General features: G+C 39.3%; 4 protein-coding genes, 1 non-coding gene and 4 pseudogenes across 9 annotated transcripts; 4 read left to right on the top strand and 5 right to left on the bottom strand.

Moving 5' to 3' along the window:
* Positions 1-51,728: 51,728 nt before the first annotated feature.
* On the top strand, positions 51,729-51,833 carry LOC113181653 (U6 spliceosomal RNA). The gene has a single exon (XR_003300612.1). It is a non-coding gene; the product is annotated as a U6 spliceosomal RNA (small nuclear RNA).
* Positions 51,834-70,073: 18,240 nt separating this feature from the next.
* Positions 70,074-135,597, bottom strand: Gfpt1 (glutamine--fructose-6-phosphate transaminase 1). Of its 2 annotated transcripts, XM_026387212.2 has the most exons (20): positions 135,400-135,597; positions 125,283-125,390; positions 122,832-122,939; positions 118,419-118,544; positions 114,769-114,827; positions 113,330-113,464; positions 111,940-112,001; positions 110,825-110,904; positions 110,569-110,622; positions 106,785-106,890; positions 104,506-104,669; positions 103,484-103,579; positions 100,149-100,246; positions 88,029-88,149; positions 87,503-87,660; positions 78,822-78,936; positions 77,462-77,589; positions 76,707-76,874; positions 74,969-75,130; positions 70,074-74,128 (listed from the first exon to the last, which is right to left on the bottom strand). In XM_026387212.2, exons 1-20 carry the CDS (start codon positions 135,404-135,406, stop codon positions 74,084-74,086), a joined length of 2,100 nt encoding a protein of 699 aa, XP_026242997.1. In that variant the 5' UTR covers positions 135,407-135,597; the 3' UTR covers positions 70,074-74,083. The 2 variants fall into 2 exon arrangements, with proteins under 2 accessions (XP_026242997.1, XP_026242998.1); XM_026387213.2 differs by lacking the exon at positions 110,569-110,622.
* Positions 135,598-139,305: 3,708 nt separating this feature from the next.
* On the top strand, positions 139,306-139,773 carry LOC113181651 (large ribosomal subunit protein P1-like; annotated as a pseudogene).
* A 9,658-nt stretch (positions 139,774-149,431) lies between these two features.
* Nfu1 (NFU1 iron-sulfur cluster scaffold) lies at positions 149,432-184,927 on the bottom strand. Of its 2 annotated transcripts, none has more exons than XM_026387180.2 (8): positions 184,680-184,927; positions 180,068-180,168; positions 175,790-175,925; positions 171,403-171,469; positions 168,288-168,402; positions 164,961-165,021; positions 158,655-158,829; positions 149,432-150,857 (listed from the first exon to the last, which is right to left on the bottom strand). In XM_026387180.2, exons 1-8 carry the CDS (start codon positions 184,742-184,744, stop codon positions 150,813-150,815), a joined length of 765 nt encoding a protein of 254 aa, XP_026242965.1. In that variant the 5' UTR covers positions 184,745-184,927; the 3' UTR covers positions 149,432-150,812. The 2 variants fall into 2 exon arrangements, with proteins under 2 accessions (XP_026242965.1, XP_026242966.1); XM_026387181.2 differs by having other exon boundaries at positions 184,643-184,731.
* Positions 184,928-187,708: 2,781 nt separating this feature from the next.
* Aak1 (AP2 associated kinase 1) lies at positions 187,709-367,130 on the bottom strand. 2 transcript variants are annotated; one of them, XM_026387175.2, is made up of 21 exons: positions 366,975-367,130; positions 366,275-366,660; positions 288,878-288,996; positions 268,910-269,018; positions 267,254-267,396; positions 254,025-254,146; positions 252,675-252,756; positions 252,043-252,175; positions 248,812-248,915; positions 247,133-247,212; positions 243,056-243,210; positions 241,600-241,907; positions 237,564-237,851; positions 232,878-233,107; positions 230,885-231,042; positions 229,080-229,184; positions 220,981-221,076; positions 208,645-208,746; positions 207,693-207,794; positions 204,521-204,631; positions 187,709-194,312 (listed from the first exon to the last, which is right to left on the bottom strand). In XM_026387175.2, the coding sequence occupies exons 2-21, from the start codon at positions 366,435-366,437 to the stop codon at positions 193,183-193,185; spliced, it is 3,840 nt and encodes a 1,279-aa protein (XP_026242960.2). In that variant the 5' UTR covers positions 366,438-366,660; positions 366,975-367,130; the 3' UTR covers positions 187,709-193,182. The 2 variants fall into 2 exon arrangements, with proteins under 2 accessions (XP_026242960.2, XP_026242961.2); XM_026387176.2 differs by lacking the exons at positions 204,521-204,631; positions 207,693-207,794; positions 208,645-208,746; positions 220,981-221,076.
* Positions 367,131-384,133: 17,003 nt separating this feature from the next.
* LOC113181585 (nucleophosmin-like) lies at positions 384,134-421,484 on the top strand (annotated as a pseudogene).
* Positions 421,485-430,724: 9,240 nt separating this feature from the next.
* Positions 430,725-433,342, bottom strand: LOC144249626 (serine/threonine-protein kinase LATS2 pseudogene; annotated as a pseudogene).
* Positions 433,343-477,225: 43,883 nt separating this feature from the next.
* On the top strand, positions 477,226-478,271 carry LOC113194149 (mesoderm-specific transcript homolog protein-like). Of its 2 annotated transcripts, XM_077792027.1 has the most exons (2): positions 477,226-477,855; positions 477,958-478,271. In XM_077792027.1, exons 1-2 carry the CDS (start codon positions 477,226-477,228, stop codon positions 478,204-478,206), a joined length of 879 nt encoding a protein of 292 aa, XP_077648153.1. In that variant the 3' UTR covers positions 478,207-478,271. The 2 variants fall into 2 exon arrangements, with proteins under 2 accessions (XP_077648153.1, XP_077648152.1); XM_077792026.1 differs by having other exon boundaries at positions 477,226-478,271.
* An 11,104-nt stretch (positions 478,272-489,375) lies between these two features.
* Positions 489,376-489,961, bottom strand: LOC113194150 (small ribosomal subunit protein eS24 pseudogene; annotated as a pseudogene).
* Positions 489,962-498,637: the final 8,676 nt, after the last annotated feature.

Raw genomic sequence — 498,637 nt, forward strand, 5'->3', positions numbered from 1 at the left:
CAGCAATGAACAAGTGTACCCTTTTCCCCACATCCTCACCAGCACTTGTTGTTGTTTGACTTCATAATGGCTGCCAATCTTACTGGAGTGAGATGGTATCTTAGGGTGGTTTTGATTTGCATTTCTCTGACTGCTAGAGATGGTGAGCATTTTTTCATGTACTTGTTGATTGATTGTATGTCCTCCTCTGAGAAGTGTCTGTTCAGGCCCTTGGCCCATTTATTGATTGGGTTATTTGTTTTCTTATTGTTTATTTTTTTGAGTTCTTTCTATACTCTGGATATTAGGGCTCTATCTGAAGTGTGAGGAGTAAAAATTTGTTCCCAGGATGTAGGCTCCCTATTTACCTCTCTTATTGTTTCTCTTGCTGAGAAAACACTTTTTAGTTTGAGTGAGTCCCATTTGTTGATTCTTGTTTTTAACTCTTGTGCTATGGGTGTCCTATTAAGGAATTTGGAGCCCGACCCCACAGTATGTAGATCGGAGCCAACTTTTTCTTCTATCAGACGCAGAGTCTCTGTTTTGATATCAAGCTCCTTGATCCATTTTGAGTTAACTTTTGTGCATGGTGAAAGAAAGGGATTCAGATTCATTTTGTTGCATATGGATTTCCAGTTTTCCCAGTACCATTTGTTGAAGATGCTATCTTTTCTCCATTGCATACTTTTAGCACCTTTATCAAATATAAGATAGTTGTAATTTTGTGGATTGGTCTCTGTGTCCTCTATTCTGTACTATTGGTCTACCTGCCTGTTTTGGTACCAGTACCATGCTGTTTTTGTTACTATTGCTCTGTAGTATAGTTTGAAGTCTGGTATCGCTATACCGCCTGATTCACTCTTCCTGCTTAGAATTGCTTTTGCTATTCTGGGTCTCTTTATTTTCCATATGAATTTTATGATTGCTTTATCTATTTCTATAAGAAATGCCTTTGAGATTTTGATTGGCATTGCATTAAACCTATAGAGAACTTTTGGTAATATCGCCATTTTGATGATGTTAGTTCTGCCTATCCATGAACAGGGTATATTTTTCCATCTTCTAAGATCTTCTATTTCTCTCTTTAGGGTTCTGTAGTTTCATTGTATAAATCTTTCACCTCTTTTGTTAGGTTGATTCCCAAGTATTTTATTTTTTTTAGGATATTGTGAATGGGGTGATTGTCCTCATTTCTGTTTCAGAAGTTTTGTCGCTGATATACAGGAATGCCTTTGATTTATGCATGTTGATTTTATATCCTGCCTCTTTGCTGAATTCATTTATTAGTTCTAGTAGTTTTTTTGTAGACCCTTTTGGGTCTTCTAGGTATAGAATCATGTCACCCGCAAATAGTGATAATTTAAGTTCTTCTATTTTTATGCCTTTAATTTCTTTTGTCTGTCTAATTGCTCTGGCCAGTATTTCGAGAACTATATTGAATAGAAGTGGTGAGAGAGGGCATCCCTGTCTTGTTCCAGATTTTAGAGGGAATGCCTTCAGTTTTTCTCCATTTAGAATGATGCTAGCCTGAGGCTTAGCATAGATAGCTTTTACAATGTTGAGGTAAGTTCCTATTATCCCTAGTTTTTCTAGTGTTTTGAACATAAAGGGATGCTATACTTTGTCGAATGCTTTTCCTGCATCTATCGAGATGATCATATGGTTCTTATCTTTAAGTCTATTGATGTGGTGAATAACATTTATTGATTTCCATATGTTGAACCACATTGGCTGTTTTCACTAACAAGCAGAGCTGTGGCAATGACAGGCTTGACATGGGCAGTTTTGCTATGTCCACCTCCGCTGTCGTGCTTTTAAAATACTGTGAATAGGTTAACTCAGAGAACAGTGGAAACAAGGTAGAATTTGCACCCTGACCTTGCCAAAGACAGAATGTTCAGTACCTTGGAAGTAGCCACTCCTTCCACTCCCCTTCCCATCTACCTTCCTCTTGTGCTTTCTTTTCAGTTTTACCACTTGAGACATATCTCTAAACAATAAATTTGCAGCATTGCATTTAATTTTAAATTTAAATCAATGGAATTACACCGTAAGTATTATTGCATCCCCTTAACATGAATTTCATAAGAAACAGCCACGTTTCATTTATTGCCACTGAATGAATAAAATATTCATTATCACTATATTAATGACAATATAATTCTCTATCCTTTTCTCAATGAACATTTGTGCAAACATTGCTGCTGTTTGCAATCTTACATTGGTCTCCTTGTGTGTACATGCAAGAATGTCTCTAGAGCAGCCTTAACCAGAAGAAAAACAAGTTGAATCACATATGAGGACCACAAGTGTAATTTTAAATTGCAGATTAGTCACATTTTTAAAAGTAAAACTAAAGAGATAAAATTAATTCTGATACTATGTTTTATTTAAACCAACATATCCAAAATGTTATTGCTTCATCATGTAATAAATATATTTAAATAGATTTAAGTGAGATATTCGAAGTTTTTCCATCCTAAATCTTTAAAAGCCACTGGGTATTTTAAACTTACAGCACATTTCAGTGCAGTCTAGACACATTTCATGGACTCAGTAACCACTGTGGCTAGTGGCTACAGCATTACACAACACAACAGTTGAGTATATGCCAAAAGGTAGGATTGCTGGGTCATAAGATATGCACATTTTCAACATCCGTCAATAATGACTATATTTTTCCAGTTATTGTACCAATTTACACTTTGACCAGAAGCCTTTTTAAGAATTCCTGTTATTCCATACCCTCGTCAAAACAAGGCTTTTTCCAAAACCTTTGATTTTTGCCAATCCTGTAGATACATACTGACAATTCATTGTAGTTTAAACTTGCATTTCTCTGGTTTCTCATGAGATCTACTATCTTTTTGAATGTACATTGGTTATTTATGTTCCTCTTCTACATCACCATGTCTGCCAGATCTTTTGCTCATTTTTCTATAGTGCTGTTTATTTCTAGTATCTGTTTTTAAGGGAGATTATATGTTCCAGAACTAATTTTTCACAGTTATAGGTGCTGCAAGTATTTTTTCCTATTCTGTGAATTATCTTTTCACTCTTTTCACCTTAAGATTCTTTTGAAGAAGAAATACAAATGGCCAGAAAATATTTTTTTAAGTGCTTACCATTTTTAGCAGTCAGGGAAATGTAAATCAAAATTACACTTAGATTTCATTTATCTCATTCCAGTTAGAATCATCATCAAGAATACAAATAATAATAAATTCTAGTAAGGATGGGGGGCGGGGAAGGAACACTTATACACTGTTGGTGGAATTGTAAAGTAGTATAACCACTATGGAAATCAGTAGGGAGGTTCCTCAATAAATTAAGAATAAAACCAGGGACTGGGATTGTGGCTCAGTGGTACAGCGCTCACCTAGCATACATGAGGCACTGGGTTCGATTCTCAGCACTACATAAATGTAAAATAAAGATATTGTGTCCATCTAAAACTAAAAAATATATATTAAAAAAAGAATAAAACTATCATAGGATCCAGCTATACCACTCCTTTGTATTTATTCAAAAGAATAAAAGTCAGCTTTATAGTGATATGTTTTATAGTGATATATGTTTATAGCAACACAATGCATAATAGCAAAGATAAAGAACTAGACTAGGTGCAACAGATGAATGGATAAAGAACATGTGAGATTTATGTATATAAACATATAAATCCTTAAGTACTATAATGTGATATATATATATATATATATATATATATTAAAATTTTATTCAGCCATAAAAAAACTAAATTACTTCTTTTGCAGGACAGTGGATAGAACTTGAAAGCCTATGTTAAGTGAAACAAGCCAGACTCTGAAAGTCAAGGGGCTTATAGCTTCTCTCATATGTGGACACTAGAGAGAAAAATGGAAACTAAGACAGGATCCTGTAAAATTAGAAGGAAGACCATTACAGTATATGAAGGAAACCAGGGAGAAGGAGATAAGAAAGAAAAGGAGGAGCACTGGAGAATAAAATTGACCAAATTATGTTTTGAACAACATGTCACAATGAATCCCACTATTATGTATAATTATAATGCACCAATAAAGATTTAATTTTAAAAAAGATTCTTTTGATAAATGGAGAATAAAATAGTAGTTACCAGAGCCTGGGAAGGGTGTAGGGAGAGGAAATGGAGAGGATGGTTAACAGCTACAGTGGTACCATTGCATAGAAGCACAACTACGGTTGACAACAATTAATTGAATATTTCAAAATATCTGGAAAAGAGGATTTTAAATAGTTCCAACATAAATAAATGACAAATATCTGAGGAATAGATATGCCAATTACACTTATCTGATAGTTATCTACATATATTGAAATGTCACATTGTACCCCATAAATGTATACAATTACTATGTCTATAAAAATAAAAATGGGGCTGGGGTATAACTCAGTGGCAAAGCTCTTGCCTAACATGTGTGAGGCCCTGGGTTCAATCCCAAACACGGCAGAAAAGAATTTAATTAATTAATTAAAAGTGAATATGTTTGGGGAAAGTTTCTTCTGATAAACAGAAAAGTCCTTGATTTTTAATTTAATCAAATGTATTAATCTCTCCCCATTTGAATTGTGCTTTTTTCTTCTTTTTAAAAAAATATTTCCGCGCGCTCGCCTGGCATGCGTGCGGCCCAGGTTCGATCCTCAGCACCACATACCAACAAAGATGCTGTGTCCGCCGAAAACTAAAAAATAAATATTAAAGTTTCTCTCTCTCTCTCTCTCTCTCTCTCTCTCTCTCTCTCTCTCTCTCTCTTTAAAAAAAATTCCTATCCTAAGATAGAATTCTTCTGTATTTTTATCTGAAAAATTTCCTATAATTCTAGATTAACAGTTATTTTTCTCTCGGAATGTTGAATATTTTGTTCTGTTGTCCTCTGGATACCATCTTGCTGTGAAAAAGTCAACTGTAAATGATGACTTCACATTAATTCATCTCTACTCTCTAGTTATTTTTAAGACCTATCCCAAATCTTCAATATTCTTCAGCCTCACTACTAAGGAGAATTGCTTTGTAGTGCTGTAATTTCATTTCACTGGGCTTCCTGAATCTGAAGTATGAAAGTACAATTTCACCAATTCTTAAAAAAAAAAAAAAAAAAGGAAGAAAAGAAAAAACCTCAATCATTATCCCCTCAATAACTGCCTCTCCCCATCTAAAAAAAAGTTGATCATGTGGGTGTGGGAGTAGAATAGAAGTTACTAGAGGCTAGAGAGGTTAAAGGGGAATGTGGGGATAGTGGTAAGTTAACAGTACAAAACCAGTTATATAAAAAGAATAAGTTCTAGTGTTGTGAGGCATAGCAGGGTGATTATAATTAACAATAATACTGTACATTTCAACTTTGAATGTTCCCAACACAAAGAAATGATAAATGTTTAAGGAGACAGATATGCTAATTACCCTGATTTGATCATTATACTTTACATACATATCACACTGTACCCTGTATGTATTATAATTATTATGTATCTTATTATGTATCTATTAAAAATGAGGCTTTTAAAAATTTTAAATTGCCTCTCCATAATACTCCTTTTCTTCTAGAACCTTAATTGGGTGTAAGTTAGACCTTCTCAATCTGTCTTCCGGATCTCTTAACCTTTCTTATTTCTACCTCATTATCTCTATTGCACACTCTGGATAATTTCTTCAGACCTGTCTTCCTATTTCGGTCTGTAGCTGGCTGATTCCACAGTCTGTAGCTGGCTGATTCCACTGTTTTATCACTTCTTAGATTTTTATCTTTAAGCTATCAATTGAGCTTTTAATTTCAATATTTATATTTGTCTTCATAAAAAATTTAGTTGGTTGCTTTAGAATATGATGGTCTTTCATAATCATTTGGACCTGAAATTTCCAACCACCATTTTTTCTCCCTTTTGCATATGTTAAGCATGTCTAACTTACATTTTGTATTTGAGAATTTCCAAATCCAAAAACTCTACTGGCGTGATTCTGTGGAATTTTTTTGTTCCAGCTTTTGCATCCTGTTCACTCTATTGATACGTGACCATCAAAATAAAAGCCACTCCTTGAAGAAATATCTGATTCCAGGGTTGAGACACACAAAATACAAGATGAGCCTGGAATATTTTGTCTTATCAGAAAGTAAGAAATTGTCCAAAGTTAGGGTGATGACAAAAGTACCAAGTGACCAGAATAAAAAGGGGCTCTTGTTTCTCACATTTGGGAAATTTCTAACAACATAATAAATAATGATAGTAATAGAATATACTTCTACAGAAAGAAATAAGAATTCATGAGTCCATACTGATTGGTGATTGATGGGTAGATAGGTAGATAGATAGATAGATAGATAGATAGATAGATAGATAAAAGTCTTCCTTACAGTAGAATGTCCATAAACAAATTTAGAAGAATGAAATAATTAAAATCACACTTGGATAACCACAGTATAGTAATGACCGCCTCAAGCAAGAATAACAAATAGACATTAAAACCACTGGGCAAGTGTATGATAAGAAACAGAATATTTACATAGTCCTAAAGTGTTATGATTTAGATATGTGGTGTACCCCAAAATCTCATGTGTGAGACAATGCAAGAATGTTCAGAGGTGAAATTAGATAATGAGAGCTGTAACCGATTAATCCACTTATATGGATTAACTGGTAACAGTAGACAGGTAGGGTAGGGCTGGAAGAGTAGGTAGCTGGGAGTCTTTGGGGTTTATATTTTTGTCCCTGGTGAGCAGAGATCTACCCTCTCTGCTTCCTGGCTGTCATGTCCCTAGCTGCTTTTCTCTGCCATGCCCTTCCGCCATGATGTTCTGCCTTACTTTGGACCCAGAGCTATGGAGTCAGCCGGCTATGGACTGAACTTCTGAAACCATGAGCCAAAATGAACTTTTCCTCCATTGAGTTGTTCTTGTCAGGGGGTTTTAGTTATCCGTTTCATCACTATGACCAAAAGATCTGACAAGAACAACTTTTTAAAAGAGGAAGTGTTATGTGGTACTCAGTTTCGGAGGTCTCAGTCCATAGATGGCCCACTCCGTTCCTCAGGGCCTGAAGTGAGGCAGGACATCATGACAGAAGAGTGTGGTAGAGGAAAGCAGCTCAGGACATGATACCAGGAAGGAGAGAGAGAGAGAGAGAGAGAGAGAGAGAGAGAGAGAGAGAGAGAGCTCTGCTCACCAAGAACAAAATGTATACGCCAAAGGCACAACCCCCAATAACCCACCTCCTCCAGCCACACCCTGCCTGCCTACAGTTACCACCAGTAAATCCCTATTAGAGGATTAATGCACTAATTAGGTTAAGACTCTCATAACCCAATCATTTTACCTGTAAACTTTCTTGCATTATCTAACATACGAACTTTGAGGGACACCTTATCTCTAAACCATAATATCAGATATTTTGGTTACAGTGATAAAAACGAAATAAAATACAAAGCATCTCATCAGAGATATTTATAAATTAAAAAGGAAAAGTGGGCCAGGAGTGGAGGTGCATGCCTGTAATCCCAGCAGCTTGGGATGTTGAAGCAGGAGGATCATGAGTTCAAAGCCAGCCTTAGCAAGTTAGCAAGGCCCTAAGTAACTCAGTGAGACCCTGTCTTTAAATAAAATATCAAAAGAGCTGGGGATGTGGCTCAGTGGTTAAGCACCCCCGGATTCACTCCCCAGTACCTGCCCCCCAAAAAAGGAAAAGTGGTAACTTTATTGTGAAGAAACATGACAGATCCACCTTAAGCAAGTATCTTGGTTCACCTGTGGTTTGGTTGAGTCTTCTAAGGGTTCATGCGCTAGAAACCTGGTCCTCAATGGGATGATATTGAGGAGTGGTATGGAGTCTTTAAGAGGTGATGCCGAGTGGGCAGCAATTGGGTCCTTAAATGACCTGCCCTCAGAAGGAATTAAGTTCTTGTGAGACCTCAGCTAGTTCCACATGAGTGCATTATTGAGTTTCCTATATGGTGATATATGTGATCTCTCTTGCACACACTCCTGCTATGATGCCATCAGCCATGAGGTTTTCACCAGAGCTAAACCAATGCTCTCACCATGTCTGTGAACCCAGGAACTGTGAACTGAATAAACCTCTTTTCTTTATAAAGTACCCGAGCCTTGGGCACTTTGTTATTGAAACAAAAAAATGGACTAATACAGCAAGTAATTACAAATGAAAAGGTGAAATCCTGTGCTCTGGAGATGATCCAGTGAGAGGACACAATGTTGCTTCTGTAATGTCCTTGCTCAAAACCATGCAAGCTTAATCCAATCAAGAGGAAACATCAAGTGTAAACTGAGGGAAAGTCTATAAAGGAGCTGACTATGGAAAGAAAGATTATAGAAATCTTCCAGATTAAAGGAGATTGAAGAGACAATAAAACAAATGTAGCACGTGGTTCTGGAACAGATAGAGGATCAGAAAGTTCTGTTGTGGGAAGTGGGGTTCCAGGGCACATTACAGGGGAGGTTTACCTGGGTGCTAAGGGTTTACCTGGGTACCTGGAGAAGGTAGCCCCTGCACCAGAGGCATAAATTGTAGCAGAACATACCCAGCACCCCAGGGGACCATTCACCTTGCAAGCCTCACCAAGCCCATGACAGACAAGGGCTAGCAGTTGCCAAGGGCAAGGGGCAAAGTGAAAATGGCCTTCATGGGCCAGTGACCCAAGTGGGAACATGAACATCCTCTCAGAGGAGAACTATGGAAGTAAAGAAGAGGACCAACACGCAGCATTACCTGAAATTTTAATTGGCTTACTAACAATCCCAGCACAAGTTAGAGATCAATACACAAGGGCAAGGTTCCCTAAGCCCACCCCAAAAGGTTTGCTATGAAGGCTTGGGATGAGCATGTTATGGAATAGTCTGACCCTTAATGTCCTGGAAATTAGCTTAGGTGATGGATCCCAGGAAAAAGAAGCAAAAGAAGACAGAAAAACTTTAAGAAAATATTGTAAAAGCTAAATAACTAAAACAGCATTGAAAGACTGAACAGGCTCCGCAACCAGAAGAAAATCATTTGGAAAATTCTGCAGCTCTATAAAGACCCACTAAGATTTCTCTTTTGGATTTCATGACAGTATTTTTTTTTTTTTTGGTAAATAAAATCTGGCTATATGGATGAGTCATGTTCTGACCTCAATACTGTAGTAGCTTTTTGGCTTGGGTATAGAAGTTTGTTGGTGGTCTGTTGAGAGCTATTATAAATTAGCATTTATGATGCTACAAAATCTTTGGAAGTGAGTGAATCCCTTGCCATTCTGCAGCTTATGTACTGAAATAAACCATCCTATGGAGAAAAACATGATGAGATTGTGAAAAATATTGAAATAATCGTTTTAAATGCACTCCTCTCTGGACAAAGGGAATTTAGAGTATAAACGTCAGAACTATTCTCTCTGACATGAAAAGAGAGCATTGGCTTAAAAGAGATATAGTACATTAATCACTTCTTTTATCATTATTGCTTATTAAATTTCCTGGTAAAGAATTCTCTCTGGCTTTCTTAAAACAAAATAATATCAAGCAATCAGTACTTTTATTTTCTACATTTTTCTGACTTCAATCTTAATTATCAAAACAGTGTGCATTTTAACCTGTCTTCATGAAGTTTCTCCCATTTTCTTGACTATGTAGAATATCATTTCCTCTATAAAACAAGTTTTCTATTTAGGAACACTGCCATTTTCTTAAAAGATGATATGTTGAGAAAGGTAACCCTAAGACTTGAAGGTTGCAGTAAAGATGGTAAATGCTGTAGTAAGAAGATGAAGGAGAAGGAGTGGGAGGAAGAAGAGGAGGAGGAGCATAAAGAAAAAGAAGGGAAGAAAAATTCTGTTGTCACTCTTATAAAAGGCATTATTGGAGCAACTGGAAAAACTTGAATGAGATCTTGGAGATTAAATGAGAGAATTGCCTTCATGTTCATTTTCTGAATGTTATCTTTGTACTGTAGTTTTATAAGAGAGTATACCTGTTTATCATGGTAGTATAGTTATATAAGAAAATACACACACACACACACACACAAACCTCCAGAGAGAAAGACCTAGATATGGATGTAGATACAGAGAATCATAGGTGTAGAAAGACGTAGAAGTAGGTACAGAGATGGAGACACGCAGATGTAGATGTAAAGATGAGTGACAACTATGTGGAATGTTAACCACCTTCATATGTGGGAATCTGGGAGAAAATCTCAAGGGTTCTTTGTATTGTTCTATCATTTGGAACATTTCTGTAAGTGCAAAATTATTCCAAAAATAAAAAAATTATGAAGAAATTAAAATTTCAATAGACAAAGTCCAGAATCAGAATTGGAATCAGATCAGTCCTGATTGCCACGCCTGTTCATCTCCCAGGAGTGAGGCTGGTCCCAAGCAGAGGGAGGCCAAGGACAGCCTGAATTGAAAGGAACCAGAATCAACAGAGCTGGAGAATGAGGTTGTGGACAGTGAGCTATGAGAGGAGAGGAAATGGGCAATGATAGAGTACAGGCAGATGAACCACCACCAACACCTACAAAATCACAAGAACATGCTAGTTACAAACAACAGGTTAGCAGAGACCCCTGGAGAAGCAATACTCTGTACAACGGTGTCCTGAGCAAGCAAAGTAGTATGTGCTGTCCAGTTTGTTAGGTCATCTTTGGATCTGGGAAAAGAAAAGGCAAACAGATCAGTTGCAATTAAATGTAAATTTATTTGATTGATTAAGACTTGTTGAAACTCCACCAACACATATTGGTATAAATCCTGCAAATCTGTGCTGTCCAATACAGTAGTCATTACCCCTGTGTGGCTGTCCTAATTTAAATTATTTAAAATTTAAAATCAGTCCCTCTGACACAGCAGCTACATTTCAAATGATCAATAGCCACACGTGGTTAGTGGCTACTGAATACTGTCTTGCATGGCATAGATAAAGAACATCTGTAACTTTTGCAGAAAATTCTGGACATTCCAAAATTCTGCAGAAAATACTGGACATCACAATTCTAGAAGCCAAACAGCTCATCATTCAGAAAGATAGCTGTAACTTCTTGTTACATAGTCTTTGACTCATGGAAATGTCAAGCATGGGACATAGACTTCAATAAAACCCAAACATCCCACTTCCTGTTGGATTCAATATCGGGAAAGTTCTTTGTGTCAAATAGAAGCGACTCATTGGGAAGAAATAAGAGGAAAAAGAACCTTGAGATTGTGGCAAACGTTGTGGAGAGGACCCGGATATTCCTATGTCCTCTAAAGTCACATTGACTTTACGGTTGATTTACATTTTCCATCACCCTCCACCCCGCCTCCGCACTGTGGAAAATATTGGTCATGTTCCATTCATTACACAGAATGGTTTGGCAGGAATAATTCTTGACCAAGACAAAGTTCCAGTAATAACGTCTGTAATATTATCCAAGGAAGTAAGGAAATGGACCTAAACTTCCACATTAGGAACTAAGGACTTAGAACCTTGAGTCATCAGGACTGGAAGACACTGAACTTCGGATGGCTTCATACCCTAATTGACAAGTGATTGTCCCACTGCAAGCTGAAGTTAACACCATCTGCAAACACCAGTGGATTTCCTAAATATACTCAAGTAGAGCCCGGGCGGGGGGGGGGGATGCAGAGTTTGTTACCATTTATGCAGCATTTAACAGTATATAACGCACACCTGTAATCCCAGCGGCTCAGGAGGCTGAGGCAGGAGGATCACAAGTTCAAAGCCAGCCTCAGCAAAAAAAGCAAGGTGCTAAGTAACTCAGTGAGACCCTGTCTCTAAATAAAATACAAAAATGGGGCTGGGGATGTGGCTCAGTGGTCGAGTGCCCCTGAGGTCAATCTCTGGTACCCCCCACCACACACACACAAAAAAAAAAATCCAGCATGAGAATAACACCATAGATTTTTAAAATAATCTGTAGCATATTTAGTGAAATAACAAACATTTGCATGGTAATAATAAATACCAACTTCAGACAGCAGTAACCTCTAGAGTTGTGGGGTGGCTCAGAGGTAGAGCACTTGGCTAGCATGTGCCAGGTCCTGAGTTAGATTCCCAGAATCACAAAAAAGAACAGCAGTGACCTCTGAAGAGAGGGAGGAGAAAGAAAGACATCAGGAAGAAAGACACGGAGCTTCGATCGTGTGTGTAAACATCTCATCTTCTTCTAGAAATCGAATGCAGGGACAGCCTCATGTGAGAGTCTGTTAGAACTGTTGGTGGGGAAAGAGGTGTCAGTTACTGTAGCCCTTTCGTGCTTCTATTTGGTTAAAATATTTCATAACAAAAGAAAAGTTTAATGAAACAAATTCTACTTTTCTCACTTGGTATTCGTGTGATCCTGAGCTTCCTTTCCTTCTAGTTGCAAATCAGACTAATAGAATACCTCCTGGCTGGGCTGTTGAGAGATCAGGAGAGAAGTGACAACCTCAGCAACCAAAGACACTCTCACAGAATCAGCCCATGGAACAGACCCCTCCGGTGCACCAAGGGCACCAGGTACAGACAGGGGCACACAGCCCTCACACCTTGCTCTTAAGGACGGGCTGGAGATGAGCCATTTTCCCCTGGACTGGAACCGACGGGAGGAGTGAAGCTGGATCCTTGAGGCTCCAGTGAAAACAGAAGGAAGGTTTGGATTGTAAGCCTTTCTGCTTACTTTGGCTAGCCAGGCCTGCTGTTTCCACATCTGTCCACAGGTCAGGGGAAGCAAAACTATGTGGGTGTAAACATCAGCAGCAGTTTTTGCACCTCAGCACTTCAGGAACCCCGATTCGACCCTGTGGACCTATCCGGCCAGCCCACCACCTGCAGGGGCAGGCAGCCCTGGAGCAGATTAGCGACTGGAAAGAGCTGAGAGAAGGCAGGCCAGTTGGGAATGGCTCCTGCCTCTCCCTCACCCACCTTCCAACCAGCCAGGTGTCCTCTCTGCACCCCAACACTCCTGCATGCTACCTTCCCTGACACCCCTGTCCTCTGTCCCTCCTGGAGTCCTCGTTTCTGAGAATGCTCCTCATTCCCTTTCTGAGACCTGCTTCTTGACTGGAGCCATCTCCCTTAAATCCCATCGTCCCAAGAACCTTGAACCTCATACCTCAAGGCCCAGAGGCCACACTGAAATCCTCCAAACCCCTCCCCCATCCATGCCCTCCACCTGGCCTCAGGAATGCCATGAACCAGATTTCCAGGCACAGTTCCCATGAATTCCAATGCTTCCCAGAGTGATGGGCTTGGCTCTCTTTTTTTTCTTTTTTTTTTTTTAATATCCCTTATATTTCATAGAATCATGTCAAAATGAACCCCAATTTTATGTGTAACTATAATGCACTACTAAAAACATTAAAAAAAAAAAAACAGAGCCCAGTGTGTCGATGAGACCACTGTTATTATTTTTTATTGGTTCTTTTTAGTTATACATGACAGTAGAATATGTTTAGACATCTCATACATACATGGAGTATAACTTCCCATTTTTGTGGTCACACATTGGCTTTCTTTTCAGACCATATATTCTCTTCACCATCTATTCCCACAATTCCAATTTTCCTTATGAGCCAGTGACTCCCAAACCTGTACCTCCAACACAGATATCTGTGATATCTGCATTCCAGACCCATCTTGTCTATTAGCTCTGGACCTAACTACCTGGATAGGATGTAGTCTTCTCAGCTCTACCATGTTCAGTTCTACCACAATCTCAACATCCCATACTGCTTCATCTTCTTTCTCTCCTCTCTCCCAGCATGCTCATTAGATACTCTCAAATACAGTAAACAAGCCACCAGTGGCACCACCACATAATCCTGACCCCATCTTCTCCTAATTTGCATAATGAGTCAGTTTTCCATCACTATAACACAACACCTGAGATAAGTAATTTATTTTAAAAAATGGTATATTTTGGTTCAAAGTTTTGGAGGTACCAGACCATCATTTATTATCTCTATTGCTTTGGACCTGTGGCAAGATGGCACATCTGTGGTTAAACAAAACCACTCACCTCAAGGCCAGGAAGCCAAAAAGATAATGAAGAAGAAAAAGGTCCCTTGATTCCCTTAAAAGGCACATCTCCAATGACCTAAGCACCTCCCGTAATGTATCACCTCCTAAAGTCTCCTCCACCTCCTCCCAGCAGCCCCATCTTGAGGATGAAATATTTAACACATGGACATGTGGGGGACAGCTATCCAAACTATGGCTAATCGGTGACCACATTCAGTTGATTCTACCTCTTGGAAAAAAAAACTCTCATAATGTCCTCTTCTAGCGCAGCCTCAATTCCACTTCTAAATTCAGAAGCCATTATCTATTGCCTGATGCATGGTACAATCATTTCCTAAGTTTCTCTGAGATTTTTGACTCTAATATTCTTCTAAATGGTGACTCCGGATTTATGTCTCTAAAACACAACACTAATTATGTCACTTGTCTGTCCTGAAACCCATTTGCAGGAACAAACCCAACATTTCTTAAAACCCCTGTTCACCTGACACCTAAACAAAAAGAATGAGTTCTGGAACCAGACTTCAAATCCCAGCTCACCCACCTATTAGCCAAGGTCATGTAAATCTGGGCCCCAATTTTCTCATCTGTCAATGTGAGTAGAGACAGCACAGGTGAGACACGTTAGCAGCCATTATTAGCTTTGCAGTCTAAAGTCTCACCATTCTCCACAAGTGCCCTCTGTTCCATCCAGTTGTTAGATGTTTCCTGAAATCACCAAATTCAGCCATGACTCTATGCTTAAGTACTTGCTAATCCTTTTGCCTTTCCTTTCTCTTCTAAATCTGTTCTCAGGAACAAACCTCAAAGGGGAGAGCCACCTCTGAGCTATTTGAGAAGTCTTCACTCGGCCTTGAGCCCAGGAGATTTTGATCTGGCGTTGCACACTATTTTGTGGCCCCTCCCTCTTAACGGTTTGTGCAACATGTGTGTGACCTCAGTCTTCAATCCGCTAGGAAAATTGCTCTGTAATTCTGGAGTTGGGCGAACCCATTGGGCTTGGATAGCCCACCTCCTGCCTTATTTGGCAAAGAACATTCTGTAGAACACCTTTGATGTCTCCCCCATATGAATAAACCAAACACAAGCGCTTGCTCTCTCTCTTCCCAGTGGCTCTGGAGGCTGAGGCAGAAGGATCACAAGTTCACTCACCATCTAAGGTCACAGAGCCGTCCTGCCCGGCTTTTCAAAATTACATCCCTGTCGTGTGGTCTTTTCACTGCCTTCTTAGCTTAATTTTGCCGCCACTTCACTCCACGCAGAGGAACTCCCACTCAACAGTCTGAGTGGGACATGGGCGGGTCCTCAACCCCCATCACCCCCCAAAAAGCCCTGACACACTCTCTTCTATCCGAGCACATCATCTTCTGTGTGTCTGTACCACAGCACTCACCATAGATCAGGAGATCTTAATATTTTGTTTCTTCCTAAACTCCTACTCCAACTAACCACCTAACAGGAAGAGACCATGATTTGTTTATCTGTTTCTCCAGCATTTAGCACAAATGAGCATGGAAGATTCATGGTAGATAACTATGCAAAGGACTTAAAAGTGGGGATCTGGGCCTCAGAAAGATGAGATGTTCTGCTAGCTCTTCCCAGTGTGTCTCCATCTTCCACGTGCCAGCAACGCCATAGCTGAAAGGAACGATGAACCGTCAATGAACCCACAACCTTTCCACTCTACCCACTGAAACCAATGGAGCATTCCTAAATCAAGAGAGCATGCTGCCCTACAAGACCCCACTAAAATCAACAGTAAAAATGCTTAAAAGTACATTATAATCACTAATTGAGTCTTCACCCATGGACAAGACACTCAATATATTTCTGAAAAACAGAATACATAAGGAGCTGGCAAGAGATAAAACTGGGTAGAGGATGCTGCAGCCTCCAGGACTCACAGAGGGGCAGCTAAAGAGGGAGAGCTACTTAGGCCTGGAGAGGCTCCTAACTCAGAAATGCCAGGTGCTGGAGAGTGGGGGTGAGATGAAGGGCCATAAACAAGACTACTGGAGAGTCTGTATAGAGAGCTGCTGTCCCCCCTTGACCTCTTGCCGTGCAGAGCTCCTGGCAGTCTGGAATTCTCTAATAACCCCTGCGCTACCCCAAGCAGAGCAGAGGTTCTTCTCTTTTAAGAATGAAACAACTAGGCTGGGGTTGTAGCTCCGTGGTGGAGGGCTTGCCTAGTATGTGTGAGACACTGGGTTCAATCCTCAGCACCACATAAAAATAAATAAATTATAAGATATTGTATCCATCTACAATTAAAAAAATATTTTTTTTAAAAAAAAAGGATGAAATAACTATCTGGGTGCAGGGGCACATGCCTATAATCCCAGCAGCTCTGGAGGCTGAGGCAGAAGGATCACAAGCTCAAAGCCAGCCTCAGCAAAAGCAAGATGCTAAGCAACTCAGTGAGACTCTATCTCTAAATAAAACACAAACTAGGGGCTGGGGATGTGGCTCAGGGGTTGAATGCCTCTGAGTTCAATCGCTGATACCAAAATAAGAAAGAAAGGAAGAAGTAACTAGAGCAGCCAGCATAGAGCATGTGGAGTCTCCTTGGTGAGGTTCAATGTCCTGCCCACTCTCCTTAAAGCAGACTGATAAGCTCTGTCCCATACGAAGACCTCACCATCACATTGGTCCATTATCCCTGATGTGGAACATGCCAAAAAACTTAAATTAAGCAACAAATATGCCACTTGTGGTAATTTTGAATATGTATCATGTTTGCAGAAAACTTGGGATTTCATGGGTTAAATATAACCAAATTACATAAAACTCACTAGACATTTCAGAAAAGCCTACACTGTGAAAGAAAAAGACCCAGGCAAACAGCAAGAAATGATCAATTCAGAGGCAGAGGAAACTAACCCCTCGGAGAGATGTGACACAGTGTCACACAAAATAATAATAAAACACGGAACAGTCCAAGAAGAAATAAAAAAAAAATCAGAGTGATTGAGAAATAAGGTTAGGAAAGCTTCTTAGAAAGGAAAATATTTAATAGAGGAAAAAATATAAAATACATGGAGAATCAATCCAGAAAAATTCATCATCTGACTTGTAGAAGTTTTTAGGGGGTAGGAGAGTATAGAAAACACTGGGAAATACAGAAAACACAATAATTAAAAATAATCTTAATTATTTTTAAAATATCCCAAAATCCCAGAATTAAAAGACACATGTCGGTAAAGGATCAACCCAGAACATCACACAAAAGAATAGATAGCTAGGTGATAGAGATAATAAATAGATGAGACCAACAAATGGCGAAATTTCAGGACCCTCAAGTACCAAGAGAAAATGCTAAAAGTTTCCAGAAAGGAGGGGGGGAAATGTAGTTGTCTGCAGGGGAGGAAGAACCAGGCTGGTATCAGATCACTCACCAGAAATACTAGATTCTTAGAAAACAGTGGGACAAAACTTCACATTTCTGAGAATAAATAAATAAATAGGTTCCACATAGAATTCTATACTCTGCCAAACTCTCAATCAAATGCAAAAAATTAAGACAAAGACATTTTTGGATTTTGAAGAAATGAAAAAATGTAATACAAATATACTCCAGTGAAATAAAAGGGTAAAAAAAGAAAAAAGATAAAAAGAGCAAGACACAGAATCCGAGAAATAACCGATCCAACCCAGTCCACAGAAGTTCCAGGATAAAAGCTGTCAGTATAGTTAAGAGAGGAATCGACCAGATTGGTGTGTGACAACAGAGTCCTCCAGAGAAACAAAGTTGAGAAAAGGGCAGACGCTACAGATTTGATATTTTCCTTTTTATTTAAAAAAAAACTAAGTTTGCAACTCAGGCAAATAATGCAAGAAAAACAGAAAAGCAGTTTTAAGTTGCAAGAAAAATTTATAACTGGACAAGAAATGAAACATAATCAGAATTCTCTACTTGAATAATGCAATGAAAATATTTTTCCCATTTATAATGTAAATTTTATTATTTTTAACTTTTATACCAACATGTGTGCAAAGCACAAAACATGATTATAAGTATGGATATATTTTGCATGTGTATGCAAATGAAAAATGACAGATGACAAGGCCAGGAGGTGACTTTCATATGTGAAAGAGAATAAAAGTAGATATTCCTATAAAAATAAATTATGGTATTAAGAGATGCTATCTATAAGTGATGGAATAAAAAGAAATAAAAAGGTGAACATAGTATGGGTGGGGTGGCCCACACCTGTAGTCTCAGTGACTCGGGAACCTAAGACAGAAGGATCGCAAGTTCAAGGTCAGCTTTAGCAACTTAGCAAGACTCAAAAATAAAAAATGAAAAGTTTGGGGATGTGAATTCCAGAAGTTAGGTACCTCTAGATTCAATCCCTGTTACCAAAGACAGAAAGAAAGGAGAATGTTCTAAAATTGATTGTGGTGATGAGTTGATGAGTGCACAACTCTGAGAATACACTAAAAGCCAGTGAATTGTGTGCATTTAAAGGGTAGATTTGATTTGATATGTGAATCATATCTCAACAAATCTGTTTCTAGAAAAGAAAAAAAAATGTGAGATGGGAAAAGAGCAGCACACTTTCAGAAATGAGACAGCAGATGGACAAATAATAAATAACATAAAGAACACTTCGAAAAGAACTGGGTGGGTGGCCAGTTCATGAGAGATGGGAACATTTTGTTGTCAGCCTTTCTGTAACATTTTGTTTGTTTATACATAGATGTATTGTTTGGATTGTATAATTTTCTTTAAAAATTTTTGACAATTCCTTGAACACAAACTTGGTGCAGAGGGTGGGGGGCTGTATTTGTGGCAGCACTTGCAAAGCCCTTTGGAAGTCTACAGTACCTGCAGATTCGAGGAAAGCAAGCTGCTTTCTTGCATGTACACCAGAGAGAGAACTCTGTGCTGTCCTCTCTCTCTCAGCAGCACTGGGTGAGAAAGGACAGCACAGAGTCAGCGACCACAGTGTGGCCAGGTGATACCTGCTGGAGGTGTGGCTGCCACCTGGAAGTGGAGGCTGACCCACAGCAGAAGCACTTTTTGGACACCCCTGGATGCAGATACCAGTGACTCAGTCTTCTGTGAAGATTAGACAGAAGATCCACCAACCCCTCGGGTCACAGGAGCACACAGGCGCCCTACGCCAGAGTCCCCAGCCAGGGCTTAGAGTGCAGGAAGGCTCATGACCAGGCTGAAACAGAAACGTGGCAGCCGCCTACCATCCCAGCCAAAGGCACCTCTCCCCCACACAGCAGTTTTCAATCCTTTTGGGATTAGGTCTTTTTCATTTTGCATTTTCCTTCGCTTTTGCAGAAGAAAAAAAAAATGGCTCCAAGTTGGATTGGCTTTTTTTTTTTTTTTTTTTTTTTTTAATGCCACGAAACAGCGCTGGCCACATAAGCAATGTTTTCGCCGCCTCTGCCTTAACCTCTGTTTCTCATCTGGCTGCAGAGAGAAGTGGCTGTCCCTCTGCCAGCACCCTGTCTCTGGGAAGAAAGGAATGGAAAATGTGAAGAAATTTCCTCCCCAAATCCCAGCGAATCCTCAGCATAACCGGTGAGAATTTGCTCCACACTGAACCACACTGGAAAAAAGGACAAAGAATAATGAGACCAGGACTCCTCAGGACCTGGCAGCCTCTACATTTAAGGCAAGACCTTACTCTGCGGACCCCAAACATGTTGTCGTGTGGGAGGAGGCTTTTCAAATGGGACTGGATGAGTGAATCTCAAGGGCAGAAACCCTGTGGCGGGATCCTCATGGAAAAGTGGGACTAGCCACCCAGCAGGAATGTGCAGCCTTGGAGTTGAGGCTGGAGGTGGAAGACAAGAAGGGGAATGGAATATTCATGATACAAGTGACAGGAAAAAGAAAATATAAGTAAAATGAGGCAGTGATGCTCATTTTTTCCTTTAATCTATCTCATTACATTCGTCTATAGCCATTCTACTTGAGAACAAGAAAAATCATATACAATGAAAATATGCACCTGAAGTATGGGGCATAATTTTTAGAGTATTTTTATACATAATTATGCTCAGGTGAGTCTTTTCCTCCAAATGGAATCTTGAAATATCAACTTCTCTCTTCTTTCCTTTTTAGGCCATGAAGATGTATAGTATAAACATTTGGAATCAGCCATATCTGGGTTAAAGTCCTGAATCTGCCTTTCATTGGCCATGTGACCCCCAACCCTAAAATCACTCCACCTCTTTGGAGCTTCTCCATCTGGCTCATGGCACTAGTTATAAGAACTAATATTTAATTGATCATTTTCTGTATACTAATGTTCTAAGCCCTCTGCGTACATTAACTCTTTTCATCCTTGTGACAGATTTTTCATATATATTGTTGAATTTTATTTCCCCAAAATCCATACATTATAGTCCTAACTCCAGGACTTCAGAATGTTACCTTGTGTGGGAACAGGATCATTGCAGGTATAATGAGTTAACATTATATTAGAGCATGATAAGTTCCTAATCCAACATGTTAAGAACTGTTAATCCTTATAAACAGGAGAAAGTTGGACACATTATAGGAAAAAATGCCACCTGAAGGAATTCCCGGAAGTTAAGAACAGACCCTTCCATTCACCTGCAGAGGAAGCCTGGCACTGTGACACCTGGATCTTGGGCTTTCAGCCTATGGAATCAAAACATGCAGGAAATGGCTGAGCTAAAGATGAAACCCACTAGAAACCTTTGCCTTAATCCCTACTTTACCATGGTAGTGGTACTTAATGAAAGAAAATACAAAGAGAAAAAGAGAAGGAGACAGACCTCAATAGATCAGTGATGCTTTATTAAACAGTGAAGAGGGACATTTTCAAGAGGAAAATGGTGACTGGCTATAGCAAGGGTCTAAATTTTCTAGGGATTATCAGGGCTATATCAGGGAGGAGTTTGTCAGATACTTTGGTGGCTTTACTTTGAGCAGGCAGGGGGACTTTGGCAGATAAGGGAAATTGTGAAAAGTCAGAGTCCTCAGTTTCCTTCCCCCACTACCCCCAGCCTCCCCTCCCCCGCCCCGATGAAGGGTTGTAAATTTCCATCTTCTTCATAGGACTATCATAAAGAGCAAATAAGATAATTCATTTTAAAAGTTTAGCTTTAATTGCTGGTCACAGTGGTGAAAGCTTGTAATCCCAGCATCTTGGGAGCCTGAGGCAGGAGGATATCGAGTTCAAAGCCAGCCTCAATAACAGTAAGGCACTAAGCAATTCAGTGAGACCCTGTTTCTAAATAAAATACAAAATAGGGCTGTGATGTGGTTCAGTGGTCAAGTGCCCTTGAGTTCAATCCCTAGCACCCCCCCAAAAAAAGTTTAGCTTTATTACAAGCATGTATTAAAGGTTAAACAAAATAACTATTCTTGTTTAATGATAGCTCTGTATCCTGAGTTATAAGCCTAATATTCATCACAAATTCTTCAACTTAGTTATCATGACCCCAAAACTACAAAAAATGAAACTAAGGCTCAGAGTTAGTTTGACTAGGATTCCAAAACCAGTTCTGTCTTGCTCCCAAATCCATACCAAACTACCTCCAATTTCTATTTGTTCCTCTTCATTGAATTCCATTCCAAAAAGAATGTTAATAAGCCTTTGTTGAAAAAATTCCATCCGAGCTCACTAGCTGGACCATGGCCATTCTTTTGGAGGATTATGATGTGAGACAGATGAAGATGGCTCCATTCCTGAGATGGAAATGGGTCAGATGGGTGCCAAAGCTGCTTGGGTCACTGCAGGCCTAAAGTACAGTTTTACATGGGACATAATAGAGCCTAGCCTGGCCAGAGGATACTATTAGAGCATACAAACTAAAATCCTTTGTATCATCCCTAAAGAAAAGGGGGACAGTAAAACACCATGTCCCTGAATGCCCCTTTTCTGTTCCCAAAAACCTAGCCAAGTTAAGGAAACAATGAGAGCAAGCCTGGGCTGCAAAGTCCAAAAACATTATCTTGAAGGACACTGGCTCTCTCTCTCTCTCTCTCTCTCTCTCTCTCTCTCTCTCTCTCTCTCTCTCATGCATTCTGGGAACTAGTGCAAGTTAGCTTTATCTGCAGCAAGCTGCTTTCTTGCATGTACACCAGGACAGATGCTCCTTGGGATGCTGGTCAGATAAGCTAACTATGGGAGCTGATGCTGATGATGTCACTGCTTCTGCAGCCTAGCATGGAAAACCCCTCTCTCCATGGAGACTGGCATGGAACTGAGGGCACTGTGGAAAGGACATGTGTCACTCATCCGCTGGTCACCACTGGACGAAATTCCATGAGAGAGAAGGCACTGTTTGGCAAAGCACCTGGAGGGACAGAGATGCCATCTGTCCCATCTGTGCAGGCTATTGTCATTGAACTCTTCTTGAGCAGTCTCTGCTCTCTTGTAAGCTTTCCCCCACCGTATCATGTGTCTCTCATGCTCTCTGAGCACTTTCTTTGGCCTTTCTGCAACAACTCCATTACCCTGGAACAAATGGGCTGTGGACCTGAGACCCATTATGCCACCAAAACTTACCTAGCAGAATGGAGTCAGAGAAAAATCTCTCCATTAAACAGGGTTTGTTGAAATTCTAATGAAAGTTCTTACATAAGGTCCAGAAAAGCACAAATGTAAAGGAAATATTTACAAATTTGACTCAATAATTGTTTTTAAAATTCTTTGAAGCAGAAGAAACTATAACAAAGAGAAAAGTCAAATCCAGCACAGAAATGTGTAGGCAGTGAGTATAATTAACAAAGAACTGGTATCCAAAAAAAAAAAAAAACAATTATGAAAACTCCTATAACTCAGTAAAAGCAAGAAAAATAGCCTATCAGGAAAGACTGGGTCCAGACATGGGCCTCCACCAGAACTGTAAGATCACAAAACAAAACAGAACTGTAAGATCACAAAACAAAATGTTTGCATTTCACAATGATGTTACCAAGAAATGTGACCTGCCCTTCCACCAAGCAATCCACCCCATTGGACATATCCTGAAAAGCAAGTAAGTAGGCTCCAGGGGATATGAGCCAAAAGATGCTCTGCAGGTTGATCTATAATAGTACAAAATGAAAACCACCTAAATAAGTAAACAAATAGTGGGTAGCATATTCATTAAAATTAACTAGAAACAGTGGAATCAATGTGGATAAATCTCATAAACATATATTGAGTTTTAAAAGCCAGGTAAACTGGACATGGTGGCTCATGCATGTGATCTGTTTGAGGCCGGAAGATCACAAGTTCAAATCCAGCCTCAGCAACTTAGTAAGGTCCTAGGTAACTTAGCAAGACCCTCTCTCAAAAAAAAAATAAAAAGGGAGATGATGTGGCTAGTAGTTGAGCACCCCTGGGTTCAATTGCTAGTACCACAAATAAATAAATAAGTTATAGAAAGATGTGTGTGCCATTCATTTTACTATTTTCATAAAATTTATAAAGATGTAAAGCAATGCCATGCATTGTCTAGAGCTAAGAGTGTATGTAGTAAATCTATGAATACATGCAGGTCTGTGATAAACAGCAACATCACAACTAGAGGGAGGCAGTTTCAGATGTGTTTTTTTAATTTAAAGTTTCAGATGCATTGTTTAAAATTTAAGCTAGAAGGTATCTATCAAATTATTCTCTAAACTTTTAATAAGTCTGAATTTTTCATAATAAAAAAGTAAGAACTTTTCTAATGAGAATTATAGGGCCAGACACACAGTAGGATCCTGAGGAAAGAAAGTTAAGAGCAAGCATCCACTTCGGCTTGTATTTAGGGCTGTGGGCAGTGACAGGTGTTGGGAGTTGAAAATCATAATGAGACCTTTAAGGTCTATTGATGCTCTCAAGTGGTTTGTGACTTAATTGGAAAAGAATAAAATCAGTGGTAATACCAGACAGGAGGGAACCACGTTGATAGGTGGCAGTCCGCTTCCCAACTACTTGCCTACTGGCCCCGAGCTTGCAAGCTCATTCACCCACAGAGAATTGAACACAACTTGTCCTGAGCTGCAAGCCTCGAGAGCTAGCTGAATTCCTGCCCACTCTCACCCATATTCCTATATCTTTTTTCCAATACTTAAGTTTTGTCTGAAGGGCTGAGGTTGTGGCTCAGGGGCGGAGCGGTTGCCTCACAAATGTGAGGCTCTGGGTTCGATCCTCAACACCACATAAAAATAAAGAAACAAAATGAAGATTTTTTAGAATTTTTATTGCAGAATATTATAAGTATTGGGGAAACTATAAGTAATACTATAACAGACAGCCATGAACACGCTAGACTTATTCACATCATTTGAATGTTGTTTCATATGTATTTTGTCATTTGTCAATACAGAAAAATCCTCACCACACTGACCACATCTCTTCCTCTTCCACCACACTCCAGAGGGAACCACTATACCAATATTGGTATTTATTCACTCTTTTGGATCTATAAACATAGAATATTGTTTTGAATTTTTAAAGTATATAAAACATTGACTTTCAAGTTTTTTTTTACTACATTCAATCTACCAAATGCATTTAAACTTTGGCCTCATAACCACACACACACACACACACACACACACACGCACACACATACATGTGTGCATACAGTTGGCCCCCTCTGTATCCACAGGTCCCACATCTATAGATTCAACCAAAAACAGATAGATAACATTCAAAAAATTGTGCCTGTACTGAACATGTACAAACTCTTTCTTATCACAATTTCCTAAACAATACAGTTTAGCAACTATTTGCATAGCATTTACATTGTATTAGATTTTCTAAGTAATCTATAGAGATGATTTTAAGAATACAAGAGGATACAAAGATGGAATGTTCTCTCTGATATGTGGATGCTAACACACAATGGGGGGGGAGGGAATTGGGAGTTCACAGGGGAACAAAGGGAACGGAGGGGAAATGGGAACAGGAAAGGCAGTAGATGAATCATATCAGACATAACTTTCCTAGGTTCATATATGAATACATGACCAGTGTAACTCCACATCATGTACAACCACAAGGATGGGAAGTTATACTCCATGTATGTATAATATATCAAAATATACTCTGTCGTATGTAACTAAAAAGAACAAATAAAAAATAATAATAATAAAATAAAATTTACAAAACAGCAAAAAATAAAACAGGATGTGGGTCGGGTGGGAGATTATATACACACATACATATTTATTTCTATTTTTAAAAAATATTTATTTTTTAGTTATAAGTGGACACAATGTCTTTTTAATATTTATTTGTTGTAGTTTGGCACAATATCTTTATTTTATTTATTTATTTTTATGTGGTGCTGAGGATCAAATCCAGTGCCACACAGATGCTAGGCAAGCACTTTACCTCTGAGCCATAACCCCAGTCTATATTTCTATATTTTTTAAGTTTTACATTCTACCCTTAGATTATAATCCAGCTAGGGAGTGTGTGTAGAGGGAATTCGAAATCTTATTTATCTTTTTCCATAGTTTATTGTCCAAGATCAATTTACTTATGGTCTTTACTTCTTTCTAGTGCTACCTGTCATAAATTCCCAATAATTGCTAAGTCTATCCCCACATTCTCCATAATGTTCACTGATAGATTCCTCTATCTCTATGCCACCACCACACTATATCTTTGTATCATTTTAAATACCATAACTTTGTAAAAACTCTTGAAATCTGATAGGGCAATATCTCATCATTATCCCTATTATGATTAAGTTTTTATATTTTTATTATTTCTTCATGTGAATTTTTAGATCTATTTTGTCACACCTATAATCCCAGTGGCTCCTGAAGCTGAGGCAGGATGACTGCAAGTTCAAAGCAGCCTCAGTAACAGCAAGGTGCTAAGCAACTGAGTGAGACCCTATCTCTAAATAAAATACAAAATGGGGCTGGGGATGTGGCTCAGTGGTCAAGTGCCCCTGAGTTCAATCCCCAGTAATGCCCCAAAATAATTCTCTTGGGAATTTTATTAGAATTGAATGAATTTTAATAAAATGGATACATTTTATAGTAAATATTTCTATCCATGAATATTGTATTTTGTCTCCAACTGTTTAGATCTGGGTCAATGTCTCTTAATAAATTGTTTTTTGAGTTTTTCCACAAGAAAACTCATATATTTATTTCTAGAAGTTCATGGATTGTTGTTGTTATTGTAAATACATTAACCAAATCTTTTAAGTTTTTTGCTAGTAATTTTGTATATCAAACTTGTTTCCAGCAACTTTGCTAAACTCTCGTTATTTCTTTTTTTTAAACCAAAGGATTTTCTTCTCGTTATTTCTTTTTTTTAACCAAAGGATTAAGCAATCTATTCAGTGAAATAATACAAGAAAACTTCCCAGACTTGAAGAATGAGACAGAATCCCAAATCCTAGAAGCCTACAGGACGCCGAATGTGCAAAATCATAAGAGATCCACACCTAGACACATTATAATGAAGATGTCCAACATACAGAATAAGGAGAGAATTTTAAAAGCTACAAGGGAAAGGAAGCAGATTACATTTAGGGGTAAACCAATCAGGATAACAGCTGATCTCTCAACACAGACTCTAAAAGCTAGAAGATCCTGGAATAACATATTTCAAACGCTTAAAGAAAATGGATTCCAACCAAGAATCGTGTATCCGGCGAAATTAAGCTTCAGATTAGAAGATGAAATTAAAACCTTCCACGATAAACAAAAGTTAAAAGAATTCGCAGCTAGAAAACCATCTCTTCAAAAAATCCTTGGCAAAACATTACAGGAAGAGGAAATGGAAAATAACATTGATAACCAACAATGGGAGGTAGGACAGTAAAGGGGGGAAAGTAGTCAAAGAGGATAACAAATCAGGTTTAGTAACATCAATAAACAAATATGGATAGAAGAACAAACCATATCTCAATAATAACCCTAAATGTTAATGGCTTAAACTCACCAATTAAGAGACACAGGCTAGTAGAATGGATCACAAAACAAGACCCAACAATATGCTGTCTACAGGAGACGCATTTGATAGGAAAAGATGTACATAGACTGAAGGTGAAAGGTTGGGAAAAATCATATCACTCATATGGACCACGGAAACAAGCAGGAGTGTCCATACTCATATCTAATAAAATAGATTTCAAGCCAAAGCTAATCAAAAGGGATAAAGAAGGACACTTCATACTGCTCAAGGGAACCATACACCAACAAGACATAACAATCATAAATATATATGCCCCAAATAATGGTGCAGCTGTGTTCATCAAGCAAACTCTTCTCAAGTTCAAGAGTCTAATAGACCAACATACAATAATCATGGGAGACTTCAACACACCTCTCTCACCACTGGACAGATCTTCCAAACAAAAGTTAAATAAGGAAACTATAGAACTCAATAACACAATTAACAACCTAGACTTAATTGACATATATAGACTATACCACCCAACATCAAGTTGCTACACTTTTTTTCTCAGCAGCACATGGAACCTTCTCAAAAATAGACCATATACTATGTCACAGGGCAACTCTTAGACAATACAAAGAGGTAGAGATAATACCATGCATCTTGTCTGATCATAATGGAATGAAACTGAAAATCAATGATAAAAGAAGAAAGGAAAAATCAAGCATCACCTGGAGAATGAACAATAGGTTGCTGAGTGATCAATGGGTTTTAGAAGACATCAAGGAGGAAATTAAAAAATTCCTAGAGTTAAATGAAAACACAGACACAACATATCGGAATCTATGGGACACATTGAAAGCAGTTCTAAGAGGAAAATTCATTGCTTGGAGTTCATTCCTCAAAAAAAGAAAAAACCAACAAATAAATGATCTCATACTTCATCTCAAAATCCTAGAAAAAGAAGAGCAAAACAACAGCAAAAGAAGTAGAAGGCAAGAAATAATTAAAATCAGAGCTGAAATTAATGAAATTGAAACAAAAGAAACAATTGAAAAAATTGACAAAACTAAAAGCTGGTTCTTTGAAAAAATAAATAAAATTGACAGACCCTTAGCCATGCTAACGAAGAGAAGAAGAGAGAGAACCCAAATTACTAGCATACGGGATGAAAAAGGCAATATCACAACAGACACTTCAGAAATACAGAAGATAATAAGAAAGTACTTTGAATCCTTATACTCCAATAAAATAGAAGATAGTGAAGGCATAGATAAATTCCTTGAGTCTTATGATCTGCCCAGATTGAGCCAGGAGGATATAGACAACCTAAACAGACCAATAACAATAGAGGAAATAGAAGAAACCATCAAAAGACTACCAACTAAGAAAAGCCCAGGACCGGATGGGTATACAGCAGAGTTTTACAAAACCTTTAAAGAGGAACTAACACCAATACTTTTCAAGCTATTTCAGGAAATAGAAAAAGAGGGAGAACTTCCAAATTCATTCTACGAGGCCAACATCACCCTGATTCCGAAACCAGACAAAGACACTTCAAAGAAAGAAAACTACAGACCAATATCTCTAATGAACCTTGATGCAAAAATCCTCAATAAAATTCTGGCGAATCGGATTCAAATACATATCAAAAAAATTATACACCATGATCAAGTAGGATTCATCCCTGGTATGCAAGGTTGGTTCAATATACGGAAATCAATAAATGTTATCCACCACATCAATAGACTTAAAAACAAGAACCATATGATCATCTCGATAGATGCAGAAAAAGCTTTCGACAAAGTACAGCATCCCTTTATGTTCAAAACTCTAGAAAAATTAGGGATAACTGGATCATACCTCAACATTGTAAAAGCAATCTATGATAAGCCACAGGCCAGCATCATTCTGAATGGAGAAAAATTGAAGGCATTCCCTCTAAGATCTGGTACAAGACAGGGATGCCCTCTCTCGCCACTTCTGTTCAACATAGTCCTCGAAACACTGGCCAGAGCAATTAGGCAGATGAAAGAAATTAAAGGCATAAAAATAGGAAAAGAAGAACTTAAATTATCACTATTTGCAGATGATATGATTCTATACCTAGCAGACCCAAAAGGGTCCACAAAGAAGCTATTAGAGCTAATAAATGAATTCAGCAAAGTGGCAGGATATAAGATCAACACGCATAAATCAAAGGCATTCCTGTATATGAGCAACAAATCCTCTGAAACGGAAATGAGGACAACTACTCCATTCACAATATCCCCCCAAAAAATAAAATACTTGGGAATCAACCTAACAAAAGAGGTGAAAGATTTATACAATGAAAATTACAGAACCCTAAAGAAAGACATAGAAGAAGACCTTAGAAGATGGAAAAATATACCCTGCTCATGGATAGGCAGAACTAACATCATCAAAATGGCGATATTACCAAAAGTCCTATATAAGTTCAATGCAATGCCAATCAAAATCCCAACAGCATATCTTATAGAAATCGATAAAAGAATCATGAAATTCATATGGAATAATAAAAGACCCAGAATAGCAAAAACAATACTAAGCAGGAAGTGTGAATCAGGCGGTATAGCGATACCAGACTTCAAACTATACTACAGAGCAATAGTAACAAAAACAGCATGGTACTGGTACCAAAACAGGCGGGTGGACCAATGGTACAGAATAGAGGACACAGTAACCAATCCACAAAACTACAACTATCTTATTTTTGATAAAGGGGCTAAAAGCATGCAATGGAGGAAGGATAGCATCTTCAACAAATGGTGCTGGGAAAACTGGAAATCCATTTGCACCAAAATGAATCTGAATCCCTATCTCTCGCCATGCACAAAAGTTAACTCAAAATGGATCAAGGAGCTTGATATTAAATCAGAGACATGGCATCTGATAGAAGAAAAAGTTGGTTATGATCTACACGCTGTGGGATCGGGCTCCAAATTCCTCAATAGGACACCCATAGCGCTAGAGTTAACAACTAGAATCAACAAATGGGACTTACTCAAACTAAAAAGTTTTTTCTCAGCAAAAGAAACAATAAGAGAGATAAACAGGGAGCCTACATCCTGGGAACAAATCTTTACTCCACACACTTCAGATAGAGCCCTAATAACCAGAATAAACAAAGAACTCAAAAAATTAGACAATAAGATAACAAATAACCCAATCAATAAATGGGCCAAGGACCTGAACAGACACTTCTCAGAGGAGGACATACAATCAATCAATAAGTACATGAAAAAATGCTCACCATCGCTAGCAGTCAGAGAAATGCAAATCAAAACTACCCTAAGATACCATCTCACTCCAGTAAGACTGGCAGCCATTAGGAAGTCAAACAACATTAAGTGCTGGAGAGGATGCGGGGAAAAGGGCACTCTTGTTCATTGCTGGTGGGACTGCAAATTGGTGCAGCCAATTTGGAAAGCAGTATGGAGATTTCTCGGAAAGCTGGGAATGGAACCACCATTCGACCCAGCTATTCCCCTTCTCGGTCTATTCCCTAAAGCCCTAACAAGAGCATGCTACAGGGACACTGCTACATCGATGTTCATAGCAGCTCAATTCACGATAGCAAGACTGTGGAACCAGCCTAGATGCCCTTCAATAGATGAATGGATAAAAAAAAATGTGGCATTTATATACTATGGAGTATTATTCTGCATTAAAAAATGACAAAATCATAGAATTTGGAGGGAAATGGATGGCATTAGAGCAGATTATGCTAAGTGAAGCTAGTCAATCTTTAAAAAACAAATACCAAATGACTCCTTTGATATAAGGGGAGTAAACAAGGACAGGGTAGGGACGAAGAGCTTGAGAAGAAGATTTACATTAAACAGGGATGAGAGGTGGGAGGGAAAGGGAGTGAGAAGGGAAATTGCATGGAAATGGAAGGCGATCCTCAGGGATATACAAAATGTCATACAAGAGGAAAGGAGGGGTAAGACAAGATAATACAAATGGAAAAAATGATTTACAGTAGAAGGGGTAGAGAGAGAAAAGGGGAGGGGAGGGGAGGGGAGGGGAGGGGAGGGGGGATAGTAGAGAATAGGACAGACATCAGAATACATCAGACACTAGAAAGGCAATATGTCAATCAATGGAAGGGAAACTGATGTGATACAGCAATTTGTATACGGGGTAAAAGGGGGAGTTCATAATCCACGTGAATCAAACCGTGTAATATGATGTATTAAGAACTATGTAATGTTATGAACGACCAATAAAAAAATAAATAAATAAATAAAATAAAATAAAATAAGAACATAAAAAAAATAATGTTTTTAGTTATAGATAGACACAATACCATTATTTTTATTTATTTATTTATTTTATGTGGTGCTGAGTATCAAACCTAGTGCCTCACATGTGCCAGGCAAGTGCTGTACCACTGAACTATAGCCCCAGACCCTCTCTTGTTATTTCTATAATTTTGCCTGTATTTCTCAGAGATCTTCCATGTTGTTCTTCATATAATCTCAAATGATGAAAATTTTCTTTTGTCCTTTCCAAACCTTTTTTTTTTCCTACATCCACAACAATTGGGAAATGCTGCTCACAGGAACTAAAGAAGAAGTGAATCTGCTGTCTCTACAACAATGCTAGAATGGAGGAAATAAAGCTAGTACTGATTCATGACATATTGGTGATTGAAGTTTTTCAACATATCTGCTTGAATGTACACACTTGCACAAATTTTTAATGTTCTTACACATCCTTTTTTCATGTCATAATGCAATTAGATTTTCATTAATTACCTCCTACCACAGATCCTAGTTACCTCATCCAGGAATGCTACTGACTTATTATTCCTAGTTTCTTCCATTATCATGTCACTATAACATAAAGATTATTTTGGTGTCCTAGGCAACCAAATTTGGTATTTGCATTTTCTTTCCCTCATGATCAACCTAATGCTAGCTGGCATATTTTACAAGAGTATATAAATCACACTAACCTTCAGTTGATTGAAGTATGCAAGAACAAGATGTGAGCCTCCTGTTTTTTTTCAGAGCCCTGACTTTGGGAGGTTTTCGTACTTTAGAGGTTGGGGGGTGGGGGTAGAGAGTTTTGTTGTTGTTGTTGTTGTTGGGAGTAGCAACCTGCTTCCTTTAGTTTTAGTGTACTTATTTCTAAAATCTGAACATGAACACAAAAATGTTTATTGTTAGTGTTATTCCCATTACTTTTCATAATGTTAGTCTTTCCTTGAAGCTTCTATTTTTTTGTTGTCATTTTATCTATTTCATCATTTAAACATTCCTATATTTTAAGGTCTCTTTCAGATTATTTTTCATGATTTCATATTTGGAGTTGTGGACCTTTCTATTTGGCATGTTTGCAAACTCTTTTCCACAGTGGATTCTTCTACCATATATGTTGTAATTTTTTACTAAAAGCTCATCTTCAACTGAGCTTTTATTTTTCAGTGGGAATCTTGTATGACCAGAGTGATTTTTCAATCTGTCTGCATGTATCCTAGCAGTAACATAACCAGAATCATTCTTAATATGGATTTCTTAATTTAGAAAGAAATGTGTCCATGTGTACAACTCGTGGACAATACCAACTCAGTCTTTGAAACTCTCTAAGTGTAAGTTTGGGATTTTTACTTTCTCACAAAACACTGTGTTTTCATCAAAAACCCAGGCAGAGGCAAACTTCCTTGCCATCTAGTCAAATCAATGGGTGGATTATTTTTCCTCATCCTTTCTCTGAGGTCCAGCCCTACAATTGCCCCAACTTTTTGCTTTCTTGTTTAGTTTCCTACATGGCTCTAGCCCAGTGTCTTAACTCTCATCTCTGCATGCACCCTACACTAGCCTAATAGCAGCACGGACAGACACACCACACCCCAGGCTTGCTGTGGTGCTTGCTCACCCTTCCCACTATGTTTTTCTATTTCTTCTTCAGTTTCAGCAACAGGGCTAATTTGATTTCCTTTCATCTTACAGTTCTGTGTGTTTGTAGTAGGGAAGCTCTACTTTATTCTGCTTCTCCTGAGGCCTCCTCCTCAGAGGCCCTCGGAACCAACCAAACCTTAAAAACTCTGATAGAAACAAGGTTCTGATGACTAGGGGGTCTAGGATAAATTCTGCCTGCAGAAAGCATCTCCAGAATTTGGCCAGAATCTTTCGGGAAAGAAAGGGCTGGGTCTGTCTGATTATTGACTGGATAATTTCTGCTTAACAACCACCTTTCTGTTCTTGTGCTGGACCAGAATCGGAATGCTTCTTCCCTGCCAATTTCAGGGAATGAGATCATCCTTACAAGATCCTTGGGGAGGTATTAAGTCAGAAATATTTTACAAAGGAAATGCATGTGGCATCTGAGACTTGAAGAGACTCCGTAATGGATCCTCTCCTTTGAAACAATCCCAATGGGGTGATGTTGTTGTTGTTGTTGATGTTGTTTTTGCTGCTGATAATGATGATGCTTTGGGAAGGAAGCACCTCAGGTTTTCATTTTGCTGGTGTTTTGTTTTGTTTTGTTTTAAGCAAAATAGCCATGATTCAGGAATGTTGGCCCTTTATGGAGCAAACACAGACCTTCATGGGTCAGCATGGTGAAGGGTCATAGCTGAACACGCGGACAGGTGCAAAATTGTCTCTTTCAAAAAGGTTTGTTATGCAAAGTCAAAAAGAAAGTCAGTAAGTATCTAGGAAAGGAGACTCATGAAACACAGAGTTCAGATTTTAAAATTCATGAGCAAGACATACCCTTTACCAACAGTTAATAGCACTATGACTTTGCACTTAAACTTATAATAATCAGCACATTCAATGTGTAGAAATGTCTTGATAGCATTCCTAGCCTTTGAATTTATTGACATCTTTCCTCCATGGTATTTTCATACACCTATTCTTTGAAGGGTCTTGAACACCCTTCTTAGTATAAGAAGTTATGAAAGGAAAAGTTTGGAGAGTCTGTCACTCACACTTTTTGTGACTTTAACTCAATATACTATCCATCTGGAGATTGTAATCTCTTGAAGATTATAATCTCAGTGAGTGAAGATTTGTAAAACAAGATTTTCCAAATCCAGATCCAAAATTCTTTCCTTAGGAAAAATGGGATGGAGCCTTTCTCTGGGCTGGGAGGCTCAGCTAGATGTGTGAGCTTGTGCTTTCTCTGCTTATGGGTATGGCAGCACTGAGAAGGCAGTATGATGAGCACGCCATCTTTTATTTCTGCCACGTAAGCCTCTGAATTCTTATCTCCCACCAGTCACACCTGCCTGGTGGAGTCATGAAGAAATTAGGAATTATGAGGAAATTCACCTCTTTTCTGTCAGGGAGTTCAATCTCATAGTGAAGTGTCTTTGGGGAGCCATTAGCTAATTCCTGATATCCCTCAGGAGTCTTTCAACATCCCAGAGAAATAGCCAAAGAAATTTTTCTTAAAATTTTCATTCATGTCAGTCCAAAGCCCAATGTTCTACACTCTTTTGAGGGTATTAATCTCCTGCAATTCATAATTTCTTTTGACAAGTGGGTCTGTGGGCCATTGTTTGTAATACATGTATACCTTGGCAGAGATTGCCAAAACATGAGTGGAGACTTGGCCCAAGAGAAACCAGTCTATCGCTTGGGCAGAACCAGATAGAAACTCCCTCTCTAAAGAGAGGCCCAGAGGTTATGATAGACAGAGTTAGACCTGTAATTCCAGACCAGGCCAGAATTGTGCCATGGTGAACTGAGCCAAATGCAAGATGCAGATAGATGCCCATAGACCAGGGAAGGTAAACTACACCCTTAACCTAAGGTCAGACAGAGGTGGCATGCCAACCGTATGAGGACTTGTATGCTTTACCTTGCATTCAAATACCAGGTTGGGAGAGAGGAGGTATGGAGAAGAAATCTTGAAGGACAAGCAGTTACCACACGAAGCAAAAGCCCACTGATTACAGTACATTTAGTTTTGAATATTGCCACAGAAATCATTGTGAAAGGAGAGAGAATCAGTCAATGCATGAAGGGTAGCCACATGGTGAGAGGGCTTAGGGACCATGTAACATGTCTTAGTGTTACATTGAAGCTACTATAGCAAGTAAAAATACTTTAGACTGGGTAATTTATAAATGATAGAAATGTATTGCTCACAGTTTTGGAAGCAGAATATAACAGTCAGGGTCTCCAATTCTAATCCCCTTCCCCAAGCCCAGCATTCCCTCTGGCTGCTGCCCTGCTTCCCTTATTTTCTTTCCAGTCAAGCAGGGATAGTCTGACACCTTCTCAAGTCTCAGTCTATGTCCATCCCATTGGGAAGTTGCCTGAAGGAACAAGGAGAGCTCTCAATTGCAAAATCTGACTTCCTGGTTCCAGTCTCGCTCTTGCATCATCTAGCGCTGCAAACCATCTCCTCTCTACTGGTCACAGCCCAAACAGAACACAGATGGCACAAGCTGGCTGCTTTGCCCACACCAGCACAGATCTCTACAAATAGTCTTTTTATTTGCAAGGGATGGGACAGCACACTGGAGCCAGCAACAGACAGGAGGACAACCAGAACCATAGAGAGCAAGCTTTGTACAGGATAGTGCCCAACATGAGCTGCTGCCTGTGATAGAGGGTAAGAGTCAAAGAAATACCCCAAGTTGATCTTTTCCTTTCCTCCAACCTCCTATAGTGCTCCTCCATGGCTGGACCCCAACCAGAGTCCAGAAGGCAAGAGAGCTCATTGCTGGCAGTCCTGATAGGCACTTCTCCCCAGCACAGAGCACAGTGAAAAGAGATGGGGGGGACATCCAGGGCCAAAGGGAAGGACCCAGCACTCCCACCCCTCCTCCTGACTCTTCTCACACCATGTTAGGAGCTTGAACTGCTTAACCCTGTCTCCTGCCCAGCTTCATCCCAATAATCCTGTCATCCTGGCTCATCTGGTTGTTCTCCTGATATTTTAACCTCACCTTGGCAGTCTCCCTCCACTCTTGCGTCTTCCAACAGCACCTATCTTTTCCTGGACCTTATTCATTTTTTGCTCTCACAAATACACAACTCCTTCTCCTTCTTCTTCCTCTCTCTCTCTCTCTCTCTCTCTCTCTCTCTCTCTCTCTCTCTCTCTCTCTCTCTCTCTCTCTCTTTCTCTGCTATTTCATTTCCCTTAAGGTATCCATAAGCTCCAAAGTGATGATGACCCAGTTCTGCATCTTGAACTCTGACCCTTGCTGACCTCTCACTATACACTAAACTCAGAGGTCACGCCCACACAATTTCCCACAGGAAGAATTTTGAGGGCCTCAAGTGCAATGCATCGCACACAAAACCCATTCTCTTTCCCTCTTCATTAATAGCAGGCAGCTTTGACTTCTCCATTTCCTTTACAATCTTGTTCCTTAAAGAGTGGTCCAAAACCTGACAGAGGGATGTCTCCTGGGAGCTTGTTAGTAATACAGAACCTCTGCCTGTCCAGACTTTCTGAATCAGAAGTTGCATTTCAGTAAGATCTCCAGGTAGCCTGGATACCTGTAGACAGGCTAATTCACAAAACATGTTACAACCATTTGTTTCCATTTATCATTTGTTAACGTGTATTCTACCTGAGGACTTTATATTAAGACAAAGAAGTAAATGCTGCAGCAAAGAGAAACCCTGAGGAATCCTCCATTACCCTCATTCACTGCTTTGGAACTTGTCTTAGAGGACCTTGCCTTAAGCAGGTTGATGCCATTGTAGTCTTGACTTTGTGCCTTCTAATGGTTTTAAGAAATCCTGACCTGTCTCCTCAATCCTTTGTGCCAATATCCTTGAAGGATCATGAAAGGCACCCAGATCACTCTTTTTGTGATTAAAAAAAAAAGACAATTTTGAGTATTCAAAATGAGAAGACCCATCATCTGAAAATGTCCCTGGTGATATTTGCCACATAGAAATATGACACCTAATTAAATCTACTCAGGATTTGTATCTTCCTGAGCCTTGGTTTTCCTCATAAAATGAGGTGGAATGGAAACTCTCATAATGTTTCTATAAGGATTAGGTGTGGCAAACTATGAAAATTCATATGGATATTCATTGGATGATTAAAGGAAGGTATTTAACAGGTCTGAGCTTCAGTTCAGTCACAGGTAAAATGAAGAACACGATATCAAGTTCAGTAGGTATTGGTCCCCCCAGAATTTCTCTCCCACAGCTCCCATACTCTGTCACACATGCACATGAACGTACACACACATAATCAACCACATGCGCACACATGCAGGCACGTGGACTCACATCTATGTACACACACTTACGTACACACATGCATGCAGAGAGACCTATGCACACACACCATGTTAGGAACTCGAGCTGCTCCCTGTCTCCTGCCCAACCTCATCCTAGTAATCCTTCACCTGGATGACTGCAGAGCCTCTCCCCACACACACCCCTACCCCGCTGCGCCTTCCTACCTGCTTTCTACACAGTCACATGATCATTCCAAAATTCAAATCTGATCATCTCACTCCTGCTTGAAATCCTCACAGACAGTCACACTAAGGTCACTTTACACTTCTGAACACGCCATGTGGTTTTATTCTTCCCCACCTTGGTACACACTCTCCTCTATTGAGAAGTCTCTTCTCCAAAGTAACTAATTCCAATTTGTCCTGGCTCAAGTCTCCTCCTGCTTTCCCACAGGCCTCCTGCCTGCTGCTCCCTGCTCTGAGCTGCATCATCCCGACTCTCCCTAGACTCCAGGACAAGCACCTGCCACATCTGATGTCCTTTTAGCATCTACTACCCCCAAACCCTCTGGGCACAGTGCATGCTGGGCAGGAATTCCGGCTCCAGGAGAACATGAGGGATGTCGCTCTCCCATTTCTCCTACCCCAAATCAGTGGCAGTCACAGAATCCCCAGAGCTCATGGAACTAGAGAAAGACCAAATCACCTCCTGTTCCCAGTGCCATGTGGAGGCATCAGACTGTTAGGCTTTGTCCTTAGAGTTTGGAACTGCATAGTGCAGAATAGAATCCACAGTGTGATCCTCGCCAGAACTGACTCCTCTGTGTGCAGCAGCCCCTTAGAACCCTCCCCAACCCCACCAAGTGCCCTTGTCCAGTGTTCAGCCATGCCCGTGATGCCCAGGCTCATCCCTGCTGTTCTCACACGCATTTTCCTTCTTCTCTCAAAGCAGAAAAACAGCCGCCCTTTCTTAAAGACAGGAATATAGGGAGGGTGGAATGGGGTTTCTTGTTTGGAAATAGATCCAGATTTCCTTTCCCTGAGCTAGGCACCACCCCACTAGCAAAACCCCCAGGCATCCCACAGAGGGTGAGAGGCCTGCAGGTGCTGCCATCCCAGCACCCCTGCATGCAAAGGGCAGGGGTGGCCAAATGAGCAGAAGCAGACGTGAGGGAGAAAGCGCAGCTCTGTCCCCACCACTGCTGCCTGGAGGAAGAGGGCTGCGGTCTCCCCATCAGCCTCCTCTGTAACAGGTTCCACTGATGCAAACGCTGTAGACACCAACCTCAATTTTACGTGGGGAAAGCCTCCCATGGCCAGGCATAGAGCTAGAGGCTTGGAGAGGGATGGAGGGGGCTCCAAATAGAAGCCCTGCCTGGCCTCTATCCTGAAATGTCTCTGAGCTTCACTCAGGGCTGGGCAGCACAGCGGGTCTGAAGAAATTAAACCAAAGTTCTTGCCCCAAGAGGCTTACGTTTTAGGGGCAGGACACAGGCCCACACAAGAAAAATGAAGAATCCCCCAGGGCTGGATGTAACCAGGACCCAAACTGCTGGACACACACACACATCCTACTCTAAAACCTCAGAGGGCGATGGGGAAGAGCTGTGTACATAGAACTGGTCATGAAGGTTCACCAAGGGGGGACCATAGGGTTGCACAGGCAGCAGGAAGGGCATTCAGATGGGGAACAGCATGGGTGAAGGTCACAGCAGATCTGCAGGGAAGACAGACTCTCCCTGCAACATGGATTTCTGCTCATGACACCAGTTATGTTTTATTCTGATGAATGTTTCACTTTGAAATCAGCCCTGCCGGGGCTCCATGTGGCTTAGGAGCCTGGATGGACTAAGTCATCTTCCTTATCCAGTCAGGTAAACAAACCACAGAGCAAGGCCAAACCACCAGTGAGTGGCTCATCAGACCAAGGAGAGGAAAGGCAACTTAGAACCATCGTTTCTTTCCTCCTTCCAAGTGTGAAGAGGAAGAGGTACTGAGGACTGAATTAGGACAAGATATATTCCATGCTTTTACAATTAAGTCAAAATGGATTCTACGGTCGTGGATAACTATAAAAAGAAAACAAAGGCCCATTAAAAAATGTCCGAGGAAGAAACCTGGTCTTTGGAACCCTTGAGCAACTTCACCATCTGTATTTTAACACACTTGACAGTGACACTAGTAAGAAAGGTAGCTACAGGGGAAGAGAGGAATTACTGCTCAAATACCAGTCCGCTTATTTCTCCACCTAACCTTTGATTGATTTGATTGGCTGAGCAGAGCTCCCTGCAAGATGAAATATTCTTTTTTTTCTCTTTTAATTTTTTATTAGTTGCTCAAAACAGATGAAATATTCTAAGGCAAAAGAAAACTCAGTGGTTATTTTAGTGGCTGTGGTGGGCATCTCCTAAAAGGGTCCCCAGTGATGTCCCCATTCCCATCTTTGCGCCCTGACTTAGTGTCCTCCCCTTGCCTATAGCTGGACCTGGTTATGAGCCTCGAATTAAGAGAATACAATAAGAGCCGTGGGATGTCACTTCTGAGATTAGGTTATAGAAGTCCGTGACTTCTCCCCCTGCTGCCGTGCTCCTCAGCTTACTACCTCTAATGAAGCCAGCTGCTATGTGTCAAGCTGCCCTCCAGAGAGGCTGCCGGCAACAACCGAAGAGATTGCTAGCCAACAGCCAGCCATGAGCTGCTGCAGCCAATAACTAGTGTGAACACCTGGAAGAGGATGTTGCCCAGGTGAGTCTAGAGATGACTGTAGCCCCCACTGAGATCCCAACCACATCCTGTGGGATCTTGCAAGCTATTCCAGGTCCTGGCCCACAGAAATTGACACAAAACTCACATTGTTCTGAGCCCTTGAGTTTTGGGGTGATTTGTTTTGCAGCAATAGATAACAAGTACACTTTCCAATCGGGCTCTCAGGTAGAAAAAATGAGATCATGTGTGTGCCTGAGCACATGCCCAAGCCAGATACAACCAGAAATGTCCCTGAGTCTGAATCTCAACTCTTCCCCCACCCTCCCTGTTAATGAGAATGTCTCCTGATGAGTTTAGAACAAGGTTTTCTGATAGTTCAACTTGAGAACTGCCTTAATTTTGTGGGTAGAAGTGCTGGGTGAAGCAGAAATTTTTACACCAGACTCTTGTGCATAGGCAGAGTCCCTTTGGCATAGACCTTTCTTTTCATAAGAGTCAGTAGGTGCGAGCTTGCAAACATGCAGAGATTAAGCACCCAATCCAGGAGATGGGGTGGGGGTGGTATAGCATACAGCAACAGCTGGTCAGCATGGACACTGGCTAATGGGTTCTACCCAGGGAAGCCCTGGTACCCAGAAAAGGCTGCGAAAGATTCTAGGATGCTTAACAAGGCTTTCTTCTCACTAGTACCACCGCCCCTCCCCACTTCTGCCTCACAGTCCCTGGTAACCTCTCTTCTACTTTTGGTCTCTATGCATTTGCCTATTCTAGGTACCTCACATAATTGGGATCATAGAATATGAGTTTGGCTTATTTCTCTTAATGTCATCAAGGTTTATCTGTGTTGTAGCAAATATGACAACTTCATTCCCTTGTAATGCTGAACAATACTCCATTGTGTGTACAGACTACATATCACCTAACCATTCATCTATCAATGGGTATTTTTCCCGTTTCTACCTTTTGATTATTGAGAATAATACTGCTATAAGTGTGGGTGCACAAACACCTATTCAAGTCCATGCTTTCAATTCTTCGGTGTCTAGATTTAAGAGTGTAATTTCTAGGTACTATAATTCCATGCTCAATATTTGTAGGAAATGTTACTCTTTTTCCACAGTGACTGCACCATTTTACCTTCCCATAAGCCACGCACAAGAGTTCCAATTTCCCCTCATCATTTTTTTCAAATTATACCCTCCTGATTGGTGGAACATGGTACCTTATCATGGTTTGTTTGCTTGCTTGTTTGTTTATTTTTCTGGTACTGGAGATGAAACTCAGGGTCTTGTGCATACTACTCAAGTGCTCTACCACAGAGCTACGTTCCCAGACTTTTTTTATTTTTTTTATTTTCAGACAGGGTCTCGCTAAGTTGCCCAGGCTGGCCTTGAACATGCCATCTTCCTGCCTCTTAGCCTCCCAAGTAGCTGGGATCACAGGTATGCGCCGCCGTGCCAGGTTCTCACCATGGTTTTCATTTATATTTTCCTAACAATGAGTAATGTTTAGTTTTGTTTCATGTACTTACTGGTCATTTGTTTAAAAGACAAGGATTTTTGAACTGTCAGCAGCTAATTAAAGTCATGCATGGCATCCTGCTACTTCCTTCTTCATTTATCTGCCCCTCCTTTCTTAGGAACATCCCAGTGGCATTCAGGTCTTTATTGGTTCAGCTAAATTATATTCAGCCTGCGAATAAATAACGCTATGTTTAAATAAAGTTTTATTTTTTATTATTTTTTTTTACTTTTTTTATTGATTGTTCAAAACATTACAGAGCTCATGATATATCATCTTTCATACAATTGACTCAATTGGGTTTTGAACTCCCTTTTTTACCCCAAATACAGATTGCAGAATCACATCTGTTACATACTCACATTTTTACATAATGGCATATTAGTGACTGTTGTATTCTGCTGCCTTTCCTATCCCCTACTATCCCCCCTCCCCTCCCCTCCCATCTTCCCTCTCTACCTCCTCTGCTGTTGTTCAATTCTCTCCCTTTTTTCCCCCTCCCCCTTGCCCCTCATAACCTCATAATTTTGTGTGTCATTGAAGGTCTCCTACCATTTCCATATGCTTTCCCTTCTCTCTCCCTTTCAATAAAGTTTTATTTATGAATTTAAAGATATTTGATCTAAAGATTGCTTTTCATTTTGATATTATGTCTTTCTTAAGCTTTTATATTAAAATATTCTGCCTTTTAAGCAGGTCAGGAGCTGGGATGTATCTCAATAGTAGAACACTTGCCTAGCAAGGCCCCAGGTTTGATCCCCAGCACTTCAAAGAACAATAAAAGCAGATCAGAAGATAATGTGTCCATCTACAACTAAAAAAAAAAAATTTAAGTGTTTTTCATTTTTCAAGATCCACTGATAAAATAAAAAGGTAGGAATCTTATGTAAATCTCCAAATTTTTCCAAAACTTTCAGGACTGAGAAAATAACAAGTCTGACAACATTTGTGTTAGTTATTTATTGATGTATAATAAATGATTCACAAATGTGGCAGTTGAAAATAATAAACATTTGGTTTTTTCCAAAGTTTCTGTGAGTGGAAAGAGCCGATTCCCACTAGCTCTGGGTCTTTCATGAGGTATGATCAGTGTGTGAACTGGACATGGTCTCATCTGAAGACTCAGCTGAGGAAGAAAGGCTCATTGCCAAGCTCATTCATAGTGCTGGCAAAATTTGACTCCTTGCAGGCTTTTGAAACACATTTTTTCCTTGAACTGTGGGGATAAAACCCAGGGCCTCATGCATGCTAGGCAAGTGCTCTGCCACTGAGCTACATTTCAGCCAAGTTTTACACTCTCTCTCTTTTTTTTTTCCTTCTTAAAAGGTACCTCTTATAAACCAGAGTTTCATTTATTTATTTGTGTGTGTGTGTGTGTGTGTGTGTGTGTGTGTTGCTGGGAATTGAACCCAGGGCTTTGTGCATGGGAGGCAAGTACTCTATCAACTGAGCTATGTTCCCCCACCCCCAGTTTTGCAGTCTTTTGAATTAAGGAACTCAATTCTTTCCCTTATGTCTCCAAAAGGCTGGTTTCCAGAAGAACAAGTCAGCCAAAAAGCAAGAGAGGGCAAGCAAGATGGAAGCCAGAGTCTTCGAGAGGATGCCTCTGCAACCATAATCCAGAATATGGGAAAGCAAGATTTGGAGGGCAGCAAGCCTTGTTTAGTGTTGCAAGAGGAAAGGAGAAAGGGCTTGAAGCCACCACCCCTACCTGCACAGGTATGTTGAAAAGAAGCTGAGGGATGGTGGACCCCTGGCTTCCATTTGCACCAAAAAACTACAGAGAAGCTACCAAGAACTGGGGGAGAGGGGCAGATGGTGATGTAGGAGACTTAAGAACAGAGAGCTTTAAAATAACTGGTGTGGAGAACAAGAGACAGATGTGAGCAGAGAAACTCACATAAAGTTATGTCCTAGCTGGGACTTGAGCCTGGAGAAGATTTTTTTTAACTCTGCGCAAGCTGAACTTCAAGACTCCAAGCAATTTGTATCCATAACAAGGAGTTGATACTTATAAAAATCCACCCCAGAGTCAGACTGGACTTTTCCTGGGAAAACCATCTTGCATGAAGTAAATGACCAACTTGTTATCTCTGCAGGGCACTAGGAAGCCACAAGGAACCTTGTGTATCTTGTGGGGAGAAAGGGAGCTGGATGGGGCTCTGGGCATCCTATATGCACATATAATGTTGCATCCCTGAGCCAACCAGCTGCAGCCAGAGCACAAGTGGGCTGCTGTCCCTCTCAGGAATTAGATCAACAACCTACTTTCAAGTGTCCTAGGCAAGACAGATCCTTGCCACCAATCACTCATGGAGAATAAGCAGCAATTAAATGGGACCTAGACTGCCAAAGAATTCAGAATCATTTCCACCAAATTCTACTTTTAAATAAAGGTCAAAAAACCCACTCACCTTGAACCTTTGTTTTAACGACAGCCAGTGTTAGCCCCAGACCAGGACCCCTGAAACAGACTGCATACTTACTTACCTTAGAGACACCAACATTCTTTGCTGGTCCCTAATATGCTGTGGACCTGGAAAAAATACCCAGCCTCACTGACCTGAGCTATATTTCTTATGCCCAGAAGGAACAGGAACCAAATGGAAAAAAAAAAAAAAAGGTGTGAGAGAAAAAAAAATTGAAGAGAATGATATTTACAGATAGGCTCACTGTCTTTCTTGCTTTAAACTTCTGAACTTTAAAGCTTTGGACAGGTGCATATTTGTAATCAGATTGTCAGACACAGAATTTTCTGGCTGGGGGATGGAGTCCCTCCAGCTTCCTGAATTTTCTTCTTATAATCAACTCCATGGAGATTTAAAATACCGTGCAAGAGATAGGCTTAGCCATCAGAAACCAGGAAAGAGGGGGACGTGAGCCTTGCATTACTGTAGGAGGACTTTTTGTGTGTAAATCCAGCACCTAATTCCACACGCCCACTTACAGTGGTACATCAGCCAAGAACCGCGCTTCCCGCGGCTGGTTTTCCCACAATAAGCTGGGACTGGGAACCCATCTCTCCCAGGCAACGGCCACTTCCTGGCTCCAGTTAAGAAGCCAGAAAGAGAAACCACAGAAACCTAAAGGACAGGAGAGGACGCCTCCAGTCTTGGTGCGTATGCTCCACAGGCATCACTCGCGCTCTCCTGTCCCCTGACCCTGGCTGGTAGGCAGAGAGGCCAGAGGTCGTGGGTGAGTTCTCCTGAGAACGTGCGGAGTCGGAGGTGGGAGGAGAAGGACCGGTTCAAAGACAAACCATGATGCCTTGCCAAGGTGACCTTATTGTGGACCCAGAGAAACAATTTGGTCCTGGAGATCAACGCCCCTTTCGCGTCTCCAGACGCCCCGCAGTGGTCGCAGCGCACCTTGCAGCTCCACCGTTCCCCTGAGGGGTTATAGCAGCCACACCCGGGGTGAGGCAGACAAAAGATGATGCAGGGTGGGAGGCCCTTTAGGACCCCTCCTTCCAAAAACAGGTCTGGGAGACTGCAGCACCTTCCGCAGTGGGCTTGGACGGCTAGGTCTGGGCTCCAGACACGGGCGGAAATGGTGACCAAGGAGGAGGGACGTTCCCGAACAACTGGATGCCCAGGGCCCAGAGAAGTGCCTGGAGCCCAGTGGCTGCACACAAAGAAGGGATGGCGAACTGGATGAGCTCAGGAAGCAGTCGGAGGGCTGAGAGGCGACCAGCCCCCGGCCTCCGGGGTCTGCAGCATGAGATGCTTCCCACGATAACCATTCAGACACGTCTAGACCGCGTTGGGTGGATTCTGGACAGACAGACACACACACAGACAGACAGACAGACAGACACACACACACACACACACACACATTTCCCGGTTCATGCACCCCCTATTTTTGCAGACATTTTGCTCCTCGCAGAGAAAGAAAAATAAAGGATAAAGGGCAGGGCCTTGGGGGCTTATGTTTCACTGATCTTCCTCCCAGCTCCTGCGGAGCTTTGCAGCGTTGCGCTGACAGGGTAATAAGGCACTGCCCCCTGGTGGCCTCTTCCCGCCACAGCAACTGTTGTTAACTTGGGCCACTGGCTGTAGCTAGTTCTCTGCTCTGTCAGTTTGTGCAACCCTCTACTCCACCCCTGTCACAACCACCTGACGATGGGCACAAGAGGGTCAAAAGAATATCACAAAATAGCATTTTCTGATTAAGTTCACTTGTGGAATTGTGGGTTCTAAGGACCTCCATAGTTTCCAATCAATTAATTTAAAAACTTCCAGGGAGTCTGGGCCCCTCTGACAGTCACCATTTTCTCTTGCTGAGATAACCCTTTCTCTGCCCCTTGCTCTCCTTCTCTCCCTAGCCCTCTCAGTTCTGAGCTCCACCATGGCCCCTGTCAAAGGCCCTCCTACATAGTCCTGCTGCCCTGCTCTTCTTCCACTCCACCTACTCAGAGCTGCCCTTTCCATCTCACAGCAAGTGACTCTCTTAAGTTCAAGTTGGTGCCACCAACAGATGACATCTTTCTTCAAGTCGCTTCTTACAGTCCATGTCAGTATTACCCCCACCGCCATTCCAAGGTCTCAAGTTAGGCTCTCAGACTAAAATTCCTGCTCTGTTTTCAAGGTAAGTTTTTCTTGTTTGTTTGTTTTACATTTTTTTATTAGTTGCTCATGACAATACAATGATCTTGACATATCGTACATTTGATTCAAATGGGTTACGAATTCTCATTTTACATTTTTAAGCCTGATATTTTCAGCTATTGGATTGATTGAGAAAGTATTGGGTATAAAAGAAAAAGGCAGAGAATGAGGACATTTAGATCCCAGGCCTGGTGCTTACCAACCAGCTCTGAAACCCTGAAGTGGCATCAGTGGAGAATTCTGGTGCTTGCAGATGGAGGTGGACTTTAAGTGTGCTGAGCGACCCAGAGGGCAGTGATGAAGCAACAACTGAGGAGATCCTCTTGGGCTGCCCTGGGCTCCTGGGCAGGTGTAGATAAGTGGCCAAGGGTTCAAGAGGGAGAAAAATAAAAATAACTTTATCCAAGCTTGCTGAGATATCTGATCACTTCATGTTCCTAAGAAAAGAATTCTTGTAGCATTGTAAGTTCCCTTCTTTTGACAAAATTTCTAAGCTAGGGTGTGTGACTTGGTAGTGGAGCACTTGCCTAGCATGCACAAGACCCTAGGTTTGGTCCCCAGCTCTTAAGTAGTGTGGGGGGGGCAGTCTTTATAGAGACTCTGTTGATTGGGGAGAACAAAGGGACAGTGTCAGGTATGTTAGAATCAAGAACTCTCTAGAGATATGGGTACTTCAGCTGGATCCAGTTATTCCTGAACCAGATCTTCCCCAGCCTTTTTAGTTACTTGATCCAAAAATAAACCTTGTTCCAGTTGCATGACCTAATAATAGATCTCCTTTTGTGCTTCAGATCGAAAGAGTGGGGGTTTTGTTACTCATAACCAAATGAGTCATCTTACAATATGGGAGCTTGTTAAAACTTCCAATAATTGGATATGGGCTAGCAAGAGGGTGACCTCTCAGTGAGTGGCAATATAAAGATCGCAGAGCTATGAAGAGAGGCAGAGCAGGCAGGTGGGTAGAGTCCAGGTTTTATCTGGCATGCAAACTGAATTAAAGTAGAAGTCTTTCTATACTTCTTGTTCATTATTTGTTTTTTGTTGTTTATTTTGCAGTCCTGGGGATTGAACCCAAGGCCTACCACATGCTAGGTAAGAGCTCTACCACTGAACTACATCTCCAAATGTGTTGGTTTTGAAACAGGGTATCACTAAATTGCTGAGGCTGGCCTTGAACTTGTGATCCTCCTACCTCAACTGTGATTACACCATACCCAGCTCCTGAAGTCTGTCCTTCTAAATTCTCAGTATGCTCCAGTCCAGGAGACTATGGATTAGTGAAAAGTCTGTTTTGCATTTTCACACAGTAGGTTGATCACCTCCCCAACGCTAAAGTACCTCTCACTCTACCCTTCAAGATATCGGAACTTAACACTCAATTTTGAAGTATTGTGGGTGCCGGAAAAGAGTCACACACAATAAAAATTAAAAAATCTACCCAAGTCCAAATGGCATGAACTAGCTACACACAAAGAGAGAAGAGGCCCCTGTGGATTGAGGATTATTAAATATGAAGTATGTTTGTCAGGAAAAAACTTTGTTTATATAAACATTAGAAGCGCCGCCATGGTAACTCTGCTTGGTTTACTCGGCAGCCCAGTATGGCCTCACAGCCAAATTACTGCCTGCTTTTTCACTGCCTGCCTACATTTTTTAAAAAACATCTCTAGCCAAAATTCCATGATCTGCCTGCTTGGTTTCCAAGCTCAGAAAATATCATTTAAAAGTACCAGGGAACCAAAAGAAACTTCTGCCAAAGCTTCTAAATGAAAGCTCATTTCACACACACACACACACACACACACACACACACACACGTTTTTGCCAAACTACAGTATGCTTTTCTTTTTTAATGTGACCCAAGTTTCCTTAGGCCTCATAAGGTTGCAGGGCCAATAAAATAACATTAACATATGAGCAATGGTAACTCATATTCCATTCGTTCTAGGTTTTTCTCCCACCTGCTCACAAAAGCTGTGAGCCTCCTAGAAGTGCCCCTGAGTAGCTTAGGGGTGTGCTTAGATGCAGCCTACTATATCCACTGCCAGCGACAGCAAGGCCTAGCTCAGAAGAGATGTCCACTGGCTTCCCCCATCACCTCCAAGCTCTCCCTACCAGTCAGGGCATTTGGTTTGTGTGAGGCATTTGGTATGTGAAGAGCACCTCTCTATCCTTTGTGTCACATTCAATTAACATATCCCAAACCAAGCTGTGGTGCCTCCTATCTTATTGGCTTTTTCACTAGGAGATCTCAGTTTACTCACATGCCCCTGCCCTATAAAGAAACCAGCCATGAATTCAAGGGCTAGTCCAGGTGCTGGCTGGACTCCGGATTGCACTTCCCGTCAGCAACTAAGGGTCAATGTGTCATGTCTGCCCCTTAGGAAGCCATTCATGCCCTCACCCAAGGAACCTTCTAGTTAGCCTAGCTGTCTCATTCAGTTAAGTCTGTACCCACTTATCCCCAGTTAGAGATCCTTTGTCCATGAGAGGAGAGAGACCACTAGAGAAAGCAACAGCGACAGCTACCCTCTCTGTGTGGCCGTCTGAGGCAGCTGAGAAGACCTGGGCCTGAGCACTGGGGGAAAGGATTGCTCCACTCCAAGGGAAAAGCAAATTGACATCAGATTATTTTCCTACAGCTTTTCCCACTTCTTAATATTTGCCACATTGCATTCCACATTCCAATTTTCAAAAGGACAGGAGCATTAATAATATAAAAGAAAGAAGTGAAATTAACTGGAATCAAGAACTTTATTATTTTCAAGTGTAAAAAAGCATGAGATATATGGCTGAGCATCAAGTATAGCTTTGACCTGAAATGTTCTCTTAGAGATACCAGGGGAACAGCCTGGCTTAGAACCAGACCTGCAGGGATACTGTGACACTTCAATAAATCAAATTAAAGTTATTTATTAAGTTGGGTCGGATTTCGGATTTCTCAGTTTTTCTTACGTGGCTTGCTGTCGTTTTTGCTTTCTTTTTAAAGGTTTCTAGATTTCTTCATTTAATAGAGAATAAGGCCTTCTCCCTCAATTACCTACTTCCCATTCGGATCTGCTGAGTTTTAACTTCCATATGTTACTCATATTAGAACACTAAAAGTCCATTTATAAATATTCATTCAGGTAATAACTGTTTAAGAGCTTCAAGGCCCCAATTCATTATCTCTTTTTGATATCAGCTCAGGCTTCAATTCACACATTTCCAATTTAACTGAGGGTAGAGAGAAAGAAAAAAAATTACTTTTGGAGAAAAGCAAGTTGACTTATCCTGGTGTTTCAAGCCAGCATCCCAGTAAAAACTGATACCTCTCTTTAGTTCTAGTACCAGTTGAGGAGTAGGGAGAAAGACACTGAACATTTTTTAACATAGATCAGGACTTCTATATCATTACTTTCTTGAAAGTGCTGTGCATACATAAGCAAGGTACTTTTGCACTTCTTTCACTGAGACCCAGATCTGCAGGGGCACACAGCACTCCTTCCTCCCATGTGAAGCTTCAAACACTACACTTGAGCGGTTTCGGGCCATGCATGTAAAGAGATAAATGGTTCCTGAGCATTTTAAAGAATACATCCCCATCCCCACCCCAGGAAGACAAAGAATTGTGGCTCCTATGTATTCTTGCCTAAGGTTGTACAATGGGCCCAAAGAAGCTATGTGATCTCAAGCTGATGTTTCTGTCACCTACATCTAGCTTCTCTTTGGTAATTGCTGAAAATTCATATTCCTGCACCCCCATCATCTGAATCATAATCTCTTTTGTTGACTGGGGAATCTTTTTGTTTGTTTCTTTGTTCTTTTTAGACATGCATGACAGTAGAGTATTTTTTCTGTTTTTTTTTAAATTGTTAGTGCATGCTAATTATTCAGAATAGTGACTTTTATTATGACATATTCATACATGCATATAACTTTTTTGTTCTTTTTAGATATACATGACAGTAGAGTATATTCTGACATATTATACATACATGAAATATAAGTTTTTCTAATTAGGATCCAATTATTGCAGTTGTACTTGATGTGGAGTTTCACAGGTAGTGTATTCATATGTGAACATAGGAAAATTATGTCCGATTCATTCTACTGTCTTCCTTATTCCCATTCCCTCTACTTTCCCTTCCTTCCCCTTAGTCTAATCCAATGAGCTTGACTGGTGTTTTTTTGGTTTTTTTTTTTTTTTATACCAGGGATTGAATTCAGGGGTACTCAATCACTGAGCCACATCCCCAGCCCTATTTTGTATTTTATTTAGAGACAGGGTCTCACTGAATTGCTTAGCACATCACTTTTGCTGAGGCTGGCTTTGAACTCATGATCCTCCTGCCTCAACCTCTGGAGCCATTGGGAATTAGAGACATGCGCCACTTTGCCCAGCTTGACTGGGAATCTTCACTTTTTTTTAAGATGGGGTCTCACTGTGTTGCCCAGGCTGGCTTCAAACTCTCTATCCTCCCATCTTAGCCTCCAAAGTAGCTGGGATTACAAGCATGCATCATCACATTCAGAGGAATCTTTACTTTTTTAGCAGATTCCTCTGGCACATTACTATTTGAGAGTTACTTCACCAAGTTCTAAAAGGAAACTAAAGAAGACAAAGTAGCCTTTTTTTTTTTTTTTGCAAGGTTATACTCTTCTGGGAAACAACAGAGATCAGGATACCAATAAGATCCTTTAAGAGTTATGGTTGTGTATATTTAATCCCAAATTCATATTACTAAGTGGTATCAAGCCATTCATCAAGCCATGAAAGCAGAAAGCAATTCTGGACTGATAAGAGTCTTAGACTCCTCACAGAAACAAACACAAACTCTCTCTAAAGAAAGGAGTATGAGCCTCAAAAAATTCCCCTAGGTAATTTTCCACAAAACCCACCATCAAAATTTAAAAAGCACACAAAGAAACAAGGCACCAGGAACAAATATTAACAGAAACAACAGACAACCTGGATATTGGAAATATCAAATAGAGACTTTAAAATAACTCTGCATAGCCAAGCACCGTTGTTCACACCTGTAATCCTAACAACTCTAGAGGCTGAAGCAGGAGGATCACAAGTTTAAGGCCTACCTTAGCAAGATCCTGTCTCAAAATAAAAAGGGTTGGGAATGTAATTCAGTGGTTCAATCCCCAGTATTGAAAAAAATAAAGTCTGATATCTAAATAGCTGCTGTGGGAACCAAGAGACAATATGCTAAAAATAAAAAATAATAATAACTGCCACCTAGAGTTTAAAGTCCATTAAAATAAAGACATACTTGAACAAGCAAAACTAGTTTGCCTCTAGCAATCTGTCATTAAGGAACATCTAAGAAAGTAATCCCAGACAAATGTATAAGAAGCAGGAGAAATAAAGACAAATGTGGAAAAAATCTAAATAAACATTGTACAAAACAATACTTCTGTGATGTCAAATAATAAATATAATTTATATCTTATTAACATGAGTATGGAAGAGAGAAATGAGGCTTAAATTCTATAAGGTCCTTTCATAGTCTAGAAGGAGGATAACCACATAGATTAACTTCAGACTTTGATACCTCATGTCTGAATATTATAATTTCTACAGTGACCTAGAAAAGAGCACAAACAATGCACAGCATTCAAATAGGAGGGAAATGGATTGATGAAAAGCATTTAATACAAAAGAGGTAAAAAAAAAAAGAGGAAAAAGAAACAGGATTAGCAGATCAAACAGAAAGCACACAATAACATAATAGATACAAACCTAAATCATTTTTAATATAAATGGACTGTGTTCCATTTAAAGGCAAACACTTTTAAATTGCATTTTTAAAAATCCAATAAGATACTGTTTACAAGAATTTATATCTAAAATAAGGATTCAAAGTTTGAAAATTAAAAAATGAAAAACAATGCTTGCTTCAGCGGAACATATACTAAAATTGGAACGATACAGAGAAGATTAGCATGGCCCCTGCACAAGGATGACACACAAATCTGGTAAACATTTCATATTTTTTAAAAAGCTTCTTTTCAGCCAAAGAGATAATCAGTGAGGTGAATAGAGAGCCTACAGAATGGGAGCAAATTTTTACCTCTCACACATCAGATAGAGCACTAATCTCTAGGATATATAAAGAACTCAAAAATCTTAACACCAAAAACACAAATTACCCAATCAATAAATGGGCCAAGGAACTGAACAGACACTTCTCAGAAAGTGAAGTACAATCAATCAACAAATACATGAAAATATGCTCATCATCTTTAGCAATTAGAGAAATGCAAATCAAAACTACTCTAAGATTTCATCTCACTCCAGTCAAAATAGTAGCTATTAAAAATACAAACAACAATAAGTGTTGGTGAGGATGTGGGGAGAAAGGCACACTCATACATTGCTTAGGGGACTGTAAGTTGGTGCAACCAATATGGAAAGCAGTATGGAGATTCCTTGGAAAACTTGGAATGGAACCACAATTTGAATCGGCTATCCCACTCTTCAATTTGTACCCAAAGGGCTTTTAAAAAGCATATTACAGGGACACAGTCCCATCAATGTTTATAGCATCACAATTCACAATAGCTAAATTGTGGAACCAATCTAGATGCCCTTCAGTAGATGAATGGATAAAGAAAATGTGGTATACATACACAATGGATATTACTCAGCATTAAAAGAGAAAAAAATCATAGCATTTGCAGGTAAATGGATGGATTTGGAGAATATAATGCTAAGTGAAGTAAACCAATCCCAAAAAAGCAAATGCTGAATATTTTCTGTGAAATAAGGAGGCTGATTCATGGGGATGGTGGAGGGGGGATCATGGGAAGAATAGATGAAATTTAGATAGGGCAAATTGGAGGGAGGGGAAGGGAGGGTGTATAAGTGAAGGAAAGATGGTGGAATGAGATGGACATCATTACCGTATGTACATGTATGAAGACATAAATGGTGGGACTCTACTTTGTGTACAACCAGAGACATGAAAAATTGTGCTGTATATGTGTAATATAAATTGAATTTGTATTCTGCTGTTATATATAACAAACAAATATATATAGTTTAAAAAATATTAAAAACTCATCATAGATTCTTTGGGAATTTTCATTTTCAATCATTTGCCTTGTACTAGGTCCCTATAAACATGGGCGTTATTTGCTCTATGGCAAATTTTACAAACGTGGAAAATAATTTCAGTGTTTACAACTTTAGCAATGTGTATTTTCTATAAATTTTTAGAGTATTTTCTTTCCAGATTTTTCTTTATGCACTGTTCTGCTCATAATCAACAGCTTCTGGGTATCATTTTATCAATTTCTGTAACTTTCATTTAACATGATATACTAATGATAATAATGAAAAATGATAAAATATCCACTTCAAAAAAATAAGTATCAAGCAATTAAACAGAAGGAAGTTGATGTGACTATATTCTTATCCAAGAAACTACGTTTTAAATTAAAAATTATGAGTAATGAATTAAAAGGGTCCTTTATAAGAAAAAATTTCCAAAGCATCAATAACAACTTTAAATGTGTATGCATCTAAATATAATATTAAAGTGTATGAAGCAGAGAAAATATATAAAATAGTAATATGAGAAGAAAAAACAATTCCACAATCATAATAGAATATATTAAAACACCTCTCTCAGTAATTGACAGAACAAGAAAAAACATTAATGTCGATATATATGATTTGAAGAACACAATTGTAAAATGACCTCATGGGCATATATAGAACACTATTCCCAGCATCAGCAAAATACCCATAATAAATTCAAACACACAGAGAAAACTTGAAAAAACTGACCACATACCACACTGAAAGCAAGTATCCAAGAGATTTAAAAGATTAAAATAATCCAGAGCACATTCTCTGACCATACTAAATTTCAGTAACAAAGAAATAACTAAAACCATATGCCTAAAAATTAAGAAACACTTCTAAGTAATCCATGAGTCAAAGAAAAAGTCATAATGGAAATAAGAAAATATTTTGAATTTGAATGGCTCAAATATTATATATCAAACATAAAGCAACTCATAAAAGGAAATTTACAGCCTAAAAATGACCAAATTTAGTTTATCTCAGGAAGGCAATGTGATTCATAATACGATCACTTTAATAAATGCAGAAAAAGCTTTTGATGAATTTATGCAGTCATTGAGAATTTAGAAATGAAAAAAAATATAAACTCTTAGAAAGCATGAAAAGGAAAAGATTAAAAACACAGCAAACCAAAAAACTTCTGGGGGGACTGGAGTTGTGGCTCAGTGGTAGAGCACTTACTTGCCTAGCATGTGTGAGACACTGAGTTTGATTCTCAACACCACATAAAAATAAAATAAAGGTATTGTGTCTGTCTACAACTAAAAAAAATATTTAACAAAAAACTATTTTTTTTAATGTGTGAGGATTAGAAGGGAAGAAACAAATCTGCTAGTATTCACAGGGAATATGATTCTGCACATAGAAAAACTCATTCGAATTAGTGAGATTAGTAAAGTTGGAGCAAATAAAAAAATCAAGTTAAAATTTTTTCATTGTATTTTTTTATACCAGTGACAAAGAGCTGGAAAATGTATTTTTTAAGGGACATCATTTATAAGAATAACAAAAGATATCAAATTGTGTTGGGGGTGTAGTTTGATGGAAGCATGCTTTCCTAGTATGCTTGAGGCCCTGGGTTCCATCCCCAGTTGGCGCGCGCGGGGGGGGGGGGGGGGGGGGGAGGGGGGGGGATCAAACACATGGGAATAAATATAACAAGATGAACAAAAGATGAACAAAGCTTCTGAATTGTTTCCTGTGGCTCTTATAACAAATTCCCACAAATTTCGTGGTTTATAACAAGAGATTATTCTTTCAAAGTTCTGAAGGCTAGAAGTCTGAAATCAGTATCACTGAGTAGAAACCAAGGTAATGGCAGGTCCCCAATCCCTCTATCAGCTCGATAAGAAATCCATTTATTGTCTTTTCAACTTCTAGTGGCTGCTGGAATTCTTTGGTTTGTGGTCTCCAATCTCTGCCTTCATAGTCAAATAGCCTTTTCTTCTTCTGTATCAATCTCTTTATATCTCCTCTATTATGACACATACAAGCCCTAAACAATAAAATAATAAAACAGGATACTCATCTTAAAATCTTTAATACTACCACATGTACAAAGACTCTTTTCCAAATAAAGTAACATTTATAGGGACAGGGATTCACACATAATATCTTTGGATGTCATTATTTAGCCTTTGTGGATTAAAATTATAGAAATATAGTTATTAATGGCTGGGCACAATGGCACACAACTGTAATCTCAGAGGCTTGGGAGACTGAGACAGGAAAATCACGAGTTCAAAACCAATCTCAGCAATGGCGAGGCAACTCAATGAGATTCTATCTCTAAATAAAATTCAAAAAGTCCTGGGGATGTGGCTCAGTGGTCAAGTACCCCTGAGTTCAATCCCTGGTATCATAAAAAAGAAAAAGAAAAAAAAGAAATATGGTCATTAATGAGAATTAAATAAGCAGAGGTGTACTCAAACCATGTACATAGCCTGGAAGACTCAATGTTTAGCACTGTCAATTCCCATATTCATCTACAAAATTAATACAATCCCAATAAAAATCTCAGTAGTTGTGCAACTTGACAAGTTGTTTCTAAAATTCCTATATAAATTCAAAAATCTAGATATTCTTGAAGAACAATGAGCTGCCCTGCCAGATATCAGGGTTTTCCATAAAGTTATGTAATTTCTGTTAATCAACTTTTCCCCTTCTGTGACTAAAAGATCTGAACAGAGCAATTTTAAGGAAGACAAGTTTATTTGAGGGCTCATGGTTTCAGTGGTCTTAGTCCATAGAAGGTTGGCTCTATCCCTCTGGGCTCAAGGTGAGGCAGGACACCATGGCAGAAGAATGTGGCAGAGGAAAGCAGCTCATGTGATGATCAGGAAGCAGAGAGATAGATCTCCACTTGCCAGATATAAATATATACCTCAAAGCCACACCCCCATGTCCTACCTCCTCCCACCACACACCACCTGCCTCCAGTTACCACTCAATAAATCCCATCAGGTGATTAATGACTGGGTTAAGGCTTTCACAGCCCAATCATTTCTCCTCTAAAATTTCTCCCACTGTCTCAGACATGAGCTTTTGGGGGACACCTCACATCTAAACCACACAATTGCTGACAGTGCTGAATTGGTGCAGAGATTAATAGGCAAACGAAATAGATCTGCTCTTGTAAACCCTTGGTATGAGAAGTGACACTGCAGAGAAATCGGGAAAGGCTGGGTTTTTAAATAAATAGTGCCGGGAAATAGGGTATCCACATTTCAAAAAGTTAAAGTGAATCCCTACCTCACCCCAAACTTAAAATCAATTCTAGGCAAATTAAAAATACAAGGAGTTTTAGAAGGTACTATAAGAGAATATGTTTGATTTAGGAAGAAGGATTTCTTTCTTATTTTTTTCTTTTTTAATTTTTATTTATTTATTTATTTATTTTTGGTACTAGGTATTGAACCCAGGGGCACTCAACCACTGAGCCACATCCCCAGCCCTTTTTTATATTTTATTTAGAGACAGGGTCTCACTGAGTTGCTTAGGGCCTAGCCAAATTTCTGAGGCTGGCTTTGAGTTTACAGGCTTTCACCACTGGGCCCAGCAAGATTTATTAAACAAGTATATTAGGTTCTCCAGGGAAACAGAACCAACAGAATATATTATAATTTATAAACGTGGATTTATTATATTGACTTTCAAGATCAAGCAAATAGTACTACAATGGCTACCTACAGGCCAGAGAACTCGAAAAACCAGTAGCTGCTCAGTCTGGAAGCCTTGGAACAAAAGGGACTGATAATGCAGCCCTAGTCTGAGACTGAAGGCCTGGAAGCTTCCTGGAGAGTCACTTGAGGCCCTGGGTTCCATCCCCAGTAGTTGGGGGGTGGGGGCAGGGATCAAACACATGGGAATAAATATAACGAGATGAGCCTGCCTTCAAAGGCTGAGGACTCTGGAGTTTGATGTTAACAAGTATTAAAATCATACCCACAGAAGAAGGGTCAGCTCATGCTTGCAAGTTGGCCCCTTTGGATTTTTCCTTCACTCAGACCCCCAGGCTGCAGATGGTGCTGCCCACATTCAGGGTGGGTCTTCTCACTCAGTTCACTAATCCACACACCAATTATGTTTGGAAACACACTCACAGACACACCCAGAACTATGTGTTTTACCAATTTTCAAGGTTTTCTTGACCCGGTCAAATTGACAACCAAGATTAACCATCACAATTCACATAAAAGTACTGGTCATGAAAGGAAGAGGCTGATAAATTTGACATATTAAAACTGGGAAATTGGGACAGGTGCAGAGGCACACACCTGTAAATCCTAGTGGCTTAGGAGGCTGAGGCAGGAGAATCAAAAGTTCAAAATCAGCCTCAACAACTTAGCAAGACACTAAGCAACTTATGTGAGACTTGTCTCAAAAAAATAAAAAGGTTTTGGGGATGTGGCTCAGTGGTTAAATACCTCTGGGTTCAATCCCTGGTACCAAAAGTAAATAAATAAATACAGAATTGGATTATACACTTGCAAAATATTTAAAAATAATAAAATAAAATTTGGAATTTCTATACAATACAAAAAAGAGAATGAAAAGACAAATCTCAAAGAACACATAATAAAAAATGGAATACAGAATATGTAAAGAACTCCTACAAATTAAACAAAAGATCATCTAATTTTTAAAACTTACTTCAAAAAGCACTTCTTCAGACATCTCACACAAAAGAAGTCAAAAACATGAAAAAAGGCTTGTTATCCACTATATGTCAAAAATTTAAGTCTTATCTGTTGAATTGAAATTTTTGTCATTACATGGTATGTATTAAATCTTATATCTGATAATATTTTTAAATATTATCATGGTAAAATATATAACCATTTTAACCATTTTAAGTGTACAGTGGCATTAATTACATTTATAGTGTTATGTAGCCAAAACCACTATTTATTTTCTTATCATCCCAAATGGAAACTCTGTATCCATTAAGCAATACTACCTGCCGCAGTCTTGGCTGGGCACAGAATCACGAGCCACTCACAGCTTTGTAGATTCAAACAGCAATTCTTTTTTCCCAAACTCACATTGGCCCTGTACAAACAAGTTTTCTGGGGAAATCCAAGTTCTGCTGCACAATTCACGTCCCAAATACTTTCTGAATTCCATAAGAACTCAACAGGAACTCAAGCATCATCCTATTCCCAGCAGGAATAACCTTAAACCTGGAACCGCCCTCTAAACCGGGAACGCCCTAAACCCAAGGAGCAAGATACTTCCTAAAACCTGCAGGATACACCCTAAACCTGGATCCACCCTGGTCCTTGAGCAGGGTCACCTTTCTCAAACACACATGCAATGTCACAGCGAGAATTTCCAAGGCAAGTCCATTTAACATGGGGTACGCTGGCAAGGAAATTTCTATGCATCATTCCTACTTGGCAATGGCCCTCAGCATCTCCTCGCTTCTGATTAAATAAACAACAAGCAATGTGGCTTAAGGACCGTGCCTGGTAGGTTGTCCAATTCAACAAATGGTTCTTACATGTCATGGGAAAACTGACCTCTAGGCGTCAGCCTCCTGTCTTAGGTTGATACCACTGCAATTGGATCAACCCGTCACTGACTACCAGTCCAGCATTCAGCCATACTTGTGGATAGGCCTATGCACCAGTGGGGGGGGTGAGGTTCTTGCCTCACCTCTGTTGGCCCCCAAATTTAGCCTTGGTGCCAGTGGGGTGGTGAGGTTCTTTGCCTCACCTCTGTTGGCCCCCAAATTTTAGACCATCACTAGTAGAAGGGAGGAGGATACAGAAATGCCACGACACCAAGCCAATTGATGGCTCCTTTGGAAAAATTGCATCACTGGTGACACCATCAGCAAAGATATGCCAGCACTACCACAATTCGCTGCACCAAACGATAGTTCACAATGCATACAACTGATATATAGTCCAGGCAAGTTCTGCAGGCAGTTCAAAGTGGAAGAGTCTATCAATATGTCCATTTCTTCCCAGAGTAAATAGAGTCCTTGATTGAGCATTACTTGTTGAGTTATATTCATTGATGCATCAGTTTATGCAGTTTACTGTGATAGCTATCATAGAAGCTGTAGTTTGGTTTTATCTCAGTCTTCACCGGCACTGGGATGGAGATGGGAATTCTGGCAAAGATGCTAAAGAGACATTATCCTGAACAGAATTATTAAATATAATGAAAAAGAAAGGTGAAAGTAAACAAACAGACCTGTTAACCACCTTTAAAAACAATCCTTAACAGCTGTTTACCTAATTTAAATTAAACCATTTAAATCACGTGAAAAAAAAAATTCAGATCCATTTTTTCATGAGCGCTCCTCATATATGAAATATGGACATACACACATACAGACATACAACACAAAACAGAAGTGTGCACACATACAACACATAAGACAATAGTAAGTAAAGGCCTTGTAGCTATACCTAGGTGAAATCTCCATTGCAATGTTTAAAAACTCCACAGTCAAAAAATAAAACTGATCAGAAAAACATTAACCTAGGTTTGTATGAGCTCAAAAATAAAATAGAACTTTATGATGTGGGAAAAATGTAATAATAAAATAGATATTGAAAAAAGCACCCTGGTTAATCACTGTCGCAGATGTAAGAATAGCCAAGCTGGAGCTCTGGATATCAGCTGTTATGGATTTCAGTCAAATCATCTTCTTTTTCTATAGAAATTGCTTTAGTTAATCTCTCTGGAATCCAAATCGGCTGCTGTTCTCCCTATGGAAACACAAACACAACCCCGACTCCAGACAATCACTGGGTCAGGACCTTTCCATTGTCCTGTTAGAATATCTTTCCAAAGTACCTTAGACTTATGTACATTTTTTGGATACATATGCCTTTCCACAGTATTAAGTCCTGATGAATTCAAATTTAAAAAGTTTAGAGTAAAAAGGGTTATTTTTAAGTTTATCTTTGGGGGATATATACCCCTTTAAGATCCTTTTAAATTTAAGTCTTTCAAAAGCATTCTGCCTTAGTTTTTAGAATTGCTTTAGTCCTTTTAATTTTTTGATGTGGTTTTAAACCATAGTTGTCTTAGCCTTTTGCATTTTCTATCTGAAATATCTTTACTTGACATTTTCAACCATTTTTTATCTTATTTCTATCTTCTACTTTTCTTCTAAGGTTTTTATATTTACCCTTAGTTGCTTTTTCTCTCCTAGTTTTCTTTTGTTTCCTATTTTGTGGGTTTAAAATTCTTGTCTTTCTACATCTTTTTTATCTTACTATATCTTTTTTATCTTTCTACATCTTCTCTCTTTTTTTTTCTTTTTAACTTTCTATACTTCTATCTTTAAAGTTTTTCACTTCAAATTTTTAATCTTCTTTATCTAAATATCTTTTATCTTATTATCTTCCCATTTTCATGGGTTTTTTTTTCTCCATCATGAAGGCATCTTAACCACCTTCAATTTAACCTTTTAAAGCTTTTTGCAACTTATTTAGACATTTTACAACTTTTTACTTTATCACACAAAGATTATCTCATCTAGAAACATTTCTTTTTCTTTTAACCTTCCATATTAAAATATATTTCCACATCTTCTTTCTTTTTTCTTTTTTCCGCCATGAAGGTATCTCAACCATCTTCAATTTATCCTTTTAAAGCCTTCCAATTATCATCTATACTGTACTTTTAAATGTACTTTTTCACCACCTACAGCTTTACTCTTTTAAACGAGGCTTATATTCGGTTTAGATCGCTTAATGTTAGTTTACATGGCTGCCCTTCAACCAAAGGTTTTTTTTTATTCCATTAAGAAGCTTTGTCTCAATCTGCCATGTACAAATACCTTTTTCTTCTTTCTTCCTTTCTCGAGTTTTTAAAGTAAGTCTAGTTTCCTCAAAATCTTTTTAAATGGCCTTTTACAACTTTTTACTTTACCACACAGAGATTATCTCATCTAGAAACATTTATTTAACCTTTAACCTTTTATATTAAAATATATTTCCACATCTTGAATCTTTTTATATCTCTTTTTTAACCATTAACCCTTTTATAAATTCACATTCTGAAACAACTCTTATAAAATTTCTGATTTAGACAAATTACTCCACTTTAATAAGATGAAATACTTTCATGTTTTTTATGGTACTATTATACTGTAATTGAAACCCAACTGAAACTTCTTATACTCTTTGTATATAAATTACACCTGATAGAATCTTAACACTTAGTAACTGTTTCAGCAAAGACACAGACCAAAGCAATATTAAACCTTTTTCTATTTACCAATTTATGAAAACACACATAATGTTTAAATATATTACCTTATGGAACTTAATAAGTAAAGAGTACTTGATTTTATATTTAGTGGTTGATATTTTAACACTTTAGCTTTGTAAATTAATCAGATGTCTGTAAAAACCAAGATCTTAGACATAGACAAGTATAGTAAACAGAACTAGCCATCTCCTTCTTGTTGAAGAAAAATCCTTCTACAGGATACCATGATGGTCCCATTGATATACTTAATAACTTGTCTTTAAAAAGCCATGGGCTACATTTTTGTACTGTATCAACATATGCCCTTGTTGTTCTTGGTCTTACTGGGGTGCCTCCTTCCTCTAACAATTTCTGTTCCTCAGAGGTGAACAACTTCAAACCTTGAGTCAACCATTTTCCCCAGTTTGCCTGAGAAAGTTCTAAGAACAGGCAACTTGAAATAAAAACAAAATAAATCAAAACAAGAACACATTGTTTCTTGAAATGGTCACCCATTTTTTTGCTCTCCTTCAGGAGTGAGCAAATTCACTTACCCCCAAGCTTCAGACATCCCGTGTACGGACCACCAAATGCCGCAGTCTCGGCTGGGCACAGAATCACGAGCCACTCACAGCTTTGTAGATTCAAACAGCAATTCTTTTTTCCCAAACTCACATTGGCCCTGTACAAACAAGTTTTCTGGGGAAATCCAAGTTCTGCCGCACAATTCACGTCCCAAATACTTTCTGAATTCCACGAGAACTCAATGGGAACTCAGGCAGCAGGATACGCCCTATGCCCAGCAGGAATCACCTTCAACCTGGAACTTCCCTAAACCCAGATTGTCTTAAACCGGGAACACTTTAAACCCAAATTATCCTAAACCGGGATACTTCTTAAAACCTGCAGGATACACCCTAAACCTGGATCCACCCTCGTCCTTGAGCAGGGCCACCTTTCTCAAAGACACATGCAATGTCACAGCAAATTTCCATTTAACATGGGGTACGCTGGCAAGGAAATTTCCATGCGTCATTCCTACTTGGCAATGGCCCTCAGCAACTACCCACCTCTCCATTCTCCAGCCCCTTGCTAACCTCTAATCTACTTTCTGTCCCTATGTATTTGCCTAATCTATGAGTTTCACATTGGTGGAATGATATAATAATTTCAATTAGCATAGTTTTTTTAAGGTTCAACCATACTAAGAATGTATTCATTCCTTTTTATGACTGAATAATGTTATATTGTATGTGTATGTCATATTTTGTTTACCCAAGAGATTAGCCCTTGGGTTGCTTCACATTTTGGCTATCATGAGTAATGCTATTCACATTAGTATACAAGTATCTGAGTCCCTGTTTTTCTATATTAGTGGGTATATATCTAGGACTGGAATTGTTGGTCCACATAATAATTCTGTGCTTAAACTTTTTGAGGAACTGCCAAAGTCTTCTCCCCTGGAGCTGCACATTTTCTAGTAAGGTATTTTTACCTACAGTCAACCTTATCATATTACTGTAGCTCCCAGCTTCCCAAGAGCTAGGTTTTGACTAGAATGAGAAAATGACAGGGTGTACATTTTCTCATCCATTCACATCCAACTCTTCGGCATATTTTCAATGTGTTTCCTATATTCATTGTTATCATTACCAACATATTTGAGTCTACTTTCTACTTTCCATTCTTTCTTTGTTGAGAGCCACAGCCAAAGGGGCCCCAGCAAACTTCCAGCTGCCAGCAAACTTCCAGCTGCCAGCTGATGATTGGCTCACAGCGGCCCCAGCAACATCTAGCTGATTGGCTCCTCTGCGGTGATGTTCATTGGGCTGTTTCCCTGCCCTTCAGACTGCCAGCTGATGATTGGCTCACAGCGGCCCCAGCAACATCTAGCTGATTGGCTCCTCCACGGTGATGTTCATTGGGCTGTTTCCCTGCCCTTCAGACTGCCAGCTGATGATTGGCTCACAGCGGCCCCAGCAACATCTAGCTGTTTGGCTCCTCCATGGAGCTGCTCATTGGGGGACTTCTTTGGCTCCGCCCATGCAACCCAGCCAATCGGCCTCAAGAGCAGGAGGATTGTGGGAGGTGGAGAGGCTTGTGTGGGGGAGAGGCTTGTGGAAGCCGGTGGTGGCAGTTGGGCTCTGAGGGTTTTTTCCTGAGGAGCTGTTTTGTTTGGCATTTGTAGTTCTAAAAATAAAGTTAGTTTCTTTTGACAAGTGGCTCCTGAATTGTGCCCAGCCAGACTACGCATTTCTTATCACTTTATAATTGTTATAAAATTTTAATGCATATTTAACTTTACAAGGTCCAAAGTTATCATCTTTACCCTCCTTCCCACATAATAATTAGGGCTTTAAAATATATTAACTCTGCTCACACACTCCCAAGTTATATTGTTGTCTAACATTGTAGTTAGACACAAATTGTTTTATAGCTCCTCAAAATTTTACTGTTTTAGACAGTTAATGCTTTGTGTTTACTTTTAAATTAAAAAGTTTCCTCGCTTACCATTCACATTCGTTGCATCTCAAGCTTTTCTGTCATCATATTCCATCATCTCAACATTTACCTTTGGAAGATTCTTTAATGAGATCCCCAGTTATTGTTCATCAGATAGCACATTTTACCATTATTCTTGAAATTTGTTTTTATAAGTTATTTTCTATTCTCTTTTCTGATTACAAATGGGAAATAAGCTTTCTAATTGTTGGTTCTGGGTATTACTTCTTTGGCTGCTTTAAAGATCTCTTTTATGTTCTGTATCTACTTGTAAATGCTGCTGTCTGGGTTATTTCTTCAAGCCTAGCCTTCAGTTTACAAATTCTCTCTTCAACTGGGTCAGTTTATCCATTCTAATTGCAATTGTTACATTTCATTGTTTACTTCTTCCTGAAATCTGCCTTATCATTCTTTTCATTTGTTTTTTTATCATACATTCCTCTTATTGCTTCTGACACAATTTTGCAGTCTTTGCAAATTTGACTATATTATTTGTCATTTCTTCTCTCACATATGACACACTTATGACTTTGGATATTAACTTGTTTCTTAGAATATGTATGGGAATGCCTTGATGCTTTCTCCAGGAAGGTTTTGGGTTTGTTTTTGTTAGAAGCATGGGGACACTATCAATTCAGGATCATTGTAAAATAAATTTTCAGTTTGAGACTTTTAAGGACAGACACCCAAGTAAGAAAAACTTCTGCACAAAATTTGCATGGTAACTAGCTGTGGTAAGGAATTTCTCATGGGACACCTTTCTCCCACTCAACATTGAGGCCTGCACTTTTCCCTTATATCCATCTCTGATGTGTTTTATTTTCTAGTTTACCAAAATGTTATATCCTACTCTGCGCAGGTTACTCATTTTTGTCCAGCTGACTTGCAGACCTAAGTTGTTCTGTAAACAGCATTATTATAATTTTTTTCTTTCAGTAACTACACTTGTTAAGAGTTTGATCAAGCCCTGACCCTATCTGCCAATCTCACCCAGGAGAGACTCGTGGATGGATGCTCCTCTCCAAGTGCAGTCATCAGCTTCAGTGCTTGTTACTTCTCTCATGTTTTCTTACTTTTTTTTTTTTTGCTTCTGATAATTTCTTTTTTAAAAAAGGAATTAATTCTAATTAAAGACCACCCCCATGTTTATCCATAATTATTTTTTGAGCTAATAAGTTTCTCAAGTTATTTAGTCTAGCATACTGCCAGACATTTCTGTTCCACTTTCCCACATATATGTGCTTTTATGCATAAAAATGGATAAAGGAGATTTGTCAACCTTACTGAAAAGGAAAGATGTAAAAAGTTCTGGTAAGAAAAATCACAAGTCAGCTAGTTACAGGTGATGGTAAACAACATGAAATGGGTAATGAAGAGAAAATGTATACATGCATATTCAATGTACTTATTTGTATGTATGTTCATGTATGTATTTTTTTACTATTATTTTTAGTACTAGGGACTGAGTCCAGAGGTGCTTTACCACTGAGTCACATCCCCAGCCCTTTTCATTTTGTATTTTTGAGACAGGGTCTCCCTAAGTTGCTCAGGACCTTGCTAAGTTGTCGAGGCTGGCTTTGAACTTGCAATCCTCCTACCTCCGCCTACCAAGCCACTGGGATTACAGGCATGCACCACCACACCCAGCTGTTCATATATATATTTATATAAACTATGCACACTTGAATAACTAGAGTCTTAGTACTAATGTATGTCTTTCCTTATTATATATGTATATATCTGCATTATTAAAATTGATATATGTACACACACACAACTTTTCCCCCCTTCTATCTTCCGGTTATTCCATCTAACATTATAAGACTTTTATAACAAGGAACATTGTGATCAAGCAAGGGTAATATCATAGAGATGAATAGGTAACTTGTAAAATTTATGCCCTCTTGGGAAGAGAGTAGGTGTCGTCTACAACAAAGAAGTAGGTGTGTGTGAGGAAGAATCTTGACAATCTTTGTTCTTTGGAAACTTAACATGGATACAAGTGTAAGTGTAGATACTGAGTGTTGTGAAGGATGAACCATGCTCAACAATATCTGCTGAAGATTCTGTACTGTTCTCATTCTTGTGCTCCATACTTGTCCACATAAATCCAATTGGATTTCACCAATAAGAGGCATTTGTACACAATTCAGAAAGTAAAGAAAGGTGAAAGTATTCTCCAGTGGTAACTGCCATCAGGCTAATGGGCATCAGACAGCTAAATGTGGGATTTGCCAGTTGTTTGCAGGCACTTTTCTGAAAACCACTCACATTTGGTCCTGCAGGAGCCAATATCACTCATGGCAGGCAGCTTCCTATAATCCCTACAGTGGCAGATTTCATACTGGCCTTCCTGATCTGCATTTCCTCAAGCTTTCTAATGGTCATGGAAGACCAATGTAATGGTTAATTTGAATTGTCAAATTGATTGGATTAAGAGATGCCAATGATTATGAGGCTTCTGGGTGTGTCAAGGAATGACTGTCATGTGGGATAGCCAACTGAAATGAAGACCCCCCCCCCCACCTAAGCAGCACTGCCCAAAAAAGATAATGGCATGGATGGAATAAAAGTTGGAGGAACAAGGAAGCAGCAGGCAGATTTAAGTTCTATTCTTCTGAAAAGGTTCTTGATTGCTGCTGCAATCATCTGAGAATATTAGACTCTTACTTCTTCACTCTTCGAAAGCAGACCCTGCCAGTGATTCTCTAGGGTGTTTCCAGAAGCCTTTGGTCTCAGACTAGGATAGAACCATTGATCTTTCTCATTCTAAGGCTTCAGCCTCTTGGATTGTGCAATTACTGGTTCTTCCAGCTCTCCAATCTGCAGCCGACCATTATGGACTATCCAGCCAACCTAATAAATCCCCTTTTTATAATTATACTTCCTGTTGATTCTGTTCCTCTACAGAACTCTAATAATCCCTAGAAAATTCTTGCCTATTGAAAATTCCCTCAGAGAATTCTGATTTCTTGATCAAACTCTTAACAGGTTGTTACTGAAAAAAAAAAATAATAAAATGTTGTTCATTAATAAATAGCAAGGTCAGCCAAGTGTTTTATTATGCAAATACTATTGCAAATTCTTTGTGCGTAGACACTGAGAAATATGTTGTTTGCTTAACCAGAGTCCATTGTTTTGCCTGCATTTCTCAGATACCCAATGTATCCACTGCACCCAGTATACTGACAGCATAAGGTAAAAGAATGGAAAAGCAGGATTTGGCTGTTAAATTCTATGAAATGATTTCCACTTAAATAATGATTTAAGCTTTAAGGCACTCTATTTGAGCATAAGCCAAGTCAAGATTAGGATCTTTTTTTAAAAAATATTTTTTAGTTGTAGTGGGCACAATCAATATCTTTACTTTATCCATTCATTTATATGTAGTGCCGAGGATTGAACCCACAGCTCCATACATGCTAGGCGAGCACTCCACCGCTGAGCCACAACCCCAGCCCCAAGATTAGGGTCTTTAATTTTAAAAATAACAAAATTAAAAATCAGCTCTGTTTTCTAATAGGATGACTGTCAACATTTTCAGAACTGCTCTTACTTAGTTTCAGCATACTCAGTTCAAAGGAGTTGAGAACCATTTACTAAGGAATATCACACTGATGGGAAGGTCAAGTTTTAGATAACCATGCCTAGAGTCCACTAGCTTTTCTCCATCCTTGGAGACTTGTCATTTTCCTTCATTCTTGTGTCCTATTCCATGAAGAACCATGAATGTGCAAATCAATTCATTATTGTTCCTGCTGAGAAAAGTTCCTAATATTTCATTTAAGTTCCTAATGTTGTGTCATTAAAATCAATTCTGTATTCAGAGACTATTTTCCCATTTCAATTAAAGTAACCCCCAATAACCACCAAAAAAACAAAGACTACATATGTAAAGAAATTGCCAATTTAATTTGTTGGATTTGTTCAAAGAAATGCTTTAAATTTTTATAACATATGGGTCCAAGTTAACAACTAAGAACAAAGATGGAAATCCTACAAAGATGTCCCACAGTTTCTAGGTTTCTACATAGCAGCAGTGAAAGTAAATTAATTTTTAAAAAATCATTTTATTCAAAGAATTAAAAAAATTAAGAAAGCAGGAGAGATAAAATTCAAAGCAAATAACCTTGGTACTTCAAAACAATTCTACAAACAAAATGTGATTTTTTTTAAAAGCCCCCTAAATCAAAACTTCTAGACACAGTCAAGTCTAACAGAAAGAAACTCAAATATAATACAATTTTATTTCTCTTGCCTAGAAAGTAAGTCTTTATTGTCTCAGATATTTTCCATCTACTGGAGGCATTATGTGAAGACAGTGGATCAAGTTTTCTAATGGGTTCATGTCACATGGACCTCGCCATAATAAAACATCAATGACTGAGGCCACACTGGAATAAGGACAACAAAGTTACCTGAAAGGGAGCTATTGCCAGAAACAAACTGCTGTGATTCTGATACATCTAGTTCTCTGCAGCCTGGGTGTTTATCTAGAATTAATGAATAGCAACCTTTAGGTCTCACGAATGAAAAAAAAATGTGTAATTTAAGAACAAAGGGGTTGTTGGTTAGTTACAGTTTGTCTTTTAGGTATAACAGATCTGAAATTCTCCATGAATATCATACTATGTGCTTTGGAATTCTGGCAATTTTCCTCACATGATCTTGCTATACTTATCTCCATCTCAAAACATACAAAGCTGAGTGACAGAGAGGTAAAAATCCTAAAAATCCCAAGTGTGCACAGCAGCCGTTAAATTTTTTACATGTTTATGGTTTTTTAATAGTTGGGTGCTTCTAAATCACTTGGTATACTGCATTAATTAAAAACACCACTTGTTTCCATTCAAATTATGTAAAGAGTCTTTTTAATTTTATACAGAGAAGCAGAATGATAGGTGAAAAGGAAAAAAACTCTATCCAGAGGGCACTTCTCTAATTGTTTAAAAAGCTCCATTTTTTTAGTTCCATATTTTCAATTACACACCCAAAGTTTATATTCAAGATATCCTGAAATATATAAAGGAAAATATGGATAAAGTAGCAGCAGTCTCTACAAGAAAATACATAAGTGGATTCTGGAATTCAAGTTAATGAAGCATGTTAATGTAAGTTCACAAAGTATGTTTCAATCTTGGAAATAATTTCCTGTATACATGCTCACCAAAGAGAATGATGAATTCATTTCATCACATATATAGCACCTGGGAAGGGGTCAGCTTTTAAATGACTCATATTCTGATAACTTTTCTGTACATTAGCACAAGGATGCTCATAAGGTTAAATAAAGCTCCTATATTATCTTAAAAAATGAAAGAAGCATGTTTACCTTCAGATGATTGAGAGAAGCTTAGCCTTTACTTCTTTCCTTCATCCAAAAAAATTAAAGAAGTATTTTTTTTCCAAATGCCATTTAATGAAAAGTGCCCTCTTAACTTTTAGGGATATTACTTCTTGGCCTCCAGTAAGGTCTCAGTAAATACTGATAATCAACTGCAAAGAACTGAAAGAAAACTGTTCACTTAGAAGTAAGGTTGAATTTTACTTCAAAAGGATAAATCTTAGAAAACATGATTCATGCTGATGAGGCAGTCTTAGTTTCTACAGAGTCAGAGCACAGGAGTGAGAGGGAGAGTCCACAGACTCAACTGAGTGGGTAGACCCAATAGCACATCTGTCCATTCCAACCACCCTGGTCTCCTGCAAAACCGAGCAAGTGCTGTGAGCACTGGGGAAAGCATCTAGCTTGCTGTATATAAAATAATTCTGTAAAGGGAATCTTTGTTCTACAATTTACAGATTCCCAGATACTACTTAGATTGTCTTGTCACTCATTTACCATATATATATATATCCTTCTTTTGCAACTATGAATTCACTTGAAATTTCTGATTACTGCAAATCCTGAAAATTTGCAACAACAACATACTGCAAAAAATATAAAGTGACTTGAGAAAGTATATTATTTATGGAGTATGATATCAGAAAGAGTATCCAGCATTTGTTTTATCTAATGATCCTTTTTAAAACAACTGGGAAGCCAGAATACAGAAATGTGGCTTTTGATAATATTTATGCAATCATTTCTTATTTTTAAAAGTTAAAGTAATTAGTAAATGTTCAGTGTCACTAATGTTTACTAAGAACTAAAGTAAAACAATGTCTATATTTCTTAGTACAATACAATTTTTAAAACAACTACATACATGTATATGCTTTAAATATTGGCAGATTGCTTCAAAATGAAATTCTCAGCAAGTTTTTGGTAATCTATTCACAGTTCTGGCTTAGAGTCACTGAAATTACAAGTCATGAGGATGAAATGACCAATTGGCTCAGAAAACTGAACATTCATTTCAAACAATACAAAACTGAAACAAGCAACAACCCTAACCCCTCCCCTCACAAGAAGTATAATTTAAACAAATTCCAAAAGTTTTATTTAGGCAAAAACACATTCAACCACAGAACATTCAAAAAGCTAACAGGATCATTTCTATAATCATTCTGAAAACTAGTATAGAAAGCAGGGTAATTTGAGAATTTCAAAGATGTTCTCATTAACCATTAGTTATCGTATCGTAACATTTCCACATGAAGCTATTACATACTTACAAGTTAATATGGCATAACTTAACAATCTTGCTAACTATAATTTTAACCCTGGATATTATTGGTTTAAAGCTAATATGATTAGTCCTATTAGTTGTCATTGTCTTAGATTTGAAGATAATGTTTAAATTCATCAAGCTAGGGAGATAACTGAAATGTTTATTAACAATCTTTAAATATAGTGGGTAAAAACAGATTTATGTTAAAACTTTTAAACTTGAGACTATTAACAGTAAAAACTGAAATGTGTTTCTGTGGGTAAAACACTGCCTGTCATTCTTGTACACAAAATTTACTAAATATGTAGATCTCACAAATGAAATATCTTTACCATTATCTTCAATTTCTTTGGCCTTTACAAATTCAATGTGAACTATGAATTCTTTTTCAATAAATACTTTTCAATGATTTTGTGCTTTTTTCAGAAAAATCACTTAATTTGTAGCATATAATAACTAGGTAACACCAGTCTTTCTCTTTTATTGCTATAGAATATCCTACATACATATATTTGTATATATATATATATGTGTGTGTGTGTGTGTGTGTATGTATATGTATATACATACACACACATATATATATTTTTAAAAAAGATAAGAGAAAGAGCTGACCCAAAGGACTTAAAATACGTTTGTTAAAACAAACACTTTAGCTGGTTTTCCTTCTTTGAAGAGTAATGAAATAAATGTCAGAGAAATATTACCAATGACCCCCAAATAGGCTCCTTTTCTCCATCCTCAGAACTAACTCAGGACAAGAGACCCGGATTTAAAAGGAGTCAGTATCACCTCAGAAACAACCTAAGAAAGCTTTCAAAGGAGAAACAGCCCATCTGCACTCTACCCTGTGTAAGTTACCTCTGAGGAGCAGGAACACTTGATTGTTTTTCATCTGCATGTTAATGACTCTGTATTGTTTATAGCCTGTGATTACAGCTCACTCTGCACATGCATTTCACTTCTTATGAACATTATATATGATATGCCCCCAAACTTAGACCATCATTTAAGTAAACAAATCCATTCAACTCACAGCACCCATGCCTTTCAATGAACCTAGCTACTCTTCTCCAGTGACAAGTCTACCTGGGGACAGACATTTTTTGAGAAGGAAGATGTAATTTTAAATGACCTGCACAGCTTATAATAGGTAGTCATAAAAAAAAGACTGTTGACATAGTTATAACAAACTAAAAAGAGCTGACAACTTTTTTTTTCCTCTTATCTTTATCCTATGGCATATGTGATTTTTAAAGTGGAAAAGTTGATTCCAAAGTAATAATTATTTATTGGGCCATGTGTTTGTTAGATGTCCCCTGACTAAAAAGGGCCCACTGGGTAAGGGCATATGAATGAATTTAAACTTTAAATGTACTATAAGAAAAAAACTTTTTATATAAAGAGCTCCTTTTGTAGAATATCTTTTTCTGAAAAACACATTTTTTAAATAGTCTATATTATATTGGCTTTAACTGGGTATGCTCACTTATTTAGCCTTGCCTCACTGCAAGACCTTTTATGTGTTAAAAATTAATTTATAAAAACATTTAAAAATCACAACATTAAATGGGGTAGAGAGCAAGAAGAGAGAAAAGGGAAACAAAATCATGTTTGGAAAATACCACTTCATACTTCAACTTGGTTTTTGATACTCAGTTTAGAACTTACCCTAGCTTGGAGTATTTGTGTATGGAGTGTGATTTGGGGTACAAATCACAGCCAGACAGAAGTAAGTTCTGGAATTCTATTACACAGAAAGTGATGACAGCCAACAGTACCAAACGGTATAATTCAAAATAGATACAAAAGACCACTCTGATTGTTCTTATCACAAAAAAATGATAAATGTTTGAGATGATGGATAATCTAAGTATCCTGAGTTAATCATTTTACAATATACCAAAACATCACACTGTACCCCATAACAATACACAATAATTATGTGTATGTCATGTATATCAATAAAATAATTTAAGGAAAGAAATGCTGCAAACCCATACACGTGTCAAATGTTGTCGTATCAAATATAAGAAATGATATAATACATATAAAAACTAGTATGCTTACAGAAAATAATCTTATAAACAAAGTAGGTAAATACAGCTATAGCAGCTGTGTTTGTGTGTGTGTGTGTGTGTGTGTGTATGATGTAAATAGTGACCTTATTTTATTTTTAAAAACAATGAGATCCCTAGACTCCATCAATGATTCCTTCCAAATTACCTTAAAATATGCCACTTCTTTCTCTATCCATCATGCACAAGCAGTGTTTTATACTTCCCTTGTAGCAATAATAGCTATCCAAAATCCTAACCTCATCAAGAAGTTCAAACACAAAAAAGGAAATAAAAGACTGAACTTACTAGAAATTATGCTAAATATTTCACCTTCACAATTTAAAAGTGAGTACTTTTGAAAGAACTTAACCAAAACATAAGCACACTCTCCTATAGCTCTCAAGATCTAAACCAAAAAACTCTGTGAAAGAAATTTTAACTCACATTTTTGGGGTATCTAACTAATATTCTACTTTAAATATTTTAACCCAAAGTGTCAACTTCCACTTGTAACTGCAACCAGCTGAAGACATTTTACCACCACTTTATTTACATCATCTTCATTCCTAAATAAATTTCAGGGTAGAACACAGAAAATACAGAGGAAAAAATCTAGGAATACTAAATATGATGTCCTTTATTTACTAATATCAGTGTAAAACATAAATTTTTCTTAGCCTAGCCTACCATACCTATTTAAGAGCCAAAGACTTGCAAATCTTCTAAAAGATTTCAGAGAATTTCCAAACTGACACTAAAGGTATATTAGTTTTATGCAACAAGGCAGTAAAGAAAGTCAAAATTAACTGTAGGAAATTCTTTCATGGGACAAAGTTGAAAAGAATATTGAATATATTGACAATCTGAAACATTTGATAGCAGCTCTGTTGTGATTTCAAGAACAAGATACAAATATGTCATTCAACAGTTACTTTAAAAATAAAGATTATAAACACAAGGAAATAAAAATTTCTTTTAGATGAAAAAACAAGGAGTGGGTTACCCAACATCCCATCTTCAAATTTAAAATCACGCTGTCAATTGTCCAACTGTCTAAAGCAATTCAAATTTAAAGTTTGTGCTATAAAATTGTGCACATGTGTTCTCTATAAGTGCATTGGAGAACATCAATGCACTACTATAATATTCTGTTGCCTAAATCACCTCCACCTACAGATAACGGATAAGTATGAGAACTAAGGTTAACTGACCTTAGATATAAATCCCACCAAGAAAAGTTTTAAGCCTTTACGTATTATAGTTTGATTTAAAAACAAAATAGAAACAAGTTCTGAAATAAATCACAGCATCTTCTGTTTATATATAACTTAGCAAAACCTTCAATAAACATCCAAGTGTTCACATATATTACCACTGGATTTAGAAAGCCCAAATAAATGCACAACTCTATGATTGGTCTGAATGAATAAATGCACAGTAAAACAAATGCCAATTATTTTTTAAACATACAATCCTCTTAGATTGAAGTGAAGGACCCATAAATTCAACACCCAGAAAAAGACAGCTAAAATCTTTCTAATACAGATTCCAATTAGATTTCATTATTCAAACTCCCCCACATTTTACTGGAAAAATATAAGAAGCAATTTCACAAAAATCACAAATTGAATGGAATAATTATAACTGATATATAAATAAGAATTTACTAAAAAAGGCTTCCAGGGGGGTGATATCTTAAATCAAAGCTTTCAATACAAAAGGTGTCATGTGTTGTTTAATCTTCCCAAGTTTCAGATGCTTTTTACTCGACGGTTACAGATTTTGCAAGATTCCGTGGAAAATCAACCTATTAAAAGAAAAAGAAAAAAATAAAAAAGAGCAAGAGTTGAGAGATTATACAGATTGAGAAAAAGGGGTTTGCTATAAGAAAACTATTTTTGTTTAGAGCTGGGTGTGGTGGCACATGCCTGTAGTCCCAACTACTCAAGAGGCTGAGGTGGGAGGATGGATTAAGTCCAGGAGTTCAAGGCCACCCTGAGCAATGTAGTATATATATGTATATGTATATATATATATATATATATATATATATATGTATATATATATATATATATATATATATTTAAATATAATATAATATTTAAAACATTATATCAGAAAATATAATCATGTAATATGTCTTGAAAAAAAAAGTGAACTAGTTAGGAAAAGAATTTAAAAGTGCCAGCACACACAGAAAGAGTTAATTACTCTGGTCCTCTATAGAGGTGGTAACACACTCATAGGGACACTAGAAATACAAAAGCAGAATGTTTAGGTTACCACAATAATTGAGAGAGCAGGAATACTGGAATTCATACAATGTGTGAGAGAGTTCCAAACAACCAAAAATTCCCCTCTTCAAAATCCCACATGCTACTCTATGAAGAAAAACATACTAAGAAAACAGGTGGAGATTTCCCAAGGACAGTCCTAGTCCTACAGGTCCTCCAAAGTAATTTCAAGTTTTATGAGTAAGAAGATATTATAACTTACAAATTGGGTCATGAAAAGATAATAGGTGACAAATACATATCTGATGGATTTTTCAAATGTTATTGTTAAAAATTTAGGAGAGAAATTATCAGAATGTACCTAAGTTTAAAAAAAAAAAACCCTAATATTTCTGCAGAGGTGGGCCACTTACATCATAGCCTCTCAGCACTGCCAGGTGGAAAGCTAGCAACTGCAAAGGGATCACGCTGAGAATGCCCTGTAAGCAGTCCACTGAGTGTGGCACCTTGATTGTTCTTTTTGTGTTCTTAATGGTCTCAGTATCCTCCTTATCGCAAATCACCACAGGGCGCCCCTAGGGAATAAAATTACACACACACACACACATATACACATACACAATCACTAGAAAAAAAATGCAGGACTATTGGCACAAGAATATGCAAATTTTACACTGCATAGTCTACACAAAGTCTCACTGACAGATTTATTTAAACACAAAGTCATACAGATTAAATCTGGTTGATCTCACTTAGGCAGTTGAAGAAACAGAAGTTTTGCAGAATTTAGTACTTTTTTTTTTTTTTTAAGCTTACACAAGTAAAAAATTCCAGGTTTAGTATTTGTTTGTTTGTTTGTTTGGGGGTTTATTCCAGGCTTAGTGTTTGAATCTAGATATGCCTGCCTTCCAAGTTTATTACCACTACATTGTGCTTATGGAGTAATATCTTATGGGATTTATATGTAAAGCCAAATGATCTGAAAAAATTATGCACAGCATTCATAACATTAACATTGAACAGTTAAGGTTCCTTCTGAGATAAATATTTAAGAATATTAAATTAAAAGAAAGAAGCATATGTTAAAACTGAAAGACGAAAAAATTTGGAGACCAAGGCCTCAGTTTTAGTCTTGTTGAAGCTTATTATTATAACAGAGAATTAGAATGTGCTTTTGCAGCAACTGATGCCCAATGAGTAACTAAGATCAGGAGAAAAACTGACATGTCTGCCTTATTTTGTAATATATTTGTCTTCTTTATTACCTCAAACTCTGGGTCAGATTTCTGCACAACTCTGCATATGTTAATCATTTAAGCAATGTTTATCTAAAGCTGGTAATCCACCCCCTTTAAGGCTGAAGACACTAAGATAAGAATAACTAAGCTATTTCAAAATTTATAGGGCCATTCAACTGAAGCAGTGCTGTGAAGTCTTCAGTCATTGCCCTACATATTTCATGAACATCAGAGTTTTGCAGACAGACCACCCCATGATGAGACTGCTGTCCTAAGCAGGAATAATCACCTCATAAGAATCAAAATGCCCTCAATAAAAGAAAGATCTGAGAGACAGCCCTTCAAAGCAAATAGAGATTGCCCTCTCAAGCCCTAAGATGATAAGGAATTTTCTGGGGCCACATCCCAGAACCAGAACCAGAGATAAGGAATTGTGCATACTTTATACCTCCTATCCCAATTCCTCCTCTATTTAATCCTGAAGCTCAAGTCAGTACCCCTGAAGGCTGAGATGCTTGATCTCACTTGCCTTCCCCATATGGCTTTATTAGAGTGCATACAAATAATGTCCTTGATAAAAGTTCCCTTCCAGCTTTTCATCAATATGTTTTCCATTTGATTTTTGGAATGAATGAATGGCCAGACCTGATCTGTTGGGCCCCCCAGAATCAGGCCTCTGGCCTTGGTCTCCATTAACATTTTATCTATGAGGTTGATCCCATCAGAAGTCTAAGTATCTCTTTCCTTACACATAAATCTCAAAGGTTGTACTCCAAAGCTAACCAGTGTAAATGTGTTTTTTAATTTACCTATCTGGCACTTATTTATTACTTTAAATATGATAAAATTCAAACAAACTTTAGTAACTGACTCTTACAGTCCCAAGGTATCCTCACAGCCACCTCTGACTTACCTGACGAGCAACTACCTGCTGAAGGGCATTCTGACACTTTGCGTAAGTGTGATCTCTCATGATGATCATGATGACAGGCATCAACTTATCCACCAAGGCCAGAGGGCCATGTTTCAATTCACCAGCAAGGATGCCTTCAGAGTGCATATAAGTAATTTCTTTGATTTTCTAATAAGAAAGAACCAAATAAGCCTTCAGTCCATTTTTTAAAATTCTATCTTTTAAGTAAATATTATACAAAGCATCTTATAATGTTAAGTCACTGCCTATTTATCCAACAGTATTAAGGCACCACAGATATATGGAAATATAGCTTACAATTTAACAGATTATTATTTCTATATTATCAACAAGTATTTAGAATTTTTTAAATGCACAGGTCTTCTTTAAGGTTTCAGATTATTATGAATATACATATTTCTCTGTAATTGTTCTCCCCTTGCTGCATGTTTGATCACAATTTAATTTCATACCTAGAGAACTTAATATTTTATTCCTTTTTGAACAATTTATACACTCAAGTTACTAAAATCTAAGTTAACAAGCTAAGACATCTTCTTATTTTTTATAGGGGTCCTTTAAAAAGTTCCACATATTTCATTCATTCATTCTAAAAGTATGACAAGGGTAGGGGATAATTCAGTGATAGAGCACTCACTTAGCATGCATAAGACACTGCAAAAAGTAGTAAGTATGACTACATGCAAGGTCCATAAGTCAGAAGACTAAAATTAACTGTAAATGAGGAAACATACCAATGCCCCTTCAAGACAAGTAGCATAATGATAGCCTCGTCCCATTATCAGGACTGACTTCTGATGATAAAGTTCTGTTGCCAATTTCTGAATTTCATCATCCATGCTCAGTACTTCCTTAATTAAATCTGTTAAGAAGTAAATTTACTATTAGCAAAATCTATGAGAAATGGATCATTAACTGAACAAACAGATATAACAACAATAATATATTGGTAGCAACCAACAAAAGACCAATATTTCTATTCTTCTGTTATCAGCATAGGATTTTTAAATACATGGGAGCAAAAATAGAATGATCTTATATTAACTCAGTAGTTACAAACCACAGATTCACAGTAATAAAAGAATTTCATTCACTATCAACTCATTTAGAAAACAAAAGTAAAGTTTCCTCTCTTGGAGGCAGACTATTCCACACACCTTGGAGTATTACTTCCATTTCTCTAAATAAACCCTATACACGTTTTCTACTGGTTTCTCTTGACTGACCCTTTCTTTCAAGAAGACAAGAACCAGGGAACCCCATCACCAAGTAACATAACTGGTGCTGTGACATGGATTGCTATAAGAACTGACCTGCAGATACCCCTGAGGGACTATGCCTAGGGACTATGCCTGTAGCTCTGCTGCCATTATCATCTATATTAAAGATTCCACAGTGCTCACCTGCCATCAAACACCTCCTTTTAGGCTAAAGCAAGGAACCCTAAAACTCACTATCCCAACCCCTTGACTATAGGCATGTAACACCAGGCCCCACTACCACGCATAGCTTGAATCCAAAAATGTTGGCTGGCCATTTGTTTCCTTATTTGAGAATTCATTTTATTATTCTTCACCCATTTTTCAACTTGGGCTTTTGTTTGTCTTGTCTAGCAAGAACGTGGACTCTACAAAATCAAACAAGTGATCCAACACTCACAACCAGAAGGGTTTTAGAGTTCTGAGTCCCTGAGAGGTGAATAAGTAGCCAAACAGACATGAGCAAGGGAGGTGGGGAAAAGAAATTCAGCCTCTACCCCTGTGTGGCACCCAACTGGCTGTTATACTGCTCAGGGACCTCAGCTACTTGTCAATCTGGAGAAATGGATAAGGTCTATGATAACAAAAATTTCCAACAAGGTAATATTGGTGCAGGTGCACTAAACTATGGCAGAAAATTGCACTAACCACTCCAGATAAATAATTCGTGGAAGGGAGACTCCCAAACAGGTCATAAGACATGAGGCTATTTCCTCTCTTCAAGGCACCCACTCCATGTACCTTGAAGCATTACTTCCTTTTCACTAAATAAACCCTTTACACTTTTTCTAAACAAAACAAAACAAAAAAAACTAAAATGTGAATATCCTTGTACCAGGCAGCCGTTTCAATCCAAGCATGATCTCTTTGCGTCTCTCTTGCATGGAGATTCTGTCATCACACATCATAAGGGCAAACATCACAAGAGATACAAACTGGCTGGTGTAAGCCTGAAATGTCACAAAAAAGGCAGAAATTAGTGGCAGTTGCATCTTAAAATATATATTTTTTAAAAGGATGAAAAGAAAATGCACATTCATTTTTTTATTTGGTTTTGGTACTAGGAATTTAATTCAGGGGCTTTTAACCACTGAGCCACATACCTAGCCCTTTTCTATTTTGAGACAGGTCCTTGCTAAATTCCTAAGGCTGGCCTTGAACCTGCAGTCCTCCTGTCTCAGCCTCCCAAGTTGCTGGGATTACAGGCATGCATCACCACACCCAGCTCCCAGTAGTTTTACAATGTACATTGTCCATCTTTTAAAAGCAACATCAGTGGCACTAAACTGGAAATAGTCCATTTTGGCTGCTAGACAATTGACACCACCACCCCTTTTTTTTCCCCTTGAGTCAGGGTCCTGCTGGGTTGTCCAGGCTGGTCTTGAACTCAAGGGTTCAGTAATCCTTCTCTCTCCACCTTCCATGTAGCTGCACCTACAGGCATATATAACACCAGGCCCCACTACCATGCATAGCTTGAATCCAAAAATGTTGGCTGGCCATTTGTTTCCTTATTTGAGAATTCATTTTGTTGTTCTTCACCCATTTTTCACCTGGGGCTTTTGTTTGTCTTCTTCTTCTTCTTCTTTTTTTAATTGTTCTTAAGAAGGCTTTTAATATATTTTGAGTATTTTTCTTAAGTTTGGTAGACACACAGGTTTTTTTTTTTTAACTTTTATGTAGTACTTGTCAGCTTAGCCAATGCTTCCATATTGTAACACCAGTTAAATATTATTAAATTTTCATAGTTCTGTTGCTTTAACTGTTCCTTTGAATTGATTTTTCTTTTTCTTTTTAGTATATCTGAAATTGATTTTGATGTAAGGTGGTACATTCTGTTTTTATTTTATAAGCAGCCAATTTTGCCTCCATTTTTTATTGATTTCTGACACTTTCTGTAGTCTGAGTTCCTTGCTATCCTAGATCTATGTTGCAAGACTACTGATTTTATCTCACAGTTCCAACATCTCTACAAAAGTCAATTTTCTATCCAGAATAACGTACTTTCATCAATTTGTGCTGAGAATTTTAAAATCTATAATGTACTAGTTTTCATTTATTAAACAAATATTTATGGAGCATCTTGTTTCTTAGTAAAGTTTTTTTTATTTACTTTCTACAGCTATTAAAAATAAGAGTTCCTCTCCAACACATACCTCTTCATCTACTTTTCTAAGTAGACATTTTCAATTTATAGAGAAGACTTCTTCCAATGTTTTATAAAAAGCACTTACTGAATTCTTACTCATTCTAAGTCTTCAGTTGGTATTCTTGTGCTTTATAAGTAGTCAATTATAACTGCAATGGAGAATTTTGTTTTATCCTTTTCTGTTGTTTTACTTATCTCTTTCTTATTAAACTGAACAGAACTTCCAGTACAGAGACAGCAAACAGATTTCATATAAAACCAATGCTAACACATCAGGACTTAGTGAAACATCACACTGAGAAAGACTGTATGGCCACCCTGTTTGCTTTTTCACTACAATACTATAGATAAAATTCCAGGAAGGTTCCAAAAGAGCAGGTAAGAACCACTAACAAGAAGGTTTTAAAACTTTCTATTTTGCAGATCACTCATTCCTTTTTCTCTATTATTTGTCAACTTCTGTTTTGTTTATTCATTTATTCATATGTGGTGCTGAAAATTGAACCCAGTGCCTCACACATGCCAGGCAAGCGCTCTACCACTGAGCCACAACCCCAGCCCCAATCCCAATATCTTGACTTGTGGGATATCCAAACTGTTTCCAATCCAAACTGATGAGACAACAAGTATTCCAATTCCATTAGCCAATTACTAAAAATGTCATTCTACAAACTAATGTTTCTTTGGAATGTAAACATTTCAACATTATTTTTTTAAATATAAATATTAAACAGAGTAACTTTAATGTATACATTTTCCACTACTCTGCTGTTACAGTATAATTTCCAATTTTAAAATCATGTTTTTCTCCACTCCCTACCCTACCAGTGCTGGGAATTGAACTTAGAACATCATGCATGTTTGGCAAATACTCTATGACTGAACTGTACTCCCAGTCCCCATAATTTTTATTTTATCAATATATACAAGGAAACTAACTATAAGAAAATTAAGCAACACCACGAATTTAGAATCTACTGAGGTTTGAAAGAATTAACCAGGAAAATGTTGACTCTGAACTTTTAAACTTGGTTTTTCTTCTTATTCAGCCAAAAACAAAGTCAGATGAGTATATTTCTAAAGTCAGCACTGTGGTGAAATTTTAAACACCTGCAATAACATGCAAAAATGGCTGAACCTGCACATTTATATCCATCAATTCCTACAGAAATATCAAATTGTCTATGGTCTGACATTATGGGAAATAATATCCCTGTAATCCTAATAGTTTTTTCAGGCAAAGCTGGGAATTCATAAGCTGGATCATAGAGCTTAAGGAACAGGGTCAATGATCAACTCTTTTGATTACCCATTAACATACACATTTACCATTCAGAAATGGTCTATGACTAAATATTCCAACACTTATTTTAAATAACTCCAGCCCAGAATATCTAAGACAGTTGAAGAAAAAATTGCTTTGAAATCCAAGAAAAAAAAAGTAACACCAAATTGCCATATTGTCAATTTTTTTAAGACAATTTTTATTTTCTTTTGTTTTGGAGAGTGAGGGTACCTGGAATTAAATTCAGGGGCACTAGACCACTGAGCCACATTCCTAGCCCTATTTTGTATTTCATGTGGAAACAGGGTCTCACTGAGTTGCTTAGCACCTCGCTTTTGCTGAGGCTGGCTTTGAACTTGCAATCTTCCTGTCTCAGCTCCTGAGGCACTGGGATTACACACGTGCGCCACTGCACCCGGCCAAGAAATTTAAGTTTGCACTATAAAAAGATGATTGTTTCAGTATTGGGATCTGGATTAGTGGTAGAGCACTCGCCTAGCATGTGTGAGGCACTGGGTTCGATCCTCAGCACCACATAGTAAATAAACAAACAAATAAAAATGAAGATATTAAAAACATATATGCTTATTTTAGAAGATATAAGGATTGGGGAAAACCGGATGAAGGAAACATAGGACTTCTCTGTACTAGTGCTATAGTCTAGAGGAGTATTCCCCTCAAACGTTTGGTTCCCCAGGTGGCACTACTGGGAGGTAGTAGGACCTTTAAGAGCTGGAACCTACTGGAACGTCCTCAGGTCACTGGGCATATGCCCTCTAAGGAGACTGTGGGATCCCTCTCAGCTTTCTGGCTCAGCTGTTATTCTATCATGCACTCCTGCTGTGATGTACCATCCCTGCCAGAGGCATAAAATGGGACTGCCTAATTTGGAAATGGAAACTCCAGAAATGTGAGCCAAAAGAAATCTTTTCTCTTTATAAGTTAATCTGCCTCAGATATTTCATTATAGTAATGTGAACTTGATTAATAACAACTTTGTAACTTCCTCTAAATCTATGTTTATTTCAAAATAAAAATATTTTAAAGACTTGCAGAAAGAACTATTAATACAAGTAACAGTATCAATGAACCTCAAAAACTTCATACTAAATGAAAGAAACCAGACATAAAAGACAAGTATTATACCATCCCATTTATAAGAAATTTCTAAAAAATGACAAAATACAGCAAGAGAAAGCAGTAGCTGCTGGGTATGAGGCTGGAGGTTAAGGGTGGGAACTGGCAATCAAGGAGTACAAAGAAACTTTGGCATGTGATTAAAGTCTTAGTCTAAAACTGGGTTGTTGGGACAGTTGCATAGCCAAATAAATTTACTGACACTACACACTTAAAATTGGTGAATGTTATATCATGAAAACTGTATCTCTGTAAAACTGTAGAAAAAAAGGTTAATGGTAGAATCCAATTGATGAGTATTGATGGGTATTAATGTAAAATTATTTTAACTCTGCTACATGTTTGAATATTGTCATAATAAAAAGTTCTTGTTAAAAAAAGTGAAAATTGGGGCTGGGGATGTGGCTCAAGCGGTAGCGCGCTTGCCTGGCATGTGTGCGGCCCGGGTTCGATCCTCAGCACCACATACCAACAAAGATGTTGTGTCCGCCGAGAACTAAAAAAAAAAAAATATTAAAAATTCTCTCTAAAAAAAAAAAAAAAGTGAAAATTGGGGCTGGGGATGTGGCTCAAGCGGTAGCGCGCTTGCCTGGCGTGCGTGCGGCCCGGGTTGGATCCTCAGCACCACATACAAACAAAGATGTTGTGTCCGCCAATAACTAAAAAATAAATATTAAAAATCAATCTCTCTCTCTCTCTTAAAAAAAAAGTGAAAATTTTAAAAATAGCATTTCCCTTGGCAGCTCACAATTCCAGAAAGATCTTATAAAAGTTGAGCTGTGGTATATTCCACATACACCACATTAAAGTCCTTGTTTCATGATATGTTGTGAATAAAGAAGCCCTGGGATTCTAATCGCCACCCTCATCAAAGCATCTGTCTGGACATTGCTCTAAAAATCCATTAACTGTTGCTGAGGGCAGCTGGTTATTTATTCAGCCACAGGATGAAAACCAAGCACAAACAACTTACATTTTAATTACCATACGGAGAAAATTCAAGTTTCAGCTATCCATAAATTATAGTGTTAGTAATATCGAAATACCCAAGAAATTAAAACCTCAAAAGTTTTTACATAAGAATTACAAATTTTGCACAAAAAAATTTTTCCATGAGATTCTTTTTGAGGAAAAAAATGTTAAGTGTGGTTATTGATCCATTACCATCATCTTCCATAACCCTTTAATTAAACTCAAAATCATCAGCACTAAAGTGTTTTATTAGATAATCAGCAAAAAATATTAGATTTAAACAGAAAAACAGATAATGAGAAATTGAATATTTGGAAATCATAAAGTTTAATATCTATGGAGAGATAAGTCATCTGCATGTACATAACTTTCTAAGATTGATTTTTTAAAAATATTTTTTTAGTTGTTCGTGGACCTTTATTTTATTTTTATGTGGTGCTGATAATCGAACCTCACACATGCTAGACAAGCACTCTACCACTAAGATACAACCCCAGCCCTGATTTTTTTTAATTATTATTAAATTTATGCATGTCCTACTTTCAAAGAGCTACATGGTCTTAATAAGCCTTTAAAAGAACTGAAATTCAGAAAAGTGGCAGGATATAAGGTCAACATCCACAAAAAAATCACATTCCTGTACTAAATGATGAATCTACTAAAAAAGAATTAGGAAAACTGTCTCATTGAAAATAGCTTCAAAAATAAATAAAATAATTGGGAATCAATCTAACAAAAGAGGTAAAGGACCTATACAATGAAAATTATAGAACACTGAAGAAAGAAATTGAAGAAGATCTCAAAAGATGGAAAGATATCCCATGTTTTTGGATAGGCAGAATTAATACTGTCAAAATGGCCATACTATCAAAGGCACTATACAGATTCAATGCATTTCCCATCAGAATTACAATGATGTTCTTCACAGAACTAGAAAAGCAGTTATGGAATTCATTTGCATAAATAAAAGATTCAGAATAGCCAAAGCAATTGTTTAGAAAAGGAGGCATTGTTTAGAAGCAGGAGACATCAAAATACCAGAATTAAATTATATACTACAGAGCAACAGTAACAAAAATAGCATACTATTGGCATCAAAACAGATATGAAATCCAATGGAACAGAATAGAAAACACAGAGACAAACCCACATGAATACAGTTATCTCATACTAGACCAAATATACATTGGAAAAAAAGTAACCTTTTTAACAAATGGTGCAGGGAAAACTGGAAATTCATATGCAGTAGAATGAAATTTAACCCCCTTCTCTCATCTTCCACAAAACTCAAAGTAGATCAAAGACCTAGGAATTAGACCAGAACCCCTGCACCTGCTATAAGAAAATTTAGGCCCAATATTCCAACACATCAGCTCAGGAACTGACTTCCTTAAAAGATTCCTAAGGCTCAAGAAGTAAAATCAAACATCAATAAGTGGGACAAAATCAAATTAAAAAGCTTCTTTACAGCAAAGGAAACAATAAAGAGTGTGAAGAGAGAAACAACAGAATGAGAGAAAAATCTCTGCCACCTGCTCCTGAGATAGGGTATTAATATCCAAGATAAATAAAGAACTCAAAAATTTAACACCTGAAATAATAATAATAATAATAATAATAATAATCCAATCAATAAATGGGCAAAAGAACTAAACACTTCTCAAAAGAAGAAATACAAATGGTTAACAAATAAATGAAAAAATATTCAACATCTCTTAGCAATTAGAGAAATGCAAATTACTCACTACACTGAGCTTTCATCTCGTTCCAGTCAAAATGGCAATTATCAAGAATACAATAAGAATAAATGTTGGCAAGGATATAGAGGAAAAGGTACACTCATAAATTATTGGTGGGACTGGAAATTAGTGCAACTGTTCTGGAAAGCAATATGGACATTCCTCAAAAACTAGGAATGGAACCACAATATGACCCAGCCATCCCACTTCTCAGTAAATACCCAAAGGATTTAAAATCAGCATACTACAAAGACACAGCCACAGCAATGTTTATATAGAAGCTCAATTCACAACAGCCACGCTAAAGAGCCAACCTAGGTGCCCTTCAACAAATGAATGGATAAAGAAAATATGGCATACATACACAACAGAGTATTACTTAGTCATAAAGAAGAATGACTTTATGACATTTGCTGGTAAATAGATGGATCTGGAGACTATCATGCTAAGTGAAATAAGCCAATCACAAAAAACAAAGGTCAAATGTTTTCTCTGATATGCGGAAACTAACCCACAATAAGCAGGAGTCGGGGGAAGAATAGAAGTTCAGTGGGGTAGACTAAGGGAAATGAAGGGAAGGGAGGGGAAATGGGAAAAGGAAAGATTGTAAAATGAATACAACATAACCTTCCTATGTACATATATGAATATAACCACAGTGAATCTCACCATCGTGTACATCCATAACATTTTTTTTTAAACTACAAATAAATAGCAGAAAGATCAGTAGAGTTGTGAGAAGGGAATGAGGGAAGGAGAACTAGGAATTAAATCAGAACAAATTATATTCCATGCTTTTATAATTATGACAAAATGAATTCTATTGTCATGTATAACTAAAAAGACCCAATAAGAAAGATAATACAGTAATCTTAAAAAAAAAAAAAAAAAAAAGAACTAAAAGGCAAAGGCAGAAGCCAGGTGTAGTGGTGCATGATTGTAATCCCAGGGACTTGGGAAGATAAGGCAGAGGATTTCAAGTACAAGGCCAGTCTCAGCAACTGAGTAAGACCCTCAGTAACTTAGTGAGATCCTTTCAAAAAATAAAAAAGACTGAGGGTGTAACTGAGGTGAAGCACCTGTGGGTTCCATCCACCATACCAAAAAAGGAGAGAAAGAAATGAAAGTTCTTTTATACCTCCACAGATGTAACATCTAACTAGAAATATATATATTTTCATAAAATACTCATTTATTTGGTATTTTTATTTGTTCTTATTAGTTATACATGATAGAATCTATCTTGACATATTATACATATTTAGAGTATAACTTCTCATTCTTCTGGTTGTACATGATACAGAATTAATCATACATGCATATAGGATAGTAATGTTCGATTTATTCTACTATTTTTCCTATTTCCATTCACCCTCCCTTCCCTTCATAACCCTTTGTCTAATCCAAAGTACTTCTATTCTTCCCTACCCACCCCCATTATTGTGAGTCAGCATCCGAATATGAGAGAAAACATTCAGCCTTTGTTTTGGGGAGACTTTGTTTTGGCTTATTTTACTTAGGATGATATTCTTCAGTCCCATCCATTTACCAGCAAATGCCATAATTTTATTCTTCTTTATGGCCGAGTAATATTCCATTGTGTATATGTACCACACTTTCTTTATCTATTTATCTGTAGAAAGGTACCTAGGTTGGGTCTATAATTTAGCTATTGTTTTTTAATTTTTTAAAAATATTAGTTTTTAAATTGCCAAATTTATACCAAATGTATACTCCTTACAAACCTTCAAAAGTAGTACAGAATTTTGACCTATTTATAAGAATCCAGGAATCTATAAATAAAAATGTCAAAAAAACCCCTACCTTAATTAAACTGGATATTTCCAATCTATTACTTTTCTAATTCCTAACTATATTTAATAAAAGAAAGGGGTGCCATATGCATAAGTACTATGTATTCCACTATGTCTCACAGGAGGATTACAAGTGATGAATAGGGACAGCCAACAGAGACATTTTCAAAGTAGACTTATGATATATACTTTGCCCTTTTTAAACACTAAGATTGGAGGGAAGAAGAGTAGATGACAGTCTTATCTATACTGACCTTTAAGTCTTACAATAATTACAATGACAAGTAAAATGTATGAGTTCTATAACTGCTAAAAAAAGAAAAAGAAAAAGAAAAAGAAGATATAGACTATACTATACGCTAGTCTGTTTCACCCAATACTATGATTAATAATCATCAGAGAGAGAATTCAAGAATTTACCTTTGTACTGGCCACACCAATCTCAGGGCCGGCATTAATATGAACACCACAATCTGTCTCCCTTGATATAGAACTGCCAACTGTGTTTGTGATTCCCACAGTTAAAGCTCCTCTCTCCTTACAATACCGAAGACACATCAGGGTATCTGCTGTCTCACCTGTACAAAAGAGTACAGCAAAAGTAAAACATGGAATAGTTTCAGCATATGTTGTTTCTTAGATGTAAAAACAAATGGATCACATTTTTAATAATATCACACATTTAAAATGAAACAGAAAATATGCCTTTAATAAACTTAAAAATTTTTAATAATAGTTTTTTTAGGATCCCTTTGCCTCCTGTCTGAAAATTCAACTCTTTGCAAGTAAAAGATATTCATTTTTACTAATTCATAAAGAACATAAATACAGAAGTAAATCTGTATGTCATGCAAAACCAATTTACTTTTAAATACCATTGTTTGCCAAGATATGCTAGAATTATTAGAAAAAATGACTTTCCTTCAAGTTTTTAAAATGAACTTACCTGATTGACTAATGAAAAAGCAAACATCATCTCGAAAGACTGGTGTGTTTCTATCTAGGAAATCACTGGCTAGTTCCACCATCACTGGCAATTCAGTCAGCTCCTCAAGAACCTGACGTGTCTGCAGAGAAAAGGTGATGTAATCATACAACTCGCCTTCAGATACTTTTTTCCACTGGGTTTCTTTGGACTTAACATATAGTTTTCACTTTTTATGATTATAAAAATAATAAATACATACAGTTAGAAAATACAATACAGATTAAAACATAAAAAATAAGATCCCACTACCCAAGAAATAAACACTGTTAACATTTCAGAACAAGTCTCTTTAGACGACTACCAATGCAAATACATCCACACGTAAAACATTTTGAGAAGCAGAAAAAGCACTGTTGTGAGTCAGCTTGTATATTATCTCTAAACTTCCCAATTCCTAATCTTTAAAACGAAAATTCATATAATACCATTCTCATTGAGGGATTTCAAATGAGACAACAGATGTACAAGTATTCAGTGAAAACCTGAACACTTTAAACATGCAATGTATGTATACATAGTATCATTTTCCAAAAAAGTCAGCACATTTTAGAAATCCTATTTTAAAAAGCTCACATTTTCAAATTTTGGAGTATTGAAGAAGGATGTTAGAGTGTGGTTTGTGTCTCTGTTCAAAGGACACCTTATTTCCTTTCACTCAATTTCCATTCTAATTAATTTTTTTTAATTTTCTCCAAACATCAGAAAATTAATAGAAAATATAAATGTTCAGACAGAAAAACTTAAGGCTCTATGGATGTGAATAGGTATAGTGATTCTTTTAACACTAACTCTAGAGACGCCCTGACCTGACAGCCCTCCACCAGCCTCACCAAGCAAGCCCATCTTTCACCTCATCTCTACATTCCTCCTCCATAGTAATAAAGACTGTAAATATGTCCTTATTCCACAGCCCTTCAACTTTTGCTTGTCCACAAATTGAAACAGAACTGAATTGTTCCATTTGGATTCCCAATAACTTGGGTTTGGCATTTTTTTGAAATATTTTAACACCATGAACAGAGAGTCTTCAAAACTAAAATGCTCTTGCAGGTATGGTGATAAAAGCCTATAATCCCAGTGATTCAGAGGCTGAAGCAGGAGGATCACAACTTCAAAGCCAGCCTCAGCAACTCAGTGAGTCTCTAAGCAACTTACTGAGACGTAGTGAGACTCTGCCTTAAAATAAAAAATAAAAAAGGGCTGGGGACATAGCTCAATAGTTAAGCACACTGGATTCAATCCAAAAAAAAAAAGAATGCTCCTTTTGTCATTATTTTCCACTGATGTATTTCCCTTATTAATTATATATATGTTATTGACATTAAAATGCTAGAGTTTTTCAAGATGGCAGAATAAAGGAGGTCGTGTTCCTGGCCACTTTGTGGTGTGAAACCAAGAAAGTAGACAGGGAGCTTCTCCACAAGGTGGGTGAACCAAAGGGGGTGCGGGGTGCTTTACCGGAATTTAAAATTGGACATTCAAAGCAGAATGGGGATACAGGAGGTTGGATATAATAAGGAAAAAATCCTCATGGACACAGCTGCTGCCATAGCTGGGTCAGAAGCACCAGTCAAAGTGGCTCCTTTGTGAGGACAGTATAGGGATGAGGGAATGAAAGCAACCCGCATTTTTGGGAGGTCCAAGGTGCATTTTGGGAAGGTCCAAGGCGTACCTGGGTATGAAGCCTTTAGAGATTAAGGACATTGCCCAACAAACCTAAAAGATGCGCCGCATCATATCTGTGTGTGGGGAAAGAAGCCGCCATCTCTCCAAGCTATGTGCAGAGAACAAAGGAAGGCACCATTTTCCAGCTGTGCGCCGCCCCCCGCCCCCCACCCCAGCATCTGAGGAAGCCAATTCCTGGCAAATCCAAGTTTGGCCCAAAATACGGGTCCAGTAAACATACATTGAGCAACATAAAGAATGCTTAAGTGACCAGGAGAAAATCAAACGTACAGAGAGGTTTACATAGACTACTGGTCTCAGAAACCCCCTCCAACTAGACTGCTTGCAGGACTGGCTGGGAGAGACAAATCCCAGAACTCTGAAGGGCAGGAGTGAATCTGGCTGGGAACTCAGAAGGGCAGGACCAGGAGTGAGTTATTCCTAGACTGAAGGCCCAGATCAGTAAACATGATATCCACATGTGACAAAGGGGACTAAGAATGGGGTCTCCCATCACATGCGTGGAACCCAGGGGAGAGCCCTGGGGTACATTCTTCCAGCATGGACCAGCAATTACTGGACACTGGTGGTGTACTGATCTAAATCTCCAGACCAACTGGCATTCAGTGAAAAGCCTGGAGTCCACCCCTAAACCTAAACCCTGTCTCCAGAAATTCCTCCTACAGGATTACCTTTCTCACACCAGCAAGCCAGAGGGTGGAGCATCATGATCCAGATGACACCCACCTAAAACTGCTGAGAAAAGAAACTGAGAATATACTGAACTATAATAGAAATAATTCTTTAACTTCTCATCAAGATGATTTTTCCTTTTATAAAATTTTTTTATTCTTTTACTCATTTAATTGTGACCTTGATGGTACATGGATATTTATACATTTTCATATTTGTTTTCTTCTCTCATGTCTAGCATTTTTGAAGCCAATTATTTTTTATAGATTAGTTTTTGTGAATTAGAATATTGGATTAGTATTTTTTAGTTTTGTGTATTTTATTTTTATTTTTGTTTTAAATTTTTACTTTATATATATATGTGTGTGTGTATGTTTTTCTCCCATGGTTTCCCTTCATTCTCTTTTCTTCTGCTAACAGCAAATCTCTATTTTCCCCCTTTCACTCTTCCTTTGATCTTTTACTTCTGTCTTATCTCCTCCTCCCTCATAATCATCACATCTTATATCACTTCTGTTCTCTCCCTGTCCACCATTTGAAATTGTAAATCCTTTTGCAAATTTGCTATTTTTACCATAGGCAATAACTGATCATATTATCATAAGTAACACTGTAGATGTCGTAGTATGAATTATACGGTTTAATGCTATATATCGCTTACAATGGTTGTTGTTATTATTTATCTCCCCTAAACAGTTAAGGTACTGGAAAACTTCAGGGACACTATAAGTCCACAGAGTAGAAATTCTACTGCCTTAGATTCATACTGTTAGATGGATAGACACACAAACAACATGAAAAAGCAAGGAAACAAACTGTCACAAATAATAGAAACCACTGACATCACAGTAAAAGAAATGTCAGACAAGGAGTTTAGAATGTACATAGTTAAACTGATCTGCAAAGTAAAGGACAGCATAAAGAATGAAATCAGAGAGAATATATAGGAAGGGAAAAATCATGATAAAGAGGCAGAGATGCAACAGTGCTGCATCTCTGAACATGCTGCCCAACCACACAGCCCACCCTCACTACCCTGGGGATCTCAGAAAGTAGTCGCCTCCATCTTGGGACACCTTTGCCACAATCTTGAGTTACCCCTGCTACTACCATCGCCATCTTTAGTTGGGGTAACTCCCATGGTGGGACACCAGCTGAGGCCTAAAAGCAATATCAAGGTCCCTATAGTCTCCTAACGCCCCCCTCTCCCCAGCCACCAACCCGGCACCACAATGCTTGCAGCTACATGGCCAGCCCATAGCTCTCAAAGCCTGGTCCTGATCTGCCCGATACAGAACAGCTCTCCACGACAGGGGTACAGGCCCCAGTCCTCTGCCCACAGGACCACCGGAGAGAGAGATTCCTGATTGGGAAGTAGAAAGGGAGAGGGCGAGAGAGATACAGTTTAGAGTATAAATTAAGAGACCAAGAATTGTGGGGTCTATAGGTGATATAAAGGGCTAAGACCAGGCACCCACATCTCATAAGTGGGCCCCAAACAAGATCCTTGGAGCACAGTCTTTGAACAGGGACCAGCAAGTGCTATATCCTACCTCCAGGAGTTCCGCCTCCAAGACCAATCCTCCCACCCTAATAACCTTTACTATACTAAGAATGGAGATACTAGCAAACACCAGACAACCAACTCCAACTATCAAATGAGAAGGCAAGCAGGAAAGATACTGAACTCAGAATTGTACAATTTTCCTTCTAGGTGTTTTTTTTCCCCCCTCTTTTCCCACCCTCACATCCCCAACATTTGTGAAATCAAGTATTTTTCATGTAGTAGGCTACTGAGGATTGGGTTGTCTGAATAGTATATTACAACTTTGTTGTATACTCTTTTATCTTTTGTTTTTCATTTTCTTATTAATTTTGTTTTGTTTTGTTTTTTGTATTCCCTCTATTTTCTACCCATTTATCTGTCTCCCCAGAGTCTCCTTCTCTCTTTTCTCCGCTACCAGCCAACTTCTATCCATTCCTCTTTCACACTTCCTAAGATCTAATATTTCTATATCCTCATTTCCTACCTCTTTAACATCTATCTCATCCTGCACTCCCTCCCTGGATTCTCTCTTTGTCCCATTATTAGAAACTATGGACCCTTTTGCAAATCTATTGTTTATATTATAGATAATAATGAAATACACCATTTTTTGCTTATTGCAACAAAACTGTATAAACATCTTAATAGGAGCTAATTATTTAAGGCTGCATATTGTTTGCACTAGGATCTGTTAATATTGATATCCCCTAAAAAGAGAGATACTGGAAATCTGTAGGGACACTATAAGTCTAAGTGTAGAAACTGTAATATCTTGGATCTGCACTGCTAGAGGGGAAGACACACGAACAACATGAAAAAATAAGGGAAGAAAGTGCCCCAAACAAACCAAGATACTACATTATTAGAATCCATTGACAGCACAGAGAAGTAGTTCAGGATATACATAATTAAAATGTTCCACAAACTTAAGGATGATTTAAGAGAGCAAACACATGCAACAAAAGATTGCTTCGATAAAGAGCTACGTGAGCAAATACAAGAAGCAAAAGATTACTTCAATAAAGAGAGATTCTGAAAACAAACAGAAATCCTTGAAATGATGGAACAATAAACCAAATTAAAAACTCAATAGAAAATATCACCAACAGACTAGATCACTTGGAAGACAGAACCTTAAACAATGAAGACAAAATACATAATCTTGAAAATAAAGTTGACTACACAGTGAAGATGGTAAGTAACTATGAGCAGAACATCCAAACATTATGGAATAACATGAGAAGTCCAAATTTAAGAATTACCAAAATAGAGGAAGGCATAGAGATACAAACCAAAGGAATGCACAATCTATTCAATGAAATACTATCAGAAAATTTCCCAAACCTGAAGAATGAATTGGAAAATTGTATATAAGAGGCTTATAGGACACCAAATGTACAAAATTATAGCATATCCACACCAAGACACATTATATGAAAATGACTAACATACAGAATAAAGATAGAACTTTAAAAGCTAAAAGAGAAAGGAATCAGATTACATATGGATGGAAACCAATTTGGATCTCAACAAATTTCTCAACACAGATCTTCAAAGCTAGGAGGTCCTAAAATAATATATACCAAGCTGTGAAAGAAAATGGATGCCAAACAAGAATCTTATATCCAGAAAATTTAAGCTTTTGATTTGATGACGAAAAAATATCTTCCATGATAAAAGTTAAAAGAATCTGCATCTAGAAAGTCTGCACTACAGAACATCCTCAGCAAAATATTCAATGAGGAGGAAATGAAAAACAACAATGAAAATCAGCAAAGGGAGGAACTACACTAAGGGAAAAGCCAATCAAAGGAAAAACCAAATCAAATTAAAACCCCAAAATAAATCCAAACAATAGGAAATACAAACCATGTCTCAATAATAACCCTGAATATTAATGGCCTAAATTCATCACTCAAAAGATACAGACTGGCAGATTGGATTTTTAAAAACAACCCAACAATATGCTGCCTTCAAGAAATTCATCTGATAGGAAAAAACATCCACAGATTGAAAATGAAAGGTTGGAGAAAAAACATACCACTCACATGGGCTGCATAAACAATCAAGGGTTTCCATCCCCATATCAGATAAAGTAGACTTCAAGTCACAGTCAGAAGAGATAAAGGAGGACATTTCATACTGTTGAAGGGACCCATACATCAACAAAACATAACAATCATAAATATATATATCCCAAACAATGAAGCATCTACATACATCAAACAAATTCTTCTCAATTTCAAGAATCAAATAGATAACAACACAATAATCCTGGATGACTTTAACACACCTCTTTCACTGCTGGGTAGATCTTCCAAATAAAAACTAAACAATAAAAAATTTAGACTTAACAGACATACACAGAGTATTTCATCCATCAATGAGTGAATATACTTTCTTCTCAGCAGCACATGGATCCTTCTCTAAAATAGACCAAATATTATGACACAAAGCAACCCTTAGCAAACACCAAAAAGCAGAGATACTACCCTGCATTCTATCAGACCACAATGGCATGAAATTAGAAATCAATGATAAAATAAAAAACAGAAGCTACTCCAACACCTGGAGACTAAATAATATGCTATTGAATAAACAGTGGATTGCAGAAGACATCAGAGAGGAGATTAAAAAATTCTTAGAGGTAAACGAGAACACTGACAACTACATATCAAAATGTCTGGAACACTATGAAGGCAGTGCTAATAGGAAAGTTCATTGCATGGAGTCCATTCCTTAAAAGAATAAAAAGTGAACAAAAAAATGACCTAATGTTACATCTTGAAGCCCTGGAAACAGAAGAACAAATCAACACCAAAAGCAGAAGACAGGAAATAATTGAAATCAATGAAATTAAAACAAAAGAAACAATTCAAAAAATTGATAAAAAGTTGGTGCGATGGCCTAGCTTAGTCAGTAAGCACTCTATAGATTGTAGGATATCAATAAATAATGTAAAATTATAGGCTAAGTAATATTAAGCTATTCTGGTTATAAGTAGTACTTAAAGAACTTAGCCTAAGTAACTCCATTTTAAAAAGAAATCATCTTGATTACAGTGGGCAGTTAACCTAAATAAGAAACTTTAATAGTTGCAACCCCTGCCCAACCACGAATATCAACCCCACCCCTAATTGAAAAGTCCCCAACCCTTGCTACAGACACTTGCAAGCTAATCACTAATTTTAGCTCTGTAAGGAGCTTGCTTTGCAACAGAGCTTGCTTGCTGCTCTGTGCAATTGTAGACCCCCCCTACGCAAGGCAAAAGTGGTTTTTATTTTTAAAAAGCTTGACTACATTAAGATGGGCGCTGTACCCTGAACAGCATCTTGCTGAGGGGCAGTCACCAGCCAACTAAATAAAGACACTCAAATTTGGACAAAATTCAGACCAAGAGTGTTTTCTGAGTGATCAGCACACAACATTGGTTCTTTGAAAAAATAAATAAAATTGGTAAACCCTTAGCCACGCTAAGAAGGATAGAGAAAACTCAAATTACTAAAATTCATGATGAAAAAGAAAATATCACACAGATACTTATTGAAATACAGAAGATAATTAGAAACTATTTTGAAAATTAACCCTCTGATAAAACAGAAAATCTTGAAGACGTTGACAAATTTCTAGGGCATACGATCTACCCCAAACTGAATCAGGAGGATATAAAAACAGATCAATTTCAAGTAATGAAATAAAAGATGCCATAAAAAGCCTACTAACTAAGAAAAGCTTAGAATCAGACAGATTCACAGCCGAGATGTACAAGACCTTCAAAGAAGAACTAATACCAATACTACTCAAATTATTCCATGAAATAGAAAAAGAGGGAATCCTTCTAAACTCATTCTATGAGGCCAGTATCACTCTGATGCCAAAACCAGACAAAGACACAGCAAGGAAGGAAAACTTCAGACCAATATTTCTAATGAAATTATATGCAAAAATTCTCAATAAAATTCTAGCAAATCAAATACAAAAACCGATATTTAAAAGATAGTACAGGCTGGGGAAATAGCTCCGTTGGTACAGTACTTGCCTAGCATGCACAAGTTCCTGGGTTCAATTCCCAGCACCAGCAAAAAGAAACCAGGGATGCAAGGTTGGTTCAATATATGAAAATCAATAAATGTAATTCATCACATCAATAGACTTAAAGAAAAAAATCATACAATCATCTCAATAGATGCAGAAAAGCATTCGACAAAATACAGCACCCCTTCATGTTCAAAACACTAGAGCAACTAGGGATATTAGAAACATATCTCTTGGGCTGGGGATATGGCTCAAGCAGTAGCACGCTCACCTGGCATGCGTGTGGGCCCGGGTTCCATCCTCAGCACCACATACAAACAAAGATGTTGTGTCTGCCGAAAACTAACTAACTAACTAACTAAATAAATAAATAAATAAATATTAAAAATTCTCTCTCTCTCTTTAAAAAAAAAAAAACAAAAGAAAAAAAATAAACATATCCCAATGTTGTAAAAGCTATATCTATGCTAAGCCCAAGGCCAACATCATTCTTAAATGGAGAAAAATTGAAAGCATCTCCTCTAAAAACTGGAACAAGACAGGGATGCCCTCTTTCACCACTTCTATTCAACATAATCCTTGAAACTCTAGCCAGAGTGATTAAACAGATGAAAAAAATTAAAGAGATACTAATAGGAAAAGAAGAACTTAAACTATCACCATTTGCCAATGACATGATTCTACACTTAGAGGATCCAAAAAATTCCACCAGAAAATATCTAGAACTAAAGAATTCAGCAAAGTAACAGGATATGAAATCAATACCCATAAATCAAATGCATTTCTGTACATTAGTGATGAATCCTCTGAAAGAGAAATTAGGAAAACTACTCCATTTACAGTAGCCTCAGGAAAAAAAAAAATACTTGGGAATCAACCTAACAAAAAAAGTGAAAGACCTCTACAATGAAAACTAAAGAAGGAAATTAAAGAAGACCTTAAAAGATGGAAAGATCTACCTTGTTCCTGAATTAATATTGTCAAAATGACCATACTACCAAAAGCACTATACAATTTTAATGCAATTCCAATAAAAATACCAATGACATTCCTCATAGAAATAGGAAAAGCAATCATGAAATTCATCTGGAAAAATAAGAGACCCAGAATAGCCAAAGCAATCCTTAGCAAGAAGAGTGAAGCAAGAGGCATTACAATATTAGACTTTATACTACATTATAGAGCTATAGTAACAAAAACAGCATGGTATTGGCACCAAAACAGACATGTAGACCAATGGTACAGAATAAAGGACACAGAGACAAACCCACATAAATACAGTTATCTCATACTAGACAAAGGCGCCAAAAACATACATTGGAGAAAAGATAGCCTCTTCAACAAATGGTGCTGGGAAAACTGGAAATCTATATAGAAAACTGACTTCCTTGACAAGACTCCTAATGCATAAGAAACAAAATCAGGAATCAATAAATGGGATGGATTCAAACTAAAAAGCTTCTTCATAGCAAAGGAAACAATAACGTGAAGAGCAAGTCAACAGAATGGGAGAAAATCTTTACTACATACGCTTCAAATAGAGCACTAATCTCTAGGATATATAAAGAATTTTTAAAAACTTAACACCAAAAAAATCAAATAACCCAATCAATAAATGGGCTAGAGAAATGAGCAGATACTTCCCAGAAGATACACAATGGATCAACAAATATATGAAAAAATGTTCAACATCTCTAGCAATTAGAGAAATGTGTATCAAAACTAAGATTTCATCTCACTCCTGTTAGAATGGCAAATATCAAGAATACAAGCAATAATAAGTGTTGGTGAGGATGTGGGGGAAAAGATACACTCATACATTGCTGGTAGGACTGCAAATTGTTGCAAACACTCTGGAAAGCAGTATGGAGATTCCTTAGAAAACTTGGAATGGATCCACCATTTGACCCAGTTATTCCACTCCTAGGTTCATATCCAAAGGCCTTAAAAATCGGCATACTACAGTGATGCAGCCACATCAATGTTTATAGCAGCTCAATTCACAATAGCTAAGCTAGGGAACCTTCAACAGATGAGTGGATAAAGAAATTGTAGCATATATACACAATGGAATATTACTCAGCCTTAAAAAAAGAATGAAATTTTTGGTATTTGCCAGTAAATGGATGTGGAACGGGAGGATATTATGCTAAGCAAAATAAACCAATCCCAAAGAACCAAAGGCTGAATGTTTTCTCTGACATGCAAATGCTAATTCACAATTTGGGGGGCGGGTGGGGGCCTATATAAGAATAGAGGTACTTTTGATTAGACAGAGGGGAGTGAAAGGAGGGGAAGGGGTATGGGGGTAAAAATGATAGAATTAATTGGACATTATTATCCTATATGCATAATATGATTACATGACCTGTGTAGCTCTACATCATGTACAACCAAAATAAGAAGTTATACTCCATTTATGTATGATGTGTCAAAATGCATTTTACTGTCATGCACAACTACTTAGAACAAATTTTATTAAATTTTTAAAAATAAAGCAAAAAAGAGGGCTGGGGCTATAGCTCAGTGACAGAGCACTTCCTTTGCACTAGGTTCTCAATCCTGGTGAAGCACTGGGTTTGATCCTCAGCACCACATAAAAATAAACAAAATAAAAGCATGCTGTGTATCAACAACTACAAAAAAAATGCTACATGCTACATTTCCCTTTTAAATGTAAATCCAACTTTTCCCTGACTTTACAATATAAGTATTACATTGGAATTAAATTCTTCAGAGCAACCCTGTCTCAAAAATAAAAAATACACATATTCAAAAAACCAAAATTTTGAAAAGCATGCTGTACTTACAATGATTTGAGTGTAGTAAGTTGTTATTGTTCAGGATACACAGGATATAAAAAGCATTCATACAAAATGTGTCATGTACATTTGACCCACCAAAAAAACAAACATGTACAATTCAAATTAATGGGGAAAAATGGCACTATTTTGTATGACAAACCATAGAGGGGATCTCTAATGTCCATCAACTATAGTAATCTTGACATCCACAAAAACCTTGCATTATATATCATACTTAGAGATGATACAAGAATTTCTAACAGTGTATCATTTCTGTCCCCAATTGAGAGCAGTAGATGACCTAAAGCACCAGTAAATTAGCCCATCCCTTCTTTAATTTACACTAATATTTTTAACTCATTCCTCTTCTCATCACTCTAGACCTCTTCCCTTCAATATTGCATAGCCTTTCCTTTTAGGAACACATAAATTTTGGGGGGGGGGGGGTTGGGGATGTAACAGCTGGTGATCAGATGGTTTTACTAATTTAAGATACAAATTATGTATGCCCTAGCAAGTAAAAATTACTATGTCGGGCTGGGGTTGTGGCTCAGTCGTAGAGTGCTTGACTGGCATGTGTGAGGCACTGGGTTTGATCCTCAGCACCACATAAAAATAAAGTAAATGTACTGTGTCCATCTACAAGTAAAAAAAAAAAAATGTTTTTTAAAAAAATTACTATGTCATGAATTTGGGGAATCAATCCTAAAAGCAGAAATTGAATGTAAAAATCCTCTTTAGATAAGCAGTACATAATCTGTCTCATTTATGAAGAATCTACATGTAAATCTGATTTACTGGACTAAAAGACCATCACATTCTATAATTTCTATACTGAAAGCTAATAAACATATTTAATACAGAACTTTAGCTTCTAAAATATCAATTTAAAGAACAAAGTCTGACCAAAAGCAGACTTCCTTTCTTGACAGTAATGGACAATGGAGTAAACTCCTGCTGCAGTAGACACATTACTAGTCACCTGTCTGGGGCAAGTGAGCAATGCTAAGTAAAACCCAATGACTGCTCTCATATAAGTAGGCACACTCCCAAGGCTACAAGCCTGGAATGGTGAACAAACTCATCCCTCTTGGTCCTTCATGAAGTCAGCTTCAGGTAGTCCCTCTGATATCTAAAGACCTGTCTGTCTACAGCAAATCTTCCATTGATAAATAATTCGACCATCTTTTAAAATCCCCTAAATCTTCCTGATATTTGTCATGAAAAAGTAACACATCTGAACAAGAGTTTTACATGGTGTTAGTAGAGGCACTGCTGGTCTGCAGATATCTTATATCTAAAATAACATAATGAGAATTTTAAAAGGTCACTTACTGCTACGCCAGCATGGTAACTTGTTCCACAAGCAATAAGAATCAAACGCCGACACCTCTGTATCTCCTTAATGTGATCCTTCAAACCACCCAAATTCACTGAAATAAAAGTTTGAGAACACAATTATTTAGGAAAGAACCACATGAAGTGACCTTTCATAAGTGTCTACTGCCGATATGAGAAATAACACTGCTGTTTCAAAGAATTCATATTCCTTTTAGGGAGCATAGTTCTCCATAGTTATGAAAATGAAATTAATAGATCATAACTTAATTTCCTCTAAACTTGTAACTAACAATACCTACCACCCTGGTCCAAGGGCATGCAACCACAGTATTTGCATTCTACTTTGTTTAGTCATTTTTACATTTTTCCCTTTGAATTAAATGTTATCTTAGAGGCAAAGGGACATAAACAACAGATAGGAAGAAGCTGAAGACTGGAGGTGGGGAGAAGCTGATAATAAAGGACACAGAAATTTATGGAGTGATGGAAATGTTCCACATCTTGACTTTACAGATGTTAGGATTATGACTTTTCTGCAGAGGTTTATCAAAACTCAGAATATTATCAGGAAGCTGAGGCAGGAGGATCACTAGAGCCCTGTAGCTCAAGCCCAACTTGGGCAGCATTTGAGATTCCATCGCAAAACAAAATTTAAAAACAGAATTTTAGGGCTAGGATATAGTTCAGTTGGTAGAGTGCTTGCCTTGCATGCATAAGGCCCTGGGTTCAATCCCCAGCACCAAAAAACAAACAAACAAACAAAAAAAAAACCAGAATTTTATACTAAGAGTGATGAATTTTATTAACTTTTTATAAACCTATATGGAAAAAATTATCTTTATTATGTTTATTTCCACTGCCCTCTGCCCAGAATAGTGCTCAGTATATAAAATAAACCTACTCTCAGCCTTTGCTATCTCAGTAAATGCCACTGCCAACCACTTAACTGCTCCATGTCAGCATTATCCTGATTGGTCCTACCCTCCCCTATGTCCACCTTCAAAAGTCCCTGTACTGCAATCCCCCAGTACCACCATCTCCCCTGGAAAAAAACATTTCCCTGACTCACTCTTGTATTCTTGACTTCCTGGAATCTACCCTCCACACACAGCCAAAATAATCTTTTAGAGATCCTTTAAAAACATAAATCTGATCTTGAAACCTTCTAATGAAGTCTGCCCTCTGTTTCTTTTTCTGTCTCTATAGTTACTGGTGTGTTGTTCTTCATTTGTCTTCTCTATAGATCCTTCTACACAGACTAGTATTCTACCTGGGAGAAATTCTCATTTGACATTCATTTGATTATTCAATCCATACCTCTAAGCACCCACCACATGAATATCCTGGTCAAGGCCCTGAGTGGCTAGCAGAGCTCTAGACTCACACAATTCAGGTCCTGGCTGAAGAGGAAAACATGTACATCCTCATGAGCATCATTCTCCTGTGCCGTCACACCCTGAACCTGCTCTAGGCCTAGTGGTCAGGGGTGAGGTTGCAGAGTATTAGGGAACTACACTGAACTACACTGAACACATGAATGCTCCATGAATGCTGAGAAATGTAACCTTTGGCTAGATATTTAAACTGACAAGGCCTTGATTTCCTCATTTTAACAACTAAGTCTGCAGGTATCTTGTTTTTATTATAGAACTTTTATGCACATTAATAGAGATAATAGAGCTTTTAAAAGCCATGAACTTCTAAGGGCTGAGGCTAGAGCTCAGCGTTATAGCATGTGCTTAGCATGTTCAAGGCCTGGGATCAGGGGGTAGAGAGGACAATACACTTCTCACAGTTTATTTTATCTTCTTTCCTTACAAAACAAATCTTTTTCCTGATCTTAATTTCATAAATACCACAGTGGTATTTTTTACTACTCTCCCAGTTCTTTCAACTCAACCATCTTTGACAACCCCTTCTTTCACACAGCTAAATGTAGGTCCTATTTCTCTTGTGGTCCCCACCTCCCTCTCCTTTCTTTCCCTGTACCCCAGACAGGACAATATGCTAACAGACAACTGCATTTCAGCATCTCACTCCTCCAGGGGACAGTGGAGAGTGGTACCCAGCCACCTCAGGAAAGCATAGTGAGCACCAACATTGGCTCCTCATCTATGACAATTCTGTAATTTCTACAAAAAGAGGTAGCCCAGCAAGTCCTCACATTAGAATGCATTCAAGGCCCTCACAGAAGTTCCTCTCCCCTTCATTCCTAGACTTCTTTTTACTCCTCTTCAAGTACTAGGTCCAGGAGACAAACTAGACTACAAACTATTTCATAAATATCTTCCTCATTCTTTTTTCACTAGTTCCCCTTAGCTAACGCTCTTCTACACAATCTACATCCCCAACAGATCTTCTCTTATAGAACCTTCCAAATTCTTGAAAACCCACACCTTCCTACTTCATGAAGCCTTCCCTGATCCCAAAGCCCCTTTCCACAGACTCATTCTCTACCTCCCTAAATTCAACATTAAACTTAAAGCATTTGAACATTAAAATGAGTTTCTAATGTCAACTATCATATTTTGCCTTACTTTAAATAGTTAATTATATATTCATCCCCACCCCTAGATTATTAGTATACCTCAAGGACAAGACTGTATCAGATATCACTTTCCTATTCACTCAAATCTATAAGAGGAGTTTGAGACTGATCGTCTATGGCCAAAGACATATGTGTCTGTTACACATGGTCTAAAGAAAATTTCCACAAATAAAACTAATGTTGAACTCTGACCTCTACCTTAAACATGTACAGGTTAGACCACATGGCATCAGAATTACCTGAGATCCCTGGGGAAGTTTACATTTTTATTTATTTATAACTGGAAAGAGAAAATCTAGCCTGGGTAGATACATGTAAGCTTCCCAGTAGGTGGACCAGATATTGTTCTTAGAATTCAGTGCCAAGGATAGTGCCCAGAACTGTCCTTGACAGTCACAGCAGGTTCCCATTACATAAACTTTGCCATTTTAACTATTTTAAAGCAAAAAATAAGTAGCACCACCTACAGTCATTGTTGCATAATTATCACTATCATCCATCTCCAGTAGTTTTTCACCATACCAAACTGAAACTCTACCCAGTTTAAACAATAACCCTTTCCCCAGCACCTGGCAACCATTAATCTATTTTTTATCCTTATGAATCTTACTATTCTAGATACCTCATATAAGTAGTTTATACACTAAAGGATTAACCATCCATGATGGCTGGAGGCCACAGTTGTTTCCCAAGGCTACAAAGGACAATAAATAGTCAGGTGACTAATGGCACCCTCCCAACACACACGAGACTTTAATACAATAATGGCTTATGTCATTACCAGTGTAGTCATCAAAGTTGACTCTTCCTCTCATCGTGTTCACAACAGACTCTGGCTGCTCAAAAATTTCCTTTTGCATAAATGAACTGAAGTTGCCTAAGTCATAGAAATTATATAAGGTAAAACAAAAATTAATAAGCCCAATAAAAAGAAATTTGTACCCAACTGTCTCCTTTAACATAATCTTGCTAAATAGAAACAGTATTCATACATGACTGCCTAATGGACTGAAGGCATATATGTGAGAAAAAATGAACAAGTAAGAAAAGTCTTACTTCATACCTAGGATATACAGTTAGAGCAAAAAAAGGGAAATAATATAAGCCTAATTTTTAGAGTCAGTCTAGGTCTAGGTTCAAATCATGGTTTTATCCTTTACTATCATAACTGGGGAAATTCCTTAATCTGTAAAATAAGAACAGCAGTTACTGCATTGTGTACATTGTGGTACAGATTAATATAGCAAAGAATATGACATATAGCAGTTATGCAATAAATGTTGACTTTTATTCCCACAATTCAATCAGAAAGGAGAATAAAAATAAAAACCATAATTATCACAATAGCTACCAACAACAAAACATTATTCAGGATTCACTAAGTGTGTCTGGCACTATTCTGAAGTGTATTAAACTCTCTTAGTACTCAAAACAACCTTAATGAGGTAGGTTCTATGAAAACCATTTTATATATGAAAAAACCGAAGCATGGGGAGAATACAAAAAGAATGAGAAAAAGAACACATATAAAACAGAAGAGATATAAAATATCTTGAAAATATCAGGCACTATTAATCGATCTATTTTTCATAATGTTAGAACCAACCATGAATTAGTTTGAAGAACTACTGGAAGAAATGCAGATAATTTCTTTAAAGAATCATCTCTTTTCCTGGGACTGTCGCTTCATTAATCATATGGAAGATATCACTCAGCAATATGGTTAGATTCATTGGTAGGACAAGAAATAGAATATCTCCTTTCTTTAAGGACACCAAGCTACAACATGACAAAAACTTTCACCCTTCATGATCTGCTGGAGTTCCATTTGGAGGGTTTGCACAGCTCGAGCAGGATGATCTCCTGCAGTACGTTTAATTCGATGGATAGAAAGACGGCCATCCACAACTGCTGCAACATCATCATCTTCTAGAAAGATGACACGATTGGTGTGTTCAATGACGGCACTAGAAAATGTTCAAGGAGATATAAATATCAATAATCAAGGATCATTATTACAAACAAAACTATCATTAGGATACACAAATCAAATTTAAGCACAAACTCCAGGGTGAGAAACAACTCAGTGGTATAACACTTGCCTAGCATATGCAAGGTCCTGGATTCAATCCTCAGTACTTCAAAATAAACAAATACTCCACCATCTTGCAATACTTTTGTTAATTTTCTAGTTATCAGTGCTATCCCTTTCAGGGCAATGTTGGTGGAGGTGGGGAGGGTCATTGCAGACAAAAAAATAAAACAAACTCTGCCTAGCAACATAATTAAATTAGATTAGATCAGAAGGCATGGTTATTTCCTCCTTTTTCTACCCATCAGAAAATTCTGCAATTTTAACTCTAAACATTTCTCAAAATTTCCTTCCAAGTCCATTGTCATAAACAAGTACTAGCTGCCATCTACTCTTACCACTGCAGCACCCTAACTAGTTCACCCACATTCTCTCTTACCTTCCACTACACATTCTCCTTTTCTGCCATAGTTGATATCAAAAGGCAACTCTGATCAAGATGCTTCCCTCCCGCAACAAACCACTTCATGACTTCCCTCTGGCTCTTAGGAAAACATCAAAATGTCTTACCATGAGCCCTATACCTTCTTCTCCAATCTTTTCTCCCACCAAGATTCCTCTTATGCTCTATTCCAACCATACTCACATCCCTCCTGAATTCACATAGGATGAGCCACCTGTAGAGAATGAACATTCTTTTCTTCACCCCTTCACCTAATTAATTCCTATTCTCCCCTTAACTCTTCATTCAGGCTTCATCCCCTTGACAAAATCTACCTACAAAGGACTGTATCACCCTGATAAAAGTATTCTGTAGCTTTTATCATAGTGATAATTTTATGCTTGTGTAATTGGTGTTTAAAATTTGCCTCCTCCATTATGGAAGAGCTCATTAAGGGCAAATAATACTTTTTTTTTTTTTTTTAAGCAGTAACTGTCAACTCTGTAGTAAACCAACTGACTACACATCTTACATATCTGTAAAAATTAGAAAACAGTGAAGTTTGCTTCCTTACTAAGATAACACATTCCCTGAAGTCCTACATGGTATCATTTTCTCATTTTTATTATTGCCTTTTATCTTCAGGCTTAGTGACTAAATCACATACTTACTGGCAATTTGAGTAATTCCATTTTACTCCCATTATTACAGTATTTTATTTATAAATGAATCTAAACATTGCAACACATTTTCTTTCAAATAACTTAGTTTAATACTAGTCCTTTAGAGAAATAATTATGCTCCAAGTTCATTCCAAATTAAAAAAAAAATAAGAAAATGAGTGTCCACATTAAGACGAAAACTACAGAATGGGGAAATACTGGGCAATGATATTGGCCAAATTCTATTGCTACACTGTGTAACTGTATAAATATGTAACAATAAACCCCACCATTATGCACAACTATAATGCACCAATAAAAAATACAGGAAAAAAAGACTAAAATACAATGGTTCAGCAACTATACTATTAATTGTGATAGTAACTAACCTAATTCTACTCTCTAATCTCTCTCCTCCCTACAAAACCTAAATAAGCCTCATGAAAGAAAGACCCCCCCCAAAAAAAAAAAAAAAAAACACAAGTACTCGAAAGTAAATACACTGGAACAAGTCTCAAATATATATATATATATATATATTTTTTTTTTTTTTCTTGGTAAACTGACCTACCTGGTTTGAAGTGAGATTAAAAAAAAAGTCACCTCTATAATCAAGGAAGTTTTAGGCATGGGGTATAGCTCATTGGTAAAGTGCTTGCCTGGGCACAGAGACATAGTTCAGTGACAGAGCACTTGCTTGGCATGAGCAAAGCCTTGAGTTCACTCCCCAGTAATCAAAAAAAAAAAAAAAAGAAAGAAAGAAAGAAAGAAAGAAAAACAATGTAGTGCTTGTCTAGCATGCATGAGGTTCCACCTCTAGAACTGTAAAAATAAAAAAGTTCTATTATACAGCATGACCGACTTCTACAAAATGACTTCTTCCTGAGTTTCCTTTACATAAGAAGTTTTAATAAAAATTCTCTGTGAATCAATTAAGGAAACTCACCTTGCATCAGAAGCAAAGTAATATTCTACTGCTTTTTCTTCAACAGGGAAAAGGCAAGTAGTGCTGTCCACACGAGAGAGATTGCAGCCTCCTTTCTTGTCTTTGCCTAGAGCACACAGTTAATGTGAATTGGCAAATATGTAGAAAATCATGCCTGATATAGAAAAATACATAATTTTTTACAAAATCAACAACATAACAACAACAATTTAAAAAAACCATAGCAACACAAAATTATTTCAGCAACTTTTAAATGCCGGATAGATACCTTATTTCCATGCAATAAGCAATAAGAACAGACCAAAAGTGTAGAGTGAAATAGCAACTATAAAAGAATGCGTGGCAGATAATAGTACTACATTACAAAATTTTTAATGTAATATTTCTTTTCAAATCCAATAATTCATTAATACCATCAACTTTTTTAAAAATCAAAAATAAATATAGATTAATCTTAATCTTTTTCTCACACCAAACGTGATGGACTTAATACATGTAAGTTTGTGGACCTATATTTATCACAAAAATTACATTAAAAATATCAAAACTATAGAATAATAATAAGTAGTGGCAAATTAATCTTCATTGTCCCATAACAAACTTCTCTAGATTTCAATAGCAAATCGGCTAACAAATCATGTTGTGGTCTACACCAATTGTGATTTAAAAACAAAACAAAGACATATCTCTCTAACTATGGAACATCCTACAAGGGACCTACTATCAGACACAAGAAATAATACATACCAAGAATCTCTCCTGTCTTAAAATTGTATTGTCTTATAATTCTTTTAAGTCAGGGTAGAGTATGGCCCCTTTGTAATGTTAGCACCTTTTTAATTCTAGCACTTCAAAATTCTGGCATCTCTACTTAATTTGTCAAGTCAGTGATAGATAAGGTTTTTTTTTTTTTCTTGTTTATTTACACCTAAAGTGAACACGAGGAAGTATGTTAAAATTTGACAAATTAGCCTATGTAGAAAAAAAAATGTATTAAAGACTCTATAATTACACTCAAGACCAAAAAAAAAAAAAAAAAAAAGGCTCCATTCTCCAGGACATAGTAGACCTCATAACCTATCAACACAATAGCCAAATTGTAAAAACTCATCTTCTAAAATGCACATATAAAGACTTGGAAATAACTGCTATTAAAAACATATATCCAAAGTTCTCCACCATCTGTAATTATTTAGTGTATTTTAGGCATGAAAATTAAATAGTTCGGAATTGGGGTTGTGGCTCAATGGTAGAGTGCTCCTCTAGCACGTGCAAGGTGCACATGGGTTCAAGCCTCAGCACCACATAAAAATAAAGGTTTAAAAAATGAAATAGTTCCTCCCACCTAAATTCAGAATAGGAGAAGATACCAAACTTTAAAAAGTAAGCATAATATAACATCCTAAAAAAGACAACATTATGAAAAGGTAACATATCAGTACTTGCCATTGTTTTCAAAGATACAGCTTGAGGGAACTCTCTAGGGAAGAGTACTGTTGTACATCTTGATTATGGTAGTGATTAAACAACTGTTTGCTTTGACAAAACTCTTGAAACTGCCCATCAAAAAATGAATATTATTGTATCTAAAGAAAAGTGAAAGCACTGCAAGTGTAACTCAGTAACAGAGTGTGTGCCTAGCATGCACAAGGTCCTGGGAAGGAAAAAGAAAAGTGAACTTAAAGACAAGTAGAAAAAGCCATGCACAGTGGTGCATGCCTCTAATCCTAACAACTTGGGAGACTGAGGCAGGAGGATCACAAATTCAACAACTTAGCAAGAACCTCAGCAACTTGGTAAGATAAAAAACAAAAGGACTAGGGCTGTACTCCATGGTAAAGTGCTCCTGAGTTCAATCCCCAGTACAAAAAGAAAAAAAAATCAAAATAAATAAGATATTCTAGCACTTATATTTAAAAAAATATATAACTAGCTTTGTATATAAAATGTCATAATAGGGTTGAGCTTCACTACAAATATTGACAATGTACAAAAGTACAATTAATCACAGTATTAAAAAAGAATTTTTTATTTATGTAACACCTATACAGCTTTTAAAATATCCAAAATGTTTCCCGTGTATTGATTATCTCATCTGGTAGAAATGGAATACAATTATCATCCCTGTCCTGCAGAGAGAAAGGAGGCTTTAATTTTATTTGGTCAGTGATCACACTGTGAAAAAATGGTGAAAGTCTAAAAGGCAGCCCAGAGTTCACTCCTTACACAACCCCTTCAGTAAGAGGCCTCACTAAGCCACACATTACCTACCTATACCTAGTGAAATAGTTACTCAAATATAATCTATAAAATTTTCTTCTGATTTCTTAAGACTAACCAATGATTTTCATTATTTCTAAAAATAACCCAAGACAACTTACAAAATATAAAGAATATATATATACACAAGCAAAATTATTTACAGAAATCTGGAACTCTGGGTCCAAATTATGTATTCTCATTGGCAGATATTTTTCTTCTGGAAAGACCAGAGAGTGGAGTGGGGTACAATGGCGTAGGCCTGTAATCCCTGCATCTCAGAAGACAGAGGCAGGAGAAACATAAGTTCAAGGCCAGCTCAGCAACTTAGTGAGGCCCTAAGCAACTCAGAGAAACCGTCTCTAAATAAAATACAAAAAAGGGCTGTGGATGTGGCTCAGTGGTTAAGTGCCCCTGAGTTCAATCCCCAGTACCAAAAAAGAAAAAAAAAAAAAAAAAAAAGACAGACTAGGGAGTGGGAACAGGGATGGGGGAGTGGCAGGGGAAGAAAAGAACTTCTAACATCTCAAGATTGGGGAGGTCATTTAAGAAAATAACTTTCTGCTCTAGATAAAAGAACAAAAGTAGACACCATCAAAGGCAAAAGGGCTTAAAGTTCTTTGCTAAATGTTTTCCAAGAAATCAAGAATATATAAATTTAAATTTCCTGAAACTACCACTCTTTTACATAGAAATCTTTTAGCAATAATAGAGCACACTGTGGTTGTCACTTTTATATATAATTGTATCAATAAAATGGTCCAGAGTTCATATAGGTAGAAGTCCTATTAAAAAAACAAAACCTCAATGGGTATGGTGGCACACATCTGTAATCTCAAAAACTCAGGAAGCTAAAACAGGAGGATCACAAGTTTAAGCCAGACCTGGGCAATTAAGTCAGACCCTGTCTCAAATTTAATGGAACAAAGGGGCTGAGGATGCAGCTCAAGACTGGGGATGCAGCTCAGGGTACCCCTGGTTTCAATCCCCAATACAAAAAAAAAAAAAAAGAAAAAATTCAAGTAAACCTCAAACACAAAATAATTTCAAATTCAAATAAAGCCAACCAAAATATCAAATGACATTATTTTTAGATAATAAACTGATGCATAAAATAAAGACAACTTAAATGTATTTTCAGTTAAAAGCTAGGCTAAATTATTCAAACAACTATTCTTAGGTTCCATTTATAATAATGTAGAACACAGTGGTTTTTTCCCTAATATAAGGAGGTATCCTACATGATTTTAAAAAACAGAAGAAAATACTTTACGATTTCAGCTGTTTTCTCAAATCTCAGAGATTTTAATAAAACAAATTATTAAAAGCAGTTTTCTAAATGCCAAAAGCAAACAGACAAAATATATTCTGCAAATTAGAAAAATAAATGTCAAAATGGTTCCCCACAAAATAAGCACATTTTTAGAGGCCCAGCACAATCATTCACTCCAAGAACAAAGAATTAGTAAAGAATGAACAAAAGAGGATAAGACTCCTCCCCATCCATGCACAGTGCATTTCCCACCTCTTTCTCCCTGTGATCCCCACCGTGTGAATTTTGATCCAATCTGAGTTCTAGCTAAGGATATACAACAGAAAAAATAATTCTACTTGTCAGAGAACTCACAAAACAAGTCTTTTTTACATCTAGACAGAAATATATATGTACATATGAATTTGAGCAAAAAAACATTTATTCCAATTTAAGGAAAAAATTCTTTATATTTACTGCACTCAATTTACACAATATCCCCATTGGCATGAAGTAAGAGCAGTTTTACCTGTTCTATAAAGTATTGGAATGTGATCAGTAGAAAGCTTATGTTCGCTCCGCACACCAATCAACAGGGGGCTACCTCGTCTGTAAATCAAGTTAAGTCAGAATTAAACCATTTTTACAAATAATGTACTAAATAATATACTAATATAAATAATATTTTTACAAATAATCTATATAAGTAATATAATAATATATTAATAATGAAGATTGCATTGAAGAATCAATATTCTTCAAGAAATGTTTTAATTCTCCCTTCAGATATAGTAAATGCAATGGGTTTGCAAATTAAGACCCACAGGCCATACTCGTCTATTTCTATAAATAAGGATTTCTTTCTGTTATTTTTAATTGACAAACTAAAACTGTATTAAAAAGAGGTTACTGGAACCCAGTCATACCCATTCTTTCACATACAATGTACAGCTGCTGTCACACTAGTACAGCAACACTGAAGCTACAAAAGAGACTACTTGACACAGAAAGCTTAAAGCATTTGCTATCTGGCCCAATCCAGAAAAAGGTTGCCAATTTCTATTCTATAACACCATACTTGAAATTTTTCTTTTTAATGTTAAATGAAATTTTTCTTTTGCTTCTACACAGAACACCTATATATAATGATCTCCTTCAGCCATCCTGCCTTTCATTTCAGATTAAAGATCCATCTCTCTCTCTCTCTCTCTCACCAAATCTTAAGGTTCCTCACTGTTTTAAAAAAGACTTCATGATTGGTTTTAAATATCCTGGCAAAAGCAGTGATGGTACAATTTTCTAGGAATCTATCTGGAACATATATTTCTAAAAAATATGAAGAAAGGTGAAGTTTTGAGTCTGAAATTAGAGAATATAAAATATCCAAATTCACAAAGTAAACACAGTTAACCTACCCAAAAGACAAAAGGCCAATTATAAATGCCAAAATGCATTTACTTTATTAAGGGATTCTGCTAAATCAGAGAGTGATGTAACAACAAACAAGGAGGAATACATGAAAAATAAACACTTACATGAATACCTCTAAGGAAAGTCCCTTACAGGCTTTACAAAATAACCCTGTCCCTCAAATGTTTCAAAATACATATAATTATTATTAGTCATTATTAGATTTATATGTACCTTGTGCCCACTGCTTGCCCAGGAAAATGAACACTTTTAAATACAAGTGCAAAAGCACCTTCCTATGGGGAAAAAAATACATTAGTAATACTTATAATCAATTACCAAATGCAAAATGCTTGAAACATTCTGGCTTCTTTCATTCACACAAGGGCTATTTTACACTAGTTTATAAAGAAGCCTGAGTTTCAGGCAAACAGTCTTGAGTTTTGGTATATACAAGACCAACTTCTAAAAATAAGACCACTTTCAAAATATGCTTAATAGATAATGGCTTCAAAAACAGACCATTGGAAAAAGTCACCTTTGTATACGTTACCAACATTTCTCAACAGATACATCATATCTCCCATGCTACAAATTAATAGCAGGAGGATAGAATAAGATTCCAATCACAGTATCCAAAACCCATTCTTTGCCCTAGTAATTGTAAACCACTGTTAACTTTCATTCTTTTTGACCTTGATATCAATAATGTAAATACATACAATCATGATTATTAACTTGCACACCACTGTACCCTGTCAAACCAACCTCCTAAAGGACGGAGTCTAAAGAATGGATAAAGGAAGAACCTGAGGTAGAAGAACAAAAAACCACTATAGAACACAAACTAGATTATACAGTAAAAAGAAGAAAAGGCTGAGAAGGCACACTGCTCTGCTATGGGTAAAGGGAAGGAACAAACCTTGAAATTCACCATCATCCTAACTCCTTCTGCTACAGACTTCATAAAGTTTGGTTGGGAGGAAAGGGTTGGATCATATTAGGGAAGGAAAGGGTTTTTAAGTGGGAAAGCTAGAGTTATATACGTAGGCATCAATATGGACTCGGACTTTTGTGGCTCTTGGATGTCTTTAATCTTTACTTAGGGCAACTGAGATGGATTCAAAAGAATAGTGCTTTTTTCTTAGGCTGGAAAATACGTTCATATGGAGGTACAGGGCCAAGGAAAAGTGAACAAAAGAAAAAAAAATTCATTATGCTGACAGAGACATGCAGACATTATCCCAGAATAAGGTTGCATTTTGCTGAAGGTACTTGTGCTAAAATTATTGGTTGGAAGCAAAAGAGTGGTAATTCTCTACCATGTGTGCTGTGTATATGCATGTGTCATGTGTACAAGTGTGCATGCATGCTGTTTTCAGACAAACTTACTCTTCAATCTCACTACACCAAACTATAGTGAAATAAGTAGAATTTTAAGAGTTGAAGGAGGCAGTCAAATCACTAAGTCAAAAAACAATCTCAAAATTATTTAAGTTGAATTGTTTTGCATATGGAAATAAAGGCCAAAAATAATAAATTAGCATAGTTCCTATTTATAAGATTTAAATAATTTCTCATGATCAATGTTAAGATAACTAGATTTAAAAGTATGGCTTAATACCAATTGTTGGATAACTCTCTCCACCAAGGTAGTAAAACTGATATCTTGACTTTCACAGTTGTCATACATGTACTTAACAAGCTTGGCAATTGCTTCTGTGTCTGTTTCAGATTCAAAGTCATAGCCTTTGCTTTCCTAAGGGCAGGAGGGAAAAAAATACATTTAATAAGAAAATATGATATCCAAATCCTTTCTACAGAATTTTTTCCTCAAAAATCTCACTAATTTTTAATATTTTTTAAATATTTTTTTAGGTGTAGATGAACACAATACAATGCCTTTATTTTTATGTGGTGCTGAAGATCGAACCTGGGTCCCACCCATGCTAGGTGAGTGCTCTACCACTGAGCCACCATCCCAGTCCCAATTTTTAATATTTTTAACACCATATTTCATTGCTCAAAATAAAGGTCAACATCTGATTACAATGAATCCAAAATAAAATGGTACTCTGTTTAACTGAACATATACTTAATTTATATGAATATATGCCACAGGAATTAAAATAAATTTTAAATAATTAAAATATAATGAAATATGTAACACTCAAAACACCAGTTTTTCTTTTTTTTTTTAAAGAGAGAGAGACAGAGAAGAGAGAATTTTTTAATATTTATTTTTCAGTTTTCGGTGGACACAACATCTTTATTTTTTATTTTATGTGGTGCTGAGGATCGAACCCAGCGCCCGGTGCATGCTAGGCAAGCGTATTACCACTTGAGCCACATCCCCAGCCCAAAACACCAGTTTTATAATGAATATACCAATTCTTTTTTAGATGATGGTATAATAAAATAAAACAGTCATGAGCTATATGTGGCTATCTAAATTTAAATAAAATTTAAAATTCAATTTCTCAGTCACACCAGGTCAACAGTCTAATGTGGATGGTGGTTACTGCAAAAGAAAAAACAAAAAATGTTTCCATCACTACAGAAAGCTCAATTGGATAAGCCTGAGAAGGTCACCAGTATGAATCATTATAATAGAACATATGGCTAGTTAGGACAAGGATCTTTCATTTAATCTTTATTGGCTCTTGTTATATGTACTAGAATTTTTTAAAATATATCAAATAGGGACTTTCATAGCAAAGATGTACCAGAAAAAACTCTTAAAAAAATTTTTTTTTTAAATTTTTGCATTGCCAGGGATCAAACCCAGCACCTTGTGAATGCTAGGCAAACACTTTACCACTAAGCTACCAACCCTCAAAACTACAATTTTATTTAAAGTTTGGTCACTTATAATAAAGTCAAATAATTATTGCCTTCTCATATAGGAAAACAGAATTGTTCCAGTCAATAAACCATCAAACTCTTGAAACTGTCTTAGAAATTATCTGATCATACTAAGATGGTGTTGCACATCCTAAGAAATAATCTCACTGATCTAGAGATATTCTAGAAGACAGTGTCTTTTGAGGTGTCTTTACTTACCAAAAACTTTTTCAAGTCCTTGTAGTTGGTGATGATTCCATTATGAATAACAATAAATTCTAAAAGGTATAAATAAAAGCATTGATGATGAAAAGTTTGATAAATGCTATAATTAACTATTACTATGAACAAATTTTTCTTAAGTCTATACTTCTTGGTGGAATCAAGTATTATCTATGTCTCATTATTAGATTATCACCAGGTAGATTAGCAGTATTATGTGGCTTAGCAGGAATATATTGTGCTAGGATAGTGCATATAGCAAGAAAACAATAATAAACTGGAATTCTGAAGACATTAATTTCAGCTTCGGCTAAATTACTATCACATACTACCAGGTGAAAGGACAAAGTTTACTGGGCCTGTTTCCTCATTTGCAAACTGAGAAAGCTAAACTAATTAACTCTTTTTTTAATATTTATTTTTTAGTTATAGGTGGACATAATATCTTTATTTCATTTTTATGTGGTGCTGAGGATCGAACCCAGTGTCTCACTCATGGTAGGCAAGTGCTCTACCTCTGAGCCACAACCCCAGTCCTTGAACTAATTAACTCTTATTCTCATTTCTCAGTTCATTCTTTTTTCAGTATAAATTTAAAGAAAATTCCTTTCAAAACTACTACAATCATCTGATTTACTCTGAGTTAAAAGATCTAAAGTTAAGAAACTCACCAAGAATAACCAGATAGTTATTCAGGATTTTTAAAAGTATTTGTTTATTTATTTATTTTAGTTGTAGTTGGACACAATACCTTTATTTTATTTAGTTATTTTTATGTGGTGCTGAGGATTGAACCCTGCCAGGGCTTCCCGTGTGCTAAGCAAGCACTCTACCACTGAGCCACAACCCCAGCCTAGTTATTCAGTTTTATAATTAAATTTACTTGCCTGAGATCCTGATTTTTCCTGAAATGTCACATAAAAATTGACAAAATATCATTCCAAGAGCAAGTAAATATGATTTGGGAATTATTTTTAACCTATTCTTACTAAATAACTTATAAAAATGTCAGAATAAATAATCAAGAGTCAACATTACTTGTAGCCACTGGCAGAGTATGTAAAACTACCCATGTGGATTTATTAAAGTTCACATGTCAGGAGAAAAGTTACTAAATCCAATTTTTTTTTCCTCCTTTTTGAGATGGGGTCTCACTATGTTTTTGAGGTTTGTCTCAAACTCCTGAGCTCAAGTGATCCTCCTGGCTCAAGTCTCCCTAAATCAGCTGTGACTACTAGCACGTCACTGGTTTCTGACCAAATCTAATTTTTTATGACATCATCAAAATGTTTTTAATATACCTAAAGATTTGATATCTGGATTTGATAGTAAATGAACCTGAACTAAAATGCATTATACACTAAAAAATACTTTCATTAGACATGTAGTAGATGATATCAACTATAAAAATAAATGTAAGAAAAAATTAAATGCTAGGACATAGAATCATAAGTAGTTGACAAAAAGCCTTAACTTAAAGCCAAAATCTCAAAACACAATTTAGATACAACTTTTTAGGACTCTTTTATAAAGGTCTTCTCAGTGTTAAAAATCTGAGTGTTTGCTAACACTAGAATTCATTTCCATACTATTGAGACACAGAAAACTTAATAGGAAGCTTCTAAATTAAATTATAAACTCAAAAAGAACATACACACACACACACACTCAACTGTATGCATTTGCTTACATTTTAAAGGGAAGAACAGACAAAAAAACTGTTTAAAGAACTGGTGTATTGCTCACTAATATACACTTGTCAAGGTTGCATAAGACCCTGGGTTTTATTCTAAGCACCATCACAAAAAAAAAAAAAAAAATGACAATATAGAGTTAAGATTTCTTTTTTGGTGCCGAGGATTGAACCCCAAGGCCTCACACATATTAAACATGCATTCATTCTATTCCAGAAGCCCCTAGACTTCTTTTAATATGCTTTGTTCTACAGATGTGGTTTCAAAATATTAAATAATTTTAATAAAATTAATTTTTTTTCCAGCACTGGGGAAATAAAAACAAACCCAGGGCCTTGCACATTCTATGCAAGTGCTCTACTACTGAGCTATGTCCGCAGCCCTTTGTATTTTATTTTGAGAGTGGGTCTTGCTGAATTGCCCATGTAGGGCTCAAACTTCTGGTCCTCCTGCCTCAGGCTCCTGAGTAGCTGTGATTATAGGCATGCACCACTGCACCCAGCTAAGAAAATAAATTCCTAAAAACTAAATTAAATATATTAACATAATGCTATAACCAACTGGTAGCATAACCATATAAAGACACTGTTCCACTAATTTAATTATACATCCCTAAGGATAACAACAATAATTTAAAAAGTTTTAAATAAGAGTTTTCAACACTGGGGTTGTGGCTCAGTGGTAGAGTGCTTGCCTAGCATATATGAGGCACTGGGTTCAATTCTTATCACCACATATAAATAAATAAAATAAAGTCCACTGACAACTAAAAAATTATTTAAAGAAAAAGAGTTTTCAGTAAACATACTGTTATGGTCATGTTGGTATTATTATTGTTATTATGAATATCAGGAGGTAAATTAAATAAAGATATTGCAAATGTTGAGAGTGGTTAAGCATGCTTGAAAGGAAAAACAGATATCAGATCAAGGAGATTCAGTAAAAACCTTATATCCCTGGACCTGAATTGGAAATTTAAAACCACATTGTTTTATCTTTAAATTTTACACAAATTAATTATGGCAATGATCATCAATGGCTGCTAACAGCACAAAAAGAAAAACATTTTGTACCTCCAGAGGAAAACAAACACCATACCAATTTAATACAAAATATACAGGCACTGTGGACATGGTCACTGTAATCCCAATGATGTGGAAAGAGAAATGCAAGTCCGAGGGCAGCCTCAGCAACTTAGCAAGGCCCTAAGCAACTTAGTAAACTCTATCTCAAAATAAAAAATAAAAAGGCATGGGGACGGGGCTAGAGTTGTAGCTCAGTGGTAGAGCACTTGCCTCGCATGCATGAGGCCCTGGGTTTGGTCCCCAGTACCACATAAAAATAAACAAATAAAAATATTTTTTTTAAAAAAAGGAATAGGGATATAAGTCAGTGGTAAAGTGCCCCTGGGTTCAATCCCCAGTACCAAATGTATATATATATTTATAAATATAAATATAAATATGTGTGTGTGTGTGTGTGTGTGTGTATCTATCTACAGGGACAGTGGTACACACCTGTAATCCCAGGTACCCAGGAGGCTGAGGCAAAAGCACCACAAATCCAAGGCCAGCCTGGGCAACTTAATGCAACCACCCCAAAACAAAATTTAAAAAGCTGGGATGTAGCTCAGTGGTAGAGCACTTGCCTAGCATGTGTGAAGCACTAGGTTTAACATCTAGTACTTCAAAAAATAAATACTGAAGAGTCATCAAACTACAATATGATATCTATTAACTTTCAAAACAGAAAATAAACTTAATTGGTCATGTTCTGCATAAATGTTAAAGCTGGGAAATGGATGTATCAGGTTCTATATGTTCTCTATTTCTGAATATATCTGAAATTCTCCAAATTAAGAAAAATTAAGATAACAAAAACATATGAGCCTTCATTCTTCCTCCCATTATTAACCCTCTACAATCATTCAAAGCATACAGAATATGTTCATACCATTATTTTTATCAGAGCGCTGGGGGTGGCTGTTGACAGGATTGGGTTCTCCATGTGTTGCCCAACGGGTATGAGCTATCCCAAGGTGTACATCAAATTCTATATCCAAATCCATATCTTGTTGCTCTGAACAAGACAAAATAAAAAAACCCAGTATTAAATAATGCTACAGACAACCATTCATGTTAAAAACACTGGAGAAAATAGGTATAAGGGAAATATATTTCAAGATTATAAAGGCTTCGTGTGATGTGAGTGTGGGTAAAGAGTGCATACTCTGCACTCAGGCTGGCTGAAAAGGAATCCCAGTTTTGATATTTGCTATGTTGCTACTTGTGTAAACCTAAGCATGTTTGTTGATCTTGTATTCTAGGCTGCACTTTTCTGCTAATCATCAAAGTAAAATTTTTGGTTTGTGTTAAATACTTCATTAAAGGTCTCATCATCAAAAAAAAAAAAAGATTATAAAGGCTATATATGACAAACCCAAAGCCAACATCATACTGAATAGAGAAAACTGAAAGGTTTTCCTCTAAAATCAGGAATAAGATAATGGTGTCCACTCCCACCACTCCTATTTAATACAGTTCTCGAAACTCCAGCCAAAGTAATCAGGCAAGAGAAGGAAACTAAAGGGATTCAAATTGAAAAAAGAAAACGTCAAACCATAATTGTTTGCTGACAACATGATCCTATATATAGAAGACCCCCCAAAAAATGTACCAGAAGACTTCTAGAGCTGATAAATTAATTCAGCAAAGTAACAGAATACAAGATCAACACTCATAAATCAGTAACATTTCTATATTCCAATAGCAATTCAGCTGAGAAAGAAATCAGGGAAAACCATCCCTTTCACAATAACCTGGAAAAAAAAATCTGGGCATTAATCTATCCAAGAAAGTGAAAGAACTCTACAATGAAAACACTGAAAGAAGAAATCAAAGAAAACCTTACCTCAAAAGATGGAAAGACCTCCCATGTTTTTGGATAGGCAGAATTAATACTGTCAAAATGGCCATATTGTCAAAAGCAATATACAGATTCAATACAATCCCCATCGAAATACCCATGACATTCTTCACAGAACTATAAAAAACGGTCCTTAAATTTATTTGAAAGAATAAGAGACCCAGAACAGCCAAAGCTATTCTGAACAAGAAAAGTGATGTAGGAAGTATCCCAAGACTGAATCTCAAATTATACTACAGAGTTATAGTAGCAAAAACAGCATGGTATTGACATCGAAATAGATGTGAAGATCTATGGAATAGAACAGAAGACAGAGAGACAAACCCACATACTTACAGCTATCTGATATCTGACAAAGGTGTCAAAAAAATATGCTGGAGAAAAGACATCCTTTTTTTTTTTAAACATGACAGTAGAGTACATTTTGAAATATTATACATACATAGAATAAGCATAACTTATTCCAATTAGGAGGGCTGCCATAAACACTGAAGTGACTGTATCACTATAGTATGTCAATTTTAAGTCCTTCAGGTATAAACTGAGATGTAGGATAACTGGGTCAAATGGTGGTTCCATTCCAAATTTTCTAAGGAATCTCCATATTACTTTCCAGAGCAGTTGCACCAATTTGCAGTCTTACCAGCAATGTATAATTGAACCTTGTCCCTCACATCCTCTCCAACATTTATTGCTGCTTATATTCTTGATAACTGCCATTCTGACTGGGGTGAGATGGAATCTCAGTATAGTTTTGATTTGCATTTCTCTAATTGCTAGAGATGTTTTTAGTCTTTTTAACAAATGGTACTAGGAAAACACAATATCCATATGTAGAAGAATGAGATTAGATTCCCCTCTCTCACCTTGCACAAAAGTCAAATCAAGGGCTGGAGACTGTAGCTCAGTGGAAGAGCATATGAGGCACTGGGTTCAATCCTCAGCACCACATAAAAATAAATAAACAAAATACAGATTTTTTTAAAAAAGTCAAATCAAAATGGATCAAAGCCTCAGGAATTAGACCAGAAACCTTGAAACTGTTAGAAGAAAACACAGGGTTGACACTCTTATCATATAGGTGCAGGCACTGACTTCCTCAACAAGACCCCTAAAGCTCAAGAAATAAAACCAAGAATCAACAAGTAGAATGGCCATCAAATTAAAAAGCATCTTCACAGCAAAGGAAGTGATCGAGAACATAGAGAGCCTATAGAACAGGAAAAAAATCTTTGCCAGCTACTCCTCTGACAGGCAATTAATATCCAAAGTATATAAGAATCATTGCCAAAAAAAAAACAAAAACCCACAAATAACCCAATTGATAAATGGGGAAAAAAAAAACTAAACAGGCATCTCTCAGAAGAAACACAAATAGTCAGAAATATATGAAAAAAATGTTTAACATATCTAGCAATCAGAGAAATGCACATCAAAACTACACTAAAGGGCTGGGGACATAGTTCAGTTGGCAGAGTGCCTGTCTCACATGCATAAGGCCTGGTGTTCAATCCCCAGCATCACAAAAAAAAAAAAAAAAGATATTAAAATTTCATCTTACTCTAGTCAAAGTAGCAATTGTCAAAAACACACAAAAAATAATAAACTCTGGTGAGCATGTGGAGAAAAGCACATTCATACATTGTTGGTGGGACTGCAAATTAGTACAATTACTATGGAAAGACGCATAGAGATTCCTCAAAAATTTAGGAATGAAACTACGATATGATCCAGTTATTCCACTCCCTGGTATTAATCCAAATGAACTAAAATCAGCATACAGGTACAGCTACTTCAATGTTTACAACAGCATAATTCACAATCACTAATTATGGAATCGGCCCCAATGTGTGTCAATAGATGAACGATCAAAAATATGATATATATATATATACACAACAGAGTTTTACTCAATCATAAGTAAGATAAAATAACAGTGTTTGCTGGTAAATGGATGGAAATGGAGAAAGTCATGCTAAGTGAAATAAGCCAAACTCAGAAAAATCAGAGTCCAGTGTTTTCTTTCATGTGAAAGCTGGAACAAAATAAGAGAAAGAAGACAATGGGGGAGGGGGCTGCAGGGGAGGGGGCAAGGTATCATAAAGATAATAGGAAGATCAGTGGAACACAAGGAGAACAAGAGGGAGGGAGGAAAGAATTGGAAAAAGGAAGAAATATGGAATGAATTTAAGAAAATCATATTATATAGAAATATAAATGTTCAAAGGGTATTTCACCTTTATATGAAAATAAAATAAATGAATAAAGGACTAAAAGAAAGATCACACAGAAGGGAGAATAGGGGGATAAAGGGGAGGGGGGAAAAGGGGTAACAAGAATTGAAATTAAATCCCTACATGTGTTATTTTGTCAAAATGAACCAAAATACTATGTATAATTACAATGCTCTAATTAAAAAAAAAAAACTACAATATGCTTAAAAAAAATAATGCCGTAGAAATGCTAGAAGCTATATTAAATTATACAGCCAGGCAAGGTAATCCCAGTACTCGGGAAACTGAGACAGGAGAATCATGAGTTTAAAGCCAGCCTCAGCCATGGTGAGGCACTAAGCAACTAAGTGAGACCCTGTCTCTAAATAAAATACAAAATAGGGCTGGGGATGTGGCTCAGTGGTCCAGTGTTCCTGAGTTCAATCCCTGGTACACCACCTCCGCAGAAAAATATACAGTAGTTCCACTTTGTCAATAAGGGATAGATTTCAAGTGTTCCTCCCATCCCACCCACCCTGTGGATAGCTGATATTGCAGATAGTACCAAACCCTATATACACCATGTGTTTTCCTATATATACATGACACACAAACTTAATACCTTTTCTATCTTAACTAAGCACTTATCATACACTATGGCCATAATTTTTGCAGTTTGAGGTGTGACAGAAAAACTGGCACAAATTTCTTTTTTCTTCTTTATAATTTCACAGATTCATCCTTACTATAGATGTTACCAACCTCTGCTTATGACTTTCCTTTTTTTGTTAAGGAGAAAACTAACATCTTTTATCAAAAAAGTATTTCATGGCTTCTCTTTAGTATGTCTGAATTGTCAGCATCCTTACTCTTACGTTTTGGGGCCATTATTAAGTAAAGTGAAAACCACCAAGTGAAGACACATGAACAAGGGCACCACTAAAAACAGCTTTTGTCCTACAAACAGCCCTTCCTTTCTCAGGTATGGCAGTTCTGAAGCTACTTCATTTTAAGACATTGAGCTTGCTCTGAACCCTATGTAACTACTTTCCTTTCCTAGTTGTTATGATCATTTTAAAAGCTCATGTACAATTTAAAGCCAATCCAAATAGTAACAAAAGAACTTTTCTTCCCTTGCTTCAACTTTAAGAATCATTATCCTCAAAATGGGTCCCAAAATATGCGGTATTTAGTGGGGAGAGGGGCAAAAATCAACTAAGTACATTACTGTGAACTTCTTCATCCAGTGCCTTAACTTTTCCTTTCTTCTTAATGAGTTGAATTTTGCAGGCATTGGCTTCCCAATCTTTGTCATTGCCTCCATCAACTCCCACACCTAAGACACATAGAAATAGAACAAGATTTAGACACTGCCTATATCCAAGATTATCAATATGAAGCAAAATTCTTAATTTAAAATTATTACATTTTAATATAATTCATTTATCAATTTAACATTTACTAAAAACATATTAGGTATCAAATAGCATGATAGCTGCTTGACACAAAAATGAAAACAAGGCTGGAGGTGTAGTAGCTCAGGGGTAGAGAGCTTACCTAACATACACAAGGCCTGGGTTCAATTCCCAGCATCAAAACAAAAGAAAATGACTTCGGTTTCTGTATTCAAACTTCAAAGATTGTTAAAAAGATAGATAAGGGAAACTTAGTGTATTTAAGTTATAATAAAAGTACTACAGGTTGTGATTGGTACACAATGGAGAAATGGAGAAGAGGGGCACATGCCTTAGAAGGCAGATAAGGAGGGAAAGTCAAGAAAGCATTTCTAGAGGGGCTGGGGTCATGGCTCAGCAGTAGAGCGCTTGCCTAGCATGGGCGAGGCCCTGGGTTCGATCCTCAGCACCACATAAAATAAATAAATAAAGATATTGTGTCCAACTACAACTAAAAAATAGATATTAAAAAAAAAGCATTTCTAGATATTCTACTTAAATTGCTAAGGAATTTGAAAAAAAATACCCTAATTGTACTGGGAAATCACTCATTTCAAGCAGAGAAATAATAATGGCAAAAATGGGAAATAATATGGCAAAAACATTTGACAAATTTTCTCTGGAAATGGTGTAGAGGATGAGATGGAGAGGGAGAAAAAGGATAAAGAAAGCAGCTACCAGAAGATACAGTTGCAGCAAAGCAAAAATAAAGAGGGCCTGAATTAAATAGTGGCAATAAAGATAGGGATAACAAGAAACAGAATAGCCTGAATATGAGGTGAGAAAGGAGAATTCTAGGATACTTCTTAGGCTCAAAGAACTTTTTGAATGATTATTGATAAAAGGGACACAGAACAGAATGGAGTGGGTGAGAAATGCTATGTATTCAGTTCAATTCTGAATATACAAAGTTTGTAATACTGTCATCTGTCCAGAAAAAATTTCTAGGAGGCGCTGGAAACACAGGTTTTCTGGCAACTTGGGAAATACACCTGGATTAAAAAATACATGCAGATTCTAAATCACCAACACACAGGAAGTTGATGTAATCAGAGCTCACCCAGTGAGCCAAGAGGAGAATCTTACAGAATATTCATATTTAAGCAATAGACAGATAAAACTGACAGAAAATAAATGATCAGCATCTATATGAAAAGATACATTGTCAGAAAAGCTAAGAAAGGACGATTTCAAGAATAAAGTTAAGCAAGGAGCTGACTTTCTATTACTAAGGGAAGTCAAGGAAGATAAATGCCCATTCCATGTAGCAATGTTAAGTGTACAGAAAAGAGGTCTAACCCTGCTATCCTTAGGAAGGCCTGCTCTCAAGGTGGCATGTGGATGGCATTTGAGGATGTGCATTTCAGGATTCTTGCCACCTAATGGAGTAAGAGTGGCTTGCAGTGCCTAAACTACTCATGCAAACAATATAGCTTATGCAGAACACCTGCTTTTCTTCTGGGAGTTGAGAATTAGACAACTGACGCTTATGTGACCATCTCCCAACAAAAAACCTTGGACACTGAGTCACTTATGAGCTTCCCTGATAGACTTTTCACATGTGTTGTCACAAACTGTTGCTAGAGAAATCAAGGCATCCTGTGTGACTCCACCAGAAAACTCTCGGAAGCTTGTTGTGTCTGGTTTCCTCTAGACTTCACCTCACACACCTTATCCCTTTGCTTTGTATTCTTTTGCTATAATAAATCACAACCATGAGCCATCCTAAGGAGGCATGGAATCTGAGGGCGGTCTTGTGGACCCTCAACATAAGGGGGGACTAAAGTCAAACATAAGTTGCCAGAAAGTTATCTTTATTTGGTTTGCCATGTATATAAAATAGAAAAATCTCAGATCAGTTTATATGATAAAAGCATGGATCCATGGAGAAAAAGAAAGTTATAGGAAAGGAAAGATTTATACAGTAAATCTTAAACTTTTTAAGGTGAGTTACAGACTCAATATTTTATTAAAATCAACAATTCTGTTCCTATGAAGCTGTACTATATGATTTGTTTTTATAGAAACACTGTTAATAATTATATTAACAACCCTTTTAAATATGATAAAAATATAGAAATTCTTCAGAGTTGGATTCATAAAATTTTTTTAAAATAGCCATTAAATATAAATATAAATAATAATAAAAAATAATAAATAATAATAAAAACACCCTATTTAGATCAAGAATCATGCAAAACCCGTATTTTTTAAGAAGGAAATACCTGCAGAATCATATCCTCTGTACTCTAATCTCTGAAGGCCTTTGATTAGGGTCTCCAATATTTCTCGTCTTGTGCGAGGAACATGGTAGTTTAAGTATGCAAATATACCTGCAAACAAACAAATATTTAATGGAAAATTCTGATTAATAAATTAAAATTGACATAATTATGCCTGGGATATTCAATAATGTGAAGCTAGATTTTGTTTTCAAAAAAATCATCCAGGCATAGTGCCAGAAACTTGTAATACTAGCTACTTGAGAGGCTGAAGCAGGAAGATCTCAAGTTCAAAGCCAGTCTCAGCAACTGTGAGACACTAAGCAACTCAGTAAGACCCTGCCTGACTCTAAATAAAATACAAAATAGGGCTGAGGATATGGCTCAGTGGTTGAGTGCCCCTGAGTTCAATCCCTGGTACCCCCCTCAAAAAAAGTAATATATTTGAAGATTAAAAATGAAATACAATAATTTAACACCAATTTGTTGAAATAATTTAAAGGCTAATTATATAAAACAAACTGGGGATTTGGGATTTTTTGTTTTTAAGAGATGGAGTCTTACTATGTTGCTCAGACTGGCCTCAAACTGCTGGGATCAAGTGATCCTCCTGCCTCAGCTTCCCAAGTAGCTGGGACTACACGAATGTGCCCCTGCTCCCACCTAAAAATAAACTTTTTAAGGTGAGTTACAGACTCAATATTTTATTAAAAAGAAGATTCAAAGTGATGTAGCTAGCATTAAATCCACTTTTTAAAAACATGAACTCAACAGCAGCCTTTTACTTTGATATTATTTCTAACTCCAATTTAATTGGTTTAATTTGGCTAGATGTGTGAATCTTAAAATCCTAAGTACATTTTTCAAAAACAGCAAAAAGATCTTCTAAATTGATACCCAACCTCCCGCAACTTATTAAATTTTAATTACTTCATAAACTAATTAAATTCATACCAAACATTTGTTACCTCATTAAAAAGTACTCTTGGGTTGAAGAAATCCTATTAATTCCTTTAATTCATGTGTATTCCCAAAGTTTTCCACTCTACTGCCCTGACTCAGCTTCCCCTTCTGTGAAATGAACAACTTTGAAATAGTAACCAACAGGTTTCACAGCAGATGCCAAGAAATTATTAACTGGTTGTGGCTGCAAACTATCAATGAAAAGGATTCAGTGGCCCTATTTCCTGAATAGGAAGGAAAACCATGACAGATTTAACAATATCTATTATGTGGGATGTAAATCAGGTTTAATATTTCCTACCTCTGATATTTGAGGATAATAACTACAATCCCCATCCAGCTTGATATTCTGAGATTTCTTCTGAGATTGCTTTGGAGACATTCATGATCCATTAGACCCCCCCCCCTTTTTTTTTTTGGTGGTACTGGAGGCTGGACCCCAGGCCTTGAATTTAACACTACCCATACCTGCTACCACTGTGTCCTACCTCTGAGCCACATCCCAATTTTTTTTTTTTAATTTTATTTTGGACAGGGTCTTGTTAAATTGCCAAGGCTGGCCTTGAACTTGTGCTTCTCCTCCTGAGTCTCCTGAGTTGCTGAATACAGGCACGCCCTCCTACTATCCCTGCTTTCAGTTTGAACACTTTTTAACATCTCTACAGACTATACTTCTCTTCTGGGCCTCATTTTTTTGTTAAATCATTTACATGATTTTGTTTGCATACATCGTACCTACCAAATTAATTTTCATAGTACATTATTAAAGATTAATAATAGCAAAGTAACAAAATGTTAACATTTTTCTATAAAACCACAATGTTATCACTCCTAAGAGATCATCATCACCTAAATTGGTAAACTTAACAAGACCCTGTCCAAAATAAAATTTAAAAAGGGTTTGGGATGTAGCTCAGAGATAGGACACAGTGGTAGCAGGTATGGGTAGTGTTAAACTCAAGGCCTGGGATCCAGTCTCCAGTACCAAAAAAATACAACTTCTCAAATTTTCCCTATTATCAAAAGCATATATATGTCTTTTACAGCTAGTTGTTTATTCTAGGATTCAATAAGAATCATAACTCACATTTGAATCTGGAATAGTCTCTCCCTAACTGTTCCATTTCCCCCAAAACAAGGCAGGGCCAATTTTCTTGTTGAATGTATCACAGTTCAGGATGGATCTAATTGTTTCCGAAAAGTGTGGATAAAGGAGTTCTCCTATCCTTTGTATTCCCTGTAATCTGGAGGAAAGTCTAAAGGCTTAATTGAATTAGGCTAAAAACTCAATCAAGGGGCTGGGGCTGTAGCTCAGTGGCAGAGTGCTTGCCTCCCACGTGTGAGGCACTGGGTTTGTTTCTTAGTACCACATAAAAATAAATAAATAAAGGATACTGTCTCCATAAAAAAAATATATTTAAAAAGAAAACAAACCTCAATCAAGGGCAGAATGGTTTCCAGGGCTATATATGTACATTGTTTGCTGGTTCCCTATTAGCAATGCTAAGATTCATGACTGGTTTAAGGTAAAGACAATCAGATAACTGAACCAGTTATTTTGAAAGAATATTCAAAACACTTTCTCCAGCTTTAGAGATATGCATATTTTCTTTCTTTTCAGTTCAGATAATGATGCATTTCCCAATCAGTGACATCTTAGGTTCAGTGAAACACATATATCAAGTTCCAACTCAAACCTGTTTCCTCTTTTACAAATAATCATTTCAATCATTATTTGGTTTGCTATTGGTAAAAGAAAAGAAGAGGATTAAAGGAAGCAAAAAAACAAGACATGTTTTTCCTGACATTATCTAGGAAGGAACCGAAAGGAAGAAGAGGATGAAAAGATACCATGACATGTGTAGAGAAATTTTCCAAGATCAAAATAATAAGGTATGTGAAGAAAGGGGATTAGCTAAGTCATATCTAGTTAGGAAAATGGGAACTAAGGAGTTGAATCTGTCAGTTTTACAGACCTGCCCCTTAACAGCACTACTGGCCCAAGATAGTCCACTTGCTAGGTTATCTGCAATTTTGGGATGGCCTGGAAAATATAACAATAGCAAATAGGGCTGAGGATGTGGCTCAAGCGGTAGCGCGCTCGCCTTGCATGCGTGCGGCCCGGGTTCGATCCTCAGCACCACATACAAACAGGGATGTTGTGTCCGCCGAAAACTAAAGAAAATAAATATTCTCTCTTTAAAAAAAAAAAAAACAATAGCAAATAACCAGCTAATTAAGCATGTAGGATGTGTTCACAGGAAGGCATTCATACTCAAAATGGTGCTTATAAGAACAGAAATCACTAGGGCTGGGGCTGTAGCTCAGCTGTAGAGGACTTGCCTAGTATGCATGAGACAGTGGGTTCGATCCTCAGCAACGCATAAAAATAAACAAATAAAATAAAGGCATTTTGTCCATCTACAACTACAAAAAAAAATTTAACAACAACAACAACAAAAGAACAAAAATCACTAATTACCCTTATTTTTAGGCCTTTGACTTGTCTTATCAAATTTACCAATGAATAAGGACTGAAGATATAGCTCAGTGGTAGAGCATTTCCCCAGCAAGCATGAGGTCCTGCATTCAATACCTACCACTACAAGAAAAGAAACAAAAACTTCCCAATAAACACTTGTGCTGAAGGAAACTACAAAGTCTAAAAAGGTCAATCTCTGAATTAATCCAATACTTCACAAAGTAGTTGTACTCATAGATTTTCTACCTGCAAATCAGCATGCTTTTTCAGAGAGTAAGTTTTCTTATTAACAGTATATAGTTTATTAAAGCAGATTCTTGTACCTACAGGTATCATTTTTAGAAATAGCAACTAAAACTACGTGACATGAAAGCACTATGAACACCCTGCATAAAAAATTTCAGAGGCAACCTACTCTCAGTCTCAACACAACTCGTTGTAAGCAATCTGGTTCCAAGTAAACACTGTTAAACCTGAATATAACTTAATTGACTAGTCAAGGCATTAGCTAAGTCTGGTTCAATTTATGTATTTATGAATAAAAGATCTTTGTCACTTTTTCATTGACAGCTTCAACATTCTGGGACCCATAAATTGTAACCTCTCAGTGATAAGTTTCGAATTCATTCCCTAAATTTAATACTTTCTGAATCTTTTTTTTTTTTTAAAGAGAGAGGAGAGGGGGGAGGGGGGGAGAGAGAGAGAGAGAGAATTTATTTATTTATTTATTTATTTTAGTTCTCGGCAGACACAACATCTTTGTTTGTATGTGGTGCTGAGGATCGAACCCGGGCCGCACACATGCCAGGCGAGCGCGCTACCGCTTGAGCCACATCCCCAGCCCCCTTTCTGAATCTTAAAAGCCATCTACAATGCCACTTAGCTTTAAATTATTTTTTCTTATAATGCAGGTTACATATTATTAAAGACTTAAACAGTACAAATGCTATAGAATATAGTATGAAAATCATTTCTACTTCTGCACAGGTTCCAATAATCCCTTTCTCATACACATCATGCCTGTCCTTTAGCTATGAACTTTTCTACATTTACAAACCTTGATGTACACAGTATAGAGGCTTTAAAAAAAAAAATACATGAATGTGATGATAGCATACATATTGTTCTGTAATTTTTTAACTTAAGATGTTGGTGATCTTGCTATGTATGTACAACATGTACTTCATTCTACTTAATACTGCATTCTAGAACATAGTACATTTATCATTTTTTATATAACTACTTCCCTACTAAGATTTGTCTGAGTCTTTACTATTAAAATGATGCAAATAAACTAATACACATAAATCTGATGCTTATCATAAAACTATTCAACATTATAATTATGCAGTCACATTCTACATGTGAGATTCCTTTTTAAAAAGAAGTACTATTTGAGATAATATTTTCTTTTATTTTCTTTCCTGCAGTACTGTGAATTAAGGACCTCACTAACGCAAGGCAAACACTCTACCACTGAGTTACATTCCCGGCCCTTTTTCATTTTGTTTTGAGAGACAGTCTGGTTAAATTTACAAGGCTGGCCTAGAACTTGGGATCCTCCTGCTTCAGCTTCCCAAGTGCACTACTGCAACCTGCTTAACATTTTCAATAATCCTAAAAACAAAGAAAAAATTACAACAGAGTAACACAGTGAAGGATTTCAGTTACTTCTGTGGTTTTTAAATTGCTTTATATTTTTTTCCCCCTATTTACAAAACTCTGGTTTGGCTTGGAGTATGGCTCAGTAGTAGAGCACAGGCTTAGTACATCTGAGATTCTAGGTTCAATCCCCAGAATGTGGGGGTGGGAAGTGCTGGTTCAAGTCTCCACTCCCTTGTTGAAACTGTATGTTGCACTGGATGGTGCTCCAAGACACCTATCTTGCACATTTAATATTCTGGAGCTCAAAGCACTGTTAAGTCCTAAAGTTTCTAGTAACACACTCCCTCATAGACTGCCTAAATGATCATCTTTCTCAAGATAAAAGCATTTACTTTCTCTCACAAGTCTTCAAAGAGTCCATCTATCCTTTCCATTTCTTTCTGACTATTCACATCATACTACAACTTTTTATCATTCTGCCAAGTCAGCACCTTTGGGACCACTGTGCTCTTATTCCTGCGTCCCATCCCTGTATCCACCTATGACAGACATGCAGAACTCATCCATTCATTTCAGTCCACTTTTATATGAGCCTTCCCAAAGTGTTGACCAATCCTGTTAATTCATCCTTTACCTAACTTTCAAACTTATCCCACATATTATTTTAGAGTCTAGAATACACATTACTCTCCAATCCCTATTTCTCTCTTCTCAGCTTCTTTCTCATTTTTGGTAGATTCTCACTATAGAATTAAAACCTTCATCTTCATTTCTAATACTATAATATGCTATGTACCACTCATCCTTCCCTAAACATTCAAGAGAGAGACATTATCCCCCATACCAACCTCTGAAGCTAGCCTCTCCTATTTGTAGCTCTTGATGAGTGATTCCTCAGCTTTACAAATACAGAACATTTTGTGTGCTAATTTTTATTCAACTTACAGACATTGTGTACAGTATGAATCAATCAATGAATACCCCGTAATGACTTCTCAGTTTATAGGTCAGGAAAACAACTTTTCAACATTCCTAAGGGATCCCATTCCCAAAATACTCCCTTCTTTGTTACTGGTATTGACCACCCTTTTCTTCAACACAAACTTGGGTCCTTCCACCTTCATATGTGCAACTTCTCTGGTGATTTCTCTATAAACAAATCCAATTAACTTCTCTCTGAATATTAAACCAAGAATGACAGGCTGGGGTTGTGGCTCAGTGGTAGAGCATTCACTTAGCATGTGCAAGGCCCTGGGTTCGATTCTCAGCACCACATAAAAAGAAATAAGTAAAATAAAGATATTTTTTAAAAATATCGCGAATGACTTCTGGCTGGGGGATATCCCAGTGGTAGAGAACTTGCCTACTATATTCAAGGCACTGGATTCTATCCCAGCAGTGCACACACACACAAAAAAAGCAACACACACACACGCACGCACACACAAAAATGACCTTTTTCTCCTTTTGCAGACTCCCCAAGGAAAGATACTATCTGGACTCTTTTGCCTTTAACCACTCTTCTTTGGTCTCTTTTCCTGGAACCTACATCTCTTCCATCAACACCCCTGGCAATGGTGGTTCTCAATCTATTTCTGACTCCATTCACAGACAGGTAATAGATGCCATCAATGATTACCTCTCATAGAACACTCTCCACCAGCCAACACTATTTCTCACGCTAAGAATCATGCCCCATCATTAGGAATACTCCTGGTCTAACACAGATACCTAAAAGCCCAGGTCTCTCTGAGTCTCTGAATTTCTTCTTTCCTCTTGTGGTCTATGATATGGTAATGAACAAGGACTGTGGATTATCACATACAGCTATTCCATGTGTATTCATTTTGCTTCCCCTGACTAGAAAGCAATTACTTGAAGGCAACTCCCTTGCTTTAGTCACCTCTCCAAAGGACAGAGTGTCAAGTATAAAGATACCACTTCAAATATCTTCAAGTATCTTCTAACACTTTCTAGGTACCTGAAATATAGTCAGGAATTTCCAAACCACAGAAACAGAATACTATTTTGCAGGATACTAAAAAAGGATGAGGAGGTTTTATTTAAAAAGTAATTAAGAAATACTGGGTTAAACTAAACTAACAGGTTTATTTTGGGGACTTTTTAGAATCCTTAATCTTACTAATCATGAATCTCAAAGAGCAGTTTTCCCAAATAGGTGTGTAACATACAACACCCTTTCCCATTTTTTACTGTTCATAATCAGCACCTATTAACTTCTCCCTTTCTAAGGAACAAAATTGAGGAAATGCTTATTAAGCAATTAATTATTTTCTCTCACAACTTCTTTATATCCAGTATGATTTCTAACAATATGTTAATTAGTACTGGTTTTGACTCATCCTAACAGCCAGTCTCGGAATCCCTCAATTACCTCCAATTCTATTACATAATACAATTACCAAAAAAAAAAAAAAAGATACATCTCAGGATACTTTTAAATTACAAGCTCCCCCATTGCTTTTGAGTAGAACCTCATTTGCAAAATTTACATATAGCATCAGATCAGAAGGGTAAAATTCCATGTTTTTAAAAACAGCAAAAACCTATGAAAAGGTTTAAGTGACCTGATACCCTCTCAGCAAAACCAAACGTAATACAAATAAAAAAGAATCAAGTGTATTACAAAGAACCAAGAATGAAAGATAAAATATTTTGAAAAACAGGTACCCTATTATTTTCTGAGATTCACAATCCTTACTTTTAACCCCTTAAAGGTTCTAAGCCCCACCCCCAAAAAAAGTGCCACACTGTTACTACTCAAATCTGACTGACCACATGATCTCTTTTTTTTTCAACAATCCAATAAAAAGTTACAAACATGTTAAGTTTTATCAGTATATCTGATTGAAAAAAGAATATCACAGAAACTCAAATCCTTATTCTTCTGCTTCAACATTTTACAAGGTTGAAACAAAATAATCTTTTAGAAAAACTAAACTAGGCAACAACTAATCACAAGGTAAATTACTTCCCCCCCCCCCTACTGGGGATTGAACTCAAGAGCTACATTCCCAGTCCTTTCTACTTTTTTCCCCCCTATTGGGGATTGTATCACTGAGCTACATTCCCAGTCCTTTCTATTCCTTATTTCATTCTTAACAAGACATAACTCTTGCTTAATTACAGAGGGTGGCAAACTTGTGATCCTCCTGCCTCAGCCTTCCAAGTTGCTTGATTACAGGAGTGTATCACTGCACCCAGCCTCAAATATTTAGAAACTTCTAATGTTTCCATCTATTCTCATTTCCACTCAATTTTTCTGACCAAATTTCACTTTGGTGATTAAGCTATGGGAGCAAAATAAAGGCAAACTCTCACTTTCTTAACAGTTAACTTTCAGAATTTACATTATAGAGGAAATAAATTCTGGACCCCACCTGGAATCATGTAAAACTATGGCCAGGGTTATAAACAGGACCTCAGAAATGCCTAAAATGCTGTACTAACTTGTTTCACCCTTATGTAAACCTTTCCTAAACCAGATCTTTTCTTTTCTTTCTTTCTTTCTTTTTTTTTTTTTTTTTTTTATCTTATAGTACTTTGACACCCTTTTTTCCTGGAACAAGATGAGGAAATGACCTGCAATCAGAATACCAGGCATACAACTCATCATTCAAAAGCAGTTAAATGCCATGAGCACAACAGGGATTAACCAGTTTGCAAATTCACTATTTCACAACTCCAAACTAATTATGTGTTTTACAAAACCACATAGACATAGCAAAAGTATAAGTGATTCTGAAATCAGCTCAACTCTATTAATTTCAGTAAGCTATTTATAGGCATTTGTTTTTATGTGTTTTTTAAAATCAACTCTAAATTTAAACCTGCTCCTCATTTTCAGAAGCTGAAATGAACATAAAGTTAAATATAGGAAAAATATACACTAGTGAGTACAATCCACCTCCTGCTCAGTCCCTTCATGCCAAAGGCCGCAAAGAGTAAGTTTCCCAAGTAGCTTCAATTCTATAACAATTGTACTGCCCTTTAAAAAGTGTTCTGTCTTCTGGGATTAAAGTCTGTTGTAAATTTCAAAATGAAAAGTAAAAATACAATTCTTTTTATTGACAATGGTTTAAGTACATCGATAATTTAAATTCCATTCTGGGGGCTGAGGTTTTGGCTCAGTGGCAGAGCACTTGCCTGGCATGTGTGAGGCACTGAGTTCGATCCTCAGCACCACATATAAATAAATAAATAATAAAGGTACATCAACAACTAAAAAATATTTTTTAAAATATTCCATTCTGGAAATGTCAACACTTTGGGGTAATAAAACAACTCGCAAACATGGAATAAAAGGGTCTAACTTTACTTTTTAACTGTTCTAGGAAAGACACTCGTTAAATTTTTCATAGCGAGTATTTTAAATGGGTGCACATGCAAGTGATAACATGATGTGCGATCCATCACCAGGGACATTTCAGGGCCTCTTACACCAGGGGATCAGATCTAAGCCTACTTCATCAAGTTATTGATTAGCGATGGCTTATGTTGAGACAGGGAGTGGCAGGAAGTAAGACCACATATAATGTCATTGTTGTAGCTCTAGCTAGATTTAGTATCTGTTTTCTATTGGGCCTGCTTGAAAGAAAGAGAATAAAATTAAGGTTTGGTTTTGTTTTTAAAGAATGCAAGATAAGTTCAACACACGCCACTCGATGTTCTACAGGTTGCCTCACCTGGTGAACCCTTTTAAAGACACCCCCTTCACACCTCGCCTTCCCTTCAGCACTCTTCCTCCTTTTTCCCTATAGGTATTTCTCTCTCCTCTTGGTTCCTTCTATGCGCAAAGGCGCCCCCTCCGGCTCCTGTGACCGCCTCTGGGGCCCGCCCGCCCGCCTCTCAGGTGTCCTCCTCCGGACCACCACTCGGACTCCCGCCCCCGCGACAGCCGCAGCTACCACCGCAGGCATCCCCTTGCCTTATCACCCAGACTTCGTACCCCCGGCACTCCCACTCCCACCCGGCGTCTCTGGCCTCCGCGGCGCCCGCATCGCACCCCAGCACCGCCCCGCAACACGCCCCCCGCCCGCGGCCCCTTACCACACATGCTGCTGGAGGCGCGGTCCGCAAGGCCAAGGGCGGACAGCTAGCGAGATTCCCGGGAGCACACAAGAGCTTCAGGGGCGGTGGACAAGCTCGGGGGCGGGGATGGCGGCGACACGACTCCCTCGAGGATGCGACGGCCGAGGTAACTATAGCCTCCTCGCCCTCCCAGGCTCCGCCAGCAACCGCCGCCGAGCCCCGCCCCTCGGCGCGCAGCGCGCCGCCGCCGGCACTCCCCATTGGGCCGCTCACGCGCCGCTCACGCGCAGATGCCACCCCTCGCGCAGCCCCGCCCCCAGGCCCCACGCAGGCGCTGGACAGCTGGCAGCGAAGACGTGGCAGACTCGTGGCTGCATCCGCCTCAGGTTCCTGGAGCCGCCTCCGGGCGAACAACCCGACCAACCCGGCGGTAGGGGAGGATTGGGCGCCGGCGAGAAATGATAGAAGGAGGAGGATGGAAATGCTAGCAAAGCAAATAACTGCCCAAGCTCCGAATACTGGCACCCCACGAGGCAGGAATGAGGAGAAAGAAAGCAAAAGACTTGGAAAGGAGATCGTGGGAGAGAGACAAGTCAGGGTGGGTAAAGGATATATAGCTGAGGGAAAAACTGCAAATAATTGGAAGAGGTGAGGAGAGGAGAGAGAGGTACCAGAATTCTTGACTGCAAATCGCCATTCAGGTTCGGGCAGTCTTTCTGGTGACAGGCCTTTCAATTCCCAACTTAAGATCTGAGTAATGTGCTTGACCTCTAAAAGCCCTCCCTACCCATCCATCGCTTCCCTAATCCTCAGTTTATTTCGGAGAGAGGAGGAATGGCAGGCTCAACTTTCCAACACTCTGCGCCTGGACTTAAGAGAGCTGGCCCTACTCTGCTGGCCCACCTGAGAGGACTGGAAACTGGCCATCAGCACGTTTGACTCATGAACTTTTAGTCCTATAAATTAATATACCATCATTCCTGCCAAGAGAGACTGGATTAGAGAGGAATGTTTCTGAAAAATCATTACCTGCGCGTTTGCTTCAGGAAGATTTAAATGGTATCTTTAGTCAAATGTAGATAGTTATCAGATTTCTATTAATAGCTCTAGACTAGAATCACATCAACTTACATGGCACACAGAAACCCTGGTGTTCTGACCACGGTTGAGGCAGCCCTATACACTCCAAGAGGCTGAACATGTAGTTCTCCAACTGGACCAACAATTCTCAGTTCTTTTGCACATTTGGGTTACTCTACTGGAGTCCCACACACACACACACACCCCATAACTGTTTAAAGGTTGCCTCTTCAAGGAAACCTTTTTTTTCCCCTCCCCAAACATAGAGACATGACTTAAACACTGATTCTTTGAGCTGCCACCTTTAAAGCAACATGTTTCTATATTTTACGATTCTTTTAATATCTCCTCACTAAGCTACAGAAGTTTCTTGAAGTTAGAATAAGTGTATAGCCAACAACTAGTATAGACTCTACCAAGAAGTAATGGATGGAAAATGTTTTTTGAAGTAGTGAAAAAAAATGTCATCTTAGCAGAATTGATCTTTCACAGCTAGTTATAGAATCAAGTGAGCAAAGGACTTTCAGTTTTTCTTAAGGGAAAAATGCCTTTTCATCACTTGCCTCAGAGAATCTAGAAGAACAAAATTGACCATATTATATTGTTATATTGTGTGCATGTACAAATATGTCAAAAATGAATCCCATAATTATGTATAATTATAATGCACCAATAAAAATTGTAAAAAGGAGATAGACTAGAAAATGTCACATTTAACTAGCAAAGTGTTTCTCAACTAAAAGCCCTTTGTTATTTCAAGTCCTTAAACACAGTCCCTAAATGAGTCATACAACCAACGTGGCAAATGCCCAGGAGGGTCACAAGTTCCACATCAGCCAGAGCAACTTAGAGAGACCCTGTCTCAAAATAAAACATTATACAATAAAGGACTGGACATGTAGCTCAGAAGCAGAGCACCCCTGGACTTAATCCCCAGTACTGAGGAAACAAAGGAAAAGATAAATCTCTGTTTTTGTTTTTAATCTGAAGACCTCCCCTTCCTGTATTGGGGATTGAACCCAGGGGTGATCTGCCTCTGAGCTACATCCCCAGCTTTTAATTTTTTTTATTTTGAGACAGGGTCTCACTAGGTTGCTTAAGGCCTTGTTAAGTTTCTGAGGTTGTTCTGGAACTTGTGATCCTCCTACCTTAGCCTCCTGAGTTTCTGGGATTGCAGGCATGTACCACAACTCCCAGTGGCAATACATTTCTTAATTCAAGAAACAAAGTCTCTGTAGACATACATCTTAGCCTAAGAACCCTCATCTAAAAGTTTCTGGCAAGATTTGGATGAGATTGCCGAAGACTCAAGGTGTTGTTCCAATGCTTAAGCAATATCTTTGTCCACTGGCAGAAAAGCTATTGACACCAGCTTGCCACTAAAGTTCTCAGGTTCCCAACTATTATATTCTATAGAACCTCTTGCTTTCTTCTTGCCTGATACTCTCTCACAATGACTTACCAGTCTGTCCTATGCATCTCTATACTACAGCTGTTTTGGAAATTGCTTATGTAACAGTTGAAAGGAAGAAACTTTAAAGACTAATATTTACCCAACCCAGCCTTAAACAACATCACTAACACCATAACAAAGAAACCTTTGTAACTGTGGGCCAGTCAAGACACTGAAACAGAAGAACTTTGTCTAACCCTCAGCTATATGGAGCTCTGCCTTAGGTATTTTGAGAATAAAGACAGAAGAGAAAAATAAATGATACATGAAGGAAAGGGGACATCTGGGTCTAATTTGAACATCTGAGAAAATGGAAAGGATTTTCTCTCCTAATCAAAAAGTTCAGAACTAACTTAACTTAAAAAGGATAGTAATGACATATCATTCATCATTTCTTTATGGAGGTACATTTCCCTATTCACATATTTAGTCCCATCAGATTCAATGGCTATCAGTGTCCTCCTTGCCATGAAGCTTGATGGGTTGAAGGATGGCTGGGCTTCCGGTTGCCATTTCTAAAGAATCAAAAAACTATAGTTGAAATAGCTTGAGGTTTTTAAACATCCCCATGTTTGTGATTTTTGTAACCCTCTGTCTTCATTTCTAATAAATACCAATAGCTATTAAGACAATAAAGGCTTGTATGTAATAAAAATATGAGGAGCTAGGACGCCTATGTCCCAATCTTAGGGAATTTTGTAGAAATATATCCAATGGACAGAAAAGATGGTGGCACGTACCAAAGGGAAAAAAAAATAAGTTGAGCCCCTGAGGCCTATGAGAAGGAAAAAAAAGACAAGAAAGAAAGGCACCCACATGAGTGAACCACTGTTATTCCACCATGGCTACAATTCATCCTGAGTACCTTCACACAAGAGGAACCTTTCAAAAATACAAATCGGACCTTATTTCACCCTGCTTCCCATCCAATGGGTACCTTTCCCCTTTAAGAGGCATTCCAGACTCCTGTGGATATCTACACAGTTATTCAGGATCTCACTCCTGACAGTTTTATTAGTGTCATCCCCTACCACGCTATTTCAGCATCTTGTTGCCCAACTCTACTAAACTCCTGCAAGTTCCTGAAAAAAAAAGAAAAAAAGAATACCATCTCCAACTTCTAGGGCTGGGATTGTAGAGTGCTCACCTAGCATGTGCAGGGGCCCTGGGTTTGATCCTCAGCACCACATAAAAATAAATGAATGGAATAAAGGTATTAAATTAAAAAAAATTATTTATTTATCTTTACATTTGTCCTTTTTGGAAAAAAGCATTAAAAAGGAACAGACTTTCCTTAGCTGCCACCGCAGTGATTTATCCTTCTGAGAAAGCTAAGGATATACTGGGTGAGACCCTCTCCTCACTGAAGTAACACTGAGCATACCCTCACCATGGCCTTCATTCCTGAACTTGCCTGCATCTAGCCCAATCTCATCCTTCATGGAGAAGAATATTAAAAACAATGTCGTAATTAAAACATCTGGTGGGCTGCGATTGTGGCTCAGCGGTAGAGTGTTTGCCTAGCATGAGTGAGGCCCTGAGTTCGATTCTCAGCACCACATAAAAAAAATAAAAGAGGTATTGTGTCCAACAACAACTAAAAATAAATAAATAAATAAATAAATAAAATAGCTGGTGTAAATTTTGGACCTTTTGGGCCTGGCTTGTTTGCAAAGGCCCAGGCCAATGTCGACATCAGGAGCCTCATCAGCAATGTGGGGGCTGGTAGACCTGCTCCAGCAGGAGGGCCTGTCCCCACCACCATCACTGCTGCTCCAGCTGAGGAGAAGGAAGTGGAAGCAAAGAAACAAGAATCTGAGGAGTCTGACGATGACGTGGGATTTGATCTTTTTAACTAAACCTCTTTTGTAACATGTTCAATAAAAAGTAAAATGTGGAGCAGAGGAGGAAAACCAAAAAGGAGAACCAGGTATTAAATGGCTGGGGTTTGACTATACAAGGACTGGATAGCCACCCACAAAATGACATTATAAGGCAGCCAGAAAATTTCCTTGTCAAAAATTGTCTCCATTCCCTACCCATTACATTGCCTTAACTCTACCTGTCCATGTGCATTTAATACAGAACACTCCCACGACTTAATGACTATACTGATTCAACATAAACTATTAACACAGTAAGTAGTTTAATAAATAATAGAGACTATTTATAGGGTTACCTTTTATTTGGATAACAGTTGTGAAAAGTTTCCTGGGAAGTGGGGGTTGTAATAGGGATAAGATAAATATAATTCTAAAATCAGGAGTAGAATTGAACAGACTACTTTGGGCAAGAAAGGGGCAATATAAGGATATGTGGAACTGAATATGGTGATGGGGAACAAGATATGGAAGAAGGAATTAGAAATTGTTGATGAAACAAACTTTATTCATTGTAATTGCTAATTTTATGAGTTAACATGGCTGGACCACTGTGCCCAGATATTTAGTGAAACATCACTCTAGATATTTCTAGAAGAATGCTTTTGGATGAGCATGGCTTTAAATTAGTGGGTTTTGAGTAAAGCAGACTGCCCTCCATATTGTGGATGGGCTTTATACAATCAGTTAAAGGACTGAATAAGATCAGACTGAACTCTCTCAAGAAAAACAAAAACAAAAACATTGTCAGCAAATAACCTCTGGGTTTGAGCTAAAGCATGCAACAGTGGCTCTTCCCTGGGTGTCCACCCTAATGGCCCACACTGTAGATTCTGGACTTTCCAGCCTTCTTTAATAGCTGCATAAACCAATTCCTTAAATAAATCAATCAAAATCAAAATATCTCTCTCTCTCTCTCTCTCTCTCTCTCTCTCTCTCTCTCTCTCTCCATATATACATGTATATACATCTCTCCATATATACATGTATATATACACATATATGCATATATGTGTATAAGATATGTATGTATATATGCATATATATGTGCATATAAATACTATCATGTGGGTCACTTAATGATAGAGATATGTTCTGAGAAATGTATTATTAGGTGAAACTATCATCATGCAAATATCACAGAGTATAGTTATGTAAACTTAGATGGTATAGATCACTAATTCCACATGGTCAATTCATGCAAACTTTTTTCTTACAACTAAAAAGAGTACATTATAAAATAATTAGGGCTGGGGTTGTGGCTCAGAGGAAGAGCACTCGCCTAGCATGCATGAGGCACTAGGTTCAATCCTCAGCACCACATAAAAATTTAAAAAAGATATTGTGTCCACCTATAACTAAAAAATAAATATTTTAAAAAACCTGCACAAATTTTAAAATAAAATAATAAAATAATTATAAAAAGCATAGTATAGCAAATATGTAAACCAATAACATAGTCACTTATTATCATTATCAAATATTATATACTTGGCTGGGGTGTGGCTCAGTGGTAGAGTGCATGCTTAACATATGCAAGACATCAGGTTCAAAATTTGGGCTGTATAGCTCAGTGGCAGAGTATTTGCTTAGTATGTACAAGGTTTGGAATTCAATCACCAGCACTGCCAAAAAATGTTTTATATACTGTACAAGATTATATGTGCTATATGCTTTTATACAACTGATAATGCAATAAGTTTGTTTACAACAGCATCACCCTTACACACATGAGCAATGAGTTGTGCCATACATTATGACAATTATGATGTCTCTAGGTGATAGGAATTTTTCAGCTTCATTATAACCTTACAGGACACATCATATATGTAGTCGATCATTGACCACAATGTCATCATGTAGTACCTGATCCAGCTAGGTGAATTTATAGTAGTCTACCCTTACCCAAGGGGGATAAAATGTCCTCCCTCAGGAGTATATAAAATTTCCAGCCTTATGTCACAATGTAGTTTGTAAGGATTTTGATTGTCTTTCTCCTACAAGATATCACATTGTTCCATTACTTTAATACCATATGCAATGGGACCTAGAAAACAAGGTCCCCCATGCTTATTGGTAGGACACTTGAATGTTAGAAGATAGGAAATAAACATGAAAAAAATTCAGAGGTCTTCTACCTCAGTGGCATTTCTAGGGGCCCAGTGGTATGAAGCATGTCAAGACAGCCCTTCTTGATCAACAAACATATGGAAAAAATGTTCATTATCTCTAGTAATTAGAGAAATGCAAATCAAAACTACTCTAAGATTTCATCTCACTCAAGTCAGAATGGCAATTATCAAGAATACAAGCAATAATAAGTGTTGGTGAGGACGTAGGTGAAAAGGTACACTCCTACATTGTTGGTGGGACTGCAAATTGGTGCAACCACTATGGAAACAGTATGGAGATTCCTTAGAAAACTTGGAATGGAACCACCATTTGACCCAGCTATCCCACTCCTCAGTTCATACCTAAAGGACTTAAAATCAGCATGCTACATTGATATGGCTCAGTGATGTAGCCATATTAATGTTCATAGTAGCTCAATTCACAATAGCTAAACCATGAAACCAACTTAGATGTCCTTCAACAGATGAATGGATAAAGAAAATATGGTACATCTACACAGTGGAATATTACTCAGCATTAAAGAAGAATAAAATTATAGCATTTGCAGGTAAATGGATGGAACTAGAGAATATCATGCTAAGTGAAATAAGCCAATCCCAAAAAACTAAAAGCCAAATGTTTTCTCTGACAAGTGGATGCTGATCTATAGTGGAGTTGAGGGATAGGGAACAATGAAGGAACTTTGGTTTGTGTAGAGGGGAGTCAGGGGAGGGGTGGGGTTGTGGGGATAGGAAGGACACTAGAAAGAAACAGATGTTATTACCCTATATCATGTATGATTATACTAGCAGAGTGACTCTGAATTATGTACAACCAGAGGAATGAGAAGTTGTGCTCCCTTTGTATACTATATGTCAAAATGCATTCTACTATAAAATTAATTAATTAATTAATTAATTAAAAAAGATAGCCCTTCTAAGGTATGAGAATGTTAAAGTTTAGATATAGGCATCTCCCAAAATTTCATGTGTGAGACAATGCAGAATTTTCAAATGTGAAATGATTAGATTATAAGAGGTATAACCAAAATCGTACATTAGTTGGCTGATATGGATTGACTAGGTGGTAAATGTCGATAGGTAAGGTATGGCTAGAAGAGATGAGTCACAATGGGGACATACCTTTAGTGCTTATATTTATCCGTGGTGAGTGGGGGCCCTCTGTCTGTTTCCTGATTGCCATGTTCTGAGCTGCTTTCTTCCTTCACACCTTTCCCCCATGATGTTCTGCTCACCTAAGTCCCAGGTAATGGGGTCAGCTGTCTATAGACTGAGACCTCAGAAACCATGACCCCCAAATACACTTTTCCTCTTCTAATTATTCTTGTCAGTTTTTCTTTTTTTTTTTAAATTGCATCTAAAAGAGACACAATGCCTACAGGGCCTTTTTGGATTTTGGAGGAAATATATATCCCATTTGGGTGGGCTACTCCAGGACATTTACCAAATGACCTAGAAAGCTGCTTTTAAGATTTTGAGTTAAAACAACAACAACCAAAAAAAAAAAAAAATAGCCTCAGAAGGAAAAAAAAAAAAAAAAGACGTCTCTATGATAAATCCATGCTGCTAGGCAAGCTGCTCCGCCAATTGGGCCACATGATCCAGAAGATCCAATGGTGGTTAAAATATCAGTGACAAGAGAGGGAAGTGTTTGGAACCTTTGGCAGGCCTTTATAGATTAATGATAGTGCAGACCATTGGGATTTTAGAGTAAAGCCCTGCCATCCTTTGTGGCAAAAATTCTCCTTTTGGGAAATAGCTTTTTACCTACGTCAAGGCTCAATGATGGGTCACCAAGGTACCATGCAGTTTGAATTTCCCATCATGATCCAGGTGTCACCTGACCCACCAACCTATAAATTTTGGTGTGCACAGCAGCACTTTATCATCAAATGAAAGTGGCACACACCAAGCACGCCTTTAAGGCACAAGTAAGTTACATAAAGAAGTGAACCAAAAATTCCCATGCCTCACTCATGCTACACTTGTTCTTCTCTTTCTCAGCATGAACCTCCCATGAGGGGAGCATACTGTGACCAGTGGAGATGAAGAGAAGACTTGGATCTGCCTCATAGATTCTTCTGCATGATATGCAGGCATCACTCCAAAGTGGGCTGCAGCAAAACAGACCCTTTCTGGGATATCCCTGAAGGATAGTGGTGAAGAGAAACCCTCCCCCCCCAGTGAGAATAACTTTGAAAGGTATACTTGGTTGTGTGCTTTGCTTGGAAGATAAAACGGTCAGGGTTGGGATGTGGCTCAATGGTAGGCCTAGCACGTCATGCAAGGCCCTTAGTTCAATTCCCCAGCACTATCAAAAGAGGAGTGGGGTGGGGGCAAGGAATGAAGGATTCAATAGGAAAAAAGAAAAACAACAACAAGAGAGTTATGATACTGACTGTGGTGACAGTTCCTGACTACCATGCGGGAGATTGGACTACCACTCCACAATAGAGATAAGGAAGAATATGTCTGATGAGAGGACCTTAGGGTTTCTCTTTATGTTACCATTCTCCATGATTAAGGAAAATAACAACGTCTTCCAGGCAGGACTGCTAATAGTCCACACCCTTTTGAAGGTTTGGATTGTCTCACCAGGTAAAGGATCTCAAGCAGATTAGATGCTGGATGAAGGCAAAGGCAAAAGCAATGCAGAATGTGTAGTGAAGAAGGTGATTGTAAAAAAAAAAAAAATACCAGCTGCAAACATCTGGCCAGTTACAGAAGTGAAACTAATTTTCCTAAGTATTTCTTCCTTATTTTGTAATGTTTGTGTTCACATATATGTGTATATATTAATATACATAATCAGATGTTTCCCCCATCTCTTATATGTGATATAAGACATATTACCTTTTAGACTGAAGTTTTGTTAATTTTACATATTAGTACTTAGGTTACAGGAGATGAAGGAAGAGTAAACATCACTCAAAGAGTTGTACAGGACAATTATACCATGTTAGGTGGAAGTGTGACCTTGGTATCATCTCTATCTGGAGAGTAAGGCTTAAGGAGATGCATATGGGTATTGAGTTGATAAGGGGTGGACTTGAGATGGTTAAATGTGAGTGCCAGCCTGGGTGGGCTACAGTGATCAGATATTCATTTATTTTGGCTGTTTCCATGAGGGTATTTTTGGAAGAGAGGAACTTAAATCAGATGGCAGATGGCCCTTCATAGTGTGAGTGAACTCTATCTAGTCAGTAGAAAGTCCTAAAAGAACAAAACACTGTCGGGCATGGTGGCACATGCCTATAATTCCAGCGGCTCAGGAAGCTGAGGCAGGAAGATGGTGAGTTCAAAGCCAGCTTCAGCAATTTAGTGAGGTCCTAAGCAACTTAGTGAGACCCTGTCTCTAAATAAAATCCAAAAAAAAGGGGGGGGGGCTGGGGATGTGGCTAAGTGGTTGAGTGCCCCTGAGATCAATCCCTGATACCAAACAAAAACAAAAACCAATCAAACAACAACAACAGCAAAAAACTAACTTCCCCAAGAAAGATTTGCCAGCTGATGGCCTTCAGATGACAGCCCACCCTATAGACTTTGGATTTGTTAGCCTTCCCAACTGTGAGACAATTCCTCATGTGTATACATGATCTCTATATTACACACACACACACACACACACACACACACACACCCCTCCAATGCTAATCTTATTGACTTCCACCAAGTTGAATGTATCTATTTGTTTTAAATTTCTAATATGCAGAGCTTTCAATGACAAATAATAGAAACCCACTCAAGCTACATGAAGGTATTTATCAGCTAATGTAATTGGGAAGGACAGGGAGAGAAACAGCTTTGGGCATATGTATTCCTAGGAACACAAAAAGTCTTGTAAGGATTCAATGTTGTCGGAGTCCACGTCTCTGTAGCCTCATGGACAGGGAAATGGCACTGAAGCCACTTCGGAATCATATCTGTATAGATTACACCGTCCAAGGGGAGAAAGAGAGAAGCTGTGTCTCTATCCTTGTTTTATATATTCAGGTGAGGATTCCAATCAATCCAGTGGGGCAAAGAAGGAGAACACTGAGATTAGACAGTTCAGTTTTTCAAAGCAAAGGGGAAAGTGTTGCTAAAAGAATGCAGAAGGAACACCAAGAATATAACAAGATGTCCACTACATCAGGTGAACATGGCTTGATTGCCCCTTTCATCCTCTGAGGACAAAGGCTACTGATCCAACCAGAAGTAGGACTCTCTCCCTGACACTCCCATTCAGGGTAGCTCCAAATTTTCCCAGCAGGCAGAAGCTGGAGCAGAGTTCTCTAGCTCTGGTAGGAAGAAACCCATTCTTCTGCCAAGAAAGTTAACAAATTGAAAACCATGAGATTAACTGGTCCTACCTTTAACCCTCTATTTCTGTCCTGTAGGATGTAGTTAGAACCAGCTTAAGGGGTGGACCATTCAGGAAGCTGCTGAAAGAGCACTAGAAATTTAAGAAGAGAAAAAGTGCTATTTTATAACATTTCTTTCAGAAGATATAAAAGTTGCTTCAGGATAGTTACAGTGTTTGCCACTTCCCCAGCAAAGAAGGCAGAATATTGTAAGTAGACTGCTCTGTTTTCAAATCTAAGAGCAAAGTGTTGCTAAAAGAATGAAAAAGGAACACCAAGAATGTACAAAAGATGTCTCCTACATCAGGTGAACATAATATTAGGCAACTTGGATGTAGAGAAACTGTGTATCAAGTTGGAGTTTCCCAAGAGGGAAGCAGATTGCCTTTGGACTTCAGAGTAGCCAACTTCATATTCCTGCATAAAAAAATGGACCTCCCCGCACATACCACTGCTATGCCTACTGTGGTTCTTGATTAAATAAGAGATGAAAAAGGTTCTTGTCCACTAAAAAGCACCTCTGAAGGTGTGGAGAGTGTATCTGCCTTCCCTGAGATAAGAATACTCAGGAGGGGTATGTGGGTCCAATACCCTTAAGGAAAAATAGTATAGGGCAGTATGCATAGGTTTTGCAGCTGGAATGTCAAGAGTTCGTGTTCTTGACTTTTCTACTTAAGATATAGGGCAATGAATCTAGGTGTGGTAGCACACATCTGCAATCCCCGAGAGGCTGAGATAGGAAGATTGCAAGTTTGAGATCAGCCTTAGAAATTTAGTGAGACTCTGCCTTAAAATAAAAAAAAAATAAAAAGGTCTGGGAATGTAGCTCAGGGGTAAAGCACCTCTGGGTTCAATCCCTGGTACCAAAAAAAAAAAAAAAAAAAAAAAAGCAGGGGTTGGGGGCTAGAAATGTAGCTCAGTAGAACACTCGCATAGCATGTGCAAGCCCCTAGGTGGAATTCCCAGCACCACAAATAAAACCAAAAGCAACCTCCACCAAAACACACACACACACACACACACACACACACACACACACACACACACACACACGACAATGGAAAACGTGCCTTTCCTCCCTGTACCTCTATTATAAAAATAGGAATAAAATAGGAAGTTACCTATGTCATAGGACTGAGTAACTTCATTAATGTTAAGTGCTTAATCAGTGCCTATCACCTAGTAAATGCTCATAAAAGTTTGCTAGTCATATGAATTTTGCTCCCATATGGTCATATCATTTTGTATGGGCTTCAGCCTAATTTTGATCAATGAAAAATCTTCAATTACTTCCCCCCCGCCATGGGGGATCGAACCCAGGGGTGCTTAACCACTGAGTCATAATCCTCCCCCCCCCCCTTTTTTTAACATTTAGAGACAGAGTCTCAACTAAGTTGCTGAGACTGGCTTTGAACTTGCCATCCTCCAACGCAGCCTCTTGAGCTGCTGGGATTACAGGCATGTGCCATAATGCCTGGTCCTCAATTACTCTTGACTAATCATCTTGGTTTTATCTATTGAAAAGTCCTAGATTTATAGTATTTTCAAGAATATTTTATGTAAAAATACTACATATATTGGGAGGTTTTAATTTCTATCTTTGTTTTAGTTAAATACAACTAATAATTATTATTCTTTCTTTGGGATCATATGGGGGACCAAGTATAATTTAAATGTTCAAAAATAAAAACTATTACCTAATTAAACTATACCTGATAAATAATTGCTAACTGAATGAGTCCTCTGTTAAAATGTAATCAGTTTCAAGTTACAGAATACCCCATTACAGTGGTTACAAGAAATACATATTATCTCTCATGATAAAACTTTGAAAGTGGTTGGTTGCTTGCCTGGCTCAAAGATCAACAATAGCCTTAAGGATCCCTCCCCACTTTTTTCTATCTGTGACATTCTCAGTGGACTGATATTTTTGTTTATTTTGTTATGATTACAAGTTGATTGTCACCGCTTTGGGAATGGAAGAAAGAAGTTTTCTTTCTAGAGATTAACTTAATCAGGGAAGGAAATTAGGAAATCTTTCCAGAATTCTACAACAGATTTTCTTATAGCTCACTGGCCAAGGCTGGGTCATACGTTCACCACTACAGTAATGACTGACAATGAGAAATAGTGTTAAATGATTGTGTTAGATTAACTGTCACCTATGTCCTGGGATTAACACAGGACCTTAATCCCACGACATAGGTGGGCATTCCCTGGGCATGTTACCATGAACTGGTAACTAAGAGGGCCTCTCTTAGCAAGTACTGGGGATATATGTTGGGCTGGCAACCAGGACTCTGTGCAGCACTCTCCACACTGCCCACTGCTACTTCTGCACCATTTCTAGCTAAGCACATCTACTTTACATTTAAGCCATTCTTAGCATTTTCCAGTTCCCAAATACATTCCATACCTCTGATTCTGAATGCATTGCTCCTTATGCCTACAATGTTCTTTCTTCACATTTCCTTGTTTTTCATGGCTGCTAATTTGTGTAAGGAAATGTTTCTAATACACTGCCCTCTCCGTTTCATGATTTCCTGTCTTCTAATAATCAAATCCTCCACACACTTAGTCACTTATTCCAGGCCATATCTAAGATTTCTTAATTACTTTTCTCCCAAAATATCAATTTCTTGTAGCCTCAAGTAAAAGTCTTGTTAAGGTAGCTTACAAAGTAATATCCAGTGTCCTGCCTGAATTCATCTATAATAGCCCAGGAAATAAATTCTCCAACCTTACCATCTGGTCCTATGAACCAAAAGACAAAAATAAAAACTTTAATTCCCAACATTCACAACTGTTAAAGAGTTCTTCCTGTTTTTTTTCCTTTATTAAATTATTTATTTATTCTAATTTATTATACATGATGGCAGAATGCAATTCATTTCAGATTATACATACAGAGCACAATTTTTCAAGTCACTGGTTGTATACAAAGTATTTTCACACCATTTGTGTCTTCATACATGTACTTATGGTAATGATGTCTAACTCATTCCACTCTCATTCCTACCATCTTGCTCTCTCCTTTCCCCTCCCTCCTCTTTGCCCTATCTAAAGTTCCTCCATTCCTCCCATGCTCCCCCACCATTGCCATTATGAGTTATCATCCTCATATCAAAGAAAACATTCAGCCTTTGGTTTTTTGGGACTGGCTTACTTCACTTAGCATTATATTCTCCAACTCCATCCATTTACTTGCAAATTCCATGATTTTATTCTCTTTTAATGCTGAGTGATGTTCCATTGTGTATATACACCAAAGTTTCCCTATCCATTCATCCACTGGAGGGCATCTGGGTTGGTTCTACAATTTAAGTATTATGAATAGTATGCTGTTTTTAAGTCCTTTGGGTATAAACTGAGGAGTGGGGATAGCTGGGTCAAATGATGGTTACACTCCAAATCTATCTTAATCCCTGTAAATGCAATGTATCATTGCTATTTACCTCCCCACCACCTCCCTGGTATTTTTGGTGAACTTCTATCTCTGAATTACTATAGAAAAAGGAGGGAAGGCTAATATGTTATTTTGGCTATCCAAAAAGTAGTAACCCCTGTGGTGAAGAAATAACTTCAAATTTCTGACATGACACAGAAACTAGTATTAACTAATACAGCTTTTATATTTTAAAAGTAATGTATGGCTCTCTGAATCAGAAGATTATGGAAGAAAGACCAAAGCAGTCTCTCTCCCTTTTTTTCTGAGATTCTGCAGTTTCTCTCAATTCAGCTCTGTCTTATAACCAGTTGAAAGTGTGTCTAGTCCTTGAATTTTCAGTTTGTTTATTTATCTTGTAGCGCTGTGCATCAGATCCAGTGCTTCAAATATGCTAGGGGATATGGCTCAAGCGGTAGTGCACTTGCCTGGCATGCATGCGGCCTAGGTTCGATCCTCAGCACCACATACAAACAAATGTTGTGTCTGCCGAAAAACTAAAAAATAAATATTAAAATTCTCTCTCTCTCTCTCTCTTAAAAAAAATATGCTAGGCAAGTGCCTTACCACTGAACTATATCCCTAGCTTCCAATGTGACTTTTTTAAAGTTGTAATATAAAAACATTTTTGGTCTTTCATCAAGAAGTTATATGCTGTTACACTGGTGGCTACTAGCCAGATAACATTTTAAAACCAGAACCATTAAACAGTTTTAGACATCTCACAAAAAAGTTAATCCGTTTTAGAATATTTTAAAAACATTCTCCTTATTTACTTCTGTATAAAAACTGTAAGTAAATCAGATGGGGAAAAATGTATTTTAAATGCTGGTTCATATACTGAGCAAAGAAGGCACCATGAGAAATGAGGAACAAAAATAAAAATATCCCTGGACAAAATCCACATGTACAGAAGATGACTCAGGATGTTAAAAATAATTCATGTGAGGTAAAGCAAACATGCAACATTTATATATCATTCTCTGAGGAATGGGCATTTTTTATTACTCCTCAAGTTCCTTAGCATATTAATAACAACAGCTTGGTATATATTATCAATAAGTCCAATTGTTGTACTCAAAGAAATGCCATATTATTTTATGGTGAGTTTGCTTCTTTTTCATCTGATTCATCATCCATTACCTAAAACCAAAAAGAGAAAGAACTTAAGAATAAAGAAAAGGTTTAGAAATTGCTATTTTCCAAATTTTAATATTACTTTCGTTTCTGATATAGGCTATAACAACACATGGCAATCCAATAAGAAGAAATCTATCAACATCCCCCCAAAACAAAGTTTAAATCATAACCTGACATAGTAAAATGTGTACAGATTAATTAGAGCACTGGTCTCTTTTCCATGCTTCAAAAAAGGTTTCCAGTAACAGAGTCTCAACTGTGCTAAGACTACAAATGATTAACTGGTATATCTCATAAGACCAAGATAAATGGGGTCGGGGATTTAGCTCAGTGGCAGAGTGCTTGCCAATATGCGTAGCCCTGAGTTCCATCCTTAGTCCTAAAAAAAAAAAAAAAAAAAAAAAAAAAGACTAAAATAAATAATTGTTTGTCTTTTTTCCCAAAAGTATTTTATTTACTTAAATATTTCCTGAGGAGGTAAATCAAACTATTATTAGAAGCCAGGTGCAATAGCACAGGTCTTTAATCCCAGCTACTCAGGAAGCTGAGGCAGGAAGATCACAAGTTTCAGGACAGCTTGGACAACTTGCAAGACCCTGTCTTAAAATATAAAAAGGGCTATGGGTGTAGCTCAATGGTAGAGGACCCCTAGGATGAAGCCCTAGTATCTCCAAAATGAAAAAGAAAAATGAATCCCTAAAAACGTAAGAAAAAAAAGCCATATTATTAATTAATTATTTTGGTCTGATGCAAATAAAACAACATTTTCAACTTTTTTTAATATTTATTTTTTAGTTGTAGTTGGACACAATATCTTTATTTTGTTTTTATATGGTGCTGAGAATCGAACCCAGTGCCTCATGCATGCTAGGCGAGTGCACTATCACTTGAGCCACATCCCCAGCCCCTCATTTTCAACTTTTTTAAAAATGAAGATTTTTAGTGAAAAAAAATACTAATAAATACTTACAGAAAAATAAATGAAAAGGTGAATATCTTTAGATGAGCTAATATATTACTCAGATAAGAAAGACCAACTCCTTTGGTGAGGAAAAGAACTATATAAATCCATGAGTGTTTTTTATCACCACCACACCTACTGCCAATTCAAGTTTACAATCCAACAGTCAATTCATCACTCCACCCTAGACAAATGAATAAAAATGTTCCTTTTCTTTTATATATATATATATATATATATATGTCAATGGACTCTTATTTTATTTTTTTAAATGCAGTGCTGAGAATTGAATCCAGTGCCTCACACATGTTAGGCAAATGCTCCACCACTGAGCCACAATCCAAGCCCCTGTTCCTTTTTTTTTTTTTTTTATCAAGCCACTGAAGTGTCAACAAACGCAATTTAAAAAACAAAGGCATGGGGGGGGGGGGAGAAGAACAAAAATAAGTTAAAAAAGAAACAAAAAACTAGAAGAGCTAGGTGTAGTGGCACACATCTGTAGTCTCAGCTACTTGGGAGGCTGAGGCAGGATTGCTTGAGCCCAGGTTTTCAAGACCAGCCTGGGCAGCATTGTGAGACTCCAATCTCAAAAGGAAAAAAAAAAAAAAAAAAAAGAGTAAATGGCTATAAAGTCTTGATGAATTTGGTTCTGATCTGAGATAAGTGACAAACAATGGCAAAAGAATTATCTGATAGTTTGTCCTTTGAGTTGAATAGAAATGGATATTTTACATGCAAGGAATTTAATAATTTAAATCCAATCAGAACAACACCCACTCCAAAGAAATTTGTAAATCAATTCTATTTTAGGCAGAATTATCCCTAAGTTTGGAATACTATTCCCAAGTACTTATTTAATACAAACCATATAAAGGGTGTTTGTAAGATACAGGTTAATTGTTGCAGAGAAATATGAAGACCTAGGGCTGACTTCTAGTCTCTCAGGTAACTTACACATAAACAGACACACAGAAAGCAGCTTTGGACCAAAGGAGTTTTAAATTTCAAGCAGAAGTGTGATAAGAACTTCAAAGAGAAGATGGCATATACTGAACCAAAAGGACAGATTTTATTACTGCTCAGATCTCTTATTACTACTCAAAGAAGCTGGGAGGAAACACCCTCTCCCCTAGAGTACAGAATTATTTGAGAAGTTTTCTCAAATTTCAAAATGTTATTTTCTCCTTTATAACTTCTTTCCATAAAGCCCATACTTCCTGGCTGAGAACAGTGCAGTAAAAATCACCATGACTACTGAGAAGATGTGTTCTATATTTTTTAGGCATGTTAGGGCAGAAAAATTATGCTGACATTGTGTTACAGATAAAGCTCTATAAACCTACTTAGTACTCTCTTTTACCATACAATAAAGTATGATTCCTTGATGATTTCCTTGCTTGCATTATTAAGAACAAGAATTAGGGCTGGGGATGTAGTTCAATAGTAGAGCTCTTGCCTGATATATGCTAGACCCTGGGTTCAACCTCTAATGCCAAAAAAATAAAAATAAAATAAAATTTAAACAGAGAGAGAGAGAGAGAGAGAGAGAGAGAGAAAAAATGAACATGAAGTAGATAAATGATGTAGTAGAGCTCCTTCAACTAAAGGTTTCAAAAAGTTATCTATACAATGGCATGATGGTTCAGAATTTTTCTAGTCAGAGCAGCAGTATGATCTCTGACTCTGTTTCCTTATATACAATATGGGAACGATTTAATGTACTTTAGAGGATTAAATGAGTTAATATTTGTGAAAGTGCCTGTTACACGGTAGACACCAAAGTTAACTTCTAAAATAATGAATTTTAAGATGAAGAGCACTAGAAGAGTAACCAAAAATCAAGACTGAATTAATTATAGCAAATGAATTAAAATGGCAGAAAACTACAAATATCCATAATAACATTGAATGTAAATGGTCTCAGCTCCCCAATTAAAAGACCAAGATTCGCAGAATCAATAAACAAACAGGATCCAACAATATGCTGTTTGCAAGAAACTTACCTCACAGGCAAAGATACCCACAGGATGAAGGTAAAAAGATGGAAAATAACATATTTCACCCAAATGAGTCCCAAAACAAACAGGAGTAGCTAGTCTTATATCTAACAAAGCAGATTTCAAGCAAAAATTCATCAGAAGAGACAAAGAAGGCCACTGTACCTGGTACAGGGAACAGTTCAACAAGGAGATACTTGTTGACATTAAATCCCAGATAAACTCCATTATAATAATATTGGGTGATTTCAACATACCCTATCACCAATTGATAGGTCATCCAAACATAAAATCAATCAATAAGTTACCATCTTTATACTATAAATCAAATGGTCCTGACACCTACAAAACATTCACCCTAAACAGCTGAATTTACCTTATTTTCAGCAGCTCATGGAATCTTTTCCAAAACAGACCATATTCTAGGTCACAGTATAAGTCTTAGCAAATACAAAAAGGTTGATATAATCCCAGGCATCCCATCAGATCACAATGGAAGGAAACTAGAAATCAACAAGAAAAATAATAGAAACAACATAAACACAGGGAGATTGAACAATACTCTTTTAAATGAAAAATGGAACACAGAAGAAATAAGTGAAGAAATCAAAAAATTCTTAGAAACAAATTAGAACAGAGATACAAAATAAAATCTTTGGACAATATTAAAACAGCTCTAAGAGGAAAATTTATAGCACTGAGTACCTGCATTAAAAAAAAATAGAGAAATCCCAAATAAATAATTTATATTCTAGCTCAAGACCCTAGAAAAGGAAGAATAAACTAGTTCCAAACTCAGTAGAAGACAGGAAATAATTAAGATCAGAATTGACATTAATGAAATTGAGAATAAAAACATACACAGGATCAGTGCAACAGATCTGGTTCTCAAAAAGATAAATAACACTGATAAACCCTTAGTCAATCCCCCTGCCCCAAAAAAGAGATAGAACCTAAACTGACCAATATCATGTAATGAAATTGAAACAGCAATTAAAAGCCTTCCAACAAAGAAAAATCCAGAACCAGATGGATACCCAGCTGAGTTCTACCAACCTTTAAAGAACTAACACCAGCATTTCTCAAAATACTCCATGAAACTTAAAGGGAGGGAACACTTCATATACTTTCTATAAAGCTAGTAAAGACCTGACACCAAAACAAGAGAAAGACACAACAAGGAAAGAAAACTACAGACCAATATAAAATTAAATATTAGCAAACCAGGAGCAAGACAACAATGTCCATTCTCACTACTTCTCTTCAATATAGTTCTTAAAATTCTAACCAGAGTAAGAGAAGAAGTTAAAAGGATACAAATAGGAAAAGAAGTCAAACTTTCTCTGTTTGCTGATGACAGGATCCTATTATTTAAGAAGACCCAAAAAACTTCACCAAAAGACTTCAGGAACTAATAAATTAATTCAGAAAAGTAGCAGGGTACAAAAATCAACACTTATACATCAACAGCTTTCCTATGTTCCAATGATTCTGTAGAGAAAGAAATCAGGAAAACCTGAAAAAAACAAAACAAAAAAACCTTGGGAATTAATCTAACCAAGGGGGTGAAAGATCTCTACAATGAAAATTATAGAACACCAACGAAAGAAACTGAAGAAGATCTTAGAAGATGGAAAGACCTGCCATGTTCTTGGATAGGTAGAATTAATACCACCAAAATGGCCACAATACCAAAAGCAATATACAGATTCAATGCAATCCCCATCAAAATACCAATGGCATTCTTCACAGAACTAGAAAAACAGTCCTTAAATTTATTTGGAAGAAGAAAAAACCTAGATTAGCCAAAACAATTCTGAACAAGAAAAATGATGTAGGACAACACCTGATCTCAAATTATACCACAGAGCTATAGTAACAAAAACAGCATGGCATCAGAAACAAAATAAACATGAAGACCAGCGAAACAGAATAGAAGATTCAGGAAAAAAACCCATATACTTACAGCCATCTGACATACTTGACAAAGGTGCCAAAAATATACGCTAGAGAAAAGATAGTCTTTTTAACAAATGATACTGGGAAAACTGGATATCCTACTATAGAAGAATGAAATTAGATTCCTGTCTAACACTTTGTACAAAAGTCAAATTGAAATGGATCAAATCTTCAGGAATTTGCAACTGCTAGAAGAAAACATTGCAACTGCTAGAAGAAAACATTTGCAACTGCTAGAAGAAAACATTGGGTCAATACTCCATCATATAGGTGTGCAGGCACTGACTTCCTCAGCAAGACTCCTAAAGCTCAGGAAATAAAACCAAGAATCAATAAATGGGATGCCACCAAATTAAAAGCTTTTGCACAGTAAAGGAAGTGATTAAGAACATAAAGGGCCTACATCCTGGGAACAAATCTTTACTCCTCACACTTAAGATAGAGCCCTAATATCCAGAGTATACAAAGAACTCAAAAAAATTAGACAATAAGATAACAAATAACCCAATCAACAAATGGGCCAAGGACCTGAACAGACACTTTTCAGAGGAGGACATACAATCAATCAACAAGTACATGAAAAAATGCTCACCATCACTAGCAGTCAGAGAAATGCAAATCAAAACTACCCTAAGATACCATCTCACTCCAGTAAGATTGGCAGCCATTATGAAGTCAAACAACAAGTGCTGGCGAGGATGTGGGGAAAAAGGTACACTTGTTCACTGTTGGTGGGACTGCAAATTGGTGCAGCCAATTTGGAAAGCAGTATGGAGATTTCTTGGAAAGCTGGGAATGGAACCACCATTTGACCCAGCTATTCCCCTTCTCCGTCTATTCCCTAAAGACCTAAAAAGAGCAGGACACTGCTACATCGATGTTCATAGCAGCACAATTCACAATAGCAAGACTGTGGAACCAACCTAGATGCCCTTCAATAGATGAATGGATAAAAAAAAAATGTGGCATTTATACACAATGGAGTATTACTCTGCATTAAAAAATGACAAAATCATAGAATTTGGAGGGAAATGGATGGCATTAGAGCAGATTATGCTAAGTGAAGCTAGCCAATCCCTAAAAAACAAATGCCAAATGTCTTCTTTGATATAAGGAGAGTAACTAAGAACAGAGTAGGGACGAAGAGCATGAGAAGAAGATTAACATTAAACAGGGATGAGAGGTGGGAGGGAAAGGGAGAGAGAAGGGAAATTGCATGGAAATGGAAGGAGACCCTCAGGGTTATACAAAATTACATACAAGAGGAAGTGAGGGGAAAGGGAAAAATAATACAAGGGGGAGAAATGAATTACAGTAGATGGGATAGAGAGAGAAGAGGGGAGGGGAGGGGAGGGGAGGGGAGGGGGGATAGTAGAGGATAGGAAAGGCAGCAGAATACAACAGACATGAGTATGTCAATATGTAAATCAATGGAAGTGTAACTGATGTGATTCTGCAATCTGTATACGGGGTAAAAATGGGAGTTCATAACCCACTTGAATCAAAGTGTGAAATATGATATATCAAGAACTATGTAATGTTTTGAACAACCAACAATAAAAAAAGAAAAAAGAAATAAATAAAGATGAATTATGGCTCAAAAAAAAAAAAAAGAACATAAAGGGAGAATATACAGAATGGGAGAAAATCTTGGCCAGCTACTCCTCTGCTAGGGGACACTATCCAGAGTATAAAGAACTCAAAAAACTTAACACCAATAAAACAAATAGCCCAATCAATAAATGGGCAAAAGAACAAAACACACATTTCTCAAAAAAAGAAACAAAAATGGTCAGAAATATATAAAAAATATTCAACATCTCTAGCAATCAGAGAAATGCACATCAAAACCACCCTAAGATTTCATCACTTTCATCAGAATGGCAATTACCAAGAACACAAAAAATATATAAATGCTGGTGAGGATGTGGCGGAAAAGGTACAGTCATACATTGTTGGTGGGACTTGCAAATTAGTACAACCACTATGGAAAGCACTGTAGAGATTCCTCAAAAAACTAGGAATGGAACCACATATGACCCAGCTCTTCCTCTCTTTAGTATTTATTCAACAGAACTAAAGATCAGCATACTAAAGCAATACAGCCTCTTCAATGTCTACCGTAGCACAATTCACAATCGCCAAATTATGGAATCAACTCAGATGTCCAAATACACACACACACACACACACACACACACACACACACATACACATACACATACACACACATAAAGGAGTTTTACTCAGCCATAAGGAAGGATAAAATAACCTGCCAGTAAATGCATGAAAATGGAGAAAATCATGCTAAGTAAAATAAGCCAGAACAAAAAACCAAGGGTTGAATGCTTTTTATCCTATGTGGAAGCTAGAACAAAATAAGGAAAAGAAGATGGGGGCTGGGATTGAATATCATAAAGATATAAGGAAGATCAGTGGAATAGAAGGAGATGAAGAGGAGGGAGGAGGGAGGGGGGACAGGAAAGAGAAGGAAATAAGGAATGATTTTAACAAAATTACATTATATGCATGAATAAATATACCTTGGGGAATTTCATCTTTATGTATATGTAGAAAGTACCAATAAAAATAAATAAATAAATAAATAAGTGAAAGGAAGATCAGTAGAGGAAGAAGAATAGGGGATTGAAATCAAATGCCATGCATGTATGATTTTGTCAAAATGAACCCAAATACTATAATGCTCTAATAAAATAAAAATAATTTTATTTATTTATCTAATAAAATGATTAAACAAATGAATAATAAAATAAAAAATTTTTAAGTCATAGAAGTTGCAAAGATCTTGCCCTTGAAGACAGAGTCAGGTCATAGATTTCTTTTCCCATGAATCTTAAAATGAAATCCAAACTCTCAAAATACCTGTTCTACACCTTCTACTTCCGGAATATAAAACTGCAGCATGTTCTGAATCCCATTTTTCAGAGTAATGATTGAACTGGGACAGCTAGTACAAGAACCTTGGAGTTTCAGCTGTACAATGCCATCTTCAAAGCCTTTATAGATCACATCTCCTCCATCTTCCTGCACAGTTGGCCTGTGATCACAGATGTATTGGTGATACACTTAAGAACAGAAATTTTTACTGGAAAAATTTGATACAGCTTAGACTTAGATTTTATATTGGTAAACTTCACAAAGTTAGAGTAACTTTTACAATAGTTAATAATAATTGTGGTTAAGTCTTATTTCTAGTTTTAATTTTTTAAACTTGCAAATAAAATGCCAAAATTCATTCACAACAAATATTTACTCATTACATCTAATTTTGCTGCTTATTAATAAACTTTAAGCATTTAAAATGTGAAATTTCCTAGTAAGTATTGTGATGACTTAAGATAGACCCGTTTTTTTTTTTTGCAGAGGTAGACATTGAACCCAGGGCCTCACACATACTAGGCAAGTGCTTTGCCACTGGGCCACATCCCCAGTCCTATAAATTCTATTTTAAATCACAGAGATTTTATTCTTTTGTATCTGGCTTCTTTTTCTCTTTGTGAGATTCATTCATGTTTAGTATAGTAGCAGTTTATTCAATCTCATTGCTGCATGGTTTTCCATTAAGTTAATATGCTAGAATTTATTATCCATTCTAATGTTGATGGACATTTGGGTTAATACCAATTTTTGGCTTTTATAAATAGTATACCTATGAAGATTCTTTTAAATGTCTTTTGGAACATACCCAAAGGCAAAATTGCTGGGTCAAGAGTGTAAGTATTTAGTAGACACTGAAAGACACTATTTTAAACTTTCCCACCAGCTAGTGTCCATCATTTTAACCACTCTAGTGGATTTTAGTGCTATTTCATTGTGGTTTAAGTTTAAAACACTTTTTTCATGTTTAGTAACCATTTGGTTATTGTCTTCTGTAAGATGCCTACATCAATTTCTGATTATCTTTTTCTTGACAATTTGTAGATCTTTATATATCCTGTCATAAATTATAATTATCTTCTATTATATATAATTATATATTATATATATTATACATATATATTATATAATTATCTTCTATTCTGTATTTTGTCTTTTCACTGTAAATTACATTTCTGATGAAGAAAAAGTCATAATTTTACTGCAGTCTGATTGATATAGTTTTTTTTTCTCAATTTTATGTACCTATTTTCTTTTGTTCTACCACTGAGGAGCAGCCCCAGCCCAATCCACATGTCTTTTTGAAAAGCACTGCTTAGTTTCCAAATACATGGAGGTTTTGCCATTATGTTTTAGTAACTGATGTCTAATTTAATCCTAATGCAGTCAATAAACAATATTCTCAGGCTGGAGTGTAGCTCAGTGGTACAGCATGTACTTAGCATGCACAAGGCATTGGGTTCAATCCCCAGGAAAAAAAAAGACCCACAAACCCCCCAATATTTTCAATGATTTCAATCCTTGAAATCTGTTAAGGGTTGCTTCATGATCCCTCATGTAGTCTGTTTTAGTACATGTCCCCTGTACATGTGAAAAGAATAAATATTTCTGTTGAGTGCAGCATTCTATATATGTCAACAATTTGGGCAAAGTTTTTGCTAATCTTGTGTTTGAAACTCTCATATCTTAACTGATTATTTTTTGTGTTGTTCTATTTGCTACCCAGAGAACAGTGTTAGTCTCCCATCATGATTGTGAGGTATATCTCCTTCTGTTTTGTCAGATATTCTTCATTTATTTTGAGAACATGTTATTAGGGTTTTAGATTAGTATATATTCCTGATAGAAATCAAAGATCTCTCTTTATGTATAGTAATGTTTTAAGCTGTAAGGCACATTTTGTCTGATATCTGTTTGGCTTTCTCTTATTCATTTTTTGAATGCTATAGATTTTTACATCTTTTTACTTTCTCTCTCTTAATGGAGTTTAATGAAGTTAATTCAGCTATAAAGAAGAATGAAATTATGCCATTTCCAAGAAAACAGAAGTAACTTGAGAGCATTATGTTAAGGGAAATAAGCCAAACTCAGAAAGTTAAGCGTCCTGTGTTTCCTCTCATATGCAGAAGCTAGGGTTAAAAAAAAGGAAAAAACAGGTGGGTGGGTGGGGTCTCATGAAAACAGAAGGGAGACTAGTAAAAGGAAGGGAATCAGGAGGAAAGGGAAAAGGTGTTAGAGTCTGTTAACAAGTCTGATGGCGCCTGGCAAATGTTAGAGTCTATAAACAAGTCTGGATGGCGCCTGGCATATTGCCAGAGGGAGTGGTTTGTGAAGTAACTCGAGCGAGCCATTAAGTGTGGAGATTCCTTATTGGTTGACTGATGTATCTAGTTTATGCTAATTAAGATAAGCTGTGTGGAATGTATAAATACCACTCCAGTCCTACAATAAACGGCTCCCACTCCTGCTGTATCAGTCTACACAAGTTGCTCGTCACCCCCCAGATATTTTGCTGCAGCCGGACTGCAGCAAAAGGTAAGTACTAGGGAATAAAATTGATCAAATTATATTTGTTACATTGTGTGCATGTATAAATATGTACAATGAATCTATTATGTATAATTATAATACACCAAAAAAAATTGTGGTTATGGAGCTGGGGTATGTAGGTCAGTGGTAGAACACTTGCTGAACATATGTAAAGCCCTGCATTTGATCCCTAGCACTGAAAATTTTAAAAAAGTGTCTAAATTCACATGAAATTCATTTTTTATGTTTAACCATTTTTAAGTTTAGTTCACATTATTGTGCAGCCAGTCTCTAAAATTATTTTCATCTTGCAAAACTTAATTTCTACATCCTTTAAAAATTAAAAGAAGTTATTCAGTTGATAAGATTAACATATTAACAATGTAAGGTGTGTCTTAAAATATTTGTAATGCAACTAAGGATGGTCATTCCATGGATAATTTTTAAAGCCCCCAAAGAAATCACTAATGGTATGCTACTTTCTCCACTTTCCTGTACTTTTTGTGTAAGTTTGAAAAGGTTCTTTTATTCTTTTTTAATTTGTTCTAATTAGTTATACATGACAGTAGAAAGCATTTTGATACATCATACATAAAATGGAGTACAACTTCTCATTCTTCTGGTTGTACATGACATTGAAAAGATTCTTTTTTTTTTCTTTTTTTTATTGGTTGTTCAAAACATTACAAAGCTCTTGACATATCATATTTCATACATTAGATTCAAGTGGGTTATGAACTCCCATTTTTACCCCAAATACAGATTGCAGAATCACATCGGTTACACATCCACATTTTTTGAAAAGTTTCTTAATAAAAACATTTTAAATTGTCTTTGCTCATTAATGTAATGAACAAATTCAGCTGGATATGGTGATGCACACCTGTAATCCCAGCCACTTGGGAGGCTGAGGCAGGAGGATGTAAGTTTGAGGCTAGCTTGGGAAATTTAGGAGACTCTATCTCAAACCAAAATATTTTAAAAAGGTCTGAGCCCATACATGCTGGTACACACCTGTAATCCCAGTAACTCAGAAGGCTGAGGCAGAAGGATCGCAAGTTTAAGGGCAGCCCTCAGCAACTTATCAAGACCCTGTCTCAGAAAGGGTTGAGTATGTGGCTCAATGATAAACTGCCTCTGAGTTCAATACCTAGCACCAAAATAAAATAAAATTTAATTTATAAGACGTGGGGGTGTAGCTCAGTGGTAAAGCATTTGCCTAGCCTGAGTAACGCCCTCAGTTCAAACCAGTAGATAATTCTAATATCTAGGTTATCTAGATATTAGAGTTATCTACTGTTTTTTTATTAGTTGTTCAAGACAATACAATGATCTTGACATATTTGTTTTTTTTTAAATTTTTTGTTTTATTTCTTCTTGGTCTGGTTTCAAGGTATATCTAGTAATTTTTGACTGAATGATGGATACTAGCAACTCAGGATTATATTATATCAGAAAGGACTCATCATATTTTCCAGCAACATCTCAGTCTAATAGAATTAAACTAATTCAATACTGGACTACAGTTCTGTAAGCATGGTTTGCCCCATTTCAAGGCTCTAGTTTTCCCAGAAGCCCAACCAAGGACTGGGGTTGTAGCTCAGTGGTAAGGTACTGGCCCAGCATGCCTGATGCCCTGGGTTCAATTCCCAGCACCAAACACACATACACACATACAAAAGCTCAATCAAGAGTCTAAATATTTCTTGAAGCTCACATCCTAAACCATAGTCTTTGTTCCTACTCCAGCACTATAAAACTGCCCTAACTCTGCTTCCCAACTGCCTTTTATTTGACTTCTTAGCCTCTACCTTACACAGCTAAGAATGAGCAGGTGCCATCCAGGAAGAACCTGAGTGTTAGGTTTACATCTACTATTTTAAGTTAGTTATTTTTAGTTGATGAAGTGTACATATGTTTATAGTTTACAACATGATGTTTTGAAATATGTATACAATGCAGAATGGCTAACTCAAGATAACTAACACATGCCTCACATCATACTTGTGGTGGGAATACTTAAAATACTACTCTTGGGGGCTAAAGTTGTGGCTCAGTGGTAGAGCACTTGCCTAGCATGTGTGAGGCACTGGGTTCAATCCTCAGCACCACATTAAAAAAAAAAATTAATTAAATAGAGGCATTGTGTCCATCTACAACAAAAAAAAAATTTAAAAAATTTTTTTAAATCTACTCTTAGTGATTTTCAAAAACACAATACATTGTTATTAACTACATAGAACTTACTTTCCTTAGTGTCCCTGTTCTCTGAGATCTTGGCCCTTCAAATCAAGACTTCACTGGTAACCTAAAATTTTAATTTTTGTCGTATCTAAACAAATTTTCTAGAAACTCAATAGCTTCTCTGTTTCTTGACAACTGTCTCTGCCCGGCTTCTTATACCTGGCTTTATACCAAGAACCAGCAAATGCCCCAAGGAAAGCTGCAGTGAGCTTCCTTTCTCAACAGGATCGTGGCATTTCAAATCTTGGTTGCTCTGGCAGCTTTCTAATACCTTCAAATAAATTTAAAAAAATTTTTTTGAACTAGCCTTTTTTTAAAATTTTTTTTTTAAAGAGAGAGTGAGAGAGGAGAGAGAGAGAGAATTTTTAATATTTATTTTTTAGTTCTCGGCGGACACAACATCTTTGTTGGTATGTGGTGCTGAGGATCGAACCCGGGCCGCAGGCATGCCAGGCGAGCGCGCCACCGCTTGAGCCACATCCCCAGCCCCAAACTACTAGCCTTTTATGAGCAAAAGTAGCAGGCCACTTGCTGTTCTCTACTTGTTTTTTTTTTTTTTTTTTGAGAGAGAGAGCGCGCGCGAGAGAGAATTTTAATATTTATTTTTTTAGTTTTCGGCAGACACAACATCTTTGTTTGTATGTGGTGTTGAGGATCAAACCTGGGCCGCATGCATGCCAGGCGAGCACGCTACCGCTTGAGCCACATCCCCAGCCCCTGTTCTCTACTTGTTTAAATTTAATCTTTATGGGGCTGGGGATGTGGCTCAAGCGGTAGCGCGCTTGCCTGGCATGCGTGGGATCTGGGTTCGATCCTCAGCATCACATATCAACAAAGATGTTGTGTCCGCCGAGAACTAAAACATAAATATTAAAAATTATCTCTCTCTCTCTCTCTCCCCCCACTCTCTCTTTAAAAAAAAAAAAAAATAAATAAATAAATAAATTTAATCTTTATGGCCTAAAATACAGGTACTCCTTCTCTCTTCACAATCCTTCCAAATAACATTAAGTCCTTTAACTTTTAAGAAATCTGAGGATTATAGCAACATCAAACCTAAATGGTGTGAATGAAATTTCTTCATCCACAATATTTAATAGATTGTTTTAAGTTTTTGAGTGAATATAAAGAATCTTAACTTAGTATGGGGTTTAAGTTCAATTGTTATGGTTGCCTATGGTGGTTTACATTAATCTGTACTTTTCTTTTTGGTATGGAGATTTAACCCAGGAGTGTTCAACAACTGAACCACATTCCCAGCCCTTTTTAATTTTTACTATGAGACAGGGTCTCACTAAGCTGCTGAGGGCCTTACCAAATTGTTGAGGTTCACCTCAAACTTGCAATCCTCCTGCATCAGCACCCCAAGTCACTGAGCTTATAGATGTGCACCACAGTACCTGGCACTTATACTTAATTTTGAACTCTACTATAATCTCATGGACAATTAAAAGTACATTTCTAAAATAAAAAATGGCCTCTGCAGCATTTGAATTCAGGTGGGAGAAGAGTACATACCGTATTCTAGTGTCTAACAATTCCTTAATCATTGCCACAACTTCATCATCTTCTTCAGAACCTAGAAACAATTGAGTTTTAAAAAAATCAATAGTAGAAATTTAGTATCCATGCAGGTTCAAGTATTAAAACAGCATGATTTTAAATTCATGGATCATTAAAAACATAAAACATGTAACCTGGTAATGTGACATAGTTGATTTTGAACAAAAAGAAAGAGAATCATTCATTTGGTTCTCTAAAGAAAAATTAAGTATACTGATCAACTCAACATTTAGTGTCAAGTACACTGAAATACCTTGATCTGCTAATTATGTTAGGGCTTGATTTTTGCGCCAGTAAATTTGAAAACTTTTATCATTCTTGAAAGTAGATGGAAGTAGCCGAGAATATAGATTATCTGAATTTTGAGACAAAAAAAGCATATCTATTTTATAAGTTACATCTTCAGCTTCTCAATTTAGTGATTTTCAAAAATATAATCACACTTAATATAAAAGCCTTTTAGAAATTTCTTTTTTTTTAATTTATTTTTTAGTTTTAGGTGGACACAATATCTTTATTTTTATTTTTATATGGTGCTAAGGATCAAACCCAGTGTTTCATAAATGCCAGGCGAGTACTCTACCACTGAGCCACAACCACAGCCCTAGAAATTTCTGACATTGTATAAATCTGAGTAAAAAGTTGTTTTTTCATTTTGTTTCAATTTTGTTTTTGCTTTATTTTGTAGAGTTATACTAATCTTCATTCATGCCTTTCTATGAGTTTTTCACCTTTGTGAGAGAAATTTAGTTACCCGTGGGAAAACCAAAAATGCAGATAATTCATATTATACTATAACAAACATTAGATTCCTGGAAACTATTTAAATACCCAAAGTTAATGTTATTTAATATTAAGTATTATTTATATTTAAATACCCCAAAATATAAAATTATTATATATATTTAAATACCCCAAAATATAAATACTTTATATATATATATATATATATATAAAGTTAAAAGTCTCTTTCATCACCAAACCTAAGTTTCATTCATCATCATTCATTTCACAGTCACTGTCTAGTTTGGTGTAAATTCTTCTAGGACACATTTACATTTATATATGTAAATTGACACAGATGAGATCATTTGACATGCATTGCTCTATACTCCCTCTACCACTGAGCTAAATTCCCAGACCTAGGTTTGTACTTTAATTTTGGTAGATGTAGTCAAATCACTCTCAAGTTGATATACACTTTGTATATTTATTCATCAATAACATAGCCAGGAGCTCAAAATGCAGCTCAGTAGTAAAGTGCATAGATGCATGAGGTCCTGGGTTCAACCCCAAGCAAATTAAAACAAAACCAAAAATGTGGCAGGTCTTCTTTACTTTGTTTATGATGTCTTCTTTTTTTCAGTGCTGGGGATGAAATGTAAGTATGAGCTCTACCATTGAGCTACATCCCAGCTACGGTTAGGAAGAAGTTATATGTCATGAATATACATAACAATGAATTAATGCCCCCCAAATTTTTAAAAATTCTGCTTAAATCAGTATCAAAAAGACATGACTTCGCTGGGCATGGTGGTGCACGCCTGTAATCCCAGTGGCTCAGGAGGCAGAGGCAGGAGGATCACAAGCTTGAAGCCAGCCTCAGCAACCTAATGAGGTCCTAACCAACTTAGTGAGACATTGCCTCAAAATAAAAAAATAAAATAAAAATCGTGGGGATGTAGCTAAGTGATAAAGCACACCTGGATTCAATCCTGAGTACCAGGAAAAAAAAAAAAAAAAGACATGACTCAAATTTTTAAAACTTGACAAAGTACAAGAAACTTACTGACAAGGAAACTTAGTGCCTAATAAACATATGAAAACCTTCACGCTCAGTATTAATAAAAGAAATATAATTTTATTTATTTATTTGTTTTTAAACATTTATTTTCTAGTTGTAGGTGGACACAAGACCTTTATTTTTTTATTTTTATGTGGCGCTGAGGATCGTGCCTCATGCATGCTAGGTGAGCACTCTTCCTCTGAGCCACAACTCCAGCTTCAAGAAATATAATTTTAAAAAGATAACACTTTATATTTAACATATTGATTTTAAACAAAAGTAGAGCCAGGAGCATAGTTCAGTGGTAGACCACTTGCCTAGCATTTAAGAAGCCCTGGGTTTGATCCCCAGCACCACCACCACAAAAAAAAAAAAAAAGAAGAAGCCATGTGCATGTCAATTAGCATTTATGGTAACAGCAATTCCACTTCTAGGAACATACTCTAAAAAAAACTCTCCAGGACTTGTATAAGGATGCTACTCCAGAAATATTTGTAACAGAAATTAGTACAAACAATTTGTTTGAACATAAGGAACAAGCTAACTATAGTTTATTCACATAATGGAATACTCTCCAGCACTTAAAATGAATAAACTAGAATGATACTTTTTTAAAATGGATTTATTTAAAAAAATATTATATTCTATGAAATAGGCAAGTTGTAGTGAACCATAAGTTACTTATAGTTTAGGATCAAAAACCAATACTATAGGGGTTGGGGTTGTGGCTCAGTGGTAGAGGCTTGCCTAGCACGTTCAAGGCTTTGAATTTGATCCTCTGCACCACATATAAAATAAAGGTCTTGTGTCCAACTACAACTAAAAAATAAATATTAAAAACCACCACTAACAACAATACTATATATTTCCTTCAGACTTATGTGTGTTGTAAAAATATAAAAACAAACTATACACACATATCTGGAAGGAAAAAGAGATGGGAGTCTAAGGGCATTAGCTGTATTTTTATAAATATTTTATTTTAAATGGATCTCAAGCAACAATGGCAAAAAGTTAATATTTGTTTGATCCTTGGCATTACACAAACACAAAAAGTTAACATTTGTTAAATCTGAATGGAGGATAAAATAGTGACCATTATACTATTTTTTACAAGTACAAAATTTTTACAATTGAAAATTATAGTTTTGTATAATAGATTAAATTAAACACAAATTTTTAAAAATGATGAATAAAACATATGAAGTTTTGTCCCCTGTAGTATTGGTTGCAGAGCTAAACAAATTAAATGATAAAAATCTGTATTCTTGGGACTGGGATTATGGCTCAATGGTAGAACGCTTGCCTAGCATGTGCGAGGCACTGGGTTCAATTCTCAGCACCATGTATAAATAAATAAACTAAAGATCCATCAACATCTTTTAAAATTTTTTAAAAATCTGTATTCTTATCACTTCTGAATCAAGGCAAATGTGAAAAAATTATAAAAGTCTAAAAATAGATAAATATTAATTACTCAACATAAGTAATGTTACCTGCTTCTCCTGAAGATGTTTCCTCAGTAACTAGGGGTAAGCCAGATGCAAAGAAGTCCATAATTGTTGCATAAATATCTGGTTTCAGTAAATTCCAGTCTAATTCTTCATTTTCCTATAAACATGTAAAGGAAAATGCTACATTTTCAGCCAAGGGCAAAGACAAATACAGAACACTACCTTGTATCTCTCAAGAATCTTTTCCAATTTACATCCTAAAATATGCAACACTGATTTTTGCAGAATACATATAAGTTCTACCTCTTTAAAGTATTACTTTAGTGACTTTCGGAAGACACAATTTTAAGATATTCCACAATCATTCATATCAAAATTTTAAGTGTGCTTTTACTACATAGGGGATAATGATTAAAATGATTAAAAAGTATTTTTTCATGATATGAAAAGAATTAAAACACTGAATGAATTCTCTATCTTTAAGAGAAAAACATGATATATCTGCTCATCAGATATACAGAACATCTTATGACTACTCAAACATTTCAATTTAAATGTATACTTAAAGAGTATTATAGAAGTGCAATGATGTAACTGTAGAACCATGGCTATCTATTAGAGGACTTGTGGACCACACCTGGTCTGTTCTAGTTTTTTAAAGGAAAGCTCTTAAGGAGAACCTATTAAATGTAGTCTAAACTCTTAGGATGCTGTTAGCTACAATCTATGCTTGAATACTCTTAAAAATTAAGTCAATATGGGATAAAAAGGATAAAAGGGCTATATTTATTGTGGATTAAGAATCAATTTAGAGACAATAAACAAAAAGTAAAAGACACTGGCTGCTGTGGATATAAAAATAAAATTGGCCAGGTGTAGTAGTGGACATCTATAATCCCAGGGGTTCAGGAGACTGAGACAGGAGGATCACGATTTCAAAGCCAGTCTCAGCAAAACCGAGGTGCTCAGCAACTCAGTGAGACCCGTCTCTAAATAAAATACAAAATAGGGATGCAGATGTAGCTCAGTGGCAGAATGCCTCTGAGTTCAATACTCAGTACCAAAAAAAAATTTTAAAAAAGTGAGATGTCCAGTGGTTGAGAAAATAAACTAGTTCTTGTTTATATTTTAATGAATTATTTGGAAGATAGAAGAGAATGTTCTCACAGATCTTCAGTAAATAATAGGCTGTACTGAGTAGAGAAATATTAGTAATAAAAAGAAAACTATTCTGAAATTATCTGAATAAGAAAAAAAGTAGCATATAAGCTGCAAATACACATATACATTCAGAAAAAATAGCAAATGATATGTAAAGAAACTTATTATCAATTACAAATCAGAAAGGGAAACAGGTGATCACTGAAGATACTAGGTAAATGTGTAGTCAATAATGAGAAAGGTATCGGAAGAAAAGAGATCAGGGCCTGGAAATGTAGCTCAGTGGCAGAATGCTTGCCTAATGTGCATGAAACCCCCTGGAATGTCACTTGAAGATGGTCAAGAAAGGGCTTTCTGGGAATTTAGAATATTTTAAACTGTAGATGAAAACATTTTACAATTGGATATTTGCAAGAATACACATAACCACTGGAATTGCTCCCAAGGAGGAAAATCTCATTTCTCCTAATACACAAATAGCTACAAGAGAATAGTGGACTTAGTATGTTCACGTTCAAGGCACATCAAGAACTCAGAGTAGAGCCAGGTCCTTGGTGGTGCAACTCTGTAATCCCAGAGACTCAGGAGGCTAAGACAGGAGGAGTTCAAGACCAGCTTTAGAAACTTAGTGAGGCTCTCAGCAACTTAGTGAGACCTGTCTCAAAATAAAAAATAAAAATAGGCTGGGGATGTGGCTCAGTGGTAAAGCATCCCCAGCTTCAATACTGAGTACAAAATAAATAAATAAATAAATAAATAAATAAAATTTAAAAACCAGAGTAATCTTTTCAAATTGCTTAAGGAGAATTTAGCAAATATTTTTAATTTTGACACACTATTAGGTTAAGTGATTCAGTGCACTATTCATACATCAATTACCAGATTTAAAAGGACATGTTGTTCAAATTTCAATATTTAATTTCCTATTAACCTAGTGGACATACTAATGGAATAGCCCTTTCTAGCATGAGTTAGAAAAGGGTAGCAAATTTGGCTTAATTTTGTGATATCTAGAGGTTAATTAAGTGCTACAATTATACAGTCGATTGTTCTATCAAACTCTGAAGTATTACTGAAGGATGGTGGAATTGTACATATGCATACATATATGTAACTTGTTTCATAAATCAACAGAATGAATGAATATATATCACCTTTCAAAGTGGCATTTATATCCTGGCATCTAACATATGCATGTACAATTTATTTGTTTTTACAAGATATGTACTTGTGTAAGTTGTACGAACAAATTTTTTTATTTTTTAATATCTATTTATTTGCTTCTCTTCCAACTCTACTAATTTAAGATAAGAATTAGTAAAAATAATACTTGGAAGCCTAAATTTTATCTTGCCAAGGCTGAGTCCTGCTATAAGGCAGCTATATAATCTTGGACACTGCATCTAATCTGTTGAGGCTCAAGTTTTCTTTTGAAAAATTGGACATATGGATTATAATTAGATCTAGACTATACTTAACTTCAATCTGAAAATTCTTTTAAATAATTGAGAAATGTAAGATGTAAACTTCATTTGAAATTTTTTTGGGGGCGGGGGGTGGTTAAGCGGGAGTGCTTAACCACTAAGCCACATCCCTAGCTCTTTTTAAATATTTATTTATTATTATTATTTGTGTGTGTGTGTGTGTTTTGTTGGGGATTGAACCCAGGGTCTTGTGCATGCAAGGCAAGCACTCTAACAACTGAGCTACATCCCAGTCCTAATTTTTATTTTTGAGACAGGGTCTCATTAAGTTCCTCAGGATCTTGCTAAGTTGCTGAGTCTGGCTTTGAATTTGTGATCTGCCTCCCTCAGCCTCTCCAGCACTGAGATTACAGGCATGTGCCACTGTACCCAGCTCATTTGAGATTTTTAATAATAGGATGTGTAAAACACATTAAGAATGGGAATTATGGAGAGGGGAACCAGCTCAGAAAAGACTAAAAGTACTTCAAATCTTATTTAAAATAACCCTACATAAATCTTATTTTATATACCTTTGTGACAGTAATGAAATCTGGTCCAAAGAAGACACTTTTTACTCCTTCAATTCTAAATAATTGCCTGTGAATACAGAAAAGAGAGAGAGGGAGATAATATTCAATTAGGAAAAAAGTTAAACATATTCAAAAGTAGAGAAAAGTAAAAGAACCTCCATGTACTTTTCACCAGTTTCAATATTATCAACTCATGTCCAATTTTGTTTCATTTTCTATTTTATAATCCAACAATTTCACACCTTTTATACAAGAAAAACGAAAACATATGCTCCACGAATACTTGTATGTGAATCTTTATAGCACCTTTATTTATAATAGCCTCTCTCCCAAAAAGTCTGAAAATGTCCATCAACAACTGGTGAATGAATAAAAAGGACTGTGGTTTATCCATATAATGTAGTACTACCTGACAATAAAGAGGAATGTACTATTGCTATATACAAAAATGAGAATGGCTTTAAAAGCCTTCCAGAAGTAAGATATACTACTGTTTGAACCAGTCTACTCACTCATTCAGCAAATATTTGGACACCTCTAAATGACATGTACTGTGCAGCACTAGGGAGATAATGATGAGCAAGACAAACTGGCCTGTCCTCAGAAGATTACATTCTAGCAGTCAGCAAAAACATTTCCTACTGAAACAACAGAGAACACTAGTGTTTTTTTTTTTTTTTAAAGAGAGAGAAAGTTTTTTTTTTTAATATTTATTTTTCAGTATTCGGTGGACACACATCTTTATTTTATTTTATTTTTTTAATGTGGTGCTGAGGATCGAACCCAGTGCCCCCGCGCATGCCAGGCGAGCGCGTTACCCCTTGAGTCACATCCCCAGCCCACAAGATTTGTTTTACTTGACTGAAGATAAATTCTGTGAATCCAGGAAACAGGCTATTTTCTTTTTTGTGGCCTTTGCACAAGCTAGGCAAGTGCTCTTCCATTGACCTATACCTTTAGACCTTTGCATTTTTTTAAATATTTATTTATTTTTTTTTAGGTGTAGATGGACACAACACAATGCCTTTATTTTTATGTGGTGCTGAGGATCCAACCCCTGTCCTGCCCATGCTAGGCGAGCGCTCTACTGCTGAGTCACAATCCCAGCCCTGACCTTTGCATTTTTTAAATACAAAATATATGAACTCATTCTTCTTTTTTTTTTTTTTTTTTTTTAAGACTATTCAAGACTCCTCTGGGCTGGTGATCACAAGGCCCTGTTTTGTATTCTTTATTCTCTTGTTGGGTGTTGTAGTCACTGGTTACAAGTCCTAATTTGAAGAGAAGGAAAATAAAACTGACCTCTGAGAAATCAGCTAGCAAAATAATAGAGTAGGATCAAGAAATCAATCATGAGTAAGTGAAGAATTTTAGAAGTATCGAAAATGCAATTAAAAGGTGATCTTGAGGGTGGGCTCAATGGCAATCACAGCCTGGTAAATGAAATTCTTGTAAGTTATCATGTGACCTTGTCTAGGAATAGACTGTGATCACAGAGAGGAAGAGCTGAGTGGAGTATAGACAAGGTGACCTTGAGAAGGAAGACTTGGGAGCGGGTGTCTCAACAATATGCAGAATTCATTCTCAATATAAACATTTCAAACAACACATATAAAGTTAAAATGTCCCTCAACCACATCTCCCAAATTCCATTATCATTTTGGGTATGCATTTTTCCTAACCTTTCTGTCAATGCATTTGTTATTTTGTGGGTTTTTTATTTTAACTTTAATATACATTTATACACATGTACATTATTCCACTGTACTCATGTTCTACAACTTGCTTTCTTCCCTTAATAATATTTTTATCTTAGGGGTCTTTTTGTGAAAATAAATATGGATCTTCCTCCTCCTTTTTAAAATTTATTTTTTAGTTATAACTGGACACAATATCTTTATTTATTTATTTATTTTTTGTTTAATTCTTAAGTTTTAGGTGGACACAATATCTTTATTTTACATTTATGTGGTGCTGAGGATCAAACCCAGTGCCTCATGCATGCTAGGCGAGCACTCTACACTGAGCTGCAACCCCAGCCCACAATATCTTTATTTTATTTTATTTTTATGTGGTGCTGAGGATTGAACGCAGTTAGGCAAGCACTCTAACTCATGTTAGGCAAGCACTCTACCTCTGAGCCACAACCCCTTCATCCTTTTTAATATGTACAGACTATAAAAAAAGTTTACCTAGTTTTTCCTAATGATGAATATTTAGGCTGTTTCCAAATTATCACCATTACCAACAAGGCTACACATACCTTCTGTACAAGTATGAATGTTCTCTAAGGTAGGGTTTTTCAAACCCATCAGTGAACGTGAAATCAATTATGTAGTGATTGGGATTTTGTTATTTTATATAATAAGTTTTTTTTTTTTTAAGAGAGAGTGAGAGAGGAGAGAGAGAGAGAGAGAGAGAGAGAGAGAGAGAGATTTTTTTTTAATATTTATTTTTTAGTTCTCGGCAGACACAACATCTTTGTTGGTATGTGGTGTTGAGGATCGAACCCGGGCCGCACGCATGCCAGGCGAGCGCGCTACCGCTTGAGCCACATCCCCAGCCCTATTTTATATAATAAAATAAAACAAAATATTCTGGGTACAAAGGTATTCATTTGGAACCCCAACAACTCAAGATGCTGAGGTAGGAAAATTGCAAGTTTCAAGATAGCCTAGGCTACCTTGTCTCAAAAAATTAGGGGGAAAAAAAGGAAAAAGGGCTGGGGATGTAGGTTGGTGGTAGAGCATTCCTAGATTCAATCCCCAGTACCACAAAATAAATAGATAAAATAAAATTTTAAAAGGAAATATAAAAACATATTACCTATTATAAAATTTAAAAAGTAAAAATTATCCCATAAAAAATTCCATCACACACACATATACACTCACAACAGACACATACAGGTGTATGTACTGCTTCATAATGTAAAATATTTCTAACTGTGCCTTACATCAAAAAAAGAAAATGTGAAAAGTACATGTTCTAATGTATATTCTGAGAAGTGGTATGCTTGAGTCAAAGGAAAGTAAATATTTATTAACTGGAAATTAAAAAAACTATTTCTGAGCTTTATCTCTAACTGGCTAAATTAAACATATAAAATGATTATAAAGCTTTACTTTCCAAATATTCTTGGCAATCAGTGTCAGAATTAAGTTATCAAAAATTTTACCTGCGGTGGGCTGTACCTCAGTGAGGTGTGCTTAGTACGCCCCTGGGTTCAACATCCAGCACCAAGGAAAATATTTCCAACTGTTAATAACTGACTCTACTATTTCTTTTTTTGTTAATTAATATTTTTTTAGCTGTCATTGGATCTTTTATTTATTTATATGTGGGTGGTGCTGAGGATTGATCCAGAGTCTCACACATGCCAGGTAAGCGCTGTACCATTCAGCCACAACCCCAGCCCACTCTAATATTTCTTTCTTTTTTTTTTTTAAATATTTTATTTACATTTTAGTTTTCGGCGGACACAACACCTTTGTTTGTATGTGGTGCTGAGGATCGAACCCGGGCCGCACCCATGCCAGGCAAGTGCGCTACCGCTTGAGCCACATCCCCAGCCCCTAATATTTCTTATTATAACTAATTTATCCAGCTATCAGTTCAAAAGAGGATCATTATAACAATTTTGTCATTTGTGTTATTATCTCTGACAACATATTTAAACATGTTCTTTTTATGAATTTTAAAATAATCCCCACTGACTACTTTTAAAAATCATGTCATATCTGGTAACTACAATCATTTATAATTTCTAGTGAATCATTTTAGAACTACTTCATCTTGTAACATGTAGAAATTCGCAAGTTTTATGAATAAAATAAGCAAGTTTTCATTATTCTTAAAAATCAGAGTTTTAGGGCTTGGCACAGAGGTGTAGTGACTTGGGAGATTGAAGCAGGAGTATCACAGGTTCAAAGCCAGTTTCAGCAACTTATCGAGGCCCTAAGCAAAAAAAATTATCAAAGGACTGAGGATGTGGCTCAGTGGAGAATCGCCCTTGGTTTCAATTTTTAGTTTCAAAAAAACAAAAAAAAAAAAAAGAAAAAAATCAGTTTTAAAGATTTGGAATTGAAATTTACCATAATTATCAATTAGGGGGGATTTTTTTCTTATGTAAAAATATGAATTTTCAATTATTGATGTTACAGAGCTGTAGCATAAAAAATATCATGCTCAAATATATCACGCTTCAGGAGAAAGTTTTCTAATATCAACTCTTACTTTTCTTCATCTCTTACCTGAAAAGAAAACAAAGTATTCTCTGCATTGAAAAATGCAGAGCACATAAAAATGCAATATTACATAAGTCTGTCTAAACCCAAAGTCAGCTATTTATGTTGCTTGGTAAAAGCAAATGAAAACAGTAACATACCTAGCCAGAGGAGAACGAAATGCTGTAGCTGCTGTGGGAAAATCCATGGTCCTTGTCTCAAGAACTGGTTTTCCTGGTATAAACTTTAAGCTGTTGGGGTTTGGGGTATCTTGGGTTTGAATAAACATGTATCTTACTGAAAAAGAAAAAGAAGAAAGGAACATTATTCTAGAAAAAGTAGTAGTTACAAGTTAAGTGCTCATTTTCAGAGAAGCAGAAGAAAAACTGGAAAAATAAAAACCTACAAAGCTTTATTTCCCAGCTGAAAAAATAAGAATCTATAAATACAAGAAGTGCAAGATAAAATAATTACATAGAACTTTATATTAATACTTTGATTATTTAAATAGTTATGTTATTCTCCAGATTCCAAGAATATCCTATACTTAAATAGAAAGCCATAACATAATTCAGGAGTCATAATCTATTTTGTGATTTGGTATCAATAGCTATCATAGTCCTAATAACAGGTTATTTATTTTTAAAATTTTTGCAGTTCTGCAGATTGATCCCAGGACCTCATGCTAGGCAAGCACTCTACTTCGGAGCTATACTCCCAGTTCCCCAGATCACAGGTTATAATAACGATAATATTTTTTAAAAATATTTATTTTTTAGATGTAGATGGACACAAAACAATGCCTTTCTTTTCTTTCTTTCTTTTTTTTTTTTTTTAATGTAGTGCTGAGGATCAAACCCGGGTCCCGCCCATGCTAGGGGAGCGTTCTACTGCTGAGCCACAATCCCAGCCCAACTATAGAATTAATACAGTAAAATGCTACATTCTCTTCTTTTCAAAGTACCACCATTTTTTCAAAGACAATCAAGTTAGCAATTTATTTTAAAAACAAATATTTGTTTGCTTATTATATGCCAGATACAGGTTCAAGTGCTTAAAATGTGTGAATATCTTTTACAACTTGATAAAGAAGGTACTGACACTGCCATTTTATAAATGAAGAAAATGAGACTGAGAAGTTAAATAACTTGCTTGATGGTACAGCTAGTCAGAGTATAAAATTAAAAAATATATATATATATAACAAATAAATAATAATAAATAATAAAATCTATGTGAATTACTTTCTGAAATATTTAAAAATATCTTTTTTAAAATTTTTGTAGTTGTAGATGGACAGGATTCATTTATTTTATTTATTTTTTATATATTTTATTTTTTAGTTGTAGTAGGACACAATACCTTTATGTTATTTATTTTTTTTTTATGTGATGCTGAGGATCGAACCCAGAGCCTCGCACATGGTAGGCAAGCCACAACCCAAACCCTTAAAAATATTTTTATAGGTTCATTTCTTATATACTTTTTCTAGGACTATGATTAGATTCAGATTAAATTCATTAAAGCAATAGAGAGAGAACAGTATCTTTAATTTCCTACCTTGTAGGAAAAAAGAATAGCATTTAGGTCTTGATACTTTAAAAACTATTTAGCAAATCCTGATGACTTATTATGAAATAAACCTGAGCAAAAAAAAAAAGTTTTCCACCTTAAAGCAGCATATTGAAACAGGCTGATAATGGTATATACTCACAACTAAAATTCATTTAGGACAAATCATAAGCTGGGCATGGTGCCAAGCACTTTACATTTATTACATCCCTTAATCCTTACATCTTCTCAAGGAGGCACTATTCTTTTATTTTTTTTAGTAATCAAGGGACCTTTATTTTATTTATTTATATGTGGTGCTGAGACTGGAACCCAGTGCCTCACACATGCTAAGCACGCACTCTATCACTCAGCTACCACCCCAGCCCCGACTCTATTCTTATTGTTTCTCTCTCTCTCTCTCTTTTTTTTTTTTTTTTTTTTTGTAGCAGTGGGGACTGAACCAGTGGTAACACATGCTAGACAAGCGCTCTACCACTGAGCTACATCCCAAGCCCAGAAGTGCTTTTTTTAACTATTAGGGAGAAGATTCTAGTTTGATAGCCAAGAGTTATTTTTGTAACTCACTATACAGTTCCAGCTAACTGATGTTGAACCACTTCCTATATGGAATAGATTTTCAAACTAAATTCTCACACATTTTTCTTTTTTAAGAGAGAGAGAGAGAGAGAGAGAGAGAGAGAGAGAGAGAGAGAAAATATTTTAATATTTATTTTTTAGTTGTTTTTTTTCCGGCGGATACAACATCTTTGTTTTGTATATGGTGCTGAGGATCGAACCCGGATCGCACACATGCCAGGCGAGCACGCTACCACTTGAGCCACATCCCCAGCCCCATTTTTTTTTTTCTTAAGTCATTGTATTAATTAGACATCAACTGCTGACATGGCAACCAGGCAAATCCCAAAAAAGGAAAAATGAAAAAATTGAACCTCAATGTTTAAATATTAATTTGAAATATTTATACCAGCAACCAAGACATTCCTCTTAAAAACCTGTTATCAAAGGATGATTTTTCAAATGCAACATTAAAGAAGGGTTGTCACCACTTTCTGTTAAATAAAGGTCAGCAAGGTTCTTTTAACCCTGGTTCTGAACCAACCATTTCTTGCAGTCTTAATAATTTATTGGTCACCCAAATCTGCATATATCAGGCACTCTACCAATATTTGAAGAATTAAATCTGGGTTTATCCTACTCAATCCACTTGAATAAAACTATACCACCAGAAAGGAAAATTTTAGAAATACTTGAAGGTAAAAATTATAAATGTAGGGAAAAAGTCATTTAAGAGCATATTGCATATATACATACATATGCACACATATAATCTCAAGTAAAAATTATAAAAATTATGATATCACCACAGAACTTTTACCTTTTGACAATGGACAAGTTATTCCAAAAGACTAATTTGAGTAGCTATTTAATAAAATCATTCCAATTATAGTCTAAATTTGGTTTAATTAGATATTTAAAAAATTACTCACATGTGAGTTACAACAGGATAGAGACTGATATAAAATATTTTCCTCTTATGCTTGGTACTAAATAGGTACCTAAGTGGGCATAATTTCCTGCCAAATACAGTGGTACTTGAAGTCAACATCAATGACTAAAATCAGTGGGCTTCCTATTTCAGAGAAGTCTACATGATCAAGTAATTCAGTCCTACAAAACCTAAGTCCAATTAAACCATTTGTCCCATCATCTCAGATGTGGAATACCCTTAAAAACTTTAAAATAATTACAACAATAAGAATATAATTACTATATAATATTAATAAAACTATATAAGTTCTAGAGTATTATTTTCAACCTCTTTTAATGTACCTGTGTCAACTTCATTGAAATATCTGCAAAATTGAAAATTTGGGACTCAGTTGGTTAAGGTGATTTGATCTGTTGAGTTGCTCATTATTTACATCTAAACTATGTTATAATTCAAGGAGACAGGCAAGCACTCCTTTTCTTGCTCCAATCTATAGGGGGGTAAGCTCCTACCCTGATTCAAGTTAATATCCTTGAACCAGAGTCAGTCACACTCTAGAATATAATCATATGAGGGTGTTCAAGATAGTGATGGAAAGGGGAATAGGCTGAAGTTATATGCTACAGCTTCATAATCACACAGATCCACATTTATACACACACACACACACACACATACACACAATTTCTTTCTCTCCCCCAAGCTTTCCTAACATATTTCAAATTATTTTAAAATCCTATCTTCACACCTATTTCCCATACTAAAAAAATTAAAGTATATAATATCAGTAAGACTGTCAACCACAATAATAAAGCAGAGGGTATAGCTCAGTGGTAGAGTGCCTGCTTAGCTTGTTAAAGCCCTGGGGTTGGATCTCCAGCATCTCAAAGAATAAAAACAAAACAAAGCAAATGAACAGACAAATAACCCTATATTCAACTAATTTTGAAAAAGAAAAACTACATTCAATATCCAATGTAAGAAGGTCTGAATGAAAGCCAAAAACTTACTGATTTTAAAGGTATTTGTGTCAAAATAAAGAAAGCAATATCTTAAATTACATATGATTCTTTCAAACACAAATCCATTTGTTAACTTCTTTATTACAATATTTTCATTTCAAAAGTCATTTATTGAGCAATCCATGCTCCAAAAGATGTGTTACACAAGATACTGAAACTTCACAAGTCTATTGGATAATGTTCTTTCAAATATCTGCAGTAAAGTGTGGTGTTATGATAGGAAAAATAAAACACTCTTTTTATAAGCCTCTGGATAGAAAATTCATAAATTCTTGTCTTTTATGACCCACAAATCCTAGTACAGTTCCATTAGCTTCTGAAATACGACTTATTCTAAAAGAGTGAAATTTTACCTGTGTTACATAAGGCTGCAGGTAATGGGAAGAGTGGTCTTCGTACAAATTGATGCAGAGGTCGTTTCTTGATGGTATATGCATTCATCATGTGACAGAATCTACATTTAAAAAACAAATTATAAATGACATTTTATGAGATCTAATCTCAAGGTCAGTTTCTACTTATATAAAAGACATGTAAAATTTAAATATAAGTAGCAATAAAAATGATTAGAGAGTGAACTTTTCATTTTTCATCTATAACATATTTCACCTACTTCGGCAAGTAATACAAACAATTCAAAAACAGATGAAAATCAAACAGAAATTCATAGCTTCAATCACTAGAGATGCATAGGATAATGTTAACATCCAGGTATAAAAACCAGAAATGTCAGGGCTGGGGATGTGGCTCAAGCAGTAGTGTGCTTGCTTGCCTGGCATGCGTGGGGCTCTGGGTTCGATCCTCAACACCACATAAAAATTAAAAATAAAGACATTGTGTTCACCTAAAACTAAAAAATAAATATAAAAAAACCCAGAAATATATCTATATTAGTGATTTAAATCTGTAGCTGGGTGTGGTGGCCCACGCCTATAATCCCAGCAGCTTGGGAGGCTGAGACAGGAGGATCACCCATAGCCAGCCTCAGCAAAAGTGAGGCACTAAGCAACTCAGTAAGACCTTGTCTCCAAATAAAATACAAAATAGGGCTGGGGATGTTGCACAGTGGTTAAGTGCCCCTGAGTTCAATCCCTAGTACCCCCTCCCCCCAAAAATCTGTGGCCGAGGCTCAAGATGAAGTCAAAAAACTATACAGGTTTTTAGTAAGATACAGTGGCACATGTCTGTAATCCCAGCAACTCCTAAAGGCTGAGGCGGGAGGATCACAAGTTCAAGGCCAGCCTCAGCAATTTAGAGAGACCCTATTCAACTTAGTGAGACCCTGCCTCTAAATAAAAAATTCAAAGGGCTGGGGAATGTGGCTCAGTGGTTAATGCCCCTGGGTTCAATTCCTGGGAACAAAAAATAAGGGGGGTGTGGGGGGGTGGCTGGGGATGTGGCTCAAGCGGTAGCGTGCTGGCCTGGCCTGGGTTTGATCCTCAGCACCACATACAAACAAAGATATTGTGTCCCCTGAAAAATAAAACTAAAAAATAAATATTAAAAAAATTCTCTCTCTCTAAAAAAAAAAAAAAAAAAATTATTGAAAAAGAAAAAAAAATACCTTAAAAAAATAAGGCAGGGGGTGGGAACAAGAAAAAACTATAGCTTTCAACTTTTTCTTGGAAAAAAAATTAAACTAGGTAATAGAATCACATGGCTCAAAACTGATAAAGGAAAAAGTATACACTATGAAAAATTTCCCTTTTTGTCCCCTATCACTTGTTACCTGATTCTTTCACCTGTTACGAATACAGGCTGAGGGTGTAGCTCAGTGGGAGAGTACCTGCCTAGCCTAGGTAAGGCCCTGGGTTTAATCCCCAGCAAAACACACAACACACACACAGTACAGGGTAAGTATCCTGTATTGGAAAATCTGAAATGCTCCACAATCTGAACTTCTTCTTCTTCTTCTTCTTCTTCTTCTTCTTTTTTTTTTTTTTTTTTTTTTTGGTACAGGGGATTGAATCCAGGGTGCTCTATCATGGAGATATATCCCTAGCCCTTTTCATTCTGACACATGGTTTTCTCACTAAATTGCTAAGGCTGGCCTCAAATTTACCATCCTCCTGCCTCAGACTCCCAAGTCACTGTGACTACAGGGGAGCAAGCCCCACCATGCTCAGCCAAAACCTGAAACTTTCTGTGCATCAACATGAAATTTTACCTCATCTGTTGGGTGACAATCAAAATGCAGTCATGCCAAAAACATACAAAATTACCTTCAGGTTATGTGTATAAGGTATATATGAAACATAAAATGAATTTTGAATTTAGACTTGAAATATCACCAAGATATTTTATTATGTATATGTAGCTGTTACAAAACCCCAAACCTGAAACACGTCTGGTCCCAATTCTTCCCATTTTCTCCCCTCCTTCCTCCCCCTCTTCCCTTTCCTCTACTTTCTTCTATTTATTTACAGTTTTTTTTAAGTCAGTGAATTATGGATATTCTGAAGGTGAAATTCCCTGTGGTATATTCATATATGTACAGAGGATAGTTTGGTCAGTTTCACTTCCACCATTCCTCCCTTTTCCCATCCCTCTTCCCTCCCCCTCAACTCCCTTCTCTCTTTCTTCCTGTGGTCCCAAGCATTTTAAATATAAGGTACTTAATTTATATTTCAATACTTCAAAAAGTCTTAATAGAAAGTGTACTATCATCCAGTCAAAATAAATAAATAATGGTGTGAAAGGAAGATCAGTAGAAGAGAGGAGAGAAAATGGGGGGAGGGAAGAGGAGAAAAGGGGAAAGGTCATGAGGACTGAAATTAAATTCCATGTGTGTATAATTATGTCAAAAGGAACCCAGATACTACGTATGAATGCTCTAATAAAAAAAAAGTGTACTATCATTCTCCAATTTGCTGAAGCAGTCAACAATCTCTACATACTTTTTGATGGGCAACATTAATTCAATGTTGTAACTATACTTCACTCTGATAGAGAAGCTTATTTCACTCTAATAAAGAAGCATAAATTGGCTATTTTCATGGCTTTGACAAATTAAAAACAAGGGGATGAAAGAAGGCAGATACTAATGGAAAAGAAAAGGACACTTTAGTAGTAAAAATTTAGGGTTGGGGTTGTAGCTCAGTGGTAGAGCACTCGTATGTGTGAGGCACTGGATTTGATCCTCAGCACCACATCAAAATAAAGATACTGTGTCCATGTATAACTAAAAAAAAATATTAAAAAAATTTTAGAACATGTTGCAAGTTTTACTTTAAAATATTATGGCATTGCATTACGATTGTCCTTTCATAGGTTCTACTGAAAAATTTTAACCACAGGGGTCACTTTTAACCACAGGATCACCTTTTCAAAAACAGGTTTCTCTGGGTATTTTTCACACAAATAGGAAGAAGTAACAAACAGGGGCTGCACTTCATTTTTCCCTTATAAAACCAGAATTTGCTTGTCATAAAGAGTGAGCACCAAGTAAGTCGAATACAAATAACCTAAATTTCTTCCTACCTTCAGTGATCTTTAAGTGCCATATAAAAGCAAAAAAAAAAATGCTTTACTGGAAGGTTGTGGACCTATTACCCATGGAGAGTTTCTTTAGGTACCACTCAAGAGGTTAAAGGACTGACACTGAGGGTTCAGGAGAACAAAATAAGCATTAGTGACATCATGGAAACAACAGGAAATGGGGAACCAAGGAACCTGTGAAGGACTGTCACACCCCATGGTAACTCCAAAGGCTTTAACAACAAGGTTTGTCACCATACTAAACTATATGACCAATACAGCCGTCATGACTTTCTCATTATTTGCTAGTATGTCCTTCTTACTAAACTGCAAACTTATTAAGAGACTGTTTTCATTTTATGTCCTCAGCTGCAAGCACTATGGCCCCTGTTCCTCCTTTCAAAAACGAGATTAATATTCACAGCTACCTTATAAAGACTGGGTACCATCCATATCATGCAAGTAAAGTGTTTAAGCCAGTGCCAAGCCATACAATAAATGCTCAATAAATGGTACTACTGTTATCATGTCAATTGTTTGTAATTACATGATTATTATTGGTATAATTCATCAAATGAATTATTGTGAGTCTAAATCTCCCTATGAATATGCGGGAATTCAAAAATGGACTGGAGATCAGTATTTCTCTTCCTTCAACTCTGAGAAGAGGCAGTTGAGTGGATAAATCAGAAGCATGTTTTGACTGAGACAGGTTTAAAATTCAAAAAAAATAAAGCAGGGGTGAACTAAGTTATTCAAGAAAGATATCAAAAACATATGGGGTATAGAAAAGAGGTAACTAATAAAAAAAAGTGTTCTGGAAAACATTATTTTTAAGAAATGCGTTCAAGCTTTATGAGTGCCATTAATACTAAAACGTCTAATACTCAGAAGGTCAAATTCTGTTAGGCCTTTTTCCCCAGAAGTAAAGTGAGGTCCGACATCTACATAAATCACATCGATGTTGACAGATGTGTCTGGGAAGTGAAACTCAGAGGCAGGGTTCAGGGAAGAGGGAGAAACAAGGCAACAGAGTGGGCTGAAGCAGTGGTGGTGGTGGCAGAATCAGGGGTCTGCATTCTCCTTGGAGTTCCTTCCCTTACAAGCTGTGCGACCTTTCTAGGCCTCGCTGGAAAAGTGAGGAAATGAAACACAGTACTTTCTTTCCTTCGTGTGACATTCCGATTTTGTGTTTAAGAAAGAGAAGGGAATGAATGCACATGTGTCTACAGCCAGTCTCTTCGAGTCTCCCCCAGACACCTGGCCGAGGTTCCGCAGGCTGCCCCAACCACAGATGGGGAGCTGCCTCACCGACAGCCGCGGGTCTTCCGGCTGAGCCCCCGACCCACCGCGGCGACTTGGGTGGATCCAGGGGCTCCATCGGATGCGCTACCCGCCTCTCCTTGAGAGAGGGTTGGCGAGGCAGTGACCGGTCCGCCAGCTAAACCCACCAGCACTCCAATTCGGAGCTTCGGGGCCGTCACCTACCGCCTGCGCCGCCCGGCGGCAGCAGCCGCAAAACTCCAGCCCCGCCGCACGGCCGCCGCCATCATCTTAGTCCTTCAATGCGCAGTCGCAGAGGCCTTGCTCCCTCGCCGCGCCCCCAAAGCTCCGCGCAGGCGCAAACCGACCGGGAGTTGGGCTGACACCTAGAAGAGCGCACCCTACAGGCCGTGGGCGGCGCTTGTGCGAGTGAGCGCTGCGGGCTTTCACTTGGTCCTTTGCACCTGTTGCCTACCTACAGCATAAGCCCGAACCAGGCGGTGTCCGGTAGAAAGTTTTGCTAAGCATGCGCGGGCGCCTTCTAAGGCACATACTTCGCACGCATGCGCAGAAACGTACTTTCCTGTTCTTTCTGGTAGCTTTTCTGGCCCTGGCCCAGCAGTTAAAATGCTACTCCTCACCAACCCCAAACCTGCCCCATTCCTCCTTTTAGCACCCTGCTAGCCCTCTGGGCCTAGCACAGTGACCGTCCCCAAAGACTCGTTTCTGATTGGTGTCTCGCCTTTCTGTTGCCCTTCTGTGGTAGGGCTGGTGACCTGTTTTAACCCTCTAGTTAGGTGGGGCTTGTGGACCCACCACTTGGTCATCTTGAATCAGTTCATACACAGGACCCAGCTAATGTAGTGCTATCCTTCGCTGGATAAATATGAGTGTTGACTAGTTTCGAAAGCAAACTACAAAAACCTATTAAGTACTCTTCCAGGCCTTCCTGGGGTATTCAGTTTTCTAAAGTGTGGACGGGGGTGGTGGGGAATGGGAACTGCCTTATTAAATTCCGGGGCCCACTTTAGACCTCAGAGTCAAAATTTCTAAAGGTGGGACCCAGTCATCTATTTTTAACAAGAGCCCCAGGTGATTTCTGATGCAGGCTGAGATTTGAGAACTGTTCTGGAAGGTTGTTAGAGTGCTGTTTTCTAGAATGGAATCAGCAGGCCTGTGGCCAGCAGAATCTGTCCCAAAGTATGAGTGATCTGAGGAGTGGGTGGGGAGATGTCAGTCTGTGGAGCTTCCACGGGGAAGGTGGGGAGGCTGGGCCAGAGAAACCTTGTATGGCAACATTATTGTTTCACCCAGAGGTGGATGAAGGTCTCAAGAGGCAGATTAGACAAAAGACAACAAATACACTGTGATGATCACTCTAATTACTTATAGCCCTTTCTACACTGCCTTTGTTTTGTTGGTTAAGAGAGGGAAAAAGCAACCACAAAATCTCATTCCTCTTGCATTTTTTTTTTTTTTTTTTTAAGGAACTGGGAATTGAACCTAGGGCCTTGAGCATTTATGCACTCTACCACTGACTACAGACCCAGGATGTTCCTCATTTTAAAATAATCTGGAATACATATTTTAAAAGCAAAATTCCTACTTCAGTATTACTCCTCTGAATAATAATTGCTCTGCAAGCTGTGTAGCTCCCTATTTTGAACCAGCATTAATTTTATTATGGGCAAGGAACCAACATTAACTAAACTTCTGTTTATTCAGATTTCATTGTATTCTTTTTCTTCCCTGGAATCCACTTGGGATACTTTTTTTTCTTCTAGTCTCTTCTGGCCTGTTGGAGTTTCCAACTTTTCTTCGTTTTTTTTTTTTTTTTTTTTGTACTGGGTGCTCTACAACTGAGCCACATCCCCTGCAAGACTTTCCTTAGTTTTGATGATTAACAGTCTTAAGGGATGCTAGTCAGGTACTGTACTTTGTAGAATATCCCTTAATTGGGGTTTGTTTAATGTTCTCCTCTTGGTTAGAATGGGGTAAAGGCATTTGGGGAGGATGTCTACAGAGCCGAGAGCCCTTCTCATCACAGGTACACACTGTGGCATAATTTTTCATCTGGCAGAGGTGGTGTATGTTAGGGTTTTCCACTGTGAAGTTACTCCCCAATTCCTGTCCGTATGTTCCTTTTGGGAAGCATGGCCCACATTCAAAGTATATAGAATTAAATTCCAGTTGTCTAGTGGGGAATGTACCTAAATTAGTTGAAATTTTATGTTAGGTTTGTCTTTTTTCGTTTATTCAATAATCATTTTAATATTAGTGGAGGCTTATAGCTATTGACTGTATACCTTATAATTTCATACCATGGCATTTATTTTATTGCTCAACTTGTTCTTTGACCTCGGTAGTTCTTTCAGATTGGTTCTTATGTCCCTATGTCTTTCATTTTATTTTACTTTTTAAAGTACTTCTTTTACTTTCTGGCACTATAATTACACCATGTTCCTGGTTCATCTCATTCATTTCCTGTTGTAGCCCTCAAATCAGTCTTTTCTCCTGGGAGATCTGGCTCCTTTTATTTGAACCTGGGCATTTAGAAACCACAAATTGGGTGGTAGGTATGTGTGAATCCATGTACTTTTCATCATCTTATTCCTTCACCTTCATCTGCTCCCTCTCTAGACTTTCTCCTTCTTCCCTAAGCCCAGCTACTTGAGCATTCAACTGTGCTCAAAGGGTTTCGCTCATCAACCCTTCTTGGTCCATGTGCCCCACTGACAGTCTTCTTAGTATTCTCTTTCCGTTTTTTATTCAGTCTCTAGTATAGCTGCATTTTCAAAAAAAAGTTGGCAACTATGGTCTTATTGAACCAAAATAGATTGGATTCCTGGATCTTTGAACACATCCCTGTGAACACAACTTATAACTAGCTCTGTCTGAATCATGTTAAGCTCAAGTTCAGTTAGATAGCACTGTTATTTTTTTTTTAATTTGAGGAGGAAATAGGCAAGCAGGTTCTCCATCATAGTGTAGATTTTTAAAATTCCTAGCTTTATTTCTCTAAGACTTTTCTGTTAATGCTATGTTTCTCTATGTTATGCTCCTCCTTTAGGAATACTAAAAATTTATTAGTAGGTTTGGGGATGTAGCTCAGCAGTGGAGTGATTGCTTAGAATGCATAAGACCCAGGACAAAGCGGGGGAAAAAATATCACTAGGCTTTTTAGTAGTGAAAGATGGCTATGGATCCCTCCAATCACACGAAGATCTCACTTAAGAAAAAACACAAAGTATAAGTCATTTCATTAGGTTCATTTTAATAAAGTTTCCAACTCAATTATTTATAAAAATTATCAGATACATGAGATAGATCACACCAAGAGTGCAACAACATAAATCCAATAGTCTGCAAATAAGAGGTATTGCGAGAACTGTTAAGATTGACATTGTGGTCTTTCCCCTTCCTTTCCCTTGTTCAGTCTTTGAGACTGTTTGCACATTGTTGTTTTCTGATGCTTGATGACCTCAATACTCCTTAGGGGTTAGACGTTCTTATTCTGTCAACTCCAAATACTGTCAGTGGAGGGAGTTCAGCTTTTCTCCACGGAACAAACATGGTCCTTGGCCTTTATTAAATTTGTTTTCTATTCCCTAGAAACTGATATTTAATGTTCCCTCATTCAAAGTAATGTCTTGCAGGTCTTGCAGTGTCTGGTCACTACTGTTACTACTCACAAGTCCTTAGGATAAGCCCTACTGAATCTTACTTTGGAGATGAGATGATGCTTATTTGGGAAGGAGGCTAAGGCAATGAATGCCAATTTTCTTCAATTCTACTGAGAACAACTTCAGTTCTAACTTTGAGAGTTTGGGGCAAAGGGAGCTGAATTTACTTGTGCCAGATATCGATGATCACTTCTCAGTATTTTTTGGATGCCTTTAAGGGCCATAATTAACACCATGGAAGAAAGCATAGAATGTACATATATGTACACACACAGACCCACACTCCATTCACACTCCTCTACCAGAACTCTTTGGTAGACTCAGAGAATACAACTGACTTGCCCTTTCTGAGTGAAAAGGTTGCATTTTGTCCCTTCCCTTCCAAAGTCTAACCCATTCCACTTTACTTATTTTTGGTCCATGCTGGGTATTGAACTCAGGCCCTTGCTACCACTGAGCTACACCTCCATTCCTCCCACATCTTACTTTAACTGATGTTGGTAAAGCCTATTTCTGCAATTCCTTGCCAAAAGGAATCAGATTGTTTTCCCCCCAGTACTGAACATTGAAGCCAGGGCTTCATTCATACTAGGCAAGTGCTCTAGCAGTAAATTACATCTCCAGCCCTTTTTAGTTTTTATTTTGAGACAGGGTTTCACTAAGCTGCCCAGGCTGGCCCTGGAACTTGTGATCTTCCTGCCTCAGCCTCCCAAACAGATGGGATTATAAGTGTGTGCCACCATGTTTGGCTTCAAACAGATTCTTAAACATGTATAGCTGGTACTAGTACAATGCAATGAGGTAATCCTGACATGATTTCAAGAACATTGTTACTATAAACTCAAAACTGTGTCACACAGAGACTGCTGGGTTGGTTATAAGAATATTGGACTAAGCCACATATAGTTAACATTTAACCACTTCTGCCAGCTGTTCTGGAGTCCTTTCACACATAAACTGGTCCCTGCATTCTGAAGCATTGTGGGCCACAAAAGATCAAGGTAGAGATCAAGGTCGTATCTCTACAGAATAAGGCTGGAGTCCTGCCAACTCTCCTTATAGTCTAAGAGAAATGGGGAAGGTCAGTCATTTCATTGTTATTGGTGACAATCTCACAGGCTGGGCTGAAACTTACAAAACTATTTATAGTAGTTACAAGGGAAGCAACTAAATGTTAACATGGTCATTCAACCACATCTCTCATCATCCGCTTATTCACATGGTTAAAACAGGGGAATGTCAATTGAAGAAATGAAGTGGGAATAAGAACAAGATAGGTGAGCCAGGAAGATTTCCAGGGACAGAACAAAAACAATTTCCAACCAGATACTTTTTTATTATATTTTAAGTGTTAAGTTGTTTCTTTCCTGCTTAGGAGAACTTTGGGTCTCACCCTTCTCTAATTTCCTATAATAAAATTTCCTATTTGATATAATGCATACATATTATGTAATTTGATATGTTTTTATTGCTTAAGGAAAAAATACAGAATTCCTATCATCACATTACTCTGGTGATTATACTTAAATGTGCTTTCTTTATGCACCAGCAAAATGTCCAACAAGCAGTTGAAAACACAGACATGCATATATTCTAAAATGTACTAAATAAATAATGGGCCAGAAAAGCATTAGTATCCTTCTTGAAAGTTGAGAAAAAGAGATATTGGTTGCCAGAACTCGGATACAACACCGGCCAGTAAACACATACATACTAGTCTGCACATGAGGTTTTCAACTTGATAATGAGCCCAAACCAAAACAGGGTTTATGACCTACATTTCCTTAGGTCTTGCTGAGCATCTGCTTCAGCATAAAATTCTGTTCACTTCATTTTCCAATCTAACCATGAGGTTTGGAGCTAAAGGCTGTCAAGCCCAAGAAACTGGTGAAGTAAAACTTCAGTAATTCAATAGTGCCTGCTAGTCAATTAACAGGTGTTCTTTAAGAGGTCATCAATACATGTTGTGGCTTAATGCATTGTCTAAAAATGTCCTGGTTCATTGTTTTTCACTGCAATGAAAGGTCAACAATTCCTATATCAAATGTGTAATGCAAACAACATACAACACAAACTAAAACAAGAAAGTGCAGTACTTTGTTGACTATATATTTTCTTTTTCCTCTTTAATATTAAATTGCTGCAGTCTAGTTATTGGAAACATGCATTTGCTACTAATTCATAACACACTGAACACTCCTGATTTCCCTTAAAAAGGGTATTTTTCCAGATTTCCAGATATAGGATGGCCTCTGGCAAGGCCACTTAATCTTTGATGCATTTACTCTTCACTATCCAAAAGTAACCAGTGAAAAGTGAATAAAATCCTACCATAGTATTCAGAATCCACCAATTATTAACTTGTAATTAATGTAATCCACAAGTCAAAATTTCTTCATGCATCAATGAATAAGAAAAAAGTAATTTGCATGTGGTTACATTAATTTTCCTATTTGAAGAAGGCATGTAGTTTCCACCCATGTGGGTCTACAGCAAACATGAAAAAGAGCAAATCTATCCTTCAAAAAGCAATTCAACTACATAATAAAATTACCATGATTTTATTCTGATTTGTACCTTGAGAATTAAAATGGCCACTTGATTAGGAGGAAGTGATCAAATAAACAAAGGAATAACATTTGTAGGGCTGAGGTAATCCTGAATATTTGGAAGAATGAGTTAGAATGACCTCTAACTTTAAAGAGTTGTCTTTTTTCCCCCCTCTTCTTTTTTTCTTTCTTTTTTAAAAATAAAGACAGGTCTCTCTATGTTGCCCAGGCTGGCTTTGAACTCTTGGGCTCAAGCAATCTTCCTGCCTCAAACTCCCCAGTAGCTGAGACTTGAGGTGCACACCACTATGCCAGGCAAGTAGGTTTTTTTCAGATGAGAACTCTCTGAATATTCCTATTCTCCTAGCTCATGCCTTTGAGGGCTTCACTTGATAACTACCAGAGGAAAAGTTTGTGGTGCAAAGTTCCATGTGCATTAACCAAAGCTATTCAATGGAAATACAATTTTGCACACATTGTTACATTGGGGGAGGGACAGAAATAATTGTGAGAAGGCAAATTCTTAAAACTGAACACTGAACATCCATTAAGATGAAAGACAGGTTTCTGGCCACAGTTAAGACCTCAGTCGAAAAATCATCGCTAGTAGCCCTAACACAGTGCCAATTATTTCTCTTTTAACGTGGATATTTGAAATAGGTGGAGACTAAGAAAACAAAAAGTGTTTTAAAGGAGTTGTTCTTATTTTATTATCAAGATTTTGAATTTTAATTTTTTCATGATGTGGATCAAACTTGGGGTTTTGGCATACTAAGTACATGTTCTACCACCGAGGTATACACCTTCACCTCCTTGAAAGAATAGCACACATAATCAACCGCAGTAGAACTTGGCATTTAGGCTTGATTCTTGAATGAACTTCCAATAATTTGTAAATCACTAATCTAGGTTGGTACACAACTCTTGCCAAGTTTCTCCAGTAGTGGAGAAATCACTAACATTTACTAGAAGTTTTAGGAAGCTCTCAGGTTGAAACTGATGCAGAGACTCTTTCCATTAAATTGGGCTTCCTCAGCAGAAATCTTCCCATTGAGACAAAGGTTTTAAGGCACTAAAAATAAATGGTATGAAAAAAGCTAAGAATGAGTCAGATCTTTCCAGAAATAAAAGATACTTCCAAAAACACAATCCAGTAACCTGTCTGCCCTACTTTAACATCTAAAGAGAATAGAGAATTTAGTTTTCATGGCTAGCTAATTCAGCATTTTCATTCTCCCAAATGTATTTACATGTCCCAGGTTCATATTTCCTCAAGAGGTAGTGGAGAGAGATAAGGATTTGTGGGAGAAGGGGAAACAAGCAAACTAATTTTGCATCCTAGTCTAGAGATTAATGAATTCCATAATGACAGCACTGAGTCCAAGCTACCCAGTGGCTGGAATTGTAACAAGGCACTCCTTTCTACTGTTGTGAGGGGAAAACATATACTTAAAAAATTAAATTTTCACAACCAGGTAAAGGAAATTTGTTAAAAGCACAGAGCAAATTCTGGAGAAAAAACAATCCACTCTGAACCTCAGTTCCAGCAAGATTTCCCTACATCTTCCAATGGATACAATTTTGCCATGATTAAAAAAAACAAAAAAAAAAAAAACACAACTAAATAAAAACAGGGTTCAAGTTGGTTAGGTCAGCAGGCAAATGGGAGTAAGAGTGATCTGATTGTGGAGGTAGGCATGGTGGGATAGGATTAACCTAGAGGAAAAATGTTTCTGGTGCTTGTGCATGTGTGTGCGTGCACACACACACTCACACACGCGCCTGTGCATCCATACCAATTTAAAAAGTGTGGGAAGGCCCTGCTCACATGATTAGAATGAGCACAGTTTTCCCATCTGCATGCATTTCTACATAGGAGAGGATCTGATGCACATCACACACCCACAGACACACGTGAGGGCCATCCTGGCTTGAACACAGACTCAGAAACAGATCCACAGAATCCTTCAAGAGCTGCTGGTTCTACAGGAATGATTAGTAGCTGCAAGATTATACTTCCTCTTGACATGCAGGATTTTTATATTGCTCTTTTCTAGAAATCTCCCTTTTCCAAGAGTATTAAGTCCTGGAGGGATTAATCTTGACTCTTCAATGGACATGACTCAGAAGAGGAGTTACAAGAATTAATACTAGTAATAATATGGCCCCTGGGGTTGGGGTAAAATATTCCTGGATTAAAACAGTTTTGCAGGGATGGAGGGAGAAGCAGAGTTCTGGGTGGAAGTGGAAGGCCTCTAGGAAGGAAATTGAAGTGTGTGAAAGTCTAGAAATCAATAAAAACAAAATAAAGCATAACTTAGAAGGGCTTCAACCAAGTGTCACTACAACTGAGTTTGTTGAGTTGAAGAGACTCTGCTCTGATGCAGGGGATGGAAATAACTGATACTATTTCTTCTTGAAAAGGCTCAGCTGGGAGTGGTGTGGTGATATTTATGGGGTGGGGTGGAGGCGGAGGCCTAGGCTCAGGTACTGCTCCTAAGGTTTTTGCTTGCCTGCTTTTGAAGGAAAGGGTGCTAAAGCAAAAGGATCAGCAGCTGGTAGTTCCGTAGTCCTGGAGGAAAGGGATGTGATGGAAACAGAGCCTGCTATTGACTGCTTGTTGGTTTGGGAAACAATTTTGTACGCAGCAATTGGCTGGGCTTCTGGGCTTGGCTCATCTTCTGGGCTATAGTGACGGGAATATTTGGATAAAGACTGGGGGCGGAATGGTTTGCCAGCCATAGGGCCTGAGACAGCTTCTTTCTGGGGCAGAGGTCCTTTGCTTCTGTCATTGGGCTGGCCCCCAGATTCCAGGGAGGTTCCCCTGGGAGAGATGCTGTCAAGATGGTCTACTGCTTGGACAGAATGGGAGGGGTGGTTAGACTGTTGCACAAAACCAGCTATGGAATACTGAGTTTGGACAGAGCTGTACACTGCTCTTTCAAGGCCTGAGAGCAGAGGGACATCACCTGTCTGGCTGAGGAGACTGGTCTGTGCAGGTGGTTCCTGAGAGGAGCTCTGGATAACTGGTAACTCCTCCATGCTTTTCTTCTTGGTAAAAGGAGCTCTCAAGAACACATCCACCTCCTCTGGCTGGGAAGGAGCCACACTGCCTTTGGAGACAAATGGCGCTTTGGAGAAAATGTCCATGTCATCAGCTAGGACTCTTGAGCTCCTGAAGGGGGCTGTGGCGAAGACATCTGGCTCACTAAAACCATCGGTGGCTGGCTGCGTAAGGGTTTGGAACTGGTTCTTTCTTCCACTTTGCATTGCTTTTGCTTGCTCAGCAGAGATTTCAGGTGAAGCAAATGCAACGGCTCCTCCTGGCTTCCCCTGGGACGGCTTGCAGCTTTCATCCTCCTCTTCAGACTCCATAAGGAGAGGTCGAGACCCACTGCAGTCTAGCATGTCTCCCTCCAGGTCAGTCCCCTCCTCTTCACTGCTGTGGAAAGAGCTATTGCTTGAAGGGCCATCTCTGGCTAAATAGTCAGATTCTAAGTTGTTCTGAGTCTTTGTGCCAGGTACTCTGGAGGGGTCTGGATACAGGGGAAGGCCTTCAATGCCCGCTGATTCTTTAAAGTGCTCTACAGTAATTACAGGACAGGGATTGGGCTCTCTCTGGAGACCTAGAAAAGCATAAAATGCAGAATTAACATGTAGGTCAGTTCAACTGGTTTTGGAACATTTAATAGTCAACCCGCGGCAGAAACATTGTGGGAACAAATAAAAGGTGTTGAAAATGGAAAAGGAAAAAACAGAAAAATAAAAGTCAGGCAAGGAAACTGCACACAGACTGGAACACAACCAATCACTATCTCACATTTTGGAACATGATAGGCACAATGTGCAGGAAAGGAGATGAAGATGTTAGGCACACAGACATTCAGCATAACTACGCAATGCTCCTACTCGCGGGGCCAGGCACAGACACCTGCTCTACCTGGCACTGGCTCATCATGGAATGAAAACAAACCCAGTCACTCATATGCCACATATGCCATGAAAGTTTTGGATTATGTAGAAACACTGTCTGGGGATGAACTCAAGTTAGTATCTGGCATGTGGTCATCTGCTCCACATGCAGAGGGACAGACCCTCAGAAAATCAGCCCAGCATGGCTGCTCAGTAAGTGCAAGTTTACTTGGTGATTCACATCACCAGCACTACTAAAAGAGTACTGGGGGTGCCCAGATCAAAACAACTGAAGGTACTTTCTAAACAGAGGATACAGAATTAAAATCATACTAAATAAAATCACCTTCAGCTGGAGTTGCTCTGGAATTTTGTTTTCAGTCTTCTGAGTTAGCAAAGACTTCCTCTGCTTAAATGAATCCATCATTAAGTTCTTTAAGCAGAAGGAGTAAAATGCATGGGTAATTATGGAATCTTAGCAAACTGCTAAAGGCTAGTCTATGCCTATCTAGGTAGAGGTGCCTCAGGGTGCTCTGGCTTTTGAAATCAAATAGACAATTATCAGAATGCAAGAGAGCTTACCTTCCAAGAAATATTAGCAGGTTAGAAGTATGTCATTGGGCACATGTTAGCAAGAGGGCAGGAAAAAGGCATATGTAACTAAGCAAGAAGAATCCAGAGAAAGGACGGTTGGGGCAGGGTAAAGGTATCATCATCGTGGGCTCAATAAAGAAACACCATTGGAGTTTCCCGACCCACCAGGATAAGAATGTTAGGTACAATGATTTGGAGTCATAGATGACTCAGGACTTCTATACAGATGGAATTCAATTATCCCCTCCCACACAGGCCCTCTCCCCTTCTATGAAAACCATTAGCTTGCAGAAATTTCTGCTAAAAATTATCCCCTTCTCAAGTTTCTGCTTGAATTAAGCACACGGAACACAGCAGAAGAGGCATCAAAATTAGTTTATTGGGAAACCAGTCACTTAGACATTACATTGTAAAGAGAATGTAGAGAGAGGTCTGAACATTTTATAAGATACTATACAAAAATACTATGTTTCTCTGAATCCTATAACTTTTTAGCAGTGCTTTCTTTTTAAACAGTTCTGACGGTAAGTATTATTTTTTCTAGGAACAAAAAGTATTTTTTTTCCACTCACTTTTATTTTCCTTTCTATCTGTATGAATGTATTTAGTCAATTACAAATTTGAAATTTAAGTGCTGGTGCTAAGTAACTTTTGGAACAGTCTTTGAAGATTATGATTTTTGAAGAGAATAAATTTTTCCTTGTATTAGAACTCGAAGATGTGCAGTTACATGGTGGTATGAAGGCATCAGTTAGCTGTTAGGAGATAAATAGGATAACTTTTCCCTTCCAAGATATGTGGGAAAGACACAGTCCTAATTCTCAGGCAAGTATATTGATATATTGTCTCAGCAATACCCAAGCAACAATTTCTGAAGGGAAAAATAAATTTTTCCAAAAATGAAAATCACCAAGCCTTAAAGAGGCACAAGAGACCCCTAAAAACCTTAAATCATTTCCTTGCACAGCAACAGCTGGAAAAACTTTCATTTGCCAAAATTAAGGTATAATTTTTCATCTTCCAAAACTATTCTGAAAGCTGACACTGTCATATTGATTCTGCAGGAAAGCAAAATATCTTTTAGGGATTAAAAATATCTTTTCGGACATCATCTAAATCAAGAATCAAAATGAACACTATTAATTCCAGCTACTTGGGAGGCTGAGGCAGTAGGATCACAAGTTCAAGGCTAGTCTCAGCAACTTAACAAGATCCCATCTCAATAAATAAATAAGGACCAGGGATGTAGCTCAATGGTAGAGTGCCCATGAATTCAATCCCCTGTACTGCAAAAGAATGGGGGAGGGGGGAGTACACTACTTTGACAAAGTTGGTGGTTTTAGGAAATTTAAAATGAATCAAAACTATTTGTTAAAAAGTGAGTTTGGGGCTGGGTGCGGTGGTACACACCTGTAATCCCAGAGGCTCAGGAGGATGAGACAGGAGGATCAGAAGTTCAAAGCCAGCCATAGCACTTAGTGAGGCCCTAAGCAACTTAGTGAGACCCCATCTCAAAAAAAATAAAAAGAACTGGGAATGTGGCTGAAAGTGCCTCTGGGTTCAATCCTGGGTACAAAAACAAACAAATAAAACACAACTTCCAACTCACAGCATATTCTTCAGTGGTAAGTAAGGGGATAAACCATACTTAAAATGCCAACAATTTTTAAAAGTTCAGTCACAAAAACACTGTAATATCAAGTGTGAAGGGGAAATTAGTCTCCTTCAAAACAAGGACAGAAGCTATTTCCTATCTGTCTTTGAGCATCCATCTTTTTTGTAAAACTGGAAAAGTACATTTAATGATTTTTCCTGAGAAAACTTAGTCCCTCAATCTTTTCATTCTTTTTAGAGCAGGTTCCAGTGTGACTGGGGCATAGAATAACCTCCCTTTGCAACTCTGTAGGCCTGGCACTCTGAAGGCTAAAGAAATGCCAGAGAATAAAGGGAAGCCCAGACATTTACATTTCCTTAAGGAATTCTTTTGATGGTAGAACAAGAAACAGAGTGATCAAGAGAAGCAGAGATTCTAATCACTGTAAACAGAAGGGAGACTCTAGAGGTGACTCCATATTAGTCAATTTTGAGGCTCCAAGTTATGTAGATTTCAGTAAAACCTCTTATGCTTCAGGGAGTAGCAAAGAGTCCCCAAAAGTGCCTGATGATTTGAGATGTGTTGATTCTGGACATTTATCTGTCTGACTAATGAGGGTCATCAGAGTACTTTCTAAAGAAGGAAAATCTGAGCCAGGCATGGTGGCATATTTTTGTAATCCCAGCAACTCAGGGGCCTGAGGCAGGAGGATCACAAGTTCAAAGCCAGTCTCAGCAATTTATCGAGGACCTAAGCAACTTAGTGAAACCCTGTCTCAAAAAATCAAAAGGGCCAGGGAAGTGGTTAAGTGCCCCTGGGTTCAATAACAAGCATGCGGCCCACGCGCGCGCGGGCGCGCACACACACACACACACACACACACACACACACGCATATACAAACTCACACACAAGAATCAAAGTCTGAAGTTAAATTTTGGGTTGGATATTCCTTCGTCCAATGAATTAGAATTTTACTTTTCTCCATGTCATAAACATAAATAACACTTTTGGGAATATCAAAGACATAATTCTTGCCAGAAATGGAAAATAAAGAGTACTGAAAAGCCTTCTCATGGAGTTAGTGAATAGAAAGCAAAATTCCCTTCATAAGACCTCAGAAATGTGGCATCAGTTGATATTCAGTTTGGGACCCAAATTAAGGAATTAAGGGATGAGCATCACACTAAGAATTTCCATGACCTTTGGGCTTTGATAATAAACAGAAGCATCTGGTTCTGCCATATGTTGGGTAGCTGCAGAACACACAACTGGATGGGGGCCAACACTAGCCAGTGATGCCGCATGTCTCAAGCCTATGAGGCAATTAAATGAGAGCAATTTCTCACTGGGCATACAATTGTCCTCACTAACCTAGAATGTTTAATTACTTTGGCCTTGGTATGTTATAGATTAAATTTAAGGAGGGCAGCTGCAAATCTGGGCTCTATTTTACAACCCCAGGTCTGGTCATACCATAGGGGCTTTGTTCTATTTGACCACAAGGGGTTTTATTTTCCAAGGTGGCATGACTCATAAAAATGTCCTCGGTATGTCTCTCACATGTGTCCGCCTTTTCTTTTCTGGTCATTCAATAGTGTGTTTAAATAAATTCAGCAAAAGTGGGTTTACAACTCAGGAAAACAACAGCTATTTTAAATTATTTACATCTCTAAACATCATGCTCTCATTTGAACAGATAAAAGTCTTTATTTCCCTGTAAGTTTACATAAGAAATTTGTTTACAGACTTGTTATTTATACAATACTTGCGAAGCAATGTTCAAATTTCACATTTTTACTGCATAAGATAGCTTCATGTACATCTGTTTGCTTTATCTTCTTGGGGAGGACAGGTTAAAGACCTATGGTAAACATACATCCACGTGACAAAGGGGTGTGCAATAGGGCAGAGTAGAATACTCACAGGAAAAGAGTAAATTCAGGACACTGCGTCAAAATGGGAACCGAGAAAGTGTCTTCCATTATAGCAACTACCACCATTTGGTAACTTTGTTTGCATAGGATAGCATTACCCAAGGAGCCTCCCTCCCCCATCCTAGTGAAAGGAAACCCACGAAAAGTGAAATAAGATCTTGGTACAGATTTTTTGAAATGGGAGCCATCTGAGATTCATTCCACTTGAAGAAACCTAAGCACATCCAACTTCAGGAACATCACCAGTGTGGAAATGAAAAGATTAATTTTGGATTGGTAAAGTTAGTCTCTAGAGAGGAACATAAGACAGCTTTGCAAAATCTTGAGTGTTTCACCAAGGATTCCATTCTAAATATCTGACAGTTTTCTGTTCTGCCAGGAAGTCTATGATTTGCTTAATTCAGTATATTTGAGAAGTGCATAATTTTTATCCCTGAACTTAAAGTTAGTTGCTACAGGACCCTGATAATAGACTAAGAAAGTCAAGGACTCCTGAAGGTCACAGAAAAACCTCATCATGGGAGATTATTTTAGCCTTATGTGTCTATAGCATTCATTTGTTTAGCTGAATGCAGATCTTTCCATACCTCTGGGCTCTCGGCCCAAAGGTCCTCTCACTCCCGCAACTGAAGCCAGAATCACTGCTGACCTGGGGGAAGGTTATGTTTTTTTTTTAAATATTTATTTATTTATTTTTAGTTTTCCGCGGACACAACATCTTTGTATGTGGTGCTGAGTATCAAACCCGGGCCGCACGCATGCCAGGCGAGCGCGCTACCGCTTGAGCCACATCCCCAGCCCCAGGTTATGTTGTTTTGAATCAAAATCACCAATTTTCTATTGGGAGAGTAGAAAATGGGTATTAAAAGTAAAACAAAGCATCTTGAGAAAAACAGGTACTTTCCTGGGTTTGTTTTGCACCAATTATTAGCAACCTAAGTTATAATTCTAATGAATTAATTCTGATGAAGAAGAGCCAACTCCAATATCAAATGACACTGAACAAAGTAACAGATTCTTTCAGAGGTATTTTAAAAACTCATATCTTTCAATTTTCTAAACTATACTAAAGATGGGAGTTATAATAGAAGTTCCCTTATTCAGAGTATTAAGGAAAGTAAGACTGATCATGTTCATTTTCTCTTGTAAGGTCTCTCTGGGAATTTTCTGTGGATTCTTCTTTATACTCTCTTCAGTAATAACCACTCTTCATCTTACTGGACTGGGGTGATTTTGCTTTTTGGAAATAGCTAAATGTTACCCAGAAGCAGGAGTAGTGGAAAAAGTGAATAGAATATACTTTCAGATGCTGAAAGTGTATAATTTGATAATGCAAATGATTTGCTTATGCGTTCCTTAATGTTATTTTTAAGAAGATGAGTTTTAAAAAGAATGTGAATGATGACAGCATCACTAAGATAAGTATTAACTTCCCAAGTGCACTAGGATACCTTTGAAGAAAACATCATTCAATTAGATGTCAAATGTGTCTGCTAAAAAAAATCATTAATTGTAATGATTATAATCATATTTAGAAGTGTCCATTTAAACTTTATCTCCTCTGAGAACTGTATTTTTTTAAACATTGGGAATTGAATTTGGTGATTTCATTATTTGAATGCTGTAAAGGGGAAAAAACCCCCAATTTGTGATGTTTGCTAGGATAGTTATTACTCTTAAACAGTTGGAATAAAAGCAAATGCATATAAACATATGCACATAGTATTTGCTCAATTTTAATGGCAGATCCCTGATCATACATTTTAAAATATTATTTTACTGGAATATGTAGGGGTGTACATGTGGGTGCATGTGCAAGAGTGTAACATTAAAAAAAAATCTACATCCAAAACTCTGTGATGTTTTAGGATTCTATTCAGATAACCAAGAAAGAGTAAACAGGTTAATAAAGCCCATTATAATTCTCTAACATATAATGCTGCTATAATAATACCAGGAATACAGACAATAACTGAAGAACATCAAGATTATATAAATCCTTCATAGTCCTTCAAAGCCTAACAATACATACTTAGGACCTTACGCTTCTAAAACCTTAAGATCATCTATCCAGTCACACCATCATTGTATAAGTAAGTGACAGCAGCTCTGAGAGGTAAAGTACCTGCCAAAAATTACTCAGCCAGTGCCTGGTAAGGGTTGGAATGAGATTCCAGGTGGCCTGGCCTGCCCAGGCCTCTTCTCTCCACCCCCTGCCTTAATTCAGTTCAGATCCCACACCTGTAAAATGAAGTGAATGGACTAGCAGATGGTCTCTAAGGTCTCTCTTATAACTCACTCTGTTGCTCCAGAAGTCCATCAATTACTACAATATTATGCTCATTTCAAATAAACTCTTTCAGTTCAGAGATGATGCTATAAACTAAGGAAGTTCCTGTTTACCAAATCACTCAGGTGCATTCCTCAAAAGAAAAGCAGAAAGAGGCTGTACTCTTAAAGAATAAGCCCAAGATAGTTCTTTGATATTATCTTCTTCAAGCATCTACCATCATCTCTGGCTTCTAGTCTATTTTCATTAACTGTCTCCATTAAGCTTTATTGAGCCAAATGACTACCTAATATATTTCAATGTAATTATGGGTAATGCATGAAAGGAACAATTTAGAGACACCTATTCTAAACTGTACGCTTCATGGTTTCAACTAAATTGAGAAACTATAGTTCATTATATTTCTAACACATATATATGAAAAAATCAAATATGAAAACATAGAACTAAACATTATCCTTCTTTAAAAATAAACATTTCCTTCGTTAATTTATACATTCTTTCTGTGTCCAGGAAAGAGGATACAATTCTGATCTGCAGCAAGTTTCCTGTCCATAAAGGGGTAAACCATGTCCTATTTCCACTGCTACCCAATCACAGAGAGCTCTTCACGGCCTTTTTTTTTTCTGTCCTCAGCAGGAGGCTGTGCCTCTCTCAACTTTGGAAATGATCTGTTCTCCTAGCAGAAGCCTTTATTTAGCTCATCTAATTTCAGCTGGCAAGGGAAGTATTTGAAGTCAGAAGGAAGAATGAAAGGTTCAGACTTGTCCTCTGAAGCCTTTCCAGGCTACTCTTCCACTGCTGGGGTCAAAGGTGGCCCTCCAGAGTGCAGTGTCTGCAGGCTCTTGTTGCTGTTAAACTCCTCCCCATCCCCCCACCCTTAAAGTGCAAATGTGAGGAAGAAGAAACAAAAGTACTAGCTAGAGAACAAGCAAATGGACTTGGAACTTTATTTATACAAATCTGATCAACTAAGTTTGTCCCTTTTGATCATGGACAATGGCACTGGAGAAAGAGAACAAGGTGGTTCTCTGTGCCCCTTCTTTTCAAAAGGGTGATTTTATAAAAGTGCTTTCCATGTACGGAAATAAAATACACTTTAGTGAGTAAGTACATATACAGAGGGTGACCATGAGGCATGTTGTCATGTCAGTGCAGGGGCCTTTATTTATTTTATTAACAATAGTCTAAGGTTAGTGAAGAATTATGCCTTGTTTGGTTTTTAAATCTAGGAAGCCAGGGAAAACCATCTGAACATATTCCATTGGCTGCAGCCTTCAATTTAAACATCAGAGAGAAAGGTAAGTAGCCAAACTGTGCCCAGCTTGTCAGCACACTTATTTCTGATTATCTGAAAATAAACAACATGCTTATTCTATAGAGACAGGACCTGCTGGAAGCTTATAGCAAGACACACAATCTACTCAAAATAATTCCATATGTTACACTGTAGAATCGCTGTGTGGTTATACAAGGGAAAGTGATCAAAACCCTGTACAGACACCTGATATCGGACTTGAAACGCCAAGTGGAAACAGAACTATTCAGTGTCTTCATTTATACACAATTTACAATATTTGATTCAAAATAAAAATCACAAGAAAAATACATCTGTTTCTGCTACAATTCCTTCCCCTCCCCTATCCACCCCCCAGTGAAAAGTCTTCTAATAAAAGGTATCATATTACCACCACTGTCTTATTTTGGTCTAATTCTGAGGTTCTGGCTTGAGCCAGGTAACATGAAAAGGAATGGCAATACTTGGGGTTTATATAACGTACACATTTTATCCAAGGATCTCAAGTACTTGCAGTCACGTCTCCAGATCTGAGAAATCACGACTCAGTGGAAGCCAGAAAGCTGGACGAATGCTGGGTGGGTTGCATGGGGTGTAAATCTCTTGGCTAAGTCTATGATTAAACAAGGGCAAAGTTGGTAGGCCAGAGCTGGGCTCAATTTCTCTTCTCAAACATATACTATCAGTGAGTTTTACCCTCTCTTAAACCACACACCCATCTCCAGGCTACTGCCTAGAGTTAAAACCAGCTGAAGAAGCCGGGTCCTCATGATAATGCATCAGAATAAAAAGCAAAAACAGGAAAACATATTCATCAGCATCTGGCCAAGGAGACAGGGGCTGGGAGGATTGATTTGGGAGGCCATTCCTAGCAAGAATGAGACAAAGGTGTCAGTTCACTATGTTCAGTTACAGTTAAGCTTTTGGTGGAGTCAATTCCAGCAGAAGTGAAGCTCATGGCATCTAGCGCTTGATTTAAGATAATGCTATTGAAGAAGGTTAATGAGAAAACACAGCAAACTAACAGGGAGGAACTGGCCAAGGAATATATCTGGAGGGCCAAAGTGATTTTCTTTCCTTATCATTTCTATAGGAGAAGGCAAGGGGTAGGAGAAAAGGGCTGGAGGGCCCTTTATTTGCAGATTTTTTAAAAAATCATTTTTCTCGTAACTCCGTAATGAAAATGTGTATTACGGCATGAAGGTTACAGAACTGCATCTGCTACTGGGTCACCGCTACAGGTCTATGAGCTGATCCACCAGCAGCAAAGACCTGGCTAGGTTGGGAAGACTGGACTCAGAGCTCCCACTGCTGTTTCTAGAGTGCCCACCTGGAAGTGGAGAGATAGGAATTCAGTACAAAACACAGAGGGTTAAGGTTTAGATGTGCAGAGAAAGCAAAGGAGAAAAAAAACAACACAGAAACCTAGAGAGGCAACATTTTACATTTGCAAAGTCTCATATGTAATGATTTTTAAACATAAAAGTTAGCTATCTACCACCTCCCACCAAAAGTTTAGGCACTCTGTGTACACCATAGCATAGGCAGACACTTTATAAAGATGAAGCTCTTCTCGAAACAGTACGTTGCCTGAGAATTGCTGGCTTTACACTAGCTTTCTGTTAACATCAAGCCATCCCCTTGATCAATTTTTGATTTGGGGAGAAATTAGTTATTAAAACACTGTAATAAGAACATGCTTTAAAAAAATAAATACATGGTCTGATGGCAATTCAGTGTTTTATGGCATGTTCAAGTGATTTCGATTCATCAAAGAGGAAAAAGCATGCTCTGAGAATGTCCAAAAGATGTGGCTAATACAAAAGCACCACTGTTAATCTATTTGGAAAGAATATTTATTACAGATTGTTCTAATCATAAAAAAAAAAGTTAAGAACTTTTGATATATACCTTTAAATTTCCACTGATTGAAGATCACTTTATTTTTGGCTTGATACTTTGTAAACTAGTTGTTAGTCAAACTACTTCTACATAAACATCATGGTCAAGCTTTAGGTACCTCTATCAGTATCTCCATCTCTACCTATCTATACTGGTCCAGCCTACAATGAATGATTGTCATTGCCCCCAATGTCCTTCACTAAATGTTCACTAAATGTTGACTCTTTCCCCCACTTGCAGATTAGGTACATTATTATTTTGATAAGAGCAGATGTCAAGCTCTTCCTTATTCCCCCACCTCTTTCTTACCTTGTGGGTTTTTGGTTATCAATACAGGAATAGGGTCAAACTCATCTTCTGCCACCTTTTCCGAGCCCTCAGGGACATCAAAACCTGAGATGAGATTACTATCTTCTGCAGCTTAATACAGAAGGCAAGCACACAAGTAGAAACAACAGAGGTAGAGATTAGCAAACAGAGAGAAAGGGAAAGAGGCACAAAGTTCCCAACAATATATTTATATATTTAATTACTGGAGTTCTTAAAGTTGAAAGTACTTATTTTTCTGAGTTGAAATAAAAAGTAGGGAAACAGAAAACATAAAGATATGGAAAATGCTTTAGAATTGGCCATGTTAAGTCTTTCATAAATGATTAGGGAGAAGGGTTACTGGGAGAATTTTCTCTACTATTTGTAGTACCATTAACTATAATTATTGTGAAGTATCTCTTCAATGTTACTAATTCAGAAAGGCACAAGAATGAGTCAGCTGTTTTCTTTATTGAGGGAAAAGAGGCCTGGCTAACATGTTAAAAAAACTCAAAACTAGGAGTGTCGGGGAGAGAGAACTAGCAGTTCTTTAAGAAGTGATGACTGAAGGGGCAGGGGGTGCAGCTCAGTGGAACAGCACATGCTTAGCATGTGTGAAGCCCTAGGTTCAATCCCTATCCCCAAGAGACCCCAAACCAACAATAGGTAAGTATACACAAGGCAAGTAAAAATACTTATAGAAGGACTCATTGTTCTGTGAATGGGAAAAGACTTTCAAATGACTTAGTTGCCTCAGGGAGCAGTAGGGCATAAAATCTCCTGCACTGAGACTTCTAGCAGAAGTTTTTAAAAATGTTTTCTCCAATCTAATTAAAACAACAGTACCAACAAGTGCTAGCTGAGCACCTATTTTGCAAGGGATGTTTCTCTGTAATTAGATACTGCTGCTGGCATACTCCTGCCACACACCACTGTCTAATCAGGTAACTTCCCTTTACATATGCTATAAAAAAAATCATTTTAATGCTATCAGAGATAAAAACAAAAGCTCAGCTATTACCACTGCAAACCATGAGCTAATTACTTTTAGTCATCTCTGGGCAGCTTCCTTCTTGAATTTCCCTTAGAAAGGGCTTCAGCTGTTCCTTTTCTATGTATTTTCTCCTTCTAGAAAACCACTTTCATTACTCAAGCAGAGAAATAAGTTTAGTAAATGCCTACATAGAGGAAGTCAGTGTACCTACCATTGTCACAAACTTCTAGCTGAACAAAACTCAATTCAAACTACCTCTGTCCAGCAGAATTTCAAAACAATATTAATCCAAAACTAAGAAGTAAAAATGCCAGATGAGGAAGAAAAATCAAGTAATCAATCATGATTTTAAAATGGACAAAATTTGAAACTGTTTAAAATTCAATCTCTGAAGAGCGACTTTTGAGGAACACCTGTTTCTTTACTGTAGTCATAATTGTTCAAAACCCTGAATCACATTTGATGAACAACTCTACTTTCCAAGGTCAACAAGTATCACATTAATAATTATAGTGAGTGAGTGGACAGTCAGCTCAAGCATTTTTCTTGGTTGACTGTCAAGGTATATGGTGCTCAAAGGCAACGTAAAATATCACCTGCATCCAGTTCTTACCAGAAAGTAACACCCTCACCAATCTGTTGTCTAAGGCTTATTAGATATTCTGAGAGGTATCATAACAGTGACTAAGAATACAAACTCAAGTTTTCTATAAAAGGAAGTTTAAATACTTTATAGCAAAGACTTTTGAAAAGGGAAACTTAGGAGCTGTTCAGCTCTTCTCCTCCGGGGATACCTGGGGGCCTCAGAAGAAGAATTTACCTTTATGGGCTGGAGCAGAGATTGCTATGGGAGCAAACTCTTCCAGAAGGTCAGCAGTAGGGTTAGAAAGCAGAGAGCAGTCAAGCAGGGAATCTTCCCCAGTGAGAGAATCTGAGTCCAGTTAACAGCATTCCAGGTCAGTGACAGCATTAAATGGCACATATAACAATATCATGAGATTAGATCTAAGCCTTTAAATTATTGCATTTACAAGTTATACATTCAAGCCAAGCGGGAGAAAGAAAACCAAAAGAAACTTGTTAAGTCCTCTGGATTTCTATCCACATCAACATGTATTTCTAGACTCCTCTTAACATTAACTTGGAAGTATAGGAGACATTTTAGCTCAGAGGTTGCTGGTTAAGCAAGTCTGATTTGGATGCCAGTACAATTTTAACAACTTAGTTCTCAGCAAGTACCATTTCAGAAAAAGGACTTTGCAATTTGTTTCATTTCCCTAACATTCACAGGAAAAGATTTACCACACTGAAATTGAAATTGGTATTGAAATTAACCAGGAGAGTTGATCTAGCTCTTTATTAGTAGAATGTGATGAGATTAAACAATACTTTCTAGAACTCAATCAGATTACCATTCTAAATGTGTCTTGTTAGTATTCTTGAATTTAAATTACTCCTTTGAACACGTAATTTGTTTTCAGTTAAAGAATGGAAAGAAGACAAAAATTCAGAGTTCAAGCATTTAAACAAGGATTGTTTTTTGGGAGAGTTTTCTAGGAGAAAATATCCAAGTGAGGACAAAGAAAACGAACCACTTTATCTTCTGGGGTAAATTTTTTCACCTGAGTAAGTTTATGTTCACATTTCCAAGACCTCTAACTGCTGATTTTCTGAGTCAGATAATCAGACACTTTTATCAAGGTAATTATAGACTCAATGGTTTTGCCTACAATTTAACAGCAAACCACCCCTAGATGATTAAAGCACTGTTCTGGGTAAAAAATGTCAACCCATAGGAGATGCGCTCTGCAGATACCCACTGATGTTCTCAGGTGGGAAAGACAGCTGGGCAGTCTAGAGGGGGTTTACAGCATGGTCACTCTGCAGAGTTCTTTAATTAAGGAGGTGGAGAGATCTGCTACCAGTAAAAAGAATCTTGAATAAAGAAATTCTATAACCAGGGTAAGCCTAGGGCCTACTCTAAAAAGAGCACAAATCCAAAAAGTACCTAGTTCTTCAGCAAGGAAAAATATATCCAACATCTAGACACCAGGGCTATAAGAACAAGTATCCACTCTAGGAGAAACTAGCCAGGCTAAAAAATAAGCTGATGATCATCTGCCAGAGGTAGAAAGCCACATTGATCAGACTCTTCAGCTACTGAGATCCCTGACTGACCTGTGCGGTTTGAGGTCACAGACTCCGTCTGAGATGGGAGGCGCTGGGCAACTGGGGGTTCCAGTCCTGGTATGAGACTCTCAACGGCAACATCAGCTTTTTCTTTTGTAACAGAGCATTAAGAAAGGAGAGGAAAGGGTAAGGGAAGGAAGACAGAAGTTTCTTCAGGAAATTCTGTGAAGGCTTTCTTCTGTGAAATTTCTGTACACAGGTTGCTAAAATACCAGCCTCAGCAAGATGGAAAGCACAAAAAGTGACTATTTCTGCTGCTTTTAGTGTCTAGATTTCACTGTTAGAGCATGGAACACAAGCCTCTTTCAATCATGAGATTTCTACCATGTTAGAAGAGATTAGCTAAAAGGCATCTTAAATTCTTCTGCTTTTTTTAAGTAACAAATTTAGAGTAAACATCCTCTAATCTAATGCAAAAGCCTCAAATCCATCTCATCTCCATCCCATGGTGTAGCTGGGAGGCATTCTGCACCAAGTCATGTTTCTCAACTGAAGGCCCATTTTTTCTGTAGGGCCATGGCATTTGTGAATTCTAGGACATTTTTCCCCAGAGGCATTACCAGGTCTCGAATGATTGCTCCTCCTAAAGCACAGAGGCCTTGGACATTTTGTAGGTTTTGCCTGCCTTGCTATTGGAACACAAAAAAATATAAGCAAATAAGTAGACTGAGTCTTGCCCTAGATTCTATTCAAGGAGCTTAACTACTGGACAAAGCATTTTCTGGTACATGCATTGGCCTTCTAAGGAAGAATCTGCTATATCCCATCAAGTTCAGTAAAGTAAGGTCCAGTTAGAAACCAATTTTTTCATGATGCTTTTGCAACTGAATTCTTCACATTCCTGTTCATTCATATGAAATTCATTCTAGGATCTGTTAATCAGACACTTAATTCAAAATACACATTCATGCATGATTGAAGAAACAGATGGTGACTTTACCAATTACAGCATCAGAAGTGCTACCAAAAGGATCTGCCATAGGCAAGAGTTCAGGGAGCAGAAGAGACGTGTCAGGAGATTTGAGTCCCTCAATTAGTTTTTCTAGGTTGGGCAGAGAGGTAAAGAGAAAGCAAAAAAGCAATGAGATATTAAAGCAAGTGACTCACTCACTGTTTTCTTTCTTTTTCATTTTTTATTTTAAGTAAGGGTCTTGTTAATTGCTGAGGCTGGCCTCAAACTTGCAATCTTCCTGCCTTAGCCTCCCAAGTTACCAGGATTACAGAGATGTGCCACCCTGCCCAGTATTCACTCATTGTTTTCTATGCAAACACATTTTAGGGGTCAATATCTGGTAAAGATTCACTATAGAAATTAATACTATTGGTATCTTATTAAAAACAGGTTTTCCAAATTCAGTTTACAAAAGACTATTTCCAAGACAAGTGGTAAGATGTGCTCTAGGTTTGTTTCTCTGCTTATTTTGAGGTATAATTGACATTTAATAGACATCACCAATTTCAAGTGTACAATTTGGTGAGTTTAGACAAATGTACACATTCATAAAATTACCACTGAAATAATGATATAGAATATTTCCCAACGTTTAAAAAAATTCATTGTGCCCCTTCATAGTAAATATGTTTCTCTCACCCTAGACCCTGGCAACAATGAATCTGTCCCTATGGTTTTGTCTCCTGCAGAATTTCCTTTTTTTTTTTTTTTCCTTTTCAGTACTGGAAATTAAATATGTTAGGCAATAATTCTACTACAGAGCTACATCCCCCACTGGCTTTGAGACACGGTCTTGCTAAATTGCTGAGGCTGGCTTCAAACTTCGGACCCTTTTGCCTCAGCTTCTAAGTCACTGGGATTACAGATGTTTGTCACCAAGCCTAGGCCAGAATTTCCATTTTAAATGGAGCCACACAATGTGTAGTCTATTGTGTCTGATTTCCTTCATTTAGCAAAGTATTTTTGAGAATCATCCATGTTGTAGCCTATATCAGAAGTTTGTTCTCTTTTATTGAGGAGTATTGTTTTATTGTGTGGCTGTACCACATTTTGTTGATCCGTCTACCAGTTAATAGGCTTCTGGTTGTTTCCAGTTGTCAGCTATGAAAAATAAGGTTACCATAAACATTTGCATACAAAACTTTGTGTATTTGTTTCCTTTTGAGGGGCGTAGTTTTCAACCTATTTTTTAAAAATTTGCATTTAGAAACAGTTTATAATCAATTCAGTCTCACATAAGGTAACTTAAAAAATCATTTACTGACTGTCAATGATGTATATGTAACATGTTCCTATTCTTAATTATTCTATGGTCAAATCTCAAAACAGTTGACTTAGGCCTGCAGATGAATTACTGTTGATGTCTGTTAGCTAACAAATAAAAAGACATTAGAAGTCAAAAACAAACAAATAAACAAGAAGCCACCAGATTTGTCATACCTGGTATTTAATGTAGAGCAATGTATATACATTAAGGTTCATTCCAAAATAATTCCTTTAGCCCTGATCCATCAACAACCCTCTACTTACCTTTAAGTGACTAAAGGTTGAGCATTAACTTAAAAAAAAAAAAAAAGGAATCACAGAATCCCACAGGAAGAAGGGAATTAAGAGCTCATGCCTCTGTTACAAGGAGCCTCAAGTCACAAATTCTAACTCTTGCCCAGTTTAACCAAAATTAAAGTGTGTTTGAAAAAATAAGTGGTTTAAAGTTCAAGCATGTGTATATAACATTTTAATGAATCTGTAGTCTTCTAGGATGTTGGAAAATGAGCTAAGGGATAAATAAACTGATATTCATTAAAAGGCAGGAATCATATTTTAAGGGGGTCATAAGGAGCCCAGACATGTCTTCAGCTACACAGACCAAATGAAAGAACAGATTCTAGAGTCTTGGCAAGATAAGTTGTTTTGGTATAATTAACACACTGAAACAAAAAAAGAGATTGTTATTTTTATTTATGTGAAGCTAATTTATCATCTTTGGAGCACATGGAATATAAATGTCTTTGAATTACATGACAATATGCTGCACATTTCTCATTTATACCTGATTTACACTGAAGAAAAGAAGGGAGAAAAAGGGGATAGGGTTGTAGCTCAGTGGCAAAGTGCTTGCCTATCATGTGTGAGGCACTGAGTTCGATCCTCAGCACTGCACAAAAATAAAGGCATGCTGTCCATCTACAACTCTAACAACAACAACGATGGAGAGGAAAGGAAACTTCTCAAAAGCAGGGGGAATAAAACACTGGGGGTCTGTTCAACTATACAATGTAACACTATATCAGCAATTTAGCAAGACCGTGTCTCAAAGCCAGTGGGGGATGTAGCTCTGTAGTAGAATTTTTGCCTAGCATATTCAATTTCCAGTACTGAAAAGGAAAAAAAAAAAAAAAGGAAATTCTGCAGGAGACAAAACCATAGGGACAGATTCATTGTTGCCAGAAAAAGGTAATTGAGTCTTGTGTGTTTATTTCGATCTCACTAGTTAACTTCTATGCTACAAACCTCTTGTATGAAACCAGCGTGCTGGTCGAGCAGTGGACTTTAACAAGAATCTAATCATTTTATTAGCCATTAGCAAAAAGCATATTAGAAGGTAAAAAAAAAAAGGAGGTCTCTGTGATGAGACAGATTGGGGGACATCAAAGACTCAGAAGGTGTGACTTGCTCTAAGTCACAGGCAAGGCACTAAGGAGCCCAGATATGTTTTCAAAGATCCCTTTACACACTGCCTGGAGGATCTGGCTGTCTGCCTCAGCATAGGAGGATGGGTCTCCACATCCAGGCACAATGGTACATTTATTAGGTTAGTGTTGGAAGAAACCTCAGATTTTTTTTTTTTTGGGACTGGGGATGTGGCTCAAGCGGTAGCGCGCTCGCCTGGCATGCGTGCGGCCCGGGTTCGATCCTCAGCACCACATACCAACAAAGATGTTGTGTCCGCCGAGAACTAAAAAATAAATATTAAAAATTCTCTCTCTCTCTCTCTCTCTCTCTCTCTCTCTCTCTCTCTCTCTCTCTCCCTCTCTCCTCTCACTCTCTCTTTAAAAAAAAAAAAGAAAAAAGAAAAAAAAAAAGAAACCTCAGATTTTACCCAATTTAGCCTTCTCATTAATTAAGAGACCAACTCCAAAAAGTGAAGTAATTTGGCCAAGCTCTTATAGCAAGAAAGCAACAGATACAAAGACTGGGATATTCTACTCTATTAGAGATTCATTCTTTTGGTTTACCTAAGGGACTTTGATTCTTTAAAATGTAAAGACTCTCGTATGAGGTCACATCTAAAGCTATTACTGGTAATTTGTGCTCACTGTACATGAAACTCCTGAAACACATGTAATGGGAGGCCCAAAAAAGGCTGTAGGATGCTGACAGCCTATCAGTCATGGAGCCTGGTGGCTGCCCATCTGCATCAACAGCTAGCCCTTAAGTCCTTGTATTATGAACTGTCCTTTCTCTTACATTCAAGGCCAAGTATTAAGGTGAGGCATGGGAAAGAACAACAAAGAGAAGAGGGTAGTAAACTTAGGAAACTGCTAGAAGTGTTCAAGATCCAAAACCTCAATCAAGTCCCATGTCAGCATCATGACTTATTGTTATCTAATAAACAAAAACTTCTTAAATTTTGTATGAATCATGGGAAATGTCTTCTCTGGATACAAAAGCATAAGCCATCTTCTGGGGAAGTTCATACCAGAAATGCTTAAAGACTCACACTCCTATTCTCGATTATTCAAAGTGACAGATCAATGAAGCAGAAATTATTCATAAACTGCATTTTAGAAATGATTTAATCCTCCTAAGTAATGTTTTACAAGAATTGTTCTATCTTGGGGGCTGGGGCTGTACCAGAGCGCTTCCCTAGGATGTGTGAGGTACTGGGTTTGATCCTTAGTACTGCATAAAAATAAATAAAATAAAGGTATTCTGTCTATCTATAACTACAAAAACAAATAAAAAAAAGAGTTATTCTATCTTTGTGTTAGAATTATAAGCCTGTGACCCCAATATATTCCACTGCATGGGAAAAGCAGTACATAATTCTGGATAGAAGAAAATGGTAGAGTTTTCCAACAGTTCCTCATCTGGCTCTGATATTTTAGAACCGATTCCAGACTCTAAATGTGTGTGTGTGTGTTTATAGGGGGAGCTGTGCTTGTAGAAATGAGAGGATACCCCGGATCTGGGGAAGATTTAATTTTAATTTTTTTTTTATTGTGATGCTATACATTTTGGGGACTTAAGCTGAGGTCTGCAAAATTCTGAGAAGTAAATAAGTAACACAAAACTTAAGTTACCTAACAGTTCTAAGCTTCAGTTCTTCACCTATAAACAGAGGATAAGAACTAATTTAAAGGTTTGTTAGGATAAAATAGTTGTATTTATCAGAATTAATTTAATTTATCAGAATTAATTAATTAATTTGTATGTATGTATGTAAGTAAAGTGACATATAAAAGGGTATTAACTTCTTTAAGTGGGAGTAATAAGTGGATGAGCGGTCACCACATCACAGATGTTTGAGTATAGCAGAGGACATGGGTAACATTCCAGATCTTCCTCAAATGCCTGGTAGGAGAACAGAACATGCAGAACTTCTATAAAGTAAGACATGGGGAGTAGGCAGCCTGGGCTGAGAGAAGGAAAAGCAGGAGACGTGGTTCTGCTCTAGGTTTGTGCTGCACTGTGGGCAAGTCTCTTACTCTCTCTGAATTTCCTTATTGATAAAAATGAAAGTAAACTTAAGGACTCTACCTGCCAATAAAAGCCAATTACGTATGAAGGGAAAAATGGGAACAGGAGCTAGTTGCTCAAGAGATGGACTCTCAATATGAAAGTGGAGGGTAAGGACTCCAAGGGAGGGTGCTTGGAGGAAGACACAAGCAGGAGGACTGCAAAAATTCTGAGAAGTAATTTGGCAGGAAGACCCAAGCAGGAAGTAAGTGACTGGACCCAGGGTAGCAGGTCAGTGGAAAAAGCAGAGCTGAGTCAACATATTTTTCAACACACACACTGCCCAGAAGGCACAGCCATGAGAACAGGGAAGGCAGGGAAAGATCTAAGCTCATGGCTCATCATGAAAAAGAACAAATTTCTATTTTCTGCCTTATTATAAAAGTAGTACATATTAATTGTAGAAAATTTGGGAAAAAGAGATAAGGCAAAGGATAAATGTAAATGTGCCTGTAATTCCACTTTCAGAGATATCAACTATTAACTTAATGAATATCTTCCCAGTCCTTTCCTATGAATTTGTTTGTTCAACAAATATTTAAGCATACCCATATTTCTCAGACTAAGTTTTCAGAAACAGAATTGTAAATGAGAAAATAAAACCTTGAAGACTTTCATTATAAACCGCCAAACTATCCTCACAAGAAGTTGTAAGAGCTGATGCTCCTACTAGCAGGATCTGAAGCGTCCATTTTTCTACATCTTCAGAAGTCACAGCATCTTACTTTTATAGTTGGTACTTCCTAGATTCATCACGATGACAAACTTTAAAAAAATTTACCAGCAATTTACATTTCTTCTTTAATGAACTGTCTGCTCACAAACTATAGTGATTCCTATCACACCCCTATTAGTACACCTGGTTCTTTACAAAGTCTCTAGGTTTCCCAGATAACAATGAGTCTAGTCAAGGTAAGAGATTTGAGAAGTGCTTAATGGCTAAAGGACCTGCCCTGATAAAGAAAAACAGACACAGTGGTATATAGATAGGATGGATAATGGAAATAAAGGTCCTTTCTTCTTTTTCTTTTTGCTATGCTAGAGATCAAACCCATGGGCTTGTTCATGCTAGTAAGCTTTCTACCACAGAACTACCTCCCTAGGTGAGGATGCTTTTAAAGGAAAAGAATTGCAAGTATTTTCAACTAAGGGGAAAGGTGAGAGAAAGTGGGTCTCCTCTTCTAGACACCTCCCCCTTGCTTCCTAAACATAACTCAAGTGGCAATGGGGACAGGGGAGAGAAGAAAGGAGGAGGTAGTTGCTAAAGTTGAAATTTAGGCATGAATCCATTTCAGATTCTCCTCTTATCCCTCCCCTCTCAAGATAGTCACAAATATCAACTGCAAGAAAGAAAATAATAAACCTTTTACAAATCAGTCTGTTTGATAATTAAAATAACTTGTGACATTCTTTTAAATACAAAAACGGATGATCATACCTATTTATACATGCTAATAAAACCCACGTCTTGCAGTGAACCATTCTGACTCTAATTAGGAATGAGGAGCAGAACAGTGTTAACTAACAAATATGAAAGAGTTCAATGTATGCCCATCAAAATTGATGATGTGGCTGCTATAGCTCTTGCTTTGGCAATTTATGTCATTCAATATGGGGTATATAAACCCTGAAGTCTTGTGATGAGAGACACTGTTTTTAAAATTTAGCCACTCTGTGAGGTGACTGATATGCCAATTATCTTAATTGAATATAGTTGCTCTATATAGTTCCAGTCAGACACAAAACTATCTATGACGTCTTCATGTGAGAAGCAAAAATCAAACACCATGCCCCCATTTCAAGTTCATCTTAGAGAATTAAATCTTTAGGAGTACAAATTTTCTAGAGTAAAAGCACATTAACTGTATACTTAAAAATGGTTTCCATACTTTATTGACCTTGGATTTTTCAATATTACAATACAGCAGTTAGAAATAAGGAAGATAGGGCTGGGGATGTGGCTCAAGTGATAGCACACTTGCCTGGCATGTGCGGGGCACTGGGTTTGATCCTCAGTACCACATAAAAATAAAATTAAGATGATGTGTCCACCGAAAACTAAAAAAGAAAGAAAAAAAATAAATAAGGAAGATACCAGGCAAGCAGCTATGAAAGGAATGCCTATTTTGACCACTGAGAAAACAGCTTCTCTTGCTTAATTTTTCAAGAGATGATGGAGTGCCACGAAACCAAGAGGCTCCTTTTTTTTTTTTAAGTCTAATTCTAGGAAGCAGCACTTATGTCGCAACTAAAGAGATCAATATTAAAAAGTTTTTATAATTTTTTTTTCAAACATTTATGTATTGCTGGTGGGAATGCAAAAAAATTTAAAAATAGAATTACCATATGATCCAGCAATTTAATTTCTGGGTATATATCCAAAAGAATTGAAAACCAAAAGAATTTAGTCAGAAAGTGATATTTGCACACCCTTGTTCACAGCAGCATTATTCACAATAGTCAAAAGATGGAAGCAACCTGAGTGTCCAACAAGAAAATGAAAAAAAAAAGTGGTATTTTTACACAACAGAATATTACTCAGACTTATTACTCAGAAAGAAATCCTGAAAAATAACATGGATTAATCTTCATTAGGCTAAGAGAAATAAGGCAGCCACCAAAGGATAAATCCTATATGATTCTCCTTTTATGAGGTATCTAGAGAGTGGTCAAAGTCATAAAGACCGAAGTAGAATGGTGGTTGTAAGGGGCTGGGAGGAGGGAGAAATAAAAAAGTTATTGTTTACTGGGTGCAGAGCTTCAGTTTTGCAAGTTGAAAAAATTTATGTGAATGTGTGGTAATGACAGATTCAAAACAATGTACTTAATGCAAATTAACTGTATACTTAAAAATGGTCAAAATGATAAATTTTAGGTAAATTTTAAAGATTAGAAAATATTTATTCTCCAAGTAAAAATTTAAAAATAGTTGATTACAAATTTTTTGCCCAATTTTCAGAGAAAAATCTTTTCTATCATACTTTAAAACTTTATATTATCTATGACTTACCTGTTCTTTAATATAAATAGAAGAAAATAAATGAATAGGCAGCATATCAGCATCAATGAAAAACTTTATGAGTTTCACTAGTCATACCTTGGCAGTTCTGGGAATATATAAATTCTCATGGCTATGATTTTAATATTCCAGGCATTCAAAAAAAACTCATTTTATTGTGATTTGAAAATAAAAATCGTCTTCAAAACCAACCAACCAACCAACCAACCACAATCACCCAGTGACATTTTTACCCATAGTGTGACAATCCAGGAAATCTATTTTAATTGCTCTCAGCTGTGTAAAAGGTTATAAGAGCAAGTTTAATTTTAATAAGAGAAAAATTACTTTATAATTAGGAGTCTCCTATTGGGAATAAGGACCCAGAGTAGAGTTATAACATCATTTCCCATCTTTATGGTAATTTAAAATGTACATAATAATTTCAAATACAAGATTTCATTTGACCCTCATGTGTATCCCATTAAAGATAGGTTTTAATATAGCAATTTTAAGAATAAGAATACAATTTAAGTGATTTGACCAAAACCTGCTCACTACTAAGAGGCCAGAGCCCAAGTCCAAATCCATTTTTAAATTTCCCTAAACCTTAAATTTAGCTCTCTAGTCAAAGGTTTATTGATCTGTGAGGTGTCCCAAGGATGAAGAAATGCCCACAGCTTGGGGATCAAGGGCAGCAGAAAGGCAGGTACAGGGCACACAGCGCACTGCCTCAACCACAAAGTATGATGCTTGACATGTCTACCACCTACCACTCAGGAATATCTATGAAAATCAAGGGAAATTAAATTCAAAAATATTTAAAAAGCAAAGTCACTTGAAAGGCATGATTTCCAGGATACTAAGATTCTATGGTCATGGAGACAGTTGAATGTGGAATATGAGTGTGTATGCAAAAACAAAAAACCAAACATGACTGGTGTCCAAAGTGGGTTGGAGATATGACAAACTGATTTTATTTGTTTATTTATTTTTTAAAATTTTTTGGTGGGAAAGCAAATTTGCATTTTGCCCAGGTCCCAAAGAGACACTGATCTCTGAGTTCAAGATGCTAAAGGAAGAGATAAGAGCCTTAATGAAGGAGCTCTAACTGAGTGTGCTAGAGGCTGAATATTAAATTAAATACATAATCAAAGGCATAGTGGTATACTTAGTCTAATTCTGGAGGGCACCAAGGAAGGATGGGGCTGAAGGATCTGCTAAGCCTAGACACTTCCTTCATCAGCCCAAGGTTTCACTGCTTCCTGACACTGGAGGCCTGTCTTCCTTTGTTCATTTCAAAAAGTGGGTGGGAGGTCTCGCTGGGGGTTGGCACAGACACTGATGGAAGGCTGTGAAGCCAGCAGTCTGGTTGTCTGGGTGATGGGGACAAATACGGAGGGTAAGGGGCTGCCAAAAGGCTTCTAGCCTCAGATTCCATTTCATTCATGCATCTGATCTGCAAATACTGGCAGAGTGCTGACCCTGCCAGGCAGAGTTCTTGGTACTGGTGGTGCAGTGTTGAATAAAACTCAGAAGTTCCACCTGCCTGAGGACACTGACGTTCTGATGAGGAAGGACAGATGATAAAGAAAAACCAGACAATATCCTGGTACGTGCTATGAAGAAAAAAGCCAAGAGGCATGACTGAGAGTTCTCTTTGGACCATAAAAGGTCAAATAACACTCAGAAATAGAACTTTCCAGGCAGAATACCAGCAAGCACAATGGCCCTAAGGTGGGAACAGGCTTATCTTGTTGAAGAAAAACAAGATTGAAGGGAAGAGTGCTCTGAGCTGAGATTAGAGGGGGAGCCAAGGGCCACGTCAGTTGGGGCCTTGTAGGTCACAGTAAGAAGTATGGATTTTATACTCAGTGACATGAGAATTCACTGAAGAACAAAGAAGCTACATGTTTGACTGAAGTTTTCTTTTTTTTTTTTTTTTTTTTTGAGAGAGAATTTTAATGTTTATTTTTCTTAGTTTTTGGCGGACACAACATCTTTGTTTGTATGTGGTGCTGAGGATCGAACCCAGGCCGCACGCATGCCAGGCAAGCGCGCTACCGCTTGAGCCACATCCCCAGCCCCTGACAGAAGTTTTCAATAGACAAGTCTCATCTGACAGACTGAAAAACAAAAAGGACACTTGAAATTCTATTAAAATTTCCTATTTTAATAGTTTTTTTCTTCTTTTCTTTTGAGATGAGGTCTTACTAAATTGCCCAAGAAGGCCTTGAACTTGCAATTTTTCTGCCTCAGCCCATCAAGCAGCTGGGATTACAGGCCTATGCCACAGTGCCCAGCATTTTTTTTTTTTTTTTTTTTTGGTGGGAGGACTAGGATTGAATCCAGTGCACTCTATACCCCAGCCCTTTTTATTTATTTCAATTTTGAGACAGAGTCTTGCTAAATTGTCAAGGCTGGTCTCCAACTTGTGAGCCTCCTGCCTCAGCCTCTAGAGTTGCTGGATTATGGGGCACTGCACCCAGCCATGCCCTGCTTTTCATAGATTTTCCACTAAAATCCAAGAGGAGTTCAAGAGTATATAAAAGTCACTTTGTATTAAAATGTGTACCACTAATACTTTCTTTTCAACCTTATTATTTTATTTATTTTGGTGGGGTTCTTTTTTTGGGGGAGGGGGTCTTCTTTGGAACTAGGGATAGAAAACAGGGCTTTGTGAATGCGAGGCAGGTGCTTTGCCACTGAGCTACATACTAGCCCAACCACTAGTACTTTTGCAGGAATCCTCCAGAATGAAAAAAGTACAGAGGATCAGGAAACAGGAACAAAAACAATAAGGAGGGCAGAATGGCAGTCAGCTGGCTCTGTCGTCCCCAGACTTATCTCTACAACCTGTAGGAAATCTTCTGAGCCCTAGACATGTGCCTCTGGTTCCCCAATCTTGACCCAAAGGACTCCCGTGAGTTGCAGAAAACAGCTATTTGCCCCAGGGCCCTTATTGTCTATCCTGGGCAAAGAGACCATCTTTCTAGCTCCTGTAGCCCATGAGCCATCTGGGCAACAGCAAATCAAGAAGCTGAAAGTGTGTCAAAGAGACAACACCTCTATAACATCTTTCCCTTGTTGATCCCAGGACTGGCAGAACAGGGAGAAGAGAGGCCCAGGGTTTCATTTCCAATCTTCTGCACAAAATTGTCCAAGTATTGCCAGATATAAGTGAAATGTTTAAGAGAAAAAAAGGGCCTACATTTGATTCTTTTCTTCCTTTTTCCTTAACCAACATCTATTAAATCATTCCTTGTTGATTTTAGATATTTTTGAGCTATATCCAGGTGCAGCAAGCAATAAAGTTACAAAAAACTACTGATCAAGGCTGCATTTGCTTCTCTTAGAAGGGTCAACAAATTGCCTAATGAAACAAGAGCTATCTCTGTACCCTTGCTGCAACCTGTCTTTGTTAAGTAGAGGGTAGGAATATCACAATCACTTCAAATCTTGAGGCAACCAATTGAATATCCTTAACGTTTTGGGAGAGAAGAAAAACCAAACCAATTCCTAAATCAGTTCAAGGTCAAGACTCAGAAGTGGTAAAATCAGGAAAAAAGGAAAAATGAAGCAAAATGACTGCCAGCTGTGCTAAGGAGTTGAAGTTATTTATTTTTTCATAAAGGCAGACTTTTTTTTTTCATCACAACCCCCCACTTCAGCTACCCTTCCCCCACCAAAAAAAAAAAAAAAGAAGAAGCAGGGAGGGTAGCAGGAGAGAATTTCTGGCATTCATAAGCTCCAAATGGAAAATGTTCAATTATTATTGCAAAATTAGTTTCAATCAGAACACACTAACCATTTCTTATTTTTTCAGACTGCTTATTTTAAAATCAGTTATGTGGAAAATTGAAAGGAATATTTGAATTCCTGCAGTTCAACTTACTTCACACAGAAGGTTTTCAGGTAGTGGTGGAGTCTGGAAGGGAACCTAAGTCTCCAGACTCAGGTTCCCTGTCAACTCTTATTATGTATTTTTAGAATACAAAGTAAAAGCACATTACAGAAAATAGAAACTGGACAAGAAGTCACCCACAATCCCATCATCATACTATATCCACTATATATATTTTGTTTCTTTTTCTTTCTTTCTTTTTAATTTTTTTTAAGTTGTAGGTGGATATAATCTTTATTTATTTATTTTTATGTGGTGCTGAGGAACGAACCCAGTGCCCCCTGTGTGTGAGGCAGGCACTCTACCACTAGCTACAACCCCAGCCCCTATATTTTGTTTCTTTATCACATGCTTTACAGGTCCCACCACCACATTCTTTTAATCATATTCTTTCTGATACACCAGCCTCCCAAATTACCATAAACACAACTGAGGATAAAAAAGAGAAGACTGATATGAGATGGGATCCAATTTGGTATAACATGAACTAATTTGATTATGTTTGCTAAGGGCTGGTACCCTCCAAGATAAGTCTGTCCCTCTTGCTGAGACACAGTAATAATTATACTATTAGGGCTTAGAATTCAGACCCTTTCCACAGGGCATTTACAATATAATTCTACAGAGGTCCTAGGACATAGGAATAAAGCTACTTAACCTTAGATCAGCTCTATTCACCCACCTGGTGCATCAGGTACCTGAAGAGGAATGAAAGGATCAGAAACGCTTAGAAGTGGGACAGCAGAATCCACAGTTTGCCCACCCTTCCTTTTCTCAGCTGGTATTGGTTGGAGGGAAAGAGATTAGGAGAGAAAAAAAGAAAAGCAGAAAACAGCAAGTAAATTGAGATGAATTAACCAAATTATAGAGTAAGTCTAACAAAATTTTTTTAAATGGTACTAGAGATTGAATTCAGTACTTATCTCTTTTATTTATTTTATTTTGAGACAAGATCTCACTAAATTGCAGAGGCTAGACTTGAACTTGTGATCTTTCTGCCTCAGCCTCCCTATTAGCTGGGATTATAAGTGTACACAAGGGAGTAAGTCTAAATAATCTAGGGTTAACAGCAAAATATCTATGAGATATATTATGTGTTCGTTTATGTTTATGAGATGTGGTGAGTACTCAAACCAGGATATTCTTATGCCTAAGCTTCTATGTCTTCCTTGAACACTGTAGCCTATAGGGATCCCTTTCAGAATTCCTATGGGATTATTGTCCATATCATACATTTGGTATGCAGATACTAGCACATGTGTATAACTGCTTGCCCTGTACCTATCACCTCTTGGAGGCCCTTTGGGAACTAAGTCTTGTTGTATCATCATAATATTTAATAAAGTGCTAGGCAGACACAAAGGAAGAGGCAGAAATAGAGTTCCTGCATACTACAAGGGTTAGATAAGCCCTGACCCCTGTACCATACCTACCCTACTACTGGCATTCATTCTATATTTGGCAAATTCCAAATTTCTAAAAATCTATATACCCTAAAGAATATCAGAAGAGATCTTAGAATTTTCTAGCACAATTTTCTTATTTTCCAGAAAAGAAAATGAAACCCCAATTAGGAGACAAGCCAGAGGTCCACTAGCAGAGCAGAACTCAGGTTTCTTGGTTTTTTTTATATTATACTTCAGTATTCAGCTTGTTCATTAGTCATAATTTCATTTTGCTTTTGATAAAATATGTTTAACATTTTTTTATGTGAAATAATTAAAGAATCAAAGGAAAGTGCTGTAGGTAGAGCCCTGTGAACTGAGCCCCCAGCTTCCCCTAATGGAGACACCTACACAACTGTAGGTCAGCATCACTGGCAATGTGAAATACTGTTGCCTAGATTACTCTGTTTTCAATAGTTTAGTTTGGATCTGGAATGTTCCCCCAGAGGATCCCGTGTTAAAGGTTTGGTCCTCTGGTTTGGCACTACTTGAAGATGGTGAAACTTTGAGAGGTGGGGCCCATAGGGAAGTTTTAGGTCATTGGGGTTGTGCCCTCAGGAGGGACTACGGGACCCTAGTTTCTTACTCTTCCTCCCTCTTGGACATGAGGTGAATAGCTCTGCTCTGCCACATCATCCCCACCACAATGTGCTGCCTCACCACAGGCTCAAAAGCAAAAGGAACATGTGACCATGAATTGAAACCTCCAACATTATAAGCCAAAATACAACTTTTCTGGGGCTAGGGTTATGGTTCAGTGGTAGAGCACTTGCCTAGCACATGTGAAGCACTGGTTTCGATCCTCAGTACCACATAAAAATAAATAAATAAAATAAAGTTATTGTGTCCATCTACAACTAAAAAGAATATTATAAAAATCTTTTCCTGGGATAGGGATATAGCTCAGTTGGTAGAGCGCTTGCCTTGCATGAACAAGGCCCTGGGTTCAATCCACAGTACCACAAAAACAACAACAACAACAACAAAAACACCTTTTTCTCTGTATTATTTTATTACTCAGATATTTTGTCACAGTAATGGAAAGCTGAGCAACACATATCCATTTCTATGCATAGTCTCTCTTTGGTTTTTAACTTGTTGCCTGCGTGACCCACACCTCTGTGTCCATCACCATCATCACAGTCCTGCATGTAGGAGGTCCATATCCGTAGCCCTCTGCTAAAGCTGGATACCTCTGCTCTGTTCTTCCTCCATCCTTCCCCACTCATATCTCTGTCTTCTTTCAGATCTCTCTTTGGAGAGAGATCTATATATTTCTCGATGCCCCCTGAATCCCTCCTTCACACCTGTACGGTATTAGGTTGAATTTGGAAGTCTTGAGGACCAATTCCCTCTCTACTAGCCTCTTTGGCCAGGGGCATCAGATGTGTGGCACTTCTCTTCACCTTTCTAAGCCCCACTGTGCCATCTGTGAAATGGACTTACAAGGATTCAAAGTGTGGGCATTATTGAAGGTATCTCTATGGGCATCTGGCTCTGATCTCCTTCTCCACCGTATGAGGACAGTCCCCTGGGGTCTATGGGCAGCTAGGAAGAAATAGGTGAATTTCTTGCTCTCACTCTCTCTACCCGCTAATTCTATGCTTCTTCTAACCAGCAGGCTGACTTGGCCTTTTTTCCCAGCTACATACCCCTGAGAATCAGTTCCTGGTACCTTAACCTCTTGCTCTCCCCTCCCCAGTACCCTGTGTCCCCTGGACAGATTCCACTGTTGTCATGGCAGCCACCTCTGCCACCCCAATGCTGCCTCATTGGTTTGAGATACACAACAGCATGAAAGGCAAAGGTGAGATCACTGGATGAACCACCAATTCTCCCAGTCCTTGGAACCTGGCTCCCTCATGGGTTTCGAGAGAGATGATGCCTATCCTTACCCAAGAGGCCACTGAAATGCAGAAACTCAGTATTATAAGCACAGACATGGAGAAAGAGAGAGCACATGTGACCCTCACTCAGTATGCATATGTCCCCCATCCCAGCTTACCCATATTTGCAGGAGGTATCAGCAATAGAGAAAGACCATATGGATGTCCAGATGTGGCAGAAGAAAAGGAAGGTGCAGTGGTATACTGCCAGTGAGCAGTCTAGTGGCCCGGGCCAATGAAATGGTGGCAAGAGTGCAGGGGCCTCGGGAGGCTCTTTGAAGGTATCTGTTGACTCTCCCACTCGCCTCAATGGCTATGTCTTGCCTAATAACCAATCAGCCCCAGTGTGCTAGCAGTTGCTACCACACCCAGCTCAGTGACTGACACACCAATTATGGACTGTGAGTGCCTGTTTACTCCCACTTGAAGCCTGACCCAGGAGGGAGGTAGAGGAGGGAAGCTCACCTCTGACCTATTCAGACATCCTACCCACCCCACTCTTAACCTCCTTTCCTCAGATTTCGAATTCCCACTTTCTAACCCTTACCCTTTCCTTGGATTCCAATATTTGCTAGGATGCCAACCTCGTATCTTCTAAACTCATCTGGGACCCTCAACCTCCCCGTTGCACCTTCAACTTCCTTCACTGTGGCCTACAACTTCCTTCAAACTCTGTTGCCTAATCTCTGAACTGCCTCCTCCGTGGACCCCTAATTCCCTCTGGCAGCATTGAGCAGTTCCTCCAACCCATGTGTGCAGTACTTTGCTATCTGGCTCTATGCATGGGTTAGTTGAGCACCACCACAGAACAGTAGCTCAAGCAGGTAAATCCCCTCATTCTTATCCCTTTCCAGATCCGCCTACTTCTGAATCCTAGTGTTATCCTCTGCAAAAATCTAATCTGTTCTCAATTGCTATAACTGAATTATTAAAGTTGGTTTTTAATTGGGTTTCTTAAAAGCAGAAGGAGGAAGAGAAGGTAAAAAATCATAGCTCTTAAGCCTCTGAAATATTTTAACATGAGGCACAATGAAACATATTTCAAAGAAAAAAGCAAATTACAAAACTGAAAATACAGTTCTTTTTTTAAAAAAGTAAAAATAAAACTCAAGATATAAATACAGTGAAAAGTGAAAAGTCAGCTGACTTAAGTACCAATGATTGAACCTAGAGGCACTTAACCATTGAGTCACATCCCCAGCCCCTTTCTATTTTATTTATTTATTTTTTAGTTGTAGATGGACAAATACCTTTATTTTGTTTGTTTATTTTTATGTGGTGCTGAGGATCGAACCCAGGGCCCAGTACGTGCTAGGCAAGCACTCTATCGCTGAGAAACAACCTCAACTCCAGCCCTTTTCTATTTTGAGACAGAGTCTCACTAAGTTGCTGATGCTGGCTTTGGTCTTGCAATTCTCCTTCATCAGCCTCTGAACCACAGGGAATAGAGGTATGTCCCACTGTCCAGCTTGAAAGCTTTTTGAATTTGTTTGTCTTGCTATTGTTTTGTGAACTGAACCCAGGACCTCACACATGTTGGGCAAGTGCTAGCACTCCATGAGGTTCCCAGCTCCAGGAGTTTGTTGTTGTTGTTTTTCACTCATGAGTTCTTTTTACTTGTTTCTTTGGGCTTTTATCTATTTCTCCAAATTTTACCAATGCACATTTATCAATAGGCAAATGTTTAATATACTAACACACAATGTGAAGTTTTAAACATTTGCCTGTTTCTCCTCTAACACAGTTTATCAATATTTTTGTAGCTTTTACCATGAAAATGTTTAAATAGCCCTGTGCCACAGTACCTAACCCATTATTAAATTTTGGACACAGTTTCTCTTCTGACTTATCGGAAGGTTTAAAATCAACAACAGCTTTAGCTCAGTTAGAACATTTATAGAAAATGGTGCTCTTCTTTTCAGTGCCACATATTAATAAATAAAATAAAGATCTATCAACAACTAAAAACATATTTAAAAAAGAAAGAAAGAAAGAAAGGGGCTGGGATTGTGGCTCAAGTGGTAGAGTGCATGCCTAGCACATGTGAGGCACTGGGTTTGATCCTCAGTACCACATAAAGATTAAAAAAAAAATAAAGATATTGTGTCCATCTACAACTAAAAAATGAATATTATAAGAAAAGAAAAGAAAATAGTGCCATTCTATGTTTCATGCAAAGGAGGAAAGATGAATTTCTGGACACATGAGTTTTATTTCACTTTTAAAGAATGAAGGTATTATAGAAAAAAGTTCACGCCTACAAAAAAGAAAGAAGGGACAGTGCCAATATTTACAGAAAAATATGTATAAAATGAGGAAAAGCTTGATACCACTATTTCTTTTGAGATGTGGTTGCCCAGGTAAACATCTCTATCATTCTCTAGCTGTGACTTTGTAGAAGTGGACCACTGTGAGGATCACCCAAGATAATGCACAAAAAAGCATTTACCCAGTCACTTGACATTTACCACATGCTCAATAAATATTTGCTGTTATTACTGATATAACTGTACTCTAATATGTGCTTGTGACTAGACCTTCAAGTTCCTTAAAGAAACACTGCCATTTAAGGCTTTCAAAGTAAATGTAAAGATAGATGGGATAAGGGACAAAAACAAAGACAAAATAGTTTCTCTAAGAAAATAGTTCACACAAACTATGAAGCATAGCCATGTGTGCAAACTGAGAATTAGGTATATAAATTGGGGGTGTTGGGCTGAGGCTATAGCTCAGTGGCAGAGCACTTGCCTAGCATGTGTGAGGCACTGGGTTTGATCCTCAGCACCATATGAAAATAAACAAATAAAACAAAGGCATCTGTTCATCTACAACTACAAAAAAATTTTAAAAATTAAAAAAAATTTGGGGTGGTAAGCTAGTGGTAGATGGAAAATAATTAAAGGAACTCTGAGGTTAACACTGGTGAATCTAAGCTCCTGTGCTTTGGAAAAAAAAAAAAAAACAACATTTACCTGGCTCTCAATCATTTAGCTAATTTGTACTAAGCCAAATATTGTACTAAATGCTAAGATGCTGTAGCAAAAAACATTCTCTGAGAGCTTATACACAATCCATCTTCCAGGAAAACTCTACCCCACTAAGAACTATGGTGGGTTGTAATTATGATGTTCTATTTCAAGCACAATGGTTGATGCTTTAAACATTTGGTCAACCATCGTGAATAACTGGGTCTTGAATTTTTGTGTTATTGTTGGTACTGGGGATTGAACCCAGCTGTGCTGTACCACTGAGCTACATCCCCAGCCCTCTTTTTGTTAATTTTTTCAGACTGGGTTCCACTAATTTGCCTAGGCGGGTCTTGAATTTGTAGCCTCAGTCTCCCAAGTAGCTGAGATGATAGATGGGTGTCACCATACACACCTTTTTTATTCCTTAAGTTGTATTTAAAGTTCAAGGATAGCATGGGAAGCTTAGGGAAATCCTGTCTCAAAATGAAGTAGAAAAGGCTGGGGATGTAGCTCAGTGGTAAAGCATTTGCCCCTAGCATGCAGGAAGCCCTGCAGTTAAATCCCCAGTGCCACGAAAAACAAACAAAAAAGACAGAAATGGTAGGTTTTTATAAATCTAAAAGTTGTCTTTAAAAAGATAATAAAATAGCAAACCTTTAGTTACCAAGAAAAACACAATCCATACAATTAAAAATTGATGTACAGAAAAAATACTTCAAAGGGTTGTCAAGAGGGTCTGACAAGATCATAGACAGTACACATGACAAACCGGGAAAATGTTTACATTACACGACATAAGAAGAGCTCCTATAAATTAATAAAGAAAAGAATGAGCCCAGAATATCAAAAAAGCAAAGGACACAAACAAAATCAATCCCCAAACAAATAAAAATGTCCAGAAAACAATGTCCTCTGTCTCTGGGCTGGGCAGGGCAAGGCAATAGTGGGTAAAGTTACTCTCATTCAATGTTGATGAAAAGAAAATATATTTATAGCTTTCTTGGAGGGCAATTTGGAAATATGTATCAAAAGCCCTCAAATACAGTATCTTTTAATTAACATATAATCTCTTAGAAATTATTTAAGAAATTATACAAAATAGAAAAAAATTTAGTTTTAAGAATGCTTACATGATAAAAAAAATTTGTAATAATATTAATATTTAGAGAAGAGATATTTCATAAATGTTACTATTCTTCCATTAAAAAGTTATGTATTAATATTTATTGACATGGAAAACTACAAATTCCCATAGGTCATTTACAAAATGATAAAAATGGGCCACAGTCAACCAGTAATAACCTACAGCAGACTGCATAGACCATACTGATTATAGTGCAGTTAAAACATACCCTAAGTGACTCCTAGTTAAGAAGAAACTAAAACTTCAACTTAAGGCAAGTCCAGAAAATCATGAGAATAAGTGCATCACACACCAAAAACTATGGAATGGATGCAGATGTTCTAACCAGAAATAAATTTATGAGGTTAAAAACACTAAGCATATCAAATTCTATATCCTACAAATATAATCAATCACAAGCTCATGTCCATTACTAAAGCATTTAAAATAGTAAAACAGTGAAATCAAAATAATGTTTAAAAAAAGAGGTAAGTAGTTATATAACATCAGAATCTAGTCATATAAAGGAATTCAATGCATACATTTTTAAAATGACATTTTAGGACTTTCTTTAATGAAGAGAGGAAAATTTGCCAGACTGATTAAGTGAAAAAAAAAAAAATCAGGTTTTAAAATATGACTGTAAAGATGTTCAACAGAGTCCTATCTCTGGGCCTAAAACAGTACAAGATGTGGTCACATGTATTTTGGTGAGAGCTATTTTTTGTTAGATTCACAAAGATATCTGTGACCCTAAACAAGTTAAATGCCTAACAGACATCAAAAATGGTATCTCTGTGCTACCTCTCAGTGGTTAGATCATGGGGTATTTTAAAATTTTTCTCTATAAATTGCTATATTATATAATAAATATGCATAATTTTTATTAATAAAGAGGAAAATAGATCTCTTATTATTTTGCTTCCATTGTTTTTAAAAAATCTTATTAGAAAATTCCTCCTTCTCCCCCAAAGCACAAATATACAAAGCTTAGTAGAGTCTCAGGTTCAGACAGATCATCTAATTCTTAGATTCTTGAATTTACCCCAAAGAACCTAAGCAATGACAGGAGATTACCAGAGTGCTGCTCCTCAAATTTAGAAATATTGTTTAAGAAATGTCCTGAACTAGAGAGAGCAAATCTGGTAATATCACTGCCAGGTCATTGTACCACTTTAATTCAAAGTGATTCTAAATCTTTCTCTATCCCTTTTCAATTGGACCATTTTTGAATGAAGAAAAACATATGAGTTATTGCCAGGAGCTGGGGTTCAGGAGCATGTGATAGCTATCTGTGAAGAGAACAATGTCAAGGTGACAATAGTGAGCCTCTTGTCTCAGATGAGTGCCACACTTACCAGTTCCAGCAGAGAATGAGGAAGCAGCAAAAGCATCACCTTGGGTTGACTGGAAACCTGGGATCAAACTCTCAGCTGAGCCGCCAAGCTTTTCAGGATGTTTGCCTGGAGATACAAAATACCATTAGGTTCATTCTAGCAGAATCCTGTGATGCATCTACAAATGGTGGAGGGGAAGGGCACCCTCTGACTGCCTTTCAGACTCCTCTTACTGTATTACTGCAACATCTTGACTATTCACAGGTCCTGTCTAGTCATTCCAATAACAGAAAAGGAAGGAAACTATTAAGAATCAAAAGAGACAACACATGGGTTTTGAAAGATGAAAAGAATTCTGGAGACTGGTTGTGCAACAGTGTGAATGAACTTAAAATTACTGAACTATATATTTAAAATGGCTATGATGGTAAATATTATGTTTTGTGTATTTTACCACAATTAAATGTTTTTTATTTTTCGATTTAAAAAATTTTGCAATAGGGTTTCTTTAAGTTGTCTAGGCTGGTCTGGAATTTGTTATCCTCTTGACTCAGCCTCTTGAGTTGCTGGGATTACAGTGTGCACCACCATGCCTGGCCACAATTATGTTTTTTAAGTAAATGAGCAGGCACATGAGACAGAATGTGAGTGAACACAGAGCTCAAGCCTTAAAGCACAATCTCATTCCTCAAAGCAGAATACCTCCAGCCTTCACTGGGAATCTACTTAACAACTTGGTTTTAAGGATTTGTATTAAGGATCTGTTTTCTACGTTGGAAACATTTTAGAAGTGAGAAGTGGTAAAGATGGCAGTAGTATTATATGAACAGAAAGGAGACAGAAAAATCACTAAAAATAAGAGAATTTAAAAAAGAAAAAACTTGAGGTTGGTTATGCACAAAAACTACAGTTTCGACAGTCCATTAAGGTACTTATGTTTGCAGTTCAGAACAATAATTGGCACAGATAACAGTGAAAGTGAGTTGCCCAAAAAAGTTAAACCTTATATCCTATATTCTGTTTAAAAACTCAGGAAAATAATATGAATAATAAAAAAGATAGCTACAAAATAATAGTTAAAGCTAAAATGTTTGGTCAACAGATTATTGCTACAAAATAATAGTTAAAGCTAAAATGTTTGGTCCTCTTGGTTCTGGTTATACCTTTACCTGTGCTCTTGTGTACACCGAGGGACCTCTTTTCCAACTGCATATTAGAAAACTTCCACAGATATACCTATTGTTCCAAAGTGTGTGCATGTGCCTGTGTGTGTGTGTGTGTGTGTGTGTGTGTGTGTGTGTGTGTGTGTGTGTCCATCCTGCCTTCCAAATTAGACTATGAGTTTTCTGGACAGAATTGTATCTTTTTAAAAAATAAAATCTCCTTTCGGTGGTCAGTCAACAATAATATAGAACACTGAAAACAGTGAGAGAATCAGTGTCCATGGGAAGGCATAGGTTCATGGACAAGCAGTCATTACTTTCTGGAACAATAAACCCACCTACAAGAAGGGCACCATCACAGTCCCCAAGGATGAGCCTGATTGACAGATTGATGCCACTGAATTGCTTTCAATTTTCTTCTTTAATGCTCACATTGTCCTTGCTGCTACCCACCACAGGTCAGGATTTCCTGAAAATACCTCAATGTTCTGGTAAAAATAAAAGTTGACTTATATGCATACCTGGAAATCAAGCCTTTGGGGACAGGCACAAGCCAACATTTTCACAAGCACATCCCTCTAGAGCTAACATTCCAACTCTTGCTTATTTCTCAGCATAGAGAATTTACAGGCAAGAATCACAAAAAAGGCATGGCTTCCTCACCTTCCCCCAGCTTGGCAAAGTCCTTGTTCAGCAGTTCCTCAGCTGTAAGTTTGGAGAAATTGTCATCATCAAAGGGATTCCATGTAGAACCTTCTGAAGGATTATAGACATTTTGTTGGGAGGTGCGAGGAGATCCTGATGGAGTGGTGGTTGCAGACCTAGGTAGGTTCCCACCCCCACGAGACAAAAAGACATATAAAAGTTGAACCAAACAAAAAGAGTCAAACTACTTTTTCTTTGTTTTGGGATAAAATTCTTTTTAGAGGCAATTAATCATTTCCCAGTGTTTTTCTAAAGGGGCTTTCTACAAAGTTTCCATGGACACCCTTTCCACTCAATGACATGAAGGTATCCTCTCCTTCATCACTCTTTCTGTCCCACTATTTTTTTTTTTTAATCTCTTGCTTGGTTTTTCAGTCTTGTCTGCAAGGCCTTTCAGTTCAGGATCCCAAAGGAACCTGTTGTTAGGCTTGTGCATCCTATGGAGATCAATATAAGAGCTCCCACAACCAAGTCTTGGAGCTCTGAGACTGAGGCCTTTGTAGGCTGCCTCCATCTTCCAGGATCTAGCAGCCATGGCATTAAGAGACACCATCACAATTAAAGATAAATGAAAATGGCTACTATCATTTTGTGTGTCTAGGTATCATTACCTGGTTTTCTTTTAAAGTCTGTCTGGAATTATTTTAAAGATTTTTAACTTCAGAGTTAACAGTTCCAAGAAAGATGAGTGTCTGAAACTACATTTACTCAACACTCATCAAAGTTTACTTTATGTCAGGCACAGAGCCAGTCACTAGTTTACAAAAACTGACTGAGGCATGATCCTCATCTTGGAGAACTGGCAGGCACATCAGCCAGACACATGAATAATTAATGATAAAACAATGTGATACATGCTCAATAAAGGCCCAGACGCAATGACATATGAGAGGAAAGGTCAAAGAAAAGGCAACCCCTGACATTGATCTTAATGAAAAAAGTGAGCATTTCCTAAGGGAGGAGAACAGCAGCAGTCCCAGGAGAGGGCTTGGGATGAGCCAAGAGCTCATGAAGGTAGACATTGGCAAGTCCACCCAGGCATTCCTGAGGTTACCAGTGAGTTCAGATAGCATCCCATGGACAATGAGGACCAATGAAATATTTTCAGCATGGAGACACTTGGTCAGATTGGGAGTTTAAATAACACACTGTATAGCATGCAACAAATAAGAGAATGGAAACAGTGGGCCATATAGAAATTTTTAAAAAATTTTTTTAGTTGTAGATGGATACTATACCTTTATTTTATTTATTTTTATGTGGTGCTGAGGATTGAACCCAGTGCTTCCCACATGCTAGGCAAGTGCTCTACCACTAAGCCACAACCCCAGCCCCAGGAAATTGTTTCTTCTGAACAGAACAGTACATATACTACAAACAATTCCCTTTCTTACAAAGGAACACCTGTGCAGGGAGAATTGTGGAGGAGATGCACAAAGAACAGACAAACACACAAGGGGCAGATGCAAACAGAAAGAAGGATGGCAGACAAAAGGAATGCCTACCCCTTTCTGCCATCTTCTTTAATAACCCAAAAAGTTACATATTACCCACCTCCAGTGACTATACTTTGACCAGTATTCCTTTAACCCTGAGTGCTAGCTAACTGAGATAAGGTCCAGGTTAATGCAAACACAGAGCCTCTCTCCTTCAAAGTATGTCACTATGTAAACCAGGTAGTGCATCCACATAGTTATCTTAATAGCCTCAGCAGGGACTAGCTGGGCATTCCAATGAGGGTGCCAGTTCCCCCCAGGGAGTCTGCCCACCGGGGGAACATTTCTCTGTCTATTTCCATGGTCAGAATACCTATACTTTCTTCCTAAACACAGACACACACTACTATATATACATCTACACACACCCATATACTTATTGGGAAGCATTACACAAAACACCCATGATAGCCTTGCCCACAAAGTGAGAAGAACAAAGGGGAAGCACCACATACTTGGATTTATTGAGACTGGCCTCAGCTGCAGCTGCTTGGAGCAGCTGAGTGGATTTGCTGGCAGGGACCCCAAACACAGCACTGTGGGTGACGTCACTGAGAATCCGCCTGTGCCCAGCTCGTTGGGTTTTGGGGGATGATGGAGGAGTCAGAGATCCAAGTTTCTGTCCCTGGATGGTAGGAGGTGGGGTTGTTTGAACCTTTGGCTGTTGTCTTACTGGGGCTTGAAGCTGTTAGAGAGAGAGAGAGAAGTGTTTTATTATTTTTTTTTAAAGGAGGAGGAAAAGGAAAAACAAATAGATAAGCAAAACAACAACAAAATGCCACAAGTGAGCTAAGATAGGACTCAAATGGTTAAGTTTACCAGTAATACTCAGAAAGAAAAAGAAAAAGCTTCTACAATCTGGGCTGCAACTTTTAAGACAGATTCCAGTATAATATTTGATTGTTTTTTGTTTGTTTGTTTGTAGCTGGGGATCAAACCCAGGGCCTTGTGCATGCAAGGCAAGCACTCTACCAACTGAGCTATATCCCCAGCCCTGATAATATTTGAATTTATACATAAATCCAACCTATTACCCACCAATAATATACAAGGTAACCAAATGTAATTCTGCCCACAGAGGAAGATAACAGAAGTTATTCCTAGCTCTAAAGGTCTAGAATGTATCTTTAATGACCTCTTTCTGCTTTTGAGGTCACACAGCAGCTTGTCAGAATGCTTCCAAAGGGCAGGCAATAGATCCTACCTTCTACCACAGTTAGAAGTCAAAGAAGACACACCTCCAGCTAAAATACATTTATGCTAAATGATTTCTGCTAAGCGGTCCCTGAGACTCTGCCATAGCTGTGACAAGAGTGAGTCAGATGGAATTCTACTGTGACTGAAACTGGTAGTGCTTTTACTGTGCTGTTATTAAAGCTCTTCGTTTCATTGATGGGATGAGTCTACAAGATCCTGTTTCTGTGGTAACCTCTGAGAAAATGTACAGCATTGATTTAGTGGGAGTTACTTGCTCCAATCTTTAGTTTAGAAATGACATAGAAGAACCAGCAGAAAACATAATAAGAAACAAAAACACCTTTCTTAATGATGACTCAGCTGACAACATAAGGACTCTAGAGATGTGGACCATTTTTAGGAGGGCCAAACTGCTACTAAAGAACAATAAACAAGGAGAACATCCTAGTGGTCCTTCAGCATACATCATCTATATCTAGGAAAATGAACAAAACAATGTTAAGAAACTCACATAACCCATTTCCTTAATTCTGTCAATCTGAAGATAAATGACTTAGGATATTTAATGCCCTATGAATTTAAGTATCCCTTCCCTCAAGTCCCTCCTCTCATATTAAAGCTGCCTCTCCATGCTCCATGCTGCAGCCTGGATCCCATGTTCTGTCCCTCCAGAGGTAGACCTTGAAAGCTCAGGGAAACCAGAGTATTCAGCTATTTGGTTCAGAATACTTATAGCATGGGATACTGACTGTCCTTATGTCATCCTTAGGACATGGAACATTTAGTGAGGCAGACTATGTACAAGTGCCAGTGTACCAACTACCTCACCAATGGGCAGAATGATACAATCATAATGTTCCAGTATCAACTGAACTGAGACAAGAGTAGCACAGTTTCTGCTGAGGGAAAGCAGAGTGGTATTGAAGACCAGAGCTCCAGCCCCACCACTTCCTCTGGGGGTCCAGAGTTGCTCCTATACCAGCCAGTTGAATGCCAGCACTGATGGAGGCTAGAAGGTTTTGAGGACAGACCTGACTGGCCTATTTTATAAGACAATCATTACTCTGAAAAGGGTACTTGTCTGTTCAGTCCCTTTTTTGATGAAGACTCCACACTACTTGGAGAACATCTTCTACTCCTCTTTCCTGTTCTCCATGTGCAGTACACTTTAGAATGGATGCCCCTATTGGGGTAAAACATCTCTAATCTGAAGATCTAAAGCCCCAAATGCTCTAAAATCTGAAACTTTTCATACACGACATGATGCCACACACGAAAAATTCCACACCCGACTTCATGTCTCAGTCAAAACACAGGGGTACTAAAAATATGATACCTCAGGCTATATTTATGAGTGCATAGGAAACATAAATGAAATTCATGTTCAGTCTTGGGACCCATCCCCAAGATATCTCATTATATATGCAAATATTCCAAAATCTGAAGCACTTTTGTCCCGAAAATTTCAGATAATGGATACTCAGCCTAACCTATTTAGGGGTTCTTCACAACAATCCTGTCAGCCAGGCAGTTATATGTCCACTTTGAACCAACAAAAGTGAGTTGAAAAGAGTCTTAGAAAACAGATTCCGACACTTTCACTTCAGAGGAGAAGAGACCATGGCCCACTGAGGCTAAGTTCTCACTCAAGGGCACAAGGTGGACTGGAAGAAGAATCCCTAACTCCCGACCACCACTCAGGACTCTTTTCTGCACCACAATGCCTCTCATCCAAAGACAAAACTAGAGAGGGTGAAGGAGAAACAGACTGCAAAAGAAGGACAAGGCAGACTCTGAAATCTAACTTGTTGAAGACTTTTTAAAAACAAAATATGTAATTATAGAAGTGTAAGCATGCCAAGAAATGTAAGAATATAGAGAAGAGTGTCTATTCCCACACTCCAATACAATCCTTATCTTTGTTGTGCCTTAAATGTAAGTCAGTTTGTCTCCTCTCCTTTCCCCTTTCCCTGTCCCTGTCCCTTCCCCCCCCCCTTTCTTTCCCCAGTACTGGGGATTGAATCCAGGGGTGCTGTACCACTGACCTACATCGGGAGCACTTTTTATTTTAAGACAGGGTCTCACTAAGCTGCAGAGGCTGGTTTCCAACTGTGCTCATCCTGCTTCAGCCTCCCAAGTAGATGTTATTTAAAGGCATGTACCAGGGTGTATGGCCTAAGTCTTTTTTTCAAGTATACACTTTTTCCAATTTTACAACTCTTTCAACATTACCTCATGAGCATTGTTCTCACATTGCTGTACAGACTCTCATACTGCTTTATGATTTTTAATGGCTGCATGGTCGGGTTCCTGAATGGTTTAGGTTGCTTCCATTCTTTGGGCTACTATTAATAAGACTGCAATGAACCTTTAGAGCATATGGTCATTTTCCCTTTGCTGATTACTGCTTTCAGATGGCTGCAGGGTGTTCTTATATTCACTCACATGCTTCTCCAAATAAGCCTTGCCATGAGTCAGAGACGCAGGGATGGGTCAAACCTGGGCAGCTCTATGGTTCCTGGTTAAGTACAGTCAACCCAGTACTCCCTAAACAACTATTTCTGAGCACAATGCTCCAGTGTTTTTCCATGTGGGGAGCATGGAGAAGGTTTATAATTAATTATAATTAATTCCCAGCTGTCCAGGCAAAGCTGAAGGGAACCTCATGAAAAGTGATGCTAGTAGTAGTTGAGTATTCATTATCTTGAATGAGCATTTGTTGCTATTATCCTAAAACACAGATCATGATTCTTTGATTATTGCCCCGGGTCTGTTATTGTAATTTTTCATGTCTCTAGGGCAGTTGCTTTCTAGTCTAGGCCTCAGATTTCAATTCCATAAAATCAGGGGACTAAGATGGATAATTAAGATCCCTTTTTATTAAGTCATGTAATAATTTTTTTCAAAACTGTTTCCATTAACAAGAAGAACTTTATCTTTTGTTAAAAATACAGAGGATAGCCATCTACCACATATTGCAGGAAGAAAGTTGTTTCATTTCAGAAACAAAGGTGTAAGCACTGAATAGACACTTGGCTGAGACTTAGAGAAGACAATCCATTTTTGGCACTGCTTTTTGAAGGGATAGAAGTTTTCTTGTTTAAGATAGTGACAAAACTATATTAGAAATCAATTCTCAGAAAAATGGATCCTTATCATCTAGTAGTTGAACTTCCTTGGGAATAAGAGAGTAGCTGTAATATTCTATCAACTAGGTATCAAAAAATACCTTTTTCTATCACTATAATCTTTTCTATTGCTATCACTAAGGAAACTCTGAGTATAGAATAAAGGTTCCTTACTAAAGGACAAAGCAAGAATGCTCGAATGTGCTGAAACTGTAGATGTCAATCAGGAGAGGGTTCTGATGCTATATTCACTCAAATTCTAAATTTACAGGATGGTTCTAATAAGTAGATACTCAGATGCTCTGGTATCCAGGATATTGTGCCATAGTACATGGTCACAGGCAAGTTGGGCCTTCAAAGGTGATACTTGGTAAACTCAAACGCTGTGGCTAGTTGTGTCATTCATAAACTCAACACTGTCAAGACTCAGGGTACAGGTGGAAGCCCACATCAACCCCCAGAGACCGGGAAGGGCACAATGGATCAATCTGCCTCTTGAAGAAGGGAAAAGGATTAGCTCAAATCCTGAGTCCTTGACTCATAGCACTAACAGAGACAATGAACAGCCTAATGCCAGGATGATAAATTAAAATGTGTGCCTTCATCAGTAACCTTGAATAATTTTTTTAGAACTCTGTCTTCTACAAAATACTTTATGCTGTCCTTGGATGTATCAAGCAAAGATGAAATATTTTAACTGCAGGGATGAGAAAGCAACCTGGTCCCCCTCACAACTGCTGCCATCTCTTACTGCCCTCTCCCTGGCCCTCAATGCTCACTCCTCTTCTGCCTTTCACCCTGAGCCCTGGTTCTTACTGCGGGCTCCTGAGCAGTTGTTGGCTGGGGGACAGAGGCAGGTTGGGCCTGGGGCTGTGGTCCTGCTGCTGCCAGGCTCTTTTGCTGCAGAGCTGCCTGCTGAGTCATCAGCTGTTGCTGATGTAAAGCTGTGGCCAACTGTTGTTGCTGTTGTTGTTGTTGCTGCTGCTGCTGCTGCTGCTGCTGCTGGTAGAAGTTCTGCATCAGCTGCTGTTGAGTGCCTCCCTGGGACACCACAGGGAACTGGGCAATGGCTGGTTGCTGGGTTCCTGAATGTACTGCCTGAAACTGAGAGGAGAGAATGGCAAGAAACGAGGAGGTGAAAAAGATCCTGTGGCAGAAACACATTCACAAAGATCAGTGGTGAAGCCAAAGGCAAGAGCAGGTAGAAGTCTTATTACCTGGTTCACAGAAATCTCAGGTCATTGAAACAAACACAGCAGTACCTTACATTGCTGAACCATACCTACTGCTTTAGACTGGTTTCCAAGTGGGTTTCTATGCCTAGGCTGAAGGAAGCTACCTGACTTAATAAACATCAGGTGGCTCCACAAGCTGATATGTAACATAAAAAAATAAATGCTCTCCCGATGATAGAAGTAATCCTTCTTATAAGGGATTTTGAAGTAGTCAAGATTAAAATGCTTCCTTGCATGCATAGGATAATACAATGTTGACACTGAAAAGAATAACATAAATGTTAACCCAGCTACTGAAACTCATATCAAGGCTTTCTGAAAATTATTTCCCAATTGCTCTACTTTATGAAAACTCTACCATCTTTATTCAAAATATTCTGATATTTCGTTACAATTTTTTTTTTAATTTTTTTTAGTTATAGGTGGACATGATACCTTTATTTATTTATTTTTATGTGGTGCTGAGGATTGGACCCCGTGCCTCATGCATGCTAGGCAAGCGCTCTATTACTGGGCCACAACCTCAGCCCTCGTTATAATTTTATAGTGGGGTCATCCTACCTTGCCCAGGCTGGTCTCAAACACCTGGGCTCAAGTGATCCTGCTGCCTCAGCCTCCCAGGTAGCTGGGACTATAGACTTGCCAGCATGCCCAGCTTTTATGACATTTCTTACATGTCTCTCCAATCTCCACTGCTAGGAACTATGTCCTAGGCACATAAACAGAGCTCAAAATAGGGCCCTACTGATGAACAAGATCTTCTTTGGGACACCCTAAATACAGTTACCTAGCTACAGAGTTAATTTGGAGGATACCATTTGTCTATTGGGGACAAAGTTAAAGGGTTAGCAACAAAGCAGATGTCAAAATATAGCTGCCTATTTAAAACAGAAAAATGATGGAAATAACCCAAATGTCTATCAACAGTAAACTGAATAAACTATGACATATCCTGAAGAATACCAAATGGATACTCTCAAGTTGTATAGAGGAATGAAAGATACCTCTACAGATGGGTAAGAGGGGATAGAATTTTGTAGATTTGACTCTGAAACAATGTAAATGGTTATAATTCATCAGAATTAAACCAAAATTGAAAAACAATAATGAGCCAGGCACAGTGGTACATTCCTGTAAGCTCAGAAACTCAGGAGGCTGAGGCAGGTGGATTCCAAACTCAAGGTCATCCTTGGCAATTTAGCAAGATCTTGTCTCAAAATAAAACATAAAGGCTTGGGTGTCTTAGTGGAACAGTGCCCCTGGGTTCAATCTCTAGTACTAAAGGAAAAAGAAAAAAAAAGCAATAACTAAAAATGAAAAGCAAAATGATACAAAGAAACCAGTATACAGAGGTAACTAACTATAGCCAGGAATTTGTGTAGGGTGTGGCTGGAAAAGTAGGTCACTGGAGTGTGTCTTTGGGGTTTATATTTTATCCCTGGTAAGCAGAACTCTCTGCTTCCTAGTGGCCATGTTCTAAGCTACTTTCCTTCTCCACACCCTTCTACTGTGGTGTTCTGCCTCACCTTGGGCCCAGAGCCATGGAGTTAGCCATCTAATGGATTGAGACCAATAGAAACTGTAAGCTCCAAATAACTTTTCCTCCTCTATGTTGTTCTTGTCAGGTCTTTTGTTCACATGATGATAAAGCTGAATAAAACCATTCCCTAGGTAATAATGTGTGAAACATTTTGAGAATAAATTGGGCAAAGAAATCTTATACTGATTTTTAGTAATCATATTGGTATTATTATCCTGAAACTATAAACCAATTAATTAACTATGTTAATGCTGTTAGGAATCAAGATTTCCAGATAAGTAAAACACAACAGAATCCAAAAAGTTAAACAAAAATCCTATAACTACAAATTTGAATTAGTAATATAAATCTGAATTCATAATGTATATTTTTTTCATTGTTGATGGACCTTTATTTTATTTATTTATATGTGGTGCTGAGAATTGAACCCAATGCCTCACACACTCTTCCACTGAGCTACAATCTCAGCTCTCATAATGTATATTTTCTAATAAAACACATTTTCTAACTGTACACTTAAAAAGCCAAGAAATAACCACAAATCCATTAGTAAGTGAATATCTCTAGCACCAAATGGTAGGTTCTAAATATCATTTCCATTAAAAAAATAAACAGCTCCTTAAAAAAAACAGATAATTCCGGGTCAAGGACAGAATGATCCTGGAACAGTGTGTTATCCTCAATGGCAAGGCAATCATTAAAGACTACCAGAGTCACTCACATCAAAAGAACCCAGAAACCAATTTGAAAGTACTTCCACTGGCCAAAATAACTAACAGACAATTTGAGCATCAAAATAATTTTTTTTTTAAATGCAATGTATTGAAAGATATCAAACATGTTAAAATTCACAAATTCATAATGATATGAAACAAAAACTTCAAAGTCACTTTTGGATGATGGAGTGAACAAATTCATTATTCCAAAAACTGGCAAGCAAAGAGAAAGAATCAAGTATTTCTCTTGCCTTTCTGAATAAACAGTGCCTCAGGGTAACTAAATAGTTGATGAAAAAAAGTTCTTCATAGAAAAATTCCAGGCCCGAAGTGAAATGGGAATGCTAGTATATCATTTTGCTATTGCTAGTGAATTAATGGACTTAGGAAATAATCAGCAATGGCTGGTAAGCTAATGAGAAACATTAATAAAATGGATGAGACAGACAACACCTTAACACACTGAACAGTCTCAACATCATTAAAGGAGAAGATAACCAGATATTAGAGGCATCCTGATGTGACGGAATAGGAAGAAGCAAGAATTGCCAGACCAAATGGAATATTGAGCAGGCCTTGAGAAACTACCAGTTTTCAAGAGACAGAGGAACATACCAAATGACACCATGGGGCAATCAAAGCCAAATCCAGAATGTAGAACATTCCACAGAGCAACTAACCAAGTTTCTTAAAAAAATGGAAAAGGGGAGAAGGAACATTTAGGAAAGGGAAAAGGGAACTTAAGAGATATATCAATTACTATAAAATATGTTTATAGTATAAAATGTGAAAAATTATAGGTAAAGATAATGGAAAACATATACCAAGTAAACAAAATATGTGGACCTTGCTTGGATGCTGATTTTAAAAAGCCAACTTAAATTATGAGACATCTGAAACAGTTGAACATGACTGGGCTTTTTTTTTTTTTTTTTTTTGTCAGTACTGGGGATTGAACTGCTCGGCCTCATGCATGCTAGCTGAGACTGGCCTCAAATTTGTGATCCTCCTGTCTCAGCCTCCTGAGTTGCTAGGATTACAGGTATGCATGACCACATTCAGTACTACTGGAATATTTGATGATAAGAAAAAAATCAGAGTTTTTTTCCCTTCAGTATGTCCTTAAAACCCTGAAAAACAGCACCTTCATTGAGTTCCTCAAGCATGTGATAAATTCTCCATGGCCTGAAGAGAACAGTGAATGGGCTGTGAATTATCAATCTACTTCTAAATGCCTTAGTTATCTATGAGAAACAATGATGTAATAAAGGAATGGCTCTCCGTAGTCCTAGCACTTCTAAGGAATATATCTGTACCTACTGGGCCTTTTCACAATCACGATTCAGCCTGGATCACCTTACCTGCTGAGCCTGGGCCTGCTGCTGCTGGTAAAATGTGCCTGATGGCTGCTGTGGCTGCTGCTGTGGCTGCTGTGGCTGTGGCTGTGGCTGCTGCTGTGGCTGCTGCTTGAGGAAGAGCTGCTGTTGGTGCTGGGGTGTGGCCTGGGCCTGAGATGTTGTCAGACCCTGGGCTGGGGTGGAAGGCGGCTGCTGTGGGGTGGATGGAGCCTGTGGCTGCTTGGGCTGAGACTGAGGCAGAGGCTGGCTGGGTGGGGCTTGGGCTTTTGGTTGAGGAACACTGGTCAAAAGCCCAGTTTGATTGCTGGGTCCTACAATAAGAATAAACTCCATATTAGACCTCAAAACTCTTCTAGATGAAAAACAGCTTTCTGACTTGTCAAAGCAGTAGAAAGGGGGTGATAATTAGGCAGATTATTCGAAGATCCATGTGCTCCACACTGTCTGTCCACATGCTCTGTTTTCCTCAGAATGCCTTTCCATCTTTTTGCCAAACTGTGCTTTAAAGTTTTCAAAACAGGGCTCAACAACAAGATGCAATATTTGATTCCTTTAGAAAGCACTCCTTTATCCATCATCCCAATTAGCCAATTCTCCTTTAGTTAGCAGCCTGAGTATCTACAGCCAACTGGCCTTTGCTGCTACTGTAGGTAAACACAATCTTTGTATCAGTTGGCTTGCTGCATGACAAAAGAATTCTTCAAATGTTTTACCTATAGTTTACATGACCCCCACCAGGATGCCTAAATGTCTGGCAGAATTTACCAAAAGCAGCTTTCTCCTAGGGGAAAGCAATATAGTTGTATTCCATTACTTGATATTTTGAATCAGTTGGGGATTTTTGGTACTGGGGATTGAACCCAGGGGTGCTTAACCACTGGGCCACATCCCAACCCTTTTTATTTTTTGAGACAGGGTCTCACTAAGTTGCGAGACTGGCTTTGAACTTAGATCCTCCTGCCTCAGCCTTCCAAGTTGCTGGGATTACAGGCATGTACAACTGGGCCTGGTAGATCAATTGTCTTTATAAAACAAAGTTTACTCATCTCATTAGAAACAGAATACCAAAATACAAAAGGGTGATAGATATTTCAAGAAACAAAACATTAAGGAAACAATATTTCCTGTGAGGTTCAAAAGGAAGTAAGTCTTGTTTTTTTTAAAGGCAAGGCAAAGTGTATGGAATAAAGAGGTAGGTATGGGAAGAACAGATCAAACCACAAAGTCAGGGCCAAGATGAGAAAATATAGAGATGATAGCCTTCAGTAGTCTTAATGATCCATCTTAGAATACAATAAGAGGTCTCCACTTTTGCAGCCATTGGCCATACAATTTCAAAGGCAATTCACTTCATTATTCTTTATGTGCCTCTGGATTCCATTCCTAACATGAAACTAGGCTCTCCAACACTTCTGTAATAAAGAGGTACACTCACTTTCAACCCAGTCTAGTAACTGACCTGCAGCCTGAGGTGGGGGCTGAACTGTGGCCCTCTTCCGAGGTGTCAGAGCTGGCTGGATGGGAAGGATTCCTGGATTTGGCTGAGTCTGCCCAGCTTTAGGCCTCTGGCGGGGCGCAATTGAAGTTTCTGTGGTAGGAATGGGATCTGTCAGTCTAGAAAAGGAAAAGTGGGGGGAAAAAGATTCATGTCAAGAATGGGAAAATGGGAGATGAGTGGGCAGAGTACATAACCCTTTCCCCTCAACCCTTACCCAAACCTTCCAGATCTGCTTAGTCAATAATTCTCAAAGGGTGGCCCATAGGATGTTATTAATGTCTTGAAAAAGTGCTTACTGGGCAAAAATGATTTTAACACAAAGATGGAATTATATTGAGCAGATTTCTTTCCAGCAGATCTTTTCATGTGTGAATCATGCATGGTGAATCTATATGGAATGCAATGTTTCTCAAGCTTATACACTTTTTTTTAACATTTATTTTTTAGAAGTAGTTGGACACAATACCTTCATTCTATCTATTTATTTTTATGTGGTGCTGAGGATTGAATCCTGGGCCTCGCATGTGCTAGATGACCACTCTACCGCTGGCTGAGTCACAATCCCAGCCCAAGCTTATACACTCTTTTTTTTTTTTTTATTGTTGGTCGTTCAAAACATTACATAGTTCTTAATACATCATATTTCACAGTTTGATTCAAGTGGGTTATGAACTCCCAATTTTACCCCGTATACAGATTGCTGTATCACATCAGTTACCCTTCCATTGATTGACATATTGACTTTCTAGTGTCTGATGTATTCTGCTGTCTGTCTTATTCTCTACTTTCCCCCCTCCCCTCCCCTCCCCTCCCCTTTTCTCTCTCTACCCCTTCTACTGTAAATCATTTCTTCCATTTGTATTATCTTGTCTTACCCCTCCTTTCCTCTTATATGTCATTTTGGCTTATACACTCTTGAAACCTTTTTCTCTAATACCTCATAGGATTTCCCAGGATACACTATGGGTAATGATGCTAAAAGAGGTTTGAGGAGGGTGTTCTTTCAGAGATACAGGGAACTCAAACTTGGTTGAAGAAAGCTGTCAAAATGGTCTCTCTAGCTGGGTATGGTGATGTACACCTATAATCCCAAAACTCGGGAGATTGAGGCAGAAAAATCTTGAGTTCATAGCCAGCCTGGGCAATTCATTAAGATCCTGGCTCAAAATAAAAGGGCTGGGGGCTCTGGAGATGTAGTTCAGTGGTATAGCACTTGCCTAGCATGCGTGAGGCCCTAGGTTTGATCCCCAGCACTGAAAGAAAAGGAAAAAAAAAAAAAAAAAAGGTCTCTACAGTGAAAAGCAAATGAGTGGATCCAACAAGAAGGAATAAGTAAATAATCTGTGGTAAAAAAATTTAAAATTCAGGAGTATAACAGAAACACCGCCACCACCCCCGCACTCCCCCCTTTTTCAGTACTAGGAATTGAATCCAGAGTTGCTCTACCACTGAGCTCCATCTGTAGCCCTTTATATTTTTTTTTTAATTTTGAGATAGGATCTCCCTAAATTGCCCAGGCTAGCCTTGAACTTGGGTTTCTCCTGCTTTAGCCTCCCAAATTTCTGGGACTATAGGCATGTGCAACCTTGCCCAGCATGTACTCCTTTACCAGAGAAATAAAAATTTTAGCTTACCACAGTGTTATCCAGAGTAAAAGAATCACCTATTCTAGCCACTTTTGCGACCAAGTGTGGCCATTTGTCTAAGCTCTAGCCTTACATGGCAGTTTCTAAAAACCTTAAGAAATAACTGATGTATTCCCTTTTCCTATCTTCTTTGGCCATTCCTTGATCCTGCTGCTTTGGATGGGAAGAGGCTGCTACACTGATCTATGAGGTCACTGGCCACACCTGTAGGGATGGTAGAGTGATGAGCATGAAGAAATCTGGGTTCACGAAACAGAACTGCCATATAAACCTGGCCTACTCACCTCCAAACTTTGTTTACTTGTGAGAAAAAAATTAACACCTATCTCCAATAAGACACCATTATTTCAGACTTTTTGTAACCATCAGATCCAATCCAAACTAACAGAGGGATGTGCCATGTGGCCCACTTAATTCCTTGTGATGGTGTTGAAGTCCATCATTCATTTACATTAGTTTGGGCAGCTAACTACGACCTAACTCAGATCAGAGTCCACTGCCCTTTGAAAATTGCACTTAAGGAGTATAAATGAGGCTAAGGCCAAAATAAACAAGCTTCATGAGTATTTCCAAAACATGTCTGGCACAGCCTCCATGAATGCAAAACAGGAAGCAAAAGAACTGGCCCTATGTCCTTCCCATGATGTACCTCTAAAGTATGGCTCTCCTTGGCCCAGAAACCTCTCATTGACATCCTGTTAGATGCTCTTATGCTGGGCAGAGAATTGATAATATGTAAGTTATCTCATCTGGAGTGGCTGTAACCTGGATAAAGGAAGTGGGAGGGAAAAGTGTGACAGATTTTGGAGGACAGGACAAGTGTAAGAGAAAAAGCCCAGGGTCAGGGAGGTAACCAGACTTCAGTGGAAATCCAAACTCAAAACTATTCATATTGGTTTCCTGAGGGGAACATCTTAGAAACACATGGGATTTAGAGTCAACAAAAAAACATTTGAGCTCTAGCTCCCTACTAACTTGTGTGATGATGGACATGTCATTTTAGCTCTTTCAGTCTTAGGTCATTTATGTGTAAAACAAGGAAACATGCGTATGTATCAATAAATATGAAATTGCTTTGTAAACTGTAGAGTGCCCAAAATGTCAGCTACAGGGCCATCACTTGTGTGCTTTGAAGGGATATAGAAAGAATCCTCATTCAGCCTTTGTACATACCACGTTTGGGTTTTGTACATGATTAGTATAAACCAAAAAGATTGAGATAATTAAATCAGCCCCCAAAACAATCCCCAAAGAGGTGAGCAGGGCAATAATTAATGTCAGAAATTTACAAATAAAAGTAACAAGGTTTGCTTGTTTGTTAAGCAAGTCTGCTAACTTTATTAAAAAACAAAGTCATTACTTTAGAGCCACACCTGGAATAATTCTACCCACACAGTAGGCATTCTATAAATATTCAAGACATTTTAAAAACACAGTTTACTTTAAAGTAAATTACTTTCCTGTTCTATTAAAATCCACATATTACCATTTCAGGTCCTTTATTGACACTGTTTGCTGCTAAATATTTCCTTACCCCAGGAGGAGGGGCAGAAAAAGGAGGAGCATAAACATGTTCCTGGCCACCCCCAGAATTTGTCATTTGGAAAGTATGACAGCCACAGGGCAGTGCCTGGCAGATTTTTGGCTATAGGGATGTGAAAGACCAATGCCCAGCTGCTGTGCTCTGGGTTTACCCTGAGACCACGCTTCCCATAGATTGAGTTCAGTCCTAACATTCCATCCATTGATTCCTATTAGGGGACCTTTCTGATAGCTGATTCTGGTATAAGGGATCCCCAATATCTTTGGTAAGCTTTCCTTAAATTGTGTGGCAATCGGAGACACTTTCTCCAGGTCAGACTTGTAATTTCTGACCTTCTCCCAGCCTTTTCCTGGATCCTTCCCTGTTTCTCCCTGGGGTTTTTCCCTAACCATGTCTCAGCATCTTTGGCATTTGCTTCCCAGAAGACTGAAGGTGGCATAGAATGTGATTAGCTTGTACTAATGTTGCTGGAGCCACAGTAGTAAAAAGAAAAGGAAGGCAGATGATTAGGGTGGTGAACATGTCTAACCACATACCAGGATGCATGTTAGGACACTCCTGTGCCAGCAACATATAAAGTCTGCCCTTGCCTCATCACTGAATACCCCTGCTACTGTTCCCATGCAAAAGAAACAGCTGTAGTGTCTTTGATTCTCTTTCAAACGTAGATCACACTATTTTATTATATTCCTCCTGGCACTCCTGAAGAATAGTTTCTGCCTAGGGGAGACAGGGCTTGGTTTCCTGATCTGTGCAGTCGCTGGTTGGTTATGGCAAAATGAGAATTAAGAAACACAGGCATTCTCCACTGCGGTGCCCCAGCAGGATGCTCACCAAGGCACTTCTTACCTGGCTTTTGGCTGGGTCTTTTTTGCAGCTGCCTCACTGGCTTTCACTGGTTCGGGAAGTTTTGCAGGAATAGGAGAATTCTAAGGAATTGAAAAGAGAAAAATAAAAAAAAAAATATATATATATATATATATAAAAAGGACATCACAAATTTCTCTGTAAAAGAATAACCAACCTGATGGAAAAGAAATTACATTTGAAGGTCTTTGGGTGTGACTTTCAGGCACTTTTCTCCCTGTTAGAAGGAAGTTAACCAAATACCTACCAGACCCAGACACCAGTGGGAAGCAGATGGCTGTGAAGAGGTGAGCATAAGCACACACTTTCCCCTTCTGCACCAGACAAAGCTCACTGGGGCTTAATCTTGGTTCCCTTCTCCTTGGTGTAGTTCAGACGTGATGATATAAAAGGAATGGGAAAGAAGTTGTATTGTTCAAGCTCTAGCTATATCTGAGAGACATCAGAGCTGACTCAGGTGCCAAGCAGAGTGCATTCCATCTTCCAGTCAGAATGCTGGGAGAAAACCATAGCCACCCTGTATGTTTGGTGGCTAAGCGAGTGCCCCTTCCCAACATGGGAAGCACTACTCACTCCACAAGCCAAACACTGTTCTTCTAGCTTGACTTCTGCACCATTCAACACTGCATCTTGAGGGAGCACCAGCTAGCTGTACTGAACCACAAAGCAAGTGCTTGCTACTCCTGAGAAAGTGCCAAAAGAAATGAGATTGATGAAGTTTACTTTTTATAAACTAGATACCAATCTTAATGTTTTCAATTATATTTCACATTATTTATTTGATAAATGGGAAAGTGCAACTGTAAAGGAAAACATGGTCATGTAAAGTTACTGTACCATATCCCTTGTTTCCATCTTGGAAAACTGACAAACAGAACATGAGCTCTAACACTAGCTTTTTAGGGTTAAGCATCCCCGGCACCAGTAAAATAAATAAATAAATAAAAATTTTACTGCAGCATCCATTAGTAAAATATTCAAGAGATTGGGTTATGTCCTAAAAAATATGCCAAAATTGGGGCTGGGGATGTAGCTCAGTGGGAAGTCACTTGCCTAGTGATATGTGAGGCTCTGGATTCCACCCCCATCACAGTAAAAGCAAACAATAACAACAACACCACCACCAAAGCCAAAATTGTAAAAAGGTGTTTGCAAAGCATTTTATTCTGAAAACTATGAGTAAAGAGTTTAGGAATACTTGGTGTAGACAAAATTCACATGGTCTGATATGTGTGACACAAGTGTGAATTATAGATGGCCAATGGCGGAAGCAAATCAAGACAGCGTTGCTGTAAGGAGGGAGAGCAGTGGAAATGGGCTGGTGGGACGAGTCCAGGGCCTCCCTCAGGAAGGCAGCTGTACACATTCACAAGATAGCAAGCTGGCCACTCTTCACCCAAGCATTCAATTTAATTTCTAGGGTATTTTTTGTTGCTTTTGTTGTTGAGTGAACTGCCTCAGTTTTATAATTAAATTCAATGGGAAACTGGATTCCTTTTATTTTGGATTCCCTTTATTCTACTTCATGGTTAGCTTTGCTTGAATGCCCCCTAGTAGATAAATCAAGGGACATCTACATCACTTAAGAGACTGATTAACAGCTCAGAACTCAAATGACAATGTGATAAGGTTTACTTTGGTTAACAAGCACCTTCACATACCTGTACATTTGGAACTGGGCATTCTTTCTTGAGAAGTTTGAATGAGAAGTAGGAAACTTGGTAAATATCCGGCCTTTTGTCAGGGTCTGGTTCCAACATATACCCTATGACAAACATATGTGAACTTATTTAATACCCTAATAGTTGTTACATTAGCTAGAGAACATAACTTTTCTACTACCAAAATTTTGATATTTTTAATTTTTATGTCTCATAAAAGTCAAACAGTACAACTAGCCCTTTTCCTAGAAAGGGAAACTAATTTTCCTAAAATATTTAATATCCACAAGAAAATAAACTCTCGGAATTTTAACAAGCTACCTGAAGTTCACATTCTATGCCATGCATAAGAGGGGTGCCAGCTCTGAATCTGAAAGTTACCACCTTCATGTTCTGATATCTAGGTAGTTATATGGTCTAGTAGCTGGCTTGCTTAGTTCACAGTTTCTTGTTAAGCAAATGATTATTCATAATTATAATTATAACCAAAACCCAAAGATCAAGAATTCACTACCTATTCTTTTGTTGGTGATATTAAGTACTTTCCAATTTAAGAGAAATTACAAAGTAACATATACATACATACATACATAGATCGATCGATCTACTTTAATTGTGATCCATAGATCACTTTTCTATTTCCAGGTCCTTTAAGCTTCTGCCTTCTTGGAAGCTGGAAAAGCCCTCAGGAAAGTCTTTGAGAAGACACAGACACACGAGTATATATCCCAACACTAGTGCAGGGCACTTCCTGCCTAAGTAAATAATGAATGGTTTGAACACGAAGTTCAGAAAAAAAATCAGTGAGGTTACAGCTCTGGAACGCAGAAGAAGCAGAACAGAACACAGTCAGGGAGAAAGCAAAAGACAGTCCAGAAGAGAGAACAGTGTGAACAAAGGCAAAATTGGAGAAAGGCAAGAGAAAGATTCTCCTGCTGCATGGAAATAGGAGCCAAAAGGATAGGGTAGAGAGATGGCTTGGAGGGTGGGACAGAACCAGAACATGAAAATCTTAAATGTCATGCTAAGAACGTGGGCTCCACTATGGGACCACTGGCAAGCAAGTCAAACTTACTGAAAAAGGCATGATAGGGTGACATTTTATAATAATCTTGTGACAAGGGTGTACTGGATAGCATAGAGAGGAGAGAAGCTGGTGGCCATTCTGCTAGAACAGGAGCTGACAGGTCTGTATACACACCGTGGTGACATGGATGAAAAGAAGAGAATCATTGAAAAGAATCGCAACTCCAAATAGATAGATAGATAATGAGGAGAAGAAGAATTAATACAACATAGAAAACAACCAATTCTCTCTCTGTTGCTAGCCAGATCCAAAGACTATCTTAAACTTCACCCATCCAGTCTTGTTGGCAATACCAACAAGAGAAAGTGAAAGGAAGGGGACTCTCATATTGGGGGTAAAAAGAAAGGGAAGAGCTGGGCTTGGTGGCCTATGCCTGTAATCCCAGGGGCTCAGAGGCTGAGGTAGGAGGATCATAAGTTCAAAGCCAGCCTCAGCAATTTAGTGAGGCCCTAAGTAACTCAGCAAAATCCTGTCTCTAAATAAAATATAAAAAGGGCTGTGGATGTGGTTCAATGGTTAAGCACCCCAGGTTCAATGCCTGGAGACCAAAAAAAGAAAGAAGAGAAAAAAGGGAGGGGCCAAAAAAAAATCAAATTTTATTTTTTTCCCCACATAAGAATTTTTATTTTTTTCCATTTTGAAGGTACATTCAAATTATACATAATGCTGTAATTCACTGTTGTATATTCATACCTGCACATAATTTAACAATATAATTTGGTCAGTGTCATTCCCTATCATCTCCCTTTTCCTTCCCTTCTATCCTCTCCCTGGTCCCTTTTCTCTAGTCTACTGATCTCCCTTTGAACAAATTGAATTTTAATCCTGTGATTGCAAGGTGATAATGGAATCTTCAAATAGTTTGCAAACTGAAATACGAGTTTGGGAAAGATGTCAGTGCTATAAATTTTTCTAAAGAATTGTTGCTTCCAAAATGAATTTAATATATTCTACTGTCTATCAAGTAGAATAAATTTTTTTAAAAAATGAATTTAATGAAAAATATTAAGAAGAAAATAATGCTACTTAAGTATCAAATTTGGCAATTTTCTCATATTTCCTTCTGATCCTTTTTACATAGCTGCAATTCTAGATTAGATATGATGTTTTACATCTGAAAACAATCTAACCATCATTAAATTAAATACCTCCTACTGTCATTAATAAATGGAAGAGGCTGATGGATAAAACTGACACAATGCAATATAGAGTCACTTAAACTCTATAATTATTTTAACTTGAATAAGACCTCTACTTTTGTGGCTTCAGTTTCCTCATGTGCATATTGGGGATAATTATACTTAAAATATTCAGGGTTTTAAGAATTAGAAGAGGTACAAGTAGGTCCTCAACACATTTCAGATGCTCCACCTCTGTTGCTAATTTTGTTTTTTCCAATGTACCCTATCCAGGACCCAGTTTGAGTTGCTCAGGATTTATGATCCTTAATGGTTAAAACTCAGATGCTAAATGCCTGGACCAATGCGGAAAGATGATAAAAATCTCTTAATTCTTTAGCATTTCAGCACAGGGTCTTATGCAAAGATTACTTATTCTACCATCTGGTTAATGGATGTTAGTACATATGCTTGCTATGATGATACAGAAAAGTAGGGAATCTTAGGACTATTTTAAACAAAGCATTGAGTTTAGATGCTTGTTACAAAAATCCAGTGATTAACCTAAAATGAAAGGAAAAACCTAGTTCCATGAAGTTATACAGTCTTAATTATGTATTCATTCCAGCCAATGCACTGCAATCATTTTCATTTGAGTTGCTTCCAGTTTTGCAAAGATGAATTTCTTATCATTTGATATGAGTCAGCTGGACTCCTTTGGAACCAAAGCTTTCATACAGACTGCAACAGGACCCAGGAGTAGTGTGCTGTTCAAAGCACAATTAGGATTTCTGCTTATGGCTGGCTCAGGTGTAAAATAGAGCTTAGATTTCCAGCAAAAAGACCCACCACTCTAATTAGACACTGTTAAACTTTTTATATGTTCCCAGCTATTATTAACTGATTAAAAAAAAAAAAAATCTTCGCATCCAACCCATCTTTTCCTAGAATCCAATCTCTTTATCTTCCAATTTATTCCTAGTGGTTAGAAATAAAAATGTGAAACTAGAAACTTGAAATACTTACTAATAAGGCAGTGCATGTCTTGAGAATATCGAGAGTTATCAGGAATTGTGAAGTTTCCATCACAAATTGCCACCTGACTCTCCCCAAATGGCAAAGTGAAGTAGCATAATTTATACAACAAACATCCCAGGGCCTAAAAAAAAAAAAAAGAAAAGAAAGCAGATTGCTATTAGTGGTTTATTTACCATAATTGCAAGTGGATCTAATCAAAGATACTGGCACCATCCATATTTACTAGCACATACAAAAACTATATATTATCATTCTATTAGAAAATTGAATTTAGAACTCACTGTGGCTAATTAGCAGCCAAATTACATTATTTCTACCAATATTACCAAATTCTGCTCTAGTAAAGAACAGATATATTTCCTATTTTGCTCTTAAGAACCAGAAAAATGTAAGTGAAGGCCATGTGAATAATTATCAAAGAAGTAGGTCTAAAGTAATTTTCTTTTCATGTTTCAAGAAGCAGTGGCTGGTCCCCTCACATCACGAACCGCTCCAGTGGAGAAGGAGACAATGGTATGGTACAGGTGCTACCAAGCTATACTACTGTATGCATTAAACTTGGGAGTTTACAGCCAATGACTAATGATATCTGGGGTGTGGATAGGTTAGTCGACACCTACCCAAATGTCTGCCTTCGTAGTGATGATTTTGCCACTGTACAAGTTGACCATTTCTGGTGCTCGATAGGACAGCGTTGTGTATCTACAATCAAAAGATTCATTTTTTGTTAAATATATCAATGCTAAAATTATAAACCAGGAGGAGCAGAATTTTTTTTTTACATTAATAGAACCTAATTCCCTGGGAGCAATTTGCAGAAGAGACTATGAAATATCAGTGCAGATAAAATGAAAGGCTGTCCTCAGTACAATGATATCACCACACTGTGGCCCTAAGCAGCAGGCCTCCTAATCTAAGAACATGGGGGGGGGGGGCAGAACAAGTGCACTAGGTAAGCCCTAACAGCAACTTTTCTTGCATCCTGAAATGACAAAATCTTCTCCCATGAATCCTTGTTGTCTGATACTGTATTGAGCTTATTTGTTTTTTTAAAAATAGAAAACCCTTTAAATGTGACTCAACAGAGATGCAGCACTGACTGGGATATTTTGGAGAACAACAGACAGTGGGCCCCAGCTGGGGTGGGGTGGATGGGGTCAAGAACCCTTGATCTCTGCTCCTGGAACAAGACTTAAGTAACAGTGTTCTTATCTCTGGCGTAAGAGTAACATAAGCACACCCTCACAGTGAGCATTTGGTGTTACCAAGTATGTGATTTGTGCTGTTTAAATCTCTAGATTCCAGATGGGACTGGTTTAAGTGTCCACCAGGGCAAAGCACCTAGACTAGAAGTTGTCTTGCCCCAGGCCTGGTTTCCTGGGGTGATGCATGAAAGGGGAGTGAGGATCTGATTTAGGCATGCATGCTAGATAGGTCAGGCTCTAACTGGACCCACAAATTTAAAGCTATTTCTCATGGAAGTCAGTGATTCAGTGTCTGTAGTGACTTCAATAGCCCCACTCATCATTAATTCCACTGGGCTGTGGGTGAGCTCCTCATGAGCAGGAAGGAAGCAAAGTTCAGTAAAAAGGGTTCAGTTAAGAAGCACATCTGTCTGACAGTGTCACATTAGTTGTGATAACACTCGGAAATATCATAGTCCTTTCATGGTGTGTGTATCACTTAACTTTTTGTGAGCATGTGATGTCATAAATCAAAATATACATATCATAGGACCACTGAAAAGTGTTTCAGGATTCCTTCATTTTACTCTACTGATCCACGCCTGTGAATCCCTCCTCATCCTTCTCTTAAAATCAAACCACCCAAATGGTGAACAGAATACGCCGAGATGAAGGATAACTGACTGGTACCATTTTCTTCCCATTCTGACCATCTCATTCACAAGCTACAAGTAAAGTTACTTATCTGATAATGGACAAACTTCCAAGAAAGGAGAAAAAGCTTACTTCTTAATCTCATCTTCCACTGCATTAACTCCTTCAGTTTGTGGATTCTGGAATTTGTTGGTGGCACTGCCAAAGTCACACAGGACATAGTGGCCTCGGTCATGCAAGAGGATATTTTCAACCTGAAAAACATTCCCCAAATACCCATTTCAAGATATTGTTTAGTACTGCATTTGAAAATGTGCTTTTACAGTCACATAAATAAAATATTTTATTTCTGGCAATCTTGTTATTGTGTACATTTAAGTTATTCCCCATCGAGCATCTCAATAGGGGCCATCCCAAGTGGAACAAAATGAGAGGCACAGGAACAGGGTGAAATGAGGACAGAAAGGGCAAAGAGGGAACTCCACAGTGGGGGAAGCCAGAGTTCCATTTTTCCAAATTTCCAGTCACGTTTCTCACCTCTGCAGAGATCTCATACGTTTTGAGTTCTTACTCTTCTTTCATTCTGGAATGCTCTCCATGATTCCCCACCTTCCTATCCAATTACTAAATTATCAGTTGTCTTTCAAACCCAAGTTCAAAGATAACTTCCTTTTTGAATTTTCCCCCCATTCAGACAAATGTCACTCCTTCCTTATTTTCCTTCAGTACCTCATTCTCCCACGATGTCAATTACTTCACCTGGACATTTAATAATGTTTTTAAAAATCAATCAATCAATCAATCAATGTCTTTACTAGGTTAGGATTTTCAGAATTGGTATTTTTATATTTTAATTACTTCTCAAAGTAATAAAATGCCTAATGGTAAGTGGGAGTTTCCCTGTTAAAATATTGCCATCTTGTATTTTTGTTTTTCTATAAATGAAATATTTGGGCAGTGAGGAGTTCTAAGTTAGCAGGGAATTTATAAGAACCAAAACCTAGAGAAATCCCGGGTATCAAAGGCCTCTTTCTATGAAAACAACTCCAAAATAGAGGGCACTGTGTTCTCAAGATGAATTCCTGGTGTAGGAAAACTGAGCTGACTGGTGTGCTGGAGGACAGACCTGGCTATGCGTGGGCAGTAAAATGGCAGCCAAAATATCTTGTTAGGCCAATAAGACTGTAGTCTCCATTGTCTTTTGTCTTCAGCCTTTCAAAGACTGATCACCTTTGGAAAACAAAGGCAAGAGTAGACTATAAGCTCCTTAAAGACAAGCATCACCCCTTAATCATATTTGTCGTCTTCTCTACCCAGTACCTACACATAGGTATAGTATATGCTTGGTATAGAAAATGTTTGTTGAATGGAGTAAGCCAAAAACCAGAATTACACATAACACTGTTTGTATGCATGTGCACATGCACACGTGTGTGCACTAGTGCTGTGTACGCACTGGTCTGTTAGAAGAAGTAGGAGTCACCAAAAACCCAGATCCTACTAGTTCTTTTAAAATATCTGGGCAATTACGGTAATCTTACACTTATTTCTCAATTTTCTTTTAATTCTTGTTAACATTAAATTAAGTACAATTTTTAGTCTACATCTGTTAATTTCAATTATTTTAAGTCTGTGCTGCAAACTGATTCGGCCATTTATTATTTCTTATTCCTACTGAACTTCACTCATGGTATCACTGTTGTGAGCAGTTTTTTGTTGTTAACTTACATTCCTTAGAATGTCATCTGTAGGAAGTCTTTGAGACCCCTGGGTTTAAGGTGTACTATTCTGCCAGAGAGGACAAGAAGGATAGTGCTGGTGTACCTGGGGACACTACTAACCTACATTTGCTTGATTCTAAAATTTTGATCTTGGCATTAGCCACAGAAGCAGTGAACAAAGCCCATAAACCTCTACAGATACACTCTTATGATAAAGAATTCATATCACATAACTGAATTAAGAATAACTTGGACATATTTGTTCCCTTGAATTAAGATGGAGGCAGACAAATATTTCTGCTGCCTATAGCTTTTTATAAAGCTCATTTGTTTATTTTATTTACACAAAAAGAAACAGGCTATGCTGAGCATGTACTTATTTTAGGAATCTAAAATAGTTCCAACAAAGCAGTAATAATGTTTTCAATTTAATTTAAAAGTTATAAAGTAATAGTCACAATTTAATGAGCTTTTACTATTGCCAGTACTACTGTATTTGTCACATGGATTATTCCACTAAATCCTCATAATAATAATGTTATTATTATCATCATATTGTAGATGGAGAAAGTAAGACACTTAAGTCACTTCTAAATGTCATGCAGTTTGAGAAGAAGATCACCACTAATCAGGGACGAGAGGGGGGAAGGAAAGAGAGAGAGAAGGGAAATTGCATGGTAAAGAAAGGAGACCCTCACTGTTATACAAAATTACATATAAGAGGAAGTGAGGGGAAAGGGGAAAAAAAAAAAACAAGAGAGAGAAATGAATTACAGTAGATGGGATAGGGAGAGAAGATGGGAGGGGAGGGGAGGGGAGGGGAGGGGAGGGGAGGGGAGGGGAGGGGGGGATAGTAGAGGATAGGAAAGGCAGCAGAATACAACAGACACTAGTATGGCAGTAGGTAAAAAAGTGGATGTGTAACCAATGTGAATCCGCAATATGTATATAGGGTAAAAACGGGAGTTCATTTTACATAGGGTAAAAACGGGAGTTCATAATCCACTTGAATCAAATGTATGAAATATGATATGTCAAGAACTTTGTAATGTTTTGAACAACTAATAATAAAAAAAAGAAAAAATAAATAAAATATAAATGTCATGCAGCAAATATATGGTATAGCTGGGAATTGCTCAAAGCAAACTAACTGTGGATGTGGACAATAGATTTCTACTAGTGCAAGAAGCAGGTCAAAATAAGAGGCCCCACACTGACCCTCCAACTATGGTAAGGGTTGTGATGACTTTACCCTTGCCCAGTACTTTGGTCTGGGCTTAAGAGTCCAGAAAATGCTCCAACCACAGAATCTAGTCAATGAGGAGCCAAGTGTCTAAATGCTAGCCAGGTTTGCTCAAGGTCTCCCAAGGATTCCTTATATTACCTATTTTTTCTTTTATTTAATTGCTCTCTCTTCAGTCAAATCCCAGATATTTCTCAAGACCTTGCTCAAGTCATAACTTCTCAGAAAAACCTTCCATAACTTCCCTACAAAATCTACAAAATTTAGTGTCAACAGGAGGAGTCATAAAGGCCTTTGGGCCAAAGCAAGCCATGCCCATTGGTTACTTATTCTGTAGTCTATGGCTGCTTTTGTCTGACAGCAGAGTTTAACACTTAAAACAGAGACTGTATGGCTGACAAGCTTGAGATATTTACTGTCCAGCCCTCTGCAGAAGTTTGCCAACTCTGGTCTATAATGAACACTCAATCATCATTTAGAATTCTTTTGTGGACTGGTATTTAATTTCTTACAAATTATGCTTACTTTCCCAAATAAAGCACAAAACCCATGAAGCCAGGACATTGTACTATACCCATGAATGCTCCACACTGTCTAATCCAGTACTTTTCTCACACCACAGACCCTTAAATGGTGCTGATAACATCACTTACTCAGCATCTTCAGCAACAGTCTCCTCCCTGGGCCTTACTGCTCATGTGAAACCAAGCCTCTCTGTACTCCCTTTCTGAGTCGACTTCTATACTTCTAATGCTGGGATGTACATCTAGAAAACTGGAAAATTAATTCACAGTAAAGCACTAAGAAGGCAGTTGGAGGGACTATAAAACTGCTGTTGTGGGAGGTAGGAGGACTAAGTAGACAAAAAATAAAAAGGAGGCAGACTTGTCCTGATAAGGACAGCAGTTACTGCTCTGGTGCTTTGCGCATTTATGAGAGGATCAAATGAGATTATAAAGGTGAAATCTCTTGGCAGTGGCCACCTTAGCAATTGGTGCAATTTCCATTCTCAATGTGTCCTTTAACTTGTGCTCCTATGAAAACCTCCAAGGTCAACCACCATCACACTAAAACACTCCTCAGAGAGCATGGTATATGGTAGCAACACTGGGATTAGGCAGAAAAAACACCTCAAGGATTATTTTTGAGGTTGACCTTGATCAAATGTTTAACCCTTTTTTGAGTGTGTTTCTCATCTGCAACATTAAGCTGATAATATTTGTTGTAACAAAGCAACTTAGAAAATGAATGTGAAAGTAAACCACAAATCTCCTCATATAAATATAAGACATTGCTTCCATTCATTTATGAAAGAAATGTGTTTGAATTCCTACTGCAATGCCAAGTAGTTTTCTAGGTTTCAGGAAAAACGTGATGAACAAAACAAAGGCCAACCTCTCATGGGGTTTACTGTCCAGCTGGGGATAATAAGAAATTAATTATAATTGTCTGGTAGTGGCAAATGTTATTTAAAAATTCTAGCAGGCTAAATCTATATAAGGTGAAGAGGGATGTTACTTTAAATAGCAGTTAGGGACGGTTTCTCTGATGAGGGAAGCAGAGGCATGAATAAAGAAGGAGCAGCCATGAACCATCTGACTGAAGAACATTCTGAGCAAAAACCAGTTAGCACCAAGAACTTGATATGGATGTGTGCTTGAGGTGTTGGAGGCATGGAGACAGGCCAGTTGACAGTGGACTAGCATTGTATTTAGCCTTGGTTGGGGGGGAGGGGGCGTTGAAAACATGGGATAGGTCTATTATCAGCCAGTGCATGGGAAGTTCAGACTGGTGAAAGAGAAAAGAGAAAAGGAGAGAGGACCAGAGAAGTAGACAAAGGGAAGTGAGAAGGGTCACTTAGGAGGATAAAGTATTTTTAAGAGGTCAAGAGCACAAACACATAGACATTTTAGGAAATCAGTTTAGTCAAAGTTGAGGAAAAATAAGAGAAAGAAAGTTGGGCATGGGTGCATGCCTGAATCTTAGTGAGGAGGATCCCAAGTTCAAGGCCAGCTTCAGCAATTTAGCAAGGCCCTAACCAACTTAGTGACACCCTGTCTCAAAACAAACAAAAAAACTTAAAAAGTGACAGGGGACTGGGGATATAGCTCAGGGGTAAAGTGGTAGAGCACTCCTGGATTAAAATGAGAACAGGTACAAATGGTCCAGGTGTGAGGTGAGTAAGGCCGGGTACAGGGTAAGATATATAGTGTAGCTATGGAAAGGGGTAGATGGTGAGGTAAACCACCAAGCGATGTTCATACACTATCTGCCAAACACATCAGAGAGCATGCGTAGTAATGTCATTTTGGTAAAACCATTTAAGATGTAAGCCAAAGATTTGTTACCACTGCTTATAATCTTCAAATATTTCAGTTCTTTGAGAGATCAATTTTGTTAAACCTTACTTCCCAACCTATGAGCTATTAAAACTGTCACTCTCAAACTCTGCACATAGTTTTAGCTAAAACATCTAGAAAGCTACCTCTAGTGACTTCATCATGTTCTCCCAAATGGGTACAGCACTGAGGCACTGTGGAGAATTTATTACAACTAGGAAACTTGGATGAACACAGGCCTTCAAACCTGTACTTCCAAAAATGGGACAAGTATCTTCATCCTATTTTACTTGATGAGTCTTCTGACAAAAAAAAGAGAGACATCTGTGACTTCAACCTGAATACACTCATTAAAGCTTTAACCTTTTTCCCCTTTTGTATGTGCATGGGCAATCAGCACAGTAGAAGACAACAAAACAAATAAAAAGCCAGAAATGGGAATGAAGAACCCTGGATTTTGTTCTGGTATGATCCCTTAAATAGCTGAACTGGGCAACCATAAACTCTGTAGCAAAGTTTCTTCATTGGGAAAAGGTGAGGACTGATTTAAGTGACCTCCCCACATCTGTGACCCGTGACCTATAATACTGATCTTTATATTTCCTCAGAGAAATGGGGGAAATAATAAAAGGATTACAATTACTTGTTTGAGGAGAGCTCTTCTACAGAACAGTACTTCCGTTAAGGTTATTTTTAGAACATAAGCTGCTTAAGGATAGGAACCGCTTTCAGTTTATGTCCTATATGTAACAGGAAAAGAGGAGTGTACCTGTGGTCTTGCCTCTGTTCTGCATATGAATGAGCAGACCCACATTTGGGGTGGCCCTGGCTCACCAAGGTCCACATAAGGCCTAACCTGTGCCTTTTCTGGTGTCCCATTAGCTTGTACTCAGAGTGGTACCTGCTCCCCAGATGGAAGTCCTGCTCACAGAGCAGGAACCAATCCTTTCTCTGGCCAACAGAATAAAGAACTTAGGGCTGGGGTTGTGGCTCAGTTGCAGAGCATTTGCCTTGCACATGTGAGGCAATGGGTTCGATCCTCAGCACCACATAAAAATGAATAAACAAAATAAAGATATTGTGTCCATGTATAACTTAAAAATATTAAAAAAAAAACAAAAAACTTAGCACTGGCTACCACCAGGACTGCAGTGTCTGTTTCTAGCAGTGTCACGGAACTCAGAGTGACCAAGGCTCTATGATACAACACGAGCCAGGGAAACAAGAGGTACATGGAAACATTTCACTCAGAACTTTGGAAGCTGGGGATGCAGAAGGCAAATATGACTGCCCACCAGGCACATATTAATAGAAATCAACAGAGTATCTAGATGGTACCAACTGTCAATAGCTAAACGTAAGAACAACCAGGATTTCTCTGCAATAGATCCAGTCAAGGGCTCCTCTCAGTCCTTGCTTTTGCTCCCTGTATCCACGGCAGGGAGAACAGAGAACAGTTAGTCTTTTGAACCATGGCAGGCAAACCATTAGCACTCCTGACAGTCTTCAATATTTTTTTTATTTTATATATGCCTTTATTCTATATATTAGAGGCTTATTTATTTTTTGTATTTTAAATCATGTCTTATTTTTTTCCATTTATTTATTTATTTTTTAATTTTTATTGTTGGTTGTTCAAAACATTACATAGTTCTTGACATATCATATTTCACACATTTGATTCAAGTGGGTTATGAACTCCCATTTTTACCCCGTATACAGACTGCAGAATCACATCGGTTACACATCCACTGTTTTACATATTGCCATACTAGTGTCTGTTGTATTCTGCTGCCTTTCCTATCCTCTACTATCCTCCCTCCCCTCCCCTCCCCTCCCATCTTTTCTCTCTACCCCATCTACTGTAATTCATTTCTCTCTCTTATTTTTCCCCCTTTCCCCTCACTTCCTCTTATGTGTAATTTTGTATAATAATGGGGGTCTCCTTCCATTTCCATGCAATTACCCTTCTCCTTCCCTTTCCCTCCCACCTCTCATTCCTGTTTAATGTTAATCTTCTTCTCATGCTCTTCCTCCCTACTCTGTTCTTAGTTGCTCTCCTTATATCAAAGAAGACATTTGGCGTTTGTTTTTTAGGGATTGGCTAGCTTCACTTAGCATAATCTGCTCTAATGCCATCCATTTCCCTGCAAATATTGATTAAAATACAACCAAAGCCCCCACGGCTGAGGAGGCTGAGGCAGGAGGATCGCAAGTTTTCAAAACCAACCATAGCAAGACCCTGTCACTAAATAAAAAATAAAAGACAGGCTGGGGATGTGGCTCAGTGAGCCCCTGGATTAAATCCCCAGTACTAAAACAAACTAACAAACAAACAAAAACAAACAACTATCACAAAGCCTAATACCACGTTTCTATGCTTCTCCTCTGAGATTCCAGGGTAAAGTCTGGGAAACAGTGTGGCAACTTCTCACTCCTGCTACTGCCTTGCCCTCTAATTCCAGTGAAATGTTTTGTGAGCTGCTCACTCAGTAAAAGAAGAGTCTGGCACCCTGCTATCTTAGCCCTTCCACTGACCTATTCTGTATCCCCAGGCAAGACACCAAACTCCCAAAGGTCCCATCACTGGGTGGTACTGACCACCACCTAAAAGTAGTACAGCATGCTCTAGGGCATTATTCTCCGGCAAATACATAACCCAATGTATATTATCATCTCCTGGGATGAAATGATTATCATTTAGAATTTAATCTAAAACAGCAGGCACAGTGGTGCATGCCTGTAATCCCAGCCACTCATGCCTGTAATCCCAGTGGCTTAGGAGGCTGAGACAGGAGGATTGTGAGTTCAATGTCAGACTCAGCAAAAGTGAGACACTAAGCACCTAACAAGACCCTGTCTCTAAATAAAATACAAAACAGGGCTGGGAATATATCTCAGTGGTTGAGTGCCCCTGAGTTCAATTCCTGGTTACCCACCCCCCAAAACAAGTTAAAATAAAGGTGAACTTTGGTTTTAAAAAAAAAATCAAAGCAATATACTCTAAGTTGCCCTGTTGCCCTCTCTGCCTCCTCCCTTGTTCTCACCTGTCAGAACACAGTAAATTAGATAGGGCTGAAAATGTTGCATTTAGTAACATGGAGGAAGCTGCCTATGTTCATCTCTCAGAGCATCTATAAATCTGTTGGTATCAGTCACACAGTGTTAAAGAATCTGACAAATAGGAAATCTGACATTGTATCGTGTACTGAAATATTTTACTGTATCCATAAATATGTTCAATTATTAAGACAATTAAAAATAAAAAAAATTTTAAATATGAAATCTAGGGCTGGGGTTATAGCTTAGTGGAAGTGTGCTTGCCTAGCATGTGTGAGGCACTGGGTTCGATTCTCAGCACCACATACTAATAAATAAAAAAAAGGTCCATCAACAACTAAAAAATATTTTTAAACAATATGAAATCCAACCCCGTTTGACAGGGGTATAGGGCCAAAAAGAGGCCCCAAATCACAAGGCCATAGAAACAGTGCCTGCCAGCCACACTTCTCCCCTATTTTCATGTCCCTCACAAACTCTTCTCCAAAGTGAGTGGCAGAGAGAGGGGTCAGGTCCTTAAATTTTGGTATCACTTCTTATTTAGAAATACATGTGTTTGGATTTGGAATAGCCCCTCAAAGGCCTTGTGTTAAATGACTGGCCCCTAGGCTAGTGTTCCTGGGAAGTGATGGAAACTTTAAGAGGTGAGACCTAGTAGAGGTCTCTAAGTCTTCAGTGGTGTGTCTTCATAAAAGGGATTATGGGACCCAGTCCCTTCTACTTTCTGGTTTTTGCTCCCTGGTCATAAAATGAAAGATTTTTCTCTGCAACACATTTTTTTTTTTTCCTTCTAGGGTCAAGGATCAAACCTAGGGACTTACATGTGGAAGGCAAGTGCTCTAACAATGAGCTAAATTTTCAACCCTTTTGCTATAATGTGTTGCCTTACCATGTGCCCCAAAGCAATAGGGCAATCAATCATGGACTGGAACCTTTAAAACTGTGATCCAAAATAAAACTTTTCTATCTATAAATTGATTATATCACATATTGTTATAGTAACATAAGGCTGACTAACACACATGCTAACAGGATTTAACCAAGAATTTCACTGACTGGTAAAGGCAACTAGGAAAAATCATACATTTATCTATGTATTTTTTCCATATTTTTATTTGTGCATTATAATTATACATTGTGGTGAGATTCTCTGTCGCATCTTCATATAATAATTTAATTTGGTCAATCTCATCCTCCAGTATTTCCCCTTGCCCTTCCCTCCTGCTGGGCCCTTTCCTCTACTCTATTGGTCTCCCTTTCATTTTCATGAGACATCTCCCTGCCCACTACTTTATTTTCTTTTTTCCTCTCTAGCTTTTAATATGAGAGAAAACATAGGATCCTTGACTTCTGAGTTTGGCTTATTTCTCTTTTTTTTTTAAATTTTTATTTTTTAAGTTGTAGATGGACATAGTTTTAATTATTTATTATTTATATGCAGTGCTGAGAGTCAAACCCAGTGCCTCACACGTGGTAGGCAACTGCTCTATCACTGAGCCACAACCCCAGCTCTGGCTTATTTCTCTTAACACAGTATTCTCAAGTTCCAGCCACTTTCCTACAAATGACATAATTTCATTCTTCTTTATGACTGAATAAACTCCATTTTGTGTGTGTGTGTGTGTGAGAGAGAGAGAGAGAGAGTGTTGTGTGTGTGTGTGTGTGTGTGTGTGTGTGTGTGATTTTCTTTATCCATTCATCCACTGACAGACACCTAAGCTGGTTTCACAGTTTGGCTATTGTGAATTGTGCTGCCATACACATGAGTAGGCATGCATCACTATAATATGATGACTTTAATTCTTTAGGATAAAATAAAGGAGTGGTATAGCTGGATCATATGATGGTTTCTACTCTTTTGAGGAACCTCCATACTGATTTGCACAGTGATTATACTAATTTGCCGGCCAATAGTGTAAAAGTGTTTCTTTTTCTCCATATTCTCTCCAGCATTTATTATTGTTTATATTCTTGATGACTGCCATTCTGATTGGTATGAGATAAAATCTTAAGTAGAGTTTTGATTTGTATTTTTTGGCTTAGAATTGCTTTGGCTATTCTGGGTCTTTAATTCTTCCAAATGAATTTTAGGACTGGTTTTTATAGTTCTGTGGTATTCTGCTGAGGATTCTGCTGAATCTATATATCGCTTTTGGTAATATGCCATTGTAACAATATTAATTCTGCCTCCTAATGAACATGGGAGGTTTTCCCATCTTCCAGTGTCTTCTTTAATTTCTTTCTTCACTGTTCTGTAGTTTTCATAGTAGAGGTCTTTCACCTCCTTGGTTAGATTCCTAGGTATTTTATTTTTTGGAGGCTACTCTATTATATGGGATTGTTTTCCTGTTTTGCTTTTCAGCAGGTTCATCGTTGGTGTATGGGAAAGCCACTGATTTTTGTATGTTGATTTTGAAACTTGTTACTTTGCGGAGTTTGTTAATTAGCTCTATAAGTCTTCTGGTGGGGCTTTCAGGAGTCAACACATGACCTACAGTGAGACTAACCTGGTATGCAACTAGCCATGTACCAGATCTTGCCTAACTCCACAACTCCACACACCTTGGCTACTGCCTTCTATATGTAGTCCTCTGACTCTACTCTTTACCTAGAATGTTTCTGACCTATTGTTTCTGACCACTCAAATCCCACCACTCCTTCGAAATATGACTTTTCCAGAAAATTACAATCACTACTCCTGTTCCTGCTATCTGATCACATATGCTCCTCTATTTATCATTTTCTTCTATAGATTTTTGCATTTTACCTCTTCCTATTTCAAGCCTAAATATTTCATTTATATCTTCTCACCAACAGTACTTGAAACATCTTGTGGGTAGGAATGTAGTATTGCTAAAGCTATACCATCCCCACAATATTACATACTTGTAGTAGGCTCATAATAAATATTCACCAAGATGCAGTCTCCTTTTTTTCCTTAGGCCGAGGAGGCTTAATGTGGGAAGAGGTACACTGGAGAAAGCTAAGGCTTTTGGAGTTTTTACCTATCTTCCTGTACGCTCCCTGCTTTATTACAGGAATGCCTATATATACTACTTCACAATTACCAGGATGGCTAAAATAAAAAAGGATAGTAACAAGTGTAGGTAAGAGTGGGGACAAATTGGAAATATTACACATTCTGATGAATGTGAAATAGAGTGGCCACTTTAGAAAACAATTTGAAAGTTCCTCAGAAAGGTAAAACACAGAGTCACCATATGATAAATACCTCAAGATAAATACCTAAAAGAATTCAAAATAGGTCACACAAAAACTGGCAGGCAATGTTCATGGCAGCATTATTTATAGTAATCAAAAAATGAAAACTCAAATGTCCACCAATGAATGAATTGATAAACAAAATGTATTAGATGCTTACAATGAATGTTATATGGCTAGAAATGAACTACTAATACATAGTACAACAGGGGAACCTTCAAAACATGCTAAGTGAAAGAAATCAGATATAAGTAGTGACATATTATATGATTCTATGTAGATGAAATGTCCAGAAGATAAAAATATAGAGACACAGAAAGTAGATAGTGGTGGGCAGGGGCTAATGCAAGGGAAGGGAATGAGGAATGGTTATTATTGGATATAGAATTTCTTTGGAGGATGATGCAATATTCTAGAATTACATAATGATAAGTTTGTACAGTCTTATAGTAAAAAATGATAAATTGTGTATTTTAAAAGGTGAATTTTATGGCATGTGAATATTTACTATGAGCCTACTACAATTACAATCACATCTCTAATTGTTAAAAAGAAAAAGAAAGAAAAAAAAGACAGACAGGCTAGTATGCTACAATGATCTTCAAGTTTTCAAATATACAAAAACCACCTGGGTTGCTTATTAAGATATGAATTCCTGGGACTCCCTGGCATCACCACCAAAGTTCTAACCTAATTCAGGGTGAAACCTAGCTGTCTATATTTAACACAGGATGGGACACTGATGCAATTTATTATCTATGAAGCATGTTTCTTGAAACACAAGTATAATGAAAAGAAATTGTAATTTAGAATCAGAAGAGCTGGGTTCAAATTCTGGTATTACTTCTTCCTAATCATACAATTCTAAGCAAATCACATAACATTTCTGCTATTTGGTTTCTTCAACTCTAAAATGTAATAAAAAATGTCTCCCTCTACAGAGACAGTACATATAAACTGTAATAGAATACATGGCACACAGTTGGCATTCAATAAATGCTAAGTTGAAACCTAATTGGGTGCCAATTCCATTTAACAAACATTATCAAGTGACTATAATATGAAAGGCAGAATGCAAGCGGATGGTAATGAGTAGGACCAAATTTTAAAATAATGGATTTCGTAAAACATGAAATAGACTTCTTTTCATAACTTTATTTATTTTCTTTTGTATGTGGTGCTGAGGATTGAACCCAGTGCCTCACACATTGTAGGCAATCACTGTACCACTGAGCCACAATCCCTGCCCTGAAATTGTCTTTTGAAACCAAGTATCATTGTTAACAAACTATTTTAATTAATATATTACTTTTCATGACCCTGGAAAAATGAATTTGGGAGTATAGCAAAAAACAAACAAATAAACAACAACAACAACAACAATAAAAAATACCACAGGTCAGGCATTTGATAATTATAAAGAATTTCTGAAGGTTACTCATAAAATTGATACTTGTGGGGCTGGGGATGTGGCTCAAGCAGTAGTGCGCTCACCTGGCATGCATGGGGCGCTAGGCTCGATCCTCAACACCCCATAAAAATAAAATAAAGATGTTGTGTTCATTGAAAACTAAAAAATAAATATTAAAAAAAATTCTCTCTTTAAAAAAAAAAATTGATACTTATACTGTAGTTTTTCCTTTGTATTTTCTCTTTCTAAGTAGAACATAAGCTTAGAATTAGGGACCATGCCTTAAACTTCTTTTACATCCCCTAAGTATCTATTCCAGATAAAAAATATTTATTAAGAACACAATGAACAGTGTGGTCTCTTACCTTTAGGTCACGATGGATAATAGGCGTTTTGCATTGATGCAGGCGGGCAACAGCTTCACAGGTATCACAGAATATCTGCAGCACTTCATTCTCTGTAAAGCCTGTTTGCAGGCGCTGGTTCATCAGGTTTACCACCTGGCCTCCTGACAGGGGTACAAAGAAGAGGTTATAATCTTAGTCAAACTGGTCATGTAGACCAGAAGGATGAATGGCTATCCAAAGAGGAGCAACCTGAACTAAAGTTACTGAACTAATCACCAGTCAAGTCAGACTAAATCCCAGGTGTCTAGACTCTTGATTTGCAATTTGTTTTCTTACAATCCAGTGCCTCTTCTAATACATCAAAATCACTTTCTTTATTTCACAAAGTACTTCAGATGTGAGTTGCCCTTATTATGTCTTCAAGATTAGTAAAAGAACTGACAATATTGCCTTGCTATAGTTCCCTGGTTTTACTATGCCCGTTGGGTATGAGATAAGGCCACAGCCTCAACTTGTCCTCTTTTAGTAAGAATCAGATGGCACAACAGACTCAGGTAGCAGGAGGAATACAGTGTTAGTTTGCACTTTAGGAAAAGCTTGGTCTCTTTGGTTTCACTACTTAACTGTCTGGCCTGTGCAAATGCTACGCCAACCTTCATCTCTAAGATCAAAAGACTGATGACCTCTCTCACAGAATTATCCAGATCCCTGAATGTTCCTATATTGCCTGGTCTATAATTGGGCGGAAATAAATTGTCAATTTGGTAGTATTTTACAAAATCATGTTAATAGCTCATATAATGAAGGCTGAAATTACTGGATCTCATTTTTGAGATGAGCAACATATTTAATTTATATTAAATTATATATTTATTATATATGAGCAACATATTTAATAGGCAGTATTGTTAATGGCAGAAAAATGTTAGTGGAACTAAGGGCAATTACAAAAGAGGGCACAATAAGACAATGATCCAAGCTTGTAGGTGCCAGGTGCTTAGCTAAAAAGAGCCAAACCTCTAAACAATAGTTGTATGGAACACAGTCAACTCTGAATACTCATTTATTAGTCTGGATTCTCAAGATAAATGTTGGAAACTTCAAGCTTCCAACTATTTAAACTCCACAGTTAACAGCAACATCATGTGAATGTAGCCTTACTAGGAATTATAGCTCGAGTGAGGAGAAAGTTATTTCCATTGGACAGAAAGGATTCTTTTACCCCATTACACAAGGATGGTGGTGTGAGTGGGGGAAAAAACACACAAGTGCGGGGGCAGGGAAGCTGGCTGCTTCTTTATTCCATCTGGAGTTAGGCCTTTATTATGTGCCTTCATGACTGGTTTTAAAGCATCACAAAGGACACATTCATTCTCATTCTCATGTGTTCTCATTTATATACATGACCAAACCTTCCCAAACCTAACAAAAATGGGGATCTGTATTATTTATCACTGTCAATTATTTGTACCACTGCTCTTGCAATCATAATCAAGGTTGACAGCAGATTCTATATCTTTACATCTTCTTAGTTTTCCTATCTGTAAAATTAAAATGACATACTTCAGGGTAGGTACAATGCAATTAAATGAAAGAATCCTTATGAATTCTCATGCCCTTGACAATCAAAATGCTAGAGAAATGAGAGATTAAGGGTATGGTTCATATACATACCTCTACAAAAGTCCATCAGAATGAGAACTTCCCATACATCGCCGCTACTCACATTGTTGATACTAGAATCAATGTAACCCACAATGTTCTTGTGCCCTGACAAGTCCCTCTGTGAACAAGAGTTGAGAAATATATTGTCAGTTACAGACACTAATAGGGACAGAATTAACTAGAAACTTCCATTATTAGCATAGATAACTTCAATACACAGAGACAAAACTGATAGTTTTGAGAGGTAAGAGTAAGAAGCTGAGCCAGGAACAGGTTTCCAGGGGTCCTGAGAGCACAGCCTGGATTCCAATGGCAACTCATGTCCCTAATGAATCAAATCACTCTCCAGAATCTAAATTCTAAAGTCAATGCACACAGAACACCTACTTGCTCACCACACCAGTGCCCTATATAAACCAGAAGCAAAGAACTCCCTCACTCCAGAAATACTGCCTAGGAGGACAGAGACAGTATGAACTATTTACATGTATAAATTTACATGTATAAATTACAGGAAAAAAATGGAGGTTTCTTTACCCTGGTTGTGGAGGCAAAAATGATTTCAACTTGACTTTAAAATGATTCATATTGCTTCTCCCTTTTGAAAATACATGAAAAGAATAATTGCTTTACAAAGTTTTGAAGGGACTACAATAGTATCCAGATCTAAGCATTTTGCTCATAATTAAGCCTTTCAAGCTAATCAACTGGGATATAAGATAGGGAATCCGTCAAAACTGCATGTGATCTCTCACGCTGCTTGGGGAATTCATTCATCCAACAAATATTTACTGAGCATTTCCTATGTGTCAGGAACCATTTAGGCATTACAAGTTGCCTAACACCTGGGTAAAGTCATTTTAACATCCACAGAGGCAGATCTTGAAATTGAAATCCAAGGTCATTAAGATACTCTGCTGGAGAAAGAAATTGAGCAAGTTGTGTAATATGATTCTTAGGCAAATATAAGGTAAAAAAAATAGTTTTAATAAATTGTTTTACTTTTGTTTTTGAAAACTTAGGGGAAGGAAATGGAAACTATGTGGTTCTATGAAAGCCTCCATACAAACTTGGCAGTTTGGACCATAAGAACAGAAATTACTACTACCCTAACAGAGATTTAGCTTTTTTAAAGTCTTGTAATCTGAAATTACATACAAAAACAAGAGGAAACCTGACAGTACCAAATGAGTGTGCTCGAGCTCCAAAACTCATCAGACCTTTCCTCTGACTAGACAGAATGAATGGACTCCCCAAAAGGTAGAGAGAGGTAGAAAGTGACCACAGGAAAACTCTGAAGACTTCTGTGAGAATAGGTTCAGAGAAGGGATGGGATAGAGGTGAGAATGGACCTGGACTTGCAAAGAATTGGAGTTGAGCAAGTAGCACCTGTGACTACAGGTAATTGTTTTAGAACATTATGCTTAAGAAAGTAGCAATGATGGGGGAGCCCAACATGGCCAACGGCGAAGAGGCAGCACATTCAATGCGTCCGTGGTAAAGGGATCAGAGAGACTCATTAATACACCCACATGCGTCAGGCTGAGAAACTTCAAGCAAAATTCCACTGAAAGGAGACCTACCGGGAACTAGTAAGTTTAATTGGAGGTGTCTGCTTGTCACAGACTACTGAAACTCGGCAACGCAGAGCAGGGGCACAGCCCCGCCAGCCGCCGCCAAATGGCTGCTGCTCACTCGTAGCAGCAATCTTAGGAGCGGGCGGGCCTGCCTGGGCCCACACCGGCCCGGCTCCGTGATCCACCACCGGCCGCTGCCGGGTGGCTGCAGCCCACAAGTTGCAGCGAACGTAGGAGCAGACATTGACCGCCTGGGCCCCCCGCCGCCCGGTTCTGTGAACTGCAGCCGGCCGCTGATCACACGTAGCAGCAATCTTAGGAACGGGCGCTCCCTGCCTGGGCACCGGCCTGGCTCTGTGAACCTCTGCTGGCCACTGCCAGACGAGCGGCCCACACAGTACACCGAGCTTAGGAGCGGGCGTGGCCTGCCTGGGCCCACACTGGCCAGGCTCCGTGATCCACCACCAGCCGCTGCCGGGTGGTTGCAGTCCACATGTTACAGCGAACGTAGGAGCAGACATTGACCACCTGGGCCCCCGCCACCCGGCTCTCTGTGAACTGCCGCCGCCCACACGCTACAGCAAACTTAGGAAGGGACGCTGCCTGCCAGGGCCCACGCCCGCCGCGGCTTTGTGAACCGCGGATGGCTGGCGCCAAGCAGCCGCTGCCTGCAACCTTACAGTGAGTGGGGGAGCGGGCGCTGCCTGCTCGGCCCCGGCAGGCCCGACTCTGTGAACCTCCTCTGGTGGTTTGGAGCTACAGACGACCACCCCCCACCTGCCAGCCCAGTGCTGCAAACGACCCCTGACCAGCTCTGGGAAAGGCCCCGCCCACAGCAGGAGTGGAGACTCGCCCAGTCCGGGAGGAAGAACTGCTGCACAGTGATTGACTCCCGCCTACTGAGAGGAGAGACTTGGCCCGGTAGGCATAGCTCCATCTACTGGAAGAGCAGTTAATCGAACTCTAGGACTACATCTATAATTTTTTTTTTTTTTTGCTGTCCTTTTAAATTTTTTTTAATCCATCTTATTTTATTTTATTCTATTTTTTTTAATTTCATTTTTCATTTCTACTATTATTTTTTTAAATTCTTTTAAATTTTCTATTTTGTTCTTTCCTTCTTTTCTCCTGCCTTTACATTTCTTTTCAATTTTCTTATTCCCCCTTCCTTGAATTCTACCTGCTTACTCTCATTCTCTTTAGTGACTTCTTCCCATCCCTTCTAATACCTTTCCTCCCAAGCATCAAATAAATTTATAGGAGTAAACAGTAACTCAGCAGTCAAACAGAACAAGAAACAATATGAACAGCATGAAAAAGCAAGGAAGAAAAGGAGTGCAAACAATGCAGGGCAGCCTAAATATTCAGGAGGATATAGAGTCACCAGAAAAATGCTCATATAAAGAACTCATGGATCACCTGAGACAGATGGAAAGGAACCTTAAAGAGGATACGAGACAGCAAATTCAAGCAGCGAAAGAACACATTGAGAATGAATTACATAAACAGATAAAAGAAGAAGTTAAGCATCTTTATCAGAAGATAGAGACTATAAAAAAGAATCAAACAATGATCTTAGAAATGAGGGAAATTATAAACCAAATTAAAAACTCAAATGAGAGTATCATTAATAGAGTGGAGCAAGTAGAAGCCAGAATGTCAGATAACGAAGACAAAATATATCATCTGGAAAAGAGTCTAGCCAACTCAGATAGGCTGGTTAAAAATCACGAGAGAAACCTACAAGAGATATGTGATAATATAAAAAAACCAAATTTAAGAGTCACTGGGATAGAGGAAGGGATAGAGATTCAAACCAGGGGAATGAGTAATCTACTAGATGAAATAATTGCAGAAAACTTTCCAGAAATAAAAAAGGAAACAGATATACAAATTGTAGATGCATACAGGACACCGAGCATACAAAATCACAGTAGACCAACGCCAAGACACATTGTTATGAAGATATCCAATATACAGAACAAAGAGAAAATATTAAAAGCTACAAGAGAAAAGAGAAAGATTACATTCAGGGGTAAACCAATAAGGTTAACAACGGACTTTTCAACTCAAACGCTGAAAGCAAGAAGATCCTGAAACAAGATATAACAATTATCAATATTTATGCACCAAATAACGGTGCTGCGAAATACATAAAACAAATTCTCCTCAAGTTCAAGAATCAAATAGATCACAACACAATAATTATGGGTGACTTCAACACACCTCTCTCACCATTGGACAGAACCTCCAAGCAAAAGTTGAATAAAGAAACTATAGAACGCAATACCACAATCAATAACCTAGACTTAACTGACATATATAGAATATACCAACCATCATCGAATGGATATACTTTTTTCTCAGCAGCACATGGATCCTTCTCAAAAATAGACCATATATTATGCCATAGGGCAACCCTCAATAAATATAAAGGGGTGGAGATTATACCATGCATTTTATCTGATCATAATGGATTGAAACTGGAAATTAATGATAAAAGAAGGAAGGGAAAATCCAATATCACATGGAAAATGAACAATATGTTACTGAATGATCAAGGGGTTACAGAAGACATAAAGGAGGAAATCAAAAAATTCTTAGAGATAAATGAAAATTCAGACACAACATATCGGAATCTATGGGACACAATGAAAGCAGTTTTAAGAGGGAAATTCATCGCCTGGAGGTCATTCCTCAAAAAAAGGAAAAACCAACGAATAAATGAGCTCACACTTCATCTCAAAGCCCTAGAAAAGGAAGAGCAAAACAATAGTAAATGCAGCAGAAAGCAAGAAATAATTAAAATCAGAGCGGAAATCAATGAAATTGAAACAAAAGAAACTATTGAAAAAATTAACAAAACTAAAAGTTGGTTCTTTGAAAAAATAAACAAGATTGACAGACCCTTAGCCATGCTAACGAAGAGAAGAAGAGAGAGAACTCAAATTACTAACATAAGGGATGAAAAAGGCAATATCACAACAGACGCCACAGAAATACAGAAGATAATTAGAAATTATTTTGAAAACCTATATTCCAATAAAATAGAAGATAGTGAAGACATCAATAAATTTCTTAAGACATATGACTTGCCCAGACTGAGTCAGGAGGACACACACGATTTGAACAGACCAATATCAATGGATGAAATTGAAGAAGTAATCAAAAGACTACCAACCAAGAAAAGCCCAGGACCGGATGGGTATACAGCGGAGTTTTACAAAACCTTTAAAGAAGAATTAATACCAATACTTTTCAAGTTATTTCAGGAAATAGAAAAAGAGGGAGTTCTTCCAAATTCATTCTATGAGGCCAACATCACATTGATTCCGAAACCAGACAAAGACACTTCAAAGAAAGAAAACTACAGACCAATATCTCTGATGAACCTAGATGCAAAAATCCTCAATAAAATTCTGGCGAATCGGATACAAAGACACATCAAAAAAATTGTGCACTATGATCAAGTAGGATTCATCCCTGGGATGCAGGGATGGTTCAATATACGGAAATCAATAAATGTTATTCACCATATCAATAGACTTAAAGATAAGAACCATATGATCATCTCGATAGACGCAGAAAAAGCATTCGACAAAGTACAGCATCCCTTTATGTTCAAAACATTAGAAAAACTAGGGATAACAGGAACTTACCTTGATATTGTAAAAGCTATCTACGCTAAGCCCCAGGCTAACATCATTCTGAACGGAGAAAAATTGGAGGCATTCCCTCTAAAATCTGGAACAAGACAGGGATGCCCTTTATCACCACTTCTATTCAATATAGTTCTCGAAACACTGGCCAGAGCAATTAGACAAACGAAAGAAATTAAAGGCATAAAAATTGGAAAAGATGAACTTAAATTATCACTATTTGCAGATGACATGATTCTATACATAGAAGACCCAAAAGGGTCTACAAAAAAACTACTAGAACTAATAAATGAATTCGGCAAAGTGGCAGGATATAAAATCAACACGCACAAATCAAAGGCATTTCTGTATATCAGTGACAAAACTTCTGAAACGGAAGTGAGGAAAAACACTCCATTCACAATATCCTCAAAAAAAAAATAAAATACTTGGGAATCAACCTAACAAAAGAGGTGAAAGATTTATACAATGAAAACTACAGAACCCTAAAAAGAGAAGTAGAAGAAGATCTTAGAAGATGGAAAGATATACCCTGTTCATGGATAGGCAGAACTAACATCATCAAAATGGCGATATTACCAAAAGTCCTCTATAGGTTTAATGCAATGCCAATCAAAATCTCAATGGCATTGCTTGTAGAAATAGATAAAGCAGTCATGAAATTCATATGGAGAAATAAAAGACCCAGAATAGCAAAAGCAATTCTGAGCAGGAAGTGTGAATCAGGTGGTATAGCAATACCAGATTTCAAACTATACTACAGAGCAATAGTAGCAAAACCAGCATGGTACTGGTACCAAAACAGGCGGGTGAACCAATGGTACAGAATAGAGGATACAGAGACTAATCCACAAAATTACAACTATCTTATATTTGATAAAGGGGCTAAAAGCATGCAATGGAGGAAGGATAGCATCTTCAACAAATGGTGTTGGGAAAACTGGAAATCCATATGCAACAAAATGAAACTGAATCCCCTCCTCTCACCATGCACAAAAGTGAGCTCAAAATGGATCAAGGACCTGGATATCAAATCAGAGACTCTGCTTATGATAGAAGAAAAAGTTGGCTACGATCTACATATTGTGGGATCAGGCTCCAAATTCCTTAACAGGATGCCTATAGCACAAGAGTTAACAGCAAGAATCAACAAATGGGACTTACTTAAACTAAAAAGTTTTTTCACAGCAAGAGAAACAATAAGAGAAGTAAACTGGGAGCCTACATCATGGGAACAAATTTTTACTCCTCACACTTCAGACAGAGCCTTAATATCCAGAGTATACAAAGAACTCAAAAAATTAGACAATAAGACAATAAATACCCCAATCAACAAATGGGCCAAGGACCTGAACAGACACTTCTCAGAGGAGGACATACAATCAATCAACAAATACATGAAAAAATGCTCACCATCTCTAGCAGTCAGAGAAATGCAAATCAAAACCACCCTAAGATACCATCTCACTCCAGTAAGATTGGCAGCCAATAGGAAGTCAAACAATAACAAGTGCTGGAGAGGATGTGGGGAAAAGGGTACTCTTGTACATTGCTGGTGGGACTGCAAATTGGTTCAGCCAATTTGGAAAGCAGTATGGAGATTCCTGGGAAAGCTGGGAATGGAACCACCATTTGACCCAGTTATTGCCCTTCTTGGTCTATTCCCTGAAGACCTTAAGAGAGCGTACTACAGGGATACTGCCACATCGATGTTCATAGCAGCACAATTCACAATAGCTAGACTGTGGAACCAACCCAGATGCCCTTCAATGGATGAATGGATTAAAAAAATGTGGCAGTTATACACCATGGAGTATTACGCAGCTCTAAAAAATGACAAATTCATGGAATTTGCAGGGAAATGGATGGCACTAGAGCAGATTATGTTTAGTGAAGCCAGGCAATCCCTAAAAAACAAATACCAAATGTCTTCTTTGATATAATGAGAGCAACTAAGAATAGAGCAGGGAGGAAGAGCAGGAAGAAAAGATTGATATTAAACAGAGACACGAGATGGGAGGGAAAGAGAGAGAAAAGGGGAATTGCATGGAAATGGAAAGAGACCCTCATTGTTATAAAAAACTACATAAAAGAGTTTGTGAGGGGAATTGGAAGAAAAAACAAGGAGAGAAATGAATTACAGTAGATGGGATAGAGAGAGAAGATGGGAGGGGAGGGGAGGGGGGATAGTAGAGGATAGGAAAGGTAGCAGAATACAACAGTTACTAATAGGGCATTATGTAAAAAGGTGAATGTGTAACTGATGTGATTCTGCAATCTGTATTTGGGGTAAAAATGGGAGTTCATAACTCACTTGAAACTAATGTCTGAAATATGATATGTCAAGAGCCTTGTAAGGTTTTGAACAACCAATTAAAAAAAAAAAGTAGCAATGATGAGCCTGGGGGTTGTAGTTCAGTGGTAGAGCACTTGTCTGGCACATATGAGGCACAAGGTTCGATCCTCAGCACCATATAAATAAAACAAAGGTATTATGTCCATCTACAACTAGAAATATTGAGGAGGGAGGAAGGGAAAGGAGGGAGGGAAAGAAGGAAGGAAGGAAGGAAGGAAGGAAGGAAGGAAGGAAGGAAGGAAGGAAGGAAGGAAGGAAGGAAGGACAAAGGAAGGAGATTTTAGGATGGGAGGAAAGTGAGTGCTGGAGAGTGAAAGGGGCCAGAAGAGAATTGATGAGGATAATTGATAGAAAAAAAGTTCTGTAGGTAAGAGGGTAGGGAGTAAGAGTACTATTTAAAAAAAAAAAAAAAAAACTGATCTCAGAGTGATCTTTATTCTTCCCCCTCACAAGCAAAAAGACAGCAAGGATGGATATGCACATTGGGTTAGGGATGAAGGAAAAGGGAATTCAAGTGAGCTCAGATCTGTGGTTTTGTTTTTGACAGGCTGTCTTCAAAATGTGCAGGGTGAAAAAGAAGTCTGATGAGACAAAGGGCTTACAGCATCTGTTTTGGAACATATATAAGGGAGATAATGAGGCTGAAAAGCAGTCTCCAGAATTCAAATTAAAAAAAAAAAACAGAATGTGATTTCAGAGGCCTATTCCTCCCTCTGCCTTTCTGCCTCATCAATAACTCTTCTAGAGCTTTTTTTTTTTCCCCCCATTTATACAGTCTGAGAAGTAAGAAGAACTGGAGAGAAGCTCTTTTAAACCAAAATAAAGACCATCACATCTTTCAGGTGTCCACAAGAAAGAATGAAAGACCAATATCTTCCCATTTAACTGTTTTTAAAAGAAAACAGGCAATAGTATCTCTGGGTTCACCTAATCCCAAGAGGATTAATAAATCATCTGGAAATATGGAAAAAAAATTTGGTAAAGCCATGTTATCATTTGAACCTCCAAAACTGACAGTGAAACATGAATCCCCAATGTAACAAAATTAAGAGGAGGGGTTTTTAGGAGGTAAGTAGTCATAAAAGCAGACACCTAATGAATGGGATTAGCAGTTTTATATAAAAAAAAAGATGGAGAGAACTGCCTAAACCTTTTTCCTTCAATCATGTGGGACAAAGCATCTCTCCCCTCCAGAAAAAGTAGCATTCAAGGTGCCATCTTGGAAACAGAGACCCTCACTAGACATGAACCCTGCAGGTGACTTATCTTAGGCTTCTCAGCCTCCAGAACTGTGAGAAAATAAATTTCTGTTCTTTTTAAATTGACTAGTTTCAGGTACTTTATTATAGCAGCACAAATAGCCTCAGACAAGCCAAGAGGAAGTTAAAAAACCATTAGATAATTAGGATAACTAACATCTGCAGATGGTACCCTGCAGTTTTCCCAGATGTTTGCTCATGGTTCAAGCCCAAACTGGTGTTCATTTTGCCTTCTTCAGAAATCCTAAGATACATCCAAGCAGAAAACAGCCTCTCTTTAGAGAGAAACAATGGTATTTACCTTTAACAACTTGATGATGCATCAACATCTCAGATTTTGAAGTAAAATGCCCTGAGTGTAGAACTCTGATGGAGAAAATTTGTTTGAAGGGTTACAAAATACAGAAATTCTTAACACAAATTGAGACTGATTCACACTTAAGGTACATGGCAGAAGCTTTTGTTAAGAGCAAAAGGTCAGAAGATACCTGAGCATTCCACTGGCTTCAGTTGAAAGACCAGCTCCAGGCTTGCAGAACCAAAATGGAGGTGAGGTATGAGACGGCACCATAGGAAGCACTTCAACCACCGCCTGCTTTTTCATGAAAAGGCAGGATGTGGGGAAGATACTTTGCTGTCCTTGATTACTATTATTATTTGGAGTACTGGGATAAAAGTCTATCTGATGAATATAAATCAAACAATTTTTAGGGGATTGAGGAAGGCTCAGTTAAACTATAGATTTAAACAGTGATAAATTTTAAAGAATTTGTGTTGTCATAATAAACTTTAACTATCATTAAATAACATTAATAAAATACTGACAAACTGTTATTAGATTTGCTTTTACTAAATCAATATTTTAAGTGGTTTGAAGTTATCTTATTAATATTCATATTTAATTCTTAAAGTACTGAATAATCTTTTTCATAAATACATGTAAAAGCTTCCATTTAAAAACCAGGCCTTTAACCCAGATTCTATAGATTACCACAAATGTTAAATTTATCCAGGGTCCTAAATAATGATGCTTGTAGCTTAAACAGTATTCTGTCCCTAGCTCTAAAATTCCTGCAACAAATACCTGGTTAAGAATCTGAAGTCCTTATAAGAAAACTGTAGACATCTATGAAAACCTTGATATTAAACAAAGATAGCAACCTAAATAGCATATCAATAACATGCCACCCTCCATAAAATGTAAAAATGAATATTGTATATAACTAATTTATATACTCATATATTTGCTCAAGAAATCCCTTCCTTGGAGTTTCAGCCTTGTGTCTACAAAAAATCCTGATGCTAAGAGTGCTTGCATTTGCAGATAGAAAGTTTACAAAGAAGTGTCTTTACCAGCTTTGAAACCTTCCATTCAAATATTCAGAGGTAAACCCAAAAGCTCATGTGTGTGACAATGCAACAATTATCCAATGTGAAATAATGAGATTATGAGAGGTAAGGCCTAATATGTGGATTACTTTACTGATATGAATAAACTGGGCAGTACAGTAACTATAGATAGGTAGGGTGTGGCTGGAAGAAGTAGGTCACTGGGGATGCCTTTTTGGTTTAGATTTTTGTCCCTGATGAGCAGAGCACTTGCTCATGCTCCCTCCACCCCTTCCTAATTGCTATGTCCAGAGCTGCTTTCCTCCTACATGCCCTTCCACCATGATGTCCTCCTCACCTCGGGCCCACAGCTATGGAGTCAACTGACTATGGACTAAAACTCTAAAACCATGAGCCAAAATAATCTTTTCCACCTCTACTTTGTTTTTATCAGGTTTTCTGATCACAGCAATGAAACTGTTGACTAAAACAGATGACTTGGCACTACTGCTGCTATTTCTGGAATCACAGTATGATTCCATAGACCCTATCAATTGAATTTTAGGTTCTTGATTTAAAGATGAAGGAAAATAGTTCTAAGGGCTGGAATTAGTTTACTTCTCCCAAGGTTGTTATTAAAAGTCATCTTCTGCTTTACTATTCTCCCTCTTCTTTCCCTCCACAACCCTAAGTTTCCTTTATAACTCTCTTCAAAAGGAGTTATTCAAAGGCAAACAAAAACTATCAATTCCAATGCAGTAGTAAAATACACAATGAGATCTGAGCTGATTCTGGAATTCCACTGGAGGCTCAGCTGAGCTTCTGCCACATAAAGAATTCCAGATAAAAATTCTTCCTAGCCTGGGGTGAGGCACTAGGTTCCATCCTCAGCACCACATAGAAATAAAAAAATAAAATAAAGGCATGCTGTCCATTTACAACTACAATAAATAAATAAATAATTTGCTCTTAATCATTAATTAATCCTGTACTTACTGAAAAGATCTATAAAGTCATCTAGAGTTTGATTTCCAAGCACTACATCTCAGACTATAACATTTGGATCTGTCCCCAGAGGCTCATGGGTTGAAAACTTGATCCTCAGGTGGTGATGCTATTAGGAGATGGTGGAAGCTTTATGGGGTGGGGCCTAGTTGGAGGAAGCAGGTCACTGGGAGCCTTTCCTGAAAGGGTATATCTTGTGCCCCTCCTTCTCTGCTTCCTGGTGGCCATGAAGTGAGCAGCTCTTCTCTACCATACCCTGCCTGCCATGATGTTCTGCCTCACTACAGACCCAAAAACAATGGAGTCAAGTGACTACGGACCAAAACCTCTGAAACCATGAAGTAAAATAAGTTTGTCCTCCTTTATCATTATTTCTCAGGTATTTTTTTCACATTAAGAGAAAAATAACACAAAGTTTAAATAGATATAAATCACCAGGAGATCCTGATAAAAAGCAGCTTCTAATCTAGTGGCCCTGGATAAGACCCGAAGTTCTAAGTTTATAATAGGTTTATACTTCTGTTCCTGGTCAGTGGTACTTAATAAAGCAATATCTAGTGTAGTGGACAAATATTTGCTTGTTTATATGGTTACCAGTCTATAAGGAGAAAAATAGCTTGCTCCAGGACATAAATCAATCAAATCACTAAGATAATTTTTCTTCCTAGTGAGTTTTTACCTATGAGGAAAACAAACAGTTCATTGATTTATATGCTGGCACAAGATCCTCTAAGTAGCAACCATAAATTTATATATAACTGATTTTTGACACATGTGCCAAATCAACTCACTGGGCAAAGAATGGTCTTCTCAAAAAGTGGTGCTTCAACAAGTGGTGCATATCATATGCAAAAGAATGATTCTGGATCCCTACTCATACCACTTATAAAAATCAACTCAAAATAGACCAACAGACTAAAAATTCCTCACAGAAAATGTCGATGATTCCTTGTGGTAAAATTAGGCAATGGGGTTTTAGATATGACACCTAAATCATAAGGAGAAGGCAGAAAAACTGCACTTCATTAAAATTAACAACTTATGTGTTTCAAACAATTCTAAGAAAGTCAAAGAAAAAACTTAGAATGGATGAAAGATTAAATCATACATCTGATAAGGATTTAGCATCCAGAGTATTTAAAGAATTGTTACAACTTAACCACAAAAAGACAACACCATGTAAAAATTGGCAAAGGATGCAAATCGACACCTTTCCAAAGAACATACACAAAAATGTCAAAAACATGAAAAAATACCCAACACCATCAATCATTATAAGTGTAAATTAAAACTACAGTGAGGTATCACTTCACACCAACTAGGAGGAAGGCTATAATCAAAATCATAACTAGGAAAAAAAATGTTGATAAGGATATGGAGATTATAACCTTCAGATATTGATGGTAGAAATATAAAATGGTACAGCTGCCAAAACAATCTGGCAGTCCCTCAAAAAGTAGTTATGATATGACTTAGCAATTTCACTCCTATGTATATACTCATAAAAATGAGAACATTATGTTCACACAAAAATTCATACACAAATGTTCACAGCACCATTATGCAAAATAGCCGAAAAGTGAAAACAAATGTCCACCAACTGATGAGTCACTACTAATAAGTAAGGGGGTTCCTTTTGGAGTGATTAACAAAAGTGTTCTACAATTAAAGCTGAAGATTGCATAATCTTATGAATATACTAATAATCATTGAGCCATATGCTTTAAAGGGGTTAATTTTCATAGAATTTGAATTTTATCTCTCTTTTTACTTATTTTTTGGTTCTGAAGATTGAACCCTGGAGCCCTTTACCACTGAGCTACAACCCCAGTTCTTTTTATTTATTTATTTTAATATTTACTTTTTAGTTTTAAATGGACACAATATCTTTATTTTACATTTATGTGGTGCTGAGGATCAAACTCAGTGCCTCAAGCATGCTAGGCAAGCACTCTACCACTGAGCCACAACCCCCGACCATTATCTTTATTTTGAGAAAGGATCTCCTTAAGTTGCTGAGGCTGGACTCAAACTTGCTATCCTCTTGTCTCAGCTTCCGGAGTTGCTGGGATTATAAGTGTACACCACTGCACTCAGCTTAGCTCAATAAATAGCATGGCAAGCTGAGAATAAATAAATTTTTTAAAAGGTAAACACACAGGGGAAATAAACAAAAGAAAAAAATATTGTGAGTACAACTGATCTAGAGCAACGGGGCAGCCCATATGTGAATCCACAATATATACTTTGATAAGTAGTTTTCTTGGAATAATGCCATTTCCTTAGGCCTCCCATCCACACAGTCCTAACCACTGGACAAGTCTTCCTCATATCCAGCAGAACCTCTACCTCCTGATCTTATAAATCAGTACTCTCTAGAGCAAAATTATTGAGTCTATTTTTCACTTCATAAATAGGTGAAATAGTATTATTTAGACTGTCATCTCATCTCTATGTTGAACATTCTCATTTTCTTTGACATGATTTTTAAGATCATTTTGGCTGCTCCCACCTTTATGTTCTTTGCTTTGCTATAATTTCTTTTATAAGAATAGCTCCAGGAGGTACTGAGGATATAGCTCAGTTGGTAGAGTGCTTGCCTCATATGCACAGGCCACTGAGTTCAATCCCCAGCACTACCGGGGGTGGGGAGAAGAATGATTCCAGGCAATAAATGCAATACTCCAGGCCTGGTCTGAGTCATGCAGAGAAAACCAGCACTACTACCTACTATAATTCTATTAATGTAGCTAAAATTATATTCTTCTTTTCTTTTGGGAGCCACATCACACTATACATTCAAATTGAGTTAAGTGACCACTTAATACCTAAATCTTTTTCCATTCATGCTGTGTTTAATCTCTGCCTCCCCTGAACAATGCTTGTAAAGTTGATTAAAATAAAAATTTAAGTATATAACCTCACCTTGTTATTTCGTCTCATTATTATTAGTCCACTGCTCCAATTTGTAAGGATCACTTTATCACTCAAGGTAGGTGTTATCTTCCAACCTTATATTAGGTACATAATTGATAAGTATGTCTTTTATTTCTTTAACCAAATTATTCATCACATGTAAAATAACATAAAACTAATGGAAAGGTACTGTGCTTTTTTCTTAGAAAGTTTCCTCCAGATCAATATTAAACCATTAATCGAAATCCCCATGACCAGTAGCTTTTATACCTAACTGTATTAGTGGCCGGTATAGATGTTCCATCTTGCTCACAGAACTCTGGTGAATGTCCCTTTCAACAACTGGCCAAAAGCCACAGCAATGGGATTGACTATATCTCCCTAAGCTCCCTAACCCAAAACTTCCCCAAAAGAAGGCAACACAGATGTGACATGGCTGCACTTACTGAACCTAAAGGTTCTCTGGATCCCTGTTTGCTCATCCAAGTGACTATAATACAGATTAAAATTCAATTTTGATCAATGGGTGCTATATTAACATTCAAATAGTACAAAGTATTAGACAATTATCTCCTATTTCCTACTCCTGTCTCCATCCCTGAGAGGGAATCATTTTCATTCTCTCCCTACCCTCATCCTTCCAATGTTTTCTTTTTTTCAGGCAAATTTGAACAATATGTATCAAGTAAACACACACAACACAACTTTCTTACACTAAAGATAGCATCAAAGCATCTTTTAAAGGGATCTTGTTTCATATCAATCCTGAGCTCCTGGCTGCACAGAATCTACCCTCCTCCCGTTTGGAAATATGAAAACATGTGCCTGCCCTGAATTATCTGATTGCTTCTCTATTAGAGGCAAGTCTTCAATGTCACCAGTGTCAGCTCAGAGTCCTCATTATGAAACTCAATGAGGATGTAATCCATCTGGGCAGGAGATATAAACACAGAACAGTGCTTACACATTCTGAGCTTTAGATCTTTCCTATCACTGTTTTTACCCCTTTAAGTTTGAAGATAATCAATCTTTTCCTTCAGGCAAATAGATCAAAAGTCACACCTCCAACAGTCCATCATATGTCAGAATCCCTTTGGTTCTATCAGAGCATACATCCAGATGTATCAAAGGACACATTCAAGACTCTAGTAAATGGTAGACAGCATTTATCAGAATAAAACGTAAAACCACTCTGGTGAAACCACTGATGGTTCTCTTTGCATTTAGGTACCATATGCCCTTCCTTACTCCACTGTAAGTACAGAGAGGAATCTGCTTTTTTGATTACTAAAACACAAGACTTAGCATATTAGAAAACATATTATACCTTTTAATTCCCTTCATAATTCTTAGAATTGCTAAGAAAGCAGGGCTAGAGATGTGGCTTTGATCAGGGAGAAGTCTGACCCTAGAGAGGTTAAAATCACAGGGCTTCAAATTAAAATTGTTGGAAAACTGAAACACAACAAAACAAAAAAGCTATAGTAGCATGAATGTAATCACTTAAACGAATGGACCAATTCCTTAAACAGAAAATATGACAACTCATTCAATATAAAACAAACAATCCAAAGAGTCTCATAACAATTAAGGAAACTAAACTTTTACTTTGAAACTCCCAATATAAAAATCTACAAGCCCCAATGGTTTCACTAGAGAATTCTACCAGATGCTTTAATGAAGAATCAACACCAATTCTATGCAATCTCTTCCAGAACACAGAAGAGAAGAAAACAGTCCCCAATTTATAGTATGTAGTCATTATTATCCCAAAACCAAAACTAGGGGGGAAAAGTTTTTTAAAAAATACAAAGCATTTTCTCTCATAAATATAGATGTAAACATTCCTATCCAATACAAGCAAAAGAGAGTGTAACAATAGATAAAAACATACATGACCAAATGGATTATTAGAGGGATACAACACTGGTTCAATATTTGAAAGGTCAATCTGCTTTTCTTTAACATGCTAAAGATAAAAAAAAAAAAATCACATGATCACATCAATCAATGAAGAAAAAACATCTTAAAAAATTCAATACCTACTCATAATCCCAACTCTTAGAAAAATGGGAATACAGGGGAAATGTCCTCACATTGAATCTTTTAAATGTACAAAATACTCAAGCTAAGCTTACACTTAATAATAAAAGACTGTGTTCCTTCTAAGATTGGGAATAAATAAAGGAAGTTCACCCGTCATTCTTATTCAACACAGTACAGCAAGTTCTAGTCAGGGCAACTAAGGCTAGAAAAGGAAACATGAGAGATACAAATCAAAAAGAATGATATAAAATCACTTGTAGAAAACCCTAAGGAATCCACAAAATGACAGAACCAGTAAGCAAGTATAGAAAAGTGTCAAGATATAAGATAAACATACAAAAGTTAAACACATGGGGCTGGGGTGGAGCTTAGTGGAGGTGCAATGCAGTATGCACGAGTGAGGCACTGGTTTAATTGCCTGCACCATAAAAACATAATAACAATAATTTATAATCACTAAAACTAAACAACTTGATATGATTCTAAAAACATGTGTTAGACTTGTGCTCTTTTTTTTTTGGTACTGAGAATTCAACCCAGGACCCCAAGAATACTAGGCAAGCCAAATGCCACTATACTCCCAGGTATATCCCCAGTCAAGACTTGTGTACTGAAAAACTACACAATGATAATGAAAGAAACCAAAGATATAAATAAATGAAGAGACTTACTATGTTCATTTATTGGAAGACTAAACATAGAAAAGACGTCAGGTTTTGCTAAACTGAAATGCAGGTTTAATGTAATTCCTATCAAAATTCCAGCAATACCTTTTATAGACATAAATATTCTGAATCAGATTGTTCTAAAATTTATACAAAAGGTGAAATGAACTAGAACAGGTAAAACAATATTGGGGGGGAAATAAGAGAACTTAGTATGATTTCAAGACTTATTATACACTACAGTAATCAAGGTTGTGTGGTATTGGTAGAGAGATAAACAGCTCAAATGGAACAGAATAGAGAAGGGTCTAAAAATAGATGCTTTCAACTAAGTTGAGCTAATTTTTAATGAAAATAATAGAGGAAATATGACCTCTTCAACAAATGGTGCTAGAACAACCAGATATCCATAAGCAAAAATAAAAAAATTTAAAAATACCCTCAACCAAAATTTCACACCTTATATAAAAGTGAACTCAAAATAGATCATGGACTTAAATGTAAAATGTAAACTATAAAAGTTTTATTAAAAAAATAGGAGAAATTATCAGAATTGAGAGCTAGGCAAAGATTTCTTAGACTTGATACCAAAAGTACAATCCATTATCAAGAAGCTACTGGAGGACCAGCTCTACTAACATGAGAAAGTAAAGCAAAAGAGGAAAAAAAGAAGGCAATGGGAATGCCTAGGAGATTTCAAGATGAGGTAGCCAGTCCTGACTCCATCAAGTCAGAAGACTGGGAGAGAAATCTTCAAATGATTAAAAACAGATATAATATTAAATATATCTAAATACTCAAAAAGTGATTTACATAACTTAGGAAGTTTTATTTTTACACTGTCAAAAGTAAAGAGAAAACTTAGATCAAAAGAGGAAAAATAAGATAATTATTAATTCTGGTAAAAAAAAGTTAAATGGGAAAGGTTTGGTAATCATAGTCTACTAGAAGATTGAGCAGGAATAGTTTTCTTATATAATAATGTAAAAACTAATACTAACATACCAACATACTGCCAAAATTTACTGGTATTTTGAAAGAAAGGGGCATGAAAATAATGTATTTAGGGAGAGGGCTATATAGGGGATGAAAGAGAGCTAAATCTTTACTTCCCACAGGTGATAAAATGGAGGGAAAAGCAATAGTAGCATGTTATTCTAAAATACATCAAAAGACTCAACTATTATGGTTACCTCTGGAACCCTAAAATGTCCTATGAGGATTTTATAGGGACTACTTGATTTTTTTTTCTTTTCTTTTTTCTTTTATAATCTCAGTTCAACTAATTGACTGTGTAAGCTTTTGAAAAATATAAACTGAACTAAAAACAAAACTGTAACAGCCAATGTATGACTGGGCCTGAACCTGAACCCATGTAAATTAATTCCTAATCAGGTCAGGTCCATTAATTTGTGGGTACTTGTGGGCCTGTGCTTCTTAGTTCCTCCTCTAGAATGCCTGGCCAGTATAGAGTAAGTCCTCAAACATGTTCCTAAATGATGGGAGAATGTGATTGCTTTTCTAATACAAGTAAATGAATGAGAAGAGCATCCTAAGCAGAAGAAAACAGCAAAGCAAAGAAAGTGGGTGAGCACTGAGCAAGCATACTGCAAGTAAGGGGAGGATGAGGAACAAGGTGAATATAGGAATGGTAACTTGAAGCTGCACAGCAGGGAACTAGAAGGAAATTGGCACCTTGCAGATGGATCCACGTATCCACATGGTCTCGAGCCTCAGTGGGTGGGTGGCTTGGTCTGCAATGGTGGCAGTTCCTTCCCAAATAGTTTCAGCTTTCTAGAATCCAAAGTAGTGCCCAGCTCTCTAAAATCCTGAGTTCTGTAAGTAGCCCAACTGCAGTCCAACTAGTTACTCTAAGCTGCCACTGGGCGAGTAAACCCACAAGGGGTGGACAAAGGCAAGCAAAGCCTGGTGGAATGTACACACTAACAGCCCCATGCAGTTTTTGAAACTCTTTACAAAAATATTAAGATTCAGGATACAAAGGAATCATCTCTGGGTGAACATATGCATCTGCTCTTACCATTATTTATATATTCACTTCTTCTAAAATTTATTAAGACATTTATTCTATGTCAAGCAGTGTGTGGGAGTATAAAGTTTCTGATTTTAAGTAATTACTTTCTGATAGCAGAATGACTTAAAACATAACAGGTTAAGCAATATAATTAGTATTAACAAAAGTACTGTGGAACACAAAGGAAAAACAGACTACATATTTAAAGTTTTTTTTTTTTTTTATTAAGCACAATGTCAAACCAAGGTAAAAGAAAGAGACTACTCTAACCTACTCCTGCAGCCATCACTCTGCTCTGATCATCAACTCATGACCAATCAATCTTGTTTTCTTCCAAACCAACTGATTGTTTTCAAGACATATTATTTCATCCAGAAGCACATAGGGAAATAGAGACTTTTTCTCTAAACAGAATATTCATCTGAATCTCGAAAAGTTAGTATGCTTTTTTAAAACTGAGGAATTATTAATGATAAATTGCAGATCTTAATATATTCAGTTGAGTTCTAATATTTATATACCCCTGTGTGACTACTACCTAAACAACAGATTTGCATGACCTAGAAAATTTTCATATGCCACTTCCTGGTCAATTTTATTTCTAGCACCATAGATCAATTTGGACTATTCTTGGACTTTTACAAATGGAATCATATTTGTAAGGTTTCTACCTTACAAGCATTCCAGGTAGAAATAAATACATGTGCAAAATGTAAAGTAGTATAAGGATACGTTCATGGAGTGTTGAGGAGCCCAGATTGGGGATTGCTAACTGATAAAAGGACAAGACTAGAAGAGGAGGCTCACTGGAAAGTCAGGGTTTCCGGTTTGTATGCCACAAATGATTTCTGGGAAACAGGTTTATTAAATAAGCTTTTCCCAGGGCCCCAAACTACTTCTCTGATCTAAAAATTGTTCAGTTCTCTAATATGCTCCTTTCTCCTCAAATTCCAGCTGAGATGACCAAGGCAGGAACAGGGTTCTGTATCTCCTGGCTCTTCACTCCCACTTGTCCAGAGGCCTCTGCCATCTCAGAAAAGGGAACACACCCCCGTGGCTTTCTTATAAGAGGACACAGTCTCTACCCCCCATTTTAAGCCAGCAATCCCAGGTCCAAGGGGCAGCCTTACCATTATCTGGATTTCCCTCTTGCACACCTGGAGATCATGCTCATTGTTGACAAACATGCGTTTCAAGGCACATTTCATCCCATTGCTTGTCCTCACCAGAAAAACGATAGCAAATCCACCTGCGAGAGAAATACACATGTAAGCTCTTTTGAGTCATATTCAAAGAGCCATTCAGATGACTATTTGGCTGGAAGTTGGTACTGCTATCATTAATGGTACCAATGCCACCATCAGTCAGTCTTAAGGTTGGCCTGGCCTAAAAGGGTATTTGCCATGAGGTATTAGATGCTTAGAACTCAAGAAATATTATCTGTGGGACTCAGGAGCAAGAAATGTTCCTAACATGTATCTAGGGATCAAGGAAGAAAAGTAATTATCTTTCAAAGAGCCTACAAATAACCGATGAGTACACAGAGGAAGAAAAAAGACCTAACTACATTCTAACCTCCATCCTAAGCTTTCTGATACTCTTTTAATTCTTACCACAATCCTGAGGCTAGATGTTATTTTTTCCTATGAAAACAAAGGCTCAAAGAGATTTGATTCAAATCAAGATTTATTTTTTACATGTAAGTCCAGTACTCTTTCCCTCTCAGAAAGGCTAGAAAGTTATTTCAATAATTGCTATTAAAAAGAGTTGTTGGGCTGGGATTGTGGCTCAGTGGTACAGCACTTGCATAGCATATGAGACACTGGGTTTAATTCTCATCACTATATATAAGCAAATAAATAAACAAAGGTCCATCAATAACTAATAAAGGTATTTAAAAAAAGAGTTGTCAAGTGAGCTGAGCATAGTGGCACAAGCCTATAATCCCAGCAACTCACAAGGCTGCAGCAAGAGAATCACAAGTCAGAGGCCAACCTCTGCAACTTAGTGAGACCCTGTCTCAAAATTAAAAATTAAAAAAGAGCTGGGGATGTAGCTCAGTGGTAGAGCACCCCTGGGTTCAATCCCCCATACTACATACATACACACACACACACACACACATACACACACACACACACACACACTCACACACACACACAGCTGTTGATTTATTTCAAGAAATTTCAATTTCTTCTCACTTTTCCTCACTCCATCCCTAATTCAAATCTAACAGTAGACCTTGAGGATTCCTTCTGCCCTCCCTAATTTATGGGTAATTGAGAAGATCCAAGATACAGGTATAAGAGTGATATTCTACATAGCAGACATTAGGACTCAATTATTGGGAAGACTTTTTTAACATCTGCACTAACCCATCTCTAAAAGACAGTTTCCGGTTCATTAACAGAAATTTATATAACTCTAACAGGAATTTCCAAATGCTCTAAATTTCTTAGAGTGTAAAGTTCCACAAATTCTTAGAACTCCTAACCTCAACCTCACTCCTAAAGCACCATGAAGTGTTCTATGCCCTTATTAAGAGAATTATCTAGACAAGGTATGGCAAGACTATCAAAATCAAAGGCTTTGGAATGAGCAGCAGTTATACTGAACACTGCATCCATTGGCCTGCTTGAATACCTTCATCATTTAGCTTGCATATGTTGTCCATTTACTCTTGGCAGCAAAAAAAAAATCACTAGGCTATTCTTTGTACAGAGCCAGTCACTAATTTGGTAGTGTGAACCCAGAGAAAACTCATCAGTATGGGAACTTGGCTGAGGTTATGATGTATTGAGGATGCAGCTCAGTGGAGCTGGGTGTTGGGGCTAGCAATCACCTGCAAATTTGTTGTAGATCAATAAATAGCTATTCTACAAAAATAAGTCTCAGGTGCCATTCTAATTCCTCTGAGGCTCAATGGCCCTTCAGTACCTGTCTATTAATGCCTATAGCATTTCCTATTTTATCTTTATAGTAATTACACTTTTTCAAATTAACTTGAGTAGGATTCTATTCCTCGAAACCAAAAAAGTCTTACTCAGAAGCACTGTTTTTGTGTTTTCATAAAACACACACATAATTCTTTGAAAGAACGTTTTTAATGAAATTAGAGGTTCTAAATGTGCATTATGGTAGCAATCTACCAGAACCTGTACTTTTGTATACTTGCTGCCACTACCTTCTTTAACACTCAGATAAACATGAAATTTTATCATCCAGTCTTTAATTTTAAACACCATGTCTCTATTCCTGATATCTCAATACCACTTCCCATCTTCTTATCATACATTACTCATTATCAATTTTAATTCTAGAATTTTGAGTATTTGTTTATTATATGCAGTGCTGACAATAGAACCCAGTGCCTCACACATGCTAGGCAAGTGTTCTACCACTGAGCCATAACCTCAGCCCCCAAATTCCTAAATTCTAAGATGCATAATATTTATATTTTAATTTTTAGGGTATCAGAATTTGTCTTGTAATAAATATGTAATTTTAATGCAGCAGTATTTATCTTCTTTTTCTCTCCCCAAAATTATTAAAACCATGATGTATATACTTTATTTTTTTTCTTTTCTACCAGTGATATTGGGGATTGGACCCAGGGCCTCATATGTACTCTATAAGTGCATCCCCAGCCTTTTTTCATTTTGAGACAGGGTCTTGCTAAGGTGCCCTAGCTGGCCTCGAACTTATGACCCTACTGCCTCAGCCTGCCAAGTATCTAGGGTTACAGGTATGTCCCACTGTCCCCAGACCCTGATGCATATTAGAACTAGGGAAAGTGGTAGTATAAATTATAAAATTTCTACTTATATTCATAATTGTTTTGTACATAGTCCAAGTGGGTATTCACTTGACAGATACTTTGGATACTTTAAAATATCATACACTACACACTCTCTACTAGTAGTACTCTTGGATAGCATTAAGTTCAAGAATTTTGCTATATGGGTGGAGAAACCGAGTGAAGCTCAAGAGTCTCAAAGCAAGCTATAGGCAGAACCTACAGCAGTATCAGTCCCCTGACTGTCCAAAAACCATTATAGTTCATCTTTGGTAGAGAAAAAACATGTAATATCCTTTTAAGGAGACCTCTGACAATGCTGCAGAATAAAAAGTAGAAATGGTATTTCTTTATTGGACATGGTTAACCCCTTCATTTTACTGATAGCTAATGGAAATGACACAGACCATGTTCCATGAAGTTAAAGAGAACTTGCAAATTAACTCCAAAATGTACATATTAGTTCTTGCCTTTCTTGTCTGAAGAGCTGATGGGATATTCCCCCACCCAGTACCCATATATGACACATTTTAAAGGCATTTCAATGTGTGATGCCTGGAACCACTAAAGGACCTGTTTTTAGAAGGTAGATGATGCTGCAATTTGAGATAGTTGCCACCAGATGGGAGCAGTGCTGTAGCAGATGGGAACAGCATAGGTAGCAAGATGACCTTTCCAGCCAGAATGAGTGAAATGGGTCACCTACCACATAATCAGCAAGCACAACTTGTTGAGAAAAGACAGTCCAGAGTCTTGAAACCTATGACCATGATAAATATAAAAGCAAAGCAAAGAATTACTAATCCTAATATAGATGGAACCACATTATTAAGCATTTGTGCCTATAAAAGGGTAGTTTGTTTGTAAGTGAGAAGGATTTAAACGATGAGATCAAAATCAAAAGCTTAGTAGTATTTGTCACTCTTAAGATGCCAGTCACTTAACACCATGTAGTTGACCAAATAGAGGTGCAAACTATTTGCTTAGAAGATAGAGGGGAGACAACAGCATACAAGCTACTTCTTGGTCCAGGTTCACCACATGTATCAGGGTACTGACTCTCAGCCTGGATAGGATCCAAGCTACTATAGAAGAGGCTGCCAACAGAGATGACTGAATAGAGGTGCTTATTTCAGACCCAGCTGCATCCCAAGATCTTGATTAAATAGAAAAACCCAAAGCTGCACAGAGGATGGTTTAAGCAGAGGTAAGGAAATCTAACTGGCCTGTGCCAGTCTCTCTGCCTTTGGCATTCTGTGAAACACTATGATAACCTCATCCATGCATTTAATGAATCACAGAAGGAAAGGATTTGATCTACTAAGTGAAGCAAGGAGGATAATTTTGACACAGACACACTCTGCCTAGTAAATATGTAGGAATTTTTTTTTTTACTTACACAAAGAAATATACTTTCTACCATTTTCCCTGAAATATATAGCAGGCTTGGTCTAACTTTCCCTCCTTAATTTTTTACAGAAATGTAGAAGGATATTTACAATTCACTATGAGTTTAAACATTTTGTCTGTTTGGTTCCCCTCTGGATCATCATACCCTAGAATAATACCTAACAAATAGCGAGTATTCAATAATGAATTAACTTTCTTAATCGATACTACACAGAACAGAAAAGGCAACAGAGTGTGGTGGATACTATGGGAAACTAATGAGCATGACCCATACAAAGGGATAGCTACTATGCAACTCCAAATTGTTATCATGTAAGAATGTTAACTCAGTTTTGTCAGCAACATTAATTTCTAAGTAAAAGCTGGAAACCCAAAATTTTATGTGAAACCTCCAGATTTAAACACTGGCAACAAGTCATGTTTTAAATTAATGCTGGAAAGGCCAACACTGCAAAGGCTAAAACAAACAAACAAACAAAAAAAATGAGCAAACCATATATCTTAAAAGCTTTAAGATTCTGAGCTTCTTGGGATTTCTACCTCTGATCTAGTCTAACCCCTTCATTTTACTGACAAAGAAAGGAAATGACACAGCCCACATTCCACAAAGTTAAAAGATAACTTGCAAATAAACTCCAAAATATACATATTAGTTCATCACTGGTTATTATAGTTCTTGCCTTTCTTGACTCAAAAGGAATAGCGCCTCCACTCATATGACTATTTTAAAAGCATTTCAAAATGAATTATTTCACTTATATTTTCACAATAACTGAATAAGGAAGGTAAGTGACCTATTGTTTCCATTTTTCCAATAAGAACAAGATGCAAAGAGCTAAGCTCTTTACACAAGAATACACAGAGCTAGTTGGTAGTAGAATTTGTACTAGAGTATTCATTCTTTTCAAGCTAACTTTACATACAACACAATATATCTGTTTTAAGTACAGTTTGAGTTTTCACAACTTTATACCCTCATAATTATCACACAAGTGATCTATCACTGCCAATAGTTCTTCACGCCCCTCTGCAGATAATCTCCCATCCTCCCCCACCTCATCACATATAACTTTTGGTTATTATGAAATAAACATTTGTACAGAAGTCTTTTTTTATGGACATAGGTAATCATTTGTCTTAAGTAAACTCCCAAGGATAGAACTGTTGGGTCATTCAGCAAGCGTTCATTCAGTTTTACAAGAAACTACCTAATAGCACTCTACCATGGCTGTACCATTTCACACTTCCAAGAGCCACATGATTGCTCCATATCTTTATCAACTCTTGGTATTATGGTTTTTTTTTTTTTATTTTAGCCATTCACCTTAGTGTGCATTGATATTTGTGATTTTAATTTGCTTTCCCTATAGATCCTTCATGATCTCTACAGATTCTAAACTCCTAGGATCAGCTGCTTTCTACAACTTTCCTGATAAAAGGCTTTAATAATCATAGGACTGTGGAGTCACCAGTGAAATTACTGAGATAATTCTACCTTTCAAATAAGCAAAGAAGACAGAATTGTCTTGTCCTCCACTGGGAGAAAAAGGTGAGTGAGAATTTAAAATACAATTATCAGTCCTACACAGGTGGGGACTGTACTGCATGGCCCTGTTTCAATCTTTGTAATACAGACCTGTGAAGTAAGCAGGCCATGTACTACAACCTCCATCTGGCTTCTTGGGCCGTGTGTGGGGGAGATTATGTCATCTCTAAAATCTCTGATTTGTAACATCAATAAGAGATCATAATCTTCAACTGAAACTTTTTAAAGATAAATTTTAAAAAAATAATTCAACATTGGCAAGAGGGCTTTGGAAGAAGTAAGCAGTACCTCTCCTGGCTCTTTATCAAGTACTGAATCACACTGGATGCTACCAGGCCCAGGCCTGGTTCTGAATGAAGAAGGAAACCAGTGACTTCCACTTGGCAAAAGAAAGTGACGAATGGGGGAGGTAAGGTGAGCAGACAGAGAAGAAAGACACCAACATGATTATCTGAGTAGTGATGGGAAACAGCTGGGCAGACAATGAGAATGATTAGACCAGGAACACGAGACAAAAAAGCCCATCAGGGTGCTGAGACAGGGTTTCTGGATTTGCTGCCAAAGAGGTTTTGCTGGATATTTTAAAATCAGGCCTAGATTCTAGGCACTAAAAACTGCCACCTACATATTTCCTGCAGGTAAAAGGAAAGCTCACTTCTTAATATAAGTCCTATCTACACCTCAAGAATGACACCCTCCTGAGACCCAGAGACACAAGCCGACAGAGCCAGGACACTCCCATCCAGGCCCATTTTCTGCTCTGTTTTCTACTTTCCTGGCCCTCAAACTGCTTATCTTTGAAAATAAGGTTAAGCTCAATGGAAGCTGCTTACTTAATGAATGCTTTTTTCTTAATTACCTGAGGAAGAGAAAATGAACACAAAACAGTCTTCTGAAGCTTTTCTAAAGGATCAGATGGAAAACTCAATTAGAGTGGAAGTTACTCAGCTGATATACAGTAAAGGGCCATCCTGGACAAGCTACTGGGTCTCTTTGGCTTCCATTTTCTCATCTGCAGAAATGAAGACTGAATCAGCAGTGTTTCAACAGGATTCCTCCAAGCCCAGGAGTACAGATGGCTCCACAGCAGCTGCATGAGGAAAAACCGGCTCTGCTTAAGGGTCAGGCTCTAGACACAGCTTCCTTCTCAGCTTCAAACAAAGAAGCTCTGCTTTTATCTGTTTAATAGTAATTCTGGAAAAGATGCTAGGAAAAGAGGGGAACAACTCTGTTTTAGAGAAGAAAAAAGAACCCCCCAAATATTCAGTGGTTCTGTGAAAGTATTTTATGAAGACGAGGAATTCACGTACAGCCCTCATTCATGGCCCACCGTGGGCATAAATGCATCCAGGTGGCTTCTAGGGAGGGTTTTCTGTCACTACATGCACAATGTAGTATTTCTTTGAAGCCCAATAGGTTAGCCTCAAATCCTGATTTAGCACACTACCATGTTCCTGAGGCTGCTCTTATCTGACACCAACAGCTGAGAGATTCCTCACAGCATGTGGGAGAATTAAAAGACAGGCAAAGCACTAGCACTTAGGAGACCCTTCCTACCCAAAAGCCCATTTGTATCTGCCTGATGGCCTCACTTATAAAGTTCTAAATCTGAATAGCTTCTTGAGATCAAGCCACAAGCCCAGATTTCTAACAGTCAAGATAGAAGGAAAACAACCCAAAGTGTACACAAAATGTACAAAGAGAGGCTGATGGCACACTCACTGACATGGTGATCTCAGGGAGAGGTGGGGACTGTGGCAAATCAAGAAGTGCATGCCCCAACTCCTGGGGCAGCCACTCAAGGCTAGATGATTGTTGTCATGGAGGCACATGAACTGAGGGATGCCAAGTCATTTGGGTTCCAAGAGAAGCTGAATTTTTAGGTGACATTTTTTGATCTGTAAATCCAAGTTACAGATTTAAAAAAAAAAAAAAATCTCCTAAACTCTGTTTGGGTTAAGGAAAACCTATCTTCAGGCCAGGTCTGAACTAGATGACCTACTTCAATCTTTTCAGAGCCTGTATTACCATCGCCACCAGAATAACAGGGAGATTGAAGCACAGAGAAAAGACTAAGTGGCCTCCCTAGCACTGCCATCTAGTAACAGAGCCTTCTCTATAGTGAGAACTTGGATGCCCTGTGTGCAGCATTTGTTGATGACCAAAAGCTGACCTACCTAACCAGGATTTATTCACACTGATGGCAACTTTGGCAAAAGTTTCAGAAGAAACAATTTTCAAAACTCTAGAACAGATGGCAAGGAGCACAGCAAAGCTTTTACAGGAGAAAAGGTCAATCTGAAGCATGTGTCAACAATGACTTTTAGTGGGGTCTTGGAGTTTGTTTTTTTAACATCACTTGCCTCAAATTAAAAATCACCATGTGCCAGCTCCTTCTGGGGAACATGTCAAAGCAGCCCTTTCCCTAGGCAGAAAGAACACCCAGATGGGGGGTGACTTGAGGCACTCAGCTCCCTCTCTCCAGTAGGGCTGTGGGCACAAAATCAGAGCTTGGTGAATGTTGGCAGTGGTACAGAATCATCAACAGAACCCAGTCAAGGCCACAGCCCAGGCTGGACACAGAGCAACTGGTTCTTCTTCTTCAGGACTGCAGCCACTGAGGAACATCTCCTCCAGCTCAGGGAGTCCGCTTTAAGGGTTTGGCAAGCATTCCTCTCCCAACTGTCATTTTTTCCCCCCTCATGAAAGGTACCTGCTTGCCCAGAACAAAAGGGAAGAATTTTAAGAAATCAAATTAGTTCACACGTATCAGAGGCTTGTAAATTACTGAACCAGAAAACACTGAGCCTAAAGAGGGCCTTTCCCTGAGCTCCCTGACTACATCTTCACTGCTCTGTTGTCCTGGGGTTAGCTATGTGGCAAATGTAGAAAGAAGCAGTGAGACACTGGTAGGGCCATGTTCATTGTTCACTGAAATCCACAGAACAGCTTCCCCAGGTCAAACTGAGCCATTTTCTGTTTTCCATACTGCAGCCATACAGATCTTCTGAAGACAGAAACTGAATACCACTCAGCTGGACGAAACTCCTCAGTGGCTTCTCACCCCTCCCATGCTGTCCATGGCCTGTGAGGCCTGAGGGGATGCAATCTCCCCAGCCTCCTTCCCACTCCACCAAGCCTTCCTCCACTGACTGTTCCACCCACAAGCCTTCTTGCTTCTCATAGTTGCTGTGTCCAACCTGCCTAAGGAATCTCTGCCTGCACTTCTCTCTTTGCCTCTTTCACCCCACTCTTGGCCTGATCCTACAAATCATCCTTTAGGTTTCAGGTCAAATGCTATTTCTTGGCTAAACCTTCCCCGACTGCCCCTGACCCCCAGTCCCTTCTGATCTGATTGAGTCGCTGCTACGCACAACATTCTTTACTTTTCCTTCAGGACACAGCTTGAGTATAATGAAATACTTCTGTGGTAATTCCTGGTTTAATGCTTCCTTTCCCTGTACACTTAAACTGCACGAGGGCAGGGACGATGACTAATCCACCGTGGCATCTCTATCACCCACCACCACAGAGCCTGCTGCAACAGTAGAGACCCACGTGTTTTGTTACACAACTTGTTTGCCTAGTACTATAAAGGATGCCAAAACAAAACAACAAAGTGAGAATGATAACAACTAAAAACTCCACATGGTTCTACTCTTGCAGAAAGTTAGAATCCAGTATGACTTAAAAGGGCTATACATTGATAGAACACTGTCTCTGTAACAAAGTAGTCTGCACACTTCCACATCGAAAACCCTGTGCAGACCAGCCAGGCACATCAAGAGCAGCATGAGGATTCACCTGAAACCTTCATCCTCAGGCAATATGCTCATGGTGCAGCTCTCTGTGCTGTCACAATAACAAACACTTGTCCTACACATGATTTCTTCTCTCAAAAACAACACTTGAGCTAGAAATGAAAACCCACTTCAATTGAGAAGGAAAAGAAATCTCACAGCCCCATGTTCAATCCCACACCTGCGTCACCTGAAGAAGTGAGGAGCTTCTCAGGAAGGAACTATGTTCACCTCCTGAGATACTTGATGTAATCTTCTAGTAAGTACTGTGCCAACAGAGTAGCTGAGGTCTGCCAAGGGAACTGTGTCAGTGCCCAGATGCATCAGACCCCCAAGCTCTGGATCCAATCATTTCCACCACGATTTCTATTGTGTTACTGGTGCAGTCTCCAAAGGAGAAAAGGGGGTTCAGCAAAGAGAAAATTTTGACTAACATTCTCTCAGCTTCCAACAGTTAATTCCATAGCATTCCAGTCTAACTTCATGCCTCAAAGCTTACTTAGTTTTCTACTTATTGCTTCTGTACTAAGATCAGGTTAGAGGAGCACTGCATTCTGTTCCAGGAAGGGCACTTTTGTGTGCTGATCTCATTATGGGATACGTACCGGCATCAAAGGTACATGATATAAAAGTCTTCAACTACTTGAGTTTCATTAGAACTGGTCTCCAGATACAAATACTTTATCCAGGTCATCCTATCCTGTCCCAGCTCTCCTAGCTGTGGGAGGAAATAAGCTCTCATTTCAAAAACCAGGCTGACATTGTCTCAGCTCCAAATGGTTAATTCCAGAGCATTCCAATTTCATTTCATGTTAAAGCCTTTCCTCTGAGGTTTAGGCGACATGACCATGCTGTCACTCTCATTTTCATCAGCCCCTAGGATAGGATCCTTTACCCAGGAGAGGACAACAGCTCACAATCTCCTCCCATCCTAGCTTACTCATCACTCAAGTGGATTTCACCACGTGTTGAACATTTTACCCCCAACCCAGAATTCATTCTTTCCACTCCATTCCTGCCCTCCTCTTTCTTACAAAAGAACTGAGTCCTAACTTTCTGTGCCTCACACCTTTCTCTTCAAAAACTCCTATCTAATAATTCCTCTTAAAAGTGTTCACAAATGGGGCTGAGGTTGTAGCTCAGTGGTAGAGTGCTTGCCTAGCATGTGTGAGGCACTGGGTTCGAGTCTGAGCACTACATATAAATAACAACATTCATTAACAACAATATAAAATTTTTTTTAAAAAACGTGTTCACAAGTCCACCCAAGCCAAAGTCTAAATTCCTTAATTCAGCAGTATATGAGAACCTTCATATTTTTTTACCCATCTTATAAAATTTTTTGAATATACAGTAAAGTCAAAAAGATAGTACTACAAATATCCATATGCCCACTCTCTATAGTCCACAACTTTTAGCATTGTGTTATACTTGCTTAATGGTCTATTTATCATCCATCTATCTAAACATCAACTCACCTCATTTTTGTTGAATTTCTAAGTCAGTGGGGACTCAATGCATTTCACTCTAAATACTTTAGCATATGTATTTTAGTGTTCAGGGTTTGTGATTGTTAATTTGGTATGTCAACTTTTTCTTCCTATTTGATGCTGGGGAGTAAATCCAGGGCCTTGCACAAGCTGAGCACACATTCTACCACTGACCTACAGCTCAGATCTCAGGTATCACCTTTACTGGTTTGAGGAATGCCTGGATGTGTCTGTAGGAGTGTTAATGAAGAATACTGGTGTGTGGGTCAGTGAGTAGTAACTGATTGGGAAAGGCCTGCCCTAAATACCATCTAATAGGCTGGGGAACCAAAGGCAGGGAAATAGTAGAAGATGGGGTATACTCATTCATTCTGGTGCTCTCACTCTTCCTGCTCTGGCAGATGTGTTTTCTGCTGCTATTGTTGTTGGATATCAAACTCCATGTTCTTTGGCCTTTGGACTCTGGCTTAACCAATGAACGGGCCTTGGGGTGCTCTCAGGTTTAGGCCTTAGAATAGGTGCTGCATCACTGGTCTCTAGTTCTGAGGCTTCCAGTTTCTTAGACTGAGGCTACTCTTGACTTCTCTGGCTCTCCAGCTTGCTGAAGATGGCCACTGTGGAACTTTCCAGGTTCTATGATCCTGTGAATCAATCTAATAAATCCCTTTATTATAAATATATATTTTCTTGGTTCTGTTAATCTAGAGAACCATGACTATGTAGGGTTCATGGTTCATATTGAAGGTAGGAAGTAAATTTACAGTAAAAGGTACAAATCTTCAGTATATTATTGGATAAATTTTGATAAATTCATACACACATGTAACTTAAACCTCCATCAAGTTATAAACCCTTTCTATCTCACTGAAATCCCTTGGACCCCTTTCCATACAATCTTTACATCCTACCAGAGGCAAATACTGTTTTTTCTTTTCATCTATTATTAGTTCTGCCTAATTTAGAATTTGCTTTTTTATGTAAGCTATTTTACTCATCATAATGGCTTATATTGTTAAATGTGTCCACAGTTTATTACTTTTTGTTGCAGATTAATATTCCATTATTTGAATAAACCCTTTCATCCTTTCTCTTACATATATGGTCACTGGGGTAATTTCATTGGGGCTATTGTAAGAAAGCTCTACACATTTTTAAAAAAGCCTTTCTCTATTGCATTTTAATTTTTTCATATTTCTTATATAAATAGTTGAGAGTAGAGATGGTATTCTTGTATAAATACTATTTTCTTAATTTTATAAGAAACTCCCAATCTTTTTCCATAATGGCTATACCATTTTATACTCCCACCAACAATGTATGACAATTTCAGAGGCTTTACAATTTGAATATTTCTCTCTCTTCACTCAACCCTATCTCCCAATATCCTTCCCCCCCATCCCCTTCTTCCCACACCACTAAGGTTTCACAACTCTAACCCGAACTTTCCTCCCTGCAGGTTTCACATGCTTTCCCCTCTATCTGGAACATCCTGTCCCTATTTTCTGCTCGATAAAAAGAACTTAAGACTGTTAAAATAATCTCTCTTATCTGAAGTCACCCTGGTTTTCATATTATCACCACAAATTTGGCCTGTACCTGTATTTTGTTGAATAAACTCTTTCATCCTTTCTCTTACATATATGGTCATTGGGGTAATTTCATTGGGGCTATTGTAAAAAAATGTTCATCTCTCCAATCCAAGGCAAATAGGGAACCACTCTGTCACCTTGGTTGAAATATCACTTGTTATTTCCATACCAGTTTAAGGTCTCTGGATGCTGTAAACAAATCCATAAGAACATACTAGATTATTCTCTGGGTAGGGCACTAGAAAAATGACTCACTGAAGAGAATAAAAATTCAAGAAGAACTTTTTACTTCTTTTGGAATCCCTTAAGACTTAGTACATGATAATTAACAGATGTTTGATAAATTAATAACAAATCATGTGGTTTCCCTACTTAAATTTTCCTCTAGCTTTTGACCACTTACAAGATTGAATTACAACCTTAACATGACATACAAGGTGGATCACACTCTGGAACCCATGCTGAACTCCTGAAAGTGTCCTTAGATACCTCAGTGGTTTCTGCTTGTATTCTCAGTTGAAATGTCTGTCCCCTCTTTAGCCAGTAAGCTTGTAATTCTAAGTTCAAGTGTAGTCAAACCAGGATTTCTCTGGGAACTTTCACCCAAAAGAACACCTACCCCTTCCATGCCCACCCTGATTTTCTTACCCTAATTATATCTACCTGTTGCACACCAGTCTGTCTCACATGAGCATTTTATTTTAATTCACTGTTGGAAACACATTGGTCTAGTTTACCATACTCTTCACTCCACACTGAGATAATGATTAGATATATTATATCAAGTGACCCCTTTTCCCTGCCATAGCTAACTGAACCAGAGGGGAGAGCTAGCTCACATTCTCCCTTGAGAATCTGAAGTAATGAGCCAGGAATTATAATCAGATAGTTCTATACAAGCATGCAGACGAGATAGTTTTGGTCACAAGATGTCACAAATAATCAGAAAAGAGTGTTCTGCAAAAAAGGCAAGGGAATGAAGTAGACTATTGGAAGAAGATGCAATCTGAAACTGAAGCTCCAAAGGAAGAGAGGCAGACAGACAAAAGAGCCACTTGATAAACTTCCCAAACCCTTAAGATCTAGTTTAGCTTCCTGCTGCTCAGTTCAAGGAGGTTTCCTGTATTTATTCAATAAATTCCTTCTTTGCTTAATAACTTGGATTAAATATCTGTTCTCCAACAATCCTAAAATACCTTGTGCCAACTCTGATATATTACTGAGTTTCAGTAATTTTAACAAGTACAGATTCCTTTAACAAATGTCCAGAACCTAAATGAGCATTAAAAATTGCACTTAAGGCTGGGAACATAGCTCAGTTGATAGAGTGCTTGCCTTGCAAGCACAACACCCTGGGTTCAACCCCCAGCACCACAAAAAAAAAAAAAAAAAAATGCACTTGATGAGCTATAAATTCTAAGTTAAAGACTAGATTTACATGGAGCGCAGTGGCCCATGCCTGTACTCCCAGCAGCTAAGGGGGCTGAGACAGGAGGGTCCCGAGTTCAAAGCCAGCCTCAGCAAAAGAGAGGGTCTAAGCAACTCAGTGAGACCCTGTCTCTAAATAAAACACATTAATGTCATAAACTTGCATTAATAATAATAATTAATCAGGAATAAAATGGTCAAAAATCTATTTGGAAAAGGACAGTCACAAGGGGTACATAGTTGCATTGGTCTCTTTCTTTCTTTCTTTCTTTCTTTCTTTCTTTCTTTCTTTCTTTCTTTCTTGTGGATCAGGGTTAGGGAGATCCCCACCACTCATATTTCAAAATATGATTAGAGACAATTTTGAATGTTGTCAACACAAAGAAATAGCAAATGTTCAAGTGGCAGATATCCCAATTGCTCTGATCTGGTGATCATCATTGCATACATATACTGAAATGTTACACTGTATCCCATAATTATGGCCAATTATGTCTCAGTTAAAAATAACTATATTTGGGGAAAAAAATATGTCACCACTCAGAGCACTCATCTGGGGATGTTGGGAAGATGGCTTTTACCTAGGATTATCAGAAAGCAATCATAGAGAAGAGAATTTAACCTTCCAATGGAAGGATATCAGATGAAATGCAAGCTCAGTCATGGAGGCCTGTCAAGAGGATAAGACTCCAAGAAGGACTAGAGGCACACCAATCCCAATTTGATTAACTAAATTATGTCACGGGAAAATTTCTGCCTTTGGTGTAAAACCAGGACCAGGAATAATATGAGGGGAGTGAGATCCTTATCTTGAACACAAAGATAAATTCAACATTACTGATTTTTCCATTAATTTTGAGCTGCAGAATGGCTGGGCACAGCACTGTTAGTGATCCTGTCATTATTTTAAATTCTCATATTTTGTTAATCACATCTTTTTGCATTAATTTTTATTTTTTAAACACAAAAATATTCTTTCTCCTGACACTACTGATTTAAGGGGTTTCCTTAAATTCTGCACTTGAGGCAAATGGCTCACCCTAGTTTGGGCCCTGTGGTGAACCCGCTGTCTGCACAGTAGGGAAGACTGCCCAGGCATCTGCCTCCATGTGGTTCCTCCACCCTGCTCCACAGAAGCACTGAGAGGTCAAGCCACTCCTCAGGGGGGGAAAGAGAAACTTGGTGAATATCTCCAAAGGAAGTGGGGGCTGGGAGCAGGAAGAAAAACAGTACTGTGGAGTGGGTTTCTGGTTCTCAGTGGGAGCTCTAGCGATACAAAAGCTGCAGGGATGTTCCACTCCCAACCCCTTGTGGGCACAGCTGAGATCAGACTTGACTCAGGCTCCAAACAAAACTTAACAAGGTCAAACTTCACTGAAGCAGAAACAGAGCATTAACAACCAAGAAACCAAATGAGCAGACACTCATCAACTAGATAAAACAGAGATAGAATGGGGGTTAGAGAGGGAGATGGGCCTGCCAGGGAGCATAAAGGGCCTCAACAAAGGGTTGAAGAAGGAGGCCACAAGGTCAGTACAGAACAGCCAGAAGACAACAAAAAAATATCTGAAGCTTAATTAGGAATCAGGAACCAGGACAGGCACCAAGAGAAACCAAGATGCCACAGGGTTTGAAAAAGTCTATGCCAAACAAGGAAGAGAATAAGATCTAAGATCAGGACCTGGAAGAAAAAGAATACAATTATACTAGAGTATCTGGTACCATTGGACCTGGAAGAAAAAGAATACAATTATACTAGAGTATCTGGTACCATTGTTAAGGTTAAAGTCAAATCAAGTTGAGGAGAGAAAAGGAATATATCACCAGCGAGCAGTCTGAGTCAGGCAGTCAGGCCTTCTGTTAGGAAAGTCAGCTGGCCGGTGCCTAGGAAGCAGTGAGCAAGACCCCAAAATTCCATGTGTAGAGATCTACCTAAAGGAAATAATCTGAAATATTCATAAAATACGTACAAAATATTCAACACACACAAATCTATAAGCATGAAAAATGCAAACCACTTATGTGTCTAATCAGAAGAAATTTGGTTAAAAAATTAAAATTTGTCTATACAAAAGTACATTGTACACCAGTGAAATATTTAATATCTTAAGTATATTAACATGTTCACAATACATTAAATAAAAACAAAATGCAATCCTCTAAGTTTATTAAAAACACAGCTATGTCAAAATACAAATGTATAGCCAGGTGTAGTAGTGCCCACCTGTAATCGCAGCAGCTAGGGAGGCTGAGGTAGGAAGATCTCAAGTTCAAAGACAGCCCCAGCAAAATCGAGGCTGGGGATGTGGTTCAGTGGTCGAGAGCCCTGAGTTCAATCCCTGGTACTGTCCCCATCACCCTCCACTGCCCCTCCCCCAAAAAAAGTATAGCAAAAAGACTAGAAGAAAATACAGTAGGACTGGGGCTGCAGTTCATTGGTAGAGCGCTCGCCTCGCATGTGTGAAGCACTGGGTTCAATCCTCAGTACCACATAAAAATAAATAAAGAAATTGCATCCAACTACAACAAGAAAGAAAGAGAAAGAAAGAGAAAGAAAGAAAGAAAGAAAGAAAGAAAGGAAGGAAGGAAGGAAGGAAGGAAGGAAGGAAGGAAGGAAGGAAGGAAGGAAGGAAGGAAGGACAGTAAAATGTCATGACTAAAACACACACACAAAAAAAATTCTAAGACTGATTTACCTGTATGTAGATAATGGGATTATGGGTATTTATTTTCTTCCTTATCCTTTTCTCTATTTTTAAAATTTCCTATAATGATGGTATGATTTTTTTTTAAACTGGAAGAAAAAATGGGTGTTATTTTTAAAGAAAACTCTATCTTCCAATCCTGAGGAAGAATGTTATAAACCTCAAAAAAGGACCAGGAGCACACTGGCACCTACCTAGGGGAAACTTCCTCTGCCTTTTGTGTAAAACTAAGTAAGGCCAGGATTAGGGTAAGGGGAGTGAAGCACTTGCTTAAATGAACCTCAAGTTCCCTCAGAGAATCGCCAAAACACACAGCAGTCAAGATAAACAATAGTGAAATATTTTCTCAAATCCAAATTAGGGCAAAAAGAAATCCATGATAAACAAATTTCAAATTTTCAAATAAAGACAGTATTGGTATCGATTTTTTTTTCTTTTGTCTAAGGTTCCAATATGGCTAGGCACAGTCCTGTTACTGACCCTGTATTTATTTTAAATTGCACTCTCCCAGGTTCTGCCAGACCACAACTCCCACAAAGCCCTCCTTACCTTGACTAGCCCAACTTCTCTGCCCAGCGACTTTCTTGGATTAAAAGAGAAAAAAATCCTTTCCATTCAGAAGACATACATTGAATGGCACTCCATCACCAACTCTAAGAAGAGCACTAATCTTTTAACAGAATACCATTCTAAAATATTTATATATTAACAACTATACTCGAGCTTTAATGGAGATATAAACATATGATATACACATAAACATTCAAAAAGCAAGTGAATGAAAGTGAACTATAATAATTAGCTCAATTAGCCATACTTAGGGGAAGTTTATCAGGGCCTAGGCTCACCTGGTTACATAGTTGCACATACCTGAAAAAGAAAAGGAAAAAAAAAAGGCCTCTACAGCCTCATTTTTACAAAACAAAATCACTGACCACAAAACATCACCACCCTAGACAGCAGTCTGAAAAATTGCTCTGGTAATAACAAAAATATAATCCAAATATCAGGGGGAAGAAACATACAACATAATGCTGCATGGCCTATTCCCCATCAGACCTCTACATCGTTCAGCTACTTTACAGCACATCTGTTTAGGACACATCCAAAAATAGCAGTGTGGAGATTCAGCTCTGTGCCAAGCACTTTCACATGTATTATCTAATTGTATCCTCATGACAGCCCTGTGAGGCTGGTATTATTATACCCATCTTGCCAAAGGGGACCAACCACAGGTTCTACAAGCAGAATTCCAGCCTTTTGCCCAAAACCTGGGTGTGTGCCGAATGCTCTTGGCGTGTGCCCACCAGGCTTATTTCCTAAAGCCCACCCATAAAACATGCTTCAATCCTCCAGCACATTCTTCTGTGATTTTCTCATCATGTTACCAAACTTCCACTAGAGATTCAAGTTCCATTTTATCAGTAAAGAAAATGAGCTAAGGGGCTGGGGATATAGCTCAGTTGGTAGAGTGCTTGCCTAGCCCCATGTAGTTATAGAGTGGGCCAGTGTGCAGTCCTGAGATCTAAGGTCTCCTGGCACAATTCACTCCCCCACTGAGGGAGAAGAGGTGTTCTAACACTCCTCCTATTGTGTTCCTATTAGGTTAAGCCCCCAACCCCCAGGGCGGGGAGAGGAATGATAATACAAGAGACTGCCAAGAACCTACTGGTACAATGGCCTTCAGCACATCATCCTTACTTTCCAGGACAGTGGAGATCATTTCCCAGACCAGACTGTGGAAGGGATTTCACCAACAAAGCTTGAGTTACATTTCTTCCTTCCTAGCCCTGACCCTTCTTCTCTTGACCTTTGTGTTTACTCTAACAACAGGGGGCAGAGTGCAGTCTATAATGTGCCAAAAAGGAGCCCAGGTACTGTCAAGACCGCTCCTTATCACCACCATGTTTGCTTCCACAGGAGGTAGGAGGGTCCTGGACCAAGAGGCAGCACATTCCAATGAGGTCCAGCATTGTAAGTCAGGGAGGGATTGAGGATGAGGTTCTTAAATTCACCATCTGTATTCCTTTCACTTTCATTTTCACTAAGGCATCTTAAAAAATTGAGGCTCCTGACAACCTGATCTGAGTTGGCAGGGAAGGCTACAGTTGGAGAGGACAAGGATGTAGAACTTACTATGTTCCATACCCTCCTCCCTCAGGGCAGTAAAAGGGAACACAGGCAAGTAACCTCTCAGCTTTCAAGCAGTAATTAATTGCTCAAAGTCAAGGGTTTTCAATGAAGTGAAAAACAGTAGCATTAGACAAAATCATATCATGAACATATCCCAATAGGGTTACATTAGTAAGAACGTGTGGTGGGGGGTGTGGAAAGCATTTCCTGTGAAATGTTGAACAGAAAGATGCCTTGAGGCTTTTCTCTGATGTTGAGTATTAAGAGATACTGACTATAGTGGAAGCCTGCAATTAATGATTCAATCCTAAGGAAACCTGAGAGTCCAACACTGAGGACATCGCCAATTAACTCAGATTAGAGTTCAAATGCAAACAGATCCTGTACCTAAGTACATCACCTTCTCCCCACTGATCTACACAGCACAGCCACCCATTTTGTAAATAAAATTATTTTCAAGGTCAAAAGTATAATTTTTACAAAGTCCCAACACTAAAAGGGGTTTCCACACCTCTCCTACTACTACCCCAAACTAGCAAGAGTTGTCAAGTCCTAAAAAAGTCTGAATGCACTCATCATCCCTCAAATGTCAAACTCCTCCCTCTTCTGAGTTCCCTGAATCTGTCCTTGCTTCCTTCCCTTTCCCTGTCTCTAGAGACTATTACTCCCTATTTCGGGACTTCACTCTAGTAATTGCCCCCCACCTTGGATTTTCAATTTCTCCTCTATTCCACCAGTATTTAAACATGCTACAAGTCTCTCTGATCTTAGAAATAAAGAAAGAAAATCTTGTTGACCCTTTCTTGATCCAACTGGCCAGCACCACCCTTTCTTCTCTTCATGACCATGCATTTAAAATGCCTATTTTCTTTCTCCCTTTCCTTTTCCATGTTCTACCCCCCATCATTAAGAAACTTCTTAAAATGGGGCTTCTGCCCTCTCCCAGGTATAATATCTCTTTGTGGCTCAATCCAGGAAACACTTTCCAGGTGCCTCTCACATGGCAGCTGTGTAACACTTTTCACTGGTGACATTCTTCAAACACTCTTTCCTCTGGACTCCAAAGGGCAGTACATGCTCAGATTTTCTCCTACAGCTCTGTCCACTTCTTCATCTCCTTCAGAGATCCTCATTTCTTCTGTTTCTTAAACGCCAGTGTGTCACCAGTCATCTTTGTTCCCTCTGTAACTACTCTGTGGGTCCTGGGTGATCTCAACCCTTAAGCACTTAAGCATCCCTTCACTATATTCATAACACTGACAACTCTCTCAAGAGGTCCAGACCCATAATGACCTGAGCACTGTTGCCCCTAGGTCTCAATGGGCCTGATGGACATTTCCACTTGTTTTTTTGTTTGTTTGTTTGTTTGTTTTTTGGTTTGTTTTTGGTACTGAGGGCATACCACTGAGCTGCATCTTCAGTCCTTTTTATTTAAAAAAAAAATTTTTTTTTTTTAGTTGTAGATGGACACAATACCTTTATTTTATTTTTATGTGGTGCTGAGGATTGAACCCAGTGCCTCACACATGCTAGGCAAGTGCTCTACCACTGAGCTACAATCCCAGCCCCTTATTTTTATTTTTTGTGACACAGGTCTTACTAAGTTGCAGACGCTGGCCTTGAACTTGTGATCCTCCTGTCTCAAACTCCTGAGTCAGTAGGATTACAGGCATGTGCTCCATTCATACCTGGCTCTATTTGTAATTTTCACAGGGACCCCAAACTTAGCCACAGATATTTCTTCATAAAACCTCCCCTGCTTCATCTCCTGTGTTTCTTATGACTGTGAATCTGACTACCATCTACCCTATATTCTATTTTCAAAATCTCCCTTAATGTAATTAATCTTGATGATTTTTCTTCATCTCTTTCAAGTTCACTTACTTTGGCCATATTCACTACCTCTACCTTGTTTCAGACCCTCCTCACTTCTCTCATAGAATACTACAATTTCGAGCTGGGGGTATAGCTCAGTTGGTAGAGTGCTTGCCTCACATGCCCAAGGCCCTGGGTCCTAATCCCTAGCACCACCACCAAAAAAAGAATACTACAGAATACTACAATTTCTTGGTGTACTCTTAGAACAGAAACCTTTGAAGGGGGCTGCTTAACTCAGCAATTCACCTTTCTCTGGACATGCCCTCTCACTAATCAGTCATGTTTGTACTAAATAATACCATCAGAGACATCTGACCAAAGCTGGGACATTCAGATTTTTCTCCCAGGAAAGTTAAATGTGGTGTAAATCTGTGACCTCATGAGCTGGTGAACAGAGAAAGTACATCTTCAGTAAAACAGAAGACCAAAGCAGGAACACACAAAACATAGAAGTGCCAGAAAAAGAGACAATTCCTGATAGCCTCTTTCTTCATAATGTCAGACGTGTCCCAAGGGCCAGCAGCACTCTCAGCCCTCGAGTTCATGGGAGATACTCCCCTCTTATCTTTTTCACATTTCCTTTCTTATTTCAGCTAATTAGATAGTTAGCGGCCATGTGTCCACCAAGAGTCTTGGCTAATGCCATTCAGTTCTCCTCATGGTATCTCAGTCCCCATCTATAAAATATGAGACTGAATTAGATGGACTCTGAAGGCTTTAGGCATTCACACACTACATTTTTCAGGCAGAGAATGTGTTTTTTCCCCCTATATTTAGAAAATGTGAAAAATACATGGTTACCTCTTACCTAACAACAGCCAAATGCTGTGTTTTTAATAATCAAGTTTTTAAAAGATGCTGAGCTTAAAAGCAAGTAAAAATAACCTATTTTTAACACAAATAAAGTGTTTCATTCGTATTAATTTTCAACCCATTTACCAAAACTGTACATTTTATGTATTTTTTTTTAAATCTCTGAATTAAAACATTTCTCTGCAATTTAGCAGATCTCATTTGGTACTCTGAAGGTGGGCCAGTCCATTATCAACATGTTTTTATGTTTTTTAACATAGTTAGAAAATAATTTTCATTTTTCATCCCTATACTATTGCAAAAAAAAAATCACAATTGTTATGGTTTGGGTGTGTGGCATACCCAAAAATTCTTGTGTTAGAAAACGCATAAATTTTCAGAGGTGGAATGATTGGGTTGAGAGCCTCAACTTAAATCAGTGGATTAATCCACTGATATGGATTAACTGGGCAGTAACTGTAAGCAGGTAGGGTGTGGCTGAAAGAAGAAGGCACTGGGGATGTGCCTTAGGTGTTTATATTTTGGCCCTAGTGAGCAGAACTGGCGTTCCTGTGCACTTGCACTCTGCCTTGCTTGCTCGCGCACTGGGCAGGTGGGCGCGCGCGCGCGCGCGCGCGCGCTCTCTCTCTCTCTCTCTCTCCCCTCTCTGTTTTCTGATTGCCATGTCCCAAGCTGCTTTCCTTCTCCACACCCCTCCACTATGGTGTTCTGCTTCACCTCAGGCCCAGAGGTACGAAGTTGGCCATCTATGGACCTTTGAAACTATGAGCCAAATAAACTTTTCCTCTTCTAATTTTTCTTGTCAGGTTTTTTGGTCACAGCAATGAAAAAGCTGATTAATCTTTCATCCTCTCAATAGTTTCAAGATAAATTCATACGCCACTTATTAATGTCCAACATACAAAGTACATATTACTTTGCTGATAAAGTACTTGGTAAACAGCTAAATGCTGATAAAGGGTCTGATTCAGTGGGCTGAGTGGGGTCTTGGGACCCAATTTTTTTATAAAGCCTCCCAGACACACACATCACCTGTCAGTTTGGGAAACTACTCGCCAGGGTTAGCATATATTTTAGGTCTCTCAGACAAAAAGTAAAAACTACAGTATACTGAGAATCCTTAAAATAGAATATTTCTTCATATTAAAAACCTCAGTGAGAGAAAAAGCAAAAGGAAGGAAGGGATGAACAGATGGACAGTGTATGTGTGACTAAATTAAACAAACTCCATCAATAGTCTGGGGTAAGAGAAGTGCTGAGGAAGTCTGGCCATGATGGCTCTTTGTCTAGGGAGGAAGCTAATGACTACCAACGCCTATTCTCCTAAAAAGACTTGGTACTGGGGGAAAGTATTATATCCACATTTTAAAAGGCCATTCAAGACTGTACAGAAAAGATTCCTCTTTGCCAGATGTCTGCTCAAGCTAGTCTGAAAGTCGGGAGTCAGGAGAAAGAGGGAGGACAGCCTAAGGTTGTCTCACACCACAAGAACTGGGGCTCAAAGGGAAGAGAGGCAGACTCAGCTGTGGAAATACAATTTTCTGTTCCAGAGTTTTTGCAAATGTACAGAAAAGAATGCTAATATCTTGAAACTTCCCTGGGGCAAGGAGAATACTGCTGCTAGAAGCTGAAACCCCAAAGAGAGTCCCACATCACCCTCCAGGGTTCCATCAGACCATGTGGTCACACACCCACCACAGTCCTGTGTGACTGCCGCTGCCCAGCACTCTTGGCAACATTTCAAACAAATCTTCACATGAGAGATAGCAGGGGGCAAAAGAAAGGACAAGGGTCCTGGAGTTGTGAGACCTAGTCCTGGCCCAAGTTCCACAAATGACAAGCTATGACCTTAAGCAAGGCACTACACTTTTCTGTTTCCTTATTGGTAAAATAAAAATGTTGTGAGACTGGATTAAAGAGAGGAAAATCTCTGACCTTTGGAGCTGGGTAGTTGCCATACTTTGGTATTCTTTAGGGATACGAAACATGCAACATATGTGTTTCTAAATTCCATACAGGAATTCAATAATCAGTTCTTCAAAAGACAACACTACTTTCATGGCTAGCACCACCCTTTCTTCTCTTCATGACCATACATTTAAAATGTAGGAGTAAGCAATAGAAGGAAATAATTACAAGCAGTTCTCTGATAGCCTAACAGTAGGGGAAGGAACTGGCAAAGCACTCCTTCCTCAGGGAAGGAGAGGGGAATGGGCATTCTCTCCCACTCCAATCACTCTTTGATATCTCTGACATGGGCACATTTTCAAAATCTAATGGCAAAGAGATTTTCTGTTCAAGGGTCTTTTTTGGGGGGGTGAGGGAAAACTAGAGGTCGAACCCAGGGCCTCATGCATGCAAGGCAGGCCCTCTACCACTGAACTATATTCCCAGACGCTTTAAAGGGTCTCTTAACAAGTATTCAGAAAGTTGGAGAATTTCCTTAAAGCCACTTCCTGCGTTCATTGTCCAAGCAGTACTGGCAGTATCCTCTTGGGTCTCAGCCATCTGGCTGATAGTCCAAAGACCTCTTCAGCCTGGATGCAAGACCCAGAAGCGGTCAGACACTCCCTTCACCTGCCACTGTCCGCACATAGGAAGGTTTCTCATCTGATTCTTGGCCCTGAGGTAATTCAACATGTGCTCTGAGCACAGAGGTTTGTATTTCAATTCCAAGTTAATTTAGTTCCTTTCCACCTCCAAGATATGTAGTACAAAACACCCACTTTTTGGAGGCAGGGGTGGGGGGGGGAAGGAATGCTGAGGATTAAACCCAGAGGAGCTTTACCACTGAGCTATACTACATTCCCATCCCTTTTTATTTTATTTTTTTTTTTATTTTAAGATAATGTCTCACTAAACTGCTTAGACCTTCCAAAGTTGCTGAGGCTGGCCTTGAACTTGCAACACTCCTGTCTCAGCTTCCCAAGCCACTGAAAACAACCACGTTTTAAATTTTTTTTTCTCTTTCTCTTGAGTAGAAGAATGTCTCAGTTGGTTCTCTAGGCAGATATGGAATCTAAATCTTTTTCTGACAGTCATCTTCACCTGACCACACCTTCCTAACACCAGAGTATATTCTACAGAATAATTAACCTTCCACTACTGCTGTCCATGCTAATGGGGAACATTTGCTCTGGAGCCCTCAAAAGTTGGTTCATTTTCCTCCCTGCCCTCAACCCACCAATCTTCAAGAAAAGCACCATGTTTCTAGTGCAGTTTACCTAACACACATATACAAACACACACACACACACACACACACACACCTGCTCCCTTAATGATCTAGCCTCCTCCTGGAAAAGCACAATCAGGGGATCCTAACCAGGCAGGCGTGACTCCTAAGCAGATGGCAGGCCTCATAATTAGGTCATTACATAATAACTTCTCTCTAACCAGCTTCCCCACACTTCATTCCAAGACTCTGGGTTGATGAGCCTTACACTGTGGTTACTTTAATTATAATTCGCTCTTGGGAACACAGTAATACCATGTTTTGATAAAAGGAAAGAAACTGGGTGAGAGAGTGTAGGAGAAATAAAAGTTGGAAGGTTGTTTTTACCTTCAGTTTTGAGTAGTCCAGACTTGTACTGGTAACTTCTTTTGGGGCCCTAGTATTCCAACCTGTAAGAGACTCAAGCCAATCCCCTGGTGCAGTGGTCCTTTACATGCTTCGTGTGTAATTGTTACATCACATAATTGGACTTCTAAGGGATACCATATCATTTAAGTATCATGTGAGACTCTCGGCCACTCATCACTGAGCTAGGACTGAACATAGGTGCCACACAAACATGGAAGCTACTACTCTCAGTGACCTCCAACCTCAGACACTCGGAGACCTCATTTGCCTCAGAGAACTCTAATGTTTTCCACTCCACTCCCAGTGCAGGTTCCCCGTGCTGGAGCTAATTATTTTTCCTGGAGCTAATCAAACTCTAAAAATCACCAACACCAAAACCACCATTCTTACCGATCTTTTAGTTTTTACAGAATCCTGGGTATCATCCCTAGGTTTTATATGGACAGTCTACTGCTTACAAAAGGTGAACTCATATATGATCTCATTTCCTTATTATAATAAACCTGAATTATCATTCTGTAGATTCAAAAACTGAGCCCCCCCCATAAATGTTACCCAAAAGTTCACATAAAATTGAAGCAATAATTTAGGATTAAAAGAAGAGACTATTCTATTAAAGGGAGAGATTCGTGATCATCAGCTGACATACTACACAATGGCAATACTGAACTAGAGATCCGTGTCTCTATGCTACTCCTTACCCTCCAAGGAACTGGGCTTAACATTTATACTTTGGTCACCCTGAGTTTCCCAAGTTCATATGCTGGCCTGGGACAGTGGCTGTGTTAGCCCCTGGTTTCAGTGGGCTGGCCTAGGGGCTTGTGCCTGTGCTCACTCAAATTCTCAGACAGCAATACCCAATGATACCTTCTTCAGAAGACCTGAATTAGTAAGGCCAATTGGATGTTAGGCTCTAAAAACCACTGAAAGTAAGAGAAACCAAATTTAAGAGTCGCTTATCAAAAAAGTATGCTTGGAGGAGCTTTACATATGATGTGGCATGTGGTACAAAGAAAAGAGGAAGACCTTTAGGTCAGAAGGTTCCAAGGTTTAATCTAGCCAAAAAACTTACTTATTTATGTAATCTTGAAAAAGTCACTCAGTTATTATCCATATTTTGCAGATGTGGAAACTCTCTGCCAAGGCTATTAAGAAGCACTATAGGAAAAAGTTATATATATATATATATATATATATATATATATATATATATATAAATAAAAATTTTATACACATACCACCCACACACACACACACATGCTAGGCCCATTTTCATATATATATATATGAATGAAAAATTTCATACATATAAATATAAATTTTCATATATATATATATATATATATATATATATATATAAAAGGGCCTAGCATAGTGCTGAGCTGCTGGGAAAAAAACAACACTTCCCTACTAGCACCATAATCTGCCTGATTGGCAAAATGTACTCCTACCCTTGTACATCACTGCCCTGAGGAGTCTGGGGAAAACTCAGAAAAATATGCAGTGCAGTCTGCAAAAACACTGTGGGATGGACTAGAGGATTCTGAACTCATTACAAAGCATAGCAAAGAGCCCAGGGTGATCAGCAGTGGGGCAGGTTCTGTCCAAGCACTGTATTTCTAAAATAATCATTGTGCAACTTTTTAGGCCTTTTCCAGGTGAGATACTTAAAAATGAACTGAGAACAAAGCAGTCAACTGCAAAGCTGTGAGCTTGTGAACCTAAGGCAAAGTGGGTGGTTGAATACCAGGCTGGTAATGAGGCAGAAAGGCAGGCAGGAGAGTTCTGGCTCCGGGAGGCCATGGGCTTTGGAGGAGACTTACCGCAGTGTTAGCAGTGTTAACAGGAACCGCTTACACAGCTTGGGGGATCTCAAAGAGGGCCTGGCAATGATAATATTCAAAAGGCTTAAAAACACAAAAGAAGTTGGGAAACCTAGGTACCAATTGTGGCTGTAACCAACTATGTGACCTTAGGCTAAAAACTCTTCAAAAGCAGTTAGAAAGTTTTTTGTTGTTGTTGTTGTTGTTTTTTGTATTTTCTGAATCACCTAGAATAATAAATAGCCAATCCTGACTAAGTACTGAAATGAAAGAGCACCTGGCTCCTGAGCTCTCTGGCCCTCAGTTTTCTCTCTTATATCGAAAAAATGTTTGGAAACCTTATCTCTAGGGCCACTCTAGAGCTCATATTCATTCCATTCTTCTTTACATGTACACAGCTTTTTACTCTAACAGCATATCAAAATCACCCTGCAAGTTTTAGAAAAGGTAGGTGTTTTAGTCCCCCATCTAGAACCCACTGGGATTCAGAATCCTTAGAGTGGTAGGTTTGGTTTGGCGGTCAGGGAGGTGGGGGGAGGACTCCACAGGTGATCCTAATAGGTAGCTGGCAGTGAAAGTCAATGCACCAGGCTTCCAAACACAAGTCAACTTTATGTAACAGAACAGTGGGGCTGAGTCCTTCTTCCATATCTTCTTTCTGCTAAAATCAGCAGCCTTCATTTCTGAGACCAAATCTGCCTCATTTCTAAGGAGTGAAGCCTTGGTGTTAGAAAAGGATTCAAATACTGGCTCAAATAATCAGTAGTAATGTGACCTGGGCTCACTTATAACATGAGCAACCATTAACCTACTTCACAGGGTGTGATGAAGAGTATGTGAGAAACATAAAGCACCTTGCCCATGTCCAAACACAGAAACACTCATCAAATGGGTATCCCCATCTCCCACCACCCCTTATTCCAACGTAACAACCATCAGGTGGGTCTCTGACATCACCTGCACCTCCAGAAAAACTCTGGTTACAGAATTACTGATACATGATATACTCCATTTCCAGCAGTTGTCATGGGCATCTGGTTCCCTATACCTTATTTTAAGAAGAAAGACTAAACCCATTTTCTTCTTAACTGATGATATTCTATATGTTATACTGTAAAACAAAAATAAACAAAAAAGAAACCTACAATTGATGGCTTCAGGCGGTACAAACATCCAGAAATCCTAGTCATTGACTGGTCAAAGCAGGCCTCACCCTGAGTGCCTGTGACATCTGTGCATATCTAAAACCACCCTTGGGGCTGAGATAACTGTATGACTTTGTTACTCCTTAGTTCATACATTTGTTTTATATGATCTACCTCAGCCACATACTTTTTTTAATGCAGATTTTTATGATGTTTGTATTTAATGGGCTGAGCTTATTGAGTACACCTGCTTTATTTATTTTTATCAAATGACACATCTGATCTGAGGATCAAGGTTTTTACTATGGTTAAGACTATCTCCATATATTATGTGGGAGAATGTTTTATAAGAGCTCAATCTGGATTCTCCAATAGAACGAATAAAGGAATCAAAAAGGTAGCCTCTGATTTAAAAAACAAACAAACAAAAACCTTCTGCTGTGATTTGGATGCCTTTTAGGAAAGGTAGAAGGCTAGGGGTGTAGTTCAGTGGTACAACACTTCCCCAGACATGCGAGGACCTGGGTTCAATCTCTAGCGCTGAACACACACAAAATAATACCTGTAGAAAAAGTGGACTCGGTCCAGAGAGACATATAAACAATATGGTCATAAGCTTTGCTAGAAGTCAGTCTTCTTTCATAGCCTGATCACAAAACCATTATTAGTATCAGCTGAGGTTAAAGGGCACAGTACAAATGAGAAAGCATTGGTCAGATTCAGAGCAGAGATTTGTGTGATTGGACAGGAGTTAAATATTCCTCAGACCAGACAATACATTAACATCAGTGGAGTCGGGTCAAAGTCATGAAATAAACCAAGGAGAGTCCAGATGAGCAGCAGAGTGTATAATGGACAAAGGTGAGAATACAATTATTGGACTCTGAAACTGGGTAGTGGTTAAACACTGACAAGACCTAGGAAGAGGGGCTGGGGTTGTGGCTCAGCAGTAGAGCACTTGCCTAGCACATATGAGGCACTGGGTTTGATCCTCAGCACCACATAAAAACAAATACATAAAATAAAGGTATTATATCCAACTACAACTATATATTTTTTTTTATTTTTTTTTTAATCAGCAGGAAAGGAGACCCCAGATCTGTGAACAGAATCGATGCAACACTAGAAAGGAGTTTTGAGAGGTTGAGGTAAGTGCCCCAGAAGTAAAGAGTGATCCTGAGGCAGACCTCCCATAAGCATTCAGGTACAGAAAAGAGCACTTGGACTAAATAGTTCAAGCACAGGGAAGTCGCAGCAGTTAGGTTTTTTTTTCAAGGAAATTTCCATAAAGAGATAAAAATCTCTTTAGCCAAGCAAAATGATAAAAAGAAAACACGGTCCAACTGGTTCTTCTAAAATAACCTACAGAAGCTAGCTCTGCAAGGCCAGTGAACAGGTCAAAAGAATTCTGTGTGGCTCTATTCAATGTGTGAACAAGGGACAATAGGAAGCAGACATGAGGACAAACTGGGAGCTTCACCTCCTTTTCGATGACCTGAGCTAAAAACATGGCTCCGTCCTCTCACACCAGCCAAGTACACCATGTCATTCTCTGCTGTCTCCATGCTGGAGAAGGCACATTAATTTCCTGGTCACTTCAGCACGTATCACAAAGGTAAAGAGGTGGACTGGGACCTGCTCCGGAAACACCCAGTTTTAGCTGGTATTATCACAGCTCTATCAGCAGCAGCAGAGCTGCTAAGGATTAAAGCAGAGGACACTAGGGACTTTGGGCAACAACAGTGTTTGAGAACGGGAGACAGCACACATTGCAAGTATATGATCAGCCTGCTCCCCAACCCCCAGACAGCCACTCTGCAGCGCCCGTCCTTTTTGGAGGACAGCGCCAGGGCAGGAGTGATTCAGCACACCCCATCCCCACTAACCTTGTACACAGCCTACTTAATATAGCAGGCTTAGATGTCTCAATACTCAACTGGCAACTCTAAGATTCTGCACATAACAGATACTGGGGCAACTCAAGAACCGTTTTTAGGTTTGCATAATTTCTCTAGTTAGGAATCCCACTACCTAATTGGTTCTATCCTTGGCTTAACCACTTACTAACTGGAAAAGTCTCAACTTCTCTAAAGCTCCATTTTCACAGTTGTAAGACGGAAATCATAATATCTATCCTGATAATTTGGAAGTTGACAGATGAAATGAGATAAAACATAAAGAAATTTAAGGTAGCTTAAAAATATGGTGTTCCCTCCAATCTCTACTCTCACCTCCCTCAAACATCATGTTTTAGAGAGCTAGGACATAAAACAAAGAGAAAACTATACGATTCTACATTTAATGCCGCTATGAAAAGATGAATATCAGTGGAAATTGGTAGGGAAAGCAGTTTTGGGGGAACAGATTTCAGACGGCTTCTGAAGGATTGGTAAGACTTTAAAAGGCAAAAACATTTTGTATGTCTAGATTTTAAGGCACATGTACTTAAACTATAGTTATAACATATATATTTAAGGAGTTAACATTATTAATTTGAGTAACTTGGAAAATACACAGATTTAAGGCCTAAAATGGATACAGGCCTCAATTCAAAAGCAGCAAAAAAAAAAAAAAAAAAAAGAAGGAGGAGGAGGCCTGTTAGTACCCTACATTACCAACTTAAACAAGTGGAAATCAGTCAAAACCAGGAAGATCTGCTGGTCATTCACAACACCACTTTGATTTCACCTTAGAGATTTACTGTGGTCCCCAAGGTATGTAAGTATTATTCCTACAACCAGATGACCCAAGGCAGGAGAAATAAGACTATGTTTCAGAAGGAAGTCTCTATAAATGACTTATAAATCACTTCATTTTGGAGCCAAGGGAGTCACAGTTGATTTTATATTTTAAACCACAAAGACCACAGACCATCTAATGAAACTTAAATTGGAAAGTTGGGGCAAAAATGTCACCAAGGGACCTGCTGACAATTTTCCTAACATTTTTATTAATAACTGCCAGTTACCCTCTCCTGGTTCTTCTGCTCCACAGAGTAGTCAATGAAAGAAGACAGGGAAGAAAGGGAGAGGAACCAAGAGACCTAAGAAATCCACAGACTGCAACAAAAGAAAGACTATCACTCCAAAATCCCAGTTTCTCCTATCTAGAATACAATTTTCAAAAAATAGTCTACAACAGTATCGCACTCAGATAACGAACTAGTCTCCTGACTTGCCAATGTTCTTACTAGGCAGTACCTAAACCCCACCTCAAGATCTAGCATATCACTGCTTCTCCAGTTTTGCCCCTGAAAGACATCTGCAATATCTGAAGACGTTTCTGGTTGTCACAACTGGGGAGACAAGGAGCATCAAGGGAGTACAGGCCAAGGATGCTAACATCCTATAATGCACAGGACAGCCCTCCACAACAAAGAATTTTCTAGCCTGACACATCAGTAGTGTCAGGGGTGGAAAACCGTGCTCTAGGCACTGATCATGCATACATCCCAGGCTAACAAAGTTATACCTGTTAAATCAGAAATGTTGACAAAGGCTGTGACAAGCATAGATTAACTATTTACAAAAACTGAACATATGCCTTTTAAAAGAATCCATCATAGAATTTTTACAATAAAGACGTGTATTAAAGTGTTTTTAAGGACTGTAGGCACTTTGTGGAGACAGACTAGGAGGAATTTTCTTAGCCTCAGAAGTTTATATTAATGTGGATGCTAACATACAATAAGGGTAGAAGTAAAGAATAGAAGTTCAATGGATTAAACAAAGGGGAATGAAGGGAAGGGAGGGAGGATGGAAATGGGAAAGACAGTAGAATAAATCAGACATAACTTTCCTATGTTCATTCATGAATACATGACCATTCCATGTTTGTATAATATGTCAAAATACACTCTACTGCTATGTAATCTAAAAAGAATTAAAAAACAAAAACAAAAAACTTCTAAAGAAGTTTACATTTAATCATGGACAGCCTATTCTATGTATCCTGTCTTGATAGTTGAATCACTAGATTCATGAAGTGGTGTGTATGAAAAACAAGAGTGTTTACTGTGTTTACAATGAAAATTGTGAATAAATAAACTCGAGCACCATTTGATTCATAATGAACATTTAGCCACTTACTAACAGTAATATCATTCACAGTACATCACTGAAAATGGTTTTGTTTTGTGCCTTTTGTTTGTTTTGTTTTTCAGTTGACCCTTTCAAAGAAGGTCAACATTTTTGAGAAACGTTTTTTAGTTGTAGATGGTCACAATACCTTTATTTTATTTATTTATTTTTATGTGGTGCTGAGGATCGAACCCAGTACCTCATGCATGCTAGGCAAGCATACTTCCACTGAGCCACAACACTAGCCCCAACATTTTTTGATTTTAATTATTTTGGTTAATTTTTTTCCAAATATATTAAACCTATTTGAGAAGTTTAAGTTAATGAAATTCAGTCAGAAAACATTTAAAATAAGAAAACTACTGAAAATGTTCAGGCCATATTTTTATTACTTACAAATGATATAACTGTCTGCTTAGAAAACCCAAGACAATCAGCTAAAAATAACTAACAAGAGTGAAGAAAGGTAGTTATAAAATCAACACACAAAAATCTATAGTTTTCTAAAATTAAAAAGGCTGACAGTCCAACAGTTTGTCAAGAATACAGAACAACAAAAACTTTTCACACACCAACGGCAGGGATATAAAATGGTACAATTTTATAAGAAACTATTTTTCCAAAGCTAAACATACTCTTAACATTTGAGCCAGCAATTTCACTCCTAAAGAAATAAAAATAAAGCCCACACAAATACCTGCAAAAGAATATTAATAGCCAAAATGGGAAAAATTCAATTGCCCTTCAAAGAATGAATGGATAAAAAATTTTGGAGTATCTATACAATGGGATACCACTCAGCAATAAGAAAGAATTAAACTGCCTTCGCTCTGACACAACCAACATGGATGAATCTCAGAAATGTAATGCTGCAAAAAAAACAACCAGAGAGAAAAAATGAGTACATATTAAACATCCCAACTCCAATGTGGAGATTATCTGACTGAAAGAAAAACAAAGACCAACTATATGCTACAAAGACTATTACAAGGTCATTTTATAATAATAAAGGAGTCACTGCATCAAGAGGACATAATAATCCTATGAACATAGTAACAAAGCTTCCAAATAAACAAAGCAAAACCAAAAGAACTACAAAAAGTAGGCAAATCTCCAACAGTTGTTGGAGATTTCAATGCCTGTCTCTAAAACTGACAGAATAAACAGAAAATAAATAATAGACGACCTCAACAAATATTATAAACCAACTTGATACAACTGACATTTGCAGACACTCCACTTAAAAGAAAAATATATATTCTTTTTTTAAAATTTATTTTTTAGGTATAGATGGACACAACACAATGCCTTTATTTTTATGTGGTGCTGATGATTGAACCCGGGTCCCGCCCATGCTAGGCGAGCACTCTACCACTGAGCCACAATCCCAGCCCCGAAAAATATATTTTCTTTTCAAATGCCCACAGAAGATCAAGATATACCACATTCTAGGCCATAAAACAATCCTCAATGAATTTTAAAAGATTTAACTCCTACAGAGCATATTATATAAATATAATGATCTTAATGGAATGAAATTAGAAATGAATAATAGAAAGAACTCAGGGGAAATGCTCAAATATTTGAAAACTAAGTAAAATACTTCTAAATACCAGTGTCAAGAATAAAATAAAAAGAGCAATTAGAGCCAGGCCTGGTGGTACGTAGCTGTAGTCCTAAATACTTAGAAGACTGAAACAGAAGGATCATTTGAGCCAGGAGTTCAAGACCATCCTGGGTAACACAGTAAGACCTGCCTTTCTGGAGGCGAAAAAAAAAAAAAGCTGGTGTGTGATTAGAAAGTATTTTGAAATAAATGAAAAAGAAAAATAGTGAGCTGCTAAAATTTCAATGGGATGAAATTTTTATAAATGTCATCTAAGAAAAACAAAGATGCACTAGAATATAGAAATAGTCAAGATGGGCCAGGGTAGGGGGAGAATAAGGGTATACAGGGAAAGCTGGACCCATCAGACATTAAAATATTTAAAAATTTTGTATTTAAAAAATATTGTTTAAATACAAAATGAAAAATGTTACTGTTATAAGAACAGAGAAAAATGCAAAGATCTCAAGAACACGTATGAAGTTAAAATATGTAGGAATTATCCAACAAAAACTGTCATGACTATTAAATAATCATTTAGGGGAAAACTTCATGTCAATTCCTTGTATCACCCAAATAGCAAAACAAACTCCAGATACACTGTAAGTTAGGGGTTACAAACTCTAATGTCCATCAGAATCATGTAGGCAAAATAAAATATTTAAATCTGAATATATGAGATATAAGACAACCAGGAGTTGTGGAGATTCAGGCATGTTAGAGGATACATGTCTTTTCTAAAAAGGCATTTAAATTTCAAATTTTAAAAATACTATTCTGGAAGGGGTTGGGAATGTAGCTCAGTGGTAAAGTACTTGCCTGGCATGTGCAAGGCTCTGGGTTTGATCCCTAGCACCACACACACACACACAAAATTACAACTACCTTATATTAGACAAAGGTGCTAAAAGCATGCAATGGAGAAAGGATAGCATCTTCAACAAATGGTGCTGGGAAAATTGGAAATCCATATGCAACAAAATGAAATTGAATCCCTTTCTTTCACCATGGACAAAAGTTAACTCAAAATGGATCAAGGAGCTAGGAATCAAACCAGAGACTCTGATCTAATAGAAGAAAAAGTTGGCCCTAATCTCCATCTCGTGGGATCGGGCTCCAAATTCCTTAATAGGACACCTACAGCCCAAGAGTTAAAATCAAGAATCAACAAATGGGACATATTTAAACTAAAAAGTTTTTTCTCAGCAAGAGAAATAATAAGTGAGGTAAATAGGGAGCCTACATTCTGGAAACAAATTTTTACCCCTCACCCTTCAGATAGAGCGCTAATCTCCAGAGTATACAAAGAACTCAAAAAGTTAAACAACAACAACAACAAAAAATAACCCAATCAATAAATGGGTCAACGACCTAAACAGGCACTTCACAGAGGAGGATATACAATCAATCAACTAGTACACACAAAAAATGCTCACCATCTCTAGCTATCAGAGAAATGCAAATTAAAAACACTCTAAGATACCATCTCACTCCAGTAAGAAAGGCAGCCATTATGCAATCAAACAATAACAAGTGCTGGCAAGGATGTGGGGAAAAAGGTATACTTGTACATTGCTGGTGGGACTGCAAACTGGTGCAACCAAATTGGAGGGCAGTATGGAGATTCCTTGGAAAGCTGGGAATGGAACCACCATTTGACCCAGCTATTCCCCTTCTAGGACTATACCCAAAAGACCTAAAAAGAGCATACTACAGGGACACAGCTACATCAATGTTCATAGCAGCACAATTCACAATAGCTAGACTGTGAAACCAACCCAGATGCCCTTCAACAGATGAATGGATTTAAAAAATGTGGCATTTATACACAATGGAATATTACTCAGCATTAAAAAATAACAAAATCAAGGCATTTGCAGGGAAATAGATGGCACTAGAGCAAATTATGCCAAGCGAAGTTAGCCAATCCCTAAAAAACAAATGCAGAATGTCTTCTTTGATATAAGGGAGGTGACTCAAAACAGAGTAGGAAGGAAGAGCATGAGAAGAAGATTACCACGAAACAAGGAAGAGAGGAGGGCGGGAAAGGGAGGGAGAAGAGGAATTGCATGGAAGACGGAAGGAGACCCTCATGGGTTCACAAAATACATATACGATGGTGTGAGGGGGAAGGGAAGAAAAAAAAGAGAGAGAGAAGTGTCACCATAGAATGGGTAGAAAATAGTGATGGGAGGGGAGGGGAGGGGGGATAGGGAGGGCAGTAGAATACAACTGACACTAGGATTGCTGTATGTATACACATGGATGTATAACCAATGTGATCCTGCAATCTGTACACGTGGAAAAATGAGAATTCATACCCTATTTGAATCAAATGTATGATATGTCAAGATCATTGTATTGTCTTGAACAACTAATTAAAAAAAGAAAAAAAAAAAACACTGTACTGGGGAAAAACCCACCTCTTCTACCACAGGGAATACAGAATACTCTATAAAAATTCCCTAAAGTGTATTTTATCACTGGCTTTAGTTTTTCTTACTCTGTATGTTTTCATTAAACAATAAATTACGTAAACACTAACTTAAAAGAGTTATAACACTGAAAACTGCCTGGAATGCAAAGAAATGGGCACCTAAATATGGTGGCAAAAGTGCAATTTGACAACATATGTCCATGGATCCAACAATTCTTCTGGGTCTCTATCCTGGTGAAAGTAGAAGTATGTACATTTAAAGATGCTTTATGTAGTGTTAATAATCAAACTTGGGAACCTAAATATCTAACAACAGGAAATTGACTAAAAATGAACATCTAATCTGTATTCAATGATTTAGGAAAATGTTCGCAATATATTACTGAGTTAAAAAAGCAAGCCTCACAATGTGAAAATAGTTAGTATGATATACCTTAAAATGGTTAAGAGGGTATTTTTTATTATGCATTTTTATCACAAAATTTTTCCAAAACAAAATTTTTATAAGAAAAAACCAGGTTTGGGGCTAGGGTTGTAGCTTAGCAGTAGAGTGCTTGCCTAGTATGAACAAGGTCCTGGGTTCGATACTCAGCACCACATAAAAATAAATAAATAAAATAAAGGTATTGTGTCCAACTACAACTAAAAAACAATTTTTTTTAAAAAAGCAGGCTTCAAGTTCTCAAACACAAAATTTAGTATAACTAGGTATTATATGTACCAATGGAAAAAAAAATATATATATATATATATTTAAATAAATAAAAGGAAGACCAGAAAAGTAGAAAAGGGAACAGGGAAAAGAGAGGAGAGAAAAAGGGGAAGAACTGAGGAAAAAACTGGAGCAAATTACGTTATGTGCATACGTCCCAATTATACATTATACAATTATAATGTATAATTATAATGCACTAATAAAAACACAAAATACATATAACATATAATATGTATTTTATGTGATATGTAAATGTTACATATGTATATGCATACATAAAAAAGGCTGGAGGGCTAATGTCTAATATGGTAAAAGTAGTTAAATCTTTAGGTGACAGGATATGGGCTAGTTTTTATACTTTTTCCTTCTGTGTTTCTAAATATTTACAATTAATGTAAATTAGTTGCAGTAGTTTTCAAGATAAACCTATTATTTACATCTTAATATTCTACCTTTTATTGCTAACTGGAGAAATCATTACAAATATTAATTCTTTTTTTTCTACTCAACACTGAGTTACTCTCAGAAAGTTAGTAGAGTGTGTAATTTACTTCCCTCACCCTTTAAGTAGCTCCAGACTATAAGGCTTTTAACTCCTCTGCCGGCTCCTACATGTCTTTTACCTCAGTGGCTATTGTCATTTTTCACTACTATTAGGATGGTGTCTTCCTTCATTTAAAGGTATTGCTTTTATTTAGTAGTAAACCCAAAGTATAAGAACTCATTTACAAAAAAAAAAAAAGAATAAAAGACTGAGAAAGAGCCCAGGTCTCTCCTAAGGTACAGGTTAAAATGCACTCTTGTGAGAGATTTTTCTTTGGGAGGAGAGGTGGAAAAGGTACATTTCTAAGTTCAAAACTACATGTTAGCCCAGCCATTCGATTGTCCCCACCTCATCACACATATGTCCACACCTATGGACACTCAGGGAGCTCCAGGAAGGGCTCTTATTCAAGCAGGAGGAACCTGCAGGCTGTGTGTAATTCCTAAGCATAAGAGCTGTTCCGCCGAACCATTTTCAGGCAATCAAGAAACTTTATTCAAACTTTCAGGGTGAGACATATCCTTGAATTTGTTCATGTGTTTATTTACATGAATATATTTCAAAATAAATTATTCCGAGTTCAGTACTTTATACTTAACAATAGTGCAACCATAGTGGAAAAGCCACATTTCAGCATATCCACTAACAACAGTATGACAACTGAAGATGTGGGGCATTACCATGTTTACTTACAATAGCACCTCACCTCACTAATGTCTCCTGAACAGAAGTCACCAGTTTTTCCCAAAAAACCCTCGTTAGGCTAGCAACTCAAAAATACTGAGAAACTGTGCTCTAAAGATGGTCTGGGTAACCTGTTAAATAAGGAGGTAGAAGATTGGGTGAAAGCAAACAGCTTCCCTTTACCAGTATTGACCTAAAGAGATCAACTTCCTTTGTTTCAATAAGCCATCCAACCTCTAGTTCAACTACAAAGCTGGAAGACCTTGTAACCAGGGACTAGAAGCAGAGACATATCTGCTATGAATACCTAAAAATTAGTACAGAGACAGCCAGCACATGGCTTACCTATTTTCCTGATGATAGAAGTGGTCCAAATGGTAGTTCCACCATTCAACCTCATTTCCTGAGCCTCATGCTAGAATAATAGACTCCTCTCCTCATATGGAACCTGCACAGTCACCTGAGTTCTCATGACATCCCTACCAACCTATCATTCAAGCCTTATTTACTTTCAAAAATTTCCTTGATTATTCCTCACTCATCTCTCCCTTCTTTAACTTCTATAGCATCTAATTATAAAAACTGGCAACTAATTATATACCATTTGGTATTTTTTAGATTTCTTCTTATTATTCCCTATTCCATAGCTGTGGATTCTCAACATATTAAAAGCTAGCTTCTGTGACTCACACAGCAGCAGCCTTGGCACAGCACAAGATACGCAACTAGGCTCAGTAGAAAGCTATCTGGTGAGATGTGCCTGATGGCCAGAAGCAATGCATGCTCGCAAGTGATTCAACACAGAGGCAGCTTACTCCTGACTCCTATGACAGCATCTAAGAGGCAAAGACATAAAAGAGGCAGAGACAGAACAGAGCAGAACCCAATGGGTTCTTGTGACCCAGATAAACTGGTTAAATCCATCTTGGGCTCTGGTGACCAAACCAGGAGCCTAAATATTTATAGTTTACAACCAATCATTAAGAGTCAAAATTGTGGCTAAAGTTAAATTAACATATGCAAAAACAAAACCCAAATCACATAGGCAGTGATTGGGTTACCAAACAAAATACACACACACACACACACACACAAACAAACACACACACACACACACACACAAACACACACACACACACACACACATAAATTTTTTTTGAGAGAGAATTTTTTAAATTTTTTTTTTAGTCATACATGACAGTAGAATGCATTTTGATATATAATACATACATAGAATGTACATACTTCAATCATATTGTCTATTCTATTCTGCTGCCCTTCCTATCCTCCCTACTCCTCCCCTCCTCTCCCATCCTTTCTCTCTATCCAATCTAATGTGGCACACTTTTTTTTTTCTTTTGAGAGAGAATTTTTTCATATTTATTTTTTAGTTTTAGGTGGACACATCTTTATTTTTTTATTTTTATGTGGTGCTGAGGATCAAACCCAGTGCCCCGCGCATGCCAGGTGAGCACACTACCGCTTGAGCCACATCCCCAGCCCCACACATATATATTATATGTATAAAATCTAATAGACAGAATGGCTCACTTTCTCTTGACTTCATTTTAAGCTCCAAGGGGTATAGTCTATATTTACTTTGAGGATCCTAGTTTATGGCCTCAAAAGACATGACAAATGCTAACATTAGTGAGTGAAAGTTTGTTGAGGAACACGATATTTATACAGTCTCAAATATCACCCAACAAAACAGTCATTTATTACAAAGTAAAAAATAGTAACTTTATTGTGGAGAAGCTGGGCAGAAGCCACTTAACCAAGTGATTACAGTTAGTCATAAGGAATGGGACAAAAAGACATCTTGTGCCTCTTCATAAAATGGTATTCCAGCCAAAGACATATATCCTAAGGAAAAAGACTCCCTCAAATTCAGGGACATTGTATATATTAAAAAAAAAATGGGTCTGTACTCTATAAAAATGTCAAGGTCACGAAAGACAAAGCAAGATTAAGGAGCTGTTCCAGATTAAAGGAGATTTAAGAGACATGACAACTAAATACAATGTTTGATCCTGGATTAGATCCTGGACTGGGGGAAAATGTTTTTCTTTTGATATAAAGGGCATTAATGAGACAAGTGGTAAAATTAAAATAATTAGACTAGAAAACAATCAAAGGTAATTTCCTTATTTTAACAACTGTACTCTTTTATTAATGTGTTTTTAGGAAACACACACAGAAATATTCAGGAATAAATGAATACTATAATTTATTTTCAAATGGTTTTGAAAAAAATATGTGACTATATATCAGTGGTCAAGCAAATGTAGCAAAATAATTAGACATTGTAAATTGGGGTAAAGAGTATATGGAATTTTTTGTATTTCTTTTTCAAAAAATTTTACTTGGCATATAAAACCCTATATATTTATAATATTCAATGTTTAAATAATATTTTTAACTGTTCTGAAATTATTTCAAAATAAAAAGGGAAATTTAAAAAAAAAAAAAAGACAAGATGAGTTGAAGACCAACCTCGAGATCTCAAGACTCAGGGTCCCAAGGCTGGCCTTCCTCCTTGAGGTGGGCTGTGAGGAGGAAATGTATAAGCCAAGATGCTGCAGATGTGCAGAGCTGACTTCTAAACACAGTGCCTTGTACAAACTAAGCTCCAAAACAAAGTGATATTTATTATTTAAAATTTTTAAAAAACAGAAAAACATGAAAGGCTTTTTCATGTATTTTAGCAAGCAAATAAAAACAATCTTAATACCAAAACCCCAGCATTAAATAAAGGAAAAAAGAAAACTGCAGATTATTAAAATTAACAAATAAAGATGCAGAGATACTCAATAAAATACTCAATAAAATTCAGCAAAGTGAATCTAGCACTATATTAAAATCATAATAGACCATCCATGGCAAAATCAAGTTCATTCAGAAAAGTAAAGATGAATGATGCATGGATGGGTGAATATCAAGAAGTACATTAAAATAAGTCACCAACCCTGCAAGATGGTGCACGCCTGTTATCCAGCAGCTTGAGGGCCTGAGTCAGGAGGATTGTAAGTTCAAAGCCAGCCTCAGCAATTATGAGGGTCTCAGCAACTCAGTGAGACCCTGTCTCTTAATAAAATATAAAAATGGGCTGGAAATGTGGCTTAGTGATTAAGAACCCCTGTTACTAAATCAATCCATCAATCAATTGCCAGTTATGGATATCAAAAAAAACTTACAAATCTATAAAGAGGCATTTTACATGTATGAAACTTTTCTTGATTTTTAAATATTTGTTTTTCCAGTGGAAACATTTGTAGTTTTTCTGATTGTAAAACTAATTATGATTATTATAAAATTTTTCAAGTAAGGCCAAAGTGGGTAGAACAAAAAGCTTTCCTTAAACAGCTTATGACAATATGAAATCTTTATAATTTGCAGAAGTATATTTATGGTAGATAGGCTGGGGTGTGTAACTCAGTAGAGCCATGCTTACCATGCACAAGGCTCTGGGTTCAATTCCAAGCACCAAAACAAAACAAAACAAAAATAAATTTAAAAATATATGTAAATAGTGAGCTAGCAAGCAAAATAGAGAAGAGAGAAAAGTCCATTAGATTCTCGCAACACAAACACACTGTCCATCTTCAGCTATCTAGCTTTGTGTAGAAAATAGAAGGATTTAAAAAATGATTAGAAAAGAGAGAACATTTAGGTATAAAAATTTAAAAATTAGGAAATCAAAGAATTAGAGAGAACCCAAACCAAAATCATCACTATCATCAATTCCTTTGGGGACTCCACACAGGGTCAAAAGCACCTGATTTAGTATATGCTATGTATGAATTCTCTGACCTTTCAGGAGTGTCTGTAGGTTTTCAGACAATAGACAACATTAGACAAATCATGGACAGAATCGGGAACCTCATTCAAGAAGACTGTTTCCTATTTGGGGCCAGAAAACATGGAATTTTCCAATAATAAAGGGCACAGAATCCAACAGGAAGAATATTCATTTCTAGTTCCAAATAACACACCCTGCAAAGGCAACAATCCTTCTGAAACGGGGAAAGTTAAGAGAGTCTGATCTCATCCCTTCAGAACAACCAGAGCTCAAGGTTACAGTAACTTGACTCTCCAGTATTATTTTGACCAACTTCATCAAAACAAAAGCTGCCTTTGATGCATTTCAATGCCCAGTGACCTCACCAAAGAATCAAATATTAAAAATTAATAGTCTGGCAAGGTACCAACCACTGTCAGCACTACATATGAGATGGAGCACTGGGTGCCCTCAGAGTGAATCTTTTGAGTTGTCACGAACCTCTACAGTTAAGAGCGTGGCCTATTTCTTCTCTTGGTCCTGGCTCATTCTGGTGTGTCAGCTCTGCTATGGCTGCACAAGGGAGCTTCTTCTAGCCTCATTGCTTTTGCAGTCCTTCTCTCCAAATGCTCCTCCCCTTCTCCAGGGTTCCTCACCTCAAATGCAGGTTGCTGACTCACCCTCTCCTCTTCTTGTCCCATAACAGTAATAGTGGACAAAATTCACACACTAGCAAGGTTTGGACCACCATACTGGGAAACAGACAATGAGGGCACGGGAACTGAACCAGGAGTAGGATTTCACTCCATTTTGAGAAGAAAGACTTAAAAAACATAGTATGGATGACTACAGAAGTGAGGAGGCTCCAAGGTGGAGGCAGCTTAAGTCAATATGTCAGCTAAGCTCTGCTTCTCCTAAGCTCCAACTCCACACTCTTAACTGCTTACCAAACTCTCCACATGGGCTCCTTCAGATACCTCAAGCTGAACATATTCTGGCTAAACCTTTCTCTCCATTTTTTCTAAATTTTAGCTAATAGAGCCACCACACATTCAGTCAAGTTCAAAAGCTTAGTCATTCAGTCTAAACACATAGTACTTCAACAATTTATAATAATCCTAACCCAAAATGGTCTTGAATCCATTCCCTACTCTTAATTCCCACTACCACTAATTTCAAGCTTTATCTTTTACCTGGACTTTTATAGAACCCAGTTTGTATAGCACACAAACACCCACTCTTCCCTAAGAGTCAGCTCTGTTATGGTGTCCTTAAGAAGTCTCCCCAACCCCACCACGTAGTCCCCCTCTTTTCCTTGCTCTTGGACTGCTTTGTACCTATTTTACTAGTTTAAAAAAAAATAGCACATAGAATGATCAATATTAAAATGTCTATCTCCTCTATAACAAATTCCTCAAAAGTAGACACCATGTTTTGTAACTTCCCAAGTATGCTTATCAGAATATAATATTTCACAATGATATATTTTATTTTTTAAATACAATATCTCTATTTGTTTATTTTTATGTGGTGCTTGGACCGAACCCAGGGCCTCACGCATGCAAGGCAAGCGCTCTACCACTGAGCTACAACCCCAGGCCAACAATGAGATATTTTAAGTAAGTGAAAACTAACCATTCTCTCTGCTCCAGCTTCTCCTTCATGAAGTTTTCCTTTTTGTGCTTTTTCTCCCCTAACTTACTATTTTTAATTCACTATTGATTTACAAGGAATTTGTAAAACCAGTAGAGAGAGCAAATGTACCTCCAGTTTGCCTCAACTGTAACCTCTAATACAGCTACAGTACAGTACCAAACTAGAGAACTAGCATTGGCACAATCACTAGTTTTATAGTATATATGTATAGGTAGAGGTCCATGCAAAAGTATGTGTGTATAGTTTCCTGCAACCAGTACCACAATCAAGATACAGAACTGGACTGGGGTTGGAGCTCAGAGTTCAATCCCCAGAATGGAAAAAAAAAAAAAAGATACAAAACTGTCTAGCACCACAAATACACCCCTCCTCCTCTCATACCTTGCCCCCACATCCACTGTACTGAATTCTTTGTGAACACAGACATGTTCCAGCCCACCTCCCATCCCCATCCCATGAACTCAGGACTCCAGCCTCACAAGACAACTCATTGCACTTCCAGCTAGTGTGTCCTGTGTTGTCCCTATGCCTATTGCATTCTCTGCTGCTTGTCCACTCAAAAAAAAAAAAAAAAAAAAACATCTTTTTAAGCCTTAGCTCAAAGGAGATTATATATATATATATATATATATATATATATATATATATATATATATATATATATATATATATATATATTATATACATATATTCACACACACATATACATATATATTTATATTTATACACACACACACATACACACACTTTTTTTGGTGGTGCTGGAGATTGAACCCATGGCCTTATGCATGCGAGGCAAGTACTCTACCAACTGAGTTATATCCCCAGCCCTCAAATGCCATATTTATAAAAAATTATTTCCTGACGTACACCTTCCGAAAGCAAATGGTTTTACCCTTCTATATAATCCTTTTATAGCACCCAATCACAAAATTCTTATGGATTCATGTCTTAACTATTTTACTATGTTCTATATGAAAATAGGAATGTATATTATCCACTTTTGTCTTCTTAAGACAGAACTTTGTTAGTTCTGAAGACTCAAAGATAACTATGCTCTGGAAGGACTTACAGCCTGGTACCTCAGTACCTGGCTCACTGAGGATACATAGTGGAAAATTATCAAATTAATGCATGAATCCTAAAATTATACAGGTCACTTAAAATACTTTAAGACTCAGTGACCTAGAATAGACATGCATTATTTGTGTTCCTGATGCTACTCAATGACACCAGAAACCCCTGATCACTGAACATTAAACAAATGCTTACTGAGTAACTACTACATGCCAAGTGCTTTTCTAGGTGCTAGGGATATGGCAGTAAACAAAACTGACAAAAGTCCCTGCCCTGGTGGAGCTTGCAGCAAGCTGGGAAGACAGCCCATAAAGGATATACATAAATTTAAATATAGGTTAGATTATGATAAGTGCTATATAGAAAAATAAAACAAGAAGGGCAATAGGGAATATGTATGTGGGCGCAGAGGATTAATCATTTTAAATCAATGGTTAGAAAAGGACTCCCTGGGAAGGTAACATCTGAACAAAATCCTGGAGGAGGAGGAGAGGAAGCATACCATGGGGTTATTTGGAGGAAGACTGTCCCAAAAACAGAGCAGGCAGAAGCACACCTGGCATATCCAAGGAATAACAAACAGTCTGGAGCAGGTAGGTATCAGGAAATTCATCAGAAAGATGGAAGGCTGTATGGAGCAGGGGAGGAAGGGTTCCACTCTGATTATTGATGACACTTTTTATCCTTTTCTTTCTTTCCTATGATTATCTGATAGCTCTCACTCTCACAAGCCCCCAAAATGGCACTTATGAATAAAATAATTTATCAAATGCAGATAATGACTACTGCTAGCTATCAAGATACAAAATCTATTAGATATAGCCATCAAAAGATGGGAATATATCTTCAAAGCCTTCCAGATACACTTAAACTAAACCAACCCATTTGTAATTATTGTTGTTGCTGTTGTTGCTTTTGTTGTTGTTGTTATTGTTGTTGTTGTTGTTGTTGTTGTTGTTATTATTATTATTATTATTATTATTATTATTATTGATTTACTCTCTGAATCAAGTAATATGGGAGAAATTCTCTTGCCTCCAGCCCAATTAATCAGGCCAGTGGTTAGAACCCTCAAGGGCATGGACATATTAAAGATAAACCATGACCACTCAGCTTGCTGTGAGAGGTTGTGTGCTTTACAGTAGGAATGAGGAAAAGGATGATAATCTCACCAGGCAGTTAATTAAGAAAACTATCTTAGATGACATTTGGGCAACCACGGCAAAGACAGGTGCCTCCTACCCACAGTTCTTTTTAAAATAAACTAAAGGAACATAAAAATAGAAAAAAAAATCTGCATTTGAGCTGGAAATCAGAATTTTGAGGAATTTCTACTACATATACCCAATATGGCATAGGACCAAAAAAGCCCAGCAGGTTTTCCATGGAGAAGTAATATGTTTTGGCAGTGAACGCAGGCCGCACCAACAGAGTTACAAGATAGGGCTAGGGCAGCCTCAATGCAAACTCAGTTAATATGAAATTCCCCCTTGTTCCTTGACTTGAATGTGAAGAAGTCAGAGATTCACAATTATCTCTGTAATTCATCTCCAAAGAGATTATGGTGATGATTACAAAACTCCACAAAATAATGTGCAGAATATGATTCAAGAAGTCAATATAACTATAATATTTAAGTAAACAGTTATTTAAAAAGGGGTTTCTCAGTTGGAAAGATGTAATAGAAATTAAAACTTAAAATGCTGATTTAAATAGTAATGGAAAAAAAGAACAGCAAATGGAGGACTATAAAACCACATTAGTGGGCTGGGGCTGTAGCTCAGTGGCAGAGCTCTTGCCTAGCATGTGTGAGGCACTGGGTTCAATCCTCAGCACCACATACAAATAAAATAAAGGTATGCTGTCCATACACAACTACAAAAAATTTTTTTAAATGGTAAATTTAAAAAAATACACACACACATTAGTAAAGATAAACTTAAATTCCTCAAGAACTCAAAGAAGTACCAGAAGACAAAAATTAGGTGGGAATTAAGTTTGCCCAGGAATGGTAGCACATGCCTATAATCCCACAAAAGCTAGAACTATAAAACCCTCAGGAAAAAACATATAAGAGCTTCATAGCATTGACTTTGGTAATGATTTTTTGGATTTGATATCAAAAGCACAGAAAAATAGATAAATGCAAACCACAGCAAAATTTGAAACTTTTGGGCATCAAAAGACACGATCAGAAGAGTGAAAAGGCAATCCACTGATTGAGAAAATTTTATAAATCATACATCTGACAAAGTATTATATCCAGAACATAAAAAAATAACTTCTAGAACTCAATAACCAAAAAAAAAAAAACCAAGAACCTTATTTGAAAAATGGCGAAAGGACTTGAAAAGATATTTCTCCAAAGAAAAGATACTATAGTAAAAAATGTTCAACATCACTCATCATTAAAGAAATGCAAATCTAAACAACAATTAAGATAACACTTTACACACAAAAGATAGCTATTATAAAAAGAATATAACAAATATTGGTAAGAATGTGGAGTAAGTGGAACTCTAGTGCACAGTTGATATGAATATAAAATGATGCAGCTGCTATGGAAATGGTATAGCAATCCCTCAAAATATTGAACATAGAATTACCATACAATCCAGCAATTGCACTTCTGGCTATATACTCCAAAGAAGTGAAAGCAGGACTTCAACAGATTATTTGTCCATCCATTTTCACAGCAGTATTATTCACAAGAGCCAAAGGTAAAAGCAAACTGAGCAACCATTAAGAGATGACTAGATAAGCAAAATATTGTATATACAACAGAATATTATTCAGCATTAAATAGGATGAACATTTTTGACACAAGGTACAATGTGAATGAACCTTGAAGACTATATGCTAAGCAAAAAAGGAAATACTATATGATCCTACTTACATAAGCAGTCAAACTCATAAAGACAAAAAGTAGGAGGGTGGTTGCCAGAAGTTTGGAGGAAAGGAATGTGGAGAATTACTGCTTAATGAATACAGAGTTTCATTTATGGAAAATGAAAAAGTTCTGAAGATCAATGGTGATGGTGGCTGCACAAGAATGTGAATCTATTAAATTCTATAGAACTACATAATTTAAACTGGTCAAAATGGGAAATTCTGCATTATGAATTTTTTTTAACCACAATTTTTTTTAAAAGGCTTGACTGGGCTGGGGTTGTGGCTCAGTGGTAGAGCGCTTGCCTAGCATGTGTGAGGCACTGGGTTCAATTCTCAGCACCGCATATAAATAAATAAAATAAAGATCCATTGAAAACTAAACAATATTTAAAAAAAAAAAAAAAGACTTGGACTTTTAAGATCAATAGTCCTTCCACCTCCTGGAAGATAACTCTGTGGCCTTAGGCAAGTTGCTTAACCTCTTCAAAGTAAAATGAGGTAATAATAATATCCATCTCATATGGCTGCCAGAATCAATGAGATGATTCTGGTAAATGCCCTTAGCACTTAAACATGAAAAGTTAGCTCTTATTCTTATGAAGATGGCACAGCTAGCTAACTCTGGGAGCTTCACCAGAAAGACCACAAATGTATTTTTGAATCATTATCTAGAGAAGGGTGTTTTCATTTTATTTGGTATTTTTGATAAAGGTCCTTTCTATGGTTTCCTTTAATGGCCCTGGACCTTTTACCATTCAACCCTGAATTATGTGCTGTACAGTTTTTACCCAGTCTCAATGTTGTCTAAGTAGCTAATTTTTCCTTGGAAACATGAAGAGCTAGCATATTCACACCAAGGTGGAAGATCTAATTTATAAAAAGGAACTCAATGATGATCTCCAAGCCAGTCAAGGACTTCAAAGGCTCTGTGTTCGCCACTCTACTACCATGTTAACTTTCCATATTGGCAATGTTTTGATCAATGTTAAAGTGATATTTGGGAACGTGTTCATCAGGTTTCTAGACCTTCAGAAGTAATACTGTCCTTTAGAGGAGATCAGCATTTTGACAAAGTAATTTAACTATTTATGATGGCTTGAGCTTTTAGATTTGTGAGAGAACTGGAAAACCCAGCAGCAAAAGTAGCCTGTCACCTCCATCCCCAGCCCACTGCCCTACTCTAAGACAGGTTCTCTTGTCAAGGCAGATGATACAGAAGCATTTGAAGGTACATGTTTTGTGCAATTCCAATACTTCCTAAAATTACAGTCCAAATGATGTGAGTGATGATGAAGGACCTAGGAGTTAGGAAAGCTACAGCACTGTGACATAATAAAAAAAAATACACATTTGGTTTCTGTCCTCAGTTCCTGACACAGAACTTCTCAAATGCTTTGTAATTTCCTGAGTGACTGCATAGGAGCATATTTGTCATAGTATCTGTGTTAGTCACTGGTTCCAGGCACAAAGAGTTTTTAAAACCCTTCAAATATCCAGAGTGTCCTTTGGTGAGTTAAAGAAATGGCTGGTGGCAGGGATCTCCAAATAGCTTCAGGGTGGGAGCATCAATGGTATGATTAAAGGGTTGAAATGCTTATCCCTACCCTCAATCTCCAAGAAGGGAGGGGTTGGAATTGAACTAATCACTAACCAATCGTGCCTATGCAATAAAACCTCCATTAAAACCCTAAAGTTCTGAGTTCTAAGCCCTAAAGGCTGAGCTCTGAGGGCTACCAGGTTGTTTAATACATGAAGGTGCTGAGAGGGTAGTATGCACATGGAGGCAAGGAAGCACCAAGCCCTTTCCCTACCTTGCCCCACATACTTCTTCATTTAGCTATTCATTTGCATCCTTTATAATAAACCAGAAAATGAAAATAAGATGTTTTCCTGAGCACTACAAGCCACTCCAGAGGGGTCATGGAAAACCCTGATTTACAGTCAAGTTGGTCAGAAGTCCAGTATTTGCAAATGGCATCTGATGTGGGTGCACTCTTGGGGAATGAGCCATTAACCTGTGGGCTCTGTAGCTAACTACAGATAGTGTCAGAATTAGACTTAACTGTAGGAATCCCAGTTGTATCTAGAGAGCTGGAGAATTGATTTTTGGTGTGGAAAGAACCCCACACATTTGGAATCAGAAATGCTGAGTAGAGGAAACAGTTTTTCTTTTAAGCTCTATCATCAGCTGAATCAGCTTAGAAGATAAGGAACAAGAGTTGATTGAATAAGCATGAAAATCACTAAAATACATACTTCTGTTTCAAGTATTATCCATAATGGGGAGAGAAAAATACCAAAGGAAAGCAAAGTATTGGAAAGAACATAGGCTGAAACTTATGGCATGGATGGAGAGAAGGAAGAAGAAGGGTTCATAGAAGGCAGACAGAGTGGAATGACATGGGGACAGGATCAGCAGGTGTAAGGAACATTTCAAGCTAAGAGATTCCTGGAAGGTACCAGCAACAATGTAGGGGGCCCAGATGAGGGATTCAGTCATGTCACTCTCTACAGCACCTTGTCTCCTTCACCACTATAGAAGGTTGAGTGGTGGACCCCAAAAAGACATGTCCATGTCCTAATCTCGGAAACACCTAAATGTGACCTTATTAGGAGAAAGGGTCTTTGCAAACATAATTAAGGATATCAAGATGAGATCATCCTATATTACCCTGCAGGCCCTAAACCCAAGAACAAGTATCCTGAAAATAGACACTAAGAGGAGAGGCAAAGAAAAAAGGAGAAGGCACATGAAGGCAAAGGCCAAGGCAGAAATCCGTGGGATACAGCCACAAGCCAAGGAACTTCTGGAGTAACCAGAATGTGGAAGAGACACAATTCCCTAGAGCCTTCCGAGGTAGCATAGCCCTGTCAATACTTTGATTTCAGGCCTCCAGCTTCCAGAACTATGGAGAAATTTCTGTTGTCATAAGCAACCCAGTTTGTGGTCATTTGTTACTGCGGCCCTAGGAAACTAGCATGGCCCCAACCACAAGGAAAAACAAAACACAGCTGCACTCCTTCCTCACAGGCACCATCACAAACCTTCTCCCTTCCAGGAAATCTTTACCTACACTCCCCCAAGGAAATTTCATGCTCATTGGTACTGTCATTTCTCTGTGGGGTACAACCTCAGCCTAGCCCACACCTCAGGAACTTCACAGAGAAACTTCCAGGGCCAGAGCACTTTAGAGCTGCTGGGCACCCACCATCTTTTTTCTTGTGGGCTAGGAGCCTTACAGGAGATAAGGGAAGGGAAGTAGGGTATGTTGGTTTGCCTTTTAAATAAACTGGAAGGAAATACCACTGTCCCATCCATATGGTTCAAAAGATAAAAAGAGATCACAATGAATGTTTTAAGAATCTACCTGGGGGTGGGCGTGGTGGCACATGCCAGTAATCCCAGTGACTCAGGAGGCTGAGGATGGAGGATCACAAGTTCAAGGCCAACCTCAGCAAATGAGCGAGGCCCTAAGCAATGTAGTGAGACCCTGTCTCAAAAAAGGGAGAGAGTGGGGCGGGGGCCACTGGGGATGTAGCTCAGTGGTAAAGTGTCACTGGGTTCAATCCTTAGTACCAAAAACAAAAAAAACAAAACAAAACAATCAACCTAGGGAGTTTCTAGAAAAACGTGAATCAGAGATTTTCCCAGTGGAGTATGACTAGGACAGGGACAAATGCCATTACACTAGCCCTTCCTCCTCCTCATTTCTAGGTCTTGTCTTTCTTTTCATTTTTTCCCCTATTTTTTCCCCTAAACTATGAACTTATATGAAGGGAACTACACTCAAAACAAAGAAAATGAAAAACAAGAAATTGTAAGAGTCAACCCCTACTACACGGACTACATCTTCTATACTTTCAGCTAAATTTACTTCCAGGACTCAAACAAATTAGTGGGACTTCAATAATGCCTGCTTTCTCCACTAGACTATAAGCCCCGACAGCAGGACCCATACCTGTTTTGCTCCTTATAATTTTCACAGTGCTTTCAACAGTACCCTCATTAGTAGAGGCTCAAAATATATTTGTTGATTTACCAGTTTATATCAAAGGTAAAATACTAAAATGATAAGTTTCATGTTATAACACACACATACACATTTTAACCAAAATAAAAACAAAATTTTTAAAGGACACAAAGGAATATATTATCTTTGAAAAAATAGGCATGTGGCATACACCTATAATCCCAATTGATCAGAAAGCTGAGGCAGAAGGATCACAAGTTTGAGGCCAGCATAGGCAACTTAGCAAGACACTGTCCCAAATTTTAAAAAAATAAAAAGGGTTGGAGATGCAGTTGAGTGTAAAGCATGTTGCTAGCAAGTCCCTGGGAAGGAGGGAAGGAAGGAAGGAAGGAAGGGGAGGGAGGGAGGGAGAGAAAGAAAAGAGAGAGAATGCATTACAATTATTATTACACATAAAGAGCACAAATTTTTGTATCTCTCTATATAAAGTATGTTCACACCAATTCATGCCTTTATACATGTACTTTGTTTTTTTTTTGCATTACAATTCTTAATACATATATATACCACAATTTTTCATATCTGTTTGTATATAAAGTATGTTGATACCCAATTCAAGTCTTCATACATGTACTTTGTATGATGATGTCCATCCATTCCACCATCCGTGCTAATCCTCTGCCCCTCCTTTTCCCTCTCACCCCTCTTCCCAATCTAGAATTAATATCAATAAAAAATAGAAAAAAAAATACCTTGGCACCTGGTTGTTAAATAAATGAATGAAAAATGGAAAAACCAGAAGCTCTGATACCCATAATGATAACTAATTAATTCAGTGTACAACTATGGGCAAATTATATTTAGTTGTAATTTTGAACTATAACCATGCATACGTATTTTTCATTCATACAAAAATTGATCGAAGTTCTCAACTTTGTTTTACCGATTTGTGCTTAGTCAACTAGGAATTCTGACATAGAGAATATAATTCTTTTCTTTTCTCTCCAGCTGCTGCTAAACTTGAATCTAGATCCTTTAGAGTTTCTCCACTAGGATGTACTAATAAGTAAAGTCAAGATCTACTTTCAGAAGCATAAGAACATGTAGAGATTTTTAAATAAAAATATATGATCTGAAAAACAAATTATTCTTTGTTACATTATTTATATAACATTTTAATTGCTTCCCAATAAACATGAAGTATGAAAACTTAAAAAGAAAGAAAAGAGAGAGGGGAGGGGGACTGGGGATGTGTCTCAAGCAGCTAGGTAGTGCGCTCGCCTGGCATGCGTTCGGCACGGGTTCGATCCTCAGCACCACATACAAACGAAGATGTTGTGTCCGCCAAATACTAAAAATAAATATTAAAATTCTCTCTCTCTCTCTCTCTCTCCCTCCCTCTCTCCCTCCCCTCTCTCTAAAAAAAAAAAAAAAGAGAGAGGGAGGGGAGGAGTGAGGAAGGAAGAAAAGAAAGAAGAAAAAAACAGAAAGGAAGAAAATGTTAGGATTTTCTCCTGAATAGCTGCTGTGTCCAGCTACTGTTCACTTTTTTGTTGTGATTGTCATTAGTTCTGCTTTGTTTTGGTTTTGGTACAAAGGATTGAACCCAGAAGCGCTCTACCACTGAGCTATATCTCCAGCCCTTTTTTCTTTTTATTTTGATATAGGGTCTGGCTAAGTTGCTGAGGGTCTCACTAAGTTGCCAAGGCTGGCTTCAAACTTGCCATCCTCCTTCCTCAGCCTTCTAAGTCGCTAGAATTATAGGCATGCAGCACCTCACCCAGCTCCTGTTCAGTTTTAAATGGTTGGTTATGTGTATTTTACTTCCATTTTTTAAAAAGAAAAAGGTGAAATAAACCCAATTTTGTCTTTTCCCATAGAATTCAAAGTAAAGTATACATATAAAACAATTTCTTCAATGACTTAACTAATCACCAAGGTACTTTGCAGGAGACTCACGGTCTAAAACAGGGTTTCTCCAGCTGGGTGCTGCTGGCTTTGAGCTGGATAACTACCTATTGTGAGGGCTGACCTGTGCATCCCAGGATGCTCAGCAGCATCTCTGGACTCAATCCCATTTCATGCCATTAACACTCTTCCCCCAGTTGTGACAACCATAAATGTCTCCAGATATTGCCAACGTCCTCTCTGGGCAAAATAGCCCCCTATTGAGATCCACTGTTTTCAATGAAAAAAGAGCTCTCCCAGCGATTACTAAGAATTTGTTCTTTTTCAATCCCCTGTCAACCTGCCAATGTGACTCACTGTTCCCAGCCAACCCTAACAGTCACAAATGACCTATCTGTGTGAACTTCTGGCACCTGGTTATAATGTTTTTCTTCTGATCTCAAGCTCCCCCAAACTACCCACAAGTGCCCTGCACATTCTGCTTTCTGCTTACTCTGCCTGGTGGCCACAGATTATCCAGAACCCTTCATTCTGTTCCCAGAGCACGCCACCATGCTCCATTAGCACTCAAGAGAGGAGGATGCCTTTAAGGTACAGATTAAGGAAAAAGCAAACTTACCAGTTTTACAAGTAGAACACATCCTCCCTGTACCTAGGTCCTCATTCCCCAACAGTTAAAGAAAACAAAAGTCCAAACCATCACCACACCTTAAACAGGGTAACAGGTGAAATCGAAAAGACATAACTAAATTTTCAAAGAATTCAACTATTTCTAATTCTGGGGGACACAATAAGTTCAGGACTAGTTGTTTTTGACATTAATCTTTTAGAAAGGCTCAAAAGACTTGAGAAGAGAAATGGATTCCAATCCCATGTGACCTAGCAGTGTGGCCTTGGACATAGTTTTCTCCTTTGCAATATGCGTGAGTTGGGCTGTCTAAAGTTTAATACACTGATTCAATACCTACTTCTTAAGTACCTATTTTCTTAGAATGTATTAAAAAAATGAGTCAGAATTTAACCATACCCCAAAGAAGTCCAAGTTGGATCAGAATTGGTGGGGTACAGCTTAGTAGACAAAGAGATAAATAAATTGTTACAAGAAGATACAATAAATACTAAAGAGGTATGTGCCAAGTACTTTTGAGTGTATGAGAGTACAAACATCAGGAACAACTAATCACACATAAAAGAAATCAACAGAGATCTCCAGAGTACCCCTCTACCTGTGCAGGGTAATACAAAGAGTTCTCAAATACAGGTGGCCCTCCCTTATCCAAGAATTCCACATCCTCAGATTCTACCACCACAGATAGAAAATACTCCAAACAAAACAAAACCTGCATCTGTATTAGTATTACAGTCTAGAGATGATTTAAAGTACATGGAAGTTACATGCAAATACTATGCCATTTTATTTATTTTTTAATAAATTTTTATTTTTTAGTTGTAGTTGGACAATACCTTTATTTTATTTATTTATTTTTATGTGGTGCTGAGGACTGAACCCAGCACCTTGCACATGCTAGGCCAGTGTTCTACCACAGAGCCACAAACCCAGCCCCGGTATTATGCCATTTTATATCAGGGACTTGAGCATCTATGGATTGTGGTGTCTGCAGGGCATCCTGGAACCACTACCCCACAGATACCAAGTGACAGCTACACAAGGAGTGTGAACACAAGGGACATGCAGGAGGCAGCATTTAATGAAGAATTCTGTGCTAACAATTTGTTCATGAACAACTGGAAGGATACCATTTCTAATTCAAGGACTGGGCTTTTTTGACTGACATAGTCAAATCTCCTTTATCTAGAAGATTCAGAGCAAAAATTCAGCAAGTGGTTCTTCATCACTCTATCACACCTGGGTAAAGGCTTCCATAGGAGTTGATATTAGCTCAGTGTGACAAAACAGAACCAAAAAGCTACCAAGAGACAGTGAGCAGAGGAAAATGAAAGTAAGTAGGGGTTAAGTCCCCAACCTAACTGGGACAGCTTAGAAGTTAAAGATGAGCAGAAACTTCCAGCAATAAAACCCAAAAAGCAAATTCAAAATCAAGTACTAAGGATACCTCTACAGCGACCATGTAAAAATCTTCTCAAATCCCGTACCCAAAAGAGAAAAAAAAAAAAAAAATTGTGTGTGTATTTATAGTGTGTGTGGATACACACACAATATATACATATATACACACACACACACATATATAAAGGTAAATAAACATAATGATTAACATAATAAAAGAAAATGTCATTTTAATAAGAAACAAAAGCTATCAAATAAATGTCATAAATAATACATCAATAAAAACAACACTGCTCTATAATCTGGGAAAAAGATAAACCTTCAGAATTGCTCTGGACTGCTCCCTGCACAGCCAACACTGCTTACACCACTGGCCCTCTGACGTCATATTTTCCTACAACTCAGTACCTCAGGGCAGGAGGTCAGAATTTTCTTTGCTCTCCTGAGCTGATTCCAGACCAATACTCCTCCACCCTAATGTAACAATTGCTGCTACTTTGAGCTCCTGCCATCCGGCTACTCTGGCTTCCATCCTGCCTTTGTGCCTCCACCCTCCTACTCACTCCCCAACAGTCACTGAAGCCTCTAGCACCCTGGCTTCTTCTCCACCACAACTCCTACCACCACCCTGGGTGGTTCCAGATCCACAAGAGGACTCATTCCTATGCTGCAGCCTCTAAATTCCTTCACTAAAATGATCTTTGGTCCTCTCCACCACTGACATTCATGGCCACATGTTAAACCTTGTCAACATAAACCTTACTTGCCAGTCTTTCACCTTCTGACATACATACCCTCAGGTCTTCCAGTCTTCTGACTTCATTTTGACCTGATTTTTTCTTCAGACATATCCAGTCTTCCATGCTCTGACTCTTGTCATTTTCTCCCAATTAACCTGCTCCTTGGATATTCTTGTCTCCCCACTCTTGCCAGAGGGTTGACTATCCAGACATGAACAGCTCTGTGCTGTTCTTGCTACTCTGCATCCCTGGTTTCCCATCACACCTACCCAACAACCTGGGTCAATCGCCAAACCTTCCTGTGCTCCTAACACCAGGTTCCTGAGTTCTACCAGAGAAAAATCATACAGCCTTGTAGAACTATATTCATCAATTCATGGCTTTTATCCTTGCCTGGACCCCTTCCTTGACCTTGGATAGCTCCTTCTCTTCATTCCCCTCAATGACTAACCCAAGCCCTCAGGAGTTTCCTCAGCTCCACATTCACCATCCCCCCAGCACTCAACCTTGGCTCCTTATTTCACAAAACTGAGAGCATCTCCCCCAATCCTCCACCAGCCTTCCCATTATAATCTACATCTATCAGGATTCATTTATCTCTTCCTGTTTCAGAGGGTAAAATTTCCTTTTCTTTTCCAGGATTCAGCCTTGATCCCATTCACTCATTTGTCCATTTAATCCCCAAATATTTACTACATGCCAACACTATGACAGACATGGTTCTAGGCCTATAAACAAAACAGGCAAGCTCACGAAATTTTCATTCCAAAGAGAGAAAACAACAAACAAAAAAATAAATTATATGGCATAGCAGAAGCAGGGAAGAAGGATACAGAGCATTAGAGGAAGGCAGGGGCTACAGTGTCTAACAGAATGGGCAAGAAAGGACTCCCTGAGAAGGTGCCTATAAATGAAACAGGTAAGGGAGAACACGCATTGGGGCTAACCAGAGAAACCACATTCCCTAGGCAGAGAGAAGAGCAAATACAAAAGTCCTGAGGGGGAGACAAAAACCTGGCTTGTCTTAAGGAACCTCCAGGAATCCTGTGTGCATAGAATACAATAACCAAAGTGGAAAATACTAAAGAGCACAGAGAGGTAACCATGGGCCAAGCACAGCACCTCCAAGCCACATAAGAATCTAGAGCTTTATTTTGAGTGAGACAGGGAGTCACTGGTTCTGAGCAGAGTAGTAACTTGATGACCTATATTTTATGGTTTTGTTTTTTTGTTTGAGTTTGTTTTTGTGATACTGGAGATAACATAATCCAGAGCTTGGGTTATGCTAAGCAAGCAGTTCTGCCAACTGAGCTACATCTCCAGCCCAAAATGATCTGCATTTTAAAGGAAACTCTGGCTACTGTGTTGAGAGGAGACCTAGGAGGCTCCAGCAGAAATGAAGAGACAACTACCATAATCTAAAGCCCAGGAAGACAGCAGCATGGTGTTTGTATTGGGAGACGTATTGAGAATGTAAAGCAAACAGGATTTTCTGTTATACTGGGTGAAATAAAAAGGCTTTTGTCCTGAGTAGAGAAGGAGGCAAGCTGAGATCAAGAGGCATGTTTCTGGCCTAAATATATTTAAAAAAAATTGTAATTTTAAAGATGAAGAAGACTCCATGTCTTCCTGTCTCCTCTGCAGCCCTGCTCCATCAGGAACTGCCCTCATTCTTGTTTGACTCACCAATTTCCTTTCCTTCTCCTCTTTCCCCTTTCCAGATGCCTTCCCATTACCCACTGATATGCTCACGCATCTCTCAATCTCAGCTACCATGATACTTCCCTTTCTTTCCTTATTCAAACTTCTTTAAGAAAAAGTCTAGACTTAGTGCTCCCACTCAACAACTCTCAGTATTTCTTATCCTATTTCTATCATTTTTCTAAAACTGCTTTTGTGGAGGCCAAGGCCATATCATTGCCCAATCCAGAGAACATTTCCCAGACTTTATCCTACTTAGCCTATTTGGGATACCTGGCCCTGGTCTTTACTCCAGCTTTTAACTACAGGGTTCCATGGCTGTGAGACACTACAATCTCCTCCTTCTCCTCCCACCCCTCTGGATACTGCTCCTCTGTCTCATTTGGGGGCTTTTCTTACTAAGCTATCCTTTACATGTTGCTGCTCAACATCAACTCCATACTCAGCTCATTCATCTTCTGACTCTTGACAAGTGATTTTCAAATGATCCTTGTATAGACAGCTTCAAACAAATCAATTCCATGACATTCAACTTCCCTAGGTATTCTTTCCTAAAAATAATTTATTCAAGCTCCCCAAAGTTTTAGCCCTATTTAATAAAATAAAATTTTAAAAAGGCATACTCTTCACCCAACTCTCACAGTGATACATCTCCCAGGATGTGCACAGCGAACTGTGAATAAACCCAGTGTTTCCTGTATTTCCCTGACATATGTTTCTGTTAAGGGTGAAGCATGGGTGTTAGAAACATTTTGGTCCAGGCTCAGAACTCAGATAATAGTAGAGAGGAGAGGCCAGAGTAAACACAATGTTGACAGATCTCAAATAAGATGAGCGAAAGTCCTAAGTCAAGTCTAGCTGAACCTTCAGTCAAACCAGAGAATCCTGAGAAACAATAAACTGGAGTTGGTTTAGGCTATCAGGTTCTAGGGTTGTTTGTTACATAGCAATGAATAACCAAACACCATGTACTGATCATGGCCAACAATGAACTCATCACTTTCCCTTATTAAGCCTCTTTTCACCTTCCTTCTCTTCCTACATGACACAGCTCAGTCAGGGTCACTTCTATGTCATTTAGCTAGGCACTCAAACTAGAAACCTGAAATTGCTCTAATTCTGCAGCTTTCCTTCCCTCCAGTAGTCAACTACAAAGTCCTGTGCTTAAACCTCTGAAATATTCCTCATGTACAGTCCTCTCTGTTCCTACTACCACTCTGCCACTCAGGCCCTCACCACCGTTACCAGGACCATGGCAACAGCCTTCTATATGCTCTGCCTCTAGCCTTGGCTACCTCAGGTCACCTTCCACAAACCTACCTAAATTGTCTCTGACCATGCCACTCCCTCTGAAAAACTGAATGGTTCCCAGATTGCTCGAAGATAAACTCCAGATTCACAGCTCTGTGATCTAGGCCCTGCCTTTCTCCTCAGGCCTTTCCAACTGTGACTGCTGACAAAGATAAGAAAAGACTGACATATTTGATTGCACAAAAATTTAAATAAATTGCAATGCATATAACAAAGGGTTAATATCTTAAATATGAAAAAAAACCTCCTATAAATCATTAAGAGATGAATGCTCTAAGAGGAATATGAACAAATAAACATAAGCAAAACTTTAGCAAAGAAGCGTAAGTGACTGTGAGGGAAGAAGAAATAGGGAGAAAGAAAAGGAGAGAACATGCCCTGCCTCATAAACAAGATGGAAGTATATATACTTTTAATTTTTCAGGAAGTTAGTTTATACAAAAGCTAAAATATACATCTATTTTGACCCAGCCATTTCACATTCAGAAATTTATTTCAAAAAAGCAATAGAATACTCGATTTGTAATAGCTATACAATAATCTGAACATCTAGTAAAAGAAGGTTGGGTAAGTAAATTGCAACACCTCCAACAACCAGCCAAACTGAGGATGCAAACCTTTAATCCAGAGAGAGTCAGGATACACTGCTAAGTGACAGAGCAGATTACCAAAGACGTAGGGCACATTCTTATTTTTATGAAAATGTACAAATCTTCAAAGGTACATATCAATACGTTAACATTGCTAATTTGAGGGATTATGAGTCATATTATTTTTTGTCTGGCTTTTCATCATTTAATCTTTTAATCATTCTAATATTACTTTGGATTAATTTGTATTCCAAAAATAAGAAAATATTGACTTCTTGATTGCTTTCTTCTACATCAACCAAAGATTATGTATAGAACTAGTATTCACCTCACAGTTTCAAACACCAAGCACTATTCAAGACTCTCCAGCTGGACCCCTCTAGATATATAAACATACCCAACAATGAACAGTAAATTATAACCCTGGAAGCCACTCTGTTGTTTCAACAAATCGAAACTGAATAACTGGAACAATATTTTCACAGTGCCTAGAGAACTGCCACATATCCCATGTATGGGGAAGAGACTGAGGAGGGTGGGCTGAAAGGCAAGGGACAATGAGCAGAGGGAAATGAAAGTAGATAGAAGTCCCCAAGCACTGATAATAAACTTTTCAGACAAATGCTTATAAATACATTTTATTAATAATAAATATCAAATGATAGCCCATTATCTCTTGAATTCAACCTTCTTAGAACATGAGACATAAAAATCTGGTTTGTGTGCCAACAAGAGATACAAAGCCCATATACTTCAGCCTGTGTACTTTAACAACAAACAGGATCCTCATGCTCTCAGACTCTCAAGATGTTTCTTTCTTATTACCCACATGTCTTTTTTTTTTTCCCCTAGTGAAAACCATCATAAGATGGGAACTTATTGAATAATTTATTTAGTCTTTATTTTGTGTGTGTGGTTTTTTTAAATTTTTTTATTTGTTTTAATTAGTTATACATGAGAGTAGAATGCATTTATGCACTTGATATATCATACATAGACAGGACATAATTTCTCATTTTTCTGACTGTACATGTTGCAGAATCATATTGGTCATGTAGTCACATACATACATACAGTAATGATGTCTGTTTCATTCTACTATCTTTCCTATCCCCACATCCCCTTCCCTCCCCTCCCATACTTCCCTCTACCAAATCTAAGGTAACGCTATTTCTCCCTAATGCCCTCCACCTTATTGTGAGTTAGCATCCATATATTAGAGAAAACATTCAGCCTTTGGTTTTATGGGATTGGCTTATTTCGCTTAGCATGATGTTCTCCAACTCCAACCATTTACTGGCAAATGCCATAATTTTACTCTTCTTTAAAGCTGAGTAATATTCCATTGAGTATATATACCACATTTTCTTTATACATTCTTCTATTGAGGGACAGCTAGGTTGGTTCTATAGTCTAGCTATTGTGAATTGAGCTGCTATACACATTGATGTGGCTGTGTCACTATAGTATGCTGATTTTAAGTCCTTTTGGTATAAACCAAGGAGTGTATTATGCACATTTAACAAGCTTAGTCATCTAGTGTTCAAGTCCACAGCAAATCAAAGGCAGCAAGTTAAAAGAGAGACACTAATTCAGGAAGGATATGGAGAGAGGTTAGAGGTTGAGAGTTGACAGACTCATAAGAAAAATTTAGAAAGCATAATCATGAAATTCAAAAAGGACTGCAACCCATGCATCTGAGAAATGAAAGAACCATAAAATGTTAGCATTGGAAACTAACTTTACTAGTATCTAGTTATTGTCACACACAAGGAATCTGGTAAACAAGGAATGCAATTTTCCCAGGGTTCAGGGCATGGTAGTCACTAGACAGGTTCAGATCAGGATGCATCCTGTGTGACATATGTTCTAGAAGACAGGAAATAAATTACATACTTCAGAAAAATTTCTATACAAAACAGTAAACAGTATAACAATGTCTGTCCAAGTTTTTCTCTAAAATACAAGCCAGTCCTGAATTATACCCATACTTGGAATTTTATTGGCATTTCATGCAAAAAAGTTCCAACTAAGGCTGGGCACAGTGACACATGCCTGTAATGCTAGTGGTTCAGGAGGCTAAGACAGGAGGATCACAAGTTCAAAGCCAGCCTCAGCAAAACCTAGATGCTAAGCAACTCAGTGAGACCCTGTCTCTAAATAAAATACAAAATAGGGCTGGGGATATGGCTCAATGGTTGTCTCTGAGTTTAATCCCTGGTGGTCCTACCCCACACCCAAAAAAAAAAAAGTCTCAACCAAGTCATTCTCTCCCTCAAACACTGTTTTTCTTCTTTTTATTGATACTATTATCTACCCAGCCTCATAAGCCAAAAGCCCAAGATCCATCCTAGCTTTCTTTCAGCTCCAACATTCAATGATTAACAATTTTTCTAAGTTTAAGGAGAAAATATGGAAAGGTGAGTGGAAAATAATGGAACCTTTTACCTCCACTAATAATGACCCCTGCCAGTATGACTCATACATAAAATTTAGCCAGGTCAAGGTTAACAATCCATCTCAGGAATGTTGTCTTAGTCCCAGCTACACAGGCCTAAAACTTCAATCTAATCAACCCCACCCACTTTCCCTCCTAAACAGTCTGAACAGAAACTGTAGAATTTAAAAAAGAGTGAGTTACAAGAAACACTTGGATCATCCAGTGGTCTCCTTATTTATATAAGGAAAGATAAGCTCAAAAAGGAGAAGACACCTGCCGGGCACTGAGAATGAGACCAGACAATCTGCTTCCCAGACCTCATACAGTCATTGGTCTATATTATGTGAGCTAACCCAGAAGAAGGACTTCAGCACAGACTTGGACACCACTCTGTCCCATCATCTTAAAAAATCACCCTATAATTGCTAGAGTGAGACCTATAATTGAGTAGAGAGCCATTTAAATAACCATTTTGTGGTATTTTTTCTGAACTACGATTTTAAAAGAAGGAAAAACTTTATTTTCTAAGACAGTCTATATTACCAAAAATTAAACCTTCTTCAAGTGAATTCTCATCTCTGGTCAGACAACCATCTAGAGCTGACCTTTCAACAAAGTCACAAAGCTCACAGGATAAACCACCAGCAGGATTTGTTGCTGATCCCTTTTTCCCCTCCTCTCTGAGACTATTAAGAATAGGGAGAAACAAATGCCTACCTATGTTCTAACTGCTACATATAGTAATCAATTTTAGCCACCATGTCTCTCATTTCTTGAGTTGCTCTTTGATAAATATGAAATTGTTATACCCTCTCTACAATCCAACCTCTTGAATCTATGATGTGCCTTTAAAGAAGGGACAATATCAATCCCCATCCTCTTTGACATTTCCTCCTTTCCCTGCTGAACCTGGGACTGATGTATACATTTTCAAATTACTATTCCCTTCCTGTTTGACTCATCTCATACCTCAAACATATACTGAGAATCACTATCCTAATTTGCTGCAGGCCAAGACCCATTATAAACTAGAAAGTAAATGTATAGTTAGCTGGCTTAAAGATAAATTTTAGCAATATATGGGTTTTTGTTATTGTTATTGGCTTTGTTTTGGTTCCAGAGATGAAACCCAGAGGCACTTAACCACTGATCAACACTCCCAGCTCTTTTTGTATTTTATTTAGAGACAGGGTCTCACTGAGTTGCTTAGGGTCTTGCTAAATTGCTGAGGCTGGCCTCAAACTCAAAATTCTACTGCCTCAGCCTCCCGAGCCGCTGGGATTATAGGCGAGTGCCACTGCACCCAGCTTGAGTTTTTGATATTTGATGTACTCTCTATCTTTACAGTACAGCATTTAAATAGTTTGAGTTTGTTTTTATAGTTAAGATACTTATCTCTTATACCTTTACTCTTGATAGTACTAGATCCCAGAATTTAATTTAATCAATAAAGAGATTTATATGACTTTCTAGAAGATGTTCTACTTTACTTTGAATTTATTATTTCTTTTTTAAAAAAATTTTTATTAGTTACTGATGAACCTTTATTCATTTATTTGTTTATATATGGTGCTGAGAATCGAACCCAGTGCTTCACACATACTAGGCAAGCACTCTTCCACTGAGCCACAACCCCAGCTTCATGAATTTGTTATTTCTTGACTTTACTAAAACTCTAGATTCAATAGTTCTTGTCACTATAATAAGCTATGTGACTTTCTCAAACATAGAACTGTTATATTATTGAAATAGGGATGAGGGAGGTCTGTATATCTAGAATCTATCTGATCTCTTCTGCTGGCCCAGTGAATTTGAACTAGTATTGATTTATTGTAATACTTATTCAGCTAATTTATTCTCTATAGTACCCATTTTAAGAATCCTGAATCAGATACAAAAACATCTAAGGTCTACACTCTGCACCCAAAGAATGGATTATCCAACACTAGAAAATAGATACAAATGAAATAGATAAATATCGGAAAAAAAAAAAACTTTGAGATTATGGGCTTAAAATAATCAACCCTGTTGGCAAGAAAACTGGATCCAAAAGCAGTTGTAATGAATACTGTAAGCATGTAAGATAGGTGGTTGGGGAAGGTGAGGATAGCCCGGGCACTGAGAACAACATGAGTAAAGCACTGGAAAAAAACAAACACCATTCAATAGAGATGAGGAGGACACAGGCCATATCATATATCATCAAATTTCCTATCATACACACAGCTTCTTCCCAACTCCAGCTCCACTAGGCTATACACAGAGCAAAACAAATACTTCTCAACAAAAACAAAATTCACACACTCGAATATTAAGAATTACCATTCACAGATTGCTAACCATCTATATGCCTGACACTATGTTGTTTTTTGCATATATCATTTCATCTAATTCTTACTACAACCCATATTTTTGCATTTTATAAGTAAGAAGAGTAGATCTTACTAAGTTGCCCAACATCACAGGGACAGGTCCAGGATTCAAGTCAAGGGCTGCCTACCCCCATGGCCCACGCTTTTAAACCACTACACACAGAGCTAACCTTGAAAGTCTTCTAAGGAGAATGTCAGCAATTCTTCTAGTTCAGGTGGAGGAGAGGAAAGTGCACTGGATATCATGTTTTTCCCAGATCATTACTGTGTTACATCTTCTGGTCAAACGAGGATTTTTTCAGTCAAAAGACCCAATGAAATTTATTTCTTCCAATGCAAGCTCCTGCAAACCCCCGTCTACATACACACAAACACACATGTATATACACACCAAACACACATGTATACACACACACACACACACACACACACACAATTTCCAGAATTCTAAAAGAGAAGAAGACAAAGGCCTGAGGAACAGGATCAGGCTACTTCCCAGGGAAACCTAAACAAGTCTAACAAATCCAGAAGAAACAGTATTTCCTGAACTGAGCAGATTCACTGACTTGGGAAAATGATGAGTCAAGGTATAAACAGGAGTCCTATCACCTCTGTAGATGCTGCTCAGGACCCAGTCCTCCAGGGAGGGCCCAACCAACAATACCTGAGTCCCATTCCTTCTTCCTGTCTCCATAATAAGTTGCCATTTTTTTTCCTCAAATTCATGCTCAATACCAAAAGGAAAATAATCTATCCTTCACCCTAAAGGTCCCAGTACAATAGCTGTAAATGTCCTTCAAGGCAAGAACCAAACAAATTACATGGCATTAGACTGCTTTCTCCAGGATTCAAATCCCAGATGAAAGGCATTGTTATTTAAGATCATTACAATTTCAAATGATAATTTGGCATTGAGGCTATGCTTAGCCTTCTATTATCACAATATAGGGATGCCATAAATTCTTTGGTCCAAAAATTTCTAAGCTTTTCAGAAATCATAAATAACAAAGCTTTAATTGGCTCTGCCATCCACTGTCTGCCAAGGTTAACTCAGAGCCGGAAAAGAAAAGTGATCAGCTTAAGCTGATCCAACCAGAGGAGATGTTATATGAAACTAAGTTTTTACTTTTCAACTTTGTTACAATTTCTGGAACTTGCCCTCTACCAAGAGGGAAATTTTACTCCAAAGGACTCTCCTTTTGTAACAATTATCTGTAATGTAACAGAAAAACTGAGATTGTTTACAAAGTATACAAAATAGATTAAGTAATCATAATACAGATAATACACTAATAACAAAAAGAGAAACACAAAATACTGTAGTCAGTATTATCTTACCTATTAATATTCATTACTCCTGAATGATTCAAATTTACATAGGATGAAAGGCTCTTTTGGTTTGGACATAAATACAGAGCATCTGATTTGTTCATGTAGGCAATTTTATTCCTCAAAAAAGCCCAAAAATATTGCAGTACTTACTTCAACTTCACTAAAAGAAGACTAAACATCTGAACATATATGTCCCTAAAAATAGGTGATTTTGCCCCTCAGGTGACATTTAGCAATATCTGAAGACATTTTTTCATCATCATAACAGGGTAGGTGTGTATAACTTGTCTTCTAGTGAGTAGAGGTGAACAATACTATAAACATTCTATAGTGCACATGACACCCCCCCATAACAAAGAATTATTCAGTCCAAAACGTCAATAGTGCCAGGTGTAACAACACAATGTGTTGGCCAATGTAGGGAGAAAAGAGAGTTGAGGTGACTCAGAAGGACCTAACAGGCTGTGTGACTCGAGGCAATTGACTTTCTTTTTAAATTCATATTTGCAGAATCGATAAATAAAAAATCTTTCTTAATCCATCATAACTAATAATCGTCTTATGATTTTCTGCATAAAATAGCGATTCATAGAAATAAACCTGTAAACCAAAATAAGGTAGCATGGCAGGTCTTAGTAGGCCCTGGTTGAGGACAGTTGTAATAATACTCTACCACTGACTGAACGTGGATTTTTAACTTTAAAAAATTCTCCCCATATTCCCACATCAGTTGTTTTTGTTATTGTTCTGTGGTACTGGAGATCGAAGCTAGGGCCCTGTGCATGCTAGGCAAGGACTCTACATACATCTCCGGCCCCATATTCCTACATCAGAATACTATGTTGTTTTTTGGTTTTTGTTTTAAGGTCTATTTATTTCTTTATTAGACATTGATGGACCTTTATTTTGTTCATTTATTTATATGTGGTGCTGAGTATTGAACCCAGTGCCTCACACATGCCAGGCTCTACAACTGAGCCCCAGCCCCAGCCCAAGAATACTATGGTGAAACGTGTGCATTCCCCCAGAATTCGTATGTTGAATTCTGATCACCACAAGGTGATGATATTAGAAAGTGAAGCCTCTGGGAGGTAATTAGGTCTTGAGGGAAAGGGCTTCCTAAAAGAGATTAATGTCCTTAGAAAAGAGGCCCCAGAAAGTTGTCTTGCCCTTTCCTCCTAGTGAGGACACATTGAGAAGTGGGGCAATCTACATACAACCCAGAAAAGGGCCCTCACCAAAACCTAACCATGCTGGCACTCTGATGTTGGGCTTCCCAGTCTCCAAAACTATAGAAATTAAATATTCTGTTGCTTATAAACTACCCAGTTTATGGTGTTTTGTTATAGCAGTACAAATGGACTGAGACAATGAGCAATCCCAAAAGGTTGTGGAAGCATTTCATGCCTTTAAAGGCTCATAGGGAGATTCAGTTGAGAATGATGCTGGCATAGAATTCTCAACACATGCTCAAAGTCAATATATTTTTTAAAAATGACCTGCATGGTTTAGAGCATTGCCTTACTAATGGTCAACACAACTTATATGAGTAGTGCTAAAGACCTCGTGTCATATAAGGAAACCAATGATAGCAGTGCAGAATCTTTAGACACAGAAGATTAAATTTCTTAAGCCCATACTTTTCTCAAGTATAATATTTCAACTATAAATGCACAAATCGATAACAACTAATGTGTTAACTTTTTCTTCTAACTAGAAAAATGTTTGCTAGACTGTCACAAAAAAATGATGTACATTGATTTGGACTACTCAATTTCAATGTATATTCACAAGTATTCTGTGCATCTTAATCTTGCACTAAAGACAGTTTAGCAATAAATAATTTTTAAGTAATACCACATAATTCTTTTTTAAATTTTTTTATTTTATTTATTCTAATTAGTTATATATGACAGCAGAATGCAATTCAATTCATATTACACAAATAGCACAATTTTTCATGTCTCTGGTTGAACACAAATAGAGTCATGCCACTCGTGTCTTTATACATGTACTTAGGGTAATGATGTCTGCCTCGTTCTACCATCTTTCCTAACCCCATCCTCCCTCATTCCCCTCCCTCCCCTTTGCCCTATCTAAAGTTTGTCTATTCCTCCCATGCTCCCCCCATCCCCATTATGATCAGCATCTTTATATCAGAGAAGACATTCAGCATTTGGTTTTGGGGGATTGGCTTACTTCACTTAGCATTATATTCTCCAACTCCATCCATTTATCTGCAAATGCCATGTTTTATTCTCTCTTAATGTTGAGTAATATTTCATTGTGTATATATGCCACATTTTTTTATCTAATCATCTATTGAAGGGCATCTAAGTTGGATAGTTATTGTGAATTGTGCTGCTATAAACATTGATGTGGCCGTGTCCCTGTAGTATGCTGTTTTTAAGTCCTTTGGGTATAAACCGAGGAGTGGGATAGCTGGGTCAAATGGTGGTTCTAGTCCCAGTTTTCTTTAAAAAAAAAAAAAAAAAACTTCACATAATGATCACAACCAACCTTTTGAGAAAAAAATGGAATAAAATCTGTAACAATTAGGCAGTGGAATATATTTTCAAACAAGGTCTCACCAAGTTGTTCAGGCTGGCCTTAAACTTGAGATCCTCCAGTGTCAGCCTCCCTCCAGCCTCAGCTTCCTGTGTAGCTGGGATTACAGGTGTGTGCCACACCTAGGTGAAAAGCGTTATTAAAGGGCAAGAGTGTTATGAGAGAGGTCAAGGGTGTAGTTCAGTGGTAGATTCCTTGCCTAAAACACATAAGGCCCTGAGTTCAAGCCCCAGTACTCCCCACCAAAAAAAGTGTCATGAAAAAAGATGTTTGTACAAGGAAAGGTTTTTAGGAAGAATCTGCTCTTGCAGCTAGGGGCCCTGGGTTCAAGTTCTTCCACTTACTGTTCTCAATATGGCTTTAGGGAAGTCATTTAACCTCTCTCAGCCACTGCTTCCTCACGTGTACAATAATAACTATCCTTCTTATCTCTTCAGGGATGTTGTGATCACAAAATAAGAGGATGTAGGTATAATGTTATTATGTATAAGAGCCAGCAAGGCTTACTGAATATTATGTATGTTCTCAATTACGTCTGAGATGCTATGGCAAAGAGAGGAGTAATGGAAGTAAGACTTGGCTCCTGCCTTCCCAGTTGAATGATATGATCAACATGCACAGAACAAGTGAACTCCACATAATAATGTCTATTATAATGCTGGGTGTATGGTATAATCTCTAAATTCTGGAGGGGTTGAGTGGAAGGAAACCAATAAGGACTGAAATATTATAAAAGATTTGTTTGGGTATTTTCTGTGCCCTCCTTCTAAGAACCTTGCTTTACACCTTGCTCACTCTATTTGCATATATTCTAGTCTTCTCTACTAAGGTGAGAAGAAGTACTTTCAGTTGTTTGTTTTGTTTTGTCTTGTTTTGAGGAACAAAGAATGGGTACAAACCACTGCTCTAGTTGAGTGCTCTCCAAACAAGGTATCCAAAACAAACCACTGCAGTACAGAAAGGAAATGTAAAGGTTCTATTTATTTTTATCTTCATCTTATGAAAAAGATTTCCAGAGTAAAAAGACAACCCTCAGAATGAAAGAAGATATTTGCCAAGCATATATCTGAAAAGGGACTAATATGCAGAATTCCTAAAACTCAACAAAAAATAAACCTGATTAAAAAACAGATAAAGGACATAAATAAACATTATTCCAAAGAAGATATACAAATGGCTAGTAAACATGTAAAAAGATGTTCAACATCACAAATCATTACAAAAATACAAACCAAAACTACAATTAGATACTACCTCAGACCCTTTAGGACTGTTACTATCACAAACAGAAAATAACAAGTGTTGGTGAGAACGGGGAGTACCTGGAACCCTTGTGCATGGCGGTGGACATTTAAAATTGATAAAACTGTGTAAAACGATATGGCAGTTCCTCAAAAAATTAATGTTCCAGCAAGTCTACTTCAAAAATATTGAATGCAGTCTTGAAGAAATATTTGCATACCAATGTTCACAGCATCCTTCACAAAGGTGCAAGCAACCGTGTCTATCAACAAATGAATGGATAAGCAAAATGTAGGGTGTGTGTGTGTGTGTGTCACACACACACACACACACACACACACACACACACACACACACTGGATTATTGAAGTTAAAAAGGAAAAAATGCCGGGCACAGTGGTGCACACCTGTAATCCCAGTGGCTTGAGAGGCTGAGGCAGGAGGATTGCAAGTTTAAAGCCAGCCTCAGCAACTGAGAGGCACTAAGCAACTCAGTGAGACCCTGTCTCTAAATAAAATACAAAATAGGGCTGGGGCTGGGGCTCGGGCTCAGTGGCCAAGTGCCCTTGAGTTCAATCCCCAATATAAAAAAAAAAAAAAAGGGACAAAAATTCTTACATGTGCTATAACATAGACAAACAGGAACCCTTGTGCATGTTAGGAGACATTTAAGATTGGACATTATGCTAAGTGAAATAAGCCAGTCACAAAAATACATTTATGATTCCACTAACATGTGGTATAATAAATAGAAATAAAAATAAAATAAAGTAGTTAAAATCAAAGAATCAGAAAGTGGACAGTGGTTGCCAGAGAAGAGAGGAAGTGGGTAAAGGGAGTTATTGTTTAATGGGTACAGAATTTCCATTTTACAAGATGAAAATAGCTATGGAGATGTATGATGATGATGGTTGACCACTGTGAATGTATTTACTATCACTAAACTATGCACTTGAAAGTGGTATAATGGTAGATTTTCTTAAATATATTTTACCACAACAAAAAAATTGGGAAAAATAAGATTTTATCTTTAATATGTAACATATGGGGCTAGGGATGTGGCTCAAGCGGTAGCGCGCTCACCTAGCATGCGTGCGGCCCAGGTTTGATCCTCAGCACCACATACAAACAAAAATGTTGTGTCCGCCGAAAATTAAAAAATAAATATTAAAAAAAATAAAAATTCTCTCTCTCTCTCTCTCTCTCTCTCTCTCACTCTCTTTAAAAAAAAAAAAATGTGACATATGGCCCAACACAAGTACTCCCTTTGAGTCTATAGCATCTCATATCAAAAGTTGATTCTGACAGCCTTTTAGCTCACTGTCAGATATTGAAGTTCACATGGGCTTGGTTAAGTGGATTTTCTAGTAACATTGTTTTAAATGAATTAACCCTCATAAAACAAACAAGAGGCTTAAAAAGATTCCTGTAATGAAATCTTGGATTAAAGATAATACAAGTATAAATGAACAAGAGAATGGCAAAGTTGTCATTTCTCTTTCTGGTATATTCATCATTACAATGTAAAAACAATTACTGTCTAAAAAGACGTAACAAGTTCACCAAAACCTTGTTAATAAGATCACTTAAAATATGGATTTGCATCCACTATCATTCATGATGAACTTCATTCTAAGGACACAGTGTGCCTTCAGATATTGGCTAAAGATAGTAGGACATGAATATAACTTATAAACAAGCTACATATATGAAAGGATAGCAAGCTTTTTAACAGTGCTACTCTAGAAATTTAGACATCTGCCCTAAACCCAAATGGCCCAACAGAACTTTTTTGATGACAAAATAGTCTTATCTGTCCTGGCCAAAACTGTAAGCACTACTACATGTGGCCATTAAGTAACTAAAACATGGCTAGTGTGTCTGAAGAATTGTTATTTTATTTAATTTTAGATTATTGAACTTTAAATAGTCAATGTAGCTTGTGGCTACTTTATTGAACATCACAGCCCTGGGCTACTAATAGATTATTACCTCTATCTCAAGGCACACAGCTGCCAGCAAACAGTGCACCTTCCTGCTTTTGTGTCTTTGGCCATGTTGTCCTCTCTGCCTAGAATGTTTTCACATTTGAAGATGTCCTCAATGCCACCTTTGTTTACCTTTCCCTGACTACATGCACCCAAAAGAATTGCCTGCTCCCCTTGTTTGGTTGCCCTGGGCCTTTTACATCCTCCATTGTAGCATTTACAACTCTTTTCTCACATATCTCAAGTTCCATGATTGTGAGTTCCTCAAAGTAGAACTGTCTTATTCATCTCTGCATGATGCCAGCACAGAGTCAGTGCTTTTTGGCAATATTTACTGGATAATGCAGTGAATAAAATGACAAACCTTGATCTCCCAATTCATAATGCACTGCTCTTCCAATACACCAAAATATGGGTCCAAAAACATAGACTGCAGGTGAGTCTTTGCTACCTCACAGCCTAGATGCTACTTCAATATATAATACCATTTCTATTTCTATTTCTTTGTCTCTGTCAAACACGGATGTCACAGTTACCTCTTAAGTAGGTTCTGATGGCATCCCTCCAAGAGTGCAAGATGAAAGTGGATGGTGGTATTAGCCCCCTTTCTGAAAGGTTAACTTTCAAATATTGCAAGTTAAAATGATGGCTCGAATGCAGTAGTATTTGAGGAGATATTTTGTTAATATTTATTAAGCCTTTATCAAGTACTCTTCATGCCATTTTATCTAATGACGTACAACTATATGCCTTCCCCCACACTGTCCCACTCAAAACCCGTGTGTTCTCTCTTCATTATCTCTCATTAAATTAGCTTGACTTCATTAGAAAGACCAACAAAAAGGCTTTGACCATGGCAAATGCTTATTCTGGACTTCATTTCTGAATTTTGGATTTGGCTATATTTAGCAAAGCTATAATCGTCATCATACCCGAAGCCAGGAAGAAGACACCATTCTCAAACCACCCCCTGAAAATCTGCAGTTGCCTCTAAAAAACCAGACTTCCCAGCAGGCAAAGACATCTGAAGTGGGAGGGATCAAACTGATACTTGCGTCAAGAGAAGGCCTCAGGTGCTTATAACTAATCTCTGCCTGGCTCTCAAGGTTCTCCACAAACTAATTTCTTTCTTGTCTCGCCAACAGACCTTCTGTCTAGTCAAACATCCTCAGTCACCCTGCTCAGTCCTTTCCGTAACAGTGGTCATTTTATCACTCCCTACCTACACCATCTCCCCACACCTGCCTGCTTCTGCTTCAAGCTTCTTGCCTCTTAGGACACTTCTAGAACACCTCTTCCCCAGACATTAGCTGTTCCCTTTCCCCACAATTAGCACAGGACTGAGGCACAGTAGAGGAACAGCACATATTTATAGAGATTTGATAGTTCTTCAAAAGGCCCAGGGCCACTGAAGAAAGTAAGCAGCAAACACATTCAAATGTACCTTCGAGAGCAAATGTAAAGGAATTTCATTCTACCACTTTATGTCCTTTCCTTGATTATGGAGGGAAACTTACACCAAATGTTAACATTAAACTAAGTCAGTATTCCCAAAGCTGATTTTGTTTCACCACTCTACACCTCTGCATATGCACTGCCTCTGGCTAGAAGTCCTTGGGTAACCCCGAGCTGGAACATCTACTGGGTAATTTCCATTCTTGTTCAAAACTTCCATCATCTAGGGGCCCTCATCCCCAGACCCCTTCTCTTTATCATCTTAACATCTCTTAATATCTACCACATGCCAAGGCCCATGCTAAGTATAGGATGCTTATCTCAGGGTTATTTGCTACTTATTGGTCTACTCGTCCATGCCCCATCCAACCTATTTATTGTCTCTGAAATCTAACACAGTGCCTGCCACAAAGAAGCACAAATAAATGTTTACAAGATGTGTACATACACGCCTCATATCAATACTACCAATGTGTTTGAATTATATACCATATGTGAATTTTTTTTTCTTGGTGGTTCACACATTTTTAAGCCCCACTACATTATTCTATAGATAGGAGAAATTACTAGTTCTCTGATAGGGCTTCTTAGTTATCATTAGCACTGGACCTAGTTTCTTTTGGTCTAGGCGAAAAAACCCTTCTAAGAAGCCAGCTGTCCACCTTATTCAGAACTGATACAGCTCAGGGATGTTGTATCAGACACAGCAGGCATTCAACACTTCCTTGTTGTTAAAGCTTAGAAATAAGGACTCATACAGCTAAGGAAATAGACAAAAGCACCGATTCTCAGTCCTTCTTTAAGCACTGCTCTAATTCTCCCATTGAGCTCATTCTGGAAGCTTAAATCAAACCTTCCCTTGATATCACATGCCCATTAACTCAGACATGACTTAGCATCTCATAATAGCATCCTCACTAAGAAAGTTAGAAAGTATCCACCCCAGAACCCTGCCTGGAGATACCCATAGCTAACTCAAGACTTAAAGCCTTCACTTCCCCCTACCCACAGCCGTGTCCCCTCTGGAATACTTAGTGAATCAGAAGAGCAAGGTTAATGCAACTGACAGAGAGACAGCAACCCTAGCAACCCAGAATTCTCCTGTCTTACCTAGCATCTGTTTCTTAGGGTTCTTTCAATTCCTCATCAGACCAATACCCACATTAGGGAAAAAGAAATACTCAATGGGATGTGGTGGTAATCAAATCTCTTTGAAGCCTTCCCCACACCAAACTCCCTAAACTGCCTGATCACTGCCCTGGGCATATAGTATATAACTCTCATTGTCCTTAAATAACTCTGGCTGGGACTGGTAAATAGGTGAGCACCTACAGACTCAGAGAAGAGGGACCAAGGAAGGACTGTGACTACCCAACATTTATCTGTTGATCCTTTAATGAGCTAATGAGACCTCTGCAAAGAACATCTTGATCAGCCCACCCACAATGGGGAAAAAGCTTTGGATTGCAACAGCCAAAAGAGCCCTCACACTGACATACATTCCCTTTAACTAAATATATATATTGATGGGAAACAGTGGCTATCATTTATTGACCACCTGAAAAATGTTAAATACTCTATGTATATATACATACATCCTTATTTAATCCTCAAGACCATTCACACAGCAGTGGTTCCCAAAAATCTTCCTAGGAACTTGTTAAAGCCCCACACCCACAGTCTCTGGAGTGAGGCCTACAAATCTGTAATTCTAACAAGCTCCCAGGTGATGACACTATTCCTGATAAGGGCTCCAAGCTTTAAGAACACTGCCATAGGGAAACAGATTCAAGACAGGTTTAGAATGTTTTGTCCAAGTTCCACAGCTGGTAAAGAACTGATCCAGAACTTGAACCTAGACCTGTCCGACTCTACAGACAGTGCTAAAAACCATACTACTTACAGATGAGTGTATATCTTATCTTCCCAAATTCACTGGCAGCTCCATAAAGGCAGATTTCACATGTTAGACATCTCTCATCCCATTCAGAACTCAGAAGTGCCTTTGGTCTTGGTAGGCACTACATAAACACTTTGTATACTAACTCCCACATATCTACATATTTCTAAAGCCACAAATTCAAACTCAATTACAGTCAAAGAACACTAAGAACAACACTGCCAGACCCAATTTTACATGACACTCTCTGCTACTGAGTCTTTGCCCATACTGCCACCACATTGGTTAATGCCTACTCATTCTTTGGTCACTTTCTCCAGGCAACAGTTCTTGGTTCCCTAAAAATTGGGTTCCCCCAAAAAACAAATTGGCAGCCACTGCACCCTAAGCATACCTCCATGATAGCACTAATCACTCTATTATATCTGGCTATTTTCCATCTCTTACAGCAGTTTGTAAACTCTTATATCTGGTTTAATATCATGTCTCCAGAGCCTAGCATGATGCCAGGCACATTACGGGCATTCTATAATTGTTTGTTGAATGAATAAACAAACAAATGAATGCAGAGCTGCAAGCCTTAAGTTCTGCTTAAAAACATCATAAGGTATGATGCACCATTCTCAGGGATGAATTCCAGGGCAGAGGACGGCAGCCTAGATAACGAAGACCAATTCTGCCTTTTTTTTCTTCCACATCTCTCTTCTCAGACTTGGAGAATGGGCATCACTTAGGGCAACACCATCCATGAGACAACATCTAAGCTAAACAATATGTTCCTGGGCTATAAGGTTAGCAGGGAGGAAAGAACTCTCTCATTCCTCCTGATCACTCCCTCACACACACTTCTCTATTTCTTCACCCCTCTGCAGTCAAGGGCTTTGGCACAGGGATGAAATAGACATATCAGACTCAAGGGTACAGATCTGGAGGCGGGCACAGAAGCATCTCCCATCCTGCACCAAAGCCCACAAGGAAGGATCCAGAGGGACAGTGACTCAGGCCCCAAATTAAGTCCAGCTAAAGCAATACTGAGAATAAAAAAGAGCAATAATTTCACAAGGACATTAGGTGTCAGTATCTTTTTTTTTTAAATAGTGTTTTTCAAGTGCTGGTTTCAAACCTATCCCCAGAAACTGGGCCCTGTTGAATCCAGTGGTTATACAATCCGCAAAACAAACACAGATTCTCCCTCTTCCCAACCTACCCACCAGCCAATATGATATCATGACAGGCATTTCCTAGGTCCAGGTAGGGATCCCTGTTTTACCCTTAGCCTGTAAAAGGCTCCTTTTTAAAGAGACCTCTTAGCTTTCTCTCTTCCCTAGCTAATAAGCTGTTCCCTACCACCATGTTGCAGTAATAGAGACCTCCCCCTTCCCCAACACCTCACAGTCTATAACATAACCTACAGCAGGTTGGTCCCATCCAATTAGTTTGAATTGCTTCATGCCAAGGGAAATTGCTGCTTTTATTAAAAATAAAAGCACACTAAGCAGGCAATGAGCTGTGAAAACTATGAGTCTGGCATAATTATGAAGGTCGAGGTTAAGGTTATCAAAAGAGACAGGCAAAGATTTCCCGAAAGCCTGGGAGATAAAGATATATATCCACACATATACATAGATATAGATATACAAACGAACACACACACAAGGCATTTCCACAGATCCAAAAAAACATCCTGGTCAATAGAGGGAAAACAAAATCAGGGCCACTCACAAGTTTTTCTTAATAAAAACAGGAGGAACAGGGGCCTCCAAGTCTGAATTCAAAATAGTCACATTCATTTCACATAATTTGTTACCTTAGCTATATCTTAGGGATCTGTTTGGGTCAGGAAACAAACCTAGTAAAATTCACTAAGAGCCTTGGCCCTTGGAAAAATACATTTCTATTCCCCCAAAGTACTGTCTTCCTTTCAAATGTCTGCTTAAGGAAGTGGGAAAGTTGGGTTGAAGAAACCCCTCTCTCTTCTTATAGATTCCCTCCACCTCCACCCTTCAGCATTGACATTTCAAGTTTCAGAAGATCACAAGCCCACCACCCCACATTAAATATGAAGCTTTACACTTTTGCACATATGATCTGCATAATTTGGTAAGGGAACCATGGTGGTTTTTCAACGCTTTTTTTCTTAAATAAAAAGCCAGTGAGGTAAACAATTTCGGCAACCCCTACCCCTTTAAGCTCTGTCACTTTCCAATCTCAGTTTTAAATCTCTCAAGGACAATGACTCACAGGGAAAGTGAAGGGGGAAGGGGAGGGTCAACTGGTCAAAACCCATTCATACATTCAACAACTAGAAACCAGAGTCTTGCCACATCAGCACAAGATTTTTAATTTACGGAGCACTGAGTTCCACCTTACCTTCGGCCAACACCTCGTCCACTGTGACCTGCTGTCGACCGATGCCAAAGACCCTCCCGATGTAGCCACTGCCCAGGCCCGAGGTGCTGCCCCCTCCTCCACTGGAGCCAGAGCCCAGGCCAGAGCCGCCCTGCTCTCGCCGGGAGTCGAAAAACTTCTTCATCTTGCAAATAGGAAGCAGGAAAGCAAAATACCGATGGTTTCTAGATTTTTTTTTTTTTTAAAGAGATCTAAGGATTTCTTCTCTGATTTCAGCTCCGAGAGGAGCCACCCGAATCCGGCCGTGGGGGTGGGGGCTGAAGGAGGATGCCTATAGGAATATGCGTGTCAATCGCGCGGCGGGTCTCCTCCTCCTCCTCCAGAGAGCGATTCGCGTAAGTTTAAACCTGTGATGACAGAGGAAGAGAGAGAAAAGGTGAATCAGTAACACACTTAAAAATTCAACTGCTGAGTCCTAGGGGTAGCAAAAGCCATCATCTAGGCTTCATGCATTTTCCTAGCGAGAAAAACCCTAGAGCTGAAAACGCATCCCCAGTCCCAGAACCTCAGATCCCTGTGGCCCGGGGCTCCGAGAAAGAAGGGATTTCGGGCCGCCCTGGGCAGCGCCGACCCTGCCCGGCACTGCCTCCCCCTCCTCCCCGAACCCCCCGCCGCCCTGAGAGGCAGCCGCCCCGAGAGGCAGCATCCCCGCGGCACCCACTTGAGATGGCTCGGCGGCCGGCGCCCAGCTACCAGCCCCGCAACATTGTCACGGCCGCCGTGCCGGCCTGCGACGCTGAGAGGAGGCGGCGCTGCAGCCAGAGCCCCGGCCGCGTTCGGCGCCTGCCCGCCCGCCAGCTGATTCCCGGAGCGCTCGGCTGAGACTGACCCGCCGCCCCTCCCCCGCGCGCGCTCCCGCCCGGCTCCATCCACCCAACCAGGAAGTGAACCGCCGCCGGAAGTGCCTCTCGTGGCGGCGCGGCCCGGCCGGCCCGCGTCTACGGCCGCTCCTCGGTCGCGACAGACAAGAAGGAGTCGATGACGAGAAGAGAACCAGAGAAGAGGGTCTCAGTGCAGAAAGAGTCTTGAAAAAGAACGTTGCTATCGCCCTGCCGCAGGGCACCCTGGGAAAGATAGCTCAGCGTAGCCCGGCAGCTGGACTACAACTCCCAGGATGCGCCTGGGAGGAGCGGGCGTGGCGCAGACCGTGGCCTCCGCGGCCTCGAAGATGGTTAGTGGGGTGGTGCAGAAGTAGGGATTCGGTTATTTAAACACATCCGGTAAAGAAACTGCCAGGGGCTAGGTTTCCCCGCTGCTGCATGTTCCACTCTTCTGGAGCCATCTTACTTGCGGCCTGGCCTCCTGGCACGAGGGACTCTGGGGATTGTGGTTTCCAAACCGATGGAGGCTGACACCTGAAGGACGCGGCTTAACCGCTTAGCCCCAAGCTGGCCCTGCGGGGCTTCCAGACGTCACCTGAGCAAAAGGAGGAGGAGAGAGGGCGATGGGAACATGGTGCTAGCAGTGGGTTCATGCCACATCGGAATTCCAGCCCTAAGAGAAAGCCGGTGCTCGCCCCCCCTCACCCCGCCCGAAAGGTACTATTGCTCCCAGGTGATAGAGCCGGCTCCGCGGTCAGCTCCGAGGTAGGCGCTGAAAGAACACCTGCCTGGTCAGCTCCTCCTCCGGAAATCTGCAGGCGAGATTCAAACCGACAGACTGCTCAAGGCTGGGTTCAGGGCACATCCTGGGGAAGAGCGCCCGTTGCTTCGACCTCAAAGTTTTCGGGGCTTATCAGCCCCCAGTGACCCTCAATTCTTCCACCTTTGCTGAGGCTATGGGTTTACCTGATCCTCACTAACCCCATCCCTAGCCAGACCTTCAAAATTCTTCCACTGATGCTTATTTTGCCCTGAAACCGCCTGCTTGCCGAAGGCGGGGGTGGACTGTGTGGTTTGCCTCGGTCGAACGCAGAAGATTTGGAAGGCGCTTGGTGCCCTTCTGTCCCTAGATTTCCTGATGATACCGAATCCCTGCCCTCTCCGCGCCCCCCCCCCAAAAAAAAAAGCCATAATTTTTCTGATCTGTGAATATAGGTTATTTCTCACCTCCACCTGTTCACTCTAATGCTGCGACAGCCCTCTGGGCTTGTTATTCGTCCCAGAATTTCTTCAGCTGGTATTTGAGGAGAATAGAGAAGGGTGCCCCACAAGGGGGGGAAATGGTTCTTGCTTTCCTTAATCTGAATATTGAGCTGGGCTGGGCTGGGCTAGTGGTGGCGGCCGCCGCTGCTGCTGCGGCTTCTGGTTTCAGGTAGTGCCACTGTAATTAAACTCCCTGAGTAGAGATAACATCTTCTCTTCCGGAGAGTCAGTGTTGCCACCTCAGTTCACAAATTCATGCAGCCACCTCCAGGGTGAAATGCAGCACCTGCTAAAACATTCCCTCAGAGCAAGCCCACGGAGGCATGTTCTCTGCACCTTCCTTAAAAGGCTAAATTTTTGTCAAAGTAAGTTTGGAACAGATCTTAAAATAGATGGGAAAGCTTGTTGACCCCCATCTTTTTTCATCTATTAGTCTTGACTAACTTTTTTTAAAAGAAAATCTGTTAGGTCCTGTTGCTATGTCAATTTTTTTACTTTCCTCAACTTTTCTAGTACCAGACCAAGGTCAGGTTTATATAGATCTCAAATCTCACTTCAGAGCTACAAAAACTTCCAATAGGATTAAGGTAGCTTTGGATGCTTTGATCAGAATCTGAGTGAGGTGGTTTAAAAAAAAAAAAAAAAAAAAACACTAGATTCCTTGCCTTTCATTCTCTCCAAGATTCTAGTAACAATTAAAATGACAAATCCACAGATTTCCTTGCTTCATATATATTAGGTTATTTAATCCTCACAACAAACCTATGAAAGAGGGTATTATTTTCAAACTCATTTTAGAGACAGGGAAATAAAGCACAGAGATATGAACTTGCTAACAACTGACAAAGCCAGGATTCAAACCCACATGTTTTGGTTTCATGGGCTCAGCTCTTAACTGTCTACATTGAATTCTCTACCTAGAAAGAGCAAACATAAAAACTGATTAAAAGACATTAATATAGTTAAAAACCTATCTACAAGTAGCATAGAACCAGAAGACAGGAAACCTCTGTCACTCCATATCTGTGATCACTGAGAACTCACCATCTATTTTCTCAGCCTTAAAACTAGAATTCTCTTACAACTCTTGAGTAATTGTCTATTTCCTGAGTATAAACTAATCACACATCAGCCTCCGTAATCTCAAGACTTCTACAATACTTCTTTCTGTATAATTTGTCCAACTCTGCTTTGTATTCTTATTCAACTTTTCATATAATCACCTCAATCAGGTATCTCAAAGTTAGGGAACAGTCTTCTACAGTTATGTCCTTGAACATCTATTATTACAATTGTTTAAATGTGCTCTTACCAATACTGATATAAATAAATTGATTTCAAATTATCTGTGACACAAAAGAGCAATCTCAGGTAGAAAAATTGATTTGAAGGGTTCTACATCAGGTGAGCTTTTGAAATAGGTCTAGGAAATATTGTGGTTAAATTACCAATTAAAGGGAGTAGAAAAGGAAACTGACATTTTCTATGTATCCTCCATACCTCAGTGACTGCTTTTACTAAAGCACTTGACATATTATCTTGTTTAATCCTCATGGCTGCATCCTAGCAAAGTGGGGTACTGTTATCTACCCATAGTAAAGCAGTATTAAAGTACTGTTATACTACTTAAGAATCTACTTTGAGGCTGTGATTGTGGCTCAGTGATAGAGCACTTGCCATGCACATGTGAAACACTGGATTCAATCAGTACCACAAGAAAATTAATAAAATTATATAAAAAATCTACTTTGATACTCTTATACTGTTATCCTCACTTTTGTTTTATTTTTCAATACTAGGGATTGAACCCAGGGGTGCTTACACCACTATGCTATATCCCCAATTGTTTTTATTTGTTTTGAAAAAGGGTCTTGCCAAGTTGCCAAGGCTGGCCTCAAATTTGTGATCCTCCCAAGTAGCTGAGATTATAGGCATGTGCCACCAGACCAGGCCTGTTAGCCCCAATTTTTTTTTTTTTTTGAAAGGGGAGAGTTGGTTATTGAAGAGAGTCTCTGTATCACTGAGTCACATCCCAGCCCTTTTTATTTTTTATTTTGAGACAGGGTCTCACTAAGTTGATAAGAGCCTGGCTAAATTGCTGAGGCAAGCCTTGAACTTGTTATCCTCCTACATCAGCCTTCCAAATCACTGGGATTACAGACAGGCACTACGGTGCCCAGCTATCCCCAGTTTGTTTTTTGTTTTGTTTTGGTTTGGTTTTGTCTTTAAAAAAAAAAATGGTAGTTGTAGATGAACAGCATGCTTTTTTTGTTTTGTTTTGTTTTTATATAGTGCTGAAGATCGAACCCAGTGCCTCACACATGCTAGGCAAGCACTCTGCCTCTGAGCTGCAGCCCCAGCCCCTATCCCCAGTTTTTATAGATGAACAATGAAGATTTTATTCATAGAAGATGGATGTGTATGTCTTGTTAGGTTTAGAGGAAATGATTTGATCTGTAGCGTGGCTAAACACGTGACCATAAACTCATTTGTGGAAAAGATGTACTACCATCTTTAGAGGACATCAAAGATTTAAGGACCTTAACTGAGTCAGTCACTGTGTTGGATATTTAACCATATCATTTAACTTTAGCAATACACCTATGAGATGTGTGTTACTTTTATTTTATCAATGTGTAAACAGTCTGAGCAAGGTTAAAGTGTGTCAAATTTTGCTCCACACAGCCTTCAAGGGCAGAGCCAGAATCAGAACTAGACTAACCTCAAAACCCACATCATTTTCACTACATCTTGTAGTCATTTTCTGTTGCTATCTTTTAGCCCAGTAACTTGTTAAAGATGCAAATTATTGAACCCAACCAAAACTAAATAAGAGTGAGAATAGAGGCAACAATCTTTTTCCACAAACTATCCAAGTAATTCTAATAGACATTTAAGTTTGAGAACCACTATTTGGCTGAAGGAAACTTGTAACAACCATTTCCATCTTTAAAAACATCATAACTTGGTTTTTGTTTTTATTTTCTGATTAGAAAAGGAATTTTAAATATGTAAAAACAAACCCCACCATTATATAAGGCACCAATAAAACTAACTATAAAATAACTACAAAGCACCAATAAAAAATGTGAGAAAAATTAAAATATAAGCAAAAAAATCATTAAACAAATTTTATCTTCATCAAAAGAATATAAAGGAGAAAATCAGCTGTAATCCACCAGAGACAACTGCAGTTGCAGTTGACATGCTGATCAATTTTCTTTTGGCATTTTTTCATATGTAAAACAATATTAAATTAAATTGTGCATTTTGTATATCCTACTATATTTTTCAACTAACTGTTTCCCATATTATTGTATATTCTCTAAAAAACCTTAATGGCTGCTTAGTACTCAGTCCTTAAATGCCCAATATTTTATTTATCCTAAAATTTTCCTGTTTTACATGTGATTAGAATGAATATCCTTTGGTGTGCCTCAGTGATTTTTTTTTTAAATCTATGTTTTTATAAATGAAATAACTAGTTCAAAAGGTACGAATATTTTTATAGCCAGAGGGCCAAAGTACCCTCTAGAAAAGTTATACTGACTTGTTCTCTGCTCACTGATTTAGATAGCAAATATTTATTACACACCTACCATGTATTAGACACTAAGACGCTTATTAAATTAACAAAATAGATAGGTCCTTGTCCTCATAGAGTCTTCCATCTTAAAAGAAGGCATTAAATCCTAAGCATTCCCATACCCTGACCAACACTGAATCTATGTGATTTAAAAAGAAATTCAAATCAATAAAATTAAAAAAAAAAAAAGAAATTCATTCCATTTTGTTAGGTAGAGCTTGTGCTTACTTTGGTTTAACCCATTAAGTTCCAAGTTTTCAATTCTATGAACATAATAAATATTCAAATATTACTTCTAAGTTACCATAGGTGGTATATTTGTTGCTCAATTTAGTTCTTACAGGTATTTTACATCTGGGACAATGAGACCAAATGGGTTAATTTAGTGAGATTGAGCACTTTCCTGTTGTTCATCAGTTGATTTATTAAGCACCTCTTTTAAGTCAAAACTGTCCTGAACCCAAGGTTTCGCACATGCTAAGCACAGTACTTTAAGCTATACCACCAACAACCCCTTCTCAACTTTCTGAGAAAGCCTTGACAGTCTGCTCTCTGAACCATTGAGCTTTTCACTGTTTTTAATAAAAATTTAAATTATATGTTATGTTTCCTTACAGATGTTCCTTACCTAGTTCCTTACCTTATTCTACTTACCTAATGGCCAGCTCCCCCTTTTCATCCCAATTGGTTTCTTCAATTAACTCTGTTTCAATGTCCACTTGTTTTTTCCTTGTTTTTGCTTGTTTGTTGGTTGGTTGGTTTTTGTAGTGCTGGGGATCAAACCCAGAACTTTGTGCATACTAGGCAAGTTCTTTACCACTGATCTACACCCTAGTCCCCTAACTTTTCTTTAATTTTTTATTGCATTCATAAATTTGATACTTTTTTCAGAAGTTGCCTTCAGTAAAACTTATTTGAAAGGATAGCTTTCTGAAATTTAAGAAGTAGTCATATTTTTTCCTGTCACTATTACTCATCCTTAGTGAGCATCATTATTATGAGTCTTAACCTTTCTCTGAGTCACTTAAGGAGTTTAAGTGGGTTGTTGGGAGAAGCTAAGGGACATCCAGTCAGTTGCCTTAAGTTGGGATTCAGCCTTTTCATATTGAAAATTTGCTGTATTGACCAGATTGGGTACATAAAAATTTGATCTAAGATATACTGGTTATAATTGACATAAAATACAAATTGGAGTTACTGAAATGGTCAGGAAGAACAGTATAAATGTTCTTGTCCCATCCTTAGTGAGGCATGTACTCTTGAAATCTTTTCCCCATTAGTCTGTACCTCTTAGTTGGATGCCCCTGTGGTCACAGAATACATTTTGACCATAAGGTTGCATTTGTCTAGGGAACACTAAGAAGCTATACCCAATTCACACAGGAACCAAATCCAGGACTCTGGCCTCAGTATTTTAAGACTGTTTGCCTGAGCAAATGATTGTTAAACCAGAGTAAAGATGTCCTGCTAAAATCTTATTCTGACTCTTAAAGCTGTGCTTTTTCAAAATATTGGTATGCAGACTAGTGCCAGTCCTTGAACTGTTCACTACTGGGGTACAACTTGGTAAGTACAAAAACTGAGAATAAACTTTTACAGTATGTAGATTACATGTAATTTACAGTCCAATTGAGACACTTTAGGAGTGAAAAGGGGGACTGTTGATAATTATTCCATGACAGCCAAGTGCAGTGGTGCACACCTGCAATCCCAGAAACTTTGGAGGATGAGGACAGGAGGTTCACAAGTTCCAGGCCATCCTTGGCAACTTTGGGAGACCTTGTCTCAGAATTTTTTTTTTAAGGGTGAGGAATTTAGGTATATAACTCAATAGTAAAGTACCTCTGGGTTCAATCCCCAGTACCGCAAATGACAACAAACATTAACTAGCCTAGCAAAGAAAACTGGAACCTGGTCACCTCATTCTTACACTTCACTTGTGGGTGGAGGCCTATAGACAAGCCTTATCAAATGACCTCCTGCACCTTTCTTTTTCTGAATGTACTATTTACCCTAATGCCCAAGTCCCAGGCCTTACCCACTTCTTAGGATGGCCCAGCAATTTCACCTGGACCCTTCATGCACACCATTTTCCAAATCATCCTTGGAAATTGACTACTAATTGGATACCATGTCTTGCCCTCTTGCCCAAGTTGAAGTTTCTTCCAGTGATTCTCTCTCCACTCATTTTGGAAGGCCAGGTACCTATCCTCAGCCATGGCTCCATGAGGAGTCTTAAAATACCATGTATTATTATAACTATTCAACTGCTGAATGCAGCTTTAAACCCAGTTCATCACAAACTTCAGCATCTACTGTCTCTCTGCAAATATTTTAAATAGTTTTTTTGTTTGTTTTTTGCTAGTGGACTTCTATAACAAGAGGGCAAAAATTAGACCATAGTAGAGATCTAGTGTCTCAGCTGGGCTCTGCTGAAAGCAACCGTGAAATACCACACATTACTTGTGAATTATTACAGTGATCTTCAAAAGTTTTTTGCTGGCTTCACTAAATTAATTTTGTAATCTCTGTATTCTCTCATACATTTAAAGATGACATATAGAAATATTTATCAGAAGTCTAAATAATTTCAAATTTTGTAACTTAGTGCATTAATTTAATCAATTCCTGCATCTTACGAATATTATCATTTATTATTAGATATTATTATTTATTATTATGCAGTGGAAACTAAATACCACATATTTGATGCAATATAGATATTCAGCATCATCCATTAAAAATATTTTAATTTTTCTTCAACAGCTAGACATTCGACATTGTTCCTTTTTCTTCTGGAACATGTATTTTTACTTCCTCCAAGATTTTATTCTAAGGAAATATAATTTTATACTCAAATTCTATCATTAATTATATCATAATTCTCTGTAATAAAATATGAATATACATGTAAATTTAGATTTTCATTTTCTGTGAGTAGAAGTTTCTTAAAAATTTTTCTTTTAGAATGACTCATCATGATAATTATTAGTTTTATACAGCTTATTAGAAAAACATGATGTAATACAAGTTTGAAAAATTGACAAAAAGCAAAAATATTTTGGAAATGCATTTCTTCATGAGATGTATGAGGCTTTAAGAATTTAGTTCATTCCATCAATTCTGTGCATCTTTTAAAATTTTTTTATAGATGTAAGTTGTTTAATAGGTAGGGGGATGGAATTTAAAGAAGTTTTCTTTAACAAAATTACTTATTTCTTTGTACCTTTAAGATATAAGCGAAAATAAATTCAAAGGTTCTAGTCTCAAGAATCATTTTTAATAATACATCAAGTTTCACTTGATTGATGTTTTTACAGTCCTATCAAAAGGAAAAGAAAACCACTGCTTGCAGAAATTTATTACCCAGTCACTAGAGCCATTCAATTCCTGAGTTTCTGGGAAATATATCAAAAAGGTATTACCAAGATTTAGCAAATAACTGCTATTATTTCCCTTTACAGTCTCTAGACACCTCTTTTAATCCAATATTCTCAGAAGGAATTAAGAAAATAGAAATAATATTAACTTCAAAGCACCTTTGCTAACACAATATTTCTTGGTCAAATGGTATTGTTATAATATGATTTATATGTATTTGTCAAAGCTGCAGAGATGCTGATTTTACTCGTTTAATTTATGAAAATGTCTGTCATATAATCTAGCTATAAAACTTGGTAAAGTCAGTTCTTTTTGTCAAACCAACCAGAAAATCAGACTTACTTTTTGAAAAAAAGTTAGATTTCATTTTCAATGTAAACGTGTTCATATTTGTTTCAAGAAAATTATAGAGCCAGGCATCGAGGACATACCTATAATCCCAGCTGCTTGGGAGACTAAGGTAGGAGGATTGCAAGTTTGAAGCCAAACTTGGGAGACTGTGTCTCAAATTTAAAAAATTAAAAAGGGCTGGGGCTGTAGGTCAGCGATAGAGTACTCCTAGGTTCAATCCCTAATACCATATTTTTAAAAGGGGGGGTTAAACAATTGAGAAGCATAAATTATAGAGAGCATCTGGTAACATTAGTAAAAGCAAGATTAAAACAATATAGCTTTAATGTAATTGGCTTTTCCATTTATGTTATAAAACAAGATGAAAAGATATGCTACTGTTTATTACTTATTTCAAAATAATGCGCTGTGTCACTTACAAGTAAGTCATTTATTGAGGAGTATGATAAAAGGCATTGGAGGCTTTTGTTAAATATATGAGGCATGTATCCAGTATTATTATTTGGTTTTCCAGAATAGTTAAATAAGAATCATGTGAAAATTAGAAACAGCCCCATTAATTTTTTTAGATATCATGTTCAAACTTCCCTTGTGTATTTGATAAAAGAGAAATATATAAACTACTAAAAGCTAATTGACCTAGAAGCTAGAATATATTTTATTTTTTGCTCCTAATAGGAGATATAAAATACTAAACATTTAATTGGATGAAATAAGATGAAGATTTACTGTAGCTAAAATAAATAAATCGTTACATGATTTATTAAGTAGATTTTAATTTAATGATCCACACTGAATTTTTAAAAAATTAAGTAACACTTTCATCAAAATTTATACCTATTAATCCCAGAAAACAACTGAAATTATAGCAGAATCAGTGTCACAAGATTCTCCTGCCTAAGCTTGAGGTGGTAGGGAGGTTTGGGAGGAAGTGGAAAGTGATGCTAATGGGTACAGGATTCCTTTTAGGGCCAATGAAAGTCCAAAATTGATTGTGGTGATGGTTGCACAACTCTAGAAATATACTAAAAACTACCGAATTGTACACTTTAAATATGTGAACTGCATACTATATATATACCTCAATAGGATATGGGGGGTGGAGAAAAAGTTCCATAACTGTTATAGATAAGATTCCGTCTACTTTACAAAGTACTCCATCTTATCCTTAGAGAAATGTGCAGGATATTCTGTGATGTGATGTCTGGGGATGCTATGGCAACATTATATAAACTGCCTTCTCTTTTTATCCCTTGGTTTTCTCCTCTCCACATGGCATATTTATTCTTTTTTGTTTTATCAGTTTTCTATTAACCCAATGATGCAGATTAAAAAGTATCTGAAGACTCACTGCTCACAGGTCTATGGCAAGTGAGCAATTAATTCTTCTTCTTCTTCTTCTTCTTCTTCTTCTTCTTCTTCTTCTTCTTCTTCTTCTTCTTCTTCTTCTTCTTCTTCTTCTTCTTCTTCTTCCTTCCTCCTTCCTCCTTCTCCTCCTCTTCCTCCTCCTCCTCCTCTTCTTCTTCTTCTTTTTTTTTCTTCTGAGGATTGAACCAAGGGCTCCTAGGCACATACTCTACTATTGAGATATATCCCTAGCCCTTTTATTTTTTATTTTTGAGAAAGGGTATCTGTGAGTCACCCAGGCTGTCCTTGAATTTAGGACCCTCCTGTTTCAGCCTCCCCATGTAGCAGAGATTACAAGCATGCACCTCTAATTGAGCTACTAATTATGATCTTGACTGGACTTGCTCATGCATTGGCAATCAATCTTTATGGGGTTCTCTCATATACTGGGGGATGACCAAATGATTTTGAACTAGGATAGTCTCTGCTTTTCTCCATGGGTCTCATATCTGTCTAGTGGGCTTGTTGGGGCAGGTTCTCATGTGAAGCATAGATGCACAAGTGAGAAGCAGAAATGTACAGATGCTTTTCAAGGCCCTGCTATCTCACACCTGGTAACATTCCATTAACCAAAGCATGATCCATGGAGGAACCCACAGTCAAAGTGGGCAGGAACTGCAAAGTTAGGAGCCAAAGAGCATGAAGTATTTATAAATTCATATTTATTTGTTTAATGAACTCTATATAATTTATTTCATATTATAAATTCAGTCATTGCCCCTTCAAAGTAATTTTTTCTGTTGTTGTTTACTATTACAGAAGTATTAGAAATGAGTCTTAAATATAGAAAAGCAAACTGAACATATGATATGATTATGTCTCTCACCCAGGGATACTTTTTTTTTTCTGGTACTGGTGATTGAACCCAAGGGTGCTTAACCACTGAGCCACATCCCCAGCACTTTTTTATATTTGATTCAGAGACAGGGTCTCACTGAGTTGCTTAGGGCCTTACCAAGTTGCTGAGGCTGGCTTTGAACTCGAAAACCTCCTGCCTCAGCTTCCTGAGTCACTGGGATTATAGGCATGAGCCACCACACCTGGGTTGTGCCCCTCCCTCCCGGGTCTTGAACTCAAGGGCCTACACATGCTAGACAAGCACTCTACCACTGAGGCACATCCCTAGCCTTTTTATTTTATTTTAAGACAGGGTCTCACTAAGTTGCCCCTGCTGGTCTTGAATGTGTGATGCTCCTGCCTCAGCCTCTCAAGGATTACAGGTGTGCCCCACTGCACACAGAGTGATAATCAGGGTTGGTGTTATTCTATTCTTCTAGCTCTCTGTCTCTCCCCTCACACACACGTATAATGAGAAAAAATAATTTAAAGCAGTAATTTGATCTCAATTAAAACTCACATCTCAATTAAAACTCACCTTCTGCTCATGGTGAATGTCTCCAGGGGCCCTCTTCTTACACTGTATATAACCTCTACCTATTAAATGAGATACTTGTGCTTCTGCAGCAGGCTTGTCTTCTGCTTTTTACATGACCAGTGATTTTACCACATGAACTGTGGAATGGTAAATTTGGACACAGTTTCATATTCATTATAATTTTTCTTAAAAAATTAAAAGTAAGTATTTATTTATTTGCAGTGCTGAGGATTGAATCCAGGGATGCTCTACCACAGAGATACATATATATCCCCAACCCTCCCCCTTCTTATTTTGAGACAGGGGTCTCACTAAGTTGCCAGGACTGGTCTCAAATTTGAGATCCTCCTGCCTCAGCCTTCTGATTACAGCTGTGATTCAGGCATGCATCTGCCTTGATATTTATTTTTTAATTGAATACATATTTTCTTTTTTTTCCTTTGTGGTCATTTTTGTCAAAGAGTTTATTATACAATATAAAAGTATAACCAAATAATATCATGAATAAATAATCATATATTTTCACTTTATAATAGATGTTTTATAATAACAAATATTCAGTCTACTTTCTGTATACCCTATTGCAGGACTGTTCACCCTTTATTTCCTACACATAGTGCTTATAATCTAACCTAGGCTTTCCCATGTTCCCCACTGACTTTGTTGGCTGGTGGGCCTGGCCCTACTATCTTGAATGCTAAATAGCTATCAAAGCAGCTAAATCTAATAACTTTCCCACCACCAATCAAGACCATAAAAAACCAATAACCCTTGCCTTGTTTTATCAGAAAGCATCTGTGTGCTTTCCTTGAAAAGGAATTAATAGCTGTCTTACCTCTGGAAAAGTTTAGGGGAAAAGAGTCAGGTTACTGGTTTTTATATTCTAGATTTATCTACGGGTCACTGTGAGAACTTTTTGCTACACTGTGTTTCCCACACTAAGGCCAGAGTAGAAGCTAAAGGACAAAGTGCAAGAATATTATAATGCAATTGTTAATGATAATAGGTAACTATAAAAATCACTAAGGAGTTATATGCTAAGATGGATGGTGACTAGACCATAGTAAACCTGAGACATTGTCATCCTAACAATAAAGTTATAGTTATCAAGAGGAATGTGGTTTCAACCCGGGGTAGATAGATAGACCACAAACAGAAAAGAGAAACTATGGATAAATGGAAATTTGATGTGTGATAGATCTATGGTGAAAAGAGTAAATGGTACTGGGACATTTGACTATCTAAATGGAAAAAAATGAAGGTGGACCTTATGCCTTATGCCAATTATAAAAATCAATGCAGAATGAACCTAAGTGTGAAAGGCAAATATTTTAAATATTTAGAAAAAAATGAATACATAGAGTACATGGTGTTAATGACTTTTGGATGAGGAAGGATTCCTTAAATGAGACACAGAAAAGCACAAAGCTTAAAAAAATATCTGATGAACTTGTGATTATATTAAAATTAATAATTTTTGTTCATAGAAAGACATGATTGGGCTAAAGGTATAGTGCAGTGGTAGAGCACCTGCCTAGTACACATGAAACCCTGGGCTCAATTCCCAGCACCAAAAAAAAAAAAAAAGACACCATAAAGTAAGTCAAAAGCCAAGCTACTATCTCAACTAAAATACCTATAACTCAAGTAACAGGAAAGTTTAACATCTAGAATATGTAAAGAACTCCTACAAAGCAATAAGAAAATGCACAGTAGAAAAGTACAAAAAAAAAAAGAAAAAAGATAAAATGTTTCATAGGAATAAACAAATACATAGATTGTCTAAGTACACAAAAAATATGATTGATTTTATTCATCATCAGCAAAACGCAACACTGAACCACACAAGGCATTCTATCACAGCTAAAGTGTCCAAAAGTATTGAGTGCTGACAAAGATATGAAGCAGCTAGAACTCCCAATTCCTTGTGGCCAAAAGTGTAAATCATAACTGCTTTAAGTTGGATATTTTCTGTTAAAGGTGCACAAACCCTGTAACTCAGTGATGCAATTGTTAGATGCATACATCCTAGAGACTCTGTGCATTTGTATTATGATATATGTGGGGAAAATTTTTTAAAGCATTGCTTTAATAGCAAACAAACAAACAATTAGAAGCAACCTATTGTTTATAAATTGAAGATAAACCATCTGAATATTCATGAAATATAGTTACATGGATCAGTAATTATTAAATATGAAACATACTGCTAACACACACAGGAATGAATGACCACGTGAGGAGGAAAAAAAATGGGGCCACCTGCAATCCAGGAAGAGAGAGCCCTAATCTTGGACATCTAGCCTCCAGAATTGTGAGAAAAAAATGTCTGTTGCTTCAGGAAAAATAAAACAAAACCAGACCTAATGAGTGGGAAAAAAAGAAAGAAAGAAATATACAGTATAAGTTTTTATGACATTGACATATACATCTCATAAACAGCAAAACCAAACTATTTTTGTAGATACTTACATGTGTAACAATAGCATAATAACATACTTGTGAATAATAATAAACACCACATTCAAAGTTACAGTTATATTCTCTAAGTATGTCGATGCACACTTGTGATCCCAGCAACTCCGAAGTCTGAGGCAGGAGAATTGCAAGTTCAAGGCCAACCTAAGCAATTTCGAAAGGCTCTCAGCAACTTTAGTGAGCCCCTATCTCAAAATAAAAAATAAAATGAATGGGGATGTAACTCAGTGGTAAAATGCCCCTGGGTTCAATCCCTAGTACAAGAAAGAAAGAAAGGAAGGAAGGAAGGAAGGAAGGAAGGAAGGAAGGAAGGAAGGAAGGAAGGAAGGAAGGAAGGAAGAAGGAAGGAAGAATTACGGTTAATCACAGGAAGAGAAGGAAGGAAACAAACAGGTTTAGGAAGAGAATAGTATATGATCTCAGTGATATCACTTTATTCCTTTTTCAAAATCAAACAGTTTATTAAGATTTTATGAAACTGATATGGGTATATGGGACTTGATGTATTTTTTTCTTTCTATATAGTCAGTTGGTATGCATAACCAACGTTTTTTTCAAAGAATATATATATATATATATATATATATATATATATATATATATATATATATATATATATATATATATATTACTGACCTGCTGCCTCTCTCAGTAGGAACTGACTTCTGCACTACCTTCCTTATTTGGTCTCTAGGCCTAGTGCCAAACAGGACTCTAGGCTTGGAGAGTCCCTCTGGGATTCTGCCTCTCTGCAGACATTGGGGGAGACATGAGACTGCACTGAATCTGTCCCACCTTGTTCCTTTCCCTGCACAGTCCCCTGGTATAGCCAGTGGGGCTTTAGGATGAAGGATTTAGGGGAATGCAGAGCAGGTCCCTCCCCACACTCCTAGTTGGCTTCCTCCTGTGTTTCTTATCCCTCTGCCACTTCTGTGTGACCTTAGTGTACACTGTGCCTGGCACAAAGGAGGTGTCCAAGATGCCTTTGTTGACTTGATCCAAGCCATTATCAGCACTTGAGTGGGCTACTGGGAGGACGTAAAATAGCTGCACAGGGAAGAGGTGTTTGCCAGCGTCTGTCAGGTCCCCATCTCTGCCAGCATTCTAGCTGCCAGGCCCTGGGAAATGTGGCTCATTTGCAAGGGGCTGATAGCAGGTATTCAGAATTTTTAGGACTTGAGCTTAATTTCAAATAATTTCACTCTCATGAGAAATGGATTCTGCTGTTGTTTCCTGCCATCTAAACATTTCAAACTAAATTCTTACATCCACCCACCCCCCCATATAAAACTTTCTTATTCAGAAAGTCCTCTGAGCTACTGGCAAAGGTACCATCTCAGGGTTTTCTATTTTTATCCTGTGTGTAATCAATGGGAACATACTGTGACTAAGTGGAGAATTATGAATTGATAAAAGCAAACTATGAACATTTGCTTTTGTTCCTGAGCAAACTAACAAAGGAACATGTACCTAATATATAGAAATATAGTGGTCATTTTATAGGTCAGTCTTTCTGTAGAAGTACTCAGTGATTTCTGTGTTTGTTTACAGGAAAGAAAAAATATGCTTTCAAGATTCAAATTGGTTAGGCTGTGGAAAAGGTTTTATAATGGAAGATTTTCTAGAAATATTGAAAGATAAGATACTATCAGCCCTTTCTCTGTGGTTTGTTAACCCATTTTGATACCTATTCTCTACATTTTCCTTACAACAAAAAGTAGTCTGTTGCTCCCAGTTACTTGAGAGGCTGAAGCAAGAAGATCAATTGAGCCCATGAGTTCAAGGTCAGCCTGGACCACAGAGCAAGCCTCTGACTCAAAATCAAAATCATCATCATTATCATCTGTTCTCCAACATGTGATAGCATTATTTTTTAAAATCTCATTTCAAAAATTGCACCACTGTATGTGTAGGAAGGCATTTTTACTTTCTGTTTTCTCCTTGACAGTCTAATTCTACACAAAACTTTTTGTTGTTGTTGTTGTTGTTTTGTTTTTGGCACCAGGGATTGAATCCAGGGACACTTCACAACTGAGCTACCCCTAGTCCTTTTAATTTTGTTTTAATATTTTTTTTAGTTGTAGTTGGACACAATATATTTATTTATTATTTTTATGTGGTGCTGAGGATCGAACCCAGGGCCTCACATGTGCTAGGTAAGCACTCTACCGCTGAGCCACAACTCCAGCCCTAATTTTTTTTTTTTTAATTTTGAGATGAAGGATCTAAGTTGCTGAGGGTCTAAGTTGTTGAAGGTCTTACCAAACTGCTGAGTCACATCTTAAACTTGTGATCCTCCAGCCTCAGGCTCCTAAGTTTCTGAGATTACAGGCATGTGCCACCATGTCCAGCTAGTATTTTTTATGTAATCAGCTCACTACATTTAGTTCTGTATTCTCCATTTCACTTAGGCGTACAATGTGACTTCAAAATAAAGAGGTACCTGAGTCTCATGACTATACAGTAGTGCCAACAATGCTCTATCACACATATAGTCATATAAAGATAAATGAAAATTTCTATATTTTAAATGGATTGCTCCGCATTTTATTGTGCACGAATGTCACCTTCATTTTTAAAAATTTTAGCTTTTTTATTTTGGTTCTTCCAAACCAGACAAGGAACCAACTAAATAAAAATTAATTTAGAATGTTAAACTGAACAAAATTTAACACAGAGCAGGAAGTAGAATGGTGGGTACCAGAGCCTGAGGGGTAGGGGGAATACAGAGTTATGGTTTATCAGAAGCTGGAGAAGATGAAAAAGTCCTAGGGATAGATGGTGGTGATTCACACTGTGAATGAAATCAGTGCTACTGAACTAGACACTTAAACAGGGTTAAAATGGTAAATTTTATGTTATATATATTTTAACCATAATAAAAAGTTTTGAAAAGTTAATTACTAAATAATAATGATATTTGCTGCCTCAAAGTTGTTTTGAAATGTGACAAATGTAAGTAATAGAATGTATTAATGTTAAGATGCATTGTCTAGAATAGTGGGCTCAGAAACAAGTGAATAAAAGAATTTCTCCTTAAAAGTAAATTAAAAATAAAACTTGCCCTGGCATGTTTCTGTCCTGGGCATCTGTTCTCTGGGGTAGAAGTCCTTATTTCCATCCATCTTTTCTCTCACCTAAGTACATGTCACTACCCTATGGAAGATTCAGTGGACTGGACATGAACCCCCTGAGGGTCCCAAAATATCTTTTCAGTTGTGAGCAAAAGACTGACAAATATTATCACCTTAAAGTGGATAGCAATAAAAATGAGCACCAGTTATCATTAAGAATGGTCAGTTTGGTTTACAGACACACACACACACACACACACACACACGCACAAATGAATTACACATTGTTGAAAGAGAGGCCATGAATTATGAAGGCAGTCCAACTAAAGTAATACTTGCAACCTTTAAAATGTATGTATAGCCAACTGGTTTCCCTTAGGGGCTCTGACATGACATGGTCTTAAGGTTGAAGTGTAATTCTTAGCCTGTGCATGTTATTGGTCCGATTTAGCTGTGGAGGAAAATGCAGAGTCAGAAGATGAAGAGGAGGAAGATCTAAAACTTAAGTATATCTGCAGAACCATTTTCCCCTGGAAGTGGTAGCTAGTATCCATGGAAGAAAGGAAAGCTTGCTGCTGCTGAAGACGATGAGGAGAAGAATGAGGAAGAGGAGGATGGGTATTCTGATGAAAAAACTGAAGAAAAATCTCCCTTAAATAAATTTATACAAGCTACTCCAGCCAAAAAAAAAAAAAAAAAAAAAGCACAAAAATCAAACCAGGATGGGAAAAAAATTAAAATCATCAATACCAAGGCCAAAAGGTTAAGAATCCTAAAATACCAAAAAGATCCAGTTCTGTAGAAGACATTAAAGCAAAAATGTAAACAAGTAACCCTGGATGCTACTGGTAAGTAAAGCCCAAAGATGGGGAGAAAATAAAAGGAGAGACAAGTACTATCCATACTGAGTACCATCAACAATCCAGGCTGTTTTAATCTCAAGCCCCTGTCCTAATTTGCCACCCACACCCCATTCCAGGCTGGGAACAATCCCCCCTGATTTCCTAAGGCACTTTATTTGGACTGCTGTGACACAGTGAACCTTACATACTGCCTTCCATTACCTTTGACTTTAACAATGTTTTAATCACCTCTTAGCTTCCTTACTACTAGGGATAGATGGTGGTGCTCAATAAATATTTGAATGAATAAAAAAATTAAACTTAACAGAAGCAGTTTAACAATATATATAAATATATATCTCCATCCCCCAGAGCTGGTGCCTTGTGCATGCTAGGCAAGTGGCCTGCCACTGAGCTGTATCTCCAGTATTTATATCTTATGTTTTAAACTATGTTATAAAAATTCTTCATAAATAAAAATTTAAATGCCTCCAGAGTATTCTATCTTATGATTACACCAAAATTTGCTTAATCGATCCTTTACTGTTGAACATTGTCAGAGCTCAGAGCATGATGCCTCAAAATATGGCACGTTGACATGCTAAGTTTTGTTTTGTTGGTTGCTGTTTTTTGAGGCAGAGTCTTGCTTTATTACCCAGGCTAGGCTCAAACTCCTGGGCTCAAGAAATCCTCCCAACTCAGTCCCCAGAGTAGCTTTGACTACTGGCACGACACCATACCCAGCTGGCAAGCCAAGTACTTAGAAGGAGAATAGAAAGGCCTTAGAAGCAAGAAATTCTCACTAATTTTGTGTCCTCCTCTCTCCTTCCCCCGGTATTCGCCCAAAGAACATCATAGAAACTAGAATTCTTCTTCCCCAAGGCAGTTAGAAACTAGACTTCTTCTCCTTCCAAAGAAAGCCATAAACCTAGAAATGTCACTGTGATTTTTCCCCCTTCTCCCTTGAGGACATCCTTGTGACAGGTGTCACGTCCTACGCCTCAAGGAAGGAGCATGACATAGAGAGGTTAAGAAAAACACGGGCAGACTGGCTTTGCGTGTTCATTCCCAGTCTATTACCATTATATCATACCCTTTTGTCCAATCAAGTCTCTACATAACTGTCCATTCTTCATTGAACCAAAGCATAAAAATACAATTCTCCCTAGGTCTTTAGGTCTTCATTTCTGAAGACTCTAGGTCATGTAAAACTTTGATTTAATAATTAGTTTTCTTGGTTTTTTTTATTTTTTATTTTTAGTTGTAGCTGGACACAATACCTTTATTTTATTTATTTATTTTTATGTAGTGCTGAGGAAGGAAACCTGCATCTTGCATATGCTAGGCAAGTGCTCTACTGTTGAGCCACAACCCTAGCCCCTGCTTTTCTCTTGTTAACCTGCCTTTTCTTCTAGGAATATCTGTCATGGGCCTTGAGCTAAGAAAAAGCATGACATCTTTTTAGCCAATAACATTTAGGCCATTTATAATTTTTGTTATAAATAAATTTTGTTATAAATAATGTTGTGATTTTCTTCTTTATGTATAAAGGCTTTGTCCGCTTATGAGATTATTGTTTGGGGATAAAGTTACAGAGTTCTGGAAATAGAATTACTAGGTCAAAATGATAAATATTTTGCCTGGCACTGTGGCATGTGCCTATAGCCTCAGATACTCAAGAGGCTGAGGCAGGAAGATCACTTGAGCTCAGGAGTTTGAGTCCACCCTGGGCAGCATAGAGAGACCCTGTCTCAAAAAAAAAAAAAAAAAAAGAAAAAGAAAAGAAAAGAAAAAATATATAAATCCTTTTGGACTCTTGGATTATGTTAAGGCATTACAAATTTATACTTTCAACAGAAATATGTTACCACCACTGAGTAAAAATAAGATGTAATATTCATTAGGCACTTAGTACTGAGGTAATTTAATATGGATTACTATTTGATATGTATTAGCTCAACGTTAAAATCTTTCATACTATTCAAAAAGCTATTTTTTAATTTCATTTTTTAGTTAATAATGATATTGAGCTATATTATATTTTTAAACCATTTGAATTATTTATAAACCATTAGTTGACTATTTTTAAATTGTGAGTTACTATCCTTTTCTGTTTCTATGAGCTCTTTATATATTCATATTTTAAACCTTTGTCACATCAGCTACAGCTATTTTATAAGTTGTTTATTGTTTTTAAATTTTCTACATCACATTTTGTACTTATCTATTGTCAAACCTATTGAGTTTTACTTTGTGATTCATTCTTGATTTTTAAAACAGTTAATTTTATTTAATGGCTTGGTATAATCATGAAGATACATCTTACACGTGTACAAAACCTCTCTCTTTGCATACACTATTTTGAGCTTTTGCATCTGAACAACTAAACCAGATGCTTGTGCAAATCAGTTACTTTACATAACTTGATATTCTTTACATAACATTTTTTTCGAAGCTTAAAATTTCTTTCTCAACAACCTATATTTCCATCCATATGGGATTAACTTAGTATATGGAACAACAAAATAAAATGAAAAATTACAGAGTCCTTAAAAGGCACACTATATACTTGGTAACATTTGAAGTGATTAGTGGCATTATTGAGGAAGAAGGAGAAATACAATACAGCAAATAAAGAACAAGGCACTTGTGTAAAATTAAACATACACACATATAAGAAAATGTCCAGAGTTCTTACCAAAATTCTGTCAGTATTTATTTCTGGGTCAGGAAACTTCAGGTTATCATTATGATCTTCTTTGTCCTTTTCTGATTTGTTTTGATAATTTGCAATAAACATATCATTTTTTTTACTAAAACAACAAAGTTATTTTTTAAAGCAAAGGTTTTACAGATACACAGGGACAATAATATTTGTCTATATTTTTTCTTGTGTTTTGATTAAATGTTTACACACAGAGAAAGCCACAAATAACATTTTCCTTAGCATTTGAACAATGTCCAAGAGATATACACGCTTCTACCTTTGAGTTAAACATGCATGCATTTGTCAAGAAATATATTTTCTAAGAAACATGGGCCTGCTATATACTGGACACTAACTCCAAGTGAGAAAAATTCTTAGGTGAGCTGTTCTGATCTGCAAACCTTCCCCCTGCATGGCTTTCTGCATGGTGTCATTCAGCCCTCTTCCTGCATCTGGGACTCTTTCCAGTGGCTACATGTGGGAGCTTCCCGTTTTTGTTCTGAGTGATGTTTACTGGAAATGGAGGTCCACTAATAAGATCTCAGCTTAGATAGCTTTGTAGGGACAGGAAGAATGATTATGAGATGGATTTGGCTAACAACCTTTACTTTCTCCTTTATTATTATCTTGTTTTCATAGGTTGACTTTGCTTTGTTTTAAAACTACCTCCCATGAGAAACCTAGGAGGAATGGTATGGGCCACCCTCTTGTTCCTCTCTGCCTTTCCTTACCAAGACCCTCCTCCTCCTCTTTGCCTTACCAACACCCCCTTCTTCCCCATGCCTCCAACCAGACCTGCACATTCATGTACCTACTACAGAGAGTAGATGGATACAGCCAAGAACCCGTAGACAGGATAGCTGGATATTATACTGCTCTCTTCTCTTGGACTTGGAAGGAAAAATATTTGAATGTGAACAAAAGAAGCAAGGGGATTTGTCCAAAACTTCACAGCTGCTTATGGCAGAACAAAGTGGAAAATGTAGTTTTCATATCTCCTCATTCAGGGCCTCGGGGTTGAATCTGATAAGCATCCTTAGCATTTTTCTGAAACTGTGCATAAAGGCCACTTACAGAGTTCCAGGTAAAAGAATGCCATGTAACGAGAAGTTGTCTTGTGTTAAAGGTCAGCTAAGTAAAATCAAAGACAAAAACCTCCTAAATATATTGAGTCCTTCAATTTTTTTGTGGATCTCCTTGGTTGTGCTTGTGTGATCTCTGAAGTATTGTACAGTTTTGTCAAAAGTTTCAGATGAAAATTTCTCAAAATTAATTAAAATTTATTTAAATTGATTGAAATTTTAAAGACTATTCTATACCATGCTACACTTCAGGAGATAAAGAACTTGTCACAAATTCGAACAGGTATGTGGCCTCATAGCTCCTGGGAAGTCAGGAATCTCTTATTAAATATCTGTCCCACCATCAAGTTGCCATTACTTGTGGCAGAATCTCTCTGGGACGTAGTTGTACCAGAAAGCTAAAGCACTGAATAAGTTCAAGTAATTCTGAGGCTGCACAATTGTGTTGTGGGTGTCATTTGGTGTTCCATTCTAGTGTGAGGAATAACATCAAATAAAGGATATTAGCTGCAGTTTGGGGCCACTAAAGATGGTGGACATAGAGAAAACAGCTCTTCAATTCTCTTTGGCTTCTGACTTTCAGGACAAAAACATTTCTCCTCCACGTAAAATGAGTAGGTTGAAGAGAAATAGAGAAAGGGAATGAAATTTGTTTGAAAAGAAAAAGGGAAAGAAAGAAATAAAAGAAACCCAAAATGCAGTAATAGAATGTGAGAATCCAGAGCTGTTCCAAGTGAGGTCAAGCCCCTAGCTTTGAGGAATAACGTCTTATGGTCCTGGGAAAGGTTGTTTTGGGGTCACCAAACAATCACCATTGATGTTTAGGACATCATTGAGAATAGAAGGGATACCAGAAGGCTGGTGGCATTAAATATTTGGATTTTCAGAAAAAGAAGGAGGGCAAAGTCTGAAATTTTGTAGATAATTATCTATAACCTCAGGGGCAACATTGTAGAATGGTGACTTAGGGATTAGTTTCAGGCACAAGGTGAAGTAATGAGTAAGATCCAGGTGAGTTCACTAAGAACCAGCCAGGGCTAATTTTTCTCCTCTTTTTCTTTTCTTTCTTTTTTAAACATGTTTTAGTTGTAGGTGGACATAATACCTTTATTGTATTTTATTTTTTATTTTTTTATGTGGTGCTGAGGATCAAACCCAGTGCCTCACAAGTGCTAGGTGAGCACTCTACCACTGAGCCATAAGCCAGCCCTCTCTTCTTTTTGACATGACAACCCAGCCCAGGAGCTCAGGGAATGGACATATATCTATATAATTTTGTCATTAGTTTAAATATTTTTTACCAAAACTTTTCATGATACTCTCTTGGACAAGATGGAGAAATGGGAACTAAATTCTGGCACCCTGGATGAATTAGTAACCAGTGCACAGGTGCTGTCTAATGAGTTGATGACAAACTGCAAGCAATATATAATAGTGAATCACAGGGTGTTGTCTTTCATCTGCCCCTTGTAAATGCTGTAAGAACAAATACACAGGTGTGCTCATCACATTTATAGGTAACCTCAAGCTGGAGGTGTGAGGAACACCTGGAAAACAGAATGAAAATCAGTGAGTTGAATTTAAAAAGATAAAATTTAAAAATGATTAATATGAGGTTTAAGGAGCTAAATACACCAGTAAGAAAAGACTGTTTAGGCTGGGATGAGGTTTAAGCAGTACCTAAGAGTCTTAGACTATTTGTATCAGATGTACAATGTGGTTGTAAAAAAAAAAAAAAAAAAAAAAAATTAGGCTGTATGCTGTGGCATGGGGGTGAGAGTTCAATAACTGGCTCTGGGGTGGGAGTTGGGGCTTGATTTATAGCACTTGCTAATTTCTGTAGTATGAATACTCCCATCACAGCCAGTTTCAAGCTACCAACTCCATGCCTCTGAATGCAGAGTTTGGAAGAGATGTGCAATAGCATAACGTGATCTTTTCACCCCACAGACACGATAGGCGTGGATAACTTCAAGAGATAATAAAATGCAGTAAATTAGGAAAGGATGAGCTTTAAGTATTTATTACCTTCATTTTTAATATATCTAATTGTATGTTTTTGAAACTTAACTTTCAATTAAGGCTGCATTTAATAACTGGCTCCAAAGTTTTTGTTTTGTTTTGTTGGCCCTGGAGCTCCAACCTACAGCCTTACACATGAAAAGCAAGCACTCTACCTCTAATCTACACCACCAGCCCAGGCAGGAAATTCTTGAAAATTTAACATTGGCTCTTGCAAGTGTGTATGCATAGGCTCCCACCCACCATCCTGCCCGCATAACCAGAAATGCGGTAACTGATACAAGGGAAGTTGTAGCCCTGCTGTTCTCTGCAACTGTCAGGCCCCACCCAGATCTCTTGACTCCAGAACAGTAATTTAAAGTGAAACTGTTCTGAGATTGGAGCAGAGCAGCCAGATGACTGGAAACCAGGCACAAGTGCTGGAAAATTGGACAGGTGCTGGGCTGTTTCAGCTGGGATGAGGGTGAGAAGGACAGGTGAATGCTTGTTTTCAAATATTTGAGGGGCTGTTGTTGAAGGAAGGTGTGGTTAGGACTCTAATCTATGGGGAGAAAAAGATCCAGGGAAACAGATTTCTACTCAGTGTAAGAAAGAGATTGCTTATAGGCAATGCTATCAAAAATGGAATGGGCTGAAGGTAATCTTGCAGAACACGGCAACAAAATTAAGGGACAGCTGAGAGGTGGTTCAAGCATCAGAAGAGAGAGTAGGGTGGATAATCTTAAAGATCTCCCCCAAGTCTGCTACTGAACGACACTCCATCCCTTTTTATATTTTTATTTTGAGACAAGATCTCACTAAGTTGCCCATACTGGCCTCAAATTTGTAGTCCTCCTGCCTCGGTCTCCAAGCAGCAGGGGTTACAGGTGTGCATCACCACATCAGACCAAAAAATGTGACTTAAAAAACAAAGATTTGGGGCTGAGATTGTGGCTCAGTGGTAGAGCGCTCACCTCCCACGTGCAAGACCCTGGGTTCGATCCTCAGCACCACATAAAAATAAATAAGTGAAATAAAGGTATTGTGTCCAACTACAATTAAAAAATAAATATAAAAAAAAAGATTTGGGGCTGGAGCTGTAGGTCAGTGGCAGAGCACTTGTCTGGCTTATGTGAAGCACTGGGCTCTATCCTTAGCACCACATAAAAAAATAAATAAATAAAATAAAGGCATTCTGTCCATCTATAGCTACAAAAAATTAAAACAAAACAAACAAACAAAACCAAAGATTTGTGGCATTGGAGATGTAGTTTAGTGGCACAGTGCTTTGCCTAGCATGCATCAAGCCCCCTGGGTTTAACCCCAGTACTGCAGGGGGAAAAGAGAAAAAGAAAGAAAGTGACTTATTCTTTCACTTAAAAAACATTAGTAGCAAGCATTTTCATTTAATGTTTCCTTCTTAGATAAAATAGTAGCAATCGCTAGACACTGGTTTTTTTTTTTTTTCCCCTAATCTGGCTTTGTTTACATTAATCATATAGTCTAAGAATCACTCCATACATTTCTCATTCTTTTTTTTAATATGTTTTTTAGTTGTTAATGGGCCTTTATTGTATTTTATTTATACACAGTGCTGAGAATCGAACCCAGTGCTTATCACACATGTGAGGCAAGCACTCTACCACTGAGCTACAGCCCCAGCTCCTCTCATTCTTTTTTATATCTATATAGTACTCCACTGTGTGGACTGTACATAGTGTTACTTGGATGTTGGACACATTTAACCAAATAAAAATTAAGAAATTAAATTTTAGGGGCTGGGGTTGGGGCTCAGTGGTAGAGTGCTTGCTTCCCACGGGTGAAGCACTGGGTTTAATCCTTAGCACCACATAAAAATAAATAAAGATTTTTTAAAAAGAAATTAACTTTTAGCATGATCAGCTGAGATAAAAATCCAAGCAAATTTCAAAATGTGTCCTCGATTTTTCTCTCCCATCTATTTAATGGCTTTGCTCTGCTTGTCTTGTTCCTGCACCCTTACCTCAGGGCACCCTCTCAATCCTGAGTAACTGTCCCTTACTTTTCAAAAAAAAATTTTCTCAAGAATCTAAAATCAGCCTATTTTTGGTCCATACCTTTAAACCCCTATTCTTTTTTAGGTGACAGTTCATGCAGAAGAGTTTATTTTAAAATAATTCTTGCCAAAGCTACTTAATGAGTCACTTCTTTTGGAGAACATGAGGCTTTGACCTCAAATTGCACACATATTAGGGTATCACCAGTTGGTTATTATTCATCATGTTTGAGTTTAGTATTAAGTACCTCATTTTAGTGCTTTAGTACCATGTATAAAACAAAGCAATAATCAGAATTTATCCTGAGATCGCATTGGAAAGAAACATTCTGAACCAATAAATAACCATGGTGGTAGACCATACCTACATATGAGTTCTGGAGATGGAGGCTGTGGCAGCAGCTTTTCTTGCCTTTTAATATTCTTTTCATGAGTAATAGAAGTACAAAGTTTACACGTTGCCCAGGAGAACCACCCTGTACCTTCATCTTCCTGATACAGTCTTTGCACTGCAAAACAGATGCGCCACCACTGGATAAACATGGAGTTTGCCTTGGAGACAGGGAAGGAAAGCAACTGGATTCAAAAGCATAGATTCCAAGTTGAAGTAGGAGAATCTTAGTAATCTGTCACTATGTTTCTCTCCCCCGACCCTCACCCCCACACTCCAGTAGGCTACATTATTAGAACTTGCCACAGAATCCTAAAAGCTGCAACAAGACCTGGGGAGCTGTAGAACCGGATTAAAAATGGTCTGAGAGAATGGAGTAGGGGAGGGGCGAACTCACTTGTAAAGCATGTGCTTACTATGTGCAAGGATCTGGGTTCAATCCCCAGTATCACTCACACACATACACAACACACACGCACACATATGCACACACACACACACACACACACACACACACACATGCACGCCTGAGACAATAGGATCTGGAGAGACCCTCCTGAGCTGACCAGACCTTGTACTCAAAGGACAGAAATGAGCAGCCTAGGAACCATGGGCAGGACAGGAACTGCTCAGCCACTGGCTGGACTTCCTGGCATCTGTCTTGAAGGGAAGTGGGATTCATTACTATTATCAAGTAACTCTTGATTTTCTTAATTTTCAGAATATTGCCTCACATGGAAACCACAGTAAAGGAGATCTAACTTATGGAACTCTGAGTTGTGAAGTATAAATTTGCATTATGCACGTTGCCACAACATTATACAGTCAGAGAAACTTAGTCCTAGGAGGGTCTGAAAATTTCAGTGCTTTAGGACTCTATGGACTTTTCCCTGTATCTTCTCATCCCAATGAACTCTTACCCAGTTTTTAAGACCCAACCCTTCTCTTTACTTCCATAATACTTAGTATGTACCTCTTGTAACAATATCACATAGTACCAGACTTATTTGTTAATTGCCTGTTTCTACTGAATAGCGATTTGTTGGGGGAGGGGTCCACTCCTCCTGTCTCAGTGCTTGGCCAAAAAAAAAAAAAAAAAAAAGCTAGATATTCATTAAGTGAGATCAGAGATCACCTAATCTAACCTCTCTAAGTATACAAAACTGAGGCCCCAAGAGTTTCTGTAAATTCAGTAATTCAATCAGTCTAGAGGATTTACTATATGCCTAGTTCTATATGAGGCTCCATTAATGTCTTTACAATATTTTAAACATGATTCAGACTATGATTAGTTTCCATTTGTTCAGAGGTCAAAAGATAACTACTAGCACCCTAAAAATCCTCAAAGAAATATTCAACTATGTTCAGAATTTGTTTAATCAACTTTCTTTGTTATATTCTAAGAGAGCATCACCCAAGAATGCTATCTGAATAATGTTGTTGCACACGTGCACCTGTGTGCACTAGTATGCGTGTTAGATGGGGGCACAGGGATGGTGAGAGTATGGAATGCCCAGTTTAACTTAGGAAACACTGGGTTACGTTCAGTTAAATAGCTCCTCCCATACTTTCAACACACCTAGTAATAATTAGTTAAATCTTCAAGAGCATATCATAATAAGTGAAGGAAATGGAGACTTAGAAAACCCTTCTGGGAAAAGGGAGCTCAGGAATCTGACCTTTCACAATCTCTCTCTCTCTCTCTCTCATCTTTTATTGATTTTATTTTTTTTACATACACGACAGCAGTGGAATGTATTACAATTCTTATTACATATATAGAGCATAATTTTTCATATCTCTCTATATAAAGTTTGTTCATGCCAATTCATGCCTTTATACAGGTACTTTTTTGCATTACAATTCTTAATACACATATATACCACAATTTTTCATATCTCTGTTTGTATATAAAGTGTGCTGACACCCAATTCAAGTCTTCATACATGTACTTTGTATAATGATGACCATCACATTCCACCATCCTTGCCAATCCTTTGCCCCCTCCCTTTCCCTCCCACCCTATCTAGAATTAATCTATTCCTCCCATGTTCCCCCTCCCTACCCCACCATGAGTCAGCCTCCTTATATCAGAGAAAACATTTGGCATTTGTTTTGGGGGGGATTGGCTAACTTCACTTAGCATTATCTTCTCCAGCGCCATCCATTTACCTGCAAATGCCATGATTTTGTTCTTATTTAATGCTGAGTAAAATTCTATTGTGTATATATATGCCACATTTTTTAATCCATTCATCCACTGAAGGGCATCTAGATTGGCTCCATAGTTTAGCTATTGTGAATTGTGGTGCTATAAACATTGATGTGGCTGTGTCCCTGTAGCATGCTGTTTTTAAGTCCTTTGGGTATAGTCCGAGGAGATGATTAGCGGGGTCAAATGGTGGTTCCATTCCCAGATTTCCAAGGGATCTCCATACTGCTTTCCAAATTGGCTGCGCCAATTTGCAGTCCCACCAGCAATGTATGAGTGTTCCTCCCCACCCCCCTCCCTGCCATCCTTGCCAACACTTATTGTTGTTTGTCTTCATAATAGCTGCCATTCTGACTGGAGTGAAATGACATCTTAGAGTAGTTTTGATTTTCATTTCTCTGGTTGCTAGAGATGATGAGCATTTTTTCATATATTTGTTGATTGTATATCCTCTTCTAAGAAGTGTCTATTCAGGTCCTTGGCCTATTTGTTGATTGGGTTATTTGTTTTTTCGGTGTTTAGCTTTTTGTGTTCTTTATATACCCTACTTTTTTCTTCTATTAGATGCAGAGTTTCTTGTTTAATTCCTAGGTACTTGATCCATTTTGAAATAAATTTTGTGCATGGTGAGAGATAGGGATTTAATTTCATTTTCTTGCATATGGATTTCCAGTTTTCACAGCATCATTTGTTGAAGATGCTATCTTTTCTCCAGTGCATGTTTTTGGCTCCTTTGTCTAATATAAGATAATTGTAATTTTGTGATTTCTATACCATTGGTCTACCAGCCTGTTTTGGTGCCAATACCATGCTGTTTTTGTTACTATTGCTCTGTAGTATAGTTTAAGGTCTGGTATATCGATGCCACCTGCTTCACTCTTCCTGCTAAGGATTGCTTTAGCTATTCTGGGTCTCTTATTTTTCCAGATGAATTTCATGATTCCTTTTTTTTTATTTCTATGAGGAATACCATTGGGATTTTGATCGGAATTGCATTAAATTTGTATAGTGCTTTTGGGAGTATGGTCATTTTGATAATATTAATTCTGCCTATCAAAGAGCAAGGTAGATCTTTTCATCTTCTAAGGTCTTCTTTGATTTCTCTCTTTAAGGTTCTGTAGTTTTCATTGTATAGATCTTTCATCTCTTTCGTTGATTCCCAAGTATCTTATTTTTTAAAAAATATATTGTGAATGGGGTAGTTTTCCTTATTTCCTTCTCAGAGGATTTGTCACTGATATACAGAATGCTTTTGATTGATAGGTGTTGATTTATATCCTGCTACTTTGCTGAATTCATTTACTAGTTCTAGAAGTTTTCTGGTGGAGTTTTTTTTTGGGGGGGGTCTTCTAGGTATAGAATCATATCATCAGCAAATAGAGCTAATTTAAGTTCTTCTTTTCCTATACATGTCCCTTCAATTTCTTTCATCTGTCTAATTGCTCTGGCCAGTGTTTCAAGAACTATGTTGAATAGAAGTGGTAAAGAGGGCATCCCTGTCTTGTTCCAGTTTTTAGAGGGAATGTATTCAATTTTTCTCCATTTAGAATGATGTTGGCCTGAGGCTTAGCATAGATAGCCTTTATGATGTTGAGATATGTTCCTGTTATCCCTAGTTTTTCTAGTGTTTTGAACTTAAAGGGGTGCTGTATTTTGTCAAATGCTTTTTCTGCATCCATTGAGATGATCATATGATTCTTATCTTTAAGCCTATTGACGTGATGAATTACGTTTATTGATTTCCATATGTTGAACCAACCTTGCATCCCTAGGATGAATCCCACTTGATCATGGTGCACAATCTTTTTGATATGTTTTTGTATTCGATTTGCCAGAATTTTATTGAGAATTTTTGCATCCATGTTCATTAGAGATAGGTCTGAAGTTTTCTTTTCTTTTTTTTAATTTTATTTATGTTTTTATTAGCTATACATGACATTACAATGATGAAGTTTTCTTTCTTTGATGTGTCTTTGTCTGGTTTTGCACAATCTCTCTTATCTGCCAAAATTCCCCTGTCCACTGAAAGTAAGCCCTCCAGGAGTAACTGACCAACTCCTCCCACGATGTGGCCCTGCTAAATCCTGCAAAACTCAGACCCCTGTTGCAGCCCATTGCCATTTTCCCCTTGAAAATGTGCCTCTCTGCTGCTTAATAAAGCATCACTGATCCGTTGAGGTCTGTCTCCCTTTCTTTTTCTTTTTGTATTCTTTCCTTTTTTAAATGCAGTTTCCCAACTTATTTTGCCTAGAGAAGTCCCCACCTTTGTTGCCTCAATTAATATACTCGGGGGATAAAGATCTGGAAAACAGAGTTGGCTAATGTAGTTCTTATTTGCCTGGTGTCCATCCATGGGCAGTAAAGGGTTCAGAGGGAAACAAACACTATGCTCTGTGGAGAAGGTGTCCGGAGTGGAGAACGGAAGCTCTGAAGAAGGTGTAGCAGAGGAGGGGGAGACAAAGGGGGCAGGAATACTGTCCAGGGTCCAAGAGAGGAGAGAGGGCCACATGCAAATGTTTGAAAGACAGCTTGTATGCTGAGCATGGTGATACCCTAGGGCACAGGCAGAGAGGCCTGGAGGTAGGAGATAGAATGTATCACAGAGAACAAGAAAATACTTCCATAACAACAGGCAGCATGGCATCTGCCCTGGGGGCTCCAGGGAGCACAGCACCCTTCCTCAGCTTCCCTGTGGCTGCCAGACATCAGTGTTCACATCCTGATCTCAGCATTCGAGTTAGGGCAAGAAAGGAAATGAAGCAAGTACAAAGAAGGTGACTGAGTGGTTCATCCACTTCTGGGAAACCTCCCCCTGGGGCTCAGATAGAAGGCTCCAGGACTGGACTAACAAGGGCAGTAGAAATGGGAAACAAAATTTGGAGGGCCCTTTTAAGTATAGGATCATGTCATGGGCAAATAGGGATAGTTAGCTCTTCTTTTCCTATTTATATCCCTATAAGTTCTTTCATCTGTTTGATTGCTCTGGCAATTAAATCTAGTTTCAAGGGCTGTGTTGAATAGAAGTAGTGAAAGAGGGCATCCCTGCCTTGTTCCAGTTTTTGGAGGGAATGCTTTCAATTTTTCTCCATTTAGAATGATGTTGGCCTTGAACTACACTGAGATTTCATCTCACTCCAGTCAGAATGGCAACAATCAAGAGTACATATAACAATAAATGTTGGCCAGGATATGGGGAAAAAGGGTTCACTCCTACATTGCTGGTAGGAATGCAATTGGTGCAATCACTCTGGAAAGCAGTATGAAGAGTCCTCAGAAAACTTGGAATAGAACTATCATTTGACCCAGTTATCCCACTCTTCAGTATATACCCAAAGGATTTAAAATCGGCATACTATAGTGATGCAGCCACATCAATGTTTATAACGGTTCAATTCACAGTAGCTAAGCTATGGAACCAACCTAGGTGCCCTTCAACAGATGAATGAATAAAGAAAATATGGTACATATACACAATGGAGTATTATTCAGCCATATAAAAGAATGACTTATGATATTTGCCAGAAAAAATGGATGGACCTGGAGACTATTATGCTAAGTGAAATAAGCCAATCCCCCCAAAATAAAGGTTGAATGCTCTCTCTGATATGTGGATGCTAACACACAAAAAGGAGGGGAAGGGAAGAATAGAAATTCAGTAGATAGGACAAAGGGGAATAAAGGGAAGAGAGGGAAGATGGACATAGGAAAGACAGTGGAATGAATCTGTCATAACTTTCCTATGTTACATATGAACACAGCACAGTGAATCTCTTCATCATGTACAACCACAAGAATGAGATCCTAATTAGAATAAGATTTGTCAAATTATACTCTACTGTCATATACAACTAAAAAGAACAAATAAAAATAAACAAAGAAACAATTTTTAAAAATTTTGCAGAGCCAGTGTAAAATGGAAATGTGAGTTCACTGTTTTAAACTTAAGAATCTCATGATTGCAATAGAGGAGCATTAAACCAAGCACCAACCTCCTGAGGGCAGTCCTTGAAACTGGCCCTTCCAGAAGTTACTGCTCATCCTATAATCCCATTTGAATCCCCTAACTAATATGGCCTGGAGAAACTGGGTTACACATGTGTTACCTAAAAGACATCCAATTATCATGGAAACTCTTGTTCACCAATTACCATGATCTGAATGTCTGAATTCCCCCAGCCCACAGCACTCATATATTGAAACCTTGTCCCCAGTGTAGTATTAAGAGGTGGGGCCTTTAGGAAGTGATTAGGTCCTAAAGTGATTGGGGTGAACAGGATTAGTGCCCTTATAAAAGAGACCCAGGGTGCCTGTTTGAGAACATGGCAGGGAAATACCCTACGAATCAGAGAGCTTGCCCTCACCAGACATTGAATTTGCGAGTGCCTTGATAAATAAATTTCTATCATTTATAAATTATGCCATCTTTGGTATCTTTGTTGCAGCAGTCACAATCATTCTGGGTAAGCCCGACTTTGTTATAAGATAAATCTAAATTTGCCTTCAATTTCAATAGCATATTCAATGCAAAAATCCAGGCACATCCAACCTATTCCCATGTATAGTTCTCACACCACACACTACATCTGTTCTTCCCCTGCTGAGAATAAAGACAGATTTGCAGCTGCAGTGCAGGAAAGTAGAACCTTTGACTCTGTCCTGGGGTTAAATACCAGCATTTATTTGCTGCTGAGGCAGCACTCAGCACCCGTGCTGATTTCTCTCAAAAATAAAAAACAAACTCAGGTGGAAAATCTGGGCAATCAATGTTATTTGCTATTTTTGGAGATGAGGGAGGAAAAGAAAAGTGGTAGAAAGTGTTGTCATAAACAACACAGAGTGTACAACCAGAGATATGAAAAATTGTGCTCTATATGTATCATATGAATTGTAATGCATTTCCATTGTCATATATAACCAATCAAAATTTAAAAAAAAATCCCACAGAGGGCTGGGTTTGTGTCTCAGTGGTAGAGCACTCGCCTAGCATGTGTGAGGCACTGGGTTCCATCCTCAGCACCATATAAAAATAAATAAATAAAATAATGGTATATATATATATATATATAATGGCATCTGCCTTGCCATGTCTTAGATCTCAGGCTGGCTTGGAATCTGGGATCCTTAAAAAAAATTTTTTTTAAATAAAAATAAATAAACAACATAGAAGAGCAGATCATGAGTGTGGAGATGAAACAACTCCTACGTCCTCTTGATCAGATGGAAACAACTAAGTAAAGAAGAAATTATCCCAGGGAGACTTTGTGTGCCCTGGGGAAAAGCAAGGGCTTTTGGGGGTACATTTCAGATCCAAACTATAGCAGAGAGCCACTGAAGAGGTGAAGAGTGAGTGGAGAGGAGGGAGTGGTGGTGTTGCCAAGGGTCAGCACCAGCAGCAGGATGGGGAGGTGGGGTCTTGAGTTTATTTTCATATCTTCAAGGGCGACCCTGGGGCTGCAGTCACTCGGTAAGTTGGTGGCAAAGCTGGGCCTACTCAATCTCCTGACTCTAGGGTCTGGGGCTCTTTTCTCTACTTTGCCCACTCCAAGAAACTAAAGAGAACTAGAGAACTAACAGAAAACATATGTGAAAAATTAGGGGACACCCACCTAGTAAGATTTGCTATTAGCTACTTTCCCCAGAACTGAGAGGCTCTGAGCAAGAAGAAATGGAGTTCAAGATACTGGGAATGAAGGACCCCAAACTGAAGCTTTGAGTCTTTCAAAGCAAGAGAATCCACCATAGCCAAGAAAATTTTATTTTTTAAATACGCATTGAGCTGTCCCTGCACGCTGTACACATAGCTGGTACAAGGAGCACTACAAAAAGGTGGAGGACAGTGACCTTCACGAATTTAGTAACACCAGAATGAAGGCAGCTGTTTCCAAGACGTCACAATGCAGTGTTTAACAGCCACAGGAGCCGAGTTTAGACAGGGAAGTGAGCTCCTGCGGGAGTGGAAGGAGAGAAGCGAAGTGAAGAAAGGGATAGAAAGTTCTAGGCAAAATAATGTGTAATGTTATTATTTTGAAATTTGACCTATCCAAAGGGTGGTAAGATGTAACATCCAAACGGAAATACATCTTGTAAGCCATCTGCTAAGGCTCACAGCCTCTGAGTACAAAATGTCACATTTCTGTTAAACTTTAAAAAATTAAGGACGAATACATTCAAATGAAGAAAACAAAATGTCCACGCACTACAAAACTATATAAAATGAAATCTCACTATGATCACCACCATCTCTACTTCTCTTCCCACTAGTGACAACTTATGGATGACCCCAGAGAAGTATGTAATGGTTGCATAAAATAGTAATAATCTATCACACAACACATGCTTTTTAAAATTATACACTTGGGTTATGCAATAAACACTCTGTGGCAGTTTGTTGCCTCAATTACATAGTAATATGTCTCAGCTCAATCCCGTTTTCAAAATATCTAGAGTGTATGTTGTATGGTTTTCCCATAATTTATTTAACTAATTCACAATCTTTTTTTTTTTTTGTACCAGGGACTGAAACTAGGGGTGCTTAGCTACTGAGCCACATCCCCACTCCACTTCTTATTTTTTATTTTGAGACAGGATCTTGCTCAGTTGCTTAGGAGGCCCTTGCTAAATTGCTGAGGCTGGCTTTAAACTGTGATCCTTCTGCCACAGCCTCCCAAACTGCTGGGATTATAGGCATGTGCCACCTTGCCCAACTAACCCACTATCATTGGGCATTTTAATTGCTTGAAGTTTTTTGTTAGAGACAATTGGAATGAACATACATGGCATATTTTTTTTCTTGTCTAACTTAAAGTAAATGCTTGGAAATGGAGTTGTTGGGTCAAGGGTTATACATATATACATATTTTAATTTAATTTTATTGTGATAAACTGCACATACAATTGACCATTTAACTTTTTTCCCACCCCCATACTGGGGATTGAACCCAGGAGTTCTACCACTGAGCTACATCCCCAGTCCTTTTTATTTTTTATTCGAGACAGGGTCTCACTAAGTTGCTGAGGCAACTTGAACTCATGATCCTCTTGCCTCAGCCTCCTGGGCAGCTGGGATTACAGGCATGCAGTAATGTACCACCATGCCCAGTCCAATGAACTGTTTTTAGTGCCCAGTTCAGTAGTATTAAGTGCATATTGTTGTGTAGTCAGCACCACCAGTCATCTCCAGAATTCTGTTCACCCTCCCAAATGGAATTCTTTACCCATGAGACAATAACTGTTTATTCTATCTCTGTCCCCCTCCCTAGCAACCACCATCCTCCTTTCTATTTCTATGATTTTGACTACTCAAATGCCTCGTATAAGTAGAATCAGTGTTTGCCTTTTTCTGATTTGCTTGTTTTATTTAGCATAGTGTCCACGAGGATTATCCACATTGCAGCATATGTTAGAAAATTCTTCCTTGTAAGGCAGAATAATATTCTGTTAAATATATAGCACTGGGGGGGGGTGTTCTGGGAGGGGGTACCAGGGGCACTCGACCACTGAGCCACATCCCAGCCCTATTTTATATTTTATTTAGAGACAGGGTCTCATTGAGTTGCTTAGCGCCTCGATTTTTGCTGAGGCTGGCTTTGAACTCAGATTCTCTGGGTTTGAAGGCTTGCACCACCACGCCTAGCTAGTGGTATGTATTTTAATATGTTGACAGATATTCTGACATTGTCCTTTCATGGTGGCACCAACCTACACTCCTACACAGTATATAAGTCCAACCGTATTCTCACCCCCACCAACACTGCTATGGAACCTCTTCATGTTTGCCAATACTCTGTGAGAAATGGCGTCTCATAATTGGCTTTCCTATGCATGTGTGAATAAGGCTGGTCACCTTTTCCAAGTTTATTGGCTACTTTTTTATTATTCCACCTATAGATGTATTCACCCACCATTTCCTTTTAGGTTGTCTTTTTCTTAGTGATTTGTATGAACATTTTAATAAATTGAAAAATTAGCACTCCCACCACCACCTTTTTTTTTTTTTTTTTTTTTTTTTTACAATTTTGGAATCAAACCCAGGGCTTTGTCCATGCTAGGTAAGTGCTCCACCACTGAACTACATCTCAGCCCTGGAATTACACCCTTGATTACCATCTTTACTGTACTGTTATATGTTTGTTCCCAATTTATTTATCTTTTTACTTTGTACATAGATTTTTCTTCTTGCTATTTATTTTTCACTTTTTATTATGGGAAAATCAAACATATAAAATATATTTAAATATATAATAAAATATATAAAAATAGAGAGAAGAGTATCCCATATACCCATTAGCAAGCTTCATTTCCACCCCACCACAAATTATCTGAAACAGATTCCCAGATATATCATCTACAAGTATTTTAGTGTATATTTCTAATAACATTTTTAAAAAGAAAACATAACTATAATACTATTATCACATGTATGTACTATTTTTTAATACTAAAAACTGCTAACAATTATGCAAATTAATCAAAGATTTTCTATTGCTTCTGGGTTTGGGATCATGCTTAGCAATGTCTTTTTATTTAACTTTTTAAAATTTTTTTTTCAGTTGTCAATGGATCTTTATTTATTTATATGCAGTGCTAAGAATTGAACCCTGTGCTTCACACATGCTAGGCAAGCACCCTACCACTGAGCTACGACCCCAGCCCTTAATTAACTTCATTGGTGCATTATAATTATGCACAATGTGGGATTCATTGTGACATATTTATACATGCACATAACATAATTTGGTCAATTTAATTCCCTAGGACCTCCCCTTTCCACCCCTTTTCCCTCCCTCAGATCCCCTTTCTCTAGACTATAAATGAATTCATCTTTTTTTTTTCTTCTAGTGTATTTTTTTCTTTTTTTCTTTTGGCAGTATTGGGGATTGAACCCAGGAATATTCTACCAATGAGTACATCTCCAGTCCTTTTTTTATATATATTTTTTGAGACAGGGTCTTACTAAGTTGTCAAAGCTGACCTCAAACTTGCAGTCATCCTGCCTCAGCCTCCCAAGTGACTGTGATTACACTCTAGTATTTTTTTTAACTCAAAAACCATTCATTAAGTTTAAAATTATTGTCCAGGAAATAACAGTCCATAAATCCTGGGGAGAGACAGAGTGACTGTATAATTAAGGCCAAGAGTGCTTACCTCCTCATCCCCTTTCTCTCCTATAAAACATCTACTTCCAGAAGAAAAACCCTTTTAGACCCATCCTCACAATTCAGGTCCAAGCCTCCTTTGGATTCTCTAGCTTCTGACCTTCTTTTAAAAAAAATACATAAATAAAGAGTGTTTTTGAAATAGAATTCATGTCATAAAAATTATCCTTATGAAATATATATTTCAGTGGTTTTTATTATATTTACAGTTATGTAACTATCACTAATTTCTTAGCCTTTTCATCACCCTGAAAAGAAATCACATCCCCTTTAAGTAATCATTCCCCATTTCCCTGTCTTCTGCTGTCTCTGGAAATCATCAATGTATTTTTAAATTTTGTGGATTCCCAGGACATTTCATATTAATGGAATCATATAAGATGTGGCCTTTTGACATATATATACACACACACACACACACCAGGGATTGAACTCAGGGGCACTCAACCACTGAGCCACATTCCCAGGCATTTTTGTATTTTATTTAGAGACAGGGTCTCGCTGAGTTCCTTAGGGCCTCAGTAAATTACTGAGGCTGGCTGATCCTCCTGCCTTAGCCTCCGGAGCCACTGGGATTACAAGCGTGTGAAACCAAGCCCAGCTGTGTTTGACTTTCTTATTGCTAGTACTTTTATAGATTCACTTTAACATTTTATATCACATTCCTTCTGGTATTTACTTTGATGAAAATAATAAAGTGATACAGCTAGATTTTTTTTCCCAAAATAGTCTGGCTATTGTCTTGCCACTATTTTTGAATCATCCATTTTTCTTTATGTGAATTGTAAATGTCACCATTATAATCTACTAACTCCTCTAGTGTATTTAAGTCTCTTGAATTCTCTATTTTATTTCATTGATTTATCTAATTTTTTCTCTTTTTTGAGAGACAGAGTCTCACTTGTTACCCAAGCTGGTCTCAAACTCCTGGACTCAAGTGATTCCCCATCTCAGCCTCCAGAGTAGCTGGGACTACACCTGCGTACCGCTGCACCAAGCTAAAAAAGTTACTTTAAATTCTTTTAACTTCAAAAATGCATTTAGATAAGTAATCTGTCTCCCGTTCTCCAGTATCTTTCTGTTCATATTTCTTCTTGGTTGTCTGTCTTGTTTGTTTCTACAGATGAATCCAAAATTACCTTATAAAATGTTAAAAGAAAATTTGTAAGTGATTTTATTGGGATCACATTGAGTTTATAGATTAAATTTGGCAAGAATTAATACTCATTAAGAGACTCTATATTGGGCTGGGGATGTGGCTCAAGCGGTAGCTCGCTCACCTGGCATGCGTGCGGCCCGGGTTCGATCCTCAGCACCACATACCAACAAAGATGTTGTGTCCACTGAGAACTAAGAAAAAATAAATAAATGTTAAAATTCTCTCTCTCTCTCTCTGTCCCCCCCACCTCACTCTCTCTTTAAAAAAAAAAAAAAAGAGACTCTATATTGTATACTTCCCTGCCTCTTTCTGGTTAAGTTTATTTTCAGATAAATTGGTGGTAGTATTGCTATTTAAGTCAGACCTTTACTTTCATTATATTTTGTAACTGTCAATTTTGTGCACTAATTGTATAAAAAGTAACTGACCATTTTACTAAATTCTCTTATAATTTCTGCCTACTTTTGTTTTGTAACAAACTACCCCTATTGTTTTAACCTGCTTTTCCATTCTTACATTTACTAAGAGGAACACATTATTTTTCTCTTTTGATCTATTTCACATAGTGGCCTAGTGTTCATTCTCTAGTCTGTGGGTCAACTGGCAATGCTTCTGGGCCGACTCAGTTTCCTTCAGTGGAAAAACAATACTTCAGCTGGCCCCAGCAGATGAGGACAAGCTCACTCATCTCTCTGGCATTTGGTTCTGTGTCAGCTGGGACAACAGGGATGACCTGGCCACAGCTTTCTCACGAGGCGGCAAGCTCACCTAGGCTCATTCTTAAGGTAGGGGTCTCAAAGGTCTTAGAAATGGTGAAAGAAGGCAAGTCACAATGTGCACACACTTTTCAAGCTTCTGCTTGTGACATGTTTGCTAATGCCCCAGTGTTCTCAAGAAAGTCACATGGTTGAATGCAGATTGAAAGTGTAAAGAAATTGACTCCAGCCGGGCACCACGACATACACCTGTAATCCCAGCTACTCAGGAGGCTGAAGCAGGAGGATCATGAGTATAAAGCTCACCTGGGCAACATGGTGAGCCCTCACCTAAAAAAAATTATTATTATTATTATTAGTAGTAGTAGTAGTAGTAGTAGTAGTAGTAGTAGTAGTAGATGAGAGAGAGAGAAAAGAAATATACTCAATTTCTGAGAAGACCTACAAAATATCATATCTATTTTTTCCATTTCCTCCAGCTTCCTCACACTTTTTTCTTGGTCTATTCTCTTTAGGTTTCTAGTTTTTCTTTGCAATAATGTATAATTAATAAATCTTCTTTACCTTGAAAGATAATTTTACCTATTAAATTATTTTCTTACTTAATTGTACTGGTTAGGATTTCCAGGACATCATTAAAGTATATCTTCTTCCTTACCTTAATAGAAATTAAAGTATGTTCTAGGCTTTTTATAATGGCAGAAAAGATAATCTAGCTTTTCCTGAAATACAAAGACTTTCTGAATTTGTTTTGACTTTGATTTGTGTGATAAGTCAGGAATGGATGCTTCGGTTTCACTAAAACGAATTTTAGCATCTACTAAGATGATCACATTATTTTTCTTTTTTGATCTATTTCACATAGTGGCATAGTGATAAAAGTCCCAATAATGAACTGTGTGCCACCACACCCAGCTACATCATTCCTTTTTTATGACTCGATAATATTCCATTGTTTGGATAGACCACACATAAAATGCTTTTGTGGCAACTACCAAGTTGTTGTTCATTCCATTCTTCTTCATTTTGCTTGCCTAGTGGATTACATTCTAGATATCGTGGTGTGAAAACATTCTTTTGTTCCTGAGCTAAATCTGATTTGGTCATAATATTATTCCACTAATAAAACCTATTCTAGGTTTGATTTGCTATTTTATTAAAAATGCTGGTGTCTTTTTATAGATGAGCTTAGCACATATTTTAAATTTCTTTTGCTTTCATCATTTAGTTCTAGTCTAAGGGTTATACTAACACAGGAACAGTTGCATAAAGGAAGAAATATTTGTTCTTTTTGAAAATTTGAGGATACCTAACCACAGAGTCACAAAACTTTTCCCTTTTGGGAACAAGATTTTTGGCTACCATTTCAGATTCTTCTCTGGTTATTGGTTTATCTAATTGTTTCTATTTCTTCTTGGGCTAATCTAACACAAAAATAGTAAAAGTACAAAATCGCTTCTTGGCATTATACAAAGTAATATCTAAGTCAAGAAATACAAAAACACTGTGTGAAGTGGAGCATGCCTATAACCTCAGCAGCAAGGAAAGCTGAGACAGGAGGACTGCAAAATCAAAGCCAGCTTCAGCAAATTAGCAAGGCCCTAAGCAACTTTGCAAGACCCTGTCTCAAAATAAAAAAAGTGCTGGGGTGTGTCTGGCTTCAATCCCTGGTACCAAAAAAAAAAAAAAAAAAAAAAAAAAAAAAAAGAATTACAAAATTACCAGTTCAGAAATCTCAAAAGTGATTCTTTCAATTCTTTCCAAAGGCAATTATTACTTTAACGTGTGTGATTATTATTTCCTTGATTTTCTTTACAGTTCTTCCTCTTGTGTTAGCTTTTCATCTCTGAGACCAAAATACATGACAAGAAAAACTTAGTGGAGGAAAAGTTTATTTTGGGACACAGTTTCAGAGGTTCAGTCCATGGTTGGCAGCCTCTGTTGCTCTGGCCCAAGTGAGGCAGAACATCATGGTGGAAGAGCTTCAGAGAGGAGCAAAACTTGGCCAGTGGGAACAAGAAAGCTGAGAGAGACAGAGAGAGGGGAAGGAACTACAGGGAAAATGAACCCTTCCAAGGCACACCCCCAGCGACTTCTTCCTCCAGTCATGCCCTACCTGCCTGCCCAAAGTTAAACCCCAGGTTAGTTCAAACTAGGATGGACTAACTAGGTTATAGCCCTCATAATCTAATCCTTTCACCTCCTGCATTAACACAGGTGCTTTTGGGGGAAACCTCATATCTAAACCATAACACCTCTTAATCATGGAAGACTAAACACTGTGAGTTTTTTGCTTATATTTAAATTTTGTAAATGGAATTATACAATATTTATTCTTAAGGATCTTGCCTCTTCCACACAACAATATGTTAAAATTCACCCAAGTTACCATGTGTAGCTGTTGTTATTCTTTTACTTTGCTGAAGAGTATTTTATTTTATGAATATAACACTCTCTGTTTATTCATTCTTCTGCTTATACTTTAGTCCAGTTTCCGGATTGAGATAACTCCAGATAGAGCTACTGTTTTTTTAAAATTTTCTTTTAGTTGTCAATAGACATTTATTTCATTTATTTATATGCAGTGCTGAGAATTGAACCCAGTGCCTCACACATGCCAGGCAACTGCACTACTGCTGAGCCATAGCCATAGCCCCTGAGATTCTATCTATTAACATTCTTGTTGTTTATGTCTTTTAGAAAACATGTGCACATATTTCTGTTGGGTGTATGTCCTATGAATAATATGTTGGATTATAAACTATCTGTAACTTCAAATATAAAAATACCATACAGATTTTCCAGCTGGACATGGTGGCACATATCTGTAATCCCAGCAACTCTGGAGAGTGAGGCAGGAATATTTCAAGTTCAATGTCATCCTCAGCTACTTAGCAAACACCTAAGCAACTTTGTAAGACCCTGCCTCAAAAAAAAAAAAAAATTCAGGAGTGTTGTTTCAATTCACACTACTCCAGTAGCATGTAAGAATATCTGTTATCCACATTCTCACCGGCACTTGGCAGTATTGGTCTTTTCATTTTGGATACTCTGTTAGATATCTAATGGTATCTGGCTTGGGTTTTTATAGTCATTTTCCCATTATTAGTATCCTGTTCTTAAGTATGAAATATTATTCATACACTTATTGCCCATAGGATGTCCTTTTTTCCCCAGAAAGATCAGTTCTAATCTTTTGCCCATTTTCTTTTCGGTTAACTATCTTTTCTTATTGGTTTATAGTATTTACCTACGTATTCCTTAGAGCTCTCTGTAGGCTGTCAATACTGCAAATATCATCCCCATAGCCTGTATCTTTCAATGATAAAATTTTTAAATTTAATGTTAAGTTTAAATGCCAAATTAAAAATTTAGGTTAGTCAATCTTTTTATAATTAGTATTTTGGGTCATATTTAAGAAGTCTTTCCTTATCTTTAAGGAAGTTTTAAGTTTCAATGCACTCGGGCTGGGGATGTGGCTCAAGCGGTAGCGCGCTCGCCTGGCATGCGTGCGGCCCGGGTTCGATCCTCAGCACCACATACCAACAAGGATGTTGTGTCCGCCGAGAACTAAAATAAATAAATAAATAAATTCTCTCTCTCTCTCTCTCTCTCTCTCTCTTTAAAAAAAAAAAAGAAAAAAAAAGTTTCAATGCACTCAAATGCATTGATCTTTTCTTTTATGATCAATACTTATTAAGCAGTCTTTCCCTATCTTGAAGACATGAAGCTCTTCTCTGGTGTTGTCTTCTAGAAGCTTTATTGTTTTGTTTTCCACATTTAAGTCTATGATACACCTAAAGTGAATTTTTATGTATGGTGTGAGGAAGAGGTCAAGTTTGTCCCTCCCTCTAATTATCCAATTGTTCCAGAACCATTTATTGAAAAGAACATATTTTACGGCCTCCTTTGTGATAAATAAAATATCTATATACATATGTGTCTCTCTCTCTGGAATTTCTATTTTATTCCATTGGTCAGTTTATCTACCGTGTGCCAACATTATCTATAATACATCTAAATATATTAATAGAGAAAGTTCTCCCACTTTGTTCTTCTTCAAGAGTGTGTTGGTTATTCTTGGCCTTCTGCTTTCCATCTTATCAAGTTTCAAAGAACAAATCTTGGTTAGATTTTGACCGACAGCCAAACTTGAAAAAAAAAACCCTAGATATTTAATAATAATTTGAATATTATTTCTTGGTTTCATAGGTCCTCATCAGCAATATTATATATATATAATGTGCCTGCCTTGGGTAAAGTAGCTGATCAGGTTCAAAAACACCTCTGATATGAGCTGAATCACTAACCCTAAACTTTGCTTTAGAAAATTGCTTTCTTATGCAAACAGTCTCTATAGGGGCATCTTTCATTTCTTAAATTCCTTTCTCTCTTCAAACTGACGCCTTTCTCCATAACTGCCCACACCGCTTCCCCGGACAGGCTTCTGAGTTTGTTTTCTTTGTTCTCATTGTTTTCTACCAGCAGAAAGACAAAGTGTCTCTCTTCTGGGTACTAACAGCATGCCTGACTTCTTAAGATGATCTTCCCAAGTCATTGACCGTGGGATCAAGAACTTTTGCGTATTTCAGAGCACATACCTGGGAAGCAGTTCTCCAGAAAGCGACCTGGCAAGCTTGCAATGTACTTCACAGTTCTGAATCCCATTTCAAAAAACCTGCCTGGAGTTCAAGGCCAGAGCTGGAATTATAGCTCGGAGCTTTGGGTGGTCTGTTATGTAATTAACCAGCTCACTCTGTTATTAGTGGCATTAGAAATCATGCCACAGTCCAGGTGAGCTTGTAAGGGAAGAACCAAACTCTACTTTACAACCATTTATTTCTTAATGACCTCCACCACCACTCCTCACCTGCTTCTAAACTAAAATACACTTCCTGTATAAATCTTGGAAATGTAGATAATGTAAACACCAGCCATAATCTCACCACTTAGATGGTATCACTCTTATAATTTGGCATATACTTTGAGGCCTTTTAAATGCTTTGTTAATATTGTATAAAAAAAATATTTTATGTATTTTTATTTTCAGCTTGAAGTTCTATCAAGAGCAGGTTTTCATGTCTTTATGTATTTTTTTAAAAAAATATTTTTTAGTTGTTAATAGACCTTCATTTTATTTATTTGTATGTGGTGCTGAGAATCAAACCTAGCACCCTACGAATGCTAAGCAAGCGCACTACCACTGAGCCACAACCCCAGCCCTGTCTTTATTCCCTTTATTAGATTGTAACTTGTCTTCAGTTTCATTGTTGTAAATATTTATGTAAAAGTCCTTGTGCCTGACTCTGTATTTCAGGTTATTTCCATAGATAAAATATGCATCTGATAAGGTACTCATGTGCAGAATGTATAAAGAACTTCTACAAATCAATAATGCAGAGAAACCATCCAATTTTAAATGGGCAAGAAATGGGGTGAACAATTTAGTTAAGATCTCCATAGCTAAGGTAAGCACAGGAAAATATGTGCCACATTAGTCACCTGGGAATACAAATTTAAAGGGTAATTAGGTAATATGACATGTCTTAGCTTTTTTGTTGGTGTGACCAAAAGTCCTGACAAGAACAATTAGAGAAGGAAATGTTTATTTGGAAAAGTCACTGGGATTACATTTTCAGTATTATCAGCCCATAGACGGATGACTTTGTTGCTCTAGGCCTGAGAGGAGGCAGAACATCATGGATGAAAGGAATGGAGGAGGAAAGCAGCCCAAGGAAGCACAGAGAAAGAGAGAAGGGGGACGAGGAGGAGAAGAAGGAGGAGGAGGAGGTGGGGGAGAAGAGGAGGAGGAGGAAGAAGAAGAAGGGGAAGGAGAGGAGGAGGAGGAGGAGGAGGAGGAGGAGAAAGAGACTCCTCCACTTATCAGTGATAAAATATCAACCCCCAAAGCCTGGCCCCCAGTGACCCACCTCCTCCCGCCACACCCTACCTCTCCACAGTTACCATCCAGTTAAACCATTCAAGTGGATCAATGCACTGATTAGCCAAGGCTCTCATAACCCAATCATTTCACCTCTAAACTTTCTTGCATAGTCTCACACATGAGTTTTTGGGGAAACATCTCACATCTAAACTATAACACCACACATCCACCAGAAAGGCTAACATTTTTTAAACTAACAATACAAAGTGTTGGTGATGATATGGAGCAGCTGGAATTCTCTTACTGGGACAGTCAGCACCCCCACACCCTGCCCTGAAGAAGGACTAATGCAATCTCAGGACCTGTCGACCATTAAAAGGATGGTATGTGTTCTTCCCTACCCCTCACTCTCAAACAGTCCTACTGCCTTCAAAACCCAGGTGCATCATTAAATCCAGTATGCCTTCACCAGAATGTCTCCAAGGACAAACTAGATAAGAGAATAAAACTTCTGGGGAATCACCACAGAGGGCTGAAGGCGAAGCCCCAGGGCCCTCAGCTTGTTATCTTACCTTCTCAGGATTTTCAGTGACTCATTCTCTTCAACAGGAAGATGGTCTATACAAGAGGTAGCACCAAGAGGAGATAAGTACAATTCTTGGGCTCCAAGCTGACCATCCTTCAAGGCCCAAGTGTTTGTACAAGGGGGAAAAGAACCTTTTAAAAATGTGCCCCAAACCAAAGACAATTTCTAGACTCAAATATGTCCCTTCAACCCCTACACATGAATAAAAACTGGCCCCTTCTTTTGTTTGGAGATCCGCCTAATGCACTCTCTACTGGAGCTGGGTCTCCCTTCTTGCTGGAGCAGAAGCCCTGATAAAGCCTTGCCTGTGTTTAAATTCCTCCAGGTCCAGTCTCCTTAACGACTCTTCTGGACCCAGGCATGTGACTCCAGTAACAATACGTTGCTGGTGGAAATGAAAATAAAAGGGCCCCTTTGGAAGACAGTCAATGACCCCTGCTCTGCCACATAGTAATTCTCCTCCTAGAAATGAAATGAAATTCTATTCCCAAGAGAAGTGAAAATATATCCATACAAAGACCTGCATGTGGATATTCACAGCATTTAATTCACAGTAGTCACAAACTAAAAATGACCTGTCAACGTGTTCATCAACTGTTGAATGGATAAACAATTATGATGTGTCCGTATAATGCAATATTTCTCAGCAATAAAAATGAATGAGCCAGGCTCAGTGGTGTATGCCTGTAATCCCAGCTGCTTAGGAGGCTGAGGCAGGAAGATTGTGAGTTCAAAGCCAGCCTCAGCAATTTAGTGAGGTGCCAAGCAACTCAGTGAGACCCTGTCTCTAATAAAATACAAAATAGGGCTGGCGATGTGGCTCAGTGGTTGGGTGCCCTTGAGTTCAATCCCCATTACCCTGCCCCCGCCAAAATATATATATATATATATATATATATATATATATATATATATATATATATATGCAAAAATGAATGAACTACTGATATGTGCAATGACAAAGATAAATCTCAAAAGCAATAAGCTAAGAAAAGACGTCAGACCTAAAAGACTTCCTATCATCTGATTCTATTTATATGACATTCAGGAAAAGGCAAAATTATAGGGATAGAAAGTAGATCAGTGATTTCTAAGTTGTGAGTAGAGGCAAGAACTTGATCATAAAAGTGCATGAGGAAACTTTAGAATGGAAGAAATGCTCTTTATCTTGATTGCAGTGGTATATAGTCATGTAACTATACGCATTTGTCAAAATGAAACTGAACTCTTAAAATGAGCACATTTTTTCGTATGTACATTAAATCTCAATAAAGCTGATTTTAAAAATAAGGAATGATCCTGAGATTTTTTTTTTATTTTTGGCTCGGGCAACTGACCTGAAGTAGAACTTGAGAACAGATTGGGGAATTCAGAAAGAGAAATAGGACTTGAGGGGTGCGGGGGATGGTGCCAGGAAATGACTTCTGGTTTTGGAAGTGTTAATGAGGTTGAGTTAATGAGGTCACAAAGAGCAAAAAGAGACATATAGAAATGAGATAGAGTGGGGGATAAACCCTACAGTAAGACAGAAAATCAAGAAAAAGGAATGGCTTTGATCATACACATAGGAAGTTGTGTATGTGTGTGTAGTATATTTTCATTTTTTTCTCTTTATTCTTTTCATTTTTTTTTAGTTGTTGAGGACTTTTATTTTTGTTTATTTACTTATATGTGGTGCTGGGAATCAAACCCAGGGCGCCTCACACACTACCACTGAGCTACAACCTCAGCCCGATTTTTCTCTTTATCCTCTTGGTATCTTCTTTCCCTGGGGCATCTCACACACCAAGTGTGGCTATGCTACACTCCTAGAGTCTTACACTAAACAGACCGCACACACCCTACGCACACACACCACACTCCAACAAAACAATCCAGTGAGACTCAAGTAAACCAAGAGATATTCAAGCTGGCACCTGCCCTCATACATATTAGTGGGGAGAGTGTACTCTTGGTCCTTGACATTCTGTGGAAAAAAGCAACAGAGAATTACCAGGTTATTCATCCTGAGCAAACGGCTGAATAGGAAAAGAGCTGTATAACAGCTCCATTAGGACCTGGGACCAGGACTTTTCCTTTGGGTTTTTGTAACAAATAAAAGTTTAATAATGGCATTTTTTTTTCAGTCTAAGGGAAGAAGTTCCATCAGTCATGATCCTATTTGGAACCAACTGGGAAACTCCAAGAACTTTCAGTGACAAATTTTCAATAGTTCTGGGCATTTTAATATGTATCCATGAAAGGTAATGATTCAGTGTTGTCTTCTATTCCATGGATAAGAAAACTGAAATCCAGAAAAGCCATGGATCTATCCATTTTCTCAGAAGACCTAAGGGACCGATGATAGGGACAGGAGCTCCAGTCTGGCATTCTGTTTGCAGATATGCCTAGAAGACAAGACAACAGCTTCCCGGACTGCCGGATTCATGATCCTCGTGAGTTGGCAGGATACCGCCTAAATCCTTCCCACTGTCTGTGGACCAGACTTGTGGTCCGCTGTCACTGTTCATTGAAGGGGCTCTGAGAAGACAACGGTAGGGCTCTTTGGGGGTCAATCAAAATCCTTAACAGAGCTGATGATGGGAGTGGCCTGACTCCTGATCCAAACACACAGGGCAGTTTTTCTCACTATCACACAGCCTGAAAGGCAGGGTGGGTGGGAACCAGTCTGTCTGACTCCCAAGCCTTCCTTGCAACCATCCAACTGCTGCCTTCTATTCTTTTCTAAAATCTCCAGTATGAGCATGATTATGAGGTAAGAAAGAAAGAAAACAGAAGTAGGGGAGGAAGTGGGAGGGGTGTCTTCATCTCCATGTTCATGTATTTCCATGAAGAACTTCCTCTTGGCTTTCTAGTAGGGAATACTTTTAGCACAACACAATTTCTGGTCTTTTCTCCCATCCCTGTTACTCATTCTTCCCAGGGCAGCTGCCATTATCTGAACGATAAGATTGGGTGACCTGTCACTCACGTTCTGTGGTATGCTGGCAAAAATACAGCAACTGGCTTTGGGGGCAGGGGAAGGAACCCTAACTAGTAGCATGTGCCAATTTCCATGGTGTAAACATTCCCACCAGAGCAGCTTTCGAGAAGCCCAAAGTAGTCAACCAGTTTGCAAAATTCCTGAAAATTTAACATTCTGTTCCAGCAATCTGTTCTGTGCTAGCTCCAACGACATTGACACCCACATGGTTACGTGGGCCCCAGCTCCCTGCTGTTGGCGGACCCCAGATGTCCGTCCCCTTTTGGAGTTGCTTCTCCACCTCTGCACTGCTTCTGCTGCTTCTGTAAAGTCATTACCTTTCTCCCATCTCCTCCCAGGAGTCTAGGACTGTGAGGAGTTTAGCTTTTCACAGAAAGACAGGCAGGCAGGCAGGAAGGTAGGGTTTCCAAAGCTTTCGCTTTCTGCTCCACAGCATAGAATCCACCTAATGCAGGAACCCAAAGCCCTGACCACCTACCTGTCTTGAGTAGAAGCAAAGGAAATTCTAATACAGAAGGAACTTTACTTTGCACTTTTTACTTGATAATGGGGCAGGAACAGTCTTTAGTCTGCATCTCTGACCCAAACGAGTTCCCAATGACAGCAGTGATTGGTGGGTGGCATCTCTTCTGCCTTTGGAAGATAGCTGAGCCTGGATTCTGAACACGTTCCTGGCCTTCCAATTTCAAAAGTTCTTTGCCTTTGAGATCTGCCCTCCCACAGGCCCTGGCTCTTCCTTGCTTCAAGTGGTGGGTTAGGCCCTGGGCTGCCATCAGTGTGGAAATGTGAGCGTTTTGCTTGGCAGCCCTACCAGAATCTCATGGTATGGAGAGTGGACCTTCCCCAAAGGAGGGAAGTGTACTGTTTCCAGAAGGCATGGAGGATTCTATGAGGACCCCAGGTACCTGCGACAGGATTTCGGCATAGAGTCCTTAGGACATAAGCATATATTCCTGACAACCAAAGCAGAGGGAGGCCTAACAAGAAACAACATGGACTTCAGTGAGGGAATGCGACTGAGGCCTCACATAACGCTCCAGCCTTCCCCAGTGCCAGCATCAGGATATGATGAGCAGGCTTGAATAATTCATGAACAGAACTGACGAGGGATCCAGTTCAGCCAGTCTGCTGGCCACGGGGTGCCCACTGCTGCACCCATCGCCACCCCTACGCACACAGGTTTTACCTGATATCAGCACTTTATTTCCTGGGTCCTGGCAGAGCTGAGAGACAGGCTAGGATCCCACTCAACTTCTTCACTTGCTTCTGTGCATGGGGGAGCACTTGCATGGAAGCCTAACTTGTGGTGAGGTGCCCTGCAAGGTAGCCATGCTTCAGGCTGAGGCCAATCAATAGCTAGGCACCTGGGGCCACAGCCAACAGGTAGGAAGCTGGACCTGCCCTCCCTCTTGGTTCAGAACCACAGCTGGGTTCTTTTCTTGGAAATTCCCGGGCTTGTCTACAGCGCCCCCTGCTGCCCATTTTGTGTTAACCTTGCCTCTGGATCCCTAGTTAGGGATCCCTAGTTAATTGTTTATGAAGCCTAACACAAAGTCCTCCCTCCAGGGTGATGCAGTGAAATCAAGTAACAGGTGTGAAGAGACTTTTGACAGCTAAAAAAGAGGACGACCTAATACAATGGACTATTGCTAGAAAGTCAAGATGGAGGATAACAGAAGCAAGCACCTCCCTCATCCTCGAAACCTGCCTTATCTGTACCCTCATGGCGCGTATCATTCTGTTTTAGTGGACAGAAATCAATCTATGATATACTTTCAGCCTGCTATTATAGAAGCTCACTTATTTTTATTTTTTTCAGTGCTAGGGATAAAACCCAAGGCCTCACGCATGCTAGGCAAGCAACGTACCACTGAGCTACATGCCCAGTCCCCATAACCAAGTTTACTTGTGCCCAAAGCGAGGTCCTGCCTCAAGTGGAGAGATGGCAAAGTTGATTGAGAGTTTAAAGTGTTGTTAATAATAGCACCTACTGCCTGGGATTTTACTTCTCACAACAATCCTAAAGGATTGTACAAATGAGAAAGCAGAGGCACAGAGAGGTTTCAAATTTCCCCAGGGTCATGTGGTTACTATTTGATTTTTTTTTCCAGGAAAACTAAATCTATATCTATCTGTCTCCAAAAATCTGTTTTGTTCCCTCCTGTGCCTGTGTAAACACGAATGGGGTGGAGGTGTATGAAAACGGTTGTCATAGACTTCTGTGGCCTACCTTCTTTCCCTGAAGACGGCATCCCCTCCTTTATTCAAGAACTGCTCTCTGACAAGTGAAGAACCCATTCTCTTTTTCTAGGTCAAGAAAGAGGGCCCAAGTCCTGGCCAACCAACTCTATCCCTCCAATCACAGGTCACATGATAGGTACACATCTCCAGTCAGGTCGAAATGGTAGTTTTCCCATAATTTTTATAATCTGAGGCTGTAGAGAAAAAAAAAAAACACAAAAAAACCTCATAATCCCTTGGGGCAACCAAACTATATGTAAGCTCTCTGTGACCACAGTTTTCCCTGAAAAGAAAGAATGAGGCTACCTCATAACAAGAAGCCACTGTGTATGTGTGTGTGGAGAGAGGGCATGGACCACATCATTTGAGGGTCTGGGTCCAGCCATTCCTGAGGTTGACCCCATTTAGTCCTTACTTATGCAAGGTAACCCATCCCCTTCTAACAAGCTAGTTTGTATTGGGTTTCTGTCAAAGTTAAAAGACCTGGGAAACACGACACGGATCAAAAAGGTCTTCACGGATGAGCTGGACCAGGAAAGAAGGGTTTCACCCAAAAAGAAAGATGAGAAGAGGGCCTGAGGCTGAGGAATAGCAAGCAGCTCAGAGTGACCACAGCTGAGACGTGCAGAGGGGCTGGAGAGATGGGTAAAAGTCACCAGGAGAGGGCCTCCTTTCTGGGCTAAGACTTTTCATCTTTTTCTCAGGACAATGGAGTGCCACCAATGGTGTGACATGATCAAACTTGTGTTTTCAGAAGGTGCTCTGGAGAACGGCGGACCTGAGAGAACACCCCAGAGGCAGCGAAACAGTTCAAGACTGCGACAGAATCCAGGAGAGCGAGCAGGGTGGGAAATGGCTCCCAATTCTGGGCTTGGTCTTTGGCTTGAGGTGAGGGCAGGAACAAAGGGTGGCATCACCTGGAATTGTCCAGTTGATGTTTAAAAAGAGGCCTGAGTTAGAGATTTCTTAAAAGTTTTTATTCTTTCCCTTGAGTCCTTCATTTAACCACTTACCACGTGCCTCCTACAAACCAAGCATCACGTGGGTAAGAAAATTGTGACACCCGTGCTCCCCTGAGATTCCACTCTGGCCTGGACAAGAACACATAAACAACAACTAAACAAATAAGACAAGTGCTGGGAGACAAGGAGACTGCATCATGAGATAGAGAGGAATGGGGGTGGGGTCCATTATTTAGGTGTTTGGCTGTGGTGGCTACAAAATAGACCATCTCAAATTCAACCCACTGTATATGAATGTGCGAATGTGCTCATTTAAGAACAGCCATCTTTTCTTTTGGTGGTGGTACTGGGGACTGAATCTAGGGACCCCTTCTACCACTAAGCCCCCTGCCCCTTCTCGTGTTTTAAATTTTGAGACAGGGTCTCCTAAGTTGCCTCAGCCTCCCAAGCAACTGAGATTCCAGGCATGTGCCACCGCACTTGGCCAGGGCATCGGTCCATTCAGAACAGCTGGCTTCTTTGCCCTCCTTGCCCCGTCTGTCCTCAACCGAGGTTGGTACTTGGGAAATTCCCATCAGCGCCTTTGTTCTCAGCTGGTGCCTTTCATCCCACATTCCCAAAGCCCTTCCTGGTATCCACCCTTTAATTGTCAAGTCCTGGCTCATGGACACAAGCAGGCAGTTTGATCCTTATCCCTGCATCAGAAATAAGAACCACAAAGGCCTCAGTTTATGAGGCTTTGGCCGGTGTTATTCTGGGAGTCCAGGCACCTGACTTCGAGTTCACCCGGGAATACTTGATGTCCTGTCCTTTTCTGGAATCATGTCTGCTGCATCTTTCTGTTGCCACTGTTTCCTCTTTAACTCCACGTCTCTATCTGGAAACTGTTTTTCTTCAAGGGCCCTGAAGTCATGTAGCCTTAGTCCACCTATCCCAAGGCCTGCTGTGCAAGCCACTCAGTGTGTTTCCTCGGAGTTTACACATTACAAGTTGTTTCCTTTTTAGGGGCCCCGATAGGATGGTACGAATTTCACCAAGTAGTTAAGGTGACTTCTTGTACTTTCAGGTTGCCGGGGCAGAGGCTTTAAACAAGCAAAGCTATGTAGAAAACAACTTCCCTGACAAACGCCAGGGGAAGTTCAGGTTGCCATCTGGGGACCAGAAGGCAGGGACCAGAAAGGAAGTGACTGTATCATCTTGGAAGCCTAGGCAGTGTAATCAAAAACACTGCCTTGGGCCTGGGGATGTAGCTCAGTGGTAGTGAGCTTGCCTAGCACGCACAAGGTCCTGGGTTCAATCCCCAGGATTTCAAAATCAATTAATAAAAACTTTTTAAAAAACCAGCAATGCCATAAAAAAAATCCCACAAAACCAGTCTTCTTAGAAAAAACTTACATGAATGAAAGGGGATTGGCATGTTCTGAATTGAGTTTATGCATGGATTAAAGCTCAGGCCACCGCAGGCCTGTTATCTCAGTTACTTTGGTGTCTGAGGCAGGAGGGTTGCAAGTTCAAGGCCAGCCTGGGAAACTTAGCAAGATCTTGTCTCAAAATAAAATAAAAAGTGCTGGGGATATAACTCAGTTGTAGAATACTTGCCTAGCATGTGCAAGGCCCTGGGCCTTGGGTTTGATCCATAGTACTGCAAATAGAACCAGGATTTCTGGCTATGAATGAGTGGAGAGGTTGATGAATCTTCTTAGAAAAATACAAGGATTAAACTAGACAAAACTGTTAAAATTTGGGGTTCTAGAAATTGGTCAGAGGCAGAAAACAACTGAGAAATGTTGATTACTGAAAAGTTGCTTAGACCTTTGGGTATGAACAGTGGGAATCTATGGCTGTATTAGTTATCGACAACTGTGGGATGGATTATTCTGAAATTCAGTAACTTAAAGCAATAAACAGTCTCTGTGCCTCAGGAATCCAGGAGTCACTTACAGGGTGGTTTTGACTCAGGGTCTGTCCTAGGGCTGGAGTCAAGCTGTTGGCCAGCCCGATCTGAAGACTCGACTAGGAGAAGAACCTGCTTCCAAACTGCAACCTGTGGTCAGTTCCCTATACCCATAGGCTGGACACCTCCCTCAGTTCATTCCCCAGAGGGCTGCCACCCAGCACAGTGCCCCCGACAGTGAATGACTCAAGAGAGAAAGAGAGAACATTCAGCACCCAAGATGAAACATGCACTTTTTATTTTTCAAAAATAGCAATCTTATTAGTCGTGCAGATTTTCTCCAGGGCTTCTCTCTTCCACAGGCATAGTCAGGAAGGCATCTTGGGAGAGGAACTGGGCTTTCCAAGACCTTTTTTTTTTTGCCCTGTTGGATACTGGCAGTATGTGCTTGAAGGCCTGGGGTTCCTGTTGCGCCAGATCACAGAGGGTTTCAATTTGAAGCCTGCAACGCGGCCTCCAAGGAAGACTTTCATCCTGTCCTTAAAAGCCTTGAAACCTGGTGCTAATTTGGCCTTGTTTGAGTGAAAGTCCTTTCAGGCATCATTTCCAGAACCTGCAGGTTTCAGTCCCAACTGAAGATTTGCTCCAGCCAGTTATTTTTCCCCACCACCAGCTTATCTAGAGTTTCCAAAAATTCTTTGCCTGCCCTCCCATCAGCCCTCAGACCCACCACTCACTTTCCCAGGTTGCAATGAATAATGATTCTTGGATTGTTTAAACCACCCAGGGCCAGAACTAGCAGGAAATTCAACATCCCAGGCAGGTTCTGCCGTTTATTCCAACACCACGAACATTTTTGCTTTGAGCATGATCATCACGGCCCTGAAAGTGACACACTTCTGAACCTGTTCTTCAATCCAGGTCACTTCACGTTTCTCCACGTCCAATACAGGGTCTTCTAGAATTTCTGTCAGTCTCATTGCCGCAATGAAGTAGATCCTTTAACAGCTTCTAGCACCTTGTTCTTGTTCTTCAAGATCATAGCCTGGGTGGCATGGGACACACTTGACTGGTGAACAACAACTATCACATTTTCTACTTTCAATTATGTTTCCAGGTCAGTTCTCAACATGGGCTGTTACTGGCATCATTAGCAGTGGATTTTGTATGCTTGGGGGCCATGGGAAGCCGGACAACGTGAGATTAAATCAAGCACAAGAGGAAATGATGCCATCAAGAGATGTGGTTAAATGATATGCATGGGGCTGCTGCTGGCATAGCACAGCTTTTTATTTTATGGTAATCTTTTATTTAATGCACACACACACACACACACACAAAAGCACATCCTCTAAAAAATGAAAGGGGCGGAAGTACATGTAACTCAGTGGTAAAGCATTTGTCTAGCATGCATTAGGTCCTGAGCTTGATCCCCCACAGGACTAAATGAAGAAAATAAAAATTAAGGATTAAAAAGTATAGTACAGTATGTAGATAGGATTCTTTACACTAGCATCATCACAAAAATGTGTTGCACTAAGATATTAAACAGTGGCTACCATGTCACTAGGTGAAAGGAACTTTTTAGACCTGTTATAATCTTATGGGACCACCACCCATCATGACATATGATCTGTCATGGACTGAAAGGTCACTGCATGGAGTTTGACTGTGCTTCACTGTGAGCGAATCCAGCCTTCCATCCAACATCTGTAACTACTAATGGTGTTGCAGAATTGAGGGATTAAGAACTATAAACTGTCTATGGCAATACTTTTTCTGTAGAGTCCTAAGAGATTAGGGGAGGGACAAAGAAAAGGGATTTGATAATAACCCTGAGGCCTGGAGAAAATCGTGCCATAGGCTGAGTGCCTTTAAGTACCTTCTGGATCCATACGCGTCTCTTCTGTGGAATATCTCATTCTCCGTGACCCTTCTCTCAACATCAGGTTCCTCAGTCTTCCTGATGCCCCAGACTGGTCCCTTATTCTGTTGGCTTATCCTAGGCAATGCCCAAACTCTGAATCAGCCTGGATCCCTACGGTGCTTGCCCTTGAGGCTTGGATTCCTACCAGGTGGCAGGCCATCTAAGAAACTCAGCTCAAGCGACCTTTGTGATCCCTTCTGAACAGGATGTTTTAACTGTGGCCTTCTAGGCAAGAAAGCTGAAATTAAAAGTACTAGTTTTCATGGTGGAAAATCTGGCTAGAGAAATGCTCTCAAGAGAAGCACAGGGCCTTGTGTCTATAGTTGGGTGAGGCATAACTCAGCATGTTCTGCATCTCATAGCAGATGTTTGGTTTGGAAAGTTCCTCAGCTATTTGGCTTCCAGAGTCTTCTCTCTCCATGGGACTCCTCTGTGGGAAGACAGAACCCATCAATCACAATCCTCAAATGTCAAGTGCATGCTGTGTGACCCTAGGAGAACCTCGCTTCTAGGTACATAACCCAAGTAGGACCATCCCCATCCCCATCTGCAAAGGTCCCCTAGATGGTCAGTTCTCAAAGAAGACTGCTAATGGGGGAGAAATTATAATACAAATGTCATCCACATCCACGGATGTGTGCCCTTTCAACTTTTCTTCTCTTCCTGAGATTCAGCCAGGAACCAAGTTATATTCAATTTCGTCAGTTAGATACTATCAGCTCTGTGTTCTTTTTTCTTTTTGCAGTGCTAGGGATAGAATCCTGGGCCTCATGCATGCTACACAAGCGCTCTACCACTGAGCTACAGCCCAGTCTGTTTTAGTCAGCTTCTTAGCCGCTGTGACTAAAGGATCTGACCAGAACACTATAGAGGAGGAAAAGTTTATTTGGGGGCTCATGGTTTCAGAGGTCTTAGTCCATAGAAGGCCAGCTCCATTCCTCAGGGCTCGAGGTAGGCAAGAGAGGATGGAAGAGGGAAGAAGCTCATGGTGATCAGAAAGCAGAGAGAGAGACTCCACTTGCCAGATACAAATATATACCCCAAAGCCACACCCTAATTCCCACCTCCTCCAGCCACACCCTGCCACTTCAGTTACCACTCAGCTAATCCCTAACAGGGGGATTAATTTGCTTATTGGATTAAGACTCTCAAAACCCAATCATTTCTCTTCTGAACCTCCTTGCATTGTCTCACACGTGAGCTTCTGGGAGACACCTCACATCCAAACCATAACACCAGTCCATATTCCAGCTTTGCTTGGGAAACGCTTAGCCAGAAGCTGGAGGAGGGCTCAGCAGGGGCCAGAGCATGAAGGACCTTTGAAGTATGCAAAGCTAGGCGTCCTGATGTTAGGAAACAGCCATGGGAGGGTTCTGAGCAGGGCAGTGACTTGATCCGATTTATGGTTTTAAAAGATTCCTAATACTGCAGTGTGGAAAGCTGACCAGAGGAGGGCACAGCTGGAGGCAAGAAGTCCAGTTGGCAATTTTACACTCTCTGGCTGCGCACGAAAATCACCCAGAGAGAGATATAAAACAGGTGGGGCCTAGACATATTTTTTTCTTTTCTTTTTATTTTTGCCTCCAGCTCCCCAGTGATGTCTGTGCATCCCACTGCACTAGACTGGTATGACCAGACTTCAGCAGAACCTGGGAGTAGCCAGGAAAAATATGTGGTGGAGGGAGCTGAGGTCCCTGTCTTCTGTGGGTAGCATCTAGACTATTCTGTTTTCTCTGATTCACACCATTGTTGGTCCAACTCATTTTTAAATTTGAAATTATCACCAATATTAAAAATACAGACTGCATGCAAACTATCCAGAACCCTGCTTCTCTAAGAAAGCGAAAAGGTCTGTCTACTCCTGGGCCATATTTTCTCATAGTACCAAACCAAGTACTGACTGTCCACCTTAGAAATGGCTGGCACTCCCCATGCCTCTGCAGCCCTGCAGCTGTGTCCATTCCCACCAATGCAGCCAAATGGAAGTAGCTATTTCTTACCTAGTCCCAGCTGCTCTGTTCATGGAAGTTAATTGCCTAGTCCCAATACAGGCTGGAGTTAAAACTCAAGAGCTGGACTTGGGGGTGGAAATACCTGTTAAGGATTTTGGGAGTATTGCAATACCAGTACCCTGGGAGTACTGCAACACCATTACCCTGGGAGTACTGCAACACCATTGGCAGGTTTCACACAGAACAGTAATGTGATCAGATCTGTTAAAAGATCAGTCTGAGCAAGATGCCACCATGGAGCTCATCTATAATCCTGGCTCCTCAGGAGGCTGAGGCAGAAGGATTGCTCAAGCCTAGGAGTTCAAGGTCATCCTGGGCAACAGCAAAACTCCATCTCAAAAACAATTTTTTTTTAACTAAGCAATGATGACAAATCAAGACACCCACTCAATCTCCTCCAGCTATTTCACAGAAAAACCTTTAGTTATTCCTGTAGTCAATTTTCAGGAAGAATGGCTATTTTCACCAATGATTTATCAGAAATAACAGGAAAAATAGCAAGAAAGGAAAAAAAATTTAATTGAACTAGAAACTGAAAGATTTGAAGCTGAGTCCCAGCTTTGATATGGATTTCTTTTCCTTTGCCTGCTTCCTCCATAAAATGGAAATACAGACATTCCCAAGTACTTCAGAGGTCATCTTGAAGGTCAACTCAAGATCTTGAGGACTTTATACACAATCAATGATTTATAAACTGCAAAGTGATTCATAAATGTAAAATAGTGTCATTTCTTATTTATTCACCAAATTCATGGTCCTACTATGTATTTGGTTTATGTTATGCCTGTGGATATAAAAATGAATAAGATAAGTTTCAAGGGCCCATGATCTACTGGAAATAGCAGCGATGTAAAGAAGTACTTACAGGCCCAGTGCAGTGACCGGCAATCCCAGCAACTTGGGAGGCTGAGGCAGGAGGATCTCAAGTTCATAGCTAACCTCAGTAACTTATAAAGACCCTGTTTCAAAAAAAAAAAAAAAAAAGGAAAGTAATTATAGGCATGTACCCCCCAAAAATTAAATACAGAGATTCAAATACATTATTAGATGCCAATGTTTGTGGGAGCATTATTCATAATAGCCCAAAGAAAAAAAAACACATTTTTAAAATATACATGCAATGGAATATTAGTCAGCCGTAAAAAGGAATGAAATTTTAATACATTACAACATGGATGAACCTTTAAAATGTGCTAAGTGAAATATATGCCAAACACAAAAAGATAAATATTATATGATTCTACTTATATGAAATATGCAAATTTTTAGAAATAGAAAGTAGATTAGAGTAGTAGAGTGTGGTAAGAGGAATGAGAATTTACTGCTTAATGAATATAGAGTTTCTGTTTGAGGTGAAGAAAATTTGGGGAAATAGCAGTGATAGTCACATAACATTGTGAATTTAACATCACTGAATTGTACACTTTAAATGGTTAAAATAGAGTTGGGGATGTAGCTCCAAGGTAGAGCACTTGCTTAGCATGTACCAAGCCCTGGGTTCAATCCCCAGGGCTTTGTGAGAAATCTAAAGCCATGCTTGCATTTTGTGTTATTTTAAATATTATGCTGTAATAATATTATATTTTATTATTACATTTTTAAATCTGAAAAAGACATCAGAATTTTGTACCATAATATTGTCCAAAAGGGAAAATTTTATTGATTAGAAATATGCTTTCCTGTTTTTAGAGCTAACAGTTGAATTAAAGTTTTGCACCAGACACCAAGTCCATCAGAACCTCAGTCTGGTGAAACCACATCTTGGTGCCTGCCCAGGCCAGTGCCCAAGAGCAGGTCCCAGAAGGAAATCAGGCTGGCTCTTCCCAGAGCCCTCTGGACAGAGGTTGGCCTCCTCCACTCTTAGTGTTATTTTTTCTCTGATTGCTTGGCTCCTCTCCATGCTCTTCAAGCTGTCCTCTCCCATCTTTGTTGTTCAGTGACATCACCTATCATTCATGCTTTTATAGACCTCTGAGGAAGAGAAAATCCACATGGATTTCAGAATGGCTCAAGATGTAAATGACTGGTCATAATTGGACACCCTAAAAGGGGATGGTATTGATGGCACAGGGGTATAAATCTCATGATGGGCCAGAAAACTCATTTACAGAGCAGCCAAAGGTCTATGTAGATCCATAAAATGGCCACAAACAACCTGAAAATCTAAGTAGTAACTCATCTGGAGCAGTCATAACCTCTTTCTGCTGGAGAAATATCAGTGGCTTCTTTTGGAATTGAATTAGGTGTGAAAAATAGCTCCTATGCCATTTGGTTAGGAAAAATGGTAATGATGATGAAGGTGATAATGCAATAGCTTATATTCATAGACCACTTTGCATACATTATTTCATTGAATATTCACAAAGTCCTTTCACTGACTGTCCTAGTCAGTTCTAGCTGCTACAACAAAATACTCTAAGCTTAAGAAACATTTATTTCTCCCCATTTGGGAGGGTGGGAAGTTCATGGTCAAGGTACTGATAGATTGAATTCTTGGAAAGAGCCCTCTTTTTGCTCATAGCTGGCTGCCTCTCACTGTATTCTCAATTGGTGGAGAGCAAGTAAGCCCTGGTCTCTTTTTGAAATTCTGAGAAAACTAATCTCATCTTGGGAGACATGCCCCGCGCCTCCCCCACCACCACCGGCCTATCGAAATCTGATTACCTCCAAATGGCCCCACTTCTCATGCCATCACATTGGCATTAGGGCTTCAACACGAATTTGGAGGAGACACAAACATTCAGTAGGGAATGCACTGTGGAGTCTTGGGCATATTCTGTATCTTCTCTGTGCTTCTGCTGCCTCATAAAGAAAAAGGATGGTAATAACTCCTGATCAATGTGTTTGTGTGTGTGTGTGTGTGTGTGTGTGTGTGTGTGTGATTACATTGAATTAAAAACAGGTGATTGGATGATATATGCAAGTAATCCTTGATCTAAAAAAATGAATATACAAACACAGGTGTCAAAATAAAAGCTGAAACCAAGTTTAAGAAAAAATTTCAGTGTGGGAATAGAAAATATTTCCCAGGAAGAGGATAAAAATGGAGTTTTTTCCTGATGATATCAACTTTTCAGGAGATCTAATAGATATGTATGAAAGTTAACATGATAATTTAGAAACAACGATATATGCTTATATTATACATGTATTACTTTATTCTGATTCCACATTTAGAAATCAATTTTAACTAAAACTCATCATAGTCCTCTCCAACATTGGTGTTTTTTTACCCTCTCCAAAACAAATTTGGAGTCTTAAAGGCAGTTTCCAGGACTTGGGTTCTGTTCCCTCTAAGGCAAGGGAAAGACGGGTCCTTGTGAATCAGGATGATCTTGACAAACCACAGTGAGGCCTTCGTGTGGCTTAGTATATTTGCAAGTTCATCCTACAGGTGTATGTTTGCGACCACCACAATGTGTATTCCTTTTAAATGACTGAACAACACCTGTACACAACACTATCCATAGACTCAAACCCAAGGCCACATTCCAAGGAATCTTAGCAATCTGTACTTTCTATCTGATCTACCCAAGCATGAATTGCTGATTTAATAAGAAATAAAACAAGAAATAAAGACTGTGTTTACCTTTGTTAGTAGAAAATAAAGAGTTTGGCCAACCTCAGACTCCAGTACCGCTCAGGTGTGGCCCAGATTTGTGGTCACCCTGTCCATCAATGCAGTCAGTACCCTGACTCCAGAGGCAGGCAAGATCTAGGAGGGTGTCCATTTTTCCTCCCTATGCAGCAGGAAATGGTGACTGAAAGAGGAAACTGAGAATTTCCCAGCCTTTAAGCCTGTGGGGAGGCCTATGGTGGGGGACATAAACCCATCTTCCAGCCATTTTCTCAAAAGCACTATGATTTCATGACACTCGGGAAGTGAAGGAGCTTCTGGTTCTGGCCACTCCAGAGGAAAGTTCAAGATAAGTGCCAATTCAGCAGTGTGGCATGAAGAAGGACCTATACACTGAGCCCCAGGACCATGTTCTTGGCAACCCAACTCCAACTTTGTCACCCACTGCAAGTCTGTGCTGCACTGGCCCATCAGGTGATTCCATTACTTCCAGGACCCTGATTCCCAATGCAGCCTACTGGGTAGCACCTCGAACTGGGTTCAGGAGGATACCATGCCAGGAATTATCCCACCAGGAGAGATGAGCACTGCCACAACCTCACCCAGCGGCCTTCACTGATTACTGAGGGTCCAGTGGACCCAGAAAAGGCCATGGGCAATCGAAGGGGCCCAAGGAGCACCCACTTGGGACAACAGTCCCAGGTGAGGCTCCCTCCAACCTCACTCCTCCAGGTCCCCACTCACTGATTTTTTGCCCAGTTCAGAAGCAAGCCCAGAACTCCACCAGTGGGGAGGAGGGACAGTTCTTAATAGCTGAGCATGGAGGAGCATGCAGGGCTGCTTAGTGGGTTATGAGAAGCTTGAGCTTGAAACCTCACAGCTAACTCTGGCAGGGTGCCCTTCCATCCAGGAAAAGCCAAGACCCATGACAACTGGAACCTCCAAAGAGTGAATGCTGAGTGGATCTCTGGGTCTGTAGGTGTCTGTGTTGGATTGGACTGGTGAAAGGTAACATATCTTACACTTTAGGAACAGTAGGAGGCCTAGTATTGTCCCCAGAACAGCTAAGCATGAAGACAGTCAAAACATTGGAGAGCTGGGGTTGTGGCTCAGTTGCAGAGTGCTTGCCTAGCACGTGGGAGGCACTGGGTTCAATTCTCAGCACTGCACAGAAATGAATAAAGGCCTGTTGACAACTAAAAAAAATAAATAAATTTAAAAATTGGAGAATCTTGATAACCAAAATTCAAAGAAAGCAACCCAAATATGAATAAAACTCGATTTTGTGAGCACACGGCTGGGTTTTTCTGGTTTCCACACAAAGAGAAAGGACTGTGCACAGAGGGTAGCATTCCCTCCCAGCCTTCCCTGATGAACCCCTCAGCTGGACTCTGGGGGATGCCTTAAATGCATTCTCAGCAGCTGTTCCCTCCACTGTTCCCAGAGGAAGTGCAGGAAGACACACAGGCCATGATCCCAAAGCTGCCGCCACCTGCAAATGCTGCTCAGCCAAGAAACTTGCCCCCCAGCAGTTCCCCTTCGGACTGGCCTGGCCCAGGCAGGAGAGCAGACAGAACTCTGACAGCTCAGGGGCGGGGCATGGGCTGAGGGATTCCTGCCATTGCAAGAGCTCCTGGCTGTCAAACTAAGCCCCGCCCACCCTCACCAGAGCAAGGCTAGATACAAACACTAGCTCACACCTTCAAGGGAGGACAAGGTGTCCTTCCCAGCCTCAGCAAGCGAGATCCTGGAGATGCCACCACCACTTGCTCACCTGCTGGTGCACCGCCTATCTAATGACATTGCTTTCCCCTTCAGAGGCCCAGGGAGGCTACCCCCTGCTTCAAGCTTGGAGGTATGGGGGGCGCTTCTATTGGGGCCATGGCACTTCCCGCCTTTTCAGAGAAGAGCACTCCTGAAGAGGCACCGACCTGTCCCTGTACCGGAGGTGCAGGTACTGCCAGCCAAACACCTGCTCATCACCCTAGTCCGCAAGTGCTCCACGCCCCAAGAGCTACCCTCAACCAGCAGCAAGAGCCTTCTCAGCCCTCTGACTGCCCCCACGTCCATTGGAGTTCAGCCCATCAGCACGTGCCTATTTCTTTTTTTTTTTTTGATTTCCAATTTACTTTAATGTACTTGTGTCAATTTTTTTGAAGGATTTATAGTTGAAATGTGGGACTTAATGGGATAAGAAAAAATCTCACACATATCATATTCTTCCTTTAGGGAGGAAAGGCTATCACACCGAGTTATACAATAATGGATAATTTCAAAATGATTAGGAGCCACTGGGATGGGAAGATACATCAAGATGTAGAAACTGGACAGAGCATGCCTAAGATAATACCTTTCTGGTAGTATTTGGAATTGTGAGTCCACCTGAATCCAGTGCAGAGGCCAAAATCTGTCAGTTTGATGTGACCATCCAGATCTATCAAAATGTTGTCAGGTTTAATGTCTCGGTGGATGAAGCCCATCTTGTGGACACTCTTGATGGCCAAAGTCAACTCTGCAATGTAGAACCGGGCCAGGTGCTCAGGGAAGACCTCCATACGGATCAGCAGGCTCATCATGTCCCCTCCAGGGATGTAGTCCATCACAAAGTACAGGCTGTCTTTGTCTTGGAAGGAGTAGTAGAGTTTGACCACCCACTCATTGTCTGCCTCAGCCAGGATGTCCCTCTCGGCCTTGACATGGGCCACCTGATTCCGGTTCAGGACGTCTTTCTTCCTCAGGGTCTTCATGGCGTACAGGGCATGAGTGTCCACCTTACAAGCAAGGCATACTTCTCCAAAGGCACCGATCCCCAGGGTTTTGATTTTCACAAACATGGATTTGTCCATCTTGGCCCTCTTTAGTCTGTTATAATTTGACTCCTTCTGGTAAAGGATCTTCCTCATCTGTTCCTGCTCAGCCTCACAGAGTCCAGCTTTGGCCATTTCTTGTTCAAGCTGCAACCTCCGGTTGACCTTCTGCTGGTAGGTTTTTATGACATTTTCCACGTGTTGTTCCATGAAGAACTTAAAGGCATAGGGGGAGTAGCTCTTGATGCGGGATTCCCTCTTCTCTTCATCTCTGCTATTTTTGCGGACTGGCACTGGAGAAGTCTGGATCTGCTTTTTATCCTTGCCACCTTTGTCCCCCTTGGCACTTTTGTGGCTCTTGTCGCTCCTCTCCGTAGGCTCTGCAGATGGGCCCCCACGGAGGCTCTGCTCCACACCGGCACAGAGGCTGTCCAGGTCGTACTGCTCCGACTTGCTGTGCAGCAGCAGGTGTTTGGGGTAGGGTGGAGGTGGGCATCTGCGGTCTGGGCCACTGTACTCCACATCCAGTGGGTAAACAGCAGTGGCTCCCAGGCCCAGGGCATGCTCATCCTTCGAGTCCAGGCCTTCAGCGGCTGGGGCAGGCGCGGGCACCCAGGCAGGGTGGGAGGGCCCCACGGCTGTCTGTGGTTCGGGTCTCAGCACCCGCAGGCTCTTCACTGGGTGCAGGATGTGTGCGGCCGTCACGGCTGTGACAGTGTTGGGGGCAGGCAGGGAAGGCTCGTCCTGGCCTGGTGCACCAGCCCGTGGCTGCTGACTGTTGAAGGAGTTGGTCCTGCTGGGTCCTGGCCCGTCAGGCCGGAAGGCCACGTGCTGGCGTGGCGCCTCCAGGCCTGGCTTCTGTAACGAGTCGCAGCGGGCCAGTGTGGCTGCTGGCCACTGTTGCACAGGGGGGCCGCCCAGCTCATACAGATCCACATTGAGGCTGTTTCTCGAGGGCACCAGCAAGCTTTGCTGCGGGCTGTCGCCAGTGAACACCTGGCCCCGGGAACCCATCACGTGCAGCTGGTGGGCTCCGGGGCCAGCCTGCTTGTGGTGCGCGTGCGGGCCGTACAGTCCGGCCGTGGGCGCGGGGAAGGCGATGCCGGCGCCTGGCGGGGCCCCCTGGCCCTTGGCAGTCAGGCCTGCATAGCCCCCCTACTCGGGCGGCGTCTTGCTCTGGAAGGAGGGGCTGCGCTGCACACCGTAGCCCAGAGGCTCCCGGGGTACTAGGAGGTGCGTGCGGCCATAGTGTGCACCTGGAAGTGGCAGGGACGGACCGGTGGGGCAGGTGGCTGGGAAATGTGCTCCCGCTGCCTCCATGCTGGCACCATAGGCCTTGGGGGGGGGGTGCTGGTGGCCAGGCAGGCTGTGGGGACCAACTCCTGGGAAGAGGAAGTCCATATACTGCCGTGGCACCTCCTCCAGTACCGCGGGGCCATCTGTGCCAAAGCCTGGGCCCTCGTAGGCTGCACCACCCAGCTGGTGGTAGGATGGGAACGCGTCGCCTGTGCCTTCGAAGCTGGGCCTCCTTGTCACCGGGGTGGACACAATGCCCTTTCCTGGGGAGGTCTGCTTAATGACGCGTACGATCTGCTCATTCCTGGGGTCCAGGTAACCCATTTTACTGATGTACTCCAGGGCGGCTTCAATACTCCTGCTGCCGGTCTGCTTGAGCGCTCTGCCTGCCATCTCCTGGTCACATCCTGCGTTCACCAATTCCTGCAGCATTTGCCGGTTTACTTCTGCAGCCGCGGAAGTGCCTGATTCATTGGCAAAAGGCAACAGGGAATATCTGATTTCCCTGAGTGCTTTCTGATAAGGTCCAAACTTCGGGGTGGTTCTCATCTGCTGCTGCCTGGTGGCATCCTTGCTCCCCAGGACTTTGGAATCCAGGGAAGTGTCACTGTTTGGTCCCACGGGCAGCCCCTGAGCGGAAGACTTGGATGGCTGCTTTAACCCTTCACGGATCTCTTGTAGTCTCTGCCGGCTATTCCCAGAATAAGTTGTGGCAGGAAAAGTCTTTGGCCTCATTGTTAGTCCAGTTTCCTTTTACCATAAATACAATCTTCTCAAAGTATTTTATTATTTAAAAAAATAGTCAATAGAATCAGTTAGTTGTAAACATACTTTTCAAAACAATTTCCTTTTGAAAATTTTCTTTCCTTCAATTTTTGTAATTCCTATAGAGAACTTAAAATTCTCCAGAGTCTTCATTTTGAAGACCATCACTCTCTCCTGGGGCGCGGTCTACACCCTCGGGGGCGTCCTGGCCCGCGGCTCCTGGGCCTCGAGCGCCGGGAGACCAGGCGCTGGTGGCTGGAGCTGCTGTGGGCTCCGCAGGGACGGGGGAGCCCCGGGCGGCGGCGGTGGCGCGGGCGGCGGCTGCTCCATCTTCCCGGGGCACTCACGTGCCTATTTCTTCCGCATCTGGTGCAAGGACGTGGACTTTGCACGTGCATGCAGACTTTGCACGTGCATGCAGACTTTGCACATGCACGCGGAATTTGCATGCACGCGGAATTTGCATGCACGCGGAATTTGCACCCGCGCGACCGTTCCTGGCGCAAGCCTGCCTCTTGTCCAGTATTAACGGTTTTCCTCACGTTCTCCACTCATTCCTTCCTGAGCTGCGTCCTGGCAACAGGTCTGACAGCCCTTTCGCCTGAAGCTGCGTGAGCAACGGAAGAAGGCCTTCTTGAGATCAACGCTACAATTACCCACTAGTGCCTTGGCTAACACTGCCATGGAGACTTCTCACAGCAAGTATTGTCCCTCACCCCTGCCCCCGGCGCTGAGGGGCAGAGACATGCCAGAAGGGTCCCACCAGGAGCCGGGTCATGGGCCGCGCCGACGACATCCCTATACTGGTTGGCTACTAAGGGCTTCCTGGGCTGGTGGCACCACTCGCAGGTCATCTTGCCGCCATCCTGCAAGTGCTCCTCAGCGGTTGCACAATGTGCCTGCTAGGTGCTTTTCCAGGGTCCTGCGGACCCTGCGATCTTTTCTGGGAGACTTGGCTATTGCCTCCTCCCTCCGCACGCCAGGTCTCCTGAGGAGGATGCTGCTGTCAACTGCAGCTTTCATGAATTCCTGCATCCTAGGCTGCAGACTCAGACAGCTGCCTTGTAGGGTGCAGGGGCAGGAAGTGGCTCCTTGCCAGCTTCCAGCAGCCCAAGAACCCTGCCCAGGGAGGACTGTGATCACAGCCCCTGGAGACAGTGGCCAAGTGGTGGCTGAGCAAGCAGAGCACCCTGTAGACAGAGACCATCAGAGGGGGCGCCCTCAGGTCACTGGAAGAGCATCTGCTTTTAGGCCCCTGGGGACCCATAGCTGTGTGGCTGCCTTTGTGCCCAGGCCTGGGCCTCCGTGGAGTAACCGCTGCACCCAGAGCTCCCGAGACAGAGCTGAGAGCTCCCGGGCCATCTGCATGAGCTCCTGCCCCCAAAGAAACCCCATCAGCAGCTCCTACAGCTCCACGCAAGGTCTCCAAGCCCTGAAGAGGAGGGCTCCAGACCCATCCAACGGGGAGCCGCCCCTGGGATGTTCTTCATCCCCAGGGATTCCCCCAAAGAAGGCCCAGGGTGAGAAGGTGGCAGAAGGCAGGGCGGGACACTCATTTCCCAAGAAGAAGTCCTCACCCACGGGAGACACCAGTAGGCCACGGAAACGCAAGTTTCCTCTCCTGCAATGCCGCCGAGGGGAACCTCTGAAGCTGCCACCACCTCTGTTACTGGCCTGTGCAGTGACGGCTGAGGACCTAGACAGGGAGAAGAAGAAAGCTCTGCAGCGCATCAATGGTCTTCTAATGGGTGAGACCCAGGCCATTGGGAACAGCTGTGCCATGGCCCCACAAGCCCATGGGGGGGTCCCCTCTCCACCGGGAGGGGCCAGGCCTCTGGCATCAGTAGGCCTCAGCCAGACCTTTCCCCATCCCCCCAGCAGCACAACCATGGTGGCCCACACCCCAGTGTGGGTCAGCTCTGCTGTCTCTTCCCAGAGCCATCCTCCCATCACCAATCTCACAGGACCGCTCTCCCCCAGCCTGCCAATTGCTGCTTTGGCCCTTCCTCCCAGGCCCTCTCTCAGCACATTGGCAGGCTTGGCTGCACAGCCAGTGGCCCCCTTTGGGGTCACACCCTTCAACGCCACTCTGCCTCCACAGCCCCCACATCTGGGGCCTCCCTCCACCTTGGGTAGGAGCTTCCGGCGTTCCCACCAGGGCCCAAAGCCCTACTGTACTCACAGGCCCTCACCTGCAGCAAGCTCCAGCTCTCCAGCTCCAAGGGTGCGAGGACACATTCTGCAGGGGAAGCAGCCTCTCACCCCTGGAGCCACCGTCCCACCCAGTTCTGGGGTTCCTGGTGGGATGAAGCCTGGAGCCCCTAGCTTTGTCAGCTGTCATCAGCATGGACACGTAGGAGCTCCAGGTCCAGGGGCAGCTCCGATGCCACCCTTGACTGTGGGCCCAACAACCGTGGGCAGCCTAAACTACTCAGCACTTTGGTCTGACAAGCATAGAAACTCCACTGTGGGTCCTCGTGGCAGCACCCAGACACATTCAGTGACCTCAAAGGCAGATGGGAGGAGAGACTTGTCCTTGGGTCGGACATCACGCAAGCAAATATCAGGCTCAGAAAGTAGAGAAACCCCCAAAACTAGAGAGCACCGTGGGGCAAGTTTGGGAAATGACACCTCCAGTGCCTCTAGCCAGAGCACCACCATGGCACCCAGAAAACACCCAAAAGAGGGTAAAAAAGGGCAAGGAAAGAGTGGAGTTCCTACCCCGAGTGCCAATCCTCAAAGCCTGCCCATCCAGAAACACCAAAGCTCACCTCAAAGGACAAGTACTACGAAGGGTATCTCTAGTTGCCCTGCAGTCCCTGGGACATCAAGGAGATCAGAGAGCCCAGACTTGCTTTCTGACCTCATGTCAGCCTTTGGAGCCTGGTGTAGCTCCTCCCAAAGAGGAGAAACCCCAAGCACCAGGCAGCAACAAGGAGCAGTGTTGGAACAGAACACCTCCAGTGCCCCTAGCCAGAGCACCACCATGGCACCCAGAACATACACAAAAAAGGGTAAAAAAGGGCAAGGAAAGAGTGGAGTTCCTACCCCGAGTGCCATTCCTCAAAGCCTGCCCACTCAGAAACATCAAAGCTTACCTCAGGGGACAAGCACTCCCACTGAAAAGGGTATCTATAGTTTGTCTTCAGTCCCTGGGACATCAAGGAGATCAGAGAGCCCAGACTTGCTTTCTGACCTCATGTCAGCCTTTGGGGCCTGGTGTAGCTCCTCCCAAAGAGGAGAAACCCCAAGCACCAGGCAGCAACATGGGGCAAGTTTCGAACAGAACCTCTCCAGTGCCCCTAGCCAGAGCACCACCATGGCACCCAGAGGGCACACAAAAGAGGGTAAAAAAGAGCAAGGAAAGAGTGGAGTTCCTACCCCGAGTGCCATCCCTCAAAGCCTGCCCACCCAGAAACACCTAAGCTCACCTCAGGGGACAAGTGCTACCACTGAAAAGGGCATCTCTAGTCTCCCTATGGCCCCTGTGACATCAAGGAGATCAGAGAGCCCAGACTTGCTCCCTGAAATGATGTCAGCCTTTGGGGCCTGGTGTAGCTCCTCCCAAAGAGGAGAATCCCCAAGCAACAGGCAGCAACATGGGGCAAGGTTGGAACGGAAAACCTCCAGTGCCCCTAGCCAGAGTACCACCATGGCACCCAGGAAAAACACAAAAGAGGTTAAAAAGGGGCAAGGAAACAGTAGAATTTCTACCCTGAGTGCCATCCCTCAAAGCCTGCTCACCCAGAAACACCAAAACTCACCTCAGGAGACTAGCACTACAAAGGGTATCTCTTGTTTCTCTTTGGTCCAAATGACATCAAGAGGATCAGGGAGCCAAGACTTGCTCCCTGAACTCATTACAGCTTTTGGGGCCTTGTGTATCTCCTCCCAAAGAGGAGGTACCCCAAGCAACAGGCAGCAACATGGGGCACAGTTGGTACAGAACACCTCCAGTGCCCCTAGCCACAGTACCACCGTGGCACTGGGGAAACACACAGAAAAGGGAACAAAGGGGCAAGGAAACACTCATGTTCCTACCCTGACTGCCATTCCTCAAAGCCTTCCCACCCAGAAACACCTAAGCCCACCTTGCGGGACAAGCAGTACAGCTAGTAAAGATACCTCTAGTTACCCTTTGGTCCCAATGACATCGAGAGGATCTGGGAGCCATGACATGCTCCCTGAACTCATTGTAGCTTTTGAGGCCTTGTGTATCTCCTCCAAAAGAGGAGGTACCCCAAGCAACCGGCAGCAACATGGGGCACAGTTAGAACAGAACACCTCCAGTGCCCCTAGCCAGAGCACCACCATGGGGACCAAGGGACAGAATGCAAGGCACACCCCAGGGAAAGCAACCTCTGGTGTGGCCACAGTTACTGCCATCCCCCAAAGCCTGCCCACACAGAAAGGCTTAAGCTCTCCTGGGGGAACCAGCACCACATCCTCAAAACCAACCTCTACTTTGACATCCACCCATACTCCATCTGTGAGCCCTGGGAACCCAGACTGGCTCCCAGATCTGATCTCTGCTTTTGGAGCCATGGTCATCAGCCCACGTGGAGAAACAAGAAGCGCGAGAAAGCGCTAAGAACGCACTTGGGCTTTAACACCTTCAGCCCCCCTACCCAGGATAGGACTGACACTGCCTAGATCCCAACAGTCTTCCGCTGCCCTCAGCTGCGCCTCAGCTGGCCCTGCCTCCACTCCATGGGGCCCCTGGGCATCCTATCACCTCCACCATAGGATGGTGAGTCTGGCATGCTGTAGCCCTTGAAGACCTGTGAGGGCACTCAATTTGGCCAGGGCATCCACCCCAGTGAAGCTCCATGTGTCACTCAGCAGGAGTGAGACTTTTAATATCACCATCTTGAAACTTTTTACGAGATAATAGTTTTAAATCTTGTAAGGATAATACAATATAAAACTAATAAGAGTAAAAGATTTAATTTTATAATAGTTATAAGTTAAGGAATATAATTTTTTAATTTGAAACATTTACTTATTTACTATTTTATAATAGTTATAAATTAAGGAATATAATTTTTATAATTTGAAACATTTACTTATTTATATATAGTGTTTTTGTTTACTTTAGGAATAGAGTAATCTTTATAACAAAAGCCTATCTTCTGAATTTAATTTTAAATAAACTTGAATAATTGTCTTAACTTGGAATGATATGAAAGAATTTTAACTTAGGTATGGTGACCACTTGTTCAATCTTAGGCAAGATGTTTTGATTTTGAAACTAATCTTAATTTTTTACTTGAATATTATTTTATAAAAAATTATACAGAATTTTTAAATTAATATTAACTAGTGAACGTAATCTATCATTATATATGAAACATGAAACACACAAGGTAAGAGAGCCTTTAATTCCCTCTTAAGGGAAAGAGGCAAAACATTTTTAAACTTTAAATAAGTTAGGCTCTCTTTGTTGTCTTTTAGAGATATATTTAAGTTGACTTCTCAGGAGAACATAAAATTTTAGAACATTTCTCTGTAGTCATCATGAACCATAGAGTGAAGCTGCTTGAAGAGGTATCCCATCGGCTTATAGGAGGGTGCAGTTGGCTGAGTGAGCAGGCCAGTGGTGATACCCTGTCTTTCATCCATAATGAGGTGGAAAGGGTGTTTAGGGTTAGGAAGAGAGAGAGAGTGTAAGAATATGTAAGAGCATTCCTGAGCTTTTAAAAGGAATTGGCTACTAACTTAGGGGAGGTGAGGGTCCAATGAGGGGTCTCCTCAGTGGCCTTGTAGAAGGGGTTGGTAAGAAGTGCAAAGTGGGGAACCCAATGCCTGAAAAAGTCTGCCAGACCCAAGAAAGAGAGGATGTATTCCACTGTTTTGGGTGGTTGTAGGTCATGGAGAGCTTGAATTCTGTCTGATGTGAGGCTTTTAGAGGTTGAAGTGAGAAGTGCACCTAAATAATTAACTGAAGAGGTAGTAAGCTGGGCTTTGGCTGGAGAAGCCCAAGAGTCCAGGGACCCCAGGAAATTGAGGAGCTGAGCAGTGTGAGTTCACAAGCCTTGAATGATGAACCGCATAGAAGGTCATTCACATATTGTAAGAGTGTGCTGCCCCCTAAGTCACAAGCAGTTAGATCCCATGCCAAGCCTCGCCCAAAGAGATAGGGACTATCCCTGAAGCCTTGGGGTAGGACTGTCCATGTCAGCTGATGATACCTTCCCATGTGAAGGCAAAGAGCTAATAAGAGTCAGGATGGAGGGACACTATAAAGAAGGCATCTTTAAGATCAAAGGGGGGACATGAGAAAGAAGAGTGTCAGGGTTGGGAACCACCAGGTGGATGGGAATAACTGTCTCATTCATTAGGCGAAGATTCTGGACTAAGTGATAGGCTCCTGAGGGTTTGCATCCTAGCGATATGGGAGTGTTGCAGGGGGAGTCAGTAGGAAAGCGGGGTCCCTGGGCAAGTAAGCAGTCTATAATGGGTTTAAATTGCTCCCTATAGGTTTTGGAGATGGGAAAATGGGGACATAAAGGAAGTTTAGTTTGCAGTTTCAGCTAAATATGTACTGGCTTGTGGTGGGAGGCTATGACCAGCTTGAAGATGTCCCAGTCCTGGAGATCTACTAGATCAGGGGACAATGGCACAGTAGATACTGTCTGGTTATTAGAGAGGTAAAGATTAGAGGCAGAAGAAGGACATGGGTGGTAGTATTCTCTGGATGTATTTTGGACCGTGGCTCTTAGTAATTTGAGAACACCTCTGCCTAGGAGAGGAATCGGACAGGATGGAATGACTAGAAAAGAGTTTGTGAATGGGTGTCCCTTCAGGGCACAGGTCAGCTGAGCAGTTCAGTTTGGGGAGGAGGGTTTGCCTTCAATCTCCATAACTGAGTCCTTGGAAGAAAACACAGGCCCAGAGTGGGCAGGCAAGACCGAATAGGTAGCCCCTGTGTCCACAAGGATGGTTGTGGACTTAACCACTACCTGAACTGTTATCCTGGGCTCTGTGAGTGTAATGGAGGTCCTCAAGTCTGGGCTTCTTCAGTCTTCTGTGAACCCCAATAGTTTAAGAGAAGATACCACCTAGCTGGTCATACTCTGATGTAGAGGCAACAAGGAAGGGCCAACCATGGGGCAGTCACTCTTCAAATGTTCTGTGTGCTTACAGATAGGGCATGGCCTGGAAGGAGGGTGTGGCTTTGGGCATTGGTGATTTCAGTGACCTTTGCATCCAGATTTGAAGCAAGTACCTGGTGTAGAGGAATGATGGAACCTCCATGGAGCTCTTGCTTGAGTTGTAGGCCTCAGGGCTCTGGTAAGGCCTGGGTTTGAAGTGTTACCTTTTTCTGTAATTGAGCCTACCTAGCTAGTTCAGCTGACTCCTCCTGGACATTATAAACTTTAAAGGCCATTTTCACCAGATATTGGATAGGGTTCTGAGGGCCCTCCTCAGCTTGTTTGAGCTTTTTTCTGATATCATAGGTTGACTGAGTCTGCTAGATGCGGGCTCACTCATGGGGGTAAGGATGGAGGACAGAACAACAGAGATGTCATGCCAGATAAGATCATAAGTCTGGGAGAGGTATTGGCATTTTGAAATATAAGTAGAAATGTCAGCAGAGAAGGACCCAAGGTGCTCTTCAATCTGGGAAAGATCTTGAAGTGAGAATGGGACATGTACTTGGACAATCCCTTCAGCATGAGCCACTTCCCTGAAAGGACAAAGGAACTTTGGGTTATCTGGTAAGAGGATCTGGTGGGAGTGGGTGTGGACACTGACAGGAGAAAAGAGGGGTGAGTGGGTGGAGGTAATCATGGCTTCAGGAGAGGAGGAAGGAGGGGGGGTGAGAGGGATGGAGGGGGAGGGGAAAGGTTGTGTCAGTAGAAGAGGTGGGCAGAGGAGCCTTGGCTGCAGGAGAAGAGGGAGTTGTATGGAGCGAGGGAGGAGGAGCTGTGGTGGCAGGAGGAGGGGTGGGAGGGGTAAGAGGGGTGGCAGGAGCAGATTGGTGTGTATTGGGAGGGGGAAGACAGGTAAGGTAGGGCTGAGAGCAGCTCGGGTGGTTCTGAGGATGTGGAAAGAGAGGTTGAAGAACAATGGGAAGGAGTTTGGGATTTTCCTAGCAAGGAAGACTGGATCAGGAGAACAGATAGAACAGAGAGGAGGACAGAGCAGAGAGTAGAGGGAAGGGGACAGGATCTTATCTCAAAAAGCCTGAATGTTTTTGCCCACTTTCCTGTCCAGCAACAAAAATTGTCCAATTCAGTGAGGGTTTCAAATCAAAGTTCCTTCTGGCGGCCATTGTGACTCATTGTTTAAGTCTGGTTCTTTTTCTAACATTCTCTCTCTGGGTTCATGTTCTGCCTTAAACCCCTTCAATCTTTCAGCTGAATTCTCTCAGATTCCATTGATATTTTTAAAAGATTAATGTTTTGCATAGTTTGTCTGGCAAGTTCAAATATTTGGCATCAGTGCCAAGAAAGTTATAGAATGTAGGAGGTGTCAGGTTTCCTTGTATTGTGAAATTTCTTGTATTTGTGCTAAATTTGCCCTGCCGCTGAGATGGATGTGTCTCTGCTATTTATTTCTTTATTTATATATTTTTAATCTAGGATGGAACACAGAGGAGCTTAAGCACTGAGCCAGCCACTTTTTTTCATTTTCATTTTGAGAGAAGCTATCACTAATTTGAATAGGGCATCACTATGTTACAGAGGCTGGATTGGAAATTTCAATCCTCCTACCTCAGCCTCCCATCTTCTGGGATTAAAGGCAGCCACTGCCATGCCCAGTTGTGTCTCACATTTGTTTTGGACCCATTCTTATCATCTGCCTTCTCCTGGTGCAGTCGGCTAAGGATGGTTTGGTGTGTGGTGTTGAGTTTCACTCCAGATGCACTCCATTGCCTCTATTCCTTGTTGCATCTCTAGCTGTGACTAGTGAGGACTGACCCTGGGCATTGAGTTCCACAGTGTGAAGGAGTGGAGTTCTCTGTTTGTCAAGAGAGTGGGGAGCCTCTGGTGTTCCTGTGGTGTGATGTAGACAGAAGGGTCTGTGGGTCATGCCTCTCTACTTCCTCCTGCAGTTGGTAGGGAAGTGCCTACCACTAGAAGAGGTTTTCTTGAGCACTGAAGGGCATTGGTTTTGTCCCTTCAAATCTCATTTTGGAACAGATATGTGTATGCAATTATCCAGACAGCTCTTCTGAGGAATTGGAATGCTTATGACAGAAAAAAGATGTGACTCAGGTGCCAATTCTGTGTCCAAAAGAGACCGAAAATGAAAGAGCTGCCAAAAATAGTGGGCCCAATTTGAGGGCCATATTGTTTTGAATATTGGCAATGAACTTCACCTAAATGCCCAAGACTGGTAGAAAATTGAATGGAAAGGGGCTCAGAAGTACCTTGAGGGTGACTATTGGGAGACAGCTTCCCCAGGGAGAGTATAGGTGACTCGTTCAATGTAATTATGTTCTCACCTTTGTCTCCAAAGTAATTCACCAGTTGAGCAAATCTTGAGGAGTTCTTTGGAGACTGTGTGATGCCTGAAGTCTCAATCAACATGGAACACACAAAATATGACTCACACCCTAAAATGTAGGTAGGGAAAGAGCTGGGTAGGCAGATAGGAGACTTGCACTCACCAAGGTCAAGTTTCTCCTAACAGAAAGATGACAGTGGAACAGAATACAAAGACCACAGATGCAAGGCTGAGCTTCAAACAAAGGGTGAGACATCTGTTAAAAAGGGATAAACTTCAACACAGTGACCTTAACATGAGGGGAAGAAATGGCACATGAAGTGCACATTGTCCCTGAATGTCTTACCAAGAGTGGGCTGGAGGCTTATTTTCTTAACCCTTAGATCCTTATAAAACCTGAGACAATTGCCACTCATTGGCAACCCTCTCTTGGGACCCCACCCATGCAGGAGTTCTGCTTTCTTTATATTGTTTTTGTATAATCTGACACTTTGCCCTCACACTTTCACTATTTGTGTCTGTGAAATTCCTTCAATGGATGAACAAGGCAAAGAGCGCAGTCAATTCCATGGTGTGTGTCACAAAATCACTGAAGACTGATTATGTCAGGAAACTAGATTGATAGGGGAAATGATATTACCTACTGCCCAGCTCCACATCCTGTCTGTCCCCAGAATGGGGCTGCAGTTGAACCCTTATGAGATCATTCAGACCTCACTAAGAAGAATGCATTCTCCATTTTGAAAATATGAAGACAGCACTCAATATTCTTTACAGCTGCCGAAACTAATTCTGACCTCCATGCAGGAATTTCCTTTTTCTAGGACAACACCCTCTCCTCAGGACCCTTCTCATACATTCTAGGCAGGAGACTCAATCCTACTTAAGACATAGAAAAGCCAGAGATCAGAAGTGCAACTCATGGATAAGTGGACAGGCCCTCATGAATTTCTCCTAAGCACGCACTCACACATTTCTAACCCTCCTTCACCACATCTGAAGAGGAAGGACACCACCAGAAGATGATTGTCCTGCTCATCCTGGGAATCCACAGTCCCTGGTTAGCTGACAACCCCTCTACAAATCTCACATGTCTGTTCAGGAGACAAGCCCCAGATGGAACATACCAAGCTTTCATGTGTTCAATTACTGTTCCTCTTGACCTTCTCTATCCCTCCCTCAATCCAGGTCAGATTCCTTTCCACCTGGTTACAGATTGAGCTCTCAGTTTCTGATCTCCATCATCAGGTAGATGGCTGGGACTTCAGAGAGCTCCCTCTGCTGGACACTGACTAACTTGGAAAATTCAGGCAGCCATTCAAAGTACCTGGCAGCAGTCTCCTAACTGGCTCAGATCAGCGGGGAATGCTGCCATGCTCAACCGAAAATGCCTCCTTCCCCCTTCTAACCAGGAGAGCCCTGAGATGTTAAAAATCAAGGCTGAGAAGAGAAAATATGTCTCTTCTAGAAAGAGAAGGATTCGACACCACTCCAGACAAAGGCAATGGAGTAGGTAATGGAGCCAGATGGCTACTGGCAGGAGAAGCTGAATGGGTGAGAGATCCACCTCATGTATTGGTGCCCTACATGACTTTTGCATATCAGAGAAAAACGTACATCCAATATTTGTGCATCTAAGTTCTTTGGGGATGTTGATGTGTAGGGTTTTTTTCCTTGATGTGTCCTTATCTGGTCTGGGTATGTGTGCAATGTTGGCTTTATAAATGTGGAATGTGTTCCATCACTTTGTATTTCATGGAGTAATTTGAGGAGTTTTGGCATCACTTCTTCTTCAAAGATTTTTGGTAGACCTCAGCTGGGAGTCCATCCAGCCCTGAGTTTTTCTTTGTTAGAGACAGTAATGAAGAGCCTTCCATCTCATTACAAGTCATTAGTATGTTTGGGTTTTCTTTTGCTCTGGATTCAGTTTTGGGAGATCCTATTTATCTAGAAATGTATTCATTTCTTCTAGGTTTTCCAATGTATTGGAGTACAAGCTTTCAAAATAGTCTCTAATGATCCGCTGGATTTCTGTGATATCTATGGTGATTTCACCTTTTTAATCTCTAATTTTATAAACTTGGCTTTTCTCTGCTTTTTTCTTGGTTATTTTAGCATGGGGGCTTTTCAATCTTGTTTACCTTTTTAAAGAAACAACTATCTCATTGGTCCTTAGTGTTGTTATGTTGGTTGTCAAGTTCATTAATGTTGGCTCCGATTTTATTTCCTTCCTTCCTTCAGTGTTTGCTTCTCCACCATAGCCTGGATTTTACACCATTTCCCATTTACACAGTGCACGCTGTCGGCTTCCTCAGTAGAGGGCGCTGAGGTGACACCGCAGGAAGCAGAGGCCTCTTGTGGTTAAGCTACTGCACCATTGCTCTGTGATGCTGGTATGAGTCCATGTGAGGGCAGCGTGGATCAGGTGAGGAGATCCTCAGATCCTCAGGAAGGCTTTGGTCTCCAGGAAAATTTCCCAACACTTTCCAAGCTGATCTTAGGGGATGGTGCCCTCCTAGTGAATGGTCCAACCGTAGTGGGAGGCACCTGGCTCTGAGTTCAGAACTTGGCAGTCCCTGGCTCTACCCATGCCCACCTGAGTGGTAGCACACCAAACACACTGCCCTTACCAGGCACATATTCCCAAGGGTCCCCCATCCCTTTCTGTTCAGAGGACGCTGTGAGAGCAATGGCTGCTGCTCCCTCAGGTAAGGAAGGTCAAGGTGGGCTGGGGAGTGGACAGCCCTGGATGCTCCTACCATGTGGTCACCCATGCCCACCGGCTCGTCCCCTAGAGAAGAAGACCTGGCATAAGGCAGAAGCTGCTGTAGAGTATTGAAGCTGCTGCTGACCTTGAGGAAGAAGGTAGGTGCAGGCCGCACATCTGGGAAGGCACAGCCAACTTGGGTGGGGGCCAATGGTTCTTAGAGGGGTGCTCCCTGGTGACAGGAGCTGCCACACTGTAGGCAGGCACACCCAGGATGAGCATCTACCTCTGGAGGCCTGGAGGGGTGACCCATGTGTTTAGGGTTCTGGGGCTGGAGGTATGGGGTACGTGTGGTGTCTTTAAGCTGTGTGCAGGGGTGGATGCAGTGTGAAGATCCTCCAGGTTGGGGGCATACCTTGAGGTGTCTGGTTGGGACCCCCTGTTGTGCAGGAACAGTTGTGTGGGTCTCAGTGAGGGGGCCTTAAAGGAGAGACAAGCTAATGGGGACAGGTAGGCCTGTTTTGGGAGGACCATGCCAAAGAGGGCCCAGCGTTCAGCAAAGGAGAGGTTCAGTTTGGGGACAAAAAGACTCCCTCCTGCACGCACACATTCGCAGTACCCAGAGCCACCATCACCAGGAGACAGAGGCCACTTCTTGGGGGTCTCAGGTCTGTGGACTGCTCCATTGACAGGCAGCATCCCATCATCTTAACCACCTTACACAGGAGAATGACAAACAGACTTCTGCTGCCCTGCTGCCCATTTACTGTCCCTTGGGCCATGGTGGAGATTAGTCCGGCCTCTGGATTTATAGCTAGTCACCTCTGAGGTCCCTGTAGAGGTAGGGAACATTTATAGTGGTGGGGCTGAGGATGGCATCTGCAGGTCTGGACTGAGTGTGCATGGGTACACACATGACTCTGTGTGTGTGTGTGTGTGTGTGTGTGTGTGGTGTGCATATGTGTGGAGTTTGGGCTGCAGTGTGTGAGTAAGAGACTGTATGTGCATCTGTCTGCAGATGTCCAAGTGCATTTCCAGACATTGCATGTGAATCGGTGTGAACTGTTTTTGTGAGTGTGTTTAGTGTAATGCATGAGTATATATGAATAAATAAGGCTATGATTTGTGTGTGTGTGTGTGTGTGTGTGTATGTGTGTGTGAGATTTGCCCTTCTCTTGTCACCCCCCACCATTGCTCAGCTTGGCACCCCTTTGCAGCCATGTTTGCATCTTGTGAGCTGTCAGCTCGAGATCTTGCATGGTGTAGACATTTTGGGCCAGCCTGGTCTGTGTGTGTGTGTGTGTGTGTGTGTGTGTGTGTGTGTTAGGGGTGGCATCATGTGGTAGACGAACTGAGCACCACTGAGGCTCCCCTCCCCGTGCAGATGCAAATTGAGCACTTACTCACATGCTTTCATTGAGAGTACAATCCAGTCTGAGGACAGGTAGATAAATAGTAAGTTCCATGGCAGAAATAAAGGTCAGAAAGACAGGGAAAGGGCTCACCAGAGGTGGTGGTCAGCTTGGCCTCGCTGAGGGGATAATGATTGAGCAGAGCGTTGAAGGAAGGGAGGACATACGCTTGTTCAGGAAGGGTGTTCCTGGCAGAATTATCAACACCTTCAAGATCTTGAGCTGGGAAGACAGAGTAGGAAGGTGGCCAATGAAACCAGAGCAGAGTGAAGGAGAGTGATGATGCGGTCAGAGAAAGAACAGAGTCCACCTTGCAGAGTCTCGTGGCTGCTGAGGTGTTTGGCCCTTACCCTGGGTAAGATGGGAGCTCTGGGGGAACATGGAAGTATCAGGGACCAGTAGGAAGGAAGCATGGTCACTAAAGTGTCAGGCCAAAGAGGAAACTTCGGCCTATTCTTTGCAGAATTTTGCCTCTGGGCTGGGAACCCCAGGCTCAGCCTCCACTTTTCAGCATTCAGAGTAAGGCTGGCAGAATCCTTGTTCATTGAATGGGCACAGAACTTCCAAGAAGGACATTTCTGGGTCCCTTGAGTCCTGTAGGATTGACTCAGTTGAGCCTGTGTGTAGGCTCATGGGGGCAGAACTTCTCATGAATAATGCAGTCCCACCCATATGATGTGTTTTGAGGCTGTTTCAGGACTCTGGCAGCACAGCTCCTGGGAGCTTTGATAGTGTTGGGTGTCTGGTAGCCTTGATCTTCCTGGTTATCAATAGTGAGAGTGGCAAGAGGGGCCTGGCTTTCTTGTTTGCTTGTGTCTCCTGTGCCATGCTGTTGGGTCTCCCTGCAGAAGCCTCATGAGGTGCTGTAGTAGCTTGGGCGAGGATTTTGTCATGAGTTAACAAGTAGGAAAGGGCACTTTTGTCACCCCCAGGGGCCTGCAAAATTGCTAACGCTTCAGGCACCTGATGCAACAGGACATGGCCTGAGCCTTGTTCCCAGGCCTCTGTCCCTAACCATGTGATTCCTAAAAAGTCCCTGCTCACATCCCCCTGTTCCTGCTTTCTAAACACAGGAGGTTCTAGAGCTGACCACCACCTCTGGTGAGCCCTAGGTTCTAGCCACCAGCTGGCACCACGCTCTGTGACCGGTCCTCCCTGGAATTTGCCAAGGCTGTACTTAAGATATAATAAAACAGCAGCTGATAAGGCTTGCTCCCCTCCAGGAAGCCCAGGATTCAGTTAAAGACATCCTGAGTAAATAAAGGCATAAAAACAAACAAACAAAACAAAAAATTACCATATGATACCTAGCTGTTCAATAGACAATCTCATTTAACCACCCCCATGCTCTGTGGAGTGAACAACACACCTTCACTGGTGCATTAGAAAACTGGGACAAGGACATGGCAGGTATCTTGCCTAAGGTTACAGAGCTAGTGAGTGGTTCACCCAGGGATCTGTCTGCAAACCGTGCTTTACATTGCTCTGCAGCTGCAACCAACAGCCCACAGGTGGTTGTGACCTATGCTGGGAGTGTGAGTTGGAGTTGGCAAAGGGCCAGAGTTTGGAATCAGACAGTCCTGGGTTCAAATTGTGGTCCTGCCCATTTAGTAGCACCGGAACCTCTGGAATGACAGTCTCTTTTCCGTTGTGCAGCAGTGTTGCTGACCTGTTCTCGTGGTGCCATCTGTATGCAGGAAGGACTGCTTCGCTCACTCCAGTGGGAGCAAGATGGACTCAGCTGCAGGGGGTCAGTTTCTGCCCTCTGCTTACAGATGACTTTGCAGATGCTCTCAGAGCATGAGCTTGATCACCTGGATAAGCCCTTGGTAGGGGTGCTGCAGGCCCCAGAGCTGTGCTATATGTTGAATGCAAGGGGTATTTCTTGATGTCCAAAGGGGCAAGCTCTTTGGGGGGAGCCTCCTGATCCTGCCATGGAGTTGTCCTGAGCCCTTGGGTGAGGGGTTTCAGAGTTGTAAATTCAGATGGGTCACTGTGTTTTTCTTTTAGTGATATGAGAAGATGGAAGATACATATTTTTATGCTTCTTCTGTTCCTGATATTTTAGGAGCTCAGATTGTGGGTGTTCTATGGAATGCAACAGTTGCTGCCATACCGAGGCCACATTGAAAAATCAGATAGCTGAGGCCCTAGGAGTCAGACACTCAGTGATACTGGGGTCTTTGAAAGCATTCCCTGTAGTTATTCTTCAGTCAATTATGCTTAATTAGTAGACTAGAATTATAGAATCTTCAGTTCATCAAACACCAATCCTAAGTGCTTTGCCTTGTCTCCTATAATCTACAAGGCTGACTTCCTCTTGTGTAGGTGAAAGTAGCAACTCCTCTTTATTAGCAAGGAAGTTGAAGCTCTGAGGGTTTAAGGACTTGAGCCAAGGCCAGACAGCTATGAAGCAGCAAAGCGGTCCACATTTCAAATTGGATAAACCCTAACAATGTTAGCTAGATCAATAAGTAAACAAGCATAACTTTACAGGAGAAAGAAAGGCTGACAAGTGCGTTGCTTTGGTTCACATGTTTGGGAATTGTGGGCTGAACACAACAGATTCAGGCACAGCTTTATCCAGAGGTTGCAGTGTCATCATCAGGACACTGCCTCTCTCCATCTCCCGACACTGCCTTCTTTGCCCACCCTGTCTCTGGGGGTGGTGGCATGTTGCCAAGCAGCTTTAGAGACACAATCTTCTATTTTGGCATTGGAGGAAAAGACAGTGTCCTAATGATGATAGTGAAAGTCATGGGCCAGCCTGGGACACTGCTTCTTCCTGCCCATCATGGTGGGATGGATTGATCTCCATCAATGCAGCTGCATTTAGAGCACAGCCCCTTGCAGTAGAGGTGGCTGATTTTGCCCCTGTGCCTGTCTTTGGTCTTAAGTGCTGCCTGCAGGCTTACTATTTGCCAGGTGTCCACTCCTGTTATAAGGAGTGGACACAAAATCCTCCCCCAAAATCCTGGTATAAGGGCTCCTGTTTCATGGGGAGCTCCTATAAATGATGGCTGGGCAAATCCCAATTTCCACCCTGTGTGATTTCCTGCAGAGGACTCAACTCTGGGGTTTACCATGTAGAAAGAACATATTGTTCTGCATATTGTTCCACTGGATCATGTGAGCAGACCCTGATATTGTACAAACAGACACCAACTGGCTGCATGGAGAGAGCATCCTCAGCTTTCCTGGGTACCTCCGAGTGTCCAGAGTGCAGTACCCAAGCCTGGCTCAGATTGCCCAGGTCTTAATCAGTGGAGGCAGTTGTAACTACGACCATCAACTGTGTGGCTTTGAAACATCGGAAACTGATTTCTCACAGATCTGAAGGCTGGCAGGCCAAGATCAGGGGGCCAGGATGGCAGGGTATGGTGAGGGCCCTCCCTCAGGTTGCAGCTGACCCACTTCTCATTATATCCTCACCCTATGACTTTTCCACAGCTTCCAAGCCCTCCTTTCCAATCCTGGGGGAGCTGTGGAGACAACAATGAGCACAAGGAAGGACCCTGGCCTCTTGATGCCCACAGTCTAGTAGGAGAGACCGAGCAAGGACAAGGAAACTGATGAAGAAATAGGATGAATTCCGAAATGGTTGAGGAAACAGAGGAGACAGAGGGTCAGGGTGTTCCTAGGTGGCAGTCAGAATGGGCTTCTCAGAGGAAGTAGCATGAGCATGAGCGCTGAGAGCTTATTGATGGACAGGAGCTGCTGGGCCAAGAAGTGGGAAGGGCAGCTCAAAGGTGCTCAGGCAGCAAGCAGCTGGCAGCCTCTGAGGGAGCAGGGGTGGAATGGAGATAAGTAGGGACAGCCCAGGGACAGAGAGGGAGAGGTGGGCCACCCTAAATCTGAGTCTCCCCTCGAGGCCTTCTGAGGAGGGGTCAGGCAGGGCTTCTGAGCTGTCACCATCAGACAGCTTCTCTATAAAGACCCCAAAGCCCCTTGAAGACCATGCTGTGCTGAGCTTGGAGAGAGGCAGGTTGGGAAGGAGGTGCTGGGTCTGTTTGCCCCAAGCTCTGGTTGCCTGCCCTCAGCCTCTCCCAGTGCAGAGTGACAAAGCACACTTCTTCCTCCTCTTGTTTTTTACTTGATAACTTTTTAGAGAATTTTTAAGCTCAAAATTGAGGGGAAGAACAGAGATTTCCCAAATGCTCCCATCCCTGCCCAGCCTCTGCCTCTGTCACCACCACTACCCACCAGAGAGGCACATTTGTTCCAGTTCAGAAACCCACATCATTGTCACCTAGAGTCTGGAGCTAACCTTAATCTTTCCTCTTGCTGATGCACATTCTGTGGGAATGGACAGTTGTAGAATGACATGAACCCACCTTTGGCCATGACCATGATGTTTACTGGCTGTGATCTTAGGAAGCAGGTGCGTTGGCGATCAGGACAGAGCAACCTGAATCCATGTGGAGCTTCACTGATGCAAAGTGCAGTCTCCTCACAGGCCTGATGGGCCTTGCCTTCCTAGGTCAGCAGCCTCATTGGAAGCTTGGGAATGGTAAAAGTGACACCTACACTGCATGGGTGCTATGAATCTTTGGGCTTACACAGGAAGCACTCACTTCCAGGAGGCACCCATAGGGGTTTGTTGAATGAGTGGATAACGGTACTCTCTTCCAGACTTGGTGTGGGACAGCCTGGATTTGAATTCCCCCCCTGGCACTTGTAGCTGAGTATTCTGTGGCAAGTCATTTCATCTGACCATGACTCATTTTCCTCATCTCTAGAGGGGAGAAATAAGCATCACATTGAGTTACCATGAAGAGATGAAGAAACCATATCCATGAGCATGGGCCAGAAACACAGTGGTAGGTGGTGCTACTAAAACAAATGTATGCACACTTACTATGCGGCAGCTACTGTCTTCAATTCTTGAAAGGTACTGCATTCCTCCCAAAATTTGGACATTCCTCAGAAGGTGCTGGAGCTGCTGTGTAAAAGATGTGTATTGCTTCCAAGCCCTGGCACATGGCCATCTCCTGCTTGGTGCTGGGAACTCAGTCGGCTCTGGGGAAAGTAGTGTTTTCAGAGGAGCATCCTGCCTGGATGTTTAGAAAACCGAGTAGGATGAGCCCAAAGAGTGTCTGCCTCAGGTCTGGTTCTGTGTAACTATAGGCAGCCTATAGCTCTGGCCTTACCCTGTGAGCATATCCCCCCCCTGTGAGAAAGTTCTCTGCCTCAGGCCTCACCACGCTGAGGCTTCAGGAAAAACAATTTCCACATTTAGGAAGGAGTCTGCGGATTGCATCTGGGAGCATTCCAACCTGCATGTAGCCAGAATAGGGACACCTGGGGAGAAATGAATAGGGTCCTGGCCCTGAATAGCTAGGCAGTAGGTGGTTTGGCTCAGTCATCACTCAAATGTATGTGTAGCACCACCATGGGCCATCATTTGGCCTATTATTTAGCAATCAATTCAGACAAACCTACTAGTCCTCCTGGAGTTCCAGTATTGTCAGGAAGTTAGTCAAGCCCACCAGCCATCTTGGCAGATGAGGGGCACAGGATGTTAGAGGTGTCAGCATCCTCACCATCTCTAGGTATAGAAACCTGCAGCCAGATGTTTGTGAGGAGTAGCTTCAAGGAAAGAAGGGGGTGTTCTTTGGGCCAGTCAGGAGGGCTCCTGTTTCATGGGTAGCTCTTATAAATGATGGCTGGGCAAATCCCAATTTCCACCCTGTGTGATTTCCTGCAGAGGACTCAACTCTGGGGTTTACCCTGTAGAAAGAACATATTGTTCTGCATTGGATTCTGGGCACCAAAGGAACAGAGTAGTGGTTGGGGCCTCAGAGCCAAGCCCTGTGGGGATCCCTTTCCAACACAGCCAATCCAAACCCAGGTTGCCACTACTTTTCTGTACAGAGACCGGAGAGCAATTGTGGGGCGCCCCTTCCCCACACATGTGCCTCACAGGTTGCCCTTCTGATCTGGTGCATGGACTTGCCTGGCTACTCTTTGGGAACCCATGATGCAGGGACCTTGGGAGGTTCCAGTTAAAAGAGAGGCCCTGTCCATCATGACTCCCTGTTTCACTCCACATTCCACAGCACCCTCTGCTCCATCATCAAAATGCAGCTGTACCTCTATCCAGAATATTTTTGAGGTCCCAAGACTTGGACAACCTGAAGCTTCTCAGGACCTTCCTGTTGATCATTATGCCTGAATCAGAGGGGAACTTCCATGTGCTTCCCCAGCTGAAGAACACAGATCCTGTAAGTCTGAGCTCTCTGATGATGGGGTCTGGGGCGGATGACTGAAGGTGTGTGCAGAGGAATCTCAGCTGGTGCCCCTGGGATCTGCCATATGTTCCCAAGACACACAACTCTGACATCCTTCAGCTGGTGGAACCTAGTCTGGGAAGATGGCCAATTGTGGAGGAGGGCCAGGACTATTCGCAGAGGCAGGGTTCTCGTGTGAATTCGGAAAGGCCCGAGGAAAGTCAGTCATGTTGGGTGTTTTCTCCTGCAGCTCTAGCACCATATCAAGTGATATAATTGCCTCCAGCAGCTGTGGCCCAATTTACTTGCTTACATTTGGAAGAGCATATCATCACATTCCCTGTGAAGGAGGAGAAATAGCCCTCAAAATCAGAGGTTGGTCCGACACCAGCATTGACCACACAGGAAGATATGGAGCCACCAGTGGCCACTGAACCTTCAAGAAGAGGAGGAAGCTTAGCTGCCAATAAGCAAGTCAGTGGATATTGAACACTATCTTCCACTTGGTATATATGTATGGTACATATGGTGCTCCAAGCTGCCATCCCATCCTCTGAAAGAGAACCACCTTTCCTGGCAGCAATATAAATTTAGGGTCCAAAACAATAGAGGCAGGAGGTCAAGAAGCTATTAGGCCACAGTCCTCCAATCTCCTAGAATGTATCCTCACTTCCCTAGTTCTAAACTTTTCAAAGGCATCTCCCACATGTGAGCTCCTCAGCATTACCCAGTGCCAGAACCCCCAGCACAGCTATCCTTTCCCTCCCCTCTGAGATTATCTATTTTATTTTATTTTTTTAAATTTTTATTGTTGGTTATTCAAAACATTACATAGTTCTTGATATATCATACTTCACACTTTGATTCAAGTGGGTTATGAACTCCCATTTTTAACCCGTATACAGATTGCAGAATCACATTGGTTACACATCCATTGATTTACATATTGCCATACTAGTGTCTGTTGTATTCTGCTGCCTTTCCTATCCTCTACTATCCCCCCTCCCCTCCCCTCCCCTCTTCTCTCTCTACCCCCTCTACTGTAATTCATTTCTCCCCCTTGTGTTTTTTCTCTTTCCCCTCACTTCCTCTTGTATGTAATGTTGTATAACCCTGAGGGTCTCCTTCCATTTCCATGCAATTTCCCTTCTCTCTCCCTTTCCCTCCCGCCTCTCATCCCCGTTCAATGTTAATCTTCTTATCATGCTCTTCGTCCCTACTCTGTTCTTTGTTACTCTCCTTATATCAAAGAAGACATTTGGCATTTGTTTTTTAGGGATTGGCTAGCATCACTTAGCATAATCTGCTCTAATGCCATCCATTTCCCTGCAAATTCTATGATTTTGTCATTTTTTAATGCAGAGTAATACTCCATTGTGTATAAATGCCACATTGTTTTTTATCCATTCGTCTATTGAAGGGCATCTGGGTTGGTTCCACAGTCTTGCGATTGTGAATTGTGCTGCTATGAACATCGATGTAGCAGTGTCCCTGTAGTGTGCTCTTTTTAGGTTTTTAGGGAATAGACTGAGAAGGGGAATAGCTGGGTCAAATAGTGGTTCCATTCCCAGCTTTCCAAGGAATCTCCATACTGCTTTCCAAATTGTCTGCACCATCTATTTTATTTCTCTTCAGATCATATAAATCTTTCGCCTTTTCTATTTTATTTTTTGTGATGCTAATTCTTATGGCATTGTAAGTATATTTAGTGGCATTCTTTTATGTTGACCTAAAAGTGCTTAATCCATTCCCCAGGCTGTGCCACCACCAGTACTGCGTAGCTGCTGATGGAGCCCATGTAGAGCTCATAGGTGCTGTGAGAGAGGATACAAACAGGCCATCCAGGAGGAGGTGAGATAGATGCCCCAGTTATGGAGCAGGAGGGACTGACTAATGAGTGTTGAAGATTTTAGGCCATTATAACTCATACTATGATCTATTTTAACTGTCATGTGGCACTACAAATCCCACTCATATAAGATAAAAACCTTAATATGGACATTCTTATTGCTCCACAGATCATGGCTCACCATCCTCTTATTCTTCAAGACACAATATTGAAGTTAGAACCATTAATGACTCAGTAATGGTCTGTACTTTTCAAATACAAGGAAGAGTCTTACGTTTTGCACTCAGGCTTGGAGGACAGCCATGGGCAGGAGCCTGGGCAGTGAAGCCTTGGCGATTGGAATCTGTGGAGGTATTGGTGTTTGAAGTTCAGTAATGGCAGTGGTGGCAAAGACAACTGAGGAGTCTGTAGGTGGCAACGTCAAGCCAGGCATCCAGAGAGTTGCATTCTCATCCTCTGGCAGTGGCAGGAGTCTGGTCCCAGTGCAGTGATGGTGGCTGCGGCATCACTGGTGGCCCTGTGGGGACTCCAGTGGCTTCAGTGTGGAGCTCTGTTAGTGGTGATGGTGACAGCTTGGGACAGCAGGCCTCAGAGTCAGAGGGTGACTGGAGGCTGTGATGGCCTCTGCAGTGGCTCCTCCAGGCAACTGGTATTGCCCCTTGTAGGGCCTGCCTGCCCACAAAGCAGGGCGCAGGATCAGGTGGTGGCCAGACAGCTGCTGAGGACCTTATGCTGCCCATTCCAGCAATGCCTGGCATTGGCCTTGAGTCCACCAGGCTGCTCACCTAATCCTTGAGTTCACCCTGCCCCTCCCTGAGTTGCAGCCTATGAGGGATGAGTAGGCCTGCTGCCAGCTGGGGCAGCCTTTGGAGAAGGCACCCACCCTCCCCAGCTACATCTCCCCTGGGCTGGGGTAGCAGAGTGCAGAGGTGGGAGGTGGGGGGGGGCCTAGAAAATCCTCACCCTCCAAGTGCATCCCTGGGGTGGGACACGGTGGAGGGCACAGGTGGCAGTGGGAGTCTAAGGGCAACGAGTTCTCTGTCTTGGTATTCTGCCACCCCCAGCCACAGAAATGCACTTTGGGGGTGAAGATGTCCTAGGACCTCAGCTTTCTGCACCCACAGTCCACTCAGGAAGTGGCTGGGGATGGTGAGGTTCTCTCTCAAGACCGCCCCAAACTAGCAGACAACCTAGTTCCTCAGTAGAGAGGCTATATCAGGCGATGGGGTGAGCAGACACACAGTGGGCTCATGGACAGAGCGAGACATGGCAGCTGTGGGCAGCATAAGGTCCTCAGCAGGTGTCTGGGTTCCACGTGATCCTGCGCCCTGCTTTGTGGGCAGGCAGGCCCTACAAGGAGCAATACCAGTTGCCTGGAGGAGCCACTGCAGAGGCCATCACAGCCTCCAGTCACCCTCTGACTCTGAGGCCTGCTGTCCCAAGCTGTCACCATCACCGCCAACAGAGCTCCACACTGAAGCCACTGGAGTCCCCACAGGGCCACCAGTGATGCCACAGCCACCATCACTGCACTGGGACCAGACTCCTGCCACTGCCAGAGGATGAGAATGCAACTCTCTGGATGCCTGGCTTGACGTTGCCACCTACAGACTCCTCAGTTGCCTTTGCCACCACTGCCATAACTGAACTTCAGACACCAATACCTAAAGCACAACACATCTTCATCGAATAGCTTAGCAAGACCTTCTAGATAACTTACAAGAGCTTCTCCATCAGCACTTGTTTTTTTGCCTTGCACTTTTACTTTATGGAGAGGGGCTTCTTGGCAAAAACATAATGGACCAAACTCTGGCAGTTGCAATGAAGTTGGCCCCAGTACTGAGTGTCACTGTCTAGTATCCATGTTAAAGTCTGGTGGCAGCAGGGCGGAGCTCCAGAGTCTGGCAGGTGCAGGAGCAACATGCAGCTGCATCAGGGGTCCATCCTCAGTAGAGGGGTCGGGCACCAGGTGTGGTGTAAAGTACAATGACATTGGGGCCTTGGTGGGCATTGTTGGAGTCCATCTGGAGTTTGGAAGTTTGAGTGCTGCACAATGGTGGTGGCACCATAAGAGTTCAGAAGCAGGGGCAGCAACAACAGGCAGTGAGCATCTTCATCCTGCAGAAGTAACTGGGGTCCAGCTGCAGGACAGTGAAAGTGGCATCCAGTGGCCATGTGGGGAGTCTGGTTGGCTGCAGCGAAGAGTTCCAGACTGGCATGGCAGCAAGGGCATGGGATAGTGGGTGTCAGAGTGATAAGGTAACCAGTAGCTGGGACGTCCTCTGTGGTGGAGGCTCCCGGCCCTGGTCTTGTGCATGGTTGACTGGCCTGCTCAGGAAGAAGAATGCGGGAGGCGGTGGTACCCAGGCAGCTGCCCAGGACCTTATGCTTCCCACAGCTGCCATGTCTCGCTCTGTCCATGAGCCCACTGTGTGTCTGCTCACCCCATCGCCTGATATACCCTCTCTACTGAGGAAGGTTGTCTACTAGGTTGGGCGGTCTTGAGAGAGAACCTCACCATCCCCAGCCACTTCCTGAGTGGACTGTGGGTGCAGAAAGCAGAGGCCCTAGGACATCTTCACCCCCAAAGTGCACTTCTGTGGCTGGGGGTGGCAGATTACCAACACAGAGAACTCGTTGCCCTTAGACTCCCACTGCCACCTGTGCCCTCCACCTTGTCCCACCCCAGGGATGCACTTGGAGGGTGAGGATTTTCTAGGCCCCCCCACCTCCCACCTCTGCACTCTGCTACCCCAGCCCAGGGGAGATGTAGTTAGGGAGGGTGGGTGCCTTCTCCCAAGGCTGCCCCAGCTGGCAGCAGGCCTACTCATCCCTCATAGGCTGCAACTCAGGGAGGGGCAGGGTGAAGTGGCTGGGGATGGTGAGGTTCTCTCTCAAGACCGCCCCAACCAAGCAGACAACCTAGTTCCTCAGTAGAGAGGGTATATCAGGCGATGGGGTGAGCAGACACACAGTGGGCTCATGGACAGAGCCAGGCATTGCAGCTGTGGGAAGCATAAGGTCCTGGGCAGCTGCCTGGGTACCACCGCCTCCCACATTCTTCTTCCTGAGCAGGCCAGTCAACCATGCACAAGACCAGGGCCTGGAGCCTCCACCACAGAGGACGTCCCAGCTACTGGTTACCTTATCACTCTGACACCCACTATCCCATGCCCTTGCTGCCATGCCAGCCTGGAACTCTTCGCTGCAGCCAACCAGACTCCCCACATGGCTACTGGATGCCACTTTCACTGTCCTGCAGCTGGACCCCAGTTACTTCTGCAGGATGAAGATGCTCACTGCTGGACACTGCCTGTTGTTGCTGCCCCTGCTCTGAACTCTTATGGTGCCACCACCATTGTGCAGCACTCAAACTTCCAAACTCCAGATGGACTCCAACAATGCCCACCAAGGCCCCAATGTCATTGTACTTTACACCACACCTGGTGCCCGACCCCTCTACTGAGGATGAACCCCTGATCCAGCTGCATGTTGCTCCTGCACCTGCCAGACTCTGGAGCTCCGCCCTGCTGCCACCAGACTTTAACATGGATACTAGACAGTGACACTCAGTACTGGGGCCAACTTCATTGCAACTGCCAGAGTTTGGTCCATTATATTTTTTGCCAAGAAGCCCCTCTCCATAAAGTAAAAGTGCAAGGCAAAAAAACAAGTGCTGATGGAGAAGCTCTTGTAAGTTATCTAGAAGGTCTTGCTAAGCTATTCGATGAAGATGTGTTGTGCTTTAGGTATTGGTGTCTGAAGTTCAGTTATGGCAGTGGTGGCAAAGGCAACTGAGGAGTCTGTAGGTGGCAACGTCAAGCCAGGCATCCAGAGAGTTGCATTCTCATCCTCTGGCAGTGGCAGGAGTCTGGTCCCAGTGCAGTGATGGTGGCTGTGGCATCACTGGTGGCCCTGTGGGGACTCCAGTGGCTTCAGTGTGGAGCTCTGTTGGCGGTGATGGTGACAGCTTGGGACAGCAGGCCTCAGAGTCAGAGGGTGACTGGAGGCTGTGATGGCCTCTGCAGTGGCTCCTCCAGGCAACTGGTATTGCTCCTTGTAGGGCCTGCCTGCCCACAAAGCAGGGCGCAGGATCAGGTGGTGGCCAGACACCTGCTGAGGACCTTATGCTGCCCATTCCAGCAATGCCTGGCATTGGCCTTGAGTCCACCAGGCTGCTCACCTAATCCTTGAGTTCACCCTGCCCCTCCCTGAGTTGCAGCCTCTGAGGGATGAGTAGGCCTGCTGCCAGCTGGGGCAGCCTTTGGAGAAGGCACCCACCCTCCCCAGCTACATCTCCCCTGGGCTGGGGTAGCAGAGTGCAGAGGTGGGAGGTGGGGGGGGCCTAGAAAATCCTCACCCTCCAAGTGCATCCCTGGGGTGGGACACGGTGGAGGGCACAGGTGGCAGTGGGAGTCTAAGGGCAACGAGTTCTCTGTCTTGGTATTCTGCCACCCCCAGCCACAGAAATGCACTTTGGGGGTGAAGATGTCCTAGGGCCTCTGCTTTCTGCACCCACAGTCCACTCAGGAAGTGGCTGGGGATGGTGAGGTTCTCTCCCAAGACCGCCCCAACCTAGCAGACAACCTAGTTCCTCAGTAGAGAGGGTATATCAGGCGATGGGGTGAGCAGACACACAGTGGGCTCATGGACAGAGCGAGACATGGCAGCTGTGGGAAGCATAAGGTCCTGGGCAGCTGCCTGGGTACCACCGCCTCCCACATTCTTCTTCCTGAGCAGGCCAGTCAACCATGCACAAGACCAGGGCCGGGAGCCTCCACCACAGAGGACATCCCAGCTACTGGTTACCTTATCACTCTGACACCCACTATCCCATGCCCTTGCTGCCATGCCAGTCTGGAACTCTTCGCTGCAGCCAACCAGACTCCCCACATGGCCACTGGATGCCACTTTCACTGTCCTGCAGCTGGACCCCAGTTACTTCTGCAGGATGAAGATGCTCACTGCTGGACACTGCCTGTTGTTGCTGCCCCTGCTCTGAACTCTTATGGTGCCACCACCATTGTGCAGCACTCAAACTTCCAAACTCCAGATGGACTCCAACAATGCCCACCAAGGCCCCAAAGTCATTGTACTTTACACCACACCTGGTGCCCAACCCCTCTACTGAGGATGAACCCCTGATCCAGCTGCATGTTGCTCCTGCACCTGCCAGACTCTGGAGCTCCGCCCTGCTGCCACCAGACTTTAACATGGATACAAGACAGTGACACTCAGTACTGGGGCCAACTTCATTGCAACTGCCAGAGTTTGGTCCATTATGTTTTTGCCAAGAAGCCCCTCTCCATAAAGTAAAAGTGCAAGGCAAAAAAACAAGTGCTGATGGAGAAGCTCTTGCAAGTTATCTAGAAGGTCTTGCTAAGCTATTCGATGAAGATGTGTTGTGCTTGGAAGTATTGGTGTCTGAAGTTCAATTATGGCAGTGGTGGCAAAGGCAACTGAGGAGTCTGTAGGTGGCAACGTCAAGCCAGGCATCCAGAGAGTTGCATTCTCATCCTCTGGCAGTGGCATGAGTCTGGTCCCAGTGCAGTGATGGTGGCTGCGGCATCACTGGTGGCCCTGTGGGGACTCCAGTGGCTTCAGTGTGGAGCTCTGTTAGCGGTGATGGTGACAGCTTGGGACAGCAGGCCTCAGGGTCAGAGGGTGACTGGAGGCTGTGATGGCCTCTGCAGTGGCTCCTCCAGGCAACTGGTATTGCTCCTTGTAGGGCATGCCTGCCCACAAAGCAGGGCACAGGATCAGGTGGTGGCCAGACACCTGCTGAGGACCTTATGCTGCCCATTCCAGCAATGCCTGGCATTGGCCTCGAGTCCACCAGGCTGCTCACCTAATCCTTGAGTTCACCCTGCCCCTCCCTGAGTTGCAGCCTCTGAGGGATGATTAGGCCTCCTGCCAACTGGGGCAGCCTTGGGAGAAGGCACCCACCCTCCCCAGCTACATCTCCCCTGGGCTGGGGTAGCAGAGTGCAGAGGTGGGAGGTGGGGGGGGTGTAGAAAATTCTCACCCTCCAAGTGCATCCCTTGGGTGGGACACGGTGGAGGGCACAGGTGGCAGTGGGAGTCTAAGGGCAACGAGTTCTCTGTGTTGGTAATCTGCCACCCCCAGCCACAGAAATGCACTTTGGGGGTGAAGATGTCCTAGGACCTCTGCTTTCTGCACCCACAGTCCACTCAGGAAGTGGCTGGGGATGGTGAGGTTCTCTCTCAAGACCGCCCAACCTAGTAGACAACCTTCCTCAGTAGAGAGGGTATATCAGGCGATGGGGTGAGCAGACACACAGTGGGCTCATGGACAGAGTGAGACATGGCAGCTGTGGGAAGCATAAGGTCCTGGGCAGCTGCCTGGGTACCACCACTTCCCGCATTCTTCTTCCTGAGCAGGCCAGTCGACCATGCACAAGACCAGGGCCGGGAGCCTCCACCTCAAAGGACATCCCAGCTACTGGTTACCTTATCACTCTGACACCCATTATCCCATGCCCTTGCTGCCATGCCAGCCTGGAACTCTTCGCTGCAGCCAACCAGACTCCCCACATGGCCACTGGATGCCACCTTCACTGTCTTGCAGCTGGACCCAAGTTACTTCTGCAGGATGAAGATGCTCACTGCTGGACACTGCCTGTTGTGGCTGCCCCTGCTTCTGAACTCTTATGGTGCCACCACCATTGTGCAGCACTCAAACTTCCAAACTCCAGATGGACTCCAACAATGCCCACCAAGGCCCCAATGTCATTGTACTTTACACCACACCTGGTGCCCGACCCCTATACTGAGGCTGGACCCCTGATGCAGCTGCATGTTGCCCCCGCCCCTGCCAAACTCAGGAGCTCCACCCTGCTGCCACCAGACTTTAACATGGATACTAGACAGTGACACTCAGTACTGGTGCCCACTTCATTGCAATTGCAGCCAAACCCTTGTCACTATGGCAGATGAAAACACTCATGGCTGGATGCATCTGTTGTTACAACCACTGTTTCTGGATTGTTTCACTGTCACTGCCACCATGAGTTGGAAGCAAGGAACTCCCAAGTCACAGCTGCATACTGACACCACCACAGTCACCCCCACCCCACGCCAATACTCAACTCCTGACTTTGAAACCTGTTGCCCTATGCCTAAAATAGCTGGATGCTGCTCTTGCCACCATATGCCACCATTTCATGATGGTGCCATTGCAGTGAATTGAGCCCAAGGATGCTTCTCTGCTCAAGATGTATAAGAGCTGGGAAACTGATCATTCTCCATTACAGTCACCTCACCAAGTTCCACTGCATGCTGCCTGCCTTTTGTCACCCAGGACCAGACACCAGTCCTCAGGACCCTTGATGAGTTGTGGCTCTAACTCAGGGAACTCATCCAAATAAACAAGTGAGCACTCTAAATAAAGGCTGCAGTCCTCACAGCAGGTAGTGGGTGGGGCTAGGTGGGTCCAGCTCACTGGTGAGAGGGTGGGGTTAGAGCCTGGGAGCTGCTGGCAAGGTCTAGACCTGATCCTGTAGGGCAAGATAGAGAGGGATCTCTGGCTGCTCTGGGAGTCTAGCCCTGGAAGAACCTTCTGGTCCTTTCTCTTGAACTTTCCATGGTGTCTGTTTCCCCTACTCCTCGACTCTTCCCTGAGGAGACTCTGTGTCCTGGACATAGGGTCATCTGGGCACAGGGTCTGTGGGCAGTGGTGTGAGGCCCCAGTACATTGCAGCAGGCTGGGGACAGCCGGACTGGCCATATCTGGACTTTTAGGAAAAATAGCCTATTGGGAAAATACCCTCCTAGATCTACCAAATTTAGCCTAACACTGGCTTCTTCCAAGAGATTATCAAGAAAGGAAAAATATAAGTAAGCAAGTTTGTCTGGCTAAGGGGTGGTGTGAGGAGAAGTAAAGACTTCAGATTGGGTAGAGCTGGATTTAAATCCCTCTTAACTGGGTGACCTTGACCAGGGTGCAGAACTAAGTACAACCTTGGGTTTGCATCTGGTAAAGTAAAGTTGGTGAGGAGGATAAGCCAGGGGTAAAATTAAGCTGTTGAGCAGTACCTAAACTTTGGGAGCCAGGAAGGCATTTGACATGATTTCCATGCAGAAATATATTCTGAGATTAAAGTCAACCCACTTAGAGGTGAACCTTTGGAAGGCAACTGACCTGTGAGCAGGCGGTTGAATTGACTTCATTTTTTAGATGAAAAAATAATATATGGAAGATCATAAGCCGATGTTGGGTCAGGCTTGTGAAATTATAGGCTGTTTTCAAATTTGTTTAAAGTTACATTGAGTTAGATCTACATAGTTCAAGCCTCCTGGGATATCCCCCACCTCTTGTCACACCCCCACATAGAGCACTATCTACAATCCCTTACTCTAATTTTTAGAGTGTCACCAAATATGTCAATGCATGTATGTACATATGCAGAGATATACATTATATAATACTTTGTTCCTTTTAGCCTGCTTTGGAACCTCCTGAAAATAAAATCTCTTATTCTTACGTACATTCTTTTGCAGCTCTCCCTCCTTAATTTGTACCCCTTAAGCTGAGCATCAGGAAGAAGGAAACACCAGAGAAACTCAAATATCCGAAGGACACCAACCCTGCTCAAGTCACTCTGGAAGCCGACTAGCCTGAATGTGCCCAAAGCTTGAGGAAATATCAGCCCTGCTTCAGCCACTCTGGGTTGGATGTACAAGGTGAAAGATATACTAACCAAAAGGAAAATGGACTGTTTCACTCTTATACTGTCATTGCCACCCCTTACTTCTGTCATATACAGAGTCCTTTGTTTTGTCTTGACTCTAGGACTGATAACAATCAAACACATAGTTAATAATATCAGAAAACAAACACATGTACCAGTTAAATCCTGAAAGGGCATTGCAGTTGAGATCCAAGCTCACTATTTGGAGGATGGTTTCCTTTTCTTGGTGGATTCAAAAGCTTAATTGACATAGCATGGATTGTGCTATGAACTTGTGTATTGCTTCCATGTTTGTTTCCTCTTTTCATTAAAACTAGTGGCTCTACAATAGAAGCAGGTTTCCTTTTTAAAAAAGAGAAACAACAACTATGATATTACATTATATAAAGCTTTAAGCCAAGAAGATAATAATGCCCTTTGACTTAGAGGATTAAATAATGAGCATCAAAGGGGGTAATGCTGTAGTTTTCAAAAGACTCCCACCTTAATTGTAACACACAAGTCTCTCTCCTAATCAAGAAGAGATTATTTGAAGAAGTCAACAAAATTTCCAGAGCACTCATTGTGCTTTGAGCTCCTTTTTGTTGTAAAGGCCAGGTTTCTCTTTCTTGTAAGAGTTAGGCCTGCAGGGCTGGGGTTGTGGCTCAGTGATAGAGCACTTGCCTAGCACATGTGAGGCCCCTTGTTCAATTCTCAGCACCACATAAAAATAAAGGTATTGTGCTCATCTACGTCCTAAAAAAAAAATAGTCTCCAATCAAGTTTTTTGATGTGTGAAAATTTCTGTTTTCTGTGTAAAACATTGTGAAACCTCTGTCCAACCTATGCATGTGGAACAAAGTTAAGTTATATTAAACATTGTGCTGTGTAACCACCCACTGCAATGTTAGAGAATTTCCAGACCTGGGGTCCAGAGCTTGTTTGGTGTTATCCCCTCTGGGTTGCTGCAGCTTAAATAAATCTGCTTCCTCCAAATTCCTCAGGTGTCCAGACTCATCTTTCCTGCATCAATGCCTGCTTGAAATGCTAGAATGTCCTAATTCTTGAAGGGCCTGAAGAGACAGTCTCTCAGACTCTGTCACAGTATGAATTCTAGGAAAAGTAATTCATCACAATGAATCTAATTTCAGGTTTCATTATAGGGACTTCCTGGATGTAATATCAAAGTTGCATGATAAAACTTGTATATGTCTATTGAGTTGCCATAATATACTCCATAAAGATATATAAATGATATATTTGAAAAAAAAATTTAATCTGGGGGAAAATATGTTTTGTGAGAAATCTAAAGCCATGCTTGCATTTTGTGTTATTTTAAATATTATGCTGTAATAATATATTTTATTATTACATTTTTAAATCTGAAAAAGACATCAGAATTTTGTACCATAATATTGTCCAAAAGGGAAAATTTTATTGATTAGAAATATGCTTTCCTGTTTTTAGAGCTAACAGTTGAATTAAAGTTTTGCACCAGACACCAAGTCCATCAGAACCTCAGTCTGGTGAAACCACATCTTGGTGCCTGCCCAGGCCAGTGCCCAAGAGCAGGTCCCAGAAGGAAATCAGGCTGGCTCTTCCCAGAGCCCTCTGGACAGAGGTTGGCCTCCTCCACTCTTAGTGTTATTTTTTCTCTGATTGCTTGGCTCCTCTCCATGCTCTTCAAGCTGTCCTCTCCCATCTTTGCTGTTCAGTGACATCACCTGTCATTCATGTTTTTATAGACCTCTGAGGAAGAGAAAATCCACATGGATTTCAGAATGGCTCAAGATGTAAATGACTGGTCATAATTGGACACCCTAAAAGGGGATGGTATTGATGGCACAGGGGTATGAATCTCATGATGGGCCAGAAAACTCATTTACAGAGCAGCCAAAGGTCTATGTAGATCCATAAAATGGCCACAAACAACCTGAAAATCTAGGTAGTAACTCATCTGGAGCAGTCATAACCTCTTTCTGCTGGAGAAATATCAGTGGCTTCTTTTGGAATTGAATTAAGTGTGAAAAATAGCTCCTATGCCATTTGGTTAGGAAAAATGGTAATGATGATGAAGGTGATAATGCAATAGCTTATATTCATAGACCACTTTGCATACATTATTTCATTGAATATTCACAAAGTCCTTTCACTGACTGTCCTAGTCAGTTCTAGCTGCTACAACAAAATACTCTAAGCTTAAGAAACATTTATTTCTCCCCATTTGGGAGGGTGGGAAGTTCATGGTCAAGGTACTGATAGATTGAATTCTTGGAAAGAGCCCTCTTTTTGCTCATAGCTGGCTGCCTCTCACTGTATTCTCAATTGGTGGAGAGCAAGTAAGCCCTGGTCTCTTTTTGAAATTCTGAGAAAACTAATCTCATCTTGGGAGACATGCCCCGCGCCTCCCCCACCACCACCGGCCTATCGAAATCTGATTACCTCCAAATGGCCCCACTTCTCATGCCATCACATTGGCATTAGGGCTTCAACACGAATTTGGAGGAGACACAAACATTCAGTAGGGAATGCACTGTGGAGTCTTGGGCATATTCTGTATCTTCTCTGTGCTTCTGCTGCCTCATAAAGAAAAAGGATGGTAATAACTCCTGATCAATGTGTTTGTGTGTGTGTGTGTGTGTGTGTGTGTGTGTGTGTGATTACATTGAATTAAAAACAGGTGATTGGATGATATATGCAAGTAATCCTTGATCTAAAAAAATGAATATACAAACACAGGTGTCAAAATAAAAGCTGAAACCAAGTTTAAGAAAAAATTTCAGTGTGGGAATAGAAAATATTTCCCAGGAAGAGGATAAAAATGGAGTTTTTTCCTGATGATATCAACTTTTCAGGAGATCTAATAGATATGTATGAAAGTTAACATGATAATTTAGAAACAACGATATATGCTTATATTATACATGTATTACTTTATTCTGATTCCACATTTAGAAATCAATTTTAACTAAAACTCATCATAGTCCTCTCCAACATTGGTGTTTTTTTACCCTCTCCAAAACAAATTTGGAGTCTTAAAGGCAGTTTCCAGGACTTGGGTTCTGTTCCCTCTAAGGCAAGGGAAAGACGGGTCCTTGTGAATCAGGATGATCTTGACAAACCACAGTGAGGCCTTCGTGTGGCTTAGTATATTTGCAAGTTCATCCTACAGGTGTATGTTTGCGACCACCACAATGTGTATTCCTTTTAAATGACTGAACAACACCTGTACACAACACTATCCATAGACTCAAACCCAAGGCCACATTCCAAGGAATCTTAGCAATCTGTACTTTCTATCTGATCTACCCAAGCATGAATTGCTGATTTAATAAGAAATAAAACAAGAAATAAAGACTGTGTTTACCTTTGTTAGTAGAAAATAAAGAGTTTGGCCAACCTCAGACTCCAGTACCGCTCAGGTGTGGCCCAGATTTGTGGTCACCCTGTCCATCAATGCAGTCAGTACCCTGACTCCAGAGGCAGGCAAGATCTAGGAGGGTGTCCATTTTTCCTCCCTATGCAGCAGGAAATGGTGACTGAAAGAGGAAACTGAGAATTTCCCAGCCTTTAAGCCTGTGGGGAGGCCTATGGTGGGGGACATAAACCCATCTTCCAGCCATTTTCTCAAAAGCACTATGATTTCATGACACTCGGGAAGTGAAGGAGCTTCTGGTTCTGGCCACTCCAGAGGAAAGTTCAAGATAAGTGCCAATTCAGCAGTGTGGCATGAGGAAGGACCTATACACTGAGCCCCAGGACCATGTTCTTGGCAACCCAACTCCAACTTTGTCACCCACTGCAAGTCTGTGCTGCACTGGCCCATCAGGTGATTCCATTACTTCCAGGACCCTGATTCCCAATGCAGCCTACTGGGTAGCACCTCGAACTGGGTTCAGGAGGATACCATGCCAGGAATTATCCCACCAGGAGAGATGAGCACTGCCACAACCTCACCCAGCGGCCTTCACTGATTACTGAGGGTCCAGTGGACCCAGAAAAGGCCATGGGCAATCGAAGGGGCCCAAGGAGCACCCACTTGGGACAACAGTCCCAGGTGAGGCTCCCTCCAACCTCACTCCTCCAGGTCCCCACTCACTGATTTTTTGCCCAGTTCAGAAGCAAGCCCAGAACTCCACCAGTGGGGAGGAGGGACAGTTCTTAATAGCTGAGCATGGAGGAGCATGCAGGGCTGCTTAGTGGGTTATGAGAAGCTTGAGCTTGAAACCTCACAGCTAACTCTGGCAGGGTGCCCTTCCATCCAGGAAAAGCCAAGACCCATGACAACTGGAACCTCCAAAGAGTGAATGCTGAGTGGATCTCTGGGTCTGTAGGTGTCTGTGTTGGATTGGACTGGTGAAAGGTAACATATCTTACACTTTAGGAACAGTAGGAGGCCTAGTATTGTCCCCAGAACAGCTAAGCATGAAGACAGTCAAAACATTGGAGAGCTGGGGTTGTGGCTCAGTTGCAGAGTGCTTGCCTAGCACGTGGGAGGCACTGGGTTCAATTCTCAGCACTGCACAGAAATGAATAAAGGCCTGTTGACAACTAAAAAAAATAAATAAATTTAAAAATTGGAGAATCTTGATAACCAAAATTCAAAGAAAGCAACCCAAATATGAATAAAACTCGATTTTGTGAGCACACGGCTGGGTTTTTCTGGTTTCCACACAAAGAGAAAGGACTGTGCACAGAGGGTAGCATTCCCTCCCAGCCTTCCCTGATGAACCCCTCAGCTGGACTCTGGGGGATGCCTTAAATGCATTCTCAGCAGCTGTTCCCTCCACTGTTCCCAGAGGAAGTGCAGGAAGACACACAGGCCATGATCCCAAAGCTGCCGCCACCTGCAAATGCTGCTCAGCCAAGAAACTTGCCCCCCAGCAGTTCCCCTTCGGACTGGCCTGGCCCAGGCAGGAGAGCAGACAGAACTCTGACAGCTCAGGGGCGGGGCATGGGCTGAGGGATTCCTGCCATTGCAAGAGCTCCTGGCTGTCAAACTAAACCCCGCCCACCCTCACCAGAGCAAGGCTAGATACAAACACTAGCTCACACCTTCAAGGGAGGACAAGGTGTCCTTCCCAGCCTCAGCAAGCGAGATCCTGGAGATGCCACCACCACTTGCTCACCTGCTGGTGCACCGCCTATCTAATGACATTGCTTTCCCCTTCAGAGGCCCAGGGAGGCTACCCCCTGCTTCAAGCTTGGAGGTATGGGGGGCGCTTCTATTGGGGCCATGGCACTTCCCGCCTTTTCAGAGAAGAGCACTCCTGAAGAGGCACCGACCTGTCCCTGTACCGGAGGTGCAGGTACTGCCAGCCAAACACCTGCTCATCACCCTAGTCTGCAAGTGCTCCACGCCCCAAGAGCTACCCTCAACCCGCAGCAAGGGCCTTCTCAGCCCTCTGACTGCCCCCACGTGCATTGGAGTTCAGCCCATCAGCACGTGCCTATTTCTCCCACATCTGGTGCAAGGACGTGGACTTTGCACGTGCATGCAGACTTTGCACGTGCATGCAGACTTTGCACATGCACGCGGAATTTGCATGCACGCAGAATTTGCATGCAGGCGGAATTTGCATGCACGCGGAATTTGCATGCACGCGGAATTTGCACGCGTGTCCGTTCCTGGCGCAAGCCTGCCTCTTGTCCAGTACTAACGGTTTTCCTCACGTGCTCGTGTGTTTTCCACTCATTCCTTCCTGAGCTGCGTCCTGGCAACAGGTCTGACAGCCGTTTCGCCTGAAGCTGCGTGAGCAACGGAAGAAGGCCTTCTTGAGATCAACGCTACAATTACCCACTAGTGCCTTGGCTAACACTGCCATGGAGACTTCTCACAGCAAGTATTGTCCCTCACCCCTGCCCCCGGCGCTGAGGGGCAGAGACATGCCAGAAGGGTCCCACCAGGAGCCGGGTCATGGGCCGCGCCGACGACATCCCTATACTGGTTGGCTACTAAGGGCTTCCTGGGCTGGTGGCACCACTCGCAGGTCATCTTGCCGCCATCCTGCAACTGCTCCTCAGCGGTTGCACAATGTGCCTGCTAGGTGCTTTTCCAGGGTCCTGCGGACCCTGCGATCTTTTCTGGGAGACTTGGCTATTGCCTCCTCCCTCCGCATGCCAGGTCTCCTGAGGAGGACGCTGCTGTCAACTGCAGCTTTCATGAATTCCTGCATCCCAGGCTGCAGACTCAGACAGCCGCCTTGTAGGGTGCAGGGGCAGGAAGTGGCTCCTTGCCAGCTTCCAGCAGCCCAAGAACCCTGCCCAGGGAGGACTGTGATCACAGCCCCTGGAGAAGTGGCCAAGTGGTGGCTGAGCAAGCAGAGCACCCTGTAGACAGAGACCATCAGAGGGGGCGCCCTCAGGTCACTGGAAGAGCATCTGCTTTTAGGCCCCTGGGGACCCATAGCTGTGTGGCTGCCTTTGTGCCCAGGCCTGGGCCTCTGTGGAGTAACCGCTGCACCCAGAGCTCCCGAGACAGAGCTGAGAGCTCCCGGGCCATCTGCATGAGCTCCTGCCCCAAAAGAAACCCCATCAGCAGCTCCTACAGCTCCACGCAAGGTCTTCAAGCCCTGAAGAGGAGGGCTCCAGACCCATCCAACGGGGAGCCGCCCCTGGGATGTTCTTCATCCCCAGGGATTCCCCCAAAGAAGGCCCAGGGTGAGAAGGTGGCAGAAGGCAGGGCGGGACACCCATTTCCCAAGAAGAAGTCCTCACCCATGGGAGACACCAGTAGGCCACGGAAACGCAAGTTTCCTCTCCTGCAATGCCGCCGAGGGGAGCCTCTGAAGCTGCCACCACCTCTGTTACTGGCCTGTGCAGTGACGGCTGAGGACCTAGACAGGGAGAAGAAGAAAGCTCTGCAGCGCATCAACGGCCTTCTGATGGGTGAGACCCAGGCCATTGGGAACAGCTGTGCCATGGCCCCACAAGCCCATGGGGGGGTCCCCTCTCCACCGGGAGGGGCCAGGCCTCTGGCATCAGTGGGCCTCAGCCAGACCTTTCCCCATCCCCCCAGCAGCACAACCATGGTGGCCCACACCCCAGTGTGGGTCAGCTCTGCTGTCTCTTCCCAGAGCCATCCTCCCATCACCAATTTCACAGGACCGCTCTCCCCCAGCCTGCCAATTGCTGCTTTGGCCCTTCCTCCCAGGCCCTCTCTCAGCACATTGGCAGGCTTGGCTGCACAGCCAGTGGCCCCCTTTGGGGTCACACCCTTCAACGCCACTCTGCCTCCACAGCCCCCACATCTGGGGCCTCCCTCCACCTTGGGTAGGAGCTTCCGGCGTTCCCACCAGGGCCCAAAGCCCTACTGTACTCACAGGCCCTCACCTGCAGCAAGCTCCAGCTCTCCAGCTCCAAGGGTGCGAGGACACATTCTGCAGGGGAAGCAGCCTCTCACCCCTGGAGCCACCGTCCCACCCAGTTCTGGGGTTCCTGGTGGGATGAAGCCTGGAGCCCCTAGCTTTGTCAGCTGTCGTCAGCATGGACACGTAGGAGCTCCAGGTCCAGGGGCAGCTCCGATGCCACCCTTGACTGTGGGCCCAACAACCGTGGGCAGCCTAAACTACTCAGCCCTTGAGTCTGACAAGCATAGAAACTCCACTGTGGGTCCTCGTGGCAGCACCCAGACACATTCAGTGACCTCAAAGGCAGATGGGAGGAGAGACTTGTCCTTGGGTCGGACATCACGCAAGCAAATATCAGGCTCAGAAAGTAGAGAAACCCCCAAAACTAGAGAGCACCGTGGGGCAAGTTTGGGAAATGACACCTCCAGTGCCCCTAGCCAGAGCACCACCATGGCACCCAGAAAACACCCAAAAGAGGGTAAAAAAGGGCAAGGAAAGAGTGGAGTTCCTACCCCGAGTGCCAATCCTCAAAGCCTGCCCATCCAGAAACACCAAAGCTCACCTCAAAGGACAAGTACTACGAAGGGTATCTCTAGTTGCCCTGCAGTCCCTGGGACATCAAGGAGATCAGAGAGCCCAGACTTGCTTTCTGATCTCATGTCAGCCTTTGGAGCCTGGTGTAGCTCCTCCCAAAGAGGAGAAACCCCAAGCACCAGGCAGCAACAAGGAGCAGTGTTGGAACAGAACACCTCCAGTGCCCCTAGCCAGAGCACCACCATGGCACCCAGAACATACACAAAAAAGGGTAAAAAAGGGCAAGGAAAGAGTGGAGTTCCTACCCCGAGTGCCATTCCTCAAAGCCTGCCCACCCAGAAACATCAAAGCTTACCTCAGGGGACAAGCACTCCCACTGAAAAGGGTATCTATAGTTTGTCTTCAGTCCCTGGGACATCAAGGAGATCAGAGAGCCCAGACTTGCTTTCTGACCTCATGTCAGCCTTTGGGGCCTGGTGTAGCTCCTCCCAAAGAGGAGAAACCCCAAGCACCAGGCAGCAACATGGGGCAAGTTTCGAACAGAACCTCTCCAGTGCCCCTAGCCAGAGCACCACCATGGCACCCAGAGGGCACACAAAAGAGGGTAAAAAAGAGCAAGGAAAGAGTGGAGTTCCTACCCCGAGTGCCATCCCTCAAAGCCTGCCCACCCAGAAACACCTAAGCTCACCTCAGGGGACAAGTGCTACCACTGAAAAGGGCATCTCTAGTCTCCCTATGGCCCCTGTGACATCAAGGAGATCAGAGAGCCCAGACTTGCTCCCTGAAATGATGTCAGCCTTTGGGGCCTGGTGTAGCTCCTCCCAAAGAGGAGAATCCCCAAGCAACAGGCAGCAACATGGGGCAAGGTTGGAACGGAAAACCTCCAGTGCCCCTAGCCAGAGTACCACCATGGCACCCAGGAAAAACACAAAAGAGGTTAAAAAGGGGCAAGGAAACAGTAGAATTTCTACCCTGAGTGCCATCCCTCAAAGCCTGCTCACCCAGAAACACCAAAACTCACCTCAGGAGACTAGCACTACAAAGGGTATCTCTTGTTTCTCTTTGGTCCAAATGACATCAAGAGGATCAGGGAGCCAAGACTTGCTCCCTGAACTCATTACAGCTTTTGGGGCCTTGTGTATCTCCTCCCAAAGAGGAGGTACCCCAAGCAACAGGCAGCAACATGGGGCACAGTTGGTACAGAACACCTCCAGTGCCCCTAGCCACAGTACCACCGTGGCACTGGGGAAACACACAGAAAAGGGAACAAAGGGGCAAGGAAACACTCATGTTCCTACCCTGACTGCCATTCCTCAAAGCCTGCCCACCCAGAAACACCTAAGCCCACCTTGCGGGACAAGCAGTACAGCTAGTAAAGATACCTCTAGTTACCCTTTGGTCCCAATGACATCGAGAGGATCTGGGAGCCATGACATGCTCCCTGAACTCATTGTAGCTTTTGAGGCCTTGTGTATCTCCTCCAAAAGAGGAGGTACCCCAAGCAACCGGCAGCAACATGGGGCACAGTTAGAACAGAACACCTCCAGTGCCCCTAGCCAGAGCACCACCATGGGGACCAAGGGACAGAATGCAAGGCACACCCCAGGGAAAGCAACCTCTGGTGTGGCCACAGTTACTGCCATCCCCCAAAGCCTGCCCACACAGAAAGGCTTAAGCTCTCCTGGGGGAACCAGCACCACATCCTCAAAACCAACCTCTACTTTGACGTCCACCCATACTCCATCTGTGAGCCCTGGGAGCCCAGACTGGCTCCCAGATCTGATCTCTGCTTTTTTTTTTTTTTAACTAAGCAATGATGACAAATCAAGACACCCACTCAATCTCCTCCAGCTATTTCACAGAAAAACCTTTAGTTATTCCTGTAGTCAATTTTCAGGAAGAATGGCTATTTTCACCAATGATTTATCAGAAATAACAGGAAAAATAGCAAGAAAGGAAAAAAAATTTAATTGAACTAGAAACTGAAAGATTTGAAGCTGAGTCCCAGCTTTGATATGGATTTCTTTTCCTTTGCCTGCTTCCTCCATAAAATGGAAATACAGACATTCCCAAGTACTTCACAGGTCATCTTGAAGGTCAACTCAAGATCTTGAGGACTTTATACACAATCAATGATTTATAAACTGCAAAGTGATTCATAAATGTAAAATAGTGTCATTTCTTATTTATTCACCAAATTCATGGTCCTACTATGTATTTGGTTTATGTTATGCCTGTGGATATAAAAATGAATAAGATAAGTTTCAAGGGCCCATGATCTACTGGAAATAGCAGCGATGTAAAGAAGTACTTACAGGCCCAGTGCAGTGACCGGCAATCCCAGCAACTTGGGAGGCTGAGGCAGGAGGATCTCAAGTTCATAGCTAACCTCAGTAACTTATAAAGACCCTGTTTCAAAAAAAAAAAAAGGAAAGTAATTATAGGCATGTACGCCCAAAAAATTAAATACAGAGATTCAAATACATTATTAGATGCCAATGTTTGTGGGAGCATTATTCATAATAGCCCAAAGAAAAAAAAACACATTTTAAAAATATACATGCAATGGAATATTAGTCAGCCGTAAAAAGGAATGAAATTTTAATACATTACAACATGGATGAACCTTTAAAATGTGCTAAGTGAAATATATGCCAAACACAAAAAGATAAATATTATATGATTCTACTTATATGAAATATGCAAATTTTTAGAAATAGAAAGTAGATTAGAGTAGTAGAGTGTGGTAAGAGGAATGAGAATTTACTGCTTAATGAATATAGAGTTTCTGTTTGAGGTGAAGAAAATTTGGGGAAATAGCAGTGATAGTCACATAACATTGTGAATTTAACATCACTGAATTGTACACTTTAAATGGTTAAAATAGAGTTGGGGATGTAGCTCCAAGGTAGAGCACTTGCCTAGCATGTACCAAGCCCTGGGTTCAATCCCCAGGACCACAAAAAAAAAAAAAATTGTTCAAATGGCAAATTTTATGTTACATATGTATTTTGCTGCACTAAAATATGGCTTAACTGAGTTGTAGAGCACATACTTAGCATGTGTGAGATCCTAGGCTCAATCCCCAGCACCAAAGAAAGAAAGAACACAAAAATGGTCTAATGTTGGACACAGTGGTGCTCAACTATAATTCCAGCAACTCCACACGCTGAGGCAAGAGGATCACAAGTTCAAAGCTAGCCTCAGTGACTTAGTGAGACCCTAAGCAACTTAGCAAGACCCTGTCCCAAAATAAAAAATAAAAAGGGCTGGGGATGTGGCTCAGTGGTTAAAATACCTTGGGTTTAATATCTGGCACAGAAATAGATAGATAGATAGATAGATAGATAGATAGATAGATAGATATAGATGGATGGATGGATGAAATCTGGGGATGTATCTCAGTGTTAAAGGGCCCTTGGGTCAATCCTTGGTACAGGAAAAAATTACTTAAAATGTATCACAGTTCAGCTAAAGATATTAGAAGACAAAGAACAGAGTAAAACCAAAGAAAGTATGATGGAAAGAATGAAGAGAAAAGCAAATATTGTTGAAACAGAAAACAAGCAGTACAGAAATTCAACAAACCAAAAACTGAGTTGGGGGAGGGGAAGCTTGAAGGATATGGAAAAATGACAACCCTCCCAAACCATCTGATCCAGAGGAAGATGGAGGAGAAAGGCAATCATTAATCCTCTCCCAGTACATCCTTTCCCAGTAACAATGGGCCTCCAGGGTTCATCCCCAGCATCTCCACCCAAAGCAAACATTGACCCCTTCCCAGCCACCAGGGGTCCTGAAGGGAGGAGGCAGATACTGAACCGCTGGGCCCTGGACTTTCACCCTTTCCCACTGCGGATGAGTCCTGGGAGGAGAAAAGCAAATAGTGAAGCTCTGGGGTAACAATGGGTCCCAGAGGAAGGAAGATAAGCAATGAACACTGAGTTCTGAGCTTTTCCCAGTGACAATGAGTTCCTGGCTTTTTTTTTTTACAACTCCTTTCCTGACTATCCAAACCTTCAGTCTCCAATAACTAAACCACCCTCACCGTCAACTATAAAACTCAGAGTCTCTCTGCAACTGACAGCCATTTCCGTACTCAGAAAAAAAGAGCCCTTCAGTGCCTGACTGATTGACTCTGCGGCCAAATAAAGGAAAGCTGAGGTCTGCTTCTGTCCCAGTTCTTTGTGTTTTCCTAACGGTGCCAAAACCATGTTGGTTATTTTTGCTGACAAAGCTAATTAAATCAGTGTAAAAATTATAATAACATGTGATAAAGTGTAAGAGAGGTGCTCTCAAAGTGGTGAAGAAGCTGCTGGTTATAGAGCAAGGAAGAAGAACATAAAAGATGAGCTTCCTGAACTGTGAATTTGGGAGAGGAGAGTGGGTGTTTTCTAAGGCACAGCAGGAGGTGGATGCTGCCAGGTACAGAGACTCTTGTTCCAGTCACCTCTGTCTCTGCTTTCCCGTTCCTGGGACCATCTATGGACTCACACCAGGGTAATAATATCTAATGTTTGCTGCAGACAATTGAGGTGCCTGCAGAAGATACTGATGCAGCAACCCATGGTTGTGCAAGTTGTCCACTGTACAAGTTTTTCTGACAGAGGAAGGGGAGGGAAGCTGAAATACAATCTGTTTTCCATTAACCAAGCTGTTCACCCTGGGGCTTCCTCCACCCACATGAAAGACTTTTCTAATTTGCACAAATGCATGAGGAAGTTGACTTTGAGGGAATTCCCTCAGTTCTCTCCAGTTTCAAAGCATCTTTTCAAAAGATCCTTTCAAGCCCTTCACTGGGTAACTAACGCACCCCCGGCGATCCACCGTTGGAGAGTTACTTTCTGCCAAGCGACCTGGGTTTTTAAATTCTTTCTCGCCTGCAGCTTTCATTCCCTGTGGTAACCTCTCTCACCACTAGATGGCAACCTCGCCCATGTACTGGAAGCCCATCACAGGTCTGAACGTGAACTTGGGAGGGGAGGGCGGGGGTTACGGGGGTGGGAAAGACTCGAGGCTGGGACTCCCGGGTCGCCAGAGTTGAGTCCTTGCGGGCTTTTGTTACGCAATTTGAAAAACACCTATCATCCCGCCGCGCGGTTTCGTTAAACAGAACCTCAGTTCCCGGTGCTCATCCAGCTAATCAAACTCCCTCCTTTTCTTAGGTATCCGACTCCTTCAGTCTGCAGATTTCTAACCCCAGGAGAAACTCGTGGAGCCTCAGGGATCCTGCTCCCATGGACACCCTTCTGGAAAATGCCACCAGGACTTATTGAGGACATTATGGGGAGGGAGTCCCTTTGATGACCCCAGGTCCAGGCAAAAAAAAAAAAGCTATTCATCATTTTAGAATTTTTTTTTAAACTGGAGCATAATTTATATACATTCAGAGTCACGAATTTTAAGTGTACAGTCAGTGAGATTTAATAAATGTATACGTCACCACCCATTGGAGGTAGAGTGTTTCTTCTTCGTTTTCTTGTTCACCTCCAAAGTCAATTTCCTTGACCTGAGGAAGCTCAAGGCCCAGAGGCCAGCAGACAGTGGGTGAGGCAGGAATACTGGACATATTCTGAAGGATAATGTGCACTACCACAAGCTAAATACAAGTCTTCCTTACTCACGGCCTTACGTTATAAATTTTATTATTAAGACTGAGGGCGCATGCGCGCCCGGTCCCCCAAACATGGAGTCCTGTAGCCCAGGTCGAATCAGGATGAGGGAGTGGTGGGTCCAGGTGGGGCTACTGGCCGTGCCCCTGCTGGCCGCGTACCTGCACATCCCACCCCCTCAGCTCTCTCCTGCGCTGCACTCATGGAAGACTTCTGGCAAGTTTTTCACCTACAAGGGACTGCGCATCTTCTACCAGGACTCTGTGGGTGTGGTTGGCCGTCCTGAGATAGTTGTGCTTTTACATGGCTTTCCAACTTCCAGCTATGACTGGTACAAGATTTGGGAAGGTCTGACCCTGAGGTTTCATCGACGGATTGCCCTTGACTTCTTAGGCTTTGGCTTCAGTGACAAACCGAGACCACACCACTATTCCAGATTTGAGCAGGCCAGCATCGTGGAGGCGCTTTTGCGCCATCTAGGACTCCAGAACAATAGGATCAACCTGTTGTCTCACGACTATGGAGACATTGTGGCTCAGGAGCTGCTGTATAGGTACAAGCAAAATCGATCTGGCCGGCTTACTATAAAGAGTCTCTGTCTGTCAAATGGAGGTATCTTTCCTGAGACTCACCGGCCTCTCCTTCTCCAAAAGCCGCTTAAAGATGGAGGTGTGCTGTCACCCATCCTCACGAGGTTGATGAACTTCTTTGTATTTTCTCGAGGTCTTACTCCCGTCTTTGGACCATACACTCGACCCTCCGAGAGTGAGCTGTGGGATATGTGGGCAGGGATCCGAAACAATGACGGGAACTTGGTGATTGACAGTCTCTTACAGTACATTAATCAGAGGAAGAAGTTTAGAAGACGCTGGGTGGGAGCTCTTGCCTCTGTAACTATTCCCATTCATTTTATCTATGGGCCATTGGATCCTATAAATCCCTATCCAGAGTTTTTGGAGCTGTACAGGAAAACGCTGCCGCGGTCCACAGTGTCGATTCTGGATGACCACATTAGCCACTACCCACAGCTAGAGGATCCCATGGGCTTCTTGAATGCATATATGGGCTTCATCAACTCCTTCTGAGCTGGAAAGAGTAGCTTCCCTGTATTATCTCCCCAACTCCCGTATCTGTTGTGTATTCCACTTAGGAAGAAATGCCCAAAAGAGGTCCTGGCAATCAAACACTGTTTTCTTACAAAAGTCCACTTTACTCACATTGATGGATCAGAGTATAGAAAAAAGGCAGCAGAAACTCTGACAAAATAGCCCACCTCATTCCTTTGAGGTCTGATGAAGTATATAGACTTGTCTTTGTGTTATTAGGAAATTCTGATGAGCATGACTTCTCATGGATGCATAGAGACAGGCATTAGACATTCTTTTGCTTAGAAGACTTTTTAACACTTCTGTGGAACTTTCCTGAAGTATCTAAAAGTGCTAATTTCTGGCCCAACCCGAATTGGAATTCCACAGTAGAGAATGAGGAGTGGGGCCTGTTATCTCTCCTTGAACGGCTTGAAGGGTACATGGTTTTTAAAGTTCTCTAGGCAACATAGTTTAAGTGAAAGTGAATATCCCTTGTCATACTTTGGATTAGTTTCATCAGCTGCTTCAAATTATAGACTTTTTGTTAAAATATTTGTTTTAGTAATGCAGTATTTTAAAGTATGGTATAAGAGTGTGATATGCCTACACATTGTATATAGTTTATAAGGACACTAAAATGGCAGACCTTAACTCTGCCAAAGTAGTGAACCTTATTAAACGTGTAATTTCTGAGTAAACTAAATCCAAATTTTTACAGAATTTCCTAAAATCAAAGACACTAAGAACCAATTGCATCTGTGCCAGAGATTTACTGTTATTAGCTGGAAAGATAAATTCTAACAGCAAATAATAGTCTAACTACTCATATCTCAGTGCTTAGAAGCATGTCCCTCCTGGGCTGAAGTGTAGGGAGGGGACCCTTGTATACTCGAATTACCTTGCTGAAGTACACTGACTCCTCTGGTGATGGTGGCTTAGCTTCCCATTGGCTCTCCCAGAGAGGCTTTCTCATGCAGCTCAGCAGTTCCTGTACTTAGCAGACAGGATAGTTCCCAGACACTTTAAGAACAAATTCTCAAAGACCTATAAGCAAATGGTGCTGAATAGTTTTTTTTTAAGCCACAGTTTCACTATCTTAGTCAAAGTAGGATTATTAAGTGATTAATTTTAAATTCGTTTTTTAAAAATTAGGAACTTCAAGTATAACAACTTTGAAACTGGAATAAGTGTTTATTTTCTATTAATAAAAATGAATTGTGACTAAAAAAAAAAAAAAAAAAAAGACTGAGGAATTGGGAGCCGGGTACTGGGGATTAAACACAGGGGGGGTTTTGCCAATTATATTAAAGCTATATCATTTTACTCCAATAATGTTGCCAGACGCAACATTCTATAATTTATGCTTCTCAAAGGTCTATAATCTTTCTTTCTTTTTTTTATTTTTATCTTTTTTAATGCAGTAGGGATTGAACTTAAGGGTACCCTATCACAGAGCCACATCCCCCAGCCCTGTTTTTTATTTTGAAAAAGTCTTGCTAAGTTGTGTAGGGCCTAAGTTGCTGAGGCTGGCCTTGAACTTGTGATCCTCCTGTCTCAGCCTCCTGAATCGTGGATAACAAGCATGCCTGGCAAGTGATCAGCTATTTTAAAGAAAGAAACAACATTTTAAGAACCAGCTCAATTTACCGAACATTTTAGTTATAGAATTTTCTTCCACATCTTGGAAATGCACAATGTTCTCTAAAGTGTATGCAGTCACGGTATCATGATTTATTTATTTTTGTGACTTTTTTTTACTATGCAGTTAGGCTGCAGCTGAGAAAGTTATCAGAACGGTTCAGTAAGACCAATTATTTGTTTTAAAAATAATTTTTCCTTCAGAAACAATCAAAACATCCTTCAGCCTAAGAGCTGGATCTATTTGTTGTTTGTTACACACTAGAGAAATGCACTGATTTCTATCAAGAGACAGGTTGTTTCATGTACACTCTTTATGGAACCATCACATAACATAGGGGAAAGTGCACAGCTCAATGAATTTGCACGAAGTACCACGCCCATGTAATAAGGACCTACATCAAGTAATAGAATGTTTCCAGAGCTCCAGAAACTCTCCATTTGCTCCCAAGGTAACCATTATCTTGACTTTAAAAACACAGATGAATTTTACCTGCTTTTGAATGTTCCACAAGTAGAATTATATAATAGGTACTGTTTTATGCCTGACATCCACTACCCAAGGTTTGGTTTGGAAAAAATATCCATGTTGTGTGAATTTATAGTTTGATATTTCTTTTGCTGTAGAGCTCTCTGTTATGTGACTATACCATGACTTATTTACTCATTTCGTTACTGATGGACAGACAAATTATTTCCAATTATTGGCTATTAACAAATAATACAGCTATGAATTTATTTTTTACTTGTCTCAACCTCTGGCCTCAAGTGATCCTGCTGATTCAATCTACTGAGTAGCTGGGACTTTACAGGTACACACCACTGTGCCTGGTTTAATGGACATTTAAATTTTTTATAATGATTGACTATGACAAATAACACTGCTATAAAGTTTTTTGAAAATATTACTTGAATACATGCCTGTAATCCCAGCAACTCAGGAAGATGAAGCAGGAAGATGCCCAGTTTAAGGCCAGTCTTGGCAATTTAGCAAGAACCTGTCTCAAAATTTAAAAACAGAAAAAAAAAATTAAAAGGCTGGGGATGTAGCTCAGTGGTAGAGTGCACCTGTGTTCAATCCCCTGTACCACAAAAAATCTTTTGAAGAACTTTACATACATTGCTGAGTCATAGAATATACATTTGTTCATCTCATATTAATGCTACCAAACTGTTTCCCAGTTGGTGGTATCAGTTTGTACTCCCACCAGCAGTGTGTGAGTAGAGCCACACTGACATTTGATGTAACTAGTCTTTTTCATTTTAGACATTCTGGTGTGAGTGGTGGTTTTTCATCGGGTCTTTAATTGGCATTTCCCTGATGACTAATAGAGCTGGGCATTTTTTCATGTGCCATTTGGCTAACGGTATATAAGAGGAGTTTCATAAGGTGCCTATACCAGTCTTTTGCCAGTTTCCTGCAAAAATACTTGCACAGGCACTTCATGAAGATTTCATTTTTCCTTCAGTTTTTTCATTTTGAAGTAATCTCAGACATTGGCAAAAAGAATTCAAAATAATCCTATATTTCCTTCATCCATCTTGATATCTTACATAATTGTCATCTAATTATCAAAATCAAGACATTATCAGCCAGGTGCAGTGGCACACACCTGTAATCCCAGCAACTCAGGAGGCTGAGACGGGAGGATTTCAAATTTGAGATCAGCTTCAGCAAATTTAGTGAGGCCTTAAGCAACTTAGTGAGGCCTTGTCATAAAATAAGGAAGGAAAAAAAAAGAAAAGAAAAGTTCTGGGATATAGCTCAGGGGTAAAGATATATATATATATATATATATAGAGAGAGAGAGAGAGAGAGAGAGAGAGAGGAGAGAGAGAGAGAGGAGAGAGAGAGGAGAGAGGGAGAGAGAGAGAGAGGAGAGAGAGAGAATTCGGGCACGCTTGAGCGCCCCCAGGTTCAATCAACAGTACCCTCCTCAAAAAAAAAAAGTTGAAAAAAAAAATCAAAAGAGATTGTCATTGGCACTCCACAGTAGATCTTATTAAAATGTCATCACTTGTCTCACTAATGTCTTTTTCTGGACCAGGTTTCAATCCAGAATTATGTGTCTTATTTACAGTCTTTGATCTGCACTAGCCTGAGACAGTTTTGCTATCTTTGTCTTTTATGGACTTAATACTTCAGAAGAGAACTGGCCAGTTATTTGGTAACATACCCTCAATATGCCTCAAGAAAATCCTCAAAATTAAATTCATATTATGCATCTTTGCAAGGAGCGATGTATCCTCAGTACACAAAATCAGAGCAAGATGATGGGGATCTGTCTTATCAGTGGTAAGACTAACTTTGATCACTTGGTTAAGGTTCTGTGAAGCACTATTGTTTTCTTTTTGTAGTCAATGAATATATAATGAAACAACGTGTAAATATCCTGTTTCTCATCATGTTTTTTGCTCTACAATTTTGGGGATTTTTTTTTTGTGTGTGTATGTATGTGTGTGCTTGCTTGTTCTTGGTTTTTGGTGATGCTGAGGACGGAACACAGGGCCTCACACATGCAAGGAAAGTGCTGCACCACTGAGCTACATCCTTAGCCCAACAGTGTTTTTTTTTTTTTTTAATTTACAGGATTCTTTATACATGCTTGTTATTAGCCCTTTTAAATACATGTATTGTAAATATATCATTCCACCCTAAGTCTCACTTTTCAAAATTTTTCCTCATGTCTTTTGATGAACAGAACTCTTAAGTTTCATGTAATTACATTTGCATATTTTTTCCTTTATGGTTAGCAATGTTTGCATCCCATTTAAGCAATCTTTACCTATCACAAGTTCACAAAGATATTCACCTATGTCTTTGAAGGAATGTAGGGATTTTAACCTCCAAATAAGGCACCCTGATGCTACTAATTTTATATTAAAGTCACTTAGAGAGCAGCAGATTCTGGAGGAGGTTTTAGTCAGACACTTCCTTGTCTGCTTAAAGGTGGGACTTGTCAAGGAGGAAAACAATTAACTCTGGTACCTTCCCTAAATTGTCATTAACCAAATTGATATGGCAGGAAGAAAGACCTCAACTGGTGTCCAGACAGGCTTTTGTCATACACCATTGTCTTTATTCAGTCCCACAAGATATTCCAAAGAGAATCATTTACAATACTTTGTCCCATTGTATACTTCTCTAGACCAGTTAAACTGCCCTAAAAAAATAATCTGCTATCATGGTTAATCAGATTTGCATTGTTGTCACCATAATACCACAAGAACAACTTAGAGGAGAAAAAGTTTATTTTGGCTCATGGTTTCAGAGGTTCAGTCTGTGGTTGGCCAACTCCAAGGCAGAAGCGTCATGGCAGAAGAGCAGGAAAGCTGCTCCACTCAAGGCAGTCAGGAAGGAGAGAGAGGAGAGAAAGAGAAAGGAGAGAAGGGGTGGGAAGAGAGAAGAAAGGGCCAGATATAGTCCCCATAGCCACACACCCAGTGACCTACTTCCTTTAGACCCACCTGTTTGCCTATAGTTACCATCAAGTAGTCAATTTCAATGATTAACCCATCAAATGGATTAATCCACTGGTGAGGTCAGTGTTCTCAAAATTCAATCTTTTTCCCTCTGCTACATTGCCTAACACATGGGATTTGGGGGGACATTCCAGATCCAAACCATAATGACTGTCTCTCAAAATTTGTCTGCTTCTTCTCTTCATCTCTCTTAAGAAAAATATATTTAAGCTTCCTCTATTTGACCTTTTCTTTGAGACTCATGTTTTGTGTAAGACTCCTATGCAGTGATTTTTTTCCTGTGCACATTAATAAATTGAAAACATTTTCCTCCTATTTAACCTATTTTCAGTTCATTCCAACAAACCTTCAGAGAACAAAGGGAAGCCTTTTGTTTTGTCTTGACGTCTTCTTCTAAAAACTTTTTCTTTCATGTTTAAATCTCCAATATGCCTGTAAATGATTCTCACTTAGGTAGATATCAAGATTCATTATTTTTTTCATATGGTGTCCAATAGATCTAGCACCATTTATGGATAAGTCCATTCTTTCCCCCACTATACTGCCACCTGTGCCATAAATCAGTTGACCTTATAGGTGAGGGTCTGTTTCTCCTTCTATCCTCTGTTCCGCTTGTTTATCAATCTTTGTGTGAACAGCATATTGACTTAAGTCCCATAGTATTAAGTCTTGATAATTTTATGCCTCTACCTTTGATCTTTTTCTTTAAGATAGACTTGGCCAATTGGGGCCCTTTGCATTTTAGTCGAAATTTTAGGATTAATTTGTCAGTTTCCACATGCATACCACAACTTCTGAGGAAACTCTTTCTTTCTTTCTTTCTTTGTGGTGCTGGGATTAAACTCAGAGCCTTGTGCATGCTAGGCAAGTGCTCTACCAACTGAGAGCTATATCCCCAGCCCTGATGAAATGATTTTGATTGTGTTGAGTTTATAGATCAATTTGGAAACATTTTATATTTAAAATATTGAGACTTCTAATTTTGCACATAGCACCACCCTCCATTGAATTAGATCTTTCTTCTCTCTCAAGGTCTTGCACAAATTCCATTGATTTTCCCCTGAGTTTTTAATATTTGAGAATTTACTTTTAAATATAATCACACAAGAATAGCATAGTATAAGCAGTGGTTCTCACTGGGAAGTGATCTCATCCCCCAGGACACTGTTGGCGATGTCTGGAGATATTTTATCACACGTGGGTAGTGGTACTGGCATCTAGTGGATGGTCAGGGATGCTGCTAGGCACCCTACAATACCAGGGCAGTCTCTCACGACAATCATCCAACCCAAAATGTCAACAATGTCCTTCTCAAGACATCTTGGTTCAGAGTTAACACTCTCAGAAAGATGTCAACTGAAATTCATTATTTTTGTACGTTACTCATGGATTTTTGTATTACACATGACATAGTGATCTACAGTGACATTTTCATGATATTAAAGTTCGTTTTTAAGAAAGCTAATCTTTATTACTGGGCTGTGAATCAAAGTTGGCATTTTCAGAAGTTTATAATAAGATCCATAATTGTTGAGATAATTCTCCATGAGTTTTGCTTTTCTTGACATTTTCTGAACAAAAGGCATTGAGAGTCTTGTTCAAAGATGCTTGCATAACAGACAGCCTTGGGAAGATAAAAAGAGCGACTTCCTACAGAGAGATATGGAGATGTCCCTCCCTAAAGATATTCTGAGGTATTAAAGCTAGAGACCTTACTCTTCCTTTCCTGGGAAAATTTGTTCACATTCCAGGCTAATAAGACCTGGGGGGATAAACAAATTTGCTAGCAGTACCCTTATAAGACTAGGGGCTTCCTAGGTTTAGTGTTCCCTGGCTGTAACAGATTCCAGTACCCACCTGGCATCCATCGGGCTGCATGTGGCCCATGGGACTTGGAGTGAACATGAAGCTCATGCCGTTGTTGTAGGAGAAGACCTGTCTCCTAAGAAGGATCTAGTCAAGTTCCAAGAGAGAAGGGAGAACTTGTCTCAGACCAATGGGGTTCTTGGCAGATGCGATGGAAAAGAATTCCAGCATGTAAGCCAGTTACAGATATAGATAGAGGTTTATTTAGGAAAGTAGATACACATTCAAGGTAGAATGTGGGCTATCTACAGAGGGAGTGTGAGGAGGGCCTTGGGCCGGAGCCTAAGCAACTCTACATTAAAACTCCAGTTTGAAACCTACAGTCTCACCAGGTATACCCAACGAAGCCCTCCAGTATGGTTGTTAGGCCATACTGTCACAAATAAGTCACTTTTCCCCACCCTAATAAACTCAGAGTGAAGTCTCTGGCTGTCCTTCCCTGATAAGAGAGAAAGGTGAGAAAATCAGGGTAGGGATCACCAGACCAGATGTTTTAACCCCAGGCCAGGGTAAATGATATCACTGGGAGATCCAGTGGTAGCTGATGAGGATTGAAAGGGGAGGGGGTCAAAATCCCCAAAATTTGATATAAATAATATAGAGCACATGAAAAGACTTTCATCCAGGCTGAGAGCCTGATGAGGACCTGGACTGACATCCCAACACTTCTCGTCATTTGCTGATCCTTTGCATTTTCCTCACTGCTCTCAAACTCTATAGCCACATCTTGACCCTGGTGAGAGCCACGACTTCTCCCTACGACCCAACCCTCTCCTTGACCAGCCATCAGCTCCACCCCAGGAGAAGCCTGCCTTGGTTCCTGATCTAATCACCTGGGTCTGAGTGAGTGTGTATCTGCTGGACTTAAAGTCTAAGGCTTGAGACTCTTGATCTGACACTTGAATTTAGCATGCAGAGGGAATGTCGGTCATGAGCCTGTCATGATTAAGTGTGTTTGCAGAGCTTAGAATTAATCTAGGATTGTTTGCTGTGAATTAATCAATCTAGAATTCTTCACTGGGAATTGATTATGTCTATTGCAGTGCCTAGCATTAAGGATCGTTGTTTTCTTGATTAAGAACCTATAGAGTGAAATTGTATGGAGTGATCTGAGTGAATAAAGCATTGACTAGGGCAGAAGCGCATAGACATTCTTTCTTTCTCTCTCTGGACTGCTTAAGTTGCTCTTTTTTGCCCATGATGACAGACAACAACCTGTAGGTGTGGGGTGTTAATATTTATAGAGAGACAGTTGCAGGGGCTGGACGACAGGTGGAGCTATACAATTTCACACCAGTTTTCCTTGTGCTTGTGAATAGCCTGAATGTTATAAGTGAATGGGTCAAGGTCCTAGATCGAGGGCATGGGGTGCTTAGGAATTGCAGTTTGTTTCATGGGTGCTTTCTGCATTTCACTGGTTCATGGGAACTTACTTTGAGACTCAGTATTTCTTCCTTTATCCCCAAATTTCTATCTCACTCTAACAAACTCTTAAAATCTATCTGAGCTTGTGTTTTCTTACAGGCTGAATCTATGGGAGTGAGGTAAACTGAACTGACAGTTGCAGTAATCTCTGCTGCTTAGGGATTGCTTGACAATGCCCATCAAGACCTACCTCAATGTAAGAAGGGCAGGAGGCTCTGCCAAAGTCATCTATTTGTTTTCTCTATACTGTAGTTACCATAGGGAGGTGTGGTTAGGTAAGGCAAAATTGTGTTTCAATCAAGGTTCCCCAAACCTGCCTCTTAGGTACATGGGTTTATATTATGGGATATGGGGTATAGGTATATGGGTTTATGTATATGGAATACTGGTTTTGAGACATTCAGAAAAATCAAAAGCCACTGTGTCATTTTTTGTATTAAAATTCATGACTTAGTTATAGCCATCAATAGGTCTCCCTGGGCCAACAGGATGCAGAAGGATTGACAGTTTGGGTCAATCCCACCCTATATTTGAGACTTATTTCCCAAAGGCTGAGTTCTATTCCTGGGATCTCAGAACTTTCTTCAGAGACATCTCTTCTTCCCTCACAGGGTCACCTGCAATTGCTGGGTCTTTGTTATTTAATTAAGCTTAACATGGCTGGCTTCTTCCCATCTTGCCTGGTCTCCTCAGACCTCTGAAGGACCTTTCCCACCAATTTGCCAGACCTACCCAGACTTGCTTGAACCTAGTAATGGTCATAACCTCAGCTCTACAAAAATAAAATTTAAGCCGGGCACCGTGGTGCACGCCTGAAATCCCAGCAGCTTCAGAGGCTGAGGCAGGAGGATCACAGTTTCAAAGCCAGACTCAGCAATAGCAAAGCACTAAGCAACTCAGTGAGACCCTGTCTCTAAGTAAAAAATACAAAATAGGGCTGGGGATGTGGCTCAGTGGTTGAGTGCCCCTGAGTTCAATCCCTGGTTCCAAAAAAAAAAAAAAACAAATATTTAGAACATGGGTTATGATAATTTTCATCCTGGAATATTTGTGACTGCTGTGTTCTATGGTAGCTAATTTAACTGCAGTCTCTTCAGGGTGATCCACATCCACTTGGAGTATTTGTGAAAACAAATGAGGCAATGTTTGTTCCTATGATCAGAGCTCATTTTCATAGTGATGGCTTGATTTGATGAGGCTGTGTGTAAGCTGCAGTACGGCAGCAGGAAAGGCACAAGGTAGAAGAGAAAGTGTTTTTAAAACAGCAATGTGGGGCTGGGCATGTAGTTCAGTGGCAGAGCAAGCCTAGCATGTGGGAGGCCCTGTGTCCAATCCCAGCACCCCTAAAAAAAAAAAAAAAGAAAAAGAAGAAGGAGCAAATAACAATGGGGGAAATGCCCTTCTGGCTGCTGTCAGTCTTCTGAGTAGAGTGAGAAATGGGGTGGGCATTTCCCTGAGGGTAGCTACAAATTTGTTGTTATTTGATTATCAAACTATGCTAAACTACAGAAAAAATGCAAGTGATTAGCCTCCCTGTGGTCACAAAAGTTTTCCCTTTTTGTTGATCTGTAGTGTTCATGATATCCAAAACAGGTTTTCAGGTTTTGGGGAGATAGAGGTATTAGGTATTGCTCTTTAAAGGCAGGAAAAACTGAAAATAGCAAGTGCTGCTGCTTATCCTTAGATATATTTCCTTAGATATATATTCCTGAGTGTAACTGAGTGATAGAGCCGTTGCCTAGTATGCACCAAGCCTTGGGTTCAATCCTAGCACTCCCATTCCCCACAAAATAGATAAGAGAGATGTATTTACTGTAGAATATACATACACAAATATGTTGACGGACAATGATTTAGCAGCTGCAGTAATCTCTGTTATTTGTGGATTAACATTGGGAATGAGACTGGAGGTGTTGCTCACTATATCTGCCCTTTCAGCAAACATGAAGTTCTGAGATCTAGCATCTGGTAGTGAGATAATTGGTCAATGGGGGTTCTTGAAGACTATCATGCTGCTGAGAGAGGATCCACATCAACAGGTGTGCTAACTGCAGGTGGGTAGTCCATTGGTCACCATGCTGTGACTTGTGTGGCTTAGGAGCCCAGGCTGGAAGTGAAGCAAGCTGAGGCGCTATCTCCCCATCTAGGAAATGATCTGGCTCACGTATGGGTGTGAGGTAAGGGAGGGGGGTGGCACAGAAGATGGATCTGGTTTCAGAAGTTAGAGCTGCCATTACCTCTGAGGGGCGGGGTGGAGGATCTTTTCTTCATGCTTAATTTAGCAGATTGAAAATGGACATTTTTCTTTTAATGAGACTCTCTTTTATGAAGTTTGTGTAAACATTTTACTCAGCCTAATGCAAGCCTAATGTGATAGAGGTGCCCTATTAGATAAACTAAGAGATCAATGCACTTTATGGTCCCCAGATGGGTTGGTGCCAAAGCAGCACCAAGTGTCTAACAGAAAGACAGTACACAGAGGAGAGGGAAGCCTGATCCCTCTTTCCCTTCCTTCCTTCCTTCCTTCCTTCCTTCCTTCCTTCCTTCCTTCCTTCTTTCCTTCCTTCCTTCCTTCCTTCCTTCCTTCCTCTTTCTTTCTTTCTTTCTTTCTTTCTTTCTTTCTTTCTTTCTTTCTTTCTTTCTTTCTTTCTTCCTCTGTCTCTCTTTTTCTTTCCCTCTTTCAAGTATTTGCAGTTTATCAAGCCTCTCATGAAAATTTACACAATCATCACAGACAAGGTCATTGCAGAATCTTTACTCCTGCTTTTTGCCAGCACTGACATTGGCCTTTGAAGTCCCCTTGACTTTCCTCCTTATATTCTTGTATTCTTTTCAATGTTTCCTTGAGGTCTTTTTCTTTTCCTCAGCCCATGTCCTGTAAGTTCACATCTGGATTCATTTTTCTTTAATTAATCCAAGGCATCTTAAATCATTCCCAAGCCAGTTACCTTGTCACTACTAAAATGAATTCTTATCCAAATACAAAGGTGACATCTGGAATGGTCTTGTACATTTAGGCTAGTATTTCTAGAATTCCTTTCTTTTCTTTTTCTTCCCCCCCACCCCCCGCCCGTACCAGTGTTTGAGACAGGGTCTCACTAAGTTGCTTAGAACCTTGCTAAGATGCTGAGACTGACTTGGAACTTTCGATCTTCCTGCCTCAGCCTCTTGAGTCTCTGAGGATTACAAGTGGGTGTCCTGAATTTCTGTCTTAGATGCTATCACCTTCCCAGGATGAAGGACATCCAATGACTGGTTGTTTCCCCTGAAGTAGTTGGTTGGTCGTGAATGTCTTGGTCTGCATAATTACTGTTTGTTCATGATGGTGGTCCTCAGGCATCTAGGAAGGAAAACAACTGCTGTTTCTTTCAACAAGACTTTCAGCTCTTAAAAATATATGTCAATTAGGTAGGCTGGGGTTGTGGCTCAGCAACAGAGCATCGCCTAGCACGTGTGAGGCCCGGGGTTTGATCCTCAGCACCACATAAAAATAAAGATATTAAGTCCAACTACAACTAAAAAATAAATACTTTTAAAACAATGTATATGTCAATTAGGACTGAGGATGTGGTTCAGTAGTAGAGCATTTGCTTATCTTGTGTAAGGTCCTGGGTTTGATCCCCTGCACCACCAAAAAGAAAAAAGAAAGATATATCTTACAAATGCATATTTTTAACAAAATTAAAGCTCCATTTAAAAAAGATATAAATATATCTGAATATATATATATATATATATATATATATATATTTGATAGAATAAAAACTGCATTTAAAAAATTTAGTAGATGGACTAAATAAAATGGACAACTGAAAATGGAATTAATGAACTCACAAGATCAAGCCGAATGATTCTCTCAAACTCATAGCTAAAGTTCAAAGCAAAACAAAGCAAAAACAACCAAGTAAAGAAATGTTAAGCAACAGAGGATAAAGTCTCATAGCACCCAATAGAGATTATGGAAAATAGAAAATATCTTTTTCCCTGTCACCCCCACCCCCAACCACCTTGATGCTGGGGTTTTAACCCAGGGCCTTGTTCATGCTAGACCAATGTGCTCTGCTACTGAACCACATTCCCAACCCAGAAAACAATCAATCCTATGAGAGAAGAAAGGTTCTGAGTTTGGGAAAGATTTAACTCTTCAGCATGAATCGACCTAAGACAGAGTGCCAACCAGGACTAGGATAGGAGGCCCCTCTCCTAAATACATTCTTCAAGGGGAAAGAAGAAATCTTAAAATTCTTTTGTAGATAATCTACAAAGGAAGAAGAATCAGTTTGATATCAGATTTTTCTTTTCTTTTTCTCGGTACTGAGGAGTCAACCCAGGAATTCACATATGCTAGGCAAGTTTTCTACATGAAAGCTACACCCCCAGACCCTAGATTTTTCTTTGATACCAATAATTCTAGTAGATAATGAATCTTAAAGGATGGTGTCAAAATCTTGAAAGATGGCCTAGTTTCCTTTAGAGCTCTCAAACATGGCATCTCCATAATCAGGTAGTAGAAAATACTATTGATAGTGGTTGGCCATGGTTGGTTAAAAGTTTTATTACCAAGGGCTGGGTTGTAACTCAGTGGTAGAGCGCTTGCCTAGCAGGTGCGAGGCCTTGGGTTCAATCCTCAGCATTCCTTGCATATAAATAAGTAAAATAAAGGTCCATTGACAAATATATATATATATATATATATATATATATATATATATATATATAAAGTTTTATTACCAAATTTTGATTTTATTTAACTGTGATCAGAAAAATAGCCAACTATAACATATAGTTTAGAATAGACCAAGTACTCTTCCAAAAGTTTAACATATATTAAGTCATTTTATCCTCATAATTTAGTCCCTATTAGGAAGGCATAGTCATCATCCCTATTCTAAAGATAAGTACATACAGAAAAAGATAAATGACTTTCTTAGAGTTACCAGCTTAAAAAATGACAGTGTTAGGGTTCAAACTCTATTCTTACTTTAGAATTTTGGGGTTTCTTTGACCTTACTGGGTATCAAATCCAGGGCCTTGCACATGTTGGGCAAAGTGCTCCACCACCAAGCTGTACCCCCAGTCCTATTTTAGAATTTAATGAGGTTTTCTTTGTAAATAAATATTTTGTCACTTTTTATAAATATTCAGTAGGTGATTCAGTAAAATAATGGCATCTAGTCTATAACCATTAATTCTATGTCATAAATAATATTCAGATTAGATCTATATTTTTTGGTCAGTTTTATTTATGCAAGACATAGCAGAGGCTGTTTAAAATTTATTTCTGCTTTATGTTGTAAAACAAGACAAAAAGTCACTCCTACCTATTAGGTGTTACATTTTCTAAGTTCTAGAAATTTTTTATGGTTCTATATATTATTGATGCTTACTCATCCTTGAAAGTTTAAAAAGCTTTGCTTTTGTCCCCTAACAGAATGAGCTAATTCTTTCTGGATCCCTGCCTAACTCTTTGGATGCTGCTGGAATCTTCCTCTCATATCTTAGGCTGCAGGGCTGGTTACCTTCCAGCAGCCTGAAAGGATTGTGGAGAGGGCCAGCTGGCAAGGAATGTCACCTGTGTAAACTTTCTTTTTAATGCTTTGCAAAGTCACTGTCCCAGGGGGCCAAGGGTTATCTGGCCTCAAGCCTCAGCTCCTTCCTGGCCAGAGGTTAGACTGGATGTAACCTGGCTATTATCCTGAAATTGCCGAGAGTATCAGAAGAGAGACTTGCCCCTCAGTAAAAATTCCCTCTCATTACAGGCTTTATGCCATTTCAATGAGTATTGGAAAGGGAGATTCAAAAGTCTGGTTTAAAATCCCACTTTCATACGGAAGTGTCCTGGATATCTATTGCTCCAAGAAGCATTTGTGTTGTGAAACAAAGTCATTTACTTTTTTTTATCATTCTTCACAGTTTTGAAGATTGAACCCAGGGCCTCATGCATGATAGACAAGGGCTCTACCACTGAGCCACATCCCAGCCCAATAGTTTTTTGTTCTTCTTTTTTTTAATTATTTATTTATTTTTTTAGTTGTAGATGGTCACAAAACCTTTATTTTATTATTTTATTTATTTATGTGGTGCTGAGGATCGAACTCAGTGCCCCACACATGCAAGGCAAGCCCACTACCACTGAGCCACAACCCCAGCCCTAGTTTTTTGTTATTCTTATCACTTATGATCCTGGTGACAGACAGGGCTCAGCAAGATAGTTCTCACTGAGTGTGTCACCTGGATTCCATGAGGCAGGAAGCATGCTGAAAACATTTTAAGTCTTCCTCATTCTCATGTGCAGCATTGGGATTGGGATTGGGAAAACTCAAACTGCCGGGGGCTGGAAGAGCCAGCATTCCTGATTCCCTCTTTGTCTGTCATCTGTCCACATGGTCACTGGAGCATGGTGGTTTCAGAGCAGCTGTATGTACGTGCTCCAAAGGCATGTGTGCTAAGCAAGAGAATTGGATGGAAGCTATGCCACCTTTTGAGCCCCAGCCTTGGAGGTCACAATACAGTACTTTTTTTTTTTTTTCAGCCATAGAAGGCTTTCCAATAAGATGACCCTGTCAATGGGGGAGGACTTCTGTTGATGGAGGAGGGCAGGGTTTTTAAGAGGTGTGGGACTGAATATATTTTTGCAGCCAATTCTGAAAAAGCCTTCCATAGGCAGTTTAATGCAGTATGGTTGAATTAATAAATGATTGTATACATTAATAGTAATGCGTATTGACACCTATGCAAGTATGTGTTTAGCAACTTAGCTCTGGTGAGGATTAACTAGTACTATATATGTAAAGCACTTAGAATGGTGACGGGCACACAGTTAGTGCTTAACTCTAAGTTAAGGAAAGCTAGACATCCATAGCTATAGTGTTAACTGATTGCCTTCCCACAATCCAGTTTTCACTTGTTCACTCTGCTATTTGCCATTTCTTTCAAATCCTAAGGTTTAGGTCCTTGTTTTGATGGAATACACCATCTGAAAGTTTTTTGATGAAAAGTACACAGGAGGTAAATATTTTGAAATTGTGAATGTCTGAAACTGTCTTTACTCCCCTCAACTTGGCTGCTAGTTGGAATGGATATGGGAATCTATTTGGAAATTATCTTCTCTCAGAGTTATAAAGGCATGATTCCACTGTCTTTCAGTTTTTTGTGCTGTTGTTGATAAATTTGGTGCCATTTTTATTTTTACTTTTGCAGTATTGGAAATTAAACTCAGGACCTTGCACATGCTAAGCAAGAGCTTTATCACTGAGCTACATCTCTAATCCTTTTTATTTTATTTGAGACAGGGTTTTGCTAAAATGCCAAGGTTAGCCTTGAACTTGAGATCCTCCTGTCTCAGCCTCCCCAGTGGCTGGGATCACAGGTATGTACCACTATGCCAACTTCCCACTTGATTCTTGATCCCTTATATGAAACCTCCTTTTACCCTCTGGTTGCTTGTAAGCTCTCTAAAATTTTATTGTGATGTGCCTTGGTGTGGTTCTCATTTTATCTATTGTGCTGGGCTTAGCAAGTGCTTTCAATGTGGAAACTCACACCCTTTAGTTCTGAAAAAATATAATTGAATTATTTTATTGACTTCTTTCCCTCTGCCTCCTAGATTTCAGGACTAGCTTTCTAATTTTCTTATTATTTCCTACCTCTTTCTCTTCTGTTTGCCTTTTGTCTATGTAAGCAGCTCTCTGCATGTATAAATTCAGCCAACCACGGATCATGTACTATGCAGTTTAAGCGTACAGCATGCACCTGAACGGAACATGCATAGACATTTTCTTGTCACTATTCCCTGCACAATACAGTGCAACAACTATTTACATAGCATTTGCATTGTATTAGGTATTATAAGTAATCCAGAGATGTTTCAAAGTATATGGGAGGATGTGCAGAAGTTAAATGCAAATACTAGGCCATTTTATCTAAGGGATATCCAGAGATTTTGCTATTCACAGGAGTCCTGGAACCAATCCCCAAGGATACGGAGGAATGACTGTGCATTCTATTATTTTCTAACTTTATATGCTTACTACTCTGCTGAGGCTTTTTTTTTTGCTATCATATTTATAATTTAAAAGACCTCTGTTTTGTTCTCTAAGTACTAATTGTTAAAAAATATCTATTCTGTTTTTTTTTCTAAATTTATTTCTCAGAGGAGACCAATAACAGATCATCACTTTTCTTTCCCCTTTCCATATAGTCTGTTTCTTCCAAGCTTCTTTCCTGTTATACTTTTGGGATTCTTTCTATCATGTCAGATTCTTCCCTTAAATTCTGAGGATCTATGGTTTTTTTTTTTTTTTTTTTTTTTTGTTACCAGGGATTGAACCCAGAGGTGCTTAGCCAGTGAGCCACATCCCCAGCCTTTTTTTATATTTTATTTAGAGACAGGATCTCACTGAGTTGCTTAGGTCCTCCCTAAGTTGCTGGAGCTGGCTTTAACCTTGCAATCCTCCAGCCTCAGCCTCCTGAGCAAGTAGGATTACAGGCTTTTGCCATGCCCATCTGGCTATCTATTCTTTTTTTTTTTTAATTTTAGTTGTAGATGTATACAATACCTTTATTTTATTTATTTATGTGGTGCTGAGGATCAAACCCAGTGCTTCAGGCACTCGAGGCAAGTGCTGCACTACTGAACCACAACCCCAGTCTTGGCTATCCATTCTTAAGTGTGCCAAATTTAGCAAAAAACAAAACAAAAAACAAGACACCTAGTTAAACTTGAATTTTACATAGGCAACAGATACCTTATAGGAAAAGTACATTCTGTGCAGTGTTTAAGACATGTTATATATTTTATACTTCAATAAAAATTATTTGTTGTTTATCCAAAATTCATATTTAAGTGTCCTGTATTTTATCTACTAACCCTAAAAGTGCAATCAACAATACTTTCTGGACACCTTTGTGCATACGTGAGTGGGTGAGGCTTGACAAGGATAAATTTACTAACAGGTTGCTCAGTTTCCTTGAGCAATTGAATACAGTCTCCTTAGATCTTTGCTCTTAGATTTCTCCTGAGAGAAATACTCCAAACTCTTAATGAACATAGACTCTTAATGAATATAATCCTGGCTGCCAGTTTCTAGCAGGAATCAAGTGGAGGAATAATATTGAACAATTAGTTCAATATTCATTTTCTTAATTTTCATACGACTCTTCAGTTTCAGTACAGAAGCCCTATCCTTGTGTTCATTTAGTACCCAAGATTAAAGATGGCTGCAAAATCTTTGCACACACACATTCATTTAGGGATGGAGGCTGATTCTCCTTTCCTTGAAACGGGGCTGGTCTCAGTGATTTTCATGATCTGTAGAATGCAATGGAAACGATGTTCAATAGTTTCCAAGCCTAGATAATAAGAAGCTTAGTAACTTCTGCTTGTATCTCTTGTATTATTTTTCTGGAAACCCTGACTCTCCACATAGGTGATCTGACACCCTGAAACTGCCATGTGAAGAGAGAAGGTGTAAGTGCCCTGGATAATAGTGCCAGCTGAGATCAGCTTTCCAGTTACTCTTGCTATGGAGTCAAATATAGAAGGAGTCTTCCAGACTGGCTGAAAACCCACCATGTAATTATACTTAATGAACTTCGCTGATGCTTCATGGAACAGAATTCCCCAGCCAAGTCCTATCCAATTTCAGACCGTATAATCATGAGGGACAACAAAATGGTGAAAAAATGGTCATCGTTTATGGCACCAAGTTTTGGGATCGTTTAGGTAGTCCAACCAGAACACGGCAACAATATCTGGGTGTCTCCATTCCAGAGATCCTGTTCTTTATCCCTTCTGAGAAGGCACTTCAAGTCTTCCATGCACATTAAAGAGGGACAACAGCAGCTGTGCAGGAGGGGATGGGGGACACTAGCTTCTTCCTGTGCAGCTCACAACCAATCCTCCAGGTCTCAGGCTCACCTACTTTCAGAAGCACCTGATGCTGCAAACTCCCACATCCCCAGAGATCTACATTGTCATCTTGCTTCCTGGCTTTCCCTTCTCCTTATTCCTTAGTTCTCTCAAGTCTGCTAAGTCAATTATCCTGTTTCTCTACTTTCCAGGCTCCAATTTTTTGTTATTATTTTTTTTTCTGTCTGGTTCCCTTGTTCTTGTGAGATTTAAAAAAAAAAAAAAAACTTTTGCTTTACTTGAATTTTGAGAGGATCTGAGATAACTATAGGTATTCATTCTGCTACCTTTAATTTAAAGGCTCCTTTGAGCCTTTTGGACAATTCTGATACTGAAAGGTCGATCCTTGTCCTGGAATTGGATCCAATAATGAAGGCAAGGTTTTGAGAAAAAGGAAAAAGAAATTGTATTACTTTGCTAACAAAGGAGAAATAGAGGGGACTCCTATCCCAGAGGCTGTGATTCTAACTGCCAGAGGAAACAGGGGGCTTTTTTTTTTTTTTGGTACCAGGGATTGAACCAAGAGGCACTTTAACACTGAGCCTTGAGTCTTCCATGCACATTAAAGAGGGACAGCAGCAGCCCCTTGTTATATTTTATTTAGACACAGGGTCTCCCTGAGCTGCTTAGGGCCGTGCTAAGTTGCTGAGAACAGCAGGCTTTTAAAGAAGGAATACAAAGGCTACATTCCAGCTGTGCCCTGTCAGGAGTCATCTGTAGCATTGAGAGATAGCTGTTTCGCAGATTCGCTGGTGCCAGCCCCGGGGCATAGATTGTTTTATTCCTGTAGGTCAGGAGCCAAAGGACAAAAAACTGGGCCTAGGATGGGAAGAAAGTTAATCTGGCTTCTTTCATGGTTAGAGAGGCAAAGAGGGAGAAGGAAAGAAAAAACAAATATGTTAGTTTAAAAATAGACCATAGTGGCAGAGAAGCGAGGGTTGTATTCTTTTTTTTTTTTTTTCTGGAGTAGGGGTACTAGGGATTGAACCCAGGGGCATTTAACCTTTGAGCCACATCCCCAGCCCTTCCTATTTTTTATTTTGAGACAGAGTCTCACTAAGATGCCTAGGGCCTCACTAAGTTGCTGAGGAGGAAGTGAGTGTTATATTCAAAGCACTAAGGGGACCCCTGTTACAATTCTATTAATTTTTAAAATACCCTGTCTTAGATCAGGTTACCTAGAAGCAGAGCTACAAGGAGGATTCTCCTGCAAGTATTTCAGTGAAAATATTCTCAGGAAACCCTGTAAGTGAAGGAAGTAGGATATGGCCTAGAGAGAAGCTAAGCAAAGATGTGATTCCTTTTGTAGTTAAAACTCAGGCTGACACTAGAGGAGTTTTGGCCATATTTACTTCTGGCCTTTTGTGCCTCATGAAAGCCTCTTTCTGTGGCTTCCCAACCTGTTCCAAATTCGAAATTTTGGGGAGGAGGCAGCAGCAGGAATCTGGGGTCTGGGTACAACTGTGTAGTAAAGGTTCTTCAACTGGGTGCTAAGTTGTTATTTTTTCTAAGGGATATAATAGTGTCTCTAATTTTTCTCAAGAGGGAATTATTATTGTTTGTGTGTGTGTGTGTGTGTGTGTGTGTGTGTGTGTGTGTGTGTATGTGTGTGGGGGGGGTACTGGAATTAAATCTGGGAGTGCTTTACCACTAAACTATATTCCCAGCATCCTCCTTTCAAAATTTTGAGACAGGGTCTTACTATGTTGCCCAGGCTCCCAGGCTGACCTCAAACTTAGAATCTTCCTGCCTCAGCCTCCCAATTAGCTGGGATTACAGATGTGTGCCACTGAGATGGCCTTCCTTATTGCATTCTTTTTCTACTGTTGGCCCTGTTAATTTTGTTTCCTCAAGGTCAGTTCCTAAACAGAAACTCAGAAACTTTTAGGTTATCAAATATATATAAAGGACAGAACCAAGTCTGGATCCTAAAACTCATGCTCTGAACCACATTAAACCACCTCCTCTAGCTACATGTTTATGAAGTAATTTAATGTTGCCTCTCCACCTTTAAAGGTTTTAATAACCACTTGGATTTTGGTCCGTTGAATAGCAAACATTCCCCAAAGCTACCTATCCTTTGTCAAATAAAATTAAAATTTGCTG

This window comes from Urocitellus parryii, chromosome 12 (assembly GCF_045843805.1).
Source record: "Urocitellus parryii isolate mUroPar1 chromosome 12, mUroPar1.hap1, whole genome shotgun sequence".
NCBI classification, from domain to species: domain Eukaryota; kingdom Metazoa; phylum Chordata; class Mammalia; order Rodentia; family Sciuridae; genus Urocitellus; species Urocitellus parryii.

What these genes read in the sequence shown, in the direction of transcription:
- Gfpt1 (XM_026387212.2), bottom strand. An exon ending in CAACTTTGATGACTACACTG is followed by an intron (nt 100,247 to 103,483) that starts GTAATGACATAA and finishes CTTTTATTTCAG; the next exon opens with TGAATTTGGGTGGTTTGAAG. An exon ending in CAGTGCTGAGAGGCTATGAT is followed by an intron (nt 74,129 to 74,968) that starts GTAAGTGGCCCA and finishes TTCTTTTAATAG; the next exon opens with GTTGATTTTCCACGGAATCT.
- Nfu1 (XM_026387180.2), bottom strand. Translation starts at nt 184,744, where the DNA reads ATGATGGCGGCGGCCGTGCGGCGGGGCTGGAGTTTTGCGGCTGCTGCC. An exon ending in AACATCTTCAGGAGAAGCAG is followed by an intron (nt 165,022 to 168,287) that starts GTAACATTACTT and finishes AATTGTTTCTAG; the next exon opens with GTTCTGAAGAAGATGATGAA. An exon ending in AAGTAGAAGGTGTAGAACAG is followed by an intron (nt 150,858 to 158,654) that starts GTATTTTGAGAG and finishes TTTTGGTTTTAG; the next exon opens with GTAATGGATGATGAATCAGA.
- Aak1 (XM_026387175.2), bottom strand. Translation starts at nt 366,437, where the DNA reads ATGAAGAAGTTTTTCGACTCCCGGCGAGAGCAGGGCGGCTCTGGCCTG. An exon ending in GGACGAGGTGTTGGCCGAAG is followed by an intron (nt 288,997 to 366,274) that starts GTAAGGTGGAAC and finishes TTTCTCTCGCAG; the next exon opens with GTGGATTTGCTATCGTTTTT. An exon ending in GCCAGTCTCAATAAATCCAA is followed by an intron (nt 231,043 to 232,877) that starts GTATGTGGTGCT and finishes GAACCTACCTAG; the next exon opens with GTCTGCAACCACCACTCCAT.
- LOC113194149 (XM_077792026.1), top strand. Translation starts at nt 477,226, where the DNA reads ATGAGGGAGTGGTGGGTCCAGGTGGGGCTACTGGCCGTGCCCCTGCTG.